Consider the following 491,494-nt stretch of genomic DNA (forward strand, 5'->3'; position numbering starts at 1 on the left):
ATAAAATCCTTTGTGAGCCTCAGTCTCTTTGTTGAGGGACATGGAAGCATTTTCTACAGGTGACCTTGACTTGTGTTTGCAATGGAGCCTCCTCCTCATGACTGCAAGTCCATAAAATGGGTTTAGGTGCTAATTGGGTGGGAGGAGATCCAACCTGGAAAAGGATAGATTTTCTGGCAGTGAGAACAATTAAACAATGGAACAGTTTGCCTACTAGAGTTGTGAGTGTTCCATCACTGGTGGTTTTCAAGAAAAAATTGGATAGCCATTTGTCTGGGATACAATAAGAAATCCTGATTTGGGCAGGGTGCTGGGCTTAGAAGACTTCCAGCCCCATGATTCTAATCTGAAGGTTCAAAACTCTCCATACCTTCGTTTTCTTAGGCTGTGATCTTCTCTATTGTCACAATGCCTTGACTTCTACAAACGTCCAAACTGATTGGAAGAACCTAGACCAAGACTGGCTGAATTTTGAATTGCATTTGGAAGGGCGGTAGTAGATAGACCTTATTGAGCCTTGTCATCTGAAAGGGCCAAGAAGCTCAGGATGGAAACTGTTTAATGAATGCATCTATGCTGAATGCTGCAAGTCAAAGAAACCACCAAGCCACTCACCTAGGATTCCAGAACCAGAAAGACATTTTTAACTCAAAGAATAATAGGAAATAAATTATACAACACTTCTCTGGACTCTCTCCATCAGCAGGATAATTCCTTGAAAGTGGAACAGGGTGGAACCAAAGTACAGATGGTCCTCAACTTACAACTACAACTGAGCGTATAATTTCAATTGCTAAGCGAGACAGTTGTTAAGTGAGTTTTGCCCCATTTATGACTTTCTTGCCCCAGTTGTTAAGTAAATCTCTGCAGTTGTTAAATTAGTAACACCCTGCACGGTTGTTAAGTGCATCTGACTTCCCTATTGACTTTGCTTGTCAGAAGATAGCAAAAGAGGATCACATGACCCAAGGATACTGCAAGCGTCGTAAATATGAGTCAGTTGCTCATATTTCAAAATTCAAGTTTCTGAATTTTGATCACGTGACCACAGGGATATTGCAAAAATCGTAAACAGAAGTGGTATTCAGCAGGTTCTGACCAGTTCTGGAGAACCGGTAGCGGAAATTTTGAGTAGTTTGGAGAATATCACCTCTGACTGGCCCTGCCCCCAACTATTCTCCTGAATCACAGCTGATTGGCTGGGTCTTCTTTTGTTGCCCTGCACAGGAGAACAGAGCTGGAAAGCAGGTTAGTGAGGCGGGGAGGGAATGGGGATTTTACAGTATCGTTCTCCTACCACACCCACCAAACCATGCCCACCAAGCCACGCCCACAGAACCGGCAGTAAAAATTTTTTGAATCCCACCACTGGTCGTAAGTATGCAAAATGGACATAAGTCACTTTTTTCAGTGCTGTTGAAGCTTTGAACAATCACTAAATGACCTGTTGTTAAGTCAAGGACTATCTATATGAAAGAAAGATAAAAGTTTCAAAATGGGCCAGATTTGATCCAGGGCTGTTTAGGGAAAAAAAAAAATCTCCAGCATTCCTATAGTAAAGGAAGTTGGACAATGGCTTGGGGTCATTCTGACACCGCCATGCTAAGCATCCCTTCTGGTCACCTGACCCACAGCAGAGCATAAGCAACCTACTCAGTGTTTCCCAGCGCATCTATGTATGCAGAGATGCATCTCTAGCAAAAATCAAAATATATGTACATAGACACATGCATCCCAACACTATAGGTTACGTTATTAGAAGAAAATGTAAACAGTTCTTATGGTTACTGCTGATAAACAACTTGGAAAGAATTTTAAAAGTCTTGTTCCCCTTATCTTGTTGAAAATTGTGCATGTATAAATCCTCAGAGATGAAGCTTCCACATACTTCAAAAAGTAGTGGATAGAACCAAAGTAAAATTAATCTGATCCCATTATATTTACATTTAATTAAAATGACATACCATTAATAGAACTCACTGCCAGACATGTATTTAATCCTTTCTTCCTTTGTGTAATATTGTGTAATTGTGTAGGCCTAATTGTAGGATGCTGCAAACTGTAGCTCTCTCTGAAAAAGAAAAAGACATCTGAAGGCTATTAAACCAGGATATTAAGGCCAAGTAGCCACAGATCAGGGATTTTGAGTACTTGCTTGCCCCTCAGTGGGCAAGGAAGGAATCTTTCTCCATTATCAAATTTCTCAATTTGTCATGTTAAGATGGGAGAGTCCCTCCTTGTTGCACCATCCTTTACCAGTTTTTGATAAGTTACAAAACATTTGATGGATTTATTCTGAGTTATTTTAATGGGTCATCCAGCATTCCGAGTTTGGACTTATTGTTCCATTTTTCTGGCACATTTTGAAGAGGAAGTGAGTAATGTATTTGGACAGGATTATTTTTTTTTCAACAGACTCATTTATATATTAAAGAAAATAAGTAGTTTGAAATATATAGAGTAATAAATAAATGACCATATAAATTGATGGCATTGAAAAAATAAGAATACAAGATAGAGTTTTCTTAAGTTTGAAAATACAAAACATGAAACATGGAAATCAAATGTGAGATAAAACTGTAATTCATGTTTCACGGGACAATTAATTAGAAGGCTGATTATGAACACTGGAGGTGCATAATTTAAATGTGTAATTGGGATGAAATGCCTTATATAAACAGATTTGTGACTTGCTGTATTCTAATCACCCATTTCAGCCCTCATGATATCATGGAACATCAACAAATAATCAACTATTACAAAGTCTGCACTACTATTACCGTTATTCTTCTCATCATTCCTTATCACCCATCTGCTCCCACTTGTGACTGCATGACTGTAACTTTGTCGCTTGTATCCTTACAATCTATATTGACTGTTTGCTAGTATGATTTGATTGCTTATTGTACCCTATGACTATCCTTAAGTGTTGTACCTTATGATTCTTGAATCTTGACGAATGTATCTTTTCTTTTATGTATACTGAGAATATTTGCACCAAGACAACTTCCTTGTGTGTCCAACCACACTTGGCCAATAAAGAATTCTATTCTATTCTAATTAAACAATTGAAGGGAAAAGTGCCAGCAATAGAGCATAAATAAACAGGAGGCAATCTGTGAGAAAAAATTAAAACTCTCAAACCTGGAAAGTGGAAGAAGTGGAGCTAGATATGATAGTTTATGGATATGTAGAAAGTTAGCACCCACCCCTCTCCTAGAAGAATGAAACATCCTAGGAACTATTAAAAAGGCAGAATATTATATTTTCCCTAAAGGAGAAACATGTTTTTAAAGATATACACTCAGAGCCTCAACTCCCTGCCCCCTCCCCACCCCAGCAGATATTTTGGAGCCAACCTATCTACAAGACAAAAGGCTGGACCTTCAACCTCAGGACATAATAGGATTAGCCCTCTACCCATCTCATCACATGGCACTTGGGCAGATTGCATCACCTAGCAAGGTTCAATCAAGCCTGGGACTCAAGACAGCTTATGAAGTTACTCCTGAATGGCCCCAGGGGAGTCTGACAACCAATCAGAATACATTTCTTTCACAGGAACAGGAAGCAAGTTCAAGCCCCCCCCCCACTCTTCCTCCCTCCCTCCCTCTCCCTCTCCGTCTCTCCCATGTGCTTGTTTGCCCAGGACCTCAAACTGTGTAGCCCTGTTAAACCATCTTTCCAAACAGCTTCCATTTTATTTTTTATTTTTTTATTTACTTATCAAGCAAGTATTAAATAACAGGTATAAGTATAAACATGGTTATGAATACATGAAACGAATACGAATAAAAAAGAAACAATAGGACAAGGACAGTAGGCACGTTGGTGCGCTTATGCACGCCCCCTAGAGGCCTCTTAGGAAAGGGGTGAGGTCAATAGTAGACAGTCTAAGGTTAAAGTTTTTGGGGTTTGGGGAAGAAACCACAGAGTCAGGTAGAGTATTCCAGACATTGACCACTCTGTTGCTGAAGTCGTGTTTCCTGCAATCAAGCTTGGTGCAATTCACCTTTGTATCTATTGTTTGCTCTTGTGTTGTTATGGTTGAAGTTGAAGTATTCATTGACAGGTAGGACATTGCAGTAGATAATTTTATGTACTATACTTAGATTGGACCGAAGGCAGCATAGTTCTAGGTTTTCTAGGTCTAAAATTTCAAGTCTGGCGGCATATTCTGCTATGAGTAGAGGAGTGGACACCTCTTTTCATGAAATATTTCTGGACTTTCTTGACTGTATTAATATCCGATAAGTAATGCGGGTTCCAGACTGATGAGCTGTATTCAAGTATTGGTCTAACAAATGTTTTGTATGCTCTAGTTCATAGTGTGATATTACTGAAGAAAAAGCTACGCAGGATTAGATTAACAACTCTTAATACCTTTTTGGCTATGTAGTTACAGTGGGCTCTAGCATTTAGATCATTAGAGATGAATACTCCAAGATCCTTGACATAGTTAAGGTCATCAACAAGGTCTTGGCTATTCAGCTTGTATTTTATTTTCTGATATTTTTTTTTTGCCAATATTTAAGACAGAGCATTTGCTTGTTGAGATTTGAAGTTGCCATTTGTTTGACATGTTTCTAGTGTCTTTCTCCTCACTTGGAACTGAACCCAGATGGACATTTCTTCCAGCTGGTATATAACAATAGAATAACAGAAAATGATAGCCAGTTTAGTCTAGTGAGTAAGGCACCAGGCTAGAAAACAGGAGATTGTGAGTTCTAGTCCCACTTTAGGCATGAACATCAGCTGGAGGATTTTGAGCTAGTCACTCTCTCTCAGCCCAACCCACCTCAGCAGCTTGTTCTGAGGAAAAATAGGAGAAGAAATTAGTATCAGTTATGTTTGCCACCATAAGTTATTTATAGAAATAATAAAGATGGAATATAAATAAATACTAAAAAATTATAAAGTGGAAAATAAGGTAAAGTTGTATGATTCACAGTGACTTCAAAACAATCATGCATGTTTTGGATTGTAACTCTACCTTATCAGGAATAATGAACAGAACAGGGGTTTGGAATTCAGTGGTTCAGTTATTTGGGGACATCAGTACTGTGAATGCCTTGTCCAAGTCAGAAAATCACTGGTGCAATCCCTAAAGTTTTCATTTTGTATCCATATTCCTATAGTAAACACATACAGAGTAAACAGGCATCCATTTCTAAGGTGTCCTAGCAAGTGGCTGATAGCACTTAAAAATAGCCAGGCACAGCAAACAAGTTATAAAACCTAATGCACATATGCAAATATTTAAAAACAATAGTGTCTGCCTGATAACATTTATTTCAAGTGCAATCATCATAACACATGATAAGAAGGAACAGGCAATGCATTCCACACTACACAACATCACATGGGAATCTGCAATCACTGCCCAGCGTTCATGCACAAGCCATGGGAAAATGAAAGAGTTTGAGACTCAACTCTGAGATGGTTCATTATTAAAAGACTTGGCGGGGTTTTCTAGTGATCATTTGCAGCATTAGAAGAAAATATTATCCATCGCTATGGATAAATATTAATTTTAGCAGCTGAAATAATAATTGCCTAACAATGGAAAAGTCTAGATAACAGCTGAGATGTGGATTAACAAGGCTTCTTTAACTGCCCTTTTAGAAGAAAATCACAAAGTTAAAATAATGAGACAACTGAAGTAACAATAATTCTATCAAATCTGATGGATCCTTGGTGCTCTCTTGAGCTTGCTTTTCTTTCAGATGTTTCATTACTCAGGTAACATTATCAGGACTAACATTAGTTTGGGTAATGAAACGTCTGCAAGAAAACAACCAAACTCAGAGAGCACCAAGGACCCCTTATTTCAACCCTGAGCTACAAATATTCTCCTTTATTAGTCTATCAAATGGAGTTAATGGTTTACCTCAGCAGAAATAGACCATAATATGATGATACTTCATATATGTCAAATGTGTTCATGTACACTACTTTTCACTTGTTTCTTAGTAATTTTTTTTGTATTTTCCATTTTTTTTTCTATGCATCTTAGATTTATGTTAATTTACGTACGTGGTAACATTATTAATCATATTTCCATTTACAAAAAATTAGAAAGAAGCTAAAATGAGTCAAATTCTGTCACAGCCATCCTACGTAGACAAACAAGTTACAATGGAATTATCAAAAACCTCAATGCTGGATCTAATTTAACAATATTATTTTTATTTAAGGGATTATGAACAATGCTGCTGCCTCCTATTTTCCACACAACAATCCTGTGAGGGCAGTTGGGATAAAAGACAACTGATTCAAAGTCACCCAGATCAGCTATTATTTGTGCTTAATGGAGGATTGGAACTCATGATCTCTAAATTTTGAATCCATCACCTTAACTTCCAGACAAAACTGGCAATCAGACTATTTCCAGCCAGCAAGTGTTGATATATTTTCCAGCCAGCCATTGTTGATATATTTTTCAATACAAAAGGGCTTCAAGGAGACAATCCCCCCATGCAGAGCTTTCTAAACCCAAAATTCAATATATATATCAGAATATATTCTAAAAGAATTCAAAAGTAGGCTGTTCTCTTCCATTTCCCCAACTTTAGGGGATCCATATTTTAAAAACTAAAATATTGAACTAACAGGAGAATTAACAGGCTTGTTTTATTTCTGAGCTTTAGTTTTGTTTAAACACGAGTATATGAGCTTATTTATCAATATCTGTATATTCTGAATGCTGCATGTTCTCAGAATGGAAACTGAAAATCACACTGCTGTCATTTGATCCTTGCTGCCAAATTTTCGTGGTAGGAACCTGGGGTGTGTATGTGTGTGTGTGTTTGTTATATGTTTGTGTGTGTGTACAAAAAAAAGGAAGGGATGCTTGTATTGGGGAGGAGGAACAAAGTCATCTCTTAACTAAATGCTGGGATTTATCCAGATTTTGAAGGGATTGGCAAGGGAACAAACTTCTTCCCTACATTTGAAATGTGTCAGGAAATTGTGCAACAGGTGCACAAATGGAGTCGGAGACGCTGACACAAACTTCTAGTTTTATATAAATAAATATATTTCACATCTATATATACAGCAAACAAGATGGCAAACAGGAGCATCATGAGGTAAATCACAGAGCACATAGGAGATAAAAGGCGGGAAAAAAGGGAAACTCCCCGTTCGCACCCACAGCAACCAATCACAGCGCAGATTGCCTCACACAGGAGCCCGCCCTCTCCAACCAATTATTTATTTATTTATTTATTTATTTTATTTGTCAATTGCTTACAAGATAATAGGTATAAATATAAACATGAGTGAGAATACAGGAAATAGGTACGAATAAATAGGGACAAAAGGACAGGGACGGGAAGCACAATGGTCCACTTATGCATGCCACAACTGTGTGTTGTGGCTCACAGCACAACTCCACTGCTCCGGCTACTAAATTTAAATATCTTAACAAAATGTTAGGATGGGTACATAACAGAGGTGGTATTCAGCAGGTTCTGACCAGTTCTGGAGAACCGGTAGTGGAAATTTTGAGTAGTTTGGAGAACCGGCAAACACCACCTCTGACTGGAGATTTTACAGTATCCTTCCCCGCCACGTCCACCAAGCCACGTCCACAGAACCAGTAGTAAAAAAATTTGAATCCCACCACTAGTACATAAGAGTCCCCAATTCTGATAGGCTACCAAAATATCAAAGTAATGTCTAATTCTTTTTTTATATATATAAAGTTTTATTTGGGTTTTCACACACACAAAATACAAGTAAAATATCTTTTTTGAAAATAGCATGGTCCCGGGTTATACTTCTTTATACAGACACAAACTCAATTTCATGCTCATTTTTGTGTTCTATTCCATATCTTATTACTATTTTGCATTTTCTATATAGTTTTCCCCCTCTTTTAATTTTCTCAACTTTATTTTGATTATCTCATCTCAATTCAAATCATTATGTTTATACTTTTGTCTGTCCTGTTTCAATTTCATATTATCTTTTCTCATTAAACAATTTTTCTCCTGTAGTTACTAATTGGAGTATGACACCTTTATATCTTTTCATTTTATCCATTCAACTCTTATTTAAACTTCAATGTATACCTTAAGGTTATAACATTCAATATATATAGTACATAATACATAACTTCCAATCGAATTCTGCTTGGTACATTCTTAAAATACATACTATATTCTTTAAAAATAAAGATTATAAATATATGTAATTAAAACCCTCATTCCATTCCAGTTCAGTTCTATCATTAATATTCATTAAAGTCTTAACATCTTTAACATTTCTTTTCAATTAAATATCATACTTCCTTGGGGACACGTATAATCTTTCCATAATTAATTTTTCCCCTATTTCTCTTCACTTATGTTTTATAAATAATTAAATATTCATTTTATTACATTTATTTATTAACAAATATTCCAATAAATTATGATAACTATTTTATCCATTATTTTGATCATACATTGTTTCCTATTTTCTGAAATTATTTCTATTTCTAATATAACAATCCTATCTTATGTACCTTTGCAGAATCCCTTTTTCAATTAGATTTTCACCCATTATCTCTAAATAGGCCCTGTTTCTCTATATCTTGTTTCTGTCCTTTGTAACTTCTTTTCCTTTCTTTCTTCCCTCTCTTCTTGTCCCTCCCCCTTTTACCCCCCTGTCTCTCTACTTCTAATTCTCTCTTCTGCATTTCCCTCTTCTGTTGCTTTCCAATTTTATACTTATTTTTCAAACTATTCTTTTTGGGGGTTGTTTTTCCAAATCTTAAACTTTTCATTCTCTTTCCCCCCTTTCCTTCCCCCCCCCCCATATAAAATTACTTGTTCATTAAAGATGGCTTCTTCTTTGTCCCAGTCTTCTTGTTCTGCAGGCGTTTCTTGTTGATTCTCATAGTTCCAAATCTCCATTTCTAAGAATTGAAATACGAAGCCAAAAGAACCTCTCCCTTCTTGTGCATCTTCTTTGTACTTTTTAAGTTCCGTTTTCAGTTCTTCTAAAAGTGGTGCCATTTTAAACACTTTTAAACAACCACCCAATTGATTTTAATCATTCAAATGCAGTAACCAAAAATCCAGAAGTCACCAAGTAATCAAAATACTCCTGAGCTGTTTCTTCTTACTTCTTTTTTCACTTTCTCTTCCTGAGGTTTTACTATTTTGTTGCCATGTTTCAGTTAAAATGTATCTTTTAGAAGTCTTGTTGAGATTTTACTGTAAGTTCTTTTTAATTCCAGGCAGTCTCCTTCCTTCCAGATCCTGCCCTTTTATTCTTTTTCTCTCCTTTCCTGCTTTCAAAAGCTTTTAAATATCCAGAAATCTTTATTATCCCTTTGACATTTTATTTTCAGCTTAAATGCCTATTGATGTCAAAGTGGATTTTTTTTTCAATTTCTTGCTTAAGTCTCTTAGCTGTCAGTATAGGGAAAGGAAGAGGAGAGAAAAATACCCAAATCCTTTCCCTTTTCTCTCTCCTTCGTTGCTTGAAAATCTTCTTTGGGAACAGTGTTATTTTTTTAATAGTTTAAATTCCAGGGTACCTTATTTATTGCTTTTGCTATTTGACCCGGTCAACCAAAACTTTCTCTTTTTATCTTCCTCCTGCACATTCTTTTCCAGTCGAGTTCTTCTTTGGGGTGGCCATTTCTGACCACCGTTGCAACCGCCTTCGGGAAAGGGAGTAATGGCCAGCTGAGGAGGAGAGATGCGGCTCTCCTCAACCCTGCAGGCAGTCTCCCCTCTCTTCACCACCTCTACGGGGTGGCTTAGCCCCGAAACCAGCTGGCTCAGGGCACTCCAGCGGCGAGCATGGATCGAAACCGCGCAGAGTAATGTCTAATTCTTAAAGCCAGTCCAAATGAAGCTATCACTTTGGGTGCTTCTAAGAAAATTTGAGAGCCAGTTTGGGGTAGTGTTAAATCTGCAGGCTACAAAATGTGGATCATGAGTTCTTGTCCCACTTTAGACATAAAGTCAAATGGGTTGCAGGTACTTGACTTAGAAGCATTTTTTTAGTGACCAAAGTTACAATGACATTGAAAAAAGTCAATTGGGAAAGCCAGATTTGTATAATGACTCTGCGATTCACTTAACTGCAGTGATTTGCTAAAACAACAATGGCAAAATAGTTCCTACAGATGAGTACAGCTCCCTTAACAACTATCTTGCTTAGGAATGAACATTCTGGCCCCAATTGTGGTTGTAAGTCAAGGACTACCTGTAGTCACTCTATTTCGGTTCTAGGAACAGAATGGTCATATGCGTATAAGAAGAATGTCATATCAGTATTATTTTGCATTTGTATGATACGGCAATTCTGCTATCATTGTTGGCAAATTGTGGCCTATTGATCAGCATGGACCAATGTGCAATTCTTGAATTTTATTGAATATCAGTGTGTACATTTGGCCAAAGTTGATTATCTAAAAGAGACGAATTATGCTCAAATTTGATTTATGGCTTGCTGCTATGGAGTCAGCAGAATTTTCAGCAGAATTTTCTACCACCTATATCAGCAGATTTAAATTCTTTTGAGCAATTCTCTCCTCCTCCCTCCCAGACTAATTTTCCACTTAATTCATGGCTGTTTGTTTCTATAAGGACAAGTACAAGGCCATTTTATTTCATGCATTATTTATTTATGCCAGCAACTAAAAAAGATGAACACCTATGCACACAGAAGTGCTTTGTCAAATGCATTCCACTATCTCCTGTTGATGCTTAGCTGAGGGTAGGCAGGGAAAATAAGTCACATATTGGTGGGTGAGGAAGAATTTCCCAAAGTTCAGATTGTATTATTATTCCCCACTGAATTGTCCAACAGGGCATACATGATATTAGACTGGTTCATGCCACATTTGAAAAAAATTATGCTGGTATCTAGAAGAGGAATTAAAGACCATTTCTGGACCAAGTGGATCTAAATTAGTAGACCAGCAAAATACTGTGGACATAATATATTTAGATTTCAGCAAGGCATTTGACAAAGTAGACCACAACCTACTTCTTAGTAAGCTAGAAAAAAGTGGAATAGATAGCACTACCACAAGATGGATTCGCAACTGGCTGGCAAACCGTACTCAACGAGTAGTCCTTAATGGGTCTAAGTCTACATGGAGGGAAGTAAGCAGTGGGGTGCCACAAGGTTCCATCTTAGGCCCAGTACTCCTCTTCAATATCTTCATTAATGACTTAGATGAGGGAATAGAAGGGGAACTTACCAAATTTGCAGATGATACTAAGCTGTCAGGAATAGCTAACACCCAAGAAGATAGGCTCAAGATCCAGATGGATCTTGACAGACTAGAACACTGGGACATATCTAACAAAATGAAATTCAATGTGAGAAAAGTAAAGTCCTACTCTTAGGCAAGAAAAACCAAAAGGACACATATAGACTGGGTGAAAACAGGCTCAATAGCAGTAACTGTGAGAGGGATTTTGGACTCTTAGTGGATAACCAGCTAAATACGAGCCAGCAGTGTGCAGCAGCAGCAGCCAAAAAGCTAATGCAATCCTAAATTGTATTAACAGAGGGATACAATCAAGATCAAAAGTACTAATACCACTCTATAAAGCCTTAGTAAGACCACACCTAGAGAATCCAGTTTTGTTCACCACATTATAAAAAAGATGTTGAGATCTAGAAAAAGTACAGAGAAGAGCAAGCAGGATGATTAGGGCACTGGAGGCTAAAACATACAACGAACGGTTGCAGAAACTCGGCTTGGCTAGTCTAGTAAAAAGAAGGACCAGGGGAGACATGATAGTGGTCTTCCAATATTTGAAGGGCTGCCACAGGGAGGAAGGGGTCAAGCTATTTTCTAAAGCACCCGAAGGCCAGACAAGGAATAATGGATGGAAACTGAACAAGGAGAGATTCAACCTGGAAATAAGGAGAAACTTTCTGACAGTGAGAACAATCAACCAATGGAACAGCTTGCCCTCAGAAGTTGTGGGAGTGCCATCACTTGAGACTTTCAAGAAGAGATTGGACTACCATTTGTTAGAAATGATGTAGGGTCTCCTGCTTGGGCAGGGGGTTGGATTAGATGACCTACAAGGTCCCTTCCAACTCTGATTATCTGTTAAATCTGTTAAATCTGTTCTCTGCACAGGATCGTACCAGATTAATAAGGCACTGTTTTGTTCACATTTGGAAGTTGAGAAGGTTTTAAGTGTATTTGCTTTACAAGTACTTCTTCTGGCCAGCCACATTGGTTGAACTAGGATCCAAAGACGTTTCATCATCACTGTATCTACCAATTCTGTATGTTCTATTTGAAACTCCTACGTTCGTAATAGTTACGTGCATCTCTCTAGTCCCTTTAAACCCAAAAGGTCAGACAGTGAACACAGCATAAAACTCAAGTCAGACACAAATAAATATTAAGAACTTAACATTGCTCAAACCACTGGCCTATTTTGTGGGATGGAAAGGCATTTAGCTTTTAGTGTTCCCATGCTGGCAAACACTTTTTTCTCTCACTGCTTGCTAAATATACAACTGCACAGCACTGACGTAGACTTTGGTTGTGAGGTTTTCATGCTCAGATAACAAAGGGATGTGTGTTTAGTGATTTGCAGGAAAAGTTCATCCATGTATACATGCCCCAGACACCTAAGACATGAAGAATATCTCCTGTCCTTTATTTCATTGGAAATTTTATCACCAAAAAAGCAAATATATTTATTAATGATGCATATGTCTGGTCTGATAGGGATAGGTTTTGTCTTGTGCCAGTCATTTTATCTCAGCCCTAGGAAGAAAGCAATGGCAAACTGCTTCTGAAAAAAACTTGCAAAGAAAAATGCAGGGACTTGTCCAAGGATTGGACACAATTGAATGGAAGTGGGGGGAAAACCCTCACAGATTAAAATAAATGGGTGTTTCTAGTTTGTCTGAATTAATCCCAGCTTCTTAGCTTTCAGATACCACACTGTTTAAGTCACTGGCAGTATGCTTGGCTTCACTAGTTATCTGTGAAACACAACTTGTTGCTTAGTGTGCAAAGCGGGTTGGGTTCCCACAAGTGAGATAAAACTGTAATTGTCCTAAAAACTAATTCAGTAGTTCAGTGTGTTTTGCAAATCTAGAAAATAATCTATGGTTTATGGTTTACTGTGTTGCAAAGCTCAAAGTTCTTCGAAGTAGAACAGAAGAATCTCTAAATTTGTATTAGGTACTACCTAGGTAACTGCATTTTGGGGGCACCTATGTTTAAGCCGTACAAAATCAATGTCAGAATTCTTGTTCCAGATTTAAAATTGAGGTGTATTGCATCCCAGAGTCCATGAAACCCACTAGTTTCATATGGCTGGATGGTGTCATATGGCTTGATTTTGGCTTAAGTATGTTATGTGAACAGAGCACCGATTCCTTGGAAACGAGGATCCATAGTTTAGTGCACTTTGTCAAGTTGAGCAAGTCTGAATTATTTAACAAACTCTGATTCTATCTGTTGAGCAGACAGCTAGTGTCAGAGCTTTTTATTTTTTTACAGCCTGAGAGAAGAGTCAAAATGATTTCCTGGCTAGGCTCACCCAACACATTAGGCTAAACAAGACAGGGGTGCTTTTTGGGTACACATCACAAAAATCCAGTCACTTAACAGGGGTGACCGACTGGAAGCTGAATGTGCAAAATTTCACTGCAGTCAATGGGCTGACCGCATGATCCCATCCTATTCTTCTACTCAGAAGGAAGTCCCTGGAGTTCCTTGGGATCTGACCCACAAAGAGGTTCGCAGTGCCCCAAAGGCTCAGTGGCCGCTGCAAATTGGGTGTCCGGCGAAGCCACTGAGATAGCAACTGCCTTTCCTTTGTTCACGACTCCATCTCATTTCATTGTGTATTGTTTTCCTGGGTTTCGTAGCCTGCCTACTGTAGACAGCCTGGAGACTCTACTTGCAGAAGGCGATCAAGCGAGCACACCTGGCTGCGTGCACGCGCGCGCGTGCAAGGAGCCCCCCAGCCCAGCCTCCCAGCCAGGATACGGCGGCTGGACCGGCGCCTGCGGCGGAGGTGTTAGCCAACGGGAAAATTGATTGGCTCTTCGGCATCTCTGGCTCGGCCGTCCGGCTCAGTTCCTCATCACCGGCGCGCCGAGAAGAGCGGAGGCTGGAAGCTCGCCGGCGGTGGCCTCCAAAGTAGATCCCGGGCTGGCGCGCCCTTGGGCTCCCACCTGCCTTTTCCCCTCCAACGATCCACATTCCTGGGACCCCCCCACCTGCCCCGTCCCCTCCGGGTCGACTTTCTCGAGTGTTTCGGTTGCCGCGTTCTTGCAGGATCGAAAACTTCGCAACTTGTTCGCCGGGCGCCTTCGGAGCGTCCGCTTCCTTTTTTCCTCCCAGTGCGATTCGGCCACGAGGTGCTGATGCCCTCTCTCCCCCTCCTCAGCTAGGGAGTGGGGGGGCGCCCGGCAGCGCCTGGGCGCTCAGGCCTCGCCGGGAAGGATCGCCGGAGCAGAAAGGCGGCATGAGAGAAGCGCGCAGAGCCAGGGCAGAGGATCGGGTGCAGAAGCCAGAGCGCGGGGCCGGGACCGCAACATCGCCCGGCAACCCGGACGCCTTTCCGCGGCTTCAGTTTCTGATTTTGGAATTGGCAGGGCAAGGCTTTTGCAAGACTTAAGGTGTTGGGTTTATCTTTCTTATCCTCTTTTTTATTTGGGGGGGGAACCTGGAAATACGGATTTCCAAGCCCTTCGATCAGAACCGCAGTAACTCCGATTCCCGCGCCTGCTAAAATATCCCCCGCCCGCTCCAACTTCGAACCCCCCAACTCTTCCGAGCAACGTTGCAAACGGCTGGACTCCCCTCCCCCCCCAACCCCTTTTTGGCAATTCCTTCCCGCGCAAAGCCGCCGCTTTATTATTGGAAGGAGACTTAAGGAAGGGGGGTCGATCTCGCTTTAAATCTTGCCCCCTTCCCCCTCCCCGAGAGGGAGGGAGGGAAAAAGGATCCTCGCGATGGCCGCGAGCGGTGACTCGGCCAGCGCGATCCCCACTCGGGCCGGTTGGAGCCCGCGGGAGGACGAGCCCGCCTCGGCAACGGTCGCCGCGACAGCAGCGGCGGAAGAGGGAGCCTTCGGAGCCCGTTGCAACGGCTGCTGCTCCTTAGCCGGCCCGAAGGAAGTGAAGCAAAGCAGCAGCAGCAACCGGCGGGAAGGAGGCTCCTTCAGCGGCGAGAGCGCGTCACCCCGGACTTGTCAAAGAAACAAACTTCCCTGGGTTTTGGGCGCCGGGTCGGTGGCGCTGCTCCTGGCTTTGGGGACCCGCCTGGGGCCGGACGTCCGAGGTCGAGATCGAGAAGAAGCGGGCGAAGGGCTCCCCCCAGGTGAGCCCAGCTGGTCCCCGCCGCCCGGCCCGGCGCTGTGCTGCTGCTGCCTCCTCCTGGCCGCCTACTTCTGGCTGGGACTGGAGCTGCTGCGCGCCGGGCTCCGCTTGCGCACCGCCGTCCTGCTCCTGGCCGTCTGCTGCTGCGGCGGGGAAGCGCTCGTCGGCTCGGCACCGAGGGAAGATCGCTTGCTCTCCGCCGCCGCCGCCGGCTTGGGGCTGAGCAGCCTGGCCGGCTGGGCATGGCTGCTTCTGCCCCGGTTCCGCCACGGCGTCCTCATGCTGGCCTTGACTAGCGCGCTCCGCCTCACCTCGCTCGTCTTCTTGGAGGGCGTCCGGCCGCCGTGGAGACCTCACCTGGCTTATCTCCTGGCTTTGCTGGGCATCCTTCTGGCCAGCTGCGCTCGGCACGCCTCGTCGGGCCGCCCCTCCGGAAAGCGGGAGGAGGAGAAGAGCCGAGCAGGAGCGGAAGGAGCCGACTCCGCCGCCGCCGCTGCCGCTGCTGACGCCCGGCCGGCCAAAGAAGACGCGGCGGGCTTGAAGAGGAGGCGGCGGTCCAGCTCCGTGATCTCCGCCGAGATGGCAGGTTGCGGCGGCAAGAGCCACCGGAGGACCTCTCTGCCCTGCATCCCTCGCGAGCAGGTAAGCTGGGGCGCTGCGGAGAAAGGCGCGGGCAGCAAGCTGAAGTCGGCGCCCGGCTGGGGAGAGTTTGCAAAAAATCCGCGCCGAGGCAACAAAGTTGGCCGCCGCCGCCGCTTTTTTCTTTCTTTTTCTCTCTTCTCCCTTGAAAAGGGGAAGCGACCCGGAGGATCCGCCAATGAAAAACTCGCCAAAATTCCGAAGGAGCGAACGGCGACCCCTCGTCCCTTCCATCCCTTAAAGCCCCGGACTCCCCTCGTTGCTTTCCTTTCCAGTTCGAAACCATTCGGCGGAAGACCCGATTTGCAGTCCTAAAGATGGGAACTTAAGTGACCATTGGAAAAAAGTAGGGTAATTCAGCCAGCAAATGCTTTCTTAGTACCTTCGAAGTATACCGGATCACTTGCTTTCTCAGGAGTTGCGTCCGGTAGGGGTAGAGTTTTCAGACTTGGTAGTAGATTTGCTCCCCCCCCCGCACTAGGTGCAGCCCCCTATGAGGAAAATTCATAATTTCATTGGGTTGATTAAATCGCAAAAGGCCAGGCATGCATAGGGGGTAGTGTTTTTCTTTTTTAAAAAAATAAATGTTGAGACCACTTTAGAAGTGGATCAGGACCCCTCTTCCAGGTGGAGGTGCTGACCCCACCGTTTGAAGACCCCCTATCCCAGTCTGAGTTAAAAGCATTTCTATTTTTTTCCATCCTTCTGTGTAAATTGCTTGTGAGCTTGTGATAGCTCTCTTGCGTAACTTTAAATATCATCCCTCTCTGAGAATTATTTGAGAGAAGAATTTATCAGCAAAAAAGGTCTCTGTATGTTTTAAAGGAAAAGGACTTGTTTTTGAAAGGCTGGTGCTGATTCTGCAGCTAACTGATGTCTTACGAATCCAAAGCAAGCAAAAAGTTAAGCTCTGTTTTATGTAGGGGTACTAACGAGTTGTATCTTTTTCATGACAAGGCCTTCAACAACTCAGTTACTTGGGGTGTTTGCTTTTTTGCACGCTTAACCATGTTATAGCTAGATTTCCGTTGGTTGTAACAGCTTATGTAGCTGGATTTTCTGACTGGAACTTCTGTGGTGTCTCTGTTTGAGTTTGGGATGGTTGAGATGTTAGAGAAACTTTTTTCATAACTTGAAGAAACCAGAAATTGGATTTCTTTGTGACAAAAAGCTCCAAAAGGCCAATATAGAAATGCAATATTGCAAGTTAATTTTCTCTACTCCGTTTTAAAGCTATTTTTCACCTTTTAAAACTTGCTTGTTTAATTTTGTTTTAAGGAGCCAAGATCTTAGTCCTAGAAAAATGTTGAATTGAAACTTACAATTTACTATCGGACAGATCTTTAAATGTGAATATTTCAATTCCACTGGGCAGTACAATAATTAGCCTTCATAATATCAGATAATATGATGCTTCAATGGATGCTTTAACAGTACTAGGAATTTCCAGTGGTTATTTTGGAGATGTGAAGTTTTTGCTAAGTTTGAAGAAGAAAAGAATTTTAATCACATACCATGGAAGAAGTTTTGTGTCTTCCATTTTTTTTTTAGAAAAGATAAAGTTTTATTGGAATTCATAGTAAAGGATTGGGAAGAAAGGAGAACATTCTGTAGCTCTAAACAAGGTTTCTTGGAGGTCCAGTAAAATCAGTGAAACCGGACATTTGCATATGTATTAAGGTGCATGCCATTTGACTGGGTATTATTTACAAAAATTCATTTTAATCCCTTCCCTTTCAAGGCAGTGACATTAAACTTTTAACAGCTGGCAGATATTCCTCTCTTCAATGCTGGCATTGTTTAAATTTACACTGTTTTCAGATTGCTTGTCTCGTCTGCTGCAGGTTGCTTGAGGTTTAATTGGCCACAAATACACTAATAAATTTAAGGAAAAGAAGGAATATTGACCATATTTCTCAAGAGCAAAAACCACAAGTAAAAATGGATCCTGAAACTTGGATTCTGTCCCCAATGCTTTGTCATATTCCTTTGTGCCACTGTGGGAGGGAAAATAAAAAAAAAATGAAACCATACTTTCCTAATTAAAACCAAGGGGGGAGGGTGAAAGTATGGCTATTATATGAATATGTCAACCATATGTATTTTTAAAAAATACATGTATAGAATAAGGGTCTGGCTGCTATCACTTGCTTACACAAACTTCTCAATATATTTTAATTTATGTGGTAAGAAAAATCAGTATCCCTAATTGGGTTTCCATTCATCTATATGGAGCTAATTATGCAACAGGAATTAAATTAGGGCCATTAAACAACAGTGCTATTCAGCAGTGCCATTTCTCAACTTGTAGGATATCTTAAATCTCTGTAGTTAATTCAGCCAACTTGAACAATGTTGTTTGGAAATGAAAACTGGGTGGTTCCAAAATAAAATATATATTACCAAAAGAAAACAAGAAAATGGTAGTTTGCATTTAACCTGGGAATATGTAAATTTACAAAGTTTTGTTTCAAAGTTTTAAACTCCTTTTTTGTATTTTAAAAGAACTACTGTACTTTGTGAATTGTGTCAAAGTTTTTGATTGCCCTGGACTGTAAAACTTTGACATTACAATAGTTCTCCCTTGTCCTGTGTAGAGAACAGTGTTATGAAAATACAGTAGGTGCTTTTACATATTCTTGTAAAAGAACATCATGATTTGAAATTAAACCCACAGTGGGAAATGAAAGATGCAGATTTTTTAAAAAAGTGTTTCCTTTTAAAGTTTGTCAAATGATGTGAACACCTCTGGCCTGAACCTTGAATGTACAGCGCCAGGAAAATCATGAAGTAAGTACACAAAAGTACTTGAAGAAATCATGAACTAAGTTTTACATGAAAGTTAGTGTTAAAAAATTCACTTTTATTATGATCGATCTTACATAATTACACGAGTAAAAAAAAGTAACATTTTAACAATGTAAAAAAATACTTGAAGTTTAAAAAAATTGAACCTCTTGTACAAGTATAATGCTTTGTTTAGATTTATGAATTTGAATACCTTTCGAGATAAAAAACACACACTGAGAAATAAAAAACAGATTATTAGGCTCATTTATTAGGCAAGAGAAAGATGTTTTGAGAAGTGGTGCTTGTTATTTTTGAATAACTCAAATATTGTAGAATTTTAAGTTTTGGTGTCTGATTCAGGGTGGAAAAGAATCCATAAATTCCCAGACAGTTAGTGGCTCCCTCACATTATTCACTAATGCTAGATGTGTGCAAGTGTTTTCAAGGATAAGGAAAGCGGGTTGACACCGAAACGGCTTGAAGGATTTGGAAGCTCGGCTTCCTCATGAGTAAGAAGTTTTTAGAAAAAAAGTTTTGAAAAAGTAGGTAGAACAAAATAGTAAAGCATTTCTGTCACCCAGCACAAATGTTATTGGCTTGGAATGAATCCCATTGGATTCACCTAATTTGATGCCCGAGTGGAATGCATGTTTCTGTGGTTGATATTGTTGTTAAAGAGTCAGATGGAGGAACTTGGTTATCTAAAAAGGCACCTGCCCAAAGGTATTCACCAGTATAGTTAAATCTGCCCAAACTGGCATGCATTTAGTGTAGATATAACCTGCCAGCAGTGTTGTGAGATTCCAACATTTCCCATTTTAGGAGGTTGCGAGCTTGGCGATTGCAACTAAGTGATTGTTGATTGCTTAAACTGGATTGTGTTAATCTGGGGGAATCAGAAGCTGTCCAGGTCTCAAGAGATGTGGTGAGATGCTTAGCCTCTGAATGGATCAGAATATAAGCAGCACCCCAGTTTCTTCATTTTATCTGACATTTCTTCAACTGCAAAGAGACAGCCCAGGAATGTTGTGTCGATGGAAGTTGGTATTTATTTATGATCATTAATAAATGTGGTCTCTTCCAGAAGTTCGAGAATGCAGTGTATATGGATCACAGCTCCCTAAGTTCTTATTATCTAAAAGTGCTGGTCAGGAAATAACAAACAAACAAACATAAGGAGGAGCAGAAAAGTGCCCATCACTGTTGCCTGTCCTTAAAGTTTGGCTTTGATATTCAGAGACCACAGGAAGTTGCTTTTTACCATTTTAGGTTATTTTATGTTTTAGCCTGATACTGTCATCCGTGAGCTGAGTGGCTGCCAAAATGCCCTTCTCAGTCGATGGAACTTGAGCTTTTCTTTCTAGAAATGTCTGGAATTAATTGCTTGAAAGGAAAACACAGGCCATAAGAGTGGCCACCTGTTTTTGTGATTGGGCTACGTATTTGTGGGTTTGATATGTAGTCCAGGATATGACTAAAAAAACCCAACCATCGATGCTCAAGACCTTTTACTAAGCAGAGATTTGAAATGCTTCCTGTCGTCCTATCCCACATTCTTGCCCCAGAACCAGCTGTCCTACTTCTTTATAAGGTTCATACAAACACTCATTGTGCATAACAACAAATAAAAACGTGGACTTTGGACGTATGTGCAAATGGCGGTGTTGACTTTATAACATTAATGAGGTTCACTCGTTTTTTGCCCATTATGACCCCATTGCCCTAGATGTTAAAGAGGATATCAAAATTATACTCCATAAATGTCTTGCATGCAACGCTAGGCAATTACTCTTTTTAATTGGAAATTGAACCCGCAGTCCTTCCATAAATCGAGGATCACTAATAATGGTGGGAGATAACTTCTCTGTTCAACTACAGCAGGGGTGTCAAACTCAAGGCCTGTGGGCCAGATCTGGCCTGCGGGGCGCTTGGATCTGCCCCACGGGACCACCCTGGATGCAGCGAAAGACTGGCCTGAGTTGCCTCTGCTGGCAAAAACGGAGCTCGAAGGGCTGCGTGTTCCCCCCCGAACTCCGTTTTCGGTTGTGACAGCTTCCTGCAACCTTTTGCCTGCAAAAACGGAGCTTGGGAGGGCCACGCGGTCCCCCATGATCTCCGTTTTCGGCTGTGACAGCCTCCTGCAACCCTCTCCAGCGAAAACGGAGCTCGGGAGGGTGCTTGGGCCACCACAGATGCCTGACACGAGTGACGTCAAGCTGGCCACACCCCCTGCCTCCCTCTCCCCAAGGTCAAATACAGCCCTGATGCTGCCCTCAGTGAAGTCGAGTTTGACACCCCTGAACTCTAGGTATTGCTTTTCTAAATGGTAACCAGACCTTTCGATGGTGGTCTGTCAAATTACATGTGCTAACAGTACAGGCAGACCTCAGCTTATGACCACAATTGAGCCCAAAACATCTGTTGCTAAATGGAGACAGTGGTTAAATGAGTGGTTTGCCCCATTTTATGACCTTTCTTGCCACAGCTGTTAATTGAATCATTGCAGTCATTAAGTGAGCAATACCCAAGTGAATCTGGCTTCCCCGTTGACTTTGTCAGAAAGTTGATCACCTGACCCTGGGATGCTGCAACCGTCATAAATACAAACCCATCCAAGTTTTGATCACGTGACCGTGGGGCTGCTGCAACAGTTGTAAGGGTGAAAAATGGTCATGTCACTTTTTTCCAGTACTGTTATAACTTTGAGCGGTCATTAAATGAATGTTGGTAAGTCAAGGACTACTTGTAATGGATCTTCAAGCTTGTAGGTCCATTGAGCTCATCTGAGTCAAACAAAAATATTCCACCCATTCACTAAAAAAAAAAAAAGATCCCTTAGTCTGGAAGGAACAGGTTGCTTTGGATTCCCCTGCAGTCCTTATGCCTTGGGCTACTAAATAGATAAATAAAAAGTTGGCTAACGTTTCAGCAAACAATTCTCTCTTGTTTGTTCTTCTCAGTTCCCCAGAATCATTCTGAATACTGCTGACTGGCTACTATGGCACAGCAGCCAGTTCTGGAACTACCATATAAGTCAGGAGTTTAGATGTTTGTCACCCACCCCTTAAGATAATTCTGATTATGTATAGAAGTTCAGGAGATGTTTCTACCGCATCACATCCTGTGTATGTTTACTCATACTGCTACTCAACACCATACCTGAGTGGAATTTTTGCCACTTCAAGATAATCCATTTCTATCACTTTACTAGCTCCTGCCAGTTATTTGCTCTATCTGGAGACAGTTCCTGATATTCTTGAACCCCGGTTCTTTGCAGATTGATTCATTTCTACCTGTTTCTGTCACTCCTCCTAACTGGGATTATGTTGGTAATTCTGAAATTAGAACAAATGTTCTCACATTTCATTCGGTTTTTCAGAAAGCATGTAGAGGTTATGAAGTTATGAATGCTAGTATTGACGCCGGCTTGTTTTTTAAAAAAATCTTTTTATGTATTTTGAAATCCCTCTCATTCGTGATTTTAGGAATGTACTTGGTTCTTTACAACAGTGTATGATTCCTGTTTGAATGATCTTACATTTTGAACATTGTCATGGAGGTGGCATCTAAGAAAGTAGGAAAATAAGATTTAGCCACTTCTCATGGTTACCAGTGAAGCTGGAGACAAAAAGAAAAGTCAAAAGGTTTGCCTCAACGTTTGCCATGAATTTTGAAATCTGTTTATTCCTTTTTGATGTTCCTTCCCTCTCATGCATAAAACTGGCGTCTGCAGTTTGCTGAATTTAAGTCCTAAAAATTGTTAGATATTATTACCACAGCGAGCTAGTATATATTATATCTACTTGCACCATTCTGCACGACTGGCTGATGAATTCTGGGAGTTGAAGTCCACAAGCCTTACAGTTTCCAACTTTGGAGAGACCCCTGATTTAAAGTAACAGTTCTTAATTCTTTTAAAAAGAACAGCCAGGTTTCGAATACTTTTGCTCGCTACTCAAGTTAAAGTGTGTGTGTGTGTGTGTGTGTGTGTGTACGTATAAATGGATAAGGCATAAAATGTGAAAGTGGTGGCACAGCTTATAAACTGACAAAATAGTTCATAAAACATGTAAGATGACAACATCGTTTATAAGAAAACGTAAGACAGTTTAAAGAAAACAAGCCCTGGAGTGGAAGAGGCTGAAATACAGTGCAGCCTTTCATCTGCTGTTAAATGATGTGCAAAGTGAAATACGGGCACTTCTGAAAGTGCTGAACTGAAAGGAACTCACTGTGTGCAGGAGTTTATGTCAGTTGTGTAAACACCTAGGATGGGGATACTGATGACATGCGTTGCAATTTTCTGTGTGAGGACCTGGTGGGGATTGGTATTCCTCAATCTACGGAGTACTAATATGACCGCTTACAAAAACTAGCTTATTCTTGATTTTTCCTTTTCTACATGCTCTCGTAGAAACCTTGGTGTAGGAATATTTAGTGAGAAATGTGTCCTACCTCCCCACCCCTTATTTGCTAGTACAGGAAGTCCTCGACTTACGACCCCAATTGAGGTCAAAATTTATGTTGCTAAGTGAGAAATTTGTTAAGTGAGTTTTGCCCCATTTTACGACTTTTCTCGCCGCATTTGTTAAGTGAATCGCTGAAGCTGTTAATTAACACGGTTTGTTAAGTGAATCTGGCTTCTCTGTTGACTTTGCTTGTCAGAAGGTCGCAAAAGGGGATCACCTGACCCCGGGACACTGCAACCGTCATAAATATAAACCAGTTGTCAAGCATCCAAATGCAAATCACATGATCGTGGAGATGCTGCAATGGTCATAAGTATGAAAAATGATCGTAAGTCACTTTTTCAGTGCTGTTGTAATGTCAAAACCAAAACAGACAGTCTCTATAACTGTCTGGTTTGGTTCTGCAACCCAACAGGACAGACACAGACTTCAGAGAGTAATTAGGACTTCAGAAAAAACAATTACTACCAACCTGCCTTCCATCGAGGACCTGTATACTGCACGAGTCAAAAAGAGGGCTGTGAAAATATTTACAGACCCCTCACATCCCAGATATAATCTATTTCAACTCCTTCCCTCAAAACAAAGCTATAGAGCGCTGAACACCAGAACTAGACACAAGGACAGTTTTTCCCCCATGCCATCACTCTGCTAAACAAATAATTCCCTCAACACTGTCCAATTATTTACAAAGTCTGCACTACTACTACTATTCACCTTCTCATCACTCCTTATCACCCATCCTCTCCCACTTGTGACTGTATGACTGTAACTTGGTCACTTGTATCCTTACGATCTATATTGACTGTTTCCTAGTATGATTTGATTGCTTATTGTACCCTATGACTATTATTAAGTGTTGGACCTTATGATTCTTGACTCTTGACAAATGTATCTTTTCTTTTATGTACACTGAGAGCATTTGCACCAAGACAAATTCCTTGTGTGTCCAATCACAGTTGGCCAATAAAGAATTCTACATTCAACAAAAGCTCACTAAACGAACTGTTGTAAGTTGAGGACTACCTGGGCAGTGGTACCTTGGTACTCAACTGCTTTGAAACTCATCAAATTTGATATTCAACACATTCTGACATGAAAATTTTGTCCCAGTACTCATAATTTGTTTGGTACTCGATGCCCAAGGTAGAACTTCTTGGTGTTGACTGCCTTGTGATTTACTACATCATTTCTTATGGGAAAAAATCGTTTGGTACTCATCATTTTTGGTACTCATCATGCTTCCTGGAACCAATTAACTGTGAGTACTGAGGTACCACTGTAATTTTTATTTGAAATTTGCAAAGATCTACCATGCTTTATTAATTTTCATCCAGTGTGGCTAAGAGGAGAAGAAGTCCTCAAGTCAAGCTTTTGATTCCAGGAAGATTTTTGGTTGTGTAATGAAAATGGGTGGTGGGCTATTTATTTGGATCTCCACCAAACAAACATTGAGCTGCTACATGTTGCCTCCTGCCACTTGGCTTGTTCTACCGTGTTTCTCATATAATAAGGCCGGGTCTTATTTTTTTTTGAGCCCCGAAAAAATGTCTAGGCCGTCTTTTCGGGGGTGACTTAATTCCCCCCCCTTGCATCTTCGGGCAGGCGGTGACGGCTTGGATGTTGACCTCAGCGTTGGTGGGGCACTTCGTATCGGGTCAACGCAGGCAGCACCATATCCAGGTGTGCAACAAAAGTACTTCCTAATGGCAAGCCCCCCCCCACCATTCCCCCCATTTCGCATGTTTTAATATAGGCCTTAATTTGGGGGGAGGGGCTTAATTTCATTTCATGCCTATAAAACATGCTGGGACTTCCTATTGGGGGAGGCCGTATTGTTGGAGAAACAGGGTATTTATATTAATTGCATTTTAATTAAACAACAAATGTATTACTTTTGATCGTGTGCTACCACTTCTTTCTGGTTATCTGTTCTCATTTTTGGAGTGCAATCTCTATTCTGCCCCTGAAAAGATAAGTCTGGCTTTTGTAACTTGTTTTGCAGCGGTCAGTAAGTGAACAAGGTGCCGTTAAGCGCTTTCCATGGTTCACTTTGGATAGGTTTTGCTGAAAACTGGAACTAAGTGCAGAATGAAATATGGTCCAGTGGTCATAACTTTGAACAATCATAGCTCAGCAACCAATCATGAGTTGAGGATTACCTATACTGTTATTCATTTTGACATGCCCATAAAGAACATCCCAAAACTTCCCTGTGCAGTGTATGCTAAAAGTTTGGACAGGTCTAGCATTACTGCTACAGAGTTGCATTGATTGGTTGTTTGCTTCCATTTAATGTCCCAGTTGCTTTCTACAAAGCCCTACATGGCTTGGGATCTGGTTATCCTTGAGATCACCTGTTCCAGGTAGGATCTGCTCATATATAAATGAGAGCCCCATACTGGGAGATCCAACAGAAAGGCATTCAGAAGTAGGCATTCCTTGCTGGCTGGTGCTGTTCCCTCTTGAGCCGAAAACAACTGCTTACTTTGTGGCTTTTGGGAGACATATGAAAACTGGTTTTTCCAGAAGACTTGGAACCTCCACTGGTTCAAAGTGTGGTGCTGTGAAGAAATATTGACAGATTTATTATATTCCATTGTAATGTACATGTGCTACTGGTCCTGAATTGTTTGAAACTGTTTTTATGATGAATATTTGGGACTGTAAACATCTTGACGTCATCTGCAGCCAAGGCAACCTAAAGTCACCTGAATGCTGAGCATTTTAATCTGTCATGAAAGTTAAACTGAGAAGTGATGTTTAATTTTTCCAGTGGCCATGGGTGGCAATGCCTTTAAAGATGGTTTGGGAACTCTACTGGTAAATCTAGTAAGTAGGAATTTTTCAAAGTTCTGAAATTATTTTTATAGTAATTTGCTATGTGTTTGTTAGCAATAATTAGCCTCTAAATTTTCTAGTACAACATCTGAATTTTATGCCAAGCAGTGCCCCTTAAATAATACATATTATTAGTGCTTGCCTGCCACTATTATTATTACTATTATTAAATTTATTTTCCACCTATCTTATCATGGACTAAGGTGGATCACAACCACACAAACAACAAACAAATAAAAAGGAAGTTTAAATAAAGCGAAAGTAAAATAATAGAACAATAAAACAAACAAGGAAAAGAAAAAGAAAGGAAATATGTTGATATGACCAGTGAAAAAGATGGGCATTTATGCTTCTTACTGGAAATGTGAATACCTTGGGTGAAGGAACAGCTGATGAAATTACAAGAGGTTCTTTCGTAGAAAAATGGAAGGCACTGTAAATCATCCAAATTATTTGAATCGGTTTGTAAAATGTATTTTCTACTGTTCTGTTGTAGTTAGCCGGCAGCAGGTGTAGACAGTGGAGGAGAGCGAGGACTCTGATGAAGGGCTGGGACCATCAGGGAGTGGACTGCTGCCTTCAGGGATTGTGGGGCCTGGCAGCAGTGATGAGGAGGTTCCCAAGGAGCCTGTGCCAAGTGCGCATGAGCACAGGATGATTCGTAGAAGAGAACAGCTGGAGCAGCACAGGCGACTCGGGAGTAAGGATGCAATGTAATGGCCCCTCCCTCCAACAATACAAGCCTAGTTGCAAAAGGTTTTTGCCTTTGCAGAAGGCAAAAACACTCCTAAGAACCCAGCATCGTGTGTAGAGATACTGGCTTATTTGAAGAATTCTGTCAAGGCTTTTCTGGTTGGACTAATCGGCTGCAAGCCATCTTTTATCTAAGAAGAAGTTTATTTGTAGATTAAAGATGTGAAGGTTTGAGTTGCTGCGTTTGTTTGAGATTTTCTTGCTGGTAACAGGGTTGGGTCAGAACATGTTCCTTCTGCATTTTAAACTATTCTCATTAAAGTTGGGTAAAAGAACATTTATCTTCACCCCCCCAAAAGAAGAATAATCTTTGCAATCCTTCATTCTCTGGGATTTATCTGAGTGTCCTTGCGTCCTCCAGTTTTTTCTTCAGAATCTGAGCCTCACTTATTCCTGTACTGTTACCGGTAGTCCTCGACTTACAATCATTTCTTTAGCGACCACTAAAAGTTACAAACGCACTGAAAAAAATTGCTTAAAACTGGTCCTTGCACCTATGACCGTCGCAGCATATCCCCACGGTCATGTGATCAGAATTCCGGCAGTTGGTGTGCATTTACGACGGCTGCAGTATTCCTGGGTCACGTGATCATCATTTGCAGCCTTTTACCAGCTGGCTTCCAACAAGCAGAGTCAATGTGGGAAGCCAGGTTGGTTGAACAATTGTATGATTCACTGAACTACAGGTAGTCCTCAACTTATGACCGCAATTGAGCCCAAAAGTTATGTTGCTAAGTGAGTTTTGCCCCATTTTACGACTTTTCTTGCCACATTTGTTAACTGAATCACTGCAACCATCATAAATGTGAGTCAGTTGTCAAGCATTTGAATGTAAATCATGTGACCATGTTGTTGCAATGGGCATTTGAAAAATGGTCATAAGTCACTTTTTTCAGTGCCGTTGTAACTTTGTAACGGTCACTAAGTGAACTGTTGTAAGTTGGGGAATAATTGTACAGTGATGTGCTTAACACTTCTGGCAAAAAAGGTCCTAAAATTGGGTGCAACTCATTTAACAATCGCTTAACAATAGAAATTCTAATAAGAATTGCGGATGTAAGTCAAGGACTACTTTTACTTCAATATATAAGAAAACATCATGTTGGGAACTTCTTCTGGGATGTTAAATCAAGAAATTCTGGTGCCAAGATAACTTCAGAGACATGGGAAAATGTCTAACAAAAACCAGCAATTGTTGGATCCTCCCTCGTTTTGCAAATGATAAAGGAAACTCAAAAACTCTTTTAAAATAATAACGTTAAAAAGCTTGTAATCACCATGAAGGATGAGATAGAAAAACAGAAGTTGCTTTTGCGGGAGGGAAAAGAAAAACTTTCACAAAACTCTGAAAGATTTCAGGACAGTCTTAGACTTTATAAATAACTGTTTCCCATTGCATTCTGAATAATTTGCATTGCGCAAATTTTATAGAAAACTATTTTTTTACTTAAAAAAAATAAAAGATCGAGTTCTTAAATAATATTTTTGGAAAGAGCAGTTGGTTAATCATTTAGGAGCTTTCAACTGCTTTTAGCAAACTATTTCTTCCTAATCCATGTGTCAAGTAAAATGGCCCATCTTACATTACTGGAAAAAAATAACTATGTTTTTTTTTCCCTGTTAAGGCGACCCCAAGGAACAACTAAAGAGCAAAATAGCATTTCTTCCCTTGCCATATTCATGGTGACTCTAAGATGAGCTTCCAATGTGAAAGTTAAAGAATCTGAAGGGGGAAAAAAAAATCTTGTCATGCTTTCAAGCAGATTCATATGCTCTTATATATTCGGCGGTTTTGCCTCTTCAGCCACGTTGGTGCATCTTATGGCCCAAAGCTTGAAGACTGCTTTTTTCAAGCTATACAAACTGTTCAAGAGATTGGGTCAGGCTGGCTTCGGGGATGAAGGATTGAACTACAGGTAGTCCTCAACGTATGACCAAATCGGAGCCTGCCCGTTATGACTGTAAGTTGTGGCAGTTGTTAAGTGAGGTGCCCTCATAATTGCCTCACACAGTCCCTGATCTCCTTATCCTTAACTGGAACATTGATTGCCTCAGGGATGAGGGTGACTTCAGGCAGGGGTGCCAGCTGTATTCTGATTAAGATCTGCTAAGTTCTTTGTTCAGCTCATTGTAATTTTGAATGGTCTCTGGATGAATGGTCGTAAATCAAGGACTACTTATTTTTTTCAACAGAGCCTGACTTAAAAAAAAAAAATAAAGTTTTCCTGTCCAGAGAAAAGATTTTCATGATGAAAACTGTTTTCTGTTTACTTTATTTATTCCTCCAATTTATATAGCAATAGCACTTAGACTTTTATACCGCTTCATAGAGCTTTACAGCCCTCTCTAAGCAGTTTACAGAGTCAGCCTATTGCCCCCCAACAATCTGGGTCCTCATTTTACTGACCTCGGAAGGATGGAAGGCTGAGTCAACCTTGAGCTTGGTGAGATTTGAATTTCCAAATTGCAGGCAGCCGGCAGTCAGCAGAAGTAGCCTGCAGTACTGCATTCTAACCATTGCGCCTCCATGGCTCATCATCAGATCAAGTGACTCTGGGCAACATTCAACAAAGTGTAAACAAATCGAATACCTAAAACCATTTTATCACTATTAATTATTTTGAAAAATGCATTAAAAATTACAAAAAAGACCATAAAAACGAAGTAAGAACAAAGAAATAGCAGGCGAAGGCATGTTAATAATCATGGTGACATTTTACAACTTCTACCATGCCTGGTTCTTTGGAAGTAAGTCCTACTAAGTATGGTTAAGTCGATACTCAATAGGCTTTTTGAGATGAGAAGTAGATCCTGTTGTTTTCAGTGGGAACTCTTGTCCCCAAATAAATAGGATTGCAGATCAAAGAGGCGAAGATTGTTCTTGACTTTGCCAGTTTTAAGAGGAAGGCTTGCGAGTTTCCAAGAGACACGCAGGAAGAAATACAGATGTGCTGGCGGAAAAAGAGACTGCTCGACTTTTTTTTTTTTTTTTAAATTTCCAGCTGCTTGACTCAGTGAGCCAATATTTTAACAGTTCATGGCAGAACTGCTGTGGGGTTCGTTCCACATACAAGAAAAGTTAGCTTACAGTGCTAACATGAAGCTGCTGTGCGGCTGTTCCTGGCAATTCCTGTAGCCCAGATGGGTGTTGAATCTGTTTGCTTTTGAAATTGATTTTGCTGTTATTTTGTAATAAAATCTTCTCTCTGTTCCGTGTTCCCAATTTGGAGGACAAACCAATTTATTGTCAATGTTTACTTGGAAGGATTGATAAGCTTTCACACTTGGAAAGCCAGCCCACTCCTTTCAGCCTCATTCGGGAACAGTGCACTTCCCTGTTTTACAGTATGTAAATATATGCCGTTTTGTAAATACGAGAGTTGATTTTGCTGAAATCACTGGGCTTAACTCTGTGACAGGACTCGTTAGACATGATGAGCAGCCTTGAGACAATAACTTATTAGGGTTAAGCCATTGTTGAAGGAAAGATGGAAAACTACACGGGAGGTGAGTTCTCCCTGCTCGCAAAGTACAGATAAATCATATAGTGGGTTTGACAGCAATTTCAGATGCTGTTATGATCCAAAGCACTTTGAACTTAAATTCAAGCTGATTGGTTTAAATAAAGCAGAAGTTTTCACACTTTGCAATGCTGTAGCTCGCCTCCGCTCCTCCATTACCCCAGCCATCATACAATATGTGAATGTATGTACCAGCAGGAGAAGGGATGGCAGAACCTGGAGGCGGTGTGAAAAGGGGCATCAGCCTAGAATCCTTACAGAGTCACAAAAGAACTAAGTTCAACCTCCCCTTTGTGCTGTTGACCCTTATCTAACTCTTAAGCAGGTGCCCATCATTAGTTGAGAAGGGTATGTGTGGACCTACTCTTCTGTGCCTGATATTACCCCCCACTCCCAAAATGAAACAAATTATTTCATCGGGATAAGAGTTGGACAAGAAATAGTCGCACTGCTTTTAGTAGTTAAACTTTAATTTGTAGAGCAAAGCAAACAACGGCAACACAAAAAGATCACGAAATAAAACTGTAACAGAACGTTTACAGGGGACGTAAATTATAAAGCAAGAACATTCAGCCTCATTGTTCTGATGGGAAGGCTTGCCTGGTTTAGTGCATTTCCCAAAATTTCTCACACACACCCCCTTTTATTTTGATCAATATTTGCTCTATAGAGCAACAATTGTCCAACTGCTGACTTTGCTGCCTGCTTGTCCAGGCAGAGACGGAGTAGGGTAACATCTGACCGAGATCCAACTTTGAGTGCGTATGCATGCCGTGAGCCTTTGCACAAATAAAAAGAGACCTGTTTGAACTCACCCTGGGCTCGGCTTGGACAGATTGATTGGCTGCTCTGGGGAAAAAAAAACAACCTCACTTGGCAGTTACCTGCCTTGAAAAGCTGCCTCAGAGAGTCTAACCAGCTCTGACCCTCTTTTTAAAAAAATAGTAGTGAATGCAAAAGATTCTGAAGGCCCTAGTTTTTGAAGCTTAATCAGAAACAGTTGGAGGGGGAATCCACTTAAAGCGCCCCCTTTGATTTTCACAAACAAACAAATAAATAAAAAAAGGCAAATGAAAACTCTGAAACTGGGAAAAAACCTGGGCTGTTCCTGGTTTGTATACAGGTAGTCCTCAACATATCACCGGTTGCTTAGTGACAATTTAAAATTAGGACAGACCCTCCACAAAGAGAGTTATGACTCATTTTTTTTTTAAAGTTTTGATGTTGTGCTCCCCTGCCTTCCTGTAATGTAATCACAGTTTGGGCATTTTGCAGGAGGCCAACATTTACAGAATTTTTTATTTATTTGTTTATTTACTTACTTGTTTATTTATTTTTATTTTAGAAAATGTATATTGCCACCTGTTCATACATGGCGACTCAAGGCAGCTTACAGGAATATAAAAATATCATATATAAAAAAATAAAACTAATAGAAGAAAATAATCAAATAATAAATTAATACAATAGCCCCCCACCCCACCCCAGTGGCAACACATCAACCGCTTAGAGAGGGCTGTAAAGCACTATAAAATGGTATATATATCTAAGTGCTGTTGCTATCATACAAGTCATTTGATGGGCTCCATCCCGCTCTGGGTTCCCCAGGCCCGCTGGCAGAACTAGGCCTTCAGCGCCTTTTGGAAGAGTATTAGAGAGATGGCCATTCTAATCTCTGGGGCAATGATCTTCCAGAGAGAGGGAGCCACCATGGAGAAGGCCCTTCTTCTGGGTCCCACCAGGTGTATCTCCCTAGGGGACGGGACCTGTAACATCCCCTGCCTCCCTGCTATAATGGGTCGGGTAGATGTGACGGTCCCCCAGATAACCTGGTCCCAAGCCAGGGAGGGCTTTAAAGGTGACAACCAGCACTTTGAATTTCACCCGGAAGCAAATTGGCAACCAATGCAGCTCCTGCAGGAGAGTTGATACATGTGCACACCAAGGTCTGCAGAAAACCATGCGAGCTGCTGCATTTTGCACCAACTGGAGCTTCCGGATCTTCTTCAAGGGCAGCCCCATCCAGAGCGCATTGCAATAGTCGGGATGGGAAGTGACTAGGGCGTGAGTGACCTATTGGACCCATTTGCCGTGCCCCTGCAGTCATGTGACCGCAATGTATGATTGATGGAAAACTGACCCATAGTGAACCAATGGGCTAATTTTACAGCCTCTTCATTCTCTTTTATGGCCTCCATGTTCACTTTAGAACAGCCGTGTTAGATTTACAACTGCCGCATTTGCTTAACCGCAGCCAAGAAAGATCATGAAAACAGCTCCGGTCCCATGGTGGCCTGCTTTACGACCATTGTGACTTATGACCCTACTTGCCAGGGTCAATTACATCATAAGCTGAGGACTACCTGTATGTGTGAGCTGTATGACTTCCTGTGTGGTTTGTTTGCTTCAAAATAATCTACCGAAAAAGAACTATTTCTGTCAGTAAAGAATGGGCAATTTTTCCATGGGGCACAACTGTCTGTTAAAAGTGTGTTAGGCTCCACACATCCTAAGCACAAAAACTAAACTTGATTTCATTTGATGTAACAATAATCAGGGAATTTGTTTTAAGTGCACTCAAATGTATCCCATTTAAAGTAATATCACACTACTAACCAGAGCATACAAAACATTTGCTAGACCAATACTCGAATACAGTTCATCAGTCTGGAACCCACATTACATATCTGATATTAGCACAATTGAGAAAGTCCAGAAATATTTCACAAGAAGAGTTCTCCACTCCTCTACTCGTTGTAGAATACCTTATGCCACCAGACTTGAAATTCTAGAACTAGAAAACCTTGAATTACGCCGTCTTCGGTCTGATTTAAGCATGGTATACAAAATCATACATTGCAATGTCCTACCTGTCAATGAATACTTCAGCTTCAACCATAACAACACAAGAGCACACAATAGATACAAACTCAAAGTTAACCGCACCAAACTTGATTGCAGGAAATACGACTTCAGCAATAGAGTGGTCAATGTCTGGAATACTCTACCCGACTCTGTAGTTTCTTCCCCAAACCCCAAAAACTTTAACCTTAGACTGTCTACTGTTGACCTCACCCCTTTCCTAAGAGGTCTGTAGGGGCGTGCATAAGCGCACCAACGTGCCTACCGTCCCTGTCCTATTGTTTCTCTTATTCTTCTTTTATTTTTCTTATATGTACCCATTTCATGTATTCACAACTATGTATACACTTATACTTATTATCTTGTAAACAATTGGCAAATCAAATAAATCAAATAAATAAAATAAAATAAGTAAAAAAAATGGTGACAGTTTCGGGAAGCATTGCTGGATGCCCCTGTCAGCCCTATCATCTTCCTTCATCTACCTGACACTCGACATAAGTCACTATTCTGGGTGGACAGTTTTTTTTACAATCTTATTTTTTTTTTTTCAACACTTCACTTGATTTTCACAGAAGTGCCTTGGTGAGCTTTTATTAGAATTTGTGGCTGCCCTGGTGCTTTTCCAAGGCTCTTCTTTCAAAGCAGAATGCATTGATTCATGAGGATTGTTTTGATTTTCTTCATAAAAAAAATTACTGTGGAAAAGGCCCATCTTTCCAAGTATGTCTGAACATTCTTTCTCTAATTCCGAATCCTTTCCTAAGTCATTAAAAAAAACAAAAAAAAAACACTGGCTAACAGGTAATTTCTCTTTATTTCTTTAAATTTAGCCACGCCACAACGTTCTGACGTCGTATATTTTCCAAATATTCATCGCTTACATAGACCGGTGAGCAACCATGTTGCAAGATTGATGTTTTGTCTCTGAGCATCCCCCGCTTCCCCTCCCCGCATCCACATGGTTTATGATGCAAAATAGGACTTGGTGTGCATGAATTCAGATGAAAGCATAGGGTGTTTCTTCATTTTAATTAGAGTTTAGATTGCAGTTCTCTCTAAAAAAATAATAATCTACTTTTGTGTTACTGTTTTCTCATAGCTTGATACCTCTGCAAATCTCCCTTTGTTGAAATGTTTATACATCCTAAAAATGTGAAATGGTTTGGATGGTGGGAGTTTCTCTACAGGCAGTCCTTGACCCCAATTAAGACCTATTGCTAAGCAGAGTAGTTGTTGAATGGTATTTCTGTTGTTAAGCAAGGTGGGTCATGCATGATTTTATGACTTTTTGGGGGGATGGCTGTTGAGCAAATCACTACAGTTGTTAAATGAAGCATGCAATCCTTAAGCAAATCCAGTTTCTCCCATTAACTTTGCTTGTTGGAAGCCAGCTGGGAAGGTTGCAAATGGTGATCGCGTCATCCTGCCCCTGACATCCCATCCCCCACTACTGGTGCCTCACCCCCCCCCCCACTGCCAATGTCCCACCCCCAATGATGGCCCGTACTCTGATGGCGATGATGCCCCACTCACCCAGTGATGTTGTTCGCTGCCGCAGGCCAGACTGGGACAGCCCATGGTCAGATGTAACACTAAATTTCAGCAGAGGTGAAAGCAGGTTGAAGTCTTGTGAGATCTCTGGTGAGATGCTAGAATCTTGGGAATCTTGGATACCTTGCAAGGTTGATGGCTGTTTTAATAAAATAATTTATTTTGAGGTGCAATTGTGGATTGGGAGGAGAGCAAAGTGCTAGGGTTAGTAGATGCCTTGTTGACCAGTGGTGGGATTCAAAATTTTTTACTACCAGTTCCGTGGGCGTGACTTGGTGGGCATAGCATGGCTTGGTGGGCATGGCTTGGTGGGTGTGGCAGGGGAAGGTTACTGCAAAATCTCCATTCCCTCCCCACCCCACTAACCTGCTTTCCAGCTATGTTCTACTGTTCAGGGCAACAAAAGAAGACCCAGCCGATCAGTTGGGACTCCAGAGGCAGAGAAGAGATGGGAGTGGGGCCAGTCAGAGGTGGTATTTGCTGGTTCTCCGAACTACTCAAAATTTCAGCTACTGGTTCTCCAGAACTGATTAGAACCTGCTGAATACCACCTCTGTTGTTGACCCTTTCTTAAGACAGATGAGCTCATGAGTGATATTATTTTGTGTGAATCCATTTGCTTATTTTTAGGGATATAGTTTTTCACCTAGCATCATGTCTAGCCCTCGATTGGGGCTTTGATTCTATTTTTTTTGATGGGGATTTGTACGATCCTCATGCAAAATAAGGTCTCTTATCCAACATGTTGAAAGGTCTCCTGCTAAAGATCTGCTAAATACTTGCTTCATTTCCCTCTTGTTCTCGCATACTAGAAAACGGTTTGAGCTGGGGATTGCTATTGCAATGGAGTTATTGAAGAGCATAACATGCCTTTAAATTACAGAGCCGTGATGCCTTTTTAACATACAAAAGAAGGGATATAAACTCTTTGAAACGTATAATTTCTAAATTTGCAGCAAGCTGTGACAGTCCCAACAGGATGGATTTTTATGCTTGTTTTTTCTCAGTTTGAAACTCAAGTTGCTGGTGTTTTTTTAAAAAAAACAAATAATTGTTAAACAAATAACTATTTAACTCTTCACTTAACTTAACCATGAATTCTAGATTCCATTTAAAATGTAGGGAAACTCCAGTTAAACAAAAAGGCTTTCCTTGATTTGTTTGTGAAGAGCCTCAGCAACCCAGGTCATAGTTGTCTCAAAGATGCTTCTAGAACCGATGAAGCTTTTTGGATGAGAAGCAAAATGTTTCCCTCAAAGAAAAACAGTTTAGCTGCTTTTTGAAAAGCATCTTTGAGTTTCCTTGGTTTGATTTCTTAAGCTATTGACATGCATTCCGTCACATTTCTGTAGGGGGTGGCCTGTGAGAAGAAATGTAGATTTTTGTGGTATCTCTGCTACATATTATGAATGCATCTTCTGAAAACCTTCAGCAGAATTCCGTCCGTGTTTGCTTAGAATTAAATCCCTCAAGGTTGAATGGTAGGCACTACGTTGGAATTACAGCTTCTGAAGTAAGCTGCATAGTACTAAAACTCTAGTCATGACCCTTATGCATGCGCAAATGAAGATTCCTGTGCTCGCCCATCACTTCGGCAGCCCAGGAGTGGGCCCTGAATTAGTAGATTCATAAAAATTACAGCTTTATCCTGATAATAATGCAGCTTGGCTTGTGAGTAACTAAAGTAACTTAAAATAACTAAAGTTACTTGAGAGAGAGAGAGAGAGAGAGAGAGAGAGAGAGCAATTTAATATTCAGTTTTTAATTTGAAGCAAATTAAATGGGTGGACCAGTTTGAAACACTGGTAATTAAATTTCTTCAATGTGGCCTGTCTTACCCAGGCATTCACATAAAGCTGCCAATGAATAAACATTTCTTTTATTAAACGGCTGAATGCCCGATTTCCTTCTCTCTTTGAGTGTTTTACTTACCAAAAGGAATGGTTTTTCTCTCTCCTTCCTTCTCTCCCGTTACTGCTGATGTATCAGTAGCAGATGTAGAACAATAACATCAATAGAAAGCAAAGAGTTCACAAGTCTGATCCCATAATAAATACCTCTTATCAGGCAAGGGCTGTTTTTAACTGAATGAAACTGTTTCTCATCTGACTTACTGAATAAGAAGAGCTGATCCTACTGCATATGCATTTATTTGGGGCACCCTCTTAGCCCATGGGGACCAAATAACCAGCAGCATGGTGAAAAAGTAAATATTGTTTTCTGAATGTAAATAATAAAAAAAAACAATTATCTATAATCCAGTGGCAACTTTAAACTGACAACTCCCAGAATTCCCCAGCCAGCTTTTTTTTTTTTTTTTTTGTGGTGGTGGGGGTATGTTCTTCCTGTAAAGAAAAATGGCATTTTGTAGATCAGGGGTGTCCAGCCTTGGCAACTTAAAGCTGTGTGGACTTCAATTCCCAGAATTCCCCAACTAGTATCGCTGGTTGAGGAATTCTGGGAGTTGAAGGCCACACAGCTTAAAGTTGCTGAGGTTGCAAAACCCTGGTATAATCAAATGTATTATCATAACCCTGGATATGAATGTCCCCCTTTTGTTCAATGCAGAATTGTTACGACATTGCTTCCTTCTGGAATGCATTTTTGATTTCTCAATTGAATCACAGCCCTGGAATTCCTGCTTCTCTCCTATTTTGTGTGGAGGTTGGGCCTATCAGATGAGACCACCTCGTGGGTTTTGAAGAGAGCTTAAGAGTTTTTCCTATGGATTGGATGGACAATTTTAAGCAAGGTCTTAATCTCCATGTGGAATAGTGGTGTGTGAAAAGGCCCTGCGATTCAGGTCGGTGACCCTCATTCTTCCTCATCCATCTTTTTGAGTCACAATATCTTTTGGCACGACTTAGCATAGTTTGGTTGGAGGGTAACCCACAATATGCTTTTGTATGCTATATGTTCTTAGTTGTGGTTATAAACAATGTACTTTTTTTTTTTTTTAAAAAAAAGGCTCATCACAGTGCATGAATTGAGCCAAGGAACACTTTTGAACAGGATTGGGTTTTCCTCCCACCCTGTTCCCTGGATATACATTTATTTGATTTCCTTTGCAAGTTATCTGTCTCTCTTTAAAAAAAAAAAGGAAAAGCAAGGAGAAATGCCTCATCATCTCTTGATGAAGGCTTGATGGTAGTTGATTGATTGTGTCAACCTTATTGATTGCTTGAATAAAAATCATCTCCTGTTCCCCAGAAGTTCTAATTATTTATGTTATGGGGTTTTGGGGACACAACACTGGTGCATTATAATATGTTTGTATTATGACTCCTATCTGTCCTTTAGATTTTTTTGGAAATAAAATTTTATTTATGTGTGGAAGAAACTACCGCAAGGATCCTTAAGTAGCAGGTGCACAAAAGCATTGTATTAGGTTGCTAAGATGATGGTCTTCTGAATAACCCTCTTGTAGCTTCTCATTTTAATCTGGCACTGTTTATTTGTCATCTTGCTTTAATAGCTTGGTGGTAGAAGAGCTACAGCAAGTAAATGGATATATTATCGGGTCTGTGCCTTTTCAGAGTTGTTATAGAGACATCTACAGACAGCTGGATTTACCTTGCCTCTGAACAAAGTCCATGCTGTTAGTATGTCCATAGCTCACAGGTGGACAATAGTTTGTGAATGCATGTGGTTCCTGACATTTTAGGCACAGCTGGGAAAATGACTGTGTGGCACTGTGGATACCAGCTCTTGATCAGTGTAGCCAATATAGGGCTAGTTCGAGCGAGGGTCTTACTCAGTGTAAAGCAGCACCTCATGTTTCTCATCTTAATATTGAAGAAACTCTGCAGACCAACCAATAAAGAAGAATATTTTTACCTCAGGGTTGACATGAGGGGTCCTTGGTACTCTCCGAGCTTGGTTGTTTTCTTGCAGATGTTTCATTACCCAAACCAGGTATCATCAATGGTAGTTACTAATAGCACTGATGATGTTACCTAGTTTGGGTAATGAAATGTCTGCAAGAAAACAACCAAGCTCAGAGGGCATCAAGGACCCCTCAAACTCTGCAGAACCTCAAGAAGTTGCCTTATACTTAGGCAGATTATTAGCTGTTCTAGCAGTTCTCCGGGATCCCAAAGAAATGTCTTGCCTGTACCTTTAAGACACACCAGATGTGGGGATATGTGTGCAGAGCTGAACTGTGGTCCCTTTCATTCTCCAGGTCCTTCTGCAGATCAGGCAACTTCCTAATTATAACCTACCAGCAGAGCAATTTGACTTGTCAAAGGTCTTATGTCTCTTCTTTGGAGTCCACACAAATAAAAGTCCTTGATACTCATTTAGAGATCATTCAAAGTGTCCTCAAATTCTGGCCATCCCTGTGATAATGTGATTGTAATCTGGGCTCTTGGGTGCTGGCTCATGATCACAGTATTGCACTGATCAATATGATGCGGTTACATGAACCCCATTTTCAACTTTCCCTGCTGGTTTCCCACAAAGCTATTGGGGAAGAGAAAGGTTGCAAGTTGTTCTTGTAAGTTGTTCCTGTAAGTTGCTCCTGCTGCTTATTCTCCTGAGGAACCATGAACTGTGTTCAGAAACATATGTCTGCAACCCCCATCATCCCACCTACATTCAGTAGCACTCACCCGTGACACTCGCCCACCCACCCACAACTTTCTCCCGCAAGCCCGCTTAACTAGGATATGTCTCCAAACTTGGCAACTTTAAGACTTGTGGACTTCAAATCCCAGAATTCCTCAGCCAGCCTGGCTGAGGAATTCTGGGATTTGAAGTCCACAAGTCTTAAAGTTGCCAAGTTTGGAGACCCCTCATCTAGGATTCTAGTCCCATAGACCCTCCCCTAATGATGTGCTCGGTCCCTGGAGTATGACAGCAACTGGGATTGCTGTGGCTAAGTGATGCAGTCACTTGGCATTGTGCTTTACAACCACATCATTTAGCAACAAAAATTCTGATCCGAATTGTCATTGTAACCCGAGGACTGACAGTAGAAGAATCTGAAGTATTAAACCCCTGGTTGCCTTCATTGTTATTTTTAGGTCGGAGTAACCTAGGTTGTCTAAGGAAACATGGATGTTTTCCCCAACACTCTAGTAACATTTCCCCCTTGAGGCTCCAAGTCACTCGCATGCAGGGGAAATCCAGCATTATTGGGATGTTTTCTAAATAATTTGTAAAAGATGTCAGTACCTCTGTGGGTGGATTATTTCCTCTGCTCATGCTCTTTCTTCTGGTAGCATGAGAGTGGCTAAGGAAGGGTTGGGTATTTTATGGTCGGAAAGACCACCATGCCCTTTTGTGGACCCTGTCAGGGGCATTGCAACCAAAGTTTCTCTCTTCTTTTCTGAAGGCTTTTGGGTAGGTTTTAAAGAGTAAAATGGGTCCAGTGAGTTTCTGCATCTTGCCTTTTAAACCCTACAACTCAACAAACACACTTTTTGTTTCCTTTTATGCCACCACTAGTCACATACCCTTTGCAGCTTTCGGGGTCATTCAAGGGCAACAACTCCTGACTTCAAGCAAGGATTTTGTTTCTTAGTTATTTATTACATTTGTAGATTACCATCATCAAATTGGTTCCTGGCAGCTTACAGTATGATTAAAAACAATATTTCAAATAAATCCAAAAATTAAAAACAGTGAAAAAATAATAACAGAAGTATAACCTCAGTGCCAACTCCAATTTAGCTATTTCAGTGGTTAGACCTCAAATTACAAAAGAACTGCATCTTCAGTGCCTTGTAGATCAATAGCAGACAAGTTTAATGCTCTTGAACTTTTAGTGGGAGGCTGTGTTCTTCAACACAGGAGGGGATTTCAAGTCAGTCAACATCTTGTATTCCAGGTTTCTGCGCAGAGTTGATAGCAAATGGCAAAGTAAAGAGACATATTTACAGTGCTGCATTTGTGGTGAGAAGGCTTGTGTCTAAAATCTACTAATAGAATATTTAGATCCTAAATCTATGAAGTAAGAAAATGAAAATGCCTCTTAAGGTTACCTTGTGGTAACCTTTATGACTTAAAGGTGGATTACTTCTGTTTCTATTCCAGCAATTCCTTTTCGGGTTCTCTCGGGCTGTGTTTACTTAATAGCAGACTTAAGTCTACAAAATGTTATCCGTTCTTCTCAGTGACATGACTTCGACGAGGAAGAGGAAAGAGAACAGAAAGGAATGCTTGGCCAACAATAATAATTAATAATACCTGAGCTGTTTGAGCAGCAGCTGATTGAGGTGCTAGCAATGAACTCAGGATTGGGTTGCATAAACTTCTTTGGATTTTTCTACCTGGTATTGCAGTCTGCTCATTTCACATTTCCAAAGTGCTGCTGAATAAAGTATTTTCATTTATCTAATTTATTTAATAGATGGACATACAGTAAAAAGGTAAAAAAAGAAAGAATCAAAATTGCATAGCAATCAGTGAGAAGTAAAAAGAAACAAGTTGCAGCTTTTGGGGCACAGCAACAGCCATCATGATGTGGGGAGATGTAATGGGGAGGAGGCATAAACTTGAGGAACTGAAGCAACCAAGGCAGTAGTCAGATAAAAGAAATTTGAGCACAGGCCAGAACTGTAACCGGAGTAAGTATCTCAGACAATTTCCTAGTTCTCACAAAGATAAAGAGAAGGAGGGGGACGTACATTCAGACTTGCAAGATTCTTTTGTTATAACCTTATTGTAGGAGAAGAGCAGGCAGATCTATGGGATGGTGTTAAGCAAGTGATCAGCCTAGAGTCCTTACATTGTCACAAATGGTCCACATCCAGCCGTTCTTGAATTCTTTTGGTGGTGGTGGTGGTGGTAGTGGTGATGATGATGTTACCTTAAGGTTCAATTGTGTCTGAACCTCAGTGATTCTATGGGCCAGGCCTCTCCACATCTTGATCTTGTGCTACTTCTTTGAATTTTTCTATGCTCTGGCCAGTGTCAGCCTTGATGGCGTTTAGCCACCATGTTCTTTGGCAGCCTGGTTCCCTTTTACCATTACCACTCACTCTTCCAAGCATAATTGCTTTCTCCATTGACATTAACCCTCATCAGGCACCAATTTAGTATTACACATTAGTTGAATAGATTCCTGTGTATGGAATTCCTGCATATTGCTAAATGTGTATTTAGCAATAAATCTGGAACTTCAGACCTGGCACTTAAAAAGGCAAAGTGGCATTAGCTTGCATGTCTTTGATTTCCACCTTTGTGTGTTGATAGTAGACCAACTTCAGCATAGAATAAAGAATGCTATGAACGTTGAAATGCTGTACATGATTGGTGGAAGATTTTGATGAGGTAGTCAACAAATGTGAAAGTGAATGGGTGGAGAACTAGATCCTGACACACCCAATTGTAGAGCAAACCACACTTTCTAATGTTTATAACTGTGTCTGTGAATTTTACAACCTTTTTAGATGTTCCAGTATGTTGATCTTGCAGGAGCTAATCTAAAATAACTGATTATGATAGGTGGGAAAGCTCACTAATAAGTGGTTCGGTAAGATCAAGGTGCCAGGTGTAATATGGGAGTAATGTAATAATACACCTGCCACATCCTTGTTTTGTTAGCACACACGAAGGCAACCCTGGCAAGGAATGTTGCGATACGTTTAGTAACAATTGAGGGCAAGGCATCAGATTGTGCCTATAACAGTGTATTAGGGAATTGGGGCAAATTAAAGGAATTGCAAGTACCTTGAAGAATGGGGAATGAATATTTTACTGCAGAATGAAGTCATTAATATATTATACCAATGTAAGTTCTCAGTTTCCTGCACCTCCCCCTGTAAATATTTGCCATACCAGCCTTAATGAATGAATGGTGTTTATTCAGTAACTCCAAAAATATTGGGTGAGATTCAACTTTCAATTAACTTTCAGGAATTAATCTGAACCCTAAAATAGGTGTTGTGTGTCCTGATTCTTTGTTCCAGAGAAAGTTATTAATCTTTGTAGAATGAGATGGTAGGTTGCTACGTGAATTAAAAGCAGCAAAGCAAAATATGCCACACAGGATTCACTGCAAATTTCGCCTTAAATGTTTGTTTGCTTTTTCTACACTGACAGCTGTGAAGGAGAGTGCAGGAAGTCCCATTTATAAAATATTCAAACAAGAAAGATTTCTGTAATAGGTAATGCAGGATTTCTTAGGTAATAGGAACAGAAAGCTACAGACACATTAGTTTTGGTTGGTTATAGCCAACCTACAATCTTTGTTTCTATCATTTGGGACAATGAAGTTAATGGGCCTTGGAAACTTCATGTTTTGGAACACATTACTTCTGACCTTTGGGGGATGATTTTGAGTCAGTTTTTGACTGTCTAGACAAGTCACTGCAGTTTTCTTGTCAGGGTTTTTTGGAGGTAGTTGCCATTACATCCTTCCCAGGGTTGAGAGTGAGTGACAGGCCTGGTGGCTTCAAGACTAAAACAGGATTAAAACTCACAGTCTTCCAGTTTCTAGCCTGATGCCTTAACCATGACACCAAACTGTCTCTTTCTCTGTTACTCTCCCAAATTTCTACATCAGTTTGAAGCCTGGCTACAGGGAAAAACTGCATTCTGCTGAAATTAAGAAGATTAATTTCTGAATATTGCCTACAAGAATTTCATACCACTGATTAGACATTGGCTAATACATAGACATTTTGATAACTGGAAACTTTCTGAACAGTCAGATCAGATATAATTGATATAAACTTTCTGAAAACTCTGTTTAAGGTTTGCAGGACCACAGCTTATACAATCAGTCAATAATACCATTTGTTTGAACCAAACACTTGAAAGTAGAAATTCAATTTTGTTAATCAGGATTTAGGATGTGGTCAAGAAGTGCTTTGCTCAGTCAGTCCAAGGGTAACTTCTCCACGGGTTCTTTAGAAGACTCTTAGCACCTAATGGACAGTTTGTGGTCCATCAGTATTGTCAGATACAAAGAATCAAGACCACACATTAAGTTCTAGTTAAGCTGATTTATTGCTCATGCCTACACACAAAAATCTAGTCAACTAATAGTCAACACTAAATTGGTGCTAGATAAGAGTTAACAGAACTCAAGATGGGTTGGACTGCTAACGTTTGTGGGAATGTAATGATTCTAAGCCGATTCCTCTCTTAATTCCACCTCCGGAAGGGATTTGCTGAATAACCAAAGCAAACCAAGAAAAACAGTCATAAAATCAGGTGCAAGTCACTTAACCACTGCCTTACTTAACCATGGAAATTCTGGGCCCAATTGTGGTTGTTGTAAGTCAAAGACTACCAGGAGCAGTTTTCTCATGCTTCTTTGTAGTCATGAAGAGCCAGTTTTGTGTTTATCCTGGGCACAAAAGGAAGATGATCCATCTGTGTTTAGAACTGTGTGATGATTGGGGGATTTGGATGCTGGCTTGTCATGCTATTGAAAACTCTCAGATGGGGCTTAATTAGAAGCTTTTCTTGCTCCACTGAAATGACTTAGTTAGGTTTCTAGCTTGGTTAAAGCCTTTTGTAGCAAAAAGTGTGTGTAATTACAATACTGTAAGTTTGACTGGATCACAGTCCCCTTCATCATGTGTGTTTGTGTCTGCGTAATTCATTGGTGACAGCTCTGAATGATAATAGCCCAATCAGTAAATAAACTACTGATGCAAATAGAATACTGTACAATATTATGAAGGACAGAGCAGGCACACCAATCTTTTGAACTGAAAGAGAACTTTTGTGTGTTAATGGCTCACGTCCTAAAATAGTCTTTGAAATGTGAATTTCACCCCTTCTTCAGCCTCGTCCCCAAAATTAAAGAGTCCACACAATTTGAAATAATGGTTGACCAGTCCTCAGTTGTTGTTTTTTACTAGACTCGCATATATCATCAACATTGTAATTTAACTGTGATAATAACTCATTGCTAGATCACTTGGGAGTCGTTATAGCCATCCCCAAATAAATAGAATGTTAGGCTCCGACAGTTTTAAAACCAGTTTATTTCTTTTTGGTTGCTGCTTTTCCCAAACAGGGACCAAATCATAAATAACATTACTGCCAAGGAGAATAGAGAAATGGTTCCATCAAAGACTTGTGAGCCATACAAAATGAGCAGTTTGCTTGGTTTTTCTTCCCCTCCTCCCCTTCCCACCCTCTCAATTATTGTGCTTACTGCTGGCTTTCCTCTTTCTAAGCGGTTGTGTTTTGTGGTTGAGATAATAGACCCTAAATTGTCCCTAATGGTGGTTCTTTAAGTGTGTGCATGTGTGCGAGCATAAGCTCGTTTTTTTTTGTGACATGGGATGGAGGGAGTAGAGAAAGCGAAGATTCAGTATAATGTGGGCAGGAATAGGGCATGAGCAGTCTTTGACTTACAACCATCTGTTTAGTGACTGTCCGAAGTTACAACAACACTGAAAAAAATAAGTATGACCATTTTTCATACTTACAATTGATGCAGCAGCTCCATGGTCACATGATGAAAATTTGGATGCTTTGCATATTATGATGATTGTAGTGTCCCAGGGTCATGTGATAATAGGTAACAGATAACAGATAATCAGAGTTGGAAGGGACCTTGTAGGTCATCTAGTCCAACCCCCCGCCCAAGCGGGAGACCCTACACCATTTCTGACAAATGGCAGTCCAATCTCTTGAAAGTCTCAAGTGATGGCGCTTGCCTAACTTCCAAAGGCAAATAAAATAAGCTTATGCTCTTTGGGATACTCAATTGTTTTTAAGGGGTGCTGATACCGAGTTGTTTGAGAACTGCTGGATTGGTGGATCTGGGAAAGCACCTTGGCTGACCTAGCCAAGAATATTAGCCAAAAGCAAGAATGTGCATGTGTTGTGTATGTGCATACACATGTCTGAGTATGCAAGAACAGTTTCTGAATAGCATGGACCATGTAGTGGATGAGATACTAGATTCAGACATGATTTGAATGGAATCATTTCTGTGCATGCAAACAATACCTGTACCATGTTTGCCAAGGTCAGTTATTCTTCCCAAGTAGGGGGTATGCATCTACACAACATAGTAAAACTATCCTATTTTATTCCAAACTGCCACATTTTATTGCAGCTCCCTGTTTTACTTTTGTTTTACTTAATTGCAAGTTCAGACAGAAGGAAATATTGCCAGAAGAGAGAAGAAAAGGCCGTCTGCCTACAAGAGAGGAGAGCTGCATTTTTCAAAATCTTCAGTGATGTGATTCAGCTAGTTTTTATCCAAACAGTTCGGCATCGCCAGATTTTCTCATGTATTTTTGACTGTAAAAATATTTCTTCTCAGCTAGCATATTTCACACTGGTGTGTGTGTGTGTGTGTGTGTGTGTGTGTGTGTTTCCTTTGCTCTGAAAAATGATGAAACTTGCCATCTCATCCTAAAGTGCTGGATTGATTTGCCAATCTGTTTACCCACCTGCCTTTTCAGTGTAGATTTGGACCAGGAATCAATTTTTATGTCATTCTATTCAAAACCAGAGAGGGACCAGGAGAATAAGCAATAAATAGAAGTCAATCTTAAACCAGTCTAAGTTCTACTTGAAATTCCAGAGAAGACAAAGGGAAGAGGGCAAAAGTCAGGATCCGGAATATGAAGAATTGGTACCACAAGGACATATCAGGCAGTAGGCATTGTTGCTCTAGAACAGAGCGCCTCACTTGTTTAAGAGAAAAATTTAAAGTAGAGAAAAGGAGATTTGGAATTGAGCAACGTAAAACAATTTGAAACCAAATTATGTGCAAATGGTGAACATGTAATTGCTAAAAATATTTTATTTCTCTTTATGTGTATCCTACCTTTATTGTTTTTACAAATAACTCAAGATGGTGAACATATCCAACACCCCTTCCTCTTCCTATTTTCCCCACAACAACAGCCCTGTGAGGTGGGCTGGGCTAAGAGAGAGTGTTTGGCCCAAAGTCACCTGGTTGGCTTTCATGGCTAAGGTGGGACTAGAATTCACAATCTCCTAGTTTTGACCCTGGTGCTTTAACCAATAGATTTTTTTTTACTGAAATTTGAAATGAAAGAAGACCAATTTAAAGTGTGTATGATAAAATAGGCTAAGAATGTTGGTTATAACATACAGATGGATCAGTGGCAAAATATGCGGCCAGAAAGGCTGAAAATCACATTGTTACAATTTAAAAGAGAATTTTTATAAAATGTTGCACTGTTGGTATATGACACCACAAAAACTTCCTAGAATGTATAACGTACTTCAAAGTCATGTTAGAAATGTGGAAAATATGAAGAGTCACTTCATCATGCTTTGTGGTCCTGTAAAATGCCATAAAAAGTTGGGTTCAAATATGCATAGCGTTATATAGATTTTTAAAGTTTAATATTCAAGTGAAACCAGAACTTTTCTTACTGAGAAAACACTTTGGTGGACTTTTTACTGAAAATGGAGGGAAATGTTCTTGTGATTTATGAGTTTGGCCATTAGAAAGGGTAGAATATGAAAAAAGGGACCTACAATATAATATTAGAGTGAGAGGATAAAATATAAATGCATTTAGAATTGCTGTAAAGAAGATCCAAAGCTGCTTCTTTATATTTTCTCTTTTCTTTTTGCTTTTATTCTTATTTTTCACTTTTCTCTTCTTTCCCTTCTTGAAATATGTATTATTTTTATTCTGTAAAAATGAATTCAATAAATAATAATAATAATAATAATAATAACAGTGAAATAGAGCAGACCACCTTAAAATGAAGCTTGTAGTTATCACACACTTACTCAACAATTGTTCATCAGACTGCGAGGTCTTCCTGTGCAGGTTGTCCTTGACTTATGACCACAATTGAGACCAGAATTTCTTTTTTTTTTTTTGAAAATTTTATTGATTTTTAAAAACAAACATAAACAAACAAAACATAAAACCTAGAAACATAAAACATCTTTTTTGAAAGCAGCTTGATCCCGGGTTACATCTCTTCGTGCAGACACAAATTCAAGTTCATGCTCATTTTTATATTCCATTTCATATCTTATTACCATTCTACATTTTCTATATAACTTCTCCCCTCTTTCAACTTTCTTAATTTTATTTTATTTATTTCATCTCAATTCAAATCATCATATTCTTTGTCTGTCCTGTTTCAGCTGTCTATTATCTTTTCCCATTAAACAAAATTTCTCCTGTAATCACTGATTGGAGTATGACGCCTTTATATCTTTCCCCTAAAATTATAACACTTAATATAATACATAACTTCTGTTCGGATTCTGCTTGGTACATTCTAAAACTACACAACGTATTTTAAAAAAAGAAAAAATTATAAATATATAACATAATTAAAACAACAATCCATACCAATTCAATTCTATCATTAATATTAATATTCATTTAAATCTTAAACATTTTACACATTACTTTTCAAATAAGTATCCTACTTCTATGGGAACACTTGTAAACTTTCCATAATTACTTCCCCCCCACTTCACTTATATTTTATAAAACATTGAGGAATTAAAATGTTCCCATTCCTTCCTAGTTCAATTCTCTCATTTATTTCATTTCATTTATTTTATTCACAAAAGTTTGACTAAATTACACTGACTATTTTGTTCCACTTTTTAATCATATGTTGTTTCCAATTTTCTAACATTATTTCTATTACAAATATAACAATACAATCTTATGTACCTTTACAGAATCCCTTTTTCAGTTAAATTTTCACCCATTATCTCTGAATAAGTCCTGTTTCTTTACATCTTGCTCCAGACCTTTGTAACTTCTCTTCCCTTCCTTCTTCCCTTTCTTCTTCTCTCTCCCCTTTTTACCCCCCCTGTCTCTCCACCTCCATTTCCCTCTTCTATATTCCCCTTTTCTGTTGCTTTCCAACATTATATCCACTTTTCACATTATTTTTCCCTTTTTTGGCTGTTTTTTTTTAATCTTAAATTCTCCATTCTCTTTTCCCCCTTTTCTTCCCCAGACAGAGTTACTTGTTCATTAAAAATGGCTTCTTCTTTGTCCCAATCTTCTTGTTGCGCAGTCTTTTCTTGTTGTTTCTTGTAGACACCAATCACCATTTCTAAGAATTGAAAAATGGAGCCAAAGGAGCCCTTCCCTTCTTGTTCCTCTTTATATTTTTTAAATTCGATTTTCAGTTCATCCAGAAGTGATGCCATTGTAGAGGTTTTTTTTTTTAAACAACCACCCAATTGTTTTTAGTCATTCAAATATAATATCCAAAAATCCCAAAGTCACCAAGCAATCCAAATACACACAAGCTGTTTCTTTTGACACTTTCTTCTTTTTTCACTTTCTCTTCTTGGGGTTACTATTTAGTTGCAAAGTTCCAGTTAAAATGTATCTTTTAGAAGTCTTGTTAAGATTTAACTTTAAATTCTTTTGAATTCCAAGCAGTCTCCTCCTTCCAAGTCCTGCTCTTATTCTTTTCCTCTCCCTTCCCACTTATAGCAAAAAAAAAAAAAAAGAATTTTTTAGTATTCAGAAATCTTTATTGTCCCTTTGGCATTTAATTACATTTCCAGTTTAATTACCCCTTGGTGCCAAAGCGGATTTTTCGGATTTCTTTATTCAGCTCTTCTCGTTGTCAGCGTGAGGAAGGAGAGTGAAAAAAAAAAACCTTTCCCTTTTCACTTTCATTCGCTGCTTCCGACTCTTCTTTGGGAGCGGTGTTATCTTTTGTAAAATTTAAATTCCAGGATACCTTAGTTGTTGCTTTTTGTCCCAGTCAGCCAAAAACTTTCACTTCTTAACTTCCTCCTGCACTTTCTTTTCCGGCTGAGTGCTTCTTTGAGGCGGCCATTTCTGACCGCCGCTCTTACCGCCTTCGGGAAAGGGAGTTTAGCCAGCCGAGGAGGAGAAATGCGGCTCCCCTCAACCCTGCTGGGAATTGAGACCAGAATTTCTGTTGCTAAGTGAGACACTTGTTTAATGAATTTTGCTCCAATTCACGGCCTTTCTTGTCACAGTTGTTAAGTGAATCACTGCAGCTGGTAAGTTAGTAACGTGGTTGTTAAGTGAATCTGGCTTCCCCGTTGCCTGTCTTTGCCTGTCAGAAGGTTTCAAAAAATGATCACGTGACCCTGGGACAATGCAACCATTGTAATTATGATTCAGTTATCCAGCATCTGAATTTTGATCACATGACCACTGGGATGCCGCAACGGTTGTAAGTGTGACAAATGGTCAAAAGCCACTTTTTTCAGCGCTCTTGTAACTTTGAATGGTCACTAAATGAACTGTTGTAAGTTGAGAACTACCTGTGTAGCCTTGTTTCCCAGGCATTCCCTTTTGTAAAAGAGGGATGTAGCATTTCCCCCCCTTCTGTTATTTAACTCACTAAGCGATGATGTTTACGTGGTCTTGATAGCTGGCTCAGTATCCAGATTGAGATCCTGGCTAGTGGACAAGCAAGATGTGCCTGGATTCCTAGGAGGGAGGCGCTGACGGCAAAGATGAAGCAGAGCTTGTAAAGTTTAGTTGGTGGGAAGAGGATTAAATCAAATCCTCCTAACTATTCCCAGAATATATCTGTAGTCATGCAGACAGTTGCTTTGTGAAGTCTTTGGTGTTGTTTTCTGAGCTTGGTTGTTTTCTTGCAGACATTTTGATTACCATATTAGATAATATCACCAGTGTTATGCAGTGATGATGTTACACTAATGATGATGAAGAAGTCAAACTGATGATGAAGCCAAAGTGATGATGATGATGATGATGATGATACTGTGGTGATGGTATTACTTAGTTGGTAATGAAGCAACCAAGCTCCTAAGCACCAAGGACCCTACAGTTCAACCCTCAGCTACAAATACTGTTTTCTACTGTTAATTGCTTTAATCTGTCAAGAATCTGTCTAAAGCCGAAGAACAATAAAGAAAGATACTCTTAAATAACTCCATGTATCGTTCTAGGTTCTTGGGGCCTGGTACCAAATGGGTATTTTATGCTAAGGTCTGCACCCTTTGGTAGCAGATTTAGAACAATTATCTGTAGTATCAAAAGATAGGGAAATACTAACATTTGACCAGAGCCAAAGAATTTGCTGAGAAAAATAATGAATAATTTGGCCAGTCGCCTTCTTTGGCATCTTTTTGTTTCCGCTTAAGCCGAAAACGGATCCCTGAAAGCGACTTTGTTCCTCTTGAATCAATGATTGGACAGCCTTCTCCCAGTCATTCAAGATTTGCAAATAATGCTGGAAAACCAGTTTTTGTAAAAGACACCTTTGTCGTCTCAAAGGTTGCTGGCTACATTTAAAGTGTAATTGTGTTCTTTAATTAATTTGGGGGCAGTGCTCCCTTTCTGAAATGCTTTGGGCTGAAGAAGACGAGGAAGTCTCATCTCCATAAGTTTCATGTGGGAGCTTACTGATTTTCCTTTAAAAAAAAAGAAAAAGTGAGGACTTTGGGCTACATTTAATGGCAGGAGCATAAAAACTAAGCGAACTGGTACCCAGGATTTGGCATCGGTCGCCGAACTGGTAGTAACTTCTGGCTGGCCACTCCCCCAACCCACTCACCTGTCGCCGCTCGCTCGCTTGCCCTTCCTGCCCAATGCCCGATTCTCGCTCACCCCGACCGCCTGATGCTTGCCCTCCCAGTCACTCCTTAAGGTATCTTTTTTTAACCTCCTGACAATCATAGTTACTGCTTCGCCGAGGAGCCTTCTTGCGACCGAGGGAAGCTTCTGACGCCCCGCTAGAGGCTCCCCTGAGGCCAGGAAAGCCCCAAAATGGAGTATGGAGGGGTGCTGCACGCCCCTCCTATGCTCCATTTTTTTTTCTTCCTGAGCCCCAAGGGAGCCTTCTGGGAGCAAAAACACCCCCCAGAGGGTCCCCTGAGACCAGGAAGGCCCCAAAAAACGGGGTGCGGGTGGTGCTGTGAAAAAGCCACACCCACCCAATCACATGACCATGCCCACCTAGCCACGTCCACAGAACCGGTAGTAAAAACATTTTTTTGAATCCCACCACTGCTGAGCATCCCAGGAGGCTGATAACAGTTTGTGGATAGCTGGGAATGATGTGGGGTAGGGGTGGGTGGGGGGTGAAGCACATCTAGAATATATTGAGTGACAGAAGATTGCAACAGAGCTTTTGACCACTGCTGTGGGAAGAAACTGAATAGAGTTAGTTCTTGATTCACACCATCATTGAACCCAGAGCTAAGGTCATCAGTTGTGCAGGTTGTTAAGCTAGGCAGCCCATTACCATTTTACAACCTTGCTTGTGGTAGTCATTAAATGAATGTTGAGGTCATTAAGTGAATGTGGCCATTAAATTGTTCCCACTCCCCCCCCCCCGGGATGGTGGTGGGTGGGATTGCAGATTAGTGGAAAGGTACAACAAGCTCAAAACCACCACCAAGAGAAATTCTAAATAAACCCTTAAACGCTTTAAGAATAACATCAAAAAGCAGAAGCCTTGTTCTTAGGGAGAAAACACATGCAAGGAATTGCAGGACAGATTTTTCTAGCCCAACATTAGTATGCATTTCCTTCATAGGCAGCTTGCAACATGGGTATCCTGCTTCAATTTTTTTTTTTAAAAAGCATACACACATATCTATTAATATTTTGTAAATTAAAGTAATCTGTTACTGAAGATAACATCCATACAAAGCATACTTTTTTGTGTGGTTGGAAGGATGATCAGGGGAAAAATTCAAAAGCAGTTGGAACATTTGTATATGTTGTTTGGAAATCACAGATCTAATTCGGAAGCGGTATGAAGCAGCTTTATCTAGGCCAAATGGGAGAAAAATTAGAAACAGATGGATTGATCATCCTTTTGGTAGTCTGATGTTCTGCATCTTGATAAGAAGGAAGTGAACGAGATCCCATAACAAATATTTTAGGAATCAAGCCATGTCCAGTTATGCGAAAACATTCAGGAGAGAAAGGCAGAGTGGGAACTAAACGTAGCAAGTGGCTGAATCATATAATTTCTCCCAATTTTTTGTTGTTTCTATTCCTTCATTTTTGCTTGCTGTAATGTTTTCCTTTTGCACAGTTTCTTCAGGGACTTAAGCTGACTTCTCCAGCAAGAGGGAGTGCACGATCCAGGAAAGCCTGCTGAAGTTGGTTTGATCGCTCCGTTTGTGTACTTTTTGCTAGCCAGAATGAGATTTTTCTTGTTTTTTAAGTCCGTGTACATATTGTACTCTTCCTGTGCCCAGTTTCTTGCATGAGGTACAGGAGTGGCGTAAATCTAGGAATACCTCCCCCCGCCAATGGTAGTTCTCTGCATGAAGATATTTGGCAAGGAAAAATTCGAGAATGCAAAAACAGAATATGAGGCAAGTGGTCGTGTGTGTGGAGAGCTCATAAAAAAGAGGTGAATACTGTTGCCTTTCATTTTGTGAAGCCTTGCATCAAAGTGGCATTTTTAAGGTTCAGCTTAAAATAATTATACTATTATGCTCTTGTAAACTGACCAGAGCATAATAGTAAGGCAGGTGGCAGGGGTGCAGGGGTGGGATTCAAATTTTTTAACAACCGGTTCTCTGTGTGTGGCTTAGTTGGTGGGCATGGCTTGGTGATCATGTGACTGGCTGGGTGTGGCCAACTCAATATCACTCACATCGAGGCACGCATCTCCTCGCCTCACCTTTCATGACTGTGGGGATGCTGCAACAGTCGTAAGTGTGAAAAACGGTCATAAGTCACTTTTTTCAGTGCCATTGTAATTTTGAATGGTCACTCCACACAAGCAAAGTACGAGCAAAAAAAACTCCAGAGAAGTGCCTGAAATAGGAGATCCAGTCCTGCCAAGAATGTAATAACGGTTAACGGAAAGGCAGTTTCTGTAAGCAACACCAGAATGTTTCCTTCCTGCCTTCCTTACAGGATTAGACCAGTAATTTCTTCTAACAATCAGTTCTCCGAACTGCTTAGAATATTAACAACCGGTTCTAGTGAATAGGTGCAAACCTGTGGAATCCCACCCCTGGCAGGTGGCATATACATTTAATAGATGAATAGATGGAAGGAGGGAAAGAGAGAGAGAGGGAAACAAACAAACAAACAAACTGGGGTATCCTAAAATATAAGATAAATTATATATGGATTAAGGATCTGAGTTTCTGATTGATTTTTATTTTTGTGAACAGATCAGGAGAGAAGGAAAATTGCATGTGCATACAACTGAAGTCCAGCAGCTCCCAGCTTTTTTCTTTTATGTGCACCATTGCATTGTCATCATGAGGTTTTCAAGGCCACCAGGATTGGCAGTGATGCCAGTATCATGGCATACATACTTCCTTAGAAAGCCTCTGAGGGCCCCCCAAATAAAATAACAATGTTGAAGATTTTTAATGGCTGAAATCTCATGAGATCATCCAAACTCACAAGACTTGGGTGCTTACACCTGAGTTCTTGTGAGACTTTGGATGGGGAGGTCAAAACTTTTTTCAGCTTTCAAAGAAGAATGCCACAAGTTGTGACAAGAAGGACACACAAGCGGAGGTTCAGGACAGTAAGACTCTTAATAGTATCTGTCCCAACGTTAGCTCTTCATCTTCAACCTATTGGGTGCTCTTAAGAAAGTTGCATCATCTCAGGTATTGATCCTATTCCTGCTCAATACTAGGCTGGCCTAATAAAAGAGGTAACCTTTCTTTCTGGATTGGTGAGTTGGCCTGAGAATGATGGATTCATTTAGAAAATTTATATGGCTGTCCATTGGGCAGCTGTTATCATCTGACTTTCATTTTGAGAAGGTAGACCTTCTTTGCTTTACATTTCTACCAGGCATGAGTTCACAGGACATCTTCCTGGCATTATCCATAGCACCATCTAAAAACATTTGTTTCAGTCCATTCCTTCCATCACCTGGCTTGTTAGATCTCTCCCCAGTGAGAGAGATCTGGCTTGGCCTATGAGCACTTTTAAATATGATCTCCAGCAGTGATGTTAGAGAATGACACTGGAAGAGGCGGATCCCTCATATATCCATTCTTGGAGCTTCCTGAATGCATCTGGGAGGCCACTGCAAGATACTGGATTAGATGGGCTAATGGCCTGATCTAGCAACACTCTTGTTATGTTTTATTGTAATGGACTCCCCAGAATAAGTTCTGGCTGGTTGAGAAGAGCAGATCGAGTTGTGGTGGTGGTGGTGGTGTAGGTGGAGTTAAGCATGTCATCAGCTCACAGTCATCACATTCTCATAATCGCAAGAAATCCAATCCCCTCCCAATTTCTCTTATCTGGTGCCTATTTAGTTGACCAGATTCCGGTGTATGGCTTGAATAAATGTATGCTGCAACTTTACGAATAGTCCTGATTCTTTTTGCCTGGCAACTGGCTGGTGTTTTGCAGAAGATCCATTCAAATTCAGTTTTTCAGAAGGCCACCCTGCTTATTAATAGATCAACTGTCTGTATGCCTGCCTATGCCCTCAGCTGGTAATTTCTCAGCAAGACAGAGTTGTGCCTGCTGTCCTTCAGAATTAATATCCCCTCCCTCTTCCCCCCTGGCCCTAATTTTGGTCTTTTGAGCCTATCTTGATCTGTAAAGCAAGCCAGGCTTCCATTCACTCATAACCATGGGCAGCTGTTCCTACAGTGTGCCTAATTGCTGTGTATCCACTACCAAACAGATTCAGCCTTTGAATGGATGGTGCTGTGCTCCATTTCCTCTTCGTCAGAGAGCTGGAAGGTGCCAGTCCATTTTATCCCTTGCAGTGACTTGCCTGGGTATTTTTGTATATGTGTCCTTTCAGCAAAAGTCACCTCCTCCGTGGGATGCCCACTCTTTTTAAAAAGCGCTCATTAACAGACGCAGCATGGAGCTGGGGAGAATTTGAAATAGATGCATCAGGGCCTCTGCCCCTTTCCACTGGTGGAAGATGGGAGTGGGGAAGAAGTGACTTTATGTGGGAATTAATTATTCTGTGCTCTGTGTTCACCTTTTCTAACCTGGCGCCCGGGGGATGAGGTAGAATTTGCTCTACATCCAGAGTGTTGTGGAGAAAAAAAAGTGTAAATCTTTCCTAGATATATGCTTTCTGAAACGCCCCTTCCCTCCCCTCCCCTTCCCTTCTCTCCCTCCCTCTCCCTTTCCCTCCCTCCCTCCCCCTCCCTCCCTCCCTTTCTCTACACACACACACACACACACACACACCTGGGGATCTAAAAGGAGGTGGGAAGGAAAGACAGTACTAATAGAGAATAATTCCTTCTACAGGTAGTCCTCAACTTACGACCACAATTGAGCCTGGTAGGTCTCCAGAGAACATCCAATGATGTGGAATTCCTGGAAATGTCTGAGCCAAAAATTTTCACTGTTTTTTGCTTCTGGATTATGTCACCTACTTATCTATGCCCAGTATGTGTATCCTGCCTAATCCTGAGGGATAACAATAGATGAAAACATAAAATTAAAAAATATATATTAGTGGAATTAAACAAAAGATTTGTTAACTCTACTCTTTACATTCTTGATTTGTCTTGGCTTCACCATTTCTGTAATCTTTTTGCTCTTCCATTTCTAAAGGTTTCTGGCATTTGTGATAGTTTCCTTAGATTTTCAGTGCATTTGTGAAAGTGGTTGAGAATCAAGTAGAAATAGTTCTTGTTTAGTGGCCAAAATTGGGATTAGCAATTTAGTCATTTGGCAAAGTGGTTCCTAAATGGGAAATCATATGACTGTGCTTCCCTTTTTCCCATTTCCCCACCTCCCACTTTGGAATGTAGCAAGAAGAGAATTAATGCTTGAATTTATACTTTTTTGGAGAGGAAAGGATTACAAGAGAGTAAGCAGGCATACAGTGCTCCCCTTTAGTTTCACCAACTCTTGACTTTAGGTTCAGCTACTTCCAATAAGTGGATTACCACTGAATGAAAGTGGACTTGAAAAAAAAAAACTTCTCAAACTTTCCAATATCTTTTTCAGCAATTTCAGGCTGCTGCTATGTGACAGAACTTTCTTTGAATATGAGCTAGCATTTTGGTGGCTCAATTCCTTCAGATGAAAATGTTGCTACATTCTTAATGAATACTTTGCTGTCGACCTGTAAAGTGGGTCCCAGCATGTGAACTAACTGCCATTGTATTATGAATGTAGCTCAATGACTAGAGGTTCAGAGTCCCACTGACAAGGCAATGACAGGGTGAGCATTGTTCACATCTCATGATGGACAGCATGTCTAAAGGACCAGGGGAAACATGCTGGGTCACTAGTGGTGAGACCATAACAGAGTGGACAATAAAAGAGAACTTTGCCAGATTCACTGTCTGATACTGGAGCCAGATTGAAAGGGATTGGCCTGCTGATGTATGTATGTTTTCCATTGCAAGTCAAGAATTTTTTTTAAAAATGAGTAAAATGTATAAAGGTATAGAACTACATCCTTTGTTCTTCATGAATGTATAAACTAACATTTAAGGGTTAATTCATAATTAGGCCTCTACTGTAGTTTATGGAAGGGCATATGAGTAATGCTTAATCTAATAATGTTGATTATTATTGTTCTTGTGATGGTAATTTAAAATCTGTTCAAGCTTCATCCAAAATCTAACAATTGACCAAATACGGCTGTAATATATCTATAGCAAAGCAAACAAAGCTGTTTGTTATAAGCTAAATGTTGTGAGGTCAAATAATTCTAATTTTCTCAACTATTTTGACAGTTCCGTAGTTGTAGTTCTTAAGGCTGCAATAATTATGAGGTAAACTGTTGCTGGTTTATTCCATAGTCTCTCTTATTTCAGTTGTTAAAATCCCAATAGTTTATACTCTTTTCCACTTCTTTTGGAGCTATTTTGTGGTTGGCATTGCTAGATCTGTAAAAAAAATGTGATTTTTTTTTTCCAACCGGTGATGTCTGGTGTGCTGTGTTCTAAATATCAATCCATCTAAATCCAGAAATCACATACAATGGGTAATGTATATGGTCATTCTGGGGCACCTTTTCAATATTATGCTCATACCAATATTTTTGGGTATCAAACTCATACTTTTTGCATATAGTTTTCATGATGTCATCAGTTTGGGGGTTTGGATTTGTTTCTGTTCACCCAACACCTCTTGCTTAAGTAAGCCCAAGTATTTTATTGTATTACCACTCTCAGCTGTGATTTTAGAATTTTTCTAATTCACTTGAGCAGGCAAACAAATTGTTTGTTTCTAAAACAGTCAAATATATACAAATTTACTCCTTTGTCTGTGCTGTAAAAATCTGGGGTTTGATTCTATGTAAACATTCAGGTTTGTTTTTTTGCTTTGTTGTCACATTGCACATTTAATCCAATCCATATATCATTTTGATGCCATCAGTAAAGATTTGAACTGTTTCTACATAAGATTCCATATCACTAGGTCAGGGGTATCCAACCTAGGCAATTTTAAGGCTTTTGGACGTCAACTCCCAGAAAAAAATAAAAATAAATAAATTGGCTGGCTGGAGAATTCTGGGAGTTGAAGTCCACAAGTCTTAAAATGGCCAAGGTTGGACACTTCCACTCTAGATGAATTTGCTATAGTTTCAGATCACACAGGTAGAGTCAAAGGGAGCCTTAGATCCTTTGTTTGAATAAGTAATAACTTAAATAATTGCCTGACATTTTATTAAAAAAACTTTATCAGTGAATCACAGCCATATTAAAAAAGCAATGGAGACACAGACTTTCCTTGACAAAATTCTTCTTCTGATTCCTCCAAGTTCACCTTTACTTATCTATATTGTTTTCCATTTTTTTCATTGCCCTATTTAAAACTTTGTAGTTTTCTGGCTAATTCCAAAAATTTCTGAATGTTTTAAAATCCAACTATGAACAGTGAAATTTGAATGTGTGTGTGTGTGGTTGTTTTCCTTTTGTAATGAATCCAAATCTCATAAGGTTTGGTTTAAAAACGTTAGAGTTTTACATATTGTTTTATCTATGACATTTTTTTATTGGAGGGTTTTTCCTCAAATACTTTTGAAATTCCTTTATTTTGATCTGCAGGATATGATGAAATTGATTTTGAAGGTGTCTGTACTTGTAAACTGGCAGTGATTTCCTTTAACAGCTTGAATGTTGTCATCGGAGAAGTGATTTTGATGTAAATTGCTGGGTGGTGTTTCTTTTGTATTGCCCTTGATTAGAAACATTTGAACTGTAGCAAATCTGTTATGTCTTAATCCTTGCTGCAACATTTTGTTGAAATGATTTGCAAGATGAGAATGTAAAAGGGGTAGAAATTTGAGCCCAAATCCGTGAAGTTCACCTTGGAAGTTTGCATTCCAGTTCTTTACCTTCCTTGTTTGTTCTTTTACAGTTTCTTCTGTTACTACTCTATTTTCCAAGTTTTGTTTGAATTACTATACAAGGAGTCCTCAACTTACAGCTAGAATACTTAGCAACCATTCAAAGTTATAATGTACACCCCCCCCCAATTTTTAGAACCCAGTTCTGACGTTCAGATGGCCAGTCCCTCCCCTAGCAGTCACATGACCACATTTCAGGTGCCTAGCCATTGGTCAGTATTTGTGTCCATTTGCAATTTTCTGCTGTCATGTGATTGCAACTTACGACATTTTCTCCTGAAAGCTGGCTTTTATTTCTGTTTTTTTGGTAAAAGCGCTCCATAGCGAATGACGGGTTCACTAAACAGCCACAGATTCACTTAACAAGCATTGCTAAAAAGTTTGTAAAATTGGGTTAATCATGTGGGCTCCATTATGGTCATAAGTCAAGGGCTACTTGTAGCCATTTAGGCCCTTTCAATGTGTTTTATTTGGTTCCCCCAAAAGTCTTTACTGATATTTCTTATTTGTAGTGGATTCATTTGGTTTTATATTTCCAGTTAATCTTTGGGGAGAAAAAAATGATTTCAAAATGCCAATTATATTGGAATGCTTGATCTTATTTCCAAGTTGCTCAAGTTTCTTAGAAGTACCACCTCCTCCTCCTTCTCCCCCCGTAGATTTTTAATCAGCTCAATAGTCAATGTTCTTGGGAAAGTTATAACATTGTTTAAACATATAATACAACATTAAAATAGTGAAAACAGTACCATATTAGAACAAACAGTGTGATTTGACTACTTTGAGTAGCGCTATTTCATGGCCTTATATTTTTTCTTGAAACTATGTGGACTAGAAAGTAACAATCCGAAGTTTCTGAGGTCTCCTGAGTAGTTGTTTTAGAGACAATTTCCTTATAACACTCAAAATAATATTTAGAGTTGTGTTTTATTTAATCTAGGAGTGAGAAGTAAGGTTCTAAATGTAAGAGGCATCTATATAGATAGTTGTGTGTGTGTGTGTGTGTGTGTGTGTGTGTGTGGTTAAGCTGTGTTTTATTTTCCCCCTAACCTTCTTTCTAAATACGTTTCTGCCTGGATTGTTCATCTTTCATTTATTAACTTAGAACATCAGCGACTTTGCTTAGTATTTCTTTACATTGGGTATTTATGACTGTTTGCTTGAGACGTCAGTATTATGATACTATGTCAGGGTTGGATTCACTCCAGTTCATTCAAGGAAGTATAATTTTTTTTATCTGTCCCTTAAAGGCAAAAGTTGTTCCCTGTCTACTTAATTGTGGTAGATTATTGCAATTGACTTTGCCACTAGACCACCACCAAGCCAAGGATTAAAATCAACTTCTTTCATGCTTTGTCAGTGAAGATTCTCGGTCATCCAGGTAAAGGTGCCTGGCAATTGAGTCAAGACGAACATGGATTTATATTCTTGTTGCGTTCAATGTTTCGCTGCTCATCCAAGCAGTTTCAACAGCCAGCAAGTTAGTTAGGCAGAGAGTCGTTGGAATGTACCAACTCACTTTCCAGACAACTCTGACTGAGAATCTTCATTGACATATTGCCTCGCACTTTAGGGAAGAAACCCCTGAGAAGGTTGGTGTGGGAGGAGTTGGTACATTCCAACAACTCTCTGCCTAACTAATTTGCTGTGACCGTTGAAGCTGCTTGGATGAGCAAGGAAACATTTCAAAGTATAGAAAAGTAAAGAAAACAGGTCTAGTTGCCATAATTCAACCTCTACAGACTATACTACCTGGATGACTGAGAATCTTCATCAACATATTGCCACATATTTTGGGGAAGAAAACCTGAGGTTGACACAGGAACACCCCTAAAAAATTTAGGAGTTGATACATTCCAACAACTCCCACTGCCTACTTGGTTTTCCCTAACCGACTTATTCAGATGGAAGAGGCTGCTTAGATGGGCAGCGAAATGTTTCAGACTAGCAAGAAATTAAGTCCAATTGTCATGACTCAACCTCTACAGAGGATACTACCTGGATGCCTGAGATATTGCCACACACTTAGGGAAGAAACCCTGAGGTTGATATGGAAACACCCCCCAGAGTTGGTACATTCCAACGACTCTCTTTGCCTACTTGGTTTTCCCTAACCGACTTATTCAGATGGAAGAGGCTGCTTAGATGGGCAGTGAAAGGTTTCAGACTTGCAAGAAAATAAGTTCAGTTGCCATGACTCGGTTTCCAGACAACTCTTGCGTTGGTTTTCAAGAGATGCATAATCCTTCTGCTGCTCAAAAGCATTGGGATGCCAGATTGATTTTTGGATTCTAGTACAACATCCGTCCACCCATCCACTCACCCACCCACCCATCCATCCATCCATACATTCATCCATCCATCCATCCATCCATCCATCCATCCATCCATGGTATAGAATGAATAGGTAAGCAAACAATATTTCCTTTAACTCTCTGTAGGGAAAAAAAAAGGAAGGGAAGGGAAATTGGGGTCCACATGTCAAAGTAAATCTGAAATAATTACGTGATATGAGTGAGGAGGATTTCCCACCCTCCCTAATTTTTAACCGTGGTCATTAAACAAATCCCTGTGGTCTTTAAATGAATCACATAGCAGTTAAGTGAATCACAGAGTCGTTAAGTGAATCTACCTTCCCCAGTTAACTTTGCTCATCCGATGCTGGCTGGAGAGGTTGCAAATCATAATCAAAGGGACACAAGATACTCCAACTAACATAAAATGCAGACTGGTTGCCAAGCAACCAAATTGCGATCATGGGACCATGGGTGGTGGTGTTAATGACAGCTGTAATTTCAAGGGTGGGTCATAAATCACTTTTTCCAATTCTGTCACAACCTCAAGCCATCATTAAATAAATAGCTATGGAGTCTCTCTCAGTCATCCAGGTCCTGGTTGTCCCAAAGGTGCTTTTTCAAGAGGCATCTGGACTGTTTTTTCTTTGAAGACATTTTGCTTCTCATCCAAGAAGCTTCTTCAGCTCTGACTGGATGATGGGGAATGGAAGGATTTATGGGAATGAAAGGATCATAAATCCTTCCATTTCCCACCATCAGGTCAGAGCCGAAGAAGCTTCTTGGATGAGAAGCAAAATGTCTTCAAAGAAAAACCAGAAAGTCCAGTTGCCTCTTGAAAAAGCACCTTTGGGACATTAAATGAATACCTAGTCATAGATTGAGGTCTACTGGTAACTTATCAAGAGACTTTAATGAAGTTTTTCCCCCCAGTGGAACATTTAAAACCCAAAAGTTTCCCACACTGCATGTAGAGCACTGAATTAGATCAACCAAAGATCTGATGAGGGTATAAAATAGGATTAAGATCAGCCATTCTCCCTTTCCATAGAATTTGCATGGGTTCTCCAGCTTAGGTTTCCTGCGTCCTCAGGACAGCAGCTTCTTTTGATGTTGGGCTACTGGCAATGCAACAGAGCTTTTTTTAAACCTAGAATGCACTACAACATTTCAGTGCTTTAATTTATCATCATCATCATCATCATCATTCATCAATAAATAAATAAGCGTGCAAGAATGAGTTTCATTTCTTTTTCTAGACTGGCAGTTTTCACTCGCTTGCTTACTTGTTTGTTGTTTTAAAGTACACACGTTGTCCCTTGTTTGCCTATTTCTTTCTTTGTTTTTTTCCCCCTGTTCCTTTTCTTCTTCTGCTGCTTCTAGCAATCAGATAAAAGTGGTAAAGCACTCTCGTTGGCGTAGTGATGGTTAAATTTAAACCATCTGACTTGATTGTCTGTTTCGTGGCCTGGGCTATAACAATCTGATTCTCAGGCCTCCATTGACGTCAGCCGAATGGCAAATTTCAAATACAACCTGTATTAGATTTTCACTATTAAGTTAACAATGCAAACTTTTTACAGATGCCTTACATAGAGGAGGCTGTTAACAGAAATATTACATTAATAAAAGTCAACCCTGCAGACAAACATGAGCTGGTTTTCTTCTTTTGCCCGTGGTTTTTTTTTTTTTTTTTGTATTTTGGAATAAAGAGGCTTCTCATATTTTGCCAGCCAAAAGCTCTTGTCTGTTTAGGGTCAATCATAACATCACTTGAACACTGATGCAGCATTTGAAATACGCATCTCTTCAATGCTTGTTCATACACGCACCTTACTTTTTTCAACCATTTCCTAAAAAGGCACAGATCCACAAATACAGGTAGGTTTCAACTTACGACAGTTCGTTTAATGACTCTTCAAAGTTACAGTGGCATTGAAAAAAAATGACCTATGACCAGTTTTCACAGTTATTGTGATGACCCGGAGTGTAACACAAATGTAACAAAATCCAAAACGTAAATAAATGTCCTTTAATGCCTCCAACTTGGCCCCACTGTTCACTGTTCTCAGCTGAAAATAAAACTTACTCAAAAATAATCTTCAAAAGAAAGCAATACAGTCCGAACTCAATGAGCAGATAAAGGTGAAATAAAAAATCAAAACAAACTACAATGAAAGAAATTCCACAACGGACCAGGATAAGTAATTACCAACTTCAAGGAGATAACAAGGCACAGCCTGTTGGAAGGATGCCAACCAAGATAACTTCAGTCCAAAATAAAACATACTTTGTTTCTGGCAACGCTGTATTTTAACTGTCTCTCTTATATACGAGTCTCCCCAGCTGCAACCAATGACGAGGATCATGGCCGCTTCCTCTCTCGTAAGCCAAGTTGTTTCCTTCTCCGTTCCTAAGAGGGGATGGGCCTGATTCTTTCTCTGACTGCCCATCCCCAGCCTCCTCCACAACCTCCGGAGCCACACCTCCACTCCCTGTTGGCTGTTCCTTCTCTCCCTCAGGAGTCCAATAGTAGGGGGGGGGGGGGGGGGGGGGGGGGAGGGGGGGGGGTGGGGGAGAAAATAAAAAATTTTTTTTTTACGACTCTACCAAGGGCATGACACTTATGACCACTGTAGCATCCTTTGGTCAAGTGATCAAAATTCAAATGCTTGGCAATTGACTCATATTTATGATGGTTTCAGTGTCTTGAGGAACATGTAATCCACCTTTTGCAACCACCTGATCAGCAAGGTCAATAGGGGAAGCCGGATTCACTTAACAACAGTTTGACCAATTTAACAACTGCAGTGATTCACTTAACAAAGGTAGCAAGAAAGGTCGTAAAGTGGGGCAAACTCGCTTGACAAATGTTTCACTTAGCAACCAAAATTTCGGGCTCCGTTGTGGTTGTAAGTCGAGGACTACCTGTATTAAATGGATTTCGATGGATGTGTTTTCACTGCAGAGCCCTTTTAGTTTTTGCTAAGTGGTAAATAGCAAAACAGCGGGAACTTCCTTTGCAAAAGTCTTCAAGGGCTATAGGATTGATTGTATCCATTGCACTTCTCTAGACAAGCTACTGACTTTTTCTTCATATTTGGATTTTAAAAAATGAAGCTTCACATTAGATGAAAACCATTTGTGACTTTCCCAGCCAGCTTTCAACAAGTAAAGTCAATGGCGGATGCCAGATTTGTTTAACCGCTGCATGATCGATTTAACAACTGCCTTGATTCACTTAACAACTGTAGTAAAAAATGCCATAAAATCAGGTGTGACATAGCAATTGTCTTGCTTAACAATGGAAATTCCAGTACCGACTGTGGTCATAAGTCAAGGAGAAACTTTACTCAAGGTATGGATTGATAAACTTATTATATCAGTTTTTGATCATTGATAATTGTTTATATATTACTCTTTTCTGTATCATTTTGCGGTTTCTTACATTAGAATATGCATGGGAATCCACATACATTTTCAATATAAACACATCAAGAAAATTAATGCTGAAATTATTTTATTTGCATTTTTCCCATCCCTATTACATTCCTAGACGTCTTCAACTCCTCTTCAATGTGTTCATTTCAATTTTAGCTTTCTGTAAACATTCCTCTGATTTTTTTTTTAAAATTGAAAACCATCTTCATAGTTTAGGAAGACCAGATTAGCAAGGTTTGATGCCTACATTTTGATACCAGGGTTAAGGAAAAAAAGAGCAGCTGTTTCCTAGGCAAATAGGAATTCAGTTCCTAGGCTGTTGAGTACTCAGAAAATATTTTGAATTCCATTGCTTCATCATAAAATTACAAGTTTACCCCTGCAAAAATACTCTTGGGATTTTCTAACTGTTTTTTGACAGTGGTGCTTTTCAGTGTTTAACCCAGCTCAGAAACCAGTGGTGTCTGTTCACTGTTTTAGTTGCTGGTATAATACAGAAGTTGGATATGAGAAACCTTAGAGGAATAAGGGGAACCCCTCCTCCCCAAACAATACTACCGAAGCTTTTCATTCTCCCTCTGTAGGTTTGATTATAAATTACGTTAGATCACAAACAGAAAACCTGTGAATCTCAGAATGCAGGACTTAAATTCCCATTAGCCTGGGCTATCAAGATGCATCAATAAATATTTAAAGAAATATCTAAATGTGGTTTTACCCTTGCCAGGCTTAATCTGTAGCTCTCATATCTATTCATTCAGTTTCCTATATATTTAGGTGGCCCTTATTACTTGCAGAGATTCCATTCCAGCTGAGTAACCATGATTAGTAAGGCAACAGCTAAGATGATGGTGAAAAAGCACATTTTATTGTGACATTTTCATGAGCTCAGAAAATGCAATAGTGGGCTTAGATTCAAATGTTTTGTTTGTTCCATTTATATAGCTGCCCATCACACTTATGTGACTCCATAAAACATAATCCACAGAAGCGTCCATGCAGTAATGCTATCCATACATTACAAACAATACTACCATGTTACAGGCTCCATTCCCTCACTGGCTCTCCAGGCACAATGGCAAAATCATGTCTTCAGGACTTTCCAGTGTCCTCATGAGTCCTAACCATTTTTTTCCCTTTGTGGAATGGCCCAAGCTCTAATAAATGAGGTTAGTCAGTATCTTGACCATCTGTTGTTGAGGATTAGGAACAGAAAGATTCTGGTCTGCTGTTGGAGATCCTGGAGGAGTCAACTTGGGAACAGAATGCTAGAGCAGCTGTCAGGACAGGTTGCCCCAAAGGTGCTTTTTCAAAAAGTAATTGGACTTTGTTTTTCCTTGAAGATGTTTTGCTTTTCATCCAATCAGCTTCTCCAGACAGGACAGGTAAGTTTTACAAGGGAATGAATTATTTGTCCCGGAGTATACAATGTGGTCATTGGTGCAGTTCCAGAGCAGAAGAGGAAGTGATTTGTGGTGGTGCAAACATGAACCAGATAGTCTGCTTAGTTTTTGTCTATTTCTGCTAGCTATGCTTTCGGTTAGATCCTTCAGGGCTCTTTTTATAGAAGATAACACAATACGTGTTTTAAGAGTTAGTGGTAAAAACAACAACAACCCATCATTCCCAGTTTTTCTGCTTTGCAAATGTGCACATGAACATTTATCTGTCTATTTTTAATGAGATGAGAGAGAGGGTGGAATGCATTTGTGACTTCTGCAGAATAGGACAAATGACAAATTAATGAATTAATTTGGAGGAGTCAGCTTTATTATTTTGGTCTTGCAAATGGAATGGAATAGAATAGAATAGAATAGAATAGAATAGAATAGAATAGAATACTTTATTGGCCAAGTGTGATTGGACAAAAAAGGAATTTGTCTTGGTGCAAATGCTCTCAGTATACATAAAAGATACATTCGTTAAGAATCAAGAATCATAACGAACAACACTTAATGATAGTCATGGGGTACAATCAGCAATCAAATCATACTGGGAAACAGTCCATATAAATCGTAAGGATACAAGTGACAAAGTTACAGTCCTACAATCACAAGTGGGAGGGGAGGGGTGATAAGGAGTGATGAGAAGATTAACAGTAATAGTAGTGCAGACTTTGTAAATAGTTGAACAGTGTTGAGGGAATTATTTGTTTAGCAGAGTGATGGCTTTCGGGGGAAAACTGTTCTTGTGTCTAGTTGTTGGACTAGTCCCTTGACCCAAAAGAAAGACTATTTCATCATAAAGTCTTCTGATTTTTTAATGTCCTGCCAGAATTTTCGGGGGAGACTAAGCAGCATCACAAAGTAGGTCCATAATGGAAATCCAAAAAGACAGGCTCATTTAACTACTGATTTAACTGTACCCTTGCTTGAATTGCTTTTGAAAAATGGAAGAAGAAAAGGTTAAGCTAAGAGTGGGGAGGGCTAGTGCATGACAAGGATGAGGACAAATTTGAAAGGGAAACAACATTGCTTTAACTATTTCCCCCCCCTCGCCCCCATATTTACAAAGACATTGTTTGAGAGGTGAAGAGGGAAGAGATATGTCAGTGCATTGAATCCTGTGCTTAAACATTTAGGTAGAATTGTCCTACAGGAAGTTGCTATGCATTGCCTTTAAACATGTTCGAGAAGCAGTGCTTGCTTCTGTATCTGGAATACAGGTAGTCCTCAACTTAATGACCAGTTGCTTAGTGACCATTTGAAGTTATGATGGAGCAACAAAAAGTTACTTACCAGTTGGTTTCGAATTTCCTCCATTACCTTCCTCCTGCGGTCCTGTGATCACACTTTGGGACATTCAACTACCAGCATTTGTGGCCATTTGCAACACTCCACCTCATGTGACCGCAATTTATCATGGTTTTGCTGGAAAGTTTTGTTTACTTATGGTTTCCAGCAAAACCCAGTCCATAACAAACTGTAGGAAGTTAAAACCTACCCCTCTTCTAGAAAAATAAAATATTTTAAGATATATTAAAAAGGCAGAATATTTCCCCTAAAAGAGAAGTAGAAACTCAGAGAGGCAGAAACTCAGCCCCACCCCTTTGTTAACAGGCCATTATGGCCTGGGCCAGTCTATTCTACATAACAAAGATCTACCTCCTTCAAGCAGAGCCATAGTAGGAATTGCCCAAAGCCCTTTCATTACATCCTCAACCAGCAAGGCTCAACCAAGTCTGGGACTCAAAAGACAACCTATCATGTTACCCCTGCATGGCCCCATGGGAGTATGACAACCAATCAGAACACAAGCTCAAATTCAAAGCCCAACACAGGGCATAAAACCCAGGGACTCTCAGCATCTCTTCCCTTTTTTCTCCCAGGAGCTCCAAGGCATGTGATCCTATTCATCAATAAACCTTCTTTCCAAGCAACTTCCATGATTCCAGTGTCTTTTCCCCCACTTGGAACTGAACCCAGAAGGATATTTTCTTCCAACAATACAGTGGGTTCCCCTAAAGACAGCAGCATTCACTTAATAACCACAGCTGTCAGTTATGACTGCCACAAAAGAGGCAGTAAAATTGGACCCAGCCGTGTGACTCATGACTGTCACATTTACGACCATCATGACTTAACGGCCATAATTGTCAAGCTCAATTATGGTCATAAGTCGAGGAGAGCCTGCATGTTACAAGATGACTCTCCATTCCTTTGCACCTCAAGATTTCAGAGTTAGTTCTTCCCGCCAATCTTTGCGTGCAAAAGTTCACAATAGGGTCTTCTGTGGATGCTCCTGCTGACTGAACAGATATGGGAGAGAACCATAGTGAGTGCCTGTTTGATATGGAGTTGATATGGGGATAAATTGATTTGCATTATATTTATCTTGTTGTCTTTTTGAGGCTAAACAAAATCCTGCCCCCAGGCCTTTAGATACTAATCGTGAGTTCCTTTAATGTCCTTCTTTTTTTTATAAGAACTTAAGGGAGAAATCTCAATTCTTGGATTACATCTTCAGAGACAAGTGACAAATATACAATTTATTTATGCTCTTTCCCAAGAACATTTGCAGTTGGGGGAGCGGCGCAGCAAAAAACCACAAAGGTCCCTCAATAGCTCTGTTTCTTTGTACTCCAAAATGCAGAGTGACCTTGTGATTTATAGCATGGTCCTACTTAAATTTCATCATCCAAACTTTTTTGGGGGGTAAGTATATTCAACAACAGTTGTTTTGTAAAACTTGGGTATTGAAGAAGGTGTGAACAGCACAAACTAGTTTATCTCAGCATTGAGGATTTCACAGCTGGGTTAGAATATACGGTACGCATCATGTGCCACGATCTATGTGACTTCTCACTTATCGTCCATCTATTTAAGATAAATAACAGCTATAATTCTGACAAGTGCTCAGAAAAACACCATACAATTCACACTTGAATTCCTTGTCATAAATAAGGAGAGGGTGTGAATGGGTAGGAGAAAACAGGCATTCTCACATTAATCATTTGCTATGTTAATATTATATTTACCTGAAAAGATGTTCGGGAAGGTAAGGCATTCTTGAATAGAGGATTGTTTCTTCATTACAAAATTATTTGTAGTTTTTATATACCCACACATTTCAGAGTAGCTCCCCGAGGTTCCCATAATAATAATTAGATAGAAAAAGGCCGATTTGTCTCCATGGTCCAATTGTTAATGAAACTAAGATCTCATTCCTATTTTAAAATAGAGGGTTTTTTTTCCTCTAAAAGGAATTTTGGACGTTTCTGAGACTTTATTCCTGCTAGGAGTGAAATTTATCTCCCACCAGGGTCTTTCCCCAGTTAGCGTTTCTGCAGAGCAGTAGGTTAATACATTATTTTCACTTTTGCATGATTTCATTTGTTTCTGCAGGCTGAATTACAGCCAAGTCTGGATTTTCTGTGACTTTGGTGGCATTACCTATTGAACTTTAATTATTGGCTCTTCTTATATGAGTAGATTTGTATACATGTCTGTTAAATTGCATTTTCAGTTGAGAATTGGACTCGGTGACTTACAATTGGATCTAAACCTGTGTCAATGTGCAGTGCTAAATTTTCACATTCAGCAGTCTTCTGCTATGTCAGTCTTGAAAAACTTGCAGATTTTCTTCTTCCCCCATCCCAGTTAGTTTTTGTGATGATTGTTTAAATTGCTGTCCTCTTGTCTTATTTTTGGCCTTCCCTTGCTCGTTTTGCAAATCGGTCTTTTTAACATCTGTCCATCCACTTCACTTTTAGATACTCCAATTCAATATATTATTATTATTTGTTTGTTAGCTATTTATTTATTAAAGGAGACAGATTGGTAGACTAGGCTAGAAACTGGGGAGACCGTGAGTTCTATTGTAGTCGTCGGCATGAAGTCTTCTGGCTGATCTTGAGTCAGTCCCTTTCTCCCAGCCCTAGGAAGAAGAAGAAGACAAGGCCAAACCACTTCTGAAATCTTGCCAAGAAAATTACAGGGAGTCATCTAGACCAGGTATATCCAACACACAGCCCACGGGGCACATGGAACTCTGGACAGCTAGTACTGTGCTCCCACAAGATAATAAAAAACATAAAAAGTAAAGGAAGCTTGTTGTTTATATATATTAAGTATATTATATATTTTATATGTGACCCAAGACAATTTGTCTTTACTTAATATAGACCAAGCAAGCCAAAACGTTGGATAACCATGATCTAGACCAGGGGTGTCCAACCTTGGCAACTTTAAGACTTGTGGACTTCAACTCCCAGAATTCCTCAGCCAGCAAAGCTGGCTGAGGAATTCTGGGAGTTGAAGTCCACAAGTCTTAAAGTTGCCAAGGTTGGACACCCCTGATCTAGACAGTCAAAAGGAGTCAACACTGAACTTGAAGATACCCAAAAAAGAAATTTTATCCCACTCTCCTCCAAAGCTCAAGGTAGTTTGCATGGAATTCCTTTCATATTATCCCCAAAACAGTAATTCTGTGACATAGGTTGGGCTGAGAAAGAGCCCAAAGTCACCCAGTGGGGTTCCATGATTGAGGATGGACTTGAACCCAAATTTGCCAGTCCTAATCCAGCCACCTTCACATTATTGTCACATTACTCTCAACCCAAGAGTGAGATTGGCCCCAAGTCACCCGAGTCTCCCCAATCCTATTCCAGCACCTTAGCTTCTACCTCTCATTGGTATAAGTAGTCCTCGACTTACAACAGTTTATTTAGTAACCATTCAAAGTTAAAATGGCACAGAGGAGGAAACAATTAAGAAAATAATGGAATGCGCGGAAATGAATAGATCAAGAATGGCAATCAAAGAACAGGAAGAAAAAGAATATTGTAAGATTTGGAATTTATTCTATGAATGGTTAGACAGAAGAATAAGAAATTGAAATAAGTTTTAACACTGATGTTTTGAGATTACAGGCAAAATGTTAATGGCTGTCTGTATTCTTCTTTAAAAGAATTGTTTTCTCATGAACTAATTTGATGGCATTTTCCATTTTATGGGTATTTTTAGTCTTGCATGTCGTCATGGAAAAGCACATTAAAAATGGCATAATAATAAAGTAGTTTTGTTCATAATTGGATCCTTTGTTGGGTGAATGCAGGAAAACCTTTCCTGCTAGGCAATGAAGAAGCCAATAACGCTGAAGAGAATGACAAAAATATTGAATTAGCACCTAAAGGAAGAAAAAGAGAGAGGCAGTGCGCAAATGGTGTCTTTTTGTTTTAATAAAAATTTAGCTAAACAGCAAAGGCGAATCGAGCAGTATCATTCATGATTGGTAACACTTGCAAGCAAAAATGACTGTATTTATCATGAGAGCATTAATAAACATGACAGACATTTTATGGTTTGTTATGAGAACTTCAAAAAGTGACTTTTTCGGGGGACGGGGGTGAAAGAGGAAATCTAGTAAATTAATTTCTGGGTAATTGTGCAAATTGGCATTATTTCCGAGCAGCAGAGAATTGGATTGGTCCATTCTCCTAACCACCCCAGCTTTCTCTTGTAAAGTTTGGGGATTTTTAAAGGCAAGGGGTCCAAATACCCTGTGGGTTGAGACACCATGAATTGGCTTCAAAACAGAGGTCAAATGAGGAGAAAATGCTAAAGCTGGCCCAGCTGATTCAAGAGCAGCTTGGCACCTGGCAGAGAAAAATGATAACTGGAACAGCAAACTTTGATGGCATTCTTTGGTTAATTTTTTTTTTTTCATTTTCTTGGAAAGATAAGCGCATTTTCTTTATCTTGAAATGCCAACCCTCTCTCTGCATCATCCTTTTCCTTTCTGTTCTACACAGTCCACAGCATTGTCTTGAAAAACAACTTTGGTAAATTTAAAAGGCGTAGCGTTTTTTTTTTTTATCTTCAAAGTGCAGAGGCTTGCTGTTGGTTTTCCTCTCCAGATGTTCAGATCTGCAACACTTACGCATTTATTAGAAAAAAAAATGACCTTATGTAATCATGTGCTTGATTTTTATCTGGATTTTAATTGGATTAATGCTGTTTTGCTTACATTTTGCATTTATTTTTTTTTAAAAACGGTGAGCTGCATTGATTGCCTCATAGCTAAAGAAGAGTATAAATCCCATAGTGAAGCGGCCAATCAATAAAATTCCTTATTGTTGGTTATGGTGTCTGGAATTGATGGGAATTAGTCAAAAACACATTGAAGACAACCAAGCTGTCTCTCCTGGCATGGATTGCCAAAAACTTGTTTTCTTGTTTCATTGATTTTGAAAGCTGCTCTTTGAGTTCTTATTTATTTATATCCCACATTTATTATTTTCATGAATAAGTCAAGGTGGTCATCATACCTAATCCTCCTTCCTTCTTCTATTTCCCCCACAACAATGACAACCCTATGTGAGTTGGTCTAAAAGTCACCCAAGCCAGGCTTCATGCCTAAGGTGGGTCTAGAACTCACAGTCTCCTGGTTTCTAGCCTGATGCCTTAACCATTAGACCAGGGGTGTCCAACCTTGGCCACTTTAAGACTTGTGGACTTCAACTCCCAGAATTCCTCAGCCTGGCTGAGGAATTCTGGGAGTTGAAGTCCACAAGTCTTAAAGTGGCCAAGGTTGGACACCCCTGCACTAGACCAAGTTGGCCTTTCTTGCATTTCCTCTATAGGGGGGTGTAGGATAGGCAGCCTCTTTACGCACATTTGAGACCATAACTTGTATTTATGTAAAGTTGTTGCTTGTGATCTATACCGCACCCTGTCTAGAGGAGGGAAAGCTGGCATGCCACATGGGTTGTGTCTGTTTTTATGCTTTCAAGTCCATCTTAATTTGAGTACTTTCTTAACAGCCTTCTGAGCAGCGACCCAATTTGAAACAGGTTCCACTGTTGCTTTTTCCCTTCCACTTGCCTTCCTCCTCCCCACAGCCATCATCCTTTGCAATAGGTTGAGCTGAAAGGTGGCTCATTTGAGTGGCCATGTTTGAGGGTGGCCTCAGGGTTGGATTTTAGCATGCCACTGTGGTTCTCCTTACATCAGACATAGATTAGGTTTTTATGCATTTTTAAACCTCTGTCCTCCAGTCCATATATATATTAAAAAGCTGGTCAAATTGGAGCCTGGCTCAACACAAAACAAAAAAACACAACAGCTTCTGCCTCCTTGCTACCTTAGTGAATATATAAAGATTTCCCAGCTGTCCAAATTAAATGTCAGGTTGTTTCATGAAGGCCAAAATGAAATAACATCTGACACTTGGATCCACCATCCCAGCTGGCTGCATGTCGCTTTTCATGCCCTCTAGTTCTGTGCTTTCTCAATTTCTTTGGGTCTTTGGTTTGGAGGCTGGCAAATTTACTCTATCCCCAAGTTTGATTCTAGGCGTCCAAAAGTTGGTTTTGTAGCCGGATGCAAAGAGCCTGCTGTTTTTTTGTTTTTTTTGCAGGGATTTCATTGGAATGCTTTCAATAAAACCACCTTTGCAAACTTTTGAGTTGTCACAGTTTTGCGAAATAGCCTTTTAGAAGATGACATATGGGAATAAGGGAGAAAATCCATTTTTATACATCATTAATAATAGTTAAGAACACTTTTTCCTCTTCCCCAGTCTCTGTCTTGCATGCACACATGTATGCACACACACATGCACACACACACACACACACACACACACACACACACACAGACTGGTTCACCTATGGTGTCAAGCCATAATGAGGTTGTTTCTGGTTTCAGGTTTTGTGAAATCCTACCCAGTTGTGGTTTGTAAACCATGGTTTGTGGTTTAATGTGTTCTGAAAATCCAGCCAAATGGGATTTATTTAGTCAATCGTAGATGATAAACTCCATACTGTGTAAATTCATTTTCTCTCACACATATCACAGTCTCCTTTTTCTTGTGTATAACTCATACACTGCTCCCTTTCCAAACACATGAATGCTCACATTCTCTCCCCTGTCTTTTTCATTCCTGATTGCTCAGCAGTCTTTGCAGCCTCTAAGAAATAAGTTGTCACGCTTTCTTTGCCCGATGCCAGCTGATGTGAGGTAGTCCGGACAAGAAGCACACCAAGAACTAATAGCTCTAATATTATTCCAGGCTTCAATGAACCAAATCTTGCAAGTCTGAAAGTTCCTCTCGCCCTCCTCACCTTTGCAGTCCAAGCAACTAGGGAGAGTCTCTTCTGAGATACTTGCCATACTCCCATCCATTCTGCAGGCTCAGCTGCCTTTTCTCCAAATGTTGTGTAGCATGCAATTCTTCCGCCTGTCTCCCAAGGACATTTCTACATACCCTTACATCCAAACTGGCTCAACATTGGCAGGTTTGTATTTGCCCACTTCATCCAACGTCAGCCCTCCTGAGTAAAAAAAGGCAGGAAACAGGACTACCGTGTTTCTCATATAATAAGGCCGGGTCTTATTTTTTTTTTTTGAGCCCCGAAAAAATGGCTAGGCTGTCTTTTCAGGGGTGACTTAATTCCCCCCCCTGCATCTTCGGGCGGGCGGCGATGGCTTGGATGTTGACCTCGGCATTGGTGGGGCACTTCGTATCGGGGTCAACGCAGGCAGCACCATATCCGGGTGTGCAACAAAAGTACTTCCTAACAGCAAGCCCCCCCACCATTCCCCCCCATTTTGCATGTTTTAATATAGGCCTTAATCTGGGGGGAGGGGCTTTATTTCATTTCATGCCTATAAAACACGCTGGGACTTCCTATTGGGGGAGGCCGTATTGTTGGAGAAACAGGGTAGATGAATGTATTTTCTCCTTTATCAACAGAATCTTGCAAGTCTAAAGGCACAAGCTTCCCGCCGTCAAATTTTAAATGCTTGATCCTGTAGGGCAGGTCCTTCCTAAATTTCTTTCGCTGATCATTAAGCCAGTGGGAGGCTCCTGCCTCTCCTCTTGCTGTTTCCTAGGCAGCGTTGTTTCCCCTCTTCCCCCAAAATCACCCACACATTCCAAAGTAGCTTAAGTCTGAGAGATATCTCATTGACATCCAAGTCCCAACAAGAGCCTTCAAGGAGAACAGTGAATGAAATGTTCTAACCATTATTCCGCATTAGTTTAGAGAGAAAACCCCAAGTAGAGATAAGCACCTGGCTGTAAAAAAAGATGGAAGTCCTTCAGATCAAGATTTCTGATGATGTAATGGACAAGTCTACAAGGTTGTCTTGGCAGCTGTACAGGAGGGTTGTCATTGCTTTCTTCTGGGATATTTTTTTTTTTAAAAAACAACCTCTTAGGTCTACTGTTTCCCATCCTAGAAACTGACCAGGCCCAACCCTGCTTAGCTTCTAAAGCCTAGATAAAACAGCCAGGATGTTGCCATCCAAAAAGTTGGATGCACCTTCCGGCATAGAGTCCCAATACCAAAGAAACTTTTCATTTCAGCATCCTAGTATATGTCTCTGATGCTTTCTCACAATCTGAGCTTTCTTGGGTCCTCTCTCCAATTCTTGCTTATCCCAAACCCGGTTAGCAAGAGGATGCATTTTAGGACTGATCCTTTCTAATTTCCCATTTCACTGTTTTCACCCCTGGCAAAAAGCATAGGGTAGGCCAGGAAACATTTCATGATTAAAGCTGATCTTCATTTCCTCCGAATTGCAAGGTGCGTTTGGAATTATGGGTTAATCAAAGGGCAGGCTGATTAGCCAATCTTATTAACCCTCTTCTCTGTTCTCTGGATTTGAAAAATGGAAAAAAAGACAACAAAGAAGAACAATGTGCTACTTTAGGCCCATAAGTGGCAGTTAGCAGCAGTGCCCCCCAGTCTTTCGCCATCAATCTCACTTTGCTGAGCAACAGATGGCTGTTCCCAGAGAGAGATAGAAAGGGGAAGAGTGTGCCTCACTAACTGTTAGCATCTTGTCCTCATCAAGAGATCTATGAGAGAGAAGAAAGCATGGCCAATTATGTGGAAAGCTTGTAGCCTATTACTTCAAGAGTTAGGGGTTTAGGATCAAGAGGCTGGAACATAATTGGTTGTGGCTGAAAAAGGGAAGAGGTCAGACCATTTATTTATTTACTGGGTTTTTACCTCCCTCTGATCATAAATTGATCCTGTGCTTCATACATACCCAATGCAGTAATCAATCTGTAATACCAAAACGAATGAAGCACCATTGCAGGAATTGGGTATTTCTAGTCTAGTGAAAAGAAGGACTAGGGCTGACATGATAGCAGTGTTCCAATATTCGAGGGGCTGCCAAAAGAAGAAGGGGTCAACCTATTTTCCAAAGCAACTGAAGGAGGATGGGAAATAGTGGATGAAAACTACTCAAGGAGAGAAGCAATCTAGAACTAAGGAGAAATTTTCTAACAGTAAAAACAATGAACCAGTGTAATGGCTTGCCTTCAGAAGTTGAGTGTGCCCCATCACTGGATGCTTTTATGAAGAGACTGGAGAGCCGCTTATCTGGAATGTTATAGTGTCTTCTATTGGATTAGAAGACCCTCCCCAAGGTCCCTTCCAACACTTATTCTGTTATACTGTACATCAGAAATCTACATCAGAGTGCTCCAGGAACTGCTAGTGGGCATTCTCCAAGTTATTTTCCTTAAAGGTTGTCTTTTAGCAGGATCTAGGAAGCGGACCTTTTCCAGAACACGCCCTGCCCTGTGGAACAATCTTCTCCCTGGAGTCTGGCAGGTTCTCACCATCTTATCCTTCCACCAAGCCAGAGAAAGCTGGGTCTTGCACCAAACATTGGGTTAGGATAAGTGGGAGGTTGGAGATGGTTTTTGTGGATGTATCAAAGGAGGATGGCTAAAGTGCCAGGTTTTTGCTTTGTTGTTGTTGTTGTTGCTTGTTTTGTTTTCCTTATTTTGGGGATTTTCCTGCTTTTGTGAGTCACCCAGAGTTGAGTTTCTTAATATGGACAACCATATAAAATTTTAATACACTTTAAATAAACAATGAAGCAACCAGTCTTTGCAGGAAAGATCAAAGACAACATCTCAGATGTCAAAGTTACACTGGAGAAATCAGTTTTTTCTCTATAAATTCATGAGATCAGCGGCTAATCTTTAGGGTAATGCTGTTCCAGAGAAGAGAGATAGCAACTGGGAAGGTCCCAACTTCCTATTGATCACACTCTGTCAGGAAAGAGATCATCTAGATCTTCATGGATAGACAAAAACCACTAGAAATAGATAAACATGAATTGGTTTTTAACGTAGCACTAGCAGCAGCTGCGGTTAGAAATCAATGGTAAGCAGTGCAGTTGTTAAAGCATTGGTGTTGTGTTCATAATCTTTCTGGCAGCTATCACTGATTACAACACTGCATTCTGGACCAGTTAAAGTTTCTCTAAGAATTTTAACTGCTCCAGATTAAACTCTTCAAGAACAGCTTCCTATAGAGCACATTACAGGAGTTTACAGCAAAGATGACCATGATTTGCAAACTGCAGTTCTAATGTCTATGGAGATTCTCAATCATCCAGGTCGTGGTTGTCCCAAATGTGCTTTTTTTCAAGAGGCAACTGGACTTTCTGGTTTGTGGCACAGAGAGGATCGATCGCTGGTTTGAAAAAGCGATAAAGAGGCCATCTATGTCAACATTGAACATCCCTCTCTCAACAGAGGGGGAGGGATATGACATTATATGGGATATGTAGGGGGTGTGCATAAGCGCACCAACATGCCTACCATCCCTGTCCTACAGTTTCTTTTATTTATTTTTTATTTTTCTTATATGTATCCATGTATTCATAACTATGTTTTTACTTATACCTATTATCTTGTAAGCAACTGACAAAAATAAATAAAAAAATAAATAAAAAATCTATCTCCAATCTACAACACAGTCCTTTCAACAGTTCCAAGAAGGCTCCACACCAATTTGCACCAATCAGGAAGCAACTGTAGCAACCACTTGGTCTTGGCTACCCTAAAGAGTTAAACAGGATTGGACTGTATTAAGACTTGGATGCGAGATTACCAGGCAATTACAGGCTAGAGTGATATTTCCCAAATGTCAAAGTAGGCAGACTTCAATTCCCAGAATTCTCATCAGTGGTTAGTCACTTAACAACCACACTGTTCACTGAACAACCACCACAAAAAGGGTCGTAAATCTGGGTTAGCCACATGAGTGACCTGGTTTACAACCATGATCATTTACAACTGTGATGGGGAGGCTCCACTATGCCCATAAGTTGAAGACTATCTGCAATGTTTTGAATGTATGCATGTTTCTGTTCTCTTTTCCTTTAGAGTCCCTCTTGATGAAGTTAAAAATGGAGCTCTCAACAGCATTCTGAGTCATGGCCCAACTGCCTTGGGGTTCATGGGGAAATTTTTCTGGATTTGTTTTTTTTTTCTGCAGCCACAGCTGGAACAGTCCATGTTTGACCTCATCTTCCTTTGGGCAGATTCCGCCCCCCACAAATAGCCCCATTCTGCTTTTGTTTTCAGAGCAATCCTGCTGACAGATAGAAAGAATCCTGATCCCCATTTCACATCATTTGTTTCCAACATTCCACTGACCTGGAAAGAATAAAAAATCTCCCTGCATCTAACTCTTTTTCCTCATTTGTTACAAGGTTACGTTAAAAATCAAAGCTTGGCAAGAGCCGCCCTGCCCTGGTGTAAACCATAATTGAGTTAAACAAAAACCTATCAGATATGGCCATAACTTCACGGTGAATGTTTTCAATAATGTTCTGTTCTGTTCCGGCATTGTCCCTGGAACCCAAAAACAACTCGCAGTGCTCTCTGTTCAAAGGAGTCCCATTGAAGAATAAGGCTGACTGCCTGATGCAGAGCAGATACTTCTTTTTCTTTGCTTTCTCCAGAACCCAGATGGTGATTTTGGAATTTGAAGGCAACATTTGGTTGATGTTTCCATCTGACCGACCAATCTGCCTTCAAGGAAGCCTTTGGATAATTGCTCTGCATAATAATCAGACTGCCTCTTACGGATCTGGTCTCTTGGAATTTTCAACTGTTCTCTAAACATTTTAAACAACTTTGCACTTTGGAGCCTTGGGTCGAAGGAAAAGTTCTTCAAATACCAGAAAAAAATGGTGAAATTCTTTCCCCCTCTTTAAATTGTCTTCCTGTAACACATTCCACATTGTTCCTGCAAAAATCTACAATTTTTTAATTCATGCCCTTTTCCGGCCTGTGGGATCTGTGCAGGCGATTTATCTGTTACATGGAGATGCTTGATGGGTTAGAGAAAGAGGACAGAAATAAGTATTTTTACAAAGAGTGGTATGTGGTAAAATCGTTTTTAGGCTGTTCCGCCAGATTATGGATGATAGATTGGTAGGACTCAGTGTTCCTCTCTGTAAAAGAGCTTCTTGCACATTCTTGGCTAAACCAGAATTGAATAAATTTTGATTTTGCTGGAGTGCATTGGGCTGTGTATTTGCCTTACAGGTGGATCAGCATAATTTCAAATCCATCTTTATTTTGCGTGGGTTTAATTTATTAGTGAGTCACTGCTATCCTCTCTCCATATCAATCTTCAAATTGCAAAATCAGCAACACAAAAATACATTGCACTTCATATTTTTTCCCCATAAGATAATAATTTGGATATGTATCATACCTCAGAATAATACAGTCCATAAGCATTTTCATATATATTTTACAACGGCCGAGAATTGTACTGTAAGATTTATAGAAATGCCATAGCTAAGTACAGGAAGTCCTCAATTTATGACCAGTCATTTTACAACTATTTGGAGGTACAACTTTCTTGGAATGGGTGCTTTATGGCCCATAAAGCATTCTGGCCATCGTAAAAGGTTGCATCTCCTTGCCTGCATGACCCCATTTTGGGCGGTTGGCAACCAATCCATCTTTTCAATTGGTTGAAGCATCCTGAAGTCATATTGACCTTGATTTGCAACATTTTTTTCCTGGTTTGTGGCATTTTTTGCCAGTTTCTGGGGTGGGGGGAGGGAAGAATCCATTTGGAAAAATAGGTTCACTTAACAATTTCACCATTTGCTTAACAATTGCATGATTTACTTCATGACCATGGTGATTCACTTAACCAGCACTGCAAGAAAATTTGTCCAGATCCAGTCACATGGGTGCCTCAACTTATGATCTCAACGACTTACCACTGGATTTCTTGTCCCAATTGCAATAATAAGTCGAGGACTATCTGTAGAACTATTTTCCAGAGAAACGAGAGATTTCTTTAGGATCTGTGTCGTATTTCAAAAGGCGAATTGCAAAGGATTTTGTGTATTGGGCCAGTATGCTATAATGATTAAGATGGTATTTCCCAAAGTGTTCTCTCTTGGTATTGCAATTTTGTTCTGCTAGAGCTGAATGGAAAATATCTGGGATGAGGAAGATAACAATTGATACACATCTGGGAATTTTGGCTGAGTGATGGAGGATTTGGCTATTTTGCCCAGTGGAGACTTAAATGTGTATGTCTATATGTGTTTTGCATTTGCTTGCTTGCACGCTTCAACAGGCTTTCAGTCTAAATGTAGCCACAATTTTGATTTCTGATATGCGTACCTTGGAGATATTTTTTAAAAATTAAGTGAGGTGAATTTGTCAGCTGAAAGGAAGGAATGTGGTCCTTTCTACCATAAAGAGTCTGTATTGTTTTAACTGGAATATCCATCTTTGTATTCAAAGGGAAAGGACATCAGCTATTAATGATTTTTCTAGCACGGAGACAATTCTGCAAGTGCATTGGCAGTGGCATTTAACAACAGTTGTGATTTGCCCTTTGTTTTATTAGAATATTCCTCTCTCCAACAAACTACAGAATTTGGATTCAAATTCAGACATTTTAATTATGTACAACATGAATATAAGAGTCTGACTAAATTTCTCACCCTCAGCTGAAAGAGATCGTTAATGAATTCTGGAATCCCCTAAATCAAGAATATCTCAATGTGGTAGGACAAGTTATTTGAATGCTTCTTCCCTTTTTTTTGTGATGAGTTTTATGTTGCAACAGAAATCAAGTATAGAAACCCAACTTGATTCTCTACCAGGCACAAGGAATTTTTCAAAACTTTCCGAATTTGAAACAGATTCATCACTAGTGGAAGCAAAATCACTCATCCCATAAAAGAAATACTGTAGGAAGTTTAAGATACACCATTCCTTTACATCCAGAAGTGAAGTGATCCTTGCAAGTCAAGTCCTATAATTCTAAAACTATTTTTCAGTATAAAAACTCGAGTTCTCTCTACTCGGATATATACATTCATTCATTATATTTAAAACTCCATATGTTCCCTGTTTGAATATATTGTATATCAGTATATGGATTAAGATGTTGTACTAGGACCTTGGAACAAGTTCAAGTCTATTCCCACCATGGAAGCTCGCTCAGTGACTCAATCTGTCTTTGTTCAAACTATCTACTGCAGGAAAGATCTTGAGCTCCTTCAGAAAATATGGGATATGAATCTAACAAATAACAATAATATACCAGTTCTCAGTACCTGTTGACTTGCATTTTCACGCATGGAAGGGAATTCTCGCAATTCTCTAACATTTCAGAGCTAGTATAGATAGAACCATATTAATTTCCTGTAGTTCAGAGACAACTTCATAAGAAGACAACTTGCAAGATTGGGGTAAAGTCCCTTATGAGCTTTTTCTGAGTCTTGGTCTGCATAGACAACCTAAATATTTTTCTGCAGGGAGAAAAAGCAAGCTGCAACTCAGTATGGTAGCAGACACGTTAAAGGATGGAGAAAGAAGAAGTTGAAGCTTCTTCCTTAACTTAAAAATTCTGCTTGGAAAACGTTGTCAGAGAAAGAGAAAAAACACACACTCAGAAACAGAGTTAAAAATGTACCCTGGGCCTCCTTGACGTAGCAAAACTGTACACACTCGTCACTGTAATCTTTTGCTTCCTCATCAGCAGCATCTTCACACAGCACATGGGGAAAACCACAACCACATCCTGCCTCTGTGTCCTCCTTGTAGGCTTTCCTGTGTCATACACTCTTGACAGATGGTGCCACAGAGATACAGAAGAAGGCTCGGCGGAGATCTGTGTTTGAAAGCCAGAGTGTGATTTGCAGCTTTGTGAGCACACAGACGGCAACTGGCTCAGTTGTGCTCAAGGATTTCGGTTGCCTGACAGTTGGAAGCAGATGTTCCCCCCAAAAGACCACAGCCGGAAAGGACCCAGACAATAAATTTCTCAATAGATTTTGCGACGTGATATTCAGATCCTTGGATTGGGCCAATCGGTGCCAATGGTTGGTTCTGCTATTCATGGTTTTATCGGGCCTCTTGTGAGTTTTTGTGTCCAGCCAGGTGTAGGGCTGTAGATTCATGCTCTGTGACAGCAGGGATGATAACTTTATTTCAGTTGGCAGCCACTAAAAGTTATTTTAAAAGTATTTGGTACTTTTATAGTTCACAAGGAAAGCAACTGATGAATGTCACACCAAATTTGTCTGGGGAAATATTTACAGGTGGTCCTCAAACTTACAACCATTCAATTAGTGACCGTTTGAAGTTGAAATAAGTAACTTATAACCATTTTTACACTTACAATCATTGTAGCATCCCCATGGTCACGTCATCCAAATTTGGACGCTTGGCGGCTGGTTCATATTTATGATCCCCCAGGGTCATATGATCCCCTTTTGCTACCTTCTGACCAAGCAAAGTCAATGGGGAAACCAGATGCATTGAACAACTGTGTTACTAACTTAACAGTTGCCGTGATTCGCTTAAGAATTGTGGCAAGAAAAGTCATAAAATGGGGCAACACTCATTTAACAACTATCCCACTTAGCAACAGAAATTTTGGGCTCAAGTGTGATTGAAAGTTGAGGACTACTTGTATTCAGTTAATAGAGACAACTTTTTTGTTCTGTCAATATTTCTTCCAATTTAATATGATGGGTTTTCAATGGACAGGTGATACCTCCCACCAGTCTCACTTGAGGCAGCTAAGCAAAACCAATGCATTTTTCTCAATTATAATTCTCCAGTTAAATTGGGGGCGGGGGAAATTACATTTTTTTTGTGGAAAAAGAAATGGGTGGGAATCTTATTGTGTATGTTCTTGCACTCCTCTTGAGTGTGTGTGTGTGTGTGTGTGTGTGTGTGTGTACAGGTAGTTCTTGACTTACAACCTGACTGAAGTTACAACAGCACTGAAAATAGTAACTCACAATCATTATTCAAATTCACCACCGTTGCAGCATCCCCATGGGGCCCACACGATCAAAATTTGGATGCCTGGCAACTGGCTCCTACTTATGACGGTTGCAATATCCCGGACGGTCATGTGATCCCCTTTCTGGCAAGCAAAATCAACGGGAGAACCAGATTCCCCTTAACAACCGTGTTACTACCTTAAGAACTGCAGTGGGTTCGCTTAACTGCTGTGGTAGGAAGAGTCATAAAACGGGGCCAAACTCACTTGGCAACTGTCTTCTTGCTTGGCAATGGAAATTTGGGGCTCAATTGTGGTTGTAAGTTGAGGACTACTCGTGTTGCTCAAGTTTGACTCCAATCTGATCGGGTGATCTCTGGAGGCTTGTGAAAAAGGACTTGGGCGCTAAGAATTAAACCACCTGATTTTGAGATGCATAACCTTCCTTTGGTAGCGTTCTTTTAAAAAGAAACTTCTCCCAATTACCATTCCTTTCATGTGAGCTTCCTTAGGTCAGGTCAAAGCAAGATCAGAAGTGTTAGGAACTCCTTTGGTTGTTTTTTTTCCTGCAGTCTTTTGGGGTTCACCTTTTTATTGTGAAGGTTAGCCATTTGTTAGTGCCAAACAATATGAAGATTATTTAAAAAAAAAAACCATAAGTGAATGTTTAACTTTTGATGAATGCTCTATTGTTCTGGGCAGACAACAGGGTGAATATAGAGCCATTTGGAAATTTTACAACCTCACATCTTGTTCTAGGACTGTGCTAGGTTTATATAAAAACAGCAGTACAGGAAGTACCTTTTGCGGGGGAAGAAAGGAGAAGGTGTGATTTTCTTGGAGAGAGATTTTCTTGAATTTAACTCCTTAGTGTCCTTCAAGAAGATGGCACCTGAGCCAAGGTCTGCCACTGTCAGAGCCTGCCACGATCAGAAGTGTGGATTTCAACTCCCAGAATTCCCCAGGAAAGCAAGGCTGGGTGGAGAGTTCTGGGAGTTGGAAGTCCACACATTTTAAAGTCCCCAAGATTGGGAAACACTGGACCAGATAATTCCCACGATACTTTATGGTAGCAGACATTGGACTTGAAGAAGCAGGGATAAAGGGGTATTTCTACTTTTGCAGACTTCATTAAATTTCAACAAAAAAGCAAGATATACAAAACACAACAAAAAATTAAAAAGGGAAAATTCAGAGAGACAGGGATGCAAAAAATAAAAAGGGAAAAATTAAAAAGAGTTACTTCTAACTTTCCCTGATATAGTTACAAATATAAAATACATTAACCTGTTGCTTTAGTAAACAGTATTTCTGTGATATCAATGTGTGAAATTAGGCATTTTGTAGAATGCCTAGGAAACCTATAGTATGCCAAAAATGAGACACCAAAGTATGAAATGCTTAATATTTCACACGTTCCCAATGCCAGAAAGCAAACCAGCAAAATATAAAATACTCCCACTAAAATGTCATTCTAGTCTTCCTTATTTCAACAAGTAGATCAATTCTGCTTTTTTTCCTCTTGTGTTTTTCCCCCAGTAAGAAAGTCCTGTGCTTTATTTTGCATTTCTTGTTTCATTTTCATACACGTCTTTTTAGTAAAGGGTTAGGGTTAACCCCAAGCCACAATCCCATCCTAACCCTTTTTGTAACTCTCTTTTCATACTTTGCCTAAATAGTTCTTGTCATTCTGCATAATCCCTAGGTATTATATACAGTGCCTAGGGAAAACATTTAGCATATTAAAATAACACAGTTATTTCATTCTTTTCCTAAAAACATCATGCATTCTATAGACTTCCTAGGCATTTTGTACAATGCCAGCTTTTCACACATTGCCAGTAATGTATATAATCATAAGCAGATCTCCTCATGAAATCCCAAAATTAAAGTTTCTTATCTTCCGGTTTCAAGCAAAAAGTCCAAAAGTGGTTTTCTATCTAGAAAGAAAGCTAGACGACGTCTTTTCTTTCATCAGAATAGTCAGTTTTGCTATCTCAGGTAACTCCGTTAGTTTCACCATCCTTTCTTCTATTGTGGGAATCTGATCTGATATTGTCACTCTTGAACTTTGGTGTTGGAAAAGACCTTTGAACATGTCAAGAAAACCAAACAAATGCATCCCAGAATCAATCAGTCCAAAGTTGTCACTGGGGGCACAAATGACCAGGTTCAGATTATCCTATTTTGGATACATCTCATCTCTGGATGACTATGGAGATTCTCAGTCATTCAGCTCATGATTATCCCAAAGGTGCTTTTCCAAAAAGCAACTGGACGTTCTTGTTTTTTTTTTTTTTTTGAAAATGCTTCACTTGTTATCCAATAAGTTTCAGAACTAAAGAAGCTTCTTGGATGAGAAGCAAAACATTTTCAAAGAAAAAACCCAAGAAATTCCAGTTGTCTTTTGGAAAAGCATCTTTGGGACATCCCGTTCTCTTGGGGTGTCCAGCATGCTTGGGAAGGTGAGTGAAAAAGAGGAAGAGGACAATCGGCAGCAAGGTGGATAGCCTGAAATTGTGGTGATGTGTGTGTATCATTGAAAGATGTGAAGGATCAGGTTGGCAACCGATAATCTTGAACAAGGTCTATCTATGTAATTGCTAAAAGTCAACATCAACTTGATGACGCTTGCTTTTTGAAACAACTGGTTTTTCTAATCAGAGTTTTGACAAAACAATGGTGAAAATGAGAATTGGCTGACAATTTATAAAAAATATTTAGGAGGTGACTCAAAGCGAGAGGTATAGATGAAAATCGTCAATTCTGCCTGGTGCATTTTTCCCGTTTGAAATCTTATATTTCTCTTCACCCCCCCAAAAAATTTTTTTTTTAAGGAAAGCACATAAACATGCATATATGATAAGGAACATGGATTTTTAAGCATTTTTTCCCTTAATTTTAAAATGTGTGAAGAAATGAAGTAGCATCAAACAATTCATTAACCTGTTTAGGCAGCTCTCAATTTCTGATTCTAGACTAGCCAGATTGTGACCTGGGGCATACCACCTGGAAAAGTTGATCAAAACCAGTATAATCTAGCTCTTGCAGTGAAGACATAGATTGGCTTGATCCATACAAATGACAGAATTAATCTTTCCTGAGTTTGTACAATATATTGATTTGTAAATCAATATATTGATTTACCAAGAGGAGTAGGTTTGCAGAATATTCTAAGGCAAAAAAAATAGTAACTCATTTTAGCATTTTGTGTAAATGCAGCATTTAAGTTTTCAGTAGACATAGTTAAATTGCTTGTGTCATTGAAGGCAATAGGACTGACTTTGACCTGGAAGCAGGAAAGCACGATGGAGGTAGGAATGCTAGGTGCCTCAAGATTCAGTCTTGTAATCCTCAATAATTTGTGGCTACATGTAATGTCAGAACAAATTGTTTTCTGTCTTGAGGAGTCCTTGGTCCTCTCTAAGCTTGGTTGTTTTCTTACAGACCTTTCATTACCCAAACTAGGTAACATCATCAGTGTTCAAATTATTTTCTGTCTTGTTCGATACAGATTGAACAGCTTCCCTGGCTTGACTACGAAGACCAAAATGCTTTTGCAGGTGGACCAATGTATTAATTCACAAGCCAATTTTTAGATCCAGAAGGGAGAGGCTTCAGGTCCACATAAGGTTCCACATATGAAGAGTTTATACAGGTCTAATGGTTGCCAACCGGTTCTCTGTCAGTTAGATCAGGAAACTTGATTTCTCCTGCTCTGCCCTGATAGCTTTGTCTTTCCTGCTAATGGGCAACATTTTGTGTTTGACAGCAAAGGAAATATGTCATTAGTTCTTAATAATCAACACATATGAAATCTAATAATCATGAGCTCTTTCATCAAGGGTGTAATGTTATGTGTGTCTCTGAGTGAAGGGAAATCAAAGATCATTTGTGCAGGACTGTCCATCATCATCAGAAATGTTTCTCATATCCTGGACTTGCCTATTGCATGAAACCTTAAATGTACCTTTTGGCTTTTGTGTAGCGTGTTGTGTTTTAAGCGTTAGTAGGACGTCTGCAGAAAGCTATTGGTAGCATATTCTGCAGACTCACAGGGCATAGCTCAGGATGATACAGAGTAACCTCCTTGGGAATTAAAGGTAAAAGTAAAGGTTTCCCCGGTCCAATTGGGTCTGACTAGGAGGTGGTGCTCATTTCTATTTCTTAGCCGAGGGAGTTGGGGTTGTCCAAAGACTCTTCCCATGGTCATGTGGCCAGCATGATTACATGCTGAGGCTCATAGAACACTGTTAGCTTCCCATTGAAGTGGTACCTATTTATCTACTTGCATTTGCATGCTTTCGAACTGCTAGGTGGGTAGGAGCTGAGGCAAATAATGGGAGCTCACCCCATCAGGTGGCGCTCAGGTCTCGAACCCAGGCTGTCAGGGTTCCAGCTGACAAGCTCAGCATCTCAATTTATATCCTTTCTTTTACTGGGGTCTCAAGGCAGAGCACATTTGTTCCCTCTTTTGCCCTACAACACCGAGGAACAAAGTAACCTAAGTGAATCACTGCAGTTGTTGAGTTAGTAATACGGCTGCTAAGTGAATCTATCTCCCCCATCATAGATATGAACCAATTGCCAAGCATCTGAATTTTGATCATGTGACCATGGGGATGCTGCAATAGTCATAAGTGTGAAAAAATGGTCATCAGTCACTTTTTTTTTTTTCAGTGCCATTGTAACTCTGAATGGTCTAAACGTTGCAAGCCAAGGACTACCTGCACTTGAGATGCGATGCAAGTACAAAGTTTACTCTTGGAACTGAATTCATTTATCCTGTCCTCAGATCCCAGAAAAAGGCCTTGTAGGGCAGCGGTCTCCAACCTTTCTGGCACTAGGGACTGGTTTCTGTGGAAAACATTTTTTCCACAGATGGGGGCGGGGGAGTGGGGATGTTTTCACACACAACCTCGATCCCACACACGGACAGATAAAGCTTCACTCGCTTATCCTATCCGCTGCTTATGTGGCCTGGTTCCCCTCAGGGCGTGGAGGTGGGGACCCCTGTTGTTGTTGGGAAGAAAGAGGTGCCGCTTGGCTTCTGTGTCTTTTTGGGGAACCCAAATCTCACCTGGCTTTTGTGCAAAGGGTTAAGAAGACGCCAACAAGGTTGCATCTTCTTCCAGTCCTGGTCTTTCTAAAAAGAGAGTCAAATTGATGCATTTAAACTCTTTCTACGTTCTTCCTCCCTGCCAGCCTGTTTGTGATCCTGTAAATAAAAGAGACTCAAGTGAGTGTGAAGTCAGTGCCTACAAATGCTGCCTTCAAAAGAGCTGGGGGGAAGAAGCCTGAATAATTCAGCCAAAGCAGAGGAGAATTTAAACAACTCGCTCCTCACGTCTTAACACAAGAGAAATACTGTAGCTTTCCAGATGTAGCTTTCAGTTGCCGCTACTCTCTCAATCTTTCTCTCTCTCTCCCTCTCCCTCTCCCTCTTTGTGACGCAAATCCATGCAAGCAACTGGCATCACCAGAGAGCTGATGCACTGAGATTCTGACTTGACTTTGTCTCTGCACAGACATGAAACTGGGACAACAAAATGATTTGGTGGAGTTCCAGAGAGAGGTGGAGAGATATTGATGGTGTAAGACAGGGGTATCTAACCTTGGCAACTTTAAGACTTGTAGACTTCAACTCCCAGAATTCCTTAGCTAGCATGTCTTAAAATTGCCAAGATTGGACAGCCCTGGTCAAAGAGGTCTCAGAAAATACTTACCTTCAACTCTCAGAAAGTGGGATGGAAGAAATAGGACAATCTCCTTTCATAGTCCCTGTTCATATATTCATGGAATAAAGATTGGCCAAGATGAAGTATTGGGTTGCATTTAAGCCTAGGGTCTTCAAATTTGGCAAGTTTAAGACTTGTGTGGACTTCAACTCCCAGAATTCCTGAGCTAACATGACTGGAGGAGGGAATTCTGGGAGTTGAAGTCCACAAGTCTAAAAGCTTTCAAGTTTGAAGACCCCCGACTTAAGCTCTTTTCTCCAGTCTGGAGAATAACAGATTTTAGAGGATTACAATACCCAGGATCCCCAGCCCTTGTGGTCTCTTCTTTGATGTTTTTCTAAAGTAAGAATTTGGAGAAAGCGTTAGACTTTCTCTTATCTGTGGTTTGTACAATATTTAATACACTCAACTGTGGTTTATTACTGCACATAAACAAAGTCATGTTTATTCTGAGTTGAGGACATAACTAGAGAGAGGATAGTAAAGGCAGAAACCTGAGTTTAAAGCCCTAGTTAGCCATGAAGCTCACTTTGGATGAATTGCTGCCTCACAGTAGCTCCTATGTCATAGTTGTGATACTATCAAGAGTAAGGAAGATAATCTTATACACCTTGAATCTCAATGCAGATAAATAAGTAAAATAGGTATCTGATTGGTTACTATGATAACCAGAAGCCTAGGCTAGGTTGGCAATTTATATTACCTTTCTGGATTTATGATGACATACATTTACGTTCCACCTTGGTCCTAAAGATCATGATCAGGAGGGTGGCCTGAATTCAGAGAGAATCAGAGTTTGCAGGGGAAGCCTTCACAAAGGAAAGATTTTGCAAAAATTAAAATGGTTGTGTGCTCCTTCCTCCTCTTCTCCCCCTTCCCGAAGGCCTCTGTATTAGTGTGCTGTTCCTTGTTCTTTCCGCCGACTTCTGTTTTGACATGTGAGTAGGAGAGAAAGAAAAGAAAGTATACTTTTAGAAACCTCCCCTGTTTTATGAGGCTGGACTTAAGAATGTGCACTTTAGATCCAGGTTTATTGCCTGCGTTAACGGCTCTGATAATTTGAATGAGACTGCAATAACCATCAATCCTGTTTTTTTAATGGATTGTAGCTAAAATAAGCATATGGGTGAGGAATGCTCAAATCCCTGGGTTTCTAACAAGGTTTTTTATTGGAAAGAAACAAACCCAAAAGAATGGTTGATTCTTCATTACAAAAAATGGGGGTGTTTTTTTTTTTTTGGTGCCCAATATATATGGCACGAGAGACAGTTTGGCATAGTGGTTAAGAAGGCATCAGGGTAGAAACCAGAAGACTGTGAGTTTCTAGTGCCTTCTTGGGCAAGAAGCCAGCCGGGTGACCTTGAACCAGACACTTACTCTTAGCCCTAGGAAGAAGGCAATGGCAAACCAATTTTTAAAAAGCCCTGCCAAGAATACTGTGGAGATTTGTCTCTAAAAATTGGACATAAGTGAATGGAAGAAATTTTTTTTAAAAAATGTAGTATTAAGTAATAGCGCTAATCTTGATTTTCTCATAAAAACTTCCTAACTGGGACTACAAGAACAGACCCTTCAAACCCTCTGCTGCCATCCAGTGGTAGTCTGGGTGTTTGCATACCAAATCTGCTAGCTCTATATAGGTAGTCCTTGATTTGCAACAATTCACTTAGTGACTGTTCGAAGTTACAACGGCACTGAAAAAAGTGACATGGCCATTTTTTTAGACTTATGACTGTTGCATGGTCACATGATTCACCTTCAGATGCTTGACAACTGACTCACACTTATGACGGTTGCAATGTCCAGAGGGTCATGTGATCACCTTTTTCAACCTTCTGACAAGCAAAGTCAAGGGGGAAACCAGATTTCACTTAGCAACTGCAGTGATTCACTTAACAAATGTGGCAAGAAAAATCGTAAAATGGGGCAAAACTTGCTTATAGCACATTTCTCACTTGGGCTCAATTGTGGTTGTAAGTTGAGGACTACCTATATAGCAATAGTAAGTCCAAACATGCAATAGAAGCTGACCAGCAATACCTGTAATCCTTTATGTATAATATCAGATACATACAGGTAGTTTTCTACATATGAATTTGAAGTTATAACAGACTGAACAAGAGTTATTTATGACCTTTCCTCAACTGCTGCACCATTCCTGTGTTCTCATGACTGCATTTCAGACTCTGGACCACTGGCTACGACTGGTCGCAATGACAAGTGATCACATTTTGTAACTTTTTCAGCAAAACAAACAAAAAAACCCCCACTCATCAGAGAAGATGGGTTTGGACACATGATTCACTTAGCAACCTTCATTAGCTGCAGCTGGGAACACAGTGTATAAAAAAGGCAAGCTGCATGCAGCAAGCTGTTGGGAGCAAATGTGACTTTATCTTATATCATCGTGGCTTATCTATGTTCCTGGCGTCTTCCCAACTGTGTGAGTTTTGCCATGCTTTCAAGTTTGAAATTCCTGCTCCTGCCCTGCCAAACTAATTACTTCAGTTTGGTTTGTTTGGATTTTAAGCTACAGTTTGTGTGTACCTTGTTTTGGACTTGATTCTCTGCAGCCAAAGGCTGTTCCTGGGAGAGTTTTTCTCCAGCCAGAAGGTAACCTGGACACTGGGGGCAAAGTTGGAGATAATAAAGGGACTCTATTGCTTATCTGACTGTGTTGCCTTTGTGCCACGCCCCAGGTCATTCCAAGTCCAGAATTCCCATCTTAGCATTAACTGACATGTGGAAGAGGTGACCAGGTTGAGACCAAGGGAGGGATCAAACACACCATCAGTCTCAAGTACCTTCGTGCCCCACAAGAGATCTAAGTTCACCCCACCTTTAATTCTCCCTCGAGCCGCTCGCTCGGAGCATCCAGAGAGTGGGATGTGCTTCTGAGTGACTCTTGTCTACCACCAATTTGCTTTGATCATTAGTAGTTCAGATTCTTATAGGAAGCTTAAGTTTGGAATAAACCTTTATATTCATTTGTACTGCCTGGATTTCCTGATTTCTGTGGGGCTTAAGAAATACATAGTGATTTTTAGTTTTGTTGATAAAGTTGCATTCTTGTAGCACCTCTTCTTGCTGATTTTTGGAACTTACCAAAAGCCCTTCCCACTCAACTACTATATGCACTGCTTAGATGATTATCTTATTATCTATGTTCACCAATGCTCAAAATGACATGTATTTCCTAGAAGGTATAGGTTGCTTCTTGAGAAGCTCTCACCAGTGGCCTTAGCCATCCTAGAAAGCATGGATGTTGCGTGGCCTTCACAACCCTTATATTTTTGTTAGCGATGCGAAGTTGATGGCTGCGTGGGATGAACTAACCTATATTATTAGCCTGCACCATAATTTCGGTTCTTTGTGTTACATTTCTGGAATGTGTTAAAAGCTCACTTACCTTTCTCCTGCCTGCCCACTTGCCCGCCGTTAATATAACTACTCAGAAAAGATTTGGAGCACAGAGAGAGGGAGAGAGCTCTTTCTTTAACACCTTTTTCCAGTATACCAGGAAGTGTTAATTTGAAACCATCTATTAAAAAAAAGGACTTAACTGTGTTCACTGTTCTTTGCAATTACGTCACATGCAGTGTATGAAGGGAGAATGGCAAGCTATCAATTCTTTAGCAACTGTTTTACATTAGGGCTAGTAAAGGTTGCTCTGAAAGATTATTTGCTTCTCCCAGCCTTTGAATACATGAAGTTAAACATGCATTTCTTTGTAATCTAACAAAGGACTTTGTGGGACCACATTCATATCTGGGTAAGTAAACACCTCCATTAGAGTAGGGAGGAAGAAATTGTTTGTTGTTGTTCTCCCAGTGATTGATATTGAACATGTAAGCAGAACCAGACTTGTCTATCGGAAATGCGCATACACACATATACCTATACCTACACCACCCCCATCTCTATCTCTACCTCTATCTCTATCTGCCAAGGAAGCTGCATGGATTTGTAGAAACTGTTATTTTCGCCAATATCAAATATAAATTATCTTCAGGCATGGAAAAGTAACTCATATATCTTGACTAAAAGCAGCCAATGGATTTAACCATGGGAATTTTAATAGAAGAGAATATTTGCAGCTCAGGGTTGAAGAGAGGGGTCCCTGGTGCTTTCAGAGCTTGGTGGTTTTCTTGCAGACATTTCATTACCCAACTAGATATCCTCACTGCTCCTTTTTCATGTGGTTCAAAGAATTCCAACTGATTGGTATCAACTGTATCATAGTTGAGGCCTTTCTGTAGCACATTGTGTTCTGTGATAGATAGTTGGTGGCTGGATATGCTGACAACCCATTTGGGCTCAAGTACCTCTTTGCTTCTGATGACATACCCTAGTTGGCTAATGAAATGTTTGTTAAAAAATAACAAGTTCAGAGAGTACCAAAGATTCTAGACTGGAGTTTTCTCCAATGGTCTTTTTTCAAAATAACATTATTGTTGTATTCCCATATATTAATTTATCTCTTTAAGTGGAGAAATTAATAGGAAGGAACCTCATTTGCTAGATAATTCCAGCTACAGTGGTGGTGGTGAGGTGGTGGAGTAGACTCTGGATTTTCAGATGTAGATGTAAGAAGTAAAACTTTTTATCTGTGCAACAGGGTATTCAAAGCATGACCTAGTTACGTATTTCTTGTTCTGCTAATTCATGCAAAACATAGAGGGAGAGAAAAGAGCTCTCGTTTCCTGAAAATAAAGTTGGGGGTAGTCTGCCTTTCCTTGATTTACTCTCAGAAAATGTCCAGAAAACTGGAAAACAAAGGAATATAGTACTTCGAAATAGTCAAAGGCATAAATGCATAAAACCAGTGAAAGGACTGAGGTAGTTCAAAACTGCAAGTGAAATTGACTTCTTGAAAAAGAGAGGAAAGGATCAGACCAAGATGTTGTTACTTATCGAGCAGGCGCCCCCAACCCGCCAGGCCAAGAATGGGCCATGGCCTATTCAAAACTGGGCTGTGCGAGCAGCAGGCCGGTATGCACATGGACACACAGCTCCACTTGCATGAGTGGAACTGCACGTGCGTGCCGGCCCACTGCTTGTGCAGCCTGGTTCCCTCCCCCCCCCACCTAATTCAGTCAGTCCACCAAGCCACAAAGGTTGGGGACCACGATTACAGAGGATCGGCTTTTGAATTGGTTTTTAAATTCCAGTGATGAAGCTACACACAGCCAGGGAGGTCAAAGCCATTCAACTTTTAAGAATTGTTACAGATACGATCTGCAGGGAAATTCTGGCACTTCTGCATTATTGGATTGCAGAATAACTACGTTGGCTTCTGTTGTTTCTGTATTGGACAGATTGGTGGCGCTGTTGTGGGAATATTACCTCGAGTCCAGGATTATGTATGGTGTGGCTGGGGGGGTTGTAGTAGCAACTGGAATTCTTAAGATTCGCAGTTTGTGAACTTTACTTTGTTCCCTGGCGTTGCTCTGATAGTATTTCTTTTCCCCTCCGCTTTCTGTTTTCTTTTTCTTTTTTAAAAAATTATTGCTTTACTTGGAAATAATTTTCCTCCAGTGGGAATTTGCATCAAAGCAAAGAATGCAGAATTTGGTAATCAGCATGCAGAGGAAGGAAGGAAAGGTGGAGTGAGGGGGGGAAAGAGAGATGTTTAGGAGAGATTTAGCTGGTCCAATTGCTGGCTTGTCATTTCCCCTTCTTCGCTCCTCCTGAAGTGATGGCTTGGAGAGGCGAGTGGGCAATTTGTGTTCCACCTTTTGGATTGTGCAAGATTGATGAACGAATGGACATGAACCAAAATAGCTGCAAAGGCACGTGCTCCTTTGGAGTTCCCAGAGGCCTTTTCTGTTCTGTGTCAGTGGTGCATCTGAATACCATATGGCACCAAGCAAATGTTCCCAGACATTTCTTCTAATGGGCAAAGCAAACATCACGTTCTTGGAAATTTCCATGCCCTTCTTACTGTTACTAAAACAGTAACCATGCCAGTGTAGCAGTCAAGTGGGTTTAAAAATGCAGATGCTATTGTCCCACTCCCACTTACTTTCTTTTTTAAAAAAATAACTTTATATTTATTTTACATGATTCGTGACAGAGATGCATCAACACACACACACACACACACACACACACACACACACACACACACACACGGATTTTCCTCCCAGCACAGCCTTTTTTCCATATTTCAAAACAATCAACTTTTTAATGGGTGAGTACCGTACGTTCAATTTCTTTAAAAAGAACCTTGAAGTTGTGCATGAGAGAAAATTTACCGTACTTACTGGAATTCTTTCATAGTTCCTAAAGTTCTCTGTTGTACAATTTTGTGTGTGCATCATGTGCATTTAGGAAAGGGCTGCTGCCTGGTTGGAGAGATGACTATCGAAGATGTGATTTGGGGCAATTGGCAGAAAATAATAGATAGAGCGTATGGTTTGGCTTTGGAGGGGAGAAAGGAATAGGTGGTCCTTGATTTACAACTGTAATAGAATCAGCCCATCACATCTGTAAGTCTATGATGATCATGAAATAGGCCACCCACATGACTGATGTGATATTAAGACCTTTTTTGCAACATTTGTTAGGTGAACCCAATGTTCGCTATGGGCCACTTTGCTAAAAACCAGAAACAAATGTCATTTTTGGCAAAAACATTGTAAATGCAGTCATGTGACCATAGAGAGTAGGGGTAGCCATTGGACCTTTGTAACTGGGTTGCAAGTATCTTTGGGGGAGTGTCCATTGTAACTTCAAATGGTTGCTAAACAATTGGTCATAAGTTGAGGAGTATCTGTAGGCTAACACTTACTGCCCATTACCACACTCTTCCCCTGGTCTACTATAGCTCCTAATACTGTTCCACTTCTACTCCTTGTGAGTCCCACTGCTGGAGTAGAGAATCCCTTACTGTTAGCCTTAGGCTGCTTCAGCTTTTATTTCCATAAACAAACAAAAGCTACCTTCTCTTTCCCTTTCTCTTCATACAAACATTCCCACACCAACAACTCTAGCCGCCTCTTGTTTAGCTTTCATAGCCACCTGTTGTTGGACTTGCTATGGAGAGGTCTCAAAGGACCAAGGCACCAGGAGCTCAACTGCTGGCCATTTTGCAGGCAGCCTGCCCTCTCACACGTTGGAATGCACAAGGCCCTTGTTCTGAACCCAAAGAGCCCACCACCCAGCAGCAAGCAAGCTAACGTTGCAGCACCACGGAGAGCTCCAACTGATTAGATTGAAACTATTTGTGTCTTGGCAGTTTTTCAGACTCCACCTCTTTCATGCAAATTGAAAAACCTTAAAGGGCCAGAATACTGGCCTTGAGCCTACTACTTTATGAAGTCTTGTACCAAAGTCACGTTAGGTCCGTGTGTTGAAAGTATTAACGTGGGAATGTTTGCTTCTAAATGTACAAAGGTGCTCTTTTTTTTTTTTTTTTTTCAAGAGGCAACTGGACTCTCTGGATGAGAAGCAAAAAACATACATTAAAATATCACCTAAATATTTTATTCTAGCGGTTTTGGGATTTTGTCTTGTTTTTTTCTCATCTTGTCCAACAGCAGTGCTTTATTATTATTTTTCAGAATAAATTAAGTATGCTATGTAGTGATTTCTTCTCTGATTATCAGAGCAGTTCTGATACTCATCAGGCATACGTTACATTCTTACTCATTTATTTCCTGGGAAAAGAAAAAGTATGTTTGCCTGATGTGGAGAATTTTGCTCGGGGTTGGATTTAAGCTGTTGCTGTCTTTGGGCGGAAATAGTGGTTGGTGTTTCAGATAGGTGTTTCAGTGTCACCTTGCAAGTCTCTTCATTATAGATCATAGGGATGGCAGTCCAACAACCTATAGACAGTGCTATGTACATGGTTGTAAAGCCTACCTATGCTGTGGAAAACTGGGGAAGCCCCCTTTTTTTAAAAAAATCAAATACTTCTAGACCACAGTTTATCATTATGTACACATAGTAGCTTAAGGCTCCTTCCTTCTGTGCATGAGAAGGAACAGCATGTTAACAGTTTCATCCTACTTTGGAAGAAATTTATCACCCAAGGGTGCCATTTATTTATAGTTATTTATTTAGAATCTTCACAAGCTACAAATTCTATTAACAACTTTGGGTGGCTTCCAGGGTGTGGTAAAAACATTTAGAAAACCAACTTCAAAACAGAACTAATGCAAAACATAGAACTAAAACAATAACACTAAAAAGCCAATGACTTCATGTTTGGAGCAATGTTTAAGTGCGGGAACTGTCTTAACGAAGAGAGTTTGCTTTGACAACAGTGGCAGTGTGTTCTATAGTAAGGACCCTTCTGTGGAAAAATTAGAGTGAAAAAACATAATTTGGTCTTGGTTTGATTGAACCATGCTTTGAACAAACCGTCTCCTTGATTTCAGAATCATGGACAATTGTGGTTTTGTTGAAACTTGCCTAGGAAAGGGGAATGTGTCCTGTTGTGAGGACCTGAAGTGCGCAGAGAAGAGGGTTGCCTGAGTTGACCATGTCTCCTACAACTTTGCCCTTTCTGTCTGCTACACCCATTTGTTGTCCTGAATTCCCTCACTGTACAATGAGTACTATAGGATGACTGCCCTCAAGGTTGTATGAATATGACTACAGCTCTACTCAAGGTGGATTCAAATCAAGTAAAGATGGTAGAGCTTCCCATTAGAATGTCTGGTTCAGTGCACAGAAATGGGAAGATGAAGGGATGGAAGTGAGGAAGGATGGATTGCGGGGGTGGCCCTTTTCTCTTCTCCGGGAGTCTGCAACCTGCCCCATATTTCTTTGGAGTGCTGTGCTGGGTGCCACTTAACTCCCCCAAAGTAGATGGGACTGTTTGAATTTTTTTATATTTATAATTAAATGCACATAAAAGTAATAGGACTTCCCAATAACCCTCCAGTCACATCTTTGATGCTTTTGCCCACCCATCATGTTCAAAATTAATATTTGGGAATCTCTGTGGTGGTTCACGCCCAGGCTTATTAGCTGCATGTTTGTGCCCAACCCAGTTTTAATTCCTCTCGCATTGAGACCAACGTCTAATGAAAACTATGTTGATGGGACTGATCCACAGGAGTACATTTGAGCTACAGCATCAGTCAGGATCTCTGAGGCTCAGCCTCACATGTGTCTTCTTGTCTCCAGAGGGAAAATAGTGACACCATATAGTGTAATTGGGTACAACTACAGTGATTTCTCAACGTACAACAACAGTTCATTTAGTGATCATTTGAAGTGACAACAGCAATGAAAAAAAGTAACTTACGACAGTTTTCACGCTTACGACCCTTGCAGAATCCCCATGGTCATGTGATCAAAATTCAGACACTGGGCAACTGACTGTATTTATGACAGCCGCCATGTCCTGGGGTCATAATCCCCTTTTGCGATCCCCTTGGCAATTCATGGAGGGGATTCTGGTAGATTACATTGGAAGTATGTCCCACCTCCAAGCAATCTTTACAATGCACAATTTGTCCTTGTATAGTAGCCTCTGGGCAGCATGCAATGCCCACTTGCAGATTTTGGAAGCTGCGTTCTACTGTTTCTGAAATGTTTTTGATGTATGGCAGGGTGCACCATATAGTTGGTCTTTTACATTTTAGATTCTAGAATAGTTAAAGCAATTTTTTGCAATGTCTCTTCCCTATTTTAATGTCATGTCCATTCAACTATGTCTGTTTTTTTTATATTTTGATGGAAAATGATTATTTATTTTATTTTTTATTTATTTATTTTGATTTGTCAATCGCTTACAAGATAATAGGTATAAGTATATACATAGTTATGAATACATGAAATGGGTACACATAAGAAAAAATAAAAGAAACAATAGGACAGGGACGGTAGGCATGGACAGGGACGGTAGACAGGTTTATATTTTTTATAGATTATATTTTGATTATATTTTGACCCCAGAATCATAGCGGGTTTCTGAGATGATAGAAAAATACTACTACTGATGGTCGCAGTTGCTTTTATTTGAAAGTTATAAATGGGTCATAAATTGTCTATTCTAGCTGTAAGATCCTCCTTCATCTGAGTCCATGGACCATCCTTTAAAGCCCAGGCTGAGAGAACTCCAGAGAAACGAGACCTGCATTGATCACCTATCCTGACCGATAGAAGGACAAGCCATGAGCCTCTGTCACAGAGATCAGTCAAGCACCATTTGTGACAGGACAAGATTCCACACAACTAACCAATTTTCTGCATCTGCACTGCATCATAAACTAATCAAATGGCTTGCGTTCTCACAACATGATAAGCCACAGAACTGCTAATCAAATTTAGCATGTTGTGTGAATGCAGATTTGCTCTTTACTTTGCCTGATTAAAAGCATTGTCTTGAATACAGTCTCTTGTGATTGACTGGTGCTGAAAATAATAGCTGGCAACTTGGTTCTCTCTTGGAACCAACCTGTTATTCTCCAACATCTAGGTAGATGACAATTAACAATTGCTTTCCATTGATGGAAGTCAAAATCCAAAATTCCAGTTTCCTATTCTGATGCTAAAAGGTCTTAGATCTCACTAATTTTGTCCTTTGTTATATGAGTTTCTTTAAATGGAAATACAAGGGTTAGAACCAAGATCTACACAATGCAAAGTGCTGCTGAATTAAAACGTTCCTCCTTTGGACTGTTGGCTGCAACTTTTCAGGCCAATCAGGAATGCAGGAGAAATCTCTCCAGATTATGTTTCACTCTGAGCATCTCTACTGCTATGGGACATCCTGTTTCCTTTATCTGTGAGGAAGTCCCTCCCCTGCCTCAGTAATAAAATCCTTCAAAAAGAGAACCAACCTACTAACAGTGTGGGAGAATATTTAAAATAAAATTTATTTATATAGGCTTGGTTAGATAGTGTCATGTCCCTTTTGTATTGTTCCCACAATAATATGGTAATTTGGAAACAGGAACTATGATTTAAGCAGATTTTTATCTAATAAAAAGGCTGCAATTTTGTTGATACATAAATTGGATGGTTGGCCCTGATCTGCAAACTTCCATTAATTATTTGGTTAACCAGTCGTGGGCTCTCTTTCGACCACTGCATAAAAAAAAAAGAGAGACCACATCCTTTGAGTTTTGACCTTTCTTTTTTAGTATAAGCAACTATAGGGAGCTTGTTGTCTTTCAAGTGCAAATGAAGGAGAGTTTTTGGCCCAGGAGGCCTGTGTGCTTACGCAATGCTCTCAGGAATGTTTACGTGATGGTGAAAATCAGCACCCGATAGCAGGATATCAAGAGACACTTCATTTATTTAGTGCCCTGGCTTACTCGGATAGAACAATATGTTTTCAAACATAATTGTCTACATGGGAGCCTTATCTTATCTTGAGGTAGGCCGATTTTTATGGCTTTCCTATTGAAGTTATGTCAACTAGAAGCAAGATTATGAGGAGGCTGTCCCTTCCTTCTTTTTGACGTTGGAAGGTAGGTTGCTGATGGAATGGGCCCTCCTGACAAAACATGACTCTGAAAAGAGAGCGAGAGGGTTGCAGAAAACATCTTTATGAACCATAACGAGAACCAGTCCCAAGTAAGTGTGATTTGCTGAAAAAGTCTGTGAATTAACTCTCCAAGGTCAAGCTTGTTACGGATAAAAGTTCTGTCTGTCAAAACATCCCTCCCTCCTTCTCTCTTGTCATTCTCAGCCGGGTTTACTTTCTGTGACTGTATCTGGTAGACATTCCTGAATCTCTGGCGAAGTCCTTGAAGTATCAAACCAGTGGTCATCCCAGGCCTTCTTCAGTATTCTCACAACTGAAGTGCAGAGATAAGAAGAATATAGGGGATTCACCAATAGGGATATATCTTTTGAAATAGCAGACATGCCTGAGAAAAAAAGTTGTAGAGTAGGTTTCAAGGAATAACCTCCTGTGCATTTGAGCAAAATGGACCATTGTTTTAGACAATGGAAGTGTGTCAAATTTTGACAAGAAAGATGAGGAAAGTCTGAGGAAGAATTGTGTAAAGTGAAGAGGGCATTTCCAGAAGAAGGTGACACCTCATGCATGCAGCAGCCAGTGACATGTTGAACAAATTCTTCCAATCACGCTTGGATATGCTTTCGTTTCTGAAAAAGCTGTCTTCTCTGGGTAGGTACAGGACCTTACTCAAAAGTCCCAAATTCCTGAATTAGATACCTCTTCACAAGATGTGATTATATTAGGAAGAAACTTGCGCCAATAGCAAAATTAGTGGACGGAAGTGTAAGGGAATATTGCTACATAGAGTGAGCAATCCAGGATGAATATCGCTATGGTGCAAGTGAATCCCAAGGCCAAGTTGAGAAGAAGTGGCCTTCAAAGCTCTAGAGATGATCACTAATATATAATGGAGTATAGAAAGCTGTTTTACATCAAGTCAACTCATTGATTTCCTTCCTCACTCCAGTTTCAGTTAGGAATTTTTCTTAGTCCTACCTGAAGAGATTGAACCTGGAATTTGCTGTGTGCAATGCACGGTGTTTGCCTGTGGAGCCTCCTCTCTTCCCCTTTGAGATAAGGAGCTTATCTCCATGCTTGGCACATTTTGTCTTGGGAAAGTTCCAGTGCATGATGATAAATAACAATGCAACGAGGGAAGCTTCTCTGAAATTACATCTATGCTTCAGAAAAACCTTCTACCTGATAAATGTTTGCATGTCAGACTTGTAGCTTTGAAGGACAGAAAATGCCTACGAGGAAGCCATAATGGATTATGGGTTCCTGAAAAATTGGGTATATTAAAAGCAGTCTTAACCTTCACCCCCTTTTTCTGCCTCCAAACATAGGATTGAATACCTTTTGGGAGTCCCCAACTTTGCTCAAAGTTACAACGTCACTGAAAAACGTGGCATATGGCCATTTTCCCACACTTATGACTATTGCAGCATCCCCAATGGTCATGAGATCAGGCATTGGATGCTTGGCAACTAGCTCATATTTATGACAGTTACAGTGTCCCAGGATCAATGTGACCATCTTTTGCAACCTTCTGACAAGCAAAGTCAAAGGAGAAGCCAGATGCACCTTAACCACGTTACTAACTCAACAACTGCAGTGATTCACTTAACAAACGTGGCAAGAAAAGTCGTAAAATGGGACAAAACTCGCTTGACACATTTCTCAATTAGCAAGATAAATTCTGAGCTCAATTGTGGTCGTAAGTGGAGGACTGCCTACATGCTTTTGGCAATTGTAAATCCTAGTGCTACACTAAGGAGGCTTAAATGTTCACTCTTTGTCTAATTATTGTTGGTATTGACTAGCTAGAAGCCCCTTGTAACTAATGTCCTGCTAACTTATCTACAGCAACCACTGATATTTCTGTGGCTTTTACTTGCCTCTTGAGATCCAAAGCCTTAGTTCTCTGCTGCATATGTGCTTCTGCTTTGGGAGAGTCAGACTGAATCTTTTTCTGCCAGGTAACATATGCTAAGACAGTGGGAGACTTGCAGATTGCTGCCAAATTTGGCGAAACAAACATTGAAGGTAGATGGAAATGGAAAGCAGGAATGGGAATATTTGATACTGATACAGAGGCACTCACACGGACATTTCAAACTCTGTTTATTTCTGAGTAATAAAGATACTGCCTGGTTAATAATTACTTAGGACTCTGTGAGCGCCTTGAAACTTTTCTCGTAAAGTCTGCCAGGAGTACAACAAGCTAGTCATGTGTTGCTGCTTTTACAAACATCATGCTGTATTTCTTTTTCAGTTGTTCTGTTCTTCTTGTGTCAGCTTGCAAGGGTAGATGGCAGTGCGGAAAAGCGGGCTTGGTTTTAGCTTTCTGACTGAAATTAGGGGCTCTTTGTGATGTCCATCCATGTTGCATCCTCTTTATCAATTCAATATTTTCTTCCCCTGTTGCGTGGTGGTCACTGCTTACAAACGGAAGACGCTCGGGTGTTGCCAGCCCTCCAAAGTAGACCAAATGTGTAAACTAAACATACACAAGCTACTTTTATTACAAGGTTATAGCAGCAAATTCTTGAAGTCTGAAAACGGTTTCCCCCTCCCTGCCTTTATCTTTGTGAGAACCAGGAAGGGTCCTGTCTGAGAGGCGTTCTCAAGCTACATTTCTGCTCTGGACTCAGATTTCTTTAATCTGACTGTTGTCTGGGCTGCGACTCTTCCTCCTGATCCTCAAGGTTATTTCTTCTGCCCATTATTGGTTGAGATACAGATTAGGCTACACACATGTATCTTGTTGCATTTGCCCCCCCCCACCCGCCAGTGTTCTCACGTTCTTTTAATTTCCTTTTAACGAAATATTTCATATATCCAGTTATCATCAGTCTAATTCAAATGGTCTTCGATGAGGTCATAGTTTTGCTTTTATCTCCCCTAACTGCAGTTCTTAGAACAAATATTTTGGATAGCAACCGGGTGTATGTGTGTGTGTGTGTGAATATATACATACATACAGACAGACAGACAGACAGACAGAACACAGAGTATATAGAGAATGTATACACACATACATATACATATATATACATATAGATATATGCATACACATACATAGTATGTATTTGTGTGTGAATATACACACAAACATTCATACACATACATATAAATATATATACACACACATATATATCATACACACACACACACACACACAAATATATATATGCTACAACTATATATGCTACAACTTTAAAAGCACAACTACAATGACGTGGGAAAATACCCGAACAAAGCTGAATGCCATACATGTAAGTACCCGCGAAAACTTAAGAAAAATATATATATATATTTTCTTAAGTTTTCGCTGGTATTACATGTATGGCATTCAGCTTTGTTCGGTATTTTCCACATCATTGTAGTTGTGCTTTTGTTGTAGCACGTTAGCAGAATCTCATCTGCCATCATCAGGCTTCTGTATAGTGTATCTATACTATTCTGTATCTATACAGAAGCCTGATGATGGCAGATGAGATTCTGCCGAAACGTTGCTACAACTTTAAAAGCACAACTACAATACTACAATGACGTGGGAAAATACCCGAACAAAGCTGAATGCCATACATACATACATACATACATACATGCATACACACACACACACACACACACACACACCACTATGCATGCATGTATGATATGTATGTATGTATGAATCAATGTTTTGGGATATGTCTCCCCCTCCTCCTCCTCCCTCCTCCTCGTCTCCTCCCCCTCCTTCCCATCCTCCCTCCCCCCAAATAACATTTTACACGTCTTTCATGTACTTCTTGTCACTTGTTGTCAATATAGGATGTGGTGACCATCTGTACCCTATTTTGATAATGGCCTTATCTGATCAGACGTTTTGCTTCCAGCAGTGACAGCATCAGCCCTCACCATTTCTGACTTGCTTTTCCTAAGTGCTAAGCAGTTCAAAGGTAATATTGACATAATGTTAAAAACAAACCACCTTCCGCTTGGCATTCTTCAAGTATGTGGGATTGTAACTCCCTTCACCTCCAGCCAGGATGACCTTTTGTATAATGGAGGTCATAGTACAGCACACCTGGAGGGGCACCAAAGTGGCCTTGGCTAGAAATCTGTAAGGAACCCATTAGTTCAAAATGTATAAGAAAGAGAGGGAGAGAGAGGGAGAGGAGAGAGAGAGCACACTTGGTAACATCAGCAGTGTCAGTGAGTACGGAATGGAGTACAGATAGTCCTTGACTTATGACCACAATGGAACCCCAAATTTTTGTTGCTAAATGAGGCATTTGTTAAATGAATTTTGCCCCATTTTTCTTGTCACAGTTGTTAAGTTAATTATTGCAGTTGTTAAATTACTAACACAATTGTTAAGTGAAACTGGCTTCCCCATTGACTTTGCTTGTCAGAAGATCACAAAAGGGGTCACAAGATCATGGCACACTGCAACCATCATAAATATGAGTCAGTTGCCAAATGTCTGAATTTTGATCACATGACCATGGGGATGCCGCAACCTTCATAAGTGTGAAAAACGGTTGTGTGTCACTTTTTCAGTGTTGTTGTAATTTTGAATGGTCACTCAATGAGCTGTTGTAAGACGAGCTCTACCTGTATAGAATGTAAGGAAAATTTATGTTTGGATATAGTGTTTAACACTATTATAACTATTATATTTATTATTATATTATATAATATATAGTATATATATATATATATATATATATATATATATATATATATATATATATATATATATATATATATATGTTTTCTTAAGTTTTCAAGTGGTACTTACATGTATGGTGTTCGGCTTGGTTCGGGTATTTTCCACGTCATTGTAGTTGTTCTTTTAAAGTTGTAGCAACGTTTTCAGCAGAATCTCATCTGCCATCATCAGGCTTCTGTATTGTGTCCGTCTGTGAGTCAGACTTTTACAGTGGTTTCAGATTTGAATTTGGGGCAGCCTATTGCGTGCCAGAATGGTTTTTTCTTCATCCTGATTGGTTGGGAGTCTGGTCTACCTGTATAGAACGTAAGGAAAATTTATGTTTGGATATAGTGTTTAACACTATTATAACATTTTATATTATATAATATATATATATATATATATATATATATATTATATATATAATATAGTATTGTATTGTATTATATATAAAATTATATATATATATATATATATATATATATATATATATATATATATATATATATATATATATATACACACACACACACACACACACACACACACACACACACAACATTAGCTGAATATGGATTTAGAGAGCAGGCTGATCGACATGTCCATGGTTTTGAATTCCCATTCATTTCAACATGGAGAAACCTAGAAACACTTTTGAATTCTCTGTGCTTGAATGCTTCCTGTAACCTTGATGGACAAAAACATTGCCAATTTGGTCTGGTGGTTAAAATGTCAGGCTAGAAACTGGGAGGACGAGAGTCCTAGTCCCACTTTAGTCATGAAAGTCAGCTGGTGACTTTGGGCCAGTCACCAGGAGACTGTGAGTTCTAGTCCCACCTTAGGCATGAAAGCCAACTGGGTGACTGTGGGTGACTCATGTGTGAAACTGAGTTCTAGTTCTGCCTTGGGCATGAAAGCAAGCTGGATGACCTTGAGCCAATCACAAGGTGACCGTAAGTTCTAGTACCACCTTAGTCAGGAAAGCAGAGTGATTTTAGGCCAATTGTCAGGAGGTTGTGAGTTCTAGCCCCACCTTAGATATCAAAAGCAGTTGGGTTTTCTTGGGTCACTCTCTCTCAGCACAACTCTCCTCACAGGGTTGTGATGAGGAAAATAGGAGGAGAAAGGAATAGATATGTTTGTCACCTTAAGGAATAGAAAGTAAGAAAAGGTGGCATAAAAATTGAATGCTACTACTAATAAACGAAACAAATTACACATACAATATGATTTGGTGGCGGACATGATTTGGGGATGAAAAATCTGGTGATATTAACACAGGATATTCTTTGACTTTAAAAGAACCTGGCCATCAATAACGGAGCTCATTTGCAAACTGGAATTTCAAACTGGTTACACTAGAACAGGGGTGTCAAACTCAATTTCATTGAGGGCCGTATCAGGTTTGTGTTTGACCTCAGGGGAGGCATGGCCAGGTAAACCGTTTTAAAGACTTCAGCAACAGAGTGGTCAATGCCTGGAACACCCTACCTGATTTCCTTGTTACAGCCTCAACCCCTGGCAGCTTCAACCTCAAATTGTCTACTGTGGACCTCACCCCATTCCTAAGAGGTCTTTAAAGGGGGCAGGCATAAATGCACCAGTGTGCCTATTGCCCCTGTCTTTCTGTCCCCATTTATCTGTATTCACTTCCTTTGTTAGTATTTATATTCATACCTATGCTTATTATCTTGTACATGTTTGACAAACAAACAAATAAATAAATAAATATCATGGGGGGGGGAATCTTTAGTGGCCCAAGTACTCTGCCAACGAAAACGGGCACTCCTGAGCTCCATTTTTGGCTGTGACGGCTTCCTGCAACCCTTTGCCAGCAAAAATGGAGCTTGTGAGGGCTGTGCGCAGCCCTCCCGAGCTCCGATTTTGGGTGTGATGGCCTCCTGCAACCCTTTCCCAGGAAAACAGAGCTCCATTTTTGCTGGCAGAGGCACCACGGGTCGATCTTTCGCTGTTTCCAGGGTGGCCCCACGGGCCATACCCCTACCCCAGAATAGTAACATTGTGCTCTGTTTTGGTTAGCATTTGAACTGAAATTTCATTTCATGTTTTAAGCATGTTGTTGCTGATTTTCAGTAGTTTACTGGCAGGTTTCTGTCCCCCACCCCTGTTCCTTATTTGGTAAGCTATTCTGGGTGATCCTTCAAATAGAAAATGGTTTTGTGACTAGTTTTGTTACCCTCCATGCCAATTGATGAAAAAAAGCGTGAAGATTTTTAATTTGGAAACCGCACAGTGGGGCAGGAGCGTTAGATATCCAGTGTTATTGTTCCATTGTTATAAAACCTTGAAAAAAGCAGAGAAGAGGCAGACATATTTTTTTTTGCATCCAAGTGGCTGAATCTGGCAGATCTAGGAAAAGGGAAAGGATCCAGATTTCAAGAGATTGCTTTCTTCCTCTCTCCCTTTTAAAAGAAAGGAAGGTTGTTTCGCAATAGGCCAGTCTCTTCAATTGCTACTTTTGAAATCGGTAGCAAATGTAAGGGAATTTTGGCACCGGGAGAGGTGAAACAGTTTTGTAATTCAACAAAGCAAAGTGTTTTTCTATGACAACCTACGCCTCACACAAGTTTCTCCTCCCTCCCTCCCTCCTTTCTTTTTTAAAAACAAGATGAAGCCCTGGTGTTTAAAATTTCACATCTCAAGAGATATATCATACGGGATTGGAGGCTGGATCTATTCAGATCCAGGAGCTTAGAATAGCGGGGTAATAGATTTTGCATACGGGTTTTGTATTTTTTAATGGAGAAATGGAGCTAAAATGGGTCCCTAGATTATATGGGTATGGAAGCCAGGTCATTGGGCTGGGGGCCAGTGGTGCTCCTGCCGGTGGTTTTGTAGGAAGTTAGAAAAGCAGAAATACAGCTGTGTGAATGTAGATTCCAATAAATGACTTTAATAAGTAAATTGCTATTTAGGCTTCTGAGGTTTGAGTGAATTCTAACTTTTTCCCAAAGTGAGTTTCCTTCTTCAGATTCAGCAGAAAACCCAGAGGATCGGTAGCAGGATCCAACAAAATACGTTGCAGGATCTCAACCCACCTAGTTGCTTTTGATGTCAGTGGCCAAGGCTTCTTCCTGGAAACTCTGGAGGCTAAAAGAGATCCCACCACCACCCATCCAGCTACTCTTCATAGAGACAAAAAGTGCTTTCTTTGAAAGGCCTTAGCTGTTGGACATCCTATTTCATGAGCTTGGTGTCAAGGTTCCAAGTAATACACCCATAGCAAACGGAACTCTGAGACAGGTAGATTCCTCAAAGAACAATTTATTTGGATATATCATATTGGCACAGACTGGTAAAGACCAACTCTAAAGGTTCCTGCGATTTTCATCTAATTAAAAGTAAATGTTTTCCCCTTTTCCCAAACAAACAGTCACATTGTCCAATCAGGGTGCTGTTTAGTTGCTCGGTAACATCACTCTTCCTTTCCTCAGCCACCTGTTGGAATGTCCTTGGTTCCCAGGGGAAAGTATTTTGTTTTGGCTACCTAAACCCCCATCTATCTCTATTCCCCCCTCCCTAGCCCTCATCTCCATTGTGGCAACACTGAAGCCTCAAAGATGACCTCAGTCAGGCCAGCTTCAGAGTTGACACTAGGATGGTCATTGGTTCTCTGTTACAAAAAGAATGGTGCAAAAAACTAGGTCCACATGTTAAGATTCAATTAAACTGATTTATTGCTAATCATGCCTGGGCATAGTGAACTTCTTAACTAACTGTCAGCCCCTGCTTGGAGTTAGATAAGGGTCGGTGTAATTCAAGGGAAGTTGGACTTAGCTCATTTGTGGCTATGTAGGGATTCTAGGATGATCCCTCTTTTAACTCCACCCCAGGTTCTCCCAGTATTTCTCTTACAAACACAGCTTGATTTCTACTATAGGTCTTTACAATATCTCCAGAGCAGGAAGTCTGTTAATTTTGCATTTGATCTTTTAGATCTAACACTTAGTATGCTCTGAATTACATGAGTGCCCCATATCCGTTTAGTTCAGGTAGTTGTGGGATATAAAACAGTGATAGATGCAAGGTAAGATCTATGTTTAGCCTTACCACCAGTTCATATCTATCCAGGTGTGCCACACAGTTCTAGACTACAGGATGGCCACTCATCCCAAGGTTTCAGAATTAGCTTGTTTAACTGAACACAAAACAGAAATGAATGTTGACTGAAAAGACTTCATCTGGATTTTATAGAGCAATAGAAAGCATCTGCTCATTGACAGATCTCCTTTCTTTCAAGAATGAACATGGCAGAAACTCCTTAAGCACCTCTTGGATTTTGTGTCATAGACAGAGATATATGCTGTTATCCAAAATTCCCCTGGAGAAGTTTCTTATTGAAACTGTTCTTTTTTCTTTTTTAAAGAAAAATACTTTGCAAGTCTTCAAATGTCTAATCATACACAGACCTCCCAGTTTGAACTGAAATGTTTCTTTAGGCAAAAAATATTTGTAGCAGTTCTACACTTGGTATTTTACAGGAGTTCTCTGTTTTGGTCCCGTTACAGTCTTAAACAGTGCTGATGGTAGCCAGAAGCACAAAGCACCCAGAATGTTGGTCAACTGCCTGGTTGAATGACCCTTGATTTCTGTTTTTTTGCACAAGTGAGGAAATGGAATTTTAAGCAGCAACTCCAATGCAGACACAAGCAGAAACAACTTCATCTGATCTCCCATCACTCTTTTCTGACCTGGCACTTCCCAGAAGAATTGGACTAAATTTCTTCACTTCTAGCCAGCATGACCTGATAATAGCGGGAACAATAGTTCAGCCCCCTCTGGAAGGACTCCATGTTGGGAACGGTTGCATAACAAGAGGGATGGGCATCCTATAATTCTCTAGATATGGAGTTGCAACTTCCATGACTGTTAATCATTAGCCCGGGTAGCTGGAATAAATGATCAGCCCCCAATTATCCTACTTTGGAGGCATTATGGGGGAAGGAAAAAACAGCTCTGGGAAAGGTGGAAGAAAAGAGGAGAATAGGAGAATAGGATAACCAGCAGCAAGGTAGATGAACTTAGTTACAATGGTGTTGAGGACACTGCTGTTAGTTGCAAAAGATCAGGACCATACATTAAGTTGCAGTTCAGAAGGTTTATTGCTCAAGCCTATACACAAGAATCTTGTCAACTAAAATTCAGTAGCGGAATTCAAGAAGGGTTGGGCTTGGGTGATTTGTGGGAATGTAGCAACTCTAAGCTGATGACACACTTAATTCCACCCCCAGCTCTGTCTGCTATTCTCCTACAGCCATTGGCAGAGTTGAAAGAATAGGCTAGAGCTAGATTGTCATGGAGAAAATCCATCTATATCAGCTCTCCCTTCTAGATCATAAGTAAAGAACCAATCTTGAGATGTTGATGTCTTTTTTTAAAAAAAGAAAAACTCAATTTCTTAGCAGCAAGACAGAAATTCCCAAATATTGATCTGCTTTTTAAGAGCAATACATCATGAATGATTGGGGTATATTTCTGGGTCTCAATATAATAAAGGATATTGACAGATAAAATCTTATGCTTGTAACATATATTTTCCTTTATGGTTTCATAATGGCCTTCTTCCAGTTAATCTTAGATGGGTTCTTATTTTATTTTATTTTTTATTTTTTATATTTCAGCCTTCTGTTTTGAAAGCTAAGGTGGTATAGGTCGCTGTTCCCCTACATTTTATTCATAACAACCCTAATAGATTAGATCAAGAGATTGGCCAAGAGTCTACCAATGAGTATCACAATTGAGTTTGTTTGCATAAGTATTGAAGGTGCTATACAATTGTGCCAAAAAAATATTTAAGCTTGGCTCTCTTCAGTCCTAGCCAGCACTCAGGCTAACATTGCAGTTCTAGTTATATTCTATGAAAACGGTCTTTACCCATTTTCCCTTTCTAACAATACATATCTAAATACATGCATACAGACAACAGAAAAGAGGTGAGGTTCATCTAAGGACTAGGTGGATCATTTATTTGTATTTCCACCACTACAATCTTCGAGGCAGCTTGCAGATGTTTTTATATAATATTTTAACTGCAAGTGAGGACTTCAATTATGAGGATAGTCTTAATCTCTCCACCATTTCTCATTTCCCCGGGAATTTTCTGCCTCATTAAATAGCGAGCTGGGCAATGACTTTCTATGTCAGAGGTGTACAGTCTTGGCCACTTTAAGTCTCGTGGACTTCAACTCCCAGAGTTTGGGGACTTGAAGTCCACAAGTCTTAATGTTGCCAAGGTTGAACACCCCTATTCTAATTTCAACAGTGGGAGAAACGTCTTTTTCCCAGAGAAGTCTGTGAAAGTGCTTGAAGGAACTTAGCCCCACTTCTACTCCTGATGGGAGCTAGTTTAATCCTCAATTCCATCCATGACTGTAATCAAGTGCCAAGTGGTCTAAGCAGAATAATGGAATAACAGGTTGGAAGGGACCTTGGGAATCTTCTACTCCAAGCTCCTGGTCAAGCGGAGACTCTATACCATTTCAGACAAATGGTTGTCCAATTTGATCTCAAGAGACTTCCAGCGATGGTGCATCCACAACTTCTGAAGGCAAGCCGTTCCACTGGTTAACTGTTCTCACTGTCAGGAAATTTCTCCTTAGTTCTAGGTTGATTCTTTTCTTGATTCGTTTCCACCTCACTTTTCCTCTGCTTCTTTTCATTTTTTTGCTATTTAAACTTCTTTCCCTTTCGAAGGCTATAATTTCTCACATTCAGAGATTCTTCAAATCACAGTTGGAAGGGAACCTTGTAAGGATAAACTTCAGAATTGCTGGTGCTCTCAGAACTGTGATGCACTGGAGAAACTCAGCTTATTTCTTTTTATTTCTTTTTTGGCAGCAATCTTTCCAGACTGCCATTGGGGACCAAAAGAATCTTTCAGAGAGTCCTATTTAAGCTGATGGTCTCTGGGAAGGGTCACAGTGGCTGTAACACAGACTTAAGTTTCCCATCTTTTGAACTCCGAGCCTATAAATAATATTTTGTAAATGGGTTTTGCGGCATTTGTGTTCCTGAAAAGGAAAGTTCTCTGTAAATTAATGTGGTGGGTCAGGAAGAAGAGAAGGGGACAGCAACTTTGTTTGAAATAGCCACCAACAACATAAAATTGGGCTTCATGCCAGGGTAGCAACTGACTTGTGACATTAACAGCTTAACAAATTAGCATTCATTTGTTCTCTTTGTTTTGGCAGATTTAGAAGGAAAGTGGAGTGGAAAAAGATACACTTTTGGATTATTTTAGGAAGCACAACTAACAGATTGCCTCCTGACTCTGTTTCAGCATTCTTAATCTCCTTGTAAAAAACAGCACATGAACACGATGCAAACATGATCCGTTGTGCAGATTCAAACTGCTGTGTGAGGGGGGGGGAAGTAGAGTTTGTCTCCTAGGGCGGGAACCGTGGAAGCGTTTTAGCCGTTTCTCGGGTGGGGGAGCCGCCTCTGTAACTTCCATGGTTCCTGCCGCTGCTGCCGCTGTTATTGAAGATGGCGCTGGCGAGAGAGGGACAGCTGCAGCTCGGCCTGGGCGCTTGGGATGCAGGAACGGGCTGCGCACTGGGACTCTTGCAAACTTGCAGAGCCCGAGGCTGGAGCACCAAGGGTAGCAGCAGCAGAGACGCTTGCTCGGCTCTTCTCACGCCCACCCAGCCACTTGGGATTAAACCAAAACGCAGCATGCGATGCTCCCAGGTACCTCAAAATCTTTTTTTTTCCCTGTTGTTACGGGGATGGGGGAAAAGCGGGAGTGACTCAGATGCTGTTGTTGGAGATGGCGCTAGTGCGCCGGGGGATGGGGAGAAATTAATTCACCCCTGAAAAGACGCCCTAGCCATTTTTTCGGGGCTCAAAAAAAAAAAAGGCCCGGCCTTATTTTGTGAGAAACACAGTATATCTAAATTATGAGCAGCTGATTGGTTCTTTTGTTGATTGGTTGTTCGAATGGTCTGGTTTCTTATATATTCATATGCTGGATCTAGGTCAATGTGTTTGTTAATTGCTCCTTTGGTAGAATACCAGGCCTCAACAAATTCAAGTGCAGGTGGGTGCTAGCATGGCCAATGATTTTAAGCCAGCATCTAATTCTTCATAGGAAAAATGAACTACAATTCGGATGTCCCAATCCTAGTTTGTGATCAGGATTTAATTGATTCTATTCTATTCTATTCTATTCTATTCTATTCTATTCTATTCTATTCTATTCTATTCTATTCTATTCTATTCTATTCTATTCTATTCCATCTCATCTCATCCCATCCCATCCCATCCCATCCCATTATTTCTGTTTTTATTCTATTGTTTCTGTTTTATTCCATTGTTTTTATTCCATTCCATTCATAAAAGTTCAAGGTGTCAGCTTATAAAGCTTTCGTGGCTGAAGAAACGGTGTACTGTGTTATTGGAACAGTTTTCAGTTCAATCTTATCAAGTGCCCTTAAAATTGAACACTAACAGCTATTTCAGTGGAGACTTGAATAGCAATGGCACTTAGACTTATATACCGCTTTATTGTACTTTACAGCCCTCTCTAAGTGGTTTACAGAGTCAGCCTATTGCCCCCAACAATTTGGGTCCTCATTTTACCCACCTCGGAAGGATGGAAGGCTGAGTCAACCTGGAGCCTGGTGGGATTGGAACTGCCAAATTGTAGGCAGATGGCTGCAGAAGTAGCTTGCAGTACTGCACTCTAACCACTGCGCCACAGAGGTTACAGCTGTGTCTATACAGGAAAATTTTAATTCAATAGCTCTTCAACCTACGACCACAACTGAACCCCAAAGCAAGAGGAGTGGGTTGCGCCCTATTTCATGACCTTTTTAGCACAGTTGTTAAGTGAAATCTGATTTTCCCCATTGACTTCCCTTGTTGGAAGCCCGTGGGGAAGGTTACAAATGGTGATCACATGACCCCGGGACAGCGCAACCCTCATATATACATGCCAGTTGCCAAGCACCCAAATTTTGATAATGTGAGTGTGGGAATGCTGCAACTGTCATTAGAGTGAAATCCAGTCATAAATGGTTTCAATTCGAGCTCTTAAATCAGTGGCCTCCAACCTTTTCGGCATGGAGAGAGTTTTTTTTCCATGGAGAGAGTTTTTTTTCTGTGGACCGGAGTGGGTGTAGTTTCACATGCTGCCTGCATCCTAGAGATGGGTTTTACTTGTTTGCACGGCCCCGTTTCTGGCATGCCACGCCAGATCTGTGGATCAGCCACGATGCCAATCCGTGGACCGGGAAGGTTGGGGACCCCTGTCTTAAATGGCCTCTCTTGATTGGTTAGATGAAAGGAACACTTCACAGATAAGGAACTGAATGCCTTCGTTTATTAATAAGTTTGAATGTTCTATTTTATTTTACTCATTTTGAGGACCAGCATAGCGTGAGAAATACATGTGCAAAAAATAGCAATAAATACTTTGTGATATCTGGCTGTGAACTCGCCTCTTACCGTAATTCTGTCTGGCTTGTTTCATGGACTGATAAAAGAAATGATAAAACAGCTATATTTGGAGCTGTTTCAACTGCCCAGGTTTTAGGTAGTGGGTTATCTTTTAACTTTTCAATGGAATGCACAGTGTTAAGAGATAGAACAATAAATGGCACTTTGCAGAGAAGGGAGGAAAATTGTACCCCCTTTTCATCCTTTTGGTAAAAGACTATTTGCTTCCAAAAGTTAGTTTAAAGGACTAAATATTGCAGACAATATGCTTGCGGGTAAAGCATAAGGTGCAAATAGTCCAAATCGTAACTTGTGATGTCTTAAAACAGTTGGGCACATAACCGATCCAATTTTATGACCTTTTTGCCATGGTTGTTAAGTAACCACTGCAGCCACAAAGAAGCCACTGCAGCCATGAAGTGAATCTTTGGTTTGTTGAGACTCAGTTTTTGTCAAAAAATTGGAAGTAAATGTCAGTTTTTGATAAAACCTGGTCACACGACTGCAAGATGCTGCAAATGACTGTAAATGTGGCCCGGTTACTAATTACTTGACTGTCAGAACATTGAATCCATGTCATAAGTCTCCCTTAGGCAGGTGTGTCGTAACTTCAAATAGTCACTAATTGATCGGTCGTAAGTCGAGGATTACCTGTACTTGGATTTCTTTGCTTATGCAGTGACCCAAGGCTGTGTGCAAATGCACAATCCTCTAGCACACTGTAGCTTTCATATCAGCTCAATGTCAAAAGAAGGCATCAAGAAAGAAGATTTTTCTTTTTCCAAAATAGATTGTACGAGAGGACAGGAAAGCTTTGGAAGACATCACAGGAAAATAACAGAACACAACAATGATAATACTTGCCCCTTTGCTAATAAATTAGGTTGAAAAACACCACGGGATTTCAAAAAAAAAAATTTCAAAGTAACTGTTTTCCTTCATGAGAATCTTTCTTTCTTTTTTTTTTCTTTTTTAAAGAAATCAGTGTTATTTTTTCAGAAGGAAAGCTAACTTTTGAGAAACAGGAAGGCAGATTTTGTGAACATTTTATTTGTAAGCAAACAGTGAATTCAATTCCTTTTGCTACATTATGTACAAATGGAGGTTATGAACCTCATTGGGAGTGTATTTTATTGGCGGTGATGGGGAAAGCACAATGCATATTGGTGTGGCAGCAGCTGTCTTCAGGAAACCGACTTTCTTTAAGCATTGGTTATTCAAGGGATTTGGTCTCTGTCAGTGACATTTGCTGTGGGAAAAGCCTCACATTTGACCGAGCAATTAGTCCTTTCTAAGAAAAAAAAATATTAAAAAGACCTTCTTCATTTCCAGAGGTTTCTTGGCAAAGCATGTTGATACTATTTGTGGTTTTAGGCTGCCTTGAAATGTTGACTTGTTTTTCTTTTCTCCTTGCATTGCTTCATTCTGCCAAAATGCATTTTTTTAAGTTGATGAAACTTAAAACCAACAGCCAGAGACAAGCATCTCATCATGTCATTGTATTATTGATATGATAATCTCATGATTGATGTCTCTTTATTCCACCCCTCCCCAACGTTGTCTCATATCGTAAAGAAAACATATTTATCTGTACTGAAAACTCACCATTCGTAAAATGGGGATGCATATTTCGTAAAATGGGGATGCATATTTTAGAATTTTTAATTGTCCCTGTGAAAGAGAAGGAGTCTAATGGAGGAGTTGCTGATATTTCCAAAAGTTATTTAGGCAAATCTCACCTTATTGATGGTATAAAAAAAAACAACCAGTGGTCCTGAAGAAAAATAGAAAAAGGGATGAGAGGTAGATTGAAATGGAAAATAGAAAAGGGCAGGGATGCTGCCTGTGCTTCATACATACCCAATACAGTAAATCAATCAATCTGTAATATTTAAACATACGAAGAACGGTTGCAGGAATTGGGCATGTCTAGTTTAATAAAAAGAAGGACTAGGGTGACGTGATAGCAGACTTCCAATATCTCAGGGGCTGCCACAAAGAAGAGGGAGTCAAGCTATTACCCAAAGCACCTGAAGGCAGGACAAGAAGCAATGGATGGAAACTAATCAAGGAGAGAAGCAACCTTGATATAAGGAGACATTTCCTGACAGTGAGAACAATTAACCAGTGGAACGATTTGCTTCCATTGTGGGTTCTCCAACATTGGAGACTTTTAAGAGATTGGACAACCGTTTGTCTGAAATGGTATAGGGTTTCCTGCTTGAGCTGCGGGTTGAACTAGAAGACCTCCAAGGTCCTTTCCAACCCTATTATTTTGTTATTCCATGATATATTTTGTTTAGGCTTGATTTGTAAAGGCCCCTTGCAGAGAGAGATGAAAATCTGTATTATTCATGGTTCAACAACATTTTGGGACTTTCATTTTCACTACGTAAAGCACCGCTCTCCAAACTTTCTGGCTTTGGGATCTGGCAGTGTGTGTGTGTGTGTGTGTGTGGGGAAACAGGGTATGGTTCCACGTGAGCAGTGGGTGAGCACGTGTGTGCAGCTCCATTTCCATAAGGGGCAGGCACATGCACCCACCTCTTGCACAAGTTGAGTTTTCTGCACTTGCCTGTTTCCAAATGGCTGAAGCCCAGTACTGGGCTGTGGCCCAGGGTTTGGGGACCTCTGATGTAAAGTACTCTTGGCTACAGGTAGTCGTTGACTTACCACCATTTGTTTAGTGACCATTTGGAGTTACAATAACTCTGAAAAAAGTAACATTTTTTTTTCATTCTTAACCGTTGCAGCATCCCCATAGTCACATGATCAAAATTCGAGTGCTTGGCAACTGGCATGTATTTACGACTGTTGCAGTGTGATCTCCTTTTGCAACCTACGAACAAGCAGAGTCAATGGGGAAGCCAGATTCACTTAAAAACGATGTTACTAACTTAACATCTGCAGTGATTCACTTAACTTATTTCATTCCTTGGTCTTGAGGACAAAAGAGGGAACAAATGTGATCTGTCTTGAGACCCGAGTAAAAGAAAGGATATAAATTGAGACGCTGAACTTGCCAGCTGGAACACTGACAGCTCAGGTTTGAGACCCGAGCACCACCCGATGGGGTGAGCTCCCATTACTTGCCCCAGCTCCTGCCCACCTAGCAGTTCAAAAGCACGCAAATGAGAGTAGATAAATAGGTACCACTTAATGGGAAGTTAACAGCTTTCCGTGCGCCTCGGCGTAGTCATAATCATGCTGGCCACATGACCACGGAAAGGGTCTATGGCAACTATGGCAAGAAAGGTCATAAAATGGGGCAAGATTCACTTAAGAACTACCTTGCTTAGCAATAGGAATTTTGGGCTCAATTGTGGTTGCACAATGAGGATTACCTGTATTTGCTTCTCAACTAAACAACTAAAAATTGACTTTGCTTTCTGATGTAAAGTTTTCAGCCAAATTCTGGCTTTTAATATCCATTTGGTTTCTTTCTTAGGGATTTTAGCATTGGTGATTGGCTTATGGATATGGGATGAATATGAGATTGGCTTATGGGTATCTGATGATGGGCGACAGCCAGGGAAAAAAAAGTCAGAGCTATTTTTGGTGTCTCCTTCCAAATTCAGCATTTCCCCCACCACCTTTCAACTGATCAAAGGCACAGTAAGAGGCCATGTGGCTATTGAATCGTGAAAATTAGGACGGATTAACACGAGTTTCCCCTACCTGAGTGAACAGATGGAGATCAGGGCAAGACTGATTCACTGTTTTGCTAGTGGTAAATTTTGAGAATATATTCCCTAAAAATCTTTAAGGACATCAAAACAGCTGTGATGAGCCAGAAGTCTGGCATTTGTGGTCTGTGAGAGAAGGGCATAAGTTAGAGGCAAGAAGAACAGCATCTCACAGTCCTTGGAGTAAAGAGATCTACTGCCTCTACTACAAGACTGACCTATGTGTCCCATTCAAAAAATAATTAGAACTACTCGTTGACCTGGAAATGAGTTTCCTATATTGTTGGTTTATTTTAAGAATGTCAGGATGTTGTATGCTGGACTTTCTCTAGACATAAATCTATTTCTGTAAATGATACAGTTGACCAGCAGGATGACACAGCTATAATTTTTACCAGATAAAGTACCTGTCAGATTGTGCTCATGGTCCAGGTGAACAGAATAACAGAATTGGGTGGGACCTTAGAGGTCTTCTGGTCCATCCCACTGCTCAGGCAGGAAACTCTATACCATTGCAGACAAATTTCATGTAGCTTTGCCATTGGTCTTTCTGGTTTTTCATAGAAGAGTACCCAGTTTAAAATAAAAATGATCCGAAATAGTGTAAGAATCCAACAAATGTAATATTATCAGGAGAAAGAATGTGTGAAGTACTATATGTGAAAGAGGGAAGGAGAATATTAAAATGAATTTGTATTAGTGAAACTGCTTTCTATGAGTCTTGCTTTCTTTTGGGGAATTTAAAAAATTCAATGCTTAAGTTTTCCCTATAAATAATAGAATAGAATATACTACACTAGAACAGAACAGAACAGAACAACAGAGTTGAAAGGGACCTTGGAGATATTCTAGTCCAACCCCCTGCTTAGGCAGGAAACCCTACACCACTTCAGACAAATGGTTCTCCAATCTCTTCTTAAAAACTTCCAGTGTTGGAGCATTCACAACTTCTGGAGGCAAGTTTTTCCACTGATTAATTGTTCTAACTGTCAGGAAATTTCTCCATAGTTCTAAGTTGCTTCTGTCCTTAAATTAGTTTCCATCCATTGCTTCTTGTCCTGCCCTCAGGTGCTTGGGGAAATAGTTTGACTCCCTCTTCTTTGTGGAAATACCGGAACACTGTTATCATGTCACCCCTAGTCCTTTTTTTCATCAGTGTGTGTTTAAAAGACTGACCAGGACGCCAAGTTTGTAATTTGATTGCTATAGCATCTAACAGGGGCCTTACAACAGTTGCATTCTTCAATCTTTTTATAGATGATAAACTAAAAAAAATTAAATTGCAAACGGGAAGTAGAAAGGGAACAAGATTCGGAATCCCGTGACTAAGAAAAAGTGATTTCATCTAGCAAATCAGAAGTGCAAAAAATCTTCCACAGCTGGAAAGCTAAATTGATGAAATTCCCAAAATGCTTGAGTGCGAAAAGATAAATAGGATTGTACAGCTCATACTAAGAAAAGGTTGCATCTTTCATAGTCCCAGTTCTAGAAAGTAGTTCAAGCTAGTTTTCTTATGAGAAACATTTTACTCTCCGCCAGGGAGATGTATAGAGAATTAAAGATCATCTGTTATTAAAACATCTTGCTTTCAGGACAATCACTTTCAATAATGCAAGGCAGCAGTATTCTTGATTGATATTTGGTCTCCCTTTAGATATGCTCCATAGATTTTAGCTTCCTGGAATTATTTGTTTGTTTGTTTGTTTATTTATTTATTTAGTCAATTGCTTACAAGATAATAGGTATAAGTAAAAACATAGTTCTGAATACATGAATACATATAAGAAAAATAAAAGAAATAAAAGAAACAATAGGACAGGGATGGTAGGCATGTTGGTGCGCTTATGTACGCCCCCCCTACAGACCTCTTAGGAAAGGGGTGAGGTCAATAGTAGACAGTCTAAGGTTAAAGTTTTTGGGGTTTGGGGAAGAAACCACAGAGTCAGGTAGAGTATTCCAGACATTCACCACTCTGTTGCTGAAGTCATATTTCCTGCAATCAAGTTTGGTGCGATTAGCCTTGAGTTTGTATTTATTGTTTGCTCTTGTGTTGTTATGGTTGAAGCTGACATATTTATTGACAGCTAGGACATTGCAATGTATGATTTTATATACTATACTTAGATCGTACCGAAGGTGGCGTAGTTCTAGGTTTTCTAGTTCTAGAATTTCGAGTCTGGTGGCATAAGGTATTCTGCAACGAGTAGAGGAGTGGAGAACTCTTCTTGTGAAATATTTCTGGACTTTCTCAACTGTGTTAATATCAGATACGTAATGTAGGTTCCAGACTGATGAGCTGTATTAATACTGTAATTATACTTTAGGCTATTAAGCATCCAATAAAATCCAAACAAAATATTCCCAGAAAGGAACTTTTTCCTCAATGTTCACTCTTTTTTTCAAACAATCCAGAGATGGTTTCACATCCTGTGAAACATACACACACACACACTACACTATACTACACTACACTAGATTATTAGTGCAGGATGGTTTCATGACTGCCTACCCATAATGGCTATTGGAAAAAAAAAATAAAGTAGAGAATTTAATGCTTCATGACTGGCCAATAGCTAGAATTCTCATATAACTAGAGCAGCTAGAAATGTGTAAGCATCTGACCAAAATAACACCATAGTTTGCTGGCCTTAATTTCAGCATAATTTTTGTAGAAGAAAAGTTGGCTTCTACAGTGTTGGAAGCCAGAATCACCACTTATGGTAGATGCTAATGATCAATCATCATTGCTGTAATTGTCTGTTCTTACTATTAAAAATCTAGTTGACTTCCAACAGTGATTTGATAGTTTCCCAATTTGAGAAGGGACAAGAATGTTGTGAATTTGGGGCCAGTGAAAATAATTGGACATGGGTACACCGGAGGGCATCAAGTGTGTTTTCTCAGCTTACATTGTACAGATTCCATTGTTCATCAGCCACAAATGTCCATAGTTTCTACCCTTCTCTTTGACTTTTTGGGCTCTTTCTGCGTGTATAAAACTTGTTCATGTGTGCTTGTTTCCAACCACAGTTGGTACCTTGCCTCTGTTAGGTGGAGGAATGGCAGAACCTGAGAGTGGGCTTAAAGAGGGATCTGCCTAGAATCCCTACATAGCCGTAAGTGAACTAATTCCAACCTAACTTGAAATCTGTTAACTTTTAGGTAACCCCAAACAGCTGTTAACGATTAGATTCTTGTACACAGGCATGATTAGCAATAAATTAGTTTAATTGGACCTTTATGTGTGGATCTGATCTTTCATGCCTGATAGCCCCTTTGTACACGCAGTGCCTATAAACTGTCTTAATTACTCTGTTTCACAGCCATTTTGTTTTTTTTTTTTTTTTACTTCTCCCTGGCCTAGAGATGCTTCTGGTTTGTCTCCACCTACTTTCACTCTTTAGCCCTTTAGCCATGTTGTATAGAATCTGATGTAACTGGCAGAAAAAAAACACCCATCCTTAGTCTAAGGCAATATGGTATCGTTGGTTGCCTAACTTACATAATTAATGTTAAACCTAGAAATCAAGGAAGAAGCAATTAAGGTGTGTATGTGTGTCTGTGTGTAAATGTATCAATAGAGATATTACATTAATTCTTGGTTCTGTCAGGTGTGAAAGACAAGGTCCACATGTGAAGACCTAATTAAACTAATTTATTGCTAAAAAGCCTATGCACAGGAGTGTTTTTTTTAATTAACCAGTTAGCACCTACTTGGGGTTAGATAAGGGTCAACAGAATTCAAGGGGGGTTGAACTTAGTCCATGTGTGGCTATGTAATGATTCTAAGCTGATCCTACTTTTAACACTGCGCCCAGGTTCTGCAAATCTTTCTCATACAGGTTCTATTTTTTAAAAAAATTGTGCTTGAATTAATTTAACAAAAGGAAAGTTTCAGATATGTTTATGTGTATCTTTCTGATACTTGGTGACTGCCTAGATTAATCTCCACAGTTTTTGTGGCAAGATTTCGGAAGTGGTTTGCCATTGCCTTTTTCCAAGGGCTGAGAGAATGACTGGCCCAGCTGGCTGTGCCCCAGCTGGGACTAGAACTCATAAATTGAAAAATAAAGTGGAAAAAAAATTAACTTCAAGTGTAATAAATAAATTAAGAATAATATTTTAAGCATTATATTCATTTAAAGAGGGAGGAAGAAGGGGAGGAAAAAGGCTCAGGGGATTTATAATGCAAACAGAAGAGTTCCAATAAGTTTCCTGTGTCGCTCTGACATCTTGTTCCTATCTTATAATATAACATATGATTAATTTGACATTTGTCCCCGGTTTGCTCCTTGAAGAATTTGATATGACTCCACCTTTCGATCTCTACATCTGTTCACCCAACAATTGTTCTGGGCTTCTGTTGTAGGATTTCTTCCAACTGTGAAAGTCTACGATATGTGCAAGTAAAGCTGTGCCTGGAAGGTGGTGACTCTTAAAAACTTGGAAAGAAGAAATTGGATGGCATACTTTCAACACACTATTGATGGCTTGACAATAGGAGTTAAGTTGGCTGGCAATAGGCAAGCTGACTCATCTTTCCTTCTTCCAGGAGTAAAAAGAGAGCTGGGGAGAAAAAAAAAAAGGAACACAAATCTCTTGCTTTTAATTTGGTGACCTCTTTGTCTTACATTTGGTTTCAGGGTGCGGTGGAGGAATGTGTAAATAAACCTGCTTTTGCACAAAGTTTAAGTTTCCATTGACCTGCTATCTCCTGGGTGATTATTGTTAATCCCTGAAAATTTTATGTTCAGAAGTCAGATGCCAGTAAGATCATCTGTAACCTGTTCAATTTTTGTTGGGTTTGATGGTTTCTGCATAGATGATGATGTTAATATTATTTGGGAATAATTTTAAGTACACCAATTCTTCAGTGTGGCATAACTTTACAGGGTCCAATAGTATAAAAAAACAGCTACACATTATCATCATAGTTAGTTACAGTGATTTTTATTTCAGTGCAATATAGACACATCTGGCATGTTCCAACTCTGTTATGCAATGTTCTAACTCCGTGATGGCAAAATATTCCACAGGTGGCACGCAGAGCCATTTGTGCAGCCACGCAAGCCCCAGCCAAACTTACCTGCACTGCACATGCGTGTGCCTCCCAGCTGATTTTTGGCCCGTTTGAGGCCTTTTTCGGCCACCCGAGGCTCGAGGGAAACCTCTGCAGCCTCAGAAGACCGAAAGACGGGCCTTCCAGAAATACCAGAAGTCCCCATTTTTCAGACTCCAGATGGCCTCTGGAACTCAGGGAAGGCTGTTTGCTCCCTCCCGGAAGTTGGAGGGAAGCCTCTGCAGCCTCGGGAGGCCGAAAAATGGGCCTTCCAGAAGTGTCGAAATGGGCCCCGTTTCAGCCTCCAGAGGCTTCCCTCGAACCTCCAGGAGTGCAAAAACGGCCTCTCCAGAGGCCCTCTGGAGACTGAAAAATGGGCACTTCTGGTATTTCCGGAAGGCCCGTTTTTTGGCCTCCTGAGGCTGCAGAGGCTTCCCTTGAGCCTCGGGAGGCCGAAAATGGCCTCAAACAGGCCGAAAATCAGCTGGGGGGCATGCACATACACAGTGCAGGTAAGGGAGTGGGGTGGGGGTGTTGCGCACACATGCGCAGGTGGGCGGGGCGCATTGCACTGTGGATGCTGGAACGTATGCTCTATTGCATGCCTGCGCGCTTTCGGCACACCACAACAAAAAGGTTCGCCGTCACTGTTCTAACTGATTGGGTTTCAGTTAATTAAATGAAATAAAAAAATATTCCACATCCAGATAATCCTCTACTTACAAACACAATTGAGCCCAAAGTTTCTGTTGCTAAATGAGACATTTGTTAAGTGAGCTTTGCCCCAATTTATGACCTTTATTGTCACAGTTGTTCAGTGAATCATTGCAGTTATTGAATTAGTAACACCGCCGTTAAGTGAACCAGGCTTCCCCATTGACTTTGCTTGCCAGAAGTTATAAAAGGAAAATCACATGATTCAGGGACACTGCAACCCTCATAAATAGGAACCAATTGCCAGACATCCAAATTTTGATCATGCGATCGCAGGAATGCTGCAACGGTTGTAAGTGTGAAAAATGGTGCTAAGTCACTTTTTTCAGTGATGTTGTAACTTTGAATGGTCACTAAATGAATTGTTGTAAGTTGAGGACTCCTTGTATATGACTCTGGTAGCTTACAAATACATAAAGTATTGTAAAACAACCAGACAAAACAACAAGTAAAAACAGTACAAACAATACAAAAGTATATAAATTTCAAAGCTGAGATAATAAAAAAAATTAAATTTTGCCCACATTTCTGTTCCCTTTTTTCCCTACTAGCTTTTTGCATTGTGGACTCTTAACCTACCACCCAGAAGGTAAAAAAACAAAACCATAAACCCATACACACGCATAATGTGTTGGCTCAGTACATACAATGGCTTCACTTGGCTGCTGAATTAATCCAATTCCCAGCAGCCTGCAATATATTCAGTCATAAATTAGACAGTTGGTCTAAATCAGTGTTTAGATTCTGGCTGGTGAATTTTGGGAGTCGAAATCCACATCTTTTAAAGTGGCCAAGTTTGAAAGTGTAGATTCTCAATTCAGCTCCATCCCACCAAAACCTAACTTAACCTACTCTGTGAACAGGCTGCTAGGTCTTCCTGCCATGGGTAAGGAGAAAGGCAAGCATTAAACAATAACACCGAATACAGTGAAACCTCCATTTTCCAGACCTTGAGACAATAGAGTTGATGTGCAGCAGACTAGCTGGGTTGCAAAGTACGCCATTTGTGTTGCTGTTGTAAATTACAGCTTTCCTGTTGGCATGGAAGAAACCCGCCAAGGCCTGGGCTGTTCCCAAAGGTTTTTGGCAATTGATGAGGTGTTAATTCCCATTCCTGCAGTAGGTCATTGCTGCTTCCTTTGGTGCAGCAATATTTTGGAAGGTTGATATTTATCAGATTTGGGATTAGACTTTTTTTTCCACTGTAGTTTTTCTAATTTATTTTAAAAGTTGCTCAAAGCTTTGTTTTGTTTTCGGTTCTGACCTTTTTAAAATATCTCTCTCATCTCTCTCTCATCTCTCTCTCTGTCTGTCTATCTATCTATCTGCATCTATCTATCTATCTATCTATCTATCTATCTATCTATCTATCTATCTATCTATCTATCTATCTATCTATCTATCATCTAGACTTGTTAACATTAAATAAAAATCCAGCCCTGAGATATGCACAAAGGTTCTGGTAGGCTTAGCTTCTCATTCCCTTGCCATATAAGCCAGACTCTTGTTAGGCCATCTTCAATTTACAGCCATGGGTTACATAGTCAGAGTAATGAAGAATGAATTCCCACACTGCTAAATAACATCAGCGTCCTCTCAGTGGATCTTGAGCTGTTTTCATGCTGTCCAGTAGGCAGTATTCAAAAGATTGGCTCTGGATGGGTTAAAAAAAAGGTACTTCTTGTCTTTAATTCGAACTTACTAGTATTTATATAATTTTTCAAAAATGAAACTGAAAGGCAAGGTTGGGGTTGAAAGCATGAGTCAGTTGTCCCAATTCTAAGCAGCTCAAAACAATAATATAAACACAGGCTTAGCTAAATAAATATAAATCGGGTATAATCATATATCGGTACATAAAATAATTTAATTGTACCGTACCATAATAGCAATAAGCAATAGCACTTAGGCTTACATACCGCTTTATAGTACTTTACAGCCCTCTCTAAGTGGTTTACAGAGTCAGAGTATTGCCCCCAACAATATGGATCCTCATTTTACCGACCTCGGAAGGATGGAAGGCTGAGACAACCTTGAGAATTGAACTCCTGGCAGTGGGCAGAATTAGTCGACAATACAGAATAAATTATCAAATAACCTAGTTACCCATCTTGTATATCTCTTAGTGGCCACAACTCCATTCCTGAGTGCTCTTTGGAACAGCTAAATCTTCTCAAACTTTCTAGATTTGTGAGTGAGGGAAGGGAACATCTGTTGAGAAGAATTATTATGAAGTCCTACCACATCTTGCAGGGGGTTCAATTCTTAGAAGGAGGGAAGACATCTCTTGGGAAACAGATTCTCCCTGAGTTTCTCTGAAAATAAGACCGGGCCTTATATTAATTTTTGCTCCAAAAGACACATTAGGGCTTATTTAGGTCTTATTTTTGAGGGAAATATGGTACTAATTGTGTCCGTCTGGCTGACAATCTTAACTGGAGCTTATTTTTGGGATAGGGCTTATATTACGAGCATCCTAAAAAACCATGCTAGGGCTTATTTTCCAGTTGGTTCTTTTCGGGGAAACACTGTATGTAGAGAAGGTGATTTCATAGATAATAAAGACCTTAAGGTCATTGCCCCCAATTGCACCAGAAAACAAATTTGCAACTAGTACTGGTGTTATACAACAATGACAACCTATATGAGTGACTTTAGCTAGAATGGGCCACAGTTGGGTCAAACCTACATGGACAATCATAAATGCCCACCCTCCCCGGGCAGAGCTCCATCTGTTATTCTATCAATAGTCCCAAAGGTGCTTTTTCAAGAGGCAACTGGACTTTGTTGTTCTTCTTTGAAGACATTTTACTTCTCATTCAAGAAGCTTCTCCAACACTGACTGGATGGTGGGGGGTGGAAGGATTTACACTACTTGCAGACATTTGGTCATTTGCATCCTTTTATTAGAGAGTTGTTGAGGCCTTCTGTTCTCCACCATCCAGTTGGAGTTGAAGAAGCTTCTTCGATGAGAAGCTAAATGTCTTCAAAGAAAAACAAGAAAGTCCAGTTGCCTCTTGATAAAGGGCCTTTGGGACAACCATGTCCTGGATGACTGAGAATTCCCTTCGACCGTTAGTCTATCAGTAGCTGAGAGTCCCAGAGCACCTCCAAATTCTGGACTAGTTCTTTTCAGGGGGATGGATTTCCCCCTTGCATATTTATTTCAAGATGCTTTTGATGGATTGGACACTTGACCTACAAGGATACTAGGACAGGACTCTATAGTTCTTTGGTTTGCAATCCTAAGTGATTTTGGACAGCCTTTGCCTCATTTATCACTCTGTGGAGATAGCTCCTGGGGTGCTGTGGAGTTTATTAAATAAATATTTCAAAGCACTTTCATGTTCTGGGATGAAAGAGTTGCGTTAAAATGTACTCAGTGTTGTCATTATTGATTTATGCTGGATTTTACTGCTGCAGATTTCCGTCCTTTAAAAGCCTCCAGTTTAAACAGTAAAAAAAAAAGGCAACGTCTTTTTTTCTTCTTTTTCTTTTGCACCTGACCTCTTTTTTTCCCCTCCATCATCGTCTTCTGAAAGCTTTTGCAGGGTAGCCATAAACTTGAAGGGGAAGAAAACATTGACATTCGTGCTTAAGCCTTTGAGAGTTGGGGAGGGTAATAAAGGCAATTCAGAAAAATGCAGAACAGGAGACACGAGATGTTGCCTTCTCTGGAGCTGCAGAGTACAAGTTGCTATTCCATGCCCCATGCCAGATTCATTTCTGGAGCGTAACCCTTGATGTACACCAGGGGTCGGCAACCCACGGCTCTGAAGCCACATGTGGCTCTTTCATCCCTCTGCTGTGGCTCCCTGTCGCTGGTCAGTAAAAGGAAAAAGGATGCTGCGCTAGGAAGGAGACTCTATGGTGGGGGAACTGGACTTCCAGTCAGCAGAGGAAAAAGGACACCACACTAGGAGGAGACTCTATGGTGGGGGAACCGAACTTCCGGTCAGTTCCAAAATTGAACAGGGGGCTTTCGGTTAGGACATTTGTGGCTCTTTGAAGGTTGAAGGTTGCCAACCCCTGATATATACACTGCACAACCCTGTAGTGTCCCACAGGCAGATAAAAGATTCTGTACTTTTAGTTTAATATTATATATAAACCAAGCATATAATAATGTTGTTCAACAAACACTGGTTGGAAAAAAAAACTGAGCCCAGAGAGATTGAATTACCATACTCAATGGTTCTTGACACACGTTGAAATAGACACATTAATACACAGATACTTAATCTGAACGATACGCGTTGAAGGAAGGAACAATATTGAGAACTATGTCATGGACATAACAGGTCTAGGGTTTGAATTTGTAAAACAAAAAAAAATATTTGTTTAAAGATATTGCTTAGTATGTTACCCTTCAATAATGCAGGAGGCTGTAGATAGAGAGTTTCAATTCAATTCAATCTCGCGCATTGAGCTTTTTCAAACCCTTGCGTATGTCTGTCTATTGGTCTCACTTATTTCCTCTCTTTCACTTTCAAGATGACCCAGAGCAGAATATCTTCTAGCCCTTTCTTAAAAAATAAATTAGTGGGAGTTTCCAGGTTGTTATACATTCTGATTCTCATGGTTTGTGGGAAGTTCAAAAAAAAAGTACAGTGATCTTGGGAACCCTGCTGTGAGAGAGATACTAGTTTTCTGCATTCTGTGGTGAAGTTTCCATTTCTGTATTTATATTGTACTAAGGAATGGATGGATGTGTGTGTGTATGTGTGTGTGTGTGTGTGTGTGTATGTGTGCGTGATGTCCACCCAGGGAACATCCATAGCTGAAAATGAGTAGAATCTAAACCTCTTAGCCCACTACACCCCAGTGGCTCTTGGGCTGAGATAGGATTGGCCCAGAGTTCTTCAGCTCCGTGATTCAGGCTGAGCTTAGGACCCAGCATCTCCATCACTAATCTACACTGGCTCTTTTGGTGCTTATATAACAAAGTTTACCTAGAATCACATGTTTCTCAACTTTGACCGTTTGAAGATGCTGGCTGGGGAATTCTGGGAGTTGAAGTCCACAAGATGTGTAGCAGAAAGGGTTTGAACATGACAATTTGGTGTGAGCTATCATTAAAGGCATCTGCTGAGCCCAAGGATTTCCTCAGAATGACAAAAAGAGCTTCCCAGTGTTGTGACAACACCTCTTCATAGATGCGTGCAACATCACAACACAATTCCAAGTGGGTAGAGTTTGCCTCACGGGATCTCAGTGCTCCTTGTAGATTTACTATGTATTATTAATATTTTTAAAGTGAGGTTTATATAGAGGCCAAACTTGCTGTTTGTAGCTATTTTGATTGTTGTTGTTTTAGCTCCTTTCCAGCATGGTGTTGTATTTGACTGGCTGGTATTCCTGTCCTGATCCTATCAAGCTTGTTTGTCTTGTCAAAGAAAAAACTACAGGTAGTCCTCAGTTAATGACAGCCCATTCTGTGACTGTTTGAAGTCGCGACAGCACTGAATGAGGGGGACTTATGACAGGTCCTCAGAGTTCCAGACAACCCGGTACCTCTGCAGTTACATGAACAGAATCTGGGCACTTGGCAACCAACTCATACTTAGCACTGGTTGCAATGTCTCCATGTCATATGTCCATCCAATCTTACTGAATTTTGAAGACCGTTGTAAGTCCCTTCCTTCAGCACTGACATAACTTTGAACGAATGGTCATAATTCACACTTGTATTTTAAAAACAAAATGCAATGATTTTTATGTCATTTCAACAAATTATCCTTGGTAAATTTTGTCAATTTTCGTCTCAGGAATACCTGGGGAGATTTCCGGATATATTTTGGCACATGTGGTAATCTTTTCAGTCAATTTAAATGTCTCTCTTGTGATGGGTTTGTGTGCGGTTGACCAAAGAAGAAAACCCTTTTATTCAGTTTTGGTAATTTATCCAGGTTTGGAAAACTCTGTTACAGAGAATCCTACACCCACCATATATTTGAATAGGTTACATGCCTGCATAGCTGATATATTTTGAATGCTTTGTTTAGACCATGAAATACCCTCAGCAAAAGCCATGAAGTTTACGCTGGCCACCTTGTGTAAATTCTTCTAACCTAAACATAATAATCAGTGAGACCAGAAATCATTCTGAGTGATGTCATTCTTTCTCCTATTAATAAACAGGGCATGATCTGTAAAAATCTGTGATGGTCTCGGTTTTTTGTGCAAGACTTTATCTTGAGGAAACTTTTGCAGGTCTCAATAACCGGCTGTTGCTTTTCTTTCTTTCTTTCTTTCTTTCTTTCTTTCTTTCTTTCTTTCTTTCTTTCTTTCTTTCTTTCTTTCTTTCTTTCTTTCTTTCTTTCTTTCTTTCTTTCTTTCTTTCTTTCTTTCTTTTCATTTTTGAAACAATGGTCATTTAATCTTCTGTGTTTGTTTCCTCTATTTAATATTTTCATACGACTATTTTGCAGATTTTCTCAGCTGAAACTTTATCCTATACACATGAGTCCTCAACTTATGATCATAGTTGAAACCAGAATTTCCATTGCTAAGCAAGGCAGTTGTTAAGTGAATTTTGCCCCGTTTTATGAACTTTTTTTGCCACAGTTGTTAAGTCAATCCTGCAGTTAAGTTAGTGACATGGTGGTTAAGTACATCTGGCTTCCCCATTGACTCTGCTTGTCAGAAGATTGCAAAAGGAGATCAGATCCCATGACCCCAGGACACTGCAACTATCATAAATATGGGTCAGTTGCCAAGCATTTGAACTTCGATCATGGGATAAAGGAGATGCTGAAATAATCAGAAATGTAAAAAATGGTCATAAATCATTTTTTTTCGATGCTGTGGTTTCTTCAAAGAGTCACTAAATGAATAGTTGTAAGTCAAGGACAACCTATGCAATATATGGAATACTGTCATGCCCTTGGTAGAGTCGGTCTCTGAGGGAGAGGAGGAACAGCTGACAGGGAGTGGAAGTGTGGCTCCGGAGGTTGTGAAGGAGGCTGGGGAAGGGCAGAGGCCGGCTGGGCAGTCAGAGGAAGAACCAGGCCCATCTCCTCTTCATCCTAGGACACTCAGGGAGGAATAGAGAAGGAAACAACTTGGCTTATGAGAGAGGAAGCGGCCATAATCCCCCTCATTGGTGGCAGCTGGGGAGAATAGTATATAAGAGAGACAGTTAAAACACAGCGTTGCCAGAAGCAAAGCGTGTTTTATTTTGGGCTGAAGTTATCTTGGTTGGCGTCCTTCCAACAGACTGTGCCTTGTTATCTCCTTGAATTTGGTAATTACTTATCCTGGTCCGTTGTGGAAATTTCTTCATTGTAGTTTGTTCGGTTTTTTATTTCACCTCTATCTGCTCATTAAGTTCGGACTGTATTGCTTTCTTTTGAAGACTATTTTTGAGTACGTTTTATCTCCAACTGAGTATTATTGAACAGTGGGGCCAAGTTGGAGGCATTAAAGGACATTTATTTACATTTTGGATTTTGTTACGTGTGTGTTACACTCCAGGTCATCACAAATACATTGATTGCTTTTTCAAAGGAAAAAAAAAATCCTAAATTTATGCTGGTTTGTTTTTGAAGGATCAGTCTGAAGCCCACCCTCAAGTGTTGACTGAGGTTTAGTGATAATCTCTCTGTCTGTCTGCTGTTTCTCTATCTATCCATCCATCCATCCATCTTCTCACTTCTATGGGGTAGCCTGTGTTTTCTTCAGTCTTGGGTCCTCTACCACAGGGGTCTCCAATCCCTGGTCCTTGAACCAGCACTGATCTGTGTCATGCCAGAAACTGGGCCACACAAACAAGTGAAGCTCCATCTGTGGAATGCAGGCAGCATGTGAAACACACACACACACACATACCTGGTCCACAGAAAAGACTCTTTTCATGGAACCAATCCCTAGGTTGGGGTACCAAAAGGTTGGGGGACCTCTGCTGTACCAGAAGTCTGGGAGTTTGAAGTCTTGGTCTCTTTCAGACCTGAAGGAGGCCGTACAAACAAACAAACATGTCCATTTGCCTGTGTCTTCATCAGAAATGTAACAGGTATCCTTTCGAAGAGGACAACTCTATTTCATCTTGACACTGAACATTATTTCTGGGTTAATTATTTGAGAAGAAAAACCCAGTCTCCAGAATTGGAGGATAGCAAAGACATCAGGATGGAAATGTTATTAAAAATGTGTGGAGGCGAAACATACAACCTCGTCTGTCTGTCAGTGGTATTATGGATCCTTTAGTTAGTTAATTTATTTGTTTAGTATCCCATGCCAGCTTTTTTCTTGTGGTACCATTAATACACCATTGGAACATAGTTTTAGAATTATTGGATTAAAACTGCATCAAGACAAACCCATTTCCCACTTTTAATTCTTGCTGAGAGCCTTGGGAATGCGAAGCATCCATGGTTGATGCCAGTTGACAAATGCGATGAAATTCAGAGCAGCAGATTAAGCCTTGTCCTTAATTTATCCTAGCAACACATTTAGGTGCCATCATGGAAGATACCCTTGCAGTTTAGAAAAGGTTTTCAGAGTTTGGAGTTTGATTTTGCTTTCAGAAGGAGCAGATATTGGGGGCGTTGGGAGGACTAAGTGGCTACATGTTTATTAGTTCACTTTTTAATTGCAAAATAACATGAACTGGCTTGGAAAAAATTAATATGATAGATGTGATGAGACCTTGGCAGGTTTTTTTGTTGAGAACAAATACAAAAAGCAGATGAGGAGTTTTAAGTTATTTCTGTAATTAACATTGTATTTAGCAAGCACTGGCTATAAATGCAAGAGTTGATGGCTATAAATGCAAGAGTTAACTCCTGCTTCACCATATGCTAGGAGTTAAGTCTTGTATTTATTGCCAATATATTGTGGTCAGATGATGTAGGATTTGGGGTTGAACCTGAGCTGGAAGAAACAAAAACTGGGAAGGCTGGGAGCCAGGGGTGAAGCCAGGACAAAGAGTCGCTAGAACAAGTCAAGTCCCAAAGAAGTCAATCAGCTGATACAGGAAACTCTTGAAGATTTTCCAGTGGCAATCAGCATGGCAGAATCATTCAGACATCTATGATCTCTTAGTAAGACAGTCTCTTCTGAAGCTGAAGAAGCTTCTTCTTGAATGAGAAGCTGAACATCTTCAAAGAAAAACCAGAAAGTCCAGCTGCCTCTTGAAAAAGCACCATAGGGACAACCAAGACCTGGATGACTGAGAATCTCCATAGATACTCAGTGTCTTCCAATTATCCAATAGTCACACTGGTGGGATATTCTGGGGCTGTAGTCTCAACTTAACTATTTCATCAAATCAAAGGACTGCAACTTAATGTCCCCCTTCTGTCCGTTGGCATAATGTAGATGTTCTTAAGATGTGCCCTCTGGGTCTAGAGCAGGGGTATCATACTGGATTTCTTTGAGGGCTGGATCAGCATTGTAGTTCTCCGTGGGCTGGCTGGGAGTGGGGAGACAGGATGGATGCCTCCTGCAGCACGTCTGCTGGCCAAATGTGCCATTTTGGCTGCCAGAGGCACCATGGGCCAGTCCTTTGCTATTTCCAGGCCAGCCCCGCAGGCCAGATTTAAGCACCCCTGGTCTAGAGGATTTAAGTTTGACACCCCTGGTCTAGAGCAGGAGTCGCCAACTTTTTGGACCTCAGGGATTGCCAAACTCATAATTTTAAATCCCGCGGACCAGAGACCCTGGGAAAATCCCCAAAAAGTCTGCAAGAAAATTCCCCACCCTGTTTTCCTACCGATCGATCATTTTTATTTGGTATTGCAGGATGCCATCTCCAGCTTCGTTCTGGGGGGGAGAGACTTTTGGCTTCATGCAAGGAAAGCAGCAGAAGTCTTTCTTTCTCTCCCCCAAACTCTACCAGAAACGAGTCTTTGTGAGACTTATCATGCCGGTGCAGCCTCTTGGAACAGGATGCCTTGCAGGGTCCCAAAGACTCATTTCTGGCGGAGTTTGGGGGAGAGAAAGAAAGACTTTTGTTGCTTTTCTTGCATGCAGCCAAAAGTAGAAGAAGAAATAAGTGGAAAGAAGCAGCCCGGTGGCCAGGCGAGGCACGTGGGGCCAGTTCCCCCCCCCCCCTCCGCCCTTTCCCCCCTCCCCTCACTACCTCATGTTGTTCGCAATGCAAGGGACACAAGCCTTGTGTTTCTGCGGGCCATGTGGGCGGTGCAGCCTTATGTTCCCGCACAGCCTGGATTAAGTGCTTTGGGAGGTGCTTTGGGGGTGACATTTCTCTGCGGACCACCAACATTTTCTCACGGACCACCGGTGGTCCCCGGCCCACTGATTGGCAACCACTGGTCTAGAGGAATATGCGCTGAGCATAACCTGTGCATCACTAGCACAATGTTTTGACTTGCAAATTAGTTTCAATACTGAACCTACATCATCCGATCACAGAAAACTGACTCTTAAGTGCAAGAGTTGGCTTTTAGTACCTAGCGAACAAGGAATGCAAAGTCATAATGTTGGTTATGGTTTTTCTGCTTTGAAATATGGGGCAAAGAAGTAAGAACGAAGCACTCAGGCTGCAAGATTCTTTTCAGGCATCAAAATCCCAGTAAGATTTGAACAGAGGTGGACCCAAAAGTTTTTTGAATTTCTCCATCAGATTATCAGGCAGAAGAATTGGACAGGTGCTCTCTTAAAATTTTCTAGGGGAAGAAATGGCTTCCCCAACTAAGTCTTAAGGGCAAAGTTCTTTCTTAGTGCCACTGCAGGAACTGTTCGATTTAAAGATGCTTGGGAAATTAGGAAGGCTGGAGATGACTGGAGAGAGGAAAGACAGTACATTTTCCTTTCCTAACTGACAGTTAAATAATGGGAGAACTGCACTGCCCATTGTGGGAATCTTGCTGCAAATATTGTATCCCCTAAAATTATTTGAACAGGGCCTTATTTTCCATAAGAGTACCAATTGGTAGACAATCATACAAGAGAGGTTATCTGCTCAGCAGTAAAGTTAAACTTGAGATCTGAAATGACAGCCAGTTTGGGTATTTAATACAATAAAATGTCTTGCCTTTGATTCATAATGTACTTATTTATGGTATTTATTAAAGCCCACCCTGATCCTAGATAATTCTAAATGGCGTGGAACAACCAAGAATTATGTTAGTCTTTATTAAATATTATGGTCATTATCCATTATTTTGCTATTGCTTCTGCAGTGAGCCATTTGTGCTGTTGACTATTTAAATGTCATAAAAGAATCTGTAATAAATATTTTTTATGAAAAAACAAATTTATGAAATGAGCAGTAGAAGGCAACACCTACCATAGGTGCTATCCCTCAACTAGCCGGAATCGAACGCTTATTGAAAGAATATCAACATTGTGCCTTGGCTTAGCTTAAGACGCCTGGTGAACCTAATGAAGATTTCTTCTCTCATTAGGTCCTCTCTTAATCAGGAGCCCCCAAACTCGGCAACTTTAAAACATGGACATCAATTCCCAGAATTCCCCAAACAGCATGGCTGGCTGAGGAATTCTGGGAGTTGGAATCCACAAGTCTTAAAGTTGTCAAGTTTGGAGACCTCTGATCTAGATGACCAGACCTGATAGTCAGACTCAGTTTGTACAAACTGTAATGCAACTGGCCAAGAAGCTAATCCTGCGTGTTATTACTATATTAAAGCTGACTTGTATGTATTGGCAGTGTTATGTATGCCAGTGGTTCTTGACCTGTCACAACTTGTGTTTCACTAATTTCTGAAAAACCCAGATCCTATCAAGATTTTTAAAAAAACAACAACAACTCCCTTGCTTTTTCTGAGTAGGATGTGAGCATAGGCCTGCACCTAAAAGCATTCTGTTATGTCTCAGTTACAGTAAAATTTGGAAACATTAAAAATGCACTCACACAAATATTAGCAATTCCGCTTTAACTGGTAAAATCATGAGTGGGGCTGCAGCCGTTAGAGTGGAACCAGTTTTCCCTTGAAATACAAGCAAACAATGAGGAAGAGCTAAGGAACAAAGAACATTATTTTAGTTTATTAAGCCTCCCAAATCCCTAACCCCTCAGAGGCTGCTCCAGTCCCATGCTCCAGGAAATGTTCTGCCAAGATACACAGTTCCTGTTCTCAGTGCACTGGACTGGAGACCAGTAGCCGTGTCCTCTTCCTCCTCTGCTCTCCTCAGCAACTTCCCAGTTTGGGAAGGCAACGGCCTCCCCAATGGTGTGCATGCCACTGGTTGAGAAACAGCATTGTAGACGACTATGGTAAGTTCCCGAGATAGGAAGGCTAGCTTCGAATAATGCTCCCTCAGCAATGAATTGCCGATAATAATCCTGAACGGGATTACTCATGAGATCCAGATCTTTGGAGTGAAAGTAGGAAGAGATGTGCAGATGCTGGGTTTCCTCTTGCCCTCTGTAAACTTATGTTTAAACAGCGCATAGAGGCAATTCGGAAGAAATGCTTAAAAAAAAAAATCCCTGGCCAAAAGGATCGGCGATCAAGCGGTTGCAATTAGTTACTGTGGCAAGCGGAAAAATTAAACTATTAAAAAAGGGCAATGTGAGACAGCGAAGGAAAGGAATGCTTTTAGCCATTAATTTGTTTAGCGTGGGATCGCTGGCAGATGCATCGCGCAGGAAAGATCAGTCAGAGCACTGTCTCTTTGGCTGCCGATTACTTTCTCATATTGTGGACTAAACAGCTCTAGAGAGAGACCAGGGCTTACTGCGCATCTCAAATTGTCCTAATTTTTTAAAGGATCCTTTCTTGGGAGATGGAGGGGAATATGTGTGTTTGATAGGAGGGAGGGGTAGATTCAGTTGCATAATTACCTGCTTTAATTATGTATCAATGGCAACGACAACAAGATAGATCTTTTAAAATGCACCGCCAGCCTTTTCTTGTAACTCTCAAGTCATACTGAAATTTGGCAGGCAAGCAGCAGAGAATTGGAGCAAGTTTTCTTGCTCCTGATAAATAAAAATAAATAAAGTAGCTCTGTTTAAGTTACCAGTGATTTTAACACATATACTTTGCTTAAAAAAAAAGAAAGAAAGTTTATAAAAGTCTGTATAAATTCTGTCTGCCACTTACTAGAAAGTTGTTACTCTTTTTAGTCCTACAACCCCTGATGTTTTGGGTTTTGTTTTGTTTTGTTTAATTGCCCATCCCAGTTTGAAATGATAAAACATTTGCTCGAATATCGTTATAGTTCCTTGGGTAATCTCCCACACTTCAGAGTGGATTAATATTCTTTGGAATAGAAGTCCTGTAGGTATCTGGGTACCCAGCCATGAAGATATTGTTCTTCTCTTAATGAATCATCAGTCTTACATTGCCCTCCTGACCAAAGTTGGATTTCTAATTCCAGATCAAGAATTAGATTTGGATCAGATACCTTTTATCGTTTGTTTAAGATAAATCAAGGAAATGCATAGGAAGTTGTGGTTATAGGATTGGAGTGAAAGAAATCTAGAAGAAATCTCTCTTGAACTCTGTATGTTTTACTGTTCATGAAAGTTGTCCCCTGATGTCTTCTTGTAGAATTGAATGTGGAAAGCAATAGTGTCTGCAATGGGGGTGAGGTGAGGAAAATAATCAAGACAGGCTTTAGAGCAGGGGTGTCAAATTTGTGTCATCATGGCATTGTCACCTGATGTAGTCACTATATGTCATGACCAGGAAAAACTAGACCCTCATGTATAAACATTCTCTTTCATTATCTCATAGAACTTCATAAGCCACTCATGGAAATTCCACCAATTTTCTCCTTCCTTCCTTCCTTCCTTCCTTCCTTCCTTCCTTCCTTCCTTCCTTCCTTCCTTCCTTCCTTCCTTCCTTCCTTCCTTCCATCCATCCATCCATCCATCCATCCATCCATCCTTCCATCGATCCATCTTTCCCCTCTTCTCTTCTCTTCTCTTCTCTTCTCTTCTCTTCTCTTCTCTTCTCTTCTCTTCTCTTCTCTTCTCTTCCCTTCTCTTCCTCCAGAATAAATGTCCTAATCCATACTATTAGCTCCATGGCATTTAGCCACATTTTTTTTTCAAATGTGAGCCGCTGTTCACTCCAAGAGTAAGCATGAAAGCATATTTAATTTTTAGATCTCTGCAAGCAGCCACTGGAATAGAAAAGCGACATCTGCAATTTGGCATATTTCATCATTTGGGGAGCAGTATTCTTTAAAAGAAAGTGACAGAACTGTAATTTTGGATTACTTTAATTACTGGGTGCATGATTGAACGGTTTCGCAAAAAAGACCAACCTTGTGAGACCTGCAGTATTTAATGTTTCTTCACTGAGCAGCTTCTGGATATGCAATTACTGGCAAGCTTTTTGTATTTTTTTTCATTATTAAATGCAAACAATCTCTCTCTCTCTCTCTCTCTCTCTCTCTCTCTCTCTCTGTCCCTCCCTCCCTCCCTTTCTTTCTTTTAAGGGTACTGCTGCTGAAAAATATAGCTTAGCGAAAGTGATCTGTTTTAGTGGGAAAAGTTCCAAGCTGCCTGTACTTATATTGCTCTCTCAGAGAAAGCTACATGGCTTGTTTCATTTGTATTTTACTTTTGTTTGTTCTTGGATATATTTGTAGTGGTAGCAGCTTGGCCAAGTATGGGCACGCCAGGCACTAATATCCTCAAGCAGAGAAAAAGTTGGGCATTGATCATGCTGTCTAGTTATCCGTTTACATGAGCCATACAGGGTAGCTATTTTCACTCTCATGCCTGTTGAACTCTCACACTGGCTGAATTCAAGACCCAGTCATTTTTGGAATTAGGTGAATTGTCAGCCAGTAGATCTGGCTACACCTGCTTAAGGTTCCATATTTTTCAGTATATAAGACGCACTTCCCCTTCCCCCAAAAAGTGGATTGAAATGTCTGTGCATCTTATACAGCGAATGTTGTCGAAGCCCCACCCACCCACCGGCCCCATGATTCGTTCTCTGCCTCCCAGCAATTTGCCTCCTTGCAGCAAGCAGCAAAGAGCCTGACCAGCTTTTTCACAGCCTGATTAGCACAAGGAGCTGATTGTCAGTGGATCAGCCTCCCAACAATCAGCTGTTCAAGTTGCAGGGATCGCTATCGCCTATTGCTGCCTCCGCACACCCCATTTTTGGCTTCCGCATCCCGTTTTCGGCCTCCCTGCACCCTGTTTTTGGCCCGTTCGAGGCATCAGGGATCAGAACGGGTGGAAAACGAGGCACGCAGAGGTGGCAGTAGGCGACAGCAATCCCTGGAGCCTGAAACAGCTGATAGTTGGGAGTCCGATCCAACCAACAATCAGCTGCTTGTGCTAATCAGGCTGTGATGAAGCTGACCAGGCTGTTTGCTGTTTGCTGCAAGGAGGCAAATTGCTGGGAGGCAGAGGCAGATTGTTTTTTTCTTGTTTTCCTCCCTAAAAGCTAGGTGTGTCTTATACTTCAGAGTGTCTTATGCTCCGAAAAATATGGTAGTTTGATCCCAATCTCTCTTATTCAGAGGGCAAGTGTTATCTTGAACTCTACCATCTGTGTAACTCTGGGATGTCAAACTCTATTTCATTAAGGGCCGCATCAGGGTTGTATTTGACCTTGGGGGACCGGGGGGGCATGGCAAGCTCAATGTCACTCATGTCGGGGGCGCCTGTGGTGGCCTGAGCACTCTGCCAGCAAAAACAGGCTCCCGAGCTTAGTTTTGAGCTGGGATAGCCTCCTGCAACCCTTGGCCAGTGAAAATGGAGCTTGGGAGGGCCGCACACAGGCCTCCTGAGCTCCGTTTTTCACTGGCTGGTTCTTTGTTGTTTCCAGGACATCCCCAGATCTAAGCACCCCACGGGTTGGATCTGGCCCCTGGGCCTTGAATTTGACACCCCTGAAATAATTGGTGGAAGAGCTTAAAGGAAGGTGTCCACACACACACACACACACACACTACATACTATTCTATAGTAACTATATCTCCCTTCTTGCAACTGCAGAGTGCCAGAATTTGAATACCTCCTACAAGTAATGGATATATATAGCCATGTAGAGATCCATGACTTCAAATCCCAGTAGAGGATTTGAACCCCCTAGAGTAACATCTGGCTACCAAAGTTTGATGATTCTAATATGGCTAAAATTGGCTGCATAGAATAGCCTTTGACTTATGACTGGTCGCTTAGCAACCTTTCAAAGTTGTGACAAAGCTCCCCAGGGCTAGTTGTAATCTAGATTTAACATTCTGATGGTCCCTGCCCCTACACTCAGATGATTGTATCTTGGTACTTGGCATGCAGCTCATATTGATGGCTGTTTACATGTCCTGTGGTCAAGGGACCGCAATTTACAAACTGCAGTCTTGGGCTTATGACTGCAGTTGAGAAGCACTGCTTTAATGGTTGGTCTTTCTTGCTGCAAGGATTACAATATCCCAAACCCACTCCCCGCTCTTCAAAAAGTTCCTTTACTTCCGCCTTTCATAAGCTAATATAAAAATGTTATCCTTATTAAGAATCGGGAGAGTGTAGTAGTTAAAAGTGCTGGGTCAGGGATGGGGAGACCCCTCTCCGCGTTCTCCCTCACACATGGAAATAAAATTGCCGCTCTGACTTAGTCCTCATAGCAATAGAAATAACACTTAAACTTATATACCACTGTACAGTGCTTTACAGCCCTCTCTAAGTGGTTTACACTTAGTCAGCATCTTGCCCCCAACAATCTGGGTCCTCATTTTACCCACCTCGGAAGGATGGAAGGCTTGAGCCTGGTGAGATTCGAACTGCCAAATTGCAGGCAGCTGGCAGAAGTAGCCTGCAGTATTGCATTCTAACCACTGCGCCACCACAGCTCTAATCAGTGTCAGGTTCTGTGTCAAGCCGCCTGAAAAATAACATTCTTCCTAGCATCATGCATCGGTAAACATTGCTGTAAGAACTGGATGAATGCAATGCAAATAAGCTCTTAGCCCCGTGATGGCGAACCTATGGCATGCATGCCACAGGTGGCACGCAGAGCCCTTTGTGCCGGCACATGAGCTGCAGGCAAACTTACCTCACTGGGCATGTGCCACATCTTACAGCTGATTTTTGGCCAGTTTGAGGCCTTTTTCGGCCTCCCAAAGGCTTGAGGAAGGCTTCTGCAGGCTTTGCAGGCTGAAAACTAGTCCCATTTCATCACTTCCTGTTTTTTCCAAAAATACTGGAAGTGACAAAATGGGGGTAGTTTTCGGCCTGCAAAGCCTGCAGAAGCCTTCCACAAGCCTTTGGGAGGCCGAAAAAGGCCTCAAAGTGGCCAAATATCAGCTATGAGGTGCAGTGCAGGTAAGGGGGAGATGGGGGTGGGTGGGGATTACGTGTGCATGCGTAGGGGGCATGGGGGGCGCACATTGCCTTCTGGGTGCTGGCATGCACCCAAAAAAGTTAGCCACCACTGTCTTAGTCCTTGAACTAAGGAAGCATGTACTAAGAAGAAGAAAACTCCAGGATTTCTAGTGTGTTTTGCCTTTCTCAAAGTGAGTTGATTAGCCTGCCAGATATTTAGGCTTGGCTGGAATGAGACACCAGGCCTTTGAAAGGGGGATCATGAGATATAGGTACAGAGACGGGGATATATTTTTGCTCTTTATTTTTAAAGATGCAGATGGCAAAGGTGCCTTCATAATATTGTCAGTGCATGGTTTATGTGGAATTCTGTGAATCATAATCTTGGATCCGAGGCAAGGTCACCAAGCTTCTCAGTGGCTTCTGTGGTATCATTTCAAGCATGCCCATCTGTAACTGGCATCTTCAGCATGGCATTGCTGGCATGCCTTTCTTCAACTTTTTAACTCATGGAAGTCATCCTGGCAGCAAGATGACCAGCTTACTGGTCATGAAGGAGAAGGCCACCTCTTGGAGACTACCATCTTGAAACCAGATTGAAGAGAACCAGCAGAAGAGTATTTTCCATGGGAAAAATCACTCACGCCTTCTGCTATGTGAAGCTGGGTGAGACTTTGTGAAAGAAGAGCTAAGGAAAGTCAGATACATTGTAGTGAACAGAGGGACTGGCCCTGAGGGACAGGAGGAAGAACTGCTACCAAAGCAATGATAAGATAAAAGGGGTTTGAGCCCAGGCTAAGAATGTAACCTAAATAGATTTCTGTGACACTTCCCTCCCAAATTCACAAAAAGGGATAAAGGGAGGGAGGGGAAAAGAACATTCTGATGTACACGATTCTGTTACTATAGTTTTATCCCAAAGATGTTTTTTCAGGAGGCAACTGGACTTTCTTGTTTTTTCTTTGAAGACATTTCTCTTCTCAGCTTCTTTAGCTCTGACAGAATAGTGGGGAATGGAAGGATCTAAACGGATGCAAATGACCAGCTGTCTGCAAGGAATATAAATCCTTCCATTTACCACTATCCTCTCAAGAGCTGATGAGAAGCGAAACGACTTTAAAGAAAAAAAACAGAAAGTCCAGTTTCGGACAACCATGAGCTGGATGACTGAGAATCTCTACAGATTTTTCACTATAGCTTTATATTACTCATCTACATGGAATTGGTTTCCTACCCTGATCTACCTTGAAGTGCTGATACATCTTCAGTTGGCTTGCTGTAGGATTGTCTCTCCCATTCAGCCATGAGGTCCTACAGCTGTGGCCATTTTTTCCTTTGGCTTCTGGAGAGGGTGCACCCATGCCCAGCAGCCACAGTTTTCTTTTTTGCTCCACTAAGACCGTTGATCTCCTGGAAGATGTATCGTGATGCTACTACTAGTAATATTCCCATTGGCAATAATATTCCTGGCAGCATAAAAGCTTCTAAGTAAAATGTGGCTGGAATGCAGCAAGTAGACAATTCCTACTTGCTGCCTTCATCAGCTTTAGCTGATTCTCTCCATCCAGCACAGAGATATGTCCAGAAATTACTTTGCTGAGAGGCAATGATAGGTACATCTTGAGGAAAAAGTGGGGAGCTTCAGAGAAGGGGGAAAATCCCTTTCCCTATTCCTCTATGCTGCTGCTGCTTCTGCAGCAGAAGAAGACAACCTAGCTGTTGTACGAAGGGCATATTTTTGTTGGATCATATTCAAAGTGTGGGAAAAAGACTGCTGAAGGCAGTGTTTTTCCTCTTTGTCCCTCATCTTGAGAATGGGAAGAAAACCCTTAATCAAAAGAAGTGCCCTTATTTTGGCTTCATTTTTTTTTTCCTGAGGAGAGAATACGTGTTCCACCAAGCAATTGTGAACAGTTGATTGAAGGATCAAAATCAGAACTCCTCTCTGACCAAACTGCAGGCCAGAAATCCTTACTGACTTTAAATGAAACCTAGCATCCAGGGCCAGATGGATTGCATCCTAGAGTACTTGAAAGATGTTAATGATCTGGCTGAACTTCTGTTCTTTATTTTTTGAAAAAAAAAAAAAAATCAGCAACTGGGTGAAGTTCCAAATCACTGGAGGAAGTTGTTATCTGCAGAGGAGGAAGGGAAAGTTTGGCAACTACTGCCTGATGAGATTGTAAATCAGATTGTAAGTAGATTGATATGTAGGTATTGTGCAAAAAGGTAGTGATTGTTAGAGGTTGTTATTGTTATTGTTGTTATTATTGTTATTGTTATTGTTGTTATTATTATTATTATTATTATTATTATTAGTAGTAGTAGTAGTAGTAGTAGTAGTACATGGTATTGTTACAGTAACCAGCAGACCTCAATGCAATTCCAGAGTAACAGTTTGGATTTCTAAGGTACCAGCCCTATTGTAGGACATGTTTGCATACTTTCCATGGTGCACCACAGGAGGCTGAGTTGGCCTCACACCAGAGAGAAAAACTTCCTGCAGCATCACCCAAGTCCTCCTCTCTTCCCTGCAACCAGGAAGGTTCTGAACCATCAGGAATCTGACTGCCTGCACAGAGTACCAACTTGTCTCCCAACCGAAGTGAGACCTGTCTTTCTACTCGCATAGAACATGCTTTCAAACTGCAAAGTGGGCAGAAGCCGAGGCCAGAGATGAGAACTCACCCTGCCACGTGGTGCTAAGACTCAAACTGCCAGAGCAGAGATCATCTCCAGCATCATTAAGCCACTGAGCCGCTGTGCCTCTTATTGCTAGAGGTTAAAATGGATTTGTCAAGAAAATGTCTTCTTAGGTTACAGAAACATGGTTTCTTTCTTTTCTCTTTTGAATTTGGTAACTATAGTAGTAGATAATGGGAATATACTTAGCTGCAGTGGGACAGTGGTTAGAGTGCAGTACTGCAAGATAACTTCTGGTGACTACTGGCTGCCTGCAATTTGGCAGTTCAGATCTCACCAGGCTCAAGGTTGACTCAGCCTTCCATCCTTCTGAAGTCGGTAAAATGAGGACCCAGATTGTTGGGGGCAATAGGCTGACTCTGCAAACCACTTAGAGAGGGCTGTAAAGCATTGCAAAGCAGTTATATAAGTCTCCGTGCTATTGCTATATTATAGACTAGGGGTCCCTGGCCACGGCCCATTCAGAACCGGGCTACAGAAGTGGTGGGTGAGCACACACGTAGGTGCAGCTCCATGTACGCAGCTCTATTTGTGTGAGCAGTGGGTGCCCATGCCCGCTGCTTGCACAAATGGAGCTGTGTGAATGCTCGCTCACTGCTCACATGGAACCATCCCTTGTCCCCCTCCCTCCCCCAGTCTGCCAAGCTGGAAAGGTTGGCGATTGTCATTATAGACAGACTATCTCAGTGCATTCTCATTAGAAAGCTACTTCAAAGCGCAGTGGGGCGGGGGGGCAGATGGTATGTGAATTAAGAGAACCCACAGCTAAATGAAAACTGTACGCAAAGAAGACTCGTGAAATTGGAAGGAAGTATCCAATGAAGTGTCGCAGGCCACTTTGCCCCTCAGTGTCCTTGGGTGCTGCCTAGCTCTTCTGGAAGTAGATGCTGTTTCAAAGACTTCTTTACGGTTCTAAGTCGAGGACTACCTGTACATGAATATCCAGATACACAGAATTATAGAGTTGGAAGGGACCTTGGAGATCTTCTAGTCCAACCCCCTGCTCAAGCAGGAGACCCTATACCATTTCAGACAAGTGGCTGTCCAGCCTCTTCTTAAAAACCCTCCAGTGATTCATTGTTTAACTGTCAGGAAATTGCTCCTTATTTCTAAGTTGGATCTCTCTTTGATTAGTTTCCATCCATTGCTGCTTGTTTTGCCTTCAGGTGCTTTTTTAAGAACATGCTTGTCCTACTGGAAAGCCAGCTTTCAAACAAATAAAATAAAACAATAAATAAAAGTGAGACTCTGCACATCATGTGTTTCCTGGGTACAACAAATGAATTCTAGACCAAAAGCCACCAACAAGTGTCCTGAAATAAGCCATACCTCGAGAAGTTTACGCAGCTCTTGGCTCATGAGAGTAGCTGAGTGGAATCGTAATTCACACTTGCGTTTCTTTTTCCTTGCTCTGTCCTTGTTAGCCTGGAAATGTCTTTAGAAAGCTCCAAGAGAAACAGATTCTTCCTCCAGCACAGCTTACTTTGCTTCCCTTGGCCTCTTTCTGAGAGAGTTTGCTTTGCAATGTGGTAGCGAAAGAGGAAAAGAACGTGGAAGGGTAACCTGAAAAAGAGAGAGAGAGAGAGAGAGAGAGAGAGAGAGAGAGAGAGAGAGAGAGAGTTCTACTTTACCAATTCAGTTTTTGAGATCAGGAAAAGGTTATAAAGCAATAATTTGGTGACCAGTCTTGTTCATTGCAAAATAGAGATGTACCAAATGTTCTAAGTTCAGGATACTCTTGAGTTCAAAATAGCTGTTTGGGGAAGTTTTACACTGGAACAAAACTACTTTTATTTTAGTCTTTTTTTCAAGTTTACTCTCTGTCACAAGGAATGCTGGAAACTTGAAATAACTTTGTTCTGGAATTGAAAAATAGGTGATATTCTAGTGCAGGCTAAGCAGACCTGCAACCGAATTTTGAGAAAAATTCATAAAGAGGATAATATTTAAGGATCTAAAATCCTACAGCAAACCAGGAAGAGGTATCCATTTGCTTCTGATTTCAAATTTCCGTTCTCTTGGTTAAATGTTTTGTTTCACAGAAAGGCAGCCAATTTGAAAATGCCCTAGCAAAACCACCTCTGCCATATCATATAGGCCCCTATTTTGGAAGTTCTCGGATATAATTCCTGGAAGAATTACCTTGGCTTTGTCAAGTGGTGTGGGCCTATGGTTATGTCTGCCACAATGCTCTCTGCTTTGTTTACTTCATATTTTCCTTGGCTGATACAAGCACAGCAAACTTCAGAATTGCATGAAAACTTGCATGTAAAGAGCAAATGGAAGTTCAGATCCTGCCTAGGTAAACTATATATCATAATATTGACCGTTAACGTGCATCCATGTAATGAAATGCGAAGACAGATGGTTGGATTGCTTTGAGTAGGTAGGTCCTTCACCACTTGATTTGATGCTTTTTCTTATAACTAATTACAACAAGGTTTTTGGGGAGGGATCTACCTACCATTTCTTGCTGGTATTCCCACATGACTGTATGACTGTAACCTTGCTGCTTGTATCCTAACAATTTTTATTGACTGTTTCCTTGTATGATTTGATTGCTTATAGTACCCTATGACTATTATTTAGTGTTGTACTTTATGATTCTTGACTCTTGATGAATGTATCTTACTTTTATGTACACTGAGAGCATTTGCACCAAGACAAATTCCTTGTGTGTCCAATCACACTTGGCCAATAAATTATTCTATTCTATTCTATTCTATTCTATTCTATTCTATTCTATTCTATTCTATTCTATTCTATTCTATTCTATTCCATTCCATCTGTTCCTATTTCTGTTCTGTTCTATTCCATTCTGTCATTTTTCAGTGCCCTAGTCTGGAGACAGGTGTTTAGGGGTTGGCCCTGAATGCTCTCTGGAGGATTGATGGGACTTAGAGACGACCACATCTTCACATAGCCAAAGCAGAGACGGTTGGAGTAGAAGACAAATGGAACCTCCTGAGGGGTCTTCTTGAATTGCATTGCGTGCACACTGAGGATTACAGGGGAGATTTCTCCTCTGTTGCTCCTGTAATAAGACCTGAAGCGGTTTGACCTGAAGAAACTTAACTGCAGTTATGCTGAGGCAATGCTATTTGCTTGCTCTAGTGGGGCAGGGAGAGAAACCACAGTGATCTAGGAAGTGCGTAAATGCAAACAGAGGTGAGGCCCCACCTCCCAAACATGTGTGTTTGACAGATATGACAGTGTCTTGCAAGGTCATGCGGTTTTAAAGTTCTTTAAAAGATATCACTCGTGAACAGTGTAGAAAAAAAAAGCACATATACTCACACACACCAAAAACCTTCCATCTCTCTCTCTCTCTCTCTCTCTCTCACACACACACACACCCCACCCCCTGGTGGCCTCTGCTATTAACTTGCAAAGTGATAAAGCCATGTTGGTAGCATTGGGGTTGGAAGGGCATAAATCATAGAATCATAGGAAAATGGTGGAGATTCCCTAATCGGCTGTCTGGTTTTGTCACACAATTGAAAGTTCTGTTTGCGTCAAAACTGTAGGAATTACGAGAGGGAACCTAATCCTTAAATAAGCAAGTTTGGAACCTATTTTAAGGGGTGTCCTTTGCCTTGTCTTGTTTTAAATGGAAAGAGGAGTAAATTGCTTTCTCGTCAAGTGATCGGGTAAGGCCTGTTGGCATTGTTTGAAAAAAATACAGCAAGTTTTCAGTTCCTTAATTCTAACTAGGAGTTGATTTTCTTTTCTGAGCAATGAGGATTCTTGTAATGTGACAATAACTCAGCCTTGTCAAGTCTATTCTGTGGACTTGCCAGGGATATGAATCATTTTCAAATGGAGTAGAATTTATTCGTTTACGGTCTCAGACCAATAAAACAAAAACACAGAACTTAAAATTTAGAAATACCAATAAAACGCAGATAGGATTCATAAGAGGATGGTATGTCTGTCATTGCTTTCCAATCAAACCACTTATCTGTATCTTCCCTTTACAAGAAAGCACTTGTTAATGTGTTAGATGTGAAAAATTACTAGGGATCCTTTCTTTCCCTTTCCCTTTCCATCCCATCCCATCCCAAGCTAGCATCTTCCTAAACAATTTTGCTAATTAGGAATTGTGGGTAGTTCTGTATTTAAATTTTTATTAGTTTATCAAAATAGAAAATACAAAGGAAAAAAAATGAAAGTAAAAGGAACGTAAGGGAGGAAAAAGGGAAGGGAAAAACTTGTAGGGTAAAGTAAAGAGGGGGGAAAAAAAGAAAAGCATTGACTTCTGACTCATTTTAATGCAGTAGAATAAGGTAATAACATAATGGGTATTGGAATCCAACACATCTTGGAAGATATCAAGTTCACCAATACTTGCTATAACTGTTGCTATTGGGACTAGATTAGCACAGTGAATTTATCTTCATGCTTTTTGTTCGTTTTAACAAGTGTCTGAGATGAAGCTGAAGCAGTTTTTAAAATGAAAATATTGGATGTGTTTAGCATGCACTGGAAGTTCCTTCCCCGTCATGAAACTTCTACACCCCATATCACTTGCAACACTCTTGAAAATTGAAAACAGTTCATCCCTTTTAATAATTTAAACAATACAGTCAAAAGACGAACAGAGGTAGAGGCAAGCATTTCAAATTGAGGCTGATTTTCAACTGTGTTATTGTAATGTAGGTTCTGTTGAGTCAATATGAAATGCTTGCCTCTACCTCTGTTTGTCTTTTGACTGTATTGTTTAAACCAGAGGTCTCCAAGCTTGGCAACTTTTAAGACTTGTGGGCTTCAACTTCAGCATAGCTGGCTGGAGAATTCTGGGAGTTGAAGTCCACAAGTCTCAAAGTGGCTGAGTTTGGAGACAGACCCTTGGCTTAAACTCTTGAAAATGTAGGCAAGGAAAATTATAGATACAAATGATTACTGAAATCCATTCTCTGTGGGGAACAGCATACTCCTTTAACATGAGTTGATCACCAAAGGGAAGTTCAGCATTTGAGTCCTCCTTCCAAATTGGTTCTGTCTGTCTTATGTATGTGTATTTGTTTTGCTTTGACTCATGTGGTTTGTGTTCTCAGTAGCTCAGATAGGGCCGCACGTACCAAAGTTCCTCAAAACCCATGTGTGTCCTCCCAGCTGTAGTTTTTTTCCCCAGTTGTTCCTAGCCACAAAACAGCACCAGCCCTTTTTGGAGTGGCTTGGCCTATAAAGCAACTTGAGAGCTTCTGAGTTTTCCTGCACAAGGAGGGGGTGTGAGTTTGCTTTGGAGAGGCTGTGACAGGGCCATGACCCCATTGGATCCCACGCCTTCTGGGAGGCCATGTGATGAGAGACTGCTGCCTCTGCTGCAGCCCGTTATCATCCTCACATGAAAGCATTTTGAGCTGCAGGAAAGCCGTTTCATAAACTTTCTGGAGGGGGAACAGCTTCTGTCCTGGGTGGAGATTTCAGGAACGGGTGGGCAACCTGGGGCTGACTGTTGATTCCAAAGTCTCAGCTTCAGTAGTAGAATTTTTTTTTAAAAAAAAGATAATTCTTTCAATCAGAAACAAAACAATTGAGGGAAGCCAACATGCGGACAATCAAACTACCAGCTTCTGCTATCTCACCTGGTCCAAGAATGTTACTGAGTTCTGCAGAACCTCATAGGGTATTTTTTGGAAAATAAACATTGTCTAAATTCATTTTCTAAGAAGAGCAACAAAGATGATGAGGGGCTGGAGGGTAAAGCATAGGATGAACAGTTGCAGGAACTGGGTATGTCTAATCTAATGAAGAGGCGGAGTAGGGGGTGACATGACAGCAGCCTTCCAGTATTTGGGTAACTGTCACCAAGAAGAGGGAGTTGGCCTGTTCTCCAAGGCACCTGATGGAAGCTTATGAAAGAGAGATCTAACCTAGCATTAAAGAGAAATTTCCTGACAGTGAATTAATCAGTGGCATGGTTTGCCTCCAGAAGTTGTGGATGCTCCATCACTGGAGGTTTTTAAAGAAGACATTGGACAGCTATTTGTCCTGAATGGCATAGGCAGGGGTGCAATTCAACCGGTGTAACAACCAGTCCAGTGAGTGCATGGTTTGCCTGAACCGGTCCAAACCAGTAGAATCCCACCCCTGGGCATAGGGTCTCCTGCTTGAGTAGGGTGGGTGGGTTTCGAAGACCTCCAAAATCCCTTCCAACTCTGTTATTCTGTATTTGGTGAGTTCTAGCCTGGTTTCAGAATGTCTCGTCCGCTCAGAAAGAAAGGACAGGAGGTATGTGGGACACAGCATTCAGATGATGAGGCTAGAAAGAGTGGTGGAGGACAGCCTCACCATTTTGCTATCTGATAAATGCATGCCTGGGAGGGCTGAGCTCTATGCCTAGTGGACATTCTCATGAGAGAATCCACCAGAAGCTCAGAACTCCTCAGCGGGCCTAGAAGTTGCAAAAGTAGTTGCTTGCTTGTTTGTTCGTTTCTATTTTGTGTTCCTAGACCACCCATCTCCCCCAAAGAGGCAGGTTGTCTCGCCTTAAGGCAGATGTGTGGGTATGATGATCCTCAGAGCTGCTTTGCACCTTTCTGCACCTGGGAAGATTCTTACGTTAACTTGGTAGCACAAGAGGAGTCTGGTCTCCTTTGGAGATTAATTTTAGCTTATGTGGTTCAGTAAAAAACAACAACAACGATTTCCTGCAGCTTTGTCCTGGGCCTTTGATGGAGTTGCTTCCAATTTCAGCCTTCCCATTCTCTTTTCCTTGTCTTGTAGTCTGAACTGCTGGAGGGTTACTATTTCCTGCGCTTGAACGTTCTCCCGAAAAGGAAGAGTTCAACGCCAATAAATGTGGGCATCTCCCATACCTTCTAAGCCTTCTGCCGTAGCTGCAACCCTGCACTGGCTCAGGAAGAACAGCGTAGTATTTCTCTTGCCTTTTCCTTCACTATTCCCCATGATTTCCAACACATCTGGGAACCATTTGGGACACAGCCATTGTAATGAGTGTCCTATTCTCTCACTTCCAGAAGTCATTAGGTTGGCTAGTCTAGCAAAAAGGGATATAATTCTGCTTAGCAATAACATTTTATTTCCCCCCTGTAGAGTTGTAATTGCAGGAATGTTCCAATCTCGGATGGCAAACCTCAGATAAAGAATGTTTCCAAGCAAATACAACTCAGGTAAACAAAGTCACTAATCTAAAGGAGGATTAGAGAGAGGAAGTAAACATATGTTAGACTTTAACTAGAGATAATTAATTGTGTGGATTACTGTACTAAACAGTAACGAAAGTTAAGCAGTAACCAAAGTTAACCAGTGATGGAGGATAACTAAAAATGTGTATAAATGCAAGACTAGACTCCAATAAAGATCATCATGATTCAGTTGTTCATGATCAAACAGTTCAACTGCTTCATCATTACAACACCGCCCTTGTAATTTACAGCTACATTTCTAAAAACCAAAACATCAATTTTTTATGCTACCTGTAGTTGAGAAGATTCCTGTGCATAGGTACTTACTTCAGCAACCGAGTGATCAATGTCTGGAATACTCCACCTGACTCTGTGGTTTCTTCCCCAAACCCCAAAAACTTTAATCATAGACTGTCTACTATTGACCTCACCCCCTTCCTAAGAGGTCTATTGTTTCTTTTATTTTTCTTATATGTACCCATTTCATGTATTCGTAACTATGTATATACTTATACCTATTATCTTGTAAATGATTGACAAATCAAAATAAATAAGTAAAAAATAAATAAATAGGTATAAGTAGGACTAAATCAGTTAATTTGAACTTCGTGTATTATCCTAGTCTTTTGCCCATGATATTACCTATCCGTTTTACTGTCACAAGCTAACATGGTTCTTCCTCCCTATGCCTTACCTATATTTTGGCAGGGGTGGTGGTAGATTGGGTAGATGATAATAGTTGGATGTCATTATGTGTTTCTGTGATTTTCAGCAGGCGACAAACTCAGACTCTACACAAGGAAATTGAATTTGTACCCACCCAAATGCGATTGGATCACCAATCCCATTGTGCCCAGCAGTTAGCCACGCTGACTTTCAGATGATGAGATTTGTGTCTGGCATCCCCTAGTAGAAATAGGGTCTCTTCTCAAAAGCATACATCAATCGTGCATAACTGATCTTTCTTTGGAAGAGTTAACCATCTCCAGTTGAGTCATAGCAACACATTTCTGAACCATCTTGTTTTTGGAGAATGTCAAAAGTAATCCCAACAGAAATTACCTTGCAAAGTATTGCATATCAACTATACAGGTGAAACTCAAACAATTAGAATATCGTGCAAAAGTTCAGTTATTTCAGTAATGCAACTTAAAAAGGTGAACCTAATATATGAGATAGACTCATTACATGCAAAGCAAGATAGTTCAAGCTGTGATGTGTCATAATTGAGATGATGATGGCTTACAGCTCATGTAAACCCCAAATCCACAATCTCAGAAAATTAGAATATTGTGAAAAGGTTCAATATTCTAGGCTCAAAGTGTCCCACTCTAATCAGCTAATTAAGCCATAACACCTGCAAAGGGTTCCTGAGCCTTTAAATGGTCTCTCAGTCTGGTTCAGTAGGAATCACAATCATGGGACAGACTGCTGACCTGACAGTTGTGCAGAAAACCATCATTGACACCCTCCATAAGGAGGGAAAGCCTCAAAAGGTAATTGCAAAAGAAGTTGGATGTTCCCAAAGTACTGTATCAAAGCACATTAATAGAAAGTTATGTGGAAGGGAAAAGTGTGGAAGAAAAAGGTGCACAAGCAGCAGGGATGACCGCAGCCTGGAGAGGATTGTCAGGAAAAGGACATTCAAAAGTGTTGGGGACTTCCACAAGGAGTGGACTGAGGCTGGAGTCAGTGCATCAAGAGCCACCACACACAGACAGATCCTGGACATGGGCTTCAAATGTCGTATTCCTCTTGTCAAGCCGCTCCTGAACAACAAACAACGTCAGAAGTGTCTTACCTGGGCTAAAGAAAAACAGAACTGGTCTGTTGCTCAGTGGTCCAAAGTCCTCTTTTCTGATGAGAGCAACTTTTGCATTTCATTTGGAAACCAAGGACCCAGAGTCTGGAGGAAGAATGGAGAGGCACACACTGCAAGATGCTTGAAGTCCAGTGTGAAGTTTCCACAGTCTGTGTTGATTTGGGGAGCCATGTCATCTGCTGGTGTTGGTCCACTGTGCTTCATTAAGTCAACACAACCGTCTACCAGGAGATTTTGGAGCACTTCATGCTTCCTTCCGCAGACGAGCTTTATGGGGATGTTGACTTCATTTTCCAGCAGGACTTGACACCTGCCCAAACTGCCAAAAGCACCAAAACCTGGTTCAATGACCGTGAGATTACTGTGCTTGATTGGCCAGCAAACTCACCTGACCTGAACCCCATAGACAATCTATGGGGCATTGCCAAGAGAAAGATGAGAGACAAGAGACCGAACAATGCAGAAGGGCTGAAGGCCACTATTGAAGCATCCTGGTCTTCCATAACACCTCAGCAGTGCCACAGGCTGATAGCTTCCATGCCACACCACACTGAGGCAGTAATTGCTGCAAAAGGGGCCCAAACCAAGTACTGAGTACATATGCATGTTTATACTTTTCAGAGGTCCGATATTGTTCTATGTACAATCCTTGTTTTATTGATTTCATGTAATATTCTAATTTTCTGAGATTGTGGATTTGGTCTTTTCATGAGCTGTAAGCTATAATCATCGCAATTATGACACATCACGGCTTGAACTATCTTGCTTTGCATGTAATGAGTCTATCTCATACATTAGTTTCACCTTTTAAGTTGCATTACTGAAATAAATGAACTTTTGCACGATATTCTAATTTTTCGAGTTTCACCTGTAGAAGCTAGCTCAGCAAAAGTGTTGTGTGCAATGTCCCCTTTGATTTTGCAAGTGGATGAGTTTCCAGGATACACACACACACACACACTGCGCTTGACAAGGACAAAGTTCATAAACAAAATTGCTTGAAGTTCAGAACTTTTGCAAAATACGCATATGGGCTGTAATAAAAGGGGAACGGAGCATGCGCAAATGACAGGATGCTTGGCAAGGATTTGCCAGGTTGTATTTTCTGAACTCAAGTCCTGTTGTTCATTAATGTGGTCTACCTTAAGGCTATGACATTCTGCCCATAATAACTGGAGAAGTTCTTCCTCCCTCCCTAAAATTAAGAAGTAAATGCCTTTTCTGCATATTATGTACCATATTATATACATTAGGGAAAGATGTGCAGAGTGTAGATTACTGCCTGTTTTAGTACATTAAAAAAAAGAGAATCTAGTGCGATACAGAAATTTGGGGGAAAAACAGATTGGTGAAGAAATTCTTGAAAAACAGATATGGAGCTGTAGACGGAAAACAGGGTGTGGGGAAAATTCCTATTTCGTGTACTGTATATGTTTACAAATTTCTGCCCTTCTGCAGAAATAGAAAAAAAATAAAAGGCTGCTTTGTATATATTTCATTTCTCCTAAAGCGTGTTAAGACATCCGTACTTTTTCTCCCTGTGAATAAGCGAGTTGAAACCATGCCCTTCTTTCTCAAGATAAACAGTGTCTCCTCTTCATTTGGACGTGTGTGGATATTAAAATTAACATTATTAAATGGCAGATTTAAGAGAAAACATTCATCCTGTACAAATGTTGCAATAGGAAGATATTTGAAAAACTGCGTAATTGACCAGCACAAAATTAAAACAATTAGAAAAAATAAATAAATAAAAAAAGATATCTCTGAGCTAACAGTTTAAAAAGGCAGTTTATTTAGAGTGAAATTGTGTAAGGACAACAGGATGACAGAGTTGGAAGGGAGCTTGGAAGTCTTCTAGTCCGTGGGTCACCAGCCTTTTGGACCTCAGGGACCATCAAACTCATAATTTTAAATACCACAGACCACTAATATGAATTTTGACTGACGGTGGCTTGCTGACTTTTTTCCAGGGTCTCTGCAGAAAGAAGCAGAGACCCTGGAAAAATACCAAAAAAAAGTCTGCAGGAAAATTCCCCACCCCATTTTCCTACCGATCGATTATTCTTTATTTGGGATCACAGGATACCATCTCCAGCTCTGTTCTCAGGGAGGGAGGGAGGGAGGGAGGGAGGGAGAGAGAGAGAGAGAGAGACTTTTGGTTTCATGCAAGGAAAGCAGCAGAAGCAGCAGAAGTCTTTCTTTCTCTCCCCCAAACTCTACCAGAAATGAGTCTTTGTGAGATTTGTCATGCCGGCGCAACCTCTTGGAGCAGGATGCCTTGTAAGGTCCCAAAGAATCATTTCTGGTGGAGTTTGGGGGAGAGAAAGAAAGACTTTTGCTGCTTTCCTTGCATGCAGCCAAAAGCAGAAGAAGAAAGAAGCAGAAAGAAGAAGCCCGGTGGCCAGGCGAGTGGTGCAAGTCCCCCCCCTCTGCCCTTTCCCCCCTCCCCTCACTACCTTATGTTGTTCGCAGTGCAAGCGACACAAGCCGCGTGTTCCCGCAGGCCATTTGGGCGGCACAGCCTTGTGTTCCCGTGCAGTCTGGATTAATTGTTTCGGGGGTGCTTTGGGGGTGACATTTCTCTGTGGACCACCAAAATTTTCTCGCAGACCACCAGTGATGCCTGGCCCACTGGTTGGCAAGCACCGTTTTAGTCCAACGTCCCTGCTCAGGCAGGAAACGCTATACTAATTTAGACAAGTGGTTATCCAGTCTCTTCTTAAAAGCCTCTAAAATAAATGATGGAGCACCCACAACTTCTGAAGGCACTGGTTAATTTTTCTAATTGTCAGGAAATTTCTCCTTAATTTTAGGTTGCTTATTTCCTTGATTAGTTTCCACCCATTGCCTGTTGTCTTACCCTCAGGTGCTTTGGGGAATAGCTTGATTCCCTCTTCTTTGGGGCAGCCCTTCAGATATTGGAACATTGCTATCATGTCACCCTTAGTCCTTCTTTTCATTAAACTATGGACATGATGGGAAAGTTAGATGCTCTGTTTCTTAACACCTATTGAAATAGTTAATATCTATTTCCCTGATCTCTTGCATTTTCCTCAAATCTCCATAGAAAAGCTCTGCTTTTTCTTTCCAGTTTCTTAATTGTTATATGTTTGGCAGCTTGAGTTTGAGATCAAAATGTGTAAGCTCCATGGAGCAATGCCTTTTGTTACGCACACTGTTTTCTAAAGTCCAGGATTACCCTGGGAGAAATTAACAGTGCTTTCTCTGTTCCTTTGCTGCAGCTGAGAAGCATTTGGAATAATCCTATTTATTTATTTACTTCCTTGTGTGTTTTATTTATTTCTTCTGCTGTCGCTCTCAGGGCGACATACAGTGAAGGCACCGCAGAAATAAATACAGAGGCTTAATAAAACCACGGTCAAATTAAAATGGGCCATCAAGGCAGCACTTAACTTAAAAACATCACCAGGTGGCCGAACCTCTGAAAGTGAAAAACTGATGGTAAAATAAAAATTGGTTGTTGGTTTTTTTGGCACCGTAAAGAGAGCATAGAAGGCATTAGTGACTGTTTTAGGGAGGATAACAGCCTAAGCAAGTAGACCAGACTGGAAACACAATCCAAACAGCTAATTTTACTTTATTGTGAAGTTACATTAACAGAATCCTGCAAATCTTGAGGCTACATTCTCTTCCCATCTCCTTTACTCCTGAAAAATTTAGGAGTCTCTTCTGAGCTTTTTGCCTTGTCCTTTATTCAGCTGTGGACTATATTTATTTTTTGTTTTAAATATGGTTTTACATTGTGTAAGCTGCCTCGAGTCGCCATGGGCAAATAGGCGGCAATATAAAATAAATAAATAAGTAAGTAAATAAACAAACAAACAAACAAATAAATATGCTGTCTCTTATCCGACCATTTCCTAGGCAATGTGTCTCAGGGTCATTCTGACATACCATTACAGAGAATGTTCTGTAGCTGGGAGAGAACTTTCTGGCTTGCTTGGGATATGAGGGCTTTGGAACAAAATTTCTGAGGATGATCTCAGGGCTTGTAAGCTTGTAAGCTGTTTTTATTTATTGATTTGATTTGATTTGTCAATTGCTTACAAGATAATAGGTATAAGTATAAACATAGTTATGAATACATGGATACATATAAGAAAAATAAAGGAAACAATAGGACAGGGACGATAGGCATGTTGGTGCGCTTATGCACGCCCCCTACAGACCTCTTAGGAAAGGGGTGAGGTCAATAGTTAGACAGTCTATGGTTAAAGTTTTTGGGGTTTGGGGAAGAAACCACAGAGTCAGGTAGAGTATTCCAGACATTGACCATTCTGTTGCTGAAGTCGTATTTCCTGCAATCAAGTTTGATGCGGTTTACCTTGAGTTTGTATCTATTGTTTGCTCTTGTATTGTTATAGTTGAAGTGCTTTCAGTGTCGGGATTGCAAGCTAGTCCTAAGTAGAACTTTTCTTAGGTCATAGCTTAGTGCTCGTTTATGCAGAAGAAAATGCCACTGCTGTGTTCAAAAGGCAGTATTTCCAATTGCCTTCCTATTATTTAGCAAGTTCTGTTAGTCATTAATTCTTTTGACTTGAATTCAGAACACTTATCTGTCTAGTTCAGGATTTTTCATACGCTGCAATTTCAAGAAGAAATCTTTATTAGGCCTATCTGAAGACAACAGTGGTTAGTCCTTGATTTTTGGCATGTATAAGGCAAATGGTCTTGTTTACCAATGCAGAAAGAATTATCTATTTATTTCTAACCTTCATCCCAGGTATAAGAGCTGACATATATGGTTCTTTCTTCCACTTCTTGTCTTGTCCTCATAGCAACCATAGGAAGTCAGTCAAGGTTGAGAAGAGATGATTGGCATGACCAAGCTTCACAACTAAGAATGGATTGTAGTTCTAGCTAAATGCCATCCAATAGGGTTTAAGCTCCTGACAACTGGCTGGGGAATTCTGGGAATTGAAGTCCACACATCTTACAGTTACCAAGTTAGAGAAACACTAGCTTAAAGGAACAGTGTAAGATTTGGCTCGAGACCTTTTGATGGTACTTCCTACAGTTTAGGCTATTCTTAAGTAATCATTTCCATTAGAGTGATATTTAATTCAGTGGGCTCCAGCCTGTAGTAAAATAGCTCATTTTCTTCTTCTTTCTCTTCTCGTTCCATTTCCCTAAATGACCCAGTCCAAACACAATGCTCTGTGGAATTACCAATCAGCCATCTTGATTTTAGCTTTATAGAGCAGAATTAATTAGAATGTTTTAGAAACAGGAAAGAGTTTCCTGTTGAAATGGCAGCTGCTTTTCATTGAAATGGTAGACTAGATCTGATGTAGGAGGCGACCAGACTAAGCCCGAGGGAGGAGTCAAACATGTCATCAATCTCGAGTCCGTTTGCACCCAACAAGAGATTTAAGTCCAGCTTACCTTAAATCCTATCTACCACCAATTTGCTTTTACCATTAGTTCAGATTATTGTAGAGAATTTAAGCTTGTAGTAAATCTCTATATATTCATTTGAACTGCTTGGATTTCCTGATTTCCATGCTTGATATCTGATTTATTATAGTCAACAGAGGGGTGAAATCAGTGGTGGGATTAAAAGTTTTTTACTACTGGTTCTGTGGGCATGGCACAGCTGGGTGGGCGTGGCTTGGCGGGCGTGGCAGAGGAAGGTTATAGCACAATCCCCATTCCCCCTCCCTCCTGGGGGAAGGTTACTGCAAAATCCCATTCCCTCCCCACCCCACTAACCTGCTTTCCAGCTCCGTTCTCCTGGGCAGGGCAACCAAAGAAGACCCAGCCGATCACCTGAGACTCAGGAGGCAGAGAATAGATGGGGATGGGGCCAGTTAGAGGTGGGATTTGCCGGTTCTCCGAACTACTCAAAATTTCCACTACCAGTTCTCCAGAACTGGTCAGAACCTTCTGAATACCACCTCTGGGTGAAAGCTTCCCCAGCCTGGTGCCCTCCTTGTTTCTCAGACTGCATGGCCATTAGCTAGGCACAATGGCAAGAAATTATCTGAAGCAGGGGGTCTCCAACCTTGGCAATTTAAAAACCTGTAAACTTCAACTCCCAGAATTCTCCAGCTGGTTATCTGGGGAATTCTGGGAGTTGAAGTCCACAAGACTTAAAAAGTTAGTTTGGAACTGAAAGAAGGTCCACCTCTCCCCACTCAACACCCCCTAATTTTCTCCTAGCACCGAGCCCCAAATCCCTTCCTTCTTTTGCACAACCAACCAAGTTAATAGAAGATTGGCCCCCACCCCCCCACCTGTACCCCCCACCTCCAGTATGGGCTGACAGCATTTAGTGGTTAATTCTGAGAACACATCTTTGAATGCAACGTGCTTTTCCATCCTCACAATCTTTTTATTTTTCTTTCCTCCCTTTCGCTTCTCCCTCCTTCCCCCTTCTCTTTCTTCCCCCTCTTCTCCTATTAAGCGATGCATCTTGGCTTAGTTCAGTTCCTTGTCTGTTGGAACCGTGACGTCAGCGTCTCTCCCTGTGAGTGACCCTTGTGGCAACCTGCAAAACATTATAGACTCTGAATAAGAACTTTCTTATTAGATCTGCAGCTGGCTGGTTGCTGACATATGGCAGCGGGGAAGTTCTGGAAGAAAAGCTTCGATTGACAAAGAACCCAGTCTCTTACACCCTGGTTTATTCTGGCGCTTCTTTCTGTTTATATTATGCCTTGCCAAGGGCATACCTTTTTCATAGTCTTTTTCTTCTTCTTCTCTCCTGCTCTCCATATATGCATACGTGTTTGCGTGTGCAAACACATGCCCAAGATAGGTGTTTAACTTCTGAAAGTTAATCAGAAATGTTTATCAGCCTTTCTTACATTTGAGAAGACAAGGGGCATTTTATGCAGGGTGCTTGAAAGGGATTTACTCAAATTCCTGGTTGAAAATGTGCCTAGTGGCTTAAATTTTTTTTTTTTCCCCCTATGAGGATAAAATACATACCTCACCAGAAAAAAAAAGGGGGGGGGTAGTGTTTGATCTAACAGCTGCGATCACAAAACACACTAAGCCCTACTATGATTGGTTTGCCTTAGTTCGGAGTGTGAACTGAGGCACTGTGGCTTATAAAATGGCTTATGGTTTAAAGTGTTGTGTGAATGTAGTCAGCTGTGCCTGATTCTATAAACGTGATTAGAACATTAAATGAACACAGCACCAGAACATTTTTTTTTTTTTTTTGCTTCTGATGGGATGATTCTACTAAGGAAAGACAGCACAGAGTTTTACTTTAGGCAGATTTTGTGAAAAGCTCTGAATCTTTTGTCATTATGGAGGTTTGTTCATTTGTTAAATTTCCATACACACAAATGCATATATACCTAAGTTCTCAGCACCAAATTCTTAACAGTATTGGGGTGAGAAGAAAAATAACATGGCTAACAACACACATTAAGCTTTAATATTTTCTGCTGAGTTCAAGTAAATTGGAAGTCTTTATTTGAAGGCTAACCTTAAAAAGCTAGACTTGGACTATCTTACACAAGGGTCTTCAAACTTGGCAAGTTTAAGACTTGTGGGCTTCAACTCCCAGAATTCCCGAGCTAACATGACTGGAGGAGGAATTCTGGGAGTTGAAGTCCACAAGTCTTAAAGCTGTCAAGTTTGAACAACCCTGATCTTAGAATGGGTCTCCAAACTTGGGAACTTCAAGATTTGTGGACTTCAACTCCCAACATGGCTGGCTGAGGAATTCTGGGAGTTAAGGTCCACAAGTTTGCAGACCCTGTCTTAGAAGCCGAAACATTAGAAAATGGTCCACATCAACATATTGTTTTAAAGAGATCAATATACAAAATTCAGAGTAGGGAGCCTACTATCACCAGGGAGAATGTCTATGGTTTGATTAATTCTTATTGGCATTACTTTCAAGACAAGAATGGACACAGGATCAGGATCATGTTCCGATATCTCAGGGGTTGCCACAAAGAAGAGGGAGTCAACCTATTCTCCAAAGAAGGCAGAACAAGAAGCAGTGGGTGGAAACAAATCAAGGAGAGAAGCAACCTAGAACTAAGGAGAAATTCCATGACAGTTAGAACAATTAACCAATGGAATAACTTGCCTTATTGTGAATTCTCCAACACTGGAAGTTTTTGAAAAGAGATTGTCTCAGTATTCCAGCAAACCTCCACTCCAAACAATAACTCCAAGACAGACATCTTCTCAAAAGTTTATTTTGGATAGTATCTGGGACAACTGGGGAATCCTGAATCTGAAAGTTCCGGGCTTCCTTGCAATAAGTAAAAACGTCAAATCCACCCTCTGCACCCATCATTGTATCACATGCCCCAATCACCATCCGTCCCAACTTAAGACTTCCCCTCACTTATGTGCAAAATAACATGACCTTGAATTAGAAAAAGAATGTTATTATGTCTAACTACATACACTCCAAGAAATTCCCCCCTCCCACTTTCCCAGGCTCAAAATGTGGCAGCGTGGGAGCATTTGGTCTCAATATGGCTTCCAAAGCTGACATATTGAAGTGCCATGTGTCTGGAATGGTATAGAGTTTCCTGCCTGAGCAGGGAGTTGGACTAGAAGACCTCTAAGGTCCCTTCCAACTCTGTTATTCTATTCTGTTCTCTATCTTATCTTATCTTATCCTATCCTTTCCTATCCTATCCTATTCGTATAAGGATTGCCCAGCTTGCAGATGTTTATTACGAACAGCAATAAAATTCCCAAGTCTGCAAGTCCCCTCACCATGCAAAAGATAAAGGGAAAGAAAGGGGAGAAGGAAAAACTGAATTCGGGTACTGCTTCTTATCTACAACATTCTTACAGGACCGGTTGGAATGGAGACAGTCCAGAAAGAGAAGCCAAAATTCGCTAGGCTTTCGCCAAAAATTCGCTAGACTTTTGCTTAGTTACAGCCAACTGGAATGAATGCCCAGTAGACAATGTTACACTTTGTTCTGCAGAATACATCAACTTTGAAGTCTCTCTCTGTGTGTTGTGTGAGTAATCCAAGTAGAAGATTAGGAAAAGAATAACTTTCTACTAGTAAGAAGAGTTGGACTGTAAACTCAGTGACCAAGGAGAGATGTCGGTCTTTTGTCTGGATATGTTCAAGTTGAGGGTTGAGAGCTACCAGTTGGGGATGCTCTAACTCAGCGGGTAACTTTAAGACTTGTGAACTTCAACTCCAAAAATTCCCCACTGTGGCTGTGGAATTCTGGGAGTTGAAGTCCACAGGTCGTAAAGTTGTCATGGTTGGACACCTCTGCTCTAACTTTAAACTTTATAAAGGGCTGGACTTTATAATCTAATTTTATAGCCCTTCAGACTCTCCAATTTTATAAACTACTTTGTCTTTCAGCTTTGTAATACGCAGAGGCATAGTGCAAAGTGCCAGAAAAGTGACTCCATCACCTTTATCTTCCACTGTAGGAATTAGTGTGTCTTTCCATCTTTGTGTGCATATACAATTCTTCCTGCTGTCAGTGTGTGTGTGTATGTGTGTGTGTGTGTATCTATATATCTCTATATTGTCTGTCTGTCTATCTATCTATCTATCTATCTATCTATCTATCTATCTATCTATCTATCCATCCATCTATCCATCTATCTACCCATCTATCTATCTATCTATCTATCTATCTATCTATCTATCTATCTATCTATCTATCTATCTATCTATCTATCTATCTATCTATCTATCTATCTATCTATCTAAAATAACAAAGTTCCAAGTTTTCCATCATGTTCTTTATCTGTCAAACCTAAAAGGAAAACTTTTTTTTACAGTCCAACTCTTCTTACTTACTTTCAGTTTTATATTTATTTTACAAATCTTCGGAATTAAAGTAGAAATCTGATCCTGGTAACTTTGCTTTATCACAAATAGGTGAGGTGATAAAAAGGCTCTTTTTTGCAGTTGCATTTCCAACATACATTTGTAACTCCCTTGTGCATGTTTGACAGTTTTTCAAATGTTAAAATACCAATGACACATCATTTTATAGATAATAGTGTGTTGTTGTTTTTTAACTGTGAAAGAAAGCCCTGGGAAAGGGGTTATGATGGCCTTAGTTAGAATTGGGTCTCCATGTGCTTATCCTAATGTAAATAAAACATGGAGGAGCAGCCCTACGCTACATATTTAACATATTGTATAGTTTAGCCCTGAGAAAACAAACTTGGAAATCTTGGATCTCAATTTCCTGTCTTGCAGTCTAAATGTGATTTCCAGGACGACATGCCAACATTTCCCAAGCTGTTGGTATTGATGGATGGGCCTGTCATTTTGGATTTCACAGAGAAATTCATCCCCCCCCCCAGCCTTAACTTTGTTGTATCCTATTTCTGCATTAGTCTGCATTAATGCTTTTTAAAGGACATCTCTACATGTACTTTTTTTGGTATACAAATTTCTCTAATAGAGGACATTCTGACTAGTTAGCATATCCATTTGGTTTGATCATTTCCCCTGCTTCTGCATGCATTTTTGTGGGCAAAGTGCATTTAAAATTGAGGAAGGTGAATGCCAAAATATAAACAACAACCCCTTTACATATCTTGATTTATATATGTAGTTATACCTTTATTATTTTTATAAATAACTCAAGGTGACATACATATCTAATACTCCTTCCTCCTCCTATTTTCCTCACAACAACAACCCTGTTGAGGTGGGTTGGGCTGAGAGAATGATTGACTCAAAGTCACCCAGCTGACTTCCATGCCTAAGGTGGGACTAGAACTCACAGTCTCCTGGTGATTGACCCAAAGTCACCCAGTCAGTTTTCATACTTAAGGTGGGTCTAAAACTCACCGTCTCCTGGTTTGTAGCCTGGAGCTTCAACAAATAGACCACATTGATTTTTTATTTTTTTTTACATGTAAATTAAATAATTTTGCATGAAAATGCAAACCCTCTTGGTTCCTGCCCTCCTCCCAGCATGAATCACACTTAATTTTCATTGAAATTTTATTACGGCGCCTGTCTATTAAAAAGATACTTGGGAAGCCAGAAACAGGGGAAGGTTTGTCCCTGAAAAATTTGCTGAATGCAGTTCCCCTCACGATCAATCAGGCGAGTTGGGGAGCTGAAGCCCACACACCTTAAATGTCGAGAAACATTTCTATAAACACGTGAAGGCTTCCCATCCCATCTATAAGCTGGCATTTCCACACAGGACTGAGCTTCCTTAGTAGCTAGCTATAAATGCAGGCTTTGAGTAATTCTCTCTCCCTTCCTTCGCACTTTCTGCTGCAGCCAATGACGGAGTGTCGATCCGATGGCCTAACAAACTGCACCAGATTCCAGCAAATGGAAATTTTAAAGAGGAGTTTTTTTTTTTTTTTTTAAATCTGTTTTGGTCTCCTGGGAAAAGTGATTTTTTTAAAAAAAAAAAATCAGGACAACGAACAAGCAGCATTGATTAAAGAGAGGATGTAGATAGTTGATCTCTCTGGGGCTATTAAGATCTGACTCACTATAAAACTGCTTGAGTTTGCACTTTTCCAAATGTGTGCTCTAGTTTTTAAAAGTGATCTGGAAAAGGAGCCTTTGTGTTGTTTGAAACTCAACAGCTGCTGGGTTCCAGAAAGCAGTGTGCCAAAATCACTCTTGCAAGTATTTCAAAATCTGTTTTCTGGGGTGGAAGCTTCTGTTTCCTTAGGATGCTCAAGGATTCCCACCCCCCTCTCCACCACTTCTCTCAAACATACTTGATGGTTGCAGACATCAATGGGAGCCACTGCTTATGGAGATCATCAATGCAATAGAACATCAGTAGTTTTTAAATTATATTTTATGGCCAAAGCTGTTACAGAGAGTCCTCAACTTAAAAGAGTTCACTTAGTGACCATTCAGAGTTATGACGGTACTGAAAAATGTGACTTTTGGCCATTTTTCATACTTATTGTGCTGACCCGGGGCATGTCACAAAAATAACAAAGGCACAAAAGTAGATAAATTCCCTTTAATGCCTCCAACTTGGCCCACAATGTCCAGTTATCCTTGGCTAGAGATCAAACTCTTCCAAAAACAGTCTACAAAGGGAAGAAATGCAGTCCGAACCCAAAATACAGATAAATTAAAAATTAAAAAACCAACACAAACTCTGAAGTAAATAAATTGCAGACTTCCAAAAGATAATGAAGCACCCACAGTTGGCAGGATGCCAAAACCCAGATAAGCCTCGACAAAGATAAAGCATGCTTTGCTTCCAGCAAGGTGCTGTGTGCAAACACCCTTCTTATATCCTGTTCTCCCAGCTGCAATTAATGAAAGGGATCAGGGCCTTTTTCTCTCTCGTAAGCCACATTGCTCCCTTTTCTGTTCCTCCCTGTGTGCCTTAGGATGAAGAGGGGATGGCCCTGGGTCTTCCTCTGAATGCCCAGCCAGACTGTGCCCTTCCCCCATTTCTTCCACAGCCACCAGAGCCACACTCCCATTCCCTGTCAGCTGCTTAATCTCCCCCTCAGAATCAGACTCCAACAAGGGCATGACACTTATGACCTTTGCAGCATCCCCAATCAATAATTCAGTGATCAATAATTCAGATGCTGGACAACGGGTTCATACTTATGACAGTTGCAGTGTCCTGGGGTCATGTGATTCCCTTTTGCAACCTGTTGACAAGCGAAATCATCGGGGAACCCAGTTTCACTTAACAACCATGTTACTAACATATCAACTGCAGTGAGTCACTTAACAATGGTGGCAAGGACTGTTGTAAAATGGAGGCAAAACTCACCTAACAGATGTCTCACTTAACAACAGAAATTTTTAGCTCAATTTTGGCCTGTAGTTGAGGACTACCTGTAACCAGTTTGAAGGGGGGGAGAAATCAGAATAGAGTTTATTACATCATAAGCAAAACAAAAAACCCTAATTAAACACTGTATAAGAGGGAACAGTTACAATGCATAGCAGGATGGAGTTTACACATGGTGTAACTAAGTTGAACAATGTTTTGTGATGCAGAATTTCCTTTGTTCACTAATAGGCAATTTAAGTAAAATAAATTAGAATACAGATAACAGATAATCAGAGTTGGAAGGGACCTTGTAGATCATCTAGTCCAGGGGTTGCTAACCTTTTGGACCTCAGGGACCACTGAACTCATAATTTTAGATCCCAGGGACCACTAACTGATTTTGTGGGCAGGGCCTAATTTGTGGGTGTGGTCATGTGTCTGGCTGGGCATGGCTTGTATGTAAATATTATAAATATTTATATAAATATTGAATATATATATTTTTAAAGAGCAACTTTTACCCAAAATCAGGCAAGGCAGGCAGGCAGATTGAGTTGCTCACAGAATCCAGATTCATTCAGAGATCTATCTATCTGCCATCGGCTAGCTCAGTCTGTTACATAAAATTTGCTTGCAAGCAAACTCACAAAATTAACTCACAACACACCATGTATGTAAATACTGAATTTTTTATTAAAAAAGAGCAAGTTTTACCCAAAAGCAGGCAAAGCAGGCAAGCAGATGGACTTGCTCACAGAATCATTCAGTGATCTATCTATCTGCCATCAGCTTGCTCAGCCTCTCAAATTTGCTTGCCATGAGTCTGCACTGAATTTGTTTGCAAGCAAACCTTCAGTCCTAAGGGAGATTCAGCTTTACTTAAAAGCAGAGCCGAAGATCTAAAGACTAGCTAGAAAGCATGAAATCCAACCATTTCCTACTTCCTAGCTAATCTAAATCTCCCAGCACAGCAGAACAGATGATGGTCGGAAAAATAGCAATTTAGCAGGCAAGTTTGCTGGGTAAGGAGTGAGTGGGCGGGGAGGATTCCAGCGGGCCATGTGCAGGGGGCAGCCTTGTGTTTCTGCACAGCCTGCATTAATTGCTTTGTGGGGGTGCTCTGCAGGTGAGATTTCTCTGCGGCCCACCAAAATTTTCTCATGGCCCACCGGTTGGCGACCGCTGATCTAGTCCAACCCCCCACCCAAGCGGAAGACCCTACATCATTTCTGGCAAATGGGAGTCCAATCTCTCCTTGAAAGTCTCAAGTGATGGCACTCCTACAACTTCCAAAGGCAAAGCTGTTCCATTGGTTGATTGTTCTCACTGTCAAAAAGTTTCTCCTTATTTCCGGGTTAAATCTCTCCTTGCTCTGGGGATTGAGAGAGGATGTGGAAGTGAATTCCAAATGGGATTTTCTGGAGATCTGGCAGTATAACTAAAGGTAGAACTGTCCCAAATGTGCTTTTTTTCAAGAGGCAACTGGAGTTTCTGTTTTTTCTTTGAAGACGTTTCGCTTCTCACCCAAGAAGCTTCTTCGGAGCTGATGAAGCTTCTTGGATGAGAAGCGAACGTCTTCAAAGAAAAAACAGAACTCTTTAAAAAAAAGCACCTTTGGGACAACCATGGCCTGGAGGGCTGAGAACCTCCATAGACATAAAGGTAAAACTGTGTTTTCTATATCACGAAGGCACCATCATTCAGCACAGGAGATTTTCCTGAATTGTAATAGTTAAGGTACCAGAGTAGAAAGTGGCAGACTGTGAGTTCTTAGTCCTACCTTAAGTATAAATCCAGCTGAATGACAGGAGAAGGAGAAAGAATATTCTATTCATCTTAGTTTGCCACTCAGGTGTTGGTCTTCTGAAAGCCCACAATTTAGAAGTACATGTAAGCCACGGTTTAAAGGGTTGCGAGCTTTTGATACCTTTTTGTACTTTTATGAAGGGATAGGAGTAAGGATAATAACATCTGAAGAAGAACATTTCACCATAAATGTTCTTTGAAACAAAAATGGAAAACAGAATCACCTTCAGAGATTGATTGGACAGCCATTTGTCTGAAATGGTATAGGGCAGGGGTCCCAACCACCGGTCCACGGACCGGTACCGGTCCGTGGAACAAGTCCTACCGGGCCGCTGGCTTGTTGGCGCCGCCATCTTGTTTTGATGAAAAAGTGCTTCCGGTGAGCTTTTCCGGTAGAAAGCTCACCGGAAGCACTTTTTCATCAAAACAAGATCGGCGCCCAGCTGATTACCGGGCTGCGCCATAAAAAAGGTTGGGGATCACTGGTATAGGGTTTCCTGCCTAAGCAGGGGGTTGGACTAGAACAGCGGTTGCCAACCAGTGGGCACTGGTGGCCTGTGAGAAAATTTTGGTGGGCTGCAGAGAAATCTCATCCCCAGAGCACCCCCCCCAAAGCAATTAATCCAGGCTGTGCAGAAACAGAAGGCTGCGCCACCCACATGGCCCATGGGAACCCTCCCTGCCTACTCATTCCTTACCTGGCAAACTTGCCTGCTAAATAGCTATTTTTCCTTTTTCCCGACCATCATCTATCCTGCTGTGCCGGGAGACTTAGGTTAGCTAGGAAGCAGGAAATTGTTGGATTTCTTGCTTTCTAGCTAATCTTTAGATCTTTGGCTCTGCTTTTAAACACAGCCGAACCTCCCTTAGGACTGAAGGTTCTATTTTTCAGTGCAGACACACAGCAAGTAAATTTGAGAGACTGAGCTAGCCGATGGCAGATAGATAGATCACTGAATGATTCTGTGAGCAACTCAATCTGCCTGCCTGCTTTGCCTGATTTTGGGTAAAAGCTGCTCTTTTTTATTTAAAAAAATCAATATTTATATAAAAATTCATAATATTTACATACAAGCCATGCCCAGCCAGTCTCAGGACCACCAAGCCACACCCACAAATTAGGCCACACCCACAGAACCGGTTAATGGTCCCTGGGATTTAAAATTATGAGTTTGGTGATCCCTGAGGTCCAAAAGGTTGGCGACCCTTGGACTAGATGACCTCCAAGGTCCCTTCCAACTCTGGTATTCTGTTATTCATCAAATTGAATGACACTGGAAGAAAACATGAAACATTTCCCCCCCCACCCCACCCTTGTCCACAGCTACTTTGGGAGCGAGAAAGCCAAATCTGCCTGTCAAGTATCCCTAGAACAACCCCACAATTATTTTATCAATTTCATACTTTCCCTGGGCTAGAGGTTGGCTTTTCTGTTGAGAGAGGCCACGAGGGACAGCTGAGATGACACCTTGACTCTACTGTTTGTATTTCCAGATTTATTGGAGCAATGAAAAGATAGATACATGTGGAAACATGAAGAACAATTGATATGTATCTCTTAGATTTTTCATGGTAAGGCAAACAAAAAACAAAAAAAAACACACACACACACACCTGGAAATTTTGGAAAAATTGGAGATGGGGAAAAACTTTATTCTGAATATTTTTCTGTTCAAACCAAATTAGTTCAGTTCGGGACAAGATTACAAGATAGCAAAATTTGTGGTGGTACACTTTACAGATAGGTGTGGAGGCACACTTTTTCGAATTTGGGACTCGGTGTGTATGTCCTCAATTCTAACTGAACAACAAAAGTCAGTTCAGCAAAAGCCCCCCTAAATAGCCTGAATGTCATCATTTAAATGACGAGAGAGTCTTTAGGGATGGCAGTAAAGGTAGAAGGCAACCTAAAGAAATATTCATTAAAATCTAAATAAGCAGGAGCTTGCAAAACCCAGGGTGGTACCTGGGTGCATTTTGTAGACATGTTTTATTTTAATTGATTTTTGCCTGACTGCAGAGCTGCTGTTATCTTGAGTTACTTCTCTTTGTGCCGCAGTTGTAGTTATGATCTTTTTGTGTTGACTACTGTGCTTCAGATGCCTCTTACCTTGCTCCATTAAGGCTGGAGCCAGGGGTGGGATTCTACCGGTTCACACCTATTTGCTAGAACCGGTTGTTAACATTCTAAGCAGACCGGAGAACCGGTTGTTAGAAGAAATTACTGGCTTAATCCTGTAAGGAAGGCAGGAAGGAAACATTCTGGTGTTGCTTACAGAAATTGCCTCTCCGTTAACCCTTATTACATTCTTGGCAGGACTAGACTTCCTGTCTAAGGAACATCTCTGGAGATTTTTTCCCCTCCTTTGCTGGTACTTTGCTTGTGTGGAGTGACCATTCAAAGTTACAATGGCACTGAAAAAAGTGATTTATGACCATTTTGCACACTTACGACTGTTGCAGCATCCCCACAGTCACGAGAGGCCAGGCGAGGAGATGCGTCCCTCGATGTGAATGATATTGGGTTGGCCACACCCAGCTAATAACATGACCACCAAGCCATGCCCACCAACTAAGCCATGCCCACAGAACTGGTTGTTAAAAAATTTGAATCCCACCCCTGGCTGGAGCCTTGCAAAATTCAAAGTGGGTTTGTGGGAGCCATGTTTAAAAAGTTGCCTTTGGTTACACCAAGCTTGAGACAAAGGCCTGCTTTCACACAGGGTCAAGAGTGGAAGGCAGGCAGCCTTTCAAGCCATGTTTTTCAGTTTACCTGGTGGGCAATCACAATTTAGGAAGGAAAGATCTCTCTTTAAGTCCATGCGCGAGAAAAATAGCTTGCATAGAATTTCCTAAAAGATACTGCCTTTTATGCAGCCCTGGTTTATAATTCACAGTGACTCTAGCTTCTTGGCAGGAGTATACAGGAGTGGCTATAAAAATGAACAATCCAATCAACTCCTATGTGGCTTCCATTACAAGTAGTTCTTGATCTACAGTTACAATTGGGGCCAGAATTTCTGCTGCTAAGTTGTTCTGACCAAGGCCTATGGAGACACTTACAAACACACGTTAGTCCCCAAACCCTTTTTCCTTTATTTCAACGGGTGTGAATTTTAATCATTCATAGACCGTAATGAGTCTGAAACAGTTTGTAAATAGTCCCATGGAAGTCTGCCAAAATCCTTCAGGATAAGTCTGATAAGCACGCACCTTTATCTTCCTTGAAATGCTGCCTATGACTAAATGTCCAATTAGTTATCCGAGACCAAAACAGAACACAAATTCAACACTGAGCTTCAGGTTTCAAACCAACCAGTACGAACAAAGTTGCTTCCTGCAAAGATTCCTGTCCTTTTGTTCCTTTTTAATGTCTTATGGCAATCACCTCCAAGCCTTACTCCCAAGTTGCCCCTTTTGTCTTAACTGTTCTTGCCTTCTGGCAGCTCTGCGCACACATGCACTGGGAACAGGCTCCCCTTTTTCCTCTGCCTTGCTGCTGTCAGATTCTGGAGGCTCCGGAATCGGTACATAACTCCTAGATGGCCCAGGCCCCATCTCTGTATCAGACGCAGGACCCTCGTCTGAGTCTTCCCCAGACTCCTGGACTAGCCTATGTTCCTCCCCACTGTCCGACTCTGCTGCCGTCTCCACAGGCTGTCAATGAACCACAACATAAGTGTGTCCTGTCGGCCCCTCCAGCAGCCGAATCAGAGGAGGAGGTATTGGAATCAGGGTCAGCATCAAGGCAAGTAGAGAGCTCTGAGGGGGAAGAGGAAGTAGAGCTGGCAGAGACCGTGAGCCCTCAGATGGAGAGTCAACAGCCCCCAGGTCTGGAGGTGGCTGATGAGGAAGAGGAGGAACAGCTGGGTCCAGTGCCTGATGCACAGGTGCACAGAAGGCAGAGGAGAGGAGAGCAGTGGAAATATATGAGCCGGTCCTTGGGACAGAAGAGCCACTGCTGCTAGGGAGGCCCCACCCTAACTCTGGGGATAAAAGGCAGGGGGAAGAGATGAATAGCTGTGGCAGACAACTATTCATCTCCCTGCTGGAGAGACTTGTTAGCTTGCATTGAGAGAGAAACTTTTTGCCGGAGCTACTGGCTATCCTAATAAAGGAATCATTGATTGAATTTTAGAGGGTTTGTCGTGTGTGGGGAGCTGGGTCAGAACACTAAACAAGGCAGTTGTTAAGTGAGTCCACGCCCAATTTTGTGACTGTTTTGCCCTGGTTGTTAAGCGAATCACTGCAATTTTTAAGTAAATCACACTGTCGTTAACTGAATCTAGCTGTCATTCCCCCCCACCCACCCCCACCCCAATTGACTTGTCAGAAGCTGCCTGGGAAGGTTGCAATTGTCATAATGATGTGCCACTTACCAAATGCCCAACTTGTGACCGCATGAACTTGGGGATGCTGTGAACGTCGTAAGGGTGAGGACTGGTTGTAAGTCACTTTTTTTTCAATGCCATTGTAACTTGAAACAGTCGCTAACCAAGTCAAGGTTGTAAGTTGAGGACTTCCTGTACATGAATCCCATGTTCTGTCTCCAGAGATACCAGGAAAATGAGGTGGAATTTAAAGGTACGCAGTGTAAAACCCACATTTCATTGTGCTTGTTTTTGACCTCCTTGATTGTCGTTTTCTAATCTTCAGGAACATGGAGACCATAACTCAGGAGTCTTTGAATTTATTCACAGAATTATTCAATCTCTTTGGAGAAGCAGCAGGTGTATTATGTACTGCATGATTCAGGCGCACCAGGGAAAAACTTATCTTCCTTCCAGCATGCAAGCTGTTACTTTTTTTAACCTTATTTCTGAGAAGTCAGAAGAAGTTGGACATTTTTCATCCTGGTGACTTATTGAGACAGATGAGCTAGCAAAGTATATTATATTTATAGATATTGGATAGCCCTGTAAGGGAAGCTTTTCTGATATGCACATTAGGATAGAAGTAATCTTTGACTTAGAACCCTAATGGAGCCGGCTCATTCTGGTAGAAAATCATGACGGTTACAAAGCAGGTGTGACCAACCCAATTTTGCTGCCTTTTTTGGGGGGTGGTCATTCAGTGAATGCCATGGTCATTAAGCAAATCCATGGCTGTGCAGGGGGTGGCCCAAAACGTAAATACTGGGTTTGGGCAAAAACATTGTAAATTGTGGTCATGTGACCATGGGATGTGGCCAATGGCTATAATCGCTGTCTGGTTGCCTAGCAACTGAAATGGCTGGTCCCATGTCCCTGGAGGGAGCAACCCCATAGATAGATGATGTGTCTCTGACCCAGAGGTGTCAAACTCGATTTAATTGAGGGCCGTATCAGAGCTGTGGTTGACTTTGGGGGGGCTGGGGGCATGACCAGATGGGTGGGCGTGGCCATCTTGATGTCATTCGCTGGGGGGCTAGCTGGGGGGGCGTGGCCAGCTTGAAACCATTGCCCAAACTGCTGGAATGTTTCTTATTTGCATTGGTTAGACTGAGCCAAAGCGACATGGGTAGACAATGTGAAGTGACACGGGCTGGCCCATTGCACTTTCCAGAATGCCCCCATGGGCCGGATCCAACCAAATCTCAAGCCGCGTTTGACACCCCTGCTCTAACTTGTTCTTTCAAATCTCCCCAAATGTGCCCCCATCACACTGTAACTGAATCTATCCACCTTACTGCTGGTCTTCTTCTTCTTCTTCTTCTTCTTCTTCTTCTTCTTCTTCTTCTTCTTCTTCTTCTTCTTCTTCTTCTTCTTCTTCTTCTTCTTCTTCTTCTTCTTCTTCTTCTTCTTCTTCTTCTTCTTCTTCTTCTTCTTCTTCTTCTTCTTCTTCTTCCTCCTCCTCCTCCTCCTCCTCCTCCTCCTCCTCCTCCTCCTCCTCCTCCTCCTCCTCCTCCTCCTCCTCCTCCTCCTCCTCCTCCTCCTCCTTCCTTTCCTTCCACCTTTCCCAGCATTGCAACCTTTTCCCAGAGAGTTGGTTCTTTGCATGATGTGTCCAAAATAAGGATAATTTGAGTCTTGGCATTTGTAGCTTAAGGGAGGAATAATCTAGGTGGATTTGTTTGCTGATCCATCCATCCTTTTGCTTTCTTGGCTGTCCATAGTCCTCGTCAGGAATCTTCTCCAACACCAACGTTCAAAAGTAACAACATTTTTCTTTCATATTCTGCATCTTCAAAGATTGCCTTTGGTCCACATAGGCTGACCCCTTTATTCCCTCTTGTTTTCATCAGTGCAATTAATTCACTGGGTATTTAGTGCTGCCCAGCCAGAAATGACAGTGGTACAATTGTTTTCCTGACCTTCAGTCGAGGCTCCTGGTTCTTGTCTTCTCAAGCAGCAGTCAAGATAATTTGGCATGTTAAGATATCAGGAGGGAGAGAGAGAAAGAAAGGGGCATTGCTGTTATTTTTAGTGACCACTTAATTTTGTCCTTTGATTGTCCTGAATTGTCCGGCTGTTTGTTTATCCTTTTCATCACACTTATTCGCCTAAAGCACAATTGCAAACCCTAGGTCTCTTCCCCCTGATTGCATCTTTCAGCATCTCGCTTTCTGAACAGACAGTCTTTCTCATTTACAAGTTCGTTCCTTGGCATGTGGATGCTTGAAAGACCCAGGGAATTATTTTCAATTAGTTCATTTTGGCTGCACACCAAGTTTATTTCCCTGCAGAACAGAGTTTTTCAAGGAAAGCATAACCCAACATCCCACAAAAAGATACATTTCTACTGCAACATCCAGTCAGGTCCGACTGGATATCAAGGAAACAGTTGTCTCCCAAATGTTCAGCTTGATTTCTGGTGACAAGGAGACATCCATGTTGTTTTCTTGGCAGCCATTTGAGAAGGAAAACACCATTGTTTCTTCCAATAATCCCATAACGTTATTCCACTCCAATGTATGTGTTTATCCAGAGGTGGGCTGCACATACTTTAACAACCGGTTCGTCGAAAGTATGAGTGCATGCGCACATGCCCTCCTTCGTGAAAATGTGAACTTGTACACGGCTGTAAAACCAAGGGAATTTCCTGCACACGGTAGCCAGGGTGAGTAGTTCGGGTGAGATGCGGAAAGCAACTGGGCTGCGAGGGCGGGGTGTGCAAGCAAAAATGGTGGGATATATAGGACGGGATAGCATCTGGGCGGGTGGGCAGGCCCAACCGGTGATCATAACTACCGGTACAGGCGAACTGGTCCAAACCTGAAGGAAATGTCTTAGCTAAGAGATTAATTTATCCAAAATAAAACTCATCCGGTCAACTCGTTGAAAGAGATTCAGTTTAGGGGTGTATCCCTATGTGAAGTGAGGAAGGTGTGGGGTGGATGTTGGACCTCTTCAACTATAACTTCAAACTTCTTATTTGAGATCCATTTGGATTTTTCCCTGCTGGCTTTCGGGAAGATTTTCAAAAGCAATTTAGCAGAGTGTCTAGCAGAGTGGATTTTCACAGTGCATTGTATATATCTTAAATTGCTCATTTGAAATTCTTGTAAACTACCAGGGTGTCAGTTCTAGGCACTATAGAAATTCAATAGCAAGTCAATAAGTAAATAGAATTTAAGTAGCATAGGAAGAAGTCACCCTTTATTTTGCTCCCCAGTGGATCACATTCTGCCTAACACTAGTATTTTATAGATGATCCCTTGTGTCTTTTCCAACTCTACGGTTCTTTGTTGTTGTTTTTAAAACTTGTCATACATTTATATCTAACCCCAGTATGAGTCGTGTTTGAAAGATGAAAGAAAATTTGGAGTGTGATATTTTTATTCCTCTGTGGTGAGGAAGGGCCTGGAGAATATATCTCTTGCCCTTCCCTGTCCAATCCTGACTAACTCTCTTCAACTCAGCTCAGTCCCAAGGGAAAAACCAAGTGGGATCTTCTCCCATGGAAAAAGTAGGGAGCCAGGAAAAACCTTCAAATGATGGGGAAATGACAATGAGCCTTTGGCAATGAACTCAAAACCACCACAGAGAGAAATTAGAAAGAAAATTTCAAGTCCTGAATGTACGATCACAATTGAGCCCAAAATTTCTGCTATTAGGTGAGTTTTGCCCCATTTTAAGACCCATTCTTGCTACAGCGAATCACTGCAAATGTCAAATTAGTAATATGGTTGTTAAGTGAATCTAGCTTCCCCATTGACTTTGCTAGTCACAGATCATGTGATCGCAGAAGTTGGTCACATGACCCTGAGGTACTGCAACTATCATAAATATGGGTCAGTTGCCAAGCACCTAAATCTTGATCACATCACCATGGGGATGTTGCAATGGTCGTCAGCGTGAGAAATGGTCATAAGTTTATTTTTTTTCAGTACTGTTGTAACTTGAAATGGTCACTAAATAAACTGTTGTAGGTGGAATACTACCTCTACTGTAAGGCTGAGGTGGTGGCAAGAGATGGACAAGAGGAGGGAAATGAAAAATAACTTTTAAAAATGTTCTACTTCTATTGAGGATGGAAAAAAATGAGTTAGGCCAGAGAATGGAAATAGGCCTTGAGAAACTGAGGTGGGAAGAAGGCAGAAGTGCTGTTCTGAGGCATTGGTCTCAACGTGAATTGGGAAAGCTTAAATAGTTGCATCTCAGATGTTCTATTTTTTATTATTTTAATTCTAATTTTATTTTAATAATTTAATTTATTTTTTATTTTATTTTATTACTTTACTTTTACCTTTACCTTTACTATACTTTTACTTTACTATTTTATTTTATTTATTTTATATTATATTCAAAGCTTTTAATGGCAGCTTCCTTGCCATTGCTGGTTTCTTCAAAGAGAGACTAATGGTTTGAATGACACAGTCCATATTAGAGCTGTAGTTCAGCACCAGGGAGAGAGACCCTTGCCTGAATATCTATGGCATTCTGTCCTCTGATACAGTTTTGTGAGTTCCATTCTGGAGATCTTTGTTGTGGTCCAAGAAGGTTTTATCTGTTGTTTTATGTTTATGTTTGTTGTTATTTATATATAGATATAGAAATGTTTCGCTTCTCATCCAAGAAGCTTCTTCAGTTCTGACTGAATGGTGGGGAATGGAAGGATTTATATTATTTGCAGTAAGATAAATCCCCATGTGGCTTCGAGGACTCTCAGAAAGCTGACAACTGACCTTCAGAGAGCAAAGAATATAAATTCTTTCATACCTCACCATCCAGTCAGAACTGAAGAAGCTTCTTGGATGAGAAGCAAAATGTTGGCCAAGTCACCAAGGGACAAATCACTGTGGGACAATTCAGCAATTCAATTTAACTTTTTAAAAATTTAAACATATTTCAATCTTTGTCATTTTGTCCCTCCTTTGGCATCCTTCCTTTAATGATTTTATTCCACTGTTTCTTCAATATTAGTGCAACTCTTGTCCTATAGTGAGTTGTCCTATAGCAAGTTGGCTGTAGCGAGTTGGCCTTGGTGAGTTGTTGTAGACCTGTTTCCCTGGCCCAACAATGCATATGTGCAACAACACAATCAGATCTCCCATTCAGTAAACCTCTAGTTTAAGCCCTGACAATAGATGCTCTTGGGAAATACAACTTGCTGCAGAAGAAAGTAGTGTACTGTAAACACTGTGAGATTCATCAGTCAACGGATCAATTTTATTAATTCAGATTCTGAGAAAGTAGTTGCATTCTGGTCAATGTGAGAAGTATTGATGCTTTATTTGTACTTTCCCTCTTGTTCCCAGGCAAAAAGCAATAAATGCAAGGTGCTAATTAATTAGGCCAATTGATTGAGATTGAGCGGTGGAGAGGCCAGGCTGTGGCTTGCTGAGTGATACCCCATGGTTGGTTAAACGTGAAAAGGATGGACCAAAATAGAAAATACTAAGCAGTAAATACTTCAGGAGTGCAGATATAAATAGATCGGATATATAGATGTATTGTTATGGCAAAAGTGTGAATTGGTGATCAGCCAAAGGAGATTGTGAAGAACGTTGAAGGAGGTGTGTGGGGAGTGAAGACCACACTAGAATTATCAGCTGAGAGTCTATGATGAGAGCAGGGTCTCCAAACTTGGCCATTTTAGGATTCTGTGGACTTCAACTCCCAGAATTCTTCATCATGGCTGGGGAATTCTGAGAATTGGAAGTCCACAAGTCTTAAAGTAGCCAAGTTTGGAGACCCCTGGACTAGAAGAAAGGATGACCTGGCTTAAGTGAAATTGGTACCCATTCATTCATTTAATTCAGAGCCTCCCCCCCTCCTCCTGGCTGCCCACCAACTTGATAAGAGTCTGAGGAGCTCACAACATTAAAAGCAAGGAAAACAATAAAATGGTGAGAATAAAGTTAATATGTGTCTATTATCCTTCTTAGACCAGGTTAGAAGGTTTGGACATATAGGTCTTCTTTTTTTTCTCCAGGCTCAATTCTAGTCACTGTTGGGGAAGATCTAGTCTTAAGTCTCTTCTTTTCAAGATTCCACAAAGTTCAAGTCTTTCTTCACTCTTACTCAGCATGTGCATGAAACCACTAAATGGATCTAGGTATCATCAGAATGCTGATAATACTTGACTGACATAGGGATGCCATCAGAGTTCTTTTCTATGTCTGGAATCTTTGGGAGTCTGGATAGGGAGCAACAGACTTAGGCTTAACCCTTGCAAGGCTGAGTGGCTGTGGGTTTTAAGACTATCCTGGATCTGGAGATGTTCTGTCATTGGTTCTAGATGGGGTATCCCTTTTCTAGAGGGACCAAGGGTACAGTTGGCTCCCAGTAGGCTTCTGGATACAATTCAAGATGCTTGTCAAAGCCTTTAATGGCACAAGGGTGGATTATTTGTGGGACCATCTGCCTCCAATTATTTTTACCCATCCCACCAACTCTGACAGGATGGGGCTTCTGAAAATCCCTTTTGTACTAAACAAGGCAATATGATGAGACACAGGAGCCTGCCTTCTCTGTCACAGTATTTGCCTTGTGGAACAAAAGATCAGGTGAGCCTGTTTGAAGAGGCTTATTTGTGTGGGTTTATGAGCTCTGTAAAGTGGACTGTGTTTTTAATCCTGCCTGGTTGTTGGTTTCTTTTGCTATTTTCAACTCAGTGTTAGCCCTCCAGAGGCTCATGGCAACTGAGGTCCATACAAAATGAATGAATGAACCAAATTTTGACACAAAAAAAGTAAATGGCCATTGCTATTATCGCTCACCTCAAGTAGAGACCATCAAGTATTTTTTTCAACACCTGGTAAGCCATGATTAAACCTCAGTACGCTGGGTTCACTTTTCACTCTAAGGCAGAGGTGTCACAAACTGGCAGCCCATGGGCCAGATGCATCACGTACAAGCCACGCCCACCCCAGCTCCACAAAGGCAAAAAACATCGCGATATGTCACGTGACATCAACGTGACACGGCGAGTTTGACACCCATGCCCTAAAGCCACATCAAACATACCATATAATAATATAATGGTTCAGCGTGATGCAAGCTTGGGCTTGAGGGGCCCATGGTCTGCAAGAAAAACACCAAGCTCAGAGAGCACCAAGGACTCTTCGTTTCAATCCCGAGCTACAAATAATCTCCTTTCTCAGCTTCAGTTTATTTAGCAAACCATGGCTAATCTATGGATAAGTTACTCCAGCCTTTTCTAACCATGTTGGGAAGTGTACTAGGGCCATGGCTCCTCAAACGCCCCATGAGAATAGCGACAGCTGGGATTGCACCATTTTTTGTATAGGCCTTGATGTCCTTTTGCAGGCTCGAATGCTTCTGTAGCATTCCTCCTTTTTCAGCAATTTCTTCAGATGCAGGGCAGAGCAGCAAAGTGCCACCGAACATATTTTCTCTGGTCATATGTCCCCAATTATTGTCCCTAATTGATACTAAAGGCTTCATCACTTAGCTGCCTTTGCACTTCAGAAAGAAAAATGGGGTGGAGAAAGGAGGCCTCGTGGGCAATTGTTCTGCAGCTCAGTGGAAGGGCATTGAATAAACCCTTTTCATAACTTTTTGTAAATGAATTCAGTTCACATCTGGAAACATCTTTCTTTAGCCGTTGTGATTTATTTGTCTTTCGATAGATTTCAGCTTTATTGTTCTTTTTTTAATTTTCTCTCTCCCTCACTCCCTCCCTTCTTCTCTCTCTCTTTGACCCACCCCTTCTCTTTCTTCTCTCTATCTTTGTTTTGTTGTTTTGCTTCAAAAACACCCAGCATTTTTGAGAGGGCTGGTCTACAGTTAGCAAAATTGATAGCCGCTTAATTTGATTTTCAGCTAGCAGACGGAAGAAAAGAACACGACACCAACAGAGTTTATTTCTAGTATGAACTTCCTATATATATATAATGTTTTCGTAGATTTTCACGGGTACAGGTATGCAGGTCTTGGCGTGTTTCGGGTCTTTTCCCGTGTAAGATTGAGAGCATCTTGGCAACATTTCGACGAGGTCCCACTCTCCATCTTCAAGCTGGTGCTTTCGGCTTCGTGCTTGTGCAAGCAAAGTGTGATCGGAGCTGCCATCTCCCTATATATACTAGTGGGGAGGTTGGCTGTATTGTCATTTCTTGATTGATTGATGGAGTTGGTGTTTGCAGATTGGCTGGCTTTTTCATAAGATCATGTGTGTCTGAGGTATTGGCTGTGTGTCTATCAGCCTCCTGTGTTGTAACGACCTGGGTAATGGGCTGTGTGATGACCTTCTGAGTTCTATTGTTTTGACATCCTGGGTCTTGTGCTGTAATCTCCTGGGTCGTAATAACCTGGGTCATGAGCTGTGTGATGACCTTCTGAGTTCTATTGTTGTGACATCCTGGGTCTTGTGCTGTAATCTCCTGGGTCGTTGGCTGTGTTGCAACATCCTGAGGTTTTGTGGTGTAACCTCCTGAGTTCTGTGATGTGATATCCTGAGCGGGTGGTTGTGATGTGATGTTCTGGGTTTTGGTTTGGCTCCGAGTTTGAGGCCTGGATATGGGTTCATGGCGTGTGTCCATTTGCTTGGTTTGGGGGTCGGGGTGTGTGGCAGCTGGTGATGCAACCATGGTCTGGTTTCTGGATGGTGGTTGTCTTTTGTCTATGGGATAGGTTTGGGTTTGAGTCTGGTGAGGGAGAATGGTGGTGGTGTCATGTGTTGTTTTGGGTCCGGTGTTGGTTTTCGTGGCTGGGACTATATATATTTGTCAGATTAAACTCCTGGAGTTATATTGGAGACAATTTATTATATCCCTTTCTTAACCAAGCTAAAGGGATGCGGTGGCTCAGTGGCTAAGATGCTGACCTTCAATCAGAAAGGTCAGCAGTTTGGTGGTTCGAATCCAGGGGTGGGATTCAAATTTTTTAACAACCGGTTCTGTGGACGTGGCTTAGTTGGTGGGCGTGGTTTGGTGGTCATGTTATTGACTGGGTGTGGCCAACTCAATATCACTCACATCGAAGCAAGCATCTCCTCGCCTGGCCTCTCATGACTGTGGGGATGCTGCAACAGTCGTAAGTGTGAAAAATGGTCATGTCACTTTTTTCAGTGCCATTGTAACTTTGAATGGTCACTCCACACAACCAAAGTACCAGCAAAGGAAGGAAAAAAACTCCAGAGAAGTTCCTGAGACAGGAAATCTAGCCCTGCCAAGAATGTAATAAGGGTTAACAGAGAGGCAGTTTCTGTAAGCAACACCAGAATGTTTCCTTCTTGCCTTCCTTACAGGATTAGGCCAGTAATTTCTTCTAACAACCGATTCTCTGAACTGCTTAGAATGTTAACAACCGGTTTTAGCGAATAGGTGCGAACTGGTAGAATCCCACCCCTGTTCGAATCCCTAGTGCTGTGTAACAGAGTGAGCTCCCGTTACATTTTCAATTTCATTGTATAAATGTTGTGCATTGACAATAAATGTTTGTTTGTTTGATTGATTACTTGTCCCAGCTTCTGCCAACCTAGTAGTTCGAAAGCATGTAAAAATACAAGTAGAAAAAGAGGGACCACTTTGGTGGGAAGGTAACAGCGTACCATGCACCTTCGGTGTTTAGTATGCCAGCCACATGACCATGGAGACGTCTTCTGACAGCGCTGGCTCTTCAGCTTTGTAATAGAGATGAGCACCGCCCCCTAGAGCCAGAAACGATTAGCACGTATGTGCAGGGGAACCTTTAGCTTTACCTTAACCAAGCTAAAGTCTTAACCTTTATATTGCTCTGACAAAATGTCCTTTTTTAAAATTCAACATCCCACCTTTTTTCAATAGCTTGAATGGTTTCTTCCTTTCCATTTAAGCACTTGCAACAACTGTGTGATTTGATCTCTCTTTTTATGTTCCTGTAGTAATCCCCTAATTTGGGGGTAGAGTTGGGGTGAAAAATGTGTGACAGACCAAGCAAACTTTGTTGACCATTGTAGCTGATTTATGGTCTCAAAAGAGGCTGGCAGATCTGTTAATCTGGATATTTTCAACCCTGGCCATTATTTAAAATGAGCTTGAGCATTGTCAAGACACTGTACAGTACATGTATTTATAGAGCATTATTAAATCAAATCAATACAGAAGCAGAAATTAAAAGATAAATCTTAAAATTCAGCAGAAAAGATAAAGCAAACTTTAGAAATTTGAAATGCTTGGGTACATTAAATTTAAAAAATAGCTTTATCTTGGCACTGAAATCCTAAATCAGCCTCTTCAGGGGTGGCATGTCATAATAATAACGTTGCTTAGAACATAGAACATAAAGTAATAGGGTTGAAAGGGGCTTTGGAGGTCTTCTAGTCCAACACCCTGTTCAAGCAGGAGACCTTGTGTCATTCCAGACAAATGGTTATCTAGTCCAGGGGTCTCCAACCTTAGCAACTTTAATACTTGTGGATGTCAACTCCCAGAATTCCTCAACCAGCTTTGCTGGCTGAGGAATTCTGGGAGTTGAAGTCTATAAATCTTAAAGTTCCCATGGTTGGAGACCCCTGATCTAGTCTTTTCTTGAAAAGAAGGAGATTACAACTCCCAGAGGCAAGCTATTCCACTGATTAATTGTTCTCACTTTCAGGAAATTTCCAGGTTGAATCTCTCTTTGATAAGCTTCCATCTGTTACTGTAATCATCTTTTAATCTTTAATAATCTAAGACTGAGCCAATCAGCCCATTAAGTTGGCTTGGCCTCTTGAGTCCTAGAAAATACGATATTTAAGGCACCCCCACATCATGCTTACAGCAGTTTATTCTGAGGCGAGTGTATTCCAGATTGACGTGACTTTAATTCCCAAAATGTATTCAACTGATCTGAAGTCTAAAGAACGCATTGATCTAAGATGGATCATATTATTTACTTTTTTCCTCCCTCTAATTCATTTTTAAAAAGAGGAGGGAAATCAGAGATTTACAAGAGGGAATGCATAAAGATTAGGCAGGAGGGAGAACAAGAGAAGGATGGGAGAAGGTTGAAGAGGAGGAGAAGAAAACCGTGTGAAACAAAATCAAAATGACTCCTGAATAACTGGTTAGAATCAAAGTTCGGACAAAATTGATGACTAAGGAACTCTTTTATGTTGGCTTGGGTAATCAATCAATCAATCAGACTGTTAGAAATGTAGCCTGTTGCATGTATTTGCAAAATATTGGTTGAACAGTCACTGTAGGACTTCCCCTTAACAGCTTACTGCCAAAAATACCATCACATCCTCCAAATGTTTCTTGGTTTCTCTCCTCACTCCTGCAGGAACTCTGCTTTCGACTAAAGTAAAACACAGTTTACATCTTGGAAATAGGCTAAAAAGGTCATACACTGCCATGAGAAAAGTCCTAAAATATGTAGTCTTCTTCTCCCTCCCCCTCGTCCCTTTCCCCCCTGCTATCTTCCAGCACCAAACATGATCTCATCTTGTGGCTTTATTTGGAATGGAGATCAACGTTAGAAGCCTGAACAAAAATTTCTTCACCACGAAACACGCAAAAAGATTGTGTTTCTGATTTGTGCTGTTTCCCATGAGCTGCTCTACCAGAGCATGACTTATTTTCCTAACAAAATAAGAGAGTTGGAGGTCCTCTACTTTAATCCCTTGCTCCAACAGGAGACCCTATACCATTTCGGTCCAATGGTTGTCCAATCTTTTCTTTAAAACCTTCAGCGATGGAGCACCCACCTCTTTGGAGGCCTGGCAGATAACTTGTAGAGGGCATAAAGAATGGTCTTGAAGTACAGAAGGAAGCGCACTGTTCCAAACAACCATCAAACAAGCAAAGTTTGAGTCTATTCCAAGCAACTGGTTTCAGTAATCGTCTCAGAAAGACCCCTCCCCAATTCATACGAAGATAACATAGTAGAGGAGGGCAGCCTGTTCAAACTTGCAAAATTTGATTACTGTAACTATTCTAATCAAAGTAGTTTTAGACCTATATGGCACTAGTTTTTTTTGGTCTGCTCTATTCTGCATGGCTGACCACAAATACATTTTTACCCTCTGAATTCAGCTGTGTGAAATCATTGCTCTTTCTCCCTCCTTCCCATGTTTATACAGTTATTCTTTTATCGAATTTTGCTGCCAATAAGCCTTGGTATGTGAACTACCATAAATATGAATGGACTTGGTTTAATATTTTATGAATGGCTTTTATTAAAATGAGGTTCCAGCATAGTTTACAAACATACCATGTTCAGTTCCAGCTAGGATTCCTTGTCTTCGAAAGCTGTCGGGAAATTCACATTGTTTTCCTTTGACCTTCCAGATTTTTGGCTCTACCCCAAGCCTTGACTATACATCACAGCGTTAATTCAGTAGATACTGGTAATGAACTACATGTTCAGGGTGCAGCCACAATTCAGCATTTTGCATGCACACGCATACACACATACAAAATGGTTTGACAAAAGGCAAAACGTCTGCCAGATTTTGTGAAAGTGTGCTTGTCAAGGGGAAAACTCAGTACAATTCAACGTGATGCAATGAAATGGAAGACATGGATGCTAAAGTTTTGCTACCATGAGTTATTAAAGTAGTTTAAAAGAAAAGCAACTTTGCCAGAACTTTTGGTTAGCATCAGCAGCAGCGATGCTCTCCATGGCTTCTTCTTCTTCTTGGTTGAAGAAAGGTTTCCAAAGTAGAACAATTTTTAAGAGCAACATTGCTCTTAAGATCAGAGGATCAGATAAAGGGTTTTCTGGTTTTGTTTAAACAATTAGTACAGTGTGCACCATTTGTAACAGATTGGCAAAAACTCATGTAAAGAGATTGCCGTCACGGCTGTTAGCGAATGTTTATTATGTTAGTGTAAGCAGAAGTTATAGACTATTGTACTGGATTATTTGCTTTTGATTTGCTAAGAAATCTAAGACACAGCTTGGTAACTGCCTCACAAATAGATGGTAGAACTATGGAGCTTTATAAAATGTCCACATTCTAGTACAACAATGTAAATTTAGAGGACACTGTTTTATAACTAATGCTTTGCTCAAAACTGTGAGGCAATTTCTTAAAAAGTACTTCTCCTGAGGAAATATTTTTTCTGTTTTATTCTGAGGAAAGCTTGAGAATTTATTTTAAATTTCTATTTGTATTTGTGTTTGTGCATATATTTTTGGATACGGAAAAGCAGCAGGTGGTATTTTTGTTATAGTTGCTGCTGTTATTGTTGTTGGTTGCACAATCAGCCAGATATTTAAACTAGATTTGGCATTTTCAACCACCTATTGAGTTCTACCCAAGGATCTGGGATAGGCACATATTGATGTTTTATGGTGTTAAAGATATCTTTGCAGGATGCGAGCCCTTCCAAGTAAGGCTGCCTTTTGCAATTGACATATGGTGATTTTGTAACTAAATGCCATTCCATAACTTGGAAATTCCCTAAAATGCTACCCAATCTGGAAGGGGGAAAATCCAAGGTGAAATTCCTTTTGGGGAGGGGGGGTGTAATAATAGAGAAGAGAGCCAAAGAGGCAGCAGACTTATCAGGAGTATACAATGAAATTCCTAAGATTTACACATACTCCTTGTTTGTTAGGCTTACCTCAACAGTGGCAATAAATCTCAGCTTTCCAGAAACTCAGCCTTGCATTCAGGAAGTAACAGCAAAAGCTCCATAGTCATGATTCAGCTAGTTAAATTGCTTTGCTGCAGACAATAAAGTCGTATTAACAGAAGAACAGAGTTGGAAGGGACCCTGGAGGTCTTCTAATCCAACCTCTGCAGGAGGGGGTTGGATTAGGAGCAGGAGACCTTATATCAAGGAGCTGTCCAGTCTCTTCTTAAAAGTTTCTAGTGATGGAGCACCCACAACTTCTGAAGGCGTTCCACTGGTTTATTGTTCTTGCTGTCAGGAAATTCCTCCTTAATTTCAGGTTGCTTCTCTCCTTGATTAGTTTCCATCCCTTGTTTCTTGTTCTGCCTTCAGGGGCTTTGGAGAATAGCTTGTCCCCCTCTTCTTTGTGGCAACCCCTCAAATATTGGAATACTGCTATCATGTCTCCCCTAGTCCTCTCTTTTCACTAGACTATGCATGCAGAAGATCTGCCTTATTTGAAACACAACATCAAGCCCTCTCATGTGTGTGTGTGTGTGTGTGTGTGTGTGTGTGTGTTTCCCAGCTCCAAGGTTTAAATCCTGGTTTTTTTTCTCTTCCTGTTCTTTGGAGTTAATGGACATTGGGCTGTGTTTTTTCCCCCAACTTTGAAAGTTGGGCAAATCTGTTCCATATTTATATGATGGTACTGTCCAACCTGAAAAGCATTGGTTCCCTTACTGTCAAACCCCAATATTCCACTTTTTAACAAGCAAAGAAATCAATCAATTAAATCAAAGACATCCTACTCCATTCACGAGCATTTCACCAATTCCTTTACAAGCAATTTTGAAAGCCACTTGACTTCCACCAAAGCTGAATGTGCAGAGAAAAAAAAATAGAGGCGGTCTTGGACTTACAACATTTATTGCTGGAATCCAGAAATAAATGCAGGGAAATGGCCAAAACAACAACGATGCATTATTCTTGTGTTCCTTGTGTTTTTCATTTATTTTATTGTCTTGTTATTTTACTTCTGTTTACGCTCTTTTCATTTTCTTCCTTTGAATTACTGTAAGCTGCCTAGAGTAGCCCCATAGCAATGATAGGTGGCAAATAAATTAAATAAATAAATATCAAAAATTGTGATCATGTCACCATGGGACACTGCAAATGGCCATAAAGGTGATTCTGATAATGGCATTCTTTCCATACGCCCAGACATATTCCTTTTTATAGATCATCCTAGTTTTGCATTTATGCACATATAGTGCAAATTAATTGTAGTAGCAGTAGTAATGCTGCTACAGCAATTACTCCTATTCTCTTGTCTTTCTGTAGATCATGGGATATTCTGAATGGGATCATAAACGAGGATCAAGAGAATCTCAGGTCAGACTTTTTGAAACATTTTTCTGTGCCTGGCTAATTAAAGATTAAAGAGTGTTATGTATTTTGGGGCCAACCTTGTGCACAGCTATTCAGTGTCTCTGAATTATGGTGATTAAACACCCATCTAGGTTTGTCTTTTAATAGGCTTTCATGGTCATTAACTTTCTGATATTTATTATTTTTATCCCTCTGCTGCTATTTTCCTTCAGACTATTTATAGGATCAGTGTACAGCAGTGTTTTTCAAACTTGGAAACTTAAAAAATATGTGAACTTCGACTTCCACAATTCCCCAATCATTAGGAATCTCGGCTTTTTCATTTTTTAGATTGACAGAATTCAACCAATTGACCATAAGTTACTCAACCTCGTTTTCTTGCTAAGAATATTTGTGAATTGCAATAACCACAAATACATCTAGTGGATATATTTGAACCTGAGGGCAATTCACTGAGGTTAGGGTTAGGATTCTTATATATTTCAAGCAACCTCAGCTTCCTTACTCCTCATTGTATCTAAATGGAAACAATGCTTTCAAAAAACCTTACATCGTTAAAGCCTAATATTCATGCTATGATTGCAAATAACCTAACTTTGGGATAACTCTGATTTGGCCACTTAGTCTGTGTGTTGGAGATGTTTGTATTTATTGATACGGACTATGAATAATTATAGGATCTGCCAAGCTTCCAGGGCAAGATCCCATTTGAACTTCATTGTGATCCAGTTCTGGATTAGAAGCAGGTGAAAACTGTTGGAAAAGAATAATCTATCACCTTATTGTTGTGATCCACCGTGCTGGCTGATGAATAAAATCTTTTACGTAAAGCTGCAGCTACTGTAGACTTTAGTGGTATAGGGGTTTTTGAAGGAACCCATGATTAAAATTCAGTTTTGATCTCACTTGATCAACATTTAAATCTAAGCTTCTAAGACTCAAAGCTTGACAAATGGTGCACACTGTACTAATTGTTTAAACATGCTTAAGGGATATCTCACTGATATTGATTTATTGATGATATTGATTCCAAAGATTACAGTGAAGGCCCTTTACATCTCAGAAGCAGCAATAAAAGCATAAAATCACTTGGATAAATTAGAGCACCACAGCTGTAAGGGTCAAATATCTTAGTTTTCAATTTACAATTGTAGTTGAACTCGGAATTACGCTCATTGATTGGGTCACCATAAGAGCCATGGTGGCACAGTGGTTGGAATGCAGCATTGCTGTTCTGACCCAACCGGGTTCCCAAAGAGCAAACACAGACAAAGGCAGCAGCCCCCACCTTTTAAGGTTTAATAACGAATTCTGTTCTGAAGGCTGCTTTCCACTAATTAGCTCCAACAAGAAAGAGCCTTGCCAAGTTGTTTGTCAAGGCTGCCAAAAACCCAGAGATAAGAGCTAATTTACAAGATTCTCCAAACACGAACTAAGATGTCCACCAGTTAAACTTAAGAGCTTCTTTCCCTCCTGCAAAGAACACTTTTCCAAACCTGGCTTTTATCCTCTTGAGGGAGGGGCCATTACCTTGCAGCCTTACTCCTGAGTCACCCGTGCTGCTGCAGCTGCTCTTTCCCGCGAGCAATCCTGCGTGCACGCGCACTTGGCACAGGCTCCTCGGGAACCTCCTCATCACTGCTGCCAGCCCCCACAATCTCTGAAGGCAGAAGTCCACTCCCTGATGGTCCTGGCCCTTCATCAGAGTCTCCTCAGCCATCTGCACCTGCTGCTGGCTACCCACAACGATTGCAGGCTAATTCTGCTGACTGCCAAGAGTTCGATCCTCATCAGCTCAAAGTTGACTCAGCCTTCTATCCTTCCGAGGTCAGTAAAATGAGGACTTAAATTGTTAGAGGTCTTTGAAGCAGTATATAAGTCTAAGTGCTATTGCTATCCTGCCCAATTTTGCAATTTTTTCTGCAGCAATCATTAAGCCAACATGGTGGTTGTTATATGAACAGAGTAATTATTAAGTAAATCCATTGCACTTGATGGGCTATACTTTTTTTATCAGAAACAGGAAGTAAATGCTGGTTTCTGGCAGAAGAAACCCATCTAAAGATAAATGCTGCCAATAAAAGTCCAAGCGGAATTCAAAGGAGAGGAGACGACTCCCTCATCCCAAAGGTGCTTTTTCAAGAAGCTACTGACCTCCTTTGTCCTTTGTTTTCCTTGAAGACATTTCACTTGCCATCCAAGAAGCTTCTTCAAAACTGAAGAAGGTTCTTGGACGAGAAGTGAAACGTCTTCAAGGAAAAACAAAGGAAGTCCAGTTGCCTCTTGAAAAAGCACCTTTGAGACAACCATGACCTGGATGACTGAGAATCTCCATAGACACTTGACTCCCTCCTCCATGTAAGTGTATGGGTGGATTTATGCACAAAGTAACATGTGGCCATTTTGGCCTTAAGGGTAGATGTCCAGCTGCAGCGTGAGTTAATCTAAAGTGGAAAAATATCAATACATGAGCTTCCCTTGCCCTGTGCAATTGACTTTCTTAAAGACATTTCATCTTTGGCAGGAAGATCTCAAAAGTTGGGTTCTTGGTCTGTGCTTGGCAATTTGGTTGCGAACATTTCATTACCATTCGAGGAGACATTGTCAGTACGCTTTGAATTGTGCTCGTCTGTCTGAGGACTGGCCTTTTAGTGCCTTTTCATGCGATGCATATTAGTGTGGATGTTGTTTGTTCGGCTACTTCTGAGTCACGGTCTGACTTCAGACTGATTGGCTAACTGTTGTTACCAAGGCATGCATGGTCGTTGGTTTTAAGTACCGTCTGTGTGACGTAAAATTAGTGTTGTTTGTTCGGATACTGCTGAGTCATGGTCTGGTTTCGGTCTCTTTGAATGGCTGGTTGTTGTTACTGAGATGTGTTCCGATTTTTTGTGGGTTGTGATTTTTGTTGTGTAGTGGGGTGCCTGTTTGTTCATTTTCAACGCTATCTTCAGGATCGCAATTAATGCCGTTCTTTCGTTCTCAGAGATTGGTAGACATGATCAATGTCAATTTGTCTGTTCATTGACTTACCAGTGGAAAACTGAAAAGTAGTTATACAGCTGTTTAAACTCCTTTGCAAAAGCTCCCTGCATTTGAGAACCTACTGGGTCTCACATATCAAAGATTCCTGACATTTCAGACTTATGAAACAAATTGATCTAAAGTGGGAAAGGGACATTGGGGCAAAGCTGTTATGCATGCCTGTGCTTTGTTTTGCATTATTCATTCATTTATAGTAGTAATTTGTATGCCATCTACTCATCGAATTCCAGGTAACATTTATTTTATGGATGCATTTGTTTATAAGTGTAGCGACTGCTGTAAGAAAGCCATTTTAGGTGGTGACAAAAGCCGGAACCAAGGCCGTGTATATTAAAATACGACATTTTCTTCCTTCCTTCCTTCCTTCCTTCCTTCCTTCCTTCCTTCCTTCCTTCCTTCCTTCCTTCCTTCCTTCCTTCCTTCCTTCCTTCCTTCCTTTGTTTATTTTAAATAAATTGCTACTCCCAGATTAAAACTCATTCTAGAAACTTGACAGGAGTGGATTATATTCACCAATTCCCTTTAAGCGATGTTTTTTACTACCTTGGTCACTTTTAGAGGGGTGGACTCAGTGGTGGAATTCAATTTTTTTTTACTACCAGTGCTGTAAGTGTAGCTTGGTGGGCGTGGCTTGGTGGGTGTGGCAGGGGAAGGTTACTGCAAAATCCCATTCCCTCCCCTCCCCACTAACCTGCTTTCCAGCTCTGTTCTCCTGTGCAGGGCAACCAAGGAAGACTCAGACGATCATCTGGGACTCGGGAAGCAGAGAATAGATGGGGGCGGGGCCAGTCAGCGGTGGTATTTGCCGGTTCTTCAAACTACTCAAAATTTCTGCTACCGGTTCTCCAGAACTGGTCAGAACCTGCTGTATACCACCTCTGTCCCAAAGGTGCTTTTTCAAGAGGCAACTGGACTTCTGGGTGGACTTCAACTCCCAGAATTCCTCAGCCAGCATGAAGTTGAAGTCAACTCATGGTAAAGTCGCCAAGGTTAAAAACAGTGCCTTAAAGAGTGAAAGGATGAAAGTTGCTCAGGGGGATATTCTACTGAGAAAGTCCTCAACTTACAACCATTCATTCCGTGACAGTTTGAAGTTACAACAACACTGAAAAAAAGGACTTGTGATTGTTTTTCATGACTGTTGCAGGATCCCCAGGGTCACGGGATCAAAATTGGGAGGCTTGACAACGGGGTCCTATTTATGATGATTGCAGTGTACCTGGGATCATGTCACCCACTTTTTGCAACCCTTCTGACAAGCAAAGTCAATGGGGAAGCCACGTTCACTTAACAACTGCCGTGATTCACTTAACAATTGCGGCAAGGAAAGTTGTAAAATGGGGCAAAACCTCACTTAACGACTGTCTTGCTTAGAAACAGGGATTTTCAACTGGGGTTGCAAGGTGAGGACTGCCTGCAGTAGGCTTCCCACCTGTTGTGGATTACAAAGTCTCCTCTCCTCCCTTCTTCTCCCTTCCCTTCCCTTCCCTTCCCCTCTCCCTCCCTCCCATCCATCCATCCATCCACCCATCCGTCCGTCTTTCCTTTCTCCCCTCCCCTCCCATTAAGGAACAGCTTAGGATCATGTAGAAGGACTACTTCTGCCCTTTTTCTCCAGGTTTGTTGTGCAAGGGGATGAATTTCTTTTTCTTTTGTTGAAAGGCTGGATTAGTTGATTTGACTGGTTTCCCCTCCCCCCCTTGGAAAGCTCTAAAAAAACATCACCCTCCTTGCTGAACCAGTTTATTGAGTGTGCCATATCCATAGGGTATATTAGCTGCTGCAGTTCTGGTGCAGTTGGGTGGGGGAGTGATTTGCTGAGTGGGGTGGCAAGGTGTAACCCTGTATCAACAAGGAACCAGAAGTCCTTCTTCCCTCAGTTGCCGTGAGATGACGGTCAGCTAAAACAGGAACGAACCCTATGGGCCCGATTCATTCTAATTCATTTTAAATGTAAAAGAGCTCTCCATTATGTATAGCAGAGGTGCTGTAATTTACTCTCCCTGTTCCTAAGCAACAGCTGTTTTCAGTTTGAGTGTGCCTGGTTCTGTCTACCTACTTTATGCATCCATGAGGTAATTCATCAGTGGGTTTTTCCCTCCTACCTTCATCCTTCACACACACTCACACACTCACATACACATGTACTTTCTCTCTGGTCCCTCTGTTTTTTGTTGAGAAATCAAGACATCCCAATCAGTGAAGAGCATGGAGAAAAGCCGCATTGCTCCGTTCTCTTCCTTGTGACATGTTTACAAAGACAAAACTTTGGGCTCCTTGGACTCCATTTGAGCAATGTCGACCTAAGGGCTGAGAATAGCTCCTTCGCAGTGAGACTGAAAGTCTTCGGAGTAGAAGTTCTCCTAAGCAAAACAGGAACCATGAAACACAGATCTATGGTCTTGTTGAAACGGCAATGGGAGTCCATTCCAATCACCGAACAGGTATGGCGGCTTCTTGGTATAATTTCATCGTGGCAGTTGAGAGCTCCCACAGATCAGAGTTCGAAGCAAGGATGGCCATAGATAGCTTTCTTGTGCTTACAAGAACGATAATCACCCCTTTTAGAGCCTATCAATCTCCTTGTTCAGGTTTGGGCTTTTTACAATAGCAGTTTTTGAATTGTGCAACGGAAGGAAGGAATTCATTTTCTACCTATGAAAAATCCAACAAGAACGCTCTTCGCAATGCAAGCAGCAATGTTCGTTGCAAGGTTAGAAAAGCGCAGGCGCCAATGAGAATTGCGGACAGCTGAAAAGTAGTTTAATGGTCTAGATTTTCTAAGTGGTCTTTGGCAAGAAACCTCAGATTGAATTTTGAGCTTACATAAATTGTACATTCAATGTATAAATAATTGCAGGTTGATCTCAATGAACGGACAGCTTAGGTGGTGCCTGAACATCCAGAAGAGTTTTTTGAAAGGCAAAGACCATTTGTTTCTTTAAAATATTATCATAATCCTCACCATAATAATCGAACTCTTGAATCAGGTTACTGGTTGCAATAGCAGTACAGACCTTATTACATACGGTAGATGTTACATCACAGCTGCAAATCCTAAATCTTTGGTTGCCCACTTCCTTCGACAATTGATGGTAACAGCCAAGAAGAATGCTGATATGTTTGCTTTCAGTTATTACACAGAATAGGGTTTAAAATTATGGCCATGGCTGCAGAAAGCTTTGATCTCGTGACTGAAATATTTTTATATGCTCACAAGAGATTGTGCAATTCTTGTTAAGAGTAGAGCAAAGTGAGAATGCAAATATTAAAAGTAGAACTATTAAAGAGTGGAAAAATTATATATGTCAACAAAGAAGGGAGAAAATAATCTCTTGTTGGATGCAACCAACCTTCCTTCCTTCCTTCCTTCCTTCCTTCCTTCCTTCCTTCCTTCCTTCCTTCCTTCCTTCCTTCCTTCCTTCCTTCCTTCCTTCCTTCCTTCCTTCCAAATTAAATTCCTTATTTCCAGTGGTGGGATTCAATTTTTTTTACTACCGGTTCTATGAGAGTGTGCTTTGTGCATGCACGCAATGTTGAAAATACACCAGTTTCAAACACTACAGTTTACCTTCTAGGGCAACCCCAGTAAGTAGAACAGCTGAGGCGCAGGAACCCACTGTGCCACACGAATCAGCTGAACTGAAAAATGCGGAAATATAGAACAGGATAGGGTGGGTGGGTGGGGCTAGCTGATTGTCAGAGCTACCAGTTTGCTAGAACCGGTCCGAACTGGCAGCATCACAGCCACTTCCATTAACAATCCTTTGGTAAAGTCCTTAATTCAATTGATGGGAGGGTTTTTCTTGTCTAGTTTTGTGATGGGATGACAACTAAAATAGTGACCAGTATGAGAATGTATCCAGGGTGTCCAAGAGTGATGTACAACTGTATGACATGTGGGAATGGCTTTGGGAGATAGGAGCAAAAAGCTGCAGACTGTCAAGTAAAAGATATTTCACAGGCCCACAGAAAGAGGGAGGATGTGGGAAATGTTTTCAGAAGGGACCCTCCCTAGTTTTTGAGAGAGTAAAAGAAGAGGAGGGGAGACATAGTTCGAATCTTCCAGGATTCTGTTAATATAATCTTACAATAAAGATGGAGCTAGTACTCCAGGTGAGGCTTCTTAACAGAATAGCATAGTTGGATGGGGACTTGGAGATCTTCTAGTCCAATCGCCTGCTCAGGTAGGAAACCCTATACCATTTCAGACAAATGGTTGTCCAATCTCTTCTTTAAAAAACCCAGTGTTGGAGCACACACAAGGTCTGGAGGCAAGTTGTTCCACTGATTAGTTGTTCTAACTGTCAAGAAATTCCTCCTTAGTTCTAGGTTGCTTCTCTCCTTGATTAGTTTCCACCCGTTGCTTCTTGTTCAGGTGCTTTGGAGAGTAGGTTGACCCCCTCTTCTTTGTGGCAGCTCTTTAGATATTGGAATACTGCTTTCATGTCTTCCCTAGTCCTTCTTTTCATTAAACCTACTACCATTTTTATTTTAGCCTCCAGCCCTCTAATCATCTTTGTTGCTCTTCTCTGCACTCTTTCTAGAGTCTCAACATCTTTTTTTTACATCGTGGCGACCAAAACTGGATGCAGTATTCCAAGTGTGGTCTTAACCAAGGCATTATAAAGTGGTCTTAACACTTCAAGTGATCTTGATTCTCTCCCTCTGTTAATGCAGGACTTGTGTTGGCTTTTCTGGCAGCTGCAGCACACCACTATATTAGAAGCTAGGGATTGAAATAAAATTTCCACTCTTGATCTGGTTTCCTTTTCTCTATGGATGGGAGTATTTCATATCATCTCCTCCATCTAAACAATTGGAAGTTGTTCTTTTTTAAAAATATATATATATTCTGAGAATGACTCCAGGAAGTAGGGCATCTTGCTGATTGATCTTCCCATGTCATGTAGAGAAATAAATAAGCCTTGCAAATTTGCCTGCGTGTAGCTTTCTGATTGTTCTCCAGCAGAGCCAAGCCTACTCAGAAGCTGTGTGGAACTTTTCCTGTGTAATCACCCAGTGTGGCCTTAAGACAGAATAGCAGAATTGGAAGGGACCTGGGAGGCCTTTTATTAGTCCAGTCCCCTGCTCAAACAGGAGACCCTATACCATTTCTGTCAAGTGGTTGTGTAGTCTCTTCTTAAAAGCCTCCTGGGATGGAGCATCCACAACTTCTGAAGACAAGTTGTTCCACTGGTTGATTGTTCTCGCTCTCAGAAAATTTCTCCTTAGTTCTGGTTCAGCCTGCTCCCTTGACCCAACAGCTGGAGTTGTAGCAAAGGGAAAAACATTCAGCTATGGATTTTTTTTCAAAATGCAAAACAGATCTTTGAAACTAGAGATGGGGGAGAAAATTTTACATTTTATATTTTAACCCCCATGTCTCTATTTTGACACCCTCTTACAGCTTGCACTGGTGTCAGTGTAGGAGTCATTTATCATTTGAAGTTTACATTTTCCAGTTGTTGCAGGATAGCAATAGCAATAGCACTTAGACTTATATACTGCTTTATAGGGCTTTACAGCCCTCTCTAAGCAGTTTACAGAGTCAGCATATTGACCCCAACAATTTGGGATAGCTGGCTAACAACCACAAAAAAAAATATTGAGCAAAATCTTCTTCTTCTTCTTCTTCTTCTTCTTCTTCTTCTTCTTCTTCTTCTTTCTTCTTCTTCTTCTTCTTCTTCTTCTTCTTCTTCTTCTTCTTCTTCTTCTTCTTCTTCTTCTTCTTCTTCTTCTTCTTCTTCTTCTTCTTCTTCTTCTTCTTCTTCTTCTTCTTCTCCTCCTCCTCCTCCTCCTCCTCCTCTCCTCCTCTCCTCCTCCTCCTCCTCCTCCTCCTCCTCCTCCTCCTCCTCCATCACCATCAATACCAACCACCACCACCATCATCAAAAAAGACCCCTGATTTTTTTCATTAGCTTTAAAAAAAACAACCCCTAAACTGAGCTCGATAGGGAATAGCATAAATCTGAGAAATTGAAAAACTTCTGAGTTTGAAAATGACAAATACGCCCATCCTTACGATACATATAACTTACGATCATTTGTCAAGCAACTGTTTGAAGTTACAGTGGTGCAGAAAAATGTGATTTATGGACAGTCCTCACCCACAACCATCCTCACAGTGTCCTTCTGGACATGCAATTGTGATTCAGGCACTTGGCAACCAGGATGTATCTACAACAGCTGCGGCATCCTGGGGTCACGTGGTCACCATTTGTGACCTTCCCAGCTGGTTTCCAACCAGGAAAGCAATGGGAAAGCCGGATTGACTGAATGACTGCATGCGTCACATAAACAACTGTGGCAAAAAGGTTGTAAAATCAGATGCAGTCACGTTGATGATTCGCTTGTTGATTGCATCACTTAGCAACGGAGGTTCTGATCCCATTTGTGGTCGTTTGTTGAGGACTGCTGGTTCTCGACAAATTGAAGAGATGATGCCAGTGTGCCTGGCTTTTGTTTCAAATGCCCCACTGCTTAGATCACTCAGTTGAATGGAGCTCCCCAAATTTCAATGGGGGCTGTTGCTGAAAATTTCTGGGAACTGACATCTGGAGGGTATCTAAGTTGGGGGAGATCTCACTGAGAGCCTGTTCATCAAATTAATTTTCCTGGATTAATTAATTTGGGTACTGGAGAAGCTTCCTTTTACAGAAAGTGCTGTAAATTTTTTTCCTCCTCAGGAAGCAACTCAAATTAAGGAGGGAAGATTTACAGCAATTCGGCTTTCCTGTATGGTATGGAAGCTATGAATGAAGACAGTTTTTCCCACCCACACACAAAGCTAGAATGGAAGGTCATCCATTAAAAGTAAATGTGGAGCAATCTGGAGCCAATTCAAGAAAATATTTCTTTTCATACAATCCTGCACTTGAACTGTAGAATTTATTGCCGTCAGATGTGAAGTTGGCCACCAATTGGGATGGTTTTTAAAAGGGGTCCAGACATATTCACGGAGGATCCAAATCTGGTGTCTGTATAGGAAGCCCTCAACTTACGACCACAACTGAGCCCAAAATTTCTGTTGCGAAGTGAGACATTCATTTTTGCCCCATTTTACAGCTGCTAAGTGAATCACGGCAGTTCTTAAGTTAGTAGTAACATGGTTGGTAAATGAATCTGGCTTCCCCATTGACTTCTCTTGTCAGAAGGTCGGCAAAGGTCACCACATGACCCCCGGGACACTGCAACCATCAAGCGTCTGAAGTTTGATCACGTGACCGTGGGAATGCTGCCACGGTTGGAAGTGTGAAAAATGGCCATAAATACAAGGACCTGTCTCGGCTATCTCCTCAGGAAAGCATGACTCTTGAAACAAGCTAGTCGTTCAAAAGGAAACTTTTACTGAGAGAAAGTGATTGCAGAGAAGTCAGGCGGAATCTGAATTCCCCACTCAAAGCGTTAAGCTATTCTTCCCGCCCCACCCCCGGTTCAAATCCTACCTGTTGCCGAAGTCCACCAGTAGTCAATACAATGCCGCAGAGACGTTTTGAGAACTCTGAGGCATTAGTTTGATAGCAATTCACCCTCAGGACGCCACGACCTTGGTAACAGGCTAGAACTGGCTGGGAACCTGGTGTCCAAAATCCCACACGGTTACAGCAAAAGCAGGCAAGGAATTAGGCTCTGACAGCCTGACCCCCTCCCTTCAGAATGGCAGCGTCCCCAAGGGGACCTGACAATAAGTCATTTTTGTCAGTGCTGTTGTACCTTTGAATGGTCCCTAAACGAACTGCTTATAAGTTGAGGATTGCCTGCGTTCTAACTCCTGAAACAGGAGAGCTGTGTTTTCAGGATCAGCTTCTAGGAAGCAATAAAAAGAAAAAGAAAAGACACTAACGTGAGTGCCTACATTGGACGACTCTATGACTCAGAAAGCAGCACTTGAAAAGCCATTGGCTTGAACCAGCCCGAAGGCTCTTCTTTAATTCATAGAAGAAAAAGTGCTGATTTTTTTGAAAGCAAACTGGGATTGGCTTTGGTTTTCTTATTCATAGCGATGCACTTGCCAGGAGGCAGGTTCTCAAAACCTGCTATTTTTGTAAGTATTTTCATTAAAAATAATGGAACAGCCTCTTGTCACTATTTTAAAATGTTATATCTTGCTATGTATTATTAAGAGCATGAGGGCTGACTCTTTTAAGGCTTCAAGATATTAAACATTTATGGTTTGACAGGCATCAAAATGTTAACTAATACTTCAGTATACAAATGTGTCAAATGAGGCATACTGTATACTTTGGTTCTGCAAGGGAATGCAAGGCAAAAGAATAATAATAATAAAAAAGGTTCTTGTGATGATGTACTTCGAAGTTTGTACCAGTCAGTAAGCATAAATAAGAACTGAACTAGACTGATTTCAAAGTGAGGAAAAAGGCCAGCGTCGATTAATGTGAGACTTTCCAAAGGCCAAAGAAAAGTTTTTAAGTACTTGTTGAAATGTGGTATCCTTGGTGCTCTCTGGATTTGGTTGTTTTCTTGCAGACGTTTCATTACCGAACTAGGTAACATCATCAGAAAACCGATGGTTGTCTTCCATCTTAATGCAGCCACACTAGCTCCCAGATTTCAATTCAAAGCAGTTGAAAGGTTCTTGGGCAGTCAAGCAGGGTCGTAAAATGGGGCAAAAACCCCTTAACCAATGCCTCGCTTAGCAACAGAAATATTGGTCTCAATTGTCTTGGGGTCTACCTCTACAGTGTGCTAACTTGCAAGAACGAATTTGGCTCAAAAAGACACCCGAAAGAAATGGAAATGACAGAGAACAATAACTTCTTTGGAAATTAACTGCAAAAATTATTCGTAATTTTTCATCATTCCTTCTTGAAATCCTGCATTGGGGAAAAACTTTGTGACTCTGGGAAAGAAAAAAAGTTTAATTCGGTCTCTTTTTAATTCCCTGGCCCTGTAAGAAATCTTGTTGCTGACAGACCGTTTTTAGCGCCAGATGTTTCCCTTTACTTGAGTTGTAAGCCCCATGTTTGTCCTAAGTCGTGATGAATCAATGTTCAGCATTCTTGACACCAAGGAATGGTTGGCCCAGGCCCACGAAATTTGTAAATAAAGCGGAACCCAAGCAAATCTTTCAACTCCTCAAGAATTAAGAAATAATAAGAAGAAAATGTCCCATTGGGTCTATTCTCCCATGAGCTGTTCAGAGCATCCAGAAGTGGGGAGGTGCTTCAGTCTGTTCTGGAAAGGCTGGGCTTAAAACTCTGGGACGCTCCTCCTCCTCCACGGGACACCTCCCCAGCACCCCCCAGTTTTAGCTTAGCCTTCATGGTAAGAGGTTGTGAACTCCCTGACTGGAACGGTTTTCTGATTCAGCTAGTCAAAATTCAGGTTTGCTCTTGGGTTAATTCGGCTTGTAAATTTTTCCCCAATTAATTTGGCAATTTCAAGGCTTGTGGCTCTATTAGGTCATCCCCCCGATCAGTTTGAGAGCAGTTCTTTGTGGCTGGCGGAGCCTGCCACTCCGCAGGCAGCCTGAGACGGCCGCTTCAGGCAATTAGCTTATCTAATCCCCCGATCGTCTTATCTCTGCGATCTTGGCGGAGCGCTCGCAGCCGCGGCTCACTTCTCCTTGCCATTTCAACTGACAGGATCATTTATCTGACAATTTAGAGAGTCAGCAGCAGCGGCTCGTTAAAGTGCTCAGGCAATTAACATTGGAGATTCTGCCTTCCCGCCATTTTCAATGGCTGGCTTCAAGTTCACGCCTAAATATCACAGGCGCCATTCCCTGCTGGTTTCCCTTCTTGGGGACCGGGGCAAGTACCTTCCCACTCCACTTCCCTGGCATTATTTATTTACATGTAGATATAGGCATGTATATGTATATATATGATGATACCTCCCGCCTCCCAGCCATTTGGAAACCCGCACTCATTAACAAATGAGTACCTAACATGAAGAATGACACCAGACCCACACCCACGAAGGCCACACAAGATGCTACCACCACACTTCCACGTAGAAAGCAGATTCACACCCACACAGATGATGAGACACGACCACGGACCAGAAGCCGTACCGCAGCTGCATCACTACCCGCTTCAAACCCCTCCGACCCATACATGAAGCGAACTGACGCCCAACATGAAGATGTGGCATGACCACCAATGCGAAGCCAAACAACAGGATCACGAGCTCAAATCCCCCAACAACTAAGACTACCCTGAACACAGCCAAGCCCCCACCTGAGCAGAACACACCCCTAGCCAATCAGATCACAGCCAAACCCCCAACCAATGAGAACACACCCCCACCCAATCAGAACACAGCCAAGCCCCCACCCAGTCAAGCCACACTCCCACTGGCAGTTAAAAGAAAAAAACAGCTGCAAGCTCACATTACTCCAAGAAGCACAAAGCCGAAGACACAAGCCTGAAGATGACGAATGAGATTTCGTCAAAACGTCGCCAAAATACTTCCAATTTTACGCAGGAGAAAACCTGAATAACCAAAGATCCACATACAAATACCCGCGAAAACCTCAGAAAACATTATATATATATATATATATATATATATATATATATATATATATATATATATATATATATATATATATATATATTTCAGGGTACCCATGTATGGTATTCAGCTTTGTTCGGGTATTTTCCCATGTCATTATAGTTGTGCTTTTAAAGTTGTCGAAACGTTGCTACAACTTTAAAAGTACAACTATAATGATGTGGGAAAATACCCAACAAAGCTGAATACTCATATATGTGTGTGTGTGTGTGTGTGTGTGTGTGTGTGTGTGTATATACATCACCCCTAAGTACTAATAATAATAATAATAATAATAATAATAATAATAATAATAATAACAACAACAACAACAACACCTCCCCACTTCTGGATGTTCTTCACAGCTCACAGAGAACGGGCGTATCAGGTAAGTACCAACGCCCTTGTTCTAGATCATAGGTTCATTGTGTAAGAGAAGGGAATTGCTCCATTACCAAGAAGGGGATAAACATGCTATAAAACCAGTGTTGCTTTTTCTACTCTAGGCAGTGAATCTGGAAATCATCAGTGAAGCTGGAATTTTCTGGTCAGCTCATAAAAGAAAATATATTTGTGTCTTTTTTAGTACATTTCACACCCCATCATTTCTCTTAAGAGTACTAATGGCCTGTGCAATTCGCCCCACCTTCCATTTTCATCCTTTTAACAAAAGTTTCCCAGATGTTGTGAAACCTGTTAGAAAGTGAAATTGTTTTAAGAAAGAAGCTGATGGATTTACCTGACATCTCCCAGGCTACTGGCCATGTCAAAATTTGAGTGCTACTCAGATCTGGCTACTATAAGAGACTTACAGTAAAACTATTTATACGGTGGATATGGTTAGTTACATAGCAATTATTTACAAGAAGAGAAATTCGTTCTCTAGATCTTCTCTATGTCAGGTGGGCCTTGTATGGAACCAAAGATCTTCCTGCAAAAATTATCATGCTAGAGAATGGTAATTTGCTTTTTAATTTTATGTGTGGTAGGTACTCCTTGACTTACAACCACAATTGGGATAGGAATTTCCATTGTAGATTGTTGTAAATGAAAGCAAGCTCATAAGTCGGGCAGGATTTGATTTTATAACAACTTTAACGACAACAGTGGTCATTAAGCAAATCGCCATAGGGCATGTTAATTTTTTTCAACTTTCAATTTCCAAACATTAGGAAATTGAATTAGTGCTCAAAAGTTGTGACATGCCTTGGGGGATTGTAAAGATATTTTTGTTACTTTAATATAATTTAGATATGCTTGGTAAGTAACTATTTAAATATCATAACTTATTAGCATTTTGTTTGTTTCGTTAAGCAAATCACATAGTTGTTATGCGAATCATGCAGTCATTTATTGAATCCAATTTCCCCAGTGGGCAATTGTCATTTTTGGCCAAAAATTGGCAAAAAAAGAGGATGTAAATTGTGCCCACGTAAAGACAGGATGTTGCAACCAGTCATCAATACGAGCCAGTTGCCAAGTGCCTGAATTGCAATCACATGACCATGGAGTTAGTAAAATGCTCATATATGTGAGTACAGGTGGTAACTCACTTTTTCCAAGGCCACTGTAATTTTGAACCATTGTTAAATGAACAGTCATAAGTCGAGTATTAGCTGTGTCTATATATATGTAACTAGGGACAGGTTGGAACCTAAGAATTCTACATTGCTGATCTTTGTCCCATATAATCACACACAAATACAACCAAATAGACTGCAACCTAACAAGAATGATATGAATATAAATGTGGATTGACACTTTGGATTTTGTGACTGACCCTAGGATGTAAAAGTAATCCACTGTGGATTTTTGTGGAATAGATCAGGGGTCCCCAACCACCGGTCCGTGGACCGGTACCGGTCCGCGGAACAAGTCCTACCAGGCCGCTGGTTGCTGGGCGCCGCCATCTTTTTTTGATGAAAAAGTGCTTCCGGTGAGCTTTTCCGGTAGAAAGCTCACCGGAAGCACTTTTTCATCAAAAAGATGGCGGGGCAACGCTCGGTGAGCTTTTCCGGTAGAAAGCTCACCGGAAGCACTTTTTCATCAAAAAAAGATGGCGGCGCCCAGCTGATGCCGGTACCGGGCCGCGGCGCCCAGCTGATGCCGGTACCAGGCCGCGGCATAAAAAAGGTTGGGGATCACTGGAATAGATGGATGTGTTCCATCCAAATCAGAGGTGGTATTCAGCAGGTTCTGACCAGTTCTGGAGAACCGGTAGCGGAAATTTTGAGTAATTCGGAGAACTGGCAAATATCCCCTCTGACTGAAGATTTTACACTATCCTTCCCCTGCCACACCCACCAAGCCACTCCCACAGAACTGGTAGTAAAAAAATTTGAATCCCACCACTGATTCCAAATAGCGTCCACCACAATATGCATTTTTCCACATCTTCCAGAAGTCATTTCATTCCAGTCAAAAATCCACAGCAAAAATTAGAAACAAACCCTGCAAAAATATAATAGCTAGGAAATGTGAATGTACTGTATATAGCATTTGGGTCAAAACATAGCAAAGAGAATAAAAAATTATTTTGGTTTCATTTCCCTTTGCTCAGAATGAAATACAATTAATATAACATTTGTTTGTTTATTTCTTTATGAAACCTATTTGCTGCCCATCTCGTGGTTCAAGGAGATTCTGAGCAGTTCAATAGACTCAAATAACTTCAGTTAGTTGTAAAAACATTAAAGGAGGATTAAATAAATAAATAAACTAGAATAATTTTCAATCATGCAATTAACAACTTTCCCATTCCTTCCCATTAAAATTTAATTAAAATTAAAGCAGACTATGAGTTCTAGTCCGACCTTAGGCTTAAAAGCCAGCCTTTCTCTCAGACTGACCACCTCACAGGGTTGTTGTTGTGGGAAAAATGGGACAAGAGAAGAATATTTTCTATGTTAGCCACCTTGAATTACTTATAAAGAAATAAAAGGGGTGGAATAAATAATAATCTAAATAAAATAAATAAATAAAAATCTAATACATTAATAAATAATTAAAATTCAGTTCAATAACAATGTTTAACTCTGAGATACCACATTCACCAACATTTTGGGGACAGGTTTTTTAGCCTTCTTCTTTAAAAAAAAAAAACTTTAAATGTCTAGATAAGAGACAGTGGGGTTGGAAGTAAAACTGAAACAAGCAGAGGTAAATTCTGCTGGAAGTGTGAAAACCAGAAAGAGTCTGACAGATCCCTCCACGCTGAAGAGATGGGGTGAAAGATTTGATAGGTTGATATCGTCATGTATTTTCCCCTGCAAGTTTCTTATGTTGTTGTGGAGGAAGCTTCATCTCATGCACTTTCAGTGGCCCCTGGTAGTCTACAAACACTTCTAAAAAGAGCAGTGTCTGAAAGCAACTTATTAACTGTTTATTTATTTTTACTGCATCCTTAATGTATGGAGTGTACTTCCAACATCTTCAGATTTGATTAGTGGTTAAGCTGCTGGCCCAGAAACCAGGAGACAATTAGAGTTCTAGTGCCGCCTTAAACATGAAAACTGACTGGATGACTTTGGCCCAATTGCCAGGAAACTCTGAGTTCTAGTCCCACATTTGGAATGAAAACCAGCTGGGTGACTTTGAGCCAATCACCAGGAGACAATAAGTTCTAGTTCCACTTTAGGCATGAAACCTGGCTGGGGGACTTTGGACCAGTCACTCTCTCTTACCCCAACTGGCGTTACAGCATTGTCATTGTGGGGAAAATAGGAGAGTAAGGAGTATTATGTTGTTCTGTGCCTTGAGTTCCTTAAAAGTAATAAAGGGAGGATAAAAATCTAATAAATAAATAAGTTGCTGCAAGGGAAAGATTTGCAGGATCTGATTTCTTAGTGAGTCATCCTTCAGAAAGGAACAGAACTCCCTCACCACTCTGGTTTATTTATTTATTTTTATTTTTTGAAGCGCATCATTAATTGTCCTGGCCTGGCACTCTTTCCCCTTGCATGTTCCTTATCAAATGGTAGGGGAAAGCACGGAGCTGCTGAATGGCCTGTTCCTCTCCTTCAATTGTTAGGGGACATCCACCACATCAATGTCTCCTGCTACTCATTTCTGGGTAGTCAAATGGCCTCCTTTATCTTTTGCACCCTGGTTCCCTCCACCTCTCCCAAAACACTTGGGATGCTGCTTTTTTGGCAGAGAGAGAGAGAAACTACATACAATTCTGTCTCTGTTTTTAATAGAAAACATACCCCCCAAAAAATGCATGTGTGCTGGGGAAATGAGAGCAAGAATGGGAATTGGGAGGGAGAAGTTTGTATTTTTTTAAATGTACAGTATTTTTTTTTAAAGAATGGGTTTAGCTGATGTCCTTCCTTTCTTCAGGGATGTGGGAGCTTAAATGAGCACTGAGGAATGCAAAAGTCATTTAGGTTAGTTTTCTTTTCATGACCTTGACTCTTTTCCACCTTTTTGGAGCAAAATTCTATTTTGTTCTGTTCTGCTCTTCTCTTCTCTGCTCTGTTCTTTCTATGCCATGCCTTAGAAGAGTATAAATAAATAAAATAAATAAAATAGTTCAGGGTTGAATGAAGGATCCTCGCTTCTCTCTGAGCTTAGTGGTTTTCTTATAGACATTTCATTATCCAACTAGGTAACATATTGAATGCTAAAGGGAGTGGGGTTTGTCTTCTGTTCTGTTCTGTTCTGTTCTGTTCTGTTCTGTTCCATTCCGTTCTACTCTACTCTACTCTACTCTACTCTACTCTACTCTACTCTACTCTACTCTACTCTACTCTACTCTACTCTACTCCACTCCACTCCACTCCACTCCACTCCACTCCACTCCACTCCTACCCTACCCTACCTACTAGAGAATCAGTAGTTATATAATGTTATATAACAACATTGAAATCATACAATAGTTCATGGGGGAAAAAAACAGCTTTAATGTGTGCCATCTTAACAGGATTTTAACTAACTCATACCATAATCTTTCCCCTAGTTTTCCCAGCTCCTATTTGAATTCTCTCAAATTTGTATTTCTTTCCATATTTTGATTCCCTATGGATGGCCATACACTGGAATTTGAATTCTTCAGACTTGTAGAAATGTGTACAAATCTTAGCTCTTTCCCTAGATCATTAGCAGTTCCCAGATGCTTGGGGAATTATAAATTTTAACAAGGCAGAAGGGAAATGAGTAAATGCATGAGGATTAATATGATTAATGTGCTTAAATAAAGTTTATCAAAGTTATCCATTAAATTATACACCTCACTCTCTGAAAAATGCAGAACTCAAGTAGACCGTTTTGTTATTGCGATTCATTCCTATGTATTATGTGCAAATATGTTACTAAGTCCTGATGGACTTATTTATCCATTTTTTATATAAATTACATATTTAAAAAATTACATATTTACTTATTTAGATATAATCACATAAACTGCATCAAATTTAACATATAAATTGTGTTATTTTAGTAAAACTCACATGGCCTGGCCGATCTGTGAATAATAAAACATAATGCGCATCTTTGTCAGGCTGCTTCCATTAAAAAAAAAGCACCGTTTGTCAAATCAATTTTCTCTACAAGTCCATTGAGCAGAAAGAATCCAATCTGTGCTCCTTCTTGTGATCATTCCAGGAAGTGCTGAAGAAAATTTAAACAGCCTTCAAACAGTATCTTAGCCTTGCTATTACGTAGAGACTTTTTAGAACTTTCAAAACAAAAAATTAACAATGTTTCCTTGTCCACATTATACATTTTTTAAAAAATGCTTTTTCTTTCATTGTTTAATTTAATTTATTTATTTATGCAGCAAGGACAACTGAGCAGAAGTTGAACGTTGTGCTTGCATTCAGGAGATTCTTTATTCTTATGGGACCAATCTAGAAATCTCAGTGCTTATAAATTCCAAAATTACACGCACAAAGATAAATGCAAGCCAGCCTTAAGCCTGCAGTGCTGAAAAGCAACTGTGAAGCCCCTCTACAGGAGAGATTGGGAGATGGATTCCTTTATTTGCTGTAGCTCCTCTCATTTCTTCAAAACAGCACTCCTGTCAGAGAAGAAGGCTGTGAGGCATCAAAGCTGTCCAATTTGCCAGGGGTCTTCAAACTTGACAGCTTTAAGACTTGTGGACTTCAACTCCCAGAATTCCTCCTCCAGTCATGTTAGCTCAGGAATTCTGGGAATTGAAATCCACAAGTCCTAAACTTGCCAAGTTTGAAGGCCCTTGGTACACACAGACCTCTGCATTCAAGCCAGGTTTAAATCAGAGTGTAATTTGATCTATTTTTCTCTCTCCTTAAAGAGAAATATGGTGGCGAAGCTCTGGATCCATTTCTCATAAAGAAATCCGCATGTAGCATCACCTCTCCATCCTTGAATGTTGCTTGTTTCCAAATCCTGTGAATAATTCATTACCTTTTATATTATTTAAACTCCTTTGCTTGCAGCTGACCTGGTACTAGCTGGCCTCTCTCTGTTGGTGCATAGACTGTGAAAAAGGTGTGTGCTTGTGAGCTTTTTGCTGTCTTGGCTTTTTTCTGTTTCTAGTTTTGACATGAAACTTTTGAACTTCCCTTTTTATGGAAGTATCGCCATCTTAGTCTCATCCTTGTTTTTCTTCTTCTTTTTTCCCCCTGGTGCCATTTGTTTAGGTTCTGTGTGAACAGGGCTGCAGATTTGAACAAAACAGCCAGATGGCAACAAAGAGTACAGAAGATCTTGACGCTTTGCTGCCATCTAGTGGTTGTATGGATTTTGTACCGCATATACAATGAATCTACACCAAGAACAAGTGTTTTGTTTTTTTTAAACTAATTGTGGGCTGGTAACATAACTGTCCGTGTTTGGTCTATAGGTCTCTATTTGGATTGTTTATGAAGGCTTTCTGGAAATACAGGCCAAAAATGGGTCACTCGGAGAGTGCCGCTGGAGGCTAGGGAGGCTGAAAATGGGCTGTGAGGGGAGCTCGCGGGGCCTCCACACGGCCCGTTTTCGGCTGGGAGAATGCTGCAGGAGGCCATGGAGGCTGAAAATAAGGTGCGGGGTGGGGGCGTGTGCTGCCCTCTGCACCCCGTTTTTGCCGGCTGTCCAGCACAACAATAGGGTGCAGGGTGGCCCACACGCAGCCTCCCATATCCCATTTTGGCCAGCAAGGTGCTGCAGGAAGGGGTCAGGGAAGTCCCTGCCACACCACAAACCATCAATAGGACAGTATCCCCAGGAAGGAGGCTCCCCTTAGTGCAGGGGTCCCCAAACTTGACAAAGTGCAACAAATCCACAATATTCCATCAATCAGCAGAGCTGGCTGGAGAATTCTGGGAATTGAAGTTCACAAGTCTTAAAGTTGCCAAGTTTGGAGACCCCTGGTTTAAGTAGAAAGAGGTTCCAGCTGAAAATATACCATGAATAGCATAGAGATGCTTTCTTTCTTTCTTTCTTTCTTTCTTTCTTTCTTTCTTTCTTTCTTTCTTTCTTTCTTTCTTTCTTTCTCTTAAAAGGAAGAAAAAGAAAGAGGGAGGGATGGGAGAAAGAAAGAAAGAAAGAAAGGAAGGAAGGAAGAAAGAAAGAAAGAAAGAAAGAAAGAAAGAAAGAAAGAAAGAGATGGAAGGGAAAGGAATGTGAATGAGATATGGATGGATGGATGGACAGATGGATAGAGGGAGGGAGGGAGGGAGGGAAAGAAAAAGGAGAGGAAGGAAGGATCACAAACTCTGGCACTAGACATAGCTTCAGAGCATGCTTTGAAACAGCACAGCAATCCAGTGGTCATCTAGTCCAATCCCGCACCAAGACCATCGTGAAAGTGAGCATCTTTTGACCCACCCAATCATGTGACCACCAAGCCACTCTCCGCTGGTCATGTGACCAGCAAGCCACACCCAGCCAGTCACATGACCAGTAAGCCACACCCACCAATTAGGCCACGCCCACAGAACTGGTTGTTAAGAAATTTGAGTCCCTCCCATCTCCTCCGCTCCCCTCCTCCCATTCCTGCCAGCCCACTAAAATGCTGATCCGACCCTCGAAAAAAAATCCGGTTTGCCGCCCTTGCTGTAGGTGTTCAATGGTAGTAAAACTGGGTCATTGTTGGAGGAAATGTCACCCTTAGGCTCCAGCAACTGCCTTAAAGCAATCTTGTCCAACAAATCCACAATATTCCATCAATCAGTGTTGGCTTGTGGTGAGATAGGTGGCAAAATAAATAAATAAATAAATAAATAAATAAATAAGTATTTTTTAAAAAAGTTGGGATCAAAACGGGCAAGTTGTTTATTAGAAACCACCTCAATTTTTTATGCAAGTAGTTCCAAACACTGGGGCTGACCTTCCCATCCCTAGACTTACAACCATAGCTGGAACCAAAATTTCCATTCCTAAGCAAGGAGGTTCTTAAGTGAATTACGCTTGTTTTTACAATCTTTTTCACTGCAGTTGTTAAGCCAAGTCACTCCAGTGGTTAAATAAATCACACGGTCGTTAAGCGAACCCAGCTTCCTTCCTTTGACTTTGCTTCTTGGAAATTGGCTGGGAAGGTGGCAAATGGTGATCCTATGACCCTGGGACCCTTTGCAACCATGGCAAAAAAACTGCAGTTTGCCAAGTTCCTTAACTTTGATCATGTGACCATGGGGTGGGGGGTGGGGAAATGCTGCAACAATCGTACCAGTCATAAATCACTTTTTTTCAATGTCGTTGTAACTTGTAGTGGTTCCTAATTGAACGGGGTTGTAAGTCAAACTATTCATACCTGTACATTGTATGGTATAAAATTCTTGGAAGAATACAACTCAGGTGACATAATGAACGTTAACACTCGGTGGATTAATTCAAAAGGCGTTTGTAGTTCACATCCAATTTTCTACATAGGTCTCCTCAATGCCTGCAAGAAGTCCATAAGCAGAACGCATCTTCCAGATCAAAAACTGTAAAGTAAACAATTCACTTCCTAAACGACACCCTGCTTCTCTTCCTGTTTGTATTTTCAGGGGTTTATGGATTTATTGGGAAAGTGGGGGAGATGTTCACTCTTTCTCAACGCTTTCTGGAAGTGATGGGACTTCCTGTGTGTCAAGCATTTGCTCAGCCGTTGAACTACGGCGCTTCCCATCAATTGAGCTCACTCAGCCTTCCTTTTACATAAATGTTTATTTTCCTCCTCAGAAAGACATTTTTTTTAAGTCACGAATGTTGCTCTGCTTCAGAAAGCGATTCTCCTCTACCCCGATGAGCTGGAAATTAAGTTTATACGTCTGAGAGATCTATAAAAACAGCGATCCCCAACCTTTTTTATGCCGCGGCCCGGTACCGGCATCAGCTGGGCGCTGCGGCCCGGTACTGGCATCATCTGGGCGCCGCCATCTTTTTTTGATGAAAACGTGCTTCCAGTGAGCTTTCTACCCGGAAAAGCTCACCGGAAGCACTTTTTCATCAAAAAAAAGATGGCGGCGCCCAGCAACCAGTGGCCCAGTAGGACTTGTTCTGCGGACCGGTGGTTGGGGACCCCTGTATAAAAAGACTTGGATTTGAATGGGGCGATGCGGAATTGCTTTTTTGTGAAGGAGGCCGGGACAGTCTTCCACTCGGCTTCCCTTCTCTATCATATGACATGGTTTCAAAGCTAGGATATGTTTAAACGGGTGGGAAATAATTTTCTTGCTGCGCATTGAGTTTGCATGAGAAAATGAAAAGCCAACATATTGTAAATGTTATTTAAGAAATACATTTCCTCTGCATATCGTAGCTTGGCGGGTTCCGCCTTTGTCATGAAAAACCATGGATGGACGCAAGTTTGTTCCAGTTGCCATGATTTAAGCTTTTTACATGCTTTTGGCCTGGATGATTGAGCCAACATTTACATATTGCACTTCATTTTGGGGAGAAACCTCTGCAAGAGTTAGTTCATTCTAACAAATCTCTGACTCTATACCTAGCCCAACATTTTCATTTTGACTGAAGAAGTTACTTGGATGAGTAACAAAACACCTTGATCCAGTTGCCATGATTTACCCTTTTTACATGCTTTTGTCCTGGATAATTGAGTCTACATTTACATGCTGATGGATTGGATTCTGGATTTCCTTTTAAAGGGAAAATATTTGTAGCTCAGAGTTGAAATGAGGGGGTCCTCAGTGGTCTCTGAGCTTGGGGGCTTCGTTATAGACACTTCATTAACCAACTAGGTAACGTCATCAGTGCTCCGATAAATGACGTTTGCAAGAAAGCAAACAATTTCAGAAAGCTTCAAGGATTTGCTTTTGCTTTTGTTACATAGCAGTAGACGTTCTTCTTGTTTGAAATCGTAGGTGATGGAACCTCCATACATAGCTCTTGCCTGGACTCTCAGATTTGTTTGTTGTTGGTTTAACTTTTTATTGATATGATCACTTAGCTGTTGTTCCTCCAGGAACTCACAAGCATAAATCATCACAACTCTTGTTTATGCTTATTTATTATTTTGGATGCTTTTTTATTGTTTTAATGTCTATTTACAATTTATTCACAACAATACAAAACATCACAATTTCTGTTCCAAAATGAGACATTTGTTAAATGAATTTTGCCACAGTTTACGATCTTTCCTGACACATTTATTAAGTGAATCACTGCAGTTGTTAAGTTAGTAGCTGTCACAAAGGAGAGGGAATCAAACCATTCTACGGCAGGACAAGAAGCAATGGGTGGAAACTAATCAAGGAGAGAAACAACTTAGAACTAAGGAGAAATTTCCTGACAGTTAGAACAACTAATCAATGGAACAACTTGCCTCCAGAAGTTGTGTGAAGTTCTAACCCTAGAAGTTTTTAAAAAGATGTTGAAAAACCTTTTTGTCAGCGTTCCAGCAAACCTCCATTCCAATCAGTAACTCCGAGACAAACATATCTCAAAAGTACCTTTATTAAAATAGCACCTGGCACATCCATGGAATCCCGAATCTAAAAGTTTTCGGGCTTTCCACAATTTTCCAAACTACAAATCCATCCCCTTTTGGCCATCATCACATCACATGGCCCAATCATGATCCGTCCAAAAGTAAGATCCTTATTTCATCCTGCGCCATACTAAATGACCTTGAACTAACAAAAGAACTTTATTTTGTCTACTTAGAGCTACTTAATTGAAATCACCACCCTCCCACTTTCTCAGGCTATGTGGCAGCATGGAATATGGCTACCAAAGCTGACACATTTGTCTGAAATGGGTTTCCTGCCTAATCAGGAGGTTGGGCTAGAAGACCTCCAAGGTCCCTTCCAACTCGTCCAGTCCAGTCCAGTCCAATAACCTGGTTGTTAAATGAATCTTTCATAACTTTGCTTGTCAGAAGGTCACAAAAGGGGATCATATGATCCCAGGACATCATAAATACCAGCCAGTTGCCAAGTGTCTGAATTTTGATCACGTGACCATGGGGAATGCTGCAACTGTCATATGTATGAAAAACATAAGTCACTTTTTTCAGTGCCATTGTAACTTCAGTCACTGAATGAATGTAAATTGTAAGTTGAGGACTACCTGTATAATTTTAGAATTGTAGGCCATCCAGAGTCACTTGGTTGAGTTTGGAGGCTGTGGAAATTGAGTAAATAAATAAATAATAATTTTTGGAATTCTTATATGATAGATTGGACTGAAAGCTGTTGGCTGGCCTTAGTTGCCCATTGAATGGAATTAAATCTGGATTTCTCCATCTTTAGTCCAACCACCTTAACCTCTACCTCACAGTGACTGACCCTTGTCAAAATCAGCTGGTTATACTCATAACTGTGAGGACTAGTAGTTTTTTCTTATCATTTATTTTCTGTTTGCTCGTGTTTGTATTCTTTCTTTTAGATGGCTAGTTTGAAAGCAAAAGTATTTTTTGCTTGCTGCCTGGTTGTTGTTCTTCTTTTCATCGACCTATAAACTGCTCTGGGAACATTTTTTGACTGAGGAGCCAGCTCCCCCTCCTTCCTGTCCCCAAAGCTTTTAAGTGACCTATTAAAAGAAGGGGAAGAAAAGAAAGGGAAAATCACTGGGTAAAATTAGGTCTGTTGCTATTATTACTGAAATATATTAAGCTTTTAAAAAACAAACCTCTGTCTAAACATGGCTTAAGGCTGAAACCAAATAAGAAAGAGAAGAAAATGAAGAGGGCTTGTAAAAAATAGAAAGATTTATGTCAGTTCTCCTCCAAGTTGTAAGTTCAGCAGATTTGCTATGAATTCTCTAGTAACAGGAATTTTGGAACCCAGTCCCTCTCCCTCCCTCCCTCCCTCCCTCCCTCTCTCTCTCACACACACACATACACACACAGAGAGAGAGATTCGGAGAGAGAAAGATGGTCAGAGAGACACATGGATCCCTTCCTGATTATTTTTAAATCAGCAAAATTAACATACAGAATAGAAATAAGCCCATGATAGACTGTTTTTCCTTTTTCTTTTAGTATAAATCTGGATTGCCATAACACAAAGCATATATAATTTTTTTTGTTTCCTATTTCTCTTCATGTTGTTATTATTGTTGTTGTTATTATTATTGTTGTTGTTGTTGTTCTCCCCCTCCTCCTCTTTTGGCCCATCAGATTGAAAGGTTTTCCTGTCAGATCTTCCCTTTGCTTTCCTTGAAAATGAAAAGTTAATTTATATAATCTCTCTTTGTGGGCCATTAGAATAGGTTCATATGGGACAGAAACAGTGCAGAATCTACTTCTTCCTTGCCTACCTAGACTTTATCTTGTCTTCCTGTTTTAAGGGCCCCAATCCATCTAACCCCTGTGACTTTTATTATAAACATTTACCTAATGCTATGGAATTGCTGCAAATTACGAGCTTTGAAATACATATTCTTTACATGCTACCTAAGTGGCAGTAAACAGCTTTTCTTTTTTATTTTCTTTTGCACCTGCAGTCCAAGAAATCGTTTTAATAAACGTGACTTTGGACTGGCAAAAATGTGTAAATCTGTGATTTCTGACCAAACCTGTCATACCTGGCTTGGAATTATTTTTCACATAGATGTAAAGTGTTACAAGAAAAAGAATTTTTTTTTGATGGAATTATTTTTCACATAGATGAAAAGTGTTACAAGGAAAATATTTTTTTTATGACACCGGTCTTTTGGTTGACTCCCCCCTCCTATCAAACGATCAAAAATTAGAGTCTTATGCTCTAATGTAGACAAATTATGTGAGAAAGTAAACTTTGGAGGTTTCCCTACGGACACCATTTTCTTCTGTCTTAACTCATGCGATCTGCTTGTCAACACAATGCTGTTGAACTTCCTGCACTTTGTCATCTTAAATCTGCTCATTGTCAAAACTTCAGCCTGTTGAGATTTTAATAAAATAACCCACCCAGCCCTGAACCAGAAAGCAGTTCCAGAATTGTCCTGAATTTGATCATAAATCAAGAGCTGTTATGAGTCAAACATTTACTTCATACTCTTCTGTTCAGATAACAAATAACATTTTGATTCAGGCCATGAGTGTTACTATTTCCCACTCTTCATCCTGTTAAACTACCATTAATCCATGTGGTATTCAGCTTTGTTCGGGTATTTTCCCACGTCATTGTAGTTGTGCTTTTAAAGTTGTAGCAACGTTTCGGCAGAATCTCATCTGCCATCATCAGGCTTCTGTATTGTGTTCGTCTGTGAGTCAGACTTTTACAGTTGTTTCAGTTTTAAATTTGGGGCTAGCCTACTGCTGTGCCAGAATGGTTTTTTCTTCATCCTGATTGGTTGGGAGTCTTGGTCTGTGTTTATTGGTCTTGGAGTTTGCTGTGTTCTGCTTGATTGGTGTTTCTAATATCTTCTGTCTGTTTTGTGGCTTTTTTTGTTGTTGTCTTGGTTGGCTGGCAACATTGTGTTCCTGTATTGAAGGCTTTTAGTGCAGCTTGGCTCTGAGTAAATGGACGGCTATCATTTGTTAGGAAGCTAGGTTTCATCTGGGTGCCTGGTTGGGGTGTGTTTGAGCTGGAGGTATCAGGGGGAGTCTGTTTGTGCCCAGGTGTTTGCCTGGCTTGTGGTGTGGAGATTTTTTTGTTTGTGAGTGCAGGCTTCCAAATAATTGACAGTCTGGTGGAATCATCTCTTCTATTCATGCTTTCAGGTCTTTTTTCAATCTCTATGGCTTCTCTGATAATTCTGTGGCTGGGGTTTTCTATAGTGGCTAGGGTTTTGGTGCCATTGAAGTTGATGCTATGACATGTGGCTTTCATGTGTTGGACTAGTGAGGAAGTGTGTTCCAGCTTTTTTACTGCATTTTTGTGTTCATCCAGGCGGGTACTTATTCTTCTATTGGTCTGTCCAATGTATGTGGCCAATGTGTGTGTGTGTGTGTGTGTGTGTGTGTGTGTGTGTGTGTATACATATACATATACATATACATATACATATACATATATATATATATATAAAGTTTGATCCAAAATTCAGGCATACACAGTTAAGGTTGAGGGAAGCTCCCATGAGAATGTTTGATAAATCCTCTCAAAAGTCTTATTAAAGTAGGATCAAATCTATCTTGAAGAGAGATAAGCTTTGTGTCAAATTCATTTTTTTTTAAAGAAATCTGGTCTCGCATATAATAGATAAAAACCGTAGCTACTCAAACATATATGCAAATATTTCTTAGTACTCAACATACGAAAATTACTCAATTGGAAGAGGCATGTTTCTAATAATCCATGAGTAAACAACTGACTTTTCATATCTAGTCTATTTTTCATGAGGTGATACATGCAAAGAACATGCCCAGTGGCTATAATTAAATTTGTGAGAAACAACAGGCTTTGGGTTCTATTTTCTGTCCTTATTCAACCCACAGAGCAAGGGTGTCAAACTCAAGGCCCTGGAGACAGCAAAGGACCAGCCCATGGTGCCTTTGCCAGTGAAAATGGAGCTTCGGAAGGCCACACTTGGCCCTCCCAAGCTCCGTTTTCACTGGCAGAGGGTTATAGGAGGCCGTCACAGACAAAAACAGAGCTTGGGAGCTCATTTTTACTGGCAGAGCTCTCAGGCCTCCACAGGCACCCCCAACACAAGTGACGTCAAGTTGGCCACACCCACACCAGCACCCCGAGGTCAAACACAATCCTGATGCAGCTCTCAATGAAATCGGGTTTGACACCCCTGCCATAGAGTAGACTGTTACCAGTTATATTCCTAGCAGGGAGGGAGGGAGGGAGGGAGGGAGGGAGGGAGGGAGGAAGGAAGGAAGGAAGGAAGGAAGGAAGGAAGGAAGGAAGGAAGGAAGGAAGGAAGGAAAGATTTCCTGAACCTACAGTGACAGTGGAAACAGTTTTTTCCTTGCACAGAAAAAAGAAAGAAGGAAAATGGAGATAGGGCTGCCTGTTCCAAGCTAGAGCTGAGGAATTTATAAAGTTGCCTTACATTAAATCATATCATTAGCTCATCAGTGCTGTTGACACAATCTGGCTGCAACCCTGCAAAATTTCAAGCGAGAGTCTTTCCCAAGCTTTGTTAAAGAGGAGGAAACTTTTCCTCATTTGCTGAAATTTTAATATCAGCATTCAGCCTTGTTGACAAGCCCTTGTGTAGTGCAGTGTTCCCCCAATTCCCAGAGCTGCCAAGTTGAGGAAGGTTTTTGTGCCAATTGAAAATCAGTGCTTTCACTGCATAAGGAAAGCCTTTTGTATACCCTTTGCTTTTTGTCCTGGATTATGTTCCTTTACTCGGTCAACTTATTTTGACGGAAGCCTCTTTGCTCAAAACTTCCAAATGTGTCTTATTGTGTCGACCAAGGATTATTATTGTTATTTTTTTTGGCTTAAAGTGAAAGAGAAGATAGTATCTTTCCACCATTTCGTTTATTTCATTTCATCTCATCTTGCTACAACAGAAGTGAAAGGTCAGAGTCCTCCATAGCCCTGGAAAACAGTAAGTAAACTCAGGGACATAGGCCTGTCTGTATGATCCACATAGCTATATCATTCATTAATCTATTCGTAGAACAGGATAGAATACTTTATTGGCCAAGTATGATTAGATGCACAAGGAATTTCTCTCTACTGCAGAAGCTCTCAGTGTACATGCAAAACAAAAGAACAACAACAACAACAACAACAATAATAATAATATGGCAAAGGCAAGCAAGGGTAGTACCAATAGTAATAGGTGTCTTGGGTGCAGTCCCAAAACCAATGGAGCACCACTTGAACACCATAGGCGTTGTCAAATTTTCCATCAGTGAATTGCAGAAGGCAGCTTTCCTTGAAACAGCTTCCATCCTGCGGCGATATCTGTAACACCGTCAAATCCAGATTTGCGTATCCCAGGTCCTTGGTAAGGACTCGATAGGTAGACAAAAGTGCCAAACCCAGTCAGAACATCTGGCTGACTGTAGGATGATTAATAACAACAATAATAGTAATCATAATCACCATCATAATAATACCAATAAGAGAAGGCAGTGGAACAGATGAGAAGGATAAAAGTAGTACAGCTATATTACATGGGTAAATATACTTAGATATAAGACAATACTGTGGGAATTAGATGTTTAGCAGAGTGGGGGGAAATTGTTTTTGTGCCTAGTTGTTTTGGCATGCAATGTCCTATAGTGGCGACTTAAGGGGAGAAGTTGAAACAGTTCATGTCCAGGATGTGAGGGGTCTGTAGATATTTTCCCAGCCCTCTTTTTGGCTTCTGCAATATACCGGTCCTCAGTGGAAGGCAGACTGGTTGCCATTGTTTTTTCTACAATCTTAACTATCTGTTGAAGTCTGCATTTGTCTTGTTTGGTTGCTGTACCAAACCATACAGTTATTGAGGTACAAATGACAGACTCAACAATTCATCTGTAGAACTGTATCAGCAGCTTCCTTGGGCAGTCTGAGCTTTCTGAATTGATGCAGGAAAACACTCATTCAACCATTCATTCATTTAGTCACTTATTTCAGTCAGACAGTCAATATATCTTCTTCTAATTGAGGCTGTTGCCTCATCCTGTCTAACAAGTGGGACAGTAGTGATAGGAGTGGGACAACAGTATGTTCACAGAAGAAAGCAGTAAATTTTTACCCACCCAAAACCTAAACATTGTTCTTAAGCCCCTTTCCCATACCAGTTGAACACAGATGTTATGTCTGCTTAGGTTCCAGCCGGTCTTCTGTCACATCTACAAGGTTTTTTTTAAAATATGAATTTATCCATCTTTGCCTGAGAGGCTGCGAGATTAAGCCTTGTTTGCTTTTCCTGCAAAGGATTTACGATGGGGGATCATAAATCCTTGTGCGAAGTTGATTTCAGACGAGGGACATTGTTGCTGGCAGGATGGAGAAGGAAGTGACAAATCAGCTGAAACTCTAAGGCAGGAATGTCCAACCTTGGCAACTTTAAGACTTGTGCACTTAAACTCCCAGAATTCCTCAGCCAGCTTTGCTGGCTGAGGAATTCTGGGAGTTGAAGTGCACAAGTCTTAAAGTTGCCAAGGTTGGACACCCCTGCTCTAAGGTCAGATGATAAGAAAGGAACTATAGGTGAGGATGATAAGATGTGGGAAGAGGAAATTGTTCCTAATGTACATTTAAAATGCATTCATTATTGGCTAATTTGGGATTTAGCTAAAGATAGAGGAGATAGTTTTTCATTGTACAGAGTCTACAATGCAGATTTCTTTATCAAGAAGAAGGGAAGAACTCAGCTGTCATTTGTTTGCTTCCATTAAACTCAACTGTGGGGAAAAAAATTAGAAATGGCTCTATTAAGGCAGAATTTGGAGTGCTTAACTTTTAAATGTTTTTAATCCCTATATGTACAGCAGAGCAACTTTGAAACCTCTGGACCTCAATTCCCAGAATTCTCCAGCCAGCCTGATATACAGGAATGTTCGGGATGTTGATGTAGTAATCTTCTCTCTGATTTTCTGACATGGTTCTCATATTTAATAGATGGAAGCAGAAAAATACTTTTCAGCCTTGTAGAAAGATGTGCGAATTGAATTAGATTAGGAAAATGGCTGGGAAGTTTTGCTTGGTGTCTCAGAAGCATCTTCATGGGACAGAAAACAGTTGGTTTTTGTGAGAAAATCAAATATGATTATAAAAGCTACTTAAGACATATTTCTCTTAACCAGGTATTTTAGTATTGATGAGCTTAATTTTCATATATGCTAAGATAGCTTTGTCTTGCTTTTATCCTTAATGTATTTTTTTTTAAATCGAGGTTAACCATCAGTGTATTAATTGAAAATGAAGGAAGGAAGGAAGGAAGGAAGGAAGGAAGGAAGGAAGGAAGGAAGGAAGGAAGGAAGGAAGGAAGGAATGGTATAATGTGTGAAAAGTCTTCTCGGTAGTACTAACATTTCAATTAAGATTCAGAACTAGCTTGCTTTAATGCTGATGATTCACATGTTTACACATTTATGACAGGATGAATTATGTTTGAAGTGGGTAAATCTGGTTGTTTTACCAGAATCCTGAAGTCCACCAGTTTTAGCTAGCAGTAGAAGACATCCACTTTGAATTAATGAATTCTGACTCCCATTAAGTATTGAGTGGTCAGATTAAAGTGATTCATCATTTTAGTCCATAATCTGCCCATAATCTTCAGGCAACCCTAGTTCTGGAATGCACGAAGTCTTCGACTTAAAACCATTCAATTAGCAACCATTCAAAGCAACAGAACTCTTTCCAAGTCATTCATTGGGAAGTAAGGCCCGCTGTGTTCAATGGCTGCTTATCTTCTAGCCTAATATTCCCAGGGTTGCAGGCTTTTGACGCTAGAAAATTGTCCCTCATTTCCTTGTATTGAGAAAATACTATGCTTCTCCTCTCTCTTTCGACATTCCTGCCTCAGAAGGTGCTGCTAAGTCATTTAAAAAGCATGTTTGTCATCAGACGTCAGTTTCTTCTCCAGTTTTGCCTGGCCTGGGAAACTAGTGGACCTGGTTAGTACTCAGTGAGGAGAACTCCTAGAAACAAGAAGGCCGCAAACTGAAGGAAGGAAGAAACAAAGAAATGCCAAAAGAAGACAAGGGCATCATGTCCACGTTGCTGCCAAGAAAATTACACAGATGCATCCATCAAAGTCCCCAGGAGTCAGGCTTGGCTTGAAACGAGTTTTATTTTTCTTCCCAGCCTGGATGCTGCCAGTCAGAAAGCATTACTGCCTTTGCTAAGAGATTTCTAAGAAAGAACAGAGGGAAATGGTAATGGGAAATGGGAAATGGTTCGCATTTGAGTTCTTTTTGATCTCAGCAAAATGTCCTGTTTCTCCTTATCCGCATTCATCTTCCTCATCTTTCACACAGCAATTCAAGAATCAGATCATTCAAGTGATCATTTTGGGCCCAGAAGGCTGCAGGTTCCTTAGCTCGAGTTTTTTTTTTAATGCATATATGTGTGTGTTTGTAAGAAAAGGGTCCCTGTTTATGCTGATAACTGTTGAATTAAATCATCATAATCTTTTAATGACTCCATAATCCCTTGCCGGGTGGAGTCTGGGCAACTGAATGGAGCTAGCAGAGGGTTTACTGGCCGGATGCCCTTCCTGTTGCCAATGCGGAGTTTTGTTCAGCAGATATATTCTCATTGTGCCCAGGGAGAGAAATATCTGCCTCTACCTAGGATTGAACTCACAGCCTCCTGATTGTGAAGCGAGAGCTCCACCTCTAGGCCACCGTATCACTGTTGAATTTAATAATAATAATAATAATAATAATAATAATCACACTCCTCATTTATTTGTGAATAGATTATGCCAGGATCTATTTGCGACATTCCCCAACTGATGGACTGAGTTCTTGCTTAAAAGATTACCAGAGAAAGCCTGATTTGGTGTCGTAGTTAAGATCTTGGATTAGAAATCAGAAGACTGGGAGTTTTAGTCCAGGGGTCCCCAACCCTGAACCGCAGACTGGTACCAGTTTGTGGCCTGTTACAAACTGGTCCGCGCAAATGAGCAAAGCTTCACCTGTGCATGTACGGGATCTACATAACATGCGAGACTACATCCTTCCCCCCAGATTATGGGAAAACTGTTTTCCACAGAAGCAATCCCAATGTGCCCAAATGGTTGGGGGCCACTGTTCTACTCCTCACGTAGACATGATAGTTGGCTGGGTGACTTTGTGTAGGTTGCTTTCCCTCAGCTGAACCCATCCCACAAAATTGGTTGGTGTAGGCCAGAGGTATCAAACTCACAGTGTCACATTTTCGTCACATGACATATTGCGACTTTTTCTTCCTTCGCTAAACTGGGGGGTGGGCATGGCCAGCACGTGACACATCTGGCCCATGGGCCATGAGTTTGACCCCATTGGTGTAGGTGGATAGGTAGATATATGGAGGGAGGGAGGGTGTTTATGGGGAAACTAAGAGATAGGAGTCTGAATCTGAGGAGGAACATGAACAGCTGACAGGGAGTGGGAGTGTGGCTCCATTAGCTGTGGAAGAAACGGGAAGGGCAAAGTCCGGCTGGGTAGAGCAGGAGAGACATAGAACAAGGGAGAGGGAGTTCAGAGGAAGACCCAGGCCCACCCCCTCTTCATCCTAGGGCACACAGGGAGGAACGGAGAAGAGAGCAATGTGGGTTGCGTGGCTCACAGGGGAGGAAAGGGCCCTGATTCCCTTCATTAGGCACACTTGAGAATGACGGTTTAAAAGAGATGCAAACTGTCTGCTGGGAACAAACATGAGTTTCTCTTGTGTTGACTTTGGTTATCTGCATTCCTGGTATCCTCCCAACTGGGTTGATTTAGTGTCATTCCTTCACATCTGGAATTCCTTCTCTTGCCCTGCTGGACTAATTACCTCATCTTGCCTTGCTTGGACTTATAGTTACAGTTTTTGTTAACCACGTTTTAGACTTGATTCTCTGCAACCAAAGGCTGTTCCTGGGAGAGTTTTTCTCCAGCCAGAAGGTAACCAGGATATTGGGGGCAAAGTTGAGCTAATAAAGGGATTCCTACTGATTATCTCACTGTGTTGCCTTTGTGCCACGCCCCAGGTCATCAGAGGAGCATTATGTATTATAATAATAATTTATTAAACTTGTATGCCAGCTCCTGTGTATACCTCTTTGATAGACTGGTTGGTTGACTGATTGATTGATTGATTGATGATAGTGCCATCATATTGGTGTTAACTTTTAGCGAATACATATAGAGAGAGATTTTCCCAATGATGACCAATCCCCAAACTCATATCTTATCTCTCCCAGGAGTGTACTCATCACCACTGCTGTTGGTTGTCATCTTCTCTTTCCTTCCATCTTTCTCTGCATTAGAGTGTTTTCCAGAAAGCCAAGTCTTCGCATAATGTGTCCAAAATTGAATATTTTGAGCCTGGTCATTTATGCCTTGAATGAAAATTCTGGGTTGATTGAGGCATCATTGAGATATACAAAAATAAAGTCAGGATATAACTCTTAATAATGTTGATAAGGTATAGTATCTATTGGGGGTCTCACATGCCATGTTTTGATTTGAAGAATATACTTATAGGAACTTGAACTCTTAAAATAACTCCTAAAAACTTATCTTTTTACTTGCATGTAATGTTGTTTTTAGAAAACCAAGTGCTGTTCACTTTGAATTAATTACTCTGGTCCTTTTCTCCATATAAGATGACATCATACCTTTGGAAGGCCTGAACTGAGTGCTGAACAGTTACATAATTATTTCAAAAAATGACTACATCCACATAGCATAGTTGGCTGGAGAATTCTGGGAGTTGAAGTCCACATGGTTGGGAAACCCTAATCTAGGGCAATGCCAATTCAATAAATCTTATTACTTTTCCACCCGAATTCATTCATACGAATGCTACTTATTTTACTTAATTGTAGCAGACCATTTTTCTTTTCCTTTTAAAAAGAGAAAATGTTTTCGGCAAATGTCTCATGTCTTCTTTCACTTATTTAATTATGAGAGAGCCATAAGGTATACATTCATGGGCTTTATTTTTTTTTCTCACCGTGCAGTCATTTCTCTAGTCATCACCAACCTCCCCGGTTTCCCACGCTTCAGTAAAATCATGAGGGAATTCCTCTTACAGCCTTTTTCAGCTTGGGAAGTGAAGGAAGCCAGGAAAATTGTGCAATGAAAAAACAGCAATATTAGCTGTTGCATTCTCTAAAAATTCCAGCCAAGCAAATTAAAAATACAGCAGAAGGAGACTGAAAATAAGTTATCAATAAGTGGAGAGTAAGGCTCTTTTTAAAAAAAAAAAAAAAAAAATCCCATAGAATTTTCTTTTTCAGACAAGAAAACTTCTGAAAAGGGGCATGAACAACAGAATTGGCCACTCCTAGAACAGAGTGTCCTCTGCCTTTCAGATCCAGGGGTATGTTCTCGAAAGCCAGATCTCTAAAATGCAGGAAGAAAGCTCATTATTAGCAAGAAGACAACGCGTCTATTAAAGACGTCCCAAAGGTGCTTTTCCAAAAGGCAACTGGACTTCCTTGGTTGCTTTTTTCCTTGAAAACATTTCGCTTCTCACCCAAGAAACTTTGTCGGTTCTTTCTGAAGAACTACTACTTCTCTGAAGAACGGAAGAAGCTTCTTTGAGAAGCTAAATGTTTTCAAGGAAAAAAAGAAGAAAGTCCAGTTGCCTTTTGGAAAAGCACCTTTGGGATAACCATGACCTGGATGATTAAGAATCTCCACAGACATACCTCCATTAGAGATGGAAAAAAACCTGGATTTTCACTGATTTCTATCCCTGCACAGACACCTGAATTGAATTGAATACTTTATTTGGTCAAGTGTGATTAGACACACAAGGAATTTGTCTCCGGTGCTGCAGCTCTTAGTGTACATGCAAAAAGTATCAATAAGAGGGGGGAGTAAAGAAAATAATAAGGATAAATAATAATACTGCAGCCTTAGTACATGGGTAAATAGACATAGACATTAGATAGTACTGTGAGAATTAGGTTTTCAGCAGTTTGATGGCCTGAAGGAAAGTGCAATACAAAATCTTTGGGATGCAGAGTTCTCTATGTTTAAATTTCATTTTACCTTTTAAAAACATGTTGAAGGCTGTTGTCCCGATTGCTGTTCCCTTCCTGTCCTTCCCTTCGTTCCTCTTCCAAGATAATAACATCTTAACCTGTTGGAGGTTACAGAAAGTCCCTAAAATAAAATATTGATATCTCCACATGTACAGAGATGGATAATCCGCTTGAAAGCTTAGTGTTCTCTGTGTAGTCAGTTGAGATTGAAGCCCGTCTAAAGAGTCACTCCTTTCCAGAAAGAGATATTGTAAGAAGGTAAAGGCCTGGCCTCTGAGAGGTGTGGAGTAGTAAGCTGTCTGCTGGCCTTTTGACAGCTCCTTTATGAGATTAGTCAGAAGGAGAAGGTACATTGGCCGTATCTGTTAGCTTCTTAAATGAAGATGGCACATGAGGACCACTTCTACTATTTATGACAGACAGCGTAATCTTTTCACAACTTTGATACTGATCAGAAGAGAAATCTCTGAAGAGTTCTGCGAGGTGGAACTCAGTTTCTTGGCTTTCTAAATGGCAACAGGGCAGTGAAAAACTAGCATTCAGTTCATCAAGATTGCCATAGCCAAACTGGTGTCTTCCTGACAAGTTAACTATAAACCTGGCATTCCCTGCACCATATTTTGGAATGTGGAAAACAATAACAATTGCTGGACTACCAAATGCAGTTTCCATGTAGAACATCCCAGGTTTAACATCAGGTAAGTTCAGGAAAGCCCGGGGAGCTTTTTTTAGCCAACACAAACTGGTCTTCTCGATTCGATGTGTGGACATCTTCCCCGGAGGGGAATTCAGCAATTCTGGAAATTGAAGTCTTATATCTAAAAGGCATTAAGGTTGAGGAAGATGGAGGTCGAGTCAATGGCATTGGTCTAGACTCTAGCTGGAGGGGAACCAGTTTCATTTGTTCCATTGCAACTTTGTTTGGTAGCCTCCCCCCTGCTCATGGTGTGGCTGTGCATTTGTAAGCATTGGGTTGCTGGCAGTGTTTTAATCAAGGTCAGCCAAAGCCTTCTTCCATCCTTGTTTCAACATCTGACTGGTTGTCCACAACATCTGGCCGCTTTCTCCTTCATACAGTGTCTTTTTAGTTAGTTTTGGTATAGGATAGCAAGTCATTATGAATTCCACAGTATGAGGGGGGTTTTCCTGTCAGTCTCTGTGATTCACCTCCACCGGTCTCTCCATTCCACTGGAACAGGGTGTATTGCTTACACAAGTTACCTAGGCACCTGAAAAACAAGGACAAAGAAGCAGTTGACTTTCCCCATAAGTAAAAAAGATTGTCAGCACAAATCAAAATCAAGTTTATTACAGTCAAAGACCAGAGACCAGAACCAATAACAACACTCAAGGAATATCCAGTTAAAAATTATAGTATAAAATAATTAATAAAATTTTATGAGCCACTGTGGTTAGAGTGCAGTACTGCAGGCTACTTCTGCTGACTGCCAGCTGACTGCAATTTGGCAGTTTGAATCCCACCAGGCTCAAGGTTGACTCAGCCTTCCATCCTTCCAAGGTGAGTAAAATGAGGACCCAGATGGTTGGGAGCAATAGGCTGACTCTGCAAACCACTTAGAGAGGGCTATAAAGCACCATGAAACGGTATATAAGTCGAAGTGCTATTGCTATTGCTAATAACGGATAAAATCTATATTAAAATCACAATTTGGCATCCAATCTATCAATTACATATGGCCTAACTATACTATCATATCAATCCTTAAACTGTGAGGACCACAGTCATTAGATACTAAAATGCAACAGAGTACTAATGCAAAAGGATTTGCTACATTAGTTGTGTCAAATAGCTATGGTGGATTAATCGTGTGTTTCTGATGAATCCCCAGTGCTGCTGCGTGGAATCTAGCTACCTGGCCAGTACGAAAACTTCTTTATTCCCTTAGTCTGTTTTCCCCATTGCTCTTTGTAGCCTAAAAAGTCTTGGTGACTTTCCTCCCCGCCTTCGTTCGGACCGTAAGAATTTTCACCAGTTCAGATCGAAAGACAAGCAGATAACAATTTCAAGATTTGCTAAACTTAGTGAAGTAAAGCTCCCTTAGGGTTTTCTGCACCTTAGCCTGTAGTGCAAACCTAGCCCCAGTGCATTAGTTTTAAGAGTCAGAAGTATTGTGTTGTTGGAAGGAAAATCCATCTGGTTCAATTCCAAGCTGGGAGAAAGACGCTGGAAATAAAATGGAGGCTGATTGGAAAGAAAGTTTATTGAAGGGCAGAACTAACCTGTGGTTCTGGGGCTGCTGACCCACCAACAGGGTGAGTGGAAGGGTTTTTATATGATTCTGTAACTTTGAATTTTGGGATTTGTACAATATGGATTTTGTTTTTCTGAAAGGGCATTGGATAATTCTTATTGTGGCTGATGGCTATGTCCTATGTTAGATTTTTGGGTGAGAGGCTGCTTGCCCTCATCCTATCACTCTGCTTTTGTTAGCTGTCCAAATTGCTGTCAGGGGTTTCAAAATATCCTGTCTTGAATGGATTTCATCTAGATAGATGGCTTCCTTATCTCATTGCCTGCCAGCATCTGCAGTTAGCTTCTTGTTACAGTGTGTTCTTTAACATCTGTCTGAATGTGGAATGAGCTTCAGGCAGGTTTTTTTTATTGGTATCTTGGTCTTTTGGTTTTTCTGAGGCTTTTTTTTATGGCTAATATTTTATTTGGAATATTGGGCGGGGGGGGGGGTTGATTTCTTCCTACAGTGTGAACCTCCAAATGGGCTAATTCAGAAGCCAGGTTAAACAGGTTACATCCAGGAAAGCTAACCATCATTGGTGGTCCTCTATTCCAGCGGCCCCCAACCTTTTGGGCACCAGGAACCAGTTCTGGGGGAAGATTTTTTTCCGGGGACCGGAGGGGGCGTGGCTTTGTGTGTGGCTTGCATCACACGGATGGGGCTTTGCTTGTTTGCACAGCCCAGTTTCTGGCATGGACAGGAGTTTGGGGACCTCGTGCTCCAGTGGCGGTATTCTACCGGTTCGGCCTGGTTCTGGCATACCAGTAGTACCAAAGATCAGCCGGCAGAGAACCGGTTTGCTCCAAGCCTCTCCGACGCTCTGCAGTTCGGCCCTGCTTCTACGTCCTTTTCACCTCTCAGATGTTTGGCGCAGCAGAGCAGATGGCTGTGCTAAACAGCTGAGAGGCGCAGTAGCTTAGTTTTTACTGTTTTAACGTGTGCGCACAATCACGCAAATCGTGCGATCCCACCCCTGCAGCCACGCCCACCAAGCCACGCCCATAGAACCGGTGGTGGGAACTTTTGAATCCCACCCCTGCCGTGCTCTGTTCTGTTTTTAAAGCAGGGGTCCCCAAACTTGGCAACTTTAAGACTTGTGGACTTCAACTCCCAGAATAGCTGGCTGAGGAATTCTGGGAGTTGAAGTCCACAAGTTCTAAAGTTGCCAAGTTTGGAGACCTCTGTTTTAAAGTGTTACAACACAGGTAGTCTTTGATGTACAACCATTTGCTTAACGACCAAAGTTCTAAGCCAGTGGTGGCTAACCTTTTTGGGCTCCTGTGCCAAAAATTGTGTGCGCGCTTGCACGCTCGCACTCGTGTGCCAGCACCCAGAAGGCAATGTGCGCTCCCTACGCCCCCTACACATCCGCACGCAGTCCCGTAAAAACAGGAAGTGATGAAACGGGCCTAGTTTTTGGCCTGCAAAGCCTGCAGAAGCCTTCCTCAAGCCTCTGGGAGGCCAAAAAAGGCTTCAAGCCGGCCAAAAATCAGCCGTGAGACGCATGCTTGCGCAGTGAGGTAAGTTTGCCTGCAGCTCGTGTGCTGGCACAAATGGCTCTAGGTGCCACCTGTGGCGCGCGTGCCATAGGTTTGCCCTCACGGCCCTAAGCAAAGCATTAAAAAAAAATTGACGTACAACCACTCCTCACACTTACGACCATTGCAGCGTCCCCATGGTCACATGATTAAAATTGGGCTCTTAGTGACTGGCATGTATTTATGAGATTTGCTGTGGCCTGGGGTCCCGTGATTGCCATTCATGATCTTCCCAGCCAGCTTGCATCCCTTCATTTAGCAACTCTTCAAAAGTACAACACTGAAAAAGTTACTTAGTCCTCGCAGTTATGGCTGTCACAGCAGCTCCAGGGTCATGCGATCAGAATCGAGGCACATGGCAACGCTTGGTATTTACAAGGGTCGCAACCTTCCCAGCTGGTTTCCAGCGAGCAAAATCAAGAGAGGAAGTTTGATTCACTTAACAACCGGGTCACAACCAGGTCACTTAAGAACTGCAGTAATTCGTTTTAACAACCACAGCCAAAAAAAGGTTGCACAACTGGGCACATCTAAATATGAAGTTTTTAAGGAGAATGAAACAATCCAAATTTTGAAAAAAGAATAAAGAAATAATAAGTGGTGTGAAAAAGATGCAAAGAAAAAAGAGAGAACAAAAAGGGAAATCAAAGGCTTTCAATCTTCTTAACAGCAGCTATGAGTACATTTATATTTTACCTTCTCTATCCTGTATGTTTTTAATATACAGCATATAATTTGTATTAAACAAATGGTTAAGAGAACAAAAATAGTACAAAACAACCCCACAAAATAATAAAAACTATACAAATGTTGAAAACCGGGGAGCGGGGGGGTTGTTATGAAGAAAAGGAATTTTGTAAACTGTTTTCATAAAGAGCAGAACAGATGGGCATTGTAGTCCCAAAAAATCTAGAGTTAGCATAAGCTGTTGGCTCTCAAGCCTCTTCCCCCCCCGCCCTCTTTTTATGCATTCCATTAGAACAATTGAAACTGCAATAGAAATGGTTTATCACAATATCATTGTTATTAATTGCAGGAAGCTAATTTGCTTTTCCATAGAAAAATCTGACAGCCCACAGGTTTTGCAAATTTATGCACTCGTTCTCTGGGAGCAGGGAATATGGCATCGGAATACATACCCAGTAGGTTAAAATAAGAGTTTAAATATACCCCCCACCGCCCTCCTCCACAGGCACATTTCTGTTATGCCCAGCATAAATTTAAAAACCAACAAGGAATATTTGGATCAGAAAACATACAGTGTGTGCTACTGCCATCTAGTGAAGCCTTGGGACAATGCCGTGCGAAGAGTTTTCCTCTTTTTTTCACATAAAACTAGCGTAAAAGGATAACAAGCGGAATCTGATGACTTCGTTTGTCAAGTGGGGCACTTTAAAGATTGTGTATGACAGATAACCGAAACATTTCTTGAATCCTTAGAAAAATAAACTTAGGGTTGGTTTTTTTTTCCATGTTCGGTGTTGGCTGAAGTGTCTGTGCTAATGTTCTGCCTAAACTAAATCACCAATGAAAAGTTGTTTTCGGTTTTTCTTTTCACCACTGAAAGTTTCATAGGAGGAAGGATGTTTGTGGTATGCTAAAGTGTGTGTGTCAATGTCCTGTTTTTTCTTGTTCAAGCATTTCTCCAGCAATCTGCAGTCTCCTTGGCTTTTATCCTTGGGATGACTGAGAAGTTCACTTTTGGCTTTTGCCTGCATAATTCTGTTCTCTGTAGGTGTCGACATGTCCCGACATCTGAATGTCTTTCCCAAGGCCTTCATTGCTACTCTACCAAGTCTGTGCCTTATTTCTTGAACTCCTTTACTATTGATAGTTGTTCTTGACTTACAACCGCAATTGAGCCCAGAAGCCATTCAGTATCTTCTTCATTGCTCTGGAATCAAATCAAGATGAACTATATTATGGCTTAACATAATGTGAGCATGGAGCCAGGGTGCAGTTCTGTCTTAAAAGGAATCCTGTTAAGATAGAAAAAAGACAGTTAAAATTGAGTTAGCTTAGAAATATAAGGGCAGTGGGGTTCTTCGTGCACTCTGAGCTTGGTGATTTTCTTGCAGACATTTCATAACCAAGCTAGGTAACATCATCAGTGATAGCCTGGCAATATGAGGGCAATAAGGCCAACTGTGGTAGCCCTCAGTATACTCAATAGTGACTTCTAATAGTGACTTCTAACCTGGTAGGTAGCCAGAGATAAAAGGGTTTGTAATCCAAAATCATCAGGACAATCTCAGTCACCCCTCTCTCTCTTAAGCCCTTTCAGGCAGATAGATGGGAGGAGGGAAGTGTCCTTGGGGTCTCATACAGCTTGTTAACATCATTTTTGTAGCTGTTAAAAGACCCCTTTAAGCCAGAAGTCTGGAGCTAAAAAATTTTTTGCATCTGGGATGCTAAGGAGCTGTCAGTGTGTAACACAAAACCTGGAGCTGTATTTTTCCTGATGGACATTTTTAGATGAACTTGTACTCACAGCTCTTTAGGATCAACATGTTCTTAATAGGTTAACCTGATTTTGCCCTTCTGTGAATCTTAAAATGCTTCCTTACAAATGCATACTTCAAAATCAAATAGTTTTGGGAAAGCCATCATAAAGGCAAGTAAAATGGTTGTAGGAATACCCTTTTTGTGAGAAAATGTAGGTGAAGACATTAAAATGGAAACGGAATAGACTTAGAGAAGAACACAGGCAAAGTAGAGCTTTGCAGATTTCAGATCAGAAATTGGTGAATTATTCTGTCCTTTTCCCAGAATTAAAAAAGAATTCATTTCTTCTTCCTAATTATTTGTAAAGCAAATTTGATCAGCCCTGGCAGCAGCTGAGAATTTTCTTCAATTTATACTTTTACAAAAGGACACTTTAAATCAAAGAAAGTTGTTGCAACAGGAACAAATCTAACTCATAAAAACAAAAAGAACTGCATTGTGGTGTCCTTGGTGTTGAGTTTCATTGCTTTCTTTTAAATGATTTTATTATTACCCAACTAGGTGACATCATCAGTGTTATGCCACTCTTACATTACATACAGGAGCACTGATTATGTTACCTAGCTGGGTAAAGAAACAACCAAGATCAGAAACCACCAAGGACCCCACAGTTCAACCCTGAACTACAAATATTCCCTTCTAAAGGAACTGAATTCTTAGCTCTTCAAAATCTGATGATGAGTCCTTGTGTATCCCTCCATGTTTATTGGCTCAGTTTAAAATTTCCATCTTTTAAAGGAAAAACTATTCCTAGTAGATTCCTTGCCTTTAACAACTACACCGTAGGGAACTATAATGTCCAAGTTGAGAATAGTTTTACCTGATGAGTTTCATTTGATGCAGTTGTTTGATATAAACTTAGCAAAACTGGATGATTTTCTTCTTGAATGGCAGCCAAAAAAAGAAACAATCCTTTGGAGAAACTAAAAATGACAGATTTGTTCTTCTTTATGTCCTCCATGCCTCCTCCTTTTGAGGACAACTCCTTTATTGTCCTCGCCCTCCTTTATAATATGTCTTCCAGCAATTCCGTTTCCTTCCAATTTATTTTTCACATCTGTTAGAGAGAATAATTCACATTTCAAATGACGATAGCTGCCATTGTTTTGTTCTATATTTTCCTTCCCCCATTCTCACTTGGCTGTGTCTTTTTCGCTTTCTAACCATCTGGATTTTTAAGACTTAAAAGACTGTGCAGAATAATAAGGGCAGATTTTTCAAAAATGGGGGGGATTGTGTCAAACTTGATGTATAATTTAAAGAAAAATTGAGAGTCTGAATCTGTAATTCTTTCCATGTGTTATATGGAATTTAAAGGTAGATGAGAGAAAGAGAGAGAAAGGGAGGGAGGGAGGGACAGAGAGAGAGAGTATGAATCATTCATGATCAATACTTTTAATTGTTTTATTTTCTTTCTTCACCATCCCACTCCTCTACCAAATACTGAGGGATAAAGGGGACCAAACAGCTGTGTTTCCTGTCACAGAGGAAATTCCAAACTCTTGATGATATTGGGTTTTTTTAATCATCTCAAAGTGGGACATGTCAGAGACTAAAAGATTTTCCATTTTGTCCCAAAATAGCCCAAAACAAAACATTGGAGACTAAATTATCCCAATAGTTGGAGAAATAGGCCAACTCATGAGGCTGTTTTGATGAACTATATTTTCTCTTATATCTGCAACAAGGCATTGATGACAAAGGCCAGATTTTATTCTTCTTCTTACCCATAGCTTCTTCTAACTATGGTTGTGTAGGAGAAGAGCAAGCTGAGCTCTAGGGGGCAGAGTTAAGTGAGTATTGGCCTGGAGTCATTACGTTGCCAAAAATGTTCTAACCATTCTTTAATCCCGTTGAGCTTTATCTGACACCATTTTAGTATTGTACGTTAGTTGACTGGATTCTTGGTTATAAACATGAGCAATATATCTTCACAACGGGAACTTATGTGACCCTGATCCTTGTTGGCTTCTTCCTGGCTATTTCAAAGCCACATTTCATCTTGCAAGAATAGGAGTTATTATCCAGAGGGTTGTTTCGTTTAGGGATCAAGAGATGCCTTCATGGGGATATTTGATGCAGATGTTGGGCCCCATGGGTCATACTGAGATTATCAGGAGCCTTAAGTGAACCAGGGGTGAAATCAAAAGTGAACAGTTCCATAGGAGGAGAGAGTCCAAAGGAGAGGGATAACCACAACACAGCACAAGCAGAAAAAAGATCTGAAACAAGAATTAATTGAAAGCAAAGTTAAGATTCTGTTGTGGTTCGCCGGCAGCAGGTGTGGACAGCTGAGGTCTCGGAGAGCGAGGACTCAGATGAGGGGCCTGCATGTGAGGCAGGGATGGGGCCAGGACCATCAGGGAGTGAAATGCTGCCTTTGGAGATTGCGGAGGCTGGCAGCAGTGATGAAGAGGTCCCTGAGGAGCCTGTGCCCAGCGCGCATGCATGCAGGGCTGCTCGAAGGAAAAAGCAGCTGCAGCAGCACAGGCGACTCGGGAGTCAGGCTGCAAGGTAATGGCCACTCCCTCAAGAGATAAAAGCCAGCTGAGAAACCAGAGTTCTTTGCAGGAAGCAAAGAAGTTTTTGCACTCAAGCCTTGTGGATGTTTGGAATATCTTCGTTGGTGTTTGGAGACTCTTTGTGTTTGAAATATTTCTTACTAACTTTATCTAGTGCTCTTGGCAGCCTTGCGCAACTTTGGCAAAGCTTGTTCTTATCAGAGATAATTAGTTTGAAACAGCCTTTTAACCGTGAAGAAATGGAATTCGTAAAGAATCATTAAAAGGTTTTGCTGTTACCTCTATTTCGTGTTTTTTTCCTTGGAACAAGGTTTGGGTCAGAACAGATTCAGAAGACTCCTACAGGAATTGGAAGAGATGGAGAACCATCAAGGTTTGGTTCAGTAGCCATCTTGTAGAGTGGCCACAACTTCAAATATGCTGAAATAGCCGTCCCGTTTATGCAGATTCTCAGTCATCCAGGTCAAGTGCTTTTTCAAAAGGCAACTGGTCTTTGTTTTTTCTTAAAGACATTTTGCCTCTCATCCAAGAATCTTCTTCAGTGAAGAAGCTTCCTGAAAAAGCATCTTTGGGACAAATAGCACTAATAATGTATATAGTTAATCCTCAACTTACAAGCATTCTTTTAGTGACCATTTGAAAAAAGTGACTTATGACCATTGTTCACACTTATGATCATTGCGGCATCCGCACAGTCATGTGATCAAAAATTCAGATGCTTGGTAACTGGCACATTGGGGTCATGTGATCACTGTTTGTAATCTAACAAGCAAAGTCAAGGGGGAAGCCAGATTCACTTAGTAACCTTGTCACCAACTTAACAACTACAGTGATTCACTTAACAACTGAGGCAAAAAAGGTGGTAAAATGTGGCATATCTCACTTAAAATCTGTCTCGCTTAGCAACGGAAATTTTGGGCTCAGCTGGGCTCAGTTAAGGATTACCAGTATTCAACATGGCTCTTCCAGGGCTACCTCTGCTGTGACGTGAAGTAGCCTGCTTTTAGCAAAGACCACAAATTATCATTTAATAGAAACATGGTTAGTTTCCGCACTGGCTCAATTCTTATACCAGTTGGCCATAATGACATGAACGCTCATGGGAGAGGGAAAGTCATTTTTATAAAGTCTGTCAAGTCCACACCCATTATTTGCATGAAAGGAACCCAACTTTCTTTTAAGAAAACATACTTTAAAAATTACGTATTTTCAATCCCGGTAAATCCCTTTTGGGGCCGAACTGCAAACTCCAAAATGGCTGGCATTTTTCCACAGAAACGGCCGATCTGTGCTGCTCAAGTGGGTGTTTTTTTTTTTTTTTTTTTTTGAAATTAGAAATTGAAGGCAAGGAAGAACAGTAGAGAAAGAAGAAATGTGTTTACTTTTAATTTTAAGTCTTGGCCAGAGAGTTCATGATGTGCTTTGGAAACCGAAATCAGCTCGTGATATTTTGTTGGACTCTTGTTGCTGGCTTTCTGATGTCTGGTAGACGATCTTTGGTTTTTTCCTCTCCCTACCCGCCATTTTGTTCCTTGTTTTGCTTTGAGATGGGTTGGCAATCTTGCTTGCTAGAACAATATGGAATGGCCCATATTTTTAACCGTCAATCAAGTCTGTAATTGCATTTCCAACCTTGAATTGCTTTTTCCTTGAACATAAAGCAAATTAGGACACAGGCTAACATTGATGTTTTGACTACTGTCAGATAACAGATAACAGATAATCAGAGTTGGAAGGGACCTTGGAGGTCTTCTAGTCCAACCTCTCCCACAAGCAGAAAACCCTATACCATTTCAGACCAATGCTTGTCCAATTTCTTCTTAAAAACTTCCAGGGTTAGAGTATCCACAACTTCTGGAGGCAAGCTGTCCCACTGGTTAATTGTTCTGTCAGGAAATTACTCCTTAGTTCTAGGTTGGTTCTCTCCTTGATTAGTTTCCACCCATTGGTTCTTGTCCTGCCCTCAGGTGCTTTGGAGAATAGCTTGACCCCCTCCTCTCTGTGGCAGCCCCTCAAATATTGGAAAATTGCTATCATGTCTCCCCTGGTCCTTCTCTTCACTAGACTAGCTATGCTCAGTTCCTGTAACAGTTCTTCATATATTTTAGTCTCCAGTCCCCTAATCTTCCTGGTTGCTCTTCTCTGTACTTTTTTTAGTCTCTCTCAACATCTTTTTTATAATGTGGTGACCAAAACTGGATGCAGTACTCTAGGTGTGGTCTTACTAAGGCTTTATTGAGTGGTATTAGTACTTCCCTTGATCTTGACTGTATCCCTCTGTTAATACAACTTAGGATTGCATTAGCTTTTTTGGAGGCTGCTGCACACTGCTGGCTCATATTTAGCTGGTTGCTCCACTAAGAGTCCAAGATCCCTCTCACAGTTACTGCTATTGAGCCTGGTTTCACCCGGTCTATATGTGTCCTTTTGGTTTTTCTTGCCTAAGTGTAGGACTTTACTTTTCTCTACATTGAATTTCATTTTATTAGATATGGCCCAGTGTTCTAGTCTGTCAAGATCCATCTGGATCTTGAGCCTATCTTCTTGGGTGTTAGCTATTCCTGCCAGCTGTCAAAAAAGGCTTTAGGGAAATGGCTTCTTAAAGCCTTATGGTCCTTTCCCAGGTGCTGGAGACAAAAAAAAAATATTGATGAGCTAGAGGCAGGGGTGTCAAACTTGTGGCTCGTGGACTGGATGCGTCACATGCAGGCCACACCCACCCTAGCTCCATGAATGGGAAAAACATCACGAAACGTCACGTGACAGGCAATTTGACCTAGTGAGTTTGACACCCATGAGCTAGAGCAAACCTATGGCACGCTTACCGGAAGTGGCATGCAGAGCCATCTCTGCCGGCACGCGAGCCGTTGCCCCAGATCAGGGCCATTGCGCATGCCCGCGTGCCTCCCTCAAGCCAGCTGATCATCAGTTACCTGCTGTGCATGCGCAGGAGATGCGTGCAGATGCGCAGAGGTTATGTGGAGTATGCGTGGGATCGCATGCGCAGGGGAGGCGGGAGGGTTGCAAGCACATTGCATTATGGGTGCATGCACGCATGTGTGCGTTTGCGCACTTTTGGCATGCGACGACGAAAAGGTTAGCCATCACGGAGCTAGAGCCACTGAAGGACATACAGATGGACCTCCATTTACAGCCATTCGTTTAGTGACTCTCTGAAGTTACAACGCTGCTGAAAAAAAGTGACTTGTGACTGTTTTTCCTACGACCATTCAGCATCCCCAATGGTCACGTGATCAAAATTTGGACGTGCAGCAAATTTATGACGGTTGCAGTGTCCCAGGGTCATGTGATCATCTTTTGCGACGTTGTGACAAAACGAAGTCAACGGGGAAGCCAGATTCACTTAACAACCATATTACTAATTTAATAACTGATTCACTTAACAGCTGTGGCAAGAAAGGTCGTAAAATGTGGCAAAAGTCCCACTTAGCAACAAGGGGCTTGGGGGCTCATCTGTGGTTGTAAGTTAAGGCCTACCTGTATACATTTTTCTAAGAACATGGGTGTTTACATCATGAACATATAAAACTGAATTATATAGGCAGTCAAAGTAGAAGCAGTACTAATTGCTTCATTTATGTTATGGTTGTTGTTTTTTCCCCCATTTAATGTTTAAACAGCATCTTCTGGCTGATGTTAGTACCCATTAATGGTACCATAGAAAGCGTAGAACAAGAATTATGTGGTGGTTTTTTTTCTTCTACGCTGCCCTAGGTCAGCAGTGCAATGCCAGTGGGCATCATGGCAACCTGCCTCCCTCCCTTCCCACTGCACAAATCACACTGGCATAGTTATGCATTATTTACTTTCTGATTTAGGGCTGATGTTTCTTTCTCCTCTCTTTCCAGTCTTCGGGGACCAGTATTACAGTAGATATCGCCGTCATGGGAGAAGCTCACGGACTCATTACCGACCTTCTAGCAGATCCTTCGTTACCACCGAATGTCTGCACCTCCCTCCGAGCAGTGAGCAACCTGCTCAGCACACAGTTGACCTTCCCAGCTATTCACAGACCAAGAGTCAATACTTTGGCATCTTTCAATGAAAATTACACCTGTTCTGACACAGAAGAATGTTCAGAGAAGGGAGAAAAGCTTACTATTCCCAAGGTATGTTGTGTATTTAGCTTGCCAACACGACTCCTTTTATGCACACCAGGTGTGAGACCCGGTAGGTAAATCAAACCAAGGAATCAACTCCTAAACGCTGAAGCTACTTTTATTGTACAGTGGTACCTCAGTACTTGTCATAAATTGGTTCTGGGAGGCACGATGAGTACCAAAAACAATGAGTACCAAACAATTTTTTCACGTAAGGAATAATGTAGTGAGTCACAAGGCAGCCAACACCGAGAAGTTCTAGTTTGTATGTTGAGTACCAAACAAACGATGAGCACCAGGACAAAATTTTCACGTCAAAATGTGTTGAATACCAAATTCTATGAGTTTCAGTAGTTGAGTATCAAGGTACCATTGTAATCGGCTGTAATAACAGAACCTTGTGAGTCAGATTGTGCCTGTTCCTTCTCCCCCTCCTTATACTCCAGTGAACTAGACAGGTGTCTATCTGAGCCATTTTCAAATGTTATGTGGTTATTCTGGACTTAAAATATGTTTTCCCTCTCCAAATTACTACTGCTGCTACTACTCTTCTTCTTCTTCTTCTTCTTTCTTCTTCTTCTTCTTCTTCTTCTTCTTCTTCTTCTTCTTCTTCTTCTTCTTCTTCTTCTTCTTCTTCTTCTTCTTCTTCTCCTTCTCCTCCTTCTCCTTCTCCTCTCCTCCTCCTCCTCCTCCTCCTCCTCCTCCTCCTCCTCCTCCTCCTCCTCCTCCTCCTCCTCCTCCTCCTCCTCCTTTTTTTTGAAAGAATTTCAAAAGTAGATTGCTATTCATTGACCTGCATAAAGTGAAACTCAAGCAGATAACTATATTTTCTGCATTCAAATCCTGGTTTAATGCTTGTTAGGCACAATTAGCAACAGCTTCTGTGCTTAGATGCTATGGAAGAACTGCAAAGGAAGGAAATTGACACCAATTAATGCAGAAATAGTGGAAAAAAGGGGACTCGTCAGCAGTCTCAGTCCAATAACAGAATAACAAGAGTTGGAAGGAACCTTGGAGGTCTTCTAGTCCAACTCCTACTCAAGCAGAAAACCCTACACCATTTAAGAGAAATGGTCGTCCAATCTCTTCTTAAAAACCTCCAGTGTTGGAACACACACAATTTCTGGAGGAAAGTCGTTTCACTGATTAATTATTTTACTGTCAGGTAATTTCTAGGTTCTAATTCAAGAAACTATGGCAGTATTTCTTAACCTTGGGAACTTGAAGATGTGGCTGCCTGGCAAATTCCAGGAATTGAAGTCCATATATCCTCAAGGTGTCAATGTTGAGAAACACTGAACTCTTGGGCAAGTTGAAATTCTGTCTGCTCCATCTCTGGAGGTTTAAAAAACAAAAAACAAATTAGACAACCATTTGACCAGGATGTCAAATAAGTCTCCTGCCTTGATCTGATCTTTAAGAGAGCATTAGAAACACAGGAGTATCTGAAATATACCTTTCTCATCCATGGAAAATAGAATAAATGATGACAGTTTTGGATAAAAGGACTATACACAATATCCTTGAACTGGATTTAGGTCCAAAGAAAAAGACTGTAGAATGTTGTCAAAGATTAATAGTGGGATATTTTCTTCATCTATCGAGTTATCCAGTGAACTTGCTGATAAAGACTGAAGATCATGGATGAAAACACCATGCAACCCAAAATCATAAGGTGGTCTTCTAGTCCCCCTGAACAAGGCAGGAGATCTTATACCAGAGATGGCTAACCTTTCCGTCCTCACGTGCCAAAAATGTGTACGCATACCAGCACCCATAAGGCAATGCACGCAGGGGCCATCACGCCCCCTGCGCATGCATGCACGATCCCCTGGGCGTACGCTGTGCATCTCTGTGCATGCACGGGCGACCTCCCCATGCGTGCCACCCGTTTCTGCGCATGCACGCCCATCTCCTGCATGCCCCCCGCCCCTGCGTGGCAACTACCCAACGATCAACTGGTGGGCGGGTGGCACACGCGCCTGTGCAGTGGACCTGCTTTGGGGTGACGGCTTGCATGCCGGCAGAGATGGCTCTGCATGCCACTTTTGGCAGACACACCATAGGTTCACCATCACGGCCTTATACCATCATGGTCAAATGGTTGTCTAGTTTGTTTTTTAAAATCTCCAGTGATGGAGCACCCACAATTTGTTGTGGTTAGCCGGCAGCAGGTGCAGATGGCTGAGGAGAGCGAGGACTCAGATGAGAGGCCAGGACCATTAGGAAGTAGACTGCTGCCTTCAGAGATTGTGGGGGCTGGCAGCAGTGATGAGGAGGTTCCTGAGGAGCCTGTGCCAAGTGCATGTGCAAGCAGGATTGCTCGTAGGAAAGAGCAGCTACAACAGCATGGTTGACTCGGGGGTAAGGCTGCAAGGTAATGGCCTCTCCTTCAAGAAGATAAAAGCCAGCTGTGAAATGAACGTTCTTTGCAGAAGGCAAAGACATTTTGAAACTCCAGCCTTGTGTACATTCCAGTATGCTGAGTTTGTATTTGAAGATTCTTGTATTGCAAATTATTTCTTCCCTGTTATCTTTTGGCAAGTCTCGCACAGTTTGGCAAGGCTTGTGCTTATCACAGTTAGTTATTTTGTAAAAGCATTACAAGGTTTCTGTTCCTTTTGGATTGTATTTGATTTGTTGGGAAAGGGCTTGGGTCAGAACACAATTCTGGGTGGCAAACTATTCCATTGATTATTTGTTCCCACTGTCAGAAAATGTTTTCTTATTTCTACCGGTAGGTTGGATCTCTCTTTCATAAGCTGTCACTTATTACCTCTTGTCCTATCCTCAGGTGCTTTGGAGAATAAGTCGATTCCCTTTTCTCTGTGTCCTCATAAAGTAGTCATAAGGTGTTATTGTCTTGTCTACAGCGCTTTCGGAAAAGCCTGCCCCCTGGTCTTCTACGGCGAGTGTCGTCCACTTGGACAACAACCACCTCTGCCACTGGTTTACCCACGTTGGAGCCAGCTTCTGTTAGAAGGGACCGCAGTCCCAGCATCAAACTTTATGATACGTCATCATCCAGGTAGGAAAACAATTGCAGATTTTTAAATTTAAGATCTTTAAAGTTGCAAAGGTTGAGAGATACTGACAAAAGGGAATAAAGTAAAAATAGACTTCAGATACGAATATAAGTCTTAACTACTTGGTATATTTGATATAAAAAGATAATTCAAGTTAAAAAAAACAACAACAAATATAAACTCTAAAACATTAGTGAATAGTCAACAAATCTAAAATACCACATGATTAATGCACTCCAGTAGAAGCTTATAATGCTATAAACTGCTCAGAGTTACCTTGAATTGTTAGATGGGCAGCAAATAAATTGACAAATTCAGTATCAGTCAATTGCAGAAGGCAGCTTTACTCAAAACAGCTTACATCCTGAGACAATTGTGGAGGTCCTTGTTTAATGCAATTTAAGTCATTAGTAGCAAAAAGAGAACCTCTAGGTGATAAGACACACTACTGTAAATTATTTGTTGGTTCCACGTTATTACCTTGACCTACCACTGTGAAATAGATCAGGGGGTTCACGGAATTGTAGACAAGGAGAGGAATCCGCAATTATCAGGGAATTTATGTGGGTCAAAAAATGGTTGCTCAGAGGTTTTCCAATTTTGACAACTCCTAGATTTATGTATCAACTTTTGGAATTTTCCAATTAGCATAGCTACTGCTGAGAATTCTGGGAGTTGAAGTTCATACAGCTGTAAGATACCTAAATTGGAAGGCACTCGTTTGCACCTTGAATTTTCCTGCTAGGAAAAGTAATAAGTCTGGAATGTTCTGTACATAGCCAAGGGCAATAAACTCACGGTGAGACTTTATAGGTGGAATTATCCAAAGCAAAGAATCTCTTCTCCATTCTTTTTGGCAACGAAGATATTTTCCCTTACCTTTCCCTGGTACGTATTGCATTTGAAGATTGTTTCAATAAAGGAAACTGTGGGACTCCTTATTGACAGGAAATTGTACTCACGCAATATATCAGAAATTAGAATATGTGAGGAATATGAAACCTGAAGAGATCCATTTCCTACCTTCTGAAGCTCTTCGGTTAACAAATACAAAATTGTAGTCTTCCCTCTGCATCACAGTTAGAGTCAGGTATTCTTACCTTTTCCATTCAGCCGAGTGTCAACCCGCCAGCTAGAAAATCAACTGCATTTTTATTTTTATTTTTAAAGATTTTATTAATTTTCAATAAACAAACATACACAAACAAAACACAAAACATGAAAACATAAAACTTCTTTTTGGAAAGCGGCTTAGTCCCGGGTTACATCTTTTTGTACAGACATAAATTCGAATTCATGCTCACTTTATATACCATTTCATATCTTATTTACCATTCTACATTTTCTATATAGCTTCTCCCCTCTTTTCACTCTCTTAATTCTGTTTTATTTATTTCATCTCAATTTAAATCATTATGCTTATATCTTTTGTCTGTTCTGTTTCAATTATCTATTATCTTTTCTCATTAACACAAAATTTCTCCTGTAATCACTGATTGAAGTATGACACCTTTATATCTTTCCCCTAAGTTTAACACTTAATATAATATATAATTTTCATTCTGATTCTGCTTAGTACATTCTAAGGCTACGTACTATATTTTAATTTAAGAAAGGAAAATAAGTTTATAATATAATTAAAACAATAATCCATAGCAAATTAAACTCTATCGTTAGGTCTTACACATTCCTTTTAATATTTTATCCCATTTTATAATCATATAATGTTCCAGTTTTCTAACATTATTTCAAATATAAATACAACAATACAATCTTATGTACTTTTGCAGAATCTCTTTTTTAACTATATTTTTACCCATTATCTCTGAATAAATCCTGTTTCTTTACATCTTGTTTCAAACCTTTGTAACTTCTCTTCCCTTTTTCTCTTCTTTTCTTCTCCAATCTAACCTTTTTACCCCCTTGTCTCTTGATCTCCACCCTCTTAATCTCCACCCTCTTCTGTATTCCTCTTTTCTGTTGCTTTCTAACATTGTATTGATTTTTCACCTTATTTTTCCTTTTTTTGGTTGTTTTTTTAAGTCTTAAATTCTCCATTCTCTTTCCCTTCTTTCCCTTTTCTTCCCCAGCTAAAGTTGCTTGTTCATTAAAGATGGCTTCTTCTTCATCCCAATTTTCTTGTTCTTGTAGTTTCTGATAGGTAGAAATCACCATTTCTAGGAAATGGAAAACAGATCCAGAAGAGCCCTTCCCTTCTTGTTCCTCTTCTTTTAGCTTTTAAATTCCATTTTCAGTTCATCAACAAGTAATGCCATTGTGAAAAAATTTTTAAAACAACCCAAATGTTTTTAGTCTTTCAAATAATAATTTCCAAAAGTCCCAAAGTCACCGGGCAATCCAAATACACACAGACTGTTTCATTTAGCACTTTCTTCTTTTTATACTTTCTCTTCCTGGGGTTACAGTTCAATTGCAAAGTTCCAATTAAAATGTATCTTTTAGAAGTCTTGTTACAATTTTGCTCTAGTCTTATAAATTCCAAGCAGCCTCCTCAAGCAAAATCTTAATATTAATTCTTTTCCTCTCCCTTCCCACTTATAGCAAAGAAAGTTTTTTTTTCCAATGTTCAGAAATCTTTATTGTCCCCCTTGGCTTTAATTTTCAAATTTAATTACCTGCTGATGCCAAAATGGGTTTTTCTGATTTCTTGCTCATCTGCTATCACCGTAAGGAAGGGGAGTGAGAAAAAACAATCTTTCCCTTTTCATTTTCAATCGCCGCTTTTTCCAGGTCTTTGGGAGCGATGTATCTTTAATGAAATTTAAGTTCCAGGGTATTTAAATGCTACTTGTTATCCCAGTCAGCCAAAAACTTTCACTTCTCAGCTTCCTCCTGCACATTCTTATCGGGATGAAAGCTTCTTTGTGGCGGCCATTGCTGACTGCCGCTCCACCGCCTTTGGAAAAGGGAGTTTAGGCAGCTGAGGAGTGGGGTTGAGATCCCCCCGGACCCCTGCCAGATCTCCCCTGTCTTCAGTTACCTCTACGGGGTAACTATAACCCCCAAAACTGACTGGATCGGGGGCACTCCAGCGGCGAGTGCAGCAGAAACCGCGCACGATCGCGGATTCCTGCCGCCGCCGAAGCCTTACAAACCGGAAGTCCATCAACTGCACTTTTATTGAGACTTGAAAGAATCTTGAAAGTCAATGCTGGACTTTCTCTTTCTTCTGATACTTCAACAAATCGGGGCAGCATCTACCTGAGCCAATTTTCCATGTCATCTTGTTCATCAGAATAAAAAAAAAATGTTTCTTCCCCCTTTTCCTAGATCAGGGTTGAGGAAACTATGGCCCTTTATGATTTGTGGACTTCAACTCCCAGAATTCCTGAGCCAGCATGGGATTCTGGGATTTGAAGTCCACAAATCATAAAAGGGTCATAGTTCCCCATCCCTGGCCTAGATAATGACTCAAAGTCATTTTCCTTACTCTCTTACACAAGTAACTCCTGGGAATCCCTGCTTTTTCCTGTCAATCTACTACCTCTACTAAGGCAGTAAAGTTCAGTTTTCTGACGGCTTACATTCCGGTCTTGGTGAATAATGAACCTAAGGTTCATTATTGTTTGCAAACCAGTTTATAGTTGGAGGAGCTACCAACAAGAAGGTTGTGTTGCAAGGTACACTTGTGTGATAACATTGCTCATATATATTACTGCAATTATCAAGTTGTACTGAAGGCTTTGAACAAATGCACCCCACCTCTGATGCTTTATGGGAGTTCATTCTTTGAATGTTCTGCTGAGTAAGTAGAGGACAGTTGTCCATGCTTAGAAGGATGTTCCTGTAAATAAATTATTCTTGCACATGATTTAATTTGTCTAATTGAATTGTAGATATAATCTCCCCCCCCCTCCCTCCCTCCCTCCCTCCCTCTCCACTAACATCCAACTTTGCCTATCTCAGATTGAAATGATGGCAAAATCACCTTTATATGCAATTTGTGAACTCCCTGTAAATCAGGGATCCCCAACCTTTTTGATGCCGCGGCCCGGTACCGTCATCAGCTGGGCGCCCGGCGCATCAACTGGCGCCGCCATCTTTTTGACGAAAAGTGCTTCCGTGACCTCACCGGAAGCACTTTTTCGCCAAAAGATGGCGGCGTAGTCCCGGTGAGCTTTTCGGTAGAAATGGCTTTCTACCCGGAAAGCTCATCGACGCGGAGCCGCCATCTTTTTGATGAAAACGTGCTTCCGTGAGCTTTCTACCCGGAAAAGCTCACCGGAAGCACTTTTTACCAAAAAGATGGCGGCGCCAGCAACCAGCGGCCCGGTAAGAGTTGTTCCGCGGACCGGTATCGGTCCGCGGACCGGCGGTTGGGGACCCCTGCTGTAAATGATTGATTGACCGTACGTGAGGTCTACAAGTTCCTAGAGATCAGTCTGACCTCTGGTTCTTTCTAAGGAAGCATACAAAATGAGAAATTGGGCTGCTTTTTTTTATTTTCACAGCTCTGACCCATGGAACAATCCTCCCCTGATGACTCTCACCAAAAGCCGATCTTTCTCAACCTCCTACGCGCTGTCTGCTGCCAACCATCTGAATTCAAAGCGGCCAAGCCGGCAAGGTGGTAATTGATTTCATTTTACATGATAACTCAAGGCGGAGAACATCTCCAACACCTCTTCCTCCTCCTATTTTCCCCACAACAACAACCCTGTGAGGTGGGTTGGGCTGAGAGAGAGAGAGAGAGAGGGAGACTGGCCCAAAGTCACCCAGCTGGCTGGCTTTCTAGCCTGGTGCCTTAACCAGTACACCAACCTGGCTCCCTAGTTAAGGCTGTCTAGTTGTCTTCTGAGTTTTGTGAATTCAAGACTATTGCAATTAGTAAAGAGATAGCACACGGATTTCGAGTTAAGTCTCTCAAGGTTCTCTAATGAAATGACATTTGCAGCCTGGATGGATATTTCTTGTTTTTTTCCCAAACAGTGGTGATATGCAATAGGACTACAGGCAGAGGTGGGATTCAATTTTTTTTACTACTGGTTCAGTGGGCGTGGCTTGGTGGGCGTGGCAGGGAAAATGATACTGCCAAATCTCCATTCCCTCCCCACTTCTGGGGGAAGGATACTGCCAAATCTCCATTCCCTCCCCACCCCACTAACCTGCTTTCCAGCTCCGTTCTCCTGTGCAGGGCAACACAAGAAGACCCAGCCAATCAGCTGGGACTCAATGGGAGGCAGAGAAGAGATGGGGGCGGGGCCAGTCAGAGGTGGTATTTGCCGGTTCTCCGAACTACTCAAAATTTTCACTACCGGTTCTCCAGAACTGGTCAGAAGCTGCTGAATACCACTTCTGACTGCAGGTAGCCCTCTACTTATGACCACAGTGGAGCGCCAAATTTTTGTTGTTGCCACTTTTCTTGCCACAGTTGTTAAGTGAATCATCATTGCAGTTGATAAGTTAGGAACACAGTTGTTAAGTGCATCCAGCTTCCCCATTAACTTTGCTGGTCAGAAGCTTGCAAAAGGGGAATCACATGACTCCCGGGACACGGCAACTGTCATAAGTAAGAGTCAGTCGCCAAGCGCTGAATTTTCGTCACGTGCTCATGGGGATGCTGGAAAGGTCGTAATTGTGAAAGACTGTTGTAAGTCACTTTTTTCATTGCCCTTGTAACTTTGAATGGTCACTAAACAAACCATTGTAAATCGAGGACTACCTGTACTATTTTAGTTATTAACACAGGATCTTTTAGCACAGGTGAAGGTTCTTTGGAAGCAAAGTTCTAACCTAGAAGGGCTACTTTTAAGGCAATTGATAGCACATATTGTTCTTGTTATCAGCCCAAATCAATCCATTGTAATTGAACTTCGTTTAAGTAATAGCAATAGCACTTAGACTTATATACCACTTTATAGTACTTTACAGCCTTCGCTAAGCAGTTTGCAGAGTCAGCCTCTTGCCCCCAACAATCTGGGTTCTCATTTTACCTACCTCAGAAGGATGGAAGGCTGAGCCTGGTGAGATTCGATCTGCCAAATTGCAAGCAGCCGGCTGTCAGCAGAAGTACCCTGCAGTACTGCACTCTGACCACTGTGCCACCAAGGCTCTAGTTACACAGGGGTCTTCAAACTTGACAGCTTTAAGACTTGTGGACTTCAACTCCCAGAATTCCTCTCCCAGTCATGTTAGTTCAGGAATTCTGGGAGTTGAAGTCCACGAGTCTTAAACTTGCCAAGTTTGAAGACCCTTGCTCTAGTAGCTTAACCTTCTGCACTGGTTTTTCAGTTTCCCAGTTGTAGGGCTGAAAGAGTGACTTAATTCAAATCATCCTGTCAGCTTTGGTACCTAAGGAATGGATTACAGACAGTCCTCGACTTAACGGCCACAATTGGGACCAGGATTTCTGTTGCTAAGCAAGGTGATGGTTCATGAATCACACCTGACCTTTTTTTTGACATGGTTATTAAGTGAATCACTGCAGTTGCCAAATGAATCATGCAGTCATTAAGCAAATCTGGCTTCCCCCATTGACTTTGCTTTCTTGGAAGCCAGTTGGGAAAGTCCCCAGGACACTGCAACCACCTCAGATATATCCCAGTTGTCAAGCATCCAAATTTTGGTCATGTGACTGTGGGGGATGTTGCAGTGGTCATACGTAGGAGAACCAGTCGTTGAAGTTTACAATGGCACTGAAAAACAGCTCGGCCTCTCACTTACAACCATTGGAGCATCCCCACTGCAGTCTTCCTTATGGTCACATGATCAGAATTCAGGTGCTTGGCAACCTGCCAGTGGTGGGATTAAAAATTTTTTTTACTACCGGTTCTGTGGGCATGGCTTGGTAGGCGTGACGTAGCTTGGTAGGCGTGGCTTGGTGGGCATGACAGGGGAAGGATACTGCAAAATCCCCATTCCTTCCCCACCCCACTAACCTGCTTTCCAGCTCTGTTCTCCTATGCAGGGCAACCAAAAAGGACCCAGCCAATCAGCTGGGACTCGGGAGGCAGAGAATAGATGGGGGCAGGGCCAGTCAGAGGTGGTATTTGCCAGTTCTCTGAACTACTCAAAATTTCCGCTGCTGGTTCTCCAGAACTGGTCAGAACCTGCTGAATACCCACCTCTGCAACCTGCATATATTTAAGATGGTTGGTTGCAGCATGCTGGGGTCCTATGATCATCATTTGGGATCTTCCCAGCTGGCTTCTTGCAAGCAAAGTCAACGACAGGGGGATTCACTTAACTTAACTGATATTGCAAAAAAAAAAAAAAAAGTTGTAAAATTGTATGAGATTTAACAACCACTTTGTTTAGTAAGCAAAATTCTGGTTCCAGTTGTGGTAAGTTGAGGACTATTTGTAGAGGGTTGGCTTCACAGAGTTTAGATAGATAGATAGATAGATAGATAGATAGATAGATAGATAGATAGATAGATAGATAGATAGATAGATAGATAGATAGATAGATAGATATAGATATAGATATAGATATAGATATAGATATAGATATAGATAGATATATATAGATATATAGATATAGATAGATATAGATAGATATAGATAGAAAGATAGATAGATAGATAGATAGATAGATATAGATATAGATATAGATATAGATATAGATATAGATGATATATATATATATATATATATATATATATATAGAGAGAGAGAGATATAGATATAGATATAGATATAGATATAGATATATAGATATAGATATAGATATAGATATAGATAGATAGATAGATAGATAGATAGATATAGATATAGATATAGATATATAGATATATATAGATTAGATAGATAGATAGATAGATAGATAGATATAGATATAGATATAGATATAGATATAGATATAGATATAGATATAGATATAGATATAGATACACCTGACCATTTGAAAAGTAATGCTGTTTTCCCATTCCACAGGTATCTCCCCAAATATTTCACCTCTTGTCTCCCCAAGCCATTCACCTGTCCAGGGTACACCAGCCAACAGTCCCATCCGCAGAACCTCCGGAGAACAATTTCCAGAGTCGACAGTCATGGCCAGTACCCAAGCCATCAAGCCTCATCAGCTCTTAGGTTCCACTCAGAGTGCCCCTAACCTATCAGAGCCTGTGGAAGGCACCTCTGTCATTTGTAGAAGGTAAGCCAATACTTCACTATTTGTTGGAGCTTCTTATATTTTCCTTCCTTCCTCGTATTTCTCTCCTGATCTCTGAGCTTTCTTCAGTAGAGCACATCAATATCCAGTGCCTTGGTCAAGTCTTCCCTAACCTGGGCCCCTCCATAAATATTGGATTTATTTTATTTATTGTATCATGCCTCTATTATTTTTACAAATAATTCAAGCTGGTGACCGCATCTAACACACTCTCCTCCTCCTAGTTTCCTTACAACAACAATCCTGTGAGGTGGATTGGGCTGAGAGAGAGAGTGACTGGCCCAGCTGGCTTTCATGTCTAAGCATGGACTAGAACTCACAGTCTCGTAGTGATTGACCCAAAGTCAACCAGTTGGGTTTCATGCCTAAGGTAGGACTAGAACTCACAGTCTCCTGATGATTGGCACAAAGTCATCCAGCCAGCTTTCATGCCTAAGGCAGGTGTCATGCCCCTGTTGGAGTCTGGATCCAAGGAGGAAGACAAACAGCTGACAGGGAGTGGGAGTGTGGCTCTGTTGGCTGTGGAGGAAACTGGGGAAAACTGGGGAAGGGCAAAGTACGGCTGGGCAGAGCAGGGGAGAGATAGAACAAGGTAGAGGGAGTTCAGATGAAAACCCAGGCCCACCCCCTCTTCATCCTTGGGCACACAGGGAGAAATGGAGAAGAGAGCAACGTGGGTTGCATGGCTTACGGGGAAGGAAAGGGCTCTGATTTCCTTCATTAGCCACACCTGGGAATGAAAATTTATAAGAACTGAATGCTGACTGTGGCAGCTGCTGAGAGCAAACGTGACTTTATCCTGTATTGTCATGGCTTATCTGTGTTCCTGGCGTCTTCCCAACCATGTGAGTTTTGCTGTGCCTGCATGTCTGGAATTCTTACTTCTGCCCTGCCAAACTAATGACCTCATTTTGGCTTGAGTGGACTTATAATTACAGTTTGTGTTGACCATATTTTGGACTTGGATTTGTTATAGTCAAAGGCTGTTCCTGGGACAGTTTTTCTCCAGCCAGAAGGTAACCTGGACATTGGGGGCAAAGTTGGAGCTAATAAAAGGACTCTTGTTGATTATCTGGCTGTGTTGCCTTTGTGCCATGCCCCAGGTCATCTCAGCAGGACTAGAACTCACCATCTCACAGTTTCTAGCCGGGTGCCTTAATCACTAGCCCAAACTGGCTTTCAGCTAACTAGATGTCCAATCGTTCTGACATTCCAGGATTTGAAATCCAAGGTCTTCTACACTGTAAAATTGGGGAAGGCCAGTGGGAAAGAATATCATCATCATCATCATCATCATCATCATCATCATCATCATCATCATCATCATCATCATCATGTCTTTTTATATATAACTCAAGGTGGCAAACCTACCTAATATTCCTACCCCTTTCCCCACAACAGCCACCCTTCAAAGGTGGATTGCACTGAAAACAAGTGGCTGGCCCAAAGTCAGCCAGCTGGTTTTCATGTTTAAGCCAGACCTAGAACTCAGTCGCCTGGTTTCCAGGACAGCACCTTCACCACATCCAGCTGGCTCTCCATGTGGACAAACATATGGTTCAGCTGCAGAAGATTCTACATTTGATTTAATTAACAGCGTGAAGTGCACATGATGGGACTAACCTATGCCTGAGACCCAAGAATAATTGGTTTTAAAGGCAGTTAAGACAGGTTCATAGCAAATAAAAACCAGCAGTAGAAACTAGCTATTAACAGCTGGATGAGAACAGTGTCTTCCAATATTAATTTTTTTTGGGGGGAGGGGGGAGATATATCCTGCTCTCCTAAGGAAGCAAGAAGCTAATCTTTCCAAAAGTGCTCAACTTTAATTCTCATCCATCAGCAGCTGCCAGTAGTTGTAGGGAACAGTGAAAAAGAATGATGGGAACAGTGATTGCTCCAGTGTGAGTCAGCTGCTGTATTTGCAGCATCGGTGTGTCACTTTTCTCAATCTGAGACCAGCATTTTCCATTTTATTTCATTTCATTTTATTTTAATTTATATTTTTTATTTTATTTTATTTATTTTGTGTTTTTTATTTTATTTTGTAGATACAAGTTACTGCTGTCCAGTCATTGTAAAACAGACCTGAGCATTTTACTTCCAGCTCTTTGCCTGTCCCTGTCCAGCCAGCGTGGGTTGCTTTTATTTTGAATTGATGCTTCCACACACCCCACCCAATTTACGTGTGTGTGTGTGTGTATCTATGCAGCTTCACAGCTCTATTGGTTGGCTCTCCACAACAGGACTAGTTTGTTCCTTTGCTCCTTGGGAAAATTAATTGCCCATCCTGGCTCTAAAAATACTATATCTTTAACCACTTCCGAAGGTCCCTGAGCATCTATTCAAGCTTTTGGAGGCTGCATGAGTGTAAACTGAGCTCTTTTAGCAGGTGGCATTTTGGTGGCCCCTGATGATTTCTGAATTCTTCTTATTTCTCAGAAGTGCAGAAAATAAAGGTGTGGCATGTAAATCATTGCAGGAAGCTGCTGAAAGAATAAGTAAGTGATAGTTGAGTTCAGACACTTGGAATTGTTCTTGGCAGATGCACAGTGCTTCAAGATAGCTCACATCTTGTCTTCATTTCCCCTTAAATGACTTTGTGGAAATGAAATATGTGGTGGAATGGATTCAGTCAGGTGATCCTTCCAGATAATCATCTCATTTCCCAATCAAATTGATTTAGGTCATGTCCTTTATTCCTTGAGTTTGGTATGTGTGGACGGCTGAGATCCAAGGAAAAACAAGGTCAACAGACAAACCAATAAAACAAAGTATTTGAAAAAAAAAACTTTGATCAATTGTTGGGCACTGTCAGTTTTGATAGTTCTTGGGTTCAAAGTCCCTGTAAGGGCTCCAGTGGGAGGCCTTCCAAACCGAGCTGTATTGCTTCCCCGTGAAAATTAAATTTGGGGTTGAAGGAAGGAATTTACAGTATGTTTTTCACGCTAAAGAATCTAGTTCCTTGTCATGCCAAGGAATTCTAGCTCACTTCTCAAGTTCAGAGAGGAGATGGAAAAAAAGAAAGGACATCAGTCTAATTAATAAACCAAGTGGTGAAGTGGTATAATTATCCACTAATCCTTTTGCGTGGTGAAAAAGAACTGGATGCTTTAATCCATGAACACCTAATAGCATATTATGCTGCCCTCTGTCTGGGGACAAATGAATTCCAAATCACTTCTCTGTTTTAATAGTGTCTTTCGGTCATCACTTATGTGAAATGTTTCCTTTTTGAAGCATGAGGTCCTTGGATTAGAGCAGATATCCCCAAACTTAGCAACTTTAAGACTTGTGGACTTCAACTCCCAGAATTCTCCAGCCAGCATAGCTGGCTGGAGAATTCTGGGAGTTGAAGTCCACAAGTCTTAAAGTTGCCAAGTTCGGGGACCTCTGAATTAGAGGAAGAATAGGTTGATCTGATATGATAGGAATAATTATTAATGTGTTTATATCCTCTCTTTATTATGTTTACAAATAACTCAAGGCGGCAAAAACATCCAACATACCTTTCTCGTCTTATTTTCCAACATGCCTTTCTTGTCTTATTTTTCTTGCAATAACAACCCTGTGAGGTGGGTCTGACGGAGAGAGGGTGACTGGCGGAAAGTCACCCAGCTGATTTCATTTCTAAGGCGGGACTAGGACTCACTGTCTCCTGGGGATTGGCCCAAAGTAACCCAGCTGATTTCATTTCTAAGGCGGGACTAGGACTCACTGTCTCCTGGGGATTGGCCCAAAGTAACCCAGCTGATTTCATTTCTAAGGCGGGACTAGGACTCACTGTCTCCTGGGGATTGGCCCAAAGTAACCCAGCTGATTTCATTTCTAAGGCGGGACTAGGACTCACTGTCTCCTGGGGATTGGCCCAAAGTAGCCCAGCTGATTTCATTTCTAAGGCGGGACTAGGGCTCACTGTCTCCCGGTGATTGGCCCAAAGTAACCCAACTGATTTCATTTCTAAGATGGGACTAGGACTCATTGTCTTCCAGTGATTGGCCCAAAGTAAGTCAACTGATTTCATGCCTAAGGCAGGACTAGGACTCACTGTCTTCCAGTGATTGGCCCAAAGTAACCCAGCTGATTTCATTTCTAAGGCGGGATTAGGACTCACTGTCTCCTGGTGATTGGCCCAAAGTAACCCAGCTGATTTCATTTCTAAGGCGGGACTAGGGCTCACTGTCTCCCGGTGATTGGCCCAAAGTAACCCAACTGATTTCATTTCTAAGGTGGGACTAGGACTAACTGTCTTCCAGTGATTGGCCCAAAGTAAGTCAACTGATTTCATGCCTAAGGCGGAACTAGGACTCACCATCTCTTGGTGATTGGCCCAAAGTCACCCAGATGGCTTTCATAGCTAAGGCTCAGAATCTCTGCATAATCTGGCATATTTCCTATTGTAATAAGTGATTTGTACCCAAAACCTGGATTGTGTTTTGTGCCATTGTTTGGGAAACTGCAGTATGACTCTAAGTCATCTTGGCTGTCCTCCTGAATCAAATTCTTGGCCATCTGAACCATATTTTATTCTGCATTTTGGTTTCTTGGAACTAAATTACTGCTAGCATTAGGAAGGACACCCAAGCCAAGCAACAAATTATTTGCTCTCGTTTAGGTAGATCCAGATTTGAATTCTACCTTCTCAGCTTCTAAGGGAGCATTGAAGGGCTACCAGGACAGGTAGTCCTCGACTTACAACACTTTGCTTAGTGACCATACAAAGTTGCAATGGCACTGAAAAAAGCGACTTATGACCGTTTTTCACACTTACAATCATTGCAGCATCCCCATGGTGAAGTGATCAAAAAACAGAACACATGGCAATTGACTCGTATTTATGACGGTCGCAGTGTCCTGGGGTCATGTGATCCCATTTTGTTTCGTTCTGACAAGCAAAGTCAAATGAGGTCAAAGTCAAAGTCAGATTCACTTCACAACCGTGTTACTCATTTAACAACTGCAGTGATTCACTTAACAAATGGGGCAAGAAAAGTTGTAAAATGGGGCAAAATTCACCTAGCAAATTTCTCACTTAGCAACATATATTTGGGGCTCAATTGTGGTCATAAGTTGAAGACTACCTGTAGTCCTTGACTTACGGCTACAATTGGGACCAGAGTTTCTTTTAGTGGAAAAATCCATAAAGTCATAAAGCGAGTCATCTCATGACTGGAGTCAATTTTACGACCATTTTTTACTGCAGTCATTAAGTGAACCACTAAGGTCTTTTAGTAAATCACACGGTCATTAAGCGAATCTGGCTTCCCCAGTTTGTTTGTTGGAAACCAGTAAAGAAGATTACAAATTGTGACCACATGACCAATCACATAATTGTTAAGATATTGAAGATTTAAGAGCTGACCAGCTGTTGTAAAACTGCTGTAAGGCTGATGCAATGAGGATGAATCAGCATGGTTCTTGCCACTTTAAGACTGAGGATGGGTCCCACAGGGTTTTACCACTTTAAGAAGCTGTCTATATATATGAGGCCATGAGAGGGCATACCTCTCTCTCCTTGTGTTCTGTCTCCATTGTAATTCTCCATGCAGAGTAAAGAAGATTGCTTGCTTGCCAGATATTTGCCTACCATGTATATGTATGTATATAGCTGTCTTGTATATAAACCACTGTTAAAAGACAAAGCCTCTGTGTGCTGTTTTGCTCCTGGGTTGTCTCACAACAGTAGTCACGCTGCAAACACTGACACGCTGTAACCTTCATAAATGTAAGCTGGTTGCCAAGTACACCTGCATTGTGTTTGTGTGTCTCTCAGGGTGGTGCCAAGCTCATCACTTACAAGTGTGAGGCTGCCCTCACACTGTCATTAAATCGTCATAAATTGAGGACTATTTCTGTCTCTCTCTCTCCCAAGCAAGTTGCATGAAGCGCGAAATTCACCCAGGTCCATTCCCCCCCGCCCTTGTGTAAGTCCGATGGGAAAGTAGGTCAGAGCTGTGACATCTTATATAATATGCTGAGCACTTAAGATACAATGAATTTAAATTATGAACTCACAGAAGAGAGTTTCCAGGGGACAATTCAGAAGTGAGCGGGCCAACCAATACTGACACTTGGAATTGGTTTTACAGACCATTTTATTAATCGGAGAATTGAGATCCTGGAGTGTCTCTTGCACCACATTTTGTAATTCTTGAAGTTTTCAAAAACCAAAGCTGATCTGGCTTGCTCCCTCCCATTCCTTCAGAGCCTTCTAAGATCAGGTTGCTGTCCTGTGGGCTCAAATCGCACATTTGGCAGCCCATATTTTCATTTTTTGAATATGCACTTGGCAAAATAAGAACATAACGATCTCCGGCCTCGGCTGAACCCCCGCCAACCCCCAAAAATCTGAAATCCCACTCCAGTGATATTGCTACAGCCTCTTGTGGCTCTAAAAAGCCAATTTATAAATACATAAATACCATAGCCAGCAAAATAAAACCTCTGACTTCTTGGATGCCAAAAGGTTGCCATCCCTTTTTAAAGTCACTGTTTCTTCCCTTTTATGTTGCTTCCCCCCCTTAACTTGTTTTACTCTACTACCTGACTCACTTGTTACATAGTGAAACTAGAGGTAGTGTTCCGCAGGTTCTGACCAGTTCTGGAGAACCGGTAGCGGAGATTTTGAGTAGTTTGGAGAACTATGCTGCCTACAGTCTGACCTAAGCTTAGTACACAAAATTGTCTGCTACAACGTCCTACCTGTCAATGACTACTTCAGCTTCAACCGCAATAACACACAGGCAAACAATAGATACAAACTCAAAGTAAACCCCTCCAAACCCGATTGCAGAAAACACGATTTCAGCAACAGAGTGGTCAATGCCTGGAACTCACTACCTGACTCTGTTGTTACATCCTCAAACCCCCAAAACTTTAACCTTAAACTGTCTACCATGGACCTCACTCCATTCCTAAGAGGTCTGTAAGGGGGCGTGCATAAGCGCACCAGCGTGCCTACCGTCCCTGTCCTACTCTTCCCATTTATTCGTACCCATTTATTATGTATATATTTATTTATTTTTATTTTTGTCAAATGCTTACAAGATAATAGGTATAAGTAAAAACATAGTTATGAATACATGGATACATATAAGAAAAATAAAAAAAATAGAAGAAACAATAGGATAGGGAGAGTAGGCACGTTGGTGCGCTTATGCACACCCCCTAATTTATACCTGTTTATACTTATAAGTTTATATGTTATGTTCATACTTATACTTGTTTTCTCATATACGCTTGACAAACTAAACTAAATAAAATAAAATAAACTTTCGCCATGCAAGGAGCATTTGATGATCACCAGCAAGTGGCTTTTGTAGGAAAATAGGAACTTGAGGCCAGGTTATGACATTAAATTAGAAATCCTTTCCCACTCTGATCTGCCTGAGAGTGCTGTGAAAACTGGCCGAAGGCATTGTGGCTCACTTTCTAGGGATTCCTGCTGAGATAAACGTTGGCCACTGTTTATATGCCTGCAAAACCTGAAGGTTTCATTTGGGCATTGAATTTATGAATTTATCAGAGTGAACAATATAAATTATAGATTGCCTAGAGTCTCTAATCCTGTTTTTTTTTTTTTTTTTTTTTTGGCAAGGTCTGACACCTCCCCCCTCCCAGCTATAGATACTAACATTTGGTAGGCGCAAGGTGTAAAAAAAAATTAGAATTGTTCAGCTTAGGCTTAAAGAACAAAACAGAACAAGTCTAATAGCACCTTAATGATATTTTTAAAACAGCTTTGCATGCACGTGGATTACAGGCATACAGATAGGGAGGTAGTCCTCAATTTACAAGTGTTTGTTTAGTGACTGTTCAAAGTTACAACAGCACTGAAAAAAAATGACTTCTGACTACTTATCACACGGCCGTTGCAAGCATCCTTGATAGTCACATGATCAAAATGTGGATATTTGGCAACTTGCTCATATTCACGACGGTTATGATATCCTGGAATCTTATGATCTCCTGTGGTGATCTTCTGATCAAGAAGATCAGTGGGGAAGCCAGATTCACTTTAACAACCATGTTACAACTGCAGTGATTCACTTTAACAACTGTGGCAAGAAAAGTCGTAAAATGGGCAAAGCTCATTGTACAACTGTCTCATATACCAACAGAAGTTTTGGGCTCAATTGTGGTCATATGTCGAGGACTACCTGTAGCTAGTTAATATATGTACTAGTGCAGGGGTCAGCCACCCGCAGCTCTGGAGCCGCATGTGGCTCTTTCATCCCTCTGCTGCGGCTCCCTGTCACTAGTTGGCTCCACAATTGATAGGACTTTCAGTTAGGACAGGGAGAGGAAAAGGGATGATGTGCTAGGAGGAAACTCTATGGTAGGAGGAACCGGACTTCTGGTTGGCTCCAGAATTGAACAGGGACTTCTTGTTAGGATCTTTGTGCCTCTTTGAATGCTTAAAGTTGCCGACCCCTGTACTAGTGTAATCAAATGAGTCTTATGTTGAGTCCACAAGAAATGGTGTTGACTGTTTTCCTGCTGGTGGGTTTCATAATGAAACTATTCTTTGTGATTCAAGGACTTATTTTTCACTTCTAGAACAATTTTGTCTCTCACCTTTGCTTTTTACTCTTTCTTTCTTTTGCCTTGCCTCTCCATCAACAGCTCCATGCATTTGTGTGTGGGTGTGAGAGTATATAAACTGCCTTTTTTTTTTATTACCACCATATCCTCTACAATCCCTGGAAGCCAAGTGATTTTTTTTTTTTTAAGTGTGGTGGTCCCCTAATTGTAAAACTGTTTTCCACCTCTGTTATGTATCAATTATGTGTTGCATACCAGGATTAGGAAGGAAAAAAACCCCATTTGCTCCATGTTTTGAAGTAATCTAATTTAATTCACTCCAAAGAGGCAGATTGGAACAATTATCCTTTGGTTCATGAAGATTCTCAGTTTTGCAATACTATTAGTCTAAAAGTAGCATTCAAAAACTGTGTGCATTGGGAAGAGCCTCACACGGGTGTGTATATTGAACAGGATTGTTTGCCAACAGAGATACCGTAAATGGGTACAAAATCCAGATGTTAGGGAAATTATGTGTGCGAAAAAGAAACGATGTGGTTTTCCACATATTTCTTTTGAAAAACAATGCGGGCTAATGAGGACATGAGAACAGATTTTTGGGTGTGTAGAATGGCCAGCCTTTCCCCCAGTTGTGGAAAGAAATATATGCATGGACCCAGCTCTGCTAATTGAATGAGCATTAATCAAGCACTCTGTTTGCATGTAGGAATCAGGAAAAGGAATGTGCAGTTACATGAGTTGCTGCTCATAATTGATTACCGTCTATCCATTTGCTGCTTGTCCACTGTTTGACCCAATTTCTGTCATACCATTTTATTCTTCAGCTGTGGCAGGCTATACAGCCCAACAGACCCCAGAGAAGGAATGCTGGATAGGAATGATGGTGCCGCACACACTTTGAACAGAACAGGTAAGTAGCTGTACCTGACGATTGAGCTTGGCATGGGATGGGACTCTGCTTTTTGTCAGCTCTGGAAGCCATCTTAGAATCAGAAGCTTCCATGCTGCCACATTCCTGTGTCTGGGAAAGTAGAGGGTTGGATTTTAGAGTGTTGGTAGTTAGACATAATAGCATTCTTCTTTTCTGTCAAGGTCATGTTATTCCTACATTTGGAGTTGGAGTGATTGGAGGGATGTCCCAAGTTGTGATGGTTGGTGATTGGACCATATGATGGACTGATGGGTGCAGGGCTTGTGTTTTGAATTTTGAATTACTAAGGGAAAACCCGGAACTCTCAGATTCAGGTTTTCCCAGATGTGCCAGTATAATTATTCTAATAAAAGGAAACTTTGAGAAAATGCCTGTTGGAGTTTTTAATTGGAGTTGGGTTTTTCTGGAACCCTGACAGGGAATCTGCTTCGGTTGGTCCAAGGGAAAGAGATTTTGTCCTCAGTTGGGTCCTAACAGCAGGTGGGTTTTCATTTTAGATGATCCTGCGCAGGCCACCTCCGACTATGAGACGAATAACAGCGACAGCAGTGACATTGTGCAGAATGAAGACGAGACATCTTGTGCCAAGGAGAAGAGCCAGGCGGGCCCGCACTGCAGGACGTTTGCCCCAGAGACGGTCATTTTGCATCCTTTGCTGCCTGTGGAGGTATCCCATTCACTGTTGAACCTAGCAGGACCTCACCAATGTACCTGAGAATGCTTAGAAGGAGATGTAGACATTGTAAGAGGAGAGCTGTTTTAGTCCATGGTAGCCCAAAATTAAAAAGAGTCGAAACAAGAGCCAAGTCAATATCACAGCACTGCAACCTGCCAGGACAGTCCCATTACAGATCTCAAAGCAGCCATTTTGGAGGAAGGAAACCCTGTTCCTGGAAAGTGGGCAGAGAAGAGCAAACAAAGATGAGAAAGAGTCTGGAGAATAAATCGTGTAATGAACGTTACAGTTGAGGGAGCTAGATGTGTCTAGCCCAGGGGTCCCCAAACTTGGCAACTTTAAGGCTTGTGGACTTCAACTCCCAGAATTCCTCATAGCTGGCTGAGGAATTTTGAGAGTTGTAGTCCACAAGTCTTAAAGTTGCTAAGTTTGGGGACCCCTGGGCTAGCCAATCAAAGAGAAGGTTGTGGGGACATGATAACTGTCTTCCAGTACTTGAAGAGCTGTCAGAAGAGGGGATCAGTTAATTCTCCAAAGTACCAGAGGGCAAGACAAGAAGTAATGGGTGGAAGTTTATTAAAAAGAAATCCAACTAGAAGAAGAGATTTCCTCTCAGTGAGGACAATCAATCAGTGGAATAGCTTGCCTCCTGGGGTTGTGGGTGTCCCAATGCTGGAGGTTTTCAAAAATAGACTGGACAACCATTTAACTGGGATGGTATAAGACTCCTGTCTTGAGGAGAGGTTTGGACTAGAAGACACAAGAGGCCCCTTCCAACCTTATGATTTTAACTTTAACAGCAGTTGAATGAGAGACAGCTGAAAAAGTTCAGACTTTCCAGAAGCCTCAACAAACACAATAGGTTTTTAACATATTATGATTGATAGGATACTTAAAATTTGTCTCACATATAACCTGCATACGCACAACCAACCAGTTTTCCCCTCCATTCCCCCCTCCTCAGTCCAATTTAAATCCAAAATTGCTTCAGCAACTCCACCCATCTGATCGTTTGCTGCAGCTTATAAAGCTTATGCCATCTAAGAAAATCCATTAACCAGAACAGTCTGTAGAGTCTTGAAATCAGCATTTGAAAAAAAATAAGTCCATTGTTTTTGTTTTGTTTCCTTTTGTTTGTAAAGCTGGGGTTTCAACACATGTTCTGTGTTTATCATATTTGTATGCCGCATGCTTACAGTCAATTTCCAAATTCCATTTGTGTACATCTGGTTAAAAGAAAGAAAGGAAAATATGTTGCTAAACCCTCAAAACCAATTCACTAGTTGGTGTAGTATAAACAATTTCTAAATAATCAAATGTTCAGGTTTGTTCTCCTTGCCATCATAGGAGATGATACAGAGCTATACAATCTTTATCAAAAGATATAAATAAGCTTCATATGATGACAGCCTCCTGGCTGTGTTCCTTGAAGTTCTCTGCTGATTTAGCAAGACTTCTTGTCAGGCACGAAGGATCAGGACTACACATTAAGTTCCAGTTAAGCTGATTTATTTATAGACAGTAATCTAGTCACGTAATGATCAGCACTAAATGTGTAAATCAGAGACAACAGAATTCAAGAGGGGTTGGACTTAGTCCATTTGTGGGCATGTAATGATTCTAGGCTGATGACTTGCTTAACACCACCCCTCAGGCCCTGCCTGCTTTTCCTATACTTGTAAGACCAGTCAGTTAACTTTCACTTTGAGGAACCAAAGAGTTTCTGATTATGATTTGGGTTGAGGATCTTATGGAGTTGGAAGGTCTAAATCAGGGGTCTCCAACCTTGGCAACTTTAAGACTTGTGGACTTCAACTCCCAGAGTTGAAGTCTGGGAGTTGAAGTCCACAAGTCTTAAAGTTGCCAAGGTTGGAGACCCCTGGTCTAAATATTTAAGATGAATACTGAAGATGCTCAGTAGCTCCAGAACATTGACTGATGAATATGAGAGCATACAGTGGAAAAGCGAAAATGCAGAATCTTAAATCTTAAACATCAGCACTTCATTTTGTTCCTCATTTACCTTCTTTTGGGAACAAGGTCATCATCCTTTGTAAGCACCATCCCATAGCCCATTTTACTTCGATAACTATGGTAAAGTCAAACTTGGCTCCTGGTGGCTTCATCCATACTTCTGTGTAGGTTTCTGAGCAATGGCAGTAGGAAGAGTAATTTATGTGTATCTTCTTTTCAGATGGATTTTTATCTATCTAATCTAATGTCATCTGATCTCAACTAAACAAATCTAATCAAATCTAATCTAAATGGCCACCCACCTCATACAAGGTGGCTCTTGTTGATGTACAATAAGGTGAACTATTAAAACTGAACATAAAAGCCAATGACAGCAAATAATTAAAATAAGGAAAAACAACATTGCAAGAGAGTTAAGATGTTATACATGGTGCAGCCAATGCACAAGCTCTCTGCTTCCAAGGGATGCCAAGGCCTGATGGGAAAAAAACCCACACATTTTGAATGTTCTCCAAAAAGCCAAAATGGCTAGGACTAACCTTACCACTCTAGGCCTGATTTTTCTCATAGTTTCCTATCCCTCCCATGCTAATGAGGTATGAGCCTATCACAGATTCTTTTCTGTATACCCAGGTGAGTGGGCTCCAAAATGCAAGAGAGCCAACACAACCACATAGGTTTCTAGGCAACACCACACAAGCATTCAAAGACTAATACTTACTCCTGACTATTCTTCCCCAGTTCTACTATGGCTCTTAACACTGCTCCTCCTAATACTTCTCCTTATGAGTTCTACAGCTTGAGAACAGTACCTGTTTCTATTAGCCAAAGGATGCTTCAGGCTTTATTTCAATAAATTACCACAAATCACTTTCCATCTCCCTCTCCCTCTGACACCAATGCCACTCCATCACTGCTAGTTGTTTCTCTGTTCAGCTTTTATAGCTACCAGTTGTTGTGCTGGCTAGGGAGAGGTCTTGAACAGTGGACAACTATGGTCCCTTTATGATCTGTGGACCGTGCTGGCTCAGGAATTCTTGGAGTTGAAGTCTACAGTTCATAAAGGGGCCATAGTTGCCCACCCCTGCCTTAAAGGGACAGGGCACTATCAGGCCAGGCGGCGGCCATTTTCTAGGCAGCCACCTTAGTTTTTTGAGTTCAGACAAAGTACAGGATAAAAATAAGATATAGATGAGTTTTCTATTCCAGTTAGCTATTTAGATTGGTACCATTGCAGAGATACAGAGATAGCCATTGGGATTGGGCACCTATGGGGATTAATATTTAACTCATTTCAATTGCTTTATTTGTTCTTACTGTGTTTTATTGTTTTTGCACTGTAAACTGCCAGGATATTATGGGATGCTGTGGTCCGGGAGAGTTAGAAATAAAGACAAAAAGAAACATTCTAAGCAACACCCATAAAATAAAAAAAAAAACTGTCAAAATGGAGAAAAATAGTTTGACAGATGGAAGTAATTTGAAACAGTTGTGAACAATTGCTCAAGAATCCCCAGGTGGCCTAAATTAAGCTTATAAATATTCCCATTTAGTGCATCACTAATGAAGTCTCAGAAATGGTGCAAGAATCCCGGGTGATGATTTTGAAAGCATATATTGGTTATCTATCCTTTGAATTGCAGAATTCAGAAGCTAACAACTAACATTAGGTAGTGTTCACTAGGCTGAATTTTCTCCTTGCAAACGTTTGATTAGCAAATGGCCTTTGCTATGGACCCTGCCTATAAATTACTTCAAATAAAGAAAAGCCAAAGAGGGGAAGCAAATAGCCTGAGGCACATCTTTCTTATCCCACACCCAACAGTCAACACGTATATAAGGTGGGGAGGGAAACCCAACACAACAATCTAAGATGAAACAATGCAGCCAACTGAGCCAGTAACAGCCACGCAGGCACTATAACTATTCCGATCAAGACTGGTAGGTCAAAGTGCCCCATACAAAAAGCCAAGTGACCCCACTGCCGTGTGCCACCTACTTTGATAATGAAATATTTGCAAGACTAAACTTAGTGAACGCCCAAATCCCAACATTCCCCATATATTTTCCACTCAAGATAAGTAAGCCAATGTCAAAAACAGAAACCACTAAAGGAAAGGAAGGAAGAATAAAAATTCCTTTTAATTCAAGGCAAGAGGAAACATAAATAAACATCTGTACTCAATATTTCTGTCCGGGATGACACTTGTTTAGACACAGATAATCTATTAGGAAAAATATTTTTAATGCAACTAATTAATAGGGACCAGATTGGAAGAAAATGCCCTCTGTTATAAATTTTTCAAAGCTCATTTCTATGTCAGTTTTTTAGCCACAGCTATGACAGATGACAAAGTGACATTTTCAAAGGCCATCAGCCTGGTGGGAAATGAATTTTAATTTTCCAGGGTTTTGCAATAACAAACTTAACAACCAGCAACTGAATTTGAATCAATTTTGTACATGGCAGCAACTGATAGAAAACATAAGACAATCAGCCATATACAGGATTCAATACAGAAAATGTGGATTTTCGTTGTTGCTGTTTTCAACCACAAGAACTGGCTACTTATGCATCGCTACCAATGATGGCAAAAATGGGTGAATTCTCTTATAATTCTACCAACTCTGTAAAGATGACGGTTGACACTGTGATGATAGCAATGTATTTTTCTTTGTGGTCAATCCTTGATGATCCCTTGAAATAAAAGAACTGAAGAAGCTCCTTAGATGAGAAGCGAAACACCTTCAAGAAAAAAACAAAGGAAGTCCATTTGCCTCTTTTAAAAGCACCTTTGGAAAAAATATGGCCTGGATGACTGAGAATCTCTATAGACATCCCTTGAAGTAGATCTAAAATGAATTATTTGTTACAGAGAGGCTCAATGATATTCATTGTTTGAACCTCCGAATCATCTTCTGGAGTCCTGAAGACAGTCTGTCACACTATACCTAGCTACATTATCTAGTACATATATGTTTGAATACTCATTCATCATGGTTGGCAAAACATTTTGAATTTATGCACGTCAAAAACTCGATTTTGAGTTCAAATCAGCTGTTCCCACCTTACCCAAAATTTTCCAATATAGTTTTGGCCATTCTAAAAGAATCTGGTGCTTGAAACGCTTCGGTGAGAAGAACATGAGAAGAATTTGAGAAGGTTAGAACGATTCATATGAAACTCAAAACCCCACCTCCCTCCATCTTGTTCTGCCCCCAAAGAAGGATGCTTTGATTATAAATCTTTTGTTATTTGAAATGGGTGGTTGCACCCTGTCTTCTCCAGCATTTCATCATTTTTCATTTCCACGTTGAGGGTGATTATTTGGAGAATCGGGAGATTTCTGGAGGCCCTACTTAAGGCCTGCAACCTTCCCAAGGGAACGTAGGAATTCAAAATAGAGAGTTTGTCTCTCAATCCTCCACTTTCCAACCCAGTTTGAATTCAGAATAACAACAATAACAGCCCCTGCCAAACAGCAATAACTCTCACTCCAGGATGGTTCTGACAGCTGCTGTTTTTTTTTTTCTTTGTAACTATGTAAAACCTCTTAGCTTTGCCCAACTTATGAACATAAAACACTTCTGTAGATGGTCTTCCAACAGTACTCTACAAGGCCAGAACATCTTCTGTTTAGCACTACCTGACCGAAGTCCTCTCAATTCCTACAAGGTCTTTTCCTTTTTTACCTGGATCTGTTGGGCAGTGCTAGTTCTAAGTTCCTTTGGCAATTTGGTTTTCTCTCTTTTTTACGTTTTTTCACCTTTCCAAATCAATTGTCTTCTTTTGTGGAGCCAACTTTGTGTCTGCTCAATAAAATTCAAGGGACAAGACACTGACATCAAAGAACTATATGCTGAGAATCTTTGGGGGATTAACTGTGGGTTTCCTTTGAAGGAGTGTAAGTTCATCAACTATCCAATTTCCCTACCCAACATGGTAACCTATGTGATAGTTTGACCTTGGTACCATCTGCTGAAAGAACATATCATGATATGCTTTAAGAGAGAACTTCTCACCACTTCCTTCTTCATGTTTTTTCCCATAGTAAAGAGGCACCTCCAATGCACTTGCTGCATTTTGATGCAAATATTTCATTTTTTTTTCATTTACAGATTTCAACAATAATCAATCAGTTATATTCTCCTTCATCTTCCAAAGAAAGAAAGTGCTAGATATTTTCATCTTTTTCAGATCTAAAAGGCTACTAAGTTTGGGTCTTTTAATATTCTCATTTAACAGTGGACTTTATACTGCATTTTGATGCAGCATCAAAATCAAGAAGAGGGCGATCATAGGTGTTTGATACTGTTTAAAATAAACAGACTTCCAAAACGAGGAGGAGAACATAGTGTCTGTCAGATTTCATAGGAAAGATGTCCCTGTAGGGGACACCTTTGAACTACAATTCCCATAATCACTATTTGCCATTGGATATGAGTTTAAATCCAAAACGTCTGGAAGATACTGAATGTGTGTGCCTCTTTTATATAGGAATTAATTCTGGGAATCATTACAACTTTCAAGATCAAATCTCTCTAATTGTAACAAGATGCTTTAACTGTATTTTCTTCTTACAGCTGTACTGTATTTGCATACTGTGCTTTAAGCAAGTTACTGGGACTCTTTCTCTCTTAGAAATGGCAGCATATTAGGTCAGAAAATGGACTAACTTGACACAATGTTCAGACAACTCATTTAAAAATAAAAATCGAAATGAAACCCTAATTAAAATTTACATTTTGCTACTGGAACTGATTAAGGGTGTTTCTGTTTGAGAAAACAGCAAATTCATTTTAGTTATTTATTATTAGAATTTGTTCATTATTAGAATAATGAATAACAATTGCAAGAATTGGGTATGTCTAGTTAATGGAAAGAAGCACTACAAGTAACATGATAGCAGTCTCCCAATATCTAATGTGCTGCCACAAAGAAGAAGGGAGGGGTCAACCTATTCTCCAAAGCACGTGAAGTAAGGACAAGAAGCAATGGATGGGGATTTTTCAAGAGGCAACTGGATTTTGTGACAACCATGACCTGGGCAACTGAGAATCTCCATTGACAATGGATGAAAACTAATCAAGGAGAGAAGCAACCTAGAACTAAGGAAAAATTTCCATACATGGAGAACAATTAATCAGTGGAACAACTTGCCTCCAGAGGTTGTGGATGCTCCAACACTTTTTGTAAGAAGAGATTGGACAACCATTTCTCTGAAATGGAATAGGACTTCCTGCCTAAGCAAAGGGTTGGACTAGAAGACCTCCAAAGTCCCTTCCAACTCTGTTAGAAGTGATTTTACCTTGATATTACCTCTGTCAAATCAGCTGTTGCTTTCAGAACTTGGTTTGCAAGCTGAGATTATATCATACTTTCCCAGTTCATGTGTAAGGAAAACCAGTTTAGAACTAGGAATCTATTGAGTTTAGCCAGCTCAGGAAATGGTACCCTGAAAACCTTTGAGAGCTGGATCAACATTCTTTTGGTTCACTTTTTTGTTATTTGTTTGTTTATAGGTTGCTATAAAAGGTTGCTTTTCCCATTTTTTACATTTGGGATGTGTTTGTTGGTTATCTGTTACAGGAAAAGCCTATCCTTGCCCCCGAGCCTCTAATAATGGACAATTTGGACCCATTAATGGAGCAACTAAACAGTTGGAATTTCCCAATCTTTGATTTGGTAGACAAAACCAACAGGAGATGTGGTCGGATTTTAAGTCAGGTAAGAAATTAGATGTTCTATAAGATTTACCTCAGAGTTCTGCTTTTTATAATGCGTCCTTCTCGAGATCACCGATCCTAATCCAGAGCTATTTGAATGCAGAGATGTCTGTTTCTTTCTGTTCTAGTGTTATGTGGGAATCAAATATTACAGCTTTCTGATTCATACGAACCCATCCAGTGTGGCTCCTCTGATAAGCCATGATTTAAATCCTAGCTGAGTCATAAGTTTTTATTTTTATTTATTTGATTTGCCAATTGTTTACAAGATAATAAGTATAAGTGTATACATAGTTGTGAATACATGAAATGGGTACATATAAGAAAAATAAAAGAAGAATAAGAGAAACAATAGGACAGGGACGGTAGGGCACGCTGGTGCGCTTATGCACGCCCTACAGACCTCTTAGGAAAGGGGTGAACTCAGGTGCAAAGTTTCTATTGCTGTATGCCAGGTTAGGAAACAAGCATTGCCCAAACACCAAGAATTAGATCCAGGCCTTTTAAGAAGGATTTTGAGAAACAAAATATATTTTGTAAAGAAAGCTTTAGCAGTTATTAACACTGGAGAAGAAGAGACTTGTTAGTTATGCTAGCAGAAATGAGGAATGTGATAGCACCTTTTCTAACTGACACATTTTATTCAAAGGTGCTAAAAAAATTCCAACTAAAATACGTTAGTCGGAAAAGGCGCTACCAGACTTCTTCTAAAATGGTGGTTTCGAATCGGTTTTGAAAAAGAAAATAGCCCACGCACTACTAGGGAAACCTTTGGCTCTAGCACAGGCAAATGTGTAAAAAGAGGTTTCTTTTTTCATGCAAAAAAAATGGTGAGTAGGAAGAGTAAACCTTAGTTCTGCTTGATGGCAAGCTGTGTGCTTAGATAATGTCTTAATTTTCACTTACTGTTAGACTAATAATGCCCCTGGAGGGATATAACACATTTTGCTGAAAAAAAAGAAGGGATAGAGTGGAAGGCTGCCACTAGAAAGATTAAAGCCAGACTTCCATTTAAAAATAAAGTTAAATTTCACTGCACCTTCTTGTAAAACAAGAAAAAAAAATAGCAGCTTCTCGGCCAGCGGGTTTCCAGATTCTAGGAAAAACTGCTGGAATGAAATTCACAGAGGTGGCGGCTGCAGATAAGAACTTGGTAATGAGCGGAGAGTGATTTGTTTGGCTTAGGTCCCTAGGAAATTGGTTTGACTCGGAGGAAGCCAACAACCTTAATCAAGAAATCAGATCTTGGGCGTCAACTGCAGTCCATCAGCAATATTTGCTGTGCTGGAGCTGATGTCTTATTAAAACCAATAACAGTTCAAAAATTGCACGATCATCACACCTGGTGGGTGTGTTTATATTCCAGATGAGATCTCGGGTAGGAAGGTACAAGCTGCAAGATCCTCCTGTGAGTATGTATGTATGTGTGTGTGAGAGAGAGAGAGGCAGTTTGGTCTAGTGGTTAAGGCACCGGGCAAGAAAGTAAGAGACCGTGAGCTCAAGTCCTGCCTTAGCCACGAAAGCCAGCTGGATGAACTTGAGCCAGTCACACTGACCCAGCCTGTTCTGACCCAGCCTTCACGAACCCCACTCAACAGCCTACTTGTGAAGAAAAACAAACAAACACCCTTTTATTAGAAAGGCAGGAATTCACAGCATGACAAAGCTCCAGGTCACACATCCATAGGTGATTCATAAGACTAACAGTCTCTTGAGTTGTCCCCAAGGAGTCTCAATTAGCACTTCAATCCCAATACGGAAAGTCCTGACCAACCTGGGTCAGAGAACTCTTCTGGAGCATGAATGGTTGTCTCTGACAACCATGCCTCCCACACCTCTCCTCCTTATATCCTAGCCAGGGAGCGGCTTGTTAACGTGTCTCCTTCTTTTCCTGGATAGCTGGCCCTTGTTAAGCCTGGATTCCCCAATGGGTGTTAAGGAAAACAAACTAAACAGAATGTGCAGCGAAGTCAGATAGGAAGACAGGTAAATGTGTGAGATAAGTTTTCTAGTTAACACGCAGTAAAATACAGATACGCTTGTGCTATCAAGAATATAGTTTATTCCATTTAAGAATTATAGCATAGTCAAATAAACGGTCCATTAGTCATATATCAATTTCAGTCAAGTCTTGTCGGGGATACTCTATTTGCAAAGTCCGTGTTGAATAGCCAATGTCAGTACACTTACAATAAATCAGTCTTTATCTTCTCTCCGTTGAGAAATATCAACACTCCTACAAGAACGCAGTCATCAATCCATCCAGTAATTATCCCTAACAGCCCTCAATCCTGCATTGCTCTCCTCTCCGCACTTCTCTGCACATACGCTCATATGGGACAGGGCCCAGATGTTCCTCGTTCAGCTCAGGGGCCCAAAAACAGCTGTCTCTCCGCCTGAGCCATAAGTAGATGGGCCCTGCTCTGCATCTGGCTCTGAGGCCTCATGCTCCTCAGAGCCTTCTGCCAGCTCCAATGGTAACCCAGGCACTCCCTCTGTCTCCTCTGACTCAACTGCCACCTTCGCTGGCAATCGACAAACCACAACACAACACAACCCTCCCCACAGGGTTTGTTGCTGTTGTGATGGGGAAGATAGGAGGAGGAAGATGTGTTGGGTATGTTCGCTGCCTTCAGTTATTCAGTAAAAATAATAAAAGAGGGATATAAATGAATAAGATTCTGGACCTCTCAAGAGAGACGAGTTGGTTTAAGATTTGTGGGCTACTTGCAGTCCCAAGTTGTCCATCCTGTTATCAAGCCCGTTTTTACAAACCACAAAACTAAGTTTGTGCGTTACTGTATATTGTTCCAAAATGAAGCCCAGATATAAGGTTTCGTACAGGTAGTCCTCAACTTACGACCACCATTGGGCCCAAAATTTTTATTGTTAAGTGAGAAATTTGTTAAGCAAATCTGCCTCCATTTCATGGCTTTTCTTGCCACATTTCTTAAGTGAAGCAATGTGGTTGTTAAGCGAATGGGGCTTCCGAAGGTTGCAAAAAAGGATCCCATGACTCCAGGACATTGCAACTGTCATAAATGTGAGTCAGTTGTCAAGCATCTAAATATCAATCACATGACTTTGGAGATGCTGCAGTAGTCATAAGTGTGAAAAACTGTCCTAGGTCACTTTTTTTCAGAGCCACTGTACCTTTGAATGGTCACTAATTAAACTGTTGTAAGTCGAGGACTATCTATCTGTACAGTGTATCTCTAGCCAGCTATAGCAAAGGCTGTGAAACCATTTTTATCTGCTCAATCTGTTTTAAATCGTTTAGTTTAGCTTAGTTTATTGTCATTGCAGCTTGCACTTTGTACAACGAAATCAAACACCATCTTCAGGGCACATCATGAGCGTGAAAATAACACATCCTTCACACTACACGCATTGAACTGAAAACACGCAACACCACACCAACACGGCACTATACAGCAGAATTCAAAAGAGCTACTGCCCTGGGATAGAAGCTATTTGTCCTTGTTTTTATTATCCTGTACTGTCTGCCAGATGGTAATAGTTCAAAAAAAAGGGTTCCCAGGATAAGATGGATCTTTGAGAATGTTTTGAACCTTGTTAAGGCAGCGGGAGCTATAAAGCTCTTCCAAAGAGGGGAGAGGGCAACCAAGGATCCTCTGGGCAATGATATTAACCCTCTGGAGAGCTTTCCTATCTGCCCCTGTGCAATTGGCAAACCATACACAGGTGTGCAATAAGTTAAGATACTCTCTGATGCAGCGATAGAAGGTCACCAGCAGTTTTTCATTCAGTTGTTGTTTTCTGAGAAGTCTCAGGTAGTATAACCTCTGCTGGGCCCTTTTGACCAGTGCTGCAATGTGAGCACCCCAGGTCAAATTTATAAGAATAAATTAAATTTATAGGAATAAATTTAAATCTGTTAAACTTATCTGTGCTAATGGCCGTTAAACCATCTTTTATTCATTCCATTGGGAGGGACAGGCCTAGAACCCAAAGTGGTATATTCTGTATAGGGGAGGTGGGGTGTCCCTCAACTTAACAGCTACAATTGGGCCCCGGAATTTTTGTTGCCAAACAAGGCAGTTGTTAAGTGAGTCGCGTCCAATTTTGCCATGGTGGCTAAGAGAATCCCTGCCTTTCTTAAGTGAACTATGCAGTCATTAAGTGAATCCAGCTTCCTCCATTGATTTTTCTTGTCGGAAAAATCTGGGAAGGTCACAAATGACGATGACATTATTCCAGGACATTTCAACCATGCCGGTTGCCAAGCTCCCAAATTTTGAATATGTGATATTGAATGGATGCTGTGATGTAAGGGTGAGGACTCCTCATGAGTCACTTTTTCAGGGCTATTGAAACTTTGAACACTTGCCAAACAAATGGTTGTAAATCAAAGTATGGACTTCCCATATATAAATTGCAACCATAAATTGTTTGTCTTCCCTGAATTGAACAAGGTGTCCACCAGAACTTTTATAGATAGAAGGCAGAGCAAATACTGTTCCTAAATGGAGCAAAGCCTTGTGTCAGACGGAAGAAACCGGGAGGCAAGGGAGTTTAAATGACTACAGGTTTATTGCATGCTAACACTCTCTGCAAGAATCTGAACTACTAACTACTGAGCTACTAACGGTTAAAGAAAATTGACAGTAGATAAGAGTCAACGGAATTCAAGATGGGCTGGACTTTGATTTCTTGTTGGTATGAAGGGACTCAAGACTGATGATACACTTGATGCCTCCCTCCGACTCAGTCTGGTCATCTCCTACAGCCAATTTAAGCTTGGAGATAGTCTGAAGACCTAGGAGTGGTGCAGCGGCCTACAGGTGAAGCTCTCGCCTCACAATCAGGAGGCTGTGAGTTCAATCCTAGGTAGAGGTAGATGTTTCTCTCTCTGGGCACACTGAGAATATATGTGCTGAACAAAACTCTGCATTGGTGACAGGAAGGGCATCCGGCCAGTAAAACACTCTGCTAGCTCCATCCAGTTGTCCAGACTCCACCCCGCAAGGGATTATGGGGTCGTTAAATGATTATGATAATAATCTGAAGATCTAGATTTACCTGTCAAAGATAGCCAACCCCTAGTTCTAAGAATGATGGTTCCTTTTCTTTATTTTCCAGGTATCCTATAGGCTATTTGAGGATATGGGTCTCTTTGAAACTTTTAAAATCCCTATACAAGAGTTTATGAACTATTTCCATGCCTTAGAATGTGGATATCGGGAGATACCTTGTAAGTTCAATAGTATATTCTTTGCTATTGCCTGATTCTTTTATTTTTCATTTCTCTTATTTTTTTAATCATAGCACACACTTATTTGCCTTCACTGCCCATAGCAGATTACTTCCAAGCAGGTTTTTTAAAAATAAAACCCTTGGCTATTATTAAAACAAAATCTATACAATGTTTAGTTCAATCACATTTTTAAATAATCCAGGGGCATTTCTGTAATTCATCAGTGAAGACTTTCTGAATAAGAAAGTTTTCCTCTATCGTCTTAAAAGTCTGGTAGCAGATGATAGCTGTGATTTTTTTTTAAAGTACCTTTTATTTAAACTTTAATGTTAGAATGCCATAGAGGAATTTTAATATTGCAGTGAATATCATTTGACTGATTCTTAAAGGTGGAAACCGGGAATAAATCAACATTCTCACCTGTGGCCAGTAGATGGTGCTGTTACCTCCCCCCCATCCATCCTCAAATACAACAAACCTGTCTCTCTTAACAGATCATAACAGAATTCATGCTACTGATGTCCTCCATGCTGTCTGGTACCTTTCGTCCCAGCCCATCCCTGGCCTCCCAACTATGATTAATGACCATGGATCAGCAAGTGATTCAGGTAATGTTATGAAAAGGTCTGGCTGCCATGAACTGCATTTTTTTTGTGCTGTGTTGTTACAGATCAGGGATGCCAGGGTTCGTGGGCTGAATCCGGCCCGGAGGGGAGGTGCTTAGAACTGGCCCACAGGGCCACCCTGGAAACAGTGAAAGAGCAGCCTGCAATGCCTCTGTGCAGCCTCCCAAGCTCCATTTTCTCTGGCAGAGGCTTGCAGGAGGCTGTTGTAGCCAAAAACGGAGCTCAGGAGCCCATTTTCTCTGGCATAGCGCTTGGGCCATCACAGGCACCCCCAACACAAGTGATGTCAAGATGGCCACGCCCAGCCTGGCCATACCGCCCCCCCACCCTCCCAAGGTCAAACACAACTCTGATGTAGCTCTCAATGAAATGGAGTTTGATATCCCTGTTACAGATAGTCCTCAATAGACAACCATAATGCAGCCTGCTCATTATGGTCATATGCTATGATGGTTGTGAAAAAACCATGATTTATGATTTATTTATTTTTTTGGTGGCAGTTGTAAATGTCAAAGCCCGCTGTCCTAAGTGTGAACCCATTATTCACTATGGGTGCAGTTTTGCTAAAAACCAGAAGGCTGGAAAACCATCAGATGCAATCATGTCACTGTGGGACACTGCAAACGTCCATAAATGTGGCCATATTGTCCAACACCCAAAGCGTGATCACACGATTGCAGTTCAGGTGAATGTCAGAACTGTAATGCTTCTGTAGTGGCTGTATCTTCAGAATTTGACCAAGCAGACAGTCTACCAAACACACCTTTTGAAACAGATACAGCTATTTTAAAGGCGCCCATTTCACTCCTAATCCCCAGTTGTGGGTTCTATGTTTGGAACACGGTCCATAATTTGCTGCAGAAAGCTCACGCTGTTGACCTCAAGCCACTAGAACCTCTAAATTAGGTTCTGTAGGAGGTCTTGGACACACATGGGTCCTTGTAATATTGCAGAGGATGATTCCCAGCAGTCTGTGCATGGACCACGTTGGTTGGAGCTATCAGAAATTGGTAGGCACTCCACAAGTTAAGATCAATTCATATAAATCATTGCTGTCCAGCTTCCTAGATGCTTGCAGCTGAGAATCATATATATTAAGTAAGTCAAATTGTAGATGCATTCAGTTGTTTGCACAGCTATGTCTCTTTGGTGATGGTGATAGAAGGACTCATTTAGTTATAATTCTAGAGATGACTTACTTAACCACGGGTGTCAAACTTGATCGCATCACATGATGTATCACGATGGGGTTTTTTGCCTTTGCAGACCTGGGAGTGTGGCCTGTGCCAGTGGTGGGATTCAATTATTTTTACAACCGGTTCTGTGGGCATGGCTTGGTGGGCTTGGTGTGTCATGGTGGGCATAGCAGGGCAAGGATACTGCAAAATCCCATTCCCTCCCCACTAACCTGCTTTCCAGCTCTGTTCTCCTGTGCAGGGCAACAAAATCAGCTGGGACTCCGGAGGCAGAGAATAGATGGGGGCGGGCCCAGTCAGAGGTGGTATTTGCTGGTTCTCCGAACTACTCAAAATTTCCGCTACCGGTTCTCCAGAACTGGACAGAACCTGCTGAATACCCACCTCTGACCTGTGTATGACGCATCCAGCCCGCGGGCCGCCAGTTTGACACCCCTGCAGTAGACCCTTGTAAAATGGTATGTTTGATTGAGCCAGGCTAGTGAGCCCAAAGAAATATTGCCTCTGTAAGAAACAGTCTCTGAATAATCTGATTTCCTGCCCAGATTCAGATAGTGGGATCCCTCACAGCCACTTGGGATACGTATTGTCAAAAACGTACACGCCAACAGATGACAACTACGGGTGCTTGGCGGGCAACATTCCATCCCTTGAATTGATGGCCCTCTATGTAGCGGCTGCCATGCATGACTATGATCACCCAGGGAGAACCAATGCCTTCTTGGTGGCAACAAGCGCTCCTCAGGTAAATGGGCTGGGATTGCAGGAACACCTTGCTTATACAGCTAAGAATAAGAAAGAACCTTATAGCGCTTTTTTCAGGCTACCAGATTTTATTCTAGGGCAGTGGTCTCCAAACTTGGCAACTTTAAGAGTTGCTGGACTTCAGCTCCCAGAATTGAAGTCCACAATTCTTAAAGTTGCCAAGTTTGTATAGGGAATTCTGGGAGTTGAAGTCCACAACTCTTTAAGTTGCCATGTTTGGATGGGGTATTCTGGGAGTTGAAGTCTACAACTCTTAATATTGCCAAATTTGGAGAAACCTAGAGCATAAGGTTTTGTGAGCCGCTCTCTTCATCAGGTGTGTGGAACAACTAAAGCTGTTATATGTAATTAGTAATTTGGAAAATTTGATGGAGTTCACGGATCATATTCAGTAGTCCTTGCTTAACGACTACTTACTCGGCAAGTATTTGTAGTTACAATGGTGCTGAATGGGTGAGACCTGACCAGTCCTCATAGTTGAGGCTGTCCCTGAGGTCAAATGGTTGCAATTTGGCCCACAATTATGACATCACAGCATACTGCGGCCATGTGATTGCCATTTGCAAACTTCACTGCTGGTTTCCAACAAACAAAGACAGTCGGAAGCTGGTAGGAGGTCTCAAATGGTTACCACATCCTTGCTTTAATAACCATGTGGAATTCACTTAATATTGGCAGCTGGAACTAAGTGGCAGGATCACATGACAATTACATTAGTAAAGTATGGACTACCTCTACGTAACTCTCCATGAGCTTAGTAAAACCATCTGCTGCTTTTCCTGGGACTAGATCCTTTGCCTATTTTGTGGACAGAGAAATTGAGTGGTGATTTCTCTAGAGGAAATAAATGCTCTAACCATTTTTTAGAGGCAGGTTCCCTCCACAGTTGCACGGTGGGAGGAGGCTATGCGTATGTTTGCTTAGATCAGCGGTGTCCAACCTTGGCAACTTTTAAGACTTGTGTATTTCATCTCCTAGAATTCCCCAGCCAGCATGGAACGCTGGGAGTTGAGGTCCACAGGTCTTCAAAATGCCAAGGTTGGACATCCCTGGTTTAGATATTCATATACCAAACATTCTACTAGTTATACAACTTAATTATTTATACGACATATAAAGCATTTAAAATTCTAGAACAAAATCTGATGCTCTCCTTTGGGATTTAATAGCAATGTGGGAAGCCAGAGATTTTCAGATCTCTAGGGACATGATTGTTCAGTAAAAGACAGGATATTCACATGCACAACATTGGCCTCATCATTAAATAAGTACACAATGACTATTGTTCACTCTTGAGAGTTTGGACAACATTCTGTTCTGGTTTTTTTTTAAAATAAGTTTTAAAGCAAATTCCCTTTCATGCAAATATGGTTAATTTTGGGAATGCATATCATTTATTTAGGTTTCAGCAGACCTGCCATCTCTCAGAACTTCTGGAAATAAACATTCTCTCCATCTCTCTTTGTATATAGGCTGTTCTATATAATGACCGTTCTGTTCTGGAGAACCATCATGCGGCGGCTGCATGGAATCTTTTCATGTCCAGGCCAGAATATAATTTTTTAATCCATCTTGATCATGTGGAGTTCAAGCATTTCCGCTTCCTTGTCATCGAGGCCATTTTGGCCACTGATCTGAAGAAGCACTTTGATTTTGTAGCTAAATTCAATGCCAAGGTAAACATGATCCCTGTGTCTTATTAAGGTTCTTTATATAAGAGCCTAGAAAATCATCAAAGGGATAAACATGGAATAAATGGAAGGGCTTAATCATGCAATGTTGCAAGAATAGTAATCTGGAACCAAGCTACTCACACTAGTAAAGAAAGAGTGTGGAGAAGAGTAACAAAGAGGGTTAGCAGCTTAAAAACTAAATCTTACGAAGAACAGCTAAAATGATTTGGTATGTTTAGCCTAAAAGAAAGGAAGGATATGCTATTTGTTTGTTTGTTTGCTTGTTTTTCCCAAAAGTGTTTTTTCAAAAGGCAACTGGACTGTTTTTTCTTGAAAAGAGTCCAGTTGCCTTTTGAAAAAGCACTTTTGAGACAATTGTGACCTGGATGACTGAGAATCTCCATAGACATATTTGTTTGTTTGTTTTTAAATTAAAAAACCACCCACTTGAGTGAGCTCCAGAATCACTTAACTAGTAAAACAACAGATCAAATTGGATTGCAAATAGATGTAGAAGTTTATAAAATTTAGGTCTGTTTCGCAATGGGGAAAGTTATGATTGCTGAGATATATTTGCCAGTATACAACTAAGGGGGTAATAGTATGTGTTTTTGTGGGTTTTTTTTTTTGTCTTCTCATCCAAGAAGCTTTTTCAGTTCTCAGTTCTGAAGAAGCTTGTTGGATGAGAAGCGAAACATCTTCAAGGAAAAACAAAGGAAGTCCAGTTGCTTCTTGAAAAAGCAGCTTTGGGACATAGAAGGAAAAGTTACATAGTGGAGGGAAGAATAAGAATGAGAAAGTCAGTCAAATCCAAATTACTGTGGTGGGCAGATGTTAGGGCTTCCTTGAAGTTAGCCTTTCTCCAGCAGATTCCCCGGTAGATAAAGTGTTCTTCCTTCCTTCCAAGTTTTATCAGAAAGGAGCTGCAACCAAGAAGATTACAGATAAAAGAATAATGTTATCAAGTGCAAGACTATCGTATTCCATAAAGAATCTGAAGAAGCGTGATTCAGATAACACAATGAGAGAATAACAGAATTGGAAGTGACTTTAGAAGTCATCTAGTCCAACCTCCTGCTGAAGCAAGAGACCCTATACCAGGGATGTCAAATTCAAGGCCCATGGGCCGGGGTGCTTAAATCTGGCATGTAGGGTCGGCCTGGAAATATCAAAGGACCAGCCCGCTATGCCTCTGGTGGCCAAAATGGGGCACATGTGCCCGCCCCCCGTGGCCCATTTTTAGGTTCCCTATCTTCCAGCAGCACTCTGCCAGCCAAAAATGGGCCCGTCTCCCCCCGCACTCCCTCCCAGCCACCTGGCCCTCAGAGGATAACTACAATGCTGATTCGGCCCTATTTTGGACAAATAGCTGCCCAGTCTCTTTTTAAAAATCTCCAGTGATGGAGCACCCACAACAGAACCAAAGCAGAATCAGATCTGATTAGTACATGTATGGGAGGAAGACCAGAAATTGCTAGGGCTAGAAGCTAGATAGAGAAGTTTAAAAAGAAAAAGATGGTAGTAATAAAGCAGTATAGTGGTACACCAAGGAAATGCATAATACACCCAAATAATAATCCCTACACAGGAAAGGGTTCTTGTGCAATATACATCATGTTCACCTTTGGAATTGCATTATATGTTTTGTCACAACAAAGTAATACGTTACCTGCCAGGTGAATGACGATGCAGGCATTGATTGGACAAACGAGAACGACCGATTATTGGTTTGTCAGATGTGCATCAAACTGGCCGATATCAATGGTCCAGCCAAATACAAAGATTTACATCTAAAGTGGACAGACGGCATTGTGAATGAATTTTATGAACAGGTGAGAAGATACAATTGCTGTGAACAACTTTTTTTTTAACTACCTTATGAATAATGCCTATCATTTTAGTCTTTAGTTTATTTTCTAAGTTTTGAGAATGGCAGGGACTTTGCTTTGGGCAATTCACAATAACAAAGGCAAATTATTTCCATAAACCATAGTAAACCAGTTCCTCATAATCCATTCTTCTAAATAATCAAATGTTTTACTTCCGTGTTTCAAAACTTTAAAATGCAAAAAAAAAAAAAAAAAGAACAACCCCAAAACAAAACCCACCCAAAACAAAACCCACATCTAAGCATGACTTAGATGTCTTTTAAAAAAAACCTCATCCATTATGTACCTTGATCATATAATGGATTTGTTGCTCTGGTTAATGTCTCTTTTCTTTTTTAGGCTGGTTTCTTTCCTTGTAATCAAAAGTAGTTCCCTGAACAACCTTCCAATGGTTTACAGTTCCATTTTTAAGAGATATTTAAGGTTACACAAGAGAGCCAGTTGTTCACACAACCCTTCTAAACTAGTTCTTGAAGTAACCCATTTTCAGTGTTCATACAATACTTTGAACTATACACTGGACAATGAGATGGAAAAAAACAAAACATCTGTGTTCAGATTATCACACATAGCCCAATTCCTGGAACAATCTGCTTCCTGGATCCATGTAACATATTGAACCATAAGCTGTCTTAAAAAGTTTGCAGAACGTACTAAAACACAGACATAAAAGTACCCCTAAGGTTAAAACTAATGGAGTTTTAATATGTCATTTGAATACAGATGCTTGGTCTTGTAGCAGTTTACTTTACCATGCATATAGCAATAGCACTTAGACTTATATACCGCTTTATAGTGCTTTACAGCCCTTTCTAAGTGGTTTACAGAGTCAGCCTATTGCCCCCCAACAATCCGGGTCCTCATTTTACCCACCTCGGAAGGATGGAAGGCTGAGTCAACCTGGAGCCTGGTGGGATTCGAACTGCCAAATTGTAGGCAGCCGGCTGCCAAAGTAGTTTGCAGTACTGCACTCTAACCACTCTTAACAATAATCTTTCTCAATCTGGCTCCTGCCAGGCCTTCTGGGATTCCAACCCCCAAGAATTCCCACCCAAGCAGTCCTGAATTTTGGAAATCTGGGACTATCCAACATAACACGTCTGAGGGTTGAGAAAGGGTGGCTTAGCCCCATCAGGGAACTGGAAATCAGCCCAATTGCCTTGGATTAATACAGTGCCTCCTGTTTCCCAAGGGTGATGAAGAAGCCAGCTTAGGTCTCCCCATCAGCCCTTTCATGGACCGCTCTGCTCCGCAGTTAGCAAAACTCCAAGAATCCTTCATCACTCACATTGTGGGACCCCTGTGTAACTCCTATGACTCAGCAGGACTGATGCCAGGTAAATGGATTGAAGACAACGATGAGTCAGGAGATACAGATGAACACGAAGAGGATTCCCTAGACATGGACTCCTGTGACAGCCATGAAGCAAGTACGTTTGTCCTAGGTTTTCATTTCATTTCATTTCATTTCATTTGCCTCTGGACTGCTGGTTTCCCAATAAAAATGCTGCAAGCCCACCACTGGTGGGATTCAATTTTTTTTTTACTACTGATTCTGTGGGCATGTCTTGGTGAGTGTGGCATGGCTTAGTGGGCGTGGCTTGGTGGGCGTGGCAGGGGAAGGACACTGTAAAATCCCCATTCCCTTCCCCACTCCTGGGGAAGGTTATTGCAAAATCCCCATTCCTTCCCCACCCTACTAACCTGCTTTCCAGCTCCATTCTCCTGTGCAGGGCAACCAAAGAAGACCCAGCCAATCAGCTGGGACTCAGGAGGCAGAAAATAGATGGGGGCGGGGCCAATCAGAGATGGTTTTTGCCAGTTCTCTGCACTACTCAAAATTTCCGCTACCGGTTTCCCCAGAACTGGTCAGAACCTGCTGAATACCACCTCTCATTTCGCAAAAAGTTACTCTGAGTCAAATTTATGGTTTGTGGCAAGGAAACCAACAAGATAATCGATGTAAAGCAACCTGGCAACATCCTCAGTGCTAATCTACTACCATAGCACTGATGATGTTACCTAGTTGGGTAATGAAACGTCTGCAAGAAAACATCCAAGCTCAGAGAGCACCGAAGACCCCTCATCTGGATTTCTTGGAAGTATGTTATGTGGGGTTTGGGGTTGTTCTTATAATTATCCGCATTGTCTGATCTAAGACACGATATCAAATTGTAAACCACAAATGGGCAACTACATCTCTAGATGCTGCTCTGCTCTGAGTGTCATATAAGTTATTACAAAAGACTTTTGGTAGCAAACAATTGAAAACTCCAGCAATTTATATATTTGCTGCCCAATCTAGCTTTGAAGTGACTCTAGGCAGCTTCCTTGCTGAGTGTGGAGTTAATCTTCCCCCTACTCTGGATAGGACACGAGCATGAACCAAACAAATTAAACTCCTAGGGAGCCAAACCACTACTTTGATCACACACTAGTATCCTGGCTAACATAACATCACAATTTATGAAATAAGTAATAATGATGGGTGACTTCCAACAATACCCAGTCCCATTTCGACACATGTACTTACTCAGTCTTTCTGCGTGTTCTGTAACTTTGATTGAGTGACACACAAGTCAAAGCAGCATTCATTCATTCAAAATTATACTTTAAAAAAATCTGAATTGTTGGGGCAAAAATATCTACGTGGTTCAAATTCAGTCTTCCCAAGATCAAGCTTTGAGGTAAGAAATAGCGAGTTGTGTGTAATGTACTTCCTTGGTTTCTCCGCCCAGGCACTTCAATCTGTCTACGTTAAAGACGACAATCACAAACCTATTTAGAATTACAGATTCAGGTGACCTTGGATGGGTAAAGTATTACTCACCAAAGGACAGCTCTAGCAAGTCACAGTAGAAAACATGTCTGCAAACACCCCCAAGAAATAATAAGAAAACGGAATATTCTTCCTGGGAGATAGGACACGTAGCACATGTCCATTTTTCAAGGTCTTTGCATTTCCAGAATCTCTCATCACATGATATGAACCAAAGGCAACAAATGGCGTTACAGTAACTCACAATGAGTATGTGTGAAATGATATCCAGCAAAATGTTTTGTTAGAATAGAATTCTTTATTGGCCACGTGTGATTGGACACACAAGGAATTTGTCTTTGGTGCATATGCTCTCAGTGTACATAAAAAATAAAATACATTCCTCAAGAATCATAAGATACAACACTTAGTGATAGTCATAGGTTACTAATAAGCAATCAAATCATACTAGGAAACAAATAAAACAATATAAATTGTAAGGATACAAGCAACACCCTTATAGTCATAAGTGGGAAGAGACAGGTACTAGGAAGGATGAGAAGAGTAATAGTAATACAGTCTTAGTAAATAATTTGACTGTATTGTGGGAATTAGTTGTTTAGCAGAGTGATGGCATTCAGGAAAAAAACTGCTTGTGTCTAGTTGTTCTGGTGTGCAGTGTCCTATAGCAAGGGTCTCCAACCTTGGCAACTTTAAGACTTGTGGACTTCAGCTCCCAGAATTCTTCAGCCAGCTGGCTGAGGCATTCTGGAAGTTGAAGTCCACAAGTCTTAAAGTTGCCAAGTTTGGAGACCCCTGCCCTATAGCATCATTTTGAGGATAGAAGTTGAAACAATTTATGTCTAGGATGTGAGAGGTCTGGAGATATTTTCACAGCCCTCTTTTTGACTCATGCAGTATACAGGTCCTCAATGTATACTGCACAATTGTGAATGGTTAAATGTGAATGGTTAAATTCAGTCATGTCCAATTTTGGGTAACATTATAGGCAAATGGTCTCTATGCTATTTTGTCAAGCACAGCTTTCAACTGATGGATGTTCAACATGATATCAGAGTTGATGTTATCAAGCCAACATGTTCTTGGTTTGCCCCTTCTCCCTTGTCCATTAGCCACTCCTAACATCATTGCCAACAAAATGTAGGATGTGATTAACGCCCTTCTGGCCTCTCTGAAGCCCTGCAAAGTATGGGAGGGGATATCTCCCAGGAAACCAGAGAGGGTATGTTTTATTATGGAAGGCTGGTTCAGAATTGAAGTTCCTTCTGATTAAACCTGGAGGCTTCCTACAGGGAATGGAAAGTTTTTTCTAAGGAAGGATTGAACTGGATTTGGGCTGTCCCACAGTGAAAAGCTCTTTGTTCGAAGTTGAAAAACTTGAAGGACTCAAGAGTTGGGCTTCCAAAGTGCTAATCTAAGCACACATTTCTTTGACACAAAACATTCCTCGGTAATACTTCCTCCCTAACGGTTTTGTTTCCTTTTATTCAAACTTCTGGGGGGAAAAAAGTTCATCATGCAAGTTAGTAAAGACAGGAATGCAGATCTGGGGAGCGGTAGAATCCAAGTGTTTTACAGAATCTTAGACGAAAGCATGAAAAACCCTTTCACCAAGCAGAAGCAGTTTCTATGCAGTTCAATCCGAAGGGGTCCTCCTGATCTAGAAAGGGCCTGGCATATTCACAGCGCCAGAATGTAAACCTTTTGAAGTCGTAGCTTAATCAGCTGAAACTTTAGTTTCTGGTTAACTTAATTCATTTAATTGGTTTCCTTTGCAGGGGTTGGACTAGATCAGGGGTGTCAAACTCAAGGCCCACGGGCAGGATCTAGCCCGCAGGGTGCTTAGATCTGGCCCGCATGGCGGACCTAGAAACAGCAAAGGACCAGCCCGCTGCGTGCGGCCCTCCCAAGCTCCATTTTGACTGGCAGAGCGTTGCAGGAGGCCGAAAACAAAGTTTGGGAACCCGTTTTTGCTGGCTGAACACTCAGGCCACCACAGGCATCCCCAACACGAGTGACGTCGAGCTGGCCATGCCCACTTTGGTCACACCAACCCCGCCCCCCCCAAGGTCAAATATAACCCTGATGAGGTCCTCAGTGAAATCAAGTTTGACACCCTCAGACTAGATGATCCTTGCATTTGTTTCCTCAACTCCTTAGTTCCATGTTATTGTATTTGACTGATAAGTATTGGTCAGTTGGTAAGATTGGCAAGAGATTAATAGGCTGGGCATTGAGGGCAAAGCAAGGTCAAACATGGGACAATAAAAACATGTCATGACCTCATCACCCAAAAGTTAGATACAGGAACGGGAAAGATGTGTATCCATTGAAACTGGTTGTTTCATGCCAGACATACAAATTGCTGCTGGGCTTTTTTTCACAATTCATTTTGTGGTGGAAGGTAGACTGGAGTCCCAGGAGGGAGGGTCTGTTTCACAGAGGGCAAAGAGGCAGCAGAGCTTGGATAGTCTGGTAGGTAGGAAGAGGGTTAAGACAGTCCCTCCCTAGCAATCCAGAGTATATCTGTAATTATGTAGAGAATTGCTTTAGTCTGGCAAGATTCTGTCTGTAGGTGAGAAACAATAAAGAGCCTACTCAGAAGTAACTCCACATGTCATTGTTGGTTTCTTGGGGCCTGACAATTTTGCTGAATTGTATTCAAAATTGGCAACAACTTTTCAGCAATATCCCTCCATCAAACTGTTCCCAACAGAGAAAACTATTCTAAGTCCTACACATGGTCCTTACTTGCTTTATTGCAGTTGGGCCCTGCCTATTCTTTGCACGTTTATGTAGAAGTAAGCCAGTTTTAGTAGACTTTTCTCCCAATGTGAATGAGGCTTTATGTTTGCTTATTGCCTTTGGCAGGAAAGAAAAGGAGGAAAGTCTACTGCCAGATAACCCAGCACTTGCTGCAGAACCATCAGATGTGGAAGAAGGTCATTGAAGAGGAAGAGAGGAGAGCTGCAAAGGACAAGCAAAGTGGGGAGCCAAGAACAGCATTGCACCCGTCCTCTGAACAAATAGAGGCTATTAAAGAGGAGGAAGAGGAGAAAGGAAAGGCCAAAGAGGAAGAAGACAAAACAGCTTCAGAAACAAACCAATGACAGTGACAGGAATTTTGTACAGTATTTGGTGCAAGGACATCTTGCATACAAGCCAGCACAATGTTTAGACACAACACTGTAGAAATATGGGGTAATTCACCTACAGCTGTTTAAGTTTTCCTTCCTTCCTTCCTTCTTGCCTTTCTTCCCATGAGGTACATTGCTTTCACAGTTGAAACGGCCATTTTTACAAACTTTAAAATACATTGGAGAATTATATATACATAATTATATAAATTATATAAATTTATAATTATATAAATTATATAAATATATATATGGTATTCGGCTTTGTTCGGGTATTTTCCCATGTCATTATAGTTGTGCTTTTAAAGTTGTAGCAATGTTTTGGCAGAATCTCATCTGCCATCATCAGGCTTCTGTATTCTGTATCCTCACAGACGAACACAATACAGAAGCCTGATGATGGCAGATGAGATTCTGCTGAAACGTTGCTACAACTTTAAAAGCACAACTATAATGACGTGGGAAAATACCCGAACAAAGCCAAATACCATACATGTAAGTACCCGCGAAAACTTAAGAATATATACACACACACACACACACACACACACACACATACACATAAACACATACACATACATACACATATATATATACATAAAATATTAGCCTGGGTTTATAAGCTGCATATTTGTTTATTTGTTCTTTTTAAAAAAGATGATGATACAATGCTGCCTGTGATATTATTAAAAAAAAAGAAAGAAAAGGGAAGGGTTTGAAAATAAGACAATACTCCGTGAAATGGAGAAGGCCGTACTGCCCTTGATTTTTGATGGGTCCACTTTTGTCAAAGTGGAATAACCGATTGTGTAAATTAATGGTTGATCCCAACTGGCAGCCTAGATGCGCCTGCGGGACTTCACACGCACACACAAAACCGGAGCACCGCAATTCATGGAGCAAAGGGAAGGGTATTCTGCTTTGGAGACAGGCTGTGACACCCTGGGCACGTCACCACCGAAGATTATGCACCTCCATTGCAAAGAACTTGCTCTCTCTTTCTCAGCCTGGAGAATTCTGCCTCGGACCTCTTGCTCGTTCTTCCACACAATTCAGTCAAATCCAGACAGATGAGCCCACAACAAGACTTCCCATTTCTGGAGCAAGGCGCCTCTGTCGTTGTTTGGTGGCTCTTGATTGTTTTTCCGAAAAGGCATGTCCCTGTGCAACATGCAACTCCTACCTGTATATTGCACAACTGTCTGTGCCACCTCCCTTTCCCCTACTTTGGGTGAGCAAGTTTCAAGCAAGCATCACCTGTTCATCTGCTGGTGGTGGTGGCAATTTTCTATGGTGTCTGAAGGAATTTCCCGTTTTTTGAACTGAGATAGACTTTGGAGAGACGTCTTAGGATCCCTCTCACCCTTACCATCTTTTGTAAGCATCGTTATCCTTTCATGTGTTTTTAAGAGCATCAGACTTTAAAGACGGACCGTGAATGAAATGCCGGGTAACCGTTTCTTCTGGGGTGCATTGTGTATGGGCTGCGAACCTGGTGCCTACTGACCTCGGTCTGAGGGGACTCCACTCTTACTTCAAGGGATCCACTCTTCATCAATTTGATTGTCACAAGCTGATTGCATGTGATGTCGAGCAGAGACAATGTATGTATGTGAAACACTTCCTAGGACTCGCTGCAGTCCTACACAAAGTCACATGCCCCTTCTAGAAGGGAGGTCTTCAGCTTCTAGAATTTTTCAGGCAGCCAGGCCATTGCTGAGGATTCTGGAAGTCACTCTTCTGGAAGGTCACCACAACATTAAGGATGACTGCCATCCTGCATTTTCCTCCTTGATGCAGAGGCCATTTTGTAGATGCCGTGATCCATCTTAATATTTTAGCTAAGGAAATGTCACTTATCATTTATCTGTCCCTTCTACAGCCGCAAGAAATTTCCAAAGAGCGTCGTGGTTCTTTAGGACAGCAGTTTGGAAGCGAGGGATCTAGGCCAGGAGTTCCCAATATTGGCAGCTTTAGGACCTGTGAACTTCAACTCCCAGAACTCCCTTTGCTGGCTGGGGAATTCTGGGAGTTGAAGTCCATAGGTCTTAAAGTTGCCAATGTTGGGAACTCCTGGCCTAAACAGATGGAATTGGTTTCTGGCCCAAGGGAGATTGGAAAGCAACTACATAAAACAAGAAAAAGAAACCTTAGCGTTATCCTTCTACCAATAAGGCAGAAATCCATTATGCTGTTGGTTTTCAAGAAAGGTGCATCCTGCATTTCATATTCATTGGCCGCATCATAAGTAGACTAAATTCTGCGTTGATGTTCTCATGTAGCTATATTAAGGGAAAACCCAGTGATCTGACAAGTACCATTTCAGAAGATCTTTCAAATGTCCCCTTTGGAGGTCTATAGGTATGAATGCCAGAATGTAAAGAAAAGGGAAACAAACACAATATGACTTGCCTATTTCTCCCATACTCTTTATGTCCTCCGCCTGGGTAGTGTTCAATTTTATTTTTAAAAGTAAATACAATCTCATTCCTTGTTTTGAAATGCAGTTCGGATGGATGAGACAGAACTGCAAAAGAAACTTTGATATCAAAGTTTGTCCACCTTGATTGTATGTCTTGGCAGCTATACAAGCAAGATCCCAATAGGTGGGAAAAATTCACCAGCAGGCTTAGGACTTCATTAGATGATCAGTTTTCCATTTTTAATGGTTACTTCTTTGCTCACAACTAATTTTTATTAGCCTACATGTAAATACAGACACTGTTGATAGTCAAGGGAAGTTGGGTTGTATTTGTAAAGATAATTAAAATGAAAAAAACCAGATTTTCCCCAGCCCCCATATAAAACATAACTGTTTTTGAATTTGACAAATGAAGTCCTGCATGATTGAGAAGATTTGGAGAAATTGTTTTCTGATTGGTGGGATTATTTAGCATCAGCCTTCAGGGACCCTTTGAGTGTAACAAAAGTGCTGCAATTTAGCAGCAGAGCCTAACTGTTCCTCACAGAGTTTGCAGTAGTATGATAGTACATGTAGCAGGAGATCAGTCTGTAACCAAGTGTGCCCTCAAGAATATTTCTGAAATGATTGTCCCGTTTCCATTTGATTGGTTATTGAGCCAACCCATTTCTCTATCTTACTAATACTTCAGAATGAGTTTATTTCGCCTCATTGCTTTTTCCCCCAAGCTGATTTTCTGGAATCTCCTAGATCAGGGGTGTCAAACTCATGTCCTCACGTCGTCATCACATGACGTATCGCAACTTTTCCCCCCTTCGCTAAACTGGGTGTGGGCATGGCCAGCGCGTCATGCATCCAGCCCGCAGGCTGCAAGTTTGACAGTCCTGTCCTAGATTCACAATCTACACCAGGGGTGGCCAACTTTGGCAACTTTGAGACCTGTGGACTTCAACTCCCAGAATTCCCCAGCCAGCCACGTTACAGTCTACAAGTCTCAAAAGTGGCCCAGTTTGGCCATCCCTACACGGATTGTTCAGATTGTTGCTGAATGTATTGGGAATGTAGAAACTCGGTTCACATTTTGCCCTAAGCTATAATATGATGGAAGATTGTTGAATAAGCCATGATTTGCCATGTTTACAATTTGCCTGGAGCCATAATGTGTGTTTTGTGAATCACAGCGGCTGGGTTCTGACAATCCACACTGAACCAGAGTTCACATAGATGAGGCTAAGGCTAGATTGAGAGGGAAATTTAGGGTTTCTTAAGATGTGAAACTGATGCCTTAAGCTTCTGAGGAATCTTTCACTTCCATTCAATTTTTTTTAAAAAAAAGAAGATTAGGTGTTTTGGTGCCATCCAGTCTGGGAAGCCATGTTTGAAACCAGCAACATCCTTTCCTTCCATTCACTTATATTAAGCCAGTTCCAACTGAGGGGGGGAAATGCACATTAGAATTGGTTAGTAAGTAGTTCAGCCTCTCACGCTTTTCCCATAACTCAGCAAATGTCTTTGAAATTTTGCAAATAGTTAAAACACTCCCTTCCTGAGAAGGTTATATGGCGGGTAGCAAATCTTCATGTATAATGTTTTGAGCAAACATCTCAGATTTGTCCCCTCATGGTCCTTCCATAGGGTTATCCACATAGTACGGCCAAAAAGTCAACATTGGCAGCTACAACAATGCAATCAATGCTTTGCCTGTTTTTATGTGGGTGTGTTGTACATATGACGCAAAAGAGAAAAAGGGGTGGGGTTTAGAAACTTTGATTACACCATCAGAGCCACCATCTTATTTTTTTATTTTAACAATATCTTGCAGATACCACTGTTCAAGTGCACGTTACATTCTCACATTCTAGTAACTTATTATGTAAGCTCTCCTTCTCAGAGGACAAACCAGAGTAAATTGTCTATAAATGTGTTCTACATTGGAAACAGAAGTACTTGCTGGATGTTGAGTGCTTGTGTCTTCATGTCAATCTTTTTCCTGTTCAATTGTACTAACCCACATCTAAAGAGGATTGCTTATCTGCTGTTCTTCTCCAGTTCTGATTTTTTCTAGGGATTTCTAGCAGATATGAAACTGATCTAAGTACATTTGTTAGAGCAGCGGTCCCCAATCTTTCCAGATTGGCAGCCCAGCTCTGGGGCGGTCTGAGTGGGAGATGCACAGCTCCACAGCTTCACGCACGAGCAAAAGGTGCTTGCACTCAACGAACGAAGAAATGTAACATTTACATCTCTGATTCTTGCAATATCCCATGCACAGGGGATGCCTAATGTCCATGAAATTAGGATACATCATCCACCCACCCATCTATCTTATTTGCACCAAAATTAAGAATGATTATCCCCAGCAATCCTTGAAAAAAATGTGTGTGTATTTGACCATCATAGGAATTAAAGCCAATTCACTCTTGTTTCCCTTGAGACCAAATAGTGTTGATTCCTAACTTGAGAGGTGCACCTTCAGCACATAGTTGTATTTGGGTCTTCTGTTCAATCTGAGCATTCAACAAGTCATAGTGGCTGTTGCTGGGGGGACCCGTTGCAGGTTTTGAGTCTTTCAGTCATTGTTGGTTTGTCTGCCCTGTCAAGGTCTCTTAGTAGAGTTGTGGGTTTCACAGTAGAGTTGAAGGTTTCCTCAAAAGCAATACCATGAAGTACTCTTTTCTTCATAAGGGGAAAAAAAGGGGGAGACAGGTGAAGGTGCTCAGGCCAGACCTGAATGTTTCCAAGGTCCATTAATTTTTCAAGAGGTGATATTTCAACTAGTGTTGAACTAGTGGTGTCGTCCTACCACCATGGCCTGCCCTGATAGCCATGATCTTAGTAAGGAATTGACCTTCTGAACTAGAATATCCAGATAGATAGAAAGAAGAGGTCTTGAAAGTTGTTGGGCAGCCAATGTTGACTCCCAACATTCTGTGAAGAGCCAAAGCAAAGGAAAGTTGGAAGGTGGTGGAGAAAGAGCAATTTAGAAGGACCCATTCTTTACCTGAGTGGTTCTTCAAGTTTCTTTGTTGTTGTTTTTTAAATTTCAAATTGGAAAGAAATGCTGGCATTGAAGAAGTTGCTGAAAGAAGTACCGTATTTGCCGGCGTATAAGACGCACTTTTGCCCCAAAAACATGCCTCCAAGTGGGGGGTCGTCTTATACGCCGGTATATCCACTGCCGGCTTTCGGATGCTTGTTGGACGCAGCGCGGCGCCTCTGGCTTCCTGGATCCCCTGCGCCGCTCCGCTTCATCCCGCCGCCTCGCTCCGCCCGAGGCTGCAGCCTTACTGCTCTTCCCACGGCCCCTGGCACTCTGCCCTGCCGCTGCAGCCCCGGGATTTCTGGAGGCGTTTCCGGTGGTGGTGGGGGTCGCCTTATACGCCGGGTCGCCTTATACGCCGGCAAATACGGTAGTATCTGTGCTTTCATAATAACACTGCTTGCTCCTTCAGTGTCCCACTAAATTCAAATGGGGCTTTAGAAAAAGGGTTCAGTCGTGACATTTTCATACCTCCCAAGTAAGTGGAATTGCCAATCATTGTTGTACTGTAGAACTGTACCTCCTGCATTTAGTATTTGTAGATGTCCATTTTTTAAACATGGTCTTCTTTTCACATAATACTACCTGCATTATTTATATTTATATATTGCCAATATTGTTGTAACCAAACTTCTTTAAAACAAAAACTTCAAAAACAAGGCCTTGTAATTTTTTAAGGTAATGATCTTTCACAAACTGACTGAAATCTCTGTTGGCTTTTCTTTTCACGGATATCTTGCACTTAAGACATGTAGCAATACTTAATATATTCCCTTCACGAGTATTTGTTAGGTGATTTTTAGTTAATGGCTGATAAATGTTTTGTACAAAATAGATTCTGTACAGGCAGAGAAACAGGAGAAATCTTTTAGATAAATATTATTTATTTTTACTGTTTTGTAAGTTAGACACTATTAATGAAGCTCCTTTTTTGCCAGAATTACTGGAAGTGCCTCTTGGTATAATGTATTATAGTAAATATATATTCAGAATTATTAGAGATACTGTGTCACAAAATGAACAACATGGATGTTGCAATGTGAAGAAAAAAAACATAAATATAATTCTGTGGTATCATATTGGTGACTGTTTTTTGTTTTTTTTCTTAATGGGATTTGTGAACTACACGCGACATCAGGAAGGGCATCCGGTCAGTAAATGCTCAGCTCCATCCAGTCGCCTCGACTCTACTCCAAATTAAGGGATTATAGGGTCGTAAAAGAGTTTGTGATTTGTCTTTAATTCCCTCCATAGTCCAGACCAGGGGTGGGCTTCAAAAATTTTAGCTATGGGTTCTCTGCCCGGTTGTTGGCCTCCTGCACCATGGTGGCGGCGGGGGGGGGGTGTTTGTGCCCTCCCCAGGCTCCGGAGGTGCTCTGGAAGCTGGAAACTGGCCCATTTATGGCCTTACCAAACTTCCGGGAGCCCATTTTTTTTACCTTCCCCAAGCCTCCGTGTGCGCCTTGCACTTACCTGCATCCAAATCAGGCCACGTGGGGACTCCTGAGTGGGGCAGGGTGGGGTGTGATGGGTGGGGCCAACCAGGAGTGGGATTTGGGGGTTTTCCAAACTGCACAGAATCTTAGCTAGGGGCTCTCCCGGACCCCTGTGAACCCCCAGCAGCCCATCCCTGGTCCAGACTTAATAGTATTGGGTCAGACTGTAGTTCAAGTCCTCTCATCCAGTCATGGGTACCAATTTAAGGAGGATTCAAAAGAGTTTAGAGGATAAGCAATGTTTGTGAGCAGTGGACTGGAAGTTTAACCTGAGGGTAGATTAAGGAAGGATTGTCAAGCACAGGAAACCTGGAGCCAAGGCGGTTCAAATGAATACAGGTTTATTGGATTCTATCTCTACAAAAATCTGATCTTCTAATAGTCAAAGCAAGTTGGCAGTAGATAAGGGTCAATGGAATTTAAGGTGGGATGGACTTTGATCTCTTGTGGGTGCAAAGAGACTTGAGACTGATGATGCATTTGACACACACACACACACCCCGTCCATGGGCTCAGCCTGGTTATCTCCTGCAGTACTAGGTACTGTTCTGACCCAGCTCCCCAAACATGACAAACCCTCTGAAGTTAAATCAAGGATTCCTTTATTAGGAGCACCAACAAAAAGCTTCTCTCTCACCACAGGCTAACAAGTCTATCCGGCAGGGAGATGAATAGCTGTCTGCTATTCATCTCCGCCCCCTGACTTTTATCCCCAGAGCTAAGGTAGGGCTTCGCTAGCAGCGGTGGCTCTTCCCAAGAATCAGCCCATGGATTTCCACTGCTCTCTTCTCCTCTGCCTTCTGTGCATCCGCGCATCAGGCACTGGACCCAGCTGTTCCTCCTGTTCCTCATCAGCCACCTCCAGACATGGGGGCTGCAGACTCCATTTGAGGGCTGACAGATGGCCCAGGCTCTGCCTCTGTCTGTCTCTCTGCCAGCTCCACTCCCTTTTCCCCCTCAGAGCTCTCAGGTTGCCTTGATGCAGGCCCTGACTCCCATGTTGATTTGGCTGCTGGAGGGGCCAGCGACCGACAGGCCACAACAGGTACACTTAGCCTTAGATGGCAAACCTTTTGGACTCGATGCGTCAGAAATTCAGAAAATTCCCACCTTGACAGAGCGAGGGACAGGAAGAGGAGGAGGCCTCTCCAGACATCCTTTCTTTTGTACTCTCTTCTCCGGATACTCTTCTCCGGAAGTCATACAAGAGGGTCCTACTATCATAGTGGCTCTGGAGCCTCCAAAAATTGCATAAGAATCCTTGCCCGGTTTTTGGAGGGCTCAGAGGCTATGCTAGAGCAAGGCCCTCTCCTGTGGCTTGCTGAACATCCAAGGGCTTGGTATGTCACCAAAATGGCCTGGTGTGTCACCCAGGACACATTTGGCATAGATCCGTGATGGCAAACCTATGGCATGCATGCCGGAAGTGGCATGCAGAGCTATTTCTGCTGGCATGCGAGAGGTCACCCAGAACAGCCCCACTGTGCATGCGTACACATGCCCCCCACCAGCCAGCTAATTGTCGGGTATGTGCCACTCATGCATGGGGGGGAGATGCACAGGGGGAACTTGCACGGGGTTGGGGACATACTATGCATGCACACAGGTGCGCAGCATTGGGTGTGTACACATGCACAGTGGCACGCAGTGCATGTGAAGGGGTCATGCGAAATGCACAGGGGGGCAGGGGTTGCGTGCGCATTGCATTGGGGTGGAGGCACGCATGGGCGTGTGCGCACACAAGTGTGCATTTTCAGCACACGACGAGAAAAAGGTTAGCCATCACTGGCACAGGTCCCCCATCACTACTTTAGCCTGGATGAGGGTTTCAAACATCTGAAAAGACAGTGGCACCAGAAAATATTAGGGAGCATTTTCTGTCATCCTGGAATGGAGAACAGTAAAGAATGATCCTAATTAACAGGTATGCAATGTCTGATTTTATATCAGAAAAAAAAATTAACGATGAGAAGAGTTCAGCACTTGAACCAAGGAAGTTGGTGGGCTCTCTTTATTACGGCCTTTGACCCAAAAACACAACATACATCAAACATGCAGATCATGCAGATCAAGCATATATAGAAATACACCTGAACATCTGCAGATATGAATAAAACACTTCTGTGAAATCAAACTGTCCACTTAGGTAGCAACACTGATTGACAATCAGTTTCACATGCTGTTGTGCAAATGGAGTAGACAACAGGTGGAAAGCATAGGCAGTTAGCAAGACATCCCCAATAAAGGAGTGGTTCTGCAGGTGGTGACCACAGACCACTTCTCAGTTCCTATGCTTTCTGGCTGATGGTTTGGTCACTTTTGAATGCTGGCGGTGCTTTCACTCTAATGGTAGCATGAGACGGAGTCTACAACCCACACAAGTGGCTCAGGTAGTGCAGCTCATCCAGGATGGCACATCAATGTGAGCTGTGGCAAAAAGGTTTGCTGTGTCTGTCAGCGTAGTGTCCAGAGCATGGAGGCACTACCAGAAGACAGGCCAGTACATCAGGAGACGTGGAGGAGGCCATAGGAGGGCAACAACCCAGCATCAGGACCGCTACCTCTGCCTTTGTGCAAGGAGGGACAGGAGGAGCACTGCCAGAGCCCTGCAAAATGACCTCCAGCGGGCCACAAATGTGCATGTGGCTGCTCAAATGGTCAGAAACAGACTCCATGAGGGTGGTATGAGGGCCCGACGTCCACAGGTGGGGGTTGTGCTTACAGCCCAACACCGTGCAGGACATTTGGCATTTGCCAGAGAACACCAAGATTGGCAAATTTGCCACTGGTGCCCTGTGCTCTTCCCAGATGAAAGCAGGTTCACACTGAGCACATGTGACAGACGTGACAGGGTCTGGAGACGCCATGGAGAATGTTCTGCTGCCTGCAACATCCTCCAGCATGACCGGTTGGCAGTGGGTCAGTAATGGTATGGGGTGGCATTTCTTTAGGGGGCTGCACAGCCCTCCATGTGCTCGCCAGAGGTAGCCTGACTGCCATTAGGTACCGAGATGAGATCCTCAGAACCCTTGTGAGACCATATGCTGGTGCGATTGGCCCTGGGTTCCTCCTAATGCAAGACAATGCTGGATCTCATGTGGCTGGAGTGTGTCAGCAGTTCCTGCAAGACGAAGGCATTGATGCTATGGACTGGCCCTCCCATTCCCCAGACCTGAATTTAATTGAGCACATCTAGGACATCATGTCTCGCTCCATCCGCCAACACCACGTTGCACCACAGACTGTCCAGGAGTTGGGGGATGCTTTAGTCCAGGTGTGGGAGGAGATCCCTCAGGAGACCATCCGCCACCTCATCAGGAGCATGCCCAGCGTTGTAGGGAGGTCATACAGGCAGGTGGAGGCCACACACACTACTGAGCCTCATTTTGACTTGTTTTAAGGACATTACATCAAAGTTGGATCAGCCTGTAGTGTTGTTTTCCACTTTAATTTTGAGTGTAACTCCAAATCCAGACCTCCATGGGTTGCTAAATTTGATTTCCATTGATAATTTTTGTGTGATTTTGTTGTCAGCACATTCAACTATGTAATGAACAAAGTATTTAATGAGAATATTTCATTCATTCAGATCTAGGATGTCTTATTTTGTGTTCCCTTTATTTTTTTGAGCAGTGTATTTTCTCTTTAATATGTCTCTTCCCACTTTCATTTTTTTAAACGTCATGAATTTTATTTCTTAAATGTTTTAAAACAGGGGTGTCAAACTTGATTTCATTGAGGGCCGCATCAGGGTTGGGTTTGACCTCAGGATCCAGGTTGGGCGTCGCCAGGATGGGCGTCGCCAGTTCGACATCACTCGTGTTGGAATGCCTACAAGGTCCCTTCCAACTCTGTTAATCTGTATCTGTACCTAAGCTTAACCAGAACTTCATATTACATCCCGACATCAGCGGGGAGTCAGCACAGCTCATAGAACGAAAGGGTAACCTGGTCAAGAACCACCCGTAATTGTGCCCACACCATCGCATTGTAGAGCAATTGTAGCTTCCTAATTAAAACATTCAAATAAAGTATATTCACCAAAGAAGATACGTCTTTTTTTTTTTTTTTACCAACCGAAAGAATAGGAGTCAAACGTACCTCCTTCGGGAGTGCATTGTACACCTTGGAACCACACCCAAGAAGATCCTATCCACGGAGAAGGTAAAGTCTCAGGTATTGGGAGCACTTTTCAAAGTACTTTCCTGCTGCTCTAAGTAGGCATAGCGGGAGAGGACATCCTGGACAGAGTAAAGGCCTGAGCCACTTAGGCCTTGATATGCCAGGACCCATATCCTGAATTGTATCAAGTAGCCAATGGACTCCCAGTGCAGATCATTCAGAGGATAGGATAGGATAGTATAGGATAGGACAGGGGAAGGGGATGGGGGAGGGGAGGGGAGAGGGGGAGAAAAGTAAGAAAAAGAAGGGAAGAGAAGCAAAGGGAAGGGAAAGGGGGAAGAGGGGAGGGGGAAGGAAAGAGAAGGGAGGAGAAGAGATGGGAAGGAAGGGAGGGAGAGGGAAGGGAGGGGAGAGGAGAAGGGAGGGGAGGGGAGGAAAGAAAAGGAAAGGAAAGGAAAGGAAAGGAAAGGAAAGGAAGATAGAAAGGAAAGGAAAGGAAAGGAAAGGAAAGGAAAGGAAAGGAAAGGAAAGGAAAGAAGGCTTCCAAGCCAGTATGTGGTAATTCATATTTCTATTCCACTTTTTCCCTTTCTTAAAAACAACAACTGAAGATTGACCATGTTCAGAATGCTATTATTTATGGCTGTACACCATCCAGAGTATAATCTGGGAGGAAAGGGAAGGGAGAGAATCTAGTTACACAGAAAACCTTCAGCGTAACCAAAGAGAGCTTCTTCCTTCTACCCACTTTCTTCCTCTTGCTTGGCCTGCTCTTCCCCATTAAGTCTTCAATTTCATGAGAACCAGCAATTAAGAAAACCAGGTCTTTAGAAAGAGAGAGAGAAGGAGAGAGAGAGAGAGAGAAGGAGAGAGAGAGAGAGAACTTTGTCACATGCATTCTGTCAAAGTTGCTGCCTGTCTAGAGAGAAGGGTCTCAAGCACATTTAACCATCCCATTGCTTGGATTTCAGGGTCTCCTGGAATTTGTAAAGGAGGAGGGAAAAGACCAATGCAAAGATGTAGAGGGGATCAGGATCAAAACAGTAATAAAAAAAAAATACTAATCCTACTGGAAAGCAAATAACCTGTTTCTCCTCCCCCTTTTCTTTGCTTGTCTTGTTTTCCTTCTTCCAGACATTTGATCTACCTACCTCTGGCTCTGGTTTCCCTCAACCACATTCCACCTAACAGCTTAGGAGGAAAGAGAATCCCTATTTCTTCCTTCAGGAAAGTAGCTTCTAAGAAATATGAAGGCTGGCGAGATAAGGAATGTAAAAACTTGTGGTTTGTCCATTACTTTAATGAAAACCAAACTTCAGAGTCGACTTCCCATGGCAAGGGGAGCTTTTAAAAAAAAACATAGTTTTTAAAGTAACATTTGCATCTTTGTAATTGCTATTTTTGATGATCAGTCATAGTAATAGAATGGTAAGTTTCTTCTAACTTCTTCAAAAAATAATGAGAATTTTCAGAGATCCTCTGCCTTTAAATTCAAGGGAAATTGGGTTGCCTTATTTATTTAATTATTTATTTATTTTATTTATGTATTGGAATCTGTCAAACCAAAATGAGAACAGAATAAAAATACAATGTCATCAATAAGCACGGTAGGACACTTATGCACACCCCCTCTACTGACCACTTAAGTATGAAGTAAGGTCCCCATGGAAGTCAATTTGTGACTGAAACTGAAAATTTGTAGCTGAGACAACTGAATTTTATAAAAAAAACTGAATTAGCAAAGATATAGCAAATATAATCCATATTGCCTTCAACATATTAGGCAGAGACACAGTCCAGGAAAATATAATCCAATTGCATGCAAAGCAAAAATGTGATTTCATCACAACTTATTGGCAATAGAGATTCTAAGACAACATTCAAAGCTTTGGGTAACATTTGTATGTTTTTAACCAACTTGTCCGAATTGCTTTATGAATTGGGTAACTATTTGTGCAAAGCTATAGCTTAGCTGTATTCACTATGGTTTGGTAGTCTTGAGGGCGCATATTCTTCTACACTCTTCTTGATGTCAGTTTCACACGAGGCCTTATTCTATGATATTTCCAAAGGCAGCAGGACTCATGTGAACCTCCATCATGCCATGAAAAAGATATGTCAAAATCTTGTGATAATCCTGTTCCCTCCCTCCTTTGTGTTACCTTCTAGATGTTTTAAGCTTACAACTCCCAAAATTGTATCAAACCAATTGGAAAGGCACCAACTTTGGAATTAATATTAGGGGGGGAATCTTTACAAAAGCCATACACTCATATATAAGCCATGCACTGATATGATTAATAGCAAAGAGCATTTGTTCTCTAAAGGCAAAATTACGAATGTTTTATTATTTATTCGATTTTATCGCATCTTTATTACTTTATAAAAGAGAGGGGGGGGGGGTAACTAGCCCAAAGTCATCCAGCTGGCTTTCAGGCCTACAGTGGGACTAGAACTCACCATCTCCTGGTGATTGGCCCAAAGTCACCTAGCCAGCTTTCATACCTAAGGTGGTACTAGAACCCACAGATTCCTGGTTTCTAGGCCAGCACCTTAAGATACTTGGTTTCTGTGAGTTGCTACAAAAAAAATTTCAACTTTGGTTAGCCAACATTAGCAGAGGACCAACAGAGAGAAATGAAAATTCAGAGTACTTCCAACCCAAGAAAAGTCAAATCTCACTGATCTCCCTACTGCATGGAGTTCCAGAAGATCTGGTCAGACATCAGTGAATGTCCAAACTAGAATATGAATGACTTCAGCTGCACAACATGCTGAAACATGTTATTAAATTGATCCATTTTCTATTAACACTTTTAACCATTAAGTAACCAAGCAAGATTGATTCATGCAAAGGAAAAGAAGAAAGAAAATCTAACAATCTAGTTTATGCTGACTAGACTTCTCAATACTTTTCTACCTTGGCAAACCAGTCTCTCTTCAGCTCTGTGTATACACCTCTCTCTTGTTTATTTATTTTATTTATTTAGTCACTGTGTTTATACACCACCCATCTCACTGCTCCTTTTGTGTTTTGAATTTCTCTGTGGTCTCCTTTTCAGGAGCACCTCAACTCCATCCAATCACAACGTCTCATCCTTTTCCTTCTTCCCCGTTGTTTCTCTCTTCTTTCCTAGGCTGATTTTGTGATTCAGTCTTCATTTATTCCCTCTCTCACCCACTCTCCTTTCATATTGTTCTTCCCAGTTTGCACATATAGGGAGGGATGGAGGGAGGGATGCCATCATTTACGACACTATTATTACACTGTTACATTAAAAATGTTTAAATTAAAAAGCATCAATTAATCAAAATATGGCACTGAACTGTGAAATCAAATTCAACTGCCTTCAAAGTACTCTGGAAAGCGAATAATGTATTAGTCCCAGGAAGGGAATTCCACTAATTTTGGGGTTTCACTAGAAATTTCATTCCCTCTTGCCATGAATTGTGCTTTTTCAATAGAACGAAGTACAATGAACTAAGAAAATTGTGGTAACTTGAGGGCAGTTCCTCAAATAACATGGTGCAATGTATTGCAGACTGATTGAAAGGCAATATCCAAAATGGAGTCTTCATCTAAAGAGAAGGCTCAATTCTTCTCAATACCCATGATATTGTCCATTGACAGATCTTCCTCATGAACAGAACCTTCCACATCGAAGGAAAAAAGAACATTATGTGGAAGAATTAAGGTACAGTTAAAGCCCAGAATTGTGAAAATAGATGTTTAAAGTGGCTGAGAACTTCCCGGATGTATTTTTCCCCCTTATGTTTTTCAATCTGTTTTTTTCCCCTGTCACTTTAGAATTTAGCTTTAATTAACTTGGTGGGATTAATACTCCAGCACTTGCATTTGAAAGGTTTCAAACATTTATTGCATTCTTTTGTTCTGGTTCTGGTTTTGAAGAACAAACATTTTATGTAGGAAAACTCTTTTGCTTAAGATAGTTCTATCATTTCCAAAAAATATTTTGGATTCTAAATAATGCTATTGCTATGCCAAAATCAGTGTTGCAATTGCTTAAAACACTCATCCCCTTGGCAACTAAAATATGTGGATTTAAACACAGAGGTGGCTGGGCAATTCTGGGAGTAGAAGTCCACTTGTCTTAAAGTTGTCAAGGTTGAGAAACATTGTTTAAATTCTTAAAGTTGCCAGGGTTAAGAAACTTTGGCTTAAAATATTTCTTCCACTTAGAAAGCTAATTCAATAGGAAAATATATTTTGTTCGTAAGTTTCTGTAATACTGTCCACATATATTTGGATGTATTTGGGGCTTGTCAAATTTGTTTGGATGTAATTGGGTTTTTTTGAAATTTGCATCACAAATTGGGCTTGTATCTACATTCAGACCTACACAGTTGATAGACCTAAAGCAGGAAAGTTATGATGAACCAAATTTATCTTCTAGATAGATAGATAGAATTCTTTATTGGCCAAGTGTGATTGGACACACAAGGAATTTGTCTTGGTGCAAATGCTCTCAGTGTACATAAAAGAAAAGATACATTCATCAAAAGTCAAGAATCATCAGGTACAATACTTAATAATAGTCACAGGGTACAATAAGCAATCAAATCATACTAGGAAACAATCAATATAAATCGTAAGGATTTATTTTGCACAGTTGAATTGAAAATTGAAAAGTCTTCTGATATTTTGTTGGCAATTGTGGCTAATATCTTCAGAGACACAATCCAAAGGCAATGGATGAGGGACTGGCTGGGTTCCTGATTTCTGATTAGTTTTCAGCTGAGCTGATTTCCAGTTGGTGCAGGCTGGTGAAGGCTGGTCTCTGATTGGTTCTTGGTTTGTGCCCAACTGTAACTAGTCATTTTTGTAATGTTAGTAGCCAATTGGTCCTTTGTTCTTGACAGCTTCTGCTTGGTCATTTTTGGAGTCCTGCTTCATGATTTGTGCTGGGTTCCAGTTTGTTAGTCTGAGTAGCTGATAAGGTTTTGATTTGCGTGTGGGGGGAGGGCGGGGCTGGTTGGTCCTGTTCATCCATAAAAGTGTAATGATCATCAGCAATATTATGATCATATAGATATGAATGAATAATGGGGTATTAGCGGTGAGAAAGAGCCCATTTCCCATAGAAATACAGAATGTAAAGGTTGGAGATCTAAGCGACCAACTATTCAACTCTTTGCTGAATGCAAAAATAAACTATCATTTCAGTATTCAGAACACATTACTATATTTAAGAATAGTACTTATTTACACCATTTCTATACTTTAAAGACTCTAGCAGTTACATGTCCTTAAAACAATAAAACCGAGATATACTGTATATTAGGGGAAACAGACCCCTTTCATATTTAGTTATTCAGACTGGTCCTGTTGATTTTACAGAGTTAATGCTTATAAATCTGTTATATATTACTGACTGTATTCATAGCTGTATTAGGAAGCTTGATGGTGCAATGGTTAGTATGCAGTATTGCACTATTGCAGGCAAACTCTGCCCACAGCCAGGAGTTCAATTCTTTCAATCCTGACTGGCTCAAGATTGACTCAACCTTCCATCCTTTTGAGGTCAGTAAAAGGAGGACCCAGATGGTTGACAGCAACATGCTGACTCTGTAAACCAGTGGCCCCCAACCTTTTTTGTACCACAGCCCGGTACAAAATGTACAAAATGATCCATGGACCGGTACCGGCATCAGCACACACGACCAAGGCAAGGCGAGCCAAGCGACCGGCCAGCCAGCTGTCCCCCGCTTCTCCCCGCCACCTTCAACTCCTCCTTTGTACCTTCTCGCGGTCGATGGGCTTTTCGGGCTCTTTCTTAATCTCCTCCTGAGTAACGCGAGACTCCACCGCCATTGGGACGGCTCTTCGTTCGAAGCCGCCCCCCCCTCTTCGACGAAACTAAGGCACGAGGATTCCTTCAGCACCTAGACGCCGCTTTCCAACCAACGACCGACAAGCTTACCCGGAAGCACTTTCTCAAGCACCATCGAAACAAGATGGTGGCGCCCAAGCAAAATAGGCGACCCGGTACAAAATGATCCACGGACCAGTACCAGTCTGGGGCCCGGTGGTTGAGGACCACTGCTGTAAACCTCTTAGAGAGAGCTATAAAGCACTACGAAGCACTAGAAAGCATATAAAGTCTAAGTGCTGTTCAGGGGTGGGCTTCAAAAATTTTAGCTACAGGTTCTCTGCTTGGTTGCTGTGTTGGCGTGACCATGGTGGGTGTGGCCTAGTCAGCCTCCTGCACCACGGCATTGGGGGGGCCACCCTTTTGCCTTCCTCGGGCTCCAGAGGCTCTCTGGAAGCCGGAAGTTCAGGAAGGCCCATTTCTGGTCTTCCTGACCTTCCGCAAGGCCTGTTTCTTGTTCTCCCTGAGCCTCCGTGCGCATCCTGCACTTACCCCAAAACAGGCCGCGTGGGGACTCCTGGGAGGGGAGGGGTAGGCAGGGCCAGCCAGGAGTGGGAATTTTTTTGGGGGGGGGGTTCTCTGAACTGCACAGAATCTTAGCTAGGGGCTCTCCCGAACCCCTGCGAACCCCCAGCAGCCCAGCCCTGGTGCTCTTCCTATTCTACAGTGTTTTGCTACATTTTTCTATTTTCTTTCGCTTTATTTGATCAACTTAAAGTTTTTCCCTTTCTTCAAAAAAACCAAGCTGAATTCCTTTTGGTCTGATCTGCCTTTCCACTTTCTTGACAGGATGTGTTCAGACAGTTGCAATTCTCGGTCCCATTTTGGGGTTTCTTTTGGGATCCTTGTATGCCAAGCTGTATGTGGACATTGGCTTCGTAGACATGGGTGAACATGAATGGCAGTCTTTGTTACAAGTCAAAATGCCCACGTTATTTTTGACCAAGACACCAAAATCAAACCACAGACTATGAAAACAAGGCATGGATAAAGGTTTCTTCTGAAGCTGCAATGGGAAAAAGGCATAACACTACAGCGAGTTTGTCCCTCCAAAAAGGCAATAACACCATTGTGGGTGTGATCTTGGTATCAAAATAGGTGAGACCAGCAGGAAAACGTAGAAAGAAAAATCCCCCAGATCATAGAATAACAGAATTGGAAGGGACCTTGGAGGTCTTCTAGTCCAGCCCCCTGCTCAAGCAGGCGAACCTATATCATTCCAGACAAATGGTCATCCAATCTCTTCTTAAAAACCTCCATGGATGAAGCGAGCACCCACAACTTCTGAAGGCAAGCCATTCCACTGGTTAATTGTGCTAGCTGACAGGAATTCTTGCCTCCATATTAAAGGAGAAAAACTCCATTAAATGGAAATTGTAATTTGCCAGAAAATGATGGTACCAAACCACATTGCCAGAATTAAAGTATGCGATCGGGAAGGTTTTAAGCAGTACAAAAAGAGCAATGTAAGATCCATTCACTGCCCAGACTACCTTAATCCACATCTACTCAATATTAAAAATCATGTTGCCATTTAATAATTAAAACTGATTTTAAAAAAAACAAAAACCTTCATTTCTCTTCTTAGGCACCCTAGCCATCACTCACAAAGACCCACCACTGGGTAGGAGCTTGGTGGCTTGGCTACTTAATTGCTGGGATGGTTAGCATCCTTGCTGCAATCCCCTTCTGGTTCTTACCCAAGCATCTTCCAAGGCCTGAGATCTGAAAAGATTCTACTGAGCAATCCAGGTTCATTGCAGAAGAGAACAAGGACTGTTGTGCCACTTGCCAAACCCACTTCAATTTTTTCAAGATGGCAAAAGGTGAGGGAACCTGGCTAATTAACAGATGCATTGTTGGACACTTCGATAGTCATTGTCTACATCACTAGTTTGATAATTTGGAAAACTAGTTGGAGAGCCAGCTTGCTCTAGTGGTTAAGGCACAAGACTAGAAAGAAGGAGTCTGTGAGTTCTAGTCCCATCTTAGATATGAAAGCCAGTTGAGTGACTTTGGACCAGTCACCAGGAGACTGTGAGTTCTAGTCCCACCTTAGATATGAAAGCCAGTTGAGTGACTTTGGACCAGTCACCAGGAGACTGTGAGTTCTAGTCCCACCTTAGATATGAAAGCCAGTTGAGTGACTTTGGACCAGTCACCAGGAGACTGTGAGTTCTAGTCCCACCTTAGATATGAAAGCCAGTTGAGTGACTTTGGACCAGTCACCAGGAGAGACTGTGAGTTCTAGTCCCTTCCAAAGCCATGAAAGCCAGTTGAGTGACTTTGGGCGAGTCATTCTCTCAGTCCAACCCATCTCACACAGTTATTGTTGGGGTAAATAGAAGGAGGAAGGTATGTTGGATATGTTCACCACCTTGTGTTACTTGTGAAAGTAATAAAGGTGGGATACAAATAAATAAATAAAAATAAATAAATATATAATCTCAGCACAAAGTACTGCCTTGCTCTGAACAAGAGAGCCAGTGTGGACAACATGATGTCCTTCAGAAGCTTTTCAATGTAGTTCTCATAACTCCTCGCTAAATTGACCATTCAATCTAAAGCCAATAGGTTTTGAAGTCCAAAATATCTGGAGGGCAACAGATGAATTACATCTAACTAAGAAAATGAATATAACCCAATTGACCCATTGGCAATGGGATCCTGAATGGATTCAACATGAGTTTTATGTGGGTTGCAGTGACCCACACACTGACCATTCCAAGGGCTGTGGGCACTTTGATGGAGACAAAAAGTTTGCAGCAAAAGTCAAAGGCCTCCTAAATGACAAAAAGAGAAAGCAATGTATTACAAATATTTGTCGTGGGGAAAGGATCTGAGTATGACTAAGGCTCCTTCCAATTTTCCATGAACAGTTGTTACCAGATCAACCAATTTTGAAACTAGTTGTCATCCGTGTTCATTTCTCACTTCTTTCCAACCAACAAGTATCCATTATTTTTTCCAGAGTTCCTGTCTTCCTTGAAAAGCCTCCTTGGAAATCCAGTTTACTGCTTATATCTCTGCTCTAGCATCATCCAATTCAATTCTCACATTGGCATGGTGACCTATAAGCCAAAATATATTGAACAACAGTTTGGACAATCATCTTCCAAGACCAATTTTATCATAGGTATGGTTGAGGTTCTTGAGGCTGGGATTGAAGCAGATGCTACTTTGTTTGAAGTTCAATACATGTAGAAAAACATCCATAATCCAAGGCTTGATGATAATGTTGATAGGGGGAACCAGAGGGGGAAATCATTCCTTGAAGAAGTAATCATGTTTTTTTTAATTAATGTAATTTTAAATCACTTATACATCAAATCAAATTTAGTCTTTACCTTGGCTGCATGTATGTGTCCCTTGGCTTGCTATGGATAAAAACAGCCTTTTGATTGAAAAAAAAATGATTGCACAGCTGTGATACAGATACATAAAGTTTAACATACTGTGGCTCTATCTTCCTTTTCAGACTGTTTTTGTCTGGCACATCCAATGGACCGCACTTATTTTTGTAGCTGGCTAACTTGAAAACACATCAATGCTATTTGCAACTAATTGTAGACACAGGAAAATTCAGGGAAAGTTAGCATTAATCAGAAAGAACTTGGAGATCTTCTCCATCCTAGTGGTTCGTGAAAGCACCCTTTCCTGAAGGGATCCCTTAAAATCAACTATGTGAAGTTTTCCACCATTTACAACATCCAGAATGGTAGAATTCTACTCCCTAACTGTTCTGGAAGGCAAAGTCCATACCTCTGAAAACTGCCAGGTTTGGATAACATTGCTTTTTGCCATATTAGGGCCAAATATCTGGTCAAATAAGATACTTAATTTTTCATAGAGGATTAAGAGAAGTTAATCTGCTTTGTTTGCAATTAAAGTTGTTGTTGTTGTTGTTGTTGTTATTATTATTATTATTATTATTATTATTATTATTATTATTATTATTATTGTAAATGACTCAAGAATTGTGTGAATTCCTTGAAATTGGGAAACGACATTTCTTGGACTTCCACCTGTTAAATTGTAGCGTAATTTGAAAATGCTGTTTCAAGAGAAGTAGAGGCATTTATAAAAGCTTCTTCTTATCCATAACACAGTGCTTTCCATTGTATTTTAAGCTTTTCTTGTGGCTAAGCCTTCAGGTATGTGTGAAATGCTTTGGGATTGTGAAAACAGAATGAATAGAGTTTATAAAAAATATGCAAAATATTGATTGTTGTTGACTTACCGCTTTATAACACAAGTAATTAAAACAGGTCCAGATAATATTATGCTATGTTAAAAATGATCGTGTAATATAGGGAAGATTGATTTGCAGCCTTTGGGCTACACTGAGATTCCCCCCTCAAAACTTTTTTGCACCCCCAAAAAGTTCCCAGAACTATACTGTCAAAATCTAGTTGCAAACAGCCAGAGTTTGGTGATGTGATTATTTGCTTTTTGCTCACAAAGAACTAAAATTGGTGCTTTCATACTTAGTGTATCTATTTTAGAGAAGGAAAAAAAGAATCTAGACTCCTTGGTATGTCTATTCCCCCTAAAGAAGCTGACAGATGAAACTGTCTATGACAGGGTTGTCAAACTGAAGGCCTGCAAACTGGATCCAGCCTATGGGGCACTTAGATTTGGCCTTTGGGGCCACCGTGGAAACAGCAAAGGACCAGCCTGCAGCACCTCTGCCATAAAAAAATGAGCTCAGGAGGTCCATGCATGCCCCACCGAGCTCTGTTTTCGCTAGCAGAGGGCTCGCAAAACAAATTAAAAACAAAACAAAAGGAGAAATGTTTCCCCCTTTGCCTTTGAGCATGCAAGAAGGGTCAGGAAAGGAGAAGGGGAAAGAGGAAAGATAAAGAAAAAGATGGGAAGATGGGAAGAGAGCAAGGAAGGACAAATAAGGAAAGCGGGGAAGGAAGAAGAAAGGAGAATGAGAGGAAAGGAAAAAGAAGAAATGGGAGGGAGGGAGGAAGCAAGCAAGCAAGCAAGCAAGCAAGGAAGGAAAGAGATTATAAGGAGAGTGAGGGAGGGTCTCAGGAAGTCCTGCATTAGCACTTGGCCACTCGAGTGATGTCGAGCTGGCCACGCCCACCCCGGCCACGCCCCTGGCCACAGACACCCCACCCCCACTAAGGTCAAACACAACCCTGATGCAGCCCTCAATGAAATTGAGTTTGACACCCCTGCTCTATCACCCCAGAATCATGCCCATTGCAACCTTTGTCTATGCTAACTCGGCAGATACCAGGATTAACGTAGAGGGTGCAATACATAAAATGTTCTAAAGCAGTGGTCCCCAACCTTTTTTATGCCGCGGCCCGGTACCGGCATCAGCCGGGCGCCGACATCTTGTTTTGATGAAAAAGTGCTTCCGGTGAGCTTTCTACCCGGAAAAGCTCACCGGAAGCACTTTTTCATCAAAACTAGATGGCGGCGCCAGCAAACCAGCGGCCCGGTAGGATTTGTTCCACGGACCGGTACCGGTCTGCGGACCGGTGGTTGGGGACCCCTGTTCTAAAGAATAGGACAAAAGAAGATAACAAACGCTTCTTGGTCAAATCCCAGTAGTTTCTAAAAATAAGTTTATAACTGTGTTTATTTGCTTCTTGTGGATGGTGGGTACTCTAGGTCTCATCAACATTCCTGCTGTAGCTCTTGGGATGTTCTCTGGAAGCTTGCTCATGAAGAAGTTCAGGCTGAACATGTTGGGGGCAGCCAAGGTCTCCTTGATCTCGTCCTTCTTTGGTTACCTACTGCTCCTCACCCTTTTCACAAATGGTTGCAAAAATGCAGAGGTGGCAGGCTTGACCATCTCCTATGAGGGATAATCCACGGGACAGTGCCAGGAGATAGTTCATGCTGTAGTAGTGACCTTGTTAAATTACATCATTGTCTTCCATGGTACCTCCTCCCCCTGGCTCAACCAGTCTCTCTCCAACAGTTGGTTATGTTTGCTGCCTTGAATTATTTGTAAAAATAATAAAGGCAGGACACAAATGGAAGGCACTAAGGAAAGAGAGAGGGAGAAAAGGAAAGGAGGGGAAAAGAGAAGAAAGAAAGAAAGAAAGAAAGAAAGAAAGAAAGAAAGAAAGAAAGAAAGAAAGAAAGAAAGAAAGAAAGAAAGAAAGAAAGAAAGAAAGAAAGAAAGAAAGAAAGAAAGAAAGAAAGAAAGAAAAGAAAGAAAGAAACATTGGGGTGGTATCCAATGATGCTATGCTCCAACTGTGGTCTGGGGTTGGGCCAATGTTGAGAAACAACCTACAACAATCTTTCAGCATTCTCTCTTTTCTCCACTAGCAACAAGCCAATCTCCTCCTATGAACAGGATGTGCATGCTCCCAAAATGAGTGGAATCCTATATGTGGAGAAAACGGGATCACATATATCTCAGCTTGTCTCGCTGGTTGTAAAACATCCAATGGAAGTGGGAAAAACATGGTAAACACCTTCTTTCCCCTGGTTCAAAGACTAGAATCAATCAGATCAGGTCTCCTTGATTAGTTTCCATCCACTGCTTCTTGTCCTGCCTTCTTGTGCTTTGGAGAATAGCTTGACTCCCTTTTCTTTGTGGCAGCCCTTGAGATATTGGAACACTGCTATCACATCTCCCCATGTCCTTCTTTTCACTAGAGTAGACCTCTTCAACTTCGACTGATTCGATTGTAAGCCTTTTAGCTTGCTTCAAATTTGAGCACTGGGCATGAGCCCGCACTTATGTCTGCTTCGTTTCAGATATTTTATGACTGCAGCTGTGTGGCTTTCCAGAAGTTTCCTCAAGGCTTTCTTCAGCTCTCTTGGGTCCTTGTCCACGAGGAAAGAGATGCTCCAAAAAGTTTCTCTATTTTTGGGTGATATCTGTAATCGCTTCCTATACCTTATCAATTGGAGGCACTCCGGGATATATTTTGCTTCTCAGGTAATGAATATTTTTAACTGCTGGAGATTTTTCTGTAAACACATAAGCTATATATCAAGTTTCCCATAACGTTACCTCATAGCAACTTGATTTTCTGTATTTTTCCATGGGTTCTACACACACACACACACACACACACACACACACACACACACCCCAGTAAAAGAGGCAGCAAACTCCAAAGTGGTTTAATGATGTAGGATATGGATTAGTAGATATTTAGAAAAATGAGGGGAAACTAGAAACCATATAGCTGCTTTTTGGTATAACATTGCATTTATTGTATCTCACAATTTACAGTGTCTATGGGTGATCTGCAGCTAAATTGCTCAGTTTTCAGAAACAAAATATATCGACTGAAGAGACCTACTGAAAAGTAACATTGGTACTACTTTTGGAGCCCTAAAAGGGACTTTATTTGAGGAAAATAAACTAAAATATGGGTTAAGGAAGGAAGAGCATGTGTTTTTAATCAAATAGCCCAGTTGTGCAAATAGAAACAGAAACCAATACCAAGGTAGACCTTTTTCCTTAATGAAGCAACTATATAAGACAGATTTTGGCTCCTACAAGATTTCTTAGGCATATGTTCAACATTTACTAATGTATATTAAATACATGGAAGATTTGTTGGCTAGTCTGATAGATGATGAACTTTTGTCTGGAAAGCTAAGCACATTTTCATTTTATGAAGTTGGAATGGTAGTGCACTTTTCATGATGTATGCCTTTATCTTTTAAATCATACTGATTTCCTCTGACACATTCTCAGGATCTACCCACTTGGCCTCACTGTCTTTGTATTGGGCCTCATACCATCAAATAAAATAATTTTTGTTTGGTCAATCACCAGCAAGTTTTGAAAATATACAACACAAAAGTACTGTAAAATCAAGAGGATTTTATGTCAAGGATAAGATAAAATACAAGCGTAACTAGGAATCTCTCTAATAAAAATGTAACATATGCAACTATAATGGTGCATTACATGCAGATATAAATCTAAAATAGTGCAATCTACGAAGTAAAAACACAAATCACTTAGAACAAGATACCTAATATGGAATAAACCTGAAATGATGAATAAACACAAGTCTTTGTGACCAGTTGTGACCAGTTATGCCTTATTTTCATGGTAGCAGCATAGAGTTTGGCTACTGCATAAGAGAGAAAGGGTTTCAAAACTTTTATAGATGATGGCCCATATAAAAATTGTCTGGCCTTCCTGTGAATTTGCACATCAGGGCCAAATGTAAGCAAACCAAATATCCCTGTGTTACAACACAATTTAGAGCCATTGTGGTTCTAGGCTGGGGTTCCCCTGGCCCCTTGTAAGACCAGTGAAGACTTCAGGTAAAAAGCTCCCAGAGTTGCTCCAGCCCAAGGACTTAAGTGCTGGCTGGGAAAGAGGAGGAGGGAGAAGGAATACAGTTAAGTCTCCCTAATTGCAGGCAAAAACAGGTTTAGATGAAAAAACAACCCTGGTCTAGTGGTTAAGGCGCCAGGCTGAAAAGCAGGAGACTGAATTCTAGTGCCACCTCAGGCATAAAAGCCAGTTGGGTGACCCTGAGCCAGTCACTTGCTCTCAGCCCAACTGACTTCACAGAGTTGTTGTTTGGGGGAAAGGAGGAGGAGGAAGAAGGAATACTAGGTATGTTCGCAGGGGTGCGCTTCAAAAATGTTAGCAATGGGTTCTCTGCTTGGTTGCTGGGCGGGCATGGCCATGGTGTGCGTGGCCTAGTCAGCCTCCTGCACTATGGCGGGAGGGGCGCTTTTGCCCTCCCCGAGCTCCGGAGGCTTTTTTTTTTTAGCCTCCGGGAGGGCGAAAATAGCCTCTCCGGGCTCTGGAGGCTCTCTGGAAGCCAGAAACAGGCCTATTTCTGGCCTCCCTTAACTTCCGGGAGGCCCATTTTTCACCCTCCCTGAGCTTCCGCGCATGCCCTGCACTTACCTGCATCCAAAATGGGCCACGTGGGGACTCCTGGAATGGGCGGGGTGGGCGGGGCCGGGCCAGCTAGGAGTGGGACTTGGGGGTTCTTTGAACGGCACAGAATCTTAGCTAGGAGCAGGGGTGGGATTCTACCAGTTCGGACCAGTTCTATAGAACCGGTTGTTACGATTCTGCACAGTTCGGAGAACCGGTAAATCCCACCTCTGGCTGGCTCCTCCCCTCCCCTCCCACCCTGCCCAGGAGGCTTTCCGGAGGCCCAGTCAAGGGTGGTGTTCAGAGGGTTGGGGGAGGGAAAAGTGGCCTGAGAGCAGAGCCGAACCTTTCTTAGGATTGACGCTTCTATTTTTCAGTGCAGACTCAGGCAGCCGATTGCAGAAAGATAGATCTGGGAGTGACGCTGTGATTCTGCAAGCAGCTCAATCTGCCTGCCTGCTTTGCCTGATTTGGGGTAAAAGTTGCCCTTTTTAAAAAAAATTAAAAAATTCAATCTTTACATATATATTTACAATATTTACATACAAGCCATGCCCAGCCAGTCACATGACTACCAAGCCACACCTACAAATTAGGCCACACCCACAGAACCAGTTGTTAAAAAATTTGAACCCCACCCCTGGCTAGGAGCTCTCCCGAACCCCTGCGAACCCCCAGCAGCCCACCCCTGTGTGTTCGCTACCTTGAGTTACTTGTAGAGTAATAAAGGTGAGATATAAGCAAACAATAATGCACGCAAAATAGATTCAATCTCCTCGTCATCACATAGGATAGGAGGTGGATATCCTCCAAGGTGGATAGGAGGATGTTATGCCCTGCTTTGAAAAATGCTCTCTTCAGCTTGGGGAAGTTAGTGTTTGCAGGTATCTTGCTGGTTCCCAAGTGCTTTTCATGTCTTTGGGTTAAGATCAAGTCCGGTATCCGTACCATCTATTTACACATAACTGCAGCAGTAAATCATTGTCTGATTGCATGGAAATGGAAGAGCAAATCATCAATGTCATACGTATTGTAAAGTGCCAGGGAAATCAGGTAATCCAGACAGTTCAAATGGATATAAAGATTTATTGCAACCTTAAGCTTTCTTCAAGAATCTGAACTACTAAAGGCCAAAGCAAATTGGTAGCAGATAAGAGTCAGTGGAATTCAAGGTAGGCTGGACTTAAATCTCTTGTGGGTGCAAAGAGACTTGAGACCGATGACGTGTTTGACCTCAGGTTCAGCCTGGTCATCTCCTACATATATGTATTCAAGGTTTTAGTAGCTTATAGGCAGGATGGGATGCAGTGGTTCAGTGGCTAAGACGCTGAGCTTGTCGATCAGAAAGGTTGGCAGTTCGATGGTTCAAATTCCTAGTACCGCGTAACGGAGTGAGCTCCCGTTACTTGTCCCAGCTTCTGCCAACCTAGCAGTTCGAAAAGCATGTAAAAATGCAAGTAGAAAAATAGGGACCACTTTGGTGGGAAGATAACAGTGTTTTATGCACCTTCGGTGTTTAGTCATGCCAGCCACGTGACCATAGAGACGTCTTCAGACAGCGCTGGCACTTCGGCTTTGTAATGGAGATGAGCACTGCCCCCTAGAGCCAGAAACAACTAGCACGTATGTGCGAAGGGAGCCTTTACCTTTAGGCAGAATGACTAGGGCAAAAAAGGGCCAAACCTAGATTGTTCCCAACCTAAGGGACAAATCTGAAAGAGATACATAAAGATTAAATATATTTTTTTATAACTTTGCTTTACAAAGAAAAATCCAAGAGCAAAACTAAGAAAAACTTACAAAAATGTATATTCTATTGAGGGTATCTAAAATTACACCACATATGTAAATTTATTTTAAGAAGACAGTTCAATTTCCATATTTTTCACATGGATGTGAAAGACTGTATTAAGTGATCATTCATGAGGTAAAATGAGTTTTTGAAAAATAAATAAATCCAAAGGACAGATTTCTAAAGGGCTATTCTTTATAATAAACAATATTTGATTGCTATATTTATAAGCTAAAATGCAAAATGATGCTATAAATGAGGACATTTAAGTCATCTTATTGAATGAGATATAAGTTTTCTCTTTATTATGTGTATCAGTTTTCTATTTACATGCCTCTGTATAGTTTTGTTCTCATCTTTCAAGCTGAAAAATCACCAAAACTATTACTCTTGATTTTATAAATAATAATATTAAATATGTGCTATTAACTAATAATAGCTAACATGTTGCAGAATTCAGGCACTGAATTCTTCTGCATTACATTAAACACTGGAGACGAAGTGAAGGGATTTAAAAGTACTAAATACCACCTGATCACAGTTTGTTCTAAAATATTTCTGGGAATTAGATGTAGTTTAAACAAAATCCACACTCTTGGAAGTTTAATTGCAGGAGTAATTTTTCAAGCATCCTACAGATGGCACTCAAATTCTAATATTGACAACTATACACTCGTACCACGGTGTGTATATAAATCTCATATAGTTAGGAATCCACGCATTCTGTTAATCTTACTGAATACAAGCCTCCACACAGATAAATCTAGACTGAAGCACTTTGCTCAAATTGCAAACACGAATGCTTTGATTAATTAAAATCCAGTTTGACAAGTTCAATGCTTCATCCTAACTAAGGGGTATCAAACTTAACAGATAATCAGAGTCGGAAGGGACCTTGTAGGTCATCTAGTCCCACTCCCCGCCCAAGCGGGAGACCCTACACCATTTCTGACAGATGGGAATCCAATCTCTTCTTGAAAGTCTGAAGTCTACATAAATGGCCTCTGTGATCATATTAAGAACAACTGCGTTCTTTTTGCTGATGATGTAAAGCTGTTCAATACCACAGACAATACTGCTACCCTTCAAAAAGATCTTGACTATGTATCAGAATGGTCAAACAAATGGCAACTTCAAATCTCAACAAATAAATGCTCTGTCTTACATATTGGCAAAAAAAATCAGAAAATAAAATACAAGCTGAATAGTCAAGATCTTGTTGATTATCCAAGCTCTGTAAAGGACCTTGGAATACTCATCTCTAATGATCTAAGTGCTAGAGCCTACTGTAACTACATAGCCAAAAAGGCATTAAGAGTTGTTAACCTAATCCTATGTAGCTTTTTCTCTGGTAATATCACACTACTAACTAGAGCATACAAAACATTTGCTAGACCAATACTCGAATACAGCTCATCAGTCTGGAACCCACATTACGTATCTGATATTAGCACAGTTGAGAAAGTCCAGAAATATTTCACAAGAAGAGTTCTCCACTCCTCTACTCGTTGTAGAATACCTTATGCCACCAGACTTGAAATTCTAGAACTAGAAAACCTTGAATTATGCCGTCTTCGGTCTGATCTAAGTATGGTATATAAAATTATACATTGCAATGTCCTACCTGTCAATGAATACTTCAGCTTCAACCATAACAACACAAGAGCACACAATAGATACAAACTCAAGGTTAAAGGGCACCAAACTTGATTGCAGGAAATACGACTTCAGCAACAGAGTGGTCAATGTCTGGAATACTCTACCTGACTCTGTGGTTTCTTCCCCAAACCTCAAAAACTTTAACCTTAGACTATTGACCTCACCCCTTTCCTAAGAGGTCTGTAGGGGGTGTGCATAAGCCCACCAACGTGCCTACCGTCCCTGTCCTATTGTTTCTTTTATTTTTCTTATATGTATCCATGTATTCATAACTATGTTTTTACTTATACCTATTACCTTGTAAGTGATTGACAAATCAAATAAATAAATAAAAATAAACAAAGTCCTCGCAATCAAAAACGGAATTTGGGAGCCCATTTTCGCTGGTAAGTACTTGGGCCACCACAGGCGCCCCTGACATAAGTGACATCGAGCTGGCCACTCCGATTCCGGCCACATCCACCCCGAGGTCAAAAAACAACCCTGATGTGGCCCTCAATGAAATTGAGTTTGACACCCCGATCTATAGCATTATTGGTCCCAAGAGTCTATGCAAAATGAAGGAGCAGAAAACTTGCTTAAAAATAAAAAAAAAAAACAAAACTTAAGCTGATTATGACGTTTGTGAAAAATACACAATCCTGTCTCACCTTCAATTTTGGGATTGTGTCAGTGGCTAAATGCAATCGTCATAAATACAAGTCAGCAGCCAAGCATCTGAATTGTGATCACATGACCAAGGGGATGCTGTTACAAAGAAAATATGTACAAAATATTTTATAGATGGTATTTAGCTCCAACGAGATTGACAAAAATTTGTCCCAACATGAGTCCCAAATGCTGGAAATGTAAAAAAGATGATGGTACATTTTATCACATGTGGTGTTTATGCCCCAAGACCAGGACATACTGGATTCAGATCAAAAATTGGTTACAAGAGATTACTGGATATCAGATTGAGCTCAGACCGGAAACCTTCCTCTTAGGAATTATCAAAGATAGATTACCGAAAGAAGTAAAATACCTATTGCTACACATTACAACAGCCACCAAAATAGCCTTTGCGCAGGTATGGAAAACCCCAAATGCTCCTAATGAAGAACTAATAATACATAAAGTAACGGTAGGTGCTGAGATGAATATGTTAATAATGAAATTGAAAGAAAAAGATGACACTGAATTCTTCTTAATTTGGAACAATTGGTATAAATGGCTAACAAACAGAACTAAGAAGTGAGACAAAAAGTTTATCTGAAATAACCCTTAAGAAGGTAAAACAAAATTTTGTAACCTATATAAAGATATAAGAATAGTAATCATAGTTAAAGCTATTATTTAATATTAGTCAAATGTAATATAATGTATTATGATATTTAAACCAAAAACCTGTATAGATGCCAAGAACGCTGTTGATTCCATGATGCTTTAAGATGTAACAAAAGAAATTATATATGTATAAATATATATATAATTATATATATATATTGTATATATACTGTTTTCTTAAGTTTTCGCGGGTACTTATATGTATGGCCTTCAGCTTTGTTTGGGTATTTTCCCACGTCATAGTAGTGGTGCTTTTAAAGTTGTAGCAACGTTTCAGCAGAATCTCATCTGCCATCATCAGGCTTTTGTATTGTGTTCGTCTATGAGTTAGACTTTTACAGTGGTTTCAGATTTAAATTTGGGGCAGCCTGTTGCTGTGCCAGAATGGTTTTTTCTTCATCCTGATTGGTTGAGAGTCTTGGTCTGTGTTTATTGGTCTTGGAGTTTGCTGTGTTCTGCTTCTAATATCTTCTGTCTGTTTTTTTGGCTCTTTTTGTATCTTGATTGGCTGGCAACATTGTGTTACTTTATTGGAGGCCTTTAGTGCAGCTGTATATATACTGTATATACAATCAACAATGAAATCATACTAGGAAACAGTCAATATAAATCGTAAGGATAAAAGTGACAAAGTTACAGTCCTACAATTACAAGTGGGAGGGGATGAGTGATAAAGAGTGATGAGAAGATTAACAGTAATAGTAATGCAGACTTTGTAAATAGTTGGACAATGTTGAGGGAATTATTTATTTAGCAGAGTGATGGCATTCGAGAAAAAAACTGTCCTTGTGTCTAGTTGTGCAGTGCTCTATAGCATTGTTTTGAGAGTAGGAGTTGAAACAATTTATGTCCGGGATGTGACGGGTCTGTAGATATTTTCACAGCCCTCTTTTTGACTCGTGCAGTATACAGGTCCTCCATGGGAGGCAGGTGGGTAGTAATTGTTTTTTCTGCAGTCCTAATTATCCTCTGAAGTATGTGTCTGTCCTGTTGGGTTTTTTGAACCAAACCAGACAGTCATAGAGCTGCAGATGATAGACTCAATAATTCCTCTGTGGAACTGGATCAGCAGCTCCTTGGGCAGTTTGAGCTTTCTGAGTTGGCGCAGAAAGAACATGCTTTGTTGTGCTTTTTTGATGATGTTTTTGATGTTAAGTGTCCATTTTAGGTCATGTGATATAGTAGAACCTAGAAATTTGAAGGTCTCTACTGTTGATACTGTGTTATCTAGTATTGTAAGAGGTGGTAGTATGGGAGGGTTCCTCCTAAAGTTTACCACCATAAGTCACAGATCTCAGTGCTATGGTCATTTGGAATGGTCACTAAATGAACTATTGTACATCAAGGTTAGGAGAGCTCAGAAAGCTTCAGAATGATGAAAAACAAGACTCCCATCTCCAATAAAAATGCCAAATCAGAAGCCCTAACAAGAGAATTTTGAAAAGAAAACCCTCAAACTTCCTGATATTTAAATTAAAACAACAACAACCCTCTTTCGTGAGGGAAGGAAAGGGTGAGGAGTTGCAAGGCAGAACTTGGAACAGCATGAATGGATGGATATCTGGCAAGTCCAACTCTTATTCCAGTGAGCACACCCTGTGCAACACTTGTACACCCAAAACAAATGTAGAATAAACCACGTTAAACACAGGAAGGAGAAAATGAAGTTAATCCAATACAGTTGCAGGTTCTGGCATGAAATATTTTTAGGCTCTGGGCTTCAACCTTGCACAGGTCCTGTCTTGGCCTCCCCTGCCCCATCTCAGTCAGAGCAACTGATTCTGGCTCACTTCCCAGTTCAAGAATGCCAAGCACTGATTTCTGCTTGTTCCCAAGCCACAAGAGTGTAGCTGCCTTCCCAGCTTTAGCTTATAATTGTTCAGCTAATCCACAGGCAGTGAAACAGCTTCAGATCTCTAGACTGACAGGAAGAAGAAGGAGAAGGAGAAGGAGAAGGAGAAGGAGAAGGAGAAGGAGAAGGAGAAGGAGAAGAAGAAGAAGAAGAAGAAGAAGAAGAAGAAGAAGAAGAAGAAGAAGAAGAAGAAGAAGAAGAAGAAGAAGAAGAAGAAGAAGAAAGAAAGAAAGAAAGAAAGAAAGAAAGAAAGAAAGAAAGAAAGAAAGAAAGAGAGAGAAAGTGAAAAAGAAAGAAAGAGAGAGAGAGAGAGAGAGAAAGAAGATCTATTTTCTCCTTTGAGAGTCTCTCATGGCAGACATCTAGCTGGCTGTTTCAATCCCACCATTGTAAAGATGCAAGAGGTAAACCTTAATTTTGAGGTCTCTACCCTCCCATTTCTTAAATTCCCCCCCTCCCCCATCTCTTCCTTCCATTGAGAAGAAAACTTATAACTGGATCTCTTATTTTCTCTAGCAAAATGCAAGTGCTTCTATTTTCATTCCATGGCATTAGCAGTAGGAGCAGAAGGCTCAGATACCAGATGGTTTGCCCAATAGCCTAAATTTTCTACAATATGAATACCCCACCTAACTGAGGGTTGGGCTAATTTCCCAGTGACGGTTTCTGATAAATTTGGTTTATGCTTTCTTTCCTTCTTGGCAGAAATCCCTTAAACGATGTAAGCAGGACTTGTTGTATCTTCTGCCTTCTTATGTTTTCCTTTTGTTGAGTGTGTTGGATGGCAGGATTTGTTCCTATCTCTTAGACCAGGGGTATCAAACTCAAGGCCTGCGGGCCAGATCTGTCCCATGGGGTGCTTAGATCTGGCCTGTGGGGATACCCTGGGAACAGTGAAGAACTGGCCCGTGGTACCTCTGCCAGTGAAAACGGAGCTTGGAAGGGCCAGGTGCAGTCTTCGCAAGCTCCGTTTTCACTGGCAGAGGATCGCAGGAAGCAGTCACAGCTGAAAACGGAGCTTGGGAGCCAGTTTTCACTCACAGAGCGCTTGGGCCACCACAGGTGCCCCTGACATGAGTGACATCGAGCTGGCTACGCCCACCTTGACCACGCCCACCCCGATTGCCCGAGGTGAAACACAACCCTGATTGTGGCCCTCAATGAAATCGAATTTGACTCCCCTGCCTTAGACCGAGGATAAGCTCAAGTAGATGGTGAACAATAACGAGATAGTTCAGAACTACAATATGCTAAGCAATTTGATTGTCCTGGAATTGACCCCCATTTTTAAATTAACTCCTGGCAGAGAGGTGCTTAGGCAAGCCAGCTCTGCCTTTTGCCTCTTGCCAGCTGCAAGATAACAAATGTCTTACTCTAACCACAAACAGGAAGATATTTCTCTCTTTGGTCATAGCAGGTGCCCACTACCTGTTAGATCCTTCACCTTCATTAAAATTTAAGCTTCTTTCCTAGTAAATCCTTAAACTAGGCCCCTCTGGAGGGGAAAGGGGAAAGGAAGGATGCAAGGCTATAAAAATTGCCCAACGCACAACCCCTTTGTGAGTTGAATCCCGGAAACTTTGTCATTTGGGCTCACTGTGCAGATTAGGAACGAAGTCTCGGTGTTGCGAGCAATTAATTGGGCAATCTAAATAAACATGATGCTGTTTGTTTGAGTCGTGGCACTCCCTTTAATGTCCTCCTGCTTCTGTAGCCGTCCTGCAAATTTTAAACTAGCGATAATGCAAGAATTTCAGAAAACCCTGTTCTATGCCTTTTAAACTACTTTATTTGTCTCCTGGTGGAGGATGTTGTCTCATTATTCAGTGGAAGTAATTTTCATTTACCAATCACGTTAGATCTTGCATCTGGAAGGTACAAGCATCCTCCTGACTTTTTATTTTTTTTAATAAAAAGAAGAGGGAGTCAAGCTATTCTCCAAAGCACCTGAAAGCAGGACAAGAAGCAAAGGATGGAAACTAATCAAGGAGAGAACCAACCCTGAAATAGGGAGAAATTTCCTGAAAGTTAGAATAATTGATCAGTGGAACACGGCCCCTTAGAGCCAGAAATGACTAGCATGTAGGTGCCAGGGGAACCTTTACCATTACCTTATAAGCACAGGAAGGTAACAGCATTCGGCTTTTCACCATATGCTCTGTGCTGTGGCGTAATGTCATGCTGGCCAGTTGACCATGGAAATGTCTCCGTCAATGCTGGCTGTTCAGTTGAAGAAACAGAGATGAGTACCAGCTAAAATCAGTCACAGCTAACAGAGTAAAACCTGCAGGGACACCTTTACTTTTACTTTATCATGGTCAGATCACACCCTGATACCTTAAGATCAGGGGCAGGCAATTAATTTTCCACATGAGAAACTGGGACTGATGTGCAAGGCCAACCAACAGGGCTGTGAAGGTAGGCATGCACATCCATGCATACATAAATTGTGGGAGGGGACAGTGGTCACGTTCAAAATAAAAGCAATCCACGTGGGCTGCACAGAGACAGCCAAAGGACTAGATATGGCGTGGGGGCCTAAAATGCCCTGGTCTGCTTGAGATTCTCCAATGCTTCTGCAGGAAAGAAGGAGCTATTTGACCAATCCACCCCGCAACCGATGGATGTGGTGAGGTTCCTTAGGGATCCTTAGACCAGGAGTCCCCAAACTTGGCTACTTTAAAAGTTGTGGACTTCAACTCCCAGAATAGCTGGCTAGGAAATTCTGGGAGTTGAAGTCCACGTGTCTTAAAATTGCCAAGATTGGACAGCCCTGGTGTAAGAGGTCTCAGAAAATTATTACCTTCAACTCTCAGAAAGTGGGATGGAAGAAATAGGACAATCTCCTTTCATAGTCTCTGTTCATATAATCATGGAAGAAGGATTGGCCAAGATGAAGTATTGGGTTGCATTTAAGCATTTAAGCCAAGGGTCTTCAAACTTGGCAGCTTTAAGACTTGTGGTCTTCAACTCCCAGCATTCCTGAGCTAACATGACTGGAGGAGGAATTCTGGGAGTTGAAGTCCACAAGTCTTAAAGTTGACAAGTTTGGAGACCCCTGCCTTAGACTCTCCTAGACTGTCGTGCTGAGGCCATGGCCTCTGCCTGGAGTAGATAGAAAGTGGCAAGAGCCTTGGACAAAATTGTACCCATGTTCCTGTTTTTCTTGAAATCACTGTAAGATTTTCTGGGATAATATATCTGAATACAAAGGCAAATTCCGCTTGCTTATTCTATTATTTTTCCATCGTGGATGGATACTTTTTCCTCTGGAAGAGATTTGAGCGAAACAACAATAGAAATCAAAAGAAACAATGAACATTTTCCCTTATTCAAACAAGCCCACTGCTGTGTTCAAAGCAAAGGCACCAATGTGCCAAGGTTACATTCAGAACATTTTTGTTCTACAATGTTCATTTTTTTGGGGGGGGGGAAACACAAATATTGTGGGGAGGAGGGGGAGAGATGTTTTGTTTATTTTAGGAAGCTAAGAAAGTTAATGATTTTCTAAATGGACTTCAGCATTCCCTCACTTGAAGACAGGAATTCTTCTTGCAACTTTATGCCCATGATACCATAACTGTTGCAGAACTGGATCCATAACCCAGGTAAGCTGTTTTTTTTTTTTTACTTCTTCTTTAGTATCGTACAATCCACTGATCACTATTGGACTTTTTCTGAAGCCTTCTATAGCTAGGATTTGTATATGCTGATTAAATAACAGTTTGGTCCTGGCCTTTCTTTAATGGATTGTGCTGATTTAATAGCCTGGAGAAGGCTGAATGCCCTTAAATATTTATTATTTTAATATAATTTATTTCCCCTTGGAGAACTCTTTACATCGTGTTGATTTACTTCTTCCTTGTTTTTCATCTTCCCCCTGTGATTGTGCTATAATGGCAATTTCACCCAGGAACCTTCATAGCCTATCCTAGTTTATTTATTTATTTATTTGATTTGCCAATTGTTTACAAGATAATAAGTATAAGTGTATACATAGTTGTGAATACATGATATGGGTACATATAAGAAAAATAAAAGAATAAGAGAAACAATAGGACAGGGACAGTAGGCACGTTGGTGCGCTTATGCACGCCCCCTACAGACCTCTTAGGAAGGGGGTGAGGTCAATAGTAGACAGTCTAAGGTTAAAGTTTTTGGGGTTTGGGGAAGAGACTACAGAGTCGGGTAGAGTATTCCAGACATTGACCACTCTATTGCTGAAGTCGTATTTCCTGCAATCAAGTTTGGTGCGGTTTACTTTGAGTTTGTATCTATTGTGTGCTCTTGTGTTGTTATGGTTGAAGCTGAAGTATTCATTGACAGGTAGGACATTGCAATGTATGATTTTATATACCATGCTTAAGTCAGACCGAAGACGGCGTAATTCAAGGTTTTCTAGTTCTAGAATTTCAAGTCTGGTGGCATAAGGTATTCTACAACGAGTAGAAGAGTGGAGAACTCTCCTTGTGAAATATTTCTGGACTTTCTCAATTGTGCTAATATCAGATACGTAATGAGGGTTCCAGACTGATGAACTGTATTCGAGTATTGGTCTAGCAAATGTTTTGTATGCTCTGGTTAGTAGTGTGATATTACCAGAGAAAAAGCTACGTAGGATTAGGTTAACAACTCTTAATGCCTTTTTGGCTATGTAGTTGCAGTGGGCTCTAGCACTTAGATCATTAGAGGTGAGTATTCCAAGGTCCTTTACAGAGCTTGGGTCATCAACAAGATCTTGACTATTCAGCTTGTATTTTATTTTCTGATTTTTTTTGCCAATATGTAAGACAGAGCATTTATTTGTTGAGATTTGAAGTTGCCATTTGTTCGACCATTCAGATACATAGTCAAGATCTTTTTGTAGGGTAGCAGTATTGTCTGTGGTATTGAACATCTTTACATCATCAGCGAAGAGAACGCAATTGCTCTTAATATGATCACAGAGGTCATTTATGTAGAGTATGAAGAGAGTTGGTCCTAGAACACTGCCCTGGGGGACACCACTATTGACAGGTACTGGATTTGATAGGACGCTCCCAATTTTGACCATTTGTTGTCTGTTTGACAGGAATGCTTCTATCCAGTTATTCAGTTGTCCAGAGATACCATAGGATTTTATTTTTAGGAGTAGTTTGTCGTGTACCACTGAATCAAAGGCTTTACAGAAGTCTATGTAGATTGCGTCTATTGCTTTGCCCTGGTCGAGTTGTGTCGTCCATATGTTTTTGCAGTGTAAGAGTTGCAGATTACAGGATAGTTTTTTTCTGAAGCCAAATTGTTTATTGGAGAGTAGGTTGTTTGTCTCTAAGTGGAGGATGATGGATTGGTTAATAATTGATTCCATGACTTTACAGGTGACGCAGCATAAGGAGATTGGCCTGTAATTTTCAACTAGGCTTGGGTCTCCCTTTTTGAAGATGGGGATGACTGTGGCTTGTGACCATAGGTTAGGCAAGGAGCTGGTCCTGAAAGATTTTTCAAAGATTATGCTTAGAGGTTTGGCTATGGCAGTGGATAGCTTTCTTAAGAAGTAGGCACATATTCCATCCAGTCCAATAGATAGAGATGGTTTTAGATTACGTAGTGATTTTTCAACATTGTCTTCTGTGAAATCGATGTGTATTAGATCATTGTTGTTATCTGTGGTACGGCTAAGAAATACTGGGCATGATCCATTGCTGTTTACAAATACTGAGCCGAAGAATGTGTTAAAGATGTTGGCTTTAATGGTGTCGTCGTTGCAGTCTTTACCATCAGGTCCTATCAAGGGAGGGATGGACCTTGAGTCTTTTAGTTTGTTGTTTACAAAATTGTAAAAAGCACGGGTGGAATTGGTGCTTTTCCTCTTGTTTAATGTGATAATTGGTGCATTCGGTCTTTATCTGGTGGCATAAATTTTTGTATCGGTTTTTGAAATTGGCAACGTGACCAGATTTGTTTTTCCGCCAGAGTGATCTCTTTTTGGATTGAAGTTTTTTTGGATTGAAGTTATTCAAGCATTTCCCATGTACGAAAAGAAATCCCCCTGTCTTATTTGTTGTGTGCTGAGGATGTCTCCTACACAACGTTTGTAGAGTCTCACTGCAAAAGATTCCGTTGGGACTTCTGTCCCAGATAAATGGGAACATGTTCCTGGAAAGACATCTTTAAAGGAAAGAGAAGTGGGCAACCCTACCATTTTTGATCACACAATCGTTTTGTTTATTACTTGAATCCATTACAACCAACCTTGCTAATGTGGAGCATTTCAGCAACCCAAAACAATACTCCATCTGAAATACTAGTATAATGCTGAACTTCTCAAGAAGGTTGGGAAATGATGATGAAGAACATCTAGATCTTGAAATGGCTGGCTGGGAAATTCTGGGAGTTGAAGTCCACAAGTCTTCAAGTTGCCAAGTTTTGGAGATTCCCCCACCCCTATGGCTTTATAAATAACATTAATGCCGAACTAATAACGTAACAACCTCTTTCAAAGCCTGACTTTCTCATTGCTTTGTTGTAGAGGTAATCCTTGACTTACATCCATTTGTTCACTGACTGTTTGAAATTATGATGATGCTGAACAAAGTGACTAATGACCTGTACCCAAGTTACAACTGGTGCCACAGCCCCACAGCCCCACGATCACAACTTAGGTGTTTTGCAACCCACCCACCCTTACGACCGACCGTAGGGATACTGGAATGGTCCCCACCTGCATATCTTTCCTCCATCCTGCCCCAGTGGATCCCTTGCATCTACTTCCTGGGTCCCCACAGCCCTTGAGTCTGCTTTCTTCCTCACTGGAACCTACATATGCGGGGATGGGATTCAGCCAGTTCGGACTGGTTCACGCGAGGCAGGTAAGTGCAGGGTCCAGGCGGAGGCTCTGGGAGGATGAAAAATGGCCTTTACAGAAGTCTGGAAACAGGCGTGTTTCTGGCTATCGGTTTTGCAGGAAGTGGCTTCTGTATAAGTAGGTACACAGTGCCTTAGGTGATTTTCTTTAGCAGGGGTCTCCAAACTTGGCAACTTTAAGTCGTGTGGACTTCAACTCCCAGAATCCCCCCAGGCATCAGAGCTGGCTCAGGAATTCTGGGAGTTGAAGACCATAAGTAATAAAGGGGCCAAAGTTCCCCACTTCTGCTCTAGAACAGTCTAAAAAGGTGGAGATTTTACATGTCTCTTTGCTGCTAAAAGGTTCAAATCAATATCTGATTATATAGTATGAGGACACATCTCGCACTGTGGACAATAGAATATGAGGTAGTAAAAACACATGGGAAATGTCTTATGAAACAATCATGACCTGGATCACTGAGAATCCCCATGGACAATTTGTGTTATGAAACAATAACCTGATAATTTTGTTTCTATCTTCCATCCAAGATACGCAATCATGAAACAGACGGATACTGACCCCACAAACAAATCAGCCATGGAAATAAACACTAAACCACCAGAGGAGAAAACTACCAACGAACTACCATTAAAGCAAAAAACAACGAGTTGTCGAGGAGTCAAGGTTTAATAATTTATTATTATTTCTTTTTATAAAAAAATATTGAAAATGTATTCAATTGTGCAACAATGAGGCTTTCCAGACATTGGTGGGATTCAAATAATTAACAACCAGTTCTCTGCCCTAATAACTGGGTGGGCTGGCCAGTTTGATTGGTCTCAACCTTAGGAAATTTCTCCTTAGTCCAACTACAATACAATAGCACTGTTCGAATATTTAGAATAGAATAGAATAGAATAGAATAGAATAGAATAGAATAGAATAGAATAGAATAGAATAACAGAGTTGGAAAGGATCTTGGAGGTCTTCTATTCCAAATCCCTGCTTAGGCAGGAAACCCTACACCATTTCAGACAAATGGTTACCCAAACACTTTTTAAAAGCTTCCAGTGTTGGAGCATTTACAACTTCTGGAGGCAAGTTATTCCACTGATTAATTGTTCTGTCAGGAAATTTGAGGGGCTCCTACAAAAATGAGGGAGTCAATCTATTTTCCAAAGCACCAAAAGTCACAACAAGAAACAATGGATGGAATCTTACCAAAGAGAGAAGCAACCTAGGACTAAGGAGAAATTTCCTAAGGGTGAGACCAATCAACCAATGGAATAGCTTGTCTTCAAAAGTTGTGGGTGCTCCATCACTAAAGGCTTTCAAAAAGAGTGAGGGAAGTATATCCCAAAAGGACAGTGCCAGGAACCACTAAAACAATGCAGAAAACTTAAAACAGCCATTCCCCCTTTTAAAAAAAGTGAACCCCAAAGCAAATGCAGCAGCTGAGAAGGAAGCTAAGAGCAGCCACTCATGCTAATTGAAAGCCTGGGCATGCTGCCAAAAGCCATTAACCCTTCCAACTCCATTATTCTATGTTCTCTATGTTCTAAATTCGGTGCTTCACAGCAGAAACAATACAGCTGGTTGGACCACACATGCATTTAAATTCATGGTCTGTATGACCAAGCTGCATCATTGTCCCCTCCTGTATCTTTTCCCCCAGGAAGAAACAAGAAGTACCCAACACTGCAGCAGCTATAAAAGGTCATGGGGAACTCCAGGGCATATCAGCTGATCACAGAAGTGTTACTTAATACTCTTTATAATGAAAATGTTTGTAATCTTGTTCTTCTTCCTGAAGGGAAGAGGTTAATCCCATCCCTAGATGGGTGATTGGTGGGTTTTCCTGCCCTAATTCTGTCAGTTTCTGTTGTTTATTGACTTGATTCAGCTCCAGCTGCAACTGTTAAGTGGTTCTTGTCTGTCTGCCTGGAGATATTAATGAAGGGAGATAGAGGGGGGGGGGGGGAACTCTTGCACTTTATTTTTAGCCGGTTCTCCGAACTGCAGAAGTAATTAACTAACGGTTTGGGTGAACCGGTGAGAACTGGCTGAATACCACCACTGCTTCCAGATAAAGACACGGTATTTCCAGGACTGGCACCGGGTTGTCGTCCTTCTGCCATCAGAGATTTGAGACTACAAGCTCTTTCAAAAGATCTTTGGATGAATCTTTGGAACCATAACTGGAGAAATGTCATTTCAAAATAATGGGTGGTCCTGAATGGATCTTCTGGCAATCTGGTTTAAAAACACACAACTATCCCTCTCAAGCAACTTCTTGAACACTTGTGGCTGGTCTGAGTTGTTGAAAGCTGTTCTGCTTTGGGAGGAACAAAGACAAGATCTTGCAGTCTTAAACTGTAACAGTGCCATCTTCTGGAAGATTCCATCGTCATTTCTTTCTAGGAGGTGGGATCAATCCATGGGTCAAGAAAACTGACATTTCCATCCCCGCAACGGGGGAAATTGATCTGAATATTCCACCAAACTGCTCTCTTCAAGATACATTAGAACAAGGGTCTTCACACTTGCAAAGTTTAAGACTTGTGGACTTCAACTCCCAGAATTCCTGAGCTAACATGACTGGAGGAGGAATTCTGGGAGTTGATTTCCACAAGTCTTAAATCTGTCAAGTTTGAAGATCCCTGCTTAGAATGAAAGCTTATCTTTCTACATTTTCCAGTCCCCTTGAGCAAATCAATCCAACTGCTAGCCAGTAGATAAACAAGAACTGAACAAAACCCTGACCTTTGATTACCTTGTGTAGCGTAGCCACAAACACCCCAATGTTCAAAGTTGAATCTTTTTTTGTCAACTCACCTGTAACAATTTTGTATGGTAGCTTTTAGCTTATATAATTGGAGGAAAAGATGATGTTGACAAAATGGATAATTTTTAAGCAACTATCAGCTGGGGAGGAAGAGAGGAAGGAAGGAAAGAAGGAAGAGACAGGAAGGAGGGAAAAAGAGAGGAAAGAAGGAAGGAAGGAGGAAAGAGAAAAAATAAAGAAAGAGTAATGGAAGGAGGGAGGGAAGATGGGAGGGATGGAAGGAGGGAGCGTGGGAGGGAAGGAGAAAGAGAGGAAGGAAGGAGAGAAAGGGAGGGAGAAAGAGAGGAAGAAAAGAGAGAGAAATGAAGGGAGGGAGGGAAGGAGGGAGAGAAGGAAGGAAGGATTTAGTCTTCCCTGGTTTGTCATTTGTTTACTATTTATCTGTGGTTTGTCAGTGTGTGTATTGTGGGTTTATGTTCTTTCTGTTGGTTGCTTTCCTAAGCCACCCAGCCACGTCTCTAGTGATTCACTTTACAACTGGGGCAACAAAAGGTTGTAAAATGGGGCAAAACTTCACTTAACATATGTCTCACTTAGCAACAGAAGTGTTGGGCTCAATTGTGACCATACGTTGAGGACTACCTGCATACAATTTTAAAATAACACTTTGCCATTGAAAGTGGCTAAAAGCATTGACCTCCTAAGTTTCTTTTTTGGTGGTAGGATGGGATGGAGAGAAAACCCAGACTTATTCTTGGAAAGATCATGAATCCGTCAAGGATTGGGAACATTAGTCTCATTTTCAAGAGGAAATTAGAGTTCTCATTTTTTTTTTCTTCCTTCCTTTCTCCTGCCCTCTCTCTCAATTCCATCTATTCTCAGGTTTTCATTGCTGCCCTGGCATTTTCATACTTTAGTAAAGCATTTGGTGGGACCACGATGAAAAGTTCCTTCACGCAACTGGAAAGGAGATTTGGCATTGCTTCTTCTACTGCTGGCTTCATTGATGGAGGCTTTGAAATGGGTAGGTGGAAACTGAAACCAGGAAGAGGTTTAGCTGTGGATGGAGAGCTTGAGGTCATAGGTATTACATTGTTGGAAGAAATATCCTTCTGGGTTCAGTTCCAGGTGGGGGAAAAGAAACACTGGAAACATGGAGGCTGTTTGGAAAGATGGTTTAATGGTGGACAGGATCACATGCCTGGGAGCTCCTGGGTAGAAAAAAAAGGGCTGATATGCTGAGAATCCCTTGGTTTTTTTCAAATCCCTCTGTTGGGATTTGAATTTGAGTTTGTGTTCTGATTGGTCGTCAGACTCCCATGGGGCCATGGAGGGGCAACTCTGTAGGCTGTCCTGAGCCCCAGGCTTGGTTGAGCCTTGCTGGATGATGATGCAATGAAAGAGCTTTGGGCAATTCCTATTATGGCTCTACCTGAAGTAGATCTTTGTTATGTAAAATAGACTGACCCTGGCCTTAATGGCCCATTAACAAAGGTTGGGAGGGGGCTGAGTTTCTGCCTCTCTGAGTTTCCACTTCTCTTTTAGGGGAAATATTTTGCCTTTTTAGTATATCCTAAAACATTTCATTCTCCTAGGAGAGAGGTGGTTTTTAACTTCCAACAACATTATTGACCTCTGTTCTCTGGATTGGGAAAAAAGGCTCCAAAATGGATTGGTATCCAGGGGCTCAAGGACTACCTTGGTCTTAATCCATCACAAGATTTTGACAGCTGGAATTCAACGTCATTCAGCAATTGTCATGCCCTAGTTTATTTGTTTAGCATATACATTTAGTGTATAAGTTTCGTATAAATGTATATGTTTAGCGTAAGGCCTTGGTAAGACCACACTTGGAATACTGCATTCCAGTTTTGGTAGCCATGATATGAAAAAGATGTTGAGACTCTTTCTAGAGTGCAGAGAAGAGTAACGAAGATAATTAGGGGACTGAAGGTTATAACTTATGAAGAATGGTTGCAGGATTTGGGTTTGGCTAGTCTAGAGAAAAGAAGGACTAGAGGTGACATGATAGCAGTCTTCCAGGATTTGAGGGGCTGCCACAAAGAGGAGGGGGTCAATTTATTCTCCAAAGCACCTGAAGGCAGGACAAGAAGCAATGGATGGAAACTAATCGAGGGGAGAACCAATCAAGAAATAAGGAAAAAATTCCTGACAGAACAATTAATCAATGGAATCAAGGAGAGAAGCAACCTTGAACTAAGGAGAAATTTCCTCATGGTAAGAAGAATTAAGCAATGGAAGGGCTTGCCTCGAGAAGTTTGGGGTGCTCTACCACTGGAGGTTTTAAGAAGAGATTGGACAGCCATTTGTCTGAAGTGCGCAATCCTCCTTGAGCAGGGGATTGGACTAGAAGACCTCCAAGGTCCCTTCCAACTCTGTCATTCTGTTATTCTGCATGGCATCATGACCTAATGGAGAGCTTCTATATTATCTTCCCAGGAAATTTGTTGGTGATTACCTTTGTGAGTTACTTCGGGGCAAGATGTCATCGGCCAAAGATCATCGCCATTGGTTGCTTTATCATGTCTTTGGGGTGCTTTTTAATGGCATTGCCTCATTTCTTCATGGGATAGTAAGTATGAGAGACCGAGAGTGAGAGAAAATGAGATCTTTTTCAATTCCTTTCATAGATTATCTTTACTGTTGATAAAATATCCATGTGGGACCTATAAGAAACTCTACCAGTTATGGGAGCGAATCATTTAGATTTGTCTCATCTAGGGAGGATGACTTTAGCCCGGGGGTCCCCAAACTATGCTGGCTGAGGAATTCTGGGAATTGAAGTCAACAAGTCTTAAAGTTGCCAAGTTTGGAGACCTCTGCTTTAGCGGAACCCCACTACCACAACTGTCCCGCACCGATGCCAAACCAGTAGTCATATAGCATTCTTGACTGTAAATCCAAGTTGACAAAATAGAATTACTCTGAGCCTCATTATCCAGCAGAAATGGAATGGAATGCATGGATGGCTTTGGGGGTCAAGGGAAAGAAGTTTTGTCTAAGAAGCAGAAGGAGACTACTCACCAGGGCCAACTCACCTGGGTCAACCCTACCACAGGACAAGTCAACAATTCAACAATTCAATTTAATTACTTAAAATAATTTTTAAAAAATGTTTTAATTTTTGTCATTCACATTTCTCTCTCTCTCTCTCTCTCTCTCTCTCTCTCTCTCTCTCTCTCTCTCTCTCTCTCTCTCTCTCTTTTCAAGGTTTGTTTAATGATTCTACTCCACCATTTCTTTGATATTAGTGTAACTTTTGTCCTGCAGTGAGTTGTCCCAGGGCAAATTGGCCATGGGACAACTTACCGTAATGAGTTGGCTGAAGCAAATTGACTATGTATCAACTCATAAAATATTTCTATGGTCTTTTTAGAGTTACCCACAGAAAGGGAGGGGGAGCAGTGGGCAGCTTGCATTCCATAAATGTTTTCAAAGATAGTAACTAGATGACTGAAGTTTCTGCCGTGCAAAATTCTAACTGGAGAGTACGATTGATGACTTGGCTATGGATGTGTCCCATTGGAGAATAGGAATTATGATACACCCAGGGGGTGGAGGAAAACCCAGGTCAAGGGTGACTATGAATGATGTGTCTTAGAGTCAACTACACCCAGGCAGTGCCAGGATGTTTACTCCTAATAAATCTTCTTTAAGTTTTGGAAGTTTGGCTCGAGACTCATGATCTAAATGGGGGTAACTGCCGGAGCCCTGACACTGTTGTGGGTTGGCTGCAGCTAATTGTCCTAGGAGGCAAGAGAGGGAGAAAACTTTAATGATCAATGGTCAGAGAAAGAAACTTAGGAAGAACCTGCTATAGTAAATAGGGGGTTAAAAGTGGTAGTGGGAAGTGTGTACATTCAGACTTGCAAGATTGATATTGATAAGTTTCTCACTCTGTATATTTATAGACACTTCTTAAGTAACATCTACAACTATAAAATGGTCAAAACAATATAATATTATAAAATAAACCACAACTAACCATGATATTCATATTAACAGTAAACTATATATATATATATATATATATATATATATATATATATATATATATATATATATATATATATATATATATATATATATATATATATGGTGTTCGGCTTGGTTGGGTATTTTCCCACGTCATTGTAGTTCTTTTAAAGTTGTAGCAACGTTTCAGCAGAATCTCATCTGCCATCATCAGGTACCCGCGAAAACTTAAGAAAACATATATATATATATATATATATATATATATATATATATATATATATATATATATATATATATATATATTTACAGTGGTTTCAGATTTAAATTTGGGGCAGCCTATTGCTGTGCCAGAATGGTTTTTTTCTTCATCCTGATTGTTTGGGAGTCTTGGTCTGTGTTTATTGGTCTCGGAGTTTGCTGTGTTCTGCTTGATTGGTGTCTCTAATATCTTCTGTCTGTTTTTGGCTCTTTTTGTATCTTGATTGGCTGGCAGCCTTGTGTTACTTTATTGGAGGCCTTTAGTGCAGCTTGGCTTCGGGTAAATGGACGGCTATCATTAGTTAGGAAGCTGGGTTTCATCTGGGTGCCTGGTTGGGATGTGTTTGAGCTGGAGGTATCAGGGGGATCTGTTTGTGCCCAGGTGTTTGCCTGGCTTGTGGTGTGGAGATTTTTTTGTTTGTGAGTGCAGGCTTCCAAATGATTGACAGCCTGGTGGAATCATCTCTTCTATTCATGCTTTCTGGTCTTTTTCAATCTCTATGGCTTCTCTGATGATTCTGTGGCTAGGGTTTTCTATAGTGGCTAGGGTTTTGGTGCCATTGAAGTTGATGCTATGACCTGTGGCTTCCATGTGTTGGACTAGTGAGGAAGTGTGTTCCAGCTTTTTGACTGCATTTTTGTGTTCATCCAGGCGGGTGCTTATTCTTCTATTGGTCTGTCCAATGTATGTGGCCGGGCATGATGCACAGGGGACTTCGTATATGCCTTGGTTTTCCAGGTCAATTTTGTCTTTGGGGTTTCTGAGGATGGCTGCTATTTTTCTGTCTGTTTTGAAGGCAGTCTGTATAGTATCTTACTAATTTTGTCTGTAGTGCCTCTTATGTAGGGCAGGACAGCTGTTCCATGGGTCTGTTCATCTTCTGGGTCTCTATTATGTCTCAGTGTGTTTTTGTGGATCAAGTTGGTGATTTTGCTTTTGTGGAAGCCGTTGGCTGTCAATATTTTAGTCAGGGTGCATAGTTCAGTCTTAATGTGTGTCTTGTCTGCCAGGCGTTTGGTTCTAGTAATTAGTGTTTTAGCCACGGAGTTTATCTGTGCTGGGTGGTGGTGGGATTGGGCGTTGAGGTAGCGGTTGGTGTGTGTTTTCTTCTGGTATATGGTGTGTCCTAGTGTGCCATCTGTTTTTTGTAGATTAGTACATCTAGAAATGGTAGTTGTTTGTTTGTTTCTGTTTCCATGGTGAACTTGATTTTGGGGTGTGCGCTGTTTAGGTGTGTTAGGAACTTAAGAATATATATATATATATATATATATAAAAATACTAAATATGTCTTATTTTTTTCAGCCAGAGAAAGGGTACCTCTAAACAGGGGTGGACTTCAAAAATTTCAGCAATGGGTTCTCTGCCCGGTTGCTGGGTGCATGTGACCATGGTGGGTGTTGCCTAGTTGGCCTTCTGCATCACAGCGAGAGGGCCGTTTTCACCTTCCCCAGGCTCTGGAGGCTTTCCTCGAACCTCTGGGAAGGCAAAAATGGCCTCTCCTGGCTCCAGAGGCCCTCTGAAGGCCAGAAACGGGCTCATTTTCAGACTTCCAAGACTTCTGGGAGGCCCATTTTTCCCCCTTCCTGAGCCTCCACACAGGCCCTGAACTTATCTCGGCATCCAAAATGGGCCACGTGGAGACTCCTGGGAGGGGAGGGGTGGCCAGGGCCAGCTGGGGTGGGATTTGGCAGTTCACTGAATCAACCATAACGTTTCAAGATGTCCACCTGAACCTGAGCCAACTCACCCCTGCCTCTAAATGTATTTGTGCGCACACTAGGATTAACCTCTTTCTTTTCCAGTTATCAGTATGACACAATATCCTTCACACCAAACAACATCTCCAGTTTCTCCCCCTGCATATTAAATCCCCAGGATACGCCCAAGATAAAAGAGTCAGGTAAGAATAATCAATTGTTCTGACCTGTCTTTTGAATAGCTGGTATAAAGTTGCCAGCAAATCAAAATGTTATATGCTAATTCTTTACTTTGCTGCAACATATTATGTATCTTACCCAAAATTATAATTTAATGTTTTCATACTCATATGTCATCTTTGCTCAGGCCACTGAGTGGGCATAGTGATGCCAGACCATTAGAAGTTTCCTTCAGATAATACCATTAGGTGGTGATGGTGACATCACTCCATGAGAGGTAAACGGGAGCAGTTAGACATGGGGTTTCTTCATGGAGCAGGACGTGATCTTTAGAGATAGTATTGATTGAAGCATAATCAACAAATCTGCTCCAAAATGATCGATGTAGGTTATTCAACAGAATGATTCTCTTAATTTCGCCTATTTTGGTGACCCTAATCTTTTATTTACTTAGCTAATTGTGGCTTGTCATCAGAGGATATCAGTCTCTCGCGTTAAACAAAGAAATATATCATGGATTTTTAAAATCAAAGATACATATGAGAACCAGAAAAATGGACTCCATTACAGTACACCACTGCACTGTCAATTGTCAATCTGCCTTTGAAAGTTGAGTACACAAAGTGGAAAGTTCCTTTTAAGAACGAGCTTACATTAGAAAATATATGGGGTAGTGGTGGAAACTATGCTCAAATCTATAGAAAAGGTAGTGGAACATGACCCAACTAAAGTAACAGTATAGCTGACTGGATTTATCCTGATTTGAGTATCATTATTTGGATGCACCCGACTATGGAAACATCCAGGAAATAGCACTGTAGTGTCACTGCTTCTGGTACTGCTTAATACTACAGAATATCTCTTGATGGTTAGGCACTATGGTGATAATAGATTAGATTAGATTGGCCTGTTTCCCCAAAAATATGACCTACCCTGAAAGTAAGTCCTAGCTTGATTTTTACATGTGCACCCAATATAAGCCCTACCCCCCAAAAAATAAGCCCTAATTAAGATCCCACCCATCCAGAGTGCATGGGTAAAAATTAAGCTAGGGTGGGGGTGGCGGGTGGGGCTGACATACCTTGGACCTCTGGGGCTGACATACCTTGGTAGCCAGACCTCACATACCCCGACACCTCCCTTGCTGGACCATTTCTTCTGCAGCCAGCAAGGATGGCTTTCCTGAAGGCCTCTGTAGCTGATAACAAAGCTCTGGATCAGTCCAGAGCTCTTTTTATCGGCTGCAGAGGCCTTCAGGAAAGACTTGATAGCTGCAGAAGAAGAAGTTCCTGAAGGCATCTGACAGCAAAAAGGAAGCCAGGGGCAACACGCACAAATGAGGTTGGTCAGTGGATGACATCCCCCCAAAATAAGACCTGGTGCCTTTTTGGTGGCAAAAAAAATATAAGACAGGGTCTTATTTTGGGTGAAACTCAGTATAATAGATTTATTTGGTCAAGTGTGATTAGACACACAAGAATTTGTCTCCAGTGCATAAGCTCTTAGTGTACATACAAACCAACAAAATAATCATAATCATTAATAATGATACCAATAACAGAAGGTAGTAGGAAAGATTAGAAGGATAATAGAACTGTGAAATTAGGGGTTCAGGAGAGTGATGACATGAGGAGAAAATTTGTGTCTTCTTGTTTATAGCAACTATAGCAACTATAACTATATGTTTATAGCCCTATAGCAACATCCTGAAGGTAGGATGTGAAGGGGTCTGTAGATATTTTCCCAGCCCTCTTTTTGGCTTCTGCAATATACCGGTCCTCAGTGAAAAGCAGGCTGGTTGCCATTGTTTTTCCTGCAGTCCTAACTATCCGTTGAAATCTGTACCTGTCCTGTTTGGCTGCTGTACCAAACCAGACAGTTATACAAATACAAATGATAGAGTCATACATTATTGCTAGTCATATATTATCGTAAGCACATTTTTATTCTATTATACCTCCGTCTATGGTTTCACCACACTTATTATTTTGCACTCTGGACTCTAGCGGTATGACAATTTGTGTTTTTTTAGCAAAAGATATGATGCACGTAATGACTTTTCCTGCCATTATTGTTATTCTTTGCAGACTGTGCCCATAAAATTGTTACATCTTACGCATGGATTTTCGTCTTGCTGGGGAATATGCTACGTGGAATTGGAGAAACCCCAATTACTCCCCTGGGCATATCGTACCTCGATGATTTTTCTAAAGAAGAAGATGTTCCTCTATATATCAGTAATGACCAAAATGCTTGTCTGTCAAATCCTGATCTGAACTTAATGATACTGAAGAGATAGGCAATGTTCAAGCTGGGATAGTTCCAATTGGTTTTCCTACTTCTCGGCAAGTTGGGAAAATTCCTAAATTGTCAAATACCAAATTTAGGTCACAGCAAATTCTATTCATTATTGGATGTAGTAGAAATTGGCATTCATAAATCACATTCCCATGAAAAGCTGAAGGAAAAAAAGCCAAGACAGTCCTAGGCTGCATTAATAGAGGGATAGAATCAAGATCATGTGAAGTGTTAGTACCACATTATAAGACCTTGGTAAGGCCACACTTGGAATACTGCATCCAGTTTTGGTCACCGTGATATAAAAAAGGATGTTGAGATTCCAGAAAAACTGAAGAAAAGAGCAATAAAGATGATTACAGGACTGAAGGCTAAAACATATAAAGAATGACTGGGTATGTCTAGTATAATTATAGCAAGGTTCCAACATTAAAGGGGCTATCACAAAGAAGAGGGGGTCAAGCTATTCTCCAAAGCACCTGAGGGCAGGACAAGAAGCAATGGGTGGAAACTAATCAAGGAGAGAAGCAACTTAGAACTAAGGAGAAATTTCCTGACCGTTACAACAATTAATCAATAGGACATCTTGCCTCCAGAAGTTGGAGGTTTTTAAGAAGAGATTGGACAGCCATTTGTCTGAAATGGTATAGGGTTTCCTTTCCTGCTTGAGCAGGGGGTTGGACTAGAAGACCTCCAAAGTCCCTTCCAGGGCTATGAACACATGCCTCTTTGTTAGCTGAGCTGTGAAGACATCGTACAGTATTGGATATGAAGGAAAGACGCTCTCCAGCTAATACATCTCTAGATCAGGGATCTCCAAACTTGGCAATTTTAAGACTTGTGGACTTCAACTCCCAGAATTCTTCAACCAGCCATTGTGGTTGGGGAATTCTGAGAGCTGAAGACCACAAGTCTTTAAAGTTGCCAAGTTTGGAGACTCCTGCTCTAGATGAAGGCTTTCTTGCAATTCTACTGATAACAGATTTTCCACTGTCTTTTCCCAGGATATTGTTTCAAATTCTTGGGCAGTCTCCCATCCAACTACCAACCACAGCCAACCCTGCTTAGCTTCTGAGATAGGTACAGGTCTATCTCTTCTAAGAACATCAGCACTGGTCTTTAGCTTCAGAATGGTATTGCTGATCTTATGAGAGGGAGGAACAACGTACTCAATGTATATCTTTGCAGCTTCCTTATCCATTGCATCAAATATTAGAAGTCTGGTTTGGACTAAACAAAACAGTGAAGAATATACATAACATAAGCTGATTTTTTTCTCCTTCATGATTGCAGGCTTTTTGCACACCTCAGCCATGCTTGGCCCAATATCTGGTTTCCTCCTGGGATCTGTGTTTGCCAGACTCTACGTGGATGTTGGTTTTGTGGACATGGGTAAGATGGAAGAAGAACTGACCAGCTAAGTTGGCTACCCTAAGTTAACCGGAGCTGTAAATGCAGAGTTACTGTATTTGAGAAAGAATACAGTGGAACCAGAAAGGGTAAAACTAAAAGCAAACAGAATTCTTAGTGAGGCAGAATAGTCCCGTTCTAAATGGGAAAAAGAAATATCAGAACCATTGAAAAAAAGGAGCTCAAAGGAAGGTCAGTAAAACCAAGACCAATTTTTTTTCTCTCCTTCTTTCACAATCTTAGTATTCAGGATCACAACTGAACCCAAATGCTGATAGATCCAGGACCAATGAGAGGAAACAATGGTTTCTCCAATGGATAGCAAAATTATGGAATTCGATGCCACCAGTTGTGAGGATGGCAGTCAATTTAGGGGGCTTTAAAAATGGACTGGACAACTTTATTTATTAAACTTCAATAGCCGTCCTTCTCAAGCCAGTGACTTACAGAGATGAGCAGCTACCAATGGTTGCCAATCTTAATGTTAGAATTCCATCTCCTGAATTTGTGGTGGTGAGGATTCAGTCTCAGTAGAAGTGGGATATTAGGTGGGTAGGCAAATCACTATCTTAACTTTCCTAGAACATAGAATAATACAGTTGGAAGGGAACCTGGAGGTCTTCTTCCAACTTCTACTCAAACAGGGGACCCTATACCATTTCAGGCAAATAGTTGTCCAACCTCTTTTTGAAAGCCTCCAATGATGGACCACCCACAACTTCTGAAGGCAAGCTATCCTACCTTGTACTGTCCCATCCCACCCCACCCAACCCCATCCCATCCCATCCTACCCTATCCTATTTTGAGATCCTATCTCAAAAGATTTGCCCACTTTCTGTCATCTAAAAGTTTCATTCTCTCTTGCAGTTGCTTATGCCTGAAACTCATTTTCATGACATCTTGTCTAAGCCCTTCATGTTCAGTTCTCTGAGGACACATCCTTGCCTTGTTCACTTCACTCCCCTTCCCCTCAAACTTTGAAGAGCCTTTTCCATGCTGATATTCACCCTGTACATTTATGAAAGCAAAAATCTGTATTGTTGTTTGTTATTCTGTGAAATGCACACAGACTTGACAAAGCTACATGAGACCAATGTTCCAGATAATGGAACTCAGCTTTCTCCATTCCTTATTCTAGATACAATAACTATCAGTCCAACTGATTCGCGTTGGGTTGGTGCATGGTGGATGAACTTTTTAGTTGCTGGGGTCATCATTCTGATTTCCGGAATCCCTTTCTTGTTCCTGCCTAAAAGTCTGGACAAAAAGGAGGATGCCTGTATCCAGAAAAACCTGGATCCCATGGAAAGCAGCAATGAAAATAGCCATGGACAGAAGCCTGATATTCAAGGTGGAATGGCAAACTCTGGACAATTAAAAGGTAAACATTGAAATTTTTCAGTTTAGCTGTGGAAAGACTCCACCAGGGTCAAGATCTGGATTCTAGGAGAACTGACTATATGGCTGGGTCAAAGTTAGATAAGGACTCTTTTCCACAAGAAGGATAAGGAAATTGATAGGTTTCAAGATCTGTTGTAAGGGGAGAAGAGAAGATCAAGAAGGGGAGAAGGAGGGTGAAAGGCAAAAGGAGAAGGACTGAGATATGGGAATCAAAACATTAGACACAGTCTTAGAGCCACATCCCTAGCAACCACATGTCCTAGTCTTGTTGTTTCAGATCTTAAAACAGAGTTTCTTCCACCACCACTCAGGCCATAGGGACACTGGCAACTCTATGTAAACTTCCATAGTGCAGAAAGTCACAGATAGAGAAATACTATGCATAGGCAAGTCTACACAGGAGCACCCTGACATTGGATATCAGGTTTGTGGACAGTGGTGCTCAGAAAGAAGCTGAGAATTTCCTATACAGGTTGTTCTCTACTTACAACCATTTGTTAGTGACCATTCAAAGTTACAATGGCACTGAAAAAAGTGACTTATTTATCCCCGTTGCAACCTTTGCATGGTCGTGTGATCAAAATTCAGATGCTTGGCAAATGGTTCAAATTTATGACTGTTGTAGTGTTCTGGTCATGTGATGGCTTTTTGCGACCTTCTGATGTGCATAGTCAATGTGGAAACCAGGTTCCCTTAACAAATGTGTCCCTTATTTAACAACTGCAGTGATTCATTGAACCGCTCTGGCAAGAAAGATCATAAAATGGGGCAAAACTCATTTAACAAGTGTCTCACTTAGAGACAGAAATTTGAGGCTCAATTGTGGTTGTTACATCAAGGACCACCTGTAAATAAAGTCCTTGTCAGCATTCCAGAAAACCTCCACTCCAACCAATAACTCCGAGACAGGCATCTTCTCCAAAGTTACTTTTATTTGGACAGTTAAACTGGCACAACTGGGGAATCCCGAATCTGAAAGTTCCAGGCTTTCTTGCAATAAGTAAAAACTACAAATCCACCTCCTGCACCCATCATCGCATCACATGCCCCAGTCACCATCCGTTCCAACTTGAGACTTCCACTCACTTATGCGCGAAATAACATGACCTTGAATTAGAAAAAGAATGTTATTAGGTCTAACTACATACACTCCAAGAAATTCCCGCCTCCCATTTTCCCAGGCTCAAAATGTGGCAGCGTAGGAGCATCTGGTCTCAATATGGCTTCCAAAGCTGACAGTCCTACTGTAATGGCATGTTGGAAGGGTCTTGGGAGACAAGACAAAGAGACAAAGAGATGCTGCCAAGGGAACAATTAGATAAGAGACAGGATAACTTGCAGTCGGTTGGTAAATTGGGCAAGAGGCTCATAGGAAAACTCTCCCTAGTTTCTTAGGCTGTGAAAGAGATGGAGGGGAAGGACCAGAGGTGGTATTTATTTATTTATTTGATTTGTCAATTGCTTACAAGATAATAGGTATAAGTATATACATAGTTATGAATACATGAAATGGGTACATATAAGAAAAATAAAAGAAACAATAGGACAGGGATGGTAGGCACGTTGGTGCGCTTATGCACGCCCCCTACAGACCTCTTAGGAAAGGGGTGAGGTCAATAGTAGACAGTCTAAGGTTAAAGTTTTTGGGGTTTGGGGAAGAAACCACAGAGTCAGGTAGAGTATTCCAGACATTGACCACTCTGTTGCTGAAGTCGTATTTCCTGCAATCAAGTTTGGTGCAGTTAACCTTGAGTTTGTATCTATTGTGTGCTCTTGTGTTGTTATGGTTGAAGCTGAAGTATTCATTGACAGGTAAGTCATTGCAATGTATGATTTTATATACCATACTTAGATCAGACCAAAGATGGCGTAATTCAAGGTTTTCTAGGTCTAGAATTTCAAGTCTAGTGGCATAAGGTATTCTACAACGAGTAGAGGAGTGGAGAACTCTTCTTGTGAAATATTTCTGGACTTTCTCAACTGTGCTAATATCAGATACGTAATGTGGGTTCCAAACTGATGAGCTGTATTTGAGTATTGATCTAGCAAATGTTTTGTATGCTCTAGACAGTAGTGTGATATTACCAGAGAAAAAGCTGCGTAGGATTAGGTTAACAACTCTTAATGCCTTTTTGGCTATGTAGTTACAGTGGGCTCTAGCACTTAGATCATTACAGATGAGTATTCCAAGGTCCTTTACAGAGCTTGGATCATCAACAAGGTCTTGACTATTCAGCTTGTATTTTATTTCCTGATATATTTTTTTTGCCAATATGTAAAACAGAGCATTTATTTGTTGAGATTTGAAGTTGCCATTTGTTTGACCATTCTAATACATAGTCAAGATCTTTTTGAAGAGTAGCAATATTGTCTGTGGTATTGAACAGCTTTACATCATCAGCGAAGAGAACGCAGTTGCTCTTAATATGATCACAGAGGTCATTTATGTAGAGTATGAAGAGAGTTGGTCCTAGAACACTGCCTTGGGGGACACCACTATTGACAGGTACAGATTTTGATAGGACACTCTCAATTTTTACCATTTGTTGTCTGTTTGACAGGAATGCTTCTATCCAGTTATGCAGTTGTCCAGACCATAAGATTTTAGTTTTAGGAGTAGTTTGTCGTGTACCACTGAATCAAAGGCATTACAGAAGTCTGTGTAGATTGTGTCTATTGTTTTGCCCTGATCGAGTTGTGTAGTCCATATGTTTTTGCAGTGTAAAAGTTGTAGATTACAGGATAGTTTTTTTCTGAAACCAAATTGTTTATTGGAGAGTAGGTTGTTTGTTTCTAAGTGGAGGATAATGGATTGGTTAATAATTAATTCCATGACTTTACAGGTGACACAGCATATGGAGATTGGTCTGTAATTTTCAACTAGGCTGGGGTCTCCCTTTTTGAAGATGGGGATGACCATGGCTTGTGACCATAGGTTGGGCAAGGAGCTGGTCCTGAAAGATTTTTCAAAGATTATGCTTAGAGGTTCTGCTGTGGCAGTGGATAGCTTTTTTAAGAAGTAGGCACATAATCCATCCAGTCCAATAGATAGAGATGGTTTAAGATCGTGTAGTGCTTTTTCAACATTGTCTTCTGTAAAATCGATATGTATTAGATCATTGTAGTTTTCTGTGGTTCGGCTAGGAAATACTGGGCATGATCCATTGCTATTTACAAATACTGAGCCAAAGAATGTGTTAAAGAGGTTGGCTTTAATGGTGTCATCATTGCAGTCTTTACTATTAGGTCCTTTCAGGGGTGGGATGGACCTTAAGTCTTTTAGTTTGTTGTTTACAAAATTGTAAAAAGTGTGGGTGGAATTGGTACGTAGAAGGTTTTCCTCTTGTTTAATGTGATAATTGGTGCATTCAGTCTTTATCTGGTGGCATAAATTTTTGTATCGGCTTTTGAAATTGGCAACATGACCAAATTTGTTTTTCCACCAAAGTGATTTATTTTTGGATTGAAGTTTCCTTATTGCTATGGGTAATCTGTTTTTTTTTTTTGTTTGGGGAGTTGTTGGTACGTATAGTTTGATGACTCTTTTGACTTCAAGTAAAAATATGTTGTAATGGTCTTCAACAGTATTGCATCCAGTGAATAGAGATTGCCAATCAAGGGATGAGAGATCGTTGTTCATAGTTCATAGTTGCCTTTTTTGAAGTTATAATTGGGGATTATGTCATTATGAAGATTTTTGTGTGGGCGTATGTTGAGACAAAAGTCAATCATATTGTGGTCACTGCTGGAAAAGGGTTCTTTAGTTTGTATTCCATAAATTAAATTCAAACTATTGCAGAAGATGAGATCAAGGCAGGTATTCAGCAGGTTCTGACCAGTTCTGGAGAACCGGTAGCGGAAATTGTGAGTAGTTCAGAGAACCAGCAAATACCACCTCTGACTGGAGATTTTACAGTATCCTTCCCCACCAAGCCACGCCCACAGAACCAGTAGTAAAAACAATTGAATTCCATCACTGGGAAGGACTCTACTTTCAGACTTAACAAGATTCTGTCAGTGTAGCATTGCAAGAAGGTAGAGTTAGCTCACCTCGTTGTGTTTCCGGCTTGCCCCATGAAGCCAACACCTATCCAAGTACAGTCCGTTGCTGGAATGTACAACCACACATTTGCCTGTAGGATTCCTGTTTCTTACTATTCGTTATCTGATTTTAATCAGGTGGGTGGGGGCAGGCAACAGAGTCAATATCCAAAGCAACAATCAAAGAGGCAAAGCAGAAGGCATTGCTCGGACTATGGGATGGACACAGATTCACTAAGGCTTTCTGGACAAGGGAATGCAATGGCTTAGCAGTTAAGATGCTATGCTTGTTAACCGGAAGGTTGGCAGTTTGAGACCCAAGCACTGTGTGATGGGATGATCTCCTGTTCCTGTCCAAACTCCTGCCAACCTAGCCATTCAAAAGCATGCAAATGCAAATAGATAAATAGGTACCACTTCAGTGGGAAGGTAACAGCATTCCGTGCACCTTGTCATATAATCATGCTGACCACATGACCACAGAAGTATCTTCGGACAATGTTGGATCCCACAGCTAAGAAGTGAAGATGAGCACCACTTCCTAGAGTCAGACACCACTGGACTTTTAACTTTTCTGGACAAATATTTGGTAGATATCTTTTATATGTGTATGCTAACAGACATGTTTTTTCCCTCTCCCCACCCAGAGTTCTTCAAGTCCCTGAAGAGAATCTTGGGGAACAAATTGTACTTAATACTATTGTGCTCATCGCTGCTAAATACTAGCAGTATAATTGGATATATTACCTACCAGGCAAAATATATGGAACAGCAATATGGACTGTCAATGTCGAGATCTAATTTTATAACAGGCAAGCCTTTTTCTGTCTCCTCCTCCTTTTTTTTCTCTTCTTTACACACACATACACACCCACATCTGCTTGTACCAGAGCTTCCTAATAGACCAAGTAAATTAAGCAACTGTCAGGCCCCCGTGGGAGTGTTAGGGTTTGAGGATTAACCCCTAGAAGAGTATTGCAGCAGTAGTCAAGCCAGGCAACCAAAGGAGAGCGGAAGGGCCCCAGAGTATACACACACTGAACACAAACACTGTTTGTAGTTTAAATAGTTTTTAATCCAGTTAGAGTTTATACATTGTCATTCAGTCCATTAAGTCATTCACAGTATTTCCATCCAGTAAGACTCACTAGTATAGTCCAAGTTAAGAGTCCTTGCAATATCTTTATCAGCCGATAAAGATATCTTCTCCTCCTCCGGTTTCACTCTCCAGAGAAACAAACGCTGGATATTCAGCAAACAGTAGCAAACAATAACAGTTCAGTCACAGGCACTCACAGTCAGTAATCACAGTTAGTCGCAGCAAGACACAGTTAGTCGCAGCAGCACACAGTAACAGCAACTCACAGTTACAGTCAGACAGAGTTACAGACAGTAACAGTCAGTAAGCTTTCCAGCTTCTAATACTTCCTTATATTGTAACTTCTAACCGCACCCTTAATCGGCTAATTGCCTGCTGCATTGTGCTTAAAGTGATAAGCACTTAAACCATGATATCTAAGTTTTATATATTTATTCACCCAAACCATATTTGGTATCAATGTTATACCTAACATACTCCCCTTTTGGGTGAAATAAATATATAATACCTTACAATCTTATCCCATATTTTTCACAACTCTCCTGGTGCTTACTGGCACCTTGGGCTTTAGTAAAATTATCAGCTAAATTGTCCTCCGACATACAGTACTCTAGCTGAATCATCTTACTTCTTACAGATTGTCTCACGTTTAGGTATCTTAGATCTGTATGCTTGCTCCTTGTTTTTACTCCAATATTTGTGGCCATTTGAATTGCTGCCTGATTATCTTCATGTATAATTATAGGATAATCTACAGTTATACCTATATCAATTAACATTTGTTTATACATTATTAACTCTGTACATAACAATGATAAACAGGAGAATTCTGCCTCCATAGTAGACAAACTTATATGCTGTTGTCTTATTGACTTCCAGCCTATTAATGTATTACCCAGCATTATGGCTGTTCCTGAAGTCGACTTTCTAGTGTCTCTTTCTGATGCAAAGCTAGCATCTGCATATGCACTCAAAATTAAATCACCCTTTGGTTCTAAATACAATGAATAATTCATTGTCTTTTTAAGATATCTTAATATCCTCTTAGCTGCAATCCAGTGTCTTTCACATGGTGCAGAATTAAATCTAGCCAACTGATTCACGCAATACGATATATCTGGTCTAGACCAATTACTAATATAACTCAAACTACCAATTAAAGATTGATAAATCACCTTATCAAACTCAGGGCTTTGTTCATCAGTGTTGCTAAACTCCTGACTCATTGGAGTCTTAGCTGGCTTACAAAGCTCCATCTTGTAATCTTTTAGTAATTTGCTTATCTTATCTTCCTGAGATATCTTAAAACCTTTTCGTGTTTTCTTTATATTCAAACCGAGATACTTCTTTATCTCCCCTAATTGCTTGATCTTTATTCTCTTTCCTAATGATGCTATTATTTTATTTGCTTCATCATTAGTTTCAGTTATCAAAGCAATGTCATCTGTGAATAGTAATAATAATGATACTTTCCCATTTGTCTCCCTCTTAAACAGACATGGATCGGCTAAACCAGCTTTAAATCCTATATTGTCTAGTTCCTTTACAATATACTGGTTCCATTCATAGCCTGATTGTTTAAGACCATAGAGGCTTTTCTTTAACAACCAACAATCATTATTATCCTTATTTTCACTTTTAATACCAACAGGTTTTTCATATAAATAATATGTTTTAATGGGCGTGCAAGTAAGCAGTTTCCACATCTAGATGGTTAACTATATAGTTTTTACTAGCTGCCCACACTAAAGCTGCTCTCAAGGTTGCTGCCTTAAGACTAGGTGCAAACACCTCATCATAGTCATTGGCATTCTGCCTAAAACCTTGGGCTACTAACCTTGCCTTATGGATTAAATTACCATCCTTATCTATTTTTACCTTAAATATCCATTTGCAGCCAATGGATTTCTTTCCTACAGGTAATTTGGCATTTTCATACACCTTCATATCACTTAATGAATTCAGTTCCTTATTCATTGCTGCATACCATCTTTCTTTTTCCTTATTAGGATACTTTTTAATTTCTTCTACAGAATTAGGAACTTCATTAATCTGGCACACTGTGTTAGCCTGGTACCTATCAGGCGGTCTAGATATACGTGTAGTTCTTCTGGGAATTACTGGGCTTACAGGAGGACTTTGTTGAACTACTACCTGTTCATCTTCCTCATCCTGTTCAGCTATTGAATCTGTTTCTTCCTTTATGGGCACTATTTCATCCTGTATTTGTCTCTTTACTTTATTTTTAAAGTTACAGGGATAACTAATGGGATTTCTATAGGATTCAATAATTACATCTTTATTGGCATCCTGTTCTAATTTCTCCCATCCTTCATGTTCTAGAAATTGGGCACTAGCACTACATAACACTTTAGATGTGCCTTTCTCCCAAAATCTATATGCCCTATGGTTTGCCTGATAACCAACGAAGAAAAATCTTTTAGCTCTATGTTGCCCTTTTTTTCTGAGTTGTGCAGGAATATGCACCCATGCTGGTGCACCAAATGTGTGCAGGTAACTTAGATCAGGTTTCCTGCCATGCCATCTGGTAAATGGTATTTCACCTGTTGTTGTATTAACAACGTTGTTCAATATGTTATTAGCACACATTGTAGCCTCCCCCACAAAGAATCAGGTAACCCAGAATCATTTAACATTGTTCTAATCATTGCCTGTAGTGTTTGGCCTCTTCTTTCAATAAAAGCATTATGTTCTGGCCTGTATGGAGCAGACTTCTTATGCTCTATTCAGCTACCTTAAGTCTGTTCTGGAATTTGTTATTAATAAATTCCGTACCATTATCTGTCACCAGGGTTATCAGTTGACGTTTAGACTTTCTTTCAGCAAACCTAAGCCAATTGAAAAAATGTTGATATGTTTCAGTTTTGCTTTTCATTAAATAGCAAAACCCATATCTAGAATAATGGTCCATAATGCTCAGTATATATCTAGCACCCCCATACTGGGTTTCTTTGGACCTATTATGTCTGCAAATACTACTTCTAAAGGTTCTTTTGTTTTGAAACCATTTAGCCTATTTGCAGGCAATACCTTGCTCTTATCTTCACAGCAAACATTACAACGCAAATATTTATCACAAGGTTTTAACCTTATTCCTTCAGATAACTCAACTGTACGTTTTAGCATTTTAAAATTTACATGCCCCAAACGCCTATGCAATAAATGGATACATTCATCATGAGGCTTTATATTATTAAATACAGTTTGAGCCTCCCTTTCTTACTATTATCTAATACATATAATGTTCCATTTAAAGCTACAGTTACCCTTTTGTTATCTTTTTCAATTATGCAATTATTATCCTTAAAAATAATTACATAACCTAATTTATCTAATACCCTTACTGAAAGCAAATTAAACTTTAGTTGCGGTACATACAACATTTTTATATCCTGGTTTATGTACGGACAACGTGCAAAACCTTGACCTTTCGCTTTCAGGTTCCAGCCGTTGGCAAGAGATATATGTTGAGAACTTTTAGACATTTTTATAAATTTTGTCTTATCTCTTGTGATGCAGTGGGATGCGCCACTGTCAACCACCCATAAATTATTCTTCACATCAGAGTTGCTAAACGTGGCTAGTTCAAATGCTTTCTTTGGCTTTTTTACATTCTGGCTTTTCTCTTTTTGCAGAATCTTGCCAGATGTCCTCTGCCTCCACAATTAAAACACTTTTTAATTGTGTATGCCGTTGAAGATAAATTCTCTTCTTCCAGGTGCTTTACTTTGCTTTGCTGGTTTCTTTCAAGCTTTGAAGATAATTTCTCTTCTTTCTTATCTTCTCTCAGCTCGTCACGCTCACGCCTTCTTCTGGCTTCTTCTAGTAGCCTGCCTGTAATCTCGGTTAATGAGAGGCTTTCTTTTGGCAATACTTCTAACGAAGTCACATAGTCATCATAGCTTTGATCTAATGAAGATAATATTATGTAGACTTGTTGCAGTTCATTAAATATAAGCTCTTTTTCTTGCAATTCTTGAAAAATGCTCTTCATACAGTTTAAATGAACTAACATATCTCCATTCCTCTGAAGATGCGTTCGAAAAAGCTTCCGTGTAAGATTTATATGTGCTCCTACACTGTCCCGAACATAAATCTTCCTGAGGTTCTCCCAGCAGTTTGCAGCATTTTCTTCTCCACGAATATGGACAAGCTGCTGATCACAGAGAGTCAGTCCTATGATGCATAAAGCCTGCTCATTCTGTAGTTTAAAGTCTTGTAACTTTTCTTTATCATCATCATTAGCAGGATCCCAGCTACTCACATCTGGTGGGTTTGCTATAATGTCCCACAAACCTTCTCTGCGTAGAAGTAAACTACATTTCATTGACCATGAAACATAGTTTGTTCCATCCAGCCTGGATATCATGGACAGTTGTGACAAATTTACTTGTGCCATTACTCTTCAGATATTTTGACTATTTTAAACTAATTAAAACAGTTTGTTTTTACAGTAATGTGCAACTCACACCAACTCTCTCTGCTATATCCTGGTTAGTTAGACTATGCTGCTGGGCCCATAACCAATGTTAGGGTTTGAGGATTAACCCTAGAAGAGTATTGCAGCAGTAGTCAAGCCAGGCAACCAAAGGAGAGCGGAAGGGCCCCAGAGTATACACACACTGAACACAAACACTGTTTGTAGTTTAAATAGTTTTTAATCCAGTTAGAGTTTATACATTGTCATTCAGTCCATTAAGTCATTCACAGTATTTCCATCCAGTAAGACTCACTAGTATAGTCCAAGTTAAGAGTCCTTGCAATATCTTTATCAGCCGATAAAGATATCTTCTCCTCCTCGGTTTCACTCTCCAGAGAAACAAACGCTGGATATTCAGCAAACAGTAGCAAACAATAACAGTTCAGTCACAGGCACTCACAGTCAGTAATCACAGTTAGTCGCAGCAAGACACAGTTAGTCGCAGCAGCACACAGTAACAGCAACTCACAGTTACAGTCAGACAGTAAACTCACAGTTACAGACAGTCAGCTTTCCAGCTTCTAATGCTTCCTTATATAGTAACTTCTAACCGCACCCTTAATCGGCTAATTGCCTGCTGCATTGTGCTTAAAGTGATAAGCACTTAAACCATGATATCTAAGTTTTATATATTTATTCACCCAAACCATATTTGGTATCAATGTTATACCTAACAGGGAGTCTGAATCTGAGGAAGAAGATGAACAGCTGACAGAATGTGGCTCCCTTGGCTGTGGAGGAAACTGGGGAAGGGCAAAGTCAGGCTGGGCAGAGCAGGGTTGAGGTAGAACAAGGGAGAGGGGGTTCAGATGAAGACCAAGCCCCCCCCCTCCACATCCTAGGGCACGCAGGGAAGAACACAGGAAAGAGCCATGTGGGTTGTGTGGCTCACAGGGGAGGAAAGGGCCCTGATTCCTTTCACAAGGCACACTTGGCGATGGAGTTTAAAGGAGAGGCAGTTGGGAGGGTAATTTTTCAGGAACAAATGCTGAACAGATAACAGATAATCAGAGTTGGAAGGGACCTTATAGGTCATCTAGTCCACCCTCCCCGCCCAAGCGGGATAGCAAGAGAGAAGTCTTCCAATATTTGAGGGGCTGCCACAGGGAGGAAGGGGTCAAGCTATTTTCTAAAGCATCCAAAGGCCAGACAAGGAATAATGGATGGAAACTGAACAAGGAGAGGTTTAACCAGTGTTAGGGATATACACCCTAGCAGAACGTGCAATGGCAGTCTAGCAGGCAGGCAGATATGTGAGACAAAACGTTGTAGTAGCTTACACTCAGTAAGACAGATACACTGTGCAAGTTAAATAGTTTTTATTCCAGCAAGAGTTATAGCATAGTCAAACAGTCCATATGTCATACACAAAGTTCAGTCAGTCCGGGGGTTATTCAGTTTGCAAAGTCCAGTGTCGAAAAAGAGGTCAGTAAACTTACAATAAATCAGTCCAGTGATATATCTCTTTTGCAGTCAGAGATATGAAGAAAAATCAAACCCCTTTTCTTCTCTCAGCAAACACGCAGTTATCACCATCAATCCATCATTGTCAGCAATCCAGTAAAAGCCGGCAAACAGTGAGCTCTCTTGCTCCCTCTTATGGTGATTTTACAACCGCACCCAAAATACTTGGTTTACAGTTTAAAGTGATACATACACTTAAACTCACTAACATAGTTTATATATTATTTTACCCAAACTAAGTTAGGTAACCAATGTTATCCCTTATAGATCATCTAGTCCACCCTCCCCACCCAAGCGGGATAGCAAGAGAGCAGTCTTCTAATATTTGAGGGGCTGCCACAGGGAGGAAGGGGTCAAGCTATTTTCTAAAGCATCCAAAGGCCAGACAAGGAATAATGGATGGAAACTGAACAAGGAGAGGTTTAACCAGGAAATAAGGAGAAACTTTCTGACATTGAGAACAATCAACCAATGGAACACCTTGCCTTCAGAAGCTGTGGGAGCGTCATCACTGGAGGCTTCCAAGAAGAGACTGGACTGCCATTTGTCAGAAATGGTGTAGGGTCTCCTGCTTGGGCGGGGGGTTGGACTAGATGACCTACAAGGTCTCTTTCAACTCTGTTAATCTGTATAATCTGTATATACTCCTCTTTCCCCCTATTTGCAATTATGTCCATGTTTCTTTTGCTCATCTTGAGTATCCGATGGCAATGGAGGAATGTGACTTTTACTTTCTCCTTGTTAATTTTTTAATCTATTTCAGCTGTTGCCGTTTTGCCAGTGGTCCTTCTCGGGATGTTTTTAGGTGGCTTCATCATGAAAAAGTACAAGCTAGGAATCCTTTCTGCTACAAAAATGGGATACACAGCATCATTCATTGGATTTCCCTTCATATTTCTGTGTGTAATGCTGGGTTGTGACAACCACCCAGTGGCTGGATTGACAGTGACCTATGATGGGTAGGTCAATGTGTTAATATGTGTGTGAGTATGGATAGGCCTGTAAGCTTATGGAGTGTGTATGCATGCTGGAAGACCATCCAGATGTGTATGGCATTGATGGTCCTTTTAGAGAAACAAGATAAGTTTATCCCATGGCCGTAAGCTATGATCAATGGATTCCAGCTAAGGTATCCCATCAGAGGTGACTATCTTTTTGATGTTTGCATTTCTCATTGGAGGTGGTTTGAAAATTAAGAGCAATCTCCCCCCAGCACATCTTATTCCCCCCTCCTCATCTTTCAATCATAATTTTATTTTTGTATTGTTTTAGAGATATGTTATGATTTTAATATATTATGCTGTACTCCACCCAGAGTCATTCTGTTATGAGATGGACAGCAAATATATGAAGTAGATTAGATTGATGATAGATCAATGGATGGATGGATAGATGGATAGATGGATGGATGGATGGATGGATGGATTGATAATAGAAAGATAGATAGATAGATAGATAGATAGATAGATAGATAGATAGATACCATTAATAGATGGATGGATGGATGGATGGATGGATGGATGGATGGATAGTGATGATAGATAGACAGACAGATAAATAGATGATAGACAGACAGATGATGATGATAGATAGATAGATAGATAGATAGATAGATAGATAGATAGATAGAGATAGATAGATAGATAGATAGATAGATAGATAGATAGATAGAATAGATGGATGGTTGGATAGAGATGATAGATAGGTAGGTAGGTAGATAGGTACATGGATGGATGGATAGAAATGATAGATAGATAGACTTCCAGTTTGGGCTTCTTTGGCGACAGACCAAAATCCGCGATCATGCACGGTTTCGATCTGTGCTCACCACCGGAGTGCCCCAAGCCACTTGGATTCGGAGCTAAGCCACCCCATAGCGCTGGTGAAGAGGGGGGAGGCTGCCAGCGGGGTTGAGGAGAGCAGCATCTCTCCTCCTCGGCTGGTCACTACTCCCTTTCCCAAAGGCAGTTGCAGCGGTGGTCAGAAATGGCCATTACAAAGAAGAACCCGACTGGACAAGATTGTGCAGAAGGAAGATAAAAGAGAAACTTTTGACTAACCAGATCGAATTAAGAAAGTAACTATACAAGGTACCCTGGATTTTGAACTATAAAGAATAATACTGTTCCCAAAAAAGATCTTTGAAGCGGCGAAAGAAAGAGGAAAGGGAAAAGATTTGGTGTTTTTTTCTCTCTTACATTGACAGTTGTAATTGGCTTTAAATGCTAAGAAGAAGAGATCTAACCAAGAAATTGATATAAATCCACTTTGACATTAATAGGCAATTTTAAGTTGAAAATAAAATGTCAAAGGGATAATAAAGACTTTTGGATATTTTAAAAACTTTAAAAGGAGGAAAGGAAAGGAAAAAAGAAAAGGATGGGATATGGAAAAAATGGAGAATACCACCTGAAATTAAAAAGAATTAACAGTGAAATTTTAACAAGACTCCTAAAAGATACATTGTAATTGAAACTTTGCTACAAGATAACAGAACCCCCGGAAAGAGAAAGTAAAAAAAAGAATCATGAAGAAACAGCTTTGGATTATTTGGATTACTCAGTGATTTTTGGAATTTTGGTTGTTGGATTTTAATGACTAAAATTAATTGGGTGGTTGTTTAAAAGTGTTTAAAATGGCATCACTCCTTGAAGAGCTAAAAATGGAACTTAAAAAGCAGAAAGAAGATGCACAAGAGGGAAGAGGATCTTTTGGCTTCATATTTCAATTTTTAGAAGTGGAGATTTTGAACTATGAAAAACAACAAGAAATGCTTGCAGAACAAGAAGGGCGGGACAAAGAAGAAGCCATCTTTAATGCTCAAGTAATTCTATGTGGGATTAAAAAGGAAAGGGGGGGGGAAGGGAGTGAAAAACCCAAGATCTGAAAAAACAACCAAAAAAAAAAAAAGAATAGCCTGAAAAGTGATTACAATACTAGGAAGAAGCAGAAGAGAGGATTACAGAAGGGAGAATTAGAACTAGAGAGAAAGGGGGTCATAAAGGTGAGGGAGAAGAAGAGGGGGGAAATGGAAAGAAGAAATTATAAAGGACAGAAACAGGATATAGAGAAGCAGGGAAAATGTACAAGGATTCACAGAGATAATGGTTGAAAATTTAATTGAAAGAGAGGATTCTGCAAGAGTACATTAGATAGTATTGTTATATTAGAAATAGTAATGGGTATAGAAAATATGAAATATAGGTGATTAAAGTGATAGATAAAATTGGTACTGTTATGTAATGGAATGTAACTAAATGAAATAAAGAGAATAAGAGAAAGGAAGTGGGAAAGGATGGGAATATTTTAACTGTTATCGAATGATTTATTAAAATATAATTGAAAAGAAATATGAACATCAGATGTTAAGATGAAATTGAGTAGAATAACAACTCTATTAATTACTTTACTTCCTTTTCTGTTTAGAATTTATTGATTTTTAAGGGAATGTACCAAATAGAACTTGGTTGATAAATTATGTGAAATGGAATGTTATAATTTTATTTTTAGAACCTAGTGTGTATTTCTAAGGGAATGTACCAAGCCGAATTCGGTTGATAAGAGTTATATGTTATAAAATAGAGGTTAGAAATTCAATGTTATAATTGTTAAGATATAAATTAAATCTTAAATGAGATTTGAATGGACAGTAATTTAAAGATATAAAGGTGTTATACTCCAGTTAGTAATTACAGGGGAAATCTTGTTTTATGAGAAAAGAAAATACGAAAGTGTAAATAGGACAGACAAAAGTATAAATATAATGATTAGAAAGATACTGAAATTTAGAAAAAGAAGAATATGTAAATGAGTTTATGTCTGTATAGAGAAGTGATAACCTGGAGTCATGCTGTTCTCAAAAAGATATTTTAATTCTATGTTTTGTGAAATAAAATTTTTACAAGAAGAGATGATAGATAGATAAATGGAGGGAGGGAGGGAGGGAGGGAGGGAGGGAGGGAGGGAGGGGGAGAGAGGAGAGAGAGAGAGAGAGAGAGAGAGAGAGAGAGAGAGAATACCTTGATCCATTTTGGATGCTTCATATTGAAATTCCGTGAGAACTTTTAAGTGTGCAATTTCCCCAACCCCCTTCTTTTTTTTAAAGGAACACAGCTGCTCAGAACCCGCTTTCCTTATCTTCAGCCTGCAATTCCAACTGCACCTGTGCTACAAGCCAGTGGGATCCTGTTTGTGGGGAGAACGGACTCACATATGTGTCAGCCTGTTTTGCTGGTTGCAAAAACATAACCAGATTGAAGAAAAAAATAGTAAGGATGAGAGTTTGACTTTTTCCATGTATGCCTTTGGTCTGGAAGCAAAGAAATGAGAGGTACAAAAAAACCCACAAGAGAGGATTTTGGCTTCCTCACTTTTTCTTTTAAACAAGATACATGAAGTCTAAGGCTTAATTTTTAAATTCATACTGCAAGGTTTGGGCCAGTTTGGTCTAGTGGTGAAGGCACCAGGCTAGAAAGCAGGAGACTATGAGTTCGAGTTCAGCCTTAGCCATAAAAGTCACCTGGGTGATCTTGGGCCAGTCCCTCTCTCTTAGATCAACCTACCTCACAGGATTGTTGTTGTGAGGAAAATAAGAGGAGGAAGGTGTGTTGGATATGTTTCAAAGCCTTGAGTTATTTGTAAAAATAATAAAAGCGGGATAAATGTGTTTCTACTGCAGTGAGCAACCATAGATATCAGGATCCTTCAAACACTCATAATCAAAGTAAAGATGTCATCATGTCAACTCCTATAAAGAGCATCAAGAGTGTGACGTATTAGAAATTTAATAAATTTTGACTAGAATAGAATAGAATAGAATAGAATAGAATAGAATAGAATAGAATTCTTTATTGGCCAAGGGTGATTGGACACACAAGGAATTTGTCTTGGTGCAAATACTCTCAGTATACATAAAAGAAAAGATATATTTGTCAAGAATAATAAGGTACAACACTTAATGACAGTCATAGGGTACAATAAGTAATCAAATCATATTAGGAAACAATCAATATAAATCGTAAGGATACAAGCGACAAAGTTACAATCCTACAGTCACAAGTGGAAGGGTATGGGTGATAAGGAGTGATGAGAAGATTAATAGTAATAGTAGTGCAGACTTTGTAATAGTTGAACAGTATTGAGGGAATTATTTGTTTAGCAGAATGATGGCGTTTGGGGAAAAACTGTCCTTGTGTCTATTTGTTCTGATGTGCAGTGCTCTATAGCATCATTTTGAGGGAAGGAGGTGAAACAGTTTATGCCCGGGATGTGAGGGGTCTGTAAATATTTTCACAGCCCTCTTTTTGACTCGTGCAGTATACAGGTCCTCGATGGAAGGCAGGTTGGTAGTAATTGTTTTTTCTGCAGTCCTAATTATTCTTTAAAGTCTGTGTCTGTGCTGTTGGCTTGCAGAACCAGACCAGACAGTTATAGAAGTGCAGATTTAGAAATGCTTTCCAGTTTTTCTGGGATGTTTATTCAGGGGTGGGCTTCTATCGGTTCGGCCAGGTTCGGCCAAACTGGTAGTTCTGAGGATCAGCTGGGAGACAACCGGTTCGGTTTGCTCCAACGATCAGCTGTTGGGCCCAACTGCCCACCTGGGCTCTAGGCTGTGCTTTATATCTTGTTTTTCAAGCTCAGCTGATATGTGCAGCACAGTGGATTGCTGCGCATCAGCTGTTTAACACACAGGGATTGCTGGAGAAGGTCAGTAGCAAACGCTCTGCGCACCGAACCAATTGTTACACTGTTTGAATCGCACCCCTGTGTTTATTTCAATTTCCCAGTCTACTTATAGCTCCAGGATTTCTCAATCAACCATCTCCAGCACTGGGCCCCAGGCCCCAGGTCCAACCACCATAGCCAGGTTTTAAGGCTCTTCTAGAAAGCCCAAAGGATGAAGCTGGATCTCCCCCCCCCCTGGAGGCAAGGGGTTCCAAAGATTGGGCTGTCCTCCTTGACCCCACTAGCCAAAATTCTTTGGCAGACCAGTTTTGAAAAAGGCCCAAGTGAGGCAAGTCAATCCCATTGAAGTGAGGTGGGCCCTCAGAGAATCTGGTCCCAAGCCATGGAAGGATTTCAAGGTGATCACAAACACCTTGGATTGGAACCTGAAGCAAATTGGCAAACGATGCAGCTCTGGCCTTACATGTGACACCCTAGGTGCCTCCAAATCTGTCTGTGCAGCTATAGTAACTGTATCTTTGAAATTCTCTTCAAGGGTGTCTCCATTTAGGCAGTGTTACAATCAGGGATGGGATCGACAGGGTTAACTACCGGTTCGGTGATTTACGATGTTCGGTGATTTACAATGTGCTTCCCTGCATGGCTGCGTACGCGCCTGTAAATTGTCATCAGCCTTGTGCCTGGACAGCTGAGCAGTGCTGCGTGCCGAGAAGCAGCCTTTGAAAAAGTACTTTTTTCCTGCTTTTTTAACTGCAGCTGTGCCTCACACGGCAGCTGAAGTTGAAAAAGCAGGAAATAAAGGTCAGGTAAGAGCCCGGGCAGGCGTGTGGGCAAAAACATCAGCAGACATAGAACCAGTTCTATGTCTGCTGCTCTTCAGAGCTACCGGTTCTACAGAGGTAGACAGAACCGGTAGAAACCCACCCCTGGTTACAATAATATCACATCTAGTTTCTGCCTTGTAGTTAGTAGAGGCTAAAGTCCTGAAAGTTAGTGCCATTAGATCAAGACCAGAGGTGTCAAACTCGGTTTCATTGAGGGCCGCATCAGGATTGTGTTTGATCTCAGTGTGGGGGCATAGTCACCTCGATATCACTCATGTTGGGGGGCTCCCCTCCCAAGCTCTGTTTTTAGCTGCGACAGCCTCCTCCAGTGCTCTGCTGATGAAAATAGAGCTCAGGAGGGCCGTGCATGGTCCTCCTGAGCTCCGTTTTCTCTGGCAGAGCACTTCAGGAGACTATTGCAGCCAAAAACGGAGCTTGGGAGAGCTGTACGCGGCCCTCCCAAGCTCTGTTTTCACTGGCAGAGGCACCATGGGCTGGTCCTTCACTGTTTCCAGGGCAGCCCTGTAGGCCAGATCTAAGCACCCCTATGGGCTGGATCCAGCCCCTGGGCCTTGAGTTTGACACCCCTGATCTAGACCATTCTAGAGATGCATTCATCAGATGTTTCCATTTCGTAGCCGAAGTGATGGGGTGCAAGATGCCCTTTATTGTCCCATATGCTTTTCCTTATAGGTTTTTCACAACTGTAGTTGCATTGAGCAAGATGATGCTGCATTGAAGAATTCTTCAGCGGTGTTGGGTGAATGCCGAAGAAGTGATGAGTGTTCAAAAAATTTTATTTTTTACATCATTGTCAAAGGTGTGAGCTCCTTTATGTACTCACTGAGTGGTGTTCCTATGTACATACTCCTTATCAGGTAAGGAATGAGTTAAGTCAGGGGTGAGGAACTATGGCCCTTTTATGACTTGTGGACTTCAACTCCCAGAATTCCTGAGCCAGCCAAGCTCCCAGGAATTCTGGGAGCGGAAGTCCACAAGTCATAAAAGGACCATGAGTTAAGTAAAGAGCCAATAAGACAGCATAGCTACTTAAGATTCCACTCAGACTTTTTTTTAAAATTAAGAGTCAGAAATGTAAACCTCAATGAAAATAAATGTATCCTAGAAACCTATAAATATTTCAGCATTCCAGCTGTTCCTTAGGCTGTTTCAATGACAGCATTCGAAACAATTAAATTGTAGTTTCTGCCTTTTAGTGAAGAGATAAAAATGTTGCACTATGTGTCAACCATTTTTGTGGTACCTTTTTTACAAAAGAAAAAGAAGTGAATATTTCTTAAAACAATCCCTCCTTGTGTCTCTCTAATTTCCTCCCCTCCCCCCATAAAACCCTGTAAAGGGTATATTTATGCAGTATGGAGAAATCTTAATGTTGACCTATGGGACTACAACTTCCATCATGCATAATTTTTCATTCCTGCTGATTGAGGCTGCTAGTTCAGCAGTATCTGAATGTCCACAGCTTCACAACGCCTGAATATGAATAGAATTTTATCCACCTTTGCTTTCACTACAAAGGGAGATGAGAAATTAGAAACTGTTTAAGACAGGGGTGTCAAACTCGATTTCATTGAGGGCCGCATTAGAGTTGTATTTGACCTTGGAGGGGCGGGGGGCATGGCCAGGGGGCGTGGTGATGATGGCCAGCTCGACCTCAGTCATATCAGGGGCACCTGTGGTGGCCAAGTGCTAAGGCAGGACTTCCCTGAAACCCTCTCCCCCCTCACATTATAATCACCTCCCTCCCTCCCTCCCTTTTCTTTTCTTTTTCTTTCCTTCTTCCTTTTCCTTTCTTCTTCCTTCCCCTCTTTCCTTATTTTTCCTTCCTTGCTCTCTTCCCACCTTTTCTTCTTTTTCTTTCTTTTTCCTCTTTCCCTTTCTCCTTTCCTGTCCCCTTCTCAAATGCTTAAAGGCAAAAGGGGAAACATTTCTCCTTTTGTTTTGTTTTTTTTAGTTTGTTTTGACAGCCCCATTTTCACCCATGACGGCCTCCTGCAGCCCTCTGCCAGTGAAAATGGAGCTCCATTTTCACTGGCAGAGGCTCTCACAGGCCAGATCTAAGCACCCACAGGCCAGATCTAAGCATCCGGCCCGTGGGCCTTGAGTTTGACACTCCTGGTTTAAGACAATTAAGATTTTGTCTGTGTGTGAAAATCTATCTGTTCTGTATCTCTTTCCAGTTCTGATTGTGTGGAGTGAGAGGAGTCACACAATAATATTCACTACATTGCCCATAGTATGGAAACTGAAATATGTGGGAGGAAACACCTTCTGTAATTGGTTCTTTGGTCCATTGAGCCTAGTATCATTGGTTTTGATTGGCTATGCCTGTCCAGGAACATAGGGAGCACTTCGTGATACCATATCAATCAAAATAGAGCTTGATACCATATCAATCAAAATAGAGCTGGAAGGGAACTTGGAGGTTTTCTAGTCCAAGCACCTGCTCAGGCAGGTACAACCTGAGACAAGTGGATAACTGACCATTTCATAATTTCATCATTTTCACTGAAGCTGCCAGGAATCACACCTGAACTTTTCAACATTCACAAGGCACATTACCCTCTAAATGTCCTCATTCCTACCACTATACCAGCTGCTTTGTGGAATTGCTTTGTGCCGATCCAAGCACAGCAAAGATATAAGGGGTGCTTCTCCATCAGTTAAACCTATTCGTAACATGAAGTTCGTTTATAGATTTTTGGGGGGCAAACCCTACAGAAGCACGATTACTAGTATGGTTGATCTGTCCTTTGTTAGATCTGTACCTCAAGACCTGAAGTCACTTGCAGTCGGATTCATGATGCTTGTGATAAGATCATTGGGTAAGAAAGGCCATTCTGGTTACATGGGATATTATTGGACACTTTCTTTGAGGTTTTCTGACATACTGATATTGTTCAGAGTACGGGAAAATAATTATGAAAGAAAGGCATGCTCTGTTCATATAAGAAATAACGGATGAGATTTTTGAGTCAAATTAATTGGCATCAGTTTCCTGCCAACTACAATCCACTACCTACTGCAGCCATTAACCATAGGCCTCTGAAAAAACCCTAGGATGGCATGAAAATACAGGTAGTCCTCAACTTATGACAATGAAACCCCACGTTTCGGTTAAGTGAGGCACTTGTTATGACAATGGAACCCCACAATTCTGTTGTTAAGTGAGGCATTGGTTAAATGAGATTTGCTCCATTTTATGACCTTTCTTGCTATAGTTGTTAAGTGAGTCACTGCAGTTGTTAAGTTAGTGACATGGTTGCTAAGTGAACCTTCCCCCATTGACTTTATTTTATTTATTTATTTTAATTATTTGTTTGTTTGTTTGTCAAACATGGACAAGATGGCAGGTATAAGTACAAACAAACATGAAGGAAGGAAGTGAATACAGATAAATGGGAACAGTAAGGCAGGGACGGTAGGCCCGCTGATGCGCTTATGCACGCCCCCTTTAAGGACCTCTTAGGAATGGGGTGAGGTCCACGGTAGACAGTTTGAGGTTGAAGCTGTGAGGGGTCAAGGTTGTAACAATGGAGTCAGGTAGGGCATTCCAGATGTTGACCACTCTGAGGCTGAAGTCGTATTTTCTGCAATCGAGTTTGGAGCGGTTTACCTTGAGTTTGTATCTGTTGTTTGCCCATGTATTGTTGTGATTGAGGCTGAAGAAATCGTTGACAGGCAAGATGTTATAGCAGACAATTTTGTGAACTATGCTTAGACCGCTGTTTGGCGCTGTTTGCTTGTCAGAAGGTCACAAAAGATGGTCACATGACCCCAGGACATTTCAACCATCATAAATATGAACCATCTGACATGCATCCTAATTTTGATCACATGACCATGGGGATGCTACAGTGGTTGTAGGAGTGAAAAATGGTCATAAGTCATTTTTTTCATTGCCACTGTAACTTTGAATAGTCACTAAACGAATGATTGTAAGTTGAATGCTACCTGTATTCTTCTTAAGAGCCATGGTGGTGCAGTGGTTAGAATTTATTTATGTATTTATTTATTTTGTCAAGCAATTATAAGATAACAGGTATAAGATAAACATAGTTATGGATACATGAAATGGATACATATAAGAAAAATTAAAAAAAGAAACAATAGGACAGGGACGGTAGGCATGTTGGTGCGCTTATGCACGGCCCCTACAGACCTCTTAGAATGCAGTACTGCAGGCTACTTCTGCTGACTGCCGGCTGCCTACAGATTGGCAGTTCGATTTTCACCAACTCGAGTTTGACTCAGCCTCCCATCCTTCCGTGGGTAAAATGAGAAGCCAGATTGTTGGGGACAATAGGCTGACTCTGTAAACCACTTAGAGAGAGCTGTAAAGCATTGTGAATAAGTATATAAGTCTAAGTGCTATTGCTATTCATACATGGGCACATCTTCACCTACTTCTGCTGTCAACCATCCAGGAAAATGGCTGAAGAATGCTGAAGAACGAAGAATGACAAGCTAATATATATTTCCTGTTCAATATCTTCTAGCTGGAATTCCAGCCCCAGTTTACTTTGGTGCAGTGATTGACAATACTTGCTTGAAGTGGGGCAGTAACCCTTGTGGCCAAAAAGGATCTTGTAGGATATATGATGCAATACAATACAGGTGAGTTCTCCTGCAATCCCATGGTTTCTGAGAAAGCCAAGGGTCTTCAAACTTGACAGCTTTAAGACTTGTGGATTCAACTCCCAGGATTTCTCCTCCTCCTCCTTCCATGTTAGCTTAGGAATTCTGGGAGTTGAAGTCCACAAGTCTTAAACTTGCCAACTTTGAAGACCCTTGGAATAAGCCATCAAAATGGCTTTCCAAATTAACTTCATGCAGTGGCCATGCTCAGATGACATGTGTTCCAGCCAGACAATAGAATTTCCCAAGTGATTATTCCATGGAAACTAATATTGATGCAAAACTCTCAGGGATCATCCAAATGGCCAGTGTTACCTGAGATGGTTATAGGAACAGAGCCTTTTCTGGGTTTGCCCAACAGAGTGAATTCTAACTTCATCAAGTGGCTAGGATTTCAGCAAAGTAGGTCCATAATCAAACCTAACCAAGCGTTAAAGTAGGCAAGCTTAATTTATTACATGAATGCAGTTCCTAGGTTAGCAATCAGGCTGGCTTCGAGTGCTGTGTGGACATTTTAATACATTTTAATTAGTTCACGGACAGTGGGATTAACTAAAACAACAATGGGCAAGGTTTTTTTTGCATTTTATATACAGTACTTTATATAAGGAGGCAATATAATTATAGGCTAACATAAATATAAAATGTGCTAATTTTATTTAAAAAAAATACATAGTTACATATTCCGACTTAATGGATGTTTAGTTTTAATGAAAAATCCTTCATTGTAAAATCAGGGTTTTAATGTATTTTATTAGTTCCTATACTCACTGTATCCCCTCTACCTTTTTGATTGAAAAGTAGGGATTTAGATTTAGATTATCCCGTTGATGCAGGGGTTAAAGGCATCACACTACAAACTGAGAGATTGTGAGTTCTAGTCCTGTCTAAAAGTAGGGATTTAGATTTAGATTATCCCGTTGATGCAGGGGTTAAAGGCATCACACTACAAACTGAGAGATTGTGAGTTCTAGTCCTGTCTATAATTTATAACGTTCGCTTTGATAAATTCATCAAAGATTGACCTTTCAATGGCTATTTGGAACCTCTTTTTACAGAATTACAGATAGTCCTACACTTACGACCAGAATTGGGACCCGAATTTCCAGCATTAAGCAAGGCAGTTGTTGAAAGAGTTGCACCTGATTTTGGGAGCCATTTTGCCACACTTGTTAAATAAACCTTTGCAGTTAAGGGAATCTTAACAAGTCACTAAATGAATGATTGCAAATTGCAGACTACCCCATGTAATCCACTAAATTACAGTTGCCAGGGTTTATTTTGAGAATCAGTTTGGTGTAGTGGTTCAGGCATCAGGCTAGAAACTGGGAGGTTGTGAGTTCTAGTCCTGCCTTAGACTCAGGGGTGGGCTTCAAAAAATTTAGCAACCGGTTCTCTGCCCAGTTGCTGGGTGGGTGTGGCCATGGTGGGCGTGGCATAGTTGGCCTCCTGAACCACAGTGGGGGGGAGGCATTTTTGCCTTCCTCAGGCTCCGGAGGCTTTCCTTGAGCCTGAGAGGGTGAAAACAGCCTCCCCGGGCTCCGGAGGATCTGCGGGCCCATTTCTGGCCTTCTAGAACTTCCAGGAGGCCCATTTTTTGCCCTCCCTGGGCTCCAGAGGATTTCCTCAAGCCTCCAGGAGGCCAGTTTCCCACCTCCCAGGGCTCCAGAGGCTCTCCAGAGACCAGAAACGGGCCCGTTTCTGGCCTTCCAGAGCCTCTGGGAGGCTCATTTTTCTACCCTCCCCAAGCCTCTGCGCAGGCCCTGCACTTACCTGGGATCCAAAATGGGCTTCATGGAGACTCCTGGGAGGGACGGGGCAGGGTGGGTGGGGCCAGCCAGTCATTCCAACTACCAGTTCGGTGAACCAGATGTAAAATTAACACCTGGTTCACTCAAACCAGTGCGAACCGGTAGCAGCCCACCCCTGCTTCATCTTGAAGCCATCTGGGTGACCTTGATCAGTCATTCTCTCTCGGCTCTAGGTGGGCAAAGCACTTCTGAAAAGCCTGGCTGAGAAAATTGCAGGGAAGGACTACTTCAGGTAGCCACAAAGATGCACAATTGACTCACGAGCACTTTTTTTTTTACTTATTCAGGTATTCCTTCTACGGTCTAATAAGTGCCTTGAAAGTGCCATCTTTTCTGCTGGGTTTCATCTTTTACATGCTTGTGAAGAAAAACCTTAAAAAACAAGAGGCCGAGAAAGCTGAAAATGGATGCAAAGAAGGTGCACCACTGAATGAAGAGATAAAACTAACGGATACCAAACTTCCAGCCCATCGTTCAGAGGCAGACGTGAATACCTGCCTCTAGCAAAATGAACCGACCATGGACTGTGGGTAGAAGATGAAGGACTATAAAAAGCTGCCAAAATGTTCCTTGTAACTCTTAGAATCCCCGCTGGCTGTAGCTGCTAAAAAAGGGTGGCATTGCTTCCTGTCACTTTTGAGTGGGAAAGTTGCCCCATTAAAGCAAAATCAATATTCCTTTGGCATTCCAAGCAAAAAAAAGTGTTTACTCCCACTCTTTTGCAAAGCAAAACTCTGAAAGGCAAAGGAACTCCCATCTTGTGAGGTCTTGTCAAAAAGAAAAAGAACTCACATGATCATTAGTTGCACGGAAGTAAAAACAAAACATTGAATTCTGGAACTGATACAAAGAATAATTTAAATCCAGCACCTCAAATTTTGTAAGATTTCTAGGTACCTGTGATGTCTTAATTGATTATGTGGTTCCTCTCCAAAAATAAAGGTCTAGTACCATTTTACAGGGGGTGGGGGTTGGGCAGAGAAAGAAAGGAAGGAAGGAAGAAAAAGGAAGAAACAGGAAGAAAGGAAGGATGAAAGAAAAAGAAAGAAAGAAAGAAAGAAAGAAAGAAAGAAAGAAAGAGAGAGAGAGAGAGAGAGAGAGAGAGAGAGAGAGAGAGAGGGAGGGAGGAAAACCCTGAAGTTGGTCCAAGAATTTATTTCATGCTGTGATGAAATTTCTTTTGGGTCAGATAACCATTAACTAATCTAGCATTCAAAGGTACATTTTGATCTAATGCAACAATCTTGCCCTACTTTGCAAAAAAAAACAAAAAACAACAGGAAAAAAATATTTCTCTTTGTTTTATTTCTTAATGGGGCTGGAGTAAAATTAATTAATGAGATTAATATTTTCAATTCTGAAAGTTACACTGACCTGCTATCCCATTTTGAAGGTTAGTACTGCAAGTTCTAAAAATCATACAGAAACGAAACAATGTGCATCTACGGTTTTGTACCTATTTATACACATTAACCTGCTCTTCATAATTAACAACCGATTTTAAAGCCAGGATATAAATATACTTAAGGTGCATTCATCCTCAAGTCTATTCCCGAATTGGCCTTTTCCCATATGTTTTTATGGATCAATATTTTATGGTCTTCAATCCTGTGGGATTTAAGCCATGGTTTTTATTTTAAACATTCATACACAAAATATTTGCATTACCAGGGCCAAAAACAGCTTTCTGAAAGCTACCAATAGATTGACAGAAAGATTTAGCTATGGAAAAAAAAACTTTCATGGTTTGTGTGTTGCACATAAAAAAAGTTGGTCTGATCAGTAACCATGATATTTTTTTTAGCCTTTATTAGATATTCATGCCTATCTCAAACATCATTTGTTTGGAAGGGAATAGAGATCCAAAAATCTCATGTGTTAGCTTTCTTCTTCTTTAGCATTCCTTGCACAATGCTGGAGAACCTAGGACCTTGTGGAAGTATAACTTTATTGATCTTGGCCTATCTGGAAGATACAGGTAGTCCTTGACTTATGAACCACAGTTGAGCCCAAAATTTCTGTTGATAAAGAAGAGGGTATTTCAGTGGCCTTTCCCCTCTTTGTAGCCATAGTTATGTGAATCACTGCAGTTGTTAAGTTAGTAACATGGTTACAGTGCTGGCTCTTCGGCTTTGAATTGGAGATGAGCACTGCCCCTAGGGCCAGAAATGACTAGCATGTATGTGCAAAGGGAACCTTTACCTTTAACTTCAAATGGTCACTAAACGAATGGTTGTAAGTCAAGGACTACCTTTAATGAAAGTTGTACTCCAGCAGTATTTCTGGAAGATCACAGATCTCCCATCCCTGTTATAAACTGCTCAATAAATACTTACACCAACAAGCTTTTATGTCAGAGTTTAGAGCCTAGTGATAGGCTTAGTAATTAGTAATGTCCAAAAAAATGATGTAATAAACTAATAGCGTCAGGGTGAATACTTGAAACTCATCTCTAAGCATGATCTTATACCTAAAATCTGCTTTCTTTTAAAGCTACTGTGGGAAGTTAAAGCCCACCTAGAAAAATGAAATATTTTAGGAAATATTAAAAGGGCAGAATATTTCCCCTGAAAGGGAGGCAGAAACTCAGCCCTCCCACTTTTGTTAATGGGCCAGTCTATTCTACATAACAAAGATCTACCTCCTTCAGGAAGAGCCATTTAATTGCCCTTCATTGCATCACCCACCAAGTTTCAACCAAACTTAGCAAACAGACAACCTACAAAGCTAGCTAGGACCCCCTGACAGCAGCCAATCAGGATACTCTTCCTGTGCCCCAGGAAGTTCAAAGCCCAGAGAGGACATAAAACCCAGGCACTCTCAGCATCTCTTCCCATTTTTTCACCCAAGATCTCCAAGGCATGTGATCCTGTTCATCAATGAACCACCTTTCCAAGCAACTTCCATGATTCCAGTGTCTTTTTCCCCACTTGGAACTGAACCCAGAAGGATGTTTCTTCCAACACTACACAATGATCACGGGACATTCCTTCCATTATTTTTGTCCTAAAAAGAAGAAGAGACACATCCTATTCCTCCCCCACCCTCCCCAATTAACAAGAAAGAAATAAAAATACTTGAAAGCTTACCCTTCTTTTATTTGAAAGCTACTCTATTTTGAGGGCTTTTAGCACGTTGCAGTAATGTATCAGGAAATGAAAGTATTTATTGATGGGAGGCAGAGCCATTCCCACAACGCACAATTAAATGGCGTGAGCTAATTTTCTTTTTTTCTTTTTTCTTTTAAAAAAGGTATGATTTCTCATCACTCTAATGAGACAACATTATCGCTGCTGAAAATGTCAGGGGAAAAGAAAATAGTCAAACCAGAAAATCAGCTGGCTAAAATTATTCTCTGAGAACTTCTTCATTAGTTTTTGTAACAGATCCATTAGCAAAGGATGTTGAAGTCGCCGCCATCTTGGAATCTCAATTTTTCCCCACCTCCGGTACAGTTTCCCCAAATCTTCCTTCTCTCTATGGCCGGGTTCACATGAACCATAAACTACTGTGTGAAAACCGCAAGCTATTGTGTGAAAACTATTTTGTGAAAACCAAATTATAAATTAACAATGGGAGATTAGTTTATAATTTACACAATCATTTCTACAGGACAAACCGAAATTAAACTGCTTTGTAAACTATGGTTCAGTGCGTTGTGGAAATACAGCTGAAGTCTCTCTAAGTTATTAACTGAAAAAGATGAAAACAGCTGTAAAGTCATTAAATGGCTAAACAATGAAGTGATAGAAACAAAAAACGTTAGAATATGTCTTTTCAAGCCTGTGTTTTCACAGTGCTCTAGTCCAAAATATCTTTGGTTAATTTATGGCTTATTTTGTTGTATGGATCTGGCCAATCTGGAAAATTTAGTGCACAGTTCAGTCAAACAAACAAACTTTGAATATTGATTTATCTTAGGAAACCAGAGGTCATTTAACCAAGATTATGTGCTGGATGTGGCAGTTATTATCTCTTGAAAGAAAGACATGCTTTTTAGCAGTGGTGGTATTCTACCAGTTCGGCCTGGTTCTGCTGAGCCGGTAGTGCCGATGAGCTGTGGAGACCGGACTGCGGCACATCAGATTGCCACGCATCAGCTGTTGAAGACACAGGGAGGTGAGTCAAAATGCCTCTGCGCCTGCGCAAAGTGCATTTTTGGCATGTGCACACACACAAAGTGTGTGCACTACCAAGCCATGCCCACCAAACCGGTGGTAAAAAAATTTTTGAAACGCACCCCTGATTTTTAGCGTCATCTGCTGTTGTGGCATCTTCACAATTTGTTAATCCTATACACTAGCCATTTCCACACTGTAATAGCCAGTAATTTGCATAGAGATTGTTTTGAGGAACTAAATTAGCCAATGGACCTTACTTGTGTAAACTTTGGGTAGAGCAAAGGTGTCCAACCTTGGCAACTTAAAAACCTGTGGACCAATTCCCAGAATTCCTCAGCCAGCATGGGGAATTCTGGGAGTTGAAGTCCACAGGTCTTAAAGTTGCCAAGGTTAGACACCCCTGGTGTAGAGATCCCAAACCAGAAAGGAAGGAAAATTTTCAGAAGGGAAGAGTTTCTTGGAAATTTAGCACTGAAGAAGGACAAGGAGAAGTTGTTTAAATTAAGAAAAGTATCTCCTCCATGGCTTCATTATGATGCAACATTTTGCACTCCAAAACCACACCTTCCTTTTCCTACTTCCATGTCCTTGTACCAGACTTGACATGGCACTGCACAATTGTTTATGAATTCTCAGGACCACCATGTTTCACCCAAGGAGTCATATCACAATCTCAGTTAATGGGAACTCCTCAGATATCTTCCTCAGGATCTAAGACTTTCTTGAACTTAGACTGAGTTCCAGGTTCTTCTTTCTGCAGTGACATTTGATGCTAATGTCAATGTCTAACCCCAGTGACTGGCAGAGCTTTGGCTTGGCCAAGGAATAGTATGGTTAGGAGCTCCACAGTTTGCTCATGATGAGTCCATAATTTGCAGCCATGTCTGCATGAGCATCCAAGATAATTTTCAAAAAGGAGTATTTCCGGTGACTTGCATCTCCTTGGGAGAGGACACTTCTGTCTTTGGACTGATATTGGACAACTTGATGTCAGGCACTTCACCAGTTTTGATGTCCTTCATCATTTGATTGCCTTGCCTGCAACGTTTTATGATTAAAGTGCAAAGGATGATATAAAGGAAGACGCTTCCAAATCTTAGTGCAGCAATGACCCCAAGGTAGATATTTCTAGGAGGAAAAACAGAGGGAGAAGAAGCTGAGTTGGAACAGAGCAGAAATGTTTCCCAGAAGAATTTATCCCCTTTGGAGATCAATAACAACCTTAGCCTTTCAGAAGATTCAAAGCCTACAGTATTCACATATCAGGCAGTTGTGTTTTGTGCAATAATGGTTTATTTAATAAACTACAATTAAAGAAGTCCAAATCAGAATATCAACAGTGGCTAAGTTCCATAGGGCAAGTCTGCTTAGTTTGGGTTTAGTGTGTTGTGTGAACCCTCCATAAAATTACGGAGCTGTACTGCAGTCTCACTTCATTCTTTTCTCCTATTCTTTTTCTTTCCTGTCCATTTCTTTCTAACAATGTTCTTGCCCTTGTCCTTTCCTTCCTTCCTTCCTTCCTTCCCCTTCCTTCCTTCCTTCCTTCCTCTCCCTCCCTCCTTCCTTTCCATCCATCCATCTATCCACTCTTTGCCTTCCTCCCTCCTTCCCTTCCATCCATCCATCCATCTATCCATCCATCCATCCATCCATCCACACTCTCTTTGCCTGCCTGCCTTCCTCCCTCTCCCTGAAAGCTACATTAATACAAATAAAAGACTTGTCAACATATAACTATTCTATGAAAGGTCTTCATCTTTATTTAATGTATGAAAACAGATTTATTCATCCACACCCAAACACAACGGAAATTCACAGTTCAGCCAATTTTAGACCATAGACTCTTTTCCTCCTTTGAGGCTTACCTGAATGCTTTGGTATCATATACTCTGCAAGCCCCAGAGCCACCACAAGTTTTCCTACTCCATTTCAAGCAGGTCTGATCAATTAAAGCTCCAAAGTAAATTGGTGCAGGAAGCCCTCCTGAAATAGGACAAAAGGGACAAGTAAGACAGACTTGACTTACTCAGCAAGGCTTGAGAGGAACACCCTGCTGGGGTGGGGGGGGGGTTGGACTAGATGACCTCCAAGGTCCCTTCCAATCTGTTAAATCTGACAAAAAACCTCAGGGGCCAAGTATGTGCAGTGAGAATTTAATGGCTTAGGTCAAACTCCAAAAAAAAAGGAAACAAGGAGTAGGAAGTGCAAAGGTCTTTGGATGGAGCCATATTTTCAGACTGTGCAGGGACTACTGGTTGTATGTATAAATTATGTGGAACGGACATCCTGTTCTAACTCCTGATCCCCAGCCACTGCAAATGATGTGTGATCGAAAATATGTGTGATCGAAAAAAGGAGAAGGGTTTTCACTGTGGAAGTGTGTCTGCCAATTGAATTATTTGACCACCCTTTTTCTATGGAGTCCTCTTGGGATTCTGTCAATCAAGAGAGATTAAGAAGTTGAAGTGACAGTAGGCTACCATCTTGAATTATTTGACCACCACTTTCCTATGGATTTCAGTTGGGATTCTGTCAATCAAGAGAGATTAAGAAGTTGAAGTGACAGTAGGCTACCATCTTGAATTATTTGACCACCACTTTCCTATGGATTTCAATTGGGATTCTGTCAATCAAGAGAGATTAAGAAGTTGAAGTGACAGTAGGCTACCATCTTGAATTATTTGACCACCACTTTCCTATGGATTTCAATTGGGATTCTGTCAATCAAGAGAGTTAAGAAGTTGAAGTGACAGTAGGCTACCATCTTGAATTATTTGACCACCACTTTCCTATGGATTTCAATTGGGATTCTGTCAATCAGAAGTTGAAGTGACAGTAGGCTGTCATCTTGAATTATTTCCACCACTTTCCTATGGATTTCAATTGGGATTCTGTCAATCAGAAGTTGAAGTGACAGTAGGCTACCATCTTGAATTATTTGACCACCACTTTCCTATGGATTTCAATTGGGATTCTGTCAATCAGAAGTTGAAGTGACAGTAGGCTGTCATCTTGAATTATTTGACCACCGCTTCCCTGTGGATTCTCCTGGAGTTCTGTCAGCCAAGAGAGGTTAAGAAAGTGAAGTGACAGCAGCAAAGAAATTGTCCAATGGCGGCTTGCAGTTTAGACTGAAGAAGCCCAGCCCAGCCTTTTCAAGAAATTGCCAAACCGGTCCAGACATTTTGCTTAAACTTAGCAAAACTTAGTTAGACTTAAGCGACCATGAGCATAAGAAAAGCTTAAAAGAGTGGGGTGGCTATGCCTTCATCACCAACAGCTTTAAAATAGTTCTCCTGAAATTGACATTACCTGGGATAATCAACCTCAATCATGACAGACAATTGAATCCAATATATTTAGAAGACAGACAATCAGTGTATGTTACTCTTAGGATACCACATTACTCAGTTTCTCTCCAAAATATTGAGCATCTCATGGATAATAAAATTTAAAATGAAATTTGCCTAAAATTTAAAATGAAATCTGGAATCTATTTACCAAGGACTCTTCCACATAAAGCTTCAATGCCCACTGCAAAAGATTTCAAATCTGGTGAAACCGATCTGAAAAGATGAGGAGGAGAAGTTCAAAAGTGAGTTTTAGACAAGGAACATTGAAATAAATGAATTCTAGAGGGAAGACGGAAAATAAGATTGTAAATATTGGTCGGAAATTATATGTTTTAAAATTTCTGATTCTTTTTCTATCATTTTTTCTGTTTCTTCCCTTTTTCTTTTTTATTATCTTTCTCTTATTTCTTTTGCTTTAGATTTGTCTTTTAATAAGGAAAATAACAACAGCAATAATAATCTACCAGCATAATTAAATATCCTTAAATGCTCGCAAACATAAATAAATGTTTTCTTCTATGTCCTATTTATCAATGTCATTTTAATCTTTGTATCATTTCATAGAAATTTTAAATTCAGTTTTAATGTTTAAACAGTGTTGTTATTCATCCTCAAGTCTTTGGATTAAAAATTAAATAAATAAGTGTGGGCAAATCCTGGTGATGTTAAATTAAATTACAACTTCGGATGTGGAAAAATTGATTTGTGTAACAACAATATGTTTCCATGAGTAGAAATTTCACTGGGAACTATAATAGCAGTTTTTGCGCATGGTGGATTTCAACAATGCATTACGGCTAGTCCTTGGCTTACGATTATAATGGAGCCTGCAGTCACGACAGCTGTAAAACAGGTTGGTCATGTGATTGACCCAATTTTAAAGACCTCTTTTTGTTAAGCTAAAGCTATGGTTGTAAAGCCACCCCTGTGGTCTTAAAGCAAACAATGGATCCTGCAACATTATCCTGGGATACATATATTTATCTTAATTCATTAAGGCAAACACCACAGTCGTAAATCGAATGTTTCAGTCATTCAGCGAATGCCACAGTTGTTAAGTCCCAAAGGTACTTTTTTAAAAGAGGCAACTGGACTTTCTTGTTTTTTCTTTGAAGATGTTTCGCTTCTCATCCAAGAAGCTTCTTCAGCTCTTACTGGATGGGAGGGAATGGAAGAACTGAAGAAGCTTCTTGGATGAGAAGCAAAACGTCTTCAAAGGAAAAACAAGGAAGTCCAGTTGTCTCTTTAAAAAAGCACCTTTGGGACAGCCATGACCTGGATGAATGAAAATCCCCATAGACACACTTGTTAAGAGAACTAGTGGTTTGCTGTGGGTGCAATTTTACTGAAAGCCAGAGGTAAATGCCAGGTTTTGGGAAAACCATCATAAAATGTGAGCATGTAACTGAAGGGTGTTGCACAATGGCTGTAAATGCACCCTTACTGCAGGGTGTCCTGTTTAGTTATATGACTGTGGGGGAAGCAATTGTTAGAATTTTGAATCGAGGTCGTAAGTAGCACTTAGACTTATATACTGCTTTACAGCCCTCTCTAAGCGGTTTACAGAGTCAGTCCATTGCCCCCAACAATCCGGGTCCTCATTTTACAGACCTCAGAAGGATGGAAGGCTGAGTCAACCTTGAGCCTGGTGAGGATCGAACTCCCCGCAGTTGGCAGAATTAGCCTGCAGTACTGCATTCTGACCACTGCACCACCACGGCTCATGGTAGCCCAAGGTAGGTCTGTCTTAACCTAGAACGATTGTTAGACAACTGGCCCTATGTTGAGAATTACCTGTACTGAAGCTGGCACAATAAATAAAAGGAAATAAAATGCAATCATGTGTTTGCAATCTGAGAACTGCCTTTTGCCACTCAGAAGTAAACTGCAAAACAAGCAATGAATGGCATGGAAGGGTATGATTTTACAATCTTTTTAGAGTATTGTTTTTACAGTAATTTTACAATATTTCACCAGTTTGCCCTCCCGTGCTTTAAAAAAGGACAAAAGAAAGAATGTAAAAGTCTTCACCTAAACATAAGCATATACGCTGGCGTTCCTCCCAAAGAGAAGATAAATGCCATTATCGACAACAACACTAAAAAGTAAGGGAATTCTCTTGTACACTTATCCCTTGGACATTGACCCAAAACTGCAGAAAAATTACCAGCTCCTGAAACCCCTGGACAGCTGCAGTTTTGATATACCTGCAAGATAAAAGAAAAATGAAGTAAAGGCTTGGATTGGTCTACATTTCCAAATCTCTATCTTCATGCAAGCGATGTAATTAATGTTTTCTAGGAATGTCAATCATTTTCAAAGTAACATAATAACTGAGTTGGAAGTGACCTTAGAGATCTTCTAGTCCAACCTCTGCTTTGCCCACATGGAATATAAAAATAAGGTAAGTTATCGTTAAAAATAAGGTCTTGTTCTCTGCCCCCAAGTATTAATCAATTACATCAATGAAACTTGTACCACAGGGTATTAATTGTACAATAAAGCCACAATAAATGTGTCCAGGTTATGAACTAGGTTCTAGTTGCTGCATCAGAAAAACAGAGTTGAAAGGGACCAACTCTTATTTTCTCACGGATGTTTCATTACCCAACTAGATAACATCATCAGAGCTAGAAAGGAGTAGATATTCTGTTCTGTTCTGTTCTGTTCTACTCTACTCTACTCTACTCTACTCTACTCTACTCTACTCTACTCTACTCTATTTGTAGCTCAAGATTGAACTTTGGAGTCCTTGATGCTTAGTGGTTTTCCTGCAGACATTTCATTACCCAACTGAGTAACATCATCAGTGTGAGTGTGTGTAGGGTTCTCTTCTGTCAATCATATTGACTTGTTTTACCCTTTATTGCCAATATGGGATCTTCTTCTGGATTTCCAGGAATTTAGTGGAAAAGTCAGAAGAGGCTATTGTGCCATTAGCTCCAATAACATGACATTCAGCATGAAGTTGTCCAGAATCGTTTTGGGCAGTGAGATGAGTGGCACATACAATCAATCTCTATATATAAAAGCAAAAGACCACTCACGCATCATCACAAAATCTCCAGAACCGTAAAGCCTACAAACTTGAAATTTGGCACGTATGTTCCTCTTGGCTTCTAAGTGCTTGCTAAGAAAGGATTTTTTGAAATGACCATCAAAGCATTAGTATTTTGTATATTATTATTAACATGCTCTGATGCTAAGGAGTTCTACTCCCCCTCCCTACCTGAAAAGAAATCTGTTCCAAATGCAAAACACAAGCAGAGGAGAGGAGTTTCAGTTTCAGTTTTAGTTTCACAGCACCAAGCAGCTTTAGTACAGAACTGTTGAGCTTAGCCACGCCAAGGCTCCTTGCTGTCTCCTTCTTGCTCACACAGCAAATACTGTTTCAGTTTCCTCAACTCTCTCACACACTGACAGGACGCTAGCCAGATGAATACCGACGGATGCTGGTAGGCAGAGGCAGAATTCCCCCCCCCCCCCTTATTTTCCTTCCAAAAAACTAAGCCTGACTACATAGTTTCGTAGCGAAGCACAGGTATCAAGCAAGCAAATAAAATAAATGTCAAGGGCAGCAGCACCAATAGGGAACAAGCTTGCCTAGAAGTGAAGCACCCTTATAAAAATTTGCCCAGATCTAATATTCTCTGACTCGCCCATTTCTCAGGAAACTAAGACCTTATTGATTGATTTATTCAATTGTTATGCTGCCCATTTCTCCTACTGAAAGTGATACAATAAATAAATAGATAGATAGATAGATAAATAGATAAATGCAAACAAACAAACAATGAGAACTTATTTCCTTTCCATTATAGGGATGAAGTGTAACATCTTTGCATTTACCAAATCCTTTCCATGTCCCACAGAATTTTTGCAGCCAGCTAAACAAGGGTTCATGTAGGTGATACCGTTGTCTCCACAAACGGGGTCCCAGAGGGTCGCTTCACAGCCACAGTTAGAGTTGCAGGCAGATAACGGCTTCTCTTTGTTGAAGGACACTTCTGGGACGCTACAGGAATAGTGATGGAGCCGTCATCAATCCCAAGACAGAAAGATAGAGCTATTCTCAGCCAAAACAATGCCATCCGTGCATAAGAGGCAAGAACTACAGGTTGCAGAAGGATAACAAAGTGTTGGAAAACAACCCACTGCAAGAAAGAAGGATCCCAAAAGAGAACAATAAGAGTAAATTCTCCCAGAAAAAACCACTTTTGACTCTATTGGATTGATGATGTGTGGGTTTTTTTCTCCTAATACTGTGCTTTAATTTACTTTGTACCTTTTTCATGGGAAAATCATCCCAAGGAAAGAGGTTGATGTTTTCTACCTTATTCTTGGGATGATTGAAGATTTCTTTCCAAATTCTCTCTGTGGTTCCCCTCTCCCCTTCCACCCTCAGCTTACAGATAGTCCTCGAGTTATAACTGTACAGTGAAAGCTGCCCATTATGATCACAAGTCATAATGGTTGTAAAATGGATTGGTCGCATGACCGATCAGATTTTACTACCTTTTTATGGTAGTTAAGTGAACACTACAGTCATTAAGTGAAACCATGGCTTGTTATGGACTCAGTTTTCCTCGTAAACCAGAAATGCTGAACTGTGGTCACATGACTGGAGTGGGACATCTGTCAGAACTTCAGATGCTGGTCATAAAGCCCTTTTTGATTTGGTTGTAACTTTGAATGGTCCGTTATAAGTCAAGAACTAGCTCACTAGTGGTATTCAGCCGGTTCGCATTGGTTCAGCCGAGCTGGTTGTTAAATCCCACCCACCCCGCTACCAAAGTGGATTCTGGGTGCTGTGCTGCACTGCAATGGAGAAACAGGAAATGGAGTGGCTAGAGCGAAGAAAGGAGAAGGCCGCTTTCCCACTTTCTTCTCCCTGTTCCTCCTGCTTCCCTCATGCCAGTCGCTCCGTTTCCTGTTTTTCCATTGCAGCGCAGTGGCCAGGATCCTCTTTGATAGCAGGTGAGTGCGTGCAATTTAACAACCAGTTCACCCAGGGTCATGTTGACCATTGTGGGAGGATCGTCCTGAAGGTATGGCAGAAGTGGAGGATGGGATGGGCCACACACCCCCATGACAGCCAACATGACCCTGGGCAAACTGGTTGTTAAATTATTTGAATCCCACCACTGGACTATCTGTAGTTGGTTAGAGATGGTGGTGAGCATTTATTAGTGTTGGTATTTTCTGATTCTCATCTGGTCATCACTCTGAAGCTCCTGGATAGGAAAAAAAAAAATCCTGATTGGAAGAATTCCCACTGGGTCTTTTCCAAATTGGAAAAGGGAGATTTCAGAAAGCCACTGTACATTTGCAAAAAGTGTGGCTCTGGTGGCCCTGTCTCCTCAGCTCCATGGGGGCCTATTGACCACAATGAGCAATAAGGCAGCAAGGTCTAGATAGACAACTAAGATCGGCAGGTAGTCCTCGATTTATGACAACAATGGAGCCCAAAATTTCCACTGTTAAGGGAGACATTCGTTAAGTGAGTTTTGCCCAGTTCCTTCCTTACTAACATTGATGAAATGAATCACTGCAGTAACCTGGTTGTTAAGTGAATCTGTCCTCCGCATTGACTTTGCTCCGCATTGGAAGGTTGCAAAAGGGGATCATGTGACCTTGGGACACAGCAGCGATCATAAGTATGAACCCGTGGCCAAGCATCTGAATTTTGATCCCGTGATCATGGGGATCGTAACCATGGAAAACAGTCCTAGGTCACTTTTTCATTGCTGTTATAACTTTGAACGGTCGCTAAATTAACTATTGTAAGCCAAGGACTGCCTGCATTCTGTGTCTTCTCTTGGCCTATTCTTCTACATGCCTTCCTTCCTCTGCTAATCTCAGCTCTTTTTCTTCCCATGCATAGATCATGCCCTTTGGAGCTCTCCTCCCCATAGGCTTTTGAGCACTGGGGAGATGAAGTCACACACAACCCTTGATCTTCTTGTAAAGAAATAATTGCAAGAATGTCCCATTCCAGCAATGAGAATTGCTAAGATCTTCTTGTCCCTATTGAAAGAAATGTCCCAGGCTACTTTTGATGGAAATCAAATTAAATGAGAAAGTGGGGAACAAGCAGTGGTGGGATTCAATTTTTTTTACTACCGGTTCTGTGGGCGTGGCTTAGTGGGTGTGGCAGGGGCAGGATACTATAAAATTTCCAGTCAGAGGTGGTATTTGCTGGTTCTCCGAACTACTCAAAATTTCCACTACTGGTTCTCCAGAACTGGTCAGAACCTGCTGAATTCCACCTCTGGGAACAAGATATAGGAGAACTTTTCTACCTGGTACGCTTCTGAGAGAGAAAAATGCATCAGAATACACTACATGCATTAGAAAACATGCATTAGAATATATGTGTCAGCAAACATGCATTAGAAAACATACATTACAAATAGCAATAGTACTTAGACTTATACACCACTTCACAGTGCTTTACAGTCTTCTCTAAGTGGTTTACAGAGTCAGCCTATTGCCCCCAACAATCTGGGTCCCCATTTTACCCACCTCTGAAGGATGGAAGGCTGAGTCAACCTTGAGCCTGGTGAGATTCGATCTGCCTAATTGCAGTCAGCTAGCAGTCAGCAGAAGTAGCCTGCAGTACTGCACTCTAACCACTGCGCCACCCCAGCTCTAAAACATGCATTAACTGCCTCTTCCTCCCATCACCCCCAAAAGAGGAACCAGGTGACAAACCCAGAATAGTTGACAGTCAAACCAGCCACTTGAAGCACTTGGCAACTGGCACCAAAATAAAACAGGTTTAACAGGAAGCCTGTCAGAAAGGTCATACAGGCAAACTTCGCCATGGCTGTGATGGGCAGTTTGAACCTCTTGATGATAAAACCTCCCAGGAACATCCCCACAATGGTAATAGGTAAGACGATCACACCTGTAAAGCAGAGGGAGCAACGATGTTATCTCATGTGCCACTCCGCACAAAACACACTACCTTCTTCAGAATCACAGTTACCATAACCCACTGCCAGGAGTATAGGTAGTCCTCGACTTACAACCATGTGTTTAATGAACATTCAAAGTTACATCAACGCTGAAACAAGGGGACGTATGACCGTGTTTCACACCAACGGCCTTTGCAGCATCCCCGCAGTCACGAGAGCTGGACAACGGACTCACATTTATAATGACGGCTGCAATGTCCCTGGATCCCCTTTTGCCACCTTCTGACATGCAAAGTCCAGGGAGAAGCCAGAGTTCCTTCACAACCATGTTACTAACTTAACAACTGCAGTGATTCACTTACGAACTATGACAAGAAAGGTTGTAAAATGAGGCAAAACTCCCTTAACGACTGTCTTGCTTGGAGATTTCGAACTCAGTGGTGGTTGTAAGCCAAGAACTACCTGTAATAATTATCTGCCTCATTTTGGCAGGGTGATGAGACAATGCCAGCTGAAGGTGAGGTCAGAACCAAATTTGATGAGTCTGGTCAGAACCAAAATTGAGAATGGCTACTGTTTTCTCTCCTAACACTGCTGCTGTCTCTGGTGTCCTCATTTCTTGCTATATTATTTGGCGTTCCCTTCTATCCTGTTCTTCCTCTTTCTCTCTGCTACCCAACACTCCTCTCTATTCACACAGAGTTCACTCTTACAGGAAAAGGATGTCCACCAATTTATCTTGTGTGCCTGCTCAATCTCATGGAATATCTAGTAGTTTTGTGTAGTGGTTAAGGGACCAAATTAGAAACCGGAAGACTGTGAATTCCAGTCCCATCTTAGGCATGAAAGCCAGCTGTGTGACTTTGGGCTAATCACCAGGTGACAGTGAATTCCAAACCTGCCTTACCCATGAAGCCAGCTGGGTATCTTTGGGCCAATCACTTTCTCTCTCTCTCAGCTCAACCTATCTCAAAGAGTTGAAAAAAGGAGTAGTAGGAAGATGTGTGGATAATAAAAAGAAGAGTTCCACCTACCAATAAGAAAAATGGCTCTTGAAACGGAGATGTTGAACTGCTGCTCCATAAACTTTGATTCAAAGGTTATGATGCCAACCAGAGAATTGTATTGGAGGATTGTAAGGAGCAAATAGATCAGGAAGATGGAGTTTCCAAACAGCTTCTTCAAAGTAGGAAAGAAATCTGGACTCGCAAAAATAAAATAAAATTAAAAGGATAAAACCAAATTCAATATCAGGTCTATTTTTGTTCAAATTTGTAATTTAAAAAAATATGATTTCACAAGGAGGAAAAATCATCGATTATATAATTAAGTCATTCATTAAGTTGTTAATTAACATGATTGGAATAAAATCCTCACAAGAGTTGAGATTTATAGACATGACCTAATCCAACAGGATTAATTGGACATTATAGCAAAATCAGTACCAGGGTCAAAGTGAGTTAGCAATAGCAATAGCACTTAGACTTATATACCTCTTCACAGCCCTCTCTAAGTGGTTTACAGAGTCAGCACATTGGCCCCAACAATCTGGGTCCTCATTTTACCCATGGAAGGATGGAAGGCTGAGTCAACCTTGAGCTGGTCAGGATCGAAGGAATCGAAATTCTGGCAAGGTGAGCAGAGTTAGCCTGCAATGCTGCATTCTAATCACTGCACCACCACAGTTCACAGTTAGTTTCTCAAAATGCTAATAAGAAAGAGTTCCTTTCCAAAGCATACAACTTTGAAAACCTGATACCTCCTGATTCAACTTAGACATCTGAGACACACTTTTCTAACCACTTTTAGAAATCTCTTTGTAACCCTCTTCAGTTACTAGGATCTTTTGGATCCACAAGTTTTACAGCAGTGGTTGAGTTTCCCTCAATCTTTAGAGAAAGGAGTTTTAATACAGGTTTAAGGACTTTAAAACTTCTTTTGCAGCAAAAGTGTGTTTGGGAAGTTTGATTTAGGTATTGTTTTGAATTCTCTTTTTTTTAAAAAAAAATTGTTAAAGCTTTGAAGAATTTTGTGAGAAGGGCAAAGAAATAAAAAAAAAACAGGATATTATTTGAAAGGGATTAAAAATCAATATTGTTAAAAGAAAAAGGAAGGGATATAAAGTTGGTTTATTTGATCAGGGTTAAAATAGCTGTTATTATCTCTGCTAACTCTTAATGGACTTTACTGATTAGGACTGAATTATAAGAGTTTAAAGACTTGCTTATAGATAAGAGCGGGATATGGGAAAATACATTGATGTATTTTCAAGGAAGGTGATAAATTACTAAAACTGTTTATACTTTTTGTGATGAAGATGGAAGTCATTATACAAAGAAACAATTTCTTTTTTATATTACAGCACGTTATTTTTTCTTTCTTTTCTATTTTTTCTTTCCTGCACTTTCTTTTTTCTCTTCCCATTAAAATTAATTAGTTTTTCTCTTTTAATTTTAATCTTTGAAAATAAAATTATATTTAAAAACTGGACATGTTTCCAAAAAGATATTTTTGGAAACCATAGCCCTTTCATTTACATTTATTTATTAAATTTATATGCCATCCGTCTCAGTCTAAGAAGTGACTCTGGCAATTGAGTAAAAGGTTGGAGAACACAGATTTAGTTACAAAGCTCAGAACGAGCTACTCGTGAAGAGGTCATTCAAACACCTTTTGCCACTTCTGAAACCTTTAGCCGTGGGGGTCTCGGAGCTTCCATTTTGTTCTGGCCGACTTGAGTGATTCCATAAACTTCCATTGACTTCTTAACTTGTTCTTCTTCTTGTGGCAAAGAGTAAGGCAGGAACCAGAAAGGAAGAGATGACATAAAACTGGTGGCACCACAGATCAATATCCCAAGCCACCAAGCACCAACCCAACGTGTGTCTTTGGAATTGATGGTCAGTGTATCTAGGAGAAAAGGGAAAAAAAGAAAAGCAAACTTACGTATGAAGGCTCTTACTACATTTTCTATTAAGTACATCCCTTGGATTCACCAGGACCTAACGTTCATGGTGTTCACATGGCATGTTGAATCTTAAACATGGTTTAGCAACACGCAGTTCAGTTCCATTTGAACAGCTCCCTATCAGCTCCTCTAAATTTGAAGGCGCTTTATTATCATAAACAAAGGTTAGGTTGTTTTACATGTGCACAACCTGGCCTCTTGCTTAGTGTATCATTCAAACGATTAGGCAAGAAAGTGGATTCTTCTAGTAACCAAGTTAAGTAGGTTATGGGTTGTTGCTTTTTTGTTCCACTCAATTGTGTCTGATTCTTGCAGATGGCCTTGTGGTTTTCTTGGCAAGGTTTTTCAGAAGTGGTTTGCTATTACCTCCTTCTTGGGGCCTGAGACAGAGTGACTGGCTCAAGGTCATCCAACTGGCTTTTTAGGAGAGACTAGAAGTCACCATCTACCCATTTCTAGTCTGATATCTTAACTCACTTTCTGTGGACTAGTCACTTGTAACAGACCCATTTATAGGATGGCGTCATGTAATAGCTTCGTTCACACTCAATCAGTGGTGGTATTCAATTTTTTTTTACTACCAGTTCTATGGGGGTGACTTGGTGGGTGTGGTATGGTGTGGCTTGGTGGGTGTGGCTTGGTAGGCATGGCAGGGGAAGGATATACTACAAAATCCCCATTCCTTCCCCACTCCTGAGGCAAGGTTACGGGGGTGGCGGGGGGCCAGGGGCCCCGCGGATGAAAAAAAAAAAGGGGGGGGGCCCCCGGGGGGTTTTTGGTTTCTGACCCAAAATCCATGGGGGGTGGGGCCTGTGGGGGCTGGCTGTACCCCTCTGCCATGCTAAGGCATGCTGGGTTTCTCTGACATATTAGCTGCAGCAAGCTTTAAGGGGGGGGGGGGGGGGGGGGGGGGGGGGGGGGGGGGGGGGGGGGGGCGGGGGGGGGGGGGGGGGGGGGGGGGGGGGGGGTCTTCCTCGGCCTCGTCCCAAGAGGGGGGGGGTAAAAGGGGGGAGAAAAGACTGGGGACATGGGGAAGGGGCAACTCATTCCCTCCCCACCCCACTAGCCTGCTTTCCAGCTTCATTCTCCTGTGCAGAGCAACAAAAGAAGACCCAACTGATCAGCAGCGAATAAATGGGGGAGTTCTTTTAGAATAATGTCTGGACAGTAATGTTGTCCGATGCATCTGAAGTTTGCTAACTGGGACTTCATTAAATCAAAGTTTTGGTGTCTGGCTAGCAAACGTCTACCAGTTAAAAAGACAAAACTGGCTGAGGAGAAACATTGGAGGTGATACTTGCTCCTTACCTGGGTTTACGGCTCCAATGTCAACCCACAAACTGGCACAAAAAGCTCCAAGCAGGAAGCCAAGAGACGGCCCAAACATCCCTGCAGACCGTACAGTTCCTACAAAAGATGAGTTAACCTAAGTACAGGAACACCTGCAGAACAAGACTTCAACACAGATGAAGAATGGGGTCTACAGCAGGCGGCTGCATCAAACCAACCTTGACTGCTCACAAAGCTAAGCAAGGCGATATTTGAAAGGTACTTAAATGAAGACCACCAGAAAATCCCAGAATTGAAAACTTGACTTGGAACATCTACCATCTTTCCTTCCCTCTCTCCCACCCTCCTCCATCCATCCATCCATCCATCCATCCACCCAGCAGTGACAATAGCAATTGCAAATTACTTCCATATTATTGCTAAAAAATAGGCAGGTGTTGTTACCTTTAAGGTTGGGAAAATGAATGATTCTATCTGTAAGAGAAGGATTGACAGAGCCAGGGGAGGAGTTAAAAGAGGCATCACTTTAGAATCATTATGTAGCCACAAGCAAACTAAGTCCAACCTTGGCCGAATCCAACTTTTTTTTTTTTAACCAAACCAAATAATTTTGAGAGAAACAATGGTGGGGCTAGGGCCTTAACCCAGGTATTTGGTCTTTTGGGGGTTTTTTGTTTTATTTTATCTTTTTTTTTTTTTTTGTAGGGAGGAAGTTAATTTATATGTGACCATGGGATATAGGGGAAGAGACACAGATGAAGGGTGGGACACAGAACTGTATAAGGGGTAGAGAAAGGCACTCAGAAAGAATCCTCCCTAACTTATCAGGCTTTTAAAAGATACGGTGTGGGATATGTACTTTCAGACTTGCAAGTTTTGTTAACATAACCCGACAACAAAGTAGAATTAGGTTACAACTACACCACTACTACTAAACTACTGATTGTTTCTCCCAATTTTCTTCCCAAAATATCCTCTGTTCTCACTCTCCAAAACCTGGCAAAATCCCTTCTCTCATAAATGACCTCTGTGATCATATCAAAAGCAACTGCATTCTCTTCGCTGATGATGTAAAGCTGTTCAACACCACAGACAATACTGCTACCCTTCAAAAAGACCTTGACTATGTATCAGAATGGTCAAACAAATGGCAACTTCAAATCTCAACAAATAAATGATCTGTCTTACATATTGGCAAAAAAAATCAGAAAATAAAATACAGGCTGAATAGTCAAGACCTTGTTGATGATCCAAACTCTGTCAAGGATCTTGGAGTACTCATCTTTAATGATCTAAGTGCTAGAGCCCACTGTAACTACATAGCCAAAAAGGCATTAAGAGTTGTTAACCTAATCCTATGTAGCTTTTTCTCTGGTAATATCACACTATGAACTAGAGCATACAAACATTTGCTAGGCCAATACTCAAATACAGCTCATCAAGTCTGGAACCCACATTACGTATCTGATATTAACACAGTTGAGAAAGTCCAGAAATATTTCACAAGAAGAGTTCTCCACTCCTTTACTCGTTGTAGAATACCTTATGCCACCAGACTTGAAATTCTAGACCTAGAAAACCTAGAACTATGCCGCCTTCGGTCCGATCTAAGTATGGTATATAAAATCACACATTGCAATGTCCTACCTGTCAATGAATACTTCAGCTTCAACCATAACAACACAAGAGCAAACAATAGATACAAACTCAAGGTTGGACTTCCGGTTTGCAAGGTTTCGGCAGCGGCAGGGATTCGCGATACTGCGCGATCCCTGCTGCGCGCTGTTAAGGTTCCCCGATCCGCTTGGATCTGGGGGATATAGCTGCCCTGTAGAGGCAGCTGAAGAGAGGGGGATCCGGACAGGGGCTTGGGGGTGTCGCAGACCCTCCCCAGCCGGCAGAACCCCCTTTTCCCAAGGCGCAGGAGCGGCGGTCAGCAATGGCCGCTCGAAGAAACCTGCAGCCGGACAAGCTGGTGCAGGAGGGAGAAAGTTGGAAGAATTATGAAAGTGGCTTTCAACGGGACAAGGCAAGAGAAAGTGCCCTGGAATCTTGAAGGCTGCTAAGGATACATTGTTTCTAGTGAGAGTTACAAGCTGCGAATATTCTAAAAGGGAAAGTTTTTTTCCTTTCGCTTTCACTCTCCTTCCTAACGTGACAGCGGATGGAATCATAAGAGAAACCGAAAACCTGCATTGGAGGTAATTGAATGCTGAAGGGATAAAGATTTCTGAACATTTAAAGGGAAAAAAATCTTTTGGCTGTGAGTGGAAGGGAGAGGGAAAAAAATTGGAGCAAAATTTGAAAATAAGGAGAAGATTGCCTAGAATTCTAAAGAGTTACTAAACATCAATAAGACTTCTAAAAGATATATTTTAAAGGGAACTTGTGACTAAACTTTAACCCCAGAAAGAGAAAGTGAAGAAGGAGAAAGTATTTAAAAGAAACAGCCTGTTTGGATTGTTTGGTGATTTTGGAACTTCTGAGAACTATTTCTGATTAAAAGCACTCGGGTGGTTGTTTGGGAAAACTTTTTCTCTGCACAATGGCATCACTTGTGGATGGACTGAAACTTGTATACCAAAAATATGAAAAAGAAAAGCAAGAAGGGAAAGATGTCCTTGGCACTCTTTTTCAATTTTTAGAAATGGCGGTTTGTACTTATGTAAAGCTGAATGAGCAACAGGATGACTGGGACAAAGAAGAAGCCATCTTTGATGAACAAGTGACTTTGGTCGAGGAAGGAAAAAAGAAGAGAGAAAAAGGAGAAGAAGACTTTAAGACCTGGAAAAACAACCAAAAAGAGAAGAATAAGGTGAAAAGGGGATATTATGTTAGGAAACAACAGAAAGGAGGAAAGCAGAATAAAAGGGGGTGGAGAGACAAGGGGTTAAAGAGGACAAGGAGAAGAAGAAGCAAGGGAGAAAGGAAGGGATGAGAAGCCTTAATGGTGGGGAGCAAGATGCAAAGAAGCAAAAAGTTTTTTAGAGATAATGGATAAATTTTATTGAAAAAGGATTCTAGAAAGGTACATAAGTACATTTGTACTTAGAAATAACCATAGAAAATTGGAAATAATATGCAATTTAAAATGTGATAAAATATTTAGTATAATTTAGGGAAATTTTTTGTTAAGAAAAGGGGAACACTTTAATGAAACAATGATTTAAGATATGTGATGTGGGGGGGATAATTATGGAAAGCATAAGTGTTCCCATAAAGCCATGATATTTAACTGAAATGGGTAAAATGTTTAAGATATAAATGATTGTTAATATTAATGATTAGACTATGTTATCCTAGTGAAACTTTTTGTGAAATGAGAAGGGGGAACATCGAATGAAATAATGATCTATAATATGTGATGTGGGGGGATAACTATGGAAAATAGGTGCTCCCATAAAAGTATGTGATTTAACTGAAAAGTAATGTGCTAAATGTTTAAGATATAAATGAATATCAATATTAATGAATAGATTTGTATTGGTTTTGATAATACTGTATAATTTTAGAATGTACACAGACAGAATCCCAATGTAAGTTATGTGTTTTATATTAAGTATTATAAATATAGGGGAAAGAGATAAAGGCATCATACTCCATTTAGTGTACAGGAGAAGTTTTTTCAAAGAAGAAAGATAAATGGATAGCTGGAAATAGAACAGACAAAGAATAATAAATATTATGATTCGAATTGAGAGGAGATAAATAAAATAAAATTGAGAAAATTTAAAAGAGAGGAGAAGTTATATAGAAATTGAAAATGCTAATAAGATATGGAATGGTATGTAAAATGAATATGAATTTGAATTTGTGTCTGTACCAAGAGTTTTAACCCGGGACTAAGCAACTTTCACAAAAGAGATTTTTTATGCTTTTATGTTTTGTGTTTCTGTGTTTTTATGTTTTGTATGTCTTTAAAAATTAATAAATTTGTTCAAAAAAAATAATAAAATAGATACAAACTCAAGGTTAATCGCAACAAACTTGATTGCAGGAAATATGACTTCAGCAACAGAGTGGTCAAGGTCTGGAATACTCTACCTAACTCTGTGGTTTCTTCCCCAAACCCCAAAAACTTTAACCTTAGACTGTCTAACTATTGACCTCACCCCTTTCCTAAGAGGTCTGTAGAGGGTGTGTATAAGCGCACCAACGTGCCTACCATCCCTGTCCTATTGTTTCTTTTTATTTTTCTTATATGTATCCATGTATTCATAACTATGTTTTTACTTTTTCCTATTATCTTGTAAGCAATTGACAAAAGTAAATAAATAAAATAAATAAATTTTCAGCAAGAAAAATGGGGTTTGTGCCTCAGAACTAATTTACTGACCCTCTGTTGAATTTCTATGGATGGTTTTTAATGCAGACTTACTTTAGGATCCTTGCGATGAAATAATCACAAGGATTCAACCATTTGAACCTACTAAAGACAAGAATTGAGCCCCACCCCACCCTGCCTTCTTCTCCCAAAGGTGCCTTCCAACCAGGCTGGAATTGCATCTCCCGGAATGCCCAGTCAATGCAGTCATTGGGCAGAATTGAATTCTGGGAGTTGAAGTCTGAGGGCTGGGATAGCTATATCATTGGTCCCACCTCAGTTGTAATACTCAAATTCTTACCTATGTAAAAGGCAGAGTTTTCTTCTGTGGCAAAATCATCAATGTAAGACATCCCCAGGGGCATGATAGGGGCTTCTCCAATTCCACGTAGAAGGTTCCCAGCAAGCACAAAGACCCACAAGTAGGAACTTGCCATTTTTTCACATCCTGAAAACAGAAGGTGCCCCAAGAAGTTGTGAGGTCCACAGCTCGATCACAATACTATCCGAGCATTACAATTTTCTTTCCAAAGAACAGGTAATCCTTGGCTTAGGAAGACAAATGGGACCAGAATTTTCACTGCTAAGCAAGGCACTTGTTAAGTGAGTGGCGTCCGAATTTACAACCTTATTTTAACCACAGTTGTTAAGTGAACCACTGCAGTTGCTAAATGAATCACATGGTTATGAAGTGAATAACAATAGCACTTCAACTTATATATCGCTTCATAGTGCTTTACAGCCTTCTCTAAGCTGTTTACAGAGTCAGCCTATTGCCCCCAACAATTTGGGTCCTCATTTTACCCACCTCAGAAGGATGGAAGGCTGAGTCAACCTTGAGCCTGGTGAAATTCGAACTTCCAAATTGCAGTCAGCCGGCAGTCAGCAGAAGTAGCCTGTGGTACTGCATTCTAACCACTGCACCACCACAGCTCACCCAACCTCCTCCGTTGACTTTGCCTCTTGGAAACTAGCTGTGAAGATTGCAAATGCTGATCACATGACCCTGGGACACTGCAACCATTGTAAATTTCTGCCAGTTGTCAAGCACATGAATTTTGACTGTGAGGATGCCACGATGGTCATAAGTGTGAGAATTGGTGTTAAGCCACTTTTTTTCAGTGCTGTTGCAACTTTAAACAGTCACTAAAATGAATGATTTTAAGTCAAGGACTACCTGTTCAACTTCACTGATTCCAAACCTTGCAAGCCAATGTCTACTCTAAGGCACATTTCTAGCTCTTGTGACGCGGGTAAATTGTTCAAGCAAGTGTGATAATAATTGCGAAAGCTGAGATAGCTTTGATGGATGACAGGAGAGAAACTTCCTTGCAAGTCCTCAGTAAGTATCATCTCCTGTCCCCCTCAATAATGGTCACAAGTAACTCTAGGGGAGAATAACAGTATAAACAAAATTGAAAGGGACCTTGGAGGTCTTCTAGTCCAACCCCCTGATTAGGCAGGAAACCCATTTCAGACAAATGGATGTCCAATCTCTTCTTAAAGACCTCCGGTGTTGGAGCACCCACAATTTTTGGAGGCAAGTCATTCCACTGATTACTTGTTCTGTCAGGAAATTTTTCCTTATTTCTCGGTTTGTTCTCCCCTTGATTAGTTTCCATCCTTTGCTTCTTGTCTTGCCTTCAGGTGCTTTGGAGAATACATTGACCCCCTCTTCTTTGTGGCAGCCCTTCAGATATCAGAACATTGCTAACAGCCCCTAGTTCTTCTTTTCATTAAACAAGACATACCCACTTCCTGCAACCATTCTTCATATGTTTTAGTTTCATCTATTTTAGCCTAGAGGAGTGGCACTAATTCCTCTCAAGGGACAAATAATTAATCTCACCCGCTTGTTTCAATTCAAGAAACCTATCAAGTCCAATAGGGCTTCCGGGGCTTTCTCAGATTACGTCCTTAAACCTAAGAGTGTTTATTTCACATCTTGAGTTTTTCATGAGCCCACTCCAAACAAGAAAGTTTACTTTGATTTGTAAGGGCCAAAAAAGCCTGATCAAACTGGAAAATCATGGTATGGATTGCTTGGCAAACAAGGACAACATGTGAACCATCTAAAGAGTAGATTTACAGTATTACAAATCTGAAGAGTGAGATAATTTTTCCAGGCTTCCTTGTGGATACTTAACACCTGAGTGCTCACTCTTTTCAGAGGTGGGGAACTGTGGCCCTTTTTTGACTGGTGGACTTCAACTCCCAGAATTCCTGAGCCAGCCATTCTCAGGAATTCTGGGAGTTGAAGTCCACAGGTCATAAAAGGGCCATAGTTTCCCACCAGATAGTTTTCCCGCTAAATGCAAGACTCCGCCTTCCCCTACAAAGGCCCAAGGCCACTGGAAATTTTTTTTACTTACCAACCATAGTTGCATTGTGGGATGTTTCGGCAAGAGTGTAATGTTGGGAAGATCCTGACACACAGGCCGAAACACTTGTAGATGAATTGGCCAAGGAAACTGTGATACTTTTGTAATTGTAACTGCAGAACAAAAGCCAGGATTATGGGATTAGAAAGTTAAACCTTGCTTTGCATCGTTATTTGAGAAAGATTATCTCTCCATGGGTCTGACTGATGGTTGGATGGATACATGGTTTGGGTTGACTGCACATGTAAAACCCAGGAAAACCAAACATAATTATTGTGCTCATGGAACATGTCCAAACAGATCTGTGATAGAAAAAGTATGTTAGTTTGATGTTCCCCTTGGTTCTACTCTGCATACTAGCTGGAACTTCCTCCTACGTTAGTTTCTCAGGAAGCTTGTAAGGAGAAACGAAATCAAATGAATTAAATTCTGCGGTATGTGAGAAGGTTTAAAATACAGAGTCTGCTCCTGATCCAACTTTCTGGCCTCTCATCACACTGTCTGCATGATTGCTGAATATATTTACACAAGAGCTGAATATACACTTAAAGATCTAGCATTTGCTAGGTCACTTTCAAACTTACAGTAGATATGGGTTTATGTATGCATGTGTCACACTGTTGTAGAAACCCAGTTCATTTGCTTTTCATGAACAAGAGCATCCATGGTGGGGGGGAGTTAAAATTGTCAAAATGGCAGGATGGGCATGACAAGAGAAACCCTCTACCCATTTGCATATAGGCTGACATTGTACATATCTTCAAAGGAAGCTGCATCACACCACCCGTTTTCTTGCTGATGCTGATCTCCCTTCCACAGGCACCATTCTTTATGATCCCTAAAGGAGCCATATGATCCTTATGGATTCATATGATCCATAAAACTAAACTATCTATCTATCTATCCATCCATCCATCAGCTATCCATCCATCCATCCATCCATCCAAAGGTGGCCATGGTATAGGACACTGGTTTCAAATTTGAGCTGAGACCACCTCAAATCAGCGTTTATCTTCTTCTACATGGGCTCCTGGGAACTTCTCATACAAGATACAAATAAACAAAGATATGAAACAAGAACGAATGGTTTAAGGAAAGGAGCAGAACAAGAACTTCATGCCTAAGGAGTGTTGAGATCATCAGAAAGGCAGAGGTGAGAAGTTTAAAGAATCACAGGTACTCCATGAAGTGGTGTATGACTACAGGGAAAGAGAGGATGGTTTTCAAGGATAGAAAGACATGGAGACCTACTGAGTAGTGAATGATGTCGGTGTAACTTGAATATTACTTAATGAGCTTAAAATAATGTATCTTAGTTCCTATCCTTCATTTCTTATGCTGATGATTTCTTAGTCCTTTCCTATGCTGTGTAGAACATAGCTTAACTGAAAGTAGTGAATAAGTATTTTTATTTACTTATTTATTTATATCCTGCCTTTATTGTTTTTACAAATAACTCAAGGCAGTGCGCATACCTTCCTCTTCCTCTTTTATCTTCCAATATACCTTCCTCTTCCTAGTTTCTCCACAACAACAACCCTGTGAGATGGATTGAGCTGAGAGAGAGAGAGAGAAAGGGACTTACCCAAAGTCACCCAGCTGGTTTTCTTGGTGAAGGGGAGACTTGAATTCATGGTCTCCCACTTTCTAGCCTAGTGCCTTAATCACTAGACCACTGGAGAACAATGGAAGCTATGAGATGTGCCATATCCATTCATCTTCAACAGAAGCTTCAGTATGGCTAAATTTATATGCTGGAAATGTAACTAAAAATGGGCAAATTTTATCATACGTGGTGGACTTGTGCAAAAGAAAAAGGGAAAGATCAAAGAGACATAGATGGCTAGAAAAGATGATAGGGAAACATGTAGATTTTAAACCTGAATTGTTTTTATTAGGTATAATATTAGAAAAAATTGATAAGAAAAGTATGTACTTAATATTACATGTCTTAAACAGCAGCGAGGATTATATTCACACAATGGTGGAAAAATGAAGATATACTGTGAGATGAAGAGATAGTCAGGTAGATACTAGATTGTGCAGAAATGGATAGATTGACATTGAAAATTAAACAGAAAGAAGATGTAGAATATTATCAAACATGGAATCTATTTTTACCAATGGTTGGAAAAAAGGGGTGGAGATTAAGAATGTAAGAATGTAAAATTCTTGACAAATGTATCTTTTCTTTTATGTATACTGAGAGCATCTGCACCAAGACAAATTCCTTGTGTGTCCAATCATACTTGGTCAATAAAGAATTATATAAATTTGTATTGTTAAGCAAATTAAATACCCAGATAACCTGAGGTTTATTAAGCACTAAAATGTATTAATAGAAAAACAATTTTTAAAGAAGTATGGTTAAATTCATCCTTACAATTTATATTGACTGTTTCCTAGTATGATTTGATTGCTTATTTGTACTCTATGACTATCATTAAGTGTTGTACCGTATGATTCTTGATGAATATATCTTTTCTTTTTATGTACACTGAGAGCAATTGCACCAAGACAAATTCCTTGTGTTTCCAGTCACACTTGGCAAATGAAGAATTCTATTCTATTCTATTCTATTCTATTCTATTCTATTCTATTCTATTCTATTCTGTTCTGTTCTGTTCTGTTCTGTTCTGTTCTGTTCTGTTCTATTCTATTCATAATTTTTATATATTCATAATATATATTCATAATATAACAGGTCCATTAAAAATGTATTAAAGACCTAGAAACTTGATTGCTTTAACTCTGGTTAGTCCTTGATTGGGCTTTGTGCATATTTTACCATTTTATACAAATCCTGCCCTGTTACGTTTATGATTTACTGACTTTTGCAAAATAAGGAAGCGAGTTATTCCAAGAAACAAAACAACCACGTGCTGTCTTTAATTAGAAAGTAATTCAACAGGCTGGATTCGTCCAAAAAGTCACACCACAATTCACCTAAAAGAGAAAGAATCAACAAAAACAAAAGCCAACTGTTCCTCAGATTAACTCAGGTGATCTGGCTATAGCTTTCAAGGTAGAAAGTCGAGCCAAACAAATTGCACTTACTGTCCCATGATGAAATGTGGCATCACCGATAGGAAGGATCCCAAGGTCATAATTAGAGAACCTGTTGCAATCACCTTTGGGCGGTGAACCCGTGGTCCAAGGTAACTCACCAGAACCATTACCAATAAGTTTCCTGAATCAGAAGAAGACACATGAACAACCGTCTTAGGAAAGGAGCATCTTCTATGGCAGGGGTGTCAAACTCAATTTCATTGAGTACTGCATCAGAGCTGTGGTTGACCTCAGGTGGGCCAGGCAGGTGTGGCCGACTGGGTGGGTGTGGCCAACTGGGTAGGCATGGCCGACTGGGTGGGCGTGGCCAGATTGACGCCATTCCCCCAAACTGCTGGCATGTTTCCTCCTCGCATTGGGTAGACGGGCTGAAGCGACGTGGGACGGCCCCTTACATTTTCCAGGACGGCCCCATGGGCTAGATCTGACCACATCGCAGGCCTTGCGTTTGACACCTCTGTTCTGTGGCCAAGCTGTGTAACCTCTGCACCCCAGAACGAGACAACCTACCTATCTCGAAGCTTCCATCAATCAAGCCAACCACAGACGATGAGATCTCAAATCTCCGCTCGATTTGAGTCATCATGCTCTTCATGTAGCTTCCTGAAAAAGCTTTGGCAAAAAAAGAAAATGCCAATGCTCCAAGAAATATCTAAGATGGAAACAGAGACAAAATAGTGAGCTGGCAAAGGAACTGTTGCTAGAAAGTTGCTAGAGGCTTCCAGAGAGGCTTAACTCTAACCCTAACTCTAACTCTAAAATGACAGATCATTTTTACTATTTTTACTCTCCAAAGGCCCACCACAGGTAAGTGAAATGCCCATGGTAAAAATTAAAAATTAGACAGGAGTGGGATTTGGGGGGGGGTTGTCCAAACTGCACAGAATCTTAGCCAGGGTCTCTCCCAAACCCCTGCGAACCCCCAGCAGCCCACCCCTGGTTAGTTGAGAAAGGCACTACTAGACTTTGGACTTTTTGCTAGTGTAGATTTTACCCTGTGATTTTAAGCGTGAATCGTATGAATATTTTCCACCTCTCCAAGGAAAGTGGCCGAGCGATTGCTCTTAGCTTTGAAACAGAAAGGCTGTGTGTAGCCTTCACTGGATGTGACCGTGAGGATTTATTGCAGACAAAATGGGAAGGTATTTAATTTCAGGATAGAAAGAAGAGTAGCCTTTGTGGGATGCAGCTCAGGGATTCATTGAAGCGAAAATTGGAGGGAGGGAAGGAGGAGGAAAGTGATTTTACCTTTAATTTGGAAATATAGAGACGTGGCACTTTCGCAGGATGTGATCCAAAGGTCTTATCCAGGTCAAACGGATTTTCTTTTGCTTGCTGGGAGGCTGTTTTTCCATCCATGGTGTTGATCTAAACTGAGAACACAGATTTTTTTTTCTGTTTGGTGGTCAAAATATAACCGAAATTTTGAGATTGGGTCGTTCCAACTCTGTTATTCTGTTATACTGATTGGGAATTTCTGTCCTACAGGCCTAATCCTAAACTCAAAAGCTCCTCAAACGATCTCAAATACCATGATGAAAATCCAGTCTCCTCCTAAGCCCTCTCTTTCCATAGTATCTCATTGCTTTCAACACCTATTCTTCTTTTTAATCCTCAACCTTCCTTCTCCTAGCTTAAGTGATATTAGTCCACAAACAGAATCATGTTGTAACTTTAAAGAGGGAGGAGAGAGTAATTGCTATAAAGAAGATTGAGAAAGCTTATATATATATATATATATATATATATATATATATATATATATATATATATATATATATATATGTGTGTGTGTGTGTGTGTGTGTGTGTGTGTGTGTGTTTTCTGAGGTTCTCATGGTATTTGTATGTGGATCTTTGGTTATTCGGGTTTTCTCCGCGTAAGATTCAAAGTATCTAGGCAACGTTTCGGCGAGGTCCCACTCGCCATCTTCAGGCTGGTGCTTTGGCTTAGTGCCAGTGCAAGCAGTGTGTGACCGGAGCTGCCATCTCTCTATATATACAAGTGGTGGGGGATGGTGTGCTGGGCTGGTTGGCTGTGCTGCAGCCTCTTGATTGGTTGATGGAGTTGATGTTGGTATAATGGGCTGTGTAATGGCCTTTTGTTGTAGAGATATCCTGGATCTTGTGCTGTCATCTCCTGGGTCGTTAGCCTCTTGTGTTTTAACGGCTTGGGTATTGGGTTGTGTGATGGGCTTGTGAGTTCTTTTGTTGTGGTATCCTGGGTCTTGCGTTGTAATCTCCTGGGTCGCTTGTGTTTTTATCTCTTTTTGATTAGCCTCCTGTGTAGTAACAGCTTGGGTAATGGGTTGTGTGATGACCTTGTGAGATTTATTGCTGTGGTATCCTTGGTCTTGTGCTGTGATATCCTGGGTCATTTGCTGTGTTGTGACTTCTTGAGTTCTTGAGGTGTAATTTCTTGAGTTTTCTGATGTGATGTCCTGAGCGGGTGGCTGTGATGTAGCATTTTGGGTTTTTAATATGGCTTTGAGTTTGGGGTCTGGGTCTGTGTTCGTTTGGCTTTGAGTTCGTGGTCGTGCCACATCTTCATGGTGGGGTCAGTTCGCTTCATGTATGGTTCAGAGGAGTTTGAAGTGGGTAGTGATGCAGCTGCAGTGCGGCTTCTGGTCTGTGGTCGTGTCTCATCTTCTGTGTGGGTGTGAGTCTGATTTTTACGTGGAAGTGTGGTGGTGGCATCTTGTGTGGCCCTCATGGGTGTGGGTCTGGTGTCATTTATCATGTTGGGTACTCGTCTGTTCATGAGGCGGGTTTCCAAATGGCTGGTAAGCGGGAGGTGTCATCTCTTTTATTCATGCTGTGTGGGCGTTTTCTATCTCTATGGCTTCTCTGATTATTCTGCTGCTGTGGTGTTCAGTTTTGGCGATAGTTCTGGTATTTTTAAAGTCAATCTCATGTCCTGTGGCTTTGAGGTGTTGGACCAGGGAAGAGGTTGGTTCTTCTTTTTGATTGAGTTCTTATGTTCTTCAACGCTGCACTTATTCTTCTGTTAGTTTGTCCAATGTATGTGGTGAGGCAGGCAGTGCAGGATTTCATATACTCCTTGGTTTTCTAACCCCAACCAAAATCCAAGACAGAGAACAAGAGAACGGCAAAGCCCTCCTCCCATATATAAAAGGCACTACAGACAAAATCAGCAAGATCCTCCAAAAACACAACATTAAAACAGCATTCTGCACAAACAGAAAAATATCCACCATCCTAAGAAACCCTAAAGACAAAATCGAGTTAGAAAACCAAGGAGTATATGAAATCCCCTGCACTGCCTGCCTCACCACATACATTGGACAAACTAACAGAAGAATAAGTGCACGCGTTGAAGAACATAAGAACTCAATCAAAAAGAAGAACCAACCTCTTCCCTGGTCCAACACCTCAAAGCCACAGGACATGAGATTGACTTTAAAAATACCAGAACTATCGCCAAAACTGAACACCACAGCAGCAGAATAATCAGAGAAGCCATAGAGATAGAAAACGCCTACACAGCATGAATAAAAGAGATGACACCTCCCGCTTACCAGCCATTTGGAAACCCGCCTCATGAACAGACGAGTACCCAACATGATAAATGACACCAGACCCACACCCATGAGGGCCACACAAGATGCCACCACCACACTTCCACGCACAAATCAGACTCACACCCACACAGAAGATGAGACACGACCACAGACCAGAAGCCGCACTGCAGCTGCATCACTACCCACTTCAAACTCTCTGAACCATACATGAAGCGAACTGACCCCACCATGAAGATGTGGCACGACCACGAACTCGAAGCCAAACGAACACAGACCCAGACCCCAAACTCAAAGCCATATTAAAAACCCAAAATGCTACATCACAGCCACCCGCTCAGGACATCACATCAGAAAAACTCAAGAAATTACACCTCAAGAACTCAAGAAGTCACAACACAGCAAATGACCCAGGATATCACAGCACAAGACCAAGGATACCACAGCAATAAATCTCACAAGGTCATCACACAACCCATTACCCAAGCTGTTACTACACAGGAGGCTAATCGAAAAGAGATCAAAACACAAACGACCCAGGAGATTACAACGCAAGACCCAGGATACCACAACAAAAGAACTCACAAGCCCATCACACAACCCATTACCCAAGCCGTTAAAACACAAGAGGCTAACGACCCAGGAGATGACAGCACAAGATCCAGGATATCTCTACAACAAAAGGCCATTACACAGCCCATTATACCAACATCAACTCCATCAACCAATCAAGAGGCTGCAGCACAGCCAACCAGCCCAGCACACCATCCCCCACCACTTGTATATATAGAGAGATGGCAGCTCCGGTCACACACTGCTTGCACTGGCACTAAGCCGAAAGCACCAGCCTGAAGATGGCGAGTGGGACCTCGCCGAAACGTTGCCTAGATACTTTGAATCTTACGCGGGGAGAAAACCCGAATAACCAAAGATCCATATATATATATATATATATATATATATATATATATATATATATATATATATATATATATATATATCCGTTTCTGTTTTTAATTTGGTGCTAGCGTACTGCTGTGTTAGAATGGTTTTGTCTTCATCCTGACTGGTTGGGAGTCTTGGTCTGTGTTTATTGGTCTTGGAGTTTGCTGTGTTCTGCTTGATTGGTGTTTCTAATATCTTCTGTCTGTTTTGTAGCATTTTTTGATTGGCTGGCAACATTGTGTTCCTGTATTGGAGGCTTTTAGTGTGGCTTGGCTCCGAGTAAATGGACGGCTATCATTTATTAGGAAGCTAGGTTTCATCTGGGTGCCTGGTTGGGGTGTGTTTGAGCTGGAGGTAACAGGTGGGGTCTGTTTGTGCCCAGGTGTTTGCTTGGGTTGTGGTGTGGAGATATTTTTGTTTGTGAGTGCAGGCTTCCAAATAATTGACAGATGACTCCACCAGACTGTCAATTATCATACACACACACACACACACACACACACACACACACACACACACACATATATATATATATATATATATATATATATATATATATATATATATATATATATATATATATATATATATATTGTTGGTATTCAGCTTTGTTTGGGTATTTTCCCACCTCATTATAGTTGTGCTTTTAAAGTTGTAGCAACGTTTTGGCAGAATCTCATCTGCCATCATCTAAGAATCTGCTGAAACATTGCTACAACTTTAAAAGCACCACTATAATGACGTGGGAAAATACCCGAACAAAGCTGAATACCATACATGTAAGTACCCGCGAAAACTTAAGAAAACATATATATTGTTCTATATAATTTCTTTTCATTTTGCTTTTTTCCCCATCACCGTCTTTCCTACTTCTTTTTTTATCTTTCTTTTCATTTTAATTTCACTCTATATGATTTCATATTTCTCTTTTACTTATGTGAATTTTTTTAAAATAAAAGTTTCTTAAAAAGGCGCTAATCTACTTGTAGACTTCAGTCATATTGTTCAACAGGTTTATTTTAAGTACAAAATCAGGAAGATGACTTCATGTCTTCTAATCAGAACAATAACAAGTAATTACACAGAGAAAATTATATATATGTATGTATGCATGTATGTATATATATATATATATATATGAATTGACAGCAAATTAGAATCCCTATCTTACAGATGAATAGCTAAGATCTTCTCCATGACTTATGCAGTTTTTAAGAACCCTCTTCATTTCCACAACAAATTGCTCCTAATTTGTAACTATTAATGTGAAGAAAGTGCTAAATAATTAAATATTCTAGCTATGATAAAATCAACACTAATTCAAGTGAGATGTGGGCCACATTTTATGTAACAAAGCCCCAGCTCACAATTCAAAGGCTAGCTATAGTCCTCAGTTGGCCCATTCTAGGTTGACTATTGCTTGCACGACTAGATGATTAAAATAGCATCTTTTCATACTAGCCACTAGAATGGGATTTGCTGGTTCGACAAACTGGTTATTAAAAATATTAAAATTAGCTACCAGTTTACCCGAACAGGGGCAAACTGGTAACAGCCCAGTTCTGGAAGGAAGGAAGGAAGGAAGGAAGGAAGGAAGGAAGGAAGGAAGGAAGGAAGGAAGGAGGAAGGAAGGAAGGAAGGAAGGAAGGAAGGAAGGAAGGAAGGAAGGAAGGAAGGATACACAATGCTAAAGAAACTTTTTGCAGCCTTAAGACACCAGATCAATCATGGTGAATCTTGAGAATTACATTTATATCTTCCCGGCCTACATCTTCCCAGTCTGAACCCTGTAAAAAAACTAGTAGGATAGGGCTTAAGGCATTAGGAATGTGGGAGCATCAACTGTCGGTCTACTGAATTCCATGGATTTGCTGACCTTGGAAACCAAGTACAGTCAATCCTAATGAGAGACCATTGAGAAACCACAGAAATGAAGGCAATACCAGCAAGTTGGAAAAACAAACTATCCTGGAAAAGACAGTGACAGACCATTCTATGCTGCTGCTAAGAAAACTCCATGAACATGTCTCTTAAGTCACAGGGAGACAAATTTAATTTGAAGGAAACTTCAAAATGCATGTATAGGTTTGCAGCTTGATAGCACAATCGTACATCTGTCGCCTCAAGAAAAAAACTATATAAAATGCTGACTTCAGTCCTGACATAAAAGTGAATTATAGAGTGGGCTACAATAATTCCTGTTCAAATTCCATACTTTCATGGTGTTACCATTAAAAATATTTTCACACCCCCTTTTTTATAACCATCAAACAGCCAAAGTTCAGTGGGACTTACTTTTTCATAAAAATGAGCAAAGGAAGCTGTCCATGAACACACCTCAGTATTGGATTCCCAAGGTGAAAAGTAACTCAAATCCCAGTTCGATCCTCCTTTTTATTAAGTCCCTGTGTTAGCTAATCCAGGATTAATTTTATGAGTTTCTCTCTCTCTCTCCACCCAGACAATCCCAGTGTTTATCTCTTCTGTAAATTCCTCATGGATATGAAAAAGTCCAATCTTGGGGCCCTGAGCCAATGACCACATTAGATTAACGAGTGCTTTAACTAACTAACATCAAACAATATGCAAACGGTGTGGAATGTGTTTGGGCCAACCTTGGTTGTTAAACACAGCCTACACATTATGCTTTGGCTGACGATCCATCTTCTGACCTCCTTAGATAAAGGCAGAACATTTTTGTCAGGTTTCGGGCTCCTCCCAAGCCTTTTGAGTTGCAGAAACATTTCACTCTGTTTCTGCTCCCATCAGAACACATGGGAGGAAAGCTGTTTAGGTAAAGATGGGTAAAGGTGACCTTAAAGAACCGTGAGGTTTCCTTCACTGGAGATGATTGAATTAATGCTGGGCTAAAGATGGCCTCCTCTATTTTTCAAACATTCTCTCCCCCTCGAGAGAAACTTATTTCCTTACCTTAAATTCTTGGGAAACCTCTTCAGATTTATCTTGATGGTGTTTCTGAGCTTGCTGTTGGAAATGTCAGAAGGTCAAGTTCTGTTGTTATTTTCATGTGTCCATCACTCAGAAGCTTTGAGGGTTAGACTTGGTGATCTTGATGGTCCTTTCTACCTTCAGTAATTCGCTGGCTGCTCAAACTTCTGAAAAAAAAGTCCCACAGGGGGACTTTAGTAGTGAGCAGCTGTACGTCACAGGAATCGCGTGCTCTGAAGATCTTCCAGAGCGCAATGGTCTCTAGATAATGCCTGGGGTTGTCTGCGAGGATCTTGCTGCTTTTGTAAAAATGAAACAGAAGCAACATACTGTTGAACAAGTTATGTCCCTTTTGTAAGCTTTTACTTATTTATTTACATCTACCCATGTTTCCCCCAAAATAAGACCAGGTCTTGTTTCCTTTTGGGCCCTAAAATAAGCACCGGGGCTTATTTTTTGAAGGGGGTCTTATTTTTTTCCCATGTAGGGGAGGCCCACTTCTGTTTGCTTGCAGCAGGGCAGAAGGCAGCACAGCAAACCAATGCTGCCACCATGAGGCAGGGGGTGGAACAGCCCCAGGCGCCCTGCACCAGGTTACCTCAGAGCCTCTGCAGCCAGGCCACCCATTCCCCAACACCTGCCTTGCCTCATGTTGGCTCTGGCAGCCCTGTCCAGCAGGACCCTGCCTGGCCGCCAGCCCACTTCTTCTGTTTGTTCACAGCTGCAATGGAGGAGTTCGAGTGACGCACTGGTGCCGAGACCAAAAGGCCAGGTGGGAGGCTGCCACATGCGCCCCACACTGGCTTGCCTCAGGACCCCCGCAGCCAGACCATCCATGAGGCGAGGCAGGTTGGTGATGGAGCTGCTCCACACACCCTGCAGTGACTTACCTCATGGGCCCCACAGCCAGGCCATCCATGGCCTGACACCTGCCTCACCTCATGTCCACAGCAGCAGCACACTGCTCAGCCTTCTGCTCTGTTGTAGCCATGAGCAAGCAGAAGAAGTGAGCCAGCGGTCACGTAGACTCCTGATGCATATGGTTTCTGGTGTTGCTGTCACAAGGAGCTGTCAGGGTGTGGAGGGCCTGGCTGTGGGCCCCTGGGGTAAACTGGTGCAGGACACATGGAACAGCTCCCTCACCACCCTGCTTCACCTCGTGGCCATGGTACTATGAGCAACCAGACAGAATGGGTGGCCGGGTTGGTGGTAGGGCTTATATTAAGTGCACACATAAAAACATGCTAGGGCTTATTTTCAAAATAGGTCTTATTCTGGGGAAAACATGTTATCTGTCTGTCTGTCTGCCTGTCTGTCTATCCTCTATCTATTAAATTTATTGTCTGCCCATCTTACCACAGAGTAACTGTGAGCAGATATATGATGTCACCATATCCATAAAAAGGGTCAAAGTGGTCTCACAATGGCATGATGTTCTTCACATCACTGTACCTCCCATCCTCGGTTCTCCACATAAGCCCCAAGCCCCATTAATCCCTAAATTCTATGAGGTCCCCAATTTCATTTTTAAAATGACTTGACAGCATATTGCCAGGATGGCAAATATGGACCATGACCCTTTTTGGGTAAACGTGGCAAGTTTTCAGAGCGCTCACTTTCACAAGATGAGATTAATTCACACAGGAGGTTTAAGGTCTAACACCGATTATGAGTTGGAGCATGCAACTTCCATAGCCAGTGGATATATACTTCTTTATGCATTGTTGAAAAAAACCCAGGATTTTTTAAAAAGAACATCTTAATTCTGCCCATACATGACACTGTTGCCAACAAGCAATCTTTCCCAAGAAAAATCACAATTGCAACCAAGAAGTCCCCCCCCCCTTTTTTTTTTTGACATCTCCAATTTCACCTCAGGTTACAGATATGGCTACAAGTGGAATTTACCTCCTGGAAACATTGATATGAGGAGTCAGCCACTTGATCTGGGAAACAAGATTTTCTCAGGTATGTAAGGTCCAAATCATCCAAGCCTTAAGAAAAAGCCAACGCGCTTGGAATGGTGCAAAAGGTCCTACTCTGTTTCCATTATGAAACGCAGGTCAGCTTCAGATATGCAGAGAAAGGCAAGTTATAAACCTAATAGCTGCTTAAACCTACCCAATAGAATCAATAAAATTTCACTTAGACTTGATCCCTTGATTTGAGTGGTTCAACTCCGATCCAACCATTCCACCTTTTTATTATTAACTAACGGTGCAGCTGCCAGAATGCAGAAGCTAAAAGACAAATAAAATAAAGCTAAGAAGCTTTGCAGCAGTTCATTAGCCTACTAAAAAAAAAAAAACGGATTTGTTTTTTCTTTAGTCGTGCCAAAAGATCACATCACATGCCCTCATTTCCCAATTCATACAACACCACCTTCTTTAGTTCTAAAATTATTGGGGGAAGGGCGCGAGGGGGATGGGATTTCTAGCAGGAGATCTTCCAGAGATTAAAGGATTCCCACCAAGCAGGCTCCCACCCAACAAAGGAAGGTAGGGCAGAGCTGATTGAGTTGATCCCAACCAGAAGAGAGAAAACTTACTGTTCGTCTGACAGGTCTGAACTCTTCAATCCCCTGAGGCAAGCAGCCAAATCATGTGTGTGTGTCCAGGGATCAGCCTCCTTTGGAAGGTGGAGAATTAGTGCAGGGCATTGCATAACTTTTTCCCTTGCTGTTCCCCCACCCCTCCTCCTCCACTTATTTCCATCCTTTCCAGACAGCAAACCCAAAGGGGAGATTTATAAGATGAACTGCGATGGCTTGCATTGTTAATAAATGGGCATTTTGCCTGCGGTCACATTCAGGTCTTTGCTTGTAAATAGTTTACTTCTTTAGAAGAACGAAAATCCACTTCTTCCACTGGGTGTTCTTTGCACTGCCGTGGTAATGATTGCCTGAAAGAGTTGTACCTTAGAGAAGAACCTATGGCCATCGATCTGGACCACTGTTACTCCTCAACTTTCAGAGGTGTGAACTTCAACACCCAGATTATCTAGAATTCTGGGAGTTGAAGTTGTCATGGTTGAGCAACTTTGGTGAGGATTGAAAATATCTGCTACAGGGCACCATATAATGGGCGTCACCATTGATAAGCAACTTCAGGTCACCACCGGAAGTGATGGCACTAAAAAAATAAATCCCTGAAAGCTTGAAAGCTCAACTGATGGCTTGAAGGCTCAAATTTTTTTTTTTTGAATCCCGCCACTGCAATAGATCCAAAAGATTGCAGAAATTGGCTAATAAAGTTTGGATATTATGGCTTTCAAAGAGTATTTCAGAACATAGGACAGCCTTGTTCTGCAAACGCGCATTGACAAACACACCACAGCAAATGCTACAAAGAAAGAAAGCAATCTTGATAATTACATTCCAGTTATATAGAAGGCCTGTCCTTTTTGTCTTTGTCTCCATGGAACATGAACTTTTCAAGACAATGGTAATACTTTAGATAACCCCTAGTGCAAGAAAAGCCCTATTCAATGTGTATGAAATCATTTGTCTAAACTGGCATTTGGAAATGGCAAAGACCAATTTGGTTCCAGGCCTACAAAAGCCATTTTTCCCCCTGGGTGGAAACATTCTGGATCTTGATTCTAAATTCCAGTTTTGCTGCTTGAGAAGAAGAGAGAGACCAAGTTGGCTGGTGGCACGTAACACCAGAAATACCTGCTGCCTTCGCGAAGTTCGTTCTTCAGTACAGGAGGTCCTCAACTTACAAGCATTCACTTAGGGACTGTTACAACAGCGCTGGAAAAGTAACTTATGACCATTTTTCACACTTCCAACCGTTGCAACGTGCCTAAAGTGACACAGTCGAAATTCAGACACTTGGCAACTGGTTCATTTTTATGACGGTTGCAGTGTCCCGTGTGTGTGTGTGTGTGTGTGTGTGTGTGTGTGTGTGTGATGTGATTCCCCTTTTGTGACCTTCTGACAAGCAAAGTCAATGAGGAAGCCAGTTTCACATAATAATCTTGTTACTTAACAGCTGCAATGATCCACTTAACAACAGTGGCGAGAAAGGTTGTAAAATGGGACAAAACTCATTTAACAGCTGTCTCACTTAGCAATATCAATTTAGGGCTCAGTTCTGGTCATAAGCCAAGGACTACTGGTATTTAAAAAGTGGTGTTTCCCTCTCCCCATCAGCCTTGATGTTTCCCGCCCCTCACCTGAAGAGCTAAAATGTTTTCAGATGCGAACATAACGACAGTCGCTTTAAATATTTCACACTGTGGGTCAGAAACCAGTTTTCATAGCAGCTTCTTTAAATCCTTACCATAACAGAGAGCTTATTGGTTAACCTGAACGATCACTGAATGATGGCCTGTGAGCAGCTAACTATAGTTTCTTATTGAAGGTGTAATGGTTAATGCTAAAGAGTCTACTCATCAATCATATTCACAGCTTCAACTAAACAATAACTGAACTAATATCTTACTCTCTGGTTGATTTCTCTTGCTAAAATATGGTACATACGATTATTAGATGATAGCAAAGAGGCACGGAAACCGTATTGTGGTTGGGAGGATGTTTGAAGCATGTCCATATCAGTGGTGGGATTCAAAAATTTTTTACTATCAGTTCTGTGGGCGTGGCGTGGTGGTTATGGCAGGGGAAGGATACTGTAAAATCTCCAGTCAGAGGTGGTATTTGCTGGTTCTCTGAACTACTCAAAATTTCCGCTACCGGTTCTCCAGAACCTGCTGAATACTAGCCCTGGTCTATATACATAATCCATATATAAAAGATGTTTTCTTTAAATTTCCCGGGCTAGTCTATTAATCTGGGATATCGTCTTAATCTCCCATCCCAGTACTAACTACGTTCAGCCCTGAGTAGCTCTTTCAAGTTTGGTCTTGTTCGGTCGCTACTCAGGGCTGAACGTGGTTAGTACTGGGATGGGAGACCAAGGGGAAATCCCAGATTAATAGATCAGACTGGGAAATTTAAAGAAAACATCTAAGAGAAAGCTCCACGTAGTTCTAGCCAATCTTTAGCAACTGAGGTTCACTTAATGGTGACATTCCTTCATTTTTTCATATATGGTTATCGTTGTCCTTGATCTAGATGTTGTAATATCTGACATGCACGTTTTACTCCATTACTGAAATAATTACTAAGCCAGTTTCAATAGAAGCTCATACTTTGGAATTTGGTTATCTGAGAAACCATCTTCTCCACTGCAGGTCCAATTAATCTCTTCCCCCGGGCATTCCCAGCTGTGGGAATTTCCTTTTAGCATCCAACATTTGAGAGAGACAAGAACACGTTTTAAATTGTTTATATTTTTATCATTACTATGATGGTTGGTCTCATAGTCAGCCATATGTTTAGAATGGTTTTGGCATTTTTATCCACCTATCCAGTCCTATCCATTATTATTAATTATTATTATTATTATTATTATTATTATTATTATTATTATTATTATTATTATTATTATCTCTTTTATTCATTAAACATGAAACTCAGTCAACTGAACATTTAAAAATGTATCACAAATATCATTGACTGGCGCTGATGGTTGATACAGGTTGCTGCCAGCATCCTAGGTATCAACCAAGTATCTCCTTAAAATATACGATGTTCCAAGTAGTGCAGTTGCTTGCAGTTTCACTGGTGTTATTGCAGGAAGCTGCAATTTCTTGATGTATTCTATAAAATTCTTGGACATGGTACCAAGTGCCCCAATGACCATGGGTATCACTGTTATATGTTCCATCCATAATTGCGTTGTTTCAATGGCCAGGTCGTAATATTTCATGATTTTTTTTCCAGTTCTTTTTCTTTGACTCTGGCGTCTCCTGGTACAGCAATATCAATAAATTGTATGCTTCAGTTTTCGGCAACTGTGATATCTGGCGTGTTGTGTTCCAAATGACGATCTGTCTATATTTGAAAGTCCCACAAGATCTTCACTTTCTCTTTTTTATTATTATTATTATTAATCATACAGTCATACAGTGGGTTTGGCATTTTTGTCTACCTATCGCGTCCTTACCAAGGACCTGGGATAGGCAAATCTGGATGTTTGACAGTGTTACAGATATCGCCGCAGGATGGAAGCTGTTTCAAGGAAAGCTGCCTTCTGCAATTGACTGGTGGCAAATTTGTCAATGCCTATGGTGTTCAAGTGGTGCTCCAATTGTTTTGGGACTGCATCCAAGGCGCCTATTACTATTGGTACTACCCTTGCTTGCCTTTGCCATAGTCGTTCTATTTATATTTGTAGGTCTTTGTATTTTGTTATCTTCTCCAGTTCTTTCTCTTCTCTTCTGCTGTCTCTAGGCACTGCCACATCCACTATCCAGTCTTTTTTGTCTTTCTTATCGACAACTGTTAAGTCCGGGGTGTTATGTGGCAGGTGCCTGTCTGTCTGGATTCTGAAGTCCCAGAGCAATTTAACTTTTTCATTTTCTATGACTTTTTCTATTTTATGGTCCCACCAGTTCTTGCTTACAGGCAAATAATATTTCTTGCAGATCTTTCAATGCACTACTGTTGCTACTTTGTCATGCCGCTTTGTAGTCCACTGTTTCTTCAGCTTCTTTGTATAGTCGGCACTTACTGTCTGTTCCTGTCTTTGCAATTCTGGCTTTGTATACATTTGTCCTTAAGGTTTGGTCTTCTTTCCTGCTCTTAGCCATGGCCAGGTCTTGTTATTATCTGCTTTCTATTCTTATTGTTGTTGTTGTTGTTGTTGTACACAAAAATGGCAGTGTACACAGCAAACGAGAATGACTATTCTGGGTTTCGTATCACAAATCACTAGTCGAACACTAGAATAGAATAGAATAGAATAGAATAGAATAGAATAGAATAGAATAGAATAGAATAGAATAGAATAGAATAGAATAGAATTCTTTATTGGCCAAGTGTGATTGGGCACACAAGGAATTTGTCTTGGTGTAAATACTCTCAGTATACATAAAGAAAAGGTACATTCGTTAAGAATCAAGAATCATAACATTTAATTAAATTTAACATTTAAATGTTAACATTTAACATTTAAATGTTAACATTTAACATTTAACATTTAATACAACATTTAATGATAGTCATAGGGTACAATCAACAATCAAATCATACTAGGAAACAGTCAATATAAATTGTAAGGATACAAGCAACAAAGTTATAGTCCTACAATCACAAGTGGGAGGGGATGGGTGATAAGCGTTCCCAAGCATTTAGGATTACATGATGTATTGGCTTATTATTATTATTATTATTATTATTATTATTATTATTATTATTATTATTATTATTATTATCATCATCATTATCATTATCATTATTATCGTTACTGTTATATTTTATTCTCTTTTGTAGAAAATTGCAACTAAGCAAAACGGGATGGAAACGTGATACTTATCTAAATTCTTATTTGGTTGGCATTCTTGCACCCCTGCCTTTTCCAGGAGGATTGAAAGATTAAACATTCCCTAAGGAAAAGGATACAACTTGTCATGTAAGATTTAAAGCCAGCATTGTTGCTACCGAAGTTCCACGACAACTGCACCATCTCCAAGAGACTTCAAAGAGCACATTCTGCTAATCGTAGCCTCATGGCAAGCCCGGGCCACAAATCATAATGATCACATCGTAACAATCGTGGTCTGTTTGCAAGTTACAAAACGGTGTTGGGCTGCCTCCGAAAGAGCACTGTGAATTTCATTGTTTCCTTTCCCCATTCACCCCGGGGTGAAAAGTATCACATTCAAACTTATTTGGCCTCCGTTAAATTATTGCATTGAAACTTTTGCAACGGAGCAAATGATTAAACACCGCTTGTGCTCTTCAGTAACATACTTGGAAAAACCTCTTTATTGCTTTTCACCCTCAGAATTGGTCTTGGCCAACAACTCATTTGAACCTAAGTATGTTTTAAGACTGTTGGCAGGAAACATTGTACGCCGTATCTTTAATATACCTCCTTCAAATGAAATTAAATTCTTGGTACCTTCAGGAATCCCTTTCTTCATTTTAGTGGGAATCCACCCATCTAACTCCATTGCACAATACAACAGGTGTCATAGTAGCTGGTTGGCAGGTACAGATAGAGATTACAGCTGTCGGAGACTTCCGATGCACACCAAAACAGTGCTGAAAATTTTGGGCATGGTTTTTTGGGGCGGCTGAGTGCATTTAAACATGAACTTAGTCCAAGGGTCTTCAAATTTGGCAAGTTTAAGACTTGTGGACTTCAACTCCCAGAATTCCTGAGCTAACATGACTGGAGGAGGAATTCTGGGAGTTCAAATCCACAAGTCTCAAAACTGTCAAGTTTGAAGACCTGTCTCTTAGTCCTGGCATGGCTAGTCTGGTGAAAAGAAGGACCAGGGGAGACATGATAGGGGTCTTCCAATATTTGAGGGGCTGCCACAGAGTGGAAGGGGATCAAGCTATTTTCCAAGGCACCTGAAGGCCAGACAGGGAATAATGGATGAAAACTGAACAAGGAGAGATTTAACCTGGAAATAAGGATAATTTTTCTGACAGTGAGAACGATCAACCAATGGAACAGCTTGCCCTCGGAAGTTGTGGGAGCACCATCACTTGAGACTTTCAAGAAGAGACTGGACTGCCATTTGTCAGAAATGGTGTAGGATCTCCCGCTTGGGTGGAGGGTTGGACTAGATGACCTACAAGGTCCCTTCCAACTCTGATTATCTGTTATCCTCCAAGCCTTATAAGTAATTCTCAAATTACGACCCCAATTGGGCCCCAAATTTTCTGTTGCTAAGCAAAAGAATGAAGTGAATTTCTTTCTTGCCGCCATTGTCAAGTGAATTCACTGCAGTTGATAAATTAGTAACACGGTTTGTTAAGGGAAACCTGGCTTCTCCATTGAGTTTGCTTGTCAGAAGGTCTCAAAAAGTGATTCCCATGACCCTCGGAACCCTGCAAACATAATTCATATGAACCAGTTGCCAAGAGCCTGAATTTTGATCACGTGACCACGAGGATCCTGCAACGGTCATAAAAGTGAAAAATGGTCATAAGTCCCTTTTTCCCATGATGTTGCAACTTCGAATGGTCTCTAAACGAATGGTTGTAAGTCAAAGATTACTTGTATACCTGTGTACCCCTGACGAGATGGCAAAGCTGGGCCATAAAGTAGAAGTCTCCCGCCTGCTACACCATGTAGTTTTTTTCCAGCAAGATTGCAACTGCTACATAGATAACTTAAGCATACCTTAGCATTCCATCAGGTGCAAAGAATCGGGATCGTACTGTGGGAAGTCCCTCCTCCTAGAACAGGGGGTCTCCAAACTTGGCAACTTTAAGACTGGTGGACTTCCCACAGTATGGACTTGTGGACTTCAACTCCCAGAGCTGGCTGGAGAATTCTGGGAGTTGAAGTCCACAAGTCCACAAATCCATACTGTGGGAAGTCCACAAGTCTTAAGGTTGCCAAGTTTGGAGACCTCAGTCCCAGAAGAATGAAATATTTTGGAAAATACTAAAAGGCAGAATATGACCGTATTTTTCGCACTATAAGACACACTTTCCCGCTGTGTGTCTGTGTGGAAATGTGCGTCTTATAGAGTGAATGTTGTCAAAGTCCCACCCACCTGCCGGCCCTCACCCTTCAGCCTCTGCCCTCCCAGCAATTTGCCTCTGTAGCAAATAGCCTTGTCAGCTTCAGCACACCTGATTTAGCACAAGCAGCTGATTGTCAGTTAGATCGGCCTCCCAGAATATCATCGATCAGCTGTTCCAGGCTGCAGGGATCGCTGTTACCTGGAACAGGCCAAAAACGGGACACGTGAAGGCCGCAAAATGGTGCATTTGGAAGCTGAAAATGGGGCAAATGGAAGCTCAATCGATGGCAGCAGCGATGGGTGGCAATGGCGGCGATGGGGAGCAGTGATCCCCACATCCTGGAACAGCTGATCGGCGGTATTCCAGGAGGCCGACAATCAGCTTCTCATGCTAAATTGGGCTGTGCTGAAGCTTTACCAGGCTGTTTGCTGTTCTCTGCTAGGAGACAAATTGCTGGGAGGCAAAGGCAGATTTTTTTTTTCTTGTTTTCCTCCCCCAAAACTAGGTGCATCTTAAAACCCGGAGCATCTTACAGTGAAAAAAATTACAGTATATTTCCCCAAAGGAAATATCAAGAAACATGACCTTAAAAATAGAAGGCAGACCCAGTGTTTCATAATAGCCCCCAGCAGATATTTTGTGCCCATTAAGAAAGATTGGGCCAGCCTGTTCACAAAACAAAAGAACTTCACCTCCAAGGACAGGATTAAAATTTACATCCTCCTCCACCCAAATTCCAAGAACAGGGCATAACCTTTTAGGACATAATAGGATTAACCCACCACCATTTAGCAAAAGATACAAGTCCCTTCATTGCACAATACACACACCCCCATAACAGTTCAAACCTCAAAGTCACAGAAACCTATAAAGATCCATCCACTCATTCAACCATTTGGTCAGCTGCCCTGGTGGTTCTGCTTCGTCAATACATGGGCCCTCTTTCCAACCAGCCTCCATGTTGTTTCCAGCATCTTTCTCCCAGCTTGGATCTGAAGCAGGTGGGTTTTCTTTCCAACAATACTTTACACTGCAGTTCAGAAGATATGCTGTCCAAGCCAGAGGTGGTATTCAGCAGGTTCTGACCAGTTCTGGAAAACCGGTAGCAGAAATTTTGATTATTTTGGAAAAACATCTCTGGTAGTTTGGATACCACCTCTAACTGGCCCTGCCCCCAACTCTTCTCTGCCTCCCGAGTCCCAGCTGATCAGCTGGGTCTTCCTTGGTTGCCCTGCACAGGAGAACGGAGCTGGAAAGCAGGTTAGTGGGATGGGGAGGGAATGGAGATTTTGCACTATCCTTCCCCCAGGAGTGGGGAGGGAATGGGGATTTTGCAGTATCCTTCCCCTGCCATGCCCATCAAGCCACATCCACCAAGCTACGCCATGCCCATCAAGCCATGCCCACAGAACCGGTAGTAAAAAAATTTTGAATCCCACCACTGGTCCAAGCCTACACACAAAAATCTAGTTGACTGAAGTTCAGCACTAAATTGGTGCCAAACAAAGGTCCAGGTGGGGGTAGACTTGGAGCATTTGTGGACACATAACGATTCTAGGCTGATGACTTGTTTAACTCCACCACCACCCCACTCCCCAGCTCTGCCTGTGCTTCTCCTAGAGTTGCTAGCCAAAGATGCTAACCCCATCTAAATGTTTTATGTGCATGCAACCAATATTAAACCCTCTAGCCTAGTATTTCCCAACCTTAGCAACTTGAAAATGGGTGGACCTCAACTCTCAGGACTCCCAGCCAGCATGGAGTTGAAGTACACCTATTTTTAAGTTGCCAAAGTTGAGAAGCACTGCTCTTGAGCAAACCAAGCATTTCAATTCCAACACCTCCATAAATATCCACTAGAGGGCTTTAAAGTTTTCTTTAAAGGGAAAAGAAGTTGTTTTTATTTGTAGATTACCCTTCTCCCTTCCTTATGGACATACTTTTGGAAATGACACCCCCATGGGTGATGTAACACAGGTGTTGTTTTTTTTACAGTGGAACTCATACTTTGAACAAAACAAATCCAAGTTTCTTTTTCAAACAATCTAGTGATTTAATCTAACGAAGATTATTTGAAGGAGAAAGGGAGGCTCAAAAAAAAAATCTAATGCAAAAAAGCAAAACAGGTAAACAGATAGTGAGAAGGATGGGAATGTGTACATTTAAAAAAAAAATAGGAAACACGATACAAATCTTTTAAATAAATAAATAAATAAATAGAATCCTGCATGTTATGGGCAAAATGCAGGAAGATTAGACTTCTCTCAGATTCAGAACATTTGAATGTAGCTGAAGTTTAAGAGATTTGAGCCAGAAAGTAAGAAAATTTTTCACTAGTGTCATGCATACTCTGAAAAGTATTTTTGGTCTGCAGATGACAGACAGCATCCTTCTTACTTTAATAAATAAAGTAGCCTGACTTTTTGCAGGCTTCTGCATGAGCCGGAACACAAAGAGGCCACTGCTTTAAGGAAGCCACAAATAAAAATTCATATTATTATTTGTGCCTTCAAGTCAATGTTGACTCCTGGCAACTGCTGGGACAAATCGCTTCAGTTTTCTTCATCAGATTTCAGAAGTAGTTTATCTTTGCTTCCTCCAGCTTCCTTTCCCCCTCTCCCTCCTCCCTCCCTCCCTCCCTCTTCTCTTCCTCCTCCTCCTGAGAAAGTGGGACTGGCTTGGTCTCTAAGGCAGAATTAGAACTCACAGTCACCAGTTTTTAGCCTGGTACCTTAACTACTACTTCAAAGTGGCTCTCTAAGTATTCCAATTTCAGCTGAGGCTGGCAATATTTATTTGTTTGTTTGTTTGTTTGTTTGTTTGTTTGTTTGTTTGTTTAGATTTGTCAATCACTTACAAGATAATAGGTATAAGTATAAACATAGTTTTGAATACATGAGATGGATACGTGTAAGAAAAATAAAAGAAACAATAAGACAGGGATGGTAGGCACATTGGTGCGCTTATGTACGTCCCCCTACAGACCTCTTAGGAAAGGGGTGAGGTCAATTTATTTATTTATTTATTTATTTGTTGTCAATTGTTTCCAAGATAATAAGTATAAGTGTATACATAGTTGTGAATACATGAAATGGGTATATATAAGAAAAAAATAAAAGAATAGAGAAACAATAGGACAGGGACGGTAGGCACGTTGGTGCGCTTATGCACGCCCCCTACAGACCTCTTAGGAAAGGGGTGAGGTCAATAGTAGACAGTCTAAGGTTAAAGTTTTTGGGGTTTGGGGAAGAGACTACAGAGTCGGGTAGAGTATTCCAGACATTGACCACTCTATTGCTGAAGTCGTATTTCCTGCAATCAAGTTTGGTGCGGTTTACTTTGAGTTTGTATCTATTGTGTGCTCTTGTGTTGTTATGGTTGAAGCTGAAGTATTCATTGACAGGTAGGACATTGCAATGTATGATTTTATATACCATGCTTAAGTCAGACCGAAGACGGCGTAATTCAAGGTTTTCTAGTTCTAGAATTTCAAGTCTGGTGGCATAAGGTATTCTACAACGAGTAGAAGAGTGGAGAACTCTTCTTGTGAAATATTTCTGGACTTTCTCAATTGTGCTAATATCAGATGCGTAATGAGGGTTCCAGACTGATGAACTGTATTCGAGTATTGGTCTAGCAAATGTTTTGTATGCTCTGGTTAGTAGTGTGATATTACCAGAGAAAAAGCTACGTAGGATTAGGTTAACAACTCTTAATGCCTTTTTGGCTATGTAGTTGCAGTGGGCTCTAGCATCAGATCATTAGAGGTGAGTATTCCAAGGTCCTTTACAGAGCTTGGGTCATCAACAAGGTCTTGACTATTCAGCTTGTATTTTATTTTCTGATTTTTTTGCCAATATGTAAGACAGAGCATTTATTTGTTGAGATTTGAAGTTGCCATTTGTTTGACCATTCGGATACATAGTCAAGATCTTTTTGTAGGGTAGCAGTATTGTCTGTGGTATTGAACAGCTTTACATCATCAGCGAAGAGAACGCAATTGCTCTTAATAAGATCACAGAGGTCGTTTATGTAGAGTATGAAGAGAGTTGGTCCTAGAACACTGCCCTGAGGGACACCACTATTGACAGGTACTGGATTTGATAGGACGCTCCCGATTTTGACCATTTGTTGTCTGTTTGACAGGAATGCTTCTATCCAGTTATTCAGTTGTCCAGATATACCATAGGATTTTATTTTTAGGAGTAGTTTGTCGTGTACCACTGAATCAAAGGCTTAGTAGAGAGTCTAAGGTTAAAGTTTTTAGGGTTTGGGGAAGAAACTACAGAGTCAGGTAGAGTATTCCAGACATTGACCACTCTGTTGCTGAAGTCGTATTTCCTGCAATAAAGTTTGGTGCAGTTTACCTTCAGTTTGTATCTATTGCGTGCTCTTGTGTTATTATGGTTGTTATCTTGTGATATTTCTCAACCTCGGTTGCTGGGGAACACAAATAACCAGTATAGCATACTGGTTAACCTGCCAGACTAAGAAGGGGTAGACTCCATCATCATTGTCATCCACAGAATCTCACTGAGTAACTTTTAGTCCCCCTCTCTCCGCCCAGTAGTATGTCTAACCTGGAAATTAATGAAGGGATGGCCAAGCCAATCTTCTGGAGGGAGGAAGAAAAGGAAGAAATTGGCATGCTCAGGAAATCCCCCAATATTTGTAGAAACATCCCCCCACACACACACAGACACAATGAGGACTGCCATATGCTCCTTAGGCAGAGAAATTTAAGTAAGTATAGGTAACAAAAAGAAAAACTGGGGCGCAGAATAAACTCTATTGGTAACCTCCAACGTTTCCTTTTTATTTTTTGCAGATCTGTTTTTTTTCCCCTCCATGCCCCACAAATGCATCAAAAATGATGCTGAATGTCAACCATTTTCCCGTTGGATGCAACCTTAGGAAATTCATGGTAGTCCAGCTGGCTGTAGGCTGCTGAGGAGTTTTCAACTCTAGAAGCAGCCCAGAAATGAACCGAATGAATGAGCTGGAAGGGACCTCGGAGGTCTTCTAGTCCAGCCCCCTGTTCAAGCAGGAGTACCTATGCTATTTCAGATAAGTTCTGTCCTTTACAAAGTCCACTTTAAAGAGATTCCATTCCCTTATTTTCTTTGATCAGACACCTGTCTGAAAAAGTGGGTTAGCCTCCCACCCATTCCAAAAAAAGTGTATTCATAACTTTCTCCTTTTCAGTTGGTCTTCGTCCCAAAACTGTGGGGGAGGGGGAAAAACCCTGAAAGTTTGGGAGCCGCGCTAATGAAGGAACACTCCTCTGATTGTTCGCCATGTTGAGTGTGTGTTGCTTCCCCTCCCATCGCCTAAATGAGCATCAATTAATTTGGAAACAAGTGGAAAATGATGGCATTTAAGAAATGAGAAAATGGGTTCAGGGTTTCATCCCTTCAAGTTTTTCCACCACTGTTTTTTGAGTGAAGGGTGTTGAGGATCCTAAAAACACGTGTGAAAACCCCAACTCAATTAAAATCATGACTTTCTCCACGGAAGTTTATGGACAATTTTCAGTTCTGTTTCAAGAGCCATTTTATTTATCATCTATTATAAACAATAGGATTTTTCCTCTCATTTCCTCCTGTTCAGTCCGTCCATTTTCTCACCCCAATCAACTAAAAAATAGAAGTGTTTTACTCCTGATGTTCTGGACTTAAGCTAACAATTAATCATGATTAATAAAAGGTAAAGATTTTTCCCACTCCAGTCACGTCAGACTCAAGGATGGGGTGTTCATTTCCATTTCTTAGCCGAGGGACCCAGAAATGTCTGAAGATACATTGGTGGTCATGTGGCCAATGTGTCTACATGACGAAGAATCCAGAATACAGTTACCTTCCCACCAAAGTGGTACCTATTTATATACTCGTAGTTTCATGCTTTCGAACTGCTAGGTGGACAAGTAACAGCAGCTCATTTTGTCATGTGACACTCAGATTTCAAACCCGGGCTTAGTGTCTTTAACCACTGAGCCATCACGCCAGTGGTGGGATTCAATTTTTTTTTACTACCGGTTCTGTGGGTGTGGCTTGGTGGGCATGGTGGGAGGTGGTGTGGTGGGCATGGCAGGGGAAGGATACTGTAAAATCTCCATTCCCTCCCTACTCCTGGGGAAGGTTACTGCAAAATCCCCATTCCCTCCCCACCCCACTACCCTGCTTTCCAGATCCATTCTCCTGTGCAGGGCAACAAAAGAAGACCCAGCCAATCAGCTGGGACTCAGGAGGCAGAGAATAGATGGAGGTGGGGCCAGTCAGAGGCGGTATTTGCCGGTTCTCCCAACTACTCAAAATTTCTGCTACCGTTTCTCCAGAACTGGTCAGAACCTGCTGAATACCACCTCTGCATCACGCCCCCTCATGATTAATATTTATTATATATTTATAAGATACAATTATTACTTGTATCTTTTTAAACAGGCATCTCTCTCTGTGTCTTTCTTTCTTAACAGATAACAGATAATCAGAGTTGGAAGGGACCTTATAGGTCATCTAGTCCAACCCCCTGTCCAAGCGGGAGACCCTACACCATTTCTGACAAATGGCAGTCCAATCTCTTGATCTTTATCAATAACAGGGTTTCCCCAAGCTAGAGATATGCCTCCCTTGTGTAGGGATTGTGCAGTTGTGCTTGCCTTAACCCAAGTCAAGCAAACTTCATGTCATATGTGAAGGAATTAGGATGACACTGTAAAGCAACAAACTCTCTTACACACGGTTGCAAACTGTGGGAGAAACATGCAAAACACTGCCAAACGGCACATTGCAAATTGCAGGAGAAACATGTATGCTTGGAAAGATGGAAACTGACATTTTGGAAAAACCAGGGACGGTCTAGGCTGCAGGAGGTCAGCAGATGTTTGCATTCTCTACAATAGACCAATTGTTTCCAACTGTTAAACAAATATTTGGTGTCTTAAGGTTCTCTGAAGTGCTCCCTGGCTTCGTTAAGAGTCATGCCAGGGCTGCAAAATTCTTGGCAACCTTGGGGGAGTGAAAAATGGAGCAGAGGGTGGGGGAGAGATCAGACTGTGTTCAAATAACAAAGAATTGTTTCTCTGTGCTGTGAGACTTAACACAGTGTATCCTTCGCAGTTTCCCAGGGTACCTTGGCACAAAGCAAGTAACGAGAGAGAAACGCTGAAGAGTTTTTAAATACTTGCTTATGAGGATTGCATTACTATTACGAGATAATGAAACCCAGAACCCTTGTTTCTGTTGAATCACCTTTGGCAAAACCAAGGGGCGATGGGGGAATATTTCTTTTGATGGGAGACTTATAAATAAATGAAGAGAAATCAGAGTTTCTAACAAAGAACCAAGTTTCGGTTCATGTAAGTTCAGAGGATTAAATTGCCATTCCACTATCAGATCTTGTGTTTCAGGAAAAGAATGAAATGTCCTGCAGTTGGTTAGAATGTTCCCTTCCCAGCGTGGTAGCTTTTGCCCACGTGGAGTATAAAAATAAGGTAAATTATCATTTAAAAATAAGACCTTGTTCTCTGCCCCTAAGTATTAATCAACCACATCAATGAAAGTTGTACCATAAGGTCCTGCCAAGAATGTAATAAGGGTTAACGGAGAGGCAGTTCCTGTAAGCAACACCAGAATGTTTCCTTCCTGCCTCCCTTACAGGATTAGGCCAGAAATTTCTTCTAACAACCGGTTCTCTGAACCGCTTAGAATGTTAACAACCGGTTCTAGCGAATAGGTGCGAACTGGTAGAATCCCATCCCTGACTATATCTCTCCAACATGGGCTGAGAACAGAAAGCACCTGAATACTGCCTGAAGTGACCATTCTAAAAACATCCTGCTTGAATTTGATTGGACTTGTGATGGGCCCAGTGATGGGAGGCAACTAAGGGAAGGAAAAGTTGGACTTGGGAATTTTGGTGCACAATCTTCAGTTCTGGCTATGCATTATTGTAATTCACTTGACTTCTAGTAAACTATACCTTTCTCAATAAATGGAGAAGGATCGTTCTTACTTAGAGGTTCAAGCTGAGGCAGGTCTTCTGTGCACCAACCCCTTAGGTTTCATAACACTGCTATCATGTCACCCCTGGTCCTTCTTTTCATTAAACTAGACATACTCAATTCCTGCAACTATTTTTCATAAGTTTTAGCCTCCAGTCCAGAGGTGGATATTCAGCAGGTTCTGACCAGTTCTGGAGAACCAGTAGTGGAAATTTTGAGTAGTTCGGAGAACCGGCAAATGCCACCTCTGACTGGCCCTGCCAACCTCATCTATTATCTACCTCCCGAGTCCCAGCTGATTGGCTGGGTCTTCTTTGGTTGCCCTGCACAGGAGAACAGAGTTGGAAAGCAGGTTAGAAGGTGGGGAGGGAATGGAGATTTTGCAGTATCCTTCCCCTGCCATGCCCACCAAGCCACGCCCACCAAGCCACACCATGTCCACCAAGCTATGCCCACAGAACTGGTAGTAAAAAATTTTGAATCCCACCACTGCTCCAGTCCCCTAATCACTGTTGTTGCATTTCTCTGCACTCTCTCTAGAGTCTCGACATCTTTTTTATATCGTGGCGACCAAAACTGGATGTAATAGTCCAAGTGGGGTCTTACCATCAGACTAGTTTGGTAGCTCTGGCGGTATCAAAAGAAAAACAAATGCTTTCATCTTAAGTTTCTAGTTTTAAAACCGATAAACTTAGTTGACATTAATTCAGTAATTAGATCCCACCTTTGAATTTGAAAGCTAAACTGGAAGAGTGAAAAGTTGAGGTTTTCCTTATCTTAGATTCCAGCATAGGAATAAATACTTAGAGGAGTGTGTGATGATGTATAGTAGAGGAATAACTAATGCTTTGGAGGAATTCAGCAACAGTAGATAGCCAATACAGAATATTCGTAGCTCAGTTGAGCTACACAGTTGAACTCTGGGGTCCTTGGGGCATCTGACACTGATGATGTTACCTAATTGGGCAATGAAACATCTGCAAGGAAACAGCTCAGAGAGCAACAAGGACCCCAATAGTAGACATTTTTAAAGAAATCTGTATTTTATATGTCATTTAGCTTACAAGGACTGAATCAAACCATTTTTCTACGCTAGCTGGTCTCTGAAAGTAAAATGCAAGAACTTGAGGTTATGGAATTTTAGGCCTGATCAGCACCTGTCTGGAAAAAACTTGATATGTGGGATTCTGAGACTGATTGTACAATTAAGCCTCATGTTAAAACAGTGGAAAGATCCATCAGGGTTCATTATATGAGCTGTAGTGGCGCAGTGGTTAGAGTGCAGTACTGCAGGCGACTTCTGCTGACTGCCAGCTGCCTGCAATTTGGCAGTTCGAGTCTCACCAGGCTCAAGGTTGACTCAGCCTTCCCTCCTTTCGAGGTCAGTAAAATGAGGACCCAGATTGTTGGGGGGCAATAGGCTGACTCTGTAAACTGCTTAGAGGGAGCTGTAAAAGCACTGCGAAGCGGTGTGTAAGTCTAAGTGCTATTGCTATATTTCCTTCCATTCCTTTGAAAAAATTCTGAAATAACAGCAGAAATAATAATAATAATAATAATAATAATAATAATAATAATAATAATAATAATAATAATAATAATAATAATAATAATAATAATAATTGAATTGCACACATACACAAAGAACGCCAGCAGATCGGAACCTAGTATTAGAAGTTAATGTATTTCTTGCAACCTTAACAGTAGAAATGTACCTATTTTAATTGCCCGCTATTGTCTGGAGTATTAAATGTGTGTATTCCTCAAATACTGTTATGAGAAACACAAATACATTAAGATAGACTACCCTTCATTGTTTAGGGGTACAGGTTTTTTTCCTCATCAGACTCTTTGAAGGTCTGCATTTGTTGTTCCTACTGTCTCTTGTTGTGGGTCTTCACATTTCTGAAAGACGGCCATATCCTTCTGATCAGTTTCTTCTCTTTCCTCTTCTTTGGCTTCCAGTTCTAGGTCCTGCCTTGTCTGATCCCTGGTCTGTTTCCTTAAAATGAGGAGTATGAACACACATGGGATGTAGGACGCTCCACGGAGAGCTGATGGCAATCCAAGGTATAGCAATCTAGAAAGACAAGTTGAACTACATTAATGCAAAGCAACCTTGAGTCACTCAATCCACAACACTATTTCACGGCTAAAAGATTCCACTTCATTTAAAGGCTTTCAGTTTTACTGGCATTCTGTTTCTGTTTTTTCAGAAGTGCTACCACTCAATTTTTTTTTTAACTTCATAATTTTCTTTATTAGTTTATAATATAAAATACAAAAATACTTAAGTGAATAATAGGGAAAATAGAGGAGGGAAAAGAGAAGAGAAAAGTGTAGGAAAAAAGGGGAAAAGAAAGAAAAGGCATTGAGTTCCAACTCCCTCTGTTGCAGTAGAATAAAATAGTAACATCAAACCTCAACTTTTTATTTTTACATAATAGTATAGACCAGCTGTTTCCTATAACAACAGATCTATCTCATCAATAAAACCCCAAATCAAAGGTTCATTTTTCCCCCCAACTCAAGCACAAAGTCCAGAAGCGGTTTCCAAGTAGAAACAAAAGTAATTGTGTGGTTTTTCTTTTTCTTTTATCAAAGCAGTCAATTTAGCCATCACTGTTAATTCCATCAGATTTTGCAAACATTCATCCATTGTGGGGATTGAAGCGTCTTTTCATTTTTCTGCAGAAAGTAATTTTGCTGCCATCAACATATAATATATGCTACCACTTTTTTTGTGATTCCTCCTAAAGTGGAATAAGGTACAGGTAGTCCTTGGCTTATGAGCACACTTAAGCTCAAAATTTCCATTGTGGAGTCAACTGTTAAGTAAATCAATAACAGTTGCTAAGTCAGAATAGAATAGAATAGAATAGAATAGAATAGAATAGAATAGAATAGAATAGAATAGAATAGAATAGAATACTTTATTGGCCAAGTGTGATTGGACACACAAGGAATTTGTCTTGGTGTAAATACTGTCAGTACATATAAAGAAAAGATACATTCGTTAAGAATCAAGAATCATAATGTACAACACTTAATGATAGTCATAGGGTACAATCAACAATCAAATCATACCAGGAAACAGTCAATATAAATCGTAAGGATACAAGCGACAAAGTTACAGTCTTACAATCACAAGTGGGAGGGGGTGGGTGATAAGGAGTGATGAGAAGATTAACAGTAATAGTAGTACAGACTTTGTAATAGTTGAACAGGGTTGAGGGAATTATTTGTTTAGCAGAGTGATGGCTTTTGGGAAAAAACTGCCCTTGTGTCTAGTTGTTCTGGTGTGCAGTGCTCTATAGCGTCATTTTGAGGGAAGGAGTTGAAACAGTTTATGTCCAGGATGTGTGAGGGGTCTGTAAATATTTCCACAGCCTTCTTTTTGGCTCGTGCAGTACACAGGTCCTCCATGGAAGGCAGGTGGGTAGTAATTGTTTTTCCTGCAGTCCTAATTATCCTCTGAAGTCTGCGTCTGTCCTGTTGGGTTCCAGAACCAAACCAGACAGTTATAGAGGTGCAGATGACAGACTCAATAATTCCTCTGTAGAACTGGATCAGCAGCTCCTTGGGCAGTTTGAGCTTTCTGAGTTGGCGCAGAAAGAACATTCTTTTTTTGATGATGTTTTTGATGTTAGGTGTCCGTTTTAGGTCATGTGATATAGTAGAACCTAGAAATTTGAAGGTCTCTACTGTTGATTCTGTGTTGTCTATTATTGCAAGAGGTGGTAGTATGGGAGGGTTTCTTCTAAAGTCTACCACCATTTCTACGGTTTTGAGTGTGTTCAGTTCCAGATTGTTCCGGTTACACCACGAGGCAAGTTGTATAACCTCCTGTCTGTATGCAGATTCATCGTTGTCTCAAATGAGACCAATCACTGTTGTGTCATCAGCAAACTTCAGTATTTTAACAGATGGATCGTTTGAGATGCAGTCATTGGTATGTAGGGAGAAGAGAAGTGGAGATAGCACACAGCCTTGGGGGTGGCCCTGTGCTGATTGTACAGGATTGTACATAGTTGTTAAGTGAATCTGGCTTCCCCTTTGGCTTTGCTTGTCAGAAAGTTGCAAAAGGTGACCCCATGACCTTGGGACACTGCAACCGTCATAAATACACACCCTAGTTGCCAAGCATCTCAATTTTGATCATGTGAACATGGGGGAGGCTGCAACAGTCATCAGTTGAAAAATGGTCATAAGACACTCTTCTCAGTGTCGTTCCAACTTTGGTCATTAAACAAATGGTTGTAAATTGAGACAGGGGTTGGATTCAAAAAGCCTAGCTACCAGTTGTCTGCCCAAATTGCTGGGTGGGCGTGGCCATAGTGGGAGTGGCCTACCAGAACTTCTGGGAGGCTCATTTTTCGCCCCCCCCCAGACTCTGGAGGCTTTCCTTGGGCCTCCGGGAGGGCAAAATTGGCCTCCCCCGGGCTCCAGAGGCCCTCTGCAAGCTGGAAACAGGCCTCTTTCTGGACTTCTGGAACTTCCGGGACCCGTTTTTTGCCCTCCCAGAGCCTCCACACGGACTCTGCATCCAAAATGGGTTGTGTGGAGATTCCTGGGAGGGGAGGGGTAAGGTGGGGCAGGGTGGGGTGGGAGGGGAGGGGTTTGGTTGGGCAGGGCCAGCCGGTCTGTTCAACTATTGGTTTGGCGAACCAGATGTAAATTTAAAATCCAGGTTGCCTGAATCGGTCCAAACTGGTCAAATCCCACCCCTGAGTTGAGGGCTACCTACAAAGTTCAATCCCGGGCCTTGAACTACCCAAGATATTTATGGATGATTTAGATAAGAAGGTGGAGACAATATACTTACATAGTATTCAGATGGTATAAAACTACGTGGAGTAGCTACCCAAGAAGACAGAAATACATTTCAAAATTATCCTCACAGGTTAGAAAGGTGGGCTTAAAGGAGAGTGCTTTATACAGAAAAAGGAAACCAATAATTTTGATTTGATGTGATATGATATGATTACAATAGGAATAGCAATAGAACTTAGACTTATATACCACTTTCCAGTGCTTTCCAGCCAGTTTTCTCTAAGTGGTTTACAGAATCAGCATCTTGCCGCCAACAATTTAGGTCCCCATTTTACTGACCTCAAAATGATGGAAGTCTGAGTCAAACTCATTTCCCCATCAGGATCAAACTCCTGGCAGTAAGCAGAATTTATCTGCAATACTGCATTCTAACCACTGCACCACTACAGTAATAGCAATAGCACTTAGACTTATATACCACTTCACATACTTTACAGCCCTCTCTAAGTGATTTACAGAGTCAGCCTATTGCCCCCAACAATTGGGGTCCTCATTTTACCCACCTCGCAAGGATGGAAGGCTGAGTCAACCTTGAGCCTGGTGAGATTCGAACTACCAAATTGCAGTCAGCAGAAGTAGCCTGCAGTACTGCACTCTAACCACTGCGCCACAGCGGCTCATAATTTGCTTGGTAACAATATTTGGAAAAACATTCTAGAAGAGTAGTTGACTGCAAACTAAATAATATGTTAGAGCAGGCCTTGAGTAGCTGCTTTGTCTTAATATCACACTAAGAATGGAATGGAATGAATCTGGGAAGGAAAAGGGGATGTTTCCAAAATATTGTAGAACAAGAATGAATGGACATTTTTTGTTACATCAAATGAGCAACGAACATTTTGTTAAATTAATGCTCCATCTGAAAGAAGATCAAAAACAGTAAGGAACCCTCTCCTTAAAGCCTTCACTAATATATTTGTTTGTTAGTTTTGTTAGGGATAACATTGTTTACCCTAACTGGTTTGGGTAAAAATAATAAATAAGTTATCATGGTTTGTTGGTTAAAGTGTGTGTAACTTTAACTACAAGAATGTAATTAAGGGTGTGGTTGTAAAAGCACCATAAAAGAAGCAAGTCAATTGCAGCTCTCTCTCTTTGGCTTAATGATCCCTAATTACTGAATGGATTGATGACTGCGTTTTTCCTTACTGGAACGGAGGAGAGAAAGGAGCGTTGATTTCTCAACGGAGAGAAGAGATAATAGGACTGATTTATTGTAAGTGAACTGACATTGGCTATTCAACACGGACTTTGCAAATTGAGTATCACTGACTGGACTGACTGAAATGATACATGACTAATGGACCGTTTATTTTGACTATGCTATAATTCCTAATGGAATAAACTATATTTTTGATAGCACAAGCGTATCTGTTTTTTACTGCGTGTTAACTAAAATACAAACTTATCTCACACATTTACCTGTCTGCCTATCTGACTACGCTACACATTCTGTTTAGTTTGTTTTCCTTAACACTCGTTGGGGAATTCAGGCTTAACAAGTTTTATTACATTTACATAAATGAGAACCAAAGTACAAATGGGCTTTTTCCAAGATTCTGCAGTATAATTCCTTACCTATTACAGTGTGAATCTGCAAGGCTCTTACTTTCTAGGTAGTGAGCCTTTGTGGAGGGACTTGACAGAATGATCCAATCAGACTAGACCAGATTCAATGAAGAAAGGAAAACTTAGGTGCAGAAGTAAAGATGGATTATATGAAGCAACACTAATCCAATAGCCATACCTGTATGTGTCAGTATCATACATCCGACATGCCCCTATTCCACCACATGTCTTGGTTCCCCATTTCAAGCACGCGGTGTCAATCATAGCTCCAAAATAAATAGGCGATGGGATTCCAGCTACATGGGATATGATATAAAGGCAAGAAAAGACTTTTTCAGTTACCAAAGTATTTTGCTATTTGTGATATAAAACTGCTTTCTTGTATACTATTCTCCTTTTAGATGGGAGCTACTAGCATCAAGAACCAGTTAACTGTAATACTTAAGGCATCGGGCTAAAAACCAGGAGACTGAGTTCTAGTTTTGTTTAAGGCACAAAGCCAGCTGGGTAGCCTCAGACCAGAAACTGACTTATTCCTTTCAGTCAAAAACTGATGTGCAAATGCTCCAAATCAAGACATTACAAATTCAGAGCAGATATGTCAAGCGTTATGAACTTAAATAAAACATTCAATGCCCTGAGAATCTGAATCTGGAAGAAAGAAGGTGAATTGTTTATCACATGGTATTAAGTTTTCTGAGAACAATGAGGACTTAAAGCAAATCCTTGCTCTTTTGTTTTTGTTCAGGGACAGAAAAGGCGACGAGGTGGTAATCTGTGCTGAATACTGTCTACCATCCAATCTCCCCCACCCCCCCAAAAAAAAATCAGAGGAAGCTTTTCATCATACATGAATGAAAGCAATACCCATTTGCAATCTGCTTGTCCAAAGGCCTTGTATTTTGGAATCACAATCTACTATCATTTCAGAACGAAGCAAGCCTTACTAGATGAAAAGGCAGCAACATGGAAACATGGATCTGAAATGGCAGTAGTATAAAATGAATGCTACTGTTAGGAATAACATAGGTTACCTAGCGTAGTTTGGGTAAAATAATATATATAAACTATGATAGTGAGTTTAAGTGTGTGTCACTTTAACTGCAAAGCTTGTAATTTTGGGTGCGGCTGTAAATCGCCATAAGAGGGAGCAAGAGAACTTGATTGATTGCTGGCTTACTGGATTGCTTGCTGACGATGATGGATTGTTAACTGCGTGTTCTCTGCTGTTGCTGAAGGAAGAAAGGAGGTTTGACTTCTTCATATCTCTACTGCCAAGAGATATATTACTGGACTGATATTTGTAAGTTTACTGACCTCTTTTTCGACACTGGACTTTGCAACTGATTAATCCCCGGACGGACTGAACTAGTGTATGATATATGGACTGTTTGACTATGCTATAAATCTTACTGGAATAAACTATTTAACTAGCACATTGTATCTGTTTTACTGAGTGTAAGCTACAAAAACGTTTGTCTCACATATTTGCCTGACTGCCTGACTGCCGTGCAGGTTCTGCTAGGGTGTATATCCCTAACAGCTACTCAATACAGGAGTAGCATGTGGGACATTCACAGCACCTCCCCAAAACAGCTGCATGTTTTTCAAAGATCATATAACATTATCCCAGGCAGGTATGTGTTTAGTTTGCCCATAATACCACCTCATGCTTTCATGTGCTCCAAAAAACCTTATTTCTTTTGAATCCAAAGTGCTACCCAGTCCTTTTGGGTAACATAATTCAATCCTCATATTTCTGGAAGACCAGCAGCTTTGTCCACCTTATCTTTTCTAATGGACACCTTAGGTTTAGCTAATCTGTGAGGCATGATTTGGCTTGTTCAGTTAAATGACACAGAGCTTGTCAGCTGAAGAGTTGACAGTCTGGGTTTGAGACCCAAGCTCGGATGAGTTCCTATTACTTGCTCCAGCTCCTGCCCACATAGTAGTTCGAAAGCATGCAAATGCAAGTAGATTAATAGGTACCACTTTGGTGAGAAGGTAACAATGTTCTGTGTGCCTTTGGTGTATAGATATGCGGGCCACATGACCACAGAAATTGTCTTCAGACAACAAGCATCATGCCCTAGAATTGAACATGACTGACAGGGAAACCTTCACCTCTTTATAGTAAGTAGAGAGTACAGAAAAAAAGAGTTGGAAGGGACCATGGAGGTCTTCTAGTCCTTTCCCTCCTCCAGTCTGCTGTTCCACTGTCCCTATTGAAGCATGATCTCAAAAGATAATTTCGTAGGATTGCTTCACAAGGGGGCGTGCATATGCGCACCAACGTGCCTACCGTCCCTGTCCTATTGTTTCTCTTATTCTTTTATTTTTCTTATATGTACCCATTTCATGTATTCACAACTATGTATACACTTATACTTATTATCTTGTAAACAATTGGCAAATCAAATCAAATAAAATAAATAAAAAAGTTAGTCCCAAGGGTTATGATTTCCTCTTACCTATTCCCTCTGTGGAGTGCACCTTAGCGCTTAGCACTTAGACTTATATATTGCTTCGCAGTGCTTTACAGCCCTCTCTAAGCAGTTTACAGAGTAGCATATTGCCCCCAACAACCTGGGTCCTCATTTTACCGACCTTGGAAGGATGGAAGTCTGAGTCAAAGTCATTTCCCCATCAGAATCAAACACCTGGCGGTAAGTAGAATTTATCTGCAATTCTGCATTCTAACCACTGCACCACTACAGTAATAGCAATAGCACTTAGACTTATATACCACTTCACAGTGCTTTACTGCCCTCTCTAAGCAGTTTACAGAGTCAGCCTCTTGCCCCGAACAATCTGGGTCCTCATTTTACCCACCTCTGAAGGATGGAAGGCTGAGTCAACCTTGAGCCTGGTAAGATTTGAACTGCCAAATTGTAGGCAGCCAGCAGTCAGCAGAAGTAGCCTGCAGTACTACACTCTAACCACTGCGCCACCGTGGCTGTCTCTTACCGAAAAGTCTTTCTGTCAAAGAGTGGAGACCAACACCAAATGACTTCTCCTCAGGTTTTAGGGATCTGGAGAACAAGAGCAGTTTTGAAAAATGAATCAGAATAGCAATAGTAATAGCACTTAGACTTATATACCGCTTCGTAGTGCTTTACAGCCTTCTCTAAGCAGTTTACAGAGTCAGCAATCTGGGTCCTCATTTTACTGACCTCGGAAGGATGGAAAGCCGAGTCAACCTTGAGCCAGTCAGGATCAAACTCCTCACTCTGTGGGCGGAGTTAGCCTGAAATACTGCACCAGCACAGCTCATATATTTGTTGATAAAAACAGAGTTGCCTGAACAATTTTTGTTGATAAGCCACAATAGGGATTGGAAGAATGAACAACACATCCTTGAGCTTGCATAATTTTTTTGCTGCTCCCCATTTTTCTACTGCTGGGCAGAAAAGCCCACTGTTCTGACCCAGCCGAATTCCCCGAGAGCAAACACAGATAAACTCAGTAACTCAAACATTCACAGCTTTGATCTACAAATATACCTCTTTGTAGATATAACAGATGGCTTGCAGCCAATTAGTCCAATTAGAAAAACCTTGGCAGAAGTCTTCAAATAAATCGGAGTCTGTAATCACCACACTGAGTCCTTCCAACGTTTTTTACCTTTTGCAAAGGCAAGAACCGTTTGAAACCAGGCTTATATTCCCTAGAGGGAGGGGCCATTACATTGCATCCTTACTCCTGAGTTGTCTGTGCAGCTTTAGCTGTTCTCTTGTATGAATCATCCTGCGCTCACGTGCACTTAGCACAGGCTCCTCGGGAACCTCCTCCTCACTGCTGCCAGCCCCCACAATCCCTGAAGGCAGCAGTCCACTCCCTGATAGTCCTGGTCCTCCTCCGAGTCCTCGCTTTCCTCCACCATCTGCACCTGTTGCTGGCTAACCACAACACCCACTGACAAACCAGGAACATGCAAAATCTCCATTGTTTGCATAAACCATTTTTCTCCTAAATGAGCAGATTCTTTCACTGACCTGCCAAATATATGCCCTAAGCTGTACCTTTCATCCATGGGCTAAAAAGTTAGATTCAGTTTTCTAACCCAAATATGGAGCAGAATACAAAATAAACACAGAATATAGCATACAGAATACAGCATACAAAGTAAAGAATAACTGAGTTGGAAGGGACCTTGGAGGTCTTCTAGCCCAACCCCTGCTCAAGCAGGAGACCTTATACCCTTCTGGACAAATGGCCATCCAATCTCTTCTTAGAAATCTCCAGTGTTGTAGCACCCAGAGGTTCTGGAGGCAAGCCGTTCCACTGATGGATTGTTCTCACTCTCAGAAAATTTCTCCTCAATTCTATCCACAGAGACAGGATTTTTAAACAGGGTTTTGCTCTTCCACTTTTCTTACCTTATGAGAACCATATAACCTGGCATGGCCCCAAACGAATAAATCAAGCAGCAGATTAAGGATAAAATTAAGAAATAGTGCAGCATTGTGTCACATGTCTTCCCTCTGTTGCACTGTCCTGGCAGTGCTGAACCATTTCCCAATAGAAATCCTGGTGCTGAAATGCAGGAACAGTTTGTAAGGACCTGTCAAAATATCAACAGAAACAATTTAAGGTTGCATTGTGTGTAGCTTGCTCTTAATCTACAGTGGACACTGTTGGTGGCATTACAGTGGCAGGGCAGAGCCCAACATTCCTGTTGCTAAGCAAGGCAGTTGTTAAGTGGGTTCTGCCCCACTTTACAACCTTTCTTGCCACCGTTGTTAAGTGGATCACTGCAGCTGTTACGTTAATCACACAGTTGTTAAGTGAATCTGTCTTCCTCATTGACTTTGCTTGTAAGTGTCAACTCATAAAATGTCTCTATGGTCTTTTTAAAGTTGTCAACAGAAAGGGAGGGGGGGAAAGGGGTTTGAAAGAGCAGTGCGGCAGCTTGGAAATCAAAAGTGCATTCCATAAATAGTTTTTCAAAGGTAGTAACTAGGTGACTGAAGTTTCTGCCGCACAACGATCTAACTGGATTGATGACTCTTGGCTATGGATGTGTCCCATTGGAGAATATGAATTATGATACACCCAGGGGGTGGGGTGGGGGGGAACCAGGGTCAAGGATAACAATGAATGATGTGTCTCGGAGTCAGCTACACCCAGGCAATGCAGGACATGTTAACTCCCAATAAATTCTTTGAAGTTTTGGAAGTTTGGCTCGAGACTCATGATTTAATTGGGGTAGCTGCCGGAATCCTGACAGTAAGAAGGTCACAAAAAATGATCACATGACCCCAGGGACACTGCAACTGTCATAAACATGAGTCAGTGGCCAAGTGGCTGAATGATTTGATCACGAGGATCCTGCCACAGTCGTAACTGTGAAAAAATAGTCATAAGCCACTATTTTCAATGCGGTTGTAACTTTGAATGGTCACTCAATGAACAGTGTAAGTTCGAGGATGACTTGTATACATAGATATCCATTGATCTATCCCAGTCACCTACTAAAAGTGTTTATCTCCGAGAGACTTATGAAGAAGGTCTATTTCCACCATTCTTCCAAAGGGTAAAAGAGTGAAAGCTAAAGTGACTTTGGGGCTTAAACTATGACATGGTGAAGGAGCTGGTACTGAAAGGGCAATTTTATAGGACCCTCACCCACCAGTTTTCCAGGTATGGACACAAGTACCACCCCTTCCTAACTAGATCCTATAGGATAAGGGTGTCAAACTCAAGGTGCTTAGATCTGGCTCATGGGGCCACCCTGGAAACAAGAAAGGACTGGCCCGCAGTGCCTCTACTGGCGAAAATGGAGCGCAAGAGCCCATTGTGGCCAAAAAATGAGGCCCTGGGGTGACTGAACATAGCTCCCCAGGCTCCGTATTCACTGGCAGAAGGCTATCAGAAAGAAACTGAAACAAAAAGAACAGGAGAAAAGTTTTCCCTTTTGCATTTGGGCATGCAAAAAGGGACAGGAAAGGAGAAAGGGAAAGAGGAAAGAAAAAGAAAAAGATGGGAAGATGGGAAGAGAGCAAGGAAGGAAAAAGAAGGAAAGGAAGGAAGAAGATTATAAGGAAGGAGGGCCTGAGGGAAGTCTTGTCTTAGCCCTTGGCCACCACAGGTGCCCCCAACACAAGCGATGTTGAGCTCACCACATCCTCCATGGCCACGCCTACCCCCCTCCCCATGCACCCCATGTCCCCATCCCAAGGTCAAACACAACCCTTATGCGGCTCTCAATGAAATTGAGTTTGACACCCCTACTATAGAAGAAGAGCAGATCACCCCAAAGGTAGCAAGGGCTCAATCCATACAGAACTTTGGAGATCACTATCAACATCTTGAATTGGGTCTGGATGTCTACCAGCAACCAGTGCTGTTTCTTCAACACAACTGTTATTCTATTCAGCTGGCGCTTTCTTACTTCCCTCCCTCTTTCTTTCTTACCCAATAGGTCCACTCTCTCTGAGAGTTTTCTGTTATTGCTCTTCATCAGACCTTTGCCCCAGGGTACCTTAAGAATATTCTAAAGCAGGGGTCTTCAAACTTGACAGCTTTAAGACTTGTTTATTTTATTTATTTATTTATTTTGTCAAGCATGCATTTGATAATGTAAGTATAAACATGATTATTACTACATGAAATAGATACGAATAAAAAGGAACATTAGGACAAGGACGGTAGGCACATTGGTGCACTTATGCATGCCCCTTACAGACCTCTTAGGAATGGGGTGAGGTCAACAGTAGACAGTCTGAGGTTAAAATGTTTGGGATTTGGGGAAGAAACCACAGAGTCAGGTAGTGTATTCCAGACATTGATCACTCTGTTGCTGGAGTCGTATTTCCTGCAATCGAATTTTGTGCGGTTTACCCTGAGTTTGTATCTATTGTGTGCTCGTGTATTGTTGAGGTTGAAGCTAAAGTAGTCATTGACAGGTAGGACATTGTAATGGATAATTTTATGTACTACGCTTAGGTCAGACCGAAGGCATTGTAGTTCTAGGTTGTCTAAGCCTAAAATTTCAAGTCTGGAGGCATAGGGTATTCTGCTGCAAGTAGAAGAGTGGAGGACTCTTCTCGTGAAATATCTCCATTGGACTCTCTCCATTGTATTAATGTCCAATATGCAGTGCAGATTCCAGACAGATGATCTGTACTCAGAATTGGTCTAGCAAATGTTTTGTGTGCTCTAGTTAGTACTTGTGGACTTCAACTCCCAGAATTCTTCCTCCAGTCATATTAGCTCAGGAATACTGGGAGTTGAAGTCCACAAGTCTTAAACTTGCCAAGTTTGAAGACCCTTGTTCTAAAGGCTGTCTTCCCAAGCTTTCACTAGAGTCAACAAGAACTGTGTCAAACACCTTGTATGCATATTGTATCTAAAGTAAAGGCATTACTGCTAAGCTACAGCCATTTGTGTTGGTTGAGGCTGCCTTGAAATATATTGTAGGCCTTACTGTGTGTTTCCCAGTTCCATTGGACATGCCACATCCAGCAAGACATGATGAAACATAAGTAATTCCGTTCTCCCCACAAACAGGGTCCCAAGTCTTTGTAGAGCAATTGCAGTGACGGTTACAATCAGCATACAAGTATGCATCTGTGTAGGACAATTCTTCTATCCTGAAAAACATGCACAAAGTTGAACAGAACACACATGCAATAAAAGAGAAGAAAGAACCTCTTGGAAATGAGGTTCTTCTCTTTTGGTTCTTCTCTTGGTGGCTTTGCTCAGTGCCAGCTTCACAACATCAAATCGGTTTGATGAAGATTTAAAGAATTATAATATCAAATTAAGCAAATCCATCAGAGGTGGTATTCAGCAGGTTCTGACCAATTCTGGAGAACCGGTAGCGGAAATTTTGAATAGTTTGCAGAACCGACAAACACCACCTCTGACTGAAGATTTTACAGTATCCTTCTCCTGCCATGCCCACCAAGCCACGCCCACAGAACCGGTAGTAAAAAAAAATTGAATCCCACCACTGAAATCCATGTCAGATTGGATGATCTACTTTGGGAAAGACTCCCTTTAAGCTTGAAAAGGGAAGTTCAGCTGAATAGTCTACATTCAACAATGTTGATTGCTTGAATTAGAACATCAAGTCAGTCCATTTTTCTGAATCAGACCAATCTGATGAATTGGCTTGGATGCAATTTGCAATGGCTTCCTTCAAACAATAGCGCAGCTTAAACAAAGAATAAACAAATAAACTTATAAGAAAAAAAAAAGCCCTTTCTCTAAGTGTGTACTAGACAAACAGAAGCCTTCAAATACTGGGGAAAGTTTGAAGATATCTATAGCACCTCATAAAATTCATTCACCATATTTAATAGAGCATGAAGGCTAAGTAGATGTCCAGTGGTGGGATTCAAATTTTTTTACTACCAGTTACTACTACCAGTGGCTTGGTGGGCATGGCTTGGTGGGCGTGGCAGGGGAAGGATACTGTAAAATCTCCATTCCAACCCCATTCCAGGGGGTAGGTTACTGCAAAATCCCATTCCCTCCCCAGTCCCCATCCACTAACCTGCTTTCCAGCTCCGTTCCCCTGTGCAGGGCAACAAAAGAAGACCCAGCCAATCAGCTGGGACTCGGGAGGCAGAGAATAAATAGATGGGGGCAGGGCTAGTCAGAGGTGGTATTTGCTAGTTTACCAGCTCTCCAGAAGTTGTCAGAAACTGCTGAATACCACCTCTGTAGACGTCCCATCAATTTGTGCTAAAAAGCATTATTGTTGGGAATGACACAGGTCAGATTAGTTAGTAAAGAGATTATCTCTTTCCAAAGAACTAATGGGAAAAAGAGAGTAGACTGAAGCAACAATAAGAGGCCGTTCTTCCTAAAATGTGTTTGTGCATTTGGAGAAGGATTAATGCAAAGCTGTCTGCTAGATGTCTTATCAAAAATAGATCCAAGTTCTCTTATTTCTAGGGGTTAAGTCTTAGGTGAGCAACCTGGGCCTCAGAAATTTACCTGACCACTAGAGGGCTGTAGAGAACTAGATGGATATGTGCTGTAATTGTTTTCCTGCCACCTAATGGTCATCTGGAGATTTGCAGCCCACCTATGGTCAACCCACTTAAGCCATACTCTTGCAGTTGTATGAGATCCTTAGTACTCTCAGAACTTGTGGTGGTGGTTTTTTTGCAGATGTTTCATTACCCAACTAGGTGACATATTCAGTGCTAGAAAGAAGCAAAACCCTTCTAGCACTGATGCTGTTACCTAGCTGGGTAATGAAACATCTGCAAGAAAACTACCAAGCTCAAAGAGCACCACAGTTCAACCCTGAGCTACAAATGTTTTCTTCTATCTTGTAGTTCTTTTGGCAGTAACATGGACACTTTTTTGTGATGGCCTTCTTCATCTTCTGGAGGCAAGTAGTTCCACTGATCAATTGTTCTCACTATCAGGAAATTCCTCCTTAGTTCTAGGTTGCTTCTCTCCTTGATCAGTTCCCATCCATTGCTTATTGTTCTGCCTTCAGGAGCTTTGGAGAATAACTTGACTTCCTTTTTCTTTGTGGCAGCCCCTGAGATATCGTAACATTGCTATCATGTCACCTTAACATAATAACAGAGTTGGAAGGGACCTTGGAGGTCTTCTAGTCAAACCTTCTATTGCTTGAAGGAGACACTATTTGTTCCTTTTCAGATTCACGAATGAAACAAATTGTTATTGACTGATAATTCCAAATATCAACACTATTGGCTTTTGTGAAGCAACCTGGAATAAGGGTTGGATCAGGTACGTACCCTTTATAAGAGACACTTAAACCAGCAACAGAACTGTTCTTGCAGAACATCACAAAAGCAGAAAAGTAGATAAGATATTCAATCAAGGAACTCCAAAACCCTATGTGGGCAGCTTGATATGTGTTTATCTTGAATTTCTTCATCATCAGGCCTCCAAAAAAATATCCAGCACATATGATTGGTAAATTGTATACACCTAGAATAAGAGACAGCAAAAACCAGGTTTTTGATTCCCACAAGATCTTCTCGACGGTTTTGTTGACTCCCATGTTTACACTCACATCCAGCCACCTGCATTCTCACACACATATATATCACACAATAGAATTCAACTATGCCTCCAGGCCTGAAATTTTGGGCCTGGACAATCTAGAACTATGCCGCCTGCCGTCCGATCTAAGCAATAGTTTACAAAATTGTCTGCTATAACATCTTGCCTGTCAGTGACTTCTTCAGCCTCAATCACAATAATACATGGGCAAACAACCGATACAAACTCAAGGTAAACCGCTCCAAACCCGATTGCAGAAAATACAACTTCAGCCACAGAGTGGTCAATGCCTGGAACGCCCTAACCGACTCCGTGGTTACAGCCTCAACCCCTCACAGCTTCAACCTCAAACTGTCTACTGTGGACCTCACTCCATTCCTGATAGGTCCTTAAAGGGGGCGTGCATAAGTGCACCAGCGTGCCTACTGTCCCTGTCTTACTGTCCTCATTTATCTGCATTTACTTCCTTTGTTCTTGTTTATGTTCATACCTATACTAGTTATCTTGTACATGTTTGACAAACAAATAAAATATTTACCTATGTAGAAAATGGCATCCGATGCAGAGATTCCATACTGCTGTTCCAAGTATTTGGGCATAAAAGTAATCATCCCAATCCAAGCGCTGAATTGAAATACGGTAATGCAAAGGAAAAGCATATAAACCCGATTGTAAAACAGACTCTTCAGGTAGGGAACAAAATCTGGAAACCAAACCACAGAAAAGGATCTCAGGTTATTTGCAGTCTTTGGTTCCAATAGAAGTTTTGCTTCCTATACTTTCTCTCCCATGTATAGATATAGGGATCAATTTGGTCTAGTGGTTAAAGCAACAGGCTAGAAACCAGAAGACCATTAATTCACATCCCGCCTCAGGCACGAAAACTGGTTGGGAAAAAACCTTGGGCAGGTCATTCTTTCTCAGCCCAACCTACCTCATAGGGTTGTTGCTTTGGGTAAAATAGGAAGAAGAAGGAGCATTCGGTATATTTGACACCTTGAATTGTTTATAAGAGTAATAAAGAGGTATATTAATTAAATAAAAAAAATTCAACTGATTTCAAGCTTGGCTACAAATTAAAACAAGAGAGGTCCATTCTGCGCAGCTTCCTGTATGAAAAAAAAATTGTGCAGGACTATTTGTATCTAATTGTGGCAAGAACATGCTCCTTTAGTCTCTGTCTTTTTCTCTTTTTTTGCTATGTTGCATTAAAATTACATCTTAAAATTAGTAGTTCTGGTATGTTGCATTAAAATTACATCTTAAAATTAGTAGTTCTGGTATTAAAATGTTCAGCAACCAAGCTGTAGGAAGAATACCAAGCTTACAATCTTCCCCATTATGTTGGATACCCTGTCAAGAGCAGGTAGTCCTTGATTTATGGCCAATTGCTCAGCAACTGCTCAAAGTTATAGCAGACCCTCCCCCCACACACACAAAAGGTTCCGAAGTTCCAAGGGCTAGTCCCTCCCATGGTCACATGACCGCCTTTTGGGTGCTCGGCAACCAGTCTGCATTTTACGGCCATACGCAGCATCCTGTGGTCACGTGACTGCAATTTACAGTGCTTACTTCCAGTTTTTGGCAAAAGCATCCCATAGGAAACAATGGGTTTACTTAAAGACTGTAGAATTCACTTAATCATTGTGCGGTCGTTGGATGACCACAGCATTTGCTTAACAACGATCATAAAAAAGGTCATAAAATCGGGTCTGGCTATGTACTGACATAACTTTAGTTACAACCTTAACAGGCAGACTCCATTATGGTCATAAGTTGAGGACTAACTGAAACCTTTAGGGTTTGGAATCAAACCTCTTGACCTTTTTAGTCTGGTATGTACTCCCATGTCCCAAAAGTGCTTTTTCAGGAGGCAGCTGGACTTTTTTGTTTTTCTTTTTTGAAGAAGTTTTGCTTCTCATCCAAGAAGCTTCTTCAGTTCTGACAAGATAGTAGGAAATGGAAGGATTTATGCTCCTTGCAGACAGCTGGTGATTCACATCCTTTTTAGTGGGTCATTGAAGCACTTGGAGGTTTACGACCCTCTAAAAGGATGCAGATGACCAGCTGTCTTCAAGGAATATAAATCCTTCCATTCCCCACTATCCTGCCAGAGCTGAAGAAGCTTCTTGGATGAGAAGCAAAACATCTTCAAAAAGCAAAACAAGGAAGTCCTGAAAAAGCACCTTTGGGACAACCATGACCTGGATGAATGAGAATCTCTACAGACATCTCCTCCCCAAGTCACTGGACACTGTTCTGTGGGACTATTCTGCTTTGGATACTGCAGGAGTCCAGCTCTTTCAAATTTTGCATTCTCGCTGTTACACGCCTAGTCTCCAAGCTGACCGCCATTTTGAGAATGGATCTGTCTGAATAGTAACTGGGTTGAGAGCAGAAGATGGGAGCTGCAAGGTGAAATGGAGGAGAGTCTGTTCTCCACCCTGTTCCACTCCATGGAACAGCTTTACCTGCCCTCGATCACCGTTGTTTAGGCTGCTTCTCAAAATGGGCTGATCAGCAGTGGGAACAGAAAAACCCATGACAAAAATACCTTTAAAAATAAAATGTGCCATAAAGCCTAAGAGTAGAGTTGGTTCTCTTCTAAACATCTCATCTGGGGAAGTTTAAAAAAAATCACTTTTCTTCCTGGCCTGACAATTTTTTTTCTACCTGGGAAACAGTTTCTTAGGATAGGAGTGATTACACTCAGAAACACTGCAGTTATCTAGCCCTGAAGGTAACTATCATAACCATGTCTGTTAATGGAGTCTTTGGCAACTGGAATTTTTTTTCTGGGCGATTCGAAACGTGTTGCTACTTATCCAATTTGATGTGATCAGATCAGCAAAACGTTTTGAATCAACAAAAGAAGAAATCCAGTTGCCACGACTCAGCTTCCAGATAACTTTACCTGGATGACTGAGAATTTTCATCGACATACCATAAACCATGATTGAAATCCTTCCAGCTGTAGCATTCGTGGCAACTTTAACTTATTATTAAATTATTTAAAGAGTTTCAGTCAAGAAAGCCCCATCATCTTCATTAAAAAAAAAAAAATGTGGTCCACTGTTGTATATTTGTTATGGTTTGGGATTTTAAGGATAATGTGTTTTGTTGAGGTTTTGTTTTGCTTTTTGCTCACCCTTGTAAAGTTCACGCAATTTTATTTTAGCCTGGCCTGTGTTTTCTGTTTTCAAGAGGGATTTGTTTCTCTTGGCTGTCACATCGGTCTTGTTTTCTTCCCCTTCTTTTACCAGAGTCTTGGGCAAGAAGCAGAAAGGGATGGCAACAAGGAAATTTGCAAAGGCGCATACTAGAACTCCCAGCCACCAGGCACCGACCCAACGGGCATCTGTGAGGGTTATCATCACCTCCTCTGATGAGAAAGGAAGATTAAGAGTCATCTGTTAGGCTTAGCGGTTGTGTGGGGTGCATTTATAGAGAGAGGGAAGGTAGAGACAATGGAGAGAACAGTTACCAACATCTTCATTCTTTATTCATTTTTATCTTCAGCACAGAGCTCCCATTTTTTAAATAGTCACTCCACTTTCTTTCTGGCTTTTAAGCCGCTTTTGCGACCACCGTTTCTCTGCAAACGCATTAGAGGAAAGGCTCCATCCTTTCTCCTGGTGCATTGCTGGGCAAGGTGGCCCCTGGTGGAATATGGGAAAGCTAACACCAAGCTGGGAAACTACCAGTTGGGTGAACTTCAGCTCCCAGAATTCTCAGCCAAGGCCAAACTGGTTGGGGAGTTCTTGGAGTTGAAGTCTGTACATCTGGAATTCACTAAGAACTTGGTTCTGTATTTGGCTCTATACTTAACTTGGTTAACTTTAACATAGCATCAGATGAAATAAATTTACAGCTCGCAGAAATTTATGCCGTTTAACAACATTTGGTCAGAAAAAGTGCTACTGATTTTTGCTGCCATAGACTAATACTGATTCCCTCCTGCGGTGGCTCTGTAGAGAGAGAGAGAGAGAAGAGAGAGAGGGAGGGTTGGAGAGAGACAGATGGATAGAAGAATGAGTGGATAGATGGGTGTGTGGATAGAATAGAATAGAATAGAATAGAATAGAATAGAATAGAATAGAATAGAATAGAATAGAATAGAATAGAACAGAACAGAACAAAACAGCACAGCATAGCATAGCATAGCATTGAATTGAAATCTTTATGGGCCAGGTGTGATTGGACACACAAGGAATTTGTCTTTGGTGCATATACTGAGTGCACATAAGAAAAAATAAAATACATTCATCAAGAATCATAAGATACAACACTTAGTGATAGTCATAGGTTACTATAAGCAATCAAATCATACATAGGTTACTAATACGCAATCAAAACATACTAGGAAAACAAATAAAACAATATAAATTATAAAGATACAAGCAACAGGGTTATAGTCATAAGTGGGAAGAGATAGGTACTATGAAGGATGAGAAGAAGAATAGTAATGATAGATAGATAGATAGATAGATAGATAGATAGAGAGAGAGAGAGATAGATAGATAGATAGATAGATAGATAGATAGATAGATAGATAGATAGATAGATAGATAGATAGATAGATAGATAGAGACACAGACAGATTGATTGACTGACTGACTATATGTAGTTATGTAACTTTCCTATAACTTATACTATAGAGATAGCCAGCTGCTCTCCAGATGTTCAGGGCAACATCAACTCTTATCATTTCTAGCCAACATGGAAATAATTAGGTTTGGGGTTCAAATAGTTGGAAAGCCATATTCAGTGTCATGATGTCACTGTGCAAGGTCAGTGATGGATCCACGATGGCATGTTGACCTTAATTATCAGGCCACTACGTTTCCATTCATGACAAAGCAAAGTTAAAATAGTCACTGTTAACAACTGGCATTAGACACTAACACTCCAAAGTTGGAAAATTCAGAAAGACATGCATGGAATTCATTTTTCTAGTGATTAATGGTTATAGATTTTGTCTGTAACCAATTGTCTTACCCAGGTTTATGAATCCAATATCCACGTACAACTGAGCACAATAAGAGCCAATCATTAAACCAAATAAAGGACCCAAGACAGTTGCTATTTGTAGACAGCCTAAAGGAGTGGAAAAGATTCAAACATGTTAAACATTGCATACATGTACATAAACAGATGAGCTGGCATTGCAATGTCAGAACACACTTTTCCGCCTTCTAACGAAGCATCTAGATTCCACAGCCACTCAGGTAATTGTCCCAAAGGTGCTTTTTTTCAGGAGGCAACTGGACTTTCTTGTTTTTTCTTTGAAGACATTTCACTTCTCATCTAAGAAGCTTCTTCAGCTCAGACTGGAGGGTGGGGAATGGAAGGATTTCTATTCCTTGCAGACAGCTGGTCATTTGCACCTTTTTAGAGGGTCACTGAGGCCATTTGGAGGTTTATCTGTGTCTTCAGGGTCACCTGAGTTGTGCTCCTGGTTCCTGTAGTCTGCAATTTTTTTTCCCCCTCTGGAAATCCATTTCTACTTCCACCCCATTCAAAGGGTGCTCATCCCAAATTGCATAGCTAAAAGTCTGTGAAGATTCTCAGTCATCCAGGTCCTGATTGTCCAAAAGATGCTTTTTCAGGATGTGGATGACTGAGAATTGCTACAGACAGAATAACTTTATTACGGTCTTAGACCAGCAATAGACATCAACTAGTACTGACTGATAACTACCCCTCCCCCTGAAAGTCCGTAGGCTTTGACCAAGGAAAGCAAGTAGTAATCAATAGAATGAAGGACATGGAGTTCCAAGAAGAACTAAATAGGTTGGCTCGCCACAGCAGGGACAGAATCAAACAGGGAGTGTGGAAATCAGCAAGATATCTAAATGATCTGATCTTCCCAAAACAAAGAATAACATTCTTCAGAGCCAGATTTAATATTCTCCCATCAGCACTCCTTCAGGGCAGGTATAAGAAAACACCAATAGCAGAACAGGTATGCATATGTGGTAAAGGAGAAGTTGAAAATATCTCACATGTTTTATTGTACTGTGAGTTATACAGAGTTTATAGGTCATTGTATACTCTCCCCTTACGAGAGAGATTGCCAGGGAGGGGAGACAATTTTTTATGCAGACTTTGCTACAGACACTCAGGTATTTGTGTGCTACTCAAAGGAACAGTAGGTATTTAATTAGGTTACTGGCTGACCGGATTATATATAAATTACTGGATTCTGGAAATATATTAATATACTTGCAGGTAGTCCTTGAGTTACGTCCATTCATTTAGTGACTGTACAGGTAGCCCTTGACTTACAACAGTTCAAAGTTAGTGACCATTCAAAGTTACAATGGCACTGAAAAAAGTGACTTATGTCCATTTTTCACACTTGTGACTGTTGCAGCATCCCCATGGTCACATAATTTACATTCGAAAGCTTGACAACTGGTTCATATTTATGATGGCTGCAGTGTCCTGAGGTCATGTGGTCGTCTTTTGCAACCTTCTGACAAGGAAAGTCAATGGGGAAGCCAGATTCGCTTAACAACTTAATAACTGCTGTGATTCACTTAACGAATATGGCAAGGAAAGTCATAAAATGGGGCAAAACTCACTTAACAAATTTCTCCCTTAGCAACATAAATTTAGGGCTCAATTTATGTAGTTGTAAGTCAAGGCCTGTATAAAATCATGGCAGCACTGAAAAAACGGACTTATGACTGGTACCTCATGGTGGCATGATATTGTTCCTGTTGCTTGGCAATCAGCTCACACTTAATGACAGTTGTAGTACCCTGGAGTCATGTGATCACTATTTGTGACCTTCCCTGCCAGCTTCCCACAATAGGGAAGCCATCAGGAAGTCACAATTTACTTCAGTAAGTCACTCTTCCCACCATTTTTTCCTCCCAAGGAGATCCTGGACAGCTGGGCAACTGTGGCACCCAGCAGTTGAGTATCTGCCCACCATGCCATACTTCTGCCATGCCATAATACCCTCCCACCTGTCCAGTCTTGTGCTGGATCACAGCACTTACCCATACAACCACCCATACTCATGCATGCCACAGCAACAACTCCCACCCATCTGTACTCTATAGCACTCATCGACCATCACCCCTACTTATGAGCCACCTAAGGAAAATGTTGCCATGACCGGGACTTATGATTTCGTTCCAGCTTCCCCATTGACTTTGCTTATTGGGAGTGGCAGGAAGTCAGATTCAGAATCACATGAGGTCTTGCTTAATGACCCACAATTATTCCTTAAAAACAGCAATAGGGATCACCAGGGTTGTTGTCGCTAAGACATCATGCTTTAGGACTGCATTGCTTAACAATGGAAATTCCAGTTCCAACTGCCATCATAACTCAAGAACTATCTGTACAAATAAATTGCATTTTCTTGTGAGCACTGTGATTGCACTGGAAATGTGTTACTTCAGTTGAAGCTAAAGTGAAAATCCCAGGATCCTGTATCCTGTAGTACAGGAGTCCCCAACCGCGGTCCAGCGGACCCAGTACCGGCAGCGGAACAAGCCTTACCGGGCGCTGGTTGCTGGGCGCCACCATCTTTGGTAAAAAAGCAATTTTCGTCAAAAAGATGGCGGCGCCAGCGCTTCGGTGAGCTTTTCCGGGTGAAAGCCATTCTACCGAAAAAGCTCACCAGGCTGCTCAGCGCGCCATTTTGGCGAAACAATCACTCGATGGCGTCACCGGAAGTGATTTTAAAATCAAAAAAAGATGGCGGCGCCCAGCTAACATGAGAACCGGGCGCGGCGCCAGCTGGCGCGGAACCGGGCTGCGGCGTCGAAAAGGTTGAAGGATCCCTGCTGTAGTACATTCGGTGCTACAAATTTCTTCCTCTTTGGTTATAAAAGCCTTTTTAAAAAGTTTTTTTAAAATATGACATTTGGACATTTGCAAGCTTACCTATGTAGAATGGAGAATTTTCTGCTCTTGCAAAATCTTCTACATAGGAGATGCCTAAAGGTGTGATGGGCGTTTCACCTATTCCTCGTATGATGTTTCCTATTAGCACAGATATCCACATCAAAGATCCTTCTTGTTCCTCACATTCTAAAAAGGGCAATAATAAGCAGAAACCATAAACCAAAAAATGCATGAGGGGAATGTTCATAGACATAGATGTTCAAAGCTGTTGATGATTTTCATTGATCAGTAAGGAAATGGATGTGAATCAGCGACAAAAATTATGTGTGAATGACCAAGCACAATTGTTTACACAGCATATTGTACTTTCCTTGTTCATTCGACAAGGGAATATAGATACTCCTCGACTTACAACAGTTTGTTTGGCAGCTATTCAAAATTACAATAGCAATGGAAAAAGTGACTTATGATCATTTTTCACACTTATGACTGTTGTGGCACCCCCATGATCAAAATTCAGATGCTTGGCAACTGATTCATATATACGACGGTTTCAGTATCCCGAGGTCACGTGATTACCTTTTGTGACTTTCTGATAAGCAAAATCAAAGGGGAAGCCAGATTCATTTAAAAACCGTGTTACTAACTTAACAGCTGCAGTGATTCACTTTACAACTGTGAAAAGAAAAGTCACAGAACAGGGCAAAATTCACTTAACATATGTGTCACTTAGCAACAGGAAATATTGGGCTCCATTGTGGTCATAAGTTGAGGACTACCTGTCATCTGGCTTCTATTGGCTTCCTTGTTATAATGGCATGAATGAGCATTCTGGTTGCTATTGTCAGGCCCATAGAATGAGGACCATACGTTAAGTTCCATTTAAGAAACTTTATTGATCAAGTTTATACACAAGAAGCTAATCAACTGGCGGTCAGCACTAAAATGGCACTAGAGTTAACAGAATTCAAGAGAGGGTTGATTTTGGAGCATTTGTGGACACGTCATGATTTTAGGCTGAACCCTCTCTTGACTCTTTCCCCAGGGTCTGTCTCTACTTCTCCTACAGCTTTTGGCTGACTTGCTATGATGTCACAGAAGATCCAGGAAACCTAATAATAACAACTGTCAAACTGTCAACTGGACTAATGTTAATCAACAGTCAAACAGGCTTGTTTAGGCTTTAGTTATTCTGATTACCTTCTACCACTGAGACAGGAAAATAACATTTAGAGGAAGCTAAACAGACCAAAAGGAAAACTTTACCTTCTGAAGGTAACAGGGTAGATTTGAACCTGTCACTTTGATTTGCAAGGCAAACAGCCATACTTGAAGAAACATTGTCAGAAGTGGAAGCTGTGTTTTCATACTGGTACCTGTGAATCAAAATAAACTGCATAAAATGGCACTAGGGTGTGTTTGTTCTTTCCATGTGGGTAGGGGGAGTACATGGGCAAGCTTTAGTGGAGAAATTCAGGGTATCATCTATGTCACACCACAACATGTAACTATTGTGCTATTGTTGCTCTCTAGCACGAGGACAGAATAATCTGTTCATTCATCTATTTAGCAGAATCATAGACAAAATCCCTTCATTTAGCAGTGGTCCTGCAAGAGACTAACATTTTTTAAGGGAGCACAGTTGACCACAGAGAACAAATACGAAGTACTCAAAATATATTATTCTGCATCTTTTGCACAAACTGAGTTAATGAGTTATATCATCATGACTTCCATTGGATACCTTTAGGGGAATGTGTATCAGTCTATAAAAAGAAATATACTTACTCCTTGGATATATTTGACTTTCTGATCCTACCTCATGTGAACTATGTACTGAGTCATTTATTCCTCCAAAGGAATATTTAGAATATTTACAGAATTAGCAACCCAGAACAAGAATGAATGAGGGTCATTGGTTTTGGCGATGCGGGAGAAGGAGGGGGAAGATGAGAAACAATGCATTACAATGACATGACACAAACCACACAGAGGACATACATGCACCTGACATCTACTGTTAAATATAGCTATATAGGTAAATATAATAATATGCAAGTATGAAAGGCTACATTTGGTGTTGTGACAGCACCACTCACGTTTTGTCATTGTCGCATTGTATTTGCAGCGTATTTGCAGCATCCCAGGGTCATGTGACCTACCCAATCAAGTCAGGTTTTACTTAACGACTGTGTGATTCACTTAACAAAGGCAGGGATTCACTTATCAACCATGACAAAAAAAAAGCTCATAAAATCATTCATGGGTCCCTTAAACACCCACTGGGTCAGCAATAGAAATTTTGGTTCCAACTGTGGTTGCAAGTTGAGGACCTACCCATGTGAGAATTAGATAAGATCGGGAACTTACCTCCCCATTAGAAAATGAGGCAGTGCTATCAAAACACATCCCAAGCCCATGGCTGCACATCCAAGCCCAATCATGCGTGGCCTGTGAAGTTTTGATCCCAAGTAACTCACAAAGACGATCACCAGCAGGTCGCCTGTAGAAATAAACTAGGCTAAGTACAAATAGATTTGTAAAAAAAAAAAAGATGTTGAGACTCTAGAAAGAGTGAAGAGAAGAGCAATAAAGAGGATTAGGAGACTGGAGGCTAAAACATATGAAGAACGGTTGTAGGAACTTGGCATGGCTAGTCTAGTGAAGAGAAGAATTAGGGGTGACATGATAGCAGTTTTCCAGTATCTCAGGGGCTGCCCCAAAGAAGGGGGAGTCAAGTTATTCTCCAGAGCACCAGAAGGCAGGACAAGAAGCAATGGGTAGAAACTAATCAAGGAGAGAAGCAACTTAGAACTAAGAAGAAATTTCCTGACAGTGAGAATAATTAACAGTGGAACAGCTTGCCTTCAGAAATTGTGGATGCTCCAACACTGGAAGCTTTTAAGAAGAGATTGGACAACCATTTATCTGAAATGGTATAAGGTCTCCTGCCTGAGCAGGGGGTTGGACTAGAAGACCTCTAAGGTCCCTTCCAACTATTCTATTCTATTCTATTCTATTCTATTCTATTCTATTCTATTTCTTCATTCCTAAGTTTTCATTCTTCCTGTCTAATCATCTTAGATTAGAATATGCTTTATCATGCTGATGTTTGGTATAACCACATTAAATACATGTAAAATTTAAATAAATGTGCTTATTTGTTAGGATATTAAATTTATTAGCTGGAACAGTAAAACTGTACAATGGGACAGAACACACGGTTGGAGTTGATTGGTTGGAGAGTGCCTGGCTCGTACCTGGAGCAATCTACACTATGATTGGTTGCTGTGTTTCCTTTTTTTCCCGCCTTTTTCTTCTGTGCACTCTGTATACTGTTTGAGTTACTTCGTGATGCTTCTGTGTTCCTGACTGTCTTGCCTGATGTTAATATAAACTATAAACATATTTATTTATATAAAACTACATGTTTCTGTCAGCATCTCTGACTTTTTTTGGATAGTTGCTGCACAATTCCTTGCCATTTATTGCAAACCTGTGCCTACCCATTTCGAAGGCTCCATTGATAACTCCAACCAGATAGGCAGGGAGGTTGAAACGCCTTTCAATCTGAGTCAGCATGCTGTTTATGTACGCCCCACTCATGGTCTTGGTCAGATAGGCTAAATATAACAATATTAAAAATACCTAGAAGGAAATGAGGAAAATCAACAGGGAATTAATCACATCAAATTCACTGGCACGTAAAGTGTGGGATTGAGACCAGGATGTTTCCCACTCAATGGATTTGGGCTGGGAACAATCTCTCTCTCTCTCTCTCTCTCCCCTCTCCTTTCCTCTCCCCTCTCCCTCTCCTTCCCTCTCCCTTTCTCTCCCCCCTCTCCCTCCCTCTCCCTCTCCCCTCTATCTCTCTCTCCCCCCGTCGCCCTCTCCCTCTCCTTCCCTCTCCCTCTCCTTCCCTCTCCCTTTCTCTCCCCCTCTCCCTCCCTCTCCCTCCCTCTCCATCTCTCTATCTCTCTCCCTCTCTCTCTCTCTCTCTCCCTCCCTCTCCCCCTCTCTCTCCCTGTCACTTTTTTTTTTTTTTTTAAAAATCTACTTTATAAAGTTTCAAGGACAGATAAAATACAAACTAACAGGAAAATAAAAATAAAAATAGGGAGAAAGGCAATGAAAAGGGAGAAAAAAGGAAAAAAATTAACAGTATAAATACGTAATAAAAATAGCCTCTTACTCTAAATTAAACAACCCCTCCCCCAAAAGGGGGGGGGGGGGGGGGGGGGGGGGGGGGGGGGGGGGGGGGGGGGGGGGGGGGGGGGGGGGGGGGGGGGGGGGGGGGGGGGGGGGGGGGGGGGGGGGGGGGGGGGGGGGGGGGGGGGGGGGGGGGGGGGGGGGGGGGGGGGGGGGGGGGGGGGGGGGGGGGGGGGGGGGGGGGGGGGGGGGGGGGGGGGGGGGGGGGGGGGGGGGGGGGGGGGGGGGGGGGGGGGGGGGGGGGGGGGGGGGGGGGGGGGAAAAAACATAAGATGGACCAATTAGACAATCAAAATAACATTAGAATTATATAACAAAATAACCTCTCACTCTAAATTTAAGCATAAATATAAAGGAATATATAGTATACAGGTTTAACAGTGAGATAGTGGGACTTCCAGCTGTATGATTTGAGTAAGATGCTTCTTCTTGCTTGCTTATGCATAAAAAAGATATATTTATCTAGTTTTTAAGCTTAGCTCCTATTTAGACAAGGCACACCAACTAATGCTGGTAATGTGTGAAGTTGGCTGGGCGGGATGTATTCAGGAGACAAACCATGGCTTAAGAATGTTTCTAGTATTTGCATGCGTGTGTATTGACAATTGATGTCTTTTCCCCCCTACAATGGCCCAGATAGATTCCTTTATTGACAACTATTATTCCTTTATTGACAACTATTATGTATGCAATTGCTCCCTTTTTCTGGCTTTTCCAAGTGGCACTCCTGTTCCCTTATGTAACTGTAAGAACATGCCTGGCTCTATCGGTTGCAAATGTATCAGGTTCAGTCTGAAATGGTTAGCTTTTAAAAGGCCAGAGTAATTTAAGACAGTTTAGCTTTAATCTCATTTGTTCTGTTTGTAGACTATGGAAACCATCTGCAAAATGTGTAGGGCATTTTTTTTCTTCTTCCCTGAGAATGTTTTTTCTGGTGAGACCGGTCTATTAGGGCAACCCGGTCTACCCAAATATGGGACAGAGGATACTGCCTCTGCTTTTGCCTTTCAGCCTCAATCCAGGAGTGTTCGCAGGCAGTCGCTTCCGCAACAAACTATTTTTGTGTTAAATTTTAATTTACCGACAACAAAATAAAGGGAGACTAGTATAGTTATTCTTCCTTGAGAGTTATAGCGGCTGTCTGGCACGCTAAAATTCTTAACAATTTTGAAAATGAACTTTTTGGATAGGCAAAAAATTTGAGCCAAAAGAAATTACATTTTGTTGCAATAGACACATATGCAAAGATTTCCACTTCCTGAACTCTCTCTTTCACATTGCACATTCTCCCTGTTCTGTAATGGTATATGGGAAAGACCTTGGGAGACCCCGCAAAGAGATGCTTCCTAGGGAACAGTTAGATAAGAGACATCACAGCTTGCAGCTGGATAGTGGTGGGGGACAAGAGGTCCCAAAGACACCTTCCTTGGTTTCTCAGGCCGTAAAGGTGGGTGAATTGTACTTCCACACTTGCAAAATTGATATCATCCTCACCAGGTAGACCAGGCAGGAAATAAGACCAGATGAACTAATTCTACTTTATTGTAAGACTACATTAAAGGAACCTTGCAAATCTGAAAGTGTCAATTTAATGTCTCATGTGGGACTTTTGGCATAAAACCAACCCTTGTATATATTTTAACAGATGTTCAGATTCTTCCAGGCAAGGAATCGGGAGGTTAGTTAAGCCTACAAAGTATTATTCATTTATTGTCAATGAGTTAGCCTTGTTTGCCCTTTTGTTCTCATGTTTTTGCTTTTGTTATGCTTCTCTCTTTCTCTTTGTATTTGTTATATTGACGCTTTTAACCACATTTACCATCCAGAGTGGCCTTGGCAAAATGGGCAACATATATATTGAAATAAATGAATAATACATTTGGACTGCATCTTGGATAATCATATTCTCCCAATGTTTTTTTTTCTGAAAGACTCCCAATGACATTAATCTAACACGGTCCTGAATGGACATGTATAGAATTGTGTGTGTGTGTGTGTGTGTGTGTGTGTGTGTGTGTGTGTGTGTGTTTTATTTGTAGGCCAGGAAACTATAAACTCAGCACAATCCACGACAGTTTATTCCTAAAATCTGTTTCTTCGTTGTGTTATTATTTTCCAAAACAGCCTGGTTTTGTTTTTGTTTTTCTAAAAAGCATTCCTATTCCATGTCAACTCAGCTTTTATACACACAGCTTCCTAAAGTCAATCTCAGATAAGACTTGAGCAAGAAAAAAAAATCTGATTAAAACTCTGCAGTCTGCAATTACATGAAGCATTTCAATAGTGGAATTTTCTACTCTAAGGTTGGAATCTCTTCTTTGTCATATAGATCTAGATTAGTATTTCTCAACCTCACCAACATTAAGATGTGTGGACTTCAATTCTCAGAATTCCTCAGTTGCCTGCTTAATTCAGGTATATATTAACATAGTTTCCAGAGTAAAGGTCCAGTTTAAAGTCCATTGGCACCAGCAAAAACTTGTTAGTACACAAACCCTGTGCTTATATAATGGATAAAGCAAAGAGGTCAACTGCCTTTTTCAACCCTTCACTTTTTATCCAATTGGCACAATTACAACTGGTGGTAAAAGAATTTGGGAGAAGCAACAGATTAGACCCAACATACTGTATGAAACACTCTCTTCCAACTTTACATCTGGGTTTGGTCTAAGTATCAAACCTAAACTTAGAGTAAGAGTCCACCATTATGCTATTTACCTTACATGGGATGCCTAAACTAGTAAACCATATTATTTCTTCGCTTGCTGCCCACATAAACAAAGGCATGAACTACTCTGAATCACAAATTATTTAAACCGGGAGTGTCAAACTCAAGGCCCGGGGGCTGGATCTGGTCCACCGGGTGCTTAGATCTGGCCCGTGGGGCTGCCCTGCAAACATCAAAGGACTGGCCCACCATACCTTTGCCAGGGAAATGGGACTTGGGAAGCCACTGTGATCCTTCTGGGCTCCATTTTCGCTGGCAGAGGGTTGCAGGAGGCCGTCGCAGCAGAAAATGGAGCTCGGGAGCCTGTTTTTACTGGCAGCATACTTGGGCCACCACAGGTACTCCCCGACCCAGGTGATTTCATGCTGGCCATGTCTACCCATGCCACACACACACACACACACACACACACACACACACACCTGAGGTCAAACGCAACCTTGATGCAACCCTCAATGAAATTGAGTTTGATACCCCTGAAATAGAATAACATTTGTTGCCAAATGGATTTTCCCAAGCAATCTATATACAAGCATATACTGTATATGAAATAAGTTTTATATATACAGTGGAACCTTGGGTCATGAACGCTCTTGCTCGCGACCAAATCGGGTGGCGAACAAAAAATCTGACTGATTTTTGAATCAGGCCATGATTCAGGCCATGATTCCAAAATTGGGTAGTGAACAAAATCGGCGTGGAAAGATTCCCTTTCTGTGCCAATTTGTCCTTCGGCGCTATTTTGGGGGGTGGTTTTTTTTGCCCGCGTATGTGCAGATGGTCGTGCTTTTGGTCACGACCAAATCGGGTTGTGGCTGAAATCCTGGAAATGGATTACAGTCACGACCCAAGGCTCCACTATATCGGGAATAATAAGTTGCTGATACCTTCAATTTGGACAGGGAACAAGCAGACGTTAACTTCTTAGAGCCCTTCATGTCACTTTTCAGATCAGATGGGATGTCCTCTTTGTAGTTATTTGCCTCGGTCTTGCTGACCGTCTTAAAGAAGAGACAGAGAAACAAACATGGATGACATAATGAAACAAACTTTCAAAACTAGTGAGAGAGGTGTAGATATCTGGGAGAGCTAAGCTCTCACTAGACTCAAATGGAAGTGTTAAGACACAGAGATTAAATTTTCAGTTTTGTACAGGAGGTTTCTACTGAAACTGTTGAGTCTAAGTATCAGATAGAGTTAGAACTAAATCTTAAGCCCCTGTGAAAAGTTTGAAATATGGAGAGACTGTTGATTTAAATGCAAGCATTCCAAATACAAATAGGGATAGATATTTTATTTATTGAGTTTTAGATCCTTGGAAACCAAACTTCAACCTTAGATACAATTCCTAAGGTGTGCAACATTTTTTTTCTACTCCAATGTAGTACAGTATAGCTTTATTGATTAGGCAATTTATCATATCAAAAGCAGTAGCTGTCAGTGGCAATAAAATACTATAAAATAAGGTAAAGTGAAATAAGATGAGATAAAATAGAGGAAGATAAAAATGGAATGAAAGATAAAAGAGTGAGAAGAAATAACATGAAATGAAATAGCATGCAGAAGCATCAGATAAGTACCAAAATACAAATCAGTGCATGTTTAATTGAATGCATCCTTTCCCCATGTTGGTGCAGTGGTCAGAATGCAGTATTGCAGGCTAATTCAACTCACTGCCAGGAGTTCGATCCTCACTGGCTCAAGGTTGACTAAACCTCCCATTCTTCCAAGGTCCGTAAAATAAGGACTCAGATTTGGGGGGGGGCATGGGGGGGCAATATGCTGACTCTGTGGGAATGGTGCAGTGGCCTAGAAGTGGAGCTCTCGCCTCACAAAATCAGTAGGTTGTAAATTCGATCCTAGGTTAGAGGCAGATATTTCTCTCTCTGGGCTCTCTGAGAATATATCTGCTGAACAAAACCCAGCATTGGTGACAGGAAGGGCATCCGGCCAGTAAAACACTCTGCTAGCTCTATTCAATTGCCCAGACTCTACCCTGACAGGGTTGTTAAGTGCTGATGATGATGAATATGCTAACTCTGTAAACCTCTTAGAGCCGTGATGGCGAACCTATGGCACACGTGCCGGAAGTGGCACGGAGAGCCATTTCTGCTGGCACACAAGCCATCACCTGGAACAGATCCACTGCGCATGTGCGCGCCTCCTGTCAGCCAGCAGATTGTAGGGCATCTGCCGTGCATGCGTGGTAAGCAGGATGCACATGGGAGACACGCGCGTATGCGCAGTGGCACATGGTGCACGCGGGGGCAGTGTGCACAGGGGGTCTCGCACACTTGCACAGGGGTGGGGGGATGTACGTATAGCATTATGGGTACAGGTACAAATGCTTGCGCGCACTTTCGGCATGCAACAATTAAAAGGTTAGCCATCACTGCCTTAGAGACTGCTGTAAAGCATGATGAAGTAGTATATAAGTAGAACAGAACAGAACAGAACAGAACAGAACAGAACAGAATAGAATAGAATAGAATAGAATAGAATAGAATAGAATAGAATAGAATAGAATAGAATAGAATAGAATAGAATAGAATAGAATAGAATTCTTTATTTGCCAAGTGTGATTGGACGCACAAGGAATTTGTCTTGGTGCAAATGCTCTCAGTATACATAAAAGAAAAGATACATTTGACAGGAGTCGACAGTCATAATGTACGACACTTAATGATAGTCATAGGGTACTGTTAGGGATGTACGTCACCTAACAGCTATTTGGGTTGGAAATATATAAACCAGGATAGACATTTTAAAACTGTATCTTTAAGAAAATGCAAAATTGTAATTAGGTGTGGTTTCTCAAACAGCCATAAGATGGAGCCAGAAACCTGGGTTATCTTAGTCTTAGTCTCAGAAGAGAGTGCGTCTCAGTGAGTCTCTGTTTCCTTCTGTTCGAGAGTTTTGCCGTTCCTCCTCATTGACTGTTATTCATGGATTTGATGTGAGTCTGTTACTGAACTGTTTATGATACTGGACTTTGTTATTGGATTATCCCTGGACTAAAAACTGACTGATCTTACCTGTGAATGACTTTGGACTGCTTGTTTGAACTTTGCTTAAACCTTTATTGAAAGTAAAACGCTACATTTACTGTACAGTGTATCTGTGTGCTGTGTGTGTATTATTCAACACTTCTCTCACTACGTCTCCCTGTATGCGTTCATTCTCCTAACGGGGAATTACCTCAACAGGTACAATAAGCAACCAAATCATACTAGTCACCAATGCGGAATTGTATTCAGCAGATAAATTCTCATTGTGCCCAGAGAGAAATATCTGCCTCTACATAGGATCAAATTCACAGCCTCCTGATTGTGAGGCAAGAGCTTCACCTCTAGGCCACTGCACCACTATTTGTATGGTAGATCCTCCTTGTATGAACTTAATTCAAATACTTGATCACATTTGGGCAAGATCAGAGTTATAATAGCACGATCAGACAAAAGAAGAAATGGGATTGAACGGGTAAATTTATTGGCAGAAGACTAGGTAAATGTTCCCATCTGGAGTAGCAACATCTAACTTCTTTCTAATATACAAGCAGTAACCATTTACTCCTACGTAGGAAACTTCAGGTGCTGCACCTGGATCATAACACTGGAAAACCTATCATCCCCCATCTCTGTTTGTCAGTGAAATTTTCCAGCAATGTACGCTCTGTCTCCCTCCTTCTCCCACTCCTACACTGCTTGAAAACCTGGGTTCAAGTCCACTCAGCCCACAGAAATCCCTTTAGGCTTGTTATGTTTTTCTCAGCCCAGCGTACCTCCCAGGACAGCTGTTGTGGGGGAAATAGGAAGAGAGATTGCTGTGAACATCTCTTGTGCGAAAGGAAGGATAGACAAGCCAATGCACAAATCCAGGCATCCAAATCAGTGAATCAACCTATACATTTATTTAGGATTTATCTAGCACCGGGCTTAGGGCAGCGTGAAAACAAGCAAAAACCGAGCATTTCATTCCCACCACCGCTGAATAAAAACAACCCTTTGCAAAACGAGACCAAGGAGCCTTTATAGAATTTATAGAATTCTTTTCAAATCGGACATCATCTAATTTGACCACCAAATGGATTCATCTTGATGTCAGTTCCCATTTCAAACCAGGATTAGATATTATATGTCCTCTGCATCTGAAATGTCAGAAATAAGGCAGGCAAGCCCACCTTTGGGTGAAGCGGTACCACACCTGGAATCGAGTCCATGCCCATCTATACATAAACCTTCCTTTGTACACCAAGCAATTTGAAAACCACATCATAGCACGTTTTATAAAAAGCAGCAGTTTTTTTTCCCCTCCTAAATTTCTGCTTATGAAACAGCCTTGACAGCTTTGCAGCCTACTATTGTTTTAAATACTTGACCCATTCATTCAAGGAAAGCCCATGAAAAAAATGACTATGCTATAATCTGCGATTTGACAGCCTATATTTTCCTGATTGTAAATTACCTTAAGATCAAGGGTATTAACGTTTTTGCTTCTTCTTCTTTTTAACTAAACAAATTTCAGTTTCTAGGCTTTGTGGTTATTAACCTTCATTTCTCTTCCTCCTTCAAAATGCCTGAGTAAGTATTCCTTTTCAATATTTTTACCATATGGATTTATTCCCCTCAAAATAATAAAAAGGCCTTCTTCCATCTTTCCTCTCTTGAATTGCTACCTACCTCTGTCGTAGCCATACCCTGGGGTGATCCTGTTCGTGGCAAAGCAGAGCCTCTCTTTCTCAAATTTATATACACTTTGGAATTTCTTCTGGAGAAAAAGCAGGACCGGAGTACTGAACAAAAACTTTTCAGCAGTAAGTAAAATGAGAGCAAAAAGAACAGCCTTGAAAAGTACATTTTTGTTTGTAGAGGTCTGTGAAACCTTTGTTTTGCTCTATAGTAGGTCTTTGACTTCAGCCAAAAGAATAACCTAGAAAACAAATGGATCTAAGACATGGACATACTGCATAACTGTGTTGGAATTTCCTTTTGGCACATTCATACAACCAACTGGGCTTAGTCAATTATCTGGAATATCACCCACCTCGGTGCTATCATTTGTCTTAGTTTCCATTTCAGACCAAAATTAGATGATATGTAGATTGTACAATATGTGATCTGTATGCTTCTTTCTCCTTCACCGTCTCCTCCTTCCTTGTCTCCTTCTCCGCCTTTTTTCCTTCTCTTTCTTTTCCTCCTCCTCCTCTTCTCTTCCTCCTCCTCTGTTAAAGGACTGTATCTCTAATCCCCAAACAATTTTAATCCACCCAGGTCTTTTATTACCTTCGTGTCTGGCAAGAACATTACCATTAACCCCTGAAGAGATACTCTTCTGTTCACTAAGGGCAAAAGAAAAATATATGTTGCTCATGGAGGCTTCTCTGAGGTACAGATCTCTGTTGTAGGATGTCTCTTAGGATGCATCTCCAACTACATTAAAAGTAAAGTTCCCCACTGAATTTAATTCGGTTCCTGGTGATTTCATGTACACATCTGGGTAGTTTTCTTAACAACAACATGGAAATAGCTTGCCAGTTTTCTGCCTTCCGAAATGTTTGTCCAATTTCCGAGTCTAGCCTACAACCTTGGAATTCCACAGATTGTTTTGTACCTAAGTGCAAGGCTACTAAGCTTCCAAGAGCTCTGATCAGCTAGGTGCTATGGATGTAAGATTGCAGACTTTATTTGTATATTTAGTAGACATCTATGTACCTTTTCATCTAATTATGGATAGGATTTCATTTAGAGTAAAATGTAAGCAACTTAAAAATACAACAGAACGTTGAAAAGTAGGGCATTGGAATATGTCTTTGGGATTGGTTCTTTGGTGACTTTGTTCTTTGTCAGAGTTATTTGTTGCTAGAACTGACTGCCCTGTTCTGTTCTTACAGGGGTCCTCAAACTTGACAGCTTTAAGACTTGTGGACTTCAACTCCCAGAATTCCTCCTCCAATCACGTTAGCTCAGGAATTCTGGGAGTTGAAGTCCACAAGTCTTAAACTTGCCAAGTTTGAAGACCCTTGATCTACCAGATAAAGAAACAGCAGTTGATTCAATAGAGGACAGAACAATTGTCAACACCATCTTTCATCCTCCTTAAGGCGTTTAATAAGGGCTTCCTCTTGATTCCAAAGACACAAGAAACACACACAAGAATCTTTTGGAGGAAAGAAAGTCCCGCCTTAGCCATGAAAGCTGATTGGACAACCTTGGGCCAATCACCAGGAGACTGTGAATTCTAGTCCCGCCTTTGGTATGAAAACTGGTGAGGTGACTTTGGGCCAATCACCAGGAGACTGTGAGCTCTAATACCACTTTAGGCATGAAAGTCAACTGGATGACCTTGAGTCAATCACAAAGAGACTGTGAGTTCTAGCCCTGATTTAGGCATGAAAGCCAGTTGGGTGACTTTGGGACAGTCCCTCTCTCTTAGCCCAGCCCACCTCACAGGGCTGTTGTTCTAGGGAAAATAGGAGGTGGAAGGTGTGTTGGATATGTTTGCCACCTTGAGCTCTTTGTGAAAAGAATAATGGCAGGAAATAAATAGATAATCAATTAATAGATAGATAGATATCAATTCATAGATAGATTAACACTTAATCAGTGGAACAACTTGCCTCCAGAAGTTGTAAATTCTCCAACACTGGAAGTTTTTAAGAAGAGATTTGTCTGAAGTGGTGTAGGGTTTCCTGCCTAGGCAGGGGGTTGGACTAGAAGAGCTCCAAGGTCCCTTCCAACTCTGTTATTCTATTCTATTCTATATCCCCACTGACCTATGTAGGAAGTTACCTCTCTTAGAAAAATGAAATACCCCTGGAAATATTAAAAAGGTAGAATATTTCCCTAAAAGGGAAGTAGAAACTCAGAGAGGCAGAAGCTCATCCCCACCTTTGTTAATGGGTAGGCCATTAAGGCCTGGGCCCGAGTATTCTACATAACAAAGGCCTCTACCCATCTCACCACATGGCCTGGGAAGATTGCATCAGCCAGCACTCAGGTAAAGCCATGTTGTCCAGACAAAAGCCTACAAAGTTAGCTTAGATCCCCCATCCCTGGGAGTCTGACAGCCAATGGGATGCATTTCATCCACAGGAACGGGAAATACTACGGTGGGGCCCAACAGAGGATTTAAAACTGAGGGTCTCTCAGCATCTCAGCCCTTCTTTTCTTCACCCAACATCTTGAAGCGTGTGATCGTCCTTTTCACTTTGGCGCTCTAAGCCATGTGGTCCTGTCCACCATTAAGCCATCTTTTCAAACAGCCTCCATGTTTCCAGTGTCTTTTTCCCCACTTGGAACTGAACCCAGAAGGATATTTCTTCTAACATTTACCTACAATGATAGTAAAATCCTAGAAACATGAAAGGGTTTTTCCAAGAATCAAGTGCTCAAGATCCAGGGGCAAAAGAAATCCACACAGAATATTTGAAGTCATCCTGGCAAGAATCGGAATCCGCAGCCTCTTGTTTTATCGGAAAGGGAGTGATTATCCTTTCTCTGCAAATACCAGTGTTATTTGTTTTGCTTTGTGAAAGACAAACCTCTTCAGTAGATTAACCCAGATGATTACAGCTCCCATAGCATCTAGCCAAAATGCCCAACAAGTACTGAAATAGTTATATATTACATTTCCTTTCATTTGCATGGTTCAGGGAATAGAAGGCACTCAAATAATGAGAGAATGAAATGGCTTTATTTCTGTTTAAATGCTGCTGTATCTTCAAGGCAGCTATTAACTTCTCTTGAATCCTTGTTCCCCAGAATTCCCATATCCTATTTTTGATGTCTGTCTATAGGTTTGTTTCTAATGTATCCTTCACTTCCTGGCACCATGTTCAAAACAGTAACTATTAGAAAAGCAACTGCTGCAAACTCCAAGTAGACATTAGGAAGGGCATCTGGCCAGTAAACACTCAGCTCCATCCAATCACCCCAATTCTGTCCCAAATTAAGGGATTACAGGATCGTAAAAAGGGAGTTTATTGTAGCCTAAGAATGAACTCCATTTTGAGCTGAAATCTGTTTCAGATTTGCTATTAAGTTACCAAGTTATTTTGACATTGAAACACAACCCATAACCTGGTTAGGCATTGATGGAATGAAATGATCTTTCCATTGAGAGGCCTTTATTACCTTTGCTTTGGTTGTCATGTATAAAGCTAATTAAGTAAAATAAATAACTGTCCTGATAAATTTAATGAGAATATGGTAGACCTAAAAGGGAATTCACCTTTGAAGATCTGTTCCATTCTAAAAATTCGAATCATTTTCCAAAACTGTTGAGTTTAATGGTATTCCCATTACATCACAGGTGGGATTCTACTGGTTCGGGCTGGTTTGGACGAACCGGTAGCTCCAATGATCAGCTGTTGGGCCCACTCACCCACTCCGGCTCTAGTCTGTGGTTTATATCCTGGTTTTCAAGCTCAGTTGATTCGTGTTGCACAGAGGATTGCCGCGCATCAACTGTTTAACACAGAGAGATTGCTGGAGAAGGTCAGTAGAAAACACTCTGCATGTGGGGACTTCCGGTTTGCAGGTTTCGGCAGCGGCAGGGATTCGCGATACTGCGCGATCCCTGCTGCGTTCGCCGTCAAGGTTCCCCCGATCCGTTTGGATCTGGGGGATATAGCTGCCCCGTAGAGGCAGCTAAGGACAGGGGGGAGCCAGACAGGGATTTGGGGGCATCGCAGACCCCCTCCCCAGCCGGCAAAACCCCCTTTTCCCAAGACGGACGAGCGGCGGTCAGTAATGGCCGCCACAAAGAAATCTACAGCCGGACAAGCAGGTGCAGGAGGGAGAAAGCTGGAAGAGTAATGAAAGTTGCTTTCAACTGGGACAAGGCAAGAGAAAGTGCCCTGAATCTTGAAGGCTGCTAAGGATACATTGTTCCTAGTAAGAGTTACGAGCTGCGAACATTCTAAAAGGGAAAGTTTTTTTTTTTCTTTCGTTTCACTCTCCTTCCTAATGTGACAGCAGCTTTTTGGCTGTGAGTGGGAAGGGAGAGGGGGGAAAAAATTTGGAGCAATTGAAAATAAGGAGAAGATTGCCTAGATTTTTAAAGAGTTACTAAACATCAACAAGACTTCTAAAATATATATTTTAAAGGGAATTTTGTGACTAAACTTTAACCCCAGAAAGAGAAAGTGAAGAAGGAGAAAGTATTTAAAAGAAACAGCCTGTTTGGATTGTTTGGTGATTTTGGAACTTCTGAGAACTATTTCTGATTAAAAGCACTCAGGTGGTTGTTTGGGAAAACTTTTTCTCTGCACAATGGCATCACTTGTGGATGGACTGAAACTTGTATACCAAAAATATGAAAAAGAAAAGCAAGAAGGGAAAGATGTCCTTGGCACTCTTTTTCAATTTTTAGAAATGGCGGTTTGTACTTATGTAAAGCTGAATGAGCAACAGGATGATGGGGACAAAGAAGAAGCCATCTTTGATGAACAAATAACTTTGGTCGGAAAAGGGAAAAAGAAAGAGAAAAAGGAAAAGAAGACTTTAAGATCTGGAAAAGCAACCCAAGAAGAAGAATAAGGTGAAAGGGGACATTAAGGAAACAACAGAAAGGGGGAAAGCAGAATAAAAGGGAGGTGGAGAGACAAGGGGGTAAAGAGGACAAGGAGAAGAAGAAGCAAGGGAGAAAGGAAGGGATGAGAAGCCTTAATGGTGGGGAGCAAGTTGTAAAGAAGCAAAAGTTTTTTAGAGATAATGGATAAATTTTATTGAAAAGGGGATTCTAGAAAGGTACATAAGATTGCATTTCTATATTTGTATTTAGAAATAACCATAGAAAATTAGAAATAATATGTAATTTAAAATGCGATAAAATATTTAGTATAATCTAGTGAAATTTTTGTTAAGAGAAGGGGAGTACTGTAATGGAACAATGATTTAAGATATGTGATGTGGGGGGGGGAATAATTTTGGAAAGCATAAGTGTTCCCACAAAGGCATGATATTTAACTGAAATGGGTAAAATGTTTAAGATATAAATGATTGTTAATATTAATGATTAGACTATGTTATTCTAGTGAAACTTTTTGTGAAATGAGAGATTTGAAGTAGGAGAAAGGGGAACATTGTAATGAAATAATGATTTATAATATGTGACGTGGGGGGGAATAACTATGGGAAATAGGTGCTCCCATAAAAGTATGTGATTTAACTGAAAAATAATGTGTTAAATGTTTAAGACATAAATGAATATCAATATTAATGAATAGATTTGTATTGGTTTTGATAATACTGTATAATTTTAGAATGTACCAGACAGAATCCCAATGTAAGTTATGTGTTTTATATTAAGTATTATAAATATAGGGGAAAGAGATAAAGGCATCATACTCCATTTAGTGTACAGGAGAAGTTTTTTTCAAAGAAGAAAGATAAATGGATAGCTGGAAATAGAACAGACAAAGAATAATAAATATTATGATTCGAATTGAGAGGAGATAAATAAAATAAAATTGAGAAAATTTAAAAGAGAGGAGAAGTTATATAGAAAATTGAAAATGTTAACAAGATATGGAATGGTATATAAAATGAATATGAATTTGAATTTGTGTCTGTATCAAGAGTTTTAACCCGGGACTAAGCAACTTTCAGAAAAGAGATTTTTTATGCTTTTATGTTTTGTGTTTCTGTGTATTTATGTTTTGTATGTCTTTAAAAATTAATAAAATTTGTTCAAAAAGAAAGAAAGAAAACACTCTGCACGTGCACGAAGCATGCGTTTGATGCACTCACAAAATTGGTTGTTAAACCAATTGAATCACACCCCTACATCACATGCAAAAGAAGGATCTGACCTGCTCATAATACACCCAGCAACTGTTTGAAAATGAACTTCGCTGATCAAAACAGAGGCGATACACCAAGGACACAACATACCAATTTTCTCAGAGGTAGAGTTTGGACAGGTTATGCTATAAACATTCAAGACGGCAATCGCAATGGTGCAATCAAAGCTCCACCTGTGGATGCGTATATCTTGACTTTTTGCCCATACCCTTTGGACACTGTCACAGAAAAAGAAACCAAAGAGGAGAAAAAGTTTTTAAATAAAATAAATAAAATTAAATTAAAAGCAAATTACAACTTAATTATTAAGTGACTTTTAAAAAACTATACAGGAACACCTATGTGAAAGAAAGAAAACAAAGAAAAAAGGAAGGAAGGAAGGAAGGAAGGAAGGAAGGAAGGAAGGAAGGAAGGAAGGAAGGAAGGAAGGAAGGAAGGAAGGAAGGAAGGAAGGATTATTGAAATTACATAACTTTCTTTAATTTCATAGTTATTCAGTTTTTAGATTATATTGTCCAGTTGGGCATCGGGAGAAATAAGACATTTTAAATCACTACCTTCAGCATTTTGGATCATTTTTAATTTGATTTGATTTGATTTGATTTGTAAAACAAATAAGTGAATTAAACAAGCAAAACATTCAAAAAAAAGTCAAACAGAAAAGCATTTCCAAAGTTGCTGTTGTAATTTACTTACTGAGATGGTGATGATGGTTACAAAAATGTGAAATGGTATTTTTTGCCTTTGAGGTTTTTATTTCACAAGGGGTTGACAATTAATTGCGCAGAAGCTTTCGTGCTTCTGTCAAGTATCTGCAATCTTGCATTCTACTTCCCAGTGTCCCAACCTAGAAAAATATGACTGACTTGTCAGAATGTGACCTCCATCTGCAAATGATTGATTAAATCCAGTTAAAGTGTGCACGAACCAACATTTGTCTTGAACTTTCCCAACCTTTAAATGTGATTCTCACTATTTATTTATTCATTTGATTTTCATCTGTATCTTGTCCTTCATTCAAGAGGCAAAGCAAGTCATGTATAGTCTTGTTCTCTCCTTGTCACCCCACAACAGCCATCCTTGGTTGCGCTGAAAGAGTCTTACTTTCTTAAGTCTGTGTCTGTCTTGTTGGTTTGATTCTGCAACATAGACTTCACAGAGTAATTAGGACTGCAGAAAAAACAATTACTACCAACCTGCCTCCCATGGAGGACCTGTATACTGCAGGAGTCAAAAAGAGGGCTGTGAAAATATTTACAGACCCCTCACATCCCGGTCATAAACTGTTTCAACTCCTTCCCTCAAAACGATGTTATAGAGCACTGCACATCAGAACAAAGAGACACAAGAACAGTTTTTCCCCGAACGCCATCACTCTGCTAAACAAATAATTCCCTCAACCCTGTTCAACTATTACAAAGCCTGCACTACTATTACTGTTAATCTCCTCATCACTCCTTATCACCCATCCCCTCCCACTTGTGACTGTATGACTGTAACTTCGTTGCTTGTATCTGTTGGAAGAATTATCCTTCTGGGTTCAGTTCCAAGTGGAGAAAAAGACACTAAAAACATGGAGGCTGTTTGGAAAGATGGTTTAATGGTGGACAGGACCACATGGCTTGGAGCTCCAAAGTGGAAAGGACAATCACGTGCTTCAAGATTTTGGGTGAAGGAAAAGAAGGGTCAAAATGCTGAGAGACCCTTAATTTTATACCTTCTGTTGGGCCCCACCGTAGTGTTTCCTGTTCCTGTTTAAGAAAGGTAAGAAAGGTATCCCCATTGGCTGTCAGACTCCCAGGGATGGGGGTCTTAGATAACTTTGTAGGCTTTGTCTGGATCACATTGCTTCACCTGGGCGCTGGCTGATGCAATCTTCCCAGGCCATGTGGTGAGATTGATAGAGGTCTTTGTTATGTAGAATACTCTGGTCCAGGCTTAATGGCCTGCCCATTAACAAAGGTGGGGATGAGCTTTGAGTTTCTACTTCTCTTTTTAGGGAAAATATTCTGCCTTTTTTAGTATATCCTAAAATATTTCATTTTCCTAGGAGAGGGATGGGTTTTAACTTCCAATAGTCACATTAAGCCATAACACGGTTTGTTCAGTGGAGCACAGCATGACACATGAGCAGTGCAATTAAGTGTTGTTAACTTGGGTTTAATGGGTCCAGTTTTTGTATGAGGTTCTCCCTGGAATCATCAACTTTTTCCTGGTTAGCAAAGGGGCAGGAAATGAGGATTTCAGCCAAAACGAGGTGGCTAAAATCAACAAAATTAGCAACCTCATTGCTACATCAGACAGTGTTTCAATGTGGCTGGATTCCTTTTGGCAAAACATGGGTTAAATTTTAAAATGCCCACAGATACAGGTGGACTTGATCTCTGATGCCTTGAGGAATGCTTTTCACTTCATATTTCTTTATTTAACAACCAAAAAAAAACCCAAAAAACCCTATTACACCATAGAAGCTAATTTTAACAATCTGGAGGTAAACATGTTGCAAAATTGGTTTTGGTATTGGGGTTTTATATTGGTAAGCCATCAGGGACCATCATGATGAGTGAGTTGGGCAGGGGGTTGGACTAGATGACCTACAAGGTCCCTTCCAACTGCCTTAATCTGAATTATTAATTCATCATCATTGTAGGTCTTAGGTCTTTTAGTTAGGACCTGATCTGTTAGTTTATACCAGTCCCAGACTGTACCAGTCCCAGAATCAAATTGGAGATTTAACAAGAAAAACAACAACGTCCCGCTACAAAAACTTCTATTATTGACTATCACAAGAGACCAAATATTTCTGTCGTCCAAGCAGTTCTCCTGATTTGCATGCTATCTATCCAATACAGGTGTGCAACCATTTTTAGCACAACATATCTTAGTTTATTTAATTTGAAGGTGGCTTTGTCAGCATCTGTAATGTATTTATATTACAGGTTTTTTTTATTCTAGGGTGGCTCTGTATGTGTTTTTGCATGTTTCTGTGTGTTTTAAGGGAGCAAGAATAAAGGTTGATTGACAGTTCAGATCCATTGGTGCGTTTTTCCCGTTTCCAAAAAATGCAATTATCTATGATTCATCAATCAGTGTTTATGTAATTGCTAACCTGTTAGGTCTCATTCTCCTGGAAGTGGGGCAACAGTGCCCTCTATGGACAGAAACCATCAGTTGCATCTGGTTAGACCTAAGGTGTTGAACGAAGTAGAGTGTTAGGAGAATTCAAGCACATTTCATCCTTAGCCACTCCTAAACTCTTTCCCCAAGTAAACAAAAATGCACTTGGATGTAATGGGTAATACAGTCTTCCTGTGATGTCAAGAACATCATATTGGACCACTCCTTTCTTCTGCAGCTTGTGTAAAATAGACTTCTCTCACATGGTGTCCTCCAAATTACTTGGATTATTTCCCTGTTATCCAGCTGTAGAAAGTTAGCACCCACCCCTCTCCTAGCAGAATGAAATATTCTAGGAAATATTAAAAAGGCAGAATATTACACCTCCCTGCATGAGAAAAGGAGAAACATGCTCTTGGATAAGGTGACCAACTGTGTCCCTTAAGGAAGGACAGTCCTTCTTTTGTAAATTCTGTCCTCTCTTGAAAGGTGTCCTCCTACACATCCTCCTTTTTGATATTTGAAGACTAATCTGTAACTCTCCGTATTTGATCGATGCCGATCCGATCCGTTGTGTGTGATGTGACGTATCTGTATTTGACATGACGATTCGTCAAGGCTCGGTCCTACATATTGGCAAAAAAAAAAAAATCAGAAAATAAAATACAGGCTGAATAGTCAAGACCTTGTTGATGATCCAAACTCTGTCAAGGATCTTGGAGTACTCATCTCAAATGACCTAAGTGCTAGAGCCCACTGTAACTACATAGCTAAAAAGGCGTTAAGAGTTGCTAACCTAATCTTACGTAGCTTTTTCTCTGGTAATATTACACTACTAACTACAGCATACAAAACATTTGCTAGACCAATACTCGAATACAGCTCATCAGTCTGGAACCCACATTACGTATCTGATATTAATACAGTTGAGAAAGTCCAGAAATATTTCACAAGAAGAGTTCTCCACTCCTCTACTCGTTGCAGAATACCTTATGCCACCAAACTCGAAAATCTAGACCTAGAAAACCTAGAGCTACGGTGCCTTCGGTCCGATCTAAGCATAGTATATAAAATCATACATTGCAATGTCCTACCTGTCAATGAATACTTTAGCTTCAACAATAACAACACAAGAGCACACAATAGATACAATCTCAAGGTAAACCACACCAAACTTGATTGCAGGAAATACGACTTCAGCAACAGAGTGGTCAATGTCTGGAATACTCTACCTGACTCTGTGGTTTCTTCCCCAAACCCCAAAAACCTTAACTTTAGTGTCTACTATTGATCTTACTTCTTTCCTAAGAGGTCTGTAGGGGGTGTGCATAAGCATACCAACTTGCCTACCATCCCTGTTCTATTGTTTCTTTTTTTATTTTTCTTATATGTATCCATGTATTCGTTAATATGTTTTTACTTATACCTATTATCTTGTAAGCAATTGACAAAAATAAATAAATAAATAAAATAAAGACACAATTATGAGGCACATGTACTCCACATAGGAAAATTGTTTTGAGAGAATGCACCGTGCGCAAGTGGCTTTGGGTTTTTTTCTTTAATTTATTTGTGTCCTCCTTCTCATTGTAAAAAATTGGTCACCTTACTCTTGGGAAGCAACTCCCATCTTTGTTAATAGCCCCAGAAATACTGGGTCAAGACAAAAGATGTTTAACTCCAGGGTGACAGGATTAGCCCTCACTCAGATCCAAACAAGGACAAAGCCATTAAGCCATAATAGGAATTGCCCAAAGCTCCTTCATTACATCACCCAGCAAAATTCAACCAAGCCTGGGACTCAAGACAACCTATAAAGTTACCCCCTGCATGGTCCCATGCGGATCTGACAACCAATCAGGATGCATTTTATTACGTAGTGGGCTTCAGTAGGCAAGAACCAGACCAGCATAGCTGCAACAGCATTTATTGACTCAAAACTGGAACTGAGGAACTGCAGGCAATTGCCTCTGATTTATACTATAGGCCCATAGGGTCTTAACCAATCATAGAACTAAAAAAAGCCCGCCCAAATATAAATCTTCTAAATTTCCCTCCAAAACAGTTGGAGCTAACAGCTAGGGTCATCTAAAGATTAGTTTCACTTTAGCACAGTTAACAGTTAGGATCATCTAAATGGTACATAAAGGTTAGCTTCACTTTAGCACAGTTAACACAATCATATGCATTCAATACATAACACATTTCTTGCCACAGGAACAGGAAGCAAGTTCAAAGCCCAAGAGATGGTATAAATCTCTCTCCCTCTCTCACTCATGTGCTCCATTTTGCCCAGGATTCAAACCCATGTAGTCCTTTCCACCATTAAACCATCCTTCCAAGCCGTTTCCATGTTTCCAGTGTCTTTTCTTCCGCCTTGGAACTGAACCCAGGTGGACATTTCTTCCAACACAGCCATTAGTCATGCTAGGTAGGGATGAAAGTCAGGGTCATTTGGGAATTCCAAGATCATTCTCCAGAAATGTTTTTCATAGGGGGAAAAAACAAGAGGTCTGTTCAGCCTTTTTCCCATCTTTGAAAGAGAGATTGGTTGAGAAAAGTAGGTATGTCTAGTCTGACAAAGAGAAGGACTGGGGGTGATATGATAGCAGTCTTCCAGCACTTGGGATCGGAGTGGGCTCCTGGAGGTTCTCAGAGGTTCAGGAGAGCCCCTAGCTAAAATTCTGTGCAGTTCAGAGAACCCCCCCCCAATTCCATTCCTGGATGGCCCCACCTACCCTGCCCCACCCCTCCCAGGAGTCCCCACGTAGCCCATAAGTGCAGTGCGCACATGGAGGCTCAGGGAGAACAAAAAATGGGCCTTCTAAAAGTTTGGAAAGGCCAGAAATGGGCCCATTTCCAGCTTCCAGAGAGCCTCCGGAGCCTGGGGAGGCCGTTTTCGCCCTCCCGGAGGCTCGAGGAAAGCTTCCGTAGCCCAGGGAGGGCAAAAATGCCACCCCACCATGGTGCAGGAGTCCGATTAGGCCACACCCACCATAGCTACGCCTACCCAGCCTGTAGTGGCAAATAAGATCCTGTAGGTGGCGCAGGCAGCACCTTAACACCTATACGCCCGGGCCTCTTTATCTCACTCCCTGTCCCAGGCTGGTACAATGATCTCACCTAGTTCACATCAACAGGATGTTGCAGAGCTATCCCGAGCCGATATGTGATCTCACCTGGCTAAGATCATCATTATTCTTAAGGATTGGTTGGGGGTCTTCGCCAATCCTGATGCTGTATTTATGTTGCCTTTTGCTTCTTGTAAAAAATCATATAAAATGCAATAAAAACTGCCCAAGGGGCCAGTCTTCTTTGCACACTGAAATGATTGGTTATTGAACTCCCACGCCCAGCAACTGGGCAGAGAACCTGTTGCTAAAAATTTTAAAGCCCACCCCTGCTTAGGATGCTGTCCCAGAGCAGAATGGATTGATCTACTCTCCAAAGCACCTGAGGGAAGGACAAAAACTAATGGGTTCATTAAAGAGACATCTGACCTAGAACTAAGGAGGATTTTTTTCACCCTGGTTGTTAAGCAAATCACCATGGTTGTTAAGTGAATCGTCCAGCTGTTAAGTAAATACGATTTCCCCACTGACTTTGTTTATTGGAAGCTAGCTGAGAAAGTCACAAATGGTGATCCTGTGACCTTGGGATGCTACAACAATGTAAACATGGCCAAGCACTTGATTTTTTTTATCAAGTGGCCAACGAGGACTCTGTGACAGCCACGAAGTACAAAGACCAGTTGTAAGTCACTTTTTTTTTCCAGCAGTCAGAACTTCAAGCAGTCATTAAATGAATGGATGTAAATCCAGGACCGCTTTTACAGTATCACACATGTTGCTTTCGCCATCCGGAAATTATCTGTTCTTATTTACTTACTTAATATTGTTGCTGTTGTTGTGTTCAGAGTATTGCAGTGTAAATTCAGTGCCAGAAAAGTAAACACAGATGGCTGAGGCTTCATTTAACTTCTTTATAAACTTATATAGTGAATTTTACAATACCAGTTGTAGATTTCTCCAACATGGAGCAAACTCAAACGGAAGCATATTGCAAGTAACCTCAGCAAACATGTTACAAGTGCAGAGCAGAACAGCAACTCAACTTCAGCAGACAAAAATACAGACATCAGTTTCACTTTAGTTCAGCAGGCAAGCAAGACACACAGCAGAGGAGAGAAGCAGTTTCATTTTCAATAGACAGACTCAGAGCTCAACATAGCTCCAGAGCTGCAGAGCTTAATATAGAGTCATGCCCAGGCTACTTCTAGTTTCAGTTTCCAAACAGTCCTCATTGGTTGACTTAGTTGCTATGCTATTCATTGGCTGACCCTGTTACCATGCTCTATTCCAGTTCAGGAATACACTCTGACATGTTGTTAGTTGCGAAGTCATGTCTGACCCATCACATTCCTCCAGGCCTTCCTGTCCTCTACCATCTTCTGGAGTCCATTTAAGCTCACGCCAACTGCTTCAGTGACTCCATCCAGCCACCCTATACTTTGTCATCCCCTTCTTCTTTTGCCCTCAATCTTTTAACAGCATTAGGCTCTTCTCCAGTGAGTCCTTACTTCTTATTAGGTGGCAAAAGTATTTGAGTTTCATTACTTAATATATTTATAAAGAATATATCTGTCATCATAAATCCACCCAAGTGAACAACCAACTGATCCATCCATCCATCCATCCATCAATCCATCCATTCATTCTGCTTGCACATCTTTACTGCTGACTGAAATCTTTCATGTGTATCTCTTGACTCCTATTTGGTTCAGGCTTGTTTGTTTTGTCCTTTATTATCCAGAAAATACCACCCTAATTTATTAGCTGGACTATTTAAAAAAAAACAAACTCATCACAAAACAGTTTATAGAACAGCCGTGCCATTTTTTCTTATTCTTTGCCATTTTTAGAACTATATATGGGTGATGGAGGACAGCAATAACTGGGAAATAAATTCTGACTGTTGACAGAGAGATTCCTTTGTAAATCTTTAGGAAAAGTGACAAAATAGATGCACATACCCAGATATTTATTTGCTTAAAAACCAAAGCGGTGTTCATTTTTTTGCAGAGAGGCAACAATAAGATGGGTTAGATTCCCAAGACTGTTTAAGGTTTGTTTCCTATTTTTTAGAAGCCAAGATGGAAAAACACTAAAAAAAAAATTCCCATCATGCAGAATTAAGTGTACAGCTTTTATATTATGTTCTAATGTAAAACCTACTCTGAAAAGAACTAAAAAGACATTGGAGATGCAGCTGAGCTAACTGGCATCACAGACCATATCCAAGAGATGCCCATGGCATCTAATCCACTCGCCATGTTCTCTGCAAAATTCCAAGCTTTATTTCTCTATCTGTACTCCTTTCCTATTCATAGCACGGTGAAAAGTAGGCAGGTAAATGATATGAGCATAAATAAATTGTTTCTGCCGTATTACTTTATGCTTCTAAATACTCCTTTAATATCTATGTGTTCTCTAAAAATTTCTGCAGTTTTAGAAACAGAAATGCACACACATTTATTGCAATAATGATGGTAGCCACAGAGTGATGCCAGTCCTGATCTGGTCTAGGATACATTCACTCACTCACTCACTCACTCACTCACTCACTCACTCACTCATTCATTCATTCATTCATTCATTCATTCATTCATCTTCAAGACTGCCCATCACACAGAGAATCTTTGGGTGGTGTTATTCTCTCTATAGAAGTTCGTGGGAATGACTTTGGAAGACAGGAGGAAATGCTACAGACCGGGTAGCCATCAGGTAAAAGATATCTCAGCCCACAAAAATAGAAGGGTGTGGGAACTGTTTCAGAAGAGACTCTCCCTAGTTTTCTGGAAAGTAAAAGGAAAGGAGGGAAGAAATTAGTTTCAGATGTGCAGGATTCTGTTAATGTATCCTTATAATGAAGATAGAGCTAGTATTTATAAACGTGCTTCTTTGCTGACCCACCTCAAAGGGCTGACACAATCCTATTCCTCTGGCTTTAACAAAACTGAAAGGGGCCTTGGAGATCTTCTAGAGCAACCCCCTGCTCAAGCGGAGACCCTGTGTTAGATCGCGGGAAAAGAGACTCGAGACCAGTGTGACTTTTCAGCTCTTTATTTATTTCCTAAAATCCATCTTAACCGGTGAGCCGCGGCAGCCTCTTTTATTGACAGCTGCTCGCGGCTAGTGGCCAATGAGCGGCTCCTTGAATCTCCCGCCGTCCAGGCGGCCAATCGTAGGGTAGGGATACTGTCCAATCAAAATGGGGTATTTGGGCCATCAGTGAGTTGCCCTGGTGGGCCAATCAGATTACAGGATTTCAAGTATGTTAATACAGAACACCCTGTAACCATTCCAGACAAATGGCTGTCCAATCTCTTCTTAAAAACTTCCAGTGACCCATAACTCCCGAAGGCAAGCTGTTCCACTGATTAAATGTTCCCACCATCAGGAAACCTCTCCTTATTGTAGGTTGGATGTCCTTGATCAACCATCGCCTTGTTTACGGGTGTTGCTTTTGTTCCCCAACCGCTGCTAAGCACTCTGTGGTTTCTTAGCAAGCTGAGGGACTACAGAACCCACGCTCTGACTTCCCTTCCTCCAAGATTCTTTGCACTTTTGCAAAGGTTGCATTTCCTTTCCATTTTTATTTATTTTATTTATTTATTTTATTTTGTCAAGCGATTATAAGATAACAGGTATAAGGATAAACATAGTTATGAATACATGAAATGGATACATATAAGAAAAATAAAAGAAACAATAGGACAGGGACGGTAGGCATGTTGGTGCGCTTATGCACGCCCCCTAGAGACCTCTTAGGAAAGGGGTGAGGTCAATAGTAGACAGTCTAAGGTTAAAGTTTTTGGGGTTTGGGGAAGAAACCACAGAGTCAGGTAGAGCAGTGGCCCCCAACCTTTTTGTGCCACGGCCCGGTACCAGCATCACAAAATGATCCGCAGCCTGGTACCGGCATCAGCACGCATGACAAGGCAAGGCGAGCCGAGCGACCGGCCAGCCAGCTGTCCCCCGCTTCTCCCGCCACCTTCAACTCCTCCTTTGTACCTTTGTCGATGGGCTTCGCGGACGGCTGGGACGGCTTGGGACGGTCGCTCGGCTCGCCTTGCCTTGGGTGCTGAAAGAATCCTCACACCTTAGTTTCGTTCGAAGCCCCCCTTCGATGAAACTAAGGCACGAGGATTCCTTCAGGACCCAAATGCCGCTTTCCAACCGGAAAAGCTCACCCGGAAGCACTTTCTCGTCAAACAAGATGGCGGCGCCCAGCAAACCGGTGGCCGGTAGGAAATGTTCCACGGACCGGTACCGGTCCGCGGCCCGGTGGTTGGGGACCCCTGAGGTAGAGTATTCTAGACATTGACCACTCTGTTACTGAAGTCATATTTCCTGCAATCAAGTTTGGTGCGGTTTACCTCGAGTTTGTATCTATTGTGTGCTCTTGTATTGTTATGGTTGAAGCTGAAGTATTCATGGACAGGTAGGACATTGCAATATATAATTTTATATACTTCACTTAGATCGGACCGAAGGCAGCATAGTTCTGGGGTTGTCTAGGTCTAGAATTTCAAGTCTGGTGGCATAAGGTATTCAATGGCTTTGTCAACTCTGAAGCCTGCCTGGTTGAAGCCATCTTGGGGCTTCAGTGCTGCCACACTAGACCTGAAGGATAGGGAAGACCTGAAGGATCAGAGACAGCTGGGTTTGTGTAGTCAAATTAAAATACTTTTCTCCTGGGAACCAAGGACATTCTCACACCTGGCCAAGGGAAGGAGGAGTGATGTCACCAGACCAGCAGACACTGCTCTGATTGGGCCATGTGACTGATTGTTTGGGACTGGGGCGGGGGGGACGACTTTTGCTTTTAATTAGGAGAAAACCAAGGGATTCTTCAGAGCCGGTTTTTACCAGATATGTGCCAATATGATATTTCCAATAAAGCTATTCTTTGAGGAATCTACCTGCCTCAGAGTTTTTGCTTTCAGTGGATCTATTACTTAGAACCCTAACAGGCTCCTCTCTTATTTCTCCATCTCCATTTTGACTTTCTAGCTTGTTCACTCTCGGCAGCTGAACTGACTTTCTAGAAGAAGTTATACAGCCTCGGGAATAACTTTAGTTTTATTGGTGGCTTCTCAGAACAGAATAGAGTAAAATAGGCCAGTTTAGTGGTTAAAGCGACAGGCTAGAAACCAGGAGACTGAGTTCTAATCCCACTTTAGGTGGCTAGGTTATTTTGAGCCATTCGTTCTCTCTCAGGCCAACTCATCTTGTAGGGTTGGTGTTGTGAGGAAAATAGGAGGAGGAAGAAGTATTAGGTATGTCCTCTGCTTGAGATATTTATAAAAATAAAAAGGGATATAAACTTTTTTTAAAAAATAGTATAATCTTCCCAAGTGTTCCTTTATTCATTTTTTAGCAACTGTAAATCTCCCAATCGTTCCTTTTCCATCAGAATAGAGCTGGAAGTGGGACCTTGGGAGGTCTTCCAATCTAACCCTCTGCTCAGGCAGGAGACCCTGTACAACTTGAGACAATTGGTTGTCCAGTCTCTTCTTAAAAACCTCCAGTGTTGAAGCACCCACAACTTCTGAAGGCAAGCTTTTTTTATCTTGGCAATTCCTAAAAAATCCTGCTTCGTTTGTTCACTTCGCCTACCGTGAATACCTGCAGGAACCCTTCCCTCAAGATCTTATTCAAACCCATTTCGTTGTTGCTGTTGCTGTTGCTGTTGTTGAGGCATAATTGATTAGCACATCACTTCGCAAAGGCCCCCAAAATGGACTTAACTGAAGTTTAGCGAGGAGCAAAGCTTTTTACGAAGGCATTTCCATCTATGGGGATAGAAGTTAATGATAGAACCATTCTCTGCCAATCTCTCTCTCTCTCTCACGCGCATACACACACACTCTTTCTCCCTCTCTCTCTCTCTCTTGGCTGCTTGATGTCAGAGCTGAACAAAGTACAAGGGGTATATATAAGAGCAGCATTGTCTGCCAGCCAGAAAGATAGTAACGAAGACTATTGGATTAGAAGAGTGGAATTCAACCCATCCTTTTCTGCTGTTGCAGGGACCTTCGCTTAACCCTCCCAGGTAAATCTCAGGTTGAGAATATGTTGTCTTTCTTGTGACTCTTCAGAGAGAGAAAGCAAAGGTAAACAGGAGAGGAAGGGGCTGGACCTGATGCACAAAGCAAATTCTTTCCAGCCAGACAAGAGAGGAGATACCCTCCTGTTTTTAATTTTCTTTTCAGTACATTCATAAACTCGGATAGGAAAATTGAAAAGGTTAAAAATTGGGGTTGGATTGGGCTCGGGTGAGCCACCTGACTGAATACCCATTGAATAGCAAGATTTGCCATTCAGCACTGAAGAGAATCCTGGAAAATGGATATTGGGGTGCCTGGGTTTGTGTTTGTAATTTGCTAATTTGGGCTTTTCAAATTTTTCTTTCTCCCACTTTTTCATTCAAAAACAGCCAAAAGAGAAATGTGCAGTCTTAAGGGACCTTTTCTTTTCATCATCTTGTCTCTTACTTTAAACTCCCTGGAAGCGACACCAGTCGAGAGGTCAGTAACTTTAAAGCTTATTCCTTTCCTGTTCCCCGTCCTCCTCCTCCTCCTCTTTCCTCTTCCTCTTTCCCTAAAAAATGTGTTGCACAAGCTGGTATTTACTACTGTGATGCCAAAGGCAGTTAGTTTGGGGATAAAGATGCGGATAAAGAAGGAGAGGCTTATGGCAGAGAGATCCAAACCTAGGAATAAGGAGAAATTTCTTGACAGTGAGAACAATGTTATCAGTGTAATGGCTTGCCTTCAGAAGTTGTCCTGCATCACTGGAGGTTTTCAAGAAGAGACTGGACTTCTGGATTTGTCCAGAATAGGACAAAATAGTGGACAAACTCCCTGCTTAGAGAAGACCTCCAAGGTCCATTCCAACTCTGTTATTCTGCTCTGCTCTGTTCTGTTCTATTCTGTTCTGTCCTGTCCTGTCCTGTCCTGTCCTGTCCGATCCTATCCTATACCTATCCTATCCTATCCTATCCTGCCCTATCCTATTCTTATTTCTACTGTACTCAATTAAATTCTATTTGATTCTATTCTGTTCTGTTTTTATTCTCTTCTCCTCTCCTCTCCTATTCTCTTCTATTCTATGCAGAAAGGGAAAATTTGCTGTTTATTCTCATTTAAAGACTACTTTCTGTGGCTTTATCTTATGGGACATCCAACCGACAATTGTATCTCTGATGGTGAGATGCAACTGATGAGAATGTATGCCTTTTAATAACATTTATTAGACATAAAGGGTGCCTATCCATTAATATCTTTAATGGATAGGCTTCCTGCTTTGCTATAAATATATTTATTTGCCATATTTATTTATTTGCTATAATTACACAGATAACAAAACCCTCCCTTTTATTAAGATGTTAACCTTTTCCTTTGTAATGTTAGGTTTTCTAAAAGTAAACTTGAAAGGAAAATTTCAGGACCAAATGGATGCTCCTAAAATTGAATTACCTTTTAAGTTGATTCTACTTTAACTATATCCTTCATGGAGATGGAAGGTCTAGAAACATGATAAACAAACAAACAAATACATCAATAAATCTCTTAAAGATTATTCTGTCCTACAAGGAATGGCAATGTATATTTTTTAAAGTTTTACGCACCGCAATATTTCTTCCTTTATCTTTATATATTGAATGCTTACCAATATTTCTGCCTTCACTGTTGTCTGCTCTATAAAAAGGCTATTCCGTTTAATAAGAAGACTTGAATATTTTTAAATCCACATAAAACCTGGGTACACAATGTCTTATTTCTCCTTTACATTCATCTGAGTTAGAATCTAAATGTTCCCACAGCCATTTTAAACCAATAAAAAAAGAAGAAATTGTTAGAGATGGAATCAAAATGAAAAAGGGGGAGGTTGTTAGAGATGGTATCATATTTGTAGACAGATATCAGAAAAGTCATCCATATTGACTTTAGACTTTTGACTCAGGATTATTTTGAGGAGAAAGTCTCCATTACCTTGAGAAGATTAAAACAAATCATTTGTTCCCCTTATACGAGAACATTCCCCACCCAGAGTTTTTAATCTCAGTAAAAGTGCTGAAAGTCTTAGAAATTTCCAAATAACCCAATACTTATTCCCATGTGAATTTCCTACCTTTTGAGAAAAGTCAAAATAGTCACATTTTGTTACTCACATAAAAAGACATTTGGGATGATCAATAGATATATAATAGAGTTAACATTTAAAGACTCTTGATCTCTACTAATTTTGATTATTTTAGCTAAATTTAGTTAATCATAGTGGATAAAAATAGATTCTGACTGTATCAGAAGATGGTAGCATAAAGTAAATGTTAAAGCTAATATAAAGGAAGATTATTCACAGTGAACCCCTTTGGATTTCAGAAAAATCCCTCAAGACTGAGAAAATCTTTTTTTTCTGAATCACGGGGGAAAACATCAGCAAGAATAAACCAAGGCAGGACAATCTGTGTTTAATTATTATAGATCCCTTAAATCCTAGATAAATGTGATGGGAGTTGAATTTGATCTAATAAGTCCCTGATTTCCCATCCTGATTTAAATATTTACATAGATAGATGAATTCCATAATAGGTTTTCAAAATTGTGTATGGAGTTAAACTGCATAAATCAACTACCTATTCAAAGCATATGCAAACCACTTCTTGCTTTATTACATTTTCATATTATTTATTTGATTTATACCCGGTTTCTTTCTTTCTTTCTTTCTTTCTTTCTTTCTTTCTTTCTTTCTTTCTTTCTTTCTTTCTTTCTTTCTTTCTTTCTTTCCTTCCTTCCTTCCTTCCTTCCTTCCTTCCTTCTTTCTTTCCTTCCTTCCTTCCTTCCTTCCTTCTTTCTTTTCCTTTCCTTTCTTTTCCTTTCCTTCCTTCCTCTCCTTCTCCCTCTCCCTCTTTCCTCCCTCCCTCTCTCTCTCTTTTCTTTTCTTTTCTTTTACTTTCCTTTCCTTCCTTCCTCTCCTTCTCCTTCTCCCTCTCCCTCCTTCCTCCCTCCTTTTCTTTCTTTCTTTCTTTCTTTCTTTCTTTCTTTCTTTCTTTCTTTCTTTCTTTCTTTCTTTCTTTCCTTCCTTCCTTCCTTCCTTCCTTCCTTCCTTCCTTCCTTCCTTCCTTCCTTCTTTCTTTTCCTTTCCTTTCTTTTCCTTTCCTTCCTTCCTCTCCTTCTCCCTCTCCCTCTTTTCCTCCCTCCCTCTCTCTCTCTTTTCTTTTCTTTTCTTTTACTTTCCTTTCCTTCCTTCCTCTCCTTCTCCTTCTCCCTCTCCCTCCCTTCCTCCCTCCTTTCTTTCTTTCTTTCTTTCTTTCTTTCTTTCTTTCTTTCTTTCTTTCTTTCTTTCTTTCTTTCTTTCTTTCTTTCTTTCTTCTTTCTTTCTTTCTTTCTTTCTTTCTTTCAAGATATTCAAGGTAGGTGGCTCCAAATATACTTAAACAGAAGAAAAATAGTTTCTGCTGATTTTTTTAAATACGATACATGTTGTCATGTCTGTACTAATGCCAGCCATCAAAATGCAAGAACATAATTGTGGCTCTTACAGGATTGATGTCACAGCATACATCAACATTTCGGTATCACTTCATTTTGTTACAACTGGAGAATGGAAACTGACAGTTTCCAGGTTACAGATCTTTCCTCCTGTTCAGCAGTTAAATGAAAATGTGTTTCTGGGGTGTGCTATTATCATGAACCGAACATGACTGAGAAGTTCTTTAAACTAGGTTGCCTTTTAAAGAGGTAAACTCTAATCCCAGAATTTTCAGCAATGGCTATATTGTCAGAGGAATTCTGGGAAATAAAATCCACCCATGTAAGGTTAGGGGTGGCTGCTGTCCCATTTTAAACTTTTCAAGTGGAAGAATCATTTTTGTCTCTCACTCAGGGTTCATTTTAGGGTATCTATTTAGGGGAGTTTAAGTTGAGAGCCAGAATTCTCAGGACAGAGTTACCAGTTTTGTCATCAACCAAGAATTGTCCATCTTTAAGACTTGGAAAGAAAAAGCAACATTTTTTCTTAATCAGGAGAAGAGGTAGGAGAAAGAAATGATGGAATTAAACTAGAGCGGGTATAAAGGGGAAACCAAATCTTCATGATGACAGAAGGCAATCTTACCAGCTTACCATTTTTGTGGCAAGGCTGTGATATTCTTAGGAATTACGAGGCCTGAGAATACATATGAACAATTGTAATACATTTTATATCATGCCTCCAGACACAGTTTCATGCACAAAGAATAATGCATTCATTGTGAACTTCTGGCATTCAGAAGTGACATATCGCCTCAATGCCAATTAGAATGCAACAATAGGTACCCTTAGTGTAATTATGTCACAAATTATGCAAGTGACACAACTTATTAAATCATTCTGTCACCCAGCTATACTCAGGACAAGTCCTTTAATCTTTGTGACCCAGGACAGCTTTGATTTATTGAAAATTTTTGTGGAGGTTCTCAATCATCCAGATTGGTTGTTCCAAAGGTGCTTTTCCAAAAAGCAACTGGACTTTTTTATTTTTTTAATTGAAAGTTGTGGTTTGACTGGCAATTCCCATGCTCGTTTATTGGGATAACTCTCAACAACTGTGGGTGGGTAAGAAAGAGTTTGAACGGAGTCAGAGAAATCTGTAGCTAGATTTCTACCAGCCACAGGAAAAGAGACAATAGCAGTGACTGTCATTCTAATACTTCTCATGCTATCAGTAAGTGCTCTAAATAGCCTTTAAAAGCTCATCCAAAGCTAAACATTGAGTCACTGTTGCCGCTTAATGACTAAATTATAGTATAATTTCCCCTTTTTGGCTATATCCTGAAGGTGCTGCTTTGGAAAAAAAAATCACATTTAAGCTCTTCTGTACCTTCACCTGCTTGCATGATTAACACAGATCTGTTTATTTACAGCAACTTTCCGCACACTTGTTGGTTTCTGTGCTGGTTGGGTCTATAGCACCCATGAAATTTTGTCAGTGTGATTTTTGTTCCAGCTAGGAATTCAAAACATTACACTCCCAACACAACTGGAATGTACACCAGTTGGAGAAAGGTGTTCATGTGATGCCTTGTCTTCTGCTCCGATTGATGAACCTTGAAAATACAAGAACTGTGCTTATTTTCAATTATCTATTTTAAAATATCTGCTCTGAAACCCTCCCTAAGCCTTGAATAGGTCTCTCTGATGAAATTCTGCATGATCTAAAGAAAGGTTCATGGAAGAGATGAGCAGGCTGAGCCCAAGGGAGGGGTCAAGTGCGTCATCAGTTTGGAATCCACCAGAGATCTAAGTCCAGCCCACCTTGAATTCCATTGACTCTTATTTACTGCCAGTTTACCTTGACTGTTAGTAGTTCAGATTCTTGTAGTGAGCTAAGGTAAAGGTAAAGGTTCCCCTCCCACATACATGCTAGTCATTTCCAGCTCTAGGGTGGTGGTGCTCACCTCTGTTACAAAGCCGAAGATCCGGCGCCATCTCCATGGTCATATGGCCAGCATAACTAAATGCCAAAGGTGCACGGAATGATGTTACCTTCCCACCAAAGTGGTCCCTATTTTTCTACTTGCATTTTTACATGCTTTCGAACTGCTAGGTTGGCAGAAGCTGGGACAAGTAACGGGAGCTCACTCCATTATGCAGCGCTAGGGATTCGAACCGCTGAACTGCCGACCTTTCTGATTGACAACCTCAGCATCTTAGCTACTGAGCCATGCATCCCACTGTAGTGAGCTAGCATGGATTAAAGCATTACTTGGAATGCTGACAAACAACCTGCACAAGTTTAATCCAGGTAGTGAGCTAGCATGGATGAAACCTGTGCGGGTAGTCTGTCAGCATTCCAAGTAATGCACCCTTAGAAAGCAGAACTCCTGGGCAGGTAGATTCCTCAAAGAACAATTTATAGGACACATCATATTGGCACAACTGGTGAAAACTGACTCTGAAAGTTCCCGCGATTTTCACCTGATTAAAAAGTGAAAGTTCCCCCTTCCCCTCAGATCACTGGTCACTTTGTCCAATAGAGGTTCTGGCAGGTTGCTTGGTTACTCCACTCCTCCTCTTCTCAGGCACCCGCTAGAATGAACTTGGTTCCTAAAAGAAAACTTTTTATTTTGACTGCAAAACCTCAGCTATCTAATTTTCCCCTTCCCTTTCTCCCCCTCTGCCTTGTGGCAACCATGAAGCGAATCACTGCAGTTGCCCCCTACACATGCGCACGTAATCCCCACCCACCCCTGCCATCCCTTTATCTGCACTGCAGCTCACAGCTGATTTTCAGTTGGTTTGAGGCCTTTTTCGGCCTCCCAAAGACTTGAGGAAGGCTTCTGCAGGCTTCTGCAGGATTTGCAGGCTGAAAACTAGCCCCATTTCGTCACTTCCAGTATTTTCTGAAAAACAGGAAGTGACAAAACAGGGCTAGTTTTCGGCCTGCAGAGCCTACAGAAGCCTGCAGAAGCCTTCCTCAAGCCTTTGGGAGGCCGAAAAAGGCCTCAAACCAACCAAAAATCAGCTGTGAAGTGCGTGCATGCCCAATGAGGTAAGTTTGCCTGCAGCTCGCATGCCGGCACAAATGGCTTTGCGTGCCACCTGTGGCACACGTGCCATAGGTTCGCATCACATACCTATGAGGTCCCTTCCAACTCTGATTATCTGTTATCTGTTTCTTAAGTTAGTAACACGGTTGTTAAGTGAATCCAGTTTTTCCCACTGACTTTGTTCGTCAGAGGTTCACAAACCCCGGGATACTGCAACCGTCATAATTACACGCCAGTTGCCAAGTGGCTGGATTTTGATCCCGTGACGACCTGGATGCTGCGAATGGCTGTACGTGTGAAAAAATGGTCATAGCTTATGTCACTTTTTTCAGTGCTGTTGTAACTTTGAGCAGTCACTAAACGAATGGTTGTAAGTCAGGGTCTACATGCACTAAGTGATGCTAATCTTTTGACTCCCCTCATTCTACTGAGGGCCAAAGACATGAGATGGGGATCGATCAGCAAATCAAGTAGTGCAATTTATATTTGTGTGTTTTGTGAGCCTTCTGCTAATCCTGAAAATTGAAATCCCAACACTTTCAGCACTGCCCAGGTTAGTTTTATGTTTAGTTTAGGTTTTTTTTGGGGGGGAGGGGGGTTTACTTTATTGTTGTTGCACCTCGTACAGCAAAATTAAATGCCATCTTCAGTGTACATTATGACTATGAAAATGAACACACACATCCTTCACATTCTTATATATTTGCGTCCGAAAACAACACCCCAATTAATGGATTTTGGCCAGCGAACGGGCACCCCTTTGCCCTTGCCCTCCCGGGGGAGGACAGGGAGAAAAGAGAGGAGACAGAGGAGGCCTCTCACGACCTTCCGGAAAAGGAGGGCGTCCAACCCCCAAGCCAGCCCCAAAAAAGCCCCGCAGAAGGAGGGACTCCCGGCCCCCCCCCCCCCCTCTCCCAAAACCGTAAGGTCCTTGAAAAGACCCCCCTTTTTTAGGCAAAATTGGGCTGAATTGAAAACCCCTGATATTGCATTAATATTGCACTATACAGTAGAATTCAACAGAGTTACTGCCCTGGGATAGAAGCTGTTTTTCAGCCTATTGGTCCTTGTTTTTATTATTCTGTACCATCTGCCAGATGGTAATAGTTCAAAAAAAGGGTTCCCAGGATGAGATGGATCTTTGCGAATGTTTTGACCTTTCTTAAGGCAGCGGGAGCTATAAAGCTCTTCCAAAGAGGGGAGAGGGCAACCAATGATCTTCTGGGCAATGACATTAACCCTCTGGAGTGCTGTCCTATCTGCCACTGTGCAATTGGCAAACCATACAGAGCTGCAGTAAGTTAAGATACTCTCTATGGTGCAGCATCTATGGTGCATATGGTAGAGTTGAATGTTTTTAGATGCTGAATAAAACTGTGATCACCTTAATAAAATCTGCAAGGGAAATCCTTTTTTTTTTTCTACCTCATACCTCGAGAAGAATACATCAAGGGGTTTATAAAAGGTTTTTTTTCTGCATTAATTATGACTGTTAAATACACATCTTTCATCCTGGTCTGCTATCAAAACTCCTTCAATAAAATACTTCATTTAATTCAGGCAGCGTCTGCCCGAGATGCAACTCACTTCTGATTTAAAGAATTTTCACAGTTTTACTCCATTTTGTAAATAAAAATTTATCACCCACTAACATGAATAAGATTGGCCCGGTCTGGAACAAGGTAGCCAGGCAGCCTTCATTTAGCTTCAATACAACCGTGATATTGGTTTCACAAATTGAGTTTCATAATTTGCTCCCCTCTTCCCTTTCACAAAGAAAATACGAAGTGTTCTGAGATCTATCATCTTGATGGGATTCCATCAAACTACGGAGGCCTTTCCACACCTTTTGCCATTGTGCTGCCTCTACAGCTATAGCATCCTTTTGAAGATTGTTCCCATGGATAATTTCAAGAGAAGATTGGTCTATCAAGTACCTTAACAGAAAAATAAGGCAATCTTATACTTTGGTGGCATGGAGAACTCACTAATTCAGCTCTGTCTGTTGGATTTCAGGCCAATTTACACCTGAAGGAAAAAAAACCCAGACTAGATTTTCACAATATAGTCATATTCACTTTATTGATAAAACATTTTACACTTTGGTGAAGTTTTCTTCTCAATCAGATTGAGAAGGAAGTTTGGGATTTGTGTGCCTGAAAAATGTAGAAACTCAACCTCATAGTGGGCAGTTTCTACTGATTAAGGAGACCATAGTAATTATCGCTTTAGACGTACACCTAGAACAAAGAGATTCTCTCTGTAGCTAACTAGATAGACCCCTTCAAAATATTCTATTCTCATCTACTATCCACCCCTTCCAAAAATACCTTCTCAAATTCTGCAAGCATCCTATGGCTATTAAGTTCAGTGTTAGGGTTACCTCAGAGCTAGAGAACAGTAGGCCTGTTCCAGCCAAAACCACCCATTGTTTTCAAAGTCCCAATTCTCCATCAGTTGTCTTCCCAGCTTTAGGAATTTCCACTACCGGTTCTCCAGAACCTGTCAGAACTGGCTGAATACCACCTCTGAAACTAGTGAACTGATGATGTTACCTGGTTTGGGTAAGGAAACATCTACAAGAAAAGAATAACCCAAGCTCAGAGAGACCATGGATCTCTCACCGATGTAACAGTCATTAAATGAAGCATGGTGGCGCAGTATTGTAGTATTGCAGGCTAATTCTGCCGACTGCCAGCAGTTTGATCTTGATGGGTTCAAGGCTTCCATCCTTCTCAAGTTGGTAAAATGAGGACCCAGATTATTGGGGAGCAATATGCTGACTCTGTAAACCGCTTAGAGAAGGCCGTTAAAGCACTGTGAAGCGGTATATAAGTCTAAGTACTCTTGCTCTTGCTAAATGCTTTCAAGGAGAATTAGAAAGGCCATAGGTGAAGTGACTTTCATCCATGGAGTTTACACTCTTGTTACCTGCAAAATCCCCCCCAAAATATTGATAAGAGTAAATATAAAGCATTTATTAAAAGCATACACTAACCTGTTATATGTTGTAAAAATGGTTATGGAAGGGGATTATCTCTCCCTCCCTCCCTCTCTCTCTCTCTCTCTCTCTCTCTGTGTGTGTGTGTGTGTGTGTGTGTGTGTTTGCTTTTATTTATTATTTATCAGTTTGTTTGTTCAATTTATTTTCTTTTAACAACCAACAGCCACCATCTGGACAAACGGAAGTGCAACACGGCCACGTGTGTGACACAACGCTTGGCAGACTTCCTGGTCCGGTCCAGCAACACCATCGGGACCATCTACGCACCTACCAATGTAGGGTCCAACACTTACGGAAAGAGAAGCAGAGAATCTCCCAACTATCTACAGCTTTAAGTAGGCAGGATGGCACAACGGTTGCGGCTCTTTCTAGAAATTGCTCTTCCTGTCTCTAGCTCTCATGTTATAAAGTTCCTGGTCCTCCCGGTTTTCCATTCATTTCGTTTCAGCAAGGCCGACATTTTGGCCAGAGGCTTGAAAATTGGGTTGTCTGGGCCACCGCTTTGATCACTGGCTACCTGCTTATATCTCACAGTGCCTTGTTTTTCCCCTGCTCTGTCTCTTTGTCGACATACTTGTGAAATCCCTCTGTAAAAAAAAAAAGTAAAAAAAGAAGAAGGGGCGGGGGGGTGGGGGAGAGAAAGATGAATAAATCTCATAAAATCCATGCCACATAAAATCTGATCATGTGAATGGGCTGCAAGAATGGTTTTTTTTTCTTTTTTCTTTCTTTTTAATTAAAATGTTTAAAAAGACAAAGTGTGAGAAATGTATGTCTTTGGAATATTATCTGATGGGGACAGGGTCAACCTGCCTCACGCCAGCTAATATATAAATAATGATGTATTTATTGATAGATCTACATCTTGCCAGGTATTATGTAGAATATACTGTGGAGTCTTCGGTGCTGTCTGAGCTTGGCTGTCTTCTTGCAGACATCTCTTTACCAAACTAGATAACATCATCAGTGCTAGAAGGGAACGGGGTTTGGTCTCTGTTTATATACAAGTGGCTTGCCCTGTCAGTGTTGGTGGGAGTGATCTAGGTGGTTCCTTGACTAGGTTATTGTTTACTTCTACCTTGTTTGTCTTCAGACAAGACTGATAAGGTCAAATCATTAGCATTTAAACAGAGAGCAACAAACCCCATGCTCACTAGCACTGATGATGTTGCCTAGTTTGGCAATGAAATGTCTGCAAGAAAACAAACAAACTCAGTGAGCACCAAGAACTCCACAGTTCAATCCTGAGCTACACTCTCTTCTTCTAATAGAATACAGTACTTCTTTTTCCAGGTTTCCTCATAATAGCAAACTTTATGTCGGGGTCTTCAAACTTGACAGCTTTAAGACTTGTGGACCAACTCCCAGAATCTTCCTCCAGTCATGTTAGCTCAGGAATTCTGGGAGTTGAAGTCCACAAGTCTTAAAACTGGACAGCTAGGAGACAATGAGTCACCCAATGAGCTTTGGTGACTCAGAGAGAACTTGAATATAGGTTTCTATTCATAGTCTAACACAATACCACAACATCACAGTGGCTTATTGGCTGAATGAGAATGACTGGCCCAGAATCCCTCATGGCTGAGAAAAGACCAGAATCTAGTTTTTTTCCCCATCCTAGTCCAGCATTTTCACCACTAACACGGACACACACACACACACACATACACACACACAAAACACTGCCTCTGGGACTCCAGGTGAACTTGAACCTGGATTCTTCCTGATCCTAGTCCAAAATCTCAACCACTACTCCACATAGTAGGTAATTTGTTCTCCGGAGATAACCACGATAGTATTTCGTAGCCCGAGCAATTTCTAGATGTGCAGATTTCAACTCTCAAAAAGTTAAGACTGGGATGTCCGCACATCTGAAAATTGTTCAGGTTGGAAAACACTGGGTTTTGTAATTAAAATAGTAAGATCCATGTGTGTTTTTTAAAGTCTTGGTTAACTAAACATTGATGATTTTTTTAAAAAAACACCTTTAAAGTGTAAGGGATGATTATCAACTCAATGGATCGAACATGACCAGCTTCAGCGAAATGTTGACGAGCTGGATTGGGAGAAGTGTTAAGGAGGACAGAGAAAGGAGCAAAAGGGAATATCTTGGACATGTTACATGATGGCAGTCTTCCAAAATCTAAGAGGCTGCCACAAAGAAAGGGGAGGGGTCAACTTATTCTCCAAAACAGGACAAGAAGCAATGGATGGAAACTAATCAAGGAAAGTTCAAACTTAGAACTAAGGAGAAATTTCCAATGAGAACAATTACGGTTATCAGTGGAATGGGTTGCCACCAGAAGTTCTGGTTGCTGCATCGTCAGAGGTTTTTAAGAAGAGATTGGACAGCCACTTGACTGAAATTGTATAGGGTTTCCTGCTTCAGCAGAGGGTTGGACTAGAACAGTGGTTGTCAACTGGTGAGCCGGGGACCACTGGTGGTCCACGAGAAAATTTTGGTGGTCCGCAGAGAAATGTCCCCCCAAAGCAATTAATCCAGGCTGCATGGGAACACAAGGCTTCACTACCCACATGGCCTGCCCACCTGCTGGCCCCCATGCTTTAGCTGAGTGCAAACCTTACCTTGAGTAGAGCCATGCGAGCTGGAACTAGAAGGTAAGACCAATGGCAGGGGAGGGAAATCCACCTCGGGGTGGCTTGCTGACATTGGTGGGAAAGTCAGTCCCATATTCCAGAGCTGCAGTAGTCACAGGACTGGCCCTTTGGTCATCCTGGAACAGCTCCTCCAGTCCATGGCAGGCCGGTGCACCTGGGTGGAGGAGCAGCTGCTCTGGGGTGACCAAAGGGCCAGTCCTGTGACTACTGCAGCTCTGGAATACGGGACCGACTTTCCCACCCATGTCAGCAAGCCACCATCAGTCAAAATTCATATTAGTGGTCCGCAGGATTTAAAATTATGAGTTTGGTGGTCCCTGAGATCCAAAAGGTTGGCGACCCCTGGACTAGAAGACTTCTAAGATCTCTTTCAACCCTGCTATTCTGCTAAAAGAACACTACACACGGCTAAGGACAATGGGGGCTGTAGTCCAAGTTTTAAGAAGGTACAAGTTTAGAGAAAAGCTATATGGGAGGGAAGCTGAATGTGGTAAGGAAGAGATTACCCTTAACAATACATTGCGTTGGATGAACTCAATATTGTGGCAATCCCCATTTTTCATTTTAAATTAAATGCAACAACTGGAGTGACAACCTTCCTAATCAGCAATCAGGAACCCAGCAGGCTTCAATAAATGCTGATACCAATTTCCTCACAATCAACTAAGTTAATGGACTTGTCTTACAGTAGGGTGTTTCAGAAATTAACCCATTGTGGGATGTAGGACAAAGCATATCCTTTAATTTCTAGGGGTTCACCAACAGTCGTTATTAGCTTGCAGAACCAAGGAAGTTTTCTACACATTATGAAATGCAGATTGGTTCACTTAATGACCATGGGTATCTGCTTAACAACCATGGCAAAAAGGATGGTAAAATTGGGTGCAGCTCACTTAATGACCACCTTACTTAGCAATGAAAAGTTCCAGTCTCAATTGTGGTTGTCCATCAAGGATTACCTATAATTTAGAGTTTTAAGATTTCCCCACTCTCCTATGAAACCAGTTTTATCTGCAGTGCAATTTAGCATATGAAAAGGATTTAGGGCGACCTTCCACTAGAGCGGGGTGGGGAAAGCAACCTTTTAAAGTTAGAAATTAGCCATAGCACTTTTTGTAAGCACCTGAGTGCAGAATTCTATCCTGTTGCCTGATGCATTGTAGGCAGGGATGGGATTCTATCGGTTCAGACCGGTTCTATCGAACCGGTTGCTATGAATCTGCTCAGTTCAGAGAACTGGCAAATAATGCCCTGGCTGGCTCCACCCCACCCCTCCCCATCCTCCCCTCCCCTCCCCGCCCAATCAGTCCTTATCGCGCATGAGTGACATCGCTGGCTGCATTCTCCCCTACCCAGTCACTCCTTAAGGTGTTTCTTTTTTCCCCTCCCTACAATCAGCTGTTCTGATGATCAGCTGTATTGGGATCCCGCTTGCTGTCTTACTGCTTCACCCAGGAGGCTTCCCTGAGGCCCAGGAGGCAAAAGGGAGCATGTGGGGGGGGGAGCTACGGCCCCCCCCAACCCCCCGCCTCCCTGCGCACCATTTTTTGCTTTCCTGGGCCTAGGAAATCTTCCTGGGAGCAAAAACACCACCCAGGAGGCAAATAAATTGGGGTGTTGCAAAACAGAAAAAAAAAATATGCCCACCGATCACATGGCCACGCCCACCTAGCCACACCGACCTAGCCACACCGACCTAGCCACACCCACAGAACTGGTTGTTAAAAAATTTGAATCCCAACCCCGATTGTATGAAATACCGCTAGTTTTCTAAACAGCTTTAGGCAGTGGTGCAATTCAACCGGTTGTAACAACCGGTTCAGTGAGTGCACACTTGGCGCGCGTGGTCTACCTTTTTAAAAAGCTTATTTTCAACTCAATTACTTACCTTCTACTGTGGCCCCGGTGACTGAAATAGCTGAGGCGTGGCAAACCGTTCTGTCGCATGAATCAGCTGTGCTAAAAAAAAAAAGAACCCCAGGAAATAAAGCACAGCAAAAAGCAAGGGCAGGTGGGCGGGGCCAAACACTCACCGGAACTCCCGGATCACCCGAACCAGTCCGATACGGTAGAATCCGACCCCTGGCTTTAGGTGAGCTCTTTCTGAAACAGGAACCCTGGTATATCTGATCAGATAGAAATGGAATTTAAAAACAGGGAAACCTCTAAGGTCCCTTGCCTAAACAGTTTGTGCACGGTTGCATAAATGGAGGGATAGGATCAAGATCACATGAAGTATTAATACTGCTTTATAATACCTCAGTAAGGACCACACCTGGAATACGGCATCCAGTTTTGGCACCATATTATAAAAAAGATGTTGAGACTCTGGAGGTGCAGAGCAGAGCAACTAAGATAATCAAGAGACTAAAATTTATGAAGAAGTCTAGTTTAGGGAAAAGAAGGACTATGGTTGACATGATACAATGTTCCAATATTTAAGGGGCTGCCACAAAGAAGACGGGGGTCAACCCCTTTTCCAAAGCACCAGAAGGCAAGAAACAATGGATGGAAACTAATCAAGGAGAGAAGCAACCTGGAATTAAACTTCCTAACACCGAGAACAATCAACCAGTGGAAAGGCTTGCCTTCAGAAGTTGTAAATGCTCCATCACTGGAGGCTTTTAAGCAGAGACTGGACAGCTACTTGTCTGGAATGCTATAGGGTTTCCTGCTTGAGCAGGGGGTTGGACTAGAAGACCTCCAAGGTCCCTTCCAAGTCTGTTATTTTGTTATTTTTTCTTAACCCTTCCAGCCCTATGATTCTATGATTCATCGTTTTTAGTGATCAATTATATATTCCTCCTGGCTATAAAGCAGGCAGGATATAGTATATGGGCAATAACTGGAGAGCACAATTTAGAAATTCATGAAATGAGAAAGAGGGAGAAGGCGAGAATCCATTTAATGTAGCTGAAGATTCCAAAGCCCTTTTATAACCCCTGAATTGGGACATATTCATAAAAGGTAGAATTTATGCTATTTTGCAGTGAACACATAGCCTACAAAAATGACTTCCCTTTAAAATGGCTCAAATTAAAATGATAAAGTAGGTGCAATATTCAGAAAGCAAGGCAATGTAGGTAAAAGGGATAATAAAACTTTTGGGAAAGGAAAATTCTTTGCATGATGAGCGAAGTGTGTGTGTGTGTGTGTGTGTGTGTATCTTAGACAGAATCCAAACCTTGCTTGCACATTATCAAATAAGTAAATAACTGCAGACACAGCAAGAGAAAAACAGCTTAGAATCTCTGGAATTAAAAACAATATCAGCTTTGTGACAGACTAAGAGCTTGGATAAATTCATAGAGATGCTTTACTAAGAAAGTCTAAACCATCCTACAAATATTTCCAACTTTTCCTTATAAAACGTGGCCCTGTTTGATGGCTGTGCTGTTCATTTTTGCTGTTGAATAAATTCTACCTCCGTTTCAAGCAGGTGTCCTCTGTTTATTGACTCAGCTTGTACAGAACCGGCATTTTCTTCTAACACTACAAATGGGTGTATTAGCAAGGTTAAAAAAAAAATATTACTCCACTAGTTGTTTCCGACTCTAGGGGGCAGCACTCATCTCCATTTCAAGGCCATTGAGCCAGCGCTGTCCCAAGGCATTTCCACAATCATGTGGCCAGCATGACATCACAGAGTACTGTTACCTTCCTACCATAGTGGTACCTACTTATCTACTTGCATTTGCATGCTTTCGAACTGCTTGGCAGAAGCTGGGGTGAGGACGAGAGCTCACCCCATCACGTGGCTCTCAGGTCTCAAACCTGGGCTGCCAGCTTTCCAGCTGACAAGCCCAGCATCTTAACTGCTGAGCCACCATGACGCCTTGTGCTAGCAAGGATAGAAAGGAATATAAACAAGGTGATCTGTATTAGACAATCAAGACTTGTGCTCCTTCACTGTTGTGGCTAGCCGGCAGCAGGTGTGGATGGCTGAGGAGAGCGAGGACTCAGATGAGGTGCCAGGACCATTAGGGAGCGGACTGCTGCCTTCAGAGATTGTGGGGGCTGGCAGCAGCAATGAGGAGGTTCCCGAGGAGCCTGTGCCAAGTGCCCGTGTGCGCAGGGCTGCTCGCAAGAAAGAGCAGCTGCAGCAGCACAGGCGACTTGGGAGTAAGGCAGCAAGGTAATGGCTCCTCCTTCAAGAAGATAAAAGCTAGCTGTGAATCAGATGTTCTTTGTAGGAAGCAAAAACGTTTTGAAACTCCAGCTTCGTGGACATTGCAGTATCTTAAGTTGGTATTTAAAGACTCTTGTGTTGTAAAATATTTCTTATCTGTTATGCTTGGCAGCCTTGCACAGTTTTGGCGAGGCTCGTGCTTATCAAAGTTCGTAAGAATCATTAAAAGGTTTCTGTTCCCTTTGGTTCGTGTTTGTTTTATTGGAAAAGGGTTTGGGTCAGAACATTCACTGCCTGTGAAGAATGCAATGAAAAACATTGCCCCCATTCACTCCAATCCTTGAAAATAAAAGCACGAGAAAAGCTTTCATGCTTAACCCGCCTCCCTGTTTTGTTCTGTTCTCTGATTGGGCAATCTTGGGATTCTGGTCAAAGACAGTGTAGTTCTTGAAAGTCTGAATCCTTGCAAAATGAGATTGGGAATAACATATTTTAGGGCGGCGTTTTTTCAATCTTGGCAACTTTAAGATGTATGGACTTCAACTCCCAGAATTTCCCAGCCAGCCATGAATTCTGGGAGTTGAAGTCCATACAACTTAAAGTTGCCAAGGTTGGAGAAATCTTATCTTATGGACTCTAGTCAAACCATCTGTATAAATTTCCAAGAACAATAGTAGTCTCCGTTTTACCCATCTAAGCCCAAAGAGAAAGGCAAATCGGATCTTTGAGGCCAGAAAACTCAACATTATTCCATTTCATGCACCCCTCACCTCTGCACAATGTACCTCTCAAAAGTCATTACCTCCTGCGTGGATCTCAAAAGCCAACAAAGGGGAACTCAGATCTCAGGGTGAGATAAATCGTTTTAAATGCTAATTGATGTGCAACTTTTATTCTCTTTTTGAAATGCAAGAGGGTTGTCTAACAATAGCAGAGATTGAAATCATCTGGCTCAGGGGTGCTGGTTTGTGACACCATTGTGAGGTAGCACTGAACTCTTTGGCGTTCTGGTATCCTGCTGAAATTCTTGAATAAGAATTTAATTTTTACCCCTTTTGAGGCTGCCTAATTGTAAGTTTGGAAAAAAAAGAAACAAAACACAACCCCTGGGTGATCTACTTCTGTGGTACTTATCTTCCAGAGTTCCATTCTCACTTTTCTACATAACTTCATGTGCCTCAAATTTGCTTTCGGGTGAGGGGAGATATATTATATAGCAGGAAGTGGTGGGGACATGTGAAAGAGTTGGGTTCCAACTACAAGCTCACTTACATGATTTTCTTTTGAGACTCAGTTTATTTTTCTAGAATTCCAGTAACAGTCACCCTTTTCCTCTTTGAGGGATATGAAGTCAGGAATGAGTTGTGTTTCAATTCGTTAGTTGTTGTGGCCTGTTGGCCGCTGGTCCCTCTAAACCTTTACTATTATTAGATTTTTATTCGACCTTTATTATTTCATAAGTAACTCAAGGTGATGAACTTATCTAATACCAAAAAGGCTACAAATAGATTTCAAAGTTCTTCCTTGTGCTCCTAGTGAGCCATTCTCCGATTGGCATCTGCCAACATCTGGAACCAGCTCAGGCCATTGCACCCATCTTCCAGACAGCTGTATAAAATATCTTATGCATTAGATCTTCAATTAGAGAGTTGCTGGTAAATCTTCATGAAAGCCATCTATCCATCTGCCGAGAAGCAACAAATATACGATATTCAACTTTTGCTGCCAATAAGGGTTCTCTGCAGCATCTAAGAGAAGCTTACCTACATGGTGTTAGTAATTACAGTAAATTCAAATGTTTTATTCATTTGTTTCTTCTTTCTGTTGGTGGGCTGGGTTTTCATAAAATGCTAAACAGGTTAACCTGTTAATAATTGCTGTCTTCACAAAGCATATGAGGCCCAGTCAAAAAATAAGCCATATTATTGCTAAATATAATGATCTAGAATTCTAGATCGTGTAACAATAATGTTATGAACTAACATAAACATATTTTAATAAAGCTTAACAGCCTTGATAGAAAAGCAGGCTCGTAATCCTGCACTTTTGATTGGTCCGTGGATAGCGAGCTGGGATTGGTCCTTACGGAGCAACCTGATTGGCTATTAGCGGAACGTCTCTCATTGGGTACAATTCAAATGTTTTAACGTAAGTCATTGGTTAATGGGACAGCAGCCAGCCCTATAAAAGAGCTGCTGCTGCCCAGGGTTTTTTTCTGTTCCTGATCGAGAATAAAGAGTTGAAGTTCACTGTTCACAGCCTCGTCTCCGTTCCTTGCACCCATGCCCCGAACATAACAAATAATATGTTAAGTCAATGATTAGATTCTTATGCTGAATCACAAACTACCTACCTTCATTTCATCTGAGACTGAGATGTTGTGTGAACGTCACAACCTACATATTTTGCAAATAAATGCAGGGGTTTGCTTAAATTCAGTTGGTATGGATTGATCCAAGAGAAATCTGAATATCCAGCCTCAAGTCTCTGCACTTGGCCTTTTTCCAACCAACATGGCAAGAATTCCTTTGGTTTTTGTTTTTTGTGGACATTATTTCTGGTAATAATGGACGAGACCTGGTGGCGTAGTGGTTAAACTGCCGTATTGTGGACAAACTCTGCCAACAGACTGGAGTTGAATCCTGATGGGGATCACGGTTGACTCAGCCTTCTGTCCTTCCGAGGTTGGTAAAATGAGAATCCATTTTGTAGGACGCAACGCACAAATAATGCTTGTACACTGTGAACAACCCATAGAGTGCTGTAAAGCACTGTGGAGCGGTATATAAATCTAAATACTGTTGCTTTTGCTATTGATAATAAAGACTAAGGCACTTGGATGCCCCTTTAAAAATTTAAAATTCTCTTCAAGGATCATAGTAAGCATCTCATAATAATTAATTTTTTTTTCTCTCTCTCTCTCTCCTCCCTCCCTCCCTCAAAAAATTCTAAAGAAGACAAGTCAGAGCAGAAACCCACCCGCTGAAGTTTGCAGAAAGAGCCATATGAGGTCACTAGGATGAGGAGAAGACTTGTGGGCAAGAAAAGGAGGATTACAGAACTTCTAATAAAGATGGTCTTCTCTGCACTCTTTCCTTTTCCACCCCCTGAAATTTCTGCTCCGCGTTCAGTTAGAAAAAAAATTCCATTTTTCAATACTCAATTAAGTTGTGCTGGTTTGATTCTACTAAACGCCACCCAAGGTGATTCCAGTTGGATTAAAAAAGGCCCATAAATGTTCTGTCAATATTGGGCATAAATAAGATTTATTTCCGTGGGAGCTTCCTTGCTTTATGGGTAGGAAGATTGGATAGTTCTAACAAATGCTATGTTTGTGGATTACAAAGAGAGAAGAAATCAGTTTTCTGTCAGATTCAAGCATTCATATGCACCTTGGCCTTCTTTGACAACCCCTGTAATTTTCATCATCAGAATTATGTTCTTCAGCTGGGAAGATGGATATATGGATATATATCACAAAGATACTTTCTTCCCTCACCCTGTCATGACTCTCAAAAGTTGTTGTCCAATATGATTTGATATCCAAAAAGAGCAAGATGAGTTTTTAACATTCGCACTGTGGGTTGCCACAACCTTTTACACCATCTCTAGCTAACTTTGTATTTAAACTTGGTTCTGGAAAAAATGGGGAAACCTGTAATTTTTGTCTCCTACCGGATTATTTCAGTTACCCCCTTTTAAAAGCAAATCAATGGAGATCCAGTCTTTATATATGAAAGGAGATATCATAGTTTGGCAAAAATTTCCCTAAAGTAAAAACTCTGAATAAAATATTCCAGAGGCAGTCAACAGCAATTTTTATATTGGTTTTATTATAGTGTATTCTGTGGGGTCCTTGGTGCTCTCTGAGCTTGGTCACCAGTCACAAAACTAAGTAACATCAACAGTGCGTTGATGATGTTACCTAGTTGGGTAATGAAAGGTCTGCAAGAAAACAACCAATCTCAGAGAGTGTTCTGAAGAAGCTGAAGAAGCTTCTTGGATGAGAAGTGAAACATCTTCAAAGAAAAACAAGAAAGTCCACTTGCATCTTGAAAAAAACATGATTGGAAACATCTTAAGGGGCTGCCACAACCTATTCTCCAAAGCACTTGAAGGTAGAACAAGACGCAATGGATGGAAGCCAATCAAGAAGCCAACCTGGTAATAAATTAAGAAATTAATGAGTGGGCAAATTGTGAGGACTCCATCACTGGAAGAAGAAAAGAGATTGGAAAACCACTTATCTTTTATTTATTTTATTTGTCAAACATGTACAAGATACCAGGTATGAACATAAACAAGAACCAAGGAAGTAAATGCAGATAAATGGGGACAGTAAAACAAGGATGGTAGGCACGCTGGTGCCCTTATGCACTTTAAGGGCCTCTTAGGAATGGGGTGAGGTCCACGGTAGACAGTTTGAGGTTGAAGCTGTGAGGGGTTGAGGCTGTAACAACGGAGTCGGGTAGTGAGTCCCAGGCGCTGACCACTCTGTTGCTAAAGTCATATTTTCTGCAATCAAATTTGAAGCGGTTTACCTTGAGTTTGTATCGGTTGTTTGCCCGTGTGTTATTGTGATTGAAGCTGAAGAAGTCGTTGACAGGCAAGATGTTATAGCAGACAATTTTGTCTACTATGCTTAGATCGGACCACAGGCGGTGGAGTTCCAGATTGTGCAGGCCCAAAATTTCGAGCCTGGAGGCATAGTTGAATTCTAGGGTGAGTGGAGGTGTAGAGTACTAATCTCGAGAAATACCTCTAAACCTGCTCAATTGTCTGAAATTATATAGGATCTCCTGCTTGAACAGGGGATTGGATTTTCATACTTACGACTGTTGCAGCATCCCCACAGTCATGAGAGGCCAGACGAGGAGATGTGTACCTTGATGGGAGTGATATTGAGTTGGCCACGCCCAGCCAATAACATGACCACCAAGCCGCACCCACCAACTAAGCCACACCCACAGAACCGGTTGTTAAAAAATTTGAATCCCACCCCTGGCCATAAACCATGGTTTAGACCAGTGTTTTTCAAAGCTGGCAAGTCGAAGACCTGTGGACTTCAACTCCCAGAATTTCCCAGCCAGCACTTAGTTGGGAGTGAGAATATAACTTGGCAATCTCCAACCCAAGTTAAGCACAGTGGCCTTATACTATTCCATTTGTGACCCTCCTGACTTTCACACACACATACACACACACACACACACACCTTCTGTGAAGACCATTACAAGCCCACTTTGCACAACATCCAGCAAAGAGGTGGGTATTCAGCAGGTTGTGACTAGTTCTGGAGAACCAGTAGCGGAAATTTTGAGCAGTTTGGAGAACCGGCAAATACCACCTCTGATTGGCTCTGCCCCCATCTATTCTCTGCCTCCCGAGTCCCAGCTGATTGGCTGGGTCTTCTTTTGTTGCCCTGAACAGCAGAACAGAGCTGGAAAGCAGGTTAGTGGGGTGGGGAGGGAATAGGGATTTTGCAGTAACCTTGCCCCAGGAGTGGGGAGGGAATGGGGATTTTGCAGTATCCTTCCCCTGCCATGCCCACCAAGCTACGCCCACCAAACCATGCCCACAGAACCAGTAGTAAAAAATAATAATTGAATCCTACCGCTGATCCAGCATGCTTAAAAGTGTTCAACAGAATGGAGATCTAGTGAGCCATACCATTCTGGTTGAATCCAAAATGAGTTTAAAGGCAGAGATCTCGTTTTGTTTTGTACCCTTCCATTAAACTATTTGGTTTTTTTTCATGCCTCATCCCCTTGCATACATTATAACCCATTACTCATTAATGAGGCTTTTTCTCAAGATCTTGGCTTGGAAGACTTAATGCAGCTTGTGATCTTTTCAATGAGTTGAAACTTCACACATTTCTGGAAGGTCTTGGACTTAACGCTATTTTGTGGGTTGGATGCGGCTTTTTTTTTTTTTAAACACACCACCAGATTTAAAAGAACAGAAAATAATGGACTGTGGTCACTGTGACCTGTAGCTGAGGGGGAAATTGTCATCTCATGTCTAATAATACGAATAATACGAAACTAAAGATTAATTGGCATTGGTTTCCTGTTCTAGGAAAGGGCAACTTGATCTGGAAGAGTTTGTGCTATGGCCAGAAAAAATGGATTTGGAGATGGAATACTTAACCATAATGAAAAGTTTAATCTTTTTTTTTTTTTGGGGGGAGCCTCAAGCTGTCATATCCTCTGTTAACAAACTGATTTGTTCACTTCCATTTTCTTTCCCAGAATATTTACTGGGAATGGCAGATATAGACAGATAAGAAAGAAAAAGAAAGAAAGAAAGAAAGAAAGAAAGAAAGAAAGAAAGAAAGAAAGAAAGAAAGAAAGAAAGAAAGAAAGAAGGAAGGAAGGAAGGAAGGAAGGAAGGAAGGAAGGAAGGAAGGAAGGAAGGAAGGAAGGAAGGAAGATAGAGAGAAATTGATGACAGAAATAGAGATAGATGATAGATATATGATATATGATATATAATATAGATACATAGTTGATAGAGAGATGATAGAGAGAAATAGATGATAGATATAGATGACAGAAAGATAGATAATAGATAGTAGATGACTGATAGATAGTAGATAATAGAGAAATAGAGATATAGATGATAGATGGATGGATGGATGGATAGATAAATGATAGAGATAGATAGATAGTAGATAAGAGAAATAGATGATAGATATAGATGATATAGATGATAGATAGATAGATAGATAGATAGATAGATAGATAGATAGATAGATAGATAGATAGATAGATAGATGGATGGATGGATAGATGGATAGATGGATAGATAGATAGATAGATAGATAGATAGATAGATAGATAGATAGATAGATAGATAGATAGATAGATAGATAGATAGATGATAGAGAAATAGAGATATAGATGATGGATGGATGGATGGATGGATGGATGGATGGATGGATGGACGGACGGATGGACGGATGGACAGACGGACGGACAGACAGACGGGCGGGCAGGTGGGCGGGCAGGCACATAGATAGGAAAGGAGAGGCCCACAGTGACAAGAAACTGAAGGATGTGTCCCTGATATCTATCTGTTCTGTATGAAGTTGTAATGGCCACTAATGAAGGAAGTTCAAGGAAAGGAAGCAGCCAAGTTAATAGATCACTGCTCACTATCTAGACTTAAGAAAGAGAGCCAGTTTGATCTAGTAGTTAAAGCACCAATCTAGAAAAGGGGGACTATAAGCTTTAGCTGACCTCAGGCATGAAAGTTGAGGGGTGACTTTGGGCCAGTCAACTGGAGACTGTGACTTCTAGTCTTGCATTAGGCATGAAGCCAGCTAACACTAAATACCAATGCTCATTTGGTATGCTCAATGGTCAATGGTCATTTCGAAAAATCCTTTCTCAGTGAGCGCCTAGAAGCCAAGAGGAACACAGGTGGCAAATTTCGAGTTTGTAGGCTTTACGGTTCTGGAGATTTTGTGATGATGCGTGAGTGGTATTTCGCTTTTATATATATAGATTACATTAATAGAATCTTAAAAGTCCCTGACAGTCTAAGAAACTTAAGAGATGTTTGCCATCCCTTCACTTCTTTGGTGGATTCAGTGGCTGCTTGTCTGAATATTGTCTAGGCAGTGGCTCTTCCTCCAGTCTCCCAAGGTCATATTTTATTTTTTTATTTTATTTTATTATTTATTTTATTGTACATTATTATTTATTATTTATTTTATTTTATTATTTTATTTTATTATTTATTCTTATCTTATCT

General features: G+C 41.0%; 6 protein-coding genes and 3 long non-coding RNA genes across 26 annotated transcripts; 5 read left to right on the plus strand and 4 right to left on the minus strand.

Moving 5' to 3' along the window:
- Positions 1 to 3,698: 3,698 nt before the first annotated feature.
- LOC148130246 (uncharacterized) lies at positions 3,699 to 15,802 on the minus strand. Its single transcript, XR_015750166.1, has 2 exons — positions 15,682 to 15,802; positions 3,699 to 4,812 (listed from the first exon to the last, which is right to left on the minus strand). It is a non-coding gene; the product is annotated as an uncharacterized LOC148130246 (long non-coding RNA).
- On the plus strand, positions 13,989 to 286,624 carry PDE3A (phosphodiesterase 3A). 3 transcript variants are annotated; one of them, XM_087968744.1, is made up of 16 exons: positions 14,649 to 15,966; positions 186,681 to 186,731; positions 235,910 to 236,170; positions 239,035 to 239,189; positions 243,660 to 243,775; positions 247,083 to 247,302; positions 256,689 to 256,774; positions 257,293 to 257,462; positions 265,036 to 265,173; positions 270,276 to 270,387; positions 270,885 to 270,998; positions 272,758 to 272,957; positions 274,450 to 274,653; positions 276,327 to 276,482; positions 277,732 to 277,969; positions 282,190 to 286,624. In XM_087968744.1, exons 1-16 carry the CDS (start codon positions 14,959 to 14,961, stop codon positions 282,426 to 282,428), a joined length of 3,468 nt encoding a protein of 1,155 aa, XP_087824870.1. In that variant the 5' UTR covers positions 14,649 to 14,958; the 3' UTR covers positions 282,429 to 286,624. The 3 variants fall into 3 exon arrangements, with proteins under 3 accessions (XP_087824871.1, XP_087824870.1, XP_087824872.1); XM_087968746.1 differs by lacking the exon at positions 14,649 to 15,966 and adding an exon at positions 136,067 to 136,205; XM_087968745.1 differs by lacking the exon at positions 186,681 to 186,731 and having other exon boundaries at positions 13,989 to 15,966.
- Positions 283,237 to 288,989, minus strand: LOC148130247 (uncharacterized). Its single transcript, XR_015750165.1, has 2 exons — positions 288,315 to 288,989; positions 283,237 to 287,994 (listed from the first exon to the last, which is right to left on the minus strand). It is a non-coding gene; the product is annotated as an uncharacterized LOC148130247 (long non-coding RNA).
- An 11,186-nt stretch (positions 288,990 to 300,175) lies between these two features.
- Positions 300,176 to 306,503, plus strand: SLCO1C1 (solute carrier organic anion transporter family member 1C1; the record flags this gene model as incomplete). The annotated part of the gene is given in 9 exon segments (XM_087969154.1): positions 300,176 to 300,314; positions 301,015 to 301,043; positions 301,045 to 301,252; positions 302,398 to 302,562; positions 305,061 to 305,279; positions 305,282 to 305,299; positions 305,758 to 305,870; positions 306,165 to 306,210; positions 306,213 to 306,503. Coding segments are annotated over 9 exon segments (1,077 nt in total), but the record flags the coding sequence as incomplete, so codon positions are not given.
- An 8,615-nt stretch (positions 306,504 to 315,118) lies between these two features.
- Positions 315,119 to 361,132, plus strand: LOC148130248 (uncharacterized). The gene is made up of 2 exons (XR_015750167.1): positions 315,119 to 315,182; positions 360,958 to 361,132. It is a non-coding gene; the product is annotated as an uncharacterized LOC148130248 (long non-coding RNA).
- On the plus strand, positions 318,449 to 361,132 carry LOC113419062 (solute carrier organic anion transporter family member 1B3-like). Its single transcript, XM_087968760.1, has 15 exons — positions 318,449 to 318,508; positions 322,275 to 322,410; positions 325,394 to 325,535; positions 326,972 to 327,104; positions 330,575 to 330,672; positions 332,737 to 332,886; positions 334,241 to 334,339; positions 335,496 to 335,738; positions 340,447 to 340,611; positions 347,627 to 347,822; positions 350,969 to 351,131; positions 354,066 to 354,250; positions 356,154 to 356,218; positions 357,893 to 358,010; positions 360,130 to 361,132. The coding sequence occupies exons 2-15, from the start codon at positions 322,285 to 322,287 to the stop codon at positions 360,344 to 360,346; spliced, it is 2,100 nt and encodes a 699-aa protein (XP_087824886.1). The 5' UTR covers positions 318,449 to 318,508; positions 322,275 to 322,284; the 3' UTR covers positions 360,347 to 361,132.
- A 1,787-nt stretch (positions 361,133 to 362,919) lies between these two features.
- On the minus strand, positions 362,920 to 398,292 carry LOC113419037 (solute carrier organic anion transporter family member 1C1-like). Of its 12 annotated transcripts, none has more exons than XM_087968747.1 (17): positions 398,249 to 398,292; positions 397,609 to 397,735; positions 395,683 to 395,999; positions 389,517 to 389,641; positions 388,779 to 388,920; positions 388,257 to 388,389; positions 385,191 to 385,312; positions 383,120 to 383,266; positions 378,513 to 378,611; positions 376,907 to 377,146; positions 375,271 to 375,435; positions 374,031 to 374,226; positions 371,166 to 371,331; positions 369,348 to 369,523; positions 367,465 to 367,529; positions 365,829 to 365,946; positions 362,920 to 365,091 (listed from the first exon to the last, which is right to left on the minus strand). In XM_087968747.1, exons 4-17 carry the CDS (start codon positions 389,625 to 389,627, stop codon positions 364,872 to 364,874), a joined length of 2,100 nt encoding a protein of 699 aa, XP_087824873.1. In that variant the 5' UTR covers positions 389,628 to 389,641; positions 395,683 to 395,999; positions 397,609 to 397,735; positions 398,249 to 398,292; the 3' UTR covers positions 362,920 to 364,871. The 12 variants fall into 12 exon arrangements, with proteins under 12 accessions (XP_087824873.1, XP_087824884.1, XP_087824875.1 ...); XM_087968758.1 differs by lacking the exon at positions 397,609 to 397,735 and adding an exon at positions 397,822 to 397,940 and having other exon boundaries at positions 389,517 to 389,636; positions 395,683 to 395,867; XM_087968749.1 differs by lacking the exon at positions 397,609 to 397,735 and adding an exon at positions 397,822 to 397,940 and having other exon boundaries at positions 395,683 to 395,867.
- A 16,630-nt stretch (positions 398,293 to 414,922) lies between these two features.
- Positions 414,923 to 456,126, minus strand: SLCO1A2 (solute carrier organic anion transporter family member 1A2). 4 transcript variants are annotated; one of them, XM_087968762.1, is made up of 16 exons: positions 455,964 to 456,109; positions 455,358 to 455,485; positions 445,350 to 445,463; positions 441,032 to 441,173; positions 439,896 to 440,028; positions 438,792 to 438,901; positions 437,565 to 437,711; positions 434,658 to 434,756; positions 432,808 to 433,041; positions 430,198 to 430,362; positions 429,389 to 429,584; positions 427,087 to 427,252; positions 424,037 to 424,221; positions 422,625 to 422,689; positions 419,836 to 419,953; positions 414,923 to 415,335 (listed from the first exon to the last, which is right to left on the minus strand). In XM_087968762.1, exons 3-16 carry the CDS (start codon positions 445,398 to 445,400, stop codon positions 415,098 to 415,100), a joined length of 2,049 nt encoding a protein of 682 aa, XP_087824888.1. In that variant the 5' UTR covers positions 445,401 to 445,463; positions 455,358 to 455,485; positions 455,964 to 456,109; the 3' UTR covers positions 414,923 to 415,097. The 4 variants fall into 4 exon arrangements, with proteins under 4 accessions (XP_087824888.1, XP_026534018.2, XP_026534015.2 ...); XM_026678233.2 differs by lacking the exon at positions 455,358 to 455,485 and having other exon boundaries at positions 455,964 to 456,126; XM_026678230.2 differs by lacking the exons at positions 455,358 to 455,485; positions 455,964 to 456,109 and adding an exon at positions 449,506 to 449,639.
- Positions 456,127 to 467,368: 11,242 nt separating this feature from the next.
- IAPP (islet amyloid polypeptide) lies at positions 467,369 to 477,683 on the plus strand. Of its 2 annotated transcripts, none has more exons than XM_026678275.2 (3): positions 467,369 to 467,501; positions 467,886 to 467,976; positions 477,149 to 477,683. In XM_026678275.2, exons 2-3 carry the CDS (start codon positions 467,897 to 467,899, stop codon positions 477,318 to 477,320), a joined length of 252 nt encoding a protein of 83 aa, XP_026534060.1. In that variant the 5' UTR covers positions 467,369 to 467,501; positions 467,886 to 467,896; the 3' UTR covers positions 477,321 to 477,683. The 2 variants fall into 2 exon arrangements, with proteins under 2 accessions (XP_026534060.1, XP_087825258.1); XM_087969132.1 differs by lacking the exon at positions 467,369 to 467,501 and adding an exon at positions 467,682 to 467,695.
- The last annotated feature ends 13,811 nt before the right edge of the window (positions 477,684 to 491,494 follow it).

This window comes from Notechis scutatus, chromosome 6, assembly GCF_049901735.1.
Source record: "Notechis scutatus isolate UNSWTSFEM ecotype Mainland chromosome 6, rNotScu1.2, whole genome shotgun sequence".
NCBI classification, from domain to species: Eukaryota; Metazoa; Chordata; class Lepidosauria; order Squamata; family Elapidae; genus Notechis; species Notechis scutatus.

Excerpts from the sequence above, each read along its gene's own strand:
- PDE3A (XM_087968744.1), top strand. The coding sequence starts at position 14,959 with ATGGCCGCGAGCGGTGACTCGGCCAGCGCGATCCCCACTCGGGCCGGT. Across the intron at positions 270,999-272,757 it reads TGGATCAGCAAGTGATTCAG|ATTCAGATAGTGGGATCCCT; the intron begins GTAATGTTATGA and ends TTTCCTGCCCAG. Across the intron at positions 276,483-277,731 it reads TGAATGAATTTTATGAACAG|GGTGATGAAGAAGCCAGCTT; the intron begins GTGAGAAGATAC and ends CTGTTTCCCAAG.
- LOC113419062 (XM_087968760.1), top strand. The coding sequence starts at position 322,285 with ATGAAACAGACGGATACTGACCCCACAAACAAATCAGCCATGGAAATA. Across the intron at positions 340,612-347,626 it reads GAGATCTAATTTTATAACAG|CTGTTGCCGTTTTGCCAGTG; the intron begins GCAAGCCTTTTT and ends AATCTATTTCAG. Across the intron at positions 347,823-350,968 it reads TTGACAGTGACCTATGATGG|GAACACAGCTGCTCAGAACC; the intron begins GTAGGTCAATGT and ends TTTTTTTTAAAG.
- LOC113419037 (XM_087968755.1), bottom strand. The coding sequence starts at position 389,627 with ATGGATGGAAAAACAGCCTCCCAGCAAGCAAAAGAAAATCCGTTTGAC. Across the intron at positions 375,436-376,906 it reads GGTTTCAGAAGTGGCAAAAG|ATTTCTTTCCTACTTTGAAG; the intron begins GTGTTTGAATGA and ends TTGCGAGTCCAG. Across the intron at positions 365,092-365,828 it reads TATGATACCAAAGCATTCAG|AAATATCTACCTTGGGGTCA; the intron begins GTAAGCCTCAAA and ends TTTTCCTCCTAG.
- SLCO1A2 (XM_026678231.2), bottom strand. The coding sequence starts at position 449,318 with ATGTACTTTTCAAGGCTGTTCTTTTTGCTCTCATTTTACTTACTGCTG. Across the intron at positions 437,712-438,791 it reads TACCCTGTTACCTTCAGAAG|AATGTGAGGAACAAGAAGGA; the intron begins GTAAAGTTTTCC and ends TGCCCTTTTTAG. Across the intron at positions 419,954-422,624 it reads TTTGACAGAAAGACTTTTCG|CTGGAATCCCATCGCCTATT; the intron begins GTAAGAGACAGC and ends TATCCCATGTAG.
- IAPP (XM_026678275.2), top strand. The coding sequence starts at position 467,897 with ATGTGCAGTCTTAAGGGACCTTTTCTTTTCATCATCTTGTCTCTTACT. Across the intron at positions 467,977-477,148 it reads GAAGCGACACCAGTCGAGAG|CCACCATCTGGACAAACGGA; the intron begins GTCAGTAACTTT and ends AACAACCAACAG.